This window comes from Molothrus ater, chromosome 3 (assembly GCF_012460135.2).
Source record: "Molothrus ater isolate BHLD 08-10-18 breed brown headed cowbird chromosome 3, BPBGC_Mater_1.1, whole genome shotgun sequence".
Lineage (NCBI taxonomy): Eukaryota > Metazoa > Chordata > Aves > Passeriformes > Icteridae > Molothrus > Molothrus ater.
In genome coordinates, this window is record NC_050480.2 from 95,431,023 (window position 1) to 96,007,022 (window position 576,000).

The 576,000-nt window shown below is 39.8% G+C and overlaps 6 protein-coding genes and 1 long non-coding RNA gene across 14 annotated transcripts; 4 read left to right on the forward strand and 3 right to left on the reverse strand.

The window, feature by feature from the left end:
• Positions 1-49,262: 49,262 nt before the first annotated feature.
• Positions 49,263-298,163, forward strand: ASRGL1 (asparaginase and isoaspartyl peptidase 1). Of its 4 annotated transcripts, none has more exons than XM_036380919.2 (7): positions 49,263-49,368; positions 50,718-50,986; positions 54,688-54,830; positions 59,719-59,873; positions 64,145-64,263; positions 66,085-66,195; positions 68,863-69,953. In XM_036380919.2, the coding sequence occupies exons 2-7, from the start codon at positions 50,800-50,802 to the stop codon at positions 69,096-69,098; spliced, it is 951 nt and encodes a 316-aa protein (XP_036236812.1). In that variant the 5' UTR covers positions 49,263-49,368; positions 50,718-50,799; the 3' UTR covers positions 69,099-69,953. The 4 variants fall into 4 exon arrangements, with proteins under 4 accessions (XP_036236812.1, XP_036236810.1, XP_054370435.1 ...); XM_036380917.2 differs by lacking the exon at positions 49,263-49,368 and adding an exon at positions 49,580-49,711; XM_036380918.2 differs by lacking the exon at positions 49,263-49,368 and adding an exon at positions 49,756-49,823.
• LOC118684630 (uncharacterized) lies at positions 87,205-124,415 on the forward strand. The gene is made up of 3 exons (XR_004979878.2): positions 87,205-87,432; positions 94,750-94,861; positions 124,240-124,415. It is a non-coding gene; the product is annotated as an uncharacterized LOC118684630 (long non-coding RNA).
• On the forward strand, positions 159,128-174,022 carry OGFRL1 (opioid growth factor receptor like 1). Of its 2 annotated transcripts, none has more exons than XM_036379626.2 (7): positions 159,128-159,473; positions 160,826-160,912; positions 161,450-161,531; positions 164,519-164,597; positions 164,688-164,754; positions 164,902-165,047; positions 167,025-174,022. In XM_036379626.2, exons 1-7 carry the CDS (start codon positions 159,219-159,221, stop codon positions 167,782-167,784), a joined length of 1,476 nt encoding a protein of 491 aa, XP_036235519.1. In that variant the 5' UTR covers positions 159,128-159,218; the 3' UTR covers positions 167,785-174,022. The 2 variants fall into 2 exon arrangements, with proteins under 2 accessions (XP_036235519.1, XP_036235520.1); XM_036379627.2 differs by having other exon boundaries at positions 161,453-161,531.
• Positions 298,164-298,181: 18 nt separating the features above from the next.
• On the forward strand, positions 298,182-317,518 carry B3GAT2 (beta-1,3-glucuronyltransferase 2). Its single transcript, XM_036380708.2, has 4 exons — positions 298,182-298,813; positions 309,782-309,926; positions 316,681-316,829; positions 316,967-317,518. Exons 1-4 carry the CDS (start codon positions 298,274-298,276, stop codon positions 317,051-317,053), a joined length of 921 nt encoding a protein of 306 aa, XP_036236601.1. The 5' UTR covers positions 298,182-298,273; the 3' UTR covers positions 317,054-317,518.
• SMAP1 (small ArfGAP 1) lies at positions 317,519-404,920 on the reverse strand. Of its 3 annotated transcripts, none has more exons than XM_054514458.1 (11): positions 404,703-404,920; positions 377,757-377,890; positions 376,958-377,043; positions 373,910-373,985; positions 367,056-367,130; positions 361,472-361,552; positions 339,625-339,703; positions 330,224-330,351; positions 321,773-321,941; positions 320,812-321,143; positions 317,519-318,498 (listed from the first exon to the last, which is right to left on the reverse strand). In XM_054514458.1, the coding sequence occupies exons 1-11, from the start codon at positions 404,818-404,820 to the stop codon at positions 318,364-318,366; spliced, it is 1,413 nt and encodes a 470-aa protein (XP_054370433.1). In that variant the 5' UTR covers positions 404,821-404,920; the 3' UTR covers positions 317,519-318,363. The 3 variants fall into 3 exon arrangements, with proteins under 3 accessions (XP_054370433.1, XP_036236600.1, XP_054370434.1); XM_036380707.2 differs by having other exon boundaries at positions 339,625-339,709; positions 404,703-404,919; XM_054514459.1 differs by lacking the exon at positions 367,056-367,130 and having other exon boundaries at positions 339,625-339,709; positions 404,703-404,919.
• A 19,246-nt stretch (positions 404,921-424,166) lies between these two features.
• On the reverse strand, positions 424,167-433,846 carry SDHAF4 (succinate dehydrogenase complex assembly factor 4). The gene is made up of 3 exons (XM_036379876.2): positions 433,749-433,846; positions 431,273-431,425; positions 424,167-427,581 (listed from the first exon to the last, which is right to left on the reverse strand). Exons 1-3 carry the CDS (start codon positions 433,786-433,788, stop codon positions 427,472-427,474), a joined length of 303 nt encoding a protein of 100 aa, XP_036235769.1. The 5' UTR covers positions 433,789-433,846; the 3' UTR covers positions 424,167-427,471.
• A 3,472-nt stretch (positions 433,847-437,318) lies between these two features.
• Positions 437,319-516,862, reverse strand: FAM135A (family with sequence similarity 135 member A). 2 transcript variants are annotated; one of them, XM_036379563.2, is made up of 22 exons: positions 516,464-516,862; positions 501,832-501,911; positions 498,051-498,171; positions 478,163-478,242; positions 473,913-474,055; positions 473,727-473,797; positions 473,241-473,414; positions 470,865-470,991; positions 470,352-470,505; positions 467,481-467,558; positions 465,250-465,299; positions 463,823-463,978; positions 458,082-458,155; positions 457,636-457,790; positions 455,094-457,398; positions 452,932-453,092; positions 451,186-451,277; positions 449,022-449,119; positions 443,674-443,825; positions 442,649-442,759; positions 439,525-439,638; positions 437,319-438,773 (listed from the first exon to the last, which is right to left on the reverse strand). In XM_036379563.2, the coding sequence occupies exons 3-22, from the start codon at positions 498,125-498,127 to the stop codon at positions 438,568-438,570; spliced, it is 4,578 nt and encodes a 1,525-aa protein (XP_036235456.1). In that variant the 5' UTR covers positions 498,128-498,171; positions 501,832-501,911; positions 516,464-516,862; the 3' UTR covers positions 437,319-438,567. The 2 variants fall into 2 exon arrangements, with proteins under 2 accessions (XP_036235456.1, XP_036235457.1); XM_036379564.2 differs by lacking the exon at positions 467,481-467,558 and having other exon boundaries at positions 516,464-516,861.
• Positions 516,863-576,000: the final 59,138 nt, after the last annotated feature.

A 576,000-nucleotide genomic window follows, 5' to 3' on the forward strand; every position in this document is an offset into this window, starting at 1 on the left:
CTCATTCAATCTCTCTCCTCCATTTATACACTTGAAAGAGAAAAAGAAAAAAGGTAGAAAGAGATTCTGTTTCTATTCTTGTTGAAGTTAACACAACAGCATCCTGCAGGCCGTAGGTGTTGCTAGGAAAGTACAGCACAAGCTGGTCTGCCTCTTTTTTACTGTACTAGCTCTCTGCCTTCTACCAGCTGAGAATGCCATGGAAACAGAGGTTGGGAAGCAAAAGCTGGTCAGGTTGGGGATCGAGGATTTGGGTTTTTTTTAGTACCAGTATCAAAGGAGACTTTCTTTGGAATTGCAGTGTGAAACATTCTGCCCCATTTATAGTGATTTCTATGACAATGACAACGTTCCTACTGGACAAAGCAGGACAAAAAACAATATGACTAGGTAGGTGCAGGAATTGTTTGACTTGATATCTCCTAAGCAGTACTTAAAAACCTGAGAGTATTTAGAAAAGTGAAGCATGCAATTGCAAAACCATTTTTGAATGCAAGCAAATAAACTCAGTTGAACTTAGTACTGGTGGACCTAGTGGAAGTTAATGAAAAGCATGCACTACCAAGGGTGAACACTAGCAATGAAAGAAATGTGGAATAAAGTCTGATTTTAATAGTGTTAGTTATATTTTAATTAATTGTTTTTCTAATGTATTAGCAAATATCTTGAAAAATAACAGTCTTTCTAGTTGTCATGCTGTTATCACTTCTTGTTTATGTCAATAAGAGCCTGATCCTAATGGTTGCAAATAAAGAAACTTATCACTGCAGTATCTCAACCCATTTCAGAGGCCTGGAGTTGATAGGTCTGTATCTCATAGTGAAGTTGCCATGATTCAACCCTTTGGCCTTGTCAGGTGCCAACATGCACTGTTTTAACCTTTGACAAACGTGGGACAACACATCTTTAGTGTTTTAATTTGCAGGGAAGAATAATCAAACTAAATGGAAATACTTCTAAAATTGCTGTTCTGGGCCCCAATGAGCTTAGTTAGTGATTTTGGTGAAATTAAGCTACCCTGAGCCTATGAATCCAGATCTTCAAACACGTACAGTTGCTGCAGAATTGCTACAGCTCAGTTTCCTTTATACGAAAAACAGCTCTGTAACTTGCTTCTATGGATCTTCAAAAAACCATTAACCAATCTCTAATAATCTTATTTGGAAGTAAAACAGAACAAAAAACCCTAGGAAGACCTAATGATAAGAGAAGACTAAACCCCTGCACTACAACAGACTGCTGTCAGGGGAGAGTGTAGGCCTGATTTTGTACCAATTTAAACTTGCACAGATTGTCCAGGTTTTGTTGTGCCTGACATTGTCTTAAGCTGGCAAATCTACTGTCATTCATACTTTAATATTAAATGGAAGTTTAAAGATCGCCATTATCATTCAAATTGTTCAGTGGTATTTATACATAAACATGTCATTAGTGATAAAGCCTAATGCATTTAATTACAATACTTGTGACCAAAAAAAATATCTAGAACTACTTCACTGGTCTTGTGTTTTAAGGTTCATCAATTTCCAACTAATGAATTGTTTATATAAAGCATATATTGGTGCCCTAAAATAGGCTGTTGATAAACAAGACTTAAACCAGGTAGTCCTTGGAGCTGCTTGCAGAGATCTAAGAACATAGATCTGAGAGCTGTGAACAGTCCCATTTATATAGTAAGAGTTATTTTATATAATCAACAGCGCTAATCCAATTAAAATTATTAGCTACAGAAAGAGAAGCATCCAGTGGAAACCTGTAGCTGCTGCAGACTCTTGCATCAGCTTGAGAGACATGACTAAAGGGCATACAAGACCCCAAGCAGAATATTCTGTGACATCTAATTGACATTAGATAAATTAATTTATAAATCTGAATTCTGCCTTAACTGGTATATTGTAATCTTTCCACTGCTTGTGAAAGACAGAAGATGGAGTTTCACATTGATAATCCCAACACAAGCACTTATGATTGGCACCTGTAAAATTGGCATTCTAAAATGGTTTCTGGAAGAGCAGGTTTATTTTGCTTAACGTGTTTTTGGTCATTCTGACCCACTAAGCCAGAACATCCAAACAGCATAACTAAGTCTGAAGTGTATCAGACCAGCATCCTAAAGTGTGCCTGTATTGATGAGTTAGAGTACGTCACAATTGGCATAGACGTTGGAGGTCAGTTGTCTCTACTTGCAACAAGTTTTTCTTCTACACCAGCTATCACCTCTGCCAAGCAATTCTTTTTCATGGTTCAGTACAACACAAGCCTGTCACCCTCATATTTTCTCAAAAATCTCTTTGCCCAGGATTCTTCTCCTGGGAAGCTGAGAAGCCTCGGAGAAAAATGAAAACAATAATTATCTGATTTTCTTCTCCTGTGTTTTGCTGCTCTGGAATGTGGTTTGGAGATTGTTTACTAACAGGTGGTTGTTTGATTGGTTTCATGTGAATTGTTTTGACTTAATGACCAATCATGGTCCAGCTGTGTCAGGACTCTAGAAGGAGTCACAAGTTTTCATGATTATCTTTTAGCCTTCTGTCTGTATCCTTCCTCTATTCTTTAGTACAGTTTAGTACAGTATTTTTAATATAATATAGATCATAAAATAATAAATTAGCCTTCTAAGAACATGGAGCCAGTTTCATCATTTCCTCCTCTCGACGGGGGACCCTGAAAATACCACATAAGCCAGTCAGTTCCTACAATGAACTTAAATAATCCAATGTTGGCTTGAAGGCTAAAAGTGTTCTTTTAAAGTGTGAACAGAGCTAAACTTCTCCAGCTGGCCTGACCCAATACAGAACCTCTCCCTTCTTCAAGCTACTCATGTGAAGCAGGTATAGGTAAAGAAACCCTTATGACTTCTTGTCTTTCCATATTACAGCTCCTAAGAGTGGAAGGCAATCTGATCTGACAAGGACCAAGAGGCTTTTTTCCAGTCTTGAAATGGAACCGTTTCTTTCTCTGCTGGACAATATATCCTGGCTCAGAAAGACCTTTCATGTTTCCAGGTTTCATACACTGTGAAGTCAAGAAGTAAGAGCAAAAGTAAGACTCAGATGCCTTCTCTACCCAGTATTACTCTAGCCTTCAGCACCTAGAGATACAGATACTGGGCCTGCTCTTTAATCCAGACAATGCATCAAGCGTTCATGCAAGGGGACCTGTAAAAGGAATGCAAGATGCTTTGTGCTGTATCCTGCTTTGGCATTTCAGGTGGGAGAAAATCGGCTTAAGCTGGATAAGATGTGACAGAAAACTACCAGTATCTTTTTTTACCAGTGTGAATGCTGAGTCATTTTGAGAGTATGCTGCTCACTGAAGAAATTAAGCCTCTACCAGTTAAAGGATGGATTAAGACATTTTGGTGGTTTAGGTCTCTAATCCAGAAAGCAAATGGGTTAAAGCCTCTTAAACTGCATCCTCCCTCGAAAAGCTTAAAAGTTGAAGACATCAATAGCTAACTGCAACACTTGTTTATATAGCCAAAGGCTAAAAAGCTCAGATTGACTGCTTTGAAAATTGAGATCTAATGACAGAATTGTGAATGGACTAAAAATCATGATTCCATGCCTCTGGTTTAGATAGCAAACTATATGCTATGTCAGCCAACAAGAAGGGAGTCACTCCGTGAGAGAAGATGAGGAGCTGACCACAGTGCAGGTAAGTAGAAACAATGACCACAGACAAGAGCACAGTCCCCCACTATCCAAGCAAGATTAACAGCAAGGCTGGTGACAGCAACCGTTTCAAACAGTCCAGTATTCAGACATTTTCAAAGTGACATGTTAGGCTTGAGGTCAATTCAAGAATTCCAGCTGATACCCATGACTTGGATCCAGCAAGCCTGGATCATCAAGGAATACAGCTAGATACAAACCTACCTACACTGTAGTTCAGGCAAAGTCTTGGGCCTGAGCCTGAGCTTAAATGGAGCTAGTGGGCCAGAGGCTGAGGATTTAGAAGGGGAGCTACCAGATGTCCTCTGGGCAGTCAAACCTAATTGGTGCACTCAGGGCATATACTGCATTTCCTATTCCTAATGTCTATCAAGAGGAATCTTAAGCATCGCTATCGTTTCTTGTTGGCCTCTTATTGCAAAAGTTCCATGCCTTCTCAGTGATTCCTCATGTGCAGCTCCTCACAGCACTGACTTCTTCACAGCACAGCCAACAAACTCCATCTCTCTCCTCACCCAGCTAACCCACTCTTTTGTAGCACTCGTCTTCTTATTGGACACAGCTGTGGCCTGTTAAGGGCAGGCCTGTTCCTAATCTTTGGTGATCAGTACAGCTGCAACTCCTCAGGGGTGAGATTACCTTCTGCACTATATTTTCTTACATGCTATCCCCCCCACAGGTTCTTTTCTGGAAGTGATAAGATTTTTCATTAAATGTACGCACAACTTTGTTTTTACAATGTTACAAGAGAGTCCTAACTGCACTTTTGTAATTATTCACAATTTAAATTAATTGTTAGTTTAGTTAATTTAATTAATTGCTATAGTTATAAAATCTTTTCCAACAATGTAAGCAACAAAACAAATCTTTTGACCTCCCAGACCAAAAGTATTTCCTGAAAGGTAATGTGCATTGGGAAAAACAATAGAAGAAACCAATAAATGCTGGTGCCTCCTAAGGGAGATCTTACCTCACAACAAAATTGTCTAAGCATGGTGCTGGACACCTCTGTGACAGTGCCTGAACACAGAACACAGCAATGAGGCTTCTAGAAAAGTAAGAGATGTAAGTTATCTTGCTTGTGATTGTAATTGGTGCTGGAGTTGAATAAGTACATTTGAATAACCAAACACAAGCAGCTGCTGGAAATTAGAAGAAAGAAAAGCTAATCTAATAGGATCTGTCACAGAGTAAGAGTCACAGACAATGTAGCATTTTCCTCTTCATGTGAGACCATTTCCTGTGAACTGTTCTTCCTTTGGTCTTCTGATGTGCTGGCTGAAAGGGGTGAGGCTGTGACCTCTTCATTTTACTAGCAGAGCTGATTGACAGCAAAGGGCACACTGACAGTGACAAAGACCCACCCTACACTGTCCTCTGACATTCAGAGCCTTTTGTTACATTTTTAAATCTTTTATATGACATCCCACTTGTTCTTAGAGCTTTGTCTGTAAAGTACATTTGTGTATAGAATATTTTATTTTTTAAAGCAGCAGATGGATGCAGAGTGCAGATATGATGGCACGCTTGCATTAATGTGTTTACTTTAAAACTTGCACTCAGTCCAGGAAATCTCATTGATTTCTGATTTGGCAGGGGAGCCAAATCTTTAGCTGAACTTTGTCATCCAGTAGAATTTTGTCTGCTTCTGAAAACTAAAGTTCAAACCTTCCTGGAGAGCTCCTAAAAATAGAAATTTATGGAGAAGTAATGAAAATTACTGGGGGAGAGAATGCTCCTTTGTAAGTGAAAATGAAAGAAATTTCTTGCAGTGAATGCAACTGCAACAGCAAGTATTGGGTTACAAAGTACTAGCACTAGCCTTTAAAGACACAGTCACATGTAAAGTGATTGGTGATGTAGATGTTTCATCATAAAATATTCAAATTAAGATGCCTCAAACATTTTTCAATTTTACAGTGATTGAATACTTGCTTTTTGGAAATCAGATTCCACAAGTTATTTTTAAATAATTACACAAACCAAATGAATTCCCAAAATTTTAGGCCAAGTTTTAAATGTATATTGCATCACATGCAATGAAGTTATGGGTGGACCATGGAGTGATGGTGAATAGTTATGCCCTCTTGGCATCCAGTCAAGTGAAGCTCTGAAGTCCCCAGAGCTCAGTATTGGGGACAGTTCTTTTCAATGTCTTTATCAGTGATCTGGATTACATGATCAAGTGCACCCTCAGTCAGTTAGGAGACTCCCAAGTTGGGTGGGAGCATTCATCTGCTGGAGATCAAGAAGGCTCTGCAGAGGGATCTGGACAGGATGGATCCATGGGCAGAGGCCAATGCTGTGAGGTTCAACAAGGCCAAGTGCCAAGTCCTGCCCTTGGGTCACAACAGCCCCAGGCTGTGCTACAGGCTGGGGACAGAGTGGCTGAAAAGCAACCCAGGATAAAGGATCTGGGGGTGCTGGTTGACAGAAGCTGAACATGAGCCAGTGTGTGCCCAGGTGGCCAAGAAAGCCAATGGCATCCTGGCCTGTATCAGCAATAGTGTGGCCAGCAGGACCAGGCAGTGGTTGTCCCTTTGTACTCAGCACTGGTGAGGCCTCACTTCAAGTCCTGTGTCCAGGGCTTTCACTACAGGAAGGACATGGAGTGGGTCCAGAGAAGGGCAAAGAAGCTGGGAAAGAGTCTGGAGCACAAGTCCTCTGAGTTGTGGCTGAGGGAGCTGGGGCTGTTCAGCCTGGAGGAAAGGAGGCTCACAAGAGACCTTATCACTCCTTACAGCTACCTGAAAGGAGGCTGTATCCAGGTGGGGGTTGGTCTCTTCTCTCAGGTTACAAGTGAGACAAGAGGAAATGGCCTCAAGTTGCACCTGCAGAGGCTTAGATTGGATATTAGGAAAGATTTCTTCACTGAAAGGGTGGTCAGGCTTTGAAACAGGGTTAAGTGGTGGAATCGCTGCCTCTGGAAGTGTTAGAAAGGTGTGTGGATGTGGCACTTGGGGGTAAGGTTTAGTGATGAAAATTGGGTATGGGTTAGTGGTTGGACTCAATGATTTTAGAGGTCTTTTCCAACTTCAATGATTCTATGATTCTGTGACTCAAAGTTCATTATTGCAAAGGTGTTTTAGAGACCTGATGGAACTTGGAGCTTTCTGAATGTGTGAATGTCTAAATATATTATATCAAATAAGTTTTGGTAAGGAAAATATTCCTTACCATATTATCACACCTTTATGGGAATTGAAGATAAATTCTATGTCTTTCTATTAAATTTATGAGACAAGATATCAGAACCTGCACATTGATTGCTTTGTTAGTCACTCTTCTTTGACGTTTTTCCAGTAAATTATTTCCAATAATCAAATGAATAGCAAGATAATAATCCCTAAAAACTTAGAAAGTCTTGTCTTATTTATGTAAACCATTCCTCCTTATATTTTCTGCTGACAGCTAAAAATGCAGCTAAAAATTAAATATAGATAGAATAATAAGATGCTAATGTTGATTAAGAAGACCTAGGTAGTTTTATAGTTTAGTCTTTGGGTTTAGTGTTACCAGAAACCAAGTAATTCTTTGGTATAGCAGCACATATGGCACATAATATCACCCACTGTTCTGAGGCACCCTGTTAGACAACCATATGTGCTGAAAAAAAGTCTCTGGTTGTTCAGGGGCTTATTCAAGATTGACTGGTTGCTTTTTCTCAAAATGTCCTTGATTTACTGTTTCATGTCTAAATTAGAACCTTTAAACTGTAAATATTCATGCTCAGTTTTAAAATGCCTCAGTGTGTATAATTTTGGCCTGAAACACCAAGCTTCATTTCTACCAGACAAAACCAAGCAATTCCTTGGCATTCAGGAGCTATGAAGAAAAGTTTATATCCTAATACTGCAGTCTAAACATTATTAATTTTCTTGCCTAAATCTTTTTCCCACTTTACTCACTACCCGTACAGACCTCTAGATGTGACTTTCTTCATGGTTGTATCACTACAGTCCTTATTTGACCTCTTATCTTTTAGTACCCAGTTTGCACTCAGTCTCTGAGTTCTCTGTGGTCTGAAGAGTGGAAACATCCCATAGGAAATGTGTGTAAATAGCAGCAGTTATGGAACAACAAATAATGAATCTTTCGTGAGTCAGCTTTGGCTGCTCTGAATATTACAGTGTAGAAGATAGCTCATCACAGTAAAAAGAATATTGTAGAATATTTGCTTAAAGGAAATGTTAAAGCATGGGAATATATAATGAAAATAAGAGTGGTTTTACAAAGCCAACTTAGCATGAGAGCAGTGCAGAATAAAACCACACAATATTTGCAATGAAACCTTTCATAAACTATCTTTAATGGTAATTAAAATGAAGGAAGATAAAAATCTGAGTTAACACAAAAGTAGGTCATTTTACTTCTTTGACATAAGAATTCCTTTGCTAAAGGAACTGAGATGATTTAATGCTGGCTTTAGTAAAGAGTATGACTTAACACCTCGTGCCATTCTGTTAAACAATTAGGACCACACGATACCTGCAAAGTGCATGATAAAGTGAAATTTATAGAAAATTTATAGAAATTATAGTCTGCAACATTTTCTGTCAATATGAAATCATCCCAGGGTAGTGCGTCTCTGATGGATATCCTTATGACTAAATTTCACAGTATTCAACATTCTCCTCAGTGACCTAAAAGTAAATATAAGATCAGCATTAATAAAAGCTGCAGATGACATGAGGGTTGGCAGAATGGTAACTAACAGTGAATGTAGATAAGTCAGTATGATTTGGGTCAGCTGGTAGACCTGTCTATTCAAACAAACTGTAATTTAATACAGCAAGCTGCAGCTATCCCTGCAGAATACTGAATTCTCAGCTGAAAAATAGTGAGTTTAAAATAAATTGTGGAGTCACAGTGGACAAGAATCTGAGTTCTCATTGTGATCCTGTGGCACAAAGAGGTGGTAAAAGTAGTGAATAGAAACAGGGAAAATGTTTTTTACTCTGCATGCGGTATTGGTGACGCTGCTGTGCCACCTCCAGGAGTGCTACATACGTCTTAAAACTGGTGCTAAAAAATTAGAGGAAAGAGCAGAAAGGAACTGCAAATATATCATGAAAGACTTCAAGAGCTAAGTGCTTGTTTTTAGCAAGGAGGATATAATGAAGTGACTTGGATATGTTTTCTTTATCAAGAAAATACCAAGTTCTCTTCCCTAGTCGAGAAAGTAATAATACGGGGGGAAGGGGGAAAAAGATTCCCTTTTTTAAAATTCAGGCCTATCTTCCTTTTGAAAGGCAATTTTAACCCCGCTAATATCTGAGTTCAAGGCAGGGGTAAGTGGGCAAAATGTGAGGATTTATGAAAGGCAAAGTGTCAGGCTGAGTAATCTAGCACCTTTTTGATGCTAAACACGATGAATCCATGATACATAGATTAAATTGTTTTCTCCCAGCTCCATTTGGTTGTTTCACAATTAGACTTAATTATTGTGTTAATCCCATTTCTTTCCAAAAAACACTAGTATTTTCAAATGAAAAAATGTCAGTTAATATGGAAAATCTGCAAATATTAAGTGTAAATGCTTATATTTACATCACCCTGAGCTGAGTGGGCAGGTGCCAACATCCATGGTGTAACGGCATTAATATGGATTGTTGAGTGTAAGTGGGGGAAAAATTCATTTATTCATAGATCATTCTTGCACCAGTCGTCTAAGTTTACGGTACTTTTTTAAAGTTACAGGTAAAGTGTTCATTCTTTCAACTATTTGTTACTCCCATGGAGGGTGTGACTTCCGACAGGCGCGGCAGGGTCCCGTTCAGCACCACGGCCAGCGCCCGGCGCCCGCTTGGCTCCTGGTGAACAGCCCTCTCCTCCTGCAGGCCTGATGCTTTCCGGAACAAAACCCTTTCATTTATAACCTTCGGTGGATTAGTTTGGTCATCTTCCATACCTAAAATCCATAATAATCATGGGAAAAGTGAAAGAGTCAGGTTCTGAAGTCCTCAAAGATTCATAGGTGCATGTCAAACTGCCAACAAGGGGCGAGTGAAAACCTTGTCCTGCTGGTAGCCAGCGCTGGCAGGATGCTGTGCCAAGTCTGGTGTGTGATGGCTCCAGCCAGCCGCCAAGCACCCACAGTTTGCTCACTCTTTCCCTTCTCACAGTGGGAATGGAAAGAAAATAGGAAAGACAAGAATGAGAAAACTTATGTAATCAAAACAAAGACCATTCACCAATAACTGAAGTTGTCATAGTAGACTCAACCCGGTGAATTGCATTTAAAACATTCAATTGCTGATTTGGGGTTTGGGGACCAAAAACAACAAACACCTAAACACTTAGGGAAGACAGCTTTTCTCTCCTACTCGCAGGTTCAACTTCTCTGCAGACACCTCTCCTCCCTGCTTCCCAGTCTCCACTCCCCTTCCTTTGACTGCAGCTTACACTCATTTCCAACAGCAAGGCAACAGATGAAGCAGGCTCCTGGGGCCAGTGTAGCTGCTTCTTTGTGCTGCTTTGTTCCTTTTTTTACTCCACTGCCCCCTCCTTCTTAGTTTCTTCTGCTCCAGTGTGGACTCCCCCATGGGCCATATTCTCTTCAGGGAAGAACCTACTCCAGTGCAAGTCCCCCATACAGTTCCTGCACAGATGTGACCAGCTCCACCATGGAGCATGTCTTACTCCTATGGTCTTGTTGTTCCCCCTCTTTTTCACTTGTTCCATTACCCTTTGTGTTTTCTGCCTTTTCTTAAATGTGTCCTCACAGAGGCACCCCAAAATCCTCTGATTTACTTTAGCTTTGGCATGCAGTGGATCCATAGCTGAGCTGGCTTGAACTGTCCATGTCTGGCACAGGGCAGTCTCTGACCTCCTCCAAGAGAGGCCATCCCTGCAGGTCCCCTACTAGCAAAATGTTGCCATCAATACCCTGCACATAATGTCATATCTAAGCTAAAGAAACCAGCTTGGGAAGAGGTCAAGCTGTTGGGTAGAGGCTCAGCAGTCTTTTTTTGATATGACAGGAGATGTCCTCTAAGGACATGGGAAAAGGAGTATTTGGTTTACTGCATCTGTGACCAAAAAAAATCCATTATTTTCATTTGCCTTGGTTCCACAAGGTCTTATGGACTCATTCCAGATTTAAAGCACCCAAAGTTAAAAAGATAATGAGGATAAAATTTGTTTCTTGTCCTCTTTGATTGAATTTCACCTGCATTGTACATTGGATAATTACTTGCAGATGTGCAAAGAAAATGTAGAATACTACTTCATTGATTTTCAAACATGTAAAAATCTATAAAAACTCAAAGGATTTGGAAATTAGGTCTCTTTCACCACTGGTAAGGTAAGGTAGAAGACCCTTTAAGAAGTACAGGTATTCTTAAAAACACAAGATATTCTTCATAACAGAATGTGGCATCAAGTCTCTGTAAGATCACTCTAACTGTTGCAAGGAACATGCAGCATTGCAAACTTTCACAAGTGCACTCAAGAACTGGAAGGAGTTTCTGTTGTAGGTTCTAGAGTGCATGGAAAACCCTGCTAATGTATCTTCACACTTATTACTTGCTCTAGCTCGGTTAAGCTGGCACTGGCACAATTGCAAATGCCAGATCCATAATTCCATTTTGTTTTAGACTCTTTTCATGTATCAGACACTGGCTTGGTGCAGCTCTGTTTACCTTTTGAAATTCCTTTGACCTAATTTGTCTGGGATTGATATCCATGCAGCTCCATTAATTTCAGAAGCATATATCCAGACTTACAGCAACATAAATGTCAGACACATATTTATAATGACATCCATATATTCTTCATTATATTCATGGACAATTGTCTACTAACAAATCAATCAACTTCCTTCCAAACAAGCAGACTAGTGAGAGTAACTTATCAATATCCAGCTTTTATTTTTTTCACATACAAAATTAAATCATATCAAGCAAACTAAAAAGCCTCAATGTTTCTTGTGTCTAACACAAGAACAGAAAAAGGGAAGTATTTGCTATAATGCATCCAAAATTCTGCTTCTGGTAGATTATATGATTTTACCAAGGTTTTTTAGTCCGCAGTGTGTGAATTAAAGAATAATTAACTACTATTTAAATATTCATGAGTAGAATTTGTGTCATAAACAGACCAAACTAATATGTCATTACAACAGAAGAGTACATCATTGTCAAGCATTGTTCTACAAAAAGTATATTAGGCGTTACCTATAGAGAGCTGTAGGTTCTGTTGTAAGATTGAGATTGCACTGAAATTGGGTAATGCATGGAGGATGCAGAAGCCAAATCATGACAAGTCTTCATGGGCATTATCACCAGACTTCCATCACTGCTGCTATTAACTCACACATATCTCTGTGTGAGTCTCTTGCACCCAAACCAGCCAGGAGAACAAAATCTTACTAGGATCAAATGTTTTTATTTAGCAGCAATTTCTGTCAGTTTTGCATTCAAAATACAATGATTAAGCATGATTCAAGTCATCTGTGCCTAGACACTCATGTGCCAGACATTCCTACAGAGTATTTTACAGGGTTCAATTGGGTATTTTTGCTTTTTTCATCATAGCAATGTTTCAGTGAAAATATTGTTGGGGAGTGAACAGGTTGAGGAAAAAAAGTCAGAACATCGAGTACCTTCATTAACACAAGAAGTTCTAAAGCTCTAGAGCAGCTTTTCAAAAATATTCAGGATTCAGTGTTTCTCAATGTTCTCTGTAGGAGACAGGATATGAATAGGCTGTGAGAAACAAACTTGGCCCAGGTTCTGGAAATGTTCAAGTGAAAAAATGCACTGGTAGCATCCTTGAAAACTATGAAGTTACATTTCTAGTCTCCTCTTCCCCCTCTCCTTCCTCAGCTCCACTTTCATTCTCCAAAAAATTCCAAAAAAACACCTGATTTTTAAATGAATCTTCCAAAGCTCTGATTTTCCTGTCATGGTTTTAATGGACAAATAGATAAATTGTAATTAGGTAAAGATAGTGGCAAAGCAGGAAAATTTTGATGATTAGCATAGCTGTTGTGGAAACATACCTCCATGCAAGAGACAAAGGGTTTTGTTCAAAGGAAGTCCATTGTTTCTACAAGAAGTGAATACTTTGACAAAACATTATAAATTACTACCTTTGTGATTTTAGTAACTTTTCTTACTGTTATTTTAGTTGATGACTAGAATTCTTAGCTGAGATGTTCAAATCTCCACTGTTTCCACTGTTTCAGTAATATAGGCAGCTAAGCAGAGATCACCTTCTCTTTTACTCAAAGTACCTACATTTTTAATGAGGCTGCGCTTAAATTAGGTACCTAATAGAGAAAATAACTGGATTCTGAAAAAAAAAAAAAGTCTATACTTCTTATTGTTTTGACACTTATCAAAGTTTTGTTGCTTTAAAACTTGTCAGGCTTTGGATTTACTTCATTTCAGTCAAAAAGTTCAATCTTGTGATAACCAAGTCTGCTTTCTTATACTGGTGGGGCTTTTTAGCTATTGTAGGTCTTCAGATAGCATATTCTTAAGAAATTGACTGTGCCTCCTCCTCCAGCAAGAGGTTCACCTTTCATTACAGAAATCCACATTTTTTCTTTCCTGTCACTTTGCTGTTCTGCAGAAATGTAAGATCTCTAATTTCAATATGGGCCTTACATGGTGGTTCATGTGGGGTTTCACCTCCTGTTGATGTTGACATGAAGCAGCTTCTGCAACAGCCTCAAACTGACAGGACACAATGATAATGAAAGGTGAACACTGGCAGCTAGAAGCTAATCAAATAAAACTTTGCAGTTCTTGACTTGCTCTGTGTAAAAAGGCTAATTACACCCTCAAGAGGTTTTTTTGGTGTGTCTGAATCTCCATCTACATCTAAAATTAAGATAGCAGATTTATATTTACTCTGTTTTTCACCTGCACTGTTCCTCTTAATATTGCATTATTATCATGCTGGAAGAAAATGGAAAGAAATACAAACAGCAGGAGTGAAGAGAGTCAAGAGGAGATTTCTGAAAAGAGCACTTGACCTTAACAAACCCTTGTCAGGTCAGCAGGTATCTTGCTATATGCACAATGGAAGGCGCTGTGGGTAGCGGAATAGACAAAATAGCTGCATAGAGGTTATTATTTTCAATCACCTGAAAAGCATGGACTTCAGCTGATGAAAAAGTAAAAAAGGAAAACTAAAAATTCCAAAAAGTTCAAAAATTTCTGTCTAGCATTTTAGAAAATTTTCAAGTCTGGGACTGGAAAATAGATTCCTCTGACATTTTTCTATTAAATGGCATAATCAAGTCAAGCTTTATTAAAAAGCAAGCATTACTCAAAACCACAAGCACTACCGCAAATGATGTTCTACCAGCTGTCGCATGAGAGTATCAGGCATGGAGGTCCAATCGAAAGCCAGAGACCTTATGCAATTTCCTGTTCATTCAGATTTGCTTCACGATTTCCCATGTAAATTTATCAACTATTAGAATGCAGAATTTGGTACAAAAATGTCTCTACTGCAATATAAAGTGTTCTTGATGCTCTTTTATCATTTTCAATAGTCATACCTCTTTGTCTATGGTAGGTTGTTGCAGAGGTGTTGAGGTTTTTCCTAATGCTTTGTTCCAACTTTTCTATCATTTATCTTGCTTCACTGCTTTCATCCTTCTCCATCATGTCACTTCTCGGAATCTTCTGGTTTTTCTATCTCACTCAAACAGCTTTGGTCTGTTACTCATATATTTACTTCTTCACTCACGGGATATTTTCTCTTGGCAGAAGAGAAACTTCTCTTTACTCTAGGAGCTAGAAGGAAGGGAATGCTCTTCTCTGTTGCTGTTACGGAAGGAGCAGAGTTCTGACTGAAATGGAAAGTCATTTCTGATGCTGATTTACACCTAAATACAAAAGGTTTCTTCCAGAACTTGACTTTTTACTTCTCATTCCCTAATTTTAGATGTTTAGCCAAGTCTTTAGCTGAACTTTGTCATCCAGTAGAATTTTGTCTGCTTCTGAAAACTAAAGTTCAAGCCTGCCTGGAGTGTTCCTAAAAATAGAAATTTATGGAGAAGTAATGATAATTACTAGGGGAGAGAATGTTTCTTTTTAAGTGAAAATTAAAGAAATTTCTTGCAGTGAAGACAACTGCAACAGCAAGTATTGGGTTATGAAGTACTAGCAGTAGCCTTTAAAGACTTCCTCACATGCATTTTCAAAAGGAACTGTAATGTAGGTGTTTTACTTCTCATTTTCTAATTTTAGCTGTTAGCTGATTTTGACCTTTCCATAGTAATTATTGTCCCTTAGATCTCATAAAGGAAAAGTTTAGTCCAAATTTCTAAGAAGGATTTCTAATACTACATGCTTAAATCTGTATTTCTTTGCCTAACTTCCAGCTGAGCAGCATACTGCATGACTCCTATGAATTCCTGTCAGCTCTGAAATAAGTAAGGTGGAAAATGAAGATAACATGAATTATAGCGCTACAAATCCTCCTTTTTCTTTTAAATTGTCTACAGCAAAATGCAGTAATAGCTAGGCAGTCCATGACCCCTGACAAATCAACTCTTTGTTTTCTTGGGCTTTCGTACCTTTTTTTCTGAAACTCTGCCAGTCACCTCTTGGAGGTAGCTACTTCATTTCAATATTTTTGTGCCAAACTTACTAACTTGGAAGGTTCATTGTTTCTTGATTATTAATTTGTAAAAATAATTTTTAAAATTTACTCGAAAAGATTAGTGCCAAAGTCTATAGAGTTTTAATAACTCTTATGACTTCTTCTATATAATCCAGGCTATTATTAAAGTTTGGTACTCATTTCACTGCTTTGTATTTGTCTGTCTACAAAATTTGGAGGGTGGAGGATGACTGTAGTTTTTCTGCTATCCTTAGTGGAATGACTTACTGGCTTGTGGTTGTTTGTTGGGCTTTGTCAGTAATAAGAGGAACAAGATGCCTGAAAAATTTAGTTTGACCATGTGCTTGGCAGTGGTAGGCAGATGGATCAGTTTGTATCTTCAAAGTATTGTAAAGTATGTATTAATAGGCAGATTTCATCCTTGTATTTGGGTGCCCTGTGAACTGCTACGAGGACTGTGTACTTCCTATTGATCACTTTATTCTTCCAAAGACATAAGAAACATTCCAGGACTTAGGATATAGCTTGCTGTATCGTTATACTCACTATAACATTTATAATAGAATTGGGCCAGATCCACCAAAATATCACCAGATCCATCTAAAAATTGCTAGTGCTGGGATTATTGTACTTAAAACCCACATAAGTAATTTTCCTCTGCCTTCAGTTTGCTGCATTTTTGTACTTAGGGAAGTCCTTTGTTTTGTCCTTCACATTCACTACTGGTCCCAGCTTCAGGTGAGCTTTTGTTTTCTCAGCTTCATCCCTGCATTCTTTAGCAACCATCTTTACATTCCTCTTGAGAATTCCATTCCTTCTTCCTCATTTCATGTATTTCTTTTTGGTGTTTGACCTCATCCAGGAGCTCCCTGTTAATCCATGGTGACCTTCTGCAACACTTGCTCACCTTTCTGCACATATGAATAGAGAGATTTTATTATCTGGGGAAATTCAACAAGCTCTCCTGTGCCCTGGTGTCCTCTGCTCCCCACTGGATACTGCCAAGAAGATGACAGAATAAGCCAAAATCTGTTCTCCAAGTGTCCAGGGTTATGATTCTGGTATTTGTCTTCTTCATTTCCCCCATAATTTTAAACTCAATGATCTCATGGTCACTGTAATCAATATGATTCTCAACTGGAAATGGTCTATCTATTTGTTTCCCATTTGGTGGAATGTTTTCAGTTTTTTTGACCCCTTCAACCCCTCAGTCATGTAGTCTCCACCTCATTGACTGATACTGTGTTTTCTCTCACTTTTCATGAAGACATTGCACAAAATTCGATAAAGAGATCTCTGCAGGACCTGCTAAAAATGCCACAACAGATTATTTGCAATTTACATATATAATTAGATTCTGCAATATATTACTTGGCTAGTTTTTAATTTGTTTGAAGTCAGTTGTATTGATTTTATATACTCTTAATTTTTATCAGAATGTCATAAATTTAAAGATATTACCCCAATAACTTGTATTAACCATGCCTGTAGTCCAAACATAAGCAATATCAGATCTGCTTGATAAGACACACTCAACAGAGCCATGTTCATTGCCATTAATTAAACACCCCAATTTGCTTCCTTGCTGATTGCATTCTGTATCAGTGTTTTAGTGATTCTGCCCAAAATTACTGTACAGCTGATGGGCCTATTGTTTCAAGGTGATGGCACTTAAAAGAGAAAAATATGGAAGGAAGACAAGGAAAAATTGTAGAAACAAGTATTTCACATCTGAATGTGTGTTTTCCTCCTCCCTTGGGCACTGGCCACGTTGGAAAGAGGCCCAGCACACATCTTTAGGATAAAACCTGTCCCAGTCAGGAAGCCTCAGCAGAGAGAGAAGGCAAACAATATTTTTAATATTATTTTGCCGCAACAAAAAATTACTTCAATTTTTCAGTGTTAGAGGATTTTTTTTAATTTTATTTTTTACAAAATGCATATCCCAAACTAGCAGAACAGAAGTAAGGGTGATGCTCTGTCCCCTGCTGCTCTAAGGGGTTATGATGCAGACAGCATTCCATGCCTGTTGAGCAAAGCTGGCTACTTCAGAAAGCATCCTCCCCTGACAAAGCTGAATGAGACAGAGCTCATCTTAAATATAGAGGATAGGAGCTCACAGTTGCTATAGGTCAAGTGTTTTATTGCTTATTCATTAACTTTTGTGGTTTTAAATATAGGTTATTCATCTGTGTAAATGTTTAAATCAGGAAATGGAGCCCAGCTGACACTTTCTTGATTTAAGATGTTCCTGACCACACCCCTCTGTCTACTAGCCTTTGCAGTTTTGATTGAGCTGGATGGATAACACTGTGTAGAAACGTCTACTGCAGCCTGGCTTACTCAGCCACTGCCATACCAACTTCTTTTCCATTAATAAATACATACAATGCAATACCTCTCTGAATAATGCAATTGCTTTGTTTATAAGAAAACTGAGCCCAAGATATTTTCTTGAAGGTTGACAGGTAACTTAGCATCAATCTTCATTGTAAAGGAACAAACATGGCAAGACCCCTCCTAACTAGCCATATAAATGGGTAAAAAATGTATTTTTTAAAGTTATCTCAGTATTCAAATCTATACTAAGTATTTCACTTTGTGAAAATTATTTCAAAGTCAGGGGAGACTTGGATTTTAAGGAGATGCTTTTATTGTCTCTTTCCAGGTGAGTTTCACTGCCAATTACCTCCCTAGAGGAATTTTTATCATCCTTACAATTTATAGTAATTCTTATCATCCTTAAAATTTATCTGGCCCTTTTCAAGGACTAAAAGTCCCTCACAAAATTAATTGCATGTTAACTGGGACTGCATTGTTGTGTGGCTCCCCTTCCTCATGTGCTTGTAGCCTGCACATAAAGCAAAGGCTGGTACTAATAGTCTTGTCTGTATGACATACTAACTACTGTCACTAAATTCCCTAGAATTCAGCTCCTCATCCTTCTCTTTCCTCAGTCAATCAATACCCTCCCATATGTCAACCACATCTATCATATCACTGGAGAAATCCTGATAGAAGATCCATAAGGATGTTAAACTCTTCCCTCAGGAGCCATATCCCAGTCAAGAATCTCTCTGTTTGGTGGGTTTCTGAGTTCTTGGGCCCTCTGAAGTTACCAAGGAGTTTTTACAGGTTTCAAAAGGAACAGGATCAGGATACTAACATATATGCTCACTGTCCAAAAGAATCATAAATATTCACACTACTTCTGGTAGGTATATTTTCTGGTTAGCCAGGTTAGAAAATGGCAGGCAAAGAACTCTTTTTGTCATTAAAATGCTAGTGGTTCTTTATCTCTGTTCATCAGTAGACTTTGCCTTTTTGCCCTTCCCAGGCAAGTCCTTCAGGCCACATCTCAAAGATTTAAGACATTTTTGCCCAACCATGCTGCTATCAAAATATTCTCTCTCCCTGCAAACTGTCTTCCTTCTCCATCCAGTTTAAACCCCACAGTCTTTCTCTCTCATTTCTTCTCCTAGAAAAACTAAAGTATAAAAATCCATGTGAGATTGCCAAAATACAGAAGGTAAGAAATCTTGTAGAAACAAGATACACAAATGTTCTGCTGTAGACCAGGACCCTTTTTGACCTGCAGAGCACGGGGATAAGACCTGTAATATTAGCTAACTGAACTAAAGAAATACCCCATTCCAATGGCATCTCATGTGAAAATAACCTGAGTGATTGTAGCTCCTTACACCTTCAAGCTCAGACTTAAGGGGTTGTTTAGTTGGGTCTCACTGGTAGCTATTTTCAGATGATACTGCTTTTTCCTTTACAGATTGAAGTCACCCTTGATAACTTGGCATCTACAATTTCCAATTCTAAATTCTTGGAGCATTACAAGAAAGTTTGTGCGTAAATATCTTTAGAGAAGCTAAACTTTCAAAATGCTGTCCATGTAAAGCATAGCAACTCTGCATGGGTATGTATTTTAATTGTCTTATTTGTTTCTTAGTGGCAATAACATTACTAGTTCTTTTATCTCTTGCTGTCTACTCCATTGCTTCAAGCAGGTTGAAAAATAATCTAACTAAAAAGGAATTCTAAACCACTCTGTTAACATGCTTTCCAATTTACTAGGCTTGGAATACTGCCATTTGAAAATAAAGGCCACAGAATTAGAAGGAGTACTGTGCCTTGATGCTTTTTTTTCCCCTTATATATAATAAATACTTATTTCCTCTCTACTGATGAAGAGGAAACTCAGAGTGATTAGCTTAGCAGTAAGTGGCTCTTCTGTAGACATCTAAAGTTAGATGAGAGGAGACCCATCTTTCTTCATACTGGAATACTTCAATGCTGCTGGCTGAAATCTCTTGCTCTTGCTGGGACTCCTTCAGCAGGTTTAAGTGAGATTGTCCTTTGGTGACCTAACATAGTCTCAGTGAATATCTACAGCAAAGCAGCAACCTCTTTCCAAAGTGAGATGTTACATATTATACAATATGGATATAGAGTTTGGAAACACCAACTTGAATTTTCAACTTTTTTGGTTAAGAGTGTACCTTTATATACTGGCCAAGATAGCAAATTATATATAAATGTCTGCAATAAGTCTCTCTATTATTGCTGTCCAACAGGCCAGATTATCCTCCTCAGAGAAGAACAAGATTCTCATAAAAATTCCTTACTCTCAATGATTTTGTTCATGTTGCAGTCACACAGCTGTTATGGGTATTGCTTTCTCACACTTTGAATCTGGAGATGGCCAAAAAACATGGAGATGGCCAAAAAACATACCAGAAGAATAAGAAGTAAAACTGAGAACAAATTTCTGGCAAAAAAAAAAATCCAACTGCATCTGCTTCAAGCAATCATATAACACAATCTCTTTCGTAACTCAATCAAGCACCAAGCTAACACATTTTCACTTTGTTACTGTTAGAAGATTCTTCCAGAACCTGAACGTTTTGAGTACTAAAATCCTTCTTTGAATTTCAAGCCTGGAATTAATTCATGCCAAATTCTCTTCATCTATGCTGTACTGCTGCCCCTTAGTTTAAACAGCTCTACTCCTACACTGATCTTTATATTTATAGGCAGTGATCATTTCTCCTTCTAGCTCTCAATTTAGTGCACTGAGAGCCAATCTCCCACAGGCTCTCCATCACCCTAATTGTCCTGTTAACCATTTCAAAAATGCATTCCGCCTTCTCTTTTTGCACACAGATGAACAGGACAGCATAAAGTATCCTGCATGAAAACTCACCAAAACTATTCTAAACTTGCATTAATATTTGCAGATCAAAGAAAGCGTAGTTGGTGGAGATTTTTGCAAAGATGTAGGCAAGAATGATGTATATTCTTTTTATTTAGGATATATACAATAGCCACACGTACTAAATGGAACTGTTACAGACAATGTCCAGTACACTCTGGCCTGATCAGGAGTTAGAAATGCAACCAATTGCACACACTTCGTGTTCCAAGTCATTGCTGCTGGTGCCCTCCTCAGGGGTTTTTGAGATTGCACTGTGTGTACTAAGTGCAAATAACAGCAGATGATAATGCCAACCAGATAAAACTTATTTTTTTGAGTACGAAAAAGTGATTTAAATAACTACCAAAGATGATCCATTCTTCAAAGAAACTCCAATGCCGAGGTGCTCAAATGCTTGTACATTTTGGCAGAACAAAATGCTGACTTCTAAAGCTATCCTACTCCACAGCCATGACATGCATCAGAAGACCCTAGAAATTAGTACTTACTTGCAGGACATGGCACGAACTAGAAATTAAATTTCCTTTCTTTTACTGGCATGCTTTGAAGTGAAATCCTTGGCATGACATATGCCCATACATAGACATTGATGGCATTTTTGCCAGGCACTGCAAAGGCAGCTGGAAAGGAAGGCTGTGTTTTCACAGTACAGGATCTATCGCTACAAATCAGCATGTCTGTAGAAGGAGATCTGTGATGTTCAGTGTTCACAAAGTAATGAAAAGGATAGTGGGACATCTAGGTGAAATATTTTCTTGTCTGCCAATCATTCAAAAAGGAAAAAGGTCCAGTTGTTGGTCCCCACAGTCACTCTAGTTATTTGCTGCTTCAAGATACACCAATTATATCAGAGCTGACATTTCTACTTGAACCAGATCCAATCCATTTTATGCTTATTCCATCCTTTCCAGTACATGAGGAGGCAGCAATACAAAAATCAAAGAATAAATAATACAGAAATACCTAAGTATATGTACCTAATTTATGCCATGAAAAATGCATTTTAATTAATTTTTTAAGAAGGCAAGGATGAATTAGATGAGCAAAAATAAATATTATACACCAAATGACATAAAATTTAGACTATTTTATAATCTTCAGTTTAAAAGGGGTGATGGCCTTACATTTTAAAAAGCTAAGACATAAATATTCCCCTCTCAGCTTTGGAGAATATTGATTCAACTGCAAAATATGCATAGTTAAAAACACCTTCCTGGGTCAGAATCGTGGCTTAACAAGTCACTAGTAACAGACAAAGCTTCAGAGCCTGATGAAAATTCCTTGGATGACCAAATTCTGTGATTCTGTGAAACAGTAGGAACAGTGAAATATAAAGGAAAAAGATCCCTTTCCCTTGAGAATTCTTCTAAATAGCCATCTGATGGTTTTCTCACTAAAATGTGAAAATTTCTAGACTTTATAGCACAATTATTTCTGTTCAGCTATCAAGTTTTTCTGAATTTTGGTGAGATCTTGAAGGCATTGTTTTGAAGAAGTAACTTTGGTGGACTAATTCTGTACATGTAGAAGTGCAATAATGTGTTCCCCTTCTAGTCATCTTTACAAATATAAAATTGTAGCAAATTTTAATTTTACAGATTTTGGTAAGGGATTTTTCTGAAATAATAAGAACATTTTATTGATAGGGAAGAATTAAAAGTATGGAACAAGAAGATAAAAGAAAACTAAAAAGAAAAAAAAAATGGTCTTATGATAATTTGTAAAGTAATTATAATTTTGGTGACTCCGGTCTTCATGTGACCAAAAATCTGTTTATATAGAAATTTGATATTAGGTTATAGGAGGAGAAATATTTTTCAAAATAAAATATTTGCAAAAATTACTACTCAAGAAACCAAATGGGGGTGAAAGCAATAACATTATGTATGAAAAAAAAAGGCTTGAAAACAGATCCTGTATTAAGGAAGAAGTTTGTTAACTGATCAAAAATGGGCTAATAAGACAATGATAATACAGAAAGTGGAGACAAGTATGAGAAGACTGTTTTAAGAAACAGCTACTATTATGTTTACATAACTCAGACAAGAAGAGAGAGGAATCTTCAATGTAAAAGATAGTTCCGTAATGAAGCACTAGAATAGTTGAAATTGAAGAAAATTGGTCTGACTAAAGACAGGGAAACTATGTATTTTTAAGATTAAGAAAACAGAGGAGAATTAGATTAAATACTCTAAAAATAGAAGAGGACATTCCTACATAAAGAATGCTGAAAATTAGGTGAAAGAGAACAAAAATATGGAAGCTTAGACTGCAGAACTTCTTATAAATAAATGTTTTGAATAAAATCTTTTCATGTCTGAGAAGAAAAAAAGCAGACATAAAGGCAAATGAAATGTTGCTGGTTTAGTCACATCTCTTTGGCAAAAAGATCCACAGCTTTTGTAAGTCATGCATATTGTCATGGAAACAAAATTGGAACTCTTGCTTTGGTGAAGGATATTTCAAGCCCAACAAAAGCAAAGATGCACATTTGCTTGTTTCAGTTATGCTAAACAGAGGAGGTCTGTTGTCAAGTTATCTTTGGATAACCCTGTTATAAAGACAGCTTTACCCAATGCTTTTAACTTATCCTCAAATACAAAAGGAAGAAAGAATAAATAAGAAAACATTTATTGTAAACAAATATTACTTTATTTTCACAATTTCCATGTAATTTTCCTGTTGGATGAATTCAAACAAGTTGACTTTCTGGATTACTAGGTTTATATTACCATCTTACATAGAAAGAAATGTTCAGATGTTCTTGGACCGCTGTTAAAAACTAACTATGTTATCTTTTAGATAAATCACATATAAAGGGGAAAAGCAACTTTGGTTTCTCCTTGCACTATTCAATTCACTGATGGAAAATATGGATGGCATCTGAAGTTTCTGACCATTCTGAAATGTCAATTGATTAATGCATTGTTTAAAACCCAACTGATGTGACATAACCATGCGACCTAGAAAAGTTATTTTATCTAAACCAGACTCACATTAAAAAATAAAGAAAAACAGGAAGAGGAAAAGAAAGGTAAATTAACCTAAAAGTGATTGAGAAAACTCTTGTATGTCCGAGATGTTTAGGATTTATCTAGGCTGGAGTCAGGTGTGCTAAGAACTGTGCCTTCCTTCTGAAACACTAAATAATGAGATACTTTCAAAACAGACCAACAATGATATTCAAACCATGGAAATGTCAAAATATTTAAAATTTGCTGTCCAAACAGCTTAAAAATTTGAGGTTTCAGTGAATACTGTTCAAAAGGCAATTTTATCTCATTAGGCAGTCATACATATCTACAGACATTCATTTAATCTCTAATGGGCTGTTCAAAACGTTTTCCAAGAAAAGAATAGAACCTTAAATGAAGACAATAGGAACCTGGTTCAAAACAAAACACAGATGAATTGTTTAGGTGCAAGATGGCCCCAGATAGGGATTCCTTTGCCAATGGGGTCTGGATGATTCCATTGACTCAAAGGGCCACTATAAGTTAATTGAAAATAACTTATAGTTATTTTATAGCTATTGTAACCCTGAAGGTTACAATAAGTAGAAATCATATGAAGCACAGTAAGTTCCCAAGATGAGGAGAGATAGAGACTGGTAGATTGTCAGGTGTAAATATCAGCCTGGCTCTTATGTTCTCTATTTTCTTATGGCTGCTGTTGGATCCATGAAAGGTAGCCAGGGTGCTCTTTGGTCTGTCATACCAGGCCTGTTTTTGTGTTCTAGTCTATGCACTTGCTCCTCAGTTAAGAAACTTGCCTCTCACTGCCATACTACCATATGTTCCAGTCATTTAAACTACCTAGTCACAGGTCTTGAAAAACATAACCCTGTTTATACAGCTCTTTCCAATACCATTTTTTTTCTCCATCAGATTAATTTCTGTTCCATATCAGCCATTCAGCTTTTTTTTGAGTTGATTCAGTAGTTTCTGTGTGTTTGAGTTACTTTTTCAGTAACTGCTGTTTCTGAAACAGTTGTGCCACAGCAGTTCTGCCATGTTGCCCATCTTTTAAATGTTTGGGAGCAGGTTCATGTTTGAACTGTAATTCAAAAGCAAAAATCTTTATTACCTCTGCTGTGCAATCTCCACCTTCTGGAAGTCCCATCTCTGACATCTCCATGGTAGTCGGTCTGACCAATTCATGCCAAGCATCGAGAGCACTGCAGTGCCTGCAGCTCTGTCCCCTTCTGGGAGCCAAAGATCTGGCTAAGGCAAGGATCTAACTCACGTCTTTGGGACACAGGCAAATCACTTTTCCCAAACTTGCATAAACACCAGCACCCAGTGCTCATCTAACTACTTTGTCTACTTTTCAGGCATTTCTGATGTCATTCCAGTGAAGAGATGTTTCAAATAGCCTAGGAAATTGAGAACTTTTCCTGTCCTGGGCTTGTGAGGGCTCTTCTTTTGCCGTTTCAGGTGGAAGTGCTCCATCTGTCTGTACTTGCTCTAAAATAAAAGATCAGTGCTTGCTTGTACAAAGAGCCTACAGAAATCATTGGCAAGCAGCAATGTTTTAGCCTCTCAGAGAAGAAGATGACACACAGGGCAGCAGCAAGGGTCTGGCTGCTCCCTCAGGAAGGAGCAGAGGGTGAGCCCAGCATAGGCTGTGCCCTTGCCAGCAGGCACCATCCCACAGGGCTGAGCACATCGGGCAAGGATGGACATGTCCATCGACAGCCCAGGCACAGCCAGCAGCCCAGGAGCTCCAGGAACACTGGCTCCTTCTGCTGAGGGAACCAGCTAGTAGCACAGCACACAGGGCCACAGACAGCACTGGAGACATGCACATCCATCATGTGGCTAGGCCAGGGACTGGAGGGCCCAAGACAGGATGAAATGGAAAATTAAATACAGAACATTCTATAGGTAGTGGTTTAGTTAATCAGATTCTGAGACTTTTTTGAGATCTGTGATAGGTCTACTGGCATCTAAACTAGTTACCTCAGACTTCCTTTTAAATCTGGCAAGACAAATACATGCTTTTTAGGTGTGTATAGCCTAAACCTCGTATCTAAAATGTGCCCTAGACACATGTACTTCTCTTCATGGACCATGAAGTGTGTTGGCTACTTTAGAGTATAAATACTGCATAGTAGACAATTCATTATTAGGTGAGAGAATCCCACATTGATTGAAGACTAAGCTTTCATTCAGATTTTCCTAAAAAAGTTTATTCCTTCTTTATGGTGTGTAAATCATGCTATCAGCAAGATATTTACGGAACTGTGTTCAGTTCTGTCTGGCTCCATTTAACATCTGTCTCTCAGCAATACTGGAACATGCCTTGCAGAAGGAAGCAAGTTAGCTAGAAGTCATTTGTCAACTTTGATGTCTTCCTTCCAGACACCCAGTTCTGTGAAACTTCCCCTTACTCAGTTAGAATGTCACAGCTCATTATTGTCATACTGTGGCTTGATGTATTAACTTTGCAGTCTCAGACAGCTTGATAGACATCCATCATTTATTACACAAAACTCAAACCCCTGACTAATTTTTTTATGGGGGGAGCAAACCAAATTCTTCTTATTACAATGTCATTCTGCTTGTTCTCTTTTTTTGCATTTGGTCACATGAAAGTAGGGACTGTATGATACTTCCATCTATTGGCCACGCCCTTCAAGAAAATGGTGACACCAAATCAGCCCAGAACAATCTTATATGCCTAATTATTTTAATTCTATTGGAGGCTTGCCTTTATAAGACATTTCTCAAAACTATGCCACAGTTAGCCCTTTCTTAAGTGAGAGCTACTTGTTAGGCCATGGAAAGTTAAAATAACTTTTAATTGAAAGCAGAATTTTTTTGTAAAGAGGGTATTGAGATTAAAAACAGTAATTTGTACAAACACACACAACACTTGTATAGCTTGTTGAAAAAATTTTGTTGTCTCATTTTTCTAAAAAATGCTATTCCATGGAAATCAAAACTTTCTGTAGGAATGGACCAATTTTGGTGACCTTTCATAAAGAAAAGGCAATTCAAGTTGAAGGATACCAATGAGATCAAAGTATTCCACTTTGATCTCAAGTTTCAATTTTTCTTATTGAAATCTCTCTTCATTTCCAAATGTAATTTTTCCATTGTGAATTATAAAACATAAAGGAAGAAAACATGAGAAAATAAGCCTTTCATTTTACTAAGAGGGAATTTTTAAATAGGCAATTTTCTTGAAAATTTCTTGAAAGCTTTTTTCTTCATTCTAGTATTGAAGAAAACCAGTTCTTTAAATCCATTTCCCACAGAATATGAAAACTATTTCCTGAACAACTCCAATCATTTCTGAGGCATATATTTCAGAAGGAAATCCTTCTCCACTTACCATTTCTGCTAAGATAGACAGATGAATCATGCCCTGGAGGTGCCTGTTTCTTTCAGCTGGCTATAAAGGGAATCTAGGTTGATGAGTCTAGACATCGACAACCAACGTTCAGATATTTACCCTTAGGCAAGACGACTACTTTCTATTGAAAAGATTAGAATAGTATACAATTGCTTTTCAGTAAGCATGATTTTTTAAATGATGCTTAAGGGAATGTTTATCAACAGTTTGTCTTCTAATTATATGCCTTGAAAGAGATTAGCTGGGGAAGTGGTGGAATCCCTGTCATCCCAGTGCAAGAATTTACTGAGAATAACTATGGATACCTAACAACACCTTCGTATAATTTCAAATTCAGCAATCCCAAATTTGTGAGAAAGCTTAATAAATACAGATACACTGAATTCTGTCCTCCCTTTTCTTCCCTTGGGGACAACAGCCCTGGGAAGGCTGGAAAAAATCCCAGTGTCCTGCTCCCAATGAAAGTAATTGCAGCATGTGGCAAGAGCAGCATGGGTGAGCTGTGGGTCCAAGAGGAGGGATCAGGGGATGCTCTGTGCAATAACAGGAGCTCTATCAGACCTTGACATGTGATCAGAGAAAAAAGTGGTGTGCTACTGCCTTAAGACATGTAATAAACTACATTTGGGGTTATTTTGCCCAGAGAAAAGGAACCTCAGGAGGGGATTACTTATCACTCTCACAACTACCTGAAAGGAGATTGTAGCAAGGAGGGGTCAGCCCCTTGTCCCAAGCAACTACTGACAGGACAAGAGGAAATGGCCTCAAGTTCCACCAGGGAAGGTTTAGATTGGATATTTGTGAAATTGTTTTCACTGGGAAGGTGGTCATACATTGGAACAAGCTGCACAGAGAAGTGGAATCAGCAGGAAGTGGAATCAAGTGTTCAAAAGGTGTGCAAATGTGGCACTTGAGGACAGGATTTAGTAGTGAATATGGAGGGTTATTGGCTAGTCATTTCCAATCTTAATTTTTCTGTACATTTTAGAAGTTTCATGGAGAAAGGTGGATAGAGTCAGGTTACAGGGTTTTTTTTGTCAAGCTTTTCAACACTGAAGCTGGAGAATAATATAGCTTGTGTAGAGGCTAATTGAAAAAAGAAAAACAAATAGTGTTATATCGTACATGTGCATCCAGACAAAGGTGACTTAGCTGAAAAATTTAGCAGGTGAGTTCTACTTTTTTGGACTAGGGCAAATATGACCACAGAAAAAACATAAGCGGCTTCTCTTTCCTTAGAGTTTTGGGGACAGAAAGAGAGAAGTTATATGTTTATTGGGTCATTTTTCAAATAAATTAAGAATTAAGGTTCTTTGAGAACTGAAAATAACTCTTCATTTTGTGGTTTTCTACAAGTCTAGTATTTGTTGACTTTCTCAATCTGAAAGGGCAAGAAGATATGCCTGGGATGCCTTTACTGCCTTAGCAGAGTTTTGCAGCAGTGAATTATTTTGTAGAGAATGCATTTACATTCACTTTTGTACATGCCAGTGGACTTTCAAGTAGCTGCAGATAGCCATTTAAGATGTGGCTGTAGTGATGCAGTTCAGGTATGCAAAATCAGACTGTGTTTTTCTTTGGCACTTACTGGAGGAGGAAACTCCACAGTCAATACTGCAGAGAGAAGGAAAAGGTCAACTCACAGGGCACAGACACAAGTGTCCCCCAAGGCCAGTGAGCAGCTGCAGGGATCCCACATCACTCTTCTCTTCACTAGCTCCAGGGGTGACAGAAATGCCCAGTTCCCATCCATTAAATTTCTGTTTTTTATAGCACAATGGAGATTGGTTAATTGTTGTCTGAAATACTGTATCAGAAAAGAGAAAATAACTTCGTTTCATAGCTGATGATGTCAATGACCTTTCATGACAGGACAGTTACAGCAATAGTAAGCTGACTTAAAAGCAAGTTGATTCTGCCCCTGTCATCATCTACTTCCCCATTTCAGAATATAAAAATTATACTCATACTGGCCATTCAGAGCCTGTTCCTTTTTTTTCATCCCATTTCAGCAACAGTACTTAAGAAGCAGAAAACATTTATAGAATCTCATAGCTGTTATAAAAGCTTGCTCTTGCTTTCTCCAAAGGCTTCCTTTGGAGAACCCCAGGACAAATTCCCAAAAAAACATCTCAAAACCTCCATGTCCACAATACAATCAAAACTGAATAAATACATATCTCAGAGCACTTACACCAGCTATCCTTTGCAGACGGAAAGCTTCTCCAGGTCATTCATCCAAACACTGTTAAATGAGTGCAGCTACAACCTGGAACAAAACCATCTCTGGCCATGTCCCCCATGCTGGGTGAAGGAGGTCTGGGATAGCCCCTTGCCATGAGCTGCTATGGGAGAAAGGTGAAATGCTTAGCATTGACTAGGAGATATCCCTCAATACACACAAGGGAAGAAAATGGGTCACTGGGGATGACAGCAAGACTACTGCCCCTTGTCCCTCTTGCTGCTCTATCCTTTCCTTCCTCTCTGACCTGTACTTCACTTTCCTTTACCACAATGATGTCTTTTGGTTCCTGCTCTTGCCTCACCCTTTGCTTCGCTCCTGTACCCCTTACATTTTCTTTGTAAAACACAGAGATTATCATGTCAGTTGTCTTAATATATATTGGATTCTGTTAAGTCTATCTGAGAGATCTCCATGGGCTTCCCTAAGTTCTTGCTTGTGGTAGCAGCTCTCTGGTCACAGAGAGAAGCAGACAACTTTCCCAGGCATCATTCTGGGAAAGGCTGTGAGAAGATCGGAGAAAAGAATTATAAACAATTCTTATCTTGACTTGCTGCACCTGATGTCGTGAACATACGGAATGTGTTACGGGGATATGTTTACCAAAAGGGTGGTTCTTAATTAGCCAGTGGCGATGGTGTTTTAATTAAAGGACCAATCAGGTCCACCTGTAGCAAACCTGTAGCATATAAAAAGCAATGGATTTCTTAGTAAAGTTAATTAGCTGTCTGTGAATGCCTTGGGAGTCTATGCCGCTTATTACCTGGTTCTGACCTGAAACAATGATACTTGCTCAGGATCAAAATCTGGTAGAAGTTCTAATCTTGAAAGCCTCTTTTCTACCCTATAAAGATGTGCTTAAACATCTGGTTTTGTTGCCTGGTAATGTTTTCATCTCAGAGGAAAATTAACAGCAGATGAACTCTTATCAGGATGCTATGGTGAATCTATTCAATTTAACATATGCATATTTTCTCTAAATTTCATTTATGCGTAATATCTATGAAAAATTAATTTGCCGTGTACGTACCTCTGAAATACTTGCTTCTTTGGAAAAAACCCCATAAAATTAGCACACTATCTCTATACCAAATTATATTCTGCTAGAATGCTAAAAAAAAACTAGATTTCTTCATTATATGAAGCAAACAGCTCAGACTTATTCTGGGAATCTTTTATCATACCTTCAAGTATATTAATTATAATTAGAGTTAAATTAAACTATTCCTATTTTTTTAAATGCATTTTGTCTTTTTGCTGTTCCTAAGCTGTTTATGACTAGACCAAGTTTTCTGGAATTCACTCTTGATTTACATTGCAAAACCAGTCTGAACACATGGCATTCTGAAATCACAGCTGAGGAAGTGTAACCACTGAGGTTTGAATACAGCTACTCATGGGTACCAGGAGGCTCACCCAGAGATGGGATTTGCCATCCTTTTTTTCCCAACATTCCCAGACTGAAGAGCTAAGAGGGGCAGCCACTGAGCCATAAGGCTGTTGCCTCCAGTTTCCCCACATGGTTGCTCTTCCTCATAGGTACCATCTCACGTGCATGACTGAAAGGTAACCCACTAACATCTATACCCTTGGTTATTTTTGGATAATAATTTAGAGTATATTGAGGGAAGGATGTTTGGGGAAGGAGGTAAATCCATTTTGTCATTACTCCTTTTGAAAAGAAGTTACTGCAATTCCTTACCAGTGTTAGATAAAATATCAGAGAACCTTTAGGCTCATTCTGGTAACATTCTTCAGCACAGTGCTGTTAGCCAGAGATCAGCACTGCCCAGGAGCAAGGGTTGTTTGCTTCACTTATCTCCAGCAAGAGCCCAGTGCCAGCTGATCTATCCACCATCAGCAACCTTCGGGAGCTCTAGCACTGCTTAGATGATGCTGTATTAGTGAAACCTCATCACTGTGAGAGCACTTTATTTTATTAAAAGTGCAATTAAAACAAAATCAAATACTTTCATTAACTGCAACAACTAAAAATTATACTCCCAGTTGCTTTCTTCTCATTAAGAAAATTTGCATTTGAATAACTTTTCAACTGTGTGTATTTGTAATTAATGCAATTACAAGCCAGAGATATGTTCCCAAAAGTAAAGAAAACTTCTTTATCAGTTTTACCATTTTAATTGAAATAAGACTTTGTATAGTGAATTATTTAATGTCTGTTATCTGAAAAGTACATACAGAGATAACAAGTCAGCCTCGGTATTTGGGACTGTGCTCATTTATTTTAGAGCTGGTGTAAGTCCTGGGAGCCACAGAGGATGAATTGTTGGGTTCAGCCCTGGAATACTGAGCATTTCGACTTTGTTGGTTAAAAACCAGGGCCTATTGTTTATTTAGCTCTGTAAAATTATATTTTTCTTTTCCAAATTAATATATGAGAGATAGGAAGATAAAAATTCGTGAAAGGGAAAACAAACTTTAACTAGGGTAAGGGAAGATAAAATATGTTCATGGCTAGAAGGGGAAAATTATATAGCTTATAAATAAAATAATGCTACCTGGAATTGTCACATAGTCAAGGCTTTCAGACATAAGGGAATGTCATGCTGGATGCTGCACAAACACATGATGCTTTGAGCCTTTACTTAAAATAATTTATCATCTCTGTGTTCAATCATGAAACCTTTTTTTTGCAAATTTCTCCTGGACTTCAGAGAGCCTCTTGGTCAGGCCTCAGCACTGACAGTCTACAGGTAAGTATTCCTGCAGAGCCCTGCATCTTCCTGCCTGTATTCCGTAATGAAGCCTAGTTTGAAACAGGGGCCACAGGTGTGCTACCAGTAAACTGGCATGAAGCAAAAATGGTTAAAAATATGTAAGTCCATAAATTAGACAGTTCACAAACAGCTTAGAAGGTTTTAAAAAAGGTCCATCCATTGCTAGCTATTATTGCTTAGGTAAGAATTTGTCACCAGGGAATTTTCATTAAATTCCTTCTTTGACTACACAGAAATATCTTTGCTAAACTGCCATTTTTCGTTCTTAAGATGTATTCAAGATGCATAAAATTCCTTTAAACATCTTCTCTCCAGCAGTGAGAGAATACACATCTTCCACTAGCCCTATGACACAAATACATTAAGATTTTTCTTATATATGTTCAGCAGCAAAACAAACCATACGTAGAGAGTAAACAAGTAGAAAGAAAAGACAGATTGAATAGATAATTTTTCAAACTTTTATGTTCCCCCTCCCTTTCCTCCCTCACAAGTACAGGACTCACAACATGCTCTCAAACTGTCTGTCTTCTAGCTTTGGTTCACTGCTGGAAGAATATTCCAGGTGAAGAATATTCCAGGTGAAAAAACAAAACAACAACTGCATCATGACCTGAACACCGAAGGTGCAACCATTTGTAATGGACAAGAAGAAAATCTAATCCAATCAGGAATTGCTTCAAGAATATCCTCTCTGCTACACATTATGTCAAACAATATGGTCACATTAACTCCTTCAGGGTTATATTGTTGTTAAACTAGGAATTTGCCGTGAGTTACATCCCAGAACCACAGAAATGTAGAATTGTTAGGGTTGGAAAATAGCTTTAAGCTCATGAAGTCCAACCATCAGCCTAGCCCACCACCTGTATCTGTTCAGGATTCTTCATTAACTGGTGGTTTCCCAGTTTTTTACTGGTTTTTTTCCCCAGCCATTTACTGGTGTTTTTCCATAATAGAAGGCTTCCTCCTCTTCCCTTGAGGACATTGTTGCAAGGAGGAAACTTAGCATCACAGAAACTGAGTTCTAGAACTGATCAATACAGCTTTTCTTAATTTCATCCTCAATTCTATACTCTGTTCATTGAAGTGTGTAATTCCCATATTTTCCTGTACACTATTCAAGTATATATAAATTGTTATTGTGCCTTTGTAGAGTTTTGGCTCCCATGTAGCCAGGTGATACAAGTTTAGTCTGACTCTTTCTCTCTTTCACTTCTACAATGTTTTTTATTGCATTTTTGGTGTTACTCTGGCTTGTTGACACCTTCAGGACACTGACTTGCCCAGAGCAAAACGCACTGCACCATGCCTGATGTGTCACCAATGCTACAGAACTCTGCTCTGTATTGTTCCCTCATAGATATCAGGTAATTTGCAAGTCCCTGCAACAGCTCTCACTGAATTTGGCTCTCTCTGTCACCAGGATTTCCATCTTGGATCAATACTCTCATCCACATAAACCAAGAACAAAAATACTTGCATTGATTTTTGTGACTCCAGACCATGTATAAGGGACTCCTAAAATCTAGCATTTAAAATTTCTCTGCAGGTAAACAAATTTTAAAAAATTGGCAGCTTTTTCTTATCCATTAAATTAATTAAGGGCAATATTGCAATATCTTTTTCAACACTCACCAGATTCATTTAAAATTTGAGAGCATTACAGGAACCCATATTCCACCAATGCAAATTTTAACTATGACTCAGCACTTCTCATTTCCATAAATTAAATTTCCACCCCTGTTAGCCACTGAAGACATTATCGCTGTATTTCTACTGTCCTTTTTGTAATAGTACACTAGTTCAATATACTACGTAAATTATTAGAGAACTTAAAATTTGCATCACAGCCTTTGCTAGAGACTTTTCCACAGTTTCATATTATTTTACAGTGTTCTCATTTATGAATCATTTGGAGTTTTGACTTGCAAATATTTTAATAATTCCACTGAAATAAATACCCATGCCAAGAAATGTAAAACTAAATCTAGTATCCTATAGATATACCTCTCTGGTTTGAGCAGCAATATGGCTTCTTGGATAGCTTTTCAATAAAGAATGCTCTTATACATTCCTTCCTTCAATATTACTCAAGGCACCTCTCCTCTTTGAACATCTTAATTGGTTAAACTTGTAGAAAATTACCTCAAAGTTTTGCCTCTTCTCAAATTTGGTTGAAATGGGGCACTAGATTCAAAGGTTCTGAATGATAGAAGAAATATGTCCTATCAAAGTGAATTTATTTCAAGGAATCTATTGTTCAATTGAAGATAAATTATATTTTAGAAGAATTACATAAAAAGGAACTTCTAATGAGGAAACTGACAATTAACAGATGAGTCTGCTGTCACCTACACATAATGGGGAAAGTATATTTTGTCTCACAGGAAATTGAAAAAGGCAACCAAATTCCTCCAATTAAAAAAACTAATGACACGTTTCCAGTATTGTTTTTCAGACATTACTGACTGCTCATACTTCAGCCTTTAATTCAAATACATATTCCTTTCACAAAAGAGTTACTTGGGATTCTGGTGTGCAAACAGAAATAATCTCTGCAGCTTAAAATAGACTGGTGTCACTTAAGCTTTATCAGTTTGTTAAGTCAGTAATTTCTTAATGAAAGCTGTAAGGTCAATTTCAACCCTCTATATCGAACATAAATGCTGGCAAAATAATCCTTAAGAAAAAGAAATAGGAAATATAATTTATCTATAATTTTAAAAACCCCAAATAAAAAGCAAGCCCCCAAACTTGCTCCCAAACTGTATAATGTTAATTATCTAAAATACCTGTTCTGCAGTGATTTTCTGGTTTTTTATGCTCTCAAAAGTCTTTTGCTTGCACTGAATTGCTGTGCAAAATTCAGAGTCATTTAAGCCTGGAAAGATCTTTACCCAGTGGTTTAAGGTGGTGTTATTGGTGTGAGGTATCTGAAAGACATCATAGGAGATCAAGTTTGTGCCTTTTTGCTTGGAGACACCTTCTACACTGCAACCCCTCTGTATTTATTGAGGTGCACATCACAAAATAGGCATTTCTCTTCTGTAGCAAATGGCATTATCATCAGATAAGTAGAGGCTGGAGTCAGACAAACTCAAGCATTTTGAGGTGGAAATTTAGAATTTTGTGCTCGTATGATACCAAGCAAAATGCAGCATATTGAAGATATCATAATATAAAATAAAACACATTTAATATTCCCTAAACAGTCCCATTTCACTTTGTCTCTCAGGTTTTTTTCATCTAGACTGTGGATTGGTAAAAGTATTTTGGATCAGGAGCTAATGTAAAAGCACATATTTGATGCCTATTCTCACATTACAGTCTAACCTTAAGCATGTTGAGGCCATGAATGGAAGAATGCAAGTGCCTTATGAAACATCCTGGCATGTGCAGAGCAGGAGCAACCACCCTTCACAAAGCCCCCATGAAGAAAACACTGCATGTGTCCAGCCAGACCTAAACATACCAGTATATGGTGCTCTGTCAAGAAAACTTTTTTACAAAACCTGTCTGCTATGTTTTTCTGATAGCAATCAAGTAGCAGAGCAGCAGTAGCACTGACCTTCTGGATGCTTCTTTTTCACTTCCTTTGAGATTCTGGACACAGCGAATGAAAACAGGGAGGAAAAAAGAATTGATTACAAATACCAAAACCAAACTCTATTAAATATTAGAAATCACAGATATTTAAGTTTGAAATTGTCACAAAAAGGGGATCTGTTGAGAAAGAGAATTCAGCATATCAGGATCAGCCCTGAAAAAGATTTGGGTAACCTACTTCAAATATTTTCCAACAGGAATGTTAAAGAAACAGTAATATAGTAGAGCTTGTCTTGCTTTGGACAAAAGCTCTTCTTAAAAATAGGTTTTGATAAAATGAAATTGCTGTCCTCTTGCTCAAGTGGCAGCTCCTGCCTCTCTAACAGCTTTCTACAGACTGAAGAGGTAATTAGTTTCCATGAAGAGATTATTTATATCCATAGATATATAGATATACATTTCATTAAACACTAAATATTATTCACCAAACATATACAGGTAAAAGCATGAGTCAGGTACATCAATGGGAGGCAGTGCTCTCCACTCCCCATTTCCATACTGCATTCTGCTCTCTCTTACAGGTCCTATTTTCTACTGTGTTTGTATGTGTTGTTGCCCTCTCTATTCTCTTTCACGGTGTGGTTTTTACCCTCTAGTAGCCCAGCTGTTGCCACACAGATCACATACCTCCAGTGCTTTACATATGATATTTATTTAATTTATCACAGAACAAGCTTAGGCTTTTCAACAGCAGCATCATATTGGCAACTTAAATTGAAGTTCCTGTCCGTAGTGCTGTTTCCTTTTCTGTGTTGTCCCAACCTACTGAGGAGGAAGGTGAAAAAGGTATTATTCTGATACAGGAATCTGTGGGTGGGATGAGATATTGTGAAGAAGGAGTGATACTGAGATGACAATATAAAATCAAAGCTAAATTAGAAGCTTGATTATTTACTTCACCAAAACCAGAAGTAGGTATTATGGTGGAGAGAAACTGTATATCTCATGCAGTGCTTAGTGTCAAAGGCTTCATACTCTCTTTGAATTGTATCTTTATGCATATTTGCACGAAACTACTGGTGAAGTTTTATTACCATATTGAATAATAGAGTCCAGAGCTGGTAGGAACCAAATGACATATCTGGTCCCAAGGCAACGTCTATTATCTCTGACAGATATTTGTCTGACCAGATCACAAACAAGCAGCCCCAGTGCTTTCAATATGTCTGGCAAAAATAATGTAACAATAATATTTAGCCTGAAATTTTCCTATGATTTAAGCCCATTTTATATTTTCTTACTCCCATTAGCCCACAGCACAGCTTATTCTCTTTCTACTTTCAGGTCTTTTAAATATTTGATATTTGTCATGTCTCCCCAGCACAGTTGCTTTTTTATAGTAACACAACACTGTTGACTCATGCTCAACCTAAGTACTACTGTCCATTCCTCATACTACATTTTAGATAAGAAATACCATCTAAACAGAGTAGTACTTTGAAATTGTCCCTGAACTGCATCCTAATTTTCTCTGACTATTTTTCCACATCAGTATTAAACCTCTCTTGGGTGTATTTCAGTCCTCCCAGCTTTAAATTTTCTGCAAACATAAAATAACTGTAATCAATATTGAGAAACATATCTCATGGATACTATATATACCTGCATTGCATACAGGATATTTTCTGCTGTTTGAGATCAGTGTGAGACAAGAGTAGTCACACCAAGCACATTTATTCATAAAGTAAAGACTGGAGAAGTGATTCATGTAAGGAACAGTATCCCTAAGCAATTGTAATTTATGTATCTTACATTTACAGAACATGGCAGAAATCCACACTTCCCCAGCTTTAATGCACATCCATATGCAAGCCTAGACTTAACTATGCTCTTAAATCTCTTTTGTACAGGTGTTTAGGAATGTTGAATATTTTGTATTTTAGTAAATTTTAAGTTTAATATTTAAGCCACTGTTTCCAAATACAACCCAGCTAATTTCTTGTTGCTTTAATCAAATTGGTAGGTATATGTTCAAAAGACACACCAAGAAATCAGTAAGGCCTTTTCTGTATCTTCCCCAAACCAAGGCCCATTCCATGCTGCACAGTTTAAGGCTTCTATTTATCTCTCCAACCATACACACAAACTCAGCCATCTGAAAATGTGCTGTTTAGTCCCCAAATACTGTTTTTTAGCTTGCACTTACCCTTTACAAGTTTTTTATATAATCATCCCAGAATGATTTTACTTTTCATTCTATGAGATAACCATGGAGATCTTGACGTTTCACAGCAAGGAGGAGTAAGGCAGTGCTCCAGAGTCTTTGTAGAAAAAGTAATCCAAAACTAATCCTGTTTATTGAAGCAATAGTTCTACAGCTTTCACAAGTCAACATTGTTCAGAATTTTTAACAGAATTTTTTCCCTTAATCTGGATGTCGTTCTAAGAAAAAAAAAGAATCAGAGAAAAATGAATATTTAATTGTTGTGGACAGTGAGCAACATGAGCAGCTATGTCAGAAAAACTGCAGCAGCAGCTTCATGTGTTGCTCCCAGGCGTGTTAAAGTGAGCCAATTATAGCAACCCTTATGTATTCTCAGAACATGTGTTCATTCTTTATGAAATTGCAGGATATCTTAGTAGAGGGAGTTCATGTAAATTATTTATGATTAATCCTGTGGCTTGGCTTAGCTTATGTCCACTCTTGGTGAAAGAACTTTAAACTTTTTAAATGGAAGCATGATGTGAAATATTAAAGAGAAATATTTATATATATATTCTCTTTCTATCTATGGATTTCAGACATGAGATAAAAGGTTTCTATTGTTGATTATTTCAGCTCTCTTGGTACTACTGCAAAGCACTTACTGCTGAGCTTGAAGCTGAAGCTTGGGGATTTCAAACTGACAGAGAAATGCTCCAAACTAGCAGTCTCCTTTTGATTTGCCAAAAAGTCTTCTGAGCTAGCAACAGCAGTATTCTGGTATGAAAAAGATCAAATATAATGAATCACTTTCATCACCCTCTAGAGAAACAATTACATTGCTCTCTTAAATAAAAGCAGTTTGTATGAGGTAATGATTTCAGGAGTCCACAACAAAGTCTATCTACATTATGCATCACTTAAAGTTTTGCTCCAGGTAAAAGAGATGTTAGCTGACAGCACAGCTAAGTTTATATTCAAAACCAGCAAACTTCTCAGTCTTTTTTAATGGATGCACTCAGATATAGAACTTGCAATGCTGTCCAGACAGTTATCTTTAGAGTATGTTTAAAATGAAAATTAATTCAGTGGCTGCTCAAGTAATTTCCATTACCCTGTTTAATGCTCCCTATTATAGACAAATCTTCTTTATGGAACCATACAGTGACAGATTGGCTTTCCTTGTTATCAGGTATCTAGCAAGTGAGCCTCATCAAACAACTCTGGCGACTATAAATGATGTTCTTGTTCCCCTGGATACACCCTTGTGTCCATTGCAGTTTTACCTTCCTTTGTCTTTTATAAGAATTACCCAAGAACAGAATTTTAACTTATCCACTAGATTAAAGATTTATTGTCTTAGATAAAACATTCACTGTTTTTGATGGCTACCATATTAAAGGAATTTTGTCATCTGAACTCCTTCATTGGGCAACAGTTCCCCAGGGTACAGCACTTACAGTTGTTTCTTGTCTTTTGTAACATGCCTGCATTTCTTCCTGAAAGACTGGAAACTCCTCCTCCTCCAGGTGCTAACATAATATCCCATATTGTGCTTTATCTCCAGGTGAGAAATGAAGATTAATCAAGGCTGATTTGTGTTCATGACTTCACTGATTTTGTGCTTTATGCATAAACTTGGGCTTCTGTATTAACTGAAAGCAAAATCCACAGATCTCAACTTACCATGACAATATGTTCCCAAACTCTGTAGATGATTTTTCAAACTGTAGCAAATCAGTTAACACCCTGAATTTCGAAGCCCTGTAGAATCTACATAAAGCAATATATAACCAGTTATTATACTTTCAAAGCTACAGTAGGAGTGTGCTGCTTTAGGTAAAACATCTGTTGACCAACAGAAAAATAGAACAATTAATTGTACTGTTTGATCCAAAGCACTGTGTTCTGACTCTCTGAATGCAAGGGCAGGTGAGGAAGGCCTTACAGTGTCTGTGCCAGGCAGCAGTTTGCTACTCAGGGCCTTGCAGACACACTTGAGGTTAGAACTGTTTATGATTCAACTGGAGAGGACCCAAAATGAAAGCAAATTTTCTTTTCTGAGAAAACCAAATAGATTTTGCTGATTATCCTGGACATCCAGGGGGGTGCTCAGTTACCAAGTCACAAGAAAATAATTTAGAAGTCAGCATGCTACACAGACTATATACACACCACTACATTGTACGCTACTACATTAACATTGCTGAGCGTACTATGCACATTAACCATGCAGCAGGCACTTCCAATGCATGCCTGACATTCAGAAATATATTCTCAATATATTCAGAAAAATACTGCACTCTGAGTTGACAAGGTTTGATTAACCTAAGAATTATGGTAGGAAACAACAGGGGGAATATTCATCTTGCCCACTTTAACAGCCTACAAAACCAGAACCAGACTAGGCTTCCTCCATAGTAAATATGGAGGGATAAGAAAGTATCTCAGAGATTATTTCAGAGGATCCAAGTTAGGCAGCAGCAGAAGTCCTCCGGAGGGCAACCAGAGCACTAACTTCCTGCTTACCTTAGCTGCTCTAAATTGTTCCCTGGAGGTGTCAACTCTACTCTGCTGATTACAAACAGTGCCTAGACTCCTTATTTAGAAACCTAATTTGGTATCTAAAATGAGATGTGGTGAATAATTCCTTAATATTCCCTAAGACCTCAAAATTTTCAAATCAGGCAAGAGATGGGTTTTAATTAAATATTAGTGATTTTAAAGCCTAATTTTTGTAACTTCTCCAAAAAACTATGCATCTGAAGCAGCCAGCAGTGAAGTTAATGCCCTGCAGACTGCAGATCTTCATGCTGTATTTAAGTAAATCCATGCTAACAATCTGTTACACCCCACCTAATGGATTTTACATCCAATACCACCGGCACTGGATGTAAAAAGCAATTTCAATAATGGAAACTGATGCAGAATAAATATCATGCTCACTGCTTCATAGATCTGTGTACAGTAAATAACACTTATCCCTTTCCAATGGAATTTTTTAGGGTAAAAATTGTGTTCTTTTCCTCATCTTGATATAGATTAATTTAGCAGGAAATAAAATCAACATATTTATTAAAGATACAAGAGGATAGCAGTGCAGGTCCATCTCTTTTTCAGCATATACTGCATGATCAGTGGTCATACAGACTTCTTCATAATGACTGCATACTTGAGCCTCTTTTCATTAAAAGAAAAAGACATTGGTACTGAGCTTTCTCACCTACTAACTACCAGCCCAAAATTTAGCTATCTACGGTAAGTTAGTCATCTAGGTCTCCCTCTGTCATCAGTAGAGTGGCAGGTACTTCCACAGGATGACTCATCTCATCTATTTTAGACACATCTTTTAGAACTGTATGAATCACTCTGAAAATCCCTCTCCACAGTTAGAGAGGAAGCCTGACAACTAGCTTAGCCAGGACACTTAACTTTTTGCCAGCTAAGGCAGGTGCCTGCTACTTGATGTTCTTGCAAAAAGGATGTAAGTTGGGAAAGTGGCTTTTTGAATGCAGACATGTGTCAACTGATGGCAATATAGAGTCATGTTCATGCCGAACTACCGGACCATAACAGCATCAAATCAGTATTAGCCTGCTCTGTTACTGACCTTGAGGTGAAAAATTCCCTAATCCTCTGCCAACTTTTTGTGCTAACTAATTCACAGTTGAACACGATGATAAGGCAGGTGCAGCTAGGCAAATACCTAGCAAGCATCAAGCCTATAGATTAGTGACTGGGCAGTAAATTTTTTCCAGCCAGTTCAGATAGTCTTTGACCTCTATTGGTTAATACCACATATTGTTTTTATATCATCCTGATTTAAATTAATACAAGAGTGCTTTCATATAAATTCCATTCAAAATATGCAGTTGATTCAGAAAAGAATGATGTATTGCAACACTGATATATATAGATACATATATATATGTAGATATAATATATATATGTTCTTTTTTTTTTTTGCCCCACACTTTAAAATGGGCCAGAGAAGGAAAAGGAAATCTGCTAATTAAATTACAAAATTTTGAAGAGGTCACTATAGTGTAACACACACCAAGCTCTAATTCAAAGAACACAGGAAGCAGAGCAATTCAGATTTGTCATCCTTTGACACAGACTGGTAACAATGTACTCAGAATTTTGAGAGAAACACGCAGTTTTTTCATTCTTTCTCTCCTCAAGGGTCACTGCACTGTGATCTATTTTTACACAGGGAAAAAAAAAAAGAGTTTCCATTGTTAAAACAAGTTGGATACTTTCATATCTCATATATGATCAGACAGCATTTCAGAAAGCCTAGTGTCCTCCTTTCAATCAGCTTTGAACGAAGCATTTCTACTGGTTAGAGACAGCATTCATCCACAATATTGTAATCATAAAAACTTCTTTTTTAAAAAAAGTGGGGAGAAAATGTGACTTCCAATGACTTAAGAATAAATGATATTGAAATGATTTCTTTAAAATGCAAAAGCTAGAAAAGGAATAAAAGCAGCAGAAAGATAATAAATCTAACCACATATCCTCAAAATTCTAGGGATACTGATGTTCAGATGTTAACTACGTTTTCTTCAAAATTCCTCTGCAGAAATAGCTCACTAAATATGATCAATCTAGTACTATCTCATGTTCTTGAATTTTCCAGCAACTTGAAATACCAATTCTGCATTGCCAGTTTTTTCACTAAGCCCACTGTACAAAAAAAGGAAATTTGGAGGAGGAAGGGAGGAGACACAAAGATGAAAAAAGTGGAGGAAAGGGCAGCAATGGCAGTTGCCTTGCAATTGGCAGTGTCTTCCTGATTATAGCAGGAGTCAACTTGGCATACCAAACACAAAGTATAGTTACAGTAACACAGATCACATTTTAACCTTGACATCTTGAGAAGGAACACAAGCTCCATCACCAATACTGAGAGTGCCAAGCACTATCAAGGCTCATGGTTGTGCTACCTTAGGTCCATGTCACAAACCTCCTTCCCAAATACTGGTCAGAGTTCAGCTCCCCTCTATGAAATATCCAACAGCTGTAGAAGACCACAATTCCTGAGAATCTTCTCTCCTTTCCTTTAATACTAGAAACCATCTGATATTCAAAACCGGGGGGGGTTTGCCTTACCTCAGCACTTTTTTCACAAAGCCTGTTCCCGTTCTCTGGACAGATATGACTCAAAACTAATTTTTTAGATTTGGATTGAAACTTTGCTCTTGAAAACCTGGCATCCATTTTTCTGAACATACATGAAAAGTAAGTTTTATTAATGTGCAAACATTTGAATGAAGAAATAAATCTTTCCTGCATAGCCCAGCAAAACCCTCAATATAACTTCAATGTGTGAATGCCCTTAGCAGATCTGTTTCATATTGTGCTAATTTATACCCAACTGAAGGTGGCTACTGAATGCAACAATATGCATCATGATTTATTTCAAAATTCCCTTAATAACCTTCTAAATTGAGACTATATTATAAAAGAATATTAAAATTAGGACTTAGCAGACAACATCAGAGGCTATTCATAAGTGCATGAAGTAGAGCAAGGGAGAATTAGTGGTTCATAAAACACTTGATTTGCAGTTTACAACTCCACCTAAATCTGGCTGCTTTAATACAAGGTATCATGTTTGTATTTGTCTCATTTCTTAACATATACTTCAGTGCTGAAAACAGTAGAATGGTATCAATATTTTGAATCCTACTCTTTTGATCTTTTCTCCACTCAATACTCATCTTAAACCAGTCCTAATTACATTTGTTCATATGTTTGTGTTCTGCTAGTACTGCAATAATTTTAGTCTCTTCAATAAAATACACTGTGAATCCATATCCATTCATTTATCCTTACTCAAAGATCAGATGACAAATTACCTCTTTTTGCAACCTTAGAATAATACCTATCCTGAGTTTTCTTTTCATATGAGTTTGTTTAGGAATATGCTGGCACCAGCAACATGATCAAATCTTCAGGAAGATAACTAGTTTTGCAGCCATCTAGCAGTCCAGTATGCATATGTAAGCTGCATTTTTGCTTACCTGAAGGCAAAGAAAATTTGCTACTCTCAGCAGCTTTAGGAAGCTTCCCAGATCATTGTACCAAAATAAACAATATTCCCCACCCGTGATCACCACAAGTGACACTATGGAAATCCAAGGCTGTACATCTGGTCTTGAATTCTCCAAGCTCTCATGGGATGATTGCTTTCTGTACTGCAGCTGGGGGCAAACATCACTGCTTTCATCCCCATGACTGAGGAGAAAGACAAAGCAATGCTCCCCCTTTCATCCAACTCCACTGGTTCCCCATTCACATCACAATCAATTTAAAAGTGCTTTTTGTTTATGGTACCTTTGCATGGCTTATCCGAAGATCTCACACAAATTTCATCACCTGTTACATTGCATTTACAGACACCTGACATCAATTCTCACTATAATAGACCTATGTCTGCCTGGCAGACACCAACTGGCTCTCATTTAGTCTTCTCATTTTAAAATACACCTTCTTTCTTTTCCCTGCTTGATTAGTTTTCCCTGCCACCAGCCTTATGATTGACTTCTCTGATTTATACTGGAGAATTTTCTGTTAGCACACTATTCATGGCCTACTCTCGGCAGTACTTTTGCATTTTATAAATAATTTGATAAATTTCTTAAAATTCATCCTGAAATATGGCTTATTTTAACATACAACCTATGTTGTATGTGCAACAACATAGGTTTTAGTTACTTCAATTAGAATTTAGTTACATACAATTAGAATTGAGATGGTAAATTAGAATTAGAAATAAAATAGAAGGTGAAGTATTCAAAATAAAACCCCTTCACTCCTGGCATTTCCCTTGTATTATTTTCACATCAAAAACTACAACTACAGTGATGTGTTAACTGTAAGCTTTTCCAACTGCATTTTTTATCCATTATTACTACAGTACTACACATACCGTATGAGTTTATACTTAGGTGGAACTGAAGGGAAAGAAATGCAATTCCTCATTAAAAAAACAAAACACAATGTTTCTTCAAAACCGGTCTGACAGCAGATATGATGTATGAAAAACCTGAAATTTTCTTGAGAAATAAATTGAGGAAGAACTCTGGAGAGTAATCTTTCTAAACATGCCTTTGAATCTAGTTTTATGTACATGGTACATATTTTTTCTAAATATTTCTTAATGTTAATTACTGAAGTAGGAGATACTTTTATTGAATACATAAACCACTTGCATTAAACTAACTTTATCACTTAAAATTCCATCGTTCTACTGACACATCTCAGCTTTTTATTTCACTAAAAACAAACATAATTCTAATAATACACTAAACATTTGAACTAAGCAAAACTATCATGCCTTTATTTTTCCTTCTAATGGCCACACATGGTAATCATAATCCTCCTGATAATTGGGTAACTGCTATATATAAGCATACCTGCAATATAACGCACAGCCAGCAAACTTCCAAAGCTTAATTCTTCCCTGCCCACCTCTCTGCAGAAGTAAATACCTCCACAGGGTCACCTGCAGGTAATGATAGTGACTCCCTGGAGCATCACTTACTAGGTTTTTACGATTTGAACTCCACTGCAAATCACAAGAGGGAATATTTTATCTGACACAGGACCCTTGTGATTCTCTCCAATGCCTGGCAACTTGGTTAAGTCTTTAAGAAGTTACTCAAAAGTAATTTCTTTAATTCCATGTCTATGTGTCCCAAGTTAGTTTCATTTCTTCCTATTTCATCTCTCAAGTACAAAGAGCATCTGTGTACTGTACATACACTTGGTATGCATCTGCCATGAGGATGTTCTTTTATTTCCTGCAGTCTGTGATTATTTCTTGCATCCTGCAAATAGGGTCGCTAAAGGTCCATACATTTAAATGACAAGAAGTCACAAAGAAAGGACATACTTGAACAGATGTTCATTTGTCATTTGATTAATTTTCATTCTGTTCTCCCACTGTGACAGGGAAATCCCTTATGAATTATTTTAAACTGTTTTGTGCTATCTTTTCTCCCAAAGGTGTTCTGTATATTGAAAATTCAAAATCCACCTAAAATCTTTACTGTGGATACTTCTATTACCCTCAGTAAGCCTTTACACATGACAAAATGCTTAGAATTATTACTTTGTTAGTGCTAAGGTGTATTACAAATTTTCCTGGAAATTCCTGGAGTGTTTGGAATCTTGAGTCCTTATATCAAGCTATATTTAAGCAAGTATCTTCTAATGGGCCTTAAAAAGTAATTATGGTTTTGCCTAAAATATGGACTAAGATGAAATCTTGTTTTAACTATAGCATGTTAATTGTACATCAGTAAGAACTAAGACAACTGCATTTTTCCTTGTGTAATCAAATTATAAGACAAAACAAATCTGAGAGTTACATAAGAGAAATACTTCCTAAATTCTGGGGTTTAAAATGTTGCAATTGTTGTGGTAGCTATGGAGTTTGCAAGGGGCATGGGATCGAACTAAAGCAATTGTAACCCTTGCCAGCCTGAGGGGCCCATTTTCTCTGAATGGATTGATCCAGAAGCCCCTGCACTTGCTGGAAAGTTGTAAGCGTCTGATAGACACACAGACAAGTTTTCCAACATGCTCTTGTGTTTTATGCAGATCAGCCAAAACAAGAATGTCTGAAAGAGTTTTACAAAGGGGATGTAAAGCTTGGAATAAACAGAGAATTGAAAATAATGTCAAAAAATTGAACTTGATCTGGCTTCTTTGAAGTTAAAGTGATTAGAATGGAGCAGACTGAGATTTATAGACTTCACAGGCTTATGGGAGGGACTTCAAAAGCATAGAGGTGACAGAGGAAAATATTTTTTCAGCTGTGCAGTGACAAAAATGCAACATGGTTTCAGGGTTCTTGCAACAACAGGAAGAATAGGAAAACAAAAGGTTCTAATTTTAGTCTCTGCCAGTCATCCATGTGTCAGTATGGTTGTCTTCTACTCAGGATACTCACCTCAAATGCACTTTCAGCAGAGCACACAGCTGATAAATGGGATAAAATCTCAGTAAATACACGGGACAGAGAAACAGGAACCACCAAGACCATTTTTAAACTTAAGCTTTGAAAACTGGTCAAACACACAATGTGCACCGTTCAAAACTAGGATGTGAACAGGGATTTCCCATGACCAGTACCACAACCTATGTCACTCCTCTTCCCCTCACACAGGTTTCTGAGAGTGGCCTGTTACAACCATCCCTCTGAGTGCAAAATGCTTAAATACTAGGAGCAGTAAGGCACTGTTAACTTCTTGTTTGGGACAATCTGCCATGGGGAAGACATCTAGGTTCTATGGTTAAAATCTCCCCAAAGTGGGGAAATAAACCCATCATCAATTTAATCTCACTTCTGTGCAGCAGGGGAGGAAACATCATGGACACTGGTAAATCTAGTGCCTCTTCCCAAGAAAATATTTCCAGCTGAACTATTCAACATAGAGCTCATTAATCAATTAGAACTGATCACAACTGTGTTTTAGTGAATACCTCATCTACCATTTACTGTCCTACTACTGCACATTTCACTGCTGATCTTACCTGAACATAACTTTTAACTTTGCATTAAAAAATTAAACTCTCCGAGGAACTGTTTTTTTCCAGCTCCCCTAAATGGCACCACACTCTTCACAGTAAGAATATGGTAAGAAGTGGTTTACAGACTTAAGTTGTGCATATGAACAAAGTTATTCAACATGCATGAGTTTTTCCAGTGTGACCTGAGCGTCGTAATGCTGCAGTGATCTCCATATGACAGTTCTGTCTAATATAAAAAGATACAAGTTTGCAGACTTTGTGAACAACATTCTGTTTCTGCATGCTTGACACTTGCTCAAGCAGCCTTAGCCTTGATCAACTCTGCATGCTCCTCCAATCCAATTAATAAAATATAGAGCGCTGCTTTCTGTGCTACACCAGATTTTGAAGATTTTTAAATAGTTTATGGATAAACACACAAGTTGCTACATAAACATTTATTTTAAAAATAGTTTTATTATAAATATGCATTAAACCAGTTACTTTTACAATGTATTCCACTCACTTTGCTGGTTCCTAAAATTAACATTTCAATGAGATTCTAGGGAATTCTTTCTCTAGAAGGAGGGCATGTCCTTAATTTATGGATTCTGCAGGAAAATAGAAGGCACAAGTACAGTTGTATTTTAGTCACTGGAAATGCAGAGTAGACCCTATGACATCAGAGTATTTTCAGACACATGTTCCCTATCCACATCTGCCCAGATCTCTTCCTTCCCACTTCAGCCCTCTTCCCTTACTTACCTATGGTAACGTGTTCCCACCTCTTTCAAATAAGGCACATTCAGCTTACAAGCAGGAAAGTTAATCTCCACAGGCTCCTCATGCAACCTCCCTAATTTATTCTGTACATTTTAAAATTTATTTCTCGGGCAATTATATTACACAAAGGTCTCTTATGAAAATTAGCGAGAGCAAAATCAATAGATTTCTAGAGCAATTATTTAAAACTTATTCTACCAGTTTATATAGCTTTAGGACAGGTTCCTGATGTGCAATTCAATGTGCTAATTTAAAAAAAAAACTAAATAATAATCATAAAACTAAATACTGATGCTTTCTGGTCTGCTCTAAGAAGCTTTACAGCATTTTAAAAAGCACATAAATGATTTGACCACAACGACAAAGGCAGTGGCCAAAGAGGGCTTAAGGTAAAAAGCTGATGTAGAAACAGATTATTCCAGTTCTATCAAGTGACACCCTTGTTTTGATGAATCATAATGCTAGACTAATATTAAAATTTCAACTTAGAGTTACTATATAAATTTTGTGTTCAGCTGTCCATGCAAACAACCAAAATGATTCTTCTAAACGTTTTAATCTAAATAGTATTTGTTTCTTGTCTTGACACTACCTGAAAACAAGAGAAATATTCTACGAAAACAGGCAGCACTCTCAAATAATTAATGTAAGAAATTTTAATGCCTGTCTAAGCCTACTAATGACAAAGAAAACCCATCAGGAGTATTTCCTTTTAATTAAACCACACTAATTAGTTTTCAACAAACCTTCAGGATCAAAACAGATCTTAAATTGAGTGACTTCGCACTGCCATAAATCCTCGCCCTTTTTGCACAGCCACGTCCCCTGGACGCCCGGAGTGGACAGGGCAGGCTGCAGTCCCTGTCTCCCCGCAGCCTGGGCTACGGCACCTCGCAGAGACACGGAGCAGGGGCAGGGGGCAACGCAGGAAGGGTCAGGGCAGAAGGCCACGCATGCCATGGAGTTGGCACAAATGTTGAGGAATCTTTGTTTACACTTCTAGTTACACAGGTAAGGGAGTTCAGAATTACGGGGTTTTTTATAATAGATTCTTTATTTTTTTACTTTTCAGAAAGAACCTTTAGCAGCTCTACTTTTAGTTAACTACTGTTTGTTCCACCAGCAGCATATAATTAGAAATAAACATCAAGCTCAGTTCTTGTCTTTGTTATCTGTTTGGGAACAGTGTGGCCACTTACAGCTTATCCTCACCTATACATACACTTATATACGTATGTAAAATGTAGTCTGTGCCAACCTGCCCGGGATGTGCGTGACGATCCCAAGGACCGGAGCTCCCTCGGCCTACAGCTCCTTTCAGCCTACAGAACCCCATAGACAGGCCGAGCTTTGGGAACGGGAATAACCCGGCCCGGCCAGAGAGAAGGGCGGGCACGCGGGAAGTGCTGCTGAGGATCGGGTTTGGGAACCGGTGCCATTTTTCTAATTTAACTCGAGGGGAAATCAAGCGGTGGCAGGTTGGTGTGACAGCGCGGCTGTGGCCGTGCAAAGGGCGGCGGCCGCAGCACTGCCGGCTGAGGGGGAACCACGCCGGGATGAGCGCGGCGGGGCGCCGACCGCAGCCGGCAGCCCCGGGGGCGGGCCGGGCCCGGCCCCTGCCGTGCGGGGCGGGGACCGCGGGGTGCGAGCGGCAGCAGCCGCCATGTTTGGTGCGGGCACGCCGGGGGCGCCATGTCTGTTAAGGGCGGCTGCGGCGAAAGGTCCCTGGCTGGGCGTGCGCCCGCCCCGCACCGCCGCGGGCACCCGCACGGGAGCGCGCCCAGGGCGGCCGCGAGTCACTGCAAGGACGGGGCACTCGAGGTGCGATGGGACCCCGCACTCCGCGGAAACGCCGGGGGCGGGCGGGAGAGCGGCGCGGGCCCGCCGTGAGCGCGGCAGGGCTGGGTCTGCGGCCGAGGGTAGCCTGTGCTGGGTAAGGGAAGAGCGAAGCTGCTGGCTGAAATAAAAACCTGAACGGCCTCGCTTACGGGAAGATGTGCCCCACAGCGGCCCCGGCTGGGATTTCCTCTGCTCCCCGCCTCCTGGCGTCCTGGCCGGCCTCCCCTGGGGCAGCCGGAGTGCGAGGGACCGGAGGAGTGCGGGAGGCTCTGTCGGAGGGGTTTGCTTGTATGATGAAAGGCTGCCTCCAAAAATAGCCGTCCCCGAGAAACTTTTCACGATGGGAGTTTTCTCTGGGAGGTGCCCCAGATTACCCCAGTGGGAGATGAGTTAGCTGTTGCTTCTTTGCCTTTTTCTGGAAGCAAAACCCGTGATTTGCATCACCAAAGATGTATAGCAGCTAGCAACAATGGCTTTTGCTCGCAGGAGGCCCTGAACAGTAGCAACGCGGTGTGAATAAAAACCTTGTTTTCCTGCTCGAAGTTCAAAGTATAGCAAGAGATCAGAGGTCTGGGATCCAGGTGGTTGAGATGGGTAAGCCTTTAACTCGGGTCAGGTCAGTTGCCTTTCTTTATTGCTGGTGATATTACTCTACTCTGACAACAGGCTACCCATCTAAAACAAAGAGCAGTTGGCAGGTTCAAGGGTTACTCAAATGCTTATTTCCATGTAACTTATTATTACCAGACTGAATTCATACTAAACAACCAGATTGTAGAGTAACTTAGCCTGAAAGGGGCACTTGCTGTGCCACTTGACCCAGACCCTTCCTCAAAGCAGGGCTGGCCTCAGAGTTGCACCAAGCTGCGTGGGGCCTCATCCAGACTGAAGTAGGAGCTCCTCCATGTGAGTACTTGGCTTCCCAGAAGGTAAAATTGTAGCAAACTACCCGTATGTGTTATCTAACCTGCAGCCACTCTCCTTGTAGAAAGGACCACATGTGAAAGAGTTCTCCTTCCCATCTACTGACCTGTGTGCCCAGCTGAAAGCCAGAGGAGGAGCTTGGCAGGATGAAGCCTGTCATCGTGGTGCATGGTGGAGCTGGCCGGATCTTCAAAGAGCGAGAGGAGGGATGCCGTGCTGGTGTTGTCAGAGCTGCGCTGCGAGGTTACGCTCTCCTGAAGCAGGGAGGCAGTGCCGTAGATGCAGTTGAGGAGGCAGTACGGTCAATGGAAGATGATCCTCATTTTAATGCAGGTAATTTTTCTGAGAATTAAGTGGACTTAGAATCATATATTTCAGGTGTTTTGCCCCGATGCTTCTGAAAATCCTAGCTTGTATTATTACTGTTGCGTTAGTATTGATTTATGTACATTGCAGTGGAGTAAATGCTAGTATCACAAAATAGGTGGTTTCTCAGCATGGTATGTACTGTAATTTCTCATAGTACACTTAGGAAGATGAGTTATGCTTTTGCCATTCTTCAGTGTTATGTATCTGCCATTTAATTTGTGTAGTGCTGTTTTACTTTTCTGTAAATCTTCTGTTACTGTGCTATGTATGTCCAGTTTTAAGACATGGGCTCTTAGAGAATATTTGTTAAGTAAATGTGTCTCTTTAAGGCTCTTGGGTATACCTTGCAGCATTGTTTAATCCTGAATGCTTGACCTTTACCTATTGCAACAGAAATACTGGTTTTGGGGATTTTAGGTAATTTTCTATTCATTAATGCTTGCAATTAGTTATTTTGTAAGTAATACTAGAGAAGCAATGCAATAATGGTATATGAGTCGTAAATCTATACCTTCCTATAGTAAGGGTTCATAACTGGATTTCTTAATGAGTAATGTGAATTAATGTTAGTGGTAGTAATCAAATACTTTCTCCTCTTCTTAGGACCTCAAGTTTATTATTTTGATGAATTTCAGCAAAAATATTTCCCCACTCCCACTGTGGCATGTCAGAAAAGAACATGGAATGCAATGTAGGTGCTCAGTATTTTAGGTAACATTAGTTATGTGCTCAGTTAGTTTGCAGAGGTTCATTTATTCCATCTCACCTTGCAGTCAAGAGCAGCTTATATTTCATATGAAACTTTCATTGTTTTGTTATTGACTTGGGTTGAACATTTTGATTTTTGGAGCATTCATGCTGGAATTATGAAGTGGACTTGGAGGTGTAGTGTGTGCTTTTAAATAGTTAGCATCAGGGTGGCATGCTCTCATTTAGCTTTTACTTAACTGGACTTGAGCCTTCACCTATTGTTCAGGTAGTGGCAAGTAGTCTGTTACAGATATATCTAATTGTGTCAATGCTCATTAGGTACAGCTGCTCTCAGAATCTGGCAAAAATGAGCTGAAAGCTATGTGAAAATGACCCTGATTGGAGTGGCTGTTTAAACTCATTGTGTAGTATTTATCTTGATAAAAGGATAAAATCAGTTTTGCTGTAATATTTTCTAGGCAAACAGACATTGCTAAGAAACAACAATTAAGATGGGGAAGAATGGGCAGAACAATCAAGTTGTGTCCTTTTTTTGCTTGATAGGGTGTAGCCATGCTGTGTAGGGTCATCTTGATGTAGGTTTGGTGCAAGGGCTCAGAAGCTGTACTGGTGTATAAAATTACCATTTTAGTGACTTGTGCAGCGTAATAAAGTCATCAAGTTCTACTTGTGTGGTTGTATTTCCGTGTGATCTCTTTGGCTACAGTATGAACCAGCTTGACATCAGTACTCCAGGTGTAAGAAGTGACACTCTATTGATCCTTGCACACTCTTTCCTATGCAGCCTTTGCAGGACAGAGGACAGATCTGTCTATCCACAATTAGAGGGAGTTGGAGTACTCCTCTCAGTATCCCAGGTGTGATTAGGGTAATGTCAGACATGTTGATTATTTGTTTCCTCCTAGATTTTCTGTCTTCTGTTTTCTGTCTCTTTCTGTTTTCCAGCCCTTTGCTTAATAAGAAGCCAAAAACTTAATTTTTTCAGCACTGCTGCCAGTGGATGCCATGGCCTCAGGGACTGGTAGTCCATACCCATTGCTTTGGAAGGCAGGTGAAAAGGCAGCCTGTAACCACAGAAGGAAGGTTTCATGCTACCTGAGATCATTTGAAGTTCAGAAACTAGCTTTGCCCTGGTACACAGACTTTCATGGTGACTAGTGGAATGAGAAAAGTTGGCTTTACAGCTCTCAAAGCTGGAGGAGTTGTGGATGCCCCATCCCTACAAGCGTTCAAGGCCAGGTTGGATCAGACCCTTAGCAACCTGATGTAGTGGGTGGCATCCCTGCCTGTGGAAAGAGGTTGGCACTAGGTGATCTTCAAAGTTCTTTCCAGCCCAGGCCTTTCTGTGAGTCTATGGCAAGTGGGGTGAATTGTTCTTAGAAGGCACCTACCGGTCTCTCTTTACCACCTGTAAAAGGAGACTTGTTTAGAAAGCTGCCTTTAATTACAGAAACTGTCTGCAACTGTTTTCTGCTCAGCAAATTCTTGAGAATCCTAAAGTGTATCCTATGAGGTATGTCCAGTAGACATGGGGTACTCTTAATGTGGTGATGAAGGGGCCTTGTTGTTTCCCCTGGAGCATGGTTCTGGTCACTTATGGCTGGGAAAGGGGTACCCTGGTTCTAGTGTGAATTTTGTGAACATGGGTTAGAAAGCCTGCCCTGTCAAAGGACGTTAAAAGAGCTTTGTAGGGTTTATCTGAGAAAACAATTATTTACCAGCATAAGGAAAAGCTGGAAGAGTGATGTTCACGTGGGTGGCACAAGGAAATTACCCTGTAAGCTCTTTACAGATCAGTCTATAAGTTAATATATTGTGCATGATGCAGGACTTAACTGTGGAATAATTTAATTAGCTGGAGACAGGTAAAAATTAACTTTGGGGGTGTGTCTGTATGTGGCAGGGGCAGTTTTTGAGATTACAAGAGGCGGATTACAGGATTTAGCTGCCTTTTGTCACAGGGGATTTAATTTCATATATTCAGGTCTGAAGTACATTGATATAAAAGTTTTATGTCAGTTATTAACAGTGGTTTCTGGACTGCTTTAATGTTGGTGTAACAGAAAGGAGAAAAACCCTCCTGGATTAGTTATGTATAATGCACAGGTCTTTTTACCTGAGGTACTGAGTACATCTGCCATGTTTTGGTTTGTTTTTTTTACTTTTCAGGTTTAGTCTTCACCATCTGTATTAGCAAGGCTTGTGCACTTGATGACTTACAACCTATTATTCCTCTGTGGTACAATTATTGGCATTATTTAAAAAACATTTGCATTGTCTCATTTTGTATGTCATTAAGTTTCAATTAGGTTAATGATAGCACTGATAATTATAGAAGAAGATAACTACCAGATGTTTTATTACTTTTGTTTTATAAAATTACTTTATATACTGTTTTATTTGGTAATGGAAGAACTTTTGATTCAAGCTATTGCTACAGTAGTGAGGGGACATTTACTCTGCTCCATTAATTTTGGCAGTTTCTTGGAGTGCTGTGTGATGTTCATCTGTTGATAGGATCAAACACTATACTATTTCTTTGGGTGGTGTTGTATCCTCCTTTGGAAGAACTGCAAAGGCAAAATAGTGCACCTAAAAGCAATCTGGGGAATAAAGAATTCTGTTCATGATGGTTTGTTCATCTAACTTTAATACCAAGTATATAATTTGGATGGGATTGGAAGTGTGTTTTTAATCTTATAAAAAAGTAAAACTCAGTTTTAAAATAGATGTTGTTCTCTGTGAGACTTCTGTTAGTGGCTGGATTTTGTGGTTGTACTCAGCAGTGTTTCTGCTGGGTTTTTTGTATTTGGGAGATACTTTCGGTAAGTCAGCAAAGTGGGAAAGAGGCTGCTTGCTGAGAGCTTATAATTGAATCACCTGGGTGGTTAGCTCTTAATGACTTTCTTCTTTTTCTCTTGCCCTCTACTTTTTTTTTTTTTATTTGTCTTTAGGTTGTGGATCTGTTCTAAATGAAAAAGGTGAAGTAGAAATGGATGCCATTATCATGGATGGAAAAAATTTAGACTCTGGAGCAGTGTCTGCAGTTAAGTGCATAGCAAACCCCATAAAACTTGCTCGACTTGTTATGGAAAAGGTATGCTGATTATCTACTTGAGTATGAAGCATTTTCTTTTCCTTTGAACTTCAGCCAGTATATTGATACACCTCAGTGATGGTGTTTGTGTAGTGCTTTAAAGCAGCAAGGAAGGGAAAAATGGATTGGAGTGTTTGGAAACTATGGTCATGACCATGAAGCACTTACCTTAAGGGGTCTTGAGAAATATTTATAAACAATAGCATTCTAAGGAAATATAACTTGACCTACACATTTTGGTCTCCTGTAGTTCTGCTGCTGGTATTCAAGGCGTTTTTTTTGTTGTTTTTCACTTGTTTTTTGGAGAGCTTTTATGTTGTCACTGAGTTTTGTGCTTGATCTTGCAAGATTAGTTCACGGAAATGAATGTTCATGGCACTGAATTGAATGACCCAGTTACATATTTGGCTATGTAATGCACTCCTTTGTTGTTCTGGGTAGCCTTCTCCACTGTGACCTGATCAGGTGGTAGCACCAGTACAGTTGTAATCTTCCACCAGTAGAAGATAACATTAGCTCTATGTGGTGCTGACAGGTTTTTTCCAAGATAATAAAATTTATCATGGCAGTAAAATATTACTTGACCTTCTATATAAGATCAATCCCACCTTACTCCACTAGGAAGTCCACCTAATATTTGCTACAGCAGACTTCTCTTATTTTTCAGATATGGTGCAACTGATCTGCATGATATCTATGTCTGTTTTACTATTACAAGGCTGTGACAGTGATCAAAAAGTTTGTCCTGTCTTTGGAGTTTATATTTTCATTCTACCTAGTGCAACTGCCCCATTGTTGGAAAGGTTCATATTTATAAAAACACTTACTAATAAAAAAGACTTATGTTTCTTTAACCTTTCAAAGTTACTTTTCAGGGAACAATACCTGTTTTGGTGATCTCTAAAGATGATTGACATTTATCTTGTCCTCAATGGCCTTCAAAGCAGATAGAATTTTTTTGTGTCCTTAATTGAAAGATAGTTCTGCTTTTAAGATCAGAACATTTCACTAGCATATTGAATATAAATACTTCAGTGAAATGTATGTCTACTAGAAAGGAATGTTAAAACTTGTGATGAATATGTTTTTTCCTTCATACAGAATTTTTTTTGTTATTAACCAGATCAGTAAATGAGTATAGGTGGGAGACAGCTTCACAAGATAGAATTTGAGAATATAGATGAAGGGTTGGGGGAGAGATGTCTCTAGCATGTTAAGGTGAATGTTGCATTTTATTTTACTTTCTTCTGTAGAGAACTTATTTTAATGCCTATTGTTTACTTCTTATTCCAGAATCACTGATTTATTTTCTTTGTTGTCTTGTCTATGAAAAAAATCCTATTTTAGTCAACAAGAATAAGGTCAAAGTGTCACTGTTGAATTTTGAGAATATAACTTAGCAAAGTGTGTTTTAAAAATGAAACAGAAAACCCCAAACTAACAAAGAGAAAGCCCTCTCCTCTGTCTTGTCTATTACAAAGTCTTTCTTGTCATTGCATTGTGCTTCTGGTGTTCAAAAGTGTTGAGGCTAAATTTGAAATGAAATCATACAATTCTACTGTACAGGACCAAGTATAATGGTGTAGCCCTAACACCATAACTTTTTGTGGTACAGGCGTTATTTTTGCCAAGATGCAAAATAATCTCTGTGCATGATGATAAATTTCAAATGTAAATGTTGGCCTAAATTGCTTGATGTATCCTGAGATGAGTTTCTCTGCTTCTCCATCTCCCATAAGTGGAAATACCAATTGATGTTGCTATTCTGCTCATTGTTGCCCCTCTGTTCATCTTGGACAGGAAATTTGGGATACCAACCCAGGGTATTTCACAGTACATTTCATAGTGTGTTTTGTTGTACTGTGCTTGATTAAAAAGCATTTTTAACTGTAAGATTTGGGGGTAATAAGGGTAGTTTTCCTCGGGCCTTAAGTCTGTGTGCATAATTCCCAGTGGTTTTTGAGTGCCTCAGTACCATAAAGAATTTTGAAATATGCAGCTCCCGAAAACAAACAAACCAACCAAAACCACCCTGCACGTCTGCTTGTAATTGTATTTCCGTCCTATTATGGAGCAGTGTGGGCTCCATCTGGTGGCCAGAGTAGCTCCTCTAGTTTGTTGTTGCAACATTGTCCTTTTTGGCTGTCACTTTCCCACTGGGTTCAAACTTGTCCAAATTCATGAAGTAGAAAAAAAGGAGAACAGCAGAATAATTTCCGTTCATGGTTTACTGTACTGTTGGTCACAGGAGCTTCTAGAGGTGGAAGACTTTCAGTGCATTTACTAATGTAACAGATTCTTGAAAAAGCACTTAAATATCTGTTGAATTATTCCTGTTTGTATTGAACATAAATAGAATGATACATTGATTTTTTTTTTTTTTTTTAATTTGGGGCACGTAACCCTTCTCAGCTCCAAAACTTCATTAGGTGGGCTTCTCATGAAAATTAGAGCACTAATTCATTGGTGTATGTAAACTGTGTATGTTTTCTCCTACTCTTATTGTGCAGGACTTTACATTAGGCAAAAGACAATTTAGCTTAGAACACAGACTTCTTGAGGCAAGGGGCCAGGTTTTTTTCTGTGCTTCCAGAATTGTTAAATGAAGAACTGTGATGGTCTGAACTTAAGGCCCAGCAGAAATTTGGGGTATTTTCCCCATTTCCAGTGAAATTAGCGAAAAGTTCCAGCTTTTGTGGCTTATTTGTAAGATTTCTTGAACCCTTTTCTTGTCCTTTTAGATTACTTTATGTAAATGTCTTCTAGAAAAAGTATGCACTTTATATTAGCAAACATATTAATGAAACTAGAAGAATGAGGCAGAAAAATGTGCTTTTGCATTGTTTGACAGTGTTCTACTAGTTCTTTTGATTGACAAGAGAGTGATAAAAGACATCTTCTTGTCAGGGAGGACTGAAAAAGAAGGAAAAAAGAAAACCCAGAGTCCTATCGTAGAAGTTTATTTATCAATATGCAAGTATTTCTTGTTTATGTAGCCTAGGAAGGTGCATATATTATGCAAATTTGCATATGAGAGGGATGGAATCCTATGAAAAAGTTTTTAGAAATAACTTCCATTTTTTATTATAAAACTTTATATTTTTAAGACTCATTTAAAGGATGCTGTAGTCTTAGTTGCTGAAGAAGGCAAGGGATGGAGTACAGAGCCTTCTGGTACAGATCAAGACTAAAGCAAATTTCAAATTTCCTACAAAAACCCATGAAACAACAGAAAAAAACCCCAACCCACACCCACAAATAAAAACCAAACCTATTTTGAATGTTGCATTGTGTGCTTCTCGTGGGTTAGTGGTAGTGGCAGAGGGGGGCAGTATTGCACAAAGAAGTTGGCTTTCAAGTCGAAGAACACTGCTCATTAGTTTTGTCAGAAATAGGTTGGTTTTACATCGTCTGGTAATATGGGAGCAGCACTCAGCATGAAAGCCCAATGTCTGCTTTCACATAGACAGGGGACTTCTTCTTGTCACCCTTAGCATTCTCTAAAGCAATGCTCTCCTGAATTAAAGATTAATTAAAAAGGCATTTAAATTTTCAAACATGTTTGAAGTCGGGGCTGCAACATCAGAAATGTCTCTAAAGTGTAGTCCTCTGTCCCTGTGCAAAGGCCTTAATGCAGAGGCTGTAATTGGCTTAAGTAGAGATCAGTGTCTCTGACTTGGGAAGAGGTTTGTCTGGAATCCTTTAAAACAATGCAGTGCTATGTGTTGCTCATGGTAGTGAGTACTTGTCATTGCTTTAGAAATAACAGCAGGTGATGGTCTGCAACATCTTAACCTGTAGCTTTGAGACTGTAAATGCCCTCCAGAATGTAGCATGGTACAGAAACACCCAACCTCTGCTGTCCTTACTTCTGGCTGAGAGCGGGCTCTGTGCCATGTGGGTGCTTCGCAAGGCTCTGCAGGGCTGCTGCCTCCAGCATCATGGCTCTGTTTGCACCTCAGCTGCTCTGCTGCTGGAGGGACAGAAAGGCTGGCTGTAGTTTAGGTGCTCTGCTCAGAAATTGTTCTGTGCTCTAATGAGCAATTGACAGCTGTGTAGTTGTGCAAGAAACTGCTTACTTTTTGACACATTAAAACAAACAAAAAAATCAGATTTCAAAGCTCAGAGCTACTAATAAAGTATAAGGATTAATTAAACAAATTTATCTGGCAAACTTCTCTAAAATATGAACTAACCGAGCTCTACAGACTTTAAAGCATGGAATTAACCAAAGTTGTTGAATTAAAATCTGGTTTGGAGTGCTTTGTCAATATAGAAATCAAAATATAACTTTCAAGTATTGTTAGAAGACAGTAAACATTTCTTGGTCAAACCCATTAGAAAGTATTCTGTTCTTAAATTTGATGCTTTGAGTTAATAGAATAGCAGCCTGTTGAAGAAATATTTAAATGAAATTTAAGGAACATTTTAGTTGTATGCTATTTACATTTGTAGGTTATTTTACTAGGTGTAAAGCCTTTAAACAGGAATTTATTTAGCATTCTTTTGAATAAAAGCCTTCTAAATCTCTTAGTTAACTGGACAAAACAGTTAGTTATGTAGTAATATGGTGATTCATTTGAAACAGTACAAAACAGTTGCATACAGATTAGCTAAAGAACAAATTTACCTATTTTCCCTTTCCCATTATAGTAAGTGTTAAATTCATAGGTACAATTCTTTTCTATTGATGTTTAAACTTTGTGGTCTGGAGAACTGAAAGCTTCTTCAGCTATAGTGGAAGGGGATATGGACAGAAGTTTAGACATTTTTAAAATAAAATTTGTAATTTTCATTTTGTGGATGCTTCTAAAGATAGCAGTTATACAAAACTGCTCAGTACAAGACAAAAATAAGAATTGTCAATGAATCTCTTGTCTTTCTGCAGACAAAGCATCTGCTGCTGACTGACCATGGTGCACACCTGTTTGCTCAGGCCATGGGTATTCCTGAAATTCCAGGGGAGAAACTCGTGACTGAGAGATCCCAGGAGAGATGGAAGAAGAACCTTGAGCCAGATTCCAATCCTGAAGAGTTTCAGAAGTAGGTAAAATATATTTTATTTTCAAATTTGGGTAATTTACTTTGGGCTATCTGGTTACAAAAAACTCAAAAGAAACCAAAAACCCCCGAACGAACAAAGCGACCAAGAAAAACAAAACCCCAAACAAATAAACACAAACCTCAAAGGCCTTTATTCCAAATGTTATGTGGCTTGATACAGTCTTTACAGTGTGTCTTTCTTGAAAGCAGTAGAAAATCAAGCTTTCAATGAATTTGCTTAAACTTAAATGACTGGAACAAACTTGATGAAACTTGTTGCTGCTTAAGAAGATTATTGGTCACTTTGACAATAGTACAGGTTTTGTGGCTTTATTGGAGAACAAAGTTAGAACTTGTTACTGCTCTTAAAATCATCAGTTAAAGAAGTGCACAGAGTAGCTTTAACAAGCAGCAGATATTATTTTGTATAGCTTTTTCTGTGGAGGAACTGGTTTTAAAAATCAGTGCACATACTAAAACAAGTTAATAAAAAAAGCCCCAAAAACCTAAGTAAGGTGATCTTGGTTAAGTATTAAGTAGATGATCAGATTTGTTTTTAAATTGTATTAGATAGTTAAACAACATCAGAGTTTGACCAGCAATTCCTTCTGAGTGGTAATTGTGGCTGTTGGTTATGAAAAGGAATTAAAAAAAAATGACCAAGTTTAGTGGTGGGTGGGAAGAGCGATGCTGCTGGATGCCCAACAGCAAAATGAGCATCATTTGGAAAATAAGCCAGTCTCATATAGAGTAGAGAGGAAGGTTGAGGGGAACAGTAAAGGACTGAAAAACATCAGGTGTCAAGAATGATTTCTGTGCCTCTGAGGTAGGCATAGTCACTTAATTGTTTTGAGCTTCCATTTGTACATCCATGGTTGTGGTGCAGGAAAACACTGTATTACATTACATAAATGCTGTATTATGTGCTGTTCATCTGTTTTGTGAAACAGGAGTAATGGCAGGAGCAGAGCTGAATTTGTAGATTTGAAGGAGGAAATTTCTTCTGTGAGCATGTTAATTAAAATCCATGAAATGATAAATTACAACCTGTATGTTACTTTCAGTAAATTGCTGGAAGGGAAAACAAAGTAATGAGACAAGCATGGATATGGTCTTGTAAACAAAGTGATGTTGTTCCTTGACCATAAGGTCTTGGTCATAATTTGTTTTGTATCTAACAGAAGTGGTTTTTTGATCCATGGTTTGTCCAAGGACTGTGTGGTATTGTCATTGATTGTGAAGAATTTTGAGCATGGTGTAACCACCACTGTCTCTTGTTCTCTTGAACATACCAGTTGGAATAGCATGGCATTTAAGTCTTCATTCATTCCTCATAACTGCTTCTTTTTTTTTCTTTTTTTTTTCTTTTTTTTTTCTTTTTTTTTTCTTTTTTTTTTTTTTTTTTTCTTTTTTTTTTTCTTTTTTTTTCTTTTTTTTTTTTTTTTTTCTGAAAACAGTGTTAGGCCTCTTCAGTTCCAGCATGGACTTCTGGAATATCTGATAGTAAAAAGCTTGTGTATTTCTGAAAGGCTGAAGACTTTTTCTTGTCCTGGCCATGCTGGTTTTTTTTTCTGAAAACTAAAACATCAGCACAAATTCACAAAGTTTAAAACAGGTCTTTTTTTAATGCAAACCCATTTCATTCTGTATCACACGTGGAATGTTCTTTTTCCCTGTTATGTCCACAGTGATTATGCAGAAACTTGCCTGAGGCGAACAGACAGAAGGTGAAGTAGTATTAGTCAGAGGCAACATAATACCAGATCATACTGGGAATTTGAAGGTTGGTGTATATTTTACTTCCAGTCCCCTGATCCTCACAGTGTTGGAAACCCTGGGGTTTCATAGGCTTTGCAGGTCAAGTCTGGAGTCTCCACAAGAGACACCTTTCTCCTCTGCTGGTTAGAAGCTTGCGTTGATTTGTGCTGAAAGCTTAGGATTCCATTGTGTCTGGAACATTCCATCTTGCACACCTTTTGCCAAGAACAAGGTGTGATTTATCTGCACACTGCAAAGACTCTGGCAATACCCTAGTTAAGAATTATTGGAGTTTGCCTGAGAATCCCACAGAAAGGGTGTTGAGTCTTGCTGTAAGGTAGTAAATGGGCTCCTAGCCCCACTGGGAATCACCATGCTAGAGTAACTTGAGGAGGTACTAACTAACAAGGACCCTAAAACAATAAACAGAAAACCCCACTACTGATGCAGGGCTGAGACAAAATAGCAGGTAACTCATTAGTTAAACAGGGACAGTGTGAATACATGTCACTTCATGGGTATTGGATAATGCAAGATTTAGACAAAAGGAAATGAACAAATCCAAATAATACATTCTGTATCACAGTATATGCAGTATATAGGAATAATTCTTGATTGAAAAAATCCCTAAGAGCATCCTCTGGTACACCACAGGTACTTGTTGAGGTTCTTGCTATTATCAATAACTAAAAATAGAGAGATGGTTATAATTTGATAGCAGTTTTGTGTTCTTTGTTAATGTTTTGGAGTCAAGTAGCCAGGCAAAAAAATTTATTTGTATCTTCTTTGTTCTGAAGATGATCAAAAGAAAGGTTACACTAAAGCAGTAAAATAAGGAACTGTAAGAAATCAAGTGTAGTTGTCTGTTTGCTCACCTGCAGATGAGGTGTGTTGGACACATTCACTTTGTTATTTATTGCCAGTTGTGCTCTCATACCAAAACAGGTAATTACTGCCTGTGTCATCTGTGTGCTTTTATTTTCACAGTTGCTTAAGGTAAATACTTATCTAAGAAAATATACCTCTGGATACATCTTTCTTAGTTTCTCAGGAGGATCTAACTTTAGTTGGTTGAAGGGTGCTACATGAATGTGCAAGGGAGTACTGAATTTACTAATGTTCTTTTCAGCAAATCACTTCTAACAGATGGATGGGTGGGAAGCCCATCTGCACCATCATATCAGTTTGAGATGAGGTCTGTCTCTACGTAAATGTCAGAGCAGCCTATAAGGCCTGTGATTCATCAATCAACTTGGAATTGCTGTGAATGAAGTGTAGGGACTGACAGTATGATATTTTACATAAGCAGGGGGGAACAGGAAGTTGGGTCTCTGAGAAACTGGCTGTGGGTTTCAAGGTACACAAAGACTTTGTCTGACTTAATTAGCTTAGGTTTTGCTAATTACCAGTGCCCAGGCAAATTTGAAAGGTATTCCTTTTCCAGTTGCCTGTTGGGTGGCTCCTTGAAGGATTGTTACAAATTATTTTCCTGTGTGGAGGGATTTAGATTATTTTGGGGGTTTGGTATACTTTGGTATACTTCTCCTAGTCACATACTGGTTCATACGTGAATTGCTAAGACTGGAATATATGGGTATTTAAACTGTTGCTTCTCAGTAATGTCTCACTTCTCAGGGCAGCAACTGTTACAATAAGTCACAACAGGCTTTTTTTTTTTCTGTACACAACTACACACGTCTATTTTTAGCAGGCTATTGTATATGTCTTTTCTGTGTTGAAGAAATAAAGATCTAGTTGAGACTTCTGTTTTCTTCAGTGTCTGAAGATTTTTAAACCAATGTGCAGTTTCAGCAGAGTCTACTGGCCAAGTGATTTAAACCTCAAGATTATGTAGCTACAGAGTACAAAGACTAAAGTATGTCTTAATGATGCATTGTGAGCAATACTAGTTGAAAGGAAAATAAATAAGCTTTTTCTTTTTTTTTTATAGCATTCAAACATTAAGGGGAGTAAGGAAAAGGAAAGAGGAGGAGCAGGAAGGAAATGATTCAGGGCATGCATAACATTACTGTCCTTTTCTGTATTCACTCATTTACGTGCATTGTCATTAATAATTCCGGTTAACCTCCTGTTGAAACAGTGGAGCCAATTGTTGCATCTTCGAGTTGCCATTTAGGGGAAAGTTGTGTGTGAGTTTGTGTGTCAGCCAAAAAACTACTCCAGAACTCTAATGACTAGAAGTATTTCTGCCTTGTGTGCTTTTGTTTTGTGGGTTTTTTTCCTCCCCAAGTTTCCATGCTATGAAAGTAAACAAGTCATGGGGGAAAGATTAAAAAAAAAAGAGTTTTCTACTCTATTAAATACAAAGCTTGTGAGAATTATTGCATGTTTCTTGTTATTTTTGTAATGAAAAGCATGGCAAAAATAGCTTCATGATGAGTAGTAATTCTGTTGTAGAAATCTTCTTTAAAGCTACCTGGGAAATAAAGGCAACGTGCTTTGGCAGGTATGCTTTAATTCTGTCTAATTTTATGAACTGTTTTTCTTGGCAGAGACCTTGGAACAGTTGGTGCTGTTGCTATAGACAGTGAAGGCAATGTAGCTTGTGCAACATCCACGGGAGGACTCTCTAATAAAATGATCGGCCGTGTTGGTGACACAGCATGCATAGGTATGGGGTGTAGGATCTTGCCTTTCTCTTTTTGGGGGCATCTCATTTAAAGAAAGAAAAAAAGGTATTGCAATTGTCCTTTTCATTAGTCAAACAAAACATAAATACTAGTCCATCTGAAATGGAGGTCTAACATTCAAATCTATCAAAGCTAAACCTCCTTACAGCTTGGAGATATGCAAGAAAGAATTAGAAAACGGGGATGGGAGTTTGTTTTTTCTGTCCTTTCTTCAATGCTAACACCTGTGTTTCCTTTCTGTTGATTCTGATCAAGCTCTCCTTTTTTATGGCTCTGCTTTCCACTAAGTCAAAAACTGTAGCCTGTTCCATATTACGATGCTGTTTCCTCAGTACTTAAGGAAGTAAGTGTAATTGCAATTACTACTTGTTGTATCAGTGAGCAAGAATTATAAAGTGACTCGCAAATTTGAGTAAATTCCTGTTCTTAAGAGAGCCCTGATAAGACTGTCTCAGAACCTAATAGATGTGGCGTGGAATAAAGGAAATATTTTAAGAGATTTCTTATCCAAGTATAAAGAGACACTTGAAATCCTTCCCGCAGACTTGCCAATTGATTGCTTCAGGGTTCTACCATACAGCTGGGATTTGGAAAACAATTATTTTTAGTAAAACATGTTCCAAACTCAAATAGCATTGCTGTTGGCAGTATGTGATTATTATAAAACTGTCTTTCTTTTGCATACAAAGTTACTGACATTTTGGTATCCTCTGGATTTTGACTATGGTTTTCAGTTTTGTGTCTGGCTGCAGCCTTCTGACTGCAAATACCCTCCTCCTGTGTAGATTATGTTCAGGGTTGTTATAGTTGGGGACATGGTTTGTGAAGGAGAAGTGAAACTGGGCACTTTTGAGCATATTGCTTGCAACTTTTGGTCTTGCTAGGCATCTTCAGGATTTGATACAGAAATGTCAGCTGTGCTCTTAAACATCAGAGGCTTTGGTAAAGCGGCATTGACTTAATATGGCAGTGTTTTTCCACATGTTACTCAGAGTCCATTAAAAGGGTCTGATCAAGAAAGCACAGAAGGGAAGAAACTTTCATTGCTCTTCTAAGGCCTCTTTCCCCTCCCCCAGTACTTTGTTTATAATGCTGTGGTATGTTTCTTCCTAGCTCCTGGGAAATATTTTTCTTAGGAGATGTGCTAGAAATATGGGTATTGAGCAAGCAGAAGCTTGGTAGAGAACAGGGTGTGGAATGGGCCAGCAAAACAAGGATGGGAGAAAAGAAAAAAGGAGGGAAGGGGAGTTCAATAGAAGAAACACTCTGCTTGTGGTGAGGACTTTGAAGATTCTTCAGGGGTGCTTTGAAATTTTACTAGAGCCCATGCTCTTCAAATCTCTTGTATGCTGTGGAGGGTAAGTTCCTCTCAAACTGGTCAGCTCACAAATGTCCTCACTAGATCTTCCTTCAATCTTCTCAATTGATATGACCTGGCATTCTGCATCCTGTCCCTATCTTGCTGATCTTCAGTATACCCCCCTTGCTGTTCTGGAAAATATTTTTGCCCATTCCTGTGGAGTGTTGGCCTGCTTCTGCCTCTTGTACACAAACAGATCACTAGTCTTCTCTCTCAACTTGGCAACTGACTTGCTCCAACTGTTGTTCATCTCTTTCATATATTTTACTTTTCATATTGTGGCAGAAATGAGAAGGAACCTTTTCTGATGCTTTGCTTTCAGAAATACATGGAGCTAATGGACCTAAAGAAAGAAATGTTTGGTACCTATTTTAAACAATGCCAGGCTTTTAAATCATATTACAGAATATTGCCTTCTTTTTTTTTTTTTCCCTTTGAAAAGGAAGTGGAGGTTATGCTGACAACTGTTCTGGTGCCACTTCAACCACAGGACATGGGGAGAGCATTATGAAAGTGGTCTTAGCCCGACTGATTCTCTATCACATGGAGCAAGGTATATTCCAAACTTGCTGTAATCTGAAGTAAGGAGGATAGGAAACATTGCCTAATCACAGGTTTCAGTGTATATACTATCATCCTAAAACAGCTGTCAGAAGAGTTGCTCTAAGGGGTATGTGGATGGGTTAAAACAAAAACTTTAGAAACAAAACCAAGTATTAAATTATTAATAAAGCTAAAATAGCTGAAGTAAACAGAATTATCTCTGCTGCCTGATACTGAATCATGCTTCAGATCAGTGTACACTGAAAGACATTACTGTATACTTTGTTTAGCAGAAGTTCTCTTTAATAATTTTTCCCAATTACAAACTAAAAATCTGTGAACAAGAAAAAGAAAACAAGTAAAAATAAGATACATTTAAGGGAGCAGTGAGGGAGGGCTAGAAACAGATAACTAGAGCTGAAATAGAAAGTATAGTGTATTGCCTTTCTAATAAACTGTAAAGGTCATTATTGTAACAACTCTGATTACAGCAACAGAAATTATTTTAAGACTTTTTAACTATGATTTCAATTTACATTTTGTTTTGGAAAATGTACTAAACATACTGGTGGGTATGTGGTAAACAGCTGACACAGTATGTCTTATGTGACTGTAATACAATCTGACTGTGGGATGACCCTTTGTAGCTTTACCTTCATGACTTAGTCTGTCATCTAAACCCTTGATTATGTTACAGCCTGTAAACATAGCCAGACAACAAACTTGTGTTGCATGCAGTTCAAGAATCATTAATATAGATATCACGATTATTTTTAGAAATAAAATAGTTTTGGAGCAGTACAGTGTAACTTGCTTTGAGATCAACCAAAGTGGAAATAGTTGGAAAACACTCAATTTACATTTTCATTGGAGAAGCAGTAAGTAGAGAGACAAGTAACAGCTGTGAATATTTTTGTTGTGCTTTATAGGGCTGTTTGCATATAATGAGTGCATTCCTCTAAATCTTATAGCTGACATGACAGTTTCAGCATAAAATACAACCTACAGATTATTTCCCAAAGCTCTTAACACGTTATGCTCTCCCTTGACTCTCTAAATTACGTCTCTAAGTATTCAATTTGTAAACAGCTTTCTAAGCTCTTGTCTAAACTGTATAAACCAGTTTCTTCTCTGGCTTAAAGTTAACTGCATTGCAAGACTTATGCATTGATAGCAGTTATCTGGCTTGTGATTAATCAATTTGAAAGGCAAATGAGGCTCAAATTAAAAAGTTTATTTGAAAAAAAGAAAATTAACCCACATGTATTCATGTCTAGTTTGTTTGCACTTGTTCACCCTGTCCATGCTTGCTTTACCTTCATTCATCCTGCCCAGAAGTATAACTCAGCTGCCAGGCAAACACGTCAGCAATTAGATTCCCCCCGGCCCCTCCTCTCAACATATTTCCATGAAGGCACTGAAAACAAACCCTTAAGTTGTTATAGCTTTTTGAGTCCTTGAATAGTGAGCTGAAGTTGCATGTGTAAGAACAACTGCAGAGCCCTCAAAATTCTGTTCAGCTATTTGGTAATTCGCATACTAAATACTCTCTTTTGGACAAATGCTGCAAAATTTACTTCTGTGTTGCAGGAGCGAATTGCTTTGGCAGTCTTAACAGCTGTTGAAATTTCATTCTTATGGTGGCAGCTGTTGTCTTGGTGAAAAATCAAACAGTGAAATACTGACCCTTTGAAGACAGTGCCACTGACTTGAATAGTCAGTGTCACCCGTGCATCAGAGTAAGGAGCTTTATCCTGTCAGTCACCAGTGCTGTGAATAATTCTGACTCTGCTGGTTTTATTTGGTTTTAACTCAAAATTTGCAGGGAAGGCATAAAGGTCAGGTTTTGTTCTATAACCTAGACTGTGTAACATTACTGAGGGTCTATATCTTAGGGTAATTAGGCCAAGCCAACTGCATTCCTGAATGCATATTTAAGCTTGTAGTGAACAATTATTTTGCAGCTATTACAGGCCTGTGTGTATGATGTACCTATTAAATTTCATTTATTTAGAAAATATTCCTGTTAATATAAATCAAGTAGAGAAAAGCTAAAGTTGCATTGCTGGTCCTTTGTCTGATGTCTAGTACATTGAGACCTCATTTTGCCTGATGGTTTCAGAAGTTTCAGGAAGAGTCATGCTGATGTCTGCTTTTGATAAATTATGACAATGTGTAGTACGTGCCTTGAGCTCTGTTGCAGCCAGTGGAACTAGAACAGAGATGATGACTGAAATTTTCGACTGTTTTGATGGGTGTTTTTTCAAATTATAAATGCTTTAGATCTAACTTGTCATAACCTTTGATGAAAACCTTGCAGATTGACATTTTTTTTCTAGTCAAATGATGACATAAGAAGTGGTGTGTCTTGAACATAAAGTTTGTGAGTTAGTTTTTATTAAACAAACTAATAAATTCTGAAACAAACTAATTCTGAACTGAATCAAAATCAGAAGCTATGTAAATAAATACTTGGGGCAATACTGCACCGTAGCAGCTCTTCACAGCTGTCCAGAGCCTTTCCAAAAATGCTTCCTTTGTTAGACTGGAAATTTCTTGCCAATTTAGTTGAAAGAGAAGTTAGATTTGACTGGTTCCATGGGGAGGGGTGAAATTTTAAGAAAATTTAAAAACTGTCAGGACAGGTCCTGTGAAGTGATTTTGTTTTTCTTTTCAGGAATGTCACCAGAGGTAGCAGCGGACACTGCATTAGACTACATGAAGACACGAGTTGGGGGTTTGGGGGGTGTCATTGTTGTCAACAAGGCAGGAGAGTGGGCAGCAAGGTTCTCCACCAAGCAAATGTCCTGGGCTACTGTAAAGGATGACAACCTGCATTATGGCATTTATGCTGGGGAGAAGCATATAAAGTCTGTTGATGAAGCTCTTGCATCTGAAAGGGAGGGATTCTAAGAGTGAAGAAAGCTGACTGACAGAGAAGAATGAAGATCTCCAGTTTTTGCTGGAGGACAATGACAGTTGATTTTGTCTTTCTGAAAGATCTTTTGGTTCACAGGCATTACCACATTTACAATCAAAACAAAATCTGGACATTGTTCTTTGGTGGACATGTGTATATGTGTAGTCTTTTAATACCTTTGTGAAATCAGATACTCCTTTTTTAGATAAGAAAGAGAATGGTCTTTAGGTTCCTTGGTTAGCATGCCTTAATCTTACATTAAAGGGAGCCTGAGTTTCAGTATTAGAGAAACTCCTTTCCACATCCATTCTCAGAGACTCCTGCCAGGATGATTTGAGAGAAAAATACCTATTAATTAAAAGCTGAATTTTGAAAATCCAGAGTCTTTTGAGCATCCATCTCATGGTACCAGCTTGCTAATGGTCAATGAAATACCACCAAAGAGCAGTGAAAAGTTGAGATGAAAATTGTTCTCACAGGCTTGAGGTAACTTGTCACAGGATATAATGGAGTAAAGAAAGTAACTTTCTCCAGAGAAGGGAAAGGTGATGCTAAAGAGTTCTAATTCCATTCATTGACATCACAACCAAGTAGGCTAGAATGTTTCAAACTGTATGTGGACAGTTAACAGGAAAGGTGCTATGGACTTAGTATCTGGGGTAGTAATAGAGAAGGTCATGCTTTTAATAAAAATAACAGCAATCTTTTCTACTCAAATGCAAAGGTGATAGGCACCTTTTAAGTCAAAACATGAGACAGAGATGCTGATTAACTGGAAAAATAATTATCTGAAAGTAAGTGATCAAAGCAAGTTGTACTAAAATAAATAAAACTGCCTGTTAACAAGCTTCTTGTGTGAAGTCTGAAACATTGTCTGGAGAGATTTTCTTTTTTTAAAAAATTGATACTCTTACTTCTACTACATTTTCTTCATTAGGATTTTGTATTTTTAAAAGAAAAATTCCTTTTTTATTTTCTGACTCTCAACTATGTTTTTTTTTGTGTTAAGAACTGTAATAATTTTATGCATTTCAGCTGGTGACTAGATTTTCTCTTACATGCCATCATTCTATGGAATGTTCCCTTCACAAGATAGCCCAAATAATCATTACAAAAATCTTAAATTGTGGTTTGAAACCACTCCTACCTGGGTCCCAACTACAATAAGCTGTATTACTGAGTTTGCATATACAGAATAGTAGGGTTGCCAAGACTGTCCAAACTTGCTCTGTGCTTTTTGGTTTCTTGGACGTTGCAGGTGATTGGATGTAGACAGCAACGGTTCAAGAGAAGATGGCAGATGCAAACCATGACCCTGGAGTACTTATGCACTTCTTTTCAACAGAAGATCATGCTGAAAATGGCTGCTACCTGATCATCAGAAGTTCATAAAACAGTAACAGTAATTCTAATGTGCTCATTGGTAGAAAAAAGTACCCTTCTATTGAGTAAAAACGAGATACCAATCCTACAGGGCCTGCTATTCTCTGGGGGTAAAAAAGGTAGCTTCCTTTCCAAAATATATCCAAAGTATTTGTCATCAGGAATCTGCTTTGTTTATCTCACCTGTCCCTACTGGAAGATAAAATAGGAGAATAACCTCTATGAGTTCAGTCAAAATTCACTTTGCAGCATTATTTTCAGGAAATTGCTCAGTGGGTTTTTTTAAAATGAAAAATAATCCAACCTGAAGTATGTTTTGTAGAGCTAAATGGTTATGCATATAGGCATGGATGTAGGCTGCACACAAGAATACAAATATCTTGTCATATATACTGACTTTTTCAGATGAAAGAGTGCATGGAAGGCACAATCCTTATAACCTTTCCTTTGCTTAAAGTAAGTGCAGGGAGGTGTGTTTACCCTCCAGTACCCTACAGTACTGCCGTAACACCTGGTGTACCTTCTTTGTAAAGCTGTTTGTGTGTTAACAGTTTTTGTTCTGGTCAGGCTCCAAGCTGACCAAAACCCAAGTGATGGTTAGTGTAGCAGCAAGCATAAGCTGATACACCTGCTGGGTCCTTGATTGGCAAGGATTTGGAGCTGTGCTAACCCTGCCAGTTGGCTTTGGGTTGGCTTTGAACAAGTTCACATCGACCCAAAAGGCACCAGAAACCTCAGCAGCACTACACACAGGATCTCAGGGATGTCAGAAGGAATAGTAAATAGCTACTAATTCACCTCAGCTGTTCTCAGGAATACCATGTAATAAATTGCTGGCACTTGACAAAGTCATTATCCTCTATAGGTTCTTCTGTCACTCATAACTAGAGTCGCTGGGCACCTTCCAACAGTGCGTTAAGCACTGTGGCTGCCATCTGCTCTCTATGATTTCTTCTGCATAACCTTCCCCTTGGTGCCATGCTCTTTATGCCTTTCCTATAAAAACTGATTTTCAGAAATAGATATGGGCTGTTATGTTGCCTAAAATCAAAAGACAAAAACTTGCAACTGATAAAAAGTATATCTTTAATGAAGCATATATTTCAGGTGCACAGAAATGGCTACCTGCACGTGTGATAAAGGATTGCTATAATTATTATAAGGTTAATTAATTAGTATATCTAGCAGGTCCATCCAGTAGGAGATCAGTTTCCCCAGTAACCGACCCTTAATCAGCCCCTTGGAGTTGGTATAGGGGTATTTGTTATGTCTCTTAAGTTCTGGTGGAGAACCAGATATTCTTGTCAGAAATTCTCTTCCTAAGAATAAGACTAAACAGAATTTCAAGAATGTGTTAGAAAGAGCTACCTTATTATTCTAAAATGTGAGAAACAGCAAGAAAAGTACTAGAAACCATACAGCAAGAAATAAAAATCTAAAAAGCTATGAATATATGAAAAAGCTAAAAATCTTCAGCTATCAGTTATACCTTTCCAGTTCATGTGTGACTGGGAATGACTACCTGTGCCTTACATATGGATTGATGGCATTTGATAATCTTCAGGCTGTAGTTTGCTCCACAGTTCAAATGATGTCAGCTCAGGCAAAGCACCAGTCCAGGCATTCAGGGCTATATGCTTCTCTCCCAGGTACTGACCAGCACTCAGTAAAGGTATGTGATTTCCTCACCTGATCTAGAGAGGAGGGAGACCTATTATAGGATAGTGTTCCTCTTCCTCCTAAGGGGGAATGGCAGCAAATGGTCAGGGATGTGGTAGACCTATTTTCAAAGAAGCTTGAGAGCTGGGGATGGAAGAGTTTTCCTCTCTCTCTTGCTTTAGCCCTTTCAGTTATGTTCTTTAGCTAGAACAGGGTGAGACTTTGTTGCAGATGATGTAAGAGGTTGCTGGTGTTGCACGGGACTCCCTAATGTTTTAATATGCTTACATGTTGTCTGACCTTTGTGAACATTGAGAAACCACCCTTTATAAGGGCTTTAACATTTAACAGCTTTTATAAAAGTAGTTGCAAGATGCTGAACTTAGGGGGGATACCAACAGCAGGACAGGAAGCTGTGTGCCCCTGCTGTGCACTGCTGCTGGAAATGAGCCTCTAATCCAAATGGCTGTGACCTGGATATCAAAGAAAGAAAATTAGAGGTTTGTTGCCAAGAAACTGGGTGTCCTTGGCATCTACCAAAGCAGAAACAGTTTTAATTATCTAATTAAAGTGGGGCATCCTATTATTTTATATCATTTAGAAAGCCAGTTGTGGAAGTTGTCCTGTTGCTTTCTTAGTACTCTGTAGAAAGGGTCCCTGACATGCACAGATAGCTGTGATGGGTCTACATATAAAGCAAAGATGTTAACAAAAGCACCAGGGTGGTGACAGCTGACTTTGTGCACATATTGTTAGTTCTGCGTAGGTTTTGCTTCATAATTTTTGCAAGTTACAAATAATCAAAACTTGCTCTGTAGGACACCAGCATTTTGAAACTTATTTTTTTTCAGTGCTCTACTTTGTCCTACATTTTAGTTCTTTGTCTCTGGGGTGGTTTTCATTGACTTTGAAATCTAACTTGGCAAAGTTTAATGGTACTCACTGTTGTGCTTGTTTCTCTTCTGGTCTGCTTTTCCTTTGATATGCTCTGATAAATATTTGCTGTGGGACAGATTTCAATCTCAGTTACGTCAGTATAAATGAAAAGCAAAAAGCACAGTCACTGAAGTCTGTGATTATGCTAAAGGAAGTGAAATCAGTCATGGGCTCTCCTGTCCAAAGTCAGTAGTTCTGTATTGAAACAGCCTTTGCTAATGAGGGAGAAAAGAGAGAGGACACAGAGCTTGCTGCAGGGAGTCACTGCCTGGAACAGGACTCTGGTCTCTAGCAGTTTCAGGGTAAAGATGGTGCCCAGGGAAATGGTTAAATATGCATAATGAGAAATAAATAAGTGTCAAATGATTCACATGAAAGAGTCTTAAGAGCACACAGGGTGAGCAGAGAGTCATTTTGTTTTAGATGTGTAAACCACAAAGGACGGGAATCTCATTTTCCTTTCCACCGCACTCCTGCACTTGGTTTACTGGGGGCATGTAGATACCCTGCAACCTCTGTATAATTGAGTTTTGCCAGACCTGGTCACATGTGCTATAACTTCAATTATTTTTTAAATTTACATTTTTTAAATTCTTGCCTTATGGCCTTTAAAATTCTCCTTGCTTGGAATGAGGCCATTTTCTTGTGGTTCCTCCCTAAGTTCTTTTCCGCTGAGGACAGGATGGGTTACGATGCGGTCTGCGTGGGCTTTAGCCCTCCAGCCCTGCACTTTTGACCCTTTCCTGCTAGGGCTTTACTACAACTTAAGCTATGTAAATGCACGGTAGCATGCAGCTTATTAAATACTCAGCCTCTTGCAGACTTAATGGCTCTGCCGGGTGCTGCCTGCTTAGCGGCATAGCAGGCTGTGTGCTTAGCAACCCGGCTGCCCGAGCGCATCGCCCCCATGCACTGCCTTCCCCGCTGCCTCAGCCCTGAACACTGCAAATGTTTCCAGCTTTTGCTGGACAAAACCTTGCCTAGGTTCTGGCCTAACTACCACCTACCAGCCACAGCCTGTGTGTTTTAACAGCATCATGAGGGCTGACTATGACAGGAGACAAAACCCTGGGGTGTTAGAGGTGCTCAACCGCCTTCTGCAAGTCGTAATGGCTGTAAAACAAATACACATGCCAGTAAATGTAGACCTGATTGTTTTAGCACTTGCTTTTCCTTAGAAATGTCAAAATTTAAAAAACTTGTAGTTTAAAGTACAATTCATAAACCTGTTCATTTTGGCTGGAAAAGTGCACCATTTGCTAGAATATGGGTGCTCTTGTCCTCTGTAGGTGGAACTAATTTCTTGCATGGAAGAGAGATACAGCCAGTAAATCTCTTCATTCCTACATTACAGAAGGTAATCTGTGGTGTCATTGGTTGGTTAATTTCTTTACTTGTTTTGTTGGTTTTATTTCTTAAAAGCTGAAGAAGATTATTGTGATTTTACTTATCTTTTATTTAACCTCAGATAACCATTCTGAGATCCTCAGACACAAGTGTAGCTCAGCTAAGCCTCTGGTAAGATGATCACTCAGAAATTACTATACTGGGGCAAATGAGTAGCAGGTTTTCAAGTATTTTAACCCAGGAGAAATCACAACTATTTTCTAGTCTTAATGCCTAAATAAACAGGCCATAGGTCCTCTCTGTTATTTCTGCATTAAGCAAATAACTTCTGTCAAGGTGTGGTCTATTCTGGCATGGTCAGACTGAAAATGAGGATGCTCTCTGGGAGGAAACATCTGAAAAAGGAGGAGGGGAAAGATGGAATCATGCCAGATGCCATTGTATCTTCTGGGATGCCACAAGGCTGTGCTTCAAGCTTCTATGGGGCAAGGACATCTGCTAGAAAACAGACCTGAATTTTCAAATCCAAAGATACTTGGTATTTTCCTGGACACAAACCTCCAGAAGTCCTGCATGTAATGGTAAGATTTATATAACAATTCAAAGAAGTATACAGAAGCTGTGAACTGATCTGTACAGCAATTCAGTGGAGTTTATTATATTTGAACTGTTTTATCTCTGGCGAGCATGCAGGGAGATTAAGCAACTACTCTGGAGCTACCAAATGCATCTGAGGTAGGGCCAAGATTAGAATATTGATTTCTGGCTTCCTGAGTCCCAGGCTCAGTTCACTACATTATGTTGTCTTTACAGATAACATTTAGACAAATAGATCTTGACATATCAGAAGCTCAGTAGCCTCTCAGTAAATTGAGCAGGGCTTTAGCTGTTCAGTTCCTGTGATTTGTGCATGCCTCACACTTGTTACCAGTAATGTCAATAGCTATTGTATATTTACAGTGCAGCCCACTTGTATCCTGAGGCATTCTAGACTTCTTTTTTTCTCAGAGTAGAAATAAGCCTAATTATGATACATTTTCCTCATGTCAGATTGAGATTTATGCAAAAAAAAAAAAATTCAAAGAAATGTTGCTTCAGTCCTCTTTACAAAAATCCCCATATTTGTAGAGATTTTCAGTCCTGACCAGGGGTAGCTTGTCACTCTTTCTAATTTCTTGAGTAAGAAGTCAGAAAAATGGGAAAAGTTCTACATACCCAAAGTTCAAATCTAAGTACTTTTGAAATCACCACATATCACAGATACTCAGTTCCTGATATACAAATGCCAAAGAAAAGGCAACTATGTACTTGAAAGCTGAAATACATCTGACAGAGAGAATAACACAGGTATACTGGTATTAAAAATTTTTTGTCTGGGTATCCACAGAGGTGTAAGAATATTGCCATTGCTACAGACCAGGAAAACTTCCAGACTACACCTGAGCTTGCTGAGGTGTAGGCCAGAACCTTTTATTCCATTTCCAAACTCCAGGTATCCCATCTGCAGCTAACAAAGGACCCTGCTTACTCTCACAAAGCCTACTTGAAGTTTGACAGTCCTACAAAAGCTGTACTGGTGTTTCAAACACATCAAGTTGTCTAATAGTCTTCTCCACCCTTCTTTGTTACTTGATGCAGCAGCACAATGTCATTTGTCAGAGCACCAAAACTGGAGACATGCTGAATATGTGAATACCAAGGAAGTGGTTTCCTTAGCAATAACAGGCATGTGAAAGTCAAAACTTCCTTTCCTCCTCATGTGACCTTTTTGAAAGCAATTCAGCCTAGGGACAATAGGAGTGAATTCCAAACACCCGCAGTGTTCTGGCATGGCTCGGCAAGGATCTGCTAAATGGCAAATTTATCTTACCTATTTATGAAGGTAAAATCATAGTTCTCTTTAGAAGTTCTTCTCTAGGAATTCTGTGTGGTTTTGTACAGGAAAGTGCTTCTTGAAAGCAGAATTACCTAATGCCACATAAATATATAGAATATATGTAATCTTCTTGCTATTTTGGATCAAAATTTTGTTATGCATAAAATCCAAAATCCTTTTGGTTGTCAGGAAATAAGAGCATGGAACTTCTTACCAGCTCATTATAATCGCTGGACTTCTCTGATGACATCTTGCCCATTTTATTTAAGGTGAAAATCAACACTCCTAAGGAAAAAAAAGGAGAAAGGGAGATGATTTATAAAGGCAAATAAAAGGAAGATGACATTCATTTCATCCATCCTGCACACAAGAGCAGTATCAGTCCTCTGTTGCTATTCTTATCGTATTTAGTACAGGCTTTTCTCATCCCTGAGGAGACAGCAGTGATAGCCAGAGTGCTTGCACAAAGCTGCCTGTCCAAGAATCCTGAGGTATTTTCTAAAAGTAGCTACTAAATTTAAACCTGAGCTGTCTACTGAGTTAGGGAACTACGCTCTCATTTTCTTGAGCTGGAGAGGTGACACGGCAGGTAGCTGTCAGAAGGTCAGAGAAAATTCCTGTTGGAGCTGGAAATGGTCACTCAGCATACTTTCTGTGTTATAATGTGTGACAGATTGTCTTGGATTTCAGAAAGTCAAGGAAAGTTCTGGTATTAGAGTTCTCCCCAGATTCAGTATTGCTGGATCACCCATACGCATCCTGTTAACTTGCTGCCCACTAATGGGGTCTGTATTCAAGTCCATGGTGATTCACAGATAAGGATTTAGGCCTCAAGGACCACTGATTCTCACCTCACATTTAGTCACACATGCTGTGGTTTCCTTGGGTTTTCTCCGCCACTTTCAGCCTTTGGTTTTAAATTCTAGAGCATAAGTTTTCAAAAATGAAAAATGCAATGTGAGTAGCTGAGTTTGGAGCTGGTCCCATCAGGCAGGAGAAGATATTTGACAGGAGACAGTTCCTCTGCAGCTTTTTGTGAATCTGAGAAAAAGATGTGCTGTGGATTTGGAGCCTTAATGTCTGGAGGAAAACAGGCAAGCCATCTGCTCCCACAGGTGCTGGCGCATCGGTGCTTTGTGCCGGCTCCTCCAAGGCAAAACGTATTGTCTAGCCAAGCATTCATGTCCAACAGAGTGTGTAAGTACCTGTGGTGAGTTGTTCTATGAAATCCCAATCCACTCTTGGCAAAATGTCACACCAAGCATGTCCATGTTTCATGCCAGGAGCTATTCAACTGCTCTGCAATATTCCTGTGGTTCCTGAAGGTGGACTGTCATGAGGATGCTCGAGGAAGGATGCAAATGGACTGTTCTCTGTACATGGCAGCAGCCTCCCTCCCTGATTCAGTGCCCAAGGGGGTGACATTCAAACCAGTTTTTGATAACACCCTCATAGCCAAAGTCAGACGTGATCAGAAACAGGGGCAGCTGAAGCAAAACAAACACAACTGTGGTGAACAACTGCAATGAGTCTTTCTGGATAGAGGACACCTGTTCCACACAGGGAACAAAGAGCAGGAAAGCCAGCCCTGTGCTTCCCATGGAGAGCAAGCGAGCAGCAGCTGGGTCATGGCTCCAGTGGCACCACGGAGGTGGTGCAACAGGGAGGGGGGCTTTCTGCCATCAGGAGGCTTAGCAAGTGATGCCATAAGCCCAAAGTACCACATTACTCAGGCTGTGTGAAGTCGGTACAGACTTGGAACAGCAGTGGTGGTGAAACCAAAGACAACTGACTGCTCCCAGACAGTGCCTTGACATAAGAAGGGAGTACTCAGAAAAGGGCTCCTGCATTTTTTTCTGGTGTGGCAGAAAAGGATCAGAAAAAGGTGTAAGACAAGCCCAGAAAATGCTCTCTAGCAGAGGAAAGGTGGCACAGAGTGGCCCACAAGTCTCCCTCCAATAGTAACTACATAGGCAGGGTGAAAGTCGATCTAGGCAATACCCTGGTGCCACAGCAACACCCAGTAAACTATTGCACTACCAAACTGCTGATTTTGTTACATGTTACTGCCAAAATGAGTAATTCTGGACTTACTCAACTGTCTCCATGTTGGTGCTCTGCAGGCAGTGCTTTCCAAACTACTGTCACCTTGGCCAGGGGTTAAGGACTGTGGCTGTCTCTGTGAAACTGGAAAGTCACAGTGAGATTCTGGGATGAAGGTGGGCACAGTGAAGTTGTAGTGGGCACAGGGTTCCTGGGAGCCCTGGGAGAACACAGCACACAGGAAGGGTGCTCCCCTCCTGGCTGAGTCACAGCAGAGCAGAGGTCCCTCCAGCCTGCTCCACACTGGAGGATGTCTCTCTGGCCAGGCTGGGGGTTTAGAGAGGTGCAGACCAGCAAAGGGAAAAAAACAGCTTTGGCCAACACTTTCCCTCCCTCAGACAGCACCAGCCCACCACTATCCACGTGTCTTGCTGCCAGCACATGAAGAATTCAAATGAAATTCAAAGGCTAGAAGTCTGCCAGTGGGGAAGCAGCGCTGCACATTAACCACCCTGGATTACAGGAAGGAGCACAGACTGGTGCAAAAACAGAACAGCAGCAAAAAAAGTGAAAGACAGGAGAACTGTGCCTGGGGCCTGGGGGAGACTGGCACCAAGCTGCCTATGTCTGGTTACAGAGTAACCTGCTGGGGCTCAGGGAATTGTTTTCCTATCAAGGACAAATTTGAACATACAGGCTCAGTGCATTGTAATTACCCAACACAGAGCAGACTGCAAGATGTTTGTCTCATGCTGTGGGACCAGGCACTATTTACAGCAATCCCATAGTAATGTCATAGGATGATACTCTCAGCTACATTAATTAATAGGGTTCTCTTTATTCCTTTGTTCATGTTAAGACATGCTCTATTTCTTTCAATATGTCATTTAGCTCGATAAATTTAGTTGAAAAATTACTCAATGAATGTTTAAGCAAAGATTCTTTCAAAGTTTTTGTCCCTTTTGGAGAAAATCTGGCCAAACACCTTTCTGTTTCTTTGAAGGAGAATAATACAGTCAGGATCTGCCAGCTCCTCCTGTGTAATCCAGTTTTTCTTTTTCACTTAGTTTTTGAATGTTTCAGTTTTAGATTACTGCCATGGGTCATAATAAACCAAGATATAAAGAAAATATATTCAACATATTTTGAGAAATAACAAGTTATATTCTTTACAGGAAATGTGGGCTGAGGCATACTATTAGAAACTTTTGTCATGTCCTTTAATCTCACTTAAGAAGGGCAGAGTTCAGCCATGCTGGTTTCTTTAGAGCATGTGCTGATAGGATTTAATTAATAAATCAGATTTCAGATTCTGTGACTACTACAAAATGTTTAGCAGCAAAGTCACTTTGACAGAGCTGCTTTTCAGTATATTATCCTTCTGGTGAAAGATCTCCCAGTGAATCCAGTATTTGTCTCAAATACTGAAGACAGCAATGACCTGCTACAAAAAGCACTGTCTGGTGGTCAGAGCTTGCCATAATTAAGTTACTGCTACAGCAGCTCATTTGCAACCTTGCTGAATAAAAACAATGTATTAAATCATTCATCTGATGGAAAAAAATGCAGATTTTATTCAAATTATATGTACTATGATGTTACTAGACTTCAGTTTTTGAGTTGTGTGTTTTAACAAAACTGGCTTCTGGGAGATGGCAGTGCAAGCTAAGGCAGTGCTATATGCCTTAGTACAGCAATTTTCCAGCTATTCCAGCACAACAGAGCTGTCAGTTTAGTGCACTTTTGAAACTTGCAATGAAACGATTATGGCAATAATGAGAATCAAGCACATCATTCTGGAGCTGTTCCAGGTGAAATGCCCAGCAAAATGAAAAGCTGAGTGGCTGAGAATGAGGGCAGGATGCAGAGACAAGGGTGGGATGCAGAGATGAGGGCAGAATGCAGAAGCAGGGTGAGATGTGGAGGTGAGGGTAGGATGCGAAGATGAGGGCGGGATGAGCAGGTCTGGACAGACACACAGCTCAAATGAAAGGGCTCTTTCACCTAACACCAGTTGTAGCCTTTCTCTCAGCACACACACACAACCTTGCCTCTTCAGGATGGATCTCTAGGCCCTTTAGTGTTTGAGAGCCATCAGGTACCAGGACTAAATTAAAAAGCATCTCTGCAGGAAGCAACAGTGTGCTCCAGAAATTTCCTGATTAGCTTGGACACATGCAATCACTCACAAAATCTATTTGCTGTTGCAGACAGCTGAAGGACACACAGAAATTCAGCATCTCTACTATTGCAACTACCAAGACCTGAAAAACTGGTTTGTTACCTATTCTACAGGTGTAACAGGGAGGATATGATCTCCTATCTGTGGTTTCACTTGTTCCCAGTGCTTGTCACTTGATCAGGCAGATTTGTCCCTATTTCTGGTTCATTCTTCCTATGTTCCAATCTGTTTGGGAAAAACACCTGACTGTCCAGCATTGTTTTGCATCCGCAGATCTCCAAGAGCTTTACAAAATGAAAATAAATTGAAGGAATGAGGTAGATTTGGGGCAGCTGCCAGGGGCAGGTGATTAGAGAAGCACTGTTGATCAATGGATCACCCTTGAGAGGAACAGATGGAAGAGCTGTCACCTGAAAACAGTGTGGCAGGTTCTGGAGTGATAGCCAAGTTCCCTGGATCCTCTGTGGCTGCCATTACTGCTGAAACCCACTGAGCAGACCTGTTCTTATGCTGGTCCTCCTACCAAGAATAAGCTACTGTTAAAACCAAACAAATGCTGCTTCAAGCAAGTGTGATTTCTGTGGGTAGCCTAAACATTTCAGCCCTAGTGTGCCAATGCCATGATGCTTTGAGGGTCTCCTCCTCTAATTTTCAAAGAAACTTAAAAGCTATATTAAAAGAAAGCCACCCAATCAAACACTCGTTTTAATGTAAGAATCACAGTTATGCTCTTAATTCTTTGTCCCTGCATGATACAACCTTTAACTACACTCCACCAGCTACACTTTTAATAAAAATGCTGATGTTTACTTTTTTTTGTAATTTACCATGAATGAATCATTAATGACATGTTCTATGATTTAATATTACCAAAGTAACAATGTGATAAAATATTTGGCATTACTTGTTTGCTCCTTATACTGTGTTATTGTACAAATGGTTTAGTGAACAGCACAGAAAGCCTGAAGCTTGAAAGTATCTTTTGAGGGAAAAAAAAAGACTTCTAGCCAATGAGAAAAATTATCTCAGAAAAAAGGCAAAGAATATGGATTAATTACTTTGCTTTCTTGTCCCACACATTCTGCTAGAGAAGAGGAGCCTTGAGAAACTCATATGATAGTAGCAGCTTGTCTTGCAAACCAAAATTGTTAGTTCATGCTGTTTGATGGCATCTCCCCAATGTACACAGGGCCCTGATCCTGACAAGCTCATGCACAGTGTGTCTGTTCATGTTACACACATTTACCACCACAGAACTGTCCAAAATGAGTAACTCGTAACTCCTCCAATACAGTATTTCATGTTCTCCCCTCTCTTGTTTCTAGAGGTATTCACCCCTACTCCAAATTTTAATTTGTTAGGGAATTATACATTTCATAATTTCTGGTCTATTCCTGGTGGAAGATGTGAAGAGCTACGGACATTTACTGTTCTCTTACAATATTACAAATATAAATTGCTTTAAATTTAAATAATTATGTAATGTCTTGTACCAGGAGAACTGGTTTTTTGTCTCCAAAGACATTTGTTAGAAATATTTATAATTGTAATTGTTTCCCTCTAACTACTAGACTTTTTTTTTGCTTTTTGCTAATATCAAGTAACTAACTAAATAGTCCTGTTGTCTTTAGCAAGACAGCTTAAGGAGAAAATTCCTTTGATACCAGAAGGGCGAAACCAGGCCCTTTGTTCTTTAAACAAAGATTCAAAGTCACGTTGCCCTTATTGTTGGCCTTCAGTACTAAAGATTTTTCTCATGCCTGGCTTCACTTTGACTTCATGGCTAAGGTTTCAGCTAGTGATGCTATCAGACAGTAGCAGAACACAATTCAAAACAGCTACTGGAAAAATCCCTGCAATCTTCCAAAGCTACTAGGTTAGGGTAAAAGAAGAGCTGGGACACCACCTACTGTGAAGCAAACACATGCATGGAAGCTCTGTGGCACATATCTGTACTTTGATTTGCTCATTATTCTTTAGGGTTTTGTTGTTTCAAATGTAAGTTGCAAATGGTTTGTTAACAAGGCTTGTAAAAAAGATAGAGCTTCTGCATCTTTTGAAAATTGGCCACGGTATTTTATTATTTTATTTTATTTTCTTTCATTTCATTTATTTCATTTTATTTTATTTTATTTCATTTTATTTTACTTCAACCACAGCATTTCTCTGGAATTAACTATTGCATTGTCCCATGAAGGTCACCAGAAATGACAAGCATATGTGTCATATGCTGACACATCTAGTCATTTTCTTAGGGAACTCAGGTATTTTTTGTTAGCATATGCCTCTTCTACTATGCTATATTGAGGTAAACTGTGGTATTAATAATTATGGAGAGAGAGGAGAGTAACTGGTAATAGGAGGGATATATATCATGTGCATCTTTGTGAGGCACTAAATTGAACCTTATGAGTCCAGATTAATATCTTTTATAGCTGAGATCTCAAGTCTAAAAATCACCTTTGTTTAAATTGTAAAATATTATTTTCTAAGTACTTTCTAATCTGTGTAAATTTAACTTTGAAATTCAGGTGCAAGACAATATTCCAGTTACTCTGATCCTGTGTTTTGAAGGTTAAAGACTACATGCCTCTCCCTAATTGTATCTCACCAAGTGCATGACAGAAGTACTGAATTGGACATCTGCTACTGTCCTCTTTACCACAGAGGCCACTTTAAAAAGCTGTCTGCTGTGCTTTCAAAGAAACCCATTGCTGTGTTCCAGCACTGAAGACAATAGTGGAGGGCAAAGATGTAACCTCTCTGATCCAAATGTTATATACTCACATTACATCTCCTGCAGATGAAAAACCTTCTTACAATGAGGAAGAAAATGAATTTTGGAACAGTGTATTTTTTGACTTACTGTTGCAGTCAGAAATGAAGTGGCAGAACTGCCCAGTCTTATTATTATTCATTAGGCAGATTCATTATGGTTGTATCTATGAGCAACCCACATCAAATCCTCTTGTGCTAGACATTATAAAACCAAGAGCTCTTCTGAAAGTTGGACTATGCAGAAAATAATTTTGTACTGCTGAAATGTGTTGCTTGGAGGGGTGCCTAGCTTCATCACTTTTTTAGTACAAGTATTTTTAGAGTAAGAAAAATGGTGTAATATTAATTTCACTCAAAACCTCAGATTACATAGGCCATGCTACACAGAAACAAAACATCAGCCAGAATGTGTTGTTTGTTTGTGACTGGGAAAAGCTAGATAAGAGGTAGAGACAAGTCAGAGCTGCAAGGGAAGGGTGGAGTATGTTGACTGAGGGAAACATGAGGAATCAGTCTTTCTGATAGAAAATAGACTGGAAGAATGCTAGGAGTACTGAACAAATATTGGAAAAGGTATGTTCTTCCTTAAGGAAGCAGAACTTTGTCACTACTGCTCCCAACTCTACCCTTGACTTGGTTTTCTAGTGTAAATATGTGAGACCATGAATATTGGTTCAAAAGGTATGTTAGGCACATTTTTTGTGTTTGGATCAGAAGAGGCAAGAAGATATTACTGATTTTGCCCATAATGTTGCAGTGCGTTTGTCCTTCATTAAAAAATAAAATTAAATGTGCTTTTTCTTCCTTCCAGCCTCCTATCCAGCAGCTCCACTGCAAATCAGATGCCATGTTAGGGTAGGTACCTCTTCTTTCCAAATGCCTTGTTTAATCTCCTCCTTCCCTTCTGTTCAGTTTCTCTTACAGTACAATAAACCCTGGGCTTTGTCCACCAGTCTCTGTGTGTATATATGAGATCCTCAACCTTATTTGTATCTATGATGACCTCTGGGGAGAACATATCACCACTTTTTCATCTCACTACAGCAGAGAAAGTGAGTAAGACACAGTTGTTTTGTCTTTGAGCAATGGATTTGATGAGGTGGTTATCTTGGTAATTAAAAAACCCCAACCCCCTCCACCCCAAGAACTCTGATTGGCTTCTGCATTAATCACTACAAGAGCACCATTGACTTAGCCATGTTTGTGAGAGACATGCCCCTTACAAAGTAGACACAATTCTTTTCTATCTCAAAGAACATTTCATTTGGTGGTCTAATAGCTTTCACTCACAGATATTACATTAATAAGCCGTGAGTGAAAAAAGGTAATAAACATGGGCCTGCACATCTTAAATATATGGCTGAATTTTGTTTACCAATCTACTTTAAGTGTAAACCAGTAATATTCAGGGCTGTTAGCCCAGCAAGACTGGGCTAACCTAGCCTTCTAATTGATCTAATTGATCTAATTGATCTGGGTGTTAAAGGCTGGTGAGAGTTCACCTCTGATGGGGTTACCAGATGTCAGCCAAGCAGTAGTGCCCATGCCTGCCCTTAGTCCACGGCAGTAGTGAGATATGACACTGACATAACCCTCTTGCCCTGTAAAAGTGGCTTAGGATAATTTTTCTCCCATTTGAAACTGTTTATGAAGAACATGGCTGATTACCCTGGATCAGTCAGAGGTAGAGCATAAAGGCAATGCAAATCACTATGTATCTGCTGTGACCAGTGTCTTACTTCACCCACATTTTGTTAAGCTGGGCTTTTGCAGGAAGGATTTGTGCACTGTGGATATGAGTGATTCCAAAGTTTTTGCCCTGTTCCACTGCTGAGATTTGGTTTAATCCTGAGGTAATTATTCCAGCAAAAATACTAGATGTCATTGGTCCTTCAGCATCCCTTACACCTTGTCCAACTTGAGCTGTGCGTTGTTGGGGGCAGGTTTATCCTTGATGAGACATTTGTAACAGAACGGTATGGCAAGGCTCTGCCCCTGGCTCTGATGGAAATGCAAGGCTTGTAAACAGTAATAACACCTGAACCTCTGTGCTAAAATCTGCAGACACCAGAAAAGTACCAAATCAGATCAACAGATCAGATCTTAATTGAGAAACTGAAATGTAGCAAAAAAAAAAAAAAAAATCTAAGCCCGGGCTCTGTTTTGAGATGCACAGAAGGGGTGCTTGCACATTGATCTTCATCTCTCAAGACTAAAGGCTGAGAAAGCAGGACCTACATGCCATGTACCGGAGAAAAATCCCAGTTAGCCAAATCTATTTTTGTTAATCATAATATTGATGAGTCTTCAATGGCCACAAGACACAGTGGCTGGCATACAAGCAGGAATTAGCCTCTATTACTGTCATATCTATGGCGTGGGACTCCTACATGGCCATCAAAGGGCAAAAGGAGGAAGCCCACATGGGGTACCCACCAGTGAGCTTTTACTGCCAGCACTCATGATCAGCACCAACAACTGCAGACTCCTTGCCATTAGTCACTAAGGATTGAGAGCAAATATGAAAGGAGAACTACAATTAAATAGGTGCAAGGGGAAAGTGGGATAAAACGCAACAGGACTTTACCAAAGGTATGTTTTGTGAAGCAAACCCAGAACCCTCTGTGAGCAGAGGAAGGTTCCTGAATAAGGAGAAGGCAGGAGATTCAGCATGGCCAGACCTCAGTCAGCATTTGGTACATGATTTCACAGAAAGCTGTTACACGTGTTGGTGAGATGCTGGAGGAAGTGGCCATAAGGTGAGACAGGGGAAATTCAGATTAAATAACAGAAAAAGATTTTTCACTATTAGGGTGGTCAGGCGCTGGGATAGCTGCTCAGGGAATGGAGTCTCCATCCTTGGAGGTGCTCAAGAAGCGCCTGGTTGTGCCGCTGGGTGCTGTGGTTGAATGTTAGGGTGTGTGGTTTAGGGTTAGGGTGTGTGGTTGAGGGTTACAGCGGCAGTACCAGGTGGGGACGGCCGGAATGGGTGATCTCAAACCGCGGTAATTCCGTGACAGCCTTGGTGAGACACTGAGACCCCAAGGTGGCGGTTTTCACCTCTGAGTTATCAATACTGTTCCTTCTGCTCACTTCTTGGGTATATAATGGAGTTGGTGTTCCCTGCAATCCAAAACTGACGTAAGGACGACTCAAGGGAGGCTTTTGGTCTCCATCATCTCTCTCTCCGGACCCCAGCTGGGGACGTCACTCAGCTTCTTCTCAAGTGCTTTTTCCCTTCCACCCCTACCGCTTCTCCGAACCAGCCTGCGGGCAGGCAGGCGAGGCAGGACAGGACAGGCCGTGCCGAGCCGTGCCGTGCCGTGCCGTGCCGTGCCGTGCCGTGCCGAGTCGAGCCGCGGCGTGCCTTGCCGAGCCGTGCCGTGCGGTGCCGAGCCGTGCGGTGCAGTACCAAGCCGTGCGGTGCCGAGCCGAGCCGAGCCGAGCCGTTCCGAGCCGAGCCGTGCCGAGCCGTGCCGCCGGGGCCCTCAGGGCCGCGCAGCCCAGTCCGAGCCCCGCGCGCTGCCCCCGCCGGCCGCCCCGCGCCGCGCGCCGCGCGGGGGAGGCGGGCCCGCTCGCTGCGCCGCCCCATTGGCTCCGCGCGGGACTCTCCGCGCTCCCCGGCGCCCCATTGGCCGAGGCGCCCCCTGCCCCGAGCCGATTGGCGGAGCGGGCCGGGATCCCCTCCGGCGGGGGGGCGGCGCTGGGGCGGGGGCGGGGGCGGCCGCTCGGTCACCTGCGGCCGGGGCGGCCCCGCTTCGCTCCGCCGGCCCCGCCGGGGCGGCCGCGGCGTCACCGGGAACGGCCGGGAAAAGCCGGAGAAACAAAGAACATGGCGAGGGGAGGAGGAGCTTACGCCGCCTCAACCGCTGGGAAGGGCGCTCCGGGGGCGTACAATGCCCGCCGCGGGGCGGGTTCGCTTCCCTCCGCCCCCTTTCCCCGCCCTTGTGGCCGGGCTGGCGGGGGGCTGGGGCGGAACGGAACGGAACGGAACGGAACGGGACGGGACGGGCTGGGCTGAACTGAACTGAACTGGATTGGATTGGAGGTGGCCGTCGGGAGCGGGTCCGCTGTCTGCCGCAAGTTTCACCCAGAGTGGGAAAGTTGTGCGGGATCCGTCCAGGTAAGGAGCGGGCGGGGGTCCCGGGACACCTGCGGGCCGGGCCGCGCTCCCGCTCCGCCCGCAGCTCCCGGCGCTCCGGCCGGGGCCGCAGGTGCGGCAGGACGGGCGGCCGTGCCCGGCGGGCCCCGCGGAGCCCGTGGCAGCCCCCGACTCTGGAAACTTTTTAGGAACTTGGAGGGTTGTCCGCCCTGGTTGTCTCCCTGTCGGGGGAGAGCCGTCGCCGTGCGCTACCCCGCGGCACCTGGCCCAAAACCTGGCGGGACTGTCAGGGTCGGAGCGGGAGTCTCCGAATAAACTCATCCTAAATTGCGTGGAGTTACAACCCTACCTGTGGAGAGGTGCCGGGACCGCTGTCCTTGTGAATAAAAACTCTCCAACCCATTTTCTCCTGGCGTCTGCACAGAGTGCGGCTCTCTGCTGGTTTTTCTCAACTCTCAAATTATTCTTTAGCTCTGGTCCTGAATAATTATTGCTCATGTCAGAATGATTATGGTACTGTTGAGAGGCCTTGGTCGGGATTTTAATTCTTTTACTTTGTACTTAGATGGAGACTTTGTTGTTTTTTTCCTTTTTTTAAAAAACTTTTAAACGAACTAATGATTTGAGCATCCGGTTTGAGGGGTAACTTAAATGAATCGTACTAAGCGTTCAGCTTTTCGGCGTTTGTTTTAAGATGTCTTGAGCTGGTTAGCAGAAGTTTGAATTTTCAGAAATGTGTAGAGATGAAGAGATAAATCACTGGGCTGCCTAAAGTCATGACTAATGCGTTCATAGTTGATTCAGTTACGGTCCCGTCCCCCCTATCCTCCCCCAGATTCACATCGAGGCAGCTCAATTGCATATCAAAAGCCTTTTCTCATTTTCATTTAGTAAGTTATTAGACTTTCAAACTGTTCTTGCTCCTTCTGACTTTGCTCACACCTCGAACAATTGAAATGAAATTTTGGGGCAAGTGTCTCTGTGTACTTGCTTAGACGCAAGTAATGAAGACAGCTTAGTGATAGAAATGCCAGGAGCATAAATAGCCATTATTTTCTATCAAAGGTTAATTAGTTATCATCTTTATATCTGCACATGTAAGTATAAGATGAGTAAAATTTTAAGGTGAAAGTGCACAGAAGCTCTGGAAGGTACTGTTACACATTGCCCCAGCTTAAGAAGAATATCTCTTTAAAATGTGTTGACATTTAATTGACCTTTGAAAGTTCATTCTGTTAATCATACTCAAAGCACTAAAACTATGGTTGACTGATCTGGTGCTCGTACATTCAGCCGTGCTCAGCATATAAATTCTGCAGCATAATTGCTACTTATTGAGTAAGAGTTTCTTTTCTTCTCTGAAAATGAGAAAGTTTTGCTTTGCCTCCGGCTGGGTGCTACGGGTAAAGTTGTGAATCCAAATGCTTTCCTGCCATCAGTTGTTGTGGCGGGTGTGGCCTCCAGCCAGGCAAGAAATTCCTTTGCTGAAACTGTGGTTTTTTCCTTCCTGAGGCCGCACATAGGGCAAGGTAACCTTGAAGGTTACTTCTGTATCTGCTTTGAGTCAAAACACAATAGGTCACTTTGCTTTTTGTGTTTTAAGCTCTTCTATATGCCGGCTGTTTGAATGGAGAAGGCTGAGTTTAAAAAGGTTGATTGCAGAAGATAACTCCCCTCTCCCCCTCAAAAACTTGGGTCTTAAAGTCAAACCTAATATACCCATGTTAATATGCATGCTAACCTTTTATGGCTGTTGTCCATAGCTTTGTTGTAACTCAGACTCATGCAGATACAGGGAATGGATGGATTACTTATGAGCTCACTGTCAAAAGATCTGGGTAAATATTACTTTTTACTGGGTTCACTTTCTGGATAGATTTCCCAATGAGGCTAATAGTTTTTGTGTGTTGAGACCTCTTGTGTCATATAATGAATTTGTAAGTCTGTCTGTTGCCTTGTGAGAAATGAGGGAAATACTAAATGTTAAATGCAGTGTCAGTGATTCCTAATACATCATTAGCTCTTTGCTGTTACTATTGAAAACTAATTAATAGCTCTTAGTCATAAATCTACTTACAAAGTTAGAGACCTGGCATTGCTGTTGTAGTTTTCTAAGCTATTTTGTCAATGCTGCTTTTGTACTAGAATCCCCTTCCCTGAACTGTGAACAGGTGTGATGTTCAAGGTGCATTTGGATGGAGCTGCATAGCTGCCCTGACATTGTGTTGGTAGGAGCTGTTAAAGCCCACAGAGGGAGAGATTGTCATCTGAGCAAGTATTTTTGTCAGGGCTGTGTCCACCAGCACTCAAGTGCTTTGAATACTAAAAAGTGATCCTGTGGTTGAGTTTTGTTTATTTTAGTAGAATAGATACAAGTACCACACGTGATTCATTTTACTGATTCTTTGGAAAGCTGAGTGAAGATAAATGCGCCAAGGGCATGTCTGTACTTTCTGTACAGTTGACAAAAGGAGGAGGAAAAATATCCAGGGTAGCTTAAGGGCTGAAGTGTGCAGATGCCTAACCTGCAGCTGCCCTGATGCCCGTGGCCCAGAGTTGGCACCCACTGTGTCTGTGAGACTTGCAGGAAAAGGCCATGCAAGGTGCCCTCTGTCACCTCAGAGGACATCAGTCAGAGCCTCAGGGACCAGCAGGACATGTAGAGAGAGATCTGCTCTTCAGCTTAGCTTTTATAGAGGCTTAAGTCTTAAGGGTCTAGCTAGGTGAAGGTGTCAATCCATTTGTTATTTGCAGTTGCAAACACTGCCCTGGAATGAGATGCTTGAGCAGGGTCCCCTTTTCTAAAGGGGTCATCTTACTGATTTGTGGGAGTGATTTGAATGTGGTGGCTCTCCTGGGTAACAGAAGCTCCTGGACTGAGCTTCTCCTGTTGAAAGCAGTGGTCACAGCATGGATGGCATCACCACATGGGCACAGGCCTTCAAGTGGGGGAGTGAAAGCCAAGTTTTGAGTTGTGGCTGAGACAGGCCTAGAGGGGCATTTAAACCTGATCTCTTGTCCTAGTGTTTGTATTGTACAGAAAGGTTTCTGGTGCAACTGGTGTATTCCCAAACTCCTTATTTTATTGTTGGGATAAAGGACAGATCTGGAAGTTTCACATATTGCACTTCAGCAGTTGAGGAGTAGCAGGGTGAGCAGGGGATTTGAGAGCCACGTGGTGGTTTGGACGTGCAGTATTAGTTCAGTCAGTGTTATGAAGGCTTCAGTGTTGGTACAAGTACCCACTGGCAGGAAGCTGTGTGCTTGGAGGGTAGTGGCAGCCAAGAACAGATGTTTAAAGTTTTAATAATATCTGAAACTTTATCAGGCACCTAAACCCTTGAGGGTTAAGAGGGAGAGAGTTATGAAGGTGGTGGTTGATGTTCTTTCTATCTGCATTCCTAGATTACTCTGAGGAGGATAATGTGAAGTCAGTCTCTGAAGATTATGGCACTGCGTGAAAGGAATGTAGCACTGGGCCATAAATTAACAGGAACAGGAAAAGCTCATTCTCGACTCCAGTTTATTAACTCAACCATTTGCATATGTAATCCTTTGCACCAAAAACTTGTACTGTATAAATATATCTTTTACAATAGCAGCCTACCACAGCAAATTGATTTTTCTGCAGGAAAGTTTCCCCTTCTCTTTTATATTGAGATGTGTAGAAAATAAGCTTTATATTATTCTGTAAGACTGCTTCTGTCTATGACACTTCATGTTAAATAAAACGCATGATAATATGTTCTTGATCAGTATTAGATCCACAGATGCTTTTCCTCTGTAACCATTTGCAATTTTAGAAGCATGTTTTAGAGTGCATACATAGACAGGTTCGGTTGCATTTTAACATACTCACTGGTCAAGGTGAGCCCAAGCCATCCTAATGTGACATGCCTGACATAATCCCAAGGGGATTAGTTGTTAAGACTTTTGAAAAATAAAGTCAGGTCTTGCTTCAGTGTTTTTCCTTAGTGACACATGTTCTAAATTAAAGCTTTTGCAGCAAGTTGATTATAAACTTTCTCTGAGTCTAAGCAACTGAGAGCTGTTCTTGGAGCTGTCAAGATATGTACTCATAGCTCTAATTTTTAGCTGACTACTAAATCTATATTTATCCACCAGGGATTTTCCTCACTATTGACCATCAGAAAAGTGGGGATTTTTTAATAGAAAAAGGTTTCATATATGTCCTGTTTCTTTTTCTGCTCCTTTTCTGTAATCTCTGGGCAGTTATGTCTGCTGTTGGGAGTAAAATGCACCCATACAAGCTGTTTGCATCTGTGGAAAGCTGTGTGGGGGCAACATTTAGAGTAACTCTTTGTGACTTATACTGTAAACTTTGGGGTGAAGGTGAGGAAGAAGGATAATTCTAAGTTCCCAATGCCTGAAGTTAATCATTAGGGGTTTCTTTTCACTTTGTGCCCTCCTCCCACCAGTCATTTCTCTTTCTCAGCTCTATTTCAGCTGTTCCAGAAAGGGTCACTGCCTTCTCCTCTTGCAGAACTTTGTAGTGTGTGCATTCTTTGGCACGTCAGCATTGATTGCTGTACAGTAGTTTTTTGAGCACTTTGGAGCTTCCCCAGTATCATAGCTAGGGCATTTATGCTGCTAAGCCCTCTCTTCTTGTGCTTCACTGGTCAGTCTAATGCTTTCTCCTTGCTTTGTAGGACTGAATTGTGCCTCTCTTTTAACTTGGTGGACTTTTTTTTTTTTTGTCATGTGCTTATTAGTCTCTTGTAACTTCTGCTTCTGAAAAATTGGGAGGAAAGACCTTTTCACGGTGATGAGGAGAGAGATAACATTAACAAGATTCAGGTTCATGGTCCTGTCAGTATGATGTCAGCATTTTATCTGATAGCTCAGAATGTTTAATTTCAAACTGTGGGAACAAGCAAGTGTTTAACTACAGATGTTCAGCCTCATTCTGTTCCCTCGTTTCATAAGCCTGGTCACACCCAAGAAAAGGGGAGGCTGTTGGAAATCAATGAAGAATGGGACTTGAGTAGGTGTATTGCCCCAGTCGGTATGTGTGCAAAGTTTAGTGCATTTGCTGCACATGAACTCTAGTTTTGTTCTTTAAATGTTGCTGTTATGTTTTTCATGGTGTTCTTAATAAAGTTGCTTTCTGCACACTTTTAGTGGATGTTTTGCTTCATGTAGTACCCAGTAGCTCTCTTTCATCTAGAACTAATTTCTGGTAATGTTCAAGTACCTTTGGGATGAGAGTAATCAATGCATTGCACAACCTTGTGGGTAAGGATGTGTAAGCTAAAGCCTTGCAGACTCCTCTGCAACATCTAGGGCTTGGGCAGTTCACTGTGGAGCAGTGCAGTAGTGTTGTGGTCAGAGTCTGTATTTGTTTTGATCTAGGAGATCTAGGGAGATGAAGGACAAACATTTTAACATGATTGTGCTAATTATTTTGAGAGTCTTTATGTCCCAGTTTTGTGTTTTAGTTCTAAATGAGGAAAGGAGGGATGACAAGTAAAAAATGGCCTTCCCTGTGTTGGCAGGGTGTCTGGGATGGGTGCAGCGTCCTACCTATAGGCAAGCAGAAATGATTCCTGCATTAAAAAACTCACCCTGAAATTGGAAATATGAGGGTAAACTTGTGAGATGTGAGTCACTGGGCTGGACTGGAGTTAAAGCCCCTGCTGTACTCTTGAGAAAAGTAGGGGTGTGACTTCAGCACAAATTACATGTCCCAAATAAAGGAAATCAGAAATGTGAGTTAGGAGGCAGTTTGCAAAATACAGGATGAAAGTATTCTAGAATTTCTTGGAGGGTGTTGGGGCAGAATTTTGTGTTTGAACATAGTTCTTGTCAGCCCAACATATGTCTGCTCCTCTGTGCAGGGATCTCAGGTATGTGCTCTAACTGTAATGTGTCCCCTGTGGCAGAGGCTTATCACTCCAGCTGTATTTTGCCTTTAAAATGAACAGTGCAGCTGAATGAGTTGTAAATGCTGTAGGTATTTTGTTCACACTGTTAAAGCTAAGTAAACGTTCTTTGCTAAGCTTGGGATCTGTTACCTTACGCTCCCTTGGACAATGCTTCTTCCATAAAACTATAAGAAGTTACTACTACTGGAGACTGGTTTCTGGTCTAATATATGCTCTTTATTCTTTTGCTAACCCAGTGCATGGTCTTTGTATTTATCTGACATGGGAAGCCACAAAGTGAGTGGCTCTGCACTGGGAGGTGACCCAGCAATGCATAGTTAGGCGCAGTTTCAGGCCGGATGCTGCAGGCTCGTGGAACAGCAGCTGGCATGGCACTTGGCTCTGCCAGCAAGGGGGGAGAAATGCTTTGAACCACCTGGGTGTCGCCCACTTCTGCCAGCTGATACCAAAAGAACAGTCAAACACATTGCATCTTCCTTTTGTGGCTAGTACTTAAAGTTTGCAGGCTTCACAGTGATTCCCTCATGACACTGAAATGGAGAAGAGTAAACAACACTGTACTGTTCACTGATGCTATAGCAGAACATAAATAGTCCTCATACTCCTCTTTAGCCTTCACTTGTTGCTGCAGCTGCTTGGTGGAGATTTGATTATCAAAGGCACCTTTGTTTCAGGTGGCACATCCAGAATGGGTTCAGGTACAGGTGTCAGGAGTGCAAATTGATAAATAATATATTTTGCATATATACATTTCAGTTAATACGTCCCACACTTCTTTTGCTTTTGTTGTGTGCTCGTAACTTAGATTTCAGAACTGTAATGTGTGTATTCTCCCTCTGCTTTAGGTTGGTATACTTTGGTTTTCCTTATTTTTTTTTTCTATGCTCTTCTCAATCTCTGTTTCTTTGGGTTTTGCCTAATATTGTGGTTCTGTCTTGTGTATCTGTTTGCTCATCCATCTTCAGGGAGTTCTCTATGTCCTTCTTCCTCTAGAATGATTGTGTGAATATATTCTTCTCCATCTTAAAGGCTCTAGGGATTGTGCTTTTCTCAAATCGTGTTAAATCTGAGATTGAGTATGTGGTTGGTTTTGGTTGTGTAATCTGTACATTTCTTAATATAATAAATGAGAAGTCATTATGCCTACCTCTGGTGGGAAATTTAAATTCTTCAGTGTTGTTTCTGAATACTTATGCTGCTTAGCAGTTAACCTTTATCTACATGAATTGAGAGACAGCTGCATTCAGCAGTAATGTGTCACTTTAAACACATTCCGGGTTTTAAATGACGGTACCAGAAATGGACACAGTTTTAATAATGGTTGTTAGAAGCTACCTGACTTCTTGCAGACAGTCCTAATAATAAGAACTGTGCAATCTGAACTGCTGAACTTCTGGAATTGCAATAATTTCTGTTCATGTATGTGATACAGATTCCTGGAAATCTGAGGAGCAGACTTTGGCGGACGAAGAATGTAATTCTTCCCAGAGGTGCGGGCATCTCTTATGAAGGGGACTGAAGTAGGATCAGCTGATATCCAAGAAGTAAGTTCTTGGGCTTTTTTTGCCAGATATTTTCCTAATGAGGTGCACTGTAGTATTCATTCACTTGGGTGGATTAGAAGCTGATTAAAGTCTTTAAAGATTAGACATTGAGGAGAGAATTTTGAGAAGAGGCTTAAGAAAACTAGGCACTACATGTTGTTCATGATTTTACCAAGAGCTTTGACATCTCATTCCCAAATGTTTGGCTGTTTTGTGTCTCATTTGGTGCATAATTTCAACTGCTTGTCTGCAACTGCCTTCTTAGTGCAGGGGGAGCCTGCTGCTTCAGGCATTTTAGAGCTCAGATGCAGTTGAGAGAATTGGATTCATCTGCAACAGTTGGAGATACTCTTGCTGTATCATAACAGCTGTGAACTTGAGTTCATATAAGTAATGTGTGCTTAATCTTCCTGTGCTGTCAGTGACAGGAAGAGGAGGAATAATATTTTCCCATATTTAATGATAATCTTAAAGTTTTTGACAAGCAAATTTGAAAATGGAAACTATAAAGCAACTTAGGAAATAATTGCCATGAGTGAAACTTCTGCAGATTCTATGTAGCTTTTAATTTGCATTTTCATCTGTTGATATTCCAGTGTTAATCTGATATGATTAAAAACTAATTAAACATGATTAAAAACTAACCTGCCTGAGTTGCCCTATCACCTTGTCTATATGGAAGGCAACAAAAAAGGTACAGGCTCTGTTTTTGAATTCTAGGAGCACTTGGCAAGTTTTGGTTGAGTTGCTTTGTTTGTTTGTTTTTGTAGTTATTTCTTTGTCATCAATAATCCATTCATCTGACTTAGAAATTTCAGGGGAATGAAGGAAAAGCAGTGGAAAGCTTTTCTATTTACAGAACAGTGCTTAAGTGCTACCAGTTTGCCCCTTTCTCCTTCTGGGACATGAGCTATAAATTCATGAAGGCATTGAAATGTTCAAATGTTGTTCCTTTTGTCTGGCCTGTATTTTACCTGTTCAGGTATATTTCACCTTATCAAGATCAGGATGTATCAAGTCCTGTTGATTGCTATTTGAGTCTTGAGCACTTTCTTACTAAACACCTCTGTAAGAATACTTTACAAATTAAATATCAGAGTGGTAAAGACAACTCATTGCCTTCTCCTGCATAACAGTCCATACTGTGTGTCTCACAGTTTTAGGTTGACCTTCTTTTGACTTTGATACATGTGTAATCTGTACACAATCTGTAATTGTGTTTTTAAAATGGAAAGGTAGCCATATATGGAGTAAGATTGCATATGGTGGCTGATACAGTTTACTTAATCTAATTAATTCCATTTTATAGCCTTCTTACATTTTCCCCCTTTAAGGTGTGGATATTAGGCCAGTATATTTACAAATGAAATGATAATTTTAGTGTGATGAGTAGATGTAATTAGGCTGAAATAATTCCATTCTGCAATCAGTATTTTGCATTTGAGGGTTTTTTGTTTTGGGTTTTTTCTTTTTTTAATTTAGTTTTGTTTTGATTTTTGTTACTATTTATGCATATTGTTTTATATGGTGATTTAATTGTATTTCTTAGCTGGCTTTTGATAAGTAAGATGGAACTGGTTAAGAGAGGAATTCTTTTCCTTTCTTTCCAACATATTGTTATAGTAAATATGTTTTCTCCTGTTCTTCAGTAGATCTCACACAGAAAAGGCCATTACCTCCTGATACTGCCAACTTTGTGTAAGACTGGGGACTTTACTGAGAGTTTCATAGCTTGTTATGATTGCTCTCCTAAGGAGAGGGTGAGTGGATCCTGTGGCTCTGATGTGGTATATAGATGCCAAGTGCTAGGAATTCCTGGAATGTAGAGTTGTGCAGCACTGATAAAGTTTGCTTTGTTTCCTTAGTGACTTGACCCATTGAGAAAATGTGATTGCCCAGGAAGCTTTAGTAGCTCAAAGTTTATACTGAATAAAGGGAAAGCCCTAGCATAATTCTGCTTGTTTTCACCTGCTGCCTGAAAGAGTAATTTTCTTAACCTTAGTATAGAAAATATAAGCCTGACTTTTGAAAGTGATTTATAGAGATCCTTCACACTTATCAGTTTGAGTAAATATGCCACAGACTTCTGTGTTCCAACTTCAATCTTTTCATAACTTACTCAGTTTACAGTGTGGTAATTTCTTTTGGGGGTAAAAAAGTTTCAAGGAAAAACACCTTCTAATTAGAGTGATATAATCACACTGCTTGCCTGCTGTGGTTTCATATGACTTCAGAAAAATAGTTGAGTGATTAATCTTTAATTTTCCCCATCATTAACTTAATAAGGAAATGGGAGATAAAACAAAAAACAAACAGCAGAACTGTACAACTGAGATGCTGTTAGGCCAAATCTTTTTGGCTTTTTCATTTGGTGAGAAATGCCATTCTGCCAACTCCATGTGAAGTGTAGCAGCAACTGGTTAGCTCAGATAATTTGTGGGAATCTTTAACTTTATTGAAGCCTTAGGAGAGCTTGCTATACAACTTCTTCCTTCTTCCCCACTGTCCCCTGTGGGCTGGGTGGGGGGTTTTTTCCATGGTTTTATTTATAAGCAAATATTGTATAAGTTAACTTCTAATATTGTATAATTTCCTTGCACCAACTTTTCTGAGGGGAAGGAAGCCATCCCAGACACTTTAGTGAAATAATACCCTTAGGAAGGGTTTGATTCTATTTTTGTGCCAGTTACTATCTTTAGTTTCTGTGCTGATAAGTGAACTTTGTTGTAGAGTCATGCGGTTTTTATATGAATGTGACAGGATTGGTCAAGTCTCTTGGAGAACAAAAACACAACAGGGGAAGAAAGTTGCTCTTTTTGTACATCTTTATTTAATTCTTACTGGGTATAAAACTGGCAGCATAATATTAGAAGTGTAATGCTTGAATAGAAAATATGCCTGGCTGTTTGCAAATGTTCCTCTGGAAGTTATACTTGATTTCATTAGTAAATACTATAAACATAGTCCGGTGTACATCTGCAGGCAGCAGCACAGCAACAGAAGTTGTAGTAGATCTTAACTAACCTGCTTGGAGGCTTCTGCATGTTAATAATATAAAATAAACAGCCAAGGAATGTGTATTGCTGTTGACAGTGAGCGACTGTAAACATCCTCGACTGGAAGCTGTGAAGCAGCAGATGGGGCTTTCAGTCGGATGTTTGCAGCTGCCAACTGCCACAGACGTCAAGAAATGTTTGACACCTAAAACATAGCTGTCTGTTTAAAACTCTTATTTCATCTATCACAAGCATACGAATTAGGCCAGGCTTTTCTACATACTGCTTCATCTATCTTCTGATGTATCTGTCTTAATATCTATAAATCATCCCATCTCTGTTAGGAAGAATCAAAAATGGAATCAGGTTTTATTTTTAACTGCAGACTCAGTTCTAAGTTTTCAGAGTTGCTTGTTTGTACAGATTGCTTGCCTTTGATTTTACACTCCGTTAGAAAGTATTCACAAGATTTCACATCTTTATCATCTTTCTGATGGTTCATTTAGAATTTGAAATGCTAAGCCTTGTAGGAAATAATCACTTAAAGGACTTCTGGAAACTAGAAATTCACCAGTAAACAAAACTGGGGGGATGGGGGGGAGGGGAAGTATTATAAATTTAATTTTCCTGGAGGAAGCCCAACTCTGAAAAATTATAGGGAGGTCAGGGAGATTTCATGTGTCTGGGTTTACTTCTGATGTATCTTAGCATCTCAGCTGTCTGAGGTTCCGTGATCTTCCCCTTCACCCTCCCTTGCAAGAAAAAAAAAAATAGGAGGAAGTGCTAAAAGTTGATTCATACTTTTCATACTTTTCTAGAAGTCAATTGAGGCAGTTTCAAGATTCCAGTCCTGCCAATTAATTATATGTGTGGGCGAACCCTGTTGCTAAAATAACGACCATAAGAGATAGAGATCAACTTATATGATTGGTACGTACTTAAGGGTGATTGCTATCATGCCAGAAAAAGAGCAGTGAGGTTGTAGCACATAACTAATTAAAGCTGATAATAAAAGGATTAGTGAATTCTTTCTTGAGAGAACCTAGAGAAGATATGCATCTGCTTGGTACATGTGTTAAATATCGATGGTTTTGGTAAAGTGAGTTGTGTTGTTAATTGGTTTTGGTTTTGGTAAAGTGAGTTGTGTTGTTAATTAGTTTTTTCTTATTGTCAGTATCCTTTTTTCTCAAATATGTTTGTGTGCATGTTTGTATAAAAGTATGAGAGGACATAATCTAAACATTTCTCTGTCCCTTTACATTTCACATAAGATACAGATACCCTAAGACTTCCTGGACTTCATGACTTTTTTTGTAAAGGGGTTACTGTCCTGGTCAGAGTTCTTACAAAACATTGTTGTCATATAGGTAGGTAAAACAGTATCTGCAATGTCAAAACCCCCATATTTTATATTGGAGAAACTTCACTGATCTGTTTGGCAAATAGCATTCAGTGAAGATTTGTATACTTGTGAGGTTCAAATTATATTGTATTTCAGTAATGCTTGAAGGTCCTCTTAGGATTAGCACTGGGACATCATCTTGCACATTTCTTCTTCATAGTAAGGTATGAGGTCTCCCAAAAAGGATTTACAGTCTGATTCAAGACTGTAAGACCAGTGGCATCAAAGTGGAATTTAGATGATGTGGGCAGAGGTCACATGGGAAGATGCTCCGGAGGAGGAGGGCAGAGAGATGGACATTTTTAGTGACTTTGGGTTGCTTGCTGATTAAAATGGAGGAAGACAGAAGATGTATCTTCTTAGCCATTTATTTATTTGGCTGTAAATATCTTGAAAGATGGTGGTTTAGTTGGATAGTATATGGATTTGAAATTAGGACAGACACTGATGAAGCTGTGATTTTAGGTTGAGGATTTTTTTTTCTCTGCAGATGAAGCAGGCGAAATGGGCAGAGGTTTCCAAAAGCCTTTTCTTGCAGATCTAAGTGACACTGAAAAGCTTGTAGTGAACTCCGAAAAAGAAAATTCAACAAATACAGCATTTGACTTAAAAGAATTGCAAATTTAATTCAGGGCCAAGTTAGTTGCTCAGGGTATGGCTTACATGGGTTGTAGAAGTAGCTGAATTTTTGGAATTTATGGCAGAAGAAACATGAGAATTACGGGCAACAGTCAAGTTACATTTGTGAATGATGGAGGTGGGTGTTGCTGCTGACAAAGTAGAACAGTAATGAACAGAGTTGTGGTTTAACAAATAACAAGTACTTAGAGGAGTCTTTCTGAGCTTAAAACTGGCTTTATTGAAAACCATGAGAAGTTTCTAAGTGAACTTGTAATGAAATTTATGAGACTTGGATGCACTTGAGAAATGCCATCTAGGCAGAGGATTCTTGACATAATTGCCTCATCTGGAAAGCTTCACAATAGTTTTGAAGAGGATTCAGCAATAGGAAAAGACTTGCATAGGCAGAGTATTTAATATCAAAAGCATTAAGTACCTCCTGTGAAGATTTACATATTGATAATATTTGTGCTTTGGCAGGAAATTCTTTCAATACCCATTCTATTACTCTTCTTCCTGAATTACGTACCGTCTCAAAGTTCAGCATGTTTCCTCTTGGAAAATGTAGTAGTATGGTGGGACTGTTTTCTTCAGCCTCTCTAATCACACTACATGCACATGAGTTTTCTTCATAAAAAGCAGCTTCAGACATGTAACCTGCTCTTCTGCCAACTACCTCTTAAAAACTGCTAGGGCTAAACTTCAGAGGAATTTATGGTGGTTTGACCCTGTCTGGATGCCAGGCACCCATGAAAGCCACTGTACCACTGCCTTCCACCCTGGACAGGGAAACAGAAACAAAAGGTTCATGAGTTGAAATAAGGATAGAAAGAAATCACTCACCAAATATTGTCATGGGCAAAACAGAGTTGACTTGGGGATATTAATTGAATTTATTACCATTCAAAATTAGAGCAGAATAATGAGAAGTAAAACAAAGCTTAAAGGCACCTTTTCCCCACTCCTCCATCCTTCCCAGAGTCTACCTCCTCCCCTACAGTGGCAAAGGGAGATGGAGAATGGTGGCTATGATCAGTTCATCACAGGTTGTTCCTGATGGTGCTCAGGGAGAGTCTTTCCCCTGCTCAAGCGTGGGATCCCTCCCATGGGAGACAGTTCTCCAGGAACTTCTCCGGTGTTAATCCTTCCCATGCACTTAAGTTCTGCTCCAGCATGGGTCACTCTTCCACAGGCTGCAGTCCTTCAGGCACAGCCTGATCCAGCATGGATCCCCCACAGGGTCACAAGTTTTACCAGGAAACCTGCTCCAGGATGGACTCCTCTCTCCATGGGTCTGTGGGTCCTTACCAGGAGCCTACTCCGGCACAGACTTCCAGCAGGGTCACACCATCTTTTGGGCTTCCACCTGCTCAGGTGTGAGTCTGCTCCATGGGCTGCAGGTGAATCTCTGCATCCCCACAGAGTGCAGGGGAATCTCTGCTCCAGTGCCAGGAGCACCTCCTCCCTCTCCTTCTCCACTGACCTTGGTGTTTGCATAGTGTTCCTCTCACATATTCTCACTCATCTCTTCTTTGAGCCAAATTATTTTTTCACAATAATTTCTTTTCCTTCTTAAATATGTTATCATGGAGCACTACTACCTTCTCAGACTGGCTTGGTCTTGGCCAGCAGCAGGTCTGGCTGTCATTGGCCTTGCCACTTTCCCAGCCACACGGGGAAAGTGTCTGGCAGCTTCTCACAAAAGGCACTCTTTTAGTCTCCACTGCTACCAAAACCTGGCCATGCAAACCCAATACAAGAGTGTTAGAGCAGTGGCTCTTATTTTCTGTCTGAAATAGCTGCTAGCTTTGTCTTACTTAAATATTGGTGTATGTTGTCTTACCTGGTATTTGTTGAAGTCACCGTCTCACTGAGGAGGCAGGGTGTTGTTTTCAGGCCCTGGCTTTCAGATTTGTATAGGTCAAGTCAAGCCCTCTTCACACATCTACAGAATTAACAAGGTATTCTTAAAAAGCTTCTTCACTCCCCAGCCCTGTTTGAAAGAGAAGAACAGGTCTTGTCTGAGGGGTCTTGGTTTTGACTCTGCAGAAGTTGTGTCTGCCAACCAGGAAGGAGGGAAGTAAAAGAGGAAAATCAACCAGTGCTATTTACATCTGCATGCTGTTTAGGGAGATTTTTAAAATGACAGGGCAGCTGTTGGAAACAGCCCAACCCATCTGCCTACATATGCACATGTTATGAAGAAAATACAGGTGATGATGTGAATGGGAAGCTTTCAGTACTGAGCTGCTGTTCCTACTCAAGCTGCACTCAAAGCTGTATATTGTTCAGATGTGGGCTTTAACTCTTTGCTTGAAAAGTGAGTGTTTAATCAACCTGTTTCTTGAAAAGTTCTCTTTGTTAATTATATGTGAAATAGGCATTAAACAATGTGCTTGTGTTGTTTAGAAACAGAATAAAGATTAACTAATCCTGTATCACTGAAAAAATCTGACTTATGATGATTTGGTTATTTTGAGTTGAAGTGAATGGAGTTGAATTTGACATATAACTTTTTTCCCTTTAAGCAGTAATTTACAGATCAAGATGCATGAACAGATTTTTTTTTTCCTATTGTCATATACAGGCTCTTTTGTTTTTTTCCTAAAGCTTCAAATAGTTATTATGAAACAAATAAATGAACAAAAGATATGGGAAGGAAGCCACGTGCCATGCACACAGGAAGCACACAGTGACATAGTGTTTTTCCAGATGATAGCTTGAGGCATCTTTTTAGCTGTGGATGTCAACATAGCTGCTTTTATTTAACAATACATCTCTTAATTTAATATGGATAGCCAGCATTTTCCTCCAATTCAGGCTTCCTGTTATTGGCACTTGGATTTTTCTTGTGAATAAACTGGAAATACTTTCTGTAACTTTGTCTTGTGTTGCTGAAGTATTTTTTCTTTCCCCCTTCCTTGAACATCCTTTGATTAAATACATACCTCTTTTCATAGTGTGGAGCATAGAAATTTAATTCAAGAACTTCTGCCTGTGGCAAGGCAAGACTAGCAGTGGAAGAGAGGGAGATTGCTCAGAGCAGTTTTTTTGCAATCTCCTTTGGACATCCAGGTGTATTTCAGTCAGTAGTAGGTCTTAGAGCATCGACCTGGAGGAGCTCTGAGCCGTTCTGTCTTCTTCATTGCACTTCTTTTGTAACTCTTCTCGTGTAAAGACAGAGGACTTGCTTTTAGCTCTCCAGGATGCCATGTAGAGATCTCTTGTCTCTTGCTTTCACCATATCACTCATCTCTTTGCCTTTCCTTGACTGACCTTTATTCATTAGATGCAACTTAAACTGCTTGCTTTTGTCTTCATCACAGCCTGCACATGAAGTAACTCCCACATCCTGTTGTTCTGTAATGCTATTATTCTCCATTATGGACCTGAAATTTTTCAATCCTTTTCAAACCTTTTTCCTTGGTCTCAGAAATAAAAGGTTAATCAGTCAACAACCTTTTTAACCACTTTGTTGTAGTAAAAGATTTGGGAAGTGTTTGTGCACTCTGCTGAAGGCCATAGGCTGTTAACAGATGTTCTTACAGTACTGTTTATAGTACTCTTTTTCCTCTTGCCCTCCTCACTTTCTGTATACTTAGAGAATAGGATTCATATTTTCATGTTGCAGTGTTGACTTTGCAGAGTTGATAGCTGCATTTCTGATGTGTGCTTCTATTTCTGGGGAAGCTGCTTTGTTCTGCAGAGCAGTGAAAACATTTTACTTCCTCCAGAAAGATTTTCACCATTCTGCATAACAACTTTGTGTGTCCTTAATGTTCCTTTATATATATTTTTTTATATGTATGCTTGAAACTAACTGTATTAAGAAGTTTCACTATACAAGGCTGATATACTCTGCCTTGTATTTTTATTCGTGTGTGTATGTACATATGTGTATACATGCACACTCCTCATGGAAGGAGGAGGAGAAAGATGCAAAGGAAGCTGTGCAGATGGCCTGGGTTATTCGTACCCATTGCCTAGACGTGCATGCTGTGCAGAGCAAACCAGCCTTGTGTTCTAGAATTTCTTAATACAATTAGTTGCTAGCATTCTGCCTGTAGTTAATGACATTATTCAATGGAATATGTGCTTATCTGAAGCTCTTGCTCAGAAATTAGGGGCTTAAAAAATAAAGAAGCTGAATACTTACCCAGATTAGGTACAAATGCTGCTGTTCCTTTAGAGCAAGGATCTTATTAGTGTGTCAGCAATTTAATTTATGGTGGCTAGAATGATCTTTGAAGTTCCTCTATTTTGATTGTTAAAAGCTATGTAACCTTAAAGCCTTTCTAGATATCTGATGTGATTCTGGGATTCATACAGTGATTAATTCTCTAACTATAAATGTTCCTCATCAACATCGTGAAAGATTTTCAAAACATACAGAAGGGTTTTTGACAGCTTAAACTAATCAGTGATGAAATGGCAGAAAGCCTATGTGAGACACATTTACTTGCTATCTCCTTGAAATCATACCTGCTATGAGGGGTTTTGGTCTTTTGTTTGAGTGGTGGTGTTCCTTAAGATATTTCAGCCAGTAATTGGAGCTTCTGTGTAATGCAGTGAAAGCAAAGAAACTGGCTTAGATCCTAGATTTACAGGGCAAGGGCAGGACCCAGCTAGGAGCAGAGGGAAAAGCATATAAAGGAGCATGGCTCTGCAGAGTTAGCACAATGTCCTTTCTGCTAAACCTTCTCCAGCTCTTCTTAGAGAAACTTGAATGTGCAGAAGCATCTTCAGAAATACTTGAAAGACACAGGTCAGACTTACTCGAAGTGGCTGTATGTATTCTGCAGAGCGTATTAGATGAGGCCCAGGGCTGTGACCCTGCAGGTGTTCAGTTCTTAGCAAAGGTGGCAGCTGTTGACAGATCAATAATACAGGTATCTGTGAATCAGTGAAGTGCCTCAGAAATGCTTATTTTATGAATATGTAAGCTTCTTCACAAAGAAACTAATAGGAATTATGAACATTCTAAAAATAAGTATGGTCATGTCTTAAGGTGGAAGTCCACTGGAAATGTAATTTCTCTGTCCCATAGTGGGTTAGAGTGGTTGTCATTGCCTTTGAATACTCTTGTGGGATTCTAATTGTTAATGAAAATTGGTAGGAAATACCTGTAATATGCATTCATATTGTTGAACTTATTACAGCTGTGCTGCAGTTAAATATATCTGAGCTGCACTGTTCTAGGCTTACATTAATGAATAAGGAGAGGCCCTTTTACATGGCAATTTTATATGTTTTATTTTAGATATGCATTTAGGAAAGGGCTAACTTGTCCCCAGTTGCTCTGCTTGTTTCTCTCCCTTAGCTTCAAAGTCAGTCTGGGATAGCGACCTCAGGTGTACCTGTCTGTGCTCAGAGAAGTCCGTTTGTAGTCAGATGAATTCAATATTTTTTCCTCAAAGGAAGAAATTCAAAAGGTAGAAAGCTTTTGAACAACACAAGGGGAAAGATGAAATATGAACTGAAAAAGTGTAGCACTTTTGAATGGCTTACAAAAATCTTACTAGTCGTGGAAAAATCCATAATCAAGAGAGATAGCAAAGATAAAATGTCTGAGAATAGAGGTGGAAATCGTGCTTTAAAATATTTTTTCCCTTCGTCCTGCCACAAGAAATCCCTTAATAGATGTCTGTCAGCTTTTATTCCATGAATATAAATTAGCAGATAATGAAGCAATGTATAAAATTAGTAAGAAAATGTCATGGATGGAGGCAGGACAGCTGGACAGTCAGAAAAAGAAAGAAAGACTTTTGTTAGACACAAAAGGATTTTAATGTTGGTGCTCATGATCAGGTAGAAGTCAAAATTATATAGTAGTGCTTAAAGACAATACTCTGTAGACTTGTCAGGCTTGTGATTAAAAAGCTGGGGCGTAGTCAGATACAAATGTTGATGGCATTCTTTCAGCTTTAGCAATCCAGGAGAATGTTTGATAACAGCTATTAAAATAGGACATAGTTTAGAAGATGCCAGTAACTTGTATCAAGGAATTGGAGAGCGGTAATATAAAAACTCTGTGGACTGGTAATCTAAAATTAGTGTACTCCAGATTACAGATGGAAACTAAATTCAATTAAAATAAATGTACCAGGGCTTAACTGGGTGAGTAGAGTTTACGACTGCTTATGGACTTGGTTGACCTGGTCAACATAGACATATAGACAGCTTGACAAGGTTTTTGACAGAAATACTGAAATAGGACTTGGACCAAAGTAGGTAAGTTGAGTAGATCGGACTAGGAAATGGAACTCACTTGTTACATTGTCAATTTATTTTATTTCATGTTAAATCAGGCAGATTGATAGCCTCATACAAACACTAGCCTTTATGATATATTCCATGATATTGGATTTGGCAGTCCAAGCATCCTGATAGAAAAAATTGAAATAGTAAAAAGTCTAGATGTGATGTATCTGGTCAACAGATTTAAAACTATTGATGAAGAATAGTCACTGAGTGGTATGTTTCCCTGGGGTGGAGAGTGGTAGGCTTTGATTTTTTTTTTTTTTTTTTTTTTTTTTTCCTCAGGAGAAATCCTCAGGTATTCCTGTTAGCTTGCAAGTGAATTGAGTATTGGGAAGGTACAATGAAAGTGGGAATGGGTCATATGGTAGGTTGCTTGTATCTCTTAGGAAGCAAGGTGGTACCTGTCACCTTGAATGCCACCAAAACACATAGAATGTACACGTTTAGAAACCAGAAGTGTAGGGAATGTTTACGTATCCTCAGGCTGAATTATAACAGTGAGGAGTTAGAAAAGTGACACTATGTAAGACTAAGTGGTATTTTGTACTTTTTTCAAGGCAGTATGTGCTTAGAGGATAGGTGAACCGTGGCTATAACCTAGTACATAGCTTCTGTTTTGGAAAAGGGAAGGCAAAGTTGCTGTCTATGGCAGTGCGCAGTGGGCAGTGTCAGGAGATGGGGGAATAGAGGGAGGCATGAAGAATGAACATCTGGCTTAGCAAAGGAAAAAAAAAGATAAAAAATAAGCTAGTAAAGCTGAAAATGTGTAATGGAAAAGCATGGAGAAACAGTACCAAAAGCTTGAAAACAAGTGCTGCAGATAACATTTTTGAAATACTTAAATATTTTCAGTCAATTTTCTGTGTTGAGCAGTAGAGCATGACTCTGTCAGGCAAAATGTGTCACCAGTGTACCTCTGATGCATCTGATCAAAAGCATTCCTGCATGCCTCACTGACAGGGTGGAAGCAGAGCACTGACCAGCTCTGTGGGGAGTGAGTGTGTGGACAACAGTGTGAGAGGGATCAGCCTTTAAGTTAGGGTGTTCTAAAGAGATGTACCTTTGTGTCTGAGAGAGAGACTGGATGCTTGATGTCTTCTGAAAATCAAGCCTTCAGAGGATTCATCTCCATGCAGTCAGTAAAGAATGCTAATGGGTTGGGGTTTTTTCCATAAAACATGGTTGTGCTCTTTTGACCCCTAAAGAGAATTATCAGCATCATCTTACAGCTTGTGTTGGATGGTATTTTTGAGAGGGATAGAACTTGGCTATATAAAACCAGCATGTTAAAAGTGGCATTTTAGAGTTCAGAGAGTTGGCTGGTGTCAGACCTGAAGTAGCTGTGCTATGGATTACTTCTAACACTGAGCATGCTCTGTTGCTGTGAGCTGAGGTTAACAGATCAAATTCCTAAGTTAGTCAGTCTCTGATTCATCTTTTAAATGTTGTTCCAGGTCTTCAAAGTAAGCCAACTTCTCTCCAGCAACAAATAGTTCCACTTCTCTGAGAATACTGAACAAGTAAATAAGTCCAGCAAAATCTAAATGCTCTTTGGCAAGACAGGATAATGCTAGAAACACTTGCCAAAATTGACTTGGCAAAAGCTCTTCTGTTTTCAGTGGATTTGGAATAGAATCTGACAAGATCTCAGCTCTCTCTCCATGGGAACTATGTGACTCTCCTAAATATTCTTACTATTGGGTGGATTGTGTGTAAGGAGTATAGCTATAGAAGCACTTGAATGCCTTCTTGCACAGCATCCCTTATCTCTAAGATGTGAGAAATGGAATATAGCTACATTAGTAGAATAATTCTGATGCTTGTTAAATAAATGGGAAAGTGTGCCTGTAAATATGAAGGGGCAATGCTTTCTCCACTGTTGTTCTGTCCCAGTCTGGCCTTAGTGAAGGTCTGATTCCTGTCAGCAGAACACAGTCAGGAGGGCTTCTGGGTTGACAGCCAGCAGATTAATATCTTCCCGTGGAAGCAAATCCCAGAAGATGGAAGAACAAAAAAAAAAAAAAAAGGAGTGGAAAGAAGTCTAGGCCAGTACCCTCCAGTGTATTATTTTTTTCTTCTTCAAATTTCTAGTGGTGCTTGTGGTAGCACAAATACAGATTAGATGCTACTGTGCTACTGTTCCGGTTTAGGCTGTTTGCTAACAGTGGGGAGTAAATGATTTGGGGCATTAGTTAAATTTTCCAGGCATATGTGACAAAATGGAAACTAATATTTTTACACTTTGTGCAAATAGTAAGCAGATAAAGGAAGAGAAATAGATTAAGGCAAACAGAACCACTAGGGGCAGGGGATAAATAAATGGCAGTCTAAAGAGAGCAAGAAAACTGCCACAGAATTCGAAAGTTGTCTGGCCTTGTTTCCTTCTCTATTTATTATTGAGTTTTGAATTCCTGATCTGACTGAGCTGAATATTCAGGCTGTAGTAAGATGCTGGTGGTGTCACTGGTGATGCCCAGGATGGATGTTCAAAGCAATTTAAATGCTAAAAATTAGACAGGGTCTCCCTCTGGAGGTCTTTAAAGGCATCTCTCTCCATGAAGGGATTTTTGTACTTTTTTAAGAAACACTGCATCATTTATTTCCTAAACCTTGGAATTATTCTGGATCAGGTAGTTGCTTCTACCTCACCCTGGATGTTTAGTGGAAACACAATATATGACAGAACCAGACTGGTCCCTGACTGAATGGAAGAACAGACCTGTTCTGTATGAGTGGGTTTTTTACACCATACTGAAAAAAAGTTGGTTGAGGCAGTTCATGCAGACAGATTAAATAGAAGGTTTTGGCAAAAAGTTCTGGTCTAATCTTCTGGTAAGTGACTAAGGGATCTAGAGAAGAAATTACATTTGGTAGCTTCTTTAAAACATGGGACCCTAAAGAAGTAACTGCAAAGGCTAAATCGCTTGCATAGCCCCCAAACCACAGTAAAGAGCAGCCAGAGTAGTCAACAAGTGATAGTTATATTCTTATCAATTGTCAAAAGAGTAAAGGATGCATTCTGTTGCATCTGACTGATGAAGGATGTTTAAGTTTTCTACTTTTGCCCCAAGTTTCTGTGCTATCTGTGTTTGTAGCTGGTGAAAATGTCCTTGGTAGGGTCATTGGGGCCTGGACAGTGGCCCTCTGGTCATGTGCCTGAACTAGGTGCTAGCTAGGATCTCTGAAGCATTGGTAAAAATTGCATAATGCTGATGGATGCAAGGTTTACAGGGGAGGCAGCTGGAACTGAGGTGAAACTGATGGGACATTTAAACTGACAGCACTTACCTATGTCTAGGTACCTGAATTAGACCCCAAATGTCTGCTGTAGAGTAAGCTGAATCTCTCTTCAGGCATTTTGACAGTAGAGGACTGCATGGTTTAGGTGTTTTACTGCAAGTTTAATCCTACCCTAAGTGTCTTTGTCTTATTCTTCTTGAATCTGTAAATAGACAGGCATACCTGTTGGGATAAAACCTGTGTAAGAAGTTCTCAGAAGAATCAGGATTTTGCCTGAGAATGTCAAAATGGTGTATTTTTAAATAGATCCATGCAGTGTTACATTGTGGTGAAGTGTTGACAATGTTCAGAGATAATCTGGCATTTCATTCCTAGAGTAAGTCTCTTTTCCCTTGAATAAGTCTTTCAGGATTTAGTATGGCTTCTGTTCTCTTTGGAACTATATTGTCTCTCCTGTCTGTTGCCTAATCCACGTGGATGTTTTTCTGTAGCTCTGTGCAGAACATGTGGGGGCTTTGTAAAGTTGCTAACACCGTTTGTTCTCTACTGTCTGACAGCCTTAAGACAGGAAGCTAAGGGGTTTCAATTTCAAGATGGATCAAGTGGAGCATATTGGAAACCTGTAAACAAGAAGTCTGATCTCCCCTCTTTTTCCCCTTAAGTCTGCACCATAGCAACTATCTATACAGAAGGATTTCATGTCTTGTATGAGGAAATCTGTAAAGAAGCCTTGTTGTTCTTTTGTTCATTTCTATCACAAAGATATTTTATACAAATATATCTGGTGCTGTCCTGGAAGGTTGGGTGTTTCATTCCTGGGAGGAACTGACTGCAGATAGTGGCTTTGTTAAAAGATTTTTTTTCTATTACATTTCCTTCCATGTCAGTGTGCTGAGCTGAAAATCTGATTGTAAAGGAGATGCAAATCCATAGTGAAAAAAATATGCAAGTTTCCTAATCTGAGCATTCTCCTCATGAGGAAGACCTGCAGGTTTTTCACATTAGTAAAATGGAATTAAAGTGATAGCTTTAGGAAAAGGAGAACGTGTGTGTTTCAGTACAGAGTTTGAATAATTAAGATTCGGAACTTGACACATTTTTGCCTCAGGCATTTTGCAGTTGCTGCTTATGAGAGCAGTATTATTTTGAAATGTTTCAAATCTTCTGTCAGTGTCACTGATGTAAGACTGGTTCAGCACTTATACTGCCAAGTGGACATACATTGAGGGGAAGAAGGTATAAGTGCTTCTCTTAAGTCACAGGCAAAAAGCTGCAAGCATCTAATAAAGGTATGAAAAACATCTTCCTTGCCCTAATGTTGGCTGGACTCAGGTCTAAGCCTGTCTCCCACTTTTCTGTGGTTATATATGTGGAGAAAACTGCCAACTGAATGTTTGACGTCTGTGAAGGTGGTTGCACAGCAGGCTGAAGCTTAACCCCCTGCTTGGGTACTCTCCTTGAGATGCACACAGTTTGCCTTGTGTTCACAAGTGCTTATTGTCTGCAATCTCCTCTTGACTTTGTAAGTGTACTCATTTACTCATAGCTGAAACAGATTTAAAATATTTCCAGAAAGGGTATTGGTGCTTTAAGTCCTTCAGACTTCTGGCCCTTACTCTGATGCTGTGGGACACGGGTGATTAGACTTGGTCATACCATTGTCGGTGCTTCTCTTGCAGAGAGGTTTTCTGAACTCATGGCAGACTGCACTTGCTGGGGGTATTGACTTAAGGGTAGTGTCATGTGCATTCTCCTCTATGAGAGCTATAGAACAAGAAAATGCTCCTAATTGCATCTATAGAATGTCTACTGACTGTTTTGGATTCTGGTGAGGTATCTTTCTTCCTAGAGATTCAGCAGTTCCTAGTAGAACACATACAGATAAAGCACTTTTGCTTTAGAAGTAGTTTTTTATTTTTTGAAGATGTTTCTGTGGTTGCAGCAGACCTGTTGTGTGAAGTATATGAGTAGAAACAGGATGTGCTAAAATTGCATCATGAACTAAAATCAGTTGGGACATCCATCATATATTGAGAAATAGTTTGCACTGAATTTCTTGAACTTTTATGGAATATCTTGCAGAATATCAGTTTTCTACTGAAAAGAAAATCTGAAGATATATATCCTCTAGTTTTCATTATAAGCACTAAATGGTCACTTTGATTTGATTGCAGTTTGGCTTATGTTGGTAATAGTCTTTAATTTGCTGGAATGGATTTGTGGAACCAGTTTTCTCCACTTAGCAGAGAAATATCAGATGTTGGGACATAATTTCAAACCTTTCTTTGAGCTGAAATGTAACTAATGTATCTTGAATGCAATTATGCTTTGAGGCTAGTATATATTACAGGTTTTAACTGTGGTTTATATCTGCTGTTATTTTAAGCCTCCAGACACTTTAAACAAGGAGCAAAATATTTGCATTTTAGAAAATGAGGTGTGTGGTTTCAGATCTTCTCACAGAAATGACTGTTACAATAAATTCTAATGCAGAAGATTTGTGTCAAATTTCTACCTTTCCAAAGAATTTGAAGACATGTGACATAAAATTGAACATAGTTTAATCTTCACTTTCACTTTTACCACTTCAGAATGAAGGACTTTTTTGCTTAAGAAATTAAAATCTGAACCCAACTTAACTTTCAATTTCCTCTTTGGTTCCCGTTTTAGCGTGTCTTGGCACCGCTCTTGTGTTGGCGGGAGGTATCACTTCACAGAGCTCTAGGGAACAAAGTTTCCTTGCACTGGCATGAGCAGCATCAGGACAGATTTTTTGTTATGAAGAGGGTGTATATATTATTATGATTCTAAAATTTGGGCTTTGGCCTCTGCTGAAGTGTCTAATGGTGATGACAGAATCATTTCTGATACCATCCCATGGTAACTCAGTGCAGTTTGTGCAGCCTGCTGGGGCTGTGGGCAGGCAAAGTTCAATTGCTGCAGCCTTGAAGAGAAAGTAGAGTATGTCTAGCTAGAAACATAAGTCAGGCTGGGAGGGAAAGTAGTCATCATGGTTTTTTAATCAATATCACGAGGTGTTCTCACTATTTTACATAGCCTCCTGACAAACAGCCTGTGTGCCACTTGCCATCAGCCCTCTCTGGGTTTGTGTTCAGAACAGAAAATAAAATCGGGATGTTGCTGAACTCTGCCTAACACATCAGTTCTCTCAGTAAGACCCATAGAATTGCAGTGCTGGTAAAAAATATCTCTAGGAAGGAAGTACCCGAGCTGCTTGCATCCCTTTCTTCTCCCTTTAATACTTGGCAGGCTTTCACTTAGCTTGGTCAGGAAGTATTATGGGGTCTGTCTGAAATACTAGCTGCCTGCCCTCATCTTTTGCCAGAAAGGGCACAGGCAGAACTGTATGCAGTTGCTTTATTTATTTAAATTGTACTTTACCTTACTATTTTCCTATGCAGAAGTTTAGATTTCCTGGTGGTGCTTTAAGACTCGTGAAAGAAAATGAAGCCTCTGTTCTCTGTTTGGTTTGGTCTAGATGAGGTTTCTTGCAAATTAGGTTTTTTAGAAGTAGCCTGCTCATTTTGTACAGAGAGAAGATCTGGATGTGAGTAGCACCATTCCATGTTAGCACGATTCACAGCCCTGATGAGGGGAACAGGATGAGGTTTTGCAGCTTCAATGTGGGAGGCATTGGGCACAGAAACTTTTTAAGATATTATTTCTGTTGCCAAGCCATTTGCTTAAAAAATTCGTGTGCTGGAGCCTGTCTCTGCCCTTATCTAATGCAGCTGACCCTCGAGTTTCTTGCTTCCTGCTTCTTGGATGGAGCCTGGATTTTCACATTTTCTCTAACTAACACTTCTTTGCTTCTTGCTTCATATCAGCTGTGTCTCTCAAAGTCACCAGGCAGGTTGTAGGACTGGAAGTGAGGCAGGAACAAGAAAAAAATGTGGTGCCTTTTTCTCTTGTGCCTATTTGCCTTGTCTTATACACTGACCATATGATGTGACAAGTTTGATTCGTTGGCAAAATGCATGCTGAGAGCAGCTTTTTGCTCCATTCCTGTGTTAGTAATGTGAGATTGAAACCACTTCAATTACCAGATGGATTGGGTTTTCAAAGGTTATAATTCTCATGAACTCTGTGAAAATGAAAGTTTATATTTATATATCCTACCCTTGGATTATAGTTTTCTGTATTTATTTGTTTAAGTACAGGGTACAGCATGTACTATTTGATGTACTATTTTTGATGATCGCTGTATTGTTCCACTTCCTTAAAATAAATAAAATAAAAATAGACTAATACTTAGCAGCATGCTAAGTGGTGAAAGGTTGATACTAATTAAATAAGATTGTCAAAGTTCATATAGGAAGAATTACAGATGGTCCAGAACTTTTGTAAATAGTTTAGGTAGTCTGCCTTTATATTTTCACAAAGTTTGGGTAGTCTAAAGTTTTCACTGCATTTAAAAAAATGCAAATCCCGCAAGAAAAAAAATGTTCCTTTATTTTCTACTGGCATGATTTAGGCCCCTCATGTGCACATATGGAAGTTAGGCAGCAAGAGGACAGGTGGGGATGGAAATATAGAACTGCTGCTAAATTGGTACCTCTCAGTTCCTTTGTTCAGCATAAGATTTCCTTTAACCACAGTAAAAAAGATGTGGTTTTTCAGGAAGCCTCCATATGAAATAGCTAAAAAAATGTATCAGCATTTGACTAATGCCTAATTTACTACTTTTTCATGGAAAAAAAATACTGCTGGATCCGAATCTGTCCTATCAGTGACGTTGCTGTTTCTGTAAACGCTGTCTGTGGGCTGGCTCCAGGGCTCTGTTTGTTCAGAGCTGGGAGACTCCCTTCCAGCAGAGGAAATGGGACGATGTGTTAAGCTTTTGCTGGAGATTGTTCACTTGCACAGAAGCTATATCCTCTGCAGGGAAACAGAGCTTGGATCCCTGCCACAGCGTGTCCGTGATGTTAACGAGGAGGAGAAGCTGTGCCTGCTTCAGCAGCAGTCTGCTAATTCAGAGGAGGGGTTAGAGAACAAAGTGGAGTTTGATGAAATTTAAATGCGACACTTAATCCTGTTAGCAGACAGAGGGAAAAGTTTTTTGTTCCATAGAGGGGAAGGAGAGGAGCTATTGAATTTACCTGAAATCTATGCATCAGGAAGAACCATATCAAATGGAATCTGGGTCCATGCCTTGTTTCAAACACATCATCTTTGCCAGACAGAAACCTCAGCTGAGTCTCTGGACAACTGAAGCCCTGCTTGTTTTCAACCTGCAGCAACTGTTGTTTAATACAGATAAGCAACTTGATCTTCTTTGGGTTGCTCACATACCAGTGATGAGCCTTACTGAAATACTACAAAAGAAGTTTTAAGTTTACTGCCTATTTAGGAGAAAAGGTATGTTCAGGTGAGGCTATTTTTACTTTATTCAGGGTCAAGTAGTGATTTTATTGCTAAAAAAAAATTGTTTAGCTTCAGCATAGCTGCCTCATGCAAGTAATGCCTGTTCTTTTCTCTCAGATTTTTCTTTGACGTTGCTAATTAGTCAGCCTTAGCCAAAAATGGGTTAAATGACTTCATAAGTTGTCAGTCAGGTGTTCAGTGTGACTGCAGCATGTTGTGGGGCTGAGCACCGTGATTTCTGTGAGGTCCCTGGCACAGTTCTGGATCAGTGTGTACGTGAACCTGCCCCTGCATGGGTGGATCACGCGGCGAGGCAGCACCGGTGGGACTGCTGCGTGTAGACAGTGTGAAGAGGAGGACTCTGAGGGTGGAGATTTCATTTCTGTTAAGACACACTGAAGAAGAAAGCATGAATGAGCTGTCATAGAAACTGTAACGTGGAGTGCCAAATCTGTCCTTGTGTGATACTGGAGGTAGAGAAAAAGGCTTACTAAGGGCAAGGAAGGTTGCAGATCTTGACTGGCCTAGACCATGACAATAGCTGCTGTTTGATTCAGCTGAGAAGGGACAGGTGGCCCTAAGAGGATATAAGGATTCTTAGAGTCTTCTTTCTGGCAGTAATTTTCTAAATCTATTCCCGTCACAGCAAGATTTTTGCCTTTACTTCACTGGAGAGTATCAGGTTAAGAGATACGTGGAAGACTAAGAGTTGCCTGGATGGACTGGAAATGTAAGGATCAGTTGAAAGGAGCTTAAACTTAGATTTTATGCATAAATAATTTGCAAGCCTGAGTGTTTGGCTAGGTCTGTGGAGTTGGAAGTATTAATTACTTGTTAGAGTTAGCAGGAATATTTTTCTTGAAGTGTTAGGGAGATGAAGAAAGATTTCATGTGTGCCATTGGACACAGAGTCCAATGGCAGTTTTCTGGACTATGTTCACAAAGGGGATGGGATTTTTTTTAATTGCAAAGTAAACCACCCAGATTGAACGTGTAGAAGAGCTTTTAAGGATTCTCATTCTAAAAACAAATGGAATATCTTCTGATAAGGAAGGAAGAAGGGGGGTAGCAGAATAGAAGACCTGATTCTAGACTGTCACAGAAAATATTGGTAACTCAAAATACACAGGGATGGAATAGTGCAAATATCTTTAGACTTTGGCAAGAGCACTGTTTGTTAAGTTAACCTGAAGGAGATCTGGGATGGAAATAGGAAAGTGAAACTTAAGGCAACTACTGTGCTTAGAGAAGAAATAGAGATCTGGGTATTTAAAGAAGAACCGAGTAATCTAAGAGAGGCAAAATAATTAAAGGATGAAAATTCCCTAATAAGTCATACTTTGCCTTTAAACTTATTTGTAAGTCATTGAAAAGCGTATGTCTTTAAAAACAAATCATCCAACATTAATATTTTAACATGGTTATAGTAACCATAAGACACTAGCAATAGGAAATGCTTCCTGCATTGCTTAATTCTTACTTGTGAATGTAATAGAACTCTTAAGCCAGCATTGGCAAGAAAAATTAAATGTACAAGTATTTCAAGTGCAGTGCCAAACATTATTCCTACTTGTCCATGTAGAAATGACAGCATTTCAGGCTGGTAATTTCCACATTTTAAAAGCATCTTTAACTAGAACTTTTTTCAGTTTCCTTCATTGAGGAAAATGTGTCCACCATTCTCCATCTGCATGGGCATGCCCCTACTGCCCCGTAACTATTGAAATGCCAGCCTCTTTCAAAGCCTCACAGCTTGAATGCCATTTGCCATAGTGCATTCAGCAGCAGAGCTAACTGCTTGGTGGGTGTAGAGGAAACGTTAGAAGATAGCTGCACATAATTTAGGTAATGTAGAGAAAAATCCAAAACCCCCTTTGAATACTCAAGGGTGAACTTTGAAAGATTTTAGGAAATTAAGTTGTGCTAAATAGTAACTGACTGTAAGCTTCTTTCCACTCAAGTTTTGCTGCTGATGTGAACTTCCAGTAACTTTTTAAGTGCATCTTAGCAGTTCTGCTTCTGCAGAATCTGAAATTCTTTGTGTTCTTATACATTTGATTTTGAAGGAGTTACATTTCATGGGTGAAAGGAGCCAGCTATTCTATTATTCTGGCATAGTGCACAAGCTGGCTGTTGAGTCATGTACTCTCAATGCTGGTAATGTTCTTGAGATTTCCTGAATAGACAGTAACTGGAATAGTGCTTATCATCTGGACATAGCACACTCGGTCTGAGCAAGTGGAATGTGTAAAACTGAGACACTTGGGTTTGGTTTGTGCATGTTTTGAATGTGCAAAAAGTGGGGGTGAAATGACACGCAGAAGAGCTGTTGTAGAAACAAGTGTTTACGTGTAGGGAATTTGAGGGAGGGAAGTTAACAGAGAGAAATTATGAGCCTCAAGGGTCCTTGTTACAATTAGAGCCAAGACTCAGGAATTAAGAATTCCAATTTAGAGAGTACGCATAAATTACCTCTTGTTTTAACCTGACAAAGACGTGCAGTTGTATGGAACAAAATAGGAATTGTGAAAGGTTTCCTAATAGAACTCAAAAGCAAGGTGAAACATGCTTATAGTTTTTCTATTTAATTAAGCACTTAGTCAGGTCTGCAACTAACCTTGCCTTTCCTCTTGAGTCAGTGGTTAGGCTCCTCCAGGAGAAACTTCTCAGACTACAAAGCTCACCTGAATTGAAGGGAGGTTCCAAGGCTTAGTTTAGGTATGAAATTAAGAGGTGCTCTACTTTAAGTGGTTTGAGGGTTTCCTGTGAAGAGATTTACTTCACATTCTTTTTTTTTGCATTTGCTGCTGCTCAATTTACAGACTTACAGGCAGTTTGTGCTCCATCTCCCCTTCAAAATTACATGGCTTTCAGGATGCTGCCTCTCTGCTTTTTATTTCTATTTTTTATATTAATATCCCAAAAAGAAATGCTCAGAAAAAGTCTCTATCTGTATTTCTATTGCTCTCTCAATTTTATTCAACCTGAGATATGAAATTGTACCAAGGAAATCCAAGAGTGCGGTATGGTTAAAACTGAAGCTCAAACCTCAGAGCTGTGCTGAAATGGCCCTGTAAGGCAAGGAAAATATTTCAGTAAGTTCTTTTCCAAACCATTGGCCTAAAAAGTTAATTTTTTGTTCATGGTTTTGAATTCACCAAATTTCTTTTAATTACATAATTTTTAAAGTTTTTTGCATTGGACTTAAGAAGATACATGCACTGAGCTGATTGCATTTAGAAGGAAAATCAGAGATTTTGTAAGACCGTGCAATAAGCCAGTATTAAAATTATAAACGTTTGCTGTATTACTCTTATGCAAGCAAGTTTTCCTGATGTAAATTTCCACAGGTCAATGTATGTTGCTTTGCTTACCTGAATACTGTTTCTTACAAAATGGAAATCACAGTGTCAATAACATTGAGTAGGTCTATGCCAAGGAAAAAATTTTAAGTTAGGTTTCTTAGCCACTTAACAATTCTCCTCTTGATTTCTACAGATTCTGGTGTTCTCTTAATACAGTTTTGCTTCAAAGTAAGACTTGTTGATTGTGGTAGGACAAGCTCAATCTATAAATTCGCAAAGCTGAAAATTCTTGCTGAGACTAAATAACATAAATTATGTTTGGCATAGGAGAGCGGTTTCTTTCTTTTTTGATTGTTTTTTAACCTGTGCACTGATGGTCTGAAGTAAGGCCTGCTCTTTAAGTAGCCTGTGAAACCTCTCTAGTTAATAGCTCTAGTAGCAAAGTTTGTAACTGAATTTGGACATGGAGCAGAAAAAAATGTTTACGTGCTACATGTCTTGCTGAAACTAATTTCTACCATCAAGAAATCATAGATTTATATATTTATTTGCATGAAGAAGTTAGATAAAGTCTGCTGTTAGAAGTTTCAAAGCAAAATCACCTCAGCCGGGGATGCTCTGGAAACTCTTTCCTTTGCAACTCTTTCCTTTTGCAGCTCTTGTGAAAATCAGAGATGGGGAGAATGTGGGGAGAGCTTGTGCTGTAGCACAAGGACAGACATGGTAATGCTTGTTTCGCAGAAAAGCTTAATTTAGCTTAGCAACCTCATTGCTAAATATTCCCTGTCACTTTGCAGCATAATCTAAGGAGACTATTTAGGAACAGAGGGAATGTGAATGTGTGGGGCCAAGACTCGTTGCTAGAGAATCTGATGAGCATGAGAGAGGAGAGCAGTGAACCTTAATAATAGATTATTTAGTATCAAGCTGGTTCTTCTTGTCCTGAGGCATACGATGTTTAGGCCTACTCTTATGCCTTTGTTGTTTTTTTTTTTTAATGTTGATAGTGTGCAAATGAGATCCATTGTGCGTGATTTTTTTCCATTCAGGATTTGCAGCAGGGCTGGATATGTTTACCGGGACAGCAGGGGGGAGTTAAAGAAATCAGAGCCTGGAGCAGGGGGTTGTACTAGCAATTCTCTAGGCTGTACTGACATCTGGTGGCAGTTTATATATTTATAAAGTATTTGAAATACTTTTCATTCAAAGGTGGGCCAATTAATTCCCTGTCTAGAATATGCCTGCTTATGTATTTTGGACTGTTCCACCCTATTTTGTAGCTTGTGTGTGGTGACTGTTCTTTTCCTGCGGTCTTGCTTCTGACTCTCAGAGGCAAAAAGTTTAAAATTGTTGAAACTAATCTTTCTTTCACCTAGTTAAAATGTATTGACTTTGTTTTCAGATTTTTTTGTGAGTCTTATAGCAGTTATATGGAAAAGGAAACATTATTTTATTTTCTTCCTTTCCCTTCAAATAGTTGCAGGGCTCATGAAGAAAATGAATGGGATAGTTTTCTTTCTTTGAAGCTGAAAGAAGAGATGAAGGAGAACCCTGAGATCTGCCTCCATTTTTAGGTCTTCCCCATCAGACAGAGACTCCAGGGCTCCTCTTTACCCATGTATATATAAATACATGTTTCTGAAGTGGAACACAAAATGTTTAAGATGGGAAAAAACAGAATTCACTGTCATGGACTTGAAGTAATCTTAGAAACACGTCAGGGGTTTTTTTTTTGAAGAAAGTTGGTAACAAGTCATTGTTACCAGGATCAAAAGGTATTCACTGAAACTGTGTGGCTTTCCAGGAACAGGCAGGTGAAAAAGAAATCTTGGCAATTTGAGAGAAATTGTTCTTCATGTAGGAGAACAGCAGTAGTGAGAGGTTTGTAGTTTTCATGGTTACCACACAGAGATGGAGACTTAGGAATGGGTTCCACCAGACTCTAGCTGAGCTCTAAGGATGCCTGACACTGTGAGTGCTCCTTCCCAAGTCCAAATCTCAGTTCTTACTTCAAACTGACTCAGCTATTACACTACCTACTAGCTGCTTCTTGAGGGGGACTGATCAGTGGAGATAAGTTAGGAATATCTCCAAATGTAAAGACCACAAAGTCTCCAGGATTCCACCAAGCAAAGAAGGAAGAGTTTTAAATAGCTTGCAGTCTTCCCCGAGCCTGCTTCTTTTTAAGTTGTCTGTATTCAGAAGGGGGATTCAGCACAAGTATTTTGCCCCTCAAGTGGGTCACTGCAGGTGGGTCAGGTAAGCCCTTATGTAGGCAGGTTAGCCTTCCCTGTGTGCATTATGGACTTTGAGGAAGGTTTTGAGACACTTTAGAATTTTTGTGAAAGGCAATGTAAGAGGCCTTCCTATACAAATAGTGCATCATTAGTTTTGCTAATGGCACAATATTTATAATGTTCAGTGATATTTGCCCCCATTTTCATGGTGTGCTTGATGCAGAGAAGAATGATGAGCTTTTTTAGAGGGCCATGAGTACAGAAGGTAGCATAAAGTCAGCTCATTTTACAAGTGTGTAAGGGAGCTAAACCTTACACTATATATAATTTTCTTCCTGTTTGCAGACAGGGTAATTTTTCTTTATTTTATGGTCCTCTGCTGTTGGGTGATATAATTGAGTGGTTCTGGCTATAACAAGTATTCTCTAAAGTGAGCAGTGAGTAATTTGTGCATGTTGGCACCCAACTTATTGTCATTACCAGAAATTAAACATTTAACTCGCTACAAAGGAAAGAGAATACGTTTTCTTTTCAATCTTTCCCTTTTGTGCTTAGTTGTAAAATAAAAGCAAATTAATGACTACATTTTCTTTATGATGTGGCATTTACTGGGCAACTCACAGTCTCTAGGTGATGGCAGGGCAGTGCTTTAGTTTTGGGTTGTTAGTTTGTTGTTGCACTGCATTCTTTTAGCAGCTGCTTCTAATGTAACTATCTGTACTACATTTTACAGTCATATCCCTCAAGTGTAGGAGAGTGAAGCCAAGGGAGGGAGAGCAGGTTTTAGCATCAGGTAAATGACTATGTCACTAACACCTTGCCTCTTGGAGATCTGGGGGAGAAAGCTTCTTTTGCAGTACTTAATCCTTTTGTGATAGCTTTGCTGAGACCATGACTGCTTGTGTGGCTATTGGTGCAAGTAGTGCCTTCCCTTAGACCCTTCAGGGGAAGGATTTTAGGCTAGCTTTGTGCAAGGCTTGCTGACAAATCACCAGCTGTATTTCTTAGACCCCTACAGAAGGACATGCTTTGCAATGGAAGCTGGGGCAGGCAGGTTGCTGTATGTGGGTACCTGGACATAGATGAGGAACTGTGCCTGGCAAGGGGATTTGATCTATGTAGCTTCTTATCCTCCTCAAGTACATCACCTTAGATGCATCTTTGACTACATAAATATTAGTAAAAAGGGAGCCACCTGAAAGAATATGGAAGTCAAAGGCAGTCAATAGAGAAGCAGTAGAAATACAGAGGACTTGTACTTAAAGTCATCATTTAATTGTTGTCATGTTCTTCTGTCATTTGTTTTGACTGTAGGCCCTTTAGAATAGGAATTACTGTATTGCACATAAATGAAATTCTTGCCAGAAGATTTCCTTAAATTGTTTGAGGTTACCTGGTGCACCTTTCAAAAGCACATCTGAAATATATATGCAAAACTGACTTTAAAAGTCCTAATTCACTTGTCTCATTCATTCAAATGCTAAAGCTGAAGAATATATAACAAGTCTCAGAAGTGTTTAGGATTCTGTGCAGCCATAATATGTTACTTAGGTTTTATTCTGATTTTTCTTGTTCTGAAACTCCAGATTCTTTTTGCTTCACGTGTTTTGAGTATTTCCTTGTCACTGCATCATTTGCCTTGACAAGTTTTCTTCTCTGTGTGCTGACAGTATGTTGCCTGTTACAGCACTGGCTCTCACAATTTTCTTAGATGTTGCCTGTTACAGCACTGGCTCTCACAATTTTCTTAGATATGAGGCCCACAGCTCCAGTAGTTCATAGGCTTGTTTTGAAAGCAGATTTTTTTCCTGCTATAGACATTTTGGTGACAGTTTTTTCCTTTTACTTACTTTTTAGCAAATAAAATATCAATGCTTTCTGAATTTACATAGTTGTGTGGGGTTTTTTTATTGGGGACATACTAGATTATTAGAAATCGGGTCATTTTTTTTGTTCCATGTATTAAACTTGGAAGAACTGTTCTAATCTTAGAGTGTAAAGTAAGTTAATATTTTCTAAGTCAACTGTCTGATTTTAAGCCCTGAAATTTGAATTGTACTGAAAAAGTAATTGTAAATAGCAGTTCTAACCAATGGTAATAAAAGATGCACACCAAGATGATACCATGATTGTGTTTTAAATATAAAAAATAATCATCATAGCTCTTCCAGGATCAAAATAGGATCTGTTAGCAAAAGAAATATCAGATACCTGTCAACTAAAGATTGAGCATACTGTGGTAAATTCCATCAGAGACTACCACAATATTACTTTTTAACTTTCTTTTGTAAAGAGCTGAAGTGCCATCTGCAAATCTTAGTGATGTAAAGAGCTGAAGTGCCATCTGCAAATGAGAAATGTTAGGTCCCTTGCAGCAGTTCATGTGGGATTTCAAAACTGGCTCTGCCTCCAGGAAGACCTGGGATTAGATTACCTACTGAGATGTTTACACCTTGATTATTCTGAGATGTTCCAATTTTCCTTGCTCTGACAGAACTGCTCCATGATTTTATTTCTGCACTTCTTGCTTTTGTTTCTCCTGCTGGATTCATCATTGAGCCAATGCCAGGCTGTTTCTAGCAGGGCTACCTGGCAATCTGATTGGTGTGGCTGCTTGACAGGGATTTTCCTCTTCTACTCTATGCCCTAGAGAGAGATCCAACCCACAGACCCCACTCACATGTAAAAGTGGTGAAGTTAGGAAAGATGCATCTTTTTAGTGCAGAACTAGCATAGGTTGTTTAACTGCTGACCAGATGATTTATTGAGGACAGACAGCTTGAGAAAGAAAACTTTTAATTCTTAAAATTTGTCCCACCTCTGTCCTTGCAGTTTGTATTCTTTTATAGCAGACTAGAAGGTAAAGACAATCTGTGCCTTCAGATCTATTGCAACTTTTGAGCCTCTTGCAGATCTCTAGGCCTCCTTATGAATGGTCAAGCAATGGACAATTGCATGGTCCCCTTCTTTCCCCTTCTGCTGCTGCTGTGTTTCCTGACCAAATCGATTCCCTCCAGGCACTGGCTTTTGGGATAGCTATCCTGATTCTTACAATCACTGGAATGTTACGTAGATAATGGTAGAGGAGAAAACTACATCGTTACTTTGGTCCAAATGAAACTTACTTCATGCCCCCAGAGAGGCTGTTTCCTCAGAAAGCTGGCCAATACACTGTGCTATAAATGGTGTTCATATGATGATGAGCACTGTACTAGTATTGGGGCAACCCTATACTCCTAAGGAGCTAAGGCTCCTCTACCTTTTCAATAGCAGATTAACTTTTTTTGAAGTACATTGCTGTGCGTCTGTAACACAATTCAGGTCCCTGGTCACTTGAATATTTTTTTTGCACATGCATTGTTTTTTAAAGCAGAAACTATTAATAATCTTGTCCCAAAGTTTTTCTTACATTGCACTTAAACCTGTTTAAGTGGAATCTTTTTCTCGTCTGAGGATTTTGACTTTTGTTCTACATGAGAAAATTTTTTCTTTTTTCTGATTGGATTATCTTTTTTATTTTAGCTTTATTTTGTTTGGGGCTTTTTTACCTCCTAGAGATTATGCCTTCAAGGAAACTGAATACTTAAAATGTTTCTGAGTGGAAAATACAATCTCAAATGTACCTAGACTGCTGTTATCAGCCACATGTTGCTATTTAACCAAACTCTTCAATTTACCAAGCTATATCTTTAAAAGTATTCTTTTCCTCACAGTATTCAAAAGTGTTTCTGAACTGTCATTCCTCTTTTAATTAAAAATAAGCTAGATAGTGTAGGCATTCTGTGAGCCAGCACTCTAAATATCACTTTTAAATCATGTTAAAAGCTTCCAGTCCTTTGGAAATTACATGACAGCTCTTACTTGTAGAATGCAAACTCCATTTTTCTGCTATGTGCACTCATTAAAATGGTGTATTCTCTGTTTTCTGCAGGCACAACTTCAGGACATGCAAGAGTACTTTGGAGTGAACTGGCAGTAGGCCTTGCAATACCATGGTGGCAATAGTACTGGCTGTCCTCTGGAGATGCTGAAGCTCAGCCTTGTTTTGAACTTCTTTCTTAGACCCTCCAACTTGTTCACAAAGGACTTAAAACTGATTTGGATTCATATGGTCATGGGTATGGATTTTTTTCCTCCCATTTCTTGACATCTGCATGTTTCCAGCAGTCAGTGATGAAGTCAGTGCTAGGTCTGCTGACATTTGCTCTGTTCTGGGGAGCTCTGAGTGACAGGTATTGTAAACATCCTACACTCTCAGCTGTGGAAACTAAGGAAGCTGGGAGAAGGCTGTTTACTCTCCCTGCCTTGGAAATCATCTGGAGGGCAAGGATGGAATATTATGTTGATTGTATTTCTGACAGCCTGTATTTCATACTTTACATTATGGTGTCAGTAAACAAATTATGTCATTACATCACATCATCAATGTCTTGTGTTCAGACCAAGGTCAGAAGGGCCTTATGAAATGCTTCAGCTGTACTGCTGGCTTGAGGGAAGCTTGAATAGTGTCAATAATACACTGCAGTACTTCCATCCTTAAGCAGTGATTAAGACCTGTCACACTGTTTGTTTATAGGCAGTGATACATAAAAGTTGCTGTGTGGACATCCTCAAATTGACACATCAGTATTGTATTTAATCAAAATCACCCTTAAATGGTTGGGACTTGTTTTCTAAGATCTACTTAATTCTTGTTTTTTCCCCAGAAGAGCTAGAAACAGAGGTTAGAAGACAAAAAGATTGTAGGGGAATTAAAATTTCAGTTTCTTTACAGAGAAAATCAGAGGTGTTAACATCAACTCCAACTCTAAATTAAATTAGGATACAAAGGTCTTATACCTTATGTTTTCCACTTGGTGTTCCCTACCACTTGCTCCCCAGCCTGTATCATACTTTGTGCTTTGTCCTGGCAATCTTTGTCTTCTTCCTTTGTGTTTCTTTCATTTTATATGCTGTAAGCCAAGTCAAACTTACCAGTTTAAATGTAGAATAAGCTGAAAAAGTAATTTTCCTTTTAAATCTAATATCCTGCTGGCATAGTCCTAAACTCCTAAAGTGAGTTTTGCAGCTTTTCTTAAGCATGGACTCTGGCAGAAAGAATATTCTTTCCCTCTTTTCTTTTTCCTTGTTTATGGGGAAGGGACACCTTTTGTGTGCTCAAAGATCACTGTCTAGTGTCTTTTGCAATAGCATTTTTATGTGTTCAGATCCTTCTGCTTCAGCTTTTTAGGAAAGACATTTAAATGTAAAACCTTCAAAATAAGGGCTTTTAGAAGAGTTTAGTTTTCAGGGTGTCGAAATGGATGGGAGTGGGAAGAGAGCAGGTAAAAGAATGTGTAAGGATTTGAAGTAGTACTTACACAAAATGGACAAAAAAGAATTTAAACTTTTATGCAGAACTTTAAACAGTCAGTTATTTGAAGTAATAATTGCTTTTCAGGCTCTGGCTTGCTTTCCTATTGGAAAAGCCAGGGTCAAAGTGCTGTGGTGAAGGACTAAGTTGATGAGTAAAAAGAAGGCTTATGATTAATGTAGTAATTTCCAAGAAAAGCAGAGTTAACCCTTGAAAATGATTTGTTTTAAGGAGATGTTAGCTGTTCAGACTAGTCAGACGATAGGGGGTAGCATTTCCTAATGCACATGGTTCCCTTGGCAGAGAGAGATTTCTGAGGATGACGGGGCACAGTTACTTCCTCCACTGCATGACTGTACTGATTGTAGATTATGCTGTCCAGGAAGGACAACCTCCTGAAGAAGATAAATTCCTTAATTTCTGAGATGTGGGTTTGTAAATTATTTTTTTTAGACATGTTTTGGGTTTGGAGTCATTATTTTGTGTCAATTGAAAATACTTCTCTATATTTAATATTACTTACTTGTGCATTGAATAGTGAAATTCTATCTTCAGTTTAATCAGTATAAGACTCCAATACTCCCAACTTTGTCGTACATTTTTCCTGGCTTTGTACTGACATGATTTGTTTAAACTGCAAACTAATTCAGTGACTTGACCCCACTGAAAACTAAATAAGCAAAACAGCTTTTATGAGGATCAGCTGCTTACTCCACCACTGTCCTGTACCTGAAATGCTACTGAAAGTCCTAATTCCTTCAAACATGGCCACTTTCCTGAAGAAAATCACAGCGTTTATTTTGAGTAGATTATGTAGTCCTAAAACAATAAAATAATGAAATTACAGGATTTTGAATATTTTATTTTATATTACATGATTCTGCTGATGCTGTCTGTACACAATTGCAAGCATGGTGCTAAAATAAATTCAGATTAAATTGCTTTAATTAAAATGTTTCATCTTTTGAACACCATTTTTGCTTCTCCTTAAAAGATTTGTTGGTAAAGTCTAACCTAAATTGTGTTGCTAAAATGGAGCAACTGGTAATTTTGCTATCTCCAGACCTTTAGTTGTAAAGGTATGTTCTGTTGTACCTTCACCATACTGAGCACTATATAAATTGCATCATTTTTAGATCACAGAGGTTTTTTTCCTTCCAAGGTATTGCTTGCCAAGCCAAAGGCAAACATTATGTCCTTTTCTCTTGTTAATCCCAGACTTCAAAGTGTTGAGGATTCTTTCCACTCTATCAATTAAACACATTTTTTCCATTGTGGAAAAAAAATGTAACAGGGCTGTTTCAAAAGCCTGTTGCCAGTAATGAGCTTTGGATTGGGTCCATGGAGAGGTAATCTGGATAGCTACCACCAGAAGTCATCTCTGGGAAGTTGCTGATTGTAGGCATGGCCTTTTTTCTTGAAGGGTGGTTCTGCCAAGAAGCAAAAATGGCTTGTTCCAAGTGATTCTTGGCACCACCCTGGACAATATTATTCCTGCCTGTTATGGTCAACATCCTACATTGATTGTGTTTCAGTAATTTTTTTTGTTACTAGGGAAAGGACAGTTCTTGTTATCATGTTTCTTTATTTCTAAACTTTGTTTGGTTTTGGTTAGTTTGGATTTTTAAGCTACATTTTTGATTATGTAGTCCTTCAAGGTAACTGTGAAACATCCATTACATTTGGTAATACAGGGAGTGACCGTGGGAAGGAAGAAACAATGTATGGGAGTACTCAGGCAGAGCTGTTGCTTGTACTGAGATTGCAACCTGAACTTGAGATTTACAAGTGAAATATTAGAAAAATACTGTATTAAAAGTTTCAAAGAGCTGCTGGTGAGGGAAATGAGAGGTGAAAGGGGACAACAGCTAATTGACTTGTCATCCAAAGGGTGAAAAGTAATATAATGTTGATTTTAAGTGTAAACACTTCCTTGATGATGCAGTAAAATAAAGCTGTAATTTCCCTTAATGCTTATACAGAAGTCAAGTTCTGTTTTATGCAGTAAATCTCGCTGTCACTGATTCTAAGTCAGTACAGGAGAATTTAAAAGTCTGTGACAAGCTATTCTACTTTGAAGACCTATACCAAAATTGAAAAAGAAAGAAGTGTTTGCTTTGAATGAAGAAGAAGAAGAAAACCACATGATGTGGACTTCAATCATAATTGCCCTGAAATGAGAGATGGAGTTCTAGATCTGAGTTTTCTCTGTGCTGTGACTGAGATAAAAACATGTAAAAGCAACTGTCCTTCTGCAAAATGCAAACAGGTGTGGAACATCTGCAGTACAAATATTCATTCATATGCAAACAAAGTTTTTACAGCTTTAAAATACATTAGCTGAAGACCTGATCAAACACTTTGTTTGATTCAGGTTTTATTCAAAATCAGGTTCAGTTTTTAAAAATCTTTCTATGTAAACTGATTCTCATAAAAATCATGTTTAATTAAATAGAATGCAAAAGCTGAAGTTTCCGTTACTTTTGTGAAGATTTTGGTTCTTGTCAGCTCTGGGTTCCATCCAAGACCTACTTAACTACAGTTAAGCTGTTGTTTCCTTGTTTTTGACCTTTGGTTTTAAGGATGTTAGCATGAATTAAATGAAAATATGCTTTTCTAGCAAACACTTTATAGAATAAGCAAACTTCAGCTGAGCAGTGCAGGCTATAACTACAAAACTGAGGTCTTGCTTATTTTAAATAGTGTAATATGATAGCTAAATTATACTTGATGTAACTCTTCAAAAAGGAGAAAAGGGTGAGGCTGTGTTGCATAAGTCTTATGTTTGCAATGCTGACTACTTTACAAGAAGATCAGTTAAGCAGTTTTGTTCCTGCTTAAGTTAGTAGGGGATTTTTGTTTGCTGCCTTGGTGCTGTTATTAAACTGTTAAAATAATACTGCAGAGAGCTGGGCTTTAATCCTGGTTTTGGATAGACTCTGCTTTCTCCATTAAGAAGATGACACTTCCTCTGTGCAGGCAGAACCCCATGTTGTTCATCAATTGCAGTAAAGCCTGCTTTCTGAAATGATGCCATCACAAGCTGGTTTGTCTCATTGTGTTCCAGCTTTTCCTGTGATTTACATTGCATTACCTGCTTGTTTTGCTGGGGGAGCAGGAAGGATGTTACAGACCTGATGCAGGGTTATTGTAGAGGCTGCTGAGAGCTCCTCCTTGTGCTTCTCTTGTGATGCTGTGTCCTCCTGGGGGTGAGAAGAGGGCATACAGAATTTCTAGTGGTTTGGACTGTGTGCTTGTAGGGCAGTCACAGTTTGTACAGGTGTACCTGGCCAGCTGAGGGAGTGAGATCTGCCCAGTTCTGGCACCATGGAAATTGGCTCCAAGCCATTCCCACCCAGCTTTGAGACCCTGCGTATATTTTTAGCTATGACCTTGTTTTGTTACTCAGTTTACGAGAAATACATTGGGTCTTGTCACCAACCAAGGATTTCTGGGCTTTCTGACATTTGAAGGCTGCATTTCTCCAGTTGTTTCTGTATAGCCTAGAGCATCTGCTGGCTCAGGTGTTCTGAAAAAGTGCTGCTAAAATAACTCAGCTCTGATGGGCAAAGAATAGGTTGATGTTGACAAATGAAATAATTTCAGGATCTATGACATTTGTGTTCTGTAGCTTGGCTAGAAATAGATGGCTCTGTATAGCTATGAGCTTTGTAAATAGTTGAACTTTGTGCAACTTGCCTGGCTTGCAAAGTTGTTGAAGGACATTGGGATGCCACCAGATTTTATGCTTAGTTCACAAAGTACAGATGAAATATGCACAGTGGTAATTTTTTTTCTTGTATGTGACCATACTCACAGCATAGATATTAATGGAGCTGCTAATTAATATCTTGATGCTTGACTGTGCTCAGTTTAATGTGAAATATTTAAAAGATGTGTAGATGTGGCACTTGGAGACATGGTTTAGTAGTGGAATTGGCAGTGTTAGGTTTATGGTTGGACTTGATGAAATTAAAGGCCTTTCTAACCTAAATAATTCAATGATCCTAGGACTCTAATTGATTAAAAGCTACCATATGCTTTGTGCCTGCATGAAAGAGCAGATCAAATCTAAATTGAAATAGATCATGTTTTACTGCCTTGGGGTAATTGTGTGTAGCAGAAAGCTTTTAAATTAGAAGTGACAAACCAAGTGGTCTCCTTTGCCACTCAGAGCAGGTGTGTGTCACAGTGTGGAGATTTGCAAAAGCAGGAGTGACCCAATTCTGTTCTTCACTGAAGTCCTGACATTCCTGAGAAGTCCCACAGCTACTTGTGTGCATGGCTGGAAGCCTGTCATGTTGATTCCTGGGGACCCTGGCCCTTTGGATCCCAGGAAGGGGCTCTCCAGAGGGTATCTATTACCTAAAAAGTCTTAGCAGGTAACCAGAGGGGCATGGTGGCTCTGTACCTTGAGAGACAAGCTCCACTGCTAAGACAGATCTATTTTCTGATCCTTCCAGTGGCAAATCTTATTCCAACAGTGCCTTTTCACCTATACTTCAATGTTTTTCCTCTCCTGCAGAGGTGGGGGAGTGTGTTAGGCCAAATGCTCTTTAGTGAGACTTTGCTGTCCTTTAGTTTGGAGATTTGGTTACAGCTATATAACTTGCCATGTCACATGGCTTAGACTAGGAGAGGAGCAGGACTGAAACTCAGAAAACAAAAGCAGTTGGATTGAAAATGACTGGTAAGATTTTTCTATGAATTACTGAGCTTTTCCAAGAGGGGGAGAAAAAAGATCAGAAATTAGGAGTATTAAAGACAAATTGATGTCTGAACTGTCAGTTCAGGAAGCTCCAGAGGTAAACTGAATGGAAGGTTTTCCCCTAAGGCCCCCATGAAATTTCTAAAGATAAATCTAAATGGAGAACAGCATGGATTTACATCTTTCTCTACAGGAACAGAATAATTATTTGCAGCCAGAAAGGAAACTCCAGGTTCTTGGCAGAAAGAGGTCTGGCACAGAGACTTAAACTGAGTTGATTTAAAGTCTTTCAGAGGCAAGTGTAAGGTTTTTATACATAGAACAAATTTGTGCAAATGCAGAGGTCGGAGATGAAATATGTTGCTTCATACTTGAAAATACATGGATTTGGTTTGAGTATTTCTGCATGCTCAAATGTAGTATGCCAAATGCACTGTTTACAGTAAGCAAGGTAATTGCCTTTAAAGGAATATAATATATTCCATTTCTGATTGCAGTATCCAACTTAAAAACAAGACTTATATTGAGTATTTTAACAAAAATGCCATTTCTATTTCACACTTCAATCTGAAATGACAGGAAAGGTAGATGATGTATCATCAAAACCCAGTTTGAGCAATCTGAAAAATATATGAGGATTTTAGGTGCACAAAAGTTCATAATGATTTCTTGATTGCTGTGGGAAGTAGTTCTGGGTTTTGGGTTGTTGGGTGGGGTTTTTATGTTTTGGTTTTGTGTTTGGATGTTTTATGTTTTTTCCTTTTTTAGTAGATCATACTGTCCTTTTGTTCTGTTTGATATTGCTGGAATCATTTAAAGCAGCTTTAGGCTGGTTTTACTCCCTTCCTCTCTCTCTCTCTCTCTCTCTCTCTCTCTCTCTCTAGTCTGTATTTGTGCCTAGGGAAGCAGGAAGAGTAAGGATTTTGCTTCTGTCCATTGGAGTGAAGATTTCTGTGCTTTGCAGAGATTTTTAGTTAGGCCTTTGCAGGCTTTTGTGGGTGGGTTCTAAGCCAGCAATTAGTTCTGCAGTATGTGAGAGAGTGATTCACAGACTGTGTGCTCTCAGGCTGGTGCAGAGCAGGACCCAGCCAGGCAGCAGCAGTAGACTGAGCTCTGCTTCCTCAAAGCCTTCCCCTCTGATACCCCTGCTAAACTTGAAAGAAACTTCACAGGACTGTCCAGATTGATTTCTCTTCAGATGAACCAGAAAGATGAAATGCATATGGCTGTAGGGATAGTTCACATGGCTTAGCAATCTAGGGTTTTTTAGTTGTCTGCTCTTCTAAAGAGGATTTGAACTGAGACCTCAAAAGGTGAGCAGGGGAGAAGGCTTCACTTTTTCAAGCAGGAACATTGGCTTTTTTGTGGCCTAGCTCTGAGGACTTGCCTGTACATGGGCTTATTCTGAACAGCTCTCCAGGATGTCTCTGTAAGTAAAAGAGGGGCTTTGAAATACAGTTTCATATTTGTATCAGCTGCTGTATTTGAAATGCACTCTGCTTTAATACTAACAGACTTTAGGCAGAGACAAGTTCTTGACAGTTTGTTGAAAACAAAATCTTTTTCTGGAAATATTTTCTACTTTGAAAGAATTTTTGAGAAATGTGTTTGGATCCAGACTGGTTTGTGTGTGAACAGAGAGGGCAGACCTGCAGCACAGGCACTGGGACTCAAGTGGGATGTGGGAGACTGAGATTCACGTGTGTCTTACTTGATTCAAAAATGAAAACAAGTCTTGAAATCAAATACAGTTCTTGTACACAATGAAGTCCTTTACATTCAGCCTGCTTCAGAGTACATTTTTTTCAAATTAAGTAGTCCTAATTTCTCATTTCTTTAATTATAGAAGGATCCAGTTACATTTGGGATACAATTTTTATGTGGGAAAGGAAGGTTGAGGAAAGAATCAATCAAGGGCTGGTCATGCACAAAGTAGAGAGGCATTTTTCAGAAGGCCAAAAGGCACAACTTGATCCTTGCCTGATGCTGACAGACCTGTGGAGATCAGCATTCAGCAGATGGGGCTATACCCTTCTGATAAAGTGCCTTTAAACTTTGTCCTCCTCCAGAGTAGTATTTTGGAGGTAGCTCTGTAAGGTTCATCCAGTGCTGTGGTATAGGACAGGAGCTGTCCATGTCCCTGCTGATGTGAAGGGACCAGAGGCAGGGCTGTGACTACAGAGCAGAAAATAAGTTTAATAACATGGATCTATGTTTGGGGATTTTTTTGTCACTGGAGGCTGCAGGACTGACAGAGGCAGAGCCTGGCCCTGCTGTCTCTGGAATGTTATAATAATAATAAACCAGTCTTCAGTGCTGCTACTGGTTTGGTAGGATGCAAATTTGCTACTCTCCCTCAGCACTGTTCTCTATTCAGCTGAAAATCATCTTTTTCCTTGGAATTGAAGGAAATGAAATTGTTTCCTCAGTCATCTATGGGACCTATTGTCTCAAGGCAGAGTCAGGTACAGCCATTGCCTCCTCTGCCATTGCCCAGCTGCCACACAACCTTCACCAGCCAAGGGACTCATCCTTTGGCTCAGATACATGAGGTAACTGCCTTACACTGCCTCAAGGAGAAATGGGCAATAATTGGAAGTAATGATCTAGTAATAAAGGTCAAATTTTAATGAGCGGGGACATGGCCTAGCTTAATAACTCCTGTTTTCTGTTTCAGGACAAGAAAAGTTATTTGCTTCAAGGTGAATGCTGTACCCTGCTTTGTCTCCTTGCTCATTTAGGATTTAGGCAATAGATAGTTAAGGCAATCTGATTTTTTTTTTTCCTCAGCTAGCTAGTCTGTGAATTATAGCAGTTTGGGCCTATTTTTGGAGAGTTTTGAGGCAGAGATGCTTACAACAGCTTGCAGAAAGGACAAGACTTGCTTTTGTGAAATTCTCCTTAATGTGCCAGCATCTGTGTCACTCAGTGTGGCAGTCCATAGCTTTCAGGAGCTTCTTTTTTGCCAGTATTCTCCCCGTTTCTGGAGGTAGGGAGGGGTAAGACCTTCCAGCCTGGTGAAGCACAAAATTTGATTGTTTTCACATGAAGCTCCAGCTGCAAGCTGCTCAGCCAAGAGAAGCTAGCAATGGTCACACCAAACATCTTGCTAGCTTTTTTCAATTTATTTTTGTCACTCCACAAGAAGTACCTTCTCTGTACCACTACACTCTGGAAGAATTCTTTGAGGAAAGATAACAAAGGACAAGATGATAGCTTTATACCATCTGAATGGCTTTCAAAGAATGGTATGAGACTCCAAACAATTCCTTTGGTACAGGAAAGAGAAATGTTTTATTTGAGGAAAAGTAGAGGACAACTCTTAAACCTGGAGCTTTCAGTGACAGTTTCTTTCCTATTTTCACCTTGCTGAAATTCAAGATGTATATAGAAATTTTGATACAAAAATTTAATTGGACAATAAAGACAGAGTACTGGGGGTCTGTGGATGGCTTCACTTTTTATACTTCTTACAAGAAAAGGCTAGGATTGTTAATTTATGTTAGAAGGCAGCACAATGTGCTGACTTGTCTGTCAGTACTTCATCCATCTGCTTAGGCTTTCTGTCTGTAACCGAATTGAGCAGTGTGGTTGTGTGGATTTCTGCCTGCAGCACAGAGGGTTTCACTGGACAGAGACTATGCTATTTAAAGTCTGATCATCTTTATTGTTTGAATGGGGGCAGAGGGGGGAATACAGAAATGCAGCTCTGTGTGTGTGTCTCATGTCTGCTGGCACACAACTTTTGTGGCAGCCCTTGGGAAAGCACATTTGTCTCAGGCTTAGCGCCCTGGTCTTAGTGTGTCTTACAACACAAGTACTGGTTTATTATTTTTTTATTGTAACTCATCATTGTGGTGAGGTTTTTGTCTGTTTAGTTGGGGTTTTGGGGGTGAGTGGTGATTTTTTTGGGTTTTTAAAATTTATTTCTGTAACAGGAAGCTTCACGCTTTTGCTCAGGATTGAGCATTTCTGGTGAGTGCTGCACTTTAGGCCTTTACACCTGAGTATGGATTTACAGAGAGAGTGACCAGCTCTGCTTCAGCTGTGAGCTTCAAACACAAGTAAGTAAGAGGGTGGTTAGAAATCAGAAGATTGACCTTGTGCTATGTTAAGGCAACTCTAGGACCAATTAAATGAGCATTCACAAGTCAAGAAAATCTGGAATTGCAAAATGCTTGCTTTATCAACCCAGACACAGCTTGGCAGTAATTGCTGTAGGATATCTAAATTAAGCAATGAGGCTTCTGTGGTGGCAACTGCTATGAAAGACTTTGCAATGTACATCAGCTCCTGCAAGACCCAAATGCACTTTTACATTCAAGGGGGAGTTGTCAGCACTGAGATCCTCACAAACAATCCACTGAGGCCTTAAATCAGCAAAATACTTTTAAGCATATCCTTAAGCACTTTGTTGTTGATGAGGGGAGACATAAGCTCTTAATTATTTGTGCCGGACCAGGGAGATGGGAGGTTCTTTGAGTATCTTTTAAAACACTTAAACACTAGCTGTGCCCTGAAATGCAGAGCCTGGGATGCTGCTGCCTTTCCCTCTCTCAAGCTGCACTTGTCCTCTGTGAATATGCTCACTAACCTTCAAGTAACTTGCCTTGCATCTGATTATTTGTGGGAATTTTGCCTATCCCAAGTGCTTATCAGTTTAGAGGAATAGGCATAATGCTGTATTCAGCTTTATCTGGAGCACTTTTGATAACTGTCCATCTTATTCAAATACTGCTGAGCATGGGGTTATTAAATAGTCTGAAAGACAAATGGAGGATGAAGCCAGGAGGAGAACTGACTTGGTCTTTTATGTGTTTGCATCTATATCATAACCAGCTATTGGTAGATACTCCATCCCTATCAGCACAGCTAGATTTTGGAGTTCACCACAGGAGGCAGAAAAAGGGAGAAAAGAACTCCCTATCCCCTCCCCAAAGCAGCAGGCAATCACAGCTGTTCTCAAGGAGAAGGTTTGTGTCAGCAGATCTTATACAGCTATGCTCAAAAAGTTTGTGTCAGCAACCTTAAAAGCTGGCCCATCAGCATTTCTGTTTTATTCCATACACAAAATGCATATTACTGAACAATTATGCCAAAGGCAGGGAATATTTCTTGATAGCACAACTTGGAAGTAGCATCTCCCTGTGGGAGCAGTCATGTCACGTGCCACAGAAGTCTGTGTGGGTTTAGATGTAAATCCTTGTTGTGGGTCCTTGCTGCAAGATTGTGTTGAGAGCCAGGTCATCTGGGGTTACATCTTGGCCAAGGCAGTCTTGGCTGGATGCAAAGTTCAGGGAAAGCAGTGAATTGCTTGTAGTTCTAAAAAGCATGTTCAAGTATGCTCCCCAAAAGCATATTCATTGTAAAGGAAGCTTAGTGATGTTTAGATTTTTGGCCTCCAAAGTCTTCAGAGAATACATAAAACACACAGTGATTTTGGTGTGCAGTTCAATCTAGCTGGTGTAGAGTAGAAAGGAGAACTAGGGTGAATTTTGAATAAAAATTGATTTACTGCTTTAATATATGTTTATTGCTCTAGCTCAACCACCATTTAACTGTGTTTTGGTTGTTTCCATTAAGAAAGGTGTTTTAATTCCTATTTTGTCAAAAGCCACAGTTCAGAACATTTAGTTCAAAACTTTGGTGAATGAACAGAATTGGGTTTTCATTTCACTTTTTATTGAATGAGCCCTGCTTTTCTTTCCTGTGAATAGGCAACAACTTGCTGCACAGTCCTCATCTCTGCTTATGATAAACACAAGTTCTATAAGAAACAAACCAAAGAAACCTAAGCAAAACTTCATGTTTAAAGTAGTTAAGGAAGTAGGAGAAGAGAAGCATAAAAATCCACAGACACTCGCTGAGGATTTGATATCTGTCCATATACAGGAGCTTGACTAATTAATTGCATGAGTGTCCAAGTCTGATTTCTGATAATACCAACCACTTTGGACATGGGGACTCTGGTGCTCCAAATCAGTGTGGAAATGGCTGTGATACTGAGATCTGCCTTGTGTACTTGCTGGTTGTTACCTCCAGTTTGCTGCTGGAGGCAACTGCTGCCAATCCTTCAGCCAGCACAGCAGATTTTATGGGACACCTATTTCTTTCAAGCATCCTTTGAGAGTATTTGTGATAGATCTGGATACCTGTGCAAGGCAATGAAGGAAATGCAAGTATTAGGTGTGCTCAGAAGTTTGCAACCAGGCCACTGGTCCCAGGTGATAATATCCAGCCAGGAGGAGGTGTTTGTTTGACACTGTAGGAACTTTAAGAAACAAAATTACAAACTCCAAAATTAAACAAAACAAAGAAAGCCCACCAAAAAAAACCCCACCATCAACAGGAACAGCACAGTCTGTTGCAAAGTCATCTGACCACAGCTGAAACCAGACTTTAAAGGAGATCCTGTCTATGTAAGAGCTAGCATAAATTATAACAATACAATAACAAAGGATGCAAATAGAAGAAACGTTTTCATGGAGTTCCACTTCCTTTCCCTTTTCCTTTCCCTTTTCCTTTCCCTTTTCCTTTCCCTTTTCCTTTCCCTTTTCCTTTCCCTTTTCCTTTCCCTTTTCCTTTCCCTTTTCCTTTCCCTTTTCCTTTCCCTTTTCTCCTGAAATCAGGAGACTCTTAGAAAAGAGAGAAAAAATGAAGTCATTAAATATGCAGTATTTTCTGTTTTCTCCATGGACCTTCTACTAATATGGTATTCAGTCAAAACAAATAAATGAATACAACAGATTTTACTGTGTTGTGTTTATGAGAGAATAACCCAATTATCAATTTGTAGCCATAATGCAGGCACAATCTCAGAAAATGAAAACAAATGCCCTGAGGACTAACGGTGGGTGTTCTTATATAAGCTGAAGATGAATTCCAATATTGTGCCATCCTGTATGTATCTGCCCACCACTTATTGACTGAGTTGATAGTCATGTCCAGTGATGATTTGTTTTCTCAAAACCTCCTCTGCAGTAGTACCTTAATGGCTCTGATGTGCAGGATGCCAGCTGCCTTCTGGCATGTAGGTTCAGAGTTGGTACTGGCCAAGAACGTTTGTAGGCACCACACAGTGTCTCCATTACATCCCTCATCTGACTGCACACCTTTCTGCAGGTTATCTAGAAGCTAAGATGTCCTCTCTCCATTGATTAATGGTGTCCATGAAGTGAGTGAAGCTAGAGGAGAAAAGCTCTTGAGAATTTTTAATCTTGTAATCGACAATTCAAATAATTTTAGTGACTCGTGAAAAGAAAAGGGGCACCAACTGTTTCTCTTTGAGAAACCTCTCTAACTGCCTAGGAGAGAGGAAAGGAAGGGGATCAAGCTGAATCACTTGAAAGTCAGTCAGTTTGCTCTCTGTCCAGCCAACCTTATTGTCTTCAAAAATAGTTTTTCCTAATACATAACTTAATTTTTTTTTTTTTGCTTCAGCCCTTGACACTAGTGCAACTAATCCCAGTGAAAATACTTCTCTTCCTTTCAATCTTTTTTTTCCCCTGTGAATATTTATATAGTTATTTAGCTCTTTTCTTTAATTATTTTCCCTTTAGGCCAAATAAATTTAGTTCTTGTCATCTTAATTTCAAATTGTATTTTTAAATAACAAAGCAGTGTTAAATATAGTTTAAATCAGACAACATAATGCATCCGAGATTTCACAATAATTTCAAAATTAGGCTTTAGAAGACAATAGTGTCCATTTTACTAAGACCAATAAAATGTTATTAATTAGTCCCTTGTCAGAAATTTTTGAACACTTCAAATAATAACAACTGTCTTTTTAAAGTAATTTACAGTGCATTACTGGCATATAAAAGCCTATTGTCAGACTTTATATGAATTCTCTATCCTATTTTAATACTAATTACAATGACTACTTGAGTGTTTCATTTTTAAACACTGAATTAATTTCTCTTTTGCTTGCTAAAACACTGTGAAATAGCTTGGAAATTTTTGTGACATTGACATTGGATTTCATAACGCCTGATGGAAGGTATTGCATGTTTTCTCACATCCTACTCTGGCAACATTAATGCTATTCATTCTTTAGCAAGAATGGGGCTGGGAAGACGTCCAGGCTTATCCATCTATTCCTGAGGGAACTGAAGGATCCAGGGATTATGGGATTCAAAGATTCTTAACTTCTAAAGCATTTGTTTGAATTGCTAGTAACTGAAAAGTTTAACATACTAAATATATTTACATACAATTTGTATACCAAATGGATGCAGAACTTGAAGGAATACTAAGGAAGTTTGCTAACAATACAGACTTGGGAGGAACTTGGAGACAGAGAGGCCCTGCAGGAAAACCTTGACAAATTAGAGAAATGGGCAGTCAAACACCATGAGAAGTTTCAACATCTGCTCTTGGGCTGGGGCAGTCCTGGATGTACCTTTGTGCAGGGGAACAAGCTGCTGGAGACCAGGGAAAGGGACCTGGGGGCCCTGGTCAATGGCAAGTGGAACATGAGCCACAGCAGTGCCCTGGAGCCAGGAGAGCCAACCCTGTCCTGGGGGCATCAGGCACAGCATCACCAGCTGGGCAAGGGAGGGGATTGTCCTGCTGTGCTTGGCACTGGGGCAGCCTCACCTCGAGTGCCTCACCTCCAGTTCTGGGCACCACGATGTCAGAAAGACATGAAACTATTAGAGAGTGTCCAAGGAGGGCAACAAAGATGGGGAAGGGCCTTGAGGGGAAGCTGTGTGAGGAGCAGCTGGGGGCACTGGGTCTGTTCAGCCTGGAGGAGACTGAGGGGAGACCTCAGTGCAGTTACAGCTTCCTTGTGAGGGGAAGAGGAGGGGCAGGCACTGATCTCTGCTCTGTGGTGACAGTGACAGGATCCAAGGGAATGGCCTGAAGCTCTGTCAGGGGAGGTTTAGGCTGGATATCAGGAAATGTTTCTTCTCCCAGAGGGTGGCTGGGCACTGACCAGGCTCCCCAGGGAAGTGATCACAGCACCAGCCTGACAGAGTTCAAGTGTTTGAACAAGGCTCTCAGGCACAGGGGGTGACTCTTGGGAATAGATCTGTGCAGGGTGATCCTTGTGACTTGATGATCCTTGTGGAGCATCTTCCAACTCAGGATATTCTGTCACTCCATGAAATGGTATCCTGCAGTTTTTCAGTGGATATTCTCTCCTGAAAAAGTTATATAGAAATTAACAAAAATGTAACAACTGGAATTTGATAGAAATTAGCTCAATAATACATTGCTGCCTATTTGATTTGTTCACTATAACTTTTACGTACAATATTGCTTAGTCATGACATGGTGGTGTATATAGATCTTCTGTTCAGCTCAGATTTGTAGATACTCTGTTGAAATTAAAAGTGGAAGTGATGAGGATTAAAGGTTTATCAGTGCTTCCTCACTAAGATCTTGAGTATGTCTGGTTAAAATGTCTAAGTGTATTTTGAGGCAGAGTTACTGAGATGCCTGCAACATGACTAAGAAATATTCTGAAGATGGATCTTTTGAATGTTCTGACCAATAATTTGAGCTTTGCAAACTCATGCCTTTAGCCCCAAGCACTGGATATTTTAAAGCAAGCTCATAATGAGTGATGGAAGTTTACCTTTTTCAGGTGACAGTTTAAACACATTGCCAATATACCTAGTTTAAATTTACTAAGCAAGTAAGCAATAAAATAAAGTCTACAGAGGTATATAAAACCAGGGTTACTTGGATTTACTGACAATAGATGCATGATGAGTATTATTAAGAGGCAATTTATGCGGACTTTCTAATAACTCTCTGCTAAAATAGGTATTTCAGGCAGTTCTGTCAGCTTTATTCTTTTTAATTTTGGTCTAAAGATTTTTATCTGATGCAATTGTTTCCTTTGGGAATTATAAAATGCATAAATTTCTCAGGATGAGAGAGTTTCTGTGATTCATTTTGCTTGGGCTCTGTTGTTTGAGATAAAACTCCTTATCAGTGTCTGTAGTGTTGTTTTTTACTCTGATTTCTTCTCTTAAATATTCAGTGTGATTTAAAACTACTTATAGCATAGAAAAAGTTTCCTTTCTGTATGAGTGCAGGAGGTCTCTGTATTGGTATGGATATAGGAAGCCTTATTCTTTTCATAGGTGGAAGGAAACAGGGTTTGAATTCCCATGATTTTGTTTGTATTACAACTAAGTTCAGCCTGTGATCATGCTGAAAGAAGCTAGAAACTAATTCTTCTGGGAAAACTTCCTGCCCTAAAACTAAATGTATATTGTTTTATCTAAATTTTCAAATGCAAGTGATTTAAGCCTCGTGTTATTAAGTATTAAAACTGTATTCATCCTACCCATGACAAAGATGTGTCTTGCTTGTCCAGCACAAGCAAATACAGCCCCTGGTTGGCTTTTGGATGCTGGTTCAAAAAGGCACTGGTATCTCATGACTCCTGTGTCTCACTGATCAGCCTGTGTAGATATAACTACACTTAAGACTGCCTCTAATGTCTAAAAAGACCTTATAGAAGAAAAAATTAGAAGACTAAATCTTACTCTTTCTTGGAGATGGATGGATGGATGGATGGATGGATGGATGGATGGATGGATGGATGGATGGATGGATGGATGGATGGATGGATGAAAGTTGATACAGATTCTGATTTAATTTCTTCTAAATTACTGTGACTTTCCAGTACTAGCCTACAGAAGCAACAAGAATATCTGGCTGGGTTCAGTTCAGATCCTCACACACATTTTTTTCCTACAAATCTTGCCTAGCCTCCAGCTGCTGTTCCAGAAGATTCTGTTAAAGCCTGTGTCCTGCCTACCAGCCTTGTGTAGATGTTCTGGTTACAGTGGTGTCTGTTGTGGATCAAGCTGAATCAGTCTCCAGGGTCTATTGACTGCGTCTGCCTTGACTTCACAGGTAGCTCAGCTCTCAGGCAGACATGATTAGGAGTGCTAGCCAAGATTCCCTTGTGATGTCCTCCTGGTTCCTAGTTACTGTTCCAAAAAGACACTGGTCTCACAGAAGTCTCATCTCATCTAAAATCCTATCTGGACTCCAGAGTGTCTCAGAAGTATTAGACGTGCTGGGGAAGGATGTTGAGATGCTTGAGCATGTCCAGAGGAGGGCAGCTAGGTTGGTGAGGGGCTTGGAACACAAGCCCTGTGAGGAATGACTGAGGGAGCTGGGGGTGTTTAGCCTGGAGAAAAGGAGACTCAGGAGTGACCTTATTGCTCCCTACAGCTCCCTGAAAGGTGGATGTAGTCAGCTGGGGGTTGGGAGTTCTCTTTCACCAGGCAGCAACTGACAGAACCAGAGGACACAGTCTCAAGCTGTGCCAAGGGAAATATAGGTTGGATATTAGGATGAAGTTTTTTACAGGAAGCTCTGGAATGGTCTGCCCGGGGAGGTAGTGGAGTCACCATCCCTGGATGTGTTTAAAAAAAGACTGGATGTAGTACTCAGTGCCATGGTTTAGTTGAGGTATTAGGGCATGGGTTGGACTTGATGATCTTTAAGGTCTCTTCCAACCTAGTCACTCTGTGAATTCTGTGAATTCTGTGGCACTGTTTCATCTAGAAGTTGGTGTCAGAGCAGAGGGCCTTGCTCTATCTGTTACCAAACAACCACAGATGTCCTGTTGTCCTTTGGAAGAGATGAACTGTCCTTTCATAGGTGAACTAGTAGCAGCTGGTTCCACCATCAGGAGATTGCATGTAGTAAGGGATGGGATTAATTTCACCAAACTTTACAGATCAAACACTTAGCTAGTCTACAGAAGGAGTCTAGACAACTAGCTTGGTAATATAAAAGGCTTTTGTGATGAGGAGATGCCTGAGCCAAGTGATATGATGGTGCCTCATGATTATTCCTTGTGGCTGAAGAGCAAACCTGGGTGGCTAATTTGCACTGCAGCCACGGAGTGTTCATGTATGTGGTCTGCTAATGAAACCATGATTAGACTGCAGGTGTGCACTAAGGCACAGCCAGACAGAAGGACAGCCCAGGAACTCAAGTGTCCAGGGCTCTTTGTCTGTTGCTGTGTCGGGGACTGCCTTGGGACAGCAGGGGGGAAGGGGGTGAAGCAGGCCCTGCTCCTGCCACTTAGGAGGAGACTCCCAGCAGGTAGCTAGGTAAGGTTTTAAGACATTTCCATTGGAGATATGATGGTAGCTAGCCAGGGCTGAGTGCCTGCCTGGGGAATCCACTGTATGAGTAGGGCTGCAGCCCACTAAACTATCCCCACCCTCTCTCTAGCACCCATTTATGAGCTTGATGACTATGTGAAGCCATTTTAAGTGAAATTCAATGTGGACTAGTTGCTTAAGCATTTACCCAGTTTCTTAGGGCAGGCCATGGCATATGCTAGGTTCCACATTACTGCTTCTACACTGCAGTAGTATTTATGTACATTACCCTAAATAAGGAAACTTTCCTATGGTTGCATTAAGGCTACAGTGTAGACATAGTTCTTTTCCAGAGAATTTCCTGTAGGTCTTGAGCAATCCTCAGAATCATCAGAGGCAAATGAAGACACTTGAAGGCATTTCTTCCCTGTAGCAGGCAGAAGTTTGCCAGGGAAAGTCCTGTGGTGCTGACCCTAGGCTGACTAACCAAGTATATGAGATTGTTGTCTATGAGTACGTTTCTAATTTCATAGTTGTATGATGATTTAAAAGCTGACTCCTTTTTTGTTCTCTTTGTCATTCTGTCATCCTACTATAGATCTATATATATATATATATATATATATACCCACACATGCATAGCCACAGTTATATATGCAAACACACTGTAATAGGGAACGTGGGTGGCTGCTCTCATAGTTCTATTTGGAAAGCTAAAACTAGGCTTTTGATGTTAAAAATGGTGTACAGTGCCCAGAGCAGTGGTTCAGCTTTGCCTCCTGGCCCTGTTTGCTGGGTAACCATAGCTACTGCACTTTCCTTAGCAAGAACAGACTTGTGAGAGATTCCTTCTTGCAGAATTACTGATGTAATTACAAATACCAGCAGAAAGCTTCTGCAGTGGAAGTCCAGTTTCTTCTACTGCTTCAGCCTGTGTCCTGGCATACCTGCTCAAGCCATGAGCAAAACCTGCCCCTGGTTTGCTCAATCACATACATGTCACCCCTTTAACTGGCTTTGGTTAACAGGAGCAGCTGACACCACCTGTCCCTGCTCTAAAGAAAATAACCAGTAGTTCTGCTTCTGCTGAGTATGTTGATGTTTAGCCATAAATCCTAATAGATTGATTATCCTGAATTGTTTTCACCAGCTATTGGAGATGCAAGTGTTAAAAAAGTACAAGCCCCTTCATAAAAAGCATGCAAGGATTTCAGGTCTCCTGCAGACAAGGCAAACCAGGGGGGAGAATAAATCATCACAGGCACTGTGGTACTGATGATTTGTATTCTTGTAGCACCTATTCCTTAGTCCAGAACAGACACCAAATAAAAGGTATTCCCCTGCCCCAAATGATGGATAATCTTGGCACAACAGAAGGAAAATAGCAGATGGGTATAGATGCATCAGGGAATACAGTCAGTCTGGGTCAGGATAATGCCAACCTTAGCTTAGCAACTGTCTAACTTCAGTTGAATTTTTGAGGCTTTATGACTTTGGAAAATTTCAATACAGTGATACAATGTGAACACTGCATTGTGCTGTCATAAAGGAGAAAAAAAAAGGACTGTTTTGTGACATTTGTAATATGTAAGGAAGGTTAGATTTCCTTTATTCTTTTAGTGATACCTGTTTGCAGTGTGGTTCTTGTGTGAATGTCACAGACACCTGAGCTCAGACAACTGAGTCACAGCTCTCTCCCCTGCTAACACTGAAGATGTCTGATCAGAGCCTGCAAACATGGTGTACAACCTTCATTTGGGTAAACTCAGGTGCTGGTGTAAGAGTAGTAGCTGAAAAAATGGCTTAGTGTTGGAGGGATGCTCAGCCAAGATACATGCACCGGGGTCAAAGAACTCAACATGGGAGTGGAAGAAAGCTGATTTTCACTAGCTGGGCTGAGTGGGCAGAGATCCTGCACAGCACATTCTCAGTTAAACTCTTTAGGTTACCATTTACCTGAACAGCTTGTCAGTGCAGTATGCTTGTTTGGAATGCCTCGTCAGGTGTGCCACATCTAACTGAACACTGTCTTTGCACTTTGTACCCAGTGACTCAGCTTTGCAGGAAATAGATACAGCAGGAGCTACTCCTCAGGGGGAAGTGCTGTGGGCATTCCTGTGCCTGTGCTGGTGTCAGCCTGGGTGCAGGCTGGTGTCTGCCTCGGCAGCAGGCAAACCCACCTGCATCTGGAGACGTAGGGGTCAGCTCTACTGCCAGACTCTGTGCCCTCAGGGCAGTGCTCTGGTACTGATGTGCACTGCATGTGCTACAGGGGAGTAGCCTTGCACCGGAGGGGTGATGGCAATTCACAGACCTCTGCCTGATGGCAGCCCAAGGTAAATCTTGGGGCTAGGAAATCCAAGTGATCCACCCCTGAGTCCTGCACCATCTGCTTGCAGCCCACCAAAGTGAAGGCACACAGCTTTCTCAGCATTACCCATCTCATCTACCCTCCCATGCTCTTCATGTTCAATTTTTACATCACTTGGTTGCATTTTGTCTTAGTTCTGAGCAGTTTTGCAGGTGAGCAGTGCTGTTGTACTGCCATATGCTATGTGACTGGCAGCAGTGCCTACATGAGCTGAGATCCCAAGTGTATCACTCAAGGTAAGGCAAGCAGCTTGCCATGGCTTTGTACAGGCACATGGAACAATAAGTCCTCGATTGAAACCTCTGGATGCTAGTTTATTGCAAGCAATGACTGGTTCATTTACAAGGAGAATGGGAGTGATGCTGCTGTTATGAAAAGTGCTGTTACATAGGGAAGGATGTAATTTTTGTTCACAGCTGAACCTGTATGATTTTTCTAAATTGTTGCATCACTTAATTTTTTTATCTGTTTCCACCCTTGGGTAGAATAAATGCTTTCAGTAAAAAAAAATCTTGGTTATTTTAATGTATACTGTCTTTTCAAATGAATAGGAAGGGTTAGAGAATGAAGAAGCAGTGTTACTTTAATGTGTGTAGCCTTATTATAACACATTACCACAGAGGACTAGAACTGTCTCTATTACCATGCAGAGAGAATACAAGAGTATTAATGTCTGATTATAGTTGAGAAAAGTAGGAATGCTTTGGAACAAAAATCACAAAGTTTGATTTTAAATTTTAGGTTTTCAAGAACATCAGTTATTACGAAATGTATTGCATTGTGCCCCTTTAGTCTTGGACAGAGTTTGCAAAAATCAAATTTTTATAGTTCCATGTAGAATGTTGCATGTGGCCTTTCTGGTGTTTTTATGCTATTTCACAAAATCAGTGCAACAAAGTTTCAATTTTATAAAGTTGGAGTCGTTCTACAATTTTTTCCTTGATACACCTCTTTACAGAGCAACTACTAATGAGATAGCCTTTTTCCAATATGCTTCAGAAAGGCTGTGTTGTTCTTGGGGATTTTTTTGGTTGGATTTGCCTGTTTTGCAGGGTTTTGGAGGTTTTTTAAGTAAAAGATATTTTGATCCTTTAGTAGCAGCTTTGCTAGAATTTAACTCAGAGTAGCCTACTCAGGAAACTCCATTTTAACACATACTTGGATTAAACTGTGAAGGATTGAAAGAGTTTACTTATCTTTAAAAAGAACCCCACACCAATGTAACTATGGAAACACGCCAAATCAATTTTTAAAAATCAGAATTCTTAGAATGATTTCAGTTGGAAAAGACCTCTAAAATTATCAAATCCGACCATTAATCCAGCCCTGCCAAGTCCACCACTAAACTGTGTCACTCAATGCCACAACTGCACCTCCAGGGGTGGTGACTCAGCCACTCCCTTGGCCAGCCTCTTTTAGTGCCAAAACAGAGATGCTAAAAGAACTAGGTATGCTAAACATGAATTTTTCCCTCCTGAGAATAAAAGTGTCTATTTGTTAACAGGAAGGATAAAGGGTTTTGTAACTTCCCCAAATAGATTGCATGAGAAAGACCTTAAAGGTGGTGAAGCAATGAAGGCACTCCCAGATGTCAGACAAAGTAATTCTTGTAATGATCACTTGGAGCAGTAGCTGGGATGGAGTTAATTCTTAGCACTTCTCATGGCACCTTGTTTCAGATTTGTGGCTAAGGCTGTGCTGGTGACACTTCAGTGGGTCATTGATTAGCAGTGCTTGCCCAGCCTGAAGGCTTTCTTTTTCCCACTCTGTCCACCAGTGAGGAGGTGGGGGACACAGCCAGGACAGCTGACACAAATTGGCCAAAGGGATGTTCCACACCATAAAGCACCTTGCTTAGTAACAAAAAGTGGGTAGAGAAAGAAGAAAGGACAGGGGGTGGCTTCCTAGGTGGCCAGTGCTCAGAGACTGAATGGGCATCAGTCTACCTATGGCAAGTTGTGACAGACTAACTTCCTTTGGTTGATGTGATCTTTTATTCCTTTACCTTTTAAACAATCTGTATCTCAGCCCATGAGTTGTCTCAATTTTGTTCTTCCTGTTTTCTCTCTCTGCCCTTCTGCAGTGGTGGAGTGAGCAAGCAGCTATGTGGGTGCTTGGCTGTTGGCCAGGGTCAGCCCACCACAGTCTTTTTTGGCACCTGATTTGGAGCTTCAGGAGTTTAAAATGACAGATTTGATCAGAGTGTGCTAGACTGAGCATACAGCTGTTACAGATATTTAGCTGTTACTTGGCAGGCTAGTACTTGCTCTTCCTAGCTCTGATGATGGCATATTTGCTCCCTTACCTGCTCCATTATTTTCTCCCTTTCTTGCTGTACATTGAATTCCAGGGGAAGTCATTACCTCCTTTCTACTTTTGCTGCTTTCTGTGTTGTTTGTCATTTTGTTTTTCCTTGCCTGGGAAACCTACGATAAAAGCATTGTCCTGAGGCCAAGCCTGGTGTTTGCCCTTGCATCACTGCCTCCCAGTGTCTGGAGAACCCTGGCGTGAACCAGCAGCAGTTCTTGCTCTCCTCAGCTGCTTTTTGGGGAGAGTGAAGCATCTTCTATGTGGTAGATATTTCCAGCCTTATTGCAATGACCACTCAGTTCCTCGAACGTCCCTACTGAACCACATGTGGGCTGTGAACCTGATTTGGTTTTCTCAGCAGCCAGATGTTTGGGGATGTGACACTGGTCTGCCCTGAGGCAGCCAATCCCTGGGTGGCCACAACAGCTACACCTTGAACATCAGTAGCAGTGCAAGAGGTCATGCTGGAACACCTGAAATGTGCCCACGGATAAGCCCACAACAGAGCAGCTACTCCCCTGGAGGGACTGCAGCCATGGCTAAAGCTGTGTTGGGCAAGGTTTCTTCTAAAGGACAGTGACCACGGATAAGTCTGTGCCATGGTGGGTATAACCCTGAAGAGGCTGTGGCTTATGGATAAGGCTCCATTTGGAGCAGGTGCAACAACCTGCAGGCTGTGGATAAGGCAGCCAGGTCAGTAGTGCTGGTAACAGTCTTGGTGCTTTGTTTTGCAGTTTGCCTTGTTCTTTTGCAGCCATTAAAAGCTAACTGGTAAGTAATAAAATTGTGGTTAGTTTAGAACAGTTTATGCTTGAATGAAGCCATGAAGCTACTGCTGTAAACAAAAGCCCAATTTGTAATTTGAATTTCCTGGACATATCTGATAGATAGAGGTAATCAAGAGGTATTTTATATCCTCAGTTAATTCACTATCTTAGTCCTTGTGCCATACTTGTTTCTGCCTTTGTTTAATGGATTTTTCCTTTGTTAAAATACTGAATTTTGGAAGACTAGTTCACTGTCCATGTCCATTTGGTGGTTATTTGTTTCAATCACTTTTGAGTACAGTAAATCAGCTGTCATATTTCTAAATTCCTCCAGTGGTTAATGGAGCAATGGACTCTTCCAGAATCCTCTTCACTTTGGGATACATTAGCAAGTAGTGCAAGCTAGTGGCAGACCTAAAGAGCAAAACAGTGCTGAGAATCTGACACCCATACTACTAACCTTAGTGATTTTTTTTTCTTCAGAATAGTCCTAATCTGGTCCCATGGGCAGAATGCCCATTGCACTGATCTCCATCTTCCAGTTTATTTGATCTAAAGCAAATAAAGTTTATGTTCTGTGAGACTGTGTGAATGAGTAGTATGAACCAAAGCCCAGGATGGGGGACAAATTGGGAACTTATCTTTATAAGCTCTGCTCTCTTCTGACCCAGGCTAAAACACTAATATAGATGCAGCCTCAAAGCACTGATGTCAGGTTACAGTTCTGAATTTCTTGCTGTAGCAGTCTCCCCCTTTCTTCATTCCCCTTGAGCAAATCTGTGGAGACTCAGTAGCTACTTCATTGCAGAAAAGTTGGGTGCTGAGAGTTATGCTGTGATTTCCATGTGGCACCACTGCAGTGTGGACCTTCCCTCCTGGCAGGACTGAGCTTTTCAAGAGTCATTTAAGGCAGCCAGTTTGTCAGTCATCATCAGATGGCCAAGCTGAATAAGCTCATGTAAATTAAAATGTTTCTAGGTGTGCTGAAGATTAGTCACTTTTTGGGTGACTTCAGATATCTTCAGTGTTTGTGTCTTATGCAGGTAAGTCAGTTGTGCTCTCTTTATAAAGTAGACAAAGAAAGAGGTACTTCATCAGACCTAGTTTAAATGGCTACTTAAGGATTAAATGCTTTGGTATCTAAAATTTCACTTTTTTGCCCCTGACTGTAAGGGTACTCTGAGCAACCATTTAGACACACCCAAAGCTGCATGAGAAACCCACTTCCCCTTTCTATATTTGAGTCAGATTTCAAAGACATACTTGAGGGTTGGTTTGTGTTTGGTTCTTTTTGTTGGTTTTGGTGGGTTTTATTGTGTTGTTTTGGGGTTTTTTTGTCAGCTTGAATCACTTTTCTCATTTTCTGTGATTTTCATATCCCCTGAGCTAATGATGACTACTTTCACATGTTTTATTCAGTTCCTGGTGGTTTTTACCTCACCCAAAATTGTCTCACAAGCATATCAAATGTCACTAGTTCTCACCCCTATGGTCAGATCTCCAATCTCATTTAATCTCAGGACTGCATACAGAAATACTGACGCTGGGACAAAGTTTAATTTATCTCTTGGTGGATGGTTGACAGCACTGACAGCCTGCAGCGTATTACCATACTGAATTATCAAGCCCCTTAAAGGAATAATGAATGCTGCTTACACTGACTTTCTGCCAAAAACATCCCTTTGTAATGTAAATGAAAGAACACAGCAAAACAGTTAGATACACATCCCACCACCGTGTCTGCTCAAACACATGGTGCTGGAAAGGGCTGTTCCTATTCTATCTTTTTAGGCCTAACATGATGTTTACATTAGTTTAGGTGCTTTATTTTTTCACTCTGGCACACACTCAGACCTGTCATGTATTTCCCTGCTCAAGGATAGCTATGAGTGGTGTTAGAGGGTGACAAATTTCATAGAAATGTAATACAGAAATGAATCATTGTTTTCATCTGAAGCAGAACCAGGAGATGATCATTGCATTCTAGAAACAGCAAGCATCTGCAGGAGAGTGAATTGCTTGTGTCAGAGTTTGAACCAAAAAACCCATCCACAGGACTCAATATTGTTACTCATGCAAGGCTGGCAATCTTTATTTTTTATCTTATTTCCTTTGAAGAACTCATTTAATGAACACAAACATGCATCATATATTTCTTTCTCCTGTGTTCCATACAATGTGAACAGTTCCTCTGTTCTTAACTTGTAGATTCCTGCCACAAGGAAATACCACCACAAACATCACAAGCCAGCAAATGCCATTGCTTTAATAGTGTTAAGAAATAACAATGGGGCTTTGTCCTTTTTGATGTCGACACCAAGAAGAAAAATTGCACCTTTTCTTGTTAGCCATACATTTGTTGTAGTGTGGGGATTTTTTTATGTTGTTGTTGTAATGACAATAGTGACACAAATATATATTGTTTAGTCATTCTTAGCCTCTTGGTAAGGATCCTCCTGTCCCCTGACCAACTGCATTTACACTGCAAGGAAACTGTTCATTTACCCTGCAAGGATCCAGTCCCTAGCCTGGATCAGTCCTTTTCTTTTTTTTGCTTGTCCTCAGCTCTGCCTGCTGAGTCTGAATTTGGCTGTGCTCTTTTGCCCATGTCCTGGTTTGTGTTTTGCTTTGTAATGACCTCTAATGTAACAAATGTAATGTTTGACAAAGTATCTTAACAGCTTTATCCACTGTTCTGATGTCATCTGTAATTATGGTGAGAATATTGGCTTTTTTGGTTTTGCTTTTACTATTTTTTAACAATGCTATTGATCAACATGTAATTTATACTCCTTCGTTCCTCCCCAAATTGCCAGCTCACCTAGGTGGGGTTTTTCTTTTAAAAAATTGACTCATCCCAAACACAGCTGCAAGCAACCCCCTAATTATGATATAAGGAAGCATACAGAGTTCACACAGAGCAGTAAATCAAGAAATGCAAAGCATTCACTGTATTTTAGCACATTACCAGCAATATTTTGCTGACCCACTTTACCACATGCAAAAGGAAGTTGTTGTGCTTATTTACTCATCTCTTCATTCAGGCCAGAAGTGTGTCTGTTTGGATGGTTCATTCAGCCTGGTCAAACAGCAGTGTGAAAGCCTGGCAATGGCTTTACTGAGCCTGTCAAAGGCTGCTTGTATTCCAGCTGCCAGGTGGCTTCCCGCTGTAACAGCACATGTTACAGAATGAAACAGGCTAATTCTGCAAGAGTGCACGTGCTCACTGCACTCTGATAATTTTCTTTACTGCATCAGATTCCTAAAGTGGACATTTGTTATGGTATTTGTTGACACATAACTCAGATTTGTCATATCAGGAAAAGATCATCCCTATCCCTTCTTAGTTCTCCTGTGTCACTAGAAGCAGAATTTAATCTCTTTAAACTCACCGCCTTGCATGCTTTGTTGGTATGGCAAGTACACTTAATGTACTGATGGCACCACAGACATAAACAGGGAAAGGCTTTTACAGGTTCTACTAACATGTTTTCTTCAGAATAGAGGAATACAATAGCATTATGATGCTATTGTGGTGATCTAAGGAAATCTGACATAGGGAATATTAAAGGGGCAACAAGATAGGTAGGGGAAAAAAAATCACTCCTTTCACTCCAGAATATATGTGCATATTCTGTGCATATTCATATAAACTGCTGCCAGGGTTTCCTATGAGGATCACATTGTGTAAAGTATAACATGCTTCAGTCCCGTGTCAAATCACAGACTGTGGACAATGTCTTGCTCCTCATCACTCCAAAGCAGTTGAATTCCTCAACTCTGCCGTCATCTCCCTCCAGCTTGGCCACCCTGAAGTCACACAGAGGTTGGCAGGCATGGGGAAGGCTTGCTTTAAGGTGCCATCAAAGACTAATAGGCAGAACTGACGGGGACCTGTGCTTTAAAGCTGTGCAGAATAGTCTAACTAAGTGAACTAACCCAAATGGTTATAAAAATCACATGAAAGCCAGCGTTGTTAGTGGTTTCAGTTTCTGGTTGTGTCTGTTTGCTTGCTTTTGTGTCTCAGTCTATCCCTCTTTGCCTTAATCACAAGCTAAAAACGTAGCATCAGTGGAGCATCAGTGACCTAATAAAAAATGGCCTCCCTGATTAATTTCTTCCCTAGTTTATATATTTATACAGATTTTCTACAGATGATGTAAAAAGCCTGTTTTGAAAAATGATGCAAAGCAGGTAGTGGCAGAGTCAGGGCCTGCAATTGTCCCACTTGTGTAATTTGGTCTTGTGCCAGCCTCTGGCTGCAACTAAGTGCTGAGGAGTTTGTTGAAGATCAATGACTTTGGGCACTTTCAAATTATCCTTGATGAAGTGTATAAAATCCACAATCATCTGCTGAAAAGTAAACTATGGAACTGCACAAATGCATATCATTTAATCCGGACATTTTTTCAGTGGTCGGGATCCTATGACTCCCATGAATCACATCAATCTTGACATCAGTTAGATCTTTGAAACAGCTATGCTGCACCATCACAACTACATAAATTCACACAGTCATATAAAAACTCAGCTAAGAAAGAACAAGCAGAGTCTGTGGTCTTGAATTAGGGGTTTACCACTTTCAGCTGACAGAGGTGGGTCAAACTTGGGAAGGCCTGTGTTGGTACTGCTTGGCTGCACTCCCAGGGGATGCTCTGACTTTATGTCACCTTAAAGTGAGGCCCTTTAACCCAAGGAGAACAGAATGGGATTCATTATTTACTATTCATTATGGATGGAGAAGGGGCTCTGCATAACTTCTGCTGTGTTTAGGTGAGGAAATAAAGCACAGCAAATGACACACAGGGTAGTGTGATGCTCTGATCTCCTTAGAGCCTTTCATACTTGTCTGTTCCTCAGAGAGCCAAAGGCTGGCTGCTCATTCAGAGACGAAGGAAGAGGCAGTTTTCTTGTTCATCTCCTTATCGTTTTGATCTTATGCATAAGAAATTCAATAGGATGTGACAGGAAGGTTAAAGCTCTGTCTCTTTCTAAAGAGATCTGTACTCTTGAGTTCTGCGTACCTAGCAACAGACACTCTGAAACAAGAGTCCTCTCAGTCTCTCACGGAACGTGTATTACATGATATGACCTGATTACAGATACTCTTCATGCCAGGGAAAGGGATGCTCACCACCAGCTCAGTTGGATGCTCTCTCTTTTCCTATGGGAGCTGGGTACTCAAAATTCAGTATTTTCAGGAAACCTCAAGTGTGTGGGACTGGATCATGTCATGCAATATTTACAGCTTGAAAGTCTGATGTCTAAACCTGCGTTTGGCTAGATCTTGGCTTCCTTTATAATCAGTAGAAACAAACAATATTGTGATTTAGCCTACATATTTAAAATGCCTATTTTAGGATGACAGGGATTATCCTCTGGAGGTTCCTATTTTTCCCTATTGGAGTACACAAGGAGCATTCTGTGATTAGCTCGGGCTCAGCATCTACAGGTTAGACACCTCAGGACATAAATTCCCCAAATGAGAAGCCTTCTCAGGGTTCAGAACAATGTCAGTCTCTGTCTCTGTTTAATGACCCAGAGGAGAAAACCACACAGCTCTGGGGGCATTGTGCCTACTCTGAGTACACTAAGCCATGTCCTACATCTGGCACGGGTGCCTCATTTAGTAATTCTGGAAGTTCAAGACAGGAGATACTGTGTGCTGTCAGGTCAGAAATGTCCACTTACACATCAGAGGGAGTGCTGTAGCACACCAACAGAAATATGGATGCTCAGGGACATCAGGGGCAGGATCAAGTTTGTAAAGAAACACCTAAATTTATGTTTACACAGAGGTGTATGCCAGAAGATAACAAGGGGTGTTATAGTGCAGTAGATAAATGCAGCTGTGGTCAATCCAGACCAGCAGCTTTCAAAGGGATCCAGCCAACCAACCAGTCACATACAGACATAGCTGGCCTATACCGATATATGATAAGCATGCACATAGTAGGTGCATCATTGGAGACAACCTAGAGTAGCCAAAATGTCTTTATGGGGGGCTGGCAGCTACACCATGGGACCTCCTGAGCCTATGGAGCACCAGTGTCCTTCTGCAGCAGAAGATGGATAGACCAAGGGATCCCCAAAGGCACTTGGACACCTGCATTTGGGCCTCTGCATCACACTCTCAGTTTGTCTTTCAGGGAGAAGAATTTCTCACTGGGTTACACTGCCAAAATTACTAGCTTGCATGGTGCAGTCCAGGAGCCCTTCAGCAAAACTTAATGGCATCACCTAATCCTGTGTGAACTTCTGGCAAGTGAACATCATTTCTTATCAGTGATGTCAGGCAGCTGACCCTGCTGATGCACCGTAGGCAAGCCCACTACAGAAGAGCTGGTAGTGCCAACCTGGGTACCTGGTTCCAGTTCATCACAAGGGTGATGTAGGATTCCAGCTATAAATCAAGGATTTCTGCACAGCAATTCATTTAGACCATGCTGCATGCCAGGCTTGGATCAGTTTCCTCTCAAGAAACTGGCTGCTCAAACTCTTATCTGAAAGACAACAAGCAGAATCTTAGAGGCTTAAGGACTACACTGAGACTGCCTCTCTGACACCTAGACAGATCATCTTAAAGTAAAACACCCTTCTATTTATTTGTTCTGAAATGACCTTTTACAGACTTGTAGTGCAAGACACTTCAATAAACAGGGCTTCAGTTAAGGTCTTCAATTTCGTAGTCATAACCAGCAAAAATGAGAGAACTTCCACTGGCTTTACTGAGCTTAATACACTGATCTGTCACGTCTGGCATGATTTATGTGAAATCTTTTCTTCACTGTAAATTAATTTCAGATTTCAATAGAAACAAATTTAGGGAAATATGCATCCTGACTTCTGAGTTTACAGTTAGTTAATCATTTCCAATGACACTCACTAGAGGGAAATTGTGGAGAACTTTCTAAATTAGATTCACCTTCTATAGCTACTACATCAAGCTTGGCATTTAGCAGTCTGAGGCATTACTGGACTAAAGAAGAGAATTAACATTCACCATAGTCAAAAAATAAGCAAATGAGGTAACAAACCCCATTAAAATACCAGTCAGCTACAGCCACTTCATACAAAAAATTGTCATGCCTGTATGACTTTGAACACTTTCCCAGTGTTGGCGTCCAAATACATTTGGACCCTTGTCTAAATGTATGCAAATAATACTGTAGCTCTCAGACATTTCTGTCATATCAATGCCTTCCTGCATTTCCTAAATCTACCTTTGTATGTTTAAATATCCACTGTGAATCATTTTACATTAGCTCAACTAAATTTCATTTTACCAATGTTATTTATTTTACCCTCCTCTGTCATTTATCAAAGCAGTTTTGTAGTCTACTATATCCTCTACGGATGCATAATCCCTCCCAGCTTTATATCACCTTAATATTAGGTTGATAAGTCTCTCCACAGTTGTTAATTGACCTCTCTGGTATCCTATTCCTAGCATCCTCCCAAGATAATGATAAGGTATTACAATTACCGCATTTTTAATAATTTTTTAACAGTTATCACACGCAGCATTAGCTTTGAGAAAGCAATGTGGTTTCCACTTTGAAGTCCTCATAAAACCATGACCTCATCAAAGAAAAAAACCCACAGCTTAGAATAACCTATGCTGTTTAAGATGTATATAAATGTATATAATCAGAAGTGCTTATTTCTATAAGCATTATGAAAGTCTGTATTTGATTTACGGTGGTTTGCAGTCCCCTAGGTCTTCTGTTGTTTTTCACCTGTGTTATGTGACAGTCAAACTACTTGATTGAAACAGGTCTTTAGCACTTAGTCATCTTCCATTGTACAGGAATACTTTCGTGAACTCAAGTGCCTTAAATTCACTACCGTCACTACCAAAATTGACTACCAGTTCTGACTGTGAGGTAATGGAATTTATTTTTTTCTAAATAAGATATGTCTTGGGGGAATCTGTTCAAGCTCTGAAATACCACCCTACAAAGCTATTTAGGGTGCTAGAGCCTCTTCATGAATCCCAACTGCCTCCAGTTCACAACCAGAACCAGCAATAAGCTGCAACCCTGAAAGAACACATTGTTCAAAGGAAAACTACATACATCTGGCAAAAGGCAAATCCCCCACCACCACCAGAACAAATAACTCAAAATGCCAGGGAAAAAAAATAAAACTGCAATGGCTGGCAAGCTGGTGGGGAGAAAAAATTGGCTCCTCCTGTCTCAAGGAAAAAAAAAGCAAAACAAAAGGTTCACACAGCAGCTCTAGCAAAACAGATGGGAATCTGGTGAGTCTCTGGTGTTGGTCCCCTCTTCACAGCAGGTGAAGGAGGTGGATTTTGTCTCTTTTTCTCACTGGCTCTGCTTTTCTGTGGTCTGGGGCCGAGATGGAGCAGCTCCCAGCCAATTCTTCTCCCGCTGGTCATTCTCTGGGGTCTCAGACCAAAACCAAACCGTACAGTTCACTTTGGAAAAAAGCCACCCAAGGATTGCTGCAGCAGCCTCTCCAAGGCCAGGGAGAGTAAAATAACCCTTCTTGCCTAAGCTAACAAAAACCAAGCTAGATAAGCAAAAAAAAAAAAAAAAAGGCACAGTCTGCATGGCACCAGGGATGCCTGGAGAATGAAGCTTTGAAAAAGCCCATGGAAGAGTCCCAAGGCCCCCCCCTCCTGCCAACCCACCTTAAACAACCATTTCTGGACATGCAGCAGATGATAAGGGAATAGACTACTCATTGTAAAATCACCCCAAGACACCCATCTTGTAGGTGGGCATCATACTGATTAACCTCCAGTCATCTGGGACATCCCTGGTTAACCAGGACTGATGGTAAATGATGGGGACTGGCTTGGTGAGTTCTCCCACCAGCTCATTTGACTCCCAGTTCTTATCAGTGCTCTAAGATCCAGATCTTTTAAAAATCCACCTAAAATTCTATTATGAGATTTGGTCGACAGCTTTGAGACTTGGCTGACAGCCTTGCTCTTCAGGTAAAACTGAGCTTTCTATAATAAAGTGCAGTTATTTGCACAAGAAATTGAGCTTTCCTGCAGAAAGATCTTTTTTTTTTCTTTTTTTTCTTTTTTTTTTTTTTTTTTTGTTTGTGGGATTAACTGCCATGCAAACTGAAATGTCATCAAAACCTTCCCCTGGTTTTTGATGCTCATGCAAGGCATTCCACTCTCCATAGAGGCTCCACTGTCCATAGTATAAACACAATTCCAGTGAGAGAACCTTGACAAAAACTGTAGCAGGGGAGAGGAAGCAGAACTGGCCTGTAGATGTTGGCCAATGGAAGTACCTGGTCTGCAGGTAGTCAAGAAAAATGTGCTGCAGATGTCAGAATTTCTTAAGTCAGTTCCTTCAAACTGCCAACAACATGGGAGGAGGTGCTGTGGAAGCAGGAAAGAATGACCTCATTCCCCCAAATGAGGCCAAAGAAGAGGGAACTCTCCAAAAATGTGATATATAAGCATCAGTGTTATAAAATACTCAGTTCCCTCAACTGCAGCCCTGGTATCTAGTCTTACTGCTTGCCCTCTTATAACCTTTCTTCTTCTTGCTTGATGGGGATTTTTTATTCTTTATTAAAATTATGTCCACAGGCAAAAATGAAACTGAACTTTCCTGTATGCTACATGCATTTCTTAATATCACATATCAAAAAAGTTCCAGTAGACCTTGAAAACCTACAGGGCTGGGGGCGGAGGGGATGTCTTGGCTTGGGCCTCTAGCTTTGATCTTGGGAGTGGGAATAGCTGGAAAGAGGGAAGCAGCTGGCATGATGGTGACTAAGGGGTACTGGAAAGGCTGAGTGGGCTTCATTGATCTTCATGAAGAGCACAGGAGGAGGAGAAATGTCTTGGCCAGGGTGGGTGATGGTGGGAGGCAGCAGGGCACGGGCAGCAGGGGTGGACTGAGCTGCATGGCAGGCTCAGGGGGGGCCATGCAGCTGTGACAGTATCTAGGTGAGCTGCTGCTGCAAGTACGCTTGCCTGAAACAAGGTCTGACAAACCAGGGCAATCTCAGCCATTTCTTGTGTTTGGTGTCAGTGGGGGCAGCTAACATGCTTCAAATGAACCTGAAGGAGAGTTATGTATGAGAGTGACATGAGTGCATCTAAGCATGACACTGTAGCAACTTGGCTTAAAATGGTACTTCAGTTTATAGAGAGTGGATAGGGAAACAAGAATATATAGATGAATTCACCTCTATACTGATGACCCAGACACCCAGTTAAAATGTTGGTACCTGCACTTGAAACAAATGCTAAAACATTAAACACACAGCAGACAAAAAAGGTACAACTTTGACAACTTGGAATGAGGGAATGTGAAAGGGAATTTATGGAAAGAGGCTGAAGAAACTCAACCTTTTTGGTTTACCAAGAAGAGGAGTGAGATGACTTGATGATATTCCACATCTTTAGGAGTGGTCTCCAGACATCCCAGAATTGTCTTTAAGGAGAAGGCAGAAATCCCTGAGTAGGAATTGAAGCCTACCAACCCTGGTTAGAAATTAGGACATGTTTTTAGACATGAGTGTGAGAGTAGGCACTGGAACAATGTGCTAAGCTGTCAACTCATCAGCTCTTCACTCCTGGCAGTGTTTCTGTCCAAAAGGCATGTATTGGCCAAAGAAAAAATACACTGTCACTGCCCCTTCAAATTGGTCCTTGAACACCATGCCAGTTTCATCCCCAAACTTGCAAGAATTTTAGAAGCAGCGAAAACTGGCTGGTTATCACAGTATTCCCTCCTCCATTCCTGTTTTCTCTAGTCCCTGTACACTCTTTGGGGTCAACAGTTCCCATGTCTAGCGGACAGCCGGAGCTTGCTCACCGCAGGTGTCACAAAAGCCTCTCCTCCCCACACCGCTGCTCTGGGGCAGCCTCCATCCCCGCTCTTCTCCATGAACACCCCACTCGCACCCACTCGCTTGTCTCAGAAGCCTTCAGGGGACAGCGCGGTCGCCTCCGGGCGATGAAATCCCTGCGGGGCGCACCTGCTCGGACGGGGGAACTCCCTCTCCCTCTCCCTCTCCCTCTCCCTCTCCCCTCTGGCACGGCCTGCCCGGTGCCGGGGCGGCGGGCGGGCCCTGAGCCGCCCCGCCCGACCCCGCGGTGCCGCCGGCCGGGCACTGCCCGGTGCCCACCGCCAGCGCTGGGCGCGCGTTTCTTGTGGAAATCCCGGAGCCTCCAGCTCCGCCCCGCGCGTGTCCGTGGGCTGGGGCCGGGCGGGGAGCAGCCCCGGCCGCCGCCGCCCCGCCCCGCCATGCCGCAGCCGTAGGCAGCCCGCGGCCGCTCGCAGCCCTCGGCCTCCGCGGCCTCCGGGCCGATGGGCAGCCTGCTGAGCGGGGTCAGCTTCAAGGAGCCCACCACGGTGGAGGACTGCGACTCCACCTGGGAGACTGACTCGGAGCCCGAGGCGGCGGAGCCGCGGCGGCAGGAGGGGGTGTGCGCCGCCGCGGGAGGCGGGGAAGAGCCGCCCGAGCCGCCCGCCGCCGACTGCCGGCCCGGGGAGCCGCCGCCGGCCCCGCCAGCGCAGGAGGACGCGGAGCGGGCAGAGGCGGACGCCGCCAGCCCCGAGCAGGTACCGGCAGCGCCGAACGCGGCCCCGCCTCGCCCTACCCTGCCCTGCCCGCGGGCCCGGCGGCCGAGCGGGGACGGGCGGACCCGAACCGAACCGAGCCGAGCCGCGGTCCGGGCGGCCCCGCTCCCGCTGCTCTGCGGCACTCGCGGGCCCGGGCTGCTGCCGGCGGCACCTGCCAGCGCCCGGAGCGGCTGGGGATAACCCAGCACTGCATCTCCGCTAAGGACGAGCCCGGTTTTATCTCTCCTCACCCCTCCCCTGTCATTATTGGGAGAAAATCGAGGCCTTGGTGTCGTTGACATTCTCGCTGCTGCTGTTTCCCGGGAAGGCTGTGTTGTAAATTAACGTGGCCTCTTCATTAAACAGCATAAAAATCTGAATATTCGATTCTATGTGGCAATGGAATTGTGACTCCTCGGTGGGTGTGACGAATTTTCAGAGCGAGTTTTCTCTTCTTCAGGAAGCTTTGTAAATGCTGAGCTTAAAGAAATTAAGTGTTCTTTAGACAATTTTATTTGAATTAGAATACCATGTAGAGTGGAACAGCTGGGTCTTTTTTAGGTTGCTAGATATATCGTGTTTTGTTTCAGAGACCAAACAAAATTAAGTAAGCCTAAGTGTCTTTCCCTTTTCTGTTTGTTACATGGTGATACTAGTGCCGGATAACCAAGTGTCAAGGGGTGTGTCTTGTTCATGCAAGTGTGTTTTGCCTGCAGGTATGGTCAAAGCTGGTCTTGTGAAAGGAGGAAGGAGCATACTTGCTTGTTTGACATTAGCGTATCGTTGATAAGCCATAGGATGGGCAGTAAGAATGGCAAATGCCCAGTGCAGTCCCAGAGAACTTCCTCTTTTAAGCTTGACTTTAGCCTTTTGCATGTATTGCAAGGAGTAGAATGAAATATTTTTAGTAACTATTTTCCACAGGGTGCAATAGTAGCAATTAAGTCTATGTCTGCAACTCCTTTTTTTGTTTGTTTGGGGTTGTTTGTTTTTTTAAATAGTATGATTTCCTCCTCAGATTTGGTGGTGTCTCTGTGTTGCCAGATTACTTTGAAATCTTGCATTTAGAAATGACAATCAGACTTGATTTAGCTCAAATTCAGCCTCTTTGGAAGGACAATTCATAGTCTTGCTTTTGTATTTTAGATTAATTTTTTAACTTAGGTTTAAAGTGTGTTGTGTAAGTATTGAGCTGGGGAAATTTTCAGTGTTTGACCAAACAGCAGACAAATACATGCACTTACATTTGTTTACATTGCTGAAATCCATAATGAGAAGTAATTATTTGAATATTACACAAGTATGCTATTTAGGGGGTTTGTGTATGATTATCTGCTTTCTAACTGTTTCAGAGTGGTGATGGAGCTGAGCTGACAGCCAAGCCAAAGAGAAGCTTCTACGCAGCAAGAGATTTATACAAGTACCGACACCAGTATCCAGTAAGAACATTTCATGGTTTAAAATTGTCTTTTCAGTAAAAAAACATTCTTAAACCTTTGTGTTGAACAACAAGTACAAGAAATGAGAACCAAAAAGCTGATACACAAACCAAAAAGCTGAGACACAACATATGCGAGTGGGAGAGAAATCATGTCTTTTCATCCCAGGCAAACAGGCAAGCACATGATATGTGTAAGCCTGGGAAGTGTGGTTGGAGCCCAGGAAAAGGCTTATGCCTTGGATATCAAAGAGGATAGATCATAGAATTTGCCTGACTGATTATTTGTCTCTTGAGTTCCTCGAGACTGAAGGGAGAGGGTGCTGCTATGCTTGCTGCTGCCTCAGTAGAAGAAGGTACCACCCAGAAAGAATTTTCAGATCCTTAAACTGAGTCTTTAAGTGCATGACTAGAACTCTGTGGTTCCTAAAACTCTGAAATTTTTTGTCCTTAAATTATTCAAAGAACCTAATATCACTTTCTGGATAGTCTTCGTAGGTTTTTGTAGGCTGATAATGTCCTGTTTCCTTTCTTTTAGCAGAACTTTAAAGATCTTCGGTATCAAAATGACTTGTGCAATCTCCGGTTTTACAAAAATAAAATCCCATTTAAACCTGATGGTGAGTAATCTGCCACAATAATGGTGATAACAAAAGAATGATCACTAATGATGGAGGCAAATTGAAACATTGGTGATAATTGAGGCAAATTAAAGGTGTATAGTAATATACTGAACATGAACCTCCCATGTTGGAGTAGTACATTGATAACACAAGAGCAGTTTGTGGTTAAAATGTGGTTAAAACAGAGTTAGCTTTCACTCTAGGAAGGTGGTGCTTTTCTTAGACATTATCAGCATGATAAAGTCTAAGAAAAGTAGAAGGCGTTGTTAGTACCACTGTTTGTGGCAGTACCTTCTATTAAACAAAGATAAAGTTCTTCTACTATATTGCACCAACTCGCTGTTTGAATAGGAGTGGCAGTGATCTCTGGGGATAACCCTGGAATCGTGTAAGGGAAAAAAAATGTGTTTTAATCTTGTGTGAGATTATTGTAACACCAATAATAAAGCCATTTCTCAGTGTCCCTAGTGGTTCTGGTAGTGGAGCAAGAACCTCATATGCAGCGTTCTGCACAAACACAGGAGAAGCTGAAAGATGACAAGCCCTACTCTAGAGAGTTTGCAGTTGACATATGAGAGACAACAGGATAGCAGACAGATTGGGAAGCAGGAGGAGGCAATAAAGCAGTCTTGGTTAGGGTGATAGACAGGAGTGTCAGCACATGATAGCTTAGCCATTAGCAAAAAAAGACAAACTGAAGGCCAAAAATAATATTCTCTGAAATTTAAAAGAATGTTGACAAGGTTACTTTGAAGGTATTTGCCGAAGGATCCTCTCAGCATGAGAGTTGTTCGGTAGGAAATGGTGAAGTGCATGTTGGAGTGCAGAAGGAGTGAGATGTGTAGGCTGCCTCAGAGGCAGGATCCTGTTGGAAGCAGGATCAGTCTCATAGCAACAAATGGGTTCTGATAAGGTAGTGAGGGACAGGTCACAAAGGCTTTGGAAGGGAAGGTGTATAGATTTTGTTTGATGTTACAGAGCAAAGGTTTCACAATGGAAGAATGCAAAGCAAAAAAACAGGTCAGTATAAAAAAGTAACAGTCTAGAAAGATGCTCTTCTCAGCATTCAGGGTAGCTGCATTCAGCAACATTCAGGGTAGGTGCAAGCATGACAAGAATGCACTTTTCAAGGTCAGGGAAAAAAGTTGAGATTGAAAGTGTGAGAGTTCAGATAGGAAGCTGGTTGGAAAGGAATGTTACACAGAAGGTTGTAAAAATGTACACACAGGAAAGTTGAAGATGAGAACTGTTTATAGACAAGATAGCAGTAATACCCTTAGCAAGTAAGAGGATAACTCAGGTTGTGAAAGAAAGATAAGACTTTTGCTTTAACCGACTTGTGCTTTATCTAGATACCCACAGGCAGATGCTTTTAGTCAGTTTTAGCTTGACTGTAAGAACAGGTGGGTCTGGGAATTGCCAGTAAAGAAGTAGCAGATTTGAGAGACATTACACAGGGAACAGATATAGAAAGAAAGCTAAGGGCAGTGAGGTCTGTGTGAACCTGGGGACCATATGGCTCTGAATCTAAAGACAGGAAAGGTTGTGGGGAAGAACTCCTTTAAAAGTCCAAAATGAAGGAGCGGTTCAAGAGGATTAGCTATAAAAAGAAGTAGTCATGAAAGCTGTAGAAGGGCTTCCCTCCCAAAATTTGTAAATAACTTTTCTTAGTATTCTGAGAGAAAACCACAGTTAGTAATGTCAAAGGTCAGTGATAAGCCACAGAGGATGACATGTTGTTGTCTGTGAACTCTGGCTATGCAGAGGTTTGGAGGGAGTCTTAGCTACCAGGTTAAGAACTGAAATACTGGAGAATGTTGTTTAAAAAGTCCCAAAACATTTCTAGTGCAATACTAGAGGTGAAGTTTAGTCCCATGACTTACAGATTTAGTTTGTGCTTCTGGATCAGAGCTGGCCTGTTTGTCTCTCTGCCCTGGGTCTGAGCAGCAAGTTCTCCAATACTTGAAATACAGGTTGGATATGATGCAGTGATGGTGAAGGTCCTCTTTCCAAGGTCCTTTTCCAGCTTTTCCTACACTAGAAACCCCATGTACTTATCAGCCCCTTAGACTAGCTGCTTTTTTCACTTCTTAAATAAAAGTATCAAATGTGTCCTCCTTTGCCATTTAGACCCAAATGGAAATTTTCACTGGGTGAAGAGGCATCTTAAATGTATAGCAGGAGACTATCTACATTGGGCTTTGGGATTTTTAGGTTGCTCTTATGCTATTTGGCTTTGGGAGGTGCTGTGCAGCAGTACTGAAACTGTTGTTGGTTTCAGAATAGAAACAGACAAACACAGTGCTCATTCATGGAAAGATATTGTACAGCTTTGGGAACAAGGACCATCCTTTTATGTGTTTTGTATATCTGTGTAGTACCTGGAAAAGTGCCCTGGCCCGTGACTGAATTCCATGAGCAGTCTCAGTGTTGTGCTTGGTCACTATTAATTGAGAAAGATTTCCCAATCATAATGGTATTTGCAGCTTCCACGGTATTAGAGATCCCTGGTATGGGAGATTTCCTAAAGTGTTGAGGCTTTGTTCTATGAAGATTAGATAGATAGATGGATAGCTGCAGAGTTTTATCTTGTAAAATCAGTGACAGGTGATTCACAGTGCAGTGCCTTATGGGAGCAGTTTGTTAATTCCCAGTCAGTGTGATAAAGGGATCTATGACATGAGAATTCTTGTATATATTTTACATAGGTTGCTGTCACATACCTTCACTTTTTGTTAACCCAGTATAAGTCAATTTGTTTTGTTTATATTGACATTTTATAAGTACCTAATTTTTTAATTAAGTTTTAGTAACTAAATAAGTTTTGAATTAAAATTAATTTATGGCTACAATAGACCTTATTTCACATAGTATATGAAAGACAAAGTATGTGTTCTGTCATTATTTTAACATGCATGTACTTTATGTAGCTGAGTGCTGGTTTTGATGGCTACCTAACAGTTTTTCAAATTATTTTTATGCAGGGGTTTATATTGAAGAGGTCCTAAATAAATGGAAAGGAGACTATGAAAAACTGGAACATAACCACACTTATATACAGTGGTTAGTCAATTATTACCTATTTCTGTTTCAAAGCATTAATTTGATTAAGTGCTCTTATACTGAGCCATAATGCACGTCTTCTTTTAACAGGCTTTTTCCACTAAGGGAACAAGGTCTGAACTTCTATGCTAAAGAATTAACTACATATGAAATTGAGGTAAGTCAAATTGAGCTCCATACAAACCATCACTGTAATTTTAATACATAACTGCTTTTTGTTATGTAGAGTTGTCTTATACGATGCAGAAGTAGTGAGAATTCTTTAGTGCCACTAAGAATTTCGGACATATTCTTTGTCCATTAGGAATTCAAGAAAACAAAAGAAGCCATTAGAAGATTCCTTTTGGCTTACAAAATGATGTTGGAGTTTTTTGGAATAAAACTAATTGATAAAACTGGAAATGTAGCACGAGCTGCTAACTGGCAAGAAAGATTTCAGCATTTGAATGAGTAAGTAATGACATTCACTTCACTTGCTAGAATTGCTATGGAATCTCTTTATCCTTTTCTTTTCTAGAGAAAGCAAAGATATTTTTTTCCAAAGACTGCCAGGAAAAAAAAAAAGGGAAAAATAAATAGTTGATGCCTGGTTTGTGCTTCTTTCTGTATGTTCCTCTTTCCCCTTTTTTTGATTGTTCTTCTCACTCATTGCCAGTTGGACTGACGTAATTGAATTCCTTGAAAATACAATTTTAGATGGTGTTGAAGAAGATCCCAGCTTCAAACTAATTTGTCATGGTACTGAATTTGTTTTCACCCAATCCCAAAGTGCTGCTTCTCACTTAGGAAAAAACAAGTGACTTGTCTTTGTATTTACATTTCTTTTTGAGAAAGATTAAATTCTCCACACCTGTATGAAAGTTAAGTAAAAATATTTCCCTCCCTCCTCAAAACATGAAATACTGTGTATTTAAATTCTTTTAATTGAAATACTGATCTGGAAAGGTTTAAACATCTTATGTCAAGCCTTGGCCCAATGGTCAGCAAATTATATCAGTTGTTTTACATTGGTATTGTGTGGATCCTAAGTTTGTACTGAATTTTGTCTCATACAGATTAATTGTACCAAAACCTCTTTTCAGATCTTTTGCTCACTTCCTAATATCTCTCAGCTTAGAGCTGCAGGATGTTTTCTTGCAGCATTTTGTTCTCCTGTTATGATAAAACTTGTAGGTACAATTCTGATGGATTTCAGGTGAATAGTGGGAATAATTTGTTTATATTTTTACATGAACATTATATGACCCAATATGGGTGTGGGCTCAGACTCAGGCCACAGATAAAACAGGTTTTCAGGAAGCCCAAATGTTACTGCATGCTTTCACTCCTGTTCTTCCCAATGAGTAGCTACAGTTTTAAGTCAGGGTTTGGGACTCTCTGTACCTAATTTTATCCATCTAAAATTCAAACATAAAATTCTACTGCATACTAAGGTGTGCTCCACAAGGGAAAGACCTTTTCACAAGCACTTGCAGAAGACAATTAGTTCATTTTCTCTTTGATATTTCTTACAACAGTGGGACTTACTCTCCAGAGGTGCCTGTTTTTCCCCCAGCACTGACTGTGTCAGTAGTGCAGGTGCTAGTCTAGACTGGAGACCCAGCTTTTAAGTAACCTGAGTGAAGTGCAGTGAACCCTGTTCCATAGCTGCACTATAAATACACTACAAACCCTTTTCTTTACAAAGTGACTGGGTTTTCTCCCCAGAAGGAGACCAGCATAGAATCATTAAGGTTGGAAAAAAAACCTCTGGGATCATTAAGTCCAATCTTTGACCAAACACCACCATATCAAATAAACCATAGCACTAAGTGCCACATCTACTCATCTCTTGAACACTTCCAGGGATGGTGTTTCCACCACTTCCCTGGGCACTCTTCCAATGCTTAACCACTCTTTCAGGGAAGAAATTTTCCTCATGCCCCACCTGAACCTCAGCTTGGTGCAACCTGAGGCTATTTCCCTTTGTCCTGTCAGCTGTTGCCCTGGACAAGAAACCGACCCCCCCTTGCCACAGCCTCCTTTTAGGCAGTTGTAGAAAGCAATAATGTCTCCCCTGAGCCTTTTTGGCTCCAGAATAAAAAACCCCACTACCTTTAGCTGCTCCTTATAGGACTTACAGCTTCCAGACCCTTCATCAGCTTTGTTGCCCTTCTCATACAGCAGAAGGAATCAAAATCAGTACATTTGATTTTATTTGCTCTCAGCTCTCTCCCACAGTGCATTTTACAAACACTAATTTTCACTCACAACATCCTAGCAGAGGAGGTGCTAGTAAGCTTCAGCAGCTTTGAGAAAATATAGGAAGTCTGAAGTACATATCTGAAGTGATAAAAAGGACTGAGGAATTGCAGTTCCAGTTCTGTATTTGTAAAGTGTTTTTTTTTTCTGATTCAATAGAATTTTTTTTACCCATTTCTTTCAAAGGTCTCAACATAACTACTTGAGAATCACTCGAATTCTGAAAAGCCTTGGTGAACTTGGATATGAGAGTTTCAAATCTCCCCTGGTAAAATTTATTCTGCATGAAGCTCTTGTGGAAGATACCATTCCCAACATTAAGCAAAGTGCTCTAGAATATTTTGTGTATACTATTAGAGACAGAAGAGAAAGGAGGAAACTGCTGAGATTTGCCCAGCAACATTATACGCCCTCAGAGCATTTTATCTGGGGACCCCCGAGAAGACAGAAGTCAGAGGGAAGCAAAGTAAATAAAAAGCCAGCATCTCCAGTTTCCATTCCCAATAGTCATATTTCTAAGCATAAGAAACCAAAAGAGCCTAAGAATACATCAGCAAGTGGAAGCTCAGCTGGTAAAATAACTGAAGAAAGAAAGGTAGAATTCACGAAAAATGGGGAAGAAAATGATCAGGATGAACAAGAAGTGAACTGTGATGCTGTTAGGCAGAACAGCATTGAAAAGAACAGTGACACTGATATCAGTCAACTTTCAAAATCAGACGAAATTCATGATAATTCAGACAGAAAGGAGGATGCTTCTTATTCCAAAAAAGATGATGAAAATCTGAACAATGACTGTGGAAATCACCCAGGTGTTATAGAGGAAGATTTATGTAACACTGAGAATTCTTCAAATGACCCCTCATCAGATCTACAAGACAACCTTGATAAGGATACACTTTCAGGGGGGACCACCACAAAAACTAAGGATGAGCTCAAACCATGAGTCTGAGATTTAAAAAATCCTTGTTTCACGTTGAATGAAGCAAAATTATTCATTGCTTGTTAATTTTGGTTGAAATTTCCATCTAATGTTAGTTTACAAGACTATGCTTGTTGCAAATGCATCAGATTAGGCTTCTGGTAGGTTAATGAATTTTGGTTTTTTCAATCTCAGTTTATCAGCAGTCAGCCAGGTGTGTCTCTTTAAAACAATTGTGCATATTGAAAGCTAAGAAATTCATTATCTTTTCCAGACAGATTGTGCAGAAAAGCTTATCTACTTTTTAAAATTCATCCCGTATTGAAAAAAAAATAAGGTGTAACAACTAAAAAGCCTTGGAACATCCAAATTTTAAGTTTCCTTTAAGCTTGCTTTAAGTTTTGTTTTCCATTTAGGAAATTACTAGAAATTATTTCAAAACCACAGTGTTTTACCCTAGTGGTTATTTTTTTAGGAACCATGGCCGTGATTAATAGCGGTATTTGCACAGTATCTTTTAGCTTAGATTAGCATCTTTGTTGGAGGCACTTAACAATTGATAGCATATATCATGTCCTGTACAGCTGGGAATCACTGTATATTGAATAAAAGTTTTAACTTAAGAGAAACTGTATCCAGAGTTTTTGGATACAAGGGAAACTGCACTTTAGACTTCTTTTAGTCCCTGTTAAATTCTCCCTTCTCTTGACTCATTTGTTACAACTCATCTGGGAGGAGGGATCTCTTTGATCTCTCAAATTTGGTCTCAGTTTGAAAGCTCTCTGTTACTCGGCTGTAATAAGAAGACTCCCCCAGCTGGGTTCAGCACCTGGAAAGCCTCTGGACAGCTGAAAAGCAGTGTCTTTATCACAGAGCACTGCCTTATCAGCAAAGCCATCAGAGAAAAGGCCACCAGGCATGGCACATTGGGTCTCACTTGAACTTCGATGTTTCCTGGCCAGTTTTGGGTAGAATCTGCACAGTGCAGTCACCTGTTGCTCGTCTTGGAGACAAAGGCAGTCCTGATACTTCTTTCCAGATGTCTGTTCCCTCTCTTTGCTCTCTCACAGTTTTATGTTACTTTGATAAGCAATGTAAACTTAAGGCAGGTCAGTCTGTTGGCTAGGCTGGAGCCCATCAAGTAAGATTTTCACTGTTAAGATCTTTCCCAGCTTCTACCAAAGAACTGTCTGCTCTCCCTGAGTAGCTTCTTCTGATTTTCTGCTGCTCGAGTCAAATGGTAGTACCCAGCAAGTTAGTTGTGCAGAATATGAATTTAAAAATAATGCAGGTGCAAGTCACACTTCCTACAGTTCTAAAATTCTCCAAAACTTCTGTATCTATTCTCTGTTTAAAAGTGTACATATTATCCACTGCCTTTAATGTATTGCTGATTAAATGTTACGAGGCAAGAGGCTGACCACAGTTTGAGTGTCAAAATGCTACAGGACTTTATTCAAGTCTTATAACTCTAAATTATAAAGTTTCCAGGGGTTTCAGAGCATAGACAAAATGTTTTGTGTTCTGTTTTGCTAGCGCCCATCATGACAATCCATCATCCATTTTTTTCTCCAGGTAGCGCTGGTTCTTGGGATCAAATAGAGTGGCATTTAGGGATCTTGGTACCTATGGAAAAAAATTAGACTCTTTCCATCCTAAAGAAGCAGAGAAGAAGGAAGATGTATTTCTCCTTCTGTGCTGACTTGTGAGGAAAGGAACTCGTATACATGGATTTTTTTTTTAGGGTAACCTGGTTCATTCAAGTAGGTATTAGTCTGTCTGAGCAGAAATGCCCAAAGAATTCCAGCCACCACCTTTTTAAGGCCAGAAAGATCCTGAGAAGCCTTTCACAATTCCCTGGACATGAACTGGGATCCCCTTGATTGTGTTTGCCTCTGACCTTCAGAACAGAAGGGGAAGGAAGTGCTGTGATAGACCTGGTCTGTGTAGTTAAGGACTCTGCCCCTCCACATATGCAAAGGGAGGACACTTCATTTTCTGCCTATGACTTCTTCAGTCTTGAGTGCCTAACTGTGCAAACTTCATAGAGCTGTTCTTACATAGTTATTTTTTGAGTATCACAGGGAAAATTGATACCTTGCATATAAGGAGCATAACTATAGCATAAGAAGCTATACAGAGCCTTCAATTTATGAACTGTAGTATTAATGTTAAACACTTTACAGAAAATGTGGAGTATAGATATGAAATAAGGGAGGACAGAGGTGTTATTATATTTATAGTGTAATTTGATTGAACATCAATGACCTCAGGAGATCTTTTGTCTACTGAATAAAAAAAAGAGAAATCTTGCCCTGGTTTTAAACAAAGTTCTTGGGATGTGCATCCAGAAGATTACTCTGGAGTATTCCATTATCATGACACATCTCTCACTTCAACATGCTTACTGGTTCAATGTTCATAATTAAGTACTTTACTTTTAATCTGGCAGAGCTTTCTGCATTAAGGGGCCAAGGTATCTGAAAATATTGTCAAGAACTTTGGTACTTACACCTGTATTAACTCTGCAATGTTTGCAGAGTTGGTTTTTTTTTAATCTGCAACTCAATATATTTCTCTCAGTTTTCATAGAGGAGTAGTGGCATATCAGTTGCCTACAAAGACCTATGGGGACTATGTAAGTGAGGGTTTTTGTGTCAGGTGGGCTCCTGCACTCTAATCCTTGTTTTACAGCTTTATCAACAGAATTACTCCCATGGGACACTTCAGCTTTAACTAACAAATTCTGCTCTATGTAAAATGTGACAGTTTCTCATTCTTTTCATAGAGGAATTGTTTCTTCTGATTTTGCAAGTTCTTAAAAGAAGGATTTATTGCAGGGCAATCATACAGCATAGCATCCCATTGAGATCTGTGAGGATCAAGTGGGTGCACTGTATGCATTTTTGTTACAGAATCATGGCCTTAGCAACCAGAAGCACCCCGTGCTTGAAGTTTCTAAGTATTGGTTTTCAGGTTTACAGTATATATACAGTATATGTGTGTTGAAATGATTGTATTCTCATAGATGCCAGTACATAGGTGGTTAACCATTACTTCAGTAACTGAGGGTATGCAAAGACAGTCAAGTCATTTGCTTACTGTTAAGTTTCTTTTTGTCTTGCTGTATGCTTAAGTATTCAGGGATTTCTGTGTACTTATTACAATAGTGTATTTTGGCCCAGTGTTAGACTAGAGTCTGAGCTGTTCATCTGTTAATTGAACAGAACCTTCCATATGAAGGTTCCTCCCAAGTAAGTACATCTGAGTAGCCTCTGGTACTGTTAAGTGGGAGTAGTGTGTACGTGCACATAGCTGTGAATTTGATTTTAAGGATCTTATGGCAAGGGGATATGAATGTGCAACTTGGAACAATGTTACTGAGTACACAGATGAGTACACACAAGGCAATCATACAAATCATGCAAAAATGCAGCACTTTAAGGTTAGTTACAGCTCTGTGCCCTACTGTGCCAGACACAAGTGTGCCTCAGTACCTGATACTGTGTTGGTGTAGACACTGAAGGCTTGGGTACATGAGGTGTGCAGCACAGACCATTCAGAGCAGAGGAATAGTTACATGTGTCCACGTATCTAGGAGCAGGTCTGAGGTCTTTGTGTTCGTGTTGCTCAAATAAAATCTTGAAGGATGCTAAAAATAAGTGCAATAATCCTTTGAGAGCTGTTCTCTAGCTTGGGTCAGCTCCTCAGTTTCCTGCTCTAAGATTGCAGCACTCTAATGTATTAGGTATTTGTATAATCATTGTTAATATTTCATGTAACCTAGTGTAAGCCTTTCTGAACTGTTCCAGGATAATTCTAATAATCTGCAGTTGCATATATCTGTACTATATTTAAAGAAGGTTTACAGACCTTAAAAGCTTTGTACAAAATTGGTGGATGATCCAGTGAGGTAAGACAAGTGACATTTACTGGATTTAAATGGAAAACAGCTCTTGTTTGTTTTTAAATAAAATTTATGTCTATCTGTTTAATTGAGAGGTTGTTTTACCCCTTTCTTCTTCTGACTGTTGTGATGGTTACTGATCACAATTTATAGTTATATATGTTTAGGTGAAAATGTAATTTTTTACACCACACTTTTGCAGGAAACATATCATATTGAATTTCCTTGACAAAAGCTGTATTTATGAATAAGATGCAAGTATGTGAAGCAAGTTTTGCCATTAATAAAAGTGTGACAATATCATGCTGATTATGTATGTTGTCCTCAGAATTGCCAGTGGGGATCAGAACCAAAGATGTTTCTAGCCTTGTGTCCTGCCTCCAGTGCTGGCCACCAAAAGATGCTGTGAAACAAAGAAATTATACAGTGATCCCATTTTTCTGCAGGAATTTTTTGGTTTTGAACTTGTGGTTTCTTTCAGCCTCTTCAATCCCTTGTGGCTGTGAGTTCCATGTTTTAATAATGTTTTGTGTGGGGAAGGTGGTCTTTTATTTGTCTCAGATCTGTTTGTTAAAGAATTTCTACTGCATTTGAACACAGTACTAAAAGTACTGTAAGATGAAGAGTAATCCACTTTAAATCAGTTTTTAAATACCTTGGGAGATTCTAATGACAAAATACCTGTTTAGGCAGAAAATGTCCCATGTTTCTTCTGTTTTTAGGCAGAAGATGTGTGCTTAGGCAGAAACTTGTCCTAAGTTGATGACAATGCTACCTTACTTATTCCTTCTGAATACATATTTGCACATAAATCCTTTTGTAGAGTAGTGCTAAAAGTGTAAATTAAGTGTTAAAAGTCAGATTCCAACTGCAGACCAGGGTTGATTTATTTTTTTCTTACCTGTGTAAAAGCAAAATCAGTCAAATGGAAAACCTATTCCTAGCCGACGTAGGAGTGAGCTACCTCTGGATTTGGAGCAACCAGCATCAATGAATCTAGCAATGTGATCATGTAGAAGATGGACATCATTCCACATTTTGGTAATTTGTTTTGATACATGTTCACAGTTCCAATTGTAATTGGAGTAACTGGTCAAAAGGTATTTTTTATGGCTGTCAGAGTCTGAAAATGGGTCAAAAAAGGCCTAGGCATATACAACCCACTCAATTCACATTATGGTCAACACTGTAGTTTTACTATTTACAGATATTTAGATGCAGTCTCCAGGGCAGTGCAGATTGTGTCTCTGTAATATCTTTGTGCTCAGTATTGGCTATGAACTGTTTCTTTTCTTGATAGCTGTGTTCCCTTTTCAGCCCTTGTTCTTAAGTACACTTAGTTAAGACCTTTGGTGAAAGCAAGAATTTACTTTAAAGAATAGGTTTATTACATGCTGTATGTAATGGACTACTAAAATGTAGTTCAAAAGCTATAGAGATCAATTCAATAGAGACCTCATTTCTTCTTGGAAATGTGGCTCTCTAATTCTACCACGCTTACAAGTTCAGTGGTGTATTCATCAACTAAAGTTTATTGTGAGATATACTGAATGTACTTACTACTGTGGCTAACCATGTGAAAATTATTGTTTTGCAGTGAAAAAGGTTATGGCACTTATATTTTTGGGTCCACTGAAGCATGTTTGCTAATCATTAGTTGCTCTTTTTTTTTTCTGTGTTTTAAGGTATTCTATGGTTATTTGCCGTTTATGCAGTTTGATTTTGGCAACAGATGATTAAGTGTAGTTTTGCACTGATAAAATTTGAAAATATCACAGACTTCATTGTTGAAATGTATTCTAAGAAAAAAGTGCAGTATAAAGAAAAAACCCTAAAGCCCAACAATTTTTACTTGCAAAATGGAACAGCTCTGTGTCAGTTTTTCTGAATGGTCCTGCTCTCTTCTCTGTATTCCTTTGCAGTGTTTAATTACAGAATGGCATGCATGTTTGGTAGTACCAATACCATGTGTATGTGGTAGGAGTGGTAACCAGTTTCTGGATTTGTAATGCACTATAAAGAGATATTTTATAATTCTGTATCTGTATGGCAGTGTTATGCCAAAAGAATTGTATAAACATAAAAAGCAATAGTTTATGTTGCTTACTGCTATATTTTAAATCATTTGTAAAATGAAATACTTGGATTTCCTTTCAGGTAAATATATTTTTAATAACAGCAGCCAAAAACTCTGAACTAATAAAGCTTCTCCATTTAGCAGCATTATTTTAGCAACATGTAGAAATACTGTGTAGCTCTAATAATGTGCAATTGCTGTTTGGCGCTTGTTCGTAAAGTCTTCTGTAAATATATTAACACTTAAAAGCAGGAAATTAAAGGCTCTGGCTCTCCTTCTTTTGTTGTCAGTGGCAAAACGACCATGGATAGGAGAGGAATGAGGGAAGCCCTAGAGTCAGCTTTTCTAAAAGCCCATAGTTAGTTTTTTAAATTAAGAAAAATGCATACTATCAAAACACTGTTAGCATTAAAATACCCACTATGATCATGCAGGCATAAACTGTCAGGAGCAGTGTCAAAACCAGGCTACTGCTGCTTAAATGTAGCAGGGAAGCATTTAACCTGCTGGTTTTATTTATCCTGTGCTGAAGTTGTAGGATTGGATGGCTTCAGTTCTGGTTTTGCAGTAAGCTGTTAGTCACATGGTGTGACTGTAGATGTATAAAGCTCTGTAAAGAGCCCAGCAAATTTGGAAAGGGTTTCCTAATCTCAAATGTTTCTTCTTAAAGAGGAGAAACAGGTTCTCCTCACACTGAAGGAGGACTTCCCATGTGGTCTTAGTCTCAAATCAAGCTTGGTGTTAAGATGGCTCTATAAGTCTACTTCTGTGTTGTCAGGTCACCCGGGGTTGGCACTGAACTCGCAGCCAATATCATTGGTTGTCAGTGTGTTGGTCTCCCCAGCCAATATCATTGGTTGTCAGTGTGTTGGTCTCCCCAGCCAATATCATTGGTTGTCAGTGTGTTGGTCTCCCCAGAAAACTCAGTCACAGCTCCCTGAGGCAGCACTGTGGCTCATCTGCCCCTTGGCAAAGACTGGCTGTCAGGCAGTCACCCTCTGCCCTGGGAGCATGAACAGCACCAAAAAGGGCCAGGGCCCCTGTGGAAACACTACTGATGTTGCTGGCTGAAGCTCCTGCAACTTTGACTTTGAGTATGTCTGCAGTAAAAATTCTGCTCTTGTGTGAGCACAGACCCTCACAGGTGCCAGAGCCACTTGTGAAGTTTTGTTGGTGCTTATTCCAAGAGTAAGAGCCTAAACTGATATCCCAAATTTAGCTGGCCCTTAGTTCAATAGAGCCTGAGCAGCTTCTGGAGGAGGTGCAGCAAGGGGCTGATGAGCCAGCCCCCTGTGCCCTGCCCACTGCCTCCCCCAGCCCTGGGGCAGGGACCCACATGGAGCACAGGCACACAGCCTGTCAGCTCAGGAGGGGAGCTGCCTGCTCTGGCCCTCCCACCTCCATCTCTCAGGGCATCCACTCACCTCCTTTGCTTTATTCTGGGGGGTAAAATCTGGGGAATTTCCAGCTGCTGGGGTGGTGGTGACACACAGAGCTCAGTTCTGCACTGGAGGGGAGAGCACACAAGGAGGGACAGAAGTGGCAGTGCTAGTGTCTGTGCAAGGTGAGCTGGGAAGCACTTTTGTTATGCATGGAGTGGTGGTGGAGACAGCCAGAATAAATGGCAACTACCTCTGTGGTTTAGGGAGCTAAACCACAAAGTATTGTTTTGAAATTTTTCCACTGAAATAATTTTCTAACAGAGCTGTGCTGTAAAACTGGGATTAGAATGTTTTATTTTGATGATCTTGAGAAATGTCTAAAACATCTATAAAGGCCACATTAATTGCAAAACATGTGATTTAGCTAACCAAACCTGGGAATACTCTTCTTAAAATTACATTTTAATTGATTTATTTTGCTTTGTTTCCCAGGGATGGGTAATAAACTGGAAGAAAAAATATTAAATATCTTCATTCTCTGGGGTTAATCAGGCCAAGTATTATCTCTGCAAAGTTAAATCAGTAAGTATGACTGGAGAGTATCTGCAGTTTAAAAATAATCCTCCAAAGAAGCAGTAAAAGTATCTACCAAAGTATTTTGCAACTAAATAAAGATACGTAATGGCATTGCTTTTTGGATGTTACATTCACATATCTTCAGAGCTGCATTACACTGTAGGCAAAACTTTAGCACAACTTTATTGACTCATCTGTACCTATAAGGGACCTGGAGCTTCAGCTCCGTGAAACCTGTTCTGTAAAAAGGGTCTCTCTTCAGTGGGGGCAGGTGGATTGGATGTTTAGAAACACTGGTGTGCCCTGCTTTGTCTGCACCTTGGAAGGCTGTCACTCCTGCCTGGCACAGGCAGAGTCTGGGGCCAGTCATGGCCCTGCTCCCACCTCTCCAAAGATGCCATAATCCAGCAGGCTTCATTGCCCCAAAAAGAGATGAGCTGAAGATTTGACCTTCTCAGAGGGGTCTGGTCAGGATGCAGGGCTGGGGTGGGGATTGTCCTGCCTCACCCCTGGGGGCTGTTATGTGCCCTGTGAGTTTATTGACCTGTCCAAGAGCAATAACTTGCAGCAATTGATGGCAGCTCAGATCTTTCCTTATGTTTAATCTTGGACTGCACTTTATAGGGTGAGGTTAAAAATAAAACTATTTTTCACTATGAAAAGCCAATTTAAGAAGGTTTAGTTAGGCCTAAGTATTTACCTTGTCTGATAAACTCGCAGAATGCTTTTAAAATGTTTTTTATATGGTATATGCAATGCATTAGACATTTTTGCAGGAAATATTCTATAGACATTTTAATTTCTAGTTTTACTGAATGTGGGGGGAATGTTTAAAATTCAACTGGTTCTTTCTATTTTTATTTAATGTATAAATCAGACATAATTCATGCATAGTTCCTTCCAGGTTTAGACATTTATTGAGCACTGTGTATGGTTATAAACATTTTGTGACAGCTGTTTCAAATTTCAGAATAGGAAGGGAAAAAAAAAAAAGAAACCTCACATTTTCATTTCTTCAATTTCCTCTGAAAACTTACACAAGGAAGCTTTGAATTCTCAGCATCCAAACTGGCAGCTGAAATTAGAGCCTTGAATTACTTCTGAGAACTAGGACTTGGGATCTTCGGTCCTATATGGGACCCTCAGTCAGTTGTAGGCAGATCTGTAGTACTTAGTTAACTGAAAATGCAGAAATTTAGTAGCATTGTTCAAAACTACAAGGCACCTAATGCTGATACTTAATAACAGGTGCTCTTAGGAAGTCTGTGAAGGTTTTTTCTGCATCAAGAGGAAGCTCAGAAGTAGTCTAGTTCTTCAGTCAGATTTGAAAATATTATTATGGACCCCTGTATTTTAACTCTTTACTTAAAAAAGGTTTGTTTCTATTTTTCTCCTTTTCTCTTTTATGGTAAGGACACTGTAATAATGGAGCCTTTTTTTTTTTTTACACTTTAAAATGTCAAAATAACCCCTTTGTTATGCTGGCATACATTAACAACACCCCCTCCTCCCCTCTGGTGGTTGCTTCTTACTCCTCCTCAGTCACCAGCACACCCAAAGTGCCCAAAGCTGGCACTTCTCAGTGATCCTGCTGCATCTGTGAGTGCCCAGCACCAAGGAGGTGACCTGTGCAAATGGCACTGGTGGCCATGTCCTGCCTGGCCTCAGGCACTGCTGTGCAGGTGATCACACCCAGCTCTTCAATGAGGAAAGATATATCTACAGCAAGCATCTGGTTTTCCCTCTTCCTCCCCAAATCTGACCCTTTATAAGGCTGAATTTTGAGGCAATTCCCAGCACTTGACCTCCTCCTGGGGCTACACCCTGCCTGGTCCTGGAGGGGACTCTACCTTCCAGGCTGCAGCAGGTGCCTGTTGCTCACTGCTCTTTCCTTGCTCAGCTGCTGCTCCCTTTTCCAAAGCAGAAGCAGCTTCTCCCAGCTTTCCACACTGCCAGTCTAAACGATAGATAGCAGCCCATCTGTGCATTGTTATGTGTTTTGGGGCCTCTTTACTTAATCATTGTCCATATTTCCAAGGCCCTGGCAGTTATCCCATCTTCAGACCGTGCAGACACCTGGTGCCAAGCTCTGTTCTCCTGGAGAGATGGTGACAAACCCATGACCCCTGGGCCAGGCAGTGCAGCCTTGCCAACACTGAGGAGCAGCAAGAGAAGGCCACAGTCCCTTGGGAAACAGAGATCCCAGCCCAGGCCCAGCCTACACAGGGAGTACCATTGCTTCTAAGGACAGAGGTGTAGGAGGTTGCAAAAATGAGCCTTCCTGTGGCTTTATATGAAATTTCCCAGAGGGCCACACTCAGGTATCAGAGTTTGTTTATGGTAATAGAGGCCCAGTGCCATAAAGCTGGCAAGAATGTGTCCCAAAAGTGCTTTTTTAGAAGCTTTTCACCACTTTGGATAAAATGCTGCTGACAATATTTCAATCTTGAAGTCTCCTGCAACCATCAGATAATTAAGAAATGTTGCTGAGTCACACTCTCTTAGTGTAAGAGCCTCCCTGGGGCATGGCTGGGAGCACTGCTGCCTGTTTCAGACGTGTCCCCAAACAGGCAGATGTGGATGACTGAGGAACACACCCAGTGGCACATTCTCTGCTGACTCATTTGCTGCACTGCTACTGAGATAATAGGGCTCCTACCAGGTAAATTCAAGGTAGAGTTTGGAAAGAACTTTGCAAAGATCTTTCAATATAAACTCAGAAGAATGATAAATTTATATAGTAAAAGTCACACTGTAGTTTAAGGATCTTTACTGGAGAGAATCTGTCTCCTCTGGGACATGTTTATTGAAATTACATGTAGGATAAAAGCTGTGTCAGAGACGACTCTCCCACTGGCACCTGAGTAAATCCCAGTGAGCATCATACACTTTTTTCAGAAATAATTTGGGAAATTATACAAATCCCAGTGTTTTGGTATAAGCAGACTGAGAACAAAGGTAAAAATAGGATTTTGCTGACTGAATCCTTTGGTATAAAATTAAAATATAGGATTTTTAAAATATCATATCAAATGTGAAATTTGTGACCAGATAACGCCAGTTTGGGGTTGCCTAACCCTAAATTGTCTTATCTATTAAGTGAAATGTTTCCAACATCCCTGATATCCCATTTGTAGGCAGTCTCTGATGGTAAAATTCCAGCATCAGAAGACAGCTGGGAACTAATGAATATTTCAAGGTTCTGCACAGAGGGATGCTGAGAGAGCAGACACAGAAAGGAGTGGATTGAATTGGAGAGTTTCTGACCCAAGGATATTTTTTATGTAATGGGTTGAGAAAGAGAAGAAGAGCTTTCATGCCATTGTGAGATGGGGTGTGTGTATAGACTAGAGGTGGGCACTGCCCTTCTCTCCTACTCTCTTTCTCATCCAGAACTGATTGGTTGTCATTGGCATGGAGATAAGGAGAAATGATGAGTATTTCAAGAGGCTTATGCTGCATTCAATATCTGATGCATTTATGGATCTACAAATACAATTTTACCTTCCTGTAACTTGAACTTAAAGGCTTTATTCAAAAGTCCTGAGCCTACCTTGAGCAGGATTTCTGCAAGGGTGGAAACTTGTGAACCCTAGTGGAACAACTATCTTCATGATTCTTCATTATTTTGGTAATGAGTGCACCAACAGTCTCTGCAGTATTCCAGGAGGGGTTTGGTTGTCTGTGTTGAATGCAGCCCTGACCCCTTGCAGCACTGTAACATGGGATCACACCACTGCAAAAAGAGCTGAGTGAGGAAACCATGAGACCCCTTGGTGGGCACCTCCACTGGAGCTGGGATCAAGCTCAGGCACAGATTCCTGGGCTTGACTTGTGCCCAACCATGCTCCTCACTGAGCCTAACAGGATGGCTTGGCTCATGGCTGGTCTGGACCTGCCTCTTCATTACTTTTTGTTATTTGGAGACTAGGCAAGGGAAAGAGGAAATTAAACAAAGCCATTGAAACGTGTTTGCTGCAAATGTAATGAGATAGACTGCTTGTAAAACACTCTGATGCCTCAGACACCAGCCTGGAGAGCCCCTGAGAACATTTTTTCCTCCTCAAACACCCTTGTCCCACCATCACAGCCCCTGACCATGGCATCAGCCAGAGCAGTGGCTGTGAGCATCTGCATCACTCCTGGTGCCTGCTCCCTTCTGGCACCACAGCCCAAGAGGCTGCTGACTTACATCATGGCCCATGGCTAGTGGATTTACTCACACTTCTGGCCTCAGGCTTTCTCTTTCCCTATTCTTACTGGGAAAATTTGAGTTTTCATTGTCCTTGCTGCTTGACTTTGGGCTTGATCCCACCTCACTTGCCTTCTACTCACTCTTGTCTGCATTCCTTTTCAACAAAAAGTCTCAGAAGACAGCCCAATATGAGGATGAAAGCAGTGGCAGTCGAGTATGTTCACATCTATGTTAGTGCCAGTCCTGTTAACCATTGCTGTGTTACAGCCTTTCTCCCAGCTCTGGGAATCATTTGGATGCTGGCTCCACTCAGCTGCAGACTGCATCAGGCCTGCAGATACCACCCCAGGCTCAAAGAGTCAAAACTCGTGGGAAAACTCAGAGCAGAAGAACAAGGGAGCTGTCACAATGTTTAGGATTTACACAGTGCTGTTCACACAGGCCATGTCAGCATTTCAATTTCTGTGGTCATTTTGCAAGGATAACTATGGGCAAGATAAGAGAACCTTTGCTTCTCTTTCAGATGTAAGTCTCCTGTGAGAGAGAATTAGTGAAAATGAGCTGAACCCTTGAAGTGGTTTCTTTTCATGGCTGAAAACTGGGAAGCTGTTGAGAGGTTAAGGTCATTATTTGAAAAATAATCCTCAATTTCTGAGGTAAAGGATTCTTTGATTTTTCTGTCTCCAGTTTGCTTTGCCTGTCTCTCCTTTATATATATCTACAGTGAAAGTTGAAAATATCTCAGGATGGGGATGACTTGCAAAGAAATGCAATGAGACCATAGGAAACAGATGAGATGCTTTCTCTGGAAGCCAAGCTGCAGCACAAGAGAGGCAATTCACAAGTGGTAGAACAGCTGGCAACTCCAACCCACACCATCTGGATCTGTGTGATTTTATAATATTTATTGTCACTAACTCTGAGAGAAATGTGAATAGAGCTGGCTGCAAATGGAAATGAGCTGGCTTTTCAAAAGAAGGGATTGTGTGTGGAGCCTTGGCAGGAGCACATGGCAGGGGGAGCATCTGACACCAGCTGGCCAGCCAGGCAGTGCCACTTCATTGGTCAGGCTGGCTGCATGAAACAACAACAGAAACACTGTCAGTCAGGCAAGGGAAGCCCTGCTGGAAAACTGGCATTTCAAATCTATCATTTGGAGAAGGGAGATGTAAAGTTGCCAGCTCTCCATCTTTAGTCTTGTGTGAAGTTTGTGAGAGGCCCATCATTTTTTTCTGAAAACATTAAAATCAGTAAATGTCAGATTATTCCAGAATCTTACAGTTGAAAAAAATCTTTTTGAGTCTTATTGTTAAGAAAATCTGTGACCTACCTCTACCTAACAGCTGCAGAAAATGGAAGAACACCTGAGTGCATTTTTTTTTAAAGTCTTCTGATTTGAGACAGTTGATGGTTTTGGGATTCTTATGTGTGATTGTGGAAACAGTGGGTTGTCAGTGTTAAGCATATTTGTGTAAGTAGCACAATTGCTGCTTTAGGAAACAGTTCTCTGAGGTGCCTGTTTTGCTCCATGAATGCCAAAGGAAGCACTGCTGCTCCTGGCACAGCTGTCCCACTTGGAAGCTCTAACTGGGACAGGAAGAGTTTAGGCTTTTATGTTTCTGTTCTTCATATGTGAAATGGGATAACATATTTTTTTCCTTTTTTCAGATCAGCCAAAGGATAAATTATTCTTCTTCTGAATACAATCTGGTAATTATGTGAAAGTTGAACCAGTCTTGCTTTTACTTTCAAATGTTTTTACTTCTAGAGGGGCATTAGTAAAGCTTAAAACTTCCTTCCTTCCTTCCTTCCTTCCTTCCTTCCTTCCTTCCTTCCTTCCTTCCTTCCTTCCTTCCTTCCTTCCTTCCTTCCTTCCTTCCTTCCTTCCTTCCTTCCTTCCTTCCTTCCTTCCTTCCTTCCGCCACTTCCGCCACTTCCGCCACTTCCGCCACTTCCGCCACTTCCGCCACTTCCGCCACTTCCGCCACTTCCTTCCGCCACTTCCTTCCGCCACTTCCTTCCACCACTTCCTTCCTTCCTTTTTTCTGGGATTCACTAGTATTTGTAGTACAATTTACAAACGCTGTTAGGCTGAGGAATGGTGCAGTGAGACATGAATGCCAGAGAAGATGGAGTACCTAGCAGACAAAAATACATCTTATGTCCTGCTTGGGCTGATTGCAATGCCTCAAAAGCAAAAGGACAGAGAGTGGCACTGGCTTTGCTGTCCTTAGTTAGCAGAAATGGGTAATAAAAGCAACAGCAGAGAGGAATGAAAAGATCTGGCATTGGCCAGGTATTATTAACATGATACCCTCTAGAAAAGCCTGCAACGGGGACAGAAATATCTTCAACATTGAGACTGCTCAGTAACTAGTATGTTAAGAGGACAAATTTGTGTTTCTAACTCAGGCACCATGGTGAAGTTAAATCAAGAAGCAAAGAAGGAAACTCAGCTGTTTCTGTCAGCTCTCTCAGCATGTGGTGAGCTGGCCGTGCATCCAAAAAAAAGGGAGACTGTTCACTCTTACAGGAGACTTCAGCTAGAGGAACAGTAAGAGGGCCAGAAGGCTCAGCCAATATGAAACCTTCACTCTTCTCCAAACAGGCCTAGAGCAAAATCAGCCTGTGCCTGGGATGGTCCCACTCTGGAGTGCCCTGTTCAACTCTCCAGGGTCAGGGTTTGTCTCTGAAAAGCATCTGTGCAGCTGTGAAGGCAAATGAGGAAGAGTGGATCCTGAACAAGGTTCAGACAGGTTCAGCCACTCAAAGCAGTCTGCACAACAGCAGCTAGCTGCACAACAGAAGATTTGAAAACCATTGTGGGAGAGAAATGCTCTGTTGAAATGAGTGCTTTGTGTGGGTGTGTATTCGGCATCCCTTTCTCAAGGTGATAGAAGAGCCCTGACAGAGCAGGAGTGCTCACAGAGACAAAGCGTTTTCAAACGTTTCCCTTACTGAGTGATATCACTCTTGCACTTCAAGACTGGGAATTTTTCAGCCTGACATTGACTTCATCCATTTTACCAGTATTTATGTCCCTCTGGTGAAATCTCATTGTAGCTGAAAAAATAGCAAATCTCGAGGCACACATTAAAGAAGGGAATCCCAGCTATTCTTCCTGGGCAGAGACACCTCCTGCTCTGAATGCCTCGTGTGTGTACACCAGGATCTGTCCCTCCCAGAGGCTTTTCCTGAACAAGGCTGTATAATACTAGAGAAGTTCCTTTATGATGAGTTTCCCAAGGGTATTTTGAACAACGCTCCATCATAAAACTCTAAGTTTATTCACTTTGTATTGTGTTTTGTGGCAGGAGGGAAAAAAGGGTCCTGTTTCAGAAATGCTGGCATGTGCAGACAGAGGGAAAGATAAAGTGGACAGCAGCATCTTCTCTTCTTCCTGATCAGATGAGCTCACCCAGAGCCCCAGCTTCCAGCAGCAGCTCAGACATTCCCAGGCACAGGTCCTGACTCGTGACAGGTTTCAGAGGATGAAGAGGGCAGGCTGGTGCTAGCCCAGCCAGCTGTGCTGGGCTTCCCAAAGGTCTCCCACTCTTTTCACCTAAGTAGTCTGGGCTTGATGCACAGGAGACTCAGTGTCTGAATTAGTGGTCTTTATGTGTCCTCAGCCATTAAACAGTGGGTCAATGTGATCTTGAAACAAAATTATTCTATTGAAAATCATTGAATAATTAGCAATCATTCACTCAGATCCATAACACTGAAATTCCTATAAACACAGATATTCACAGGCAGATAGCAAGTCCACTATTCCTGAAAGAATAGAAGAGTTGTAACTTCTTTTGAAGTGCTGCTGTTGAGCAGACAAATGAATGTGAGCATTATATTGAACAAGATGTGTAGTTAAGAGAACAAATCCTTCAGGTCGTTGGTAACACGACTGTGTTTAAACACATTCAGCATATTGTCCAGGCATGTCCAGGAAAAATCAGTCTTATGATCAATATGCCACAAGAATCTTATTTTTAAATTTATCTCTCTAAGGGATTCTTTTTTGATCCTTCTGATCAGACAAAAACAATTACTGTGCCTCTAAGCACTTCCCTGCCTCTAGTCTCCAATTAGCCACATCTGATATAATTTTTTCAATGTAAAAATAAGGTTATCTCTTCAATTGTTTATGTCTAAATCAGGCAATACTATCACAACTACTTCACAGACCAACAGCCAGCCCAGGGCTTTCTGCATCCAAGTTTTCAGAATTGTTATCTCTTAAAAACTCTTTTCTGGGCTGTAGGAAAGCCACTGATTGAATTTTTGTTTGCTTGAGATACCTCCTGGTGTTTTGAAAAGTACAGAGGCTAAGCCAAGCACTTGGCTGGCTCTATTTCATTTCACTAAACAGGCCTTCTGAGATCAGTGGTGTACCAATACATCCCCAGTAGAGCCTGTACTTAAATGCAGTAATTCCAGAATTATCTCCTCCACACTTTTGCAGCTTGTTTACCTCTTTTCAAAACTTTGAACTGTGTTATGCATTTGTTCTTCATCTGTTCTTCCAATTCTATCATGGAAAGAGGTTACAGTCTTCACAGATTTTTGGTTTTCCTTTCTGATTTCAGTCAGGTCTAAAAGGCAGGAGTTTTTCACCTACATTTGTACAAGATGAAAAGCATTGGACATGATGGCACATGAGCTTATTGTTAAAACACTTCCCCTCTCCATCAGGGTATCCTTTTCCTTTAGGCAAGTACCAACAAAGATTGCCAACCATTCAAAACAAAATGGTACTGGGAAAAAAAACCAAAACATAACTTATTTTTCAAAAAAGATCATGAAAAATTAAAGAAAAGGCTCACAAAAAAACCCCAACTCTTCTCCTTTCCTATGGGGCTGGCTCTTCCTCTGCTCTGGGGTAAAGATGGGGCCAGCCCTGCTGCAGAGCCAAGCCTGAGCCTCGGTGTGAGGACACAGACCGTGCCACCCAGTGTGCTCTTACTGCCCCACAGACCTCAGAGGTGCAAGTCTCCTGCCTTCATCCTTTGCATGGCACTGCCAGGGAGCCACAGCAGGGGACACGTGACAGCACAGGTAACACAGGCAGCCAACAGCAGGTGCTGCCTTCAGCTTCAGGATCTGTGAAATCCTGGGATCTTAGGGACACTCCTGGGAGCTACCTGGAGATAAAGCTGCAAGTTAATTAGTGGAGGTTTGCTGGGGAGTTTTGGATCTAGGGTGTTGTGGAGAGTCTCGTCAGATTTGGGACTTTCTCCTACTGCTGCTCCTCCATGGGGGCAGCAGTGAGGTCAGGGGAGGCATGGAGCATATCAAGCATGACTACATGAATCCAAGGGTGGTAGCCAAGGGTGCAGAGGCCAAAGCAGTGTATTCTTGGTGCCATCACTGAGGGGAGGGCCTTGAGGCAAAGTGGAAGAATCCTATATGTTCACGAGGGATTGCATAGCTGATGGCAACAACAAAGATTTGTCTTCAAAACCTTGGAAGCCTTTCTGATGATCAAGAACTTCTGGGAAGAGATTTGATTCCTCTGACCAAAGAGGGAAAAAATGTCTTTGCCAATGTGCTGGCCAACCTGGGGAAGTTTTACACTAGAAGTGATGGAGGAGAGAGGTGATGATGACTTACAATAAAGTGAGGAAGTGATTGGCAAGGAAGGGATGTGGGGTGATACAGATGAGAGATCTTACATCCAACATAAGGCAGAAAGGAGAAGAAATGGGGCCATCCTAATGCTATGCACACAAATAAGGTCAGTGCATATGACAGCATGGTGAGGCAAGACCTCATTCATTTTCTGGGAAATCAGGACAACTGAGTTGCCTTAAATGAGAGAGCAAGGAGGGTCTGCTCCTTAAATGAGAGAGCAAGGAGGGTGCTGCTGTCTCTGCCTTGGGGAGGGCGATGAGCTGGGCAAAAAGCTTATGGGTCAGAGTTAGAAGGTAGATCATCATGGATGACATTGTGATGGGTGTCTGCTACAGCCCAGCCGAGCAGGAAGAAGTCAAAAAAACCTTCTTTGGACAACTGGAAGAACCAAAATGTACGAATGGTGGGTATATATAGCCAAAACCAAAAAGGTTTTCTATACATAATCCCAAGACAGTGGTGAGGCACCATGAACATGGTCTCCCCCCTGGAGGAAGCCTGGCCCTCAGCAACTGGAGACCTCATTCCAGGTGGAGTTGTGTGGGAGGCTGCCACAGAACCAAGGATGCCAAGCCTCAGGCACAGCACCAGGCAGTGCCTGGTTGCTGCCCTGGGGCTCAGGCTGGGAACAGTGATGGTGTCCTTGTGGCAGGACACACAGAGGGAGCTTTGGCAGACAAAGGAGTTGCAGAGGAGGTGAGCAGCTGCACACTGTCAGGACGAGTGAGCAAGAGATGGACAGGCTCTTTGCAGAGGCTGAACAGCCCCAAGGTCCCTTCTAAATGGAATTATTCCATGGAACTATGATATGAGGACAAGCAAAAATAAGCAGATCTACCTTCATAGAAGCATGAAGGAAACAGTGAACACAGGTAATTTAGTGATTGGTCGTATGAACAGATTTGTAGAGCTACAGTAACTGAACCTTAATAACACTGAATAATGCTGAAAGGATAACCTAGAGATCTCAAGCCAAGGTTTTGTACTCAGCTTTGAGGATGATGTGGAGCAACAAGAGTGCTGAGGTGGCTAAAAATATAACTTGCAAGGAAATATTAAACAGACTCACACTGTTAACCGAAAGAAGACAAATTGAATGAAAAAACACTGTAGGAGTCTGCAAATGCTTCAAACTATACTTGGACAGTTCCAAATGACCTAGTCTATACTTCTACTAGATATTGCAATAATGCAGCATTCTAAATCTTCAGTGACTCCTAAAGCCCTGGCCTTTTATCTATTGCCATGTGGGCAGCCTAGCACATGGAAAGCCCCTAGCAGCAAGGAAGGAGTTCAAGTGTCTCCACCCACTGAACAAAGCGCCATAACCTGCTACATTTACTTGAATTCCAGACCTGCATAATTGCCTTTTTCTTGTGGAAATGAATTGTCCCCTTGGTTTGCCTGTTTCCACAGGTACCTGGGAAGCTTTGTTTTACCTTCAGGTTCCACATTCCTTTGCAGCAGTATTCTTTAGCTGAGGCAGATGGTGGCATCTCAAAGCATTACCAGGCTACATGTCTTCATCAACAGAACCCTAAGCACAAGAAGGAAATGAATATTCATGGAACCACTGCCTCCATAAACATAAACAAACATGTAGGGGAAGTGAGGGAAGGGATTAGGAGAGTTACTTAAAAAGAGGTGGAGTTGTTAGGATATGTTTTTATCCCCTGTAGTAAATATCTAGCTGAGTGAAGATCCTGTATTTTCTCCACACCCCTATCTCATGGGTTGACCTTGGCCAGCTGCCAGATACCAAACCAGCCACTCTCTCACTCCCCAGTCCTCAACAAGATAGGAAGGAAAATAATGCTCATGGGTTGAGATAAGGACAAGAAAATTGCTCACCATTTACCATCATGGGCAAAACATACTGACCATGGGGAAGGTTAATTAAATTATTGCCAGCCACAATAGAGTTGGATGATGATAAGCAGAGACAAAACCTAAACCATCCAAAAATCCCCACCTTCTTCTCAGCTTCAACTGCACTCCTCCATTCCCAACTCGTTCAAAGTTGCTGTTAAAGAAGGTTCACATTCCTGTGCAGGAACTTGAAGAAGCTGTTGTGGGTAGATGCAGCTGGCCATAATATGTACAATATATAGAAAAGAAAACATAATAATGGAATGTATACATTCCTGTTTCCTTTCTTTTCACTAGTAGTGTGTTCCTGTAAAGGTTAGGAAATGGGATTATTTTTGTAACTTACGTTTGTCTTTCTCATTTGTCTTCTGAAATTTCCTTTAACATACTGGACAGTATCATTCATCATTGTATGAAACCAGCCAGGGACCAACAAAGAGCCAGCAAAGTAAAAAATTGGACAGGCACCTCTCCAATCATCCCCAAATTTCTCATAGGTGTACCTTACACATACACAACTCAGCTTTTGGTGCTTGAAAGGTGAGGGGCCAAAGAATACAGCTCATTTTATGGACCGATGGTCAGTGCTTCCTCAGTAAGCCCAGCACAGGGAAGAGACCTCAGACTCTGCAAATGCTTGTCACTTGAGCAGTAGATGTGCAGCCTGGGTACACCCTGGACACTGCAGACTCTGTGGGCATGTTCATAAACCTCTGTCCAGGAACTCTGGGACAGAAATATGTCTGGTCTGTGATACAGGTATAATCAATATAAGTCACATTTTTAAAAAGCAACTAAATAACAGCATAAGGTGCATAGTCAAGAATCAGACATTCAGGAGTTTGTTTCATCAGAATAGGATTTAGTGTATGTTTTCCCAAAGTGCTTACATTGTTTGTTTTTTAAACTTTACAGTGTTTATGGCTGTGGGCTCCCTGAGGTTTGCTACTAGTTTGATAGAGAAATAGTATTTAATATCTTTTCAAAATATATACAAGGTCATTTCAATCTATCCTTTTTTTAAGCAGGAGCCCTACAGAAAACAGCTGAACAATAATCATACTAATGGTCCTGAATGTGCTTGTATCAATGTTATTTCACTGCACAAAGAAATCAATGTTATTAAAAAAAAATCATAGCAATTATAGGGACAGCCAATTTGAGAGTGCTATTTACTGAATAGCTAGTGACCAATTTTCCAGTCCTCCTGTTTAAATTAGTGGATATTTAAAGATGAGACTAATTCAATTTCCTTAGAACCTGCCCAGTTTCATTAACACAGCAGGGAAAACACAAAATATGTACTTGAATGCCTTATTCTTCAGGAGAAGCAATTCTACCTCAGATATGTGGAAGATTAAAAGAAACCAGAGATTAAAATTGTATTAACACATTTTGTAGCAGTCCTGTTATTTTTTAGTCTTAAACTCTGGCAAATGAAAGATGGTTAGTCCTAATTTTTAATGAGACTTTTCATAAAATAATATACAAGCTTTGTGAGAAGGCTGAAAAGTGTCTTTTTTTTTTTTTTTTTTTTTTTTTTTTTTTTTTTAATCACTAAGCAGCAACAACCATTTGGAGGGGAGTGTGGCTCCAGCATGGCAAAGCCTGGCCTGGTTCAGGCTAGGATGTCTCTCAATTCAGTGATACTGTATTAAAGCCAGCATGCTTCACTGTGCATGGAGGCAGTAAATGATACCAAAGCAGTATCTTATCTGGTAGAACAAAGACTGTCAAAAAATTGTTCCTTTCTTTTTTTTTTTTTTTCAGGATGAATTTCATTTACCTTTTCAATGGATTTTAAATCTTTTGTAAAATACTCCAAGGGCACATAGCACAGTGTGAGACTTGTAATCAGCCTGAAAAGAGTGACAGAAAGCTGGCTCATTTGGTGTCTCCCAATGCTTTCCTTTATTCTAACCTGTCTGTTTACAGCTTAAATCAAAGAAAAGTTGAGTTTTTAACTCTTGCAGCAGGTAGCGGAAAAAAGCACAAGGGAACCTGAGCAAAATATTTGAAGTAAAATCTACATTCAGAAGAAAATCAAGGGCATGGCTCACCTGCAAAAACCAATTATTGTACATGCATAACCTTCTTTTGTTGTTGACCCACCTGACAAGTGGCTGCATAGATTTAACATTAAAAAAATACCATGCTTAGCTTTTCATAATGAAAGAAATTAACTGAGTAAAGACAATTTGGGGGCAGGAAGGGCATGTATTAGCTATTGAACAGCATGAAAAACAAGGTCGTGGTGTGGAGCTCTAGCAAAAAGAGCTGAAGTGTCTCTGGATTATACTTATCAGCCTGTTTGTAAAAGCATGTAACACAGGTCAGAGGTGTGCCTCAGCCAGCTTTGGGTCCCCAAGGAAGTGTTTCAAGGAAAAGTAGGCATTTGTGTTTTGCCTCTTTACATCCTGCCTAAATAAATAGATGCATATATTTTAGATCTCATCTTCAACCTCTTGGGATGAAGACTGTCTTTCTGTTCTGTGTTGACACAATAGCTGCTCTGCTGCATGCCTGCGCTTTCTTGGAGAAACAAATTGTGTAGAGGAACAAAGGGAAGTCTGGCAATAGCTACCAAGATGAGAAATATATCACTGTATCAAGCCCCTTTGTGTGAGACTGTGACAGCTGCATTTTGCCTTTCTCAATTCCATCTGGAACTTCATGCACATGCTTCCCTAGGGATATTTTCTTTGCCACTGTGTTGTGGTTTAACTCCAGCTGGCAACAAAGCCCCACATCCACTCACTCACTCACTCACTTTCCCCCAGTGGGATGGGGAAGAGAATTGGAAGGCTAAAAGTGAGAACACGTGTCGGTTGAGATAGAGACAGTTTAACAGGTAAAGCAAAAGCCTCACATCCAGGCAAAGCAAACCAAATAATTCATCCCTCAGTTCCCGTGGGCAGGCAGGTGTTCAGCCATCCCCAGGAGAGCAGGGCCCCATCGTGGATAATGGTAACTTGCAAAAACAAATGCCATCACTCCAAAGGTCCCTTCCCTTCCTTCTTCTTCCCGCAGCTTTACATGCTGGGCATGATGCCATATGGTAGGGATGTCTCTGTGAGAGATGGCATCACCTGTCCTGGCTATGTCCCCTCCTGAGTCCTTGTATACCGCCAGCCTCCTCACTGGTGGGGTGCATGAGGACCAGAAAAGGCCTTGACTCTGTCCAAGCACTGCTCAGCAATGACTAAAACATCCCTGTTATTAGCTATATATCCAGTACAAATCCAAAACACAGCCCAATTCCAGGTACTCTGAAGAAAATTAACTCTACCTTAGCTAAAACCAGGACACACTGCTATTTCTTTTTTGTCTCTTTAAAATGAAAACATAATTTAATTTTTAAGATACACATGCTGAAGCCAGTAAAACCAGTATTTTTAAAATCATGTTATCAATATTAAATGCAATTACTGTGCTCCACAGCTGGAGCACAGAACATGAGGGATAGGATATTGTCTGATAACATTATTCAGAATCCCCATAGGTACACACCCATATAATCTGAAGGTCTCTGTATGTAATATAAAGGTTCAAAATAAAAGTTAATGCTCACACTCTATGTCTCTGTTATTTGTGAACCAACTAAGACAGTATTTTCAAACAACTAAGAGCTTCAAAATCAATAACATTAATAAAAGGCTTAATGAAAAACATGTCCTCTGTAAGCCTGAGCAGATTCTAATGGAAGTAAAATTAGAACCCAAATTTTCTAAGGGAGCAGGTGGCAAGCCATGCTACAGGTTATGTACTTGTTCTTTCATCCAGCTCTGCTCAGCAGGGAGAAATTTTGGTTTCAGGTCCTCCAGGCTACACCTAGAGTGCCAGACACAGCCAGACACAAGGGAGCTGAGCACCCTCTGCAGGGCCATCTCTCTTGTCTAGTTATTAAGCATGCTTCATGGAACAGCTCCAGCTCATTCAAGCTCATTCCCAGACAAGGCTCCCAGTGGGCACTCTGGGTGTATCTGGTTTGCATGGGAAGGTTTTGGTAGTGGCACTGCTGCAGGGGGGGCTGCTGTGAGAAGATGCTGGAAACTTTCCCCCTGTCCAAGAGAGCCAGCAACAGCCAGTTCTGAGATGGACCTACTGCTGGCCAAGGCCAAGCCCATCAGTGGCAGTGGTAGCACCTCTTGAATAAGGTCTTTGATAAGGGGCAAAAAACTTCTGCAGAATTGCAGCCAGAGATAGAAGTGAGAATATGTGAGGGCAATAACCCTGCAGACCCCTAGGTCAGTGAAAGAGGAGGAGGAGGGAGGAGGAAGAGGAGGAGGAGGAGGTGCTGCAGGTGCCAGAGCTGAGGCTCCCCTGCAGCCCCTGGTGCAGCCCATGGTGAGGCAGCTGTGCACCTGCAGCCCATGGAGGACCAGCACTGGAGCAGGTGGACACACAAAAGAGGCTGTGATCCTTGGGAAGCCCTTTCCAGGAAGAGGCTCCTGGCAGGATCTGTGACCCCATGGGGACCCATGCTGAAGCAAAACATGAAGGACTGCAGCCTATAAGGAGCACCCCCACTGGAAAATTCATGGAGGGTTGTCTCCCAGGGGAGAGACCCCATGTTGGAACAGGGAAAGAAATGAGGAGTCTTGCCCCTGAGGAGTGATAAACTGACCAGAGCCCCCATTCCCTGTCCCCCTGCACCACTGGGAAAGAGGAGGTAGAGAAATCAGGAACAAAGTTGAGCCTGGGAAGAAGAGGGGGATGGCAGGGAATGGAAGGGGTTTTTTTAAGATTTGGTTTTATTTCTCATTACCCTACTCTGATTTGACTCATAATAAATTAAATTGATTTCCCCAAGTCTGTGTAGCCCATGGTCGGAACTGGTGAGTGAACTCTCCCTGCTCATATCATGACCCATGAATCTTTTGTTATATTTTCTGTCTACTGTCCACCTCAGGAGAGAAGTGATAGAGCACCTGGTGAGCATCTGGTGCCCATCGAGGGTCAATCCAATACACTGGGTAAAGTCACGCTGCTTTGGGACAAAAGAGCACTTTTAAAGAGCCTTTTGCCCATATTATTTGTTAGTACTGACCTGGCCATGAAGACCAACATCTAAGTAGAGCAACTACTGCCATGCACAGACAGGGATGCAGAATCACAGGGTAGATTAAATGGTAGCCAGTCGGGTTGTTTCCACTTATGGCACTCAAAGATTTGGCAGTTAGTGGTAATTTTACTAACATACCACAACAAAACCTGTGATTGATTAATTTGTCCATTATACTTTTCCCAGGACACACAGAGCCACTTAGAACCTGTAAGAAATTCTATAATTTCTATAGAAAAAGATTGCTCCTTTTCAGCCACATTCACTTTAAACCAAAATCCACCAGTTTATTCCAAACCAGATTGATCTGCTGTGTAATTAAAAGTGTAGAATTTGCAGGGGAATGGGTGGGGACTGCACACATCCTTTCAGCCATCTCTGCCATAGGAGTTGCTGCAGGGAGCAGAGGCTCGTGGTATTAGAGCCTGAAATAATGTTGCATATTTCCACAGTCACTTTGTACCTATCACATTAAACATTTTCATGAAGTGCAGTGTCAGTTCTGCTCCTGAGTACAACAGTAAAACTGAACCCAATATGGATTAAACCTTTAAATTCAGACATCTAGGCATTCATGTTCTCAATTTGGCAGTTTATGTAAACAACATTATTTCTGGACAGAGGAACTGAATTTTTTTCACTTACATTCAGTTTCAGTTCTATTCTCCAGAAATAGATTTCTAATCAACAGCAAAACATTCCCCCAGTGGCAAATTTGATTTTGAAAGACAAGCTGTTTTCTTAAAGGTGATTCGGTAACGTGTGAAAAAAAGCTGCCATCAAGAAGTTATATTACAAAACTGTCCTCTGTCTAGTAAATAAAAATAAGATATAGCACTCTTTCTCTTGCTCTGGTAGAGATGGTTCATCTAAATAATTTTAATCCTTTCAGTGAGGAGGAGACTGCTTTTAAAAAACCATGTGAAGCGCTTCAGTAGTGTTCTTTTGAGCTTTGACAATGTCACCGTTGAGCGTGGTGATGTTCAACACAGATATCTGAGAATGCTGACTTAAGAAGTGGCATTTCTGCACACTTTTGTTACATTTTTTCCATATCAAAATGAGCTTCAGTTTGGTGTGGTAATGTAGGAGCTTTTCCAGGCTTATCTGTGAGGAGCTGCAGTCAGATTAATATTAGTCCTCTGTATTATTTTAAAGGAACCACATTTCTGCAAGCCTCTTTATTTGTACAGAGCAAATTTTTAACAGCAGCAGCTTCTGGTATTTTCTGCTTAAACTGCTGGGATTATGTGAAAGAAGCTGGAGTTATCTCAGCAGATGTTTTGTCTGGGCAAAACCATTACAACTGTGATCTTGCCGCATGAAACTTTGGATTAAGAAAAGCCATCCTACCATGGTCATCATTCCAACTGATCTGAGACTACTGCATCCTCTTCTCATTTAAATCCTCTCTTATAGATTTGGAATAATAATCCCTTTCAATGACCTGAATGTGTGAAACACAAGCTTCAAACTCACTGGTGAGGTTGTTTCTTTCCTTCTTTCTAAACTTCTCAGAACTGAAGCCGTGTGGGATATTACACCATTTCCAATGAATGATGAACAGAAGAACCGTTTTATTTTGTGATCTTTCCAAAGCAGGGACATCAGTGTGAATGTTACTGGCAGCACCCTGCATCCTCATGTGTATTGCATTTCAGCATGAGGAGATGCAAACATGTATGACAATAAGAAGGACACAGTGGTAAGGGAGTCTTGGTGGAGCTGTCTGAGAAACTGATCTTCACACAGCATGAATTTTTGCAGCAACTGAATTCAAAAACAGACACCCACTTCCAGAAGCTGGGAGTACATAGGCTTATTTACAGAATGTGTGAACATATGCTGTAAACTTGACTCTAAAAATGGATTTTGTGCTTGTAGCAAAGAACAAATTGAATACAAATTCCAAGTGGAAAAATCTACTCCTGTTGATGGGCGTATTAGTAGTAGAATGAGTGGGCAGGGATATCTTCTCTGCTTGATATGAGAATTTGTACAGTTCTGTGTTGCTACACATCTCAACTAGCACTCAGGATTTAACAGAAAGGAATATAATGGAAACTAGCTGTTCAGACATCCTGTGCATTCAATTAAACACCTTCAGAGGTCATTCAGCCTTCCTAGATGCCTGAGAGTGGTGGGAATAATTGTCTCCTGGTGCGGTCTGTTTCACTTTGTTGACTGGATAGAGACCCAGAACTATTACATTAGACCTGTGTTTTAGACAACTAAATGTAGATTATTTGAATTATATTTGCAATGCCCACACTTCCTAAAAGCTGTTGACAAGCTGGAGATCATACAAAAATTATTTTGCGACTACTGGAAAGCCTTCTGTGATATTGAGCTTGATGAATTTTTTTTATCCAAGAGACACTCAAAGTAAGAGGATTATAGTGTAATTATATAAGGGAATAGATTGGATGTTGAAAGATCTTCTACTGAGGAGAAAGAGAAGGCAGAAGAAACAGGTAGTTGGAACCTAGAGTGAGTCACCTTCAGTTTTGTAAGCAGTTTGAATGAATAATTTGGGAATACCTTTCAGAGAAAGGGTTCTTATTTTCTTGGCACATTCAGGTTGGAAGTAAATGATTGGTGAATGAATTCCTTGATTTGTTTTTCTTGCATTCATGGCTTTAGTTTTACCTTTAAACTGTCTTTATCTCAACTCACGAGTTTTCTCACTTTCACCCTTCCCATTTTCTCCCCATCCCACCAAGGGGGAATGAGTGAGCAGCTATTTCTGGCTGGGATTAAACCACAACAACCTACTACAGTGAAATCCAAACTACTGTGCTCAAAACAAGGTTAAGTGGATAGGACCCAGCCTGCTAGCTTGAGAAAAAAGGCAGTAGCATAAAGGCATGAACAGGATCACAGGGAACGGTCCGTTTCACAGGGTTGGATTACAGTATTCTTCTGGAATTTAAAAGGAAGATGAATCCAGTCAGTCTTCTTTTCAGCACTTGCTTATCTGTTCTACTGCCTGATTAAATGTTTACAAGGTGGGAGAATCTTAACACCTTTTGTGACATAAAGCAAAACACCTTGCATCACAGTATGAACAATTGATGCCTAGCAACAAGAAATACAGTGCAATGTGGGCTGCTTTGGTTTCAGATTTCACTGATTAGTTTTTATTTTAACATGTTTTTATTTTTATTTTAACATGAAATAGAATTCATTACTCTACCATCTTTCTATTTTATGCTGTAGAGTTTCATTCTATAGAGCAATGTATTGCTGCTTTTCACTTGCTTCTTAAAAATGTAGACATTGTTTCTGCTCCTTCATAGAAATAATCAGGGTTTTTTTCAGTTTTCCATGTGGTATATGGAAACATAATATATACACATGCTTTATACCCTAATCACAACAATTCCATCTCTCCTGTCACCTATCTCCTCACGACATTATATCTCCAGTTTGCACATATCACAGAATCACAAGATCATTTAGGTCAGAAAAGACCTCAAAGATCCTTGAGTCCAACCTGTGACCAAACCACACCATGCCAAATAGACCATGGCACTGAGTCCAACATCCAGTTATTTCTTGGACACCTCCAGGGATGGCGACTCCACCACCTCCCTGGGAAGTCCACTGCAAAGCTTAATAGCTCTTTCCATTAATTAATTCTTGCTGGTTTCCAAACTAAACCTTCCCTGGTGCAGCTTGAGGCCATGTCCTCTTGTCCTACCCCAGGCTGCCTGAGAGAAAAGACTGACCCCACCTGGCTACAACCAGCCTGCCGCAGAGAGTGATAAGGGCTCCCCTGGGCTTCCTTTGCTCCAGCATAAACATCCCCAGCTCCCTCAGCTGCTCCTCACAGGACTGGGGTTCCAGACCCTTCAGCAGCTCCATTGCTCTTCTCTGGACTCACTCCAGCACCTCAAAGTCCTTCCTGCAGTGAGGGGCCCAGAACTGGACACAGGATTTGAGGTGCAGCCCCACCAGTGCTGAGGACAGGGGGACAATCACCGACCTGATCCTGCTGGCCACACTGTGGTTGGTACAGGCCAGGAGGCCATTGGCCTGCTTGGCCACCCGGGCTCACAATGGCTCATGTTCAACTGCTGTTGGTCAGCACATGGTCAGTTCACACCCAGCTATTGCCATTTTGCTGCTGCCTGTGGCTGTCTGGCTAATAGAGCTGTAGAAAAATAGTCTGGCTTATCCCACAGGCTGCTGTGCATCCTTTGATTGAAGCTGTATCTGTAACCCTGTGTCGTCACCCCTCACTGAAGGTCACATGACATGATTCCTTCACAATGATCTTAGGTCATTTCAAGGGGTATCAGTATAGAAGGGTCACAAATGCTGGTGATCCTAAAGACTTGAGGAGAGGATTGTCATGCTGTGTGAGGGGAGTCATCAACAAATCATCCCAGAAGACCTCTTAGTTAACTGGGGAGAAGTTAGATGGTCCTGCTTAATTCAGCATGTGTTCTGTCGGGCACCTAATCAATCATCTTCTCCCAGAACATCCTGAAACCAGAGTTGTAAGCCTGAGGTGAAATGGATCTGTAATTTGAAATTATATGGGGAAAACATTGTCCAAAAAATCTTGGAAGCAAAAAAAAAAAGAAACTTGGTTTGGGTTCATGAACTGAATGTGTCTCCTTGTTTCAGACAACAAGGATTCCTTTAGAGCAGCTGAATAGCAGGTTTCACAGCATCCCTCAGGATATTACAAGAAATTCAATAGTTGAGTTAGAAAATTATTGTGGGGATTAAAGGAAAAACAATCTTGCATTAGACATTCCAGTTTTTACTGCTCTTTGTTAGCATTCTCATCTAAATCCCTTTTATCAAGATTTTCCAACTGCCATTTCCAATTACATTGGACTGAAATTTGTCCATCAGGATGGGAATGATTGATTGAAATTGTATTTAAGTTTTTTTAACCTCTTCGAATAAGAAAAGTGAACTGTTTACTTTAATGTGCTTTCAGAGTTTTACTTGTTCCACTCATGTGAGCTCTTCAGTGGTACAATTTGGTACAGTGGTTTGAGGTGAGACTGGTGAACTCCTGAAACTGATGGGCACAAGTCTGACATTCTTTCTTCCTGGACAAGGTCTTTGGGGTGGCTACACCTCTTTACTTCTGCTTTGGCTCCTCCAGCTACTTTATATGTGTGAAAACAGAGAGGGAAGAAAAGTCAAAGTGTTCCTCTTGTGTTGTTACACTGTTGTGACCTATTTCTTCCATGCCCCACTTTATCCTTCATTTGTTGTCATCACTTTCTATGTTTAGTCTCATTAATATTTTAAGGTCTGAAGTCAAGACCTGTCACCCTTACTTGTCTCTGAAGTTGTGTGAACATTACTTGTGCTCTGCAGGTAAAATTAGAATAATAAGTAATATTAATACCAGTTTAAGATTCTGAACACTGGGCACTTGATCTGCAAAATATATTCCTTTTTGCTTTTTATTATTATCCATCTTGAAGTGGCAGCTTAATACTTCAAGTGAACTAACAGCATCTCTCAAAAGCAGAGTTTAATTTCAGCATACTAATTTTTTCTTCCTTTGTAATCATAACTTTGAATTTGTCATAGACCAGCAAAACTAAAAAAAAAAATTGTGTCTAGCTAAATATCATATGGAATGGGATTTATCAGTTCAAATTCAGGTTCTTGCAATGTAGGTATCTGCATGTAAACAAGGCATATGAGATTCAATTTGCCTGACACAAATCCTTCTAAAGAGTTCTGCTTAGTCCCTGCACTATGTGGGGCTTCTGGACAAGAAACTCATCTCTGTGGTGAAGTTATTTCAAGTTAAGTGAGATAAATACTTAAATACTATACTGGTGTTCTCTTCAACATTTTTGTGCTCCAATTCCAGTCTCAAGGTAACTTGCTGCTTACTTTAGAATTCTAATTAACACCTTTAAAAAATTATAAATGGAATGAGTGTTGCAAGGAGTGAACTTTTCTCCTGTGAGGCAGCTCCTTCCTGGTAAGCACTTGTTTGGATGGTGAGGAGGGTGGCTGGGGTCCTGCAATTTGCAATATTCTTGTCATGTGGGTAAGAGCTGCAGTCTATAAAGCTGTCTGTGGATTTTTACCAACAGACATCTCACTTTAAAGTGAGGCTGGAAGAAAGGGCATCACTAGTAAATAGTGTCTGTCTATGTTAGGAGCCTGTGCTTGTCTAGGGAGTGGTTTTGATCCCAAGGTACTTCGACCAGCGTATCTGGAATGTTAAGTGACTAAAATACTGCAAGGGACAAACTATTACTTTATGTCAGTAAGGACTGAAGGTTGCAGACACTTGTAAGTTGACTCCTCTCACTGAAAATGTCAAAATCAGCCAAGCCTCCGATGAATTCAATTATTTTCCCTTTACAGTGTGATGTCCAAAGGAAGAGTTCACAGTGCTTCAATGTCTTCAGCTTCCCTGCACATTTCAGTCTGTCTCAGAGAATGATGCCTTCAGATCTGACCCCCTGTCTGCTTTGCTGAGTGCAGAGAGCAGCAGAGCTGCCACAGGAACTGATGAGTGTCATGATTTCCCTTGGTCATTCCATTGTTCTGCTTTTGAATGAATATTCAATTTGTCATTGTCTAGGGTCTGTGTATTGAGAACTCCAACTTGTAGGGAAACAAAATTCCCTATATTAAGATTATTTAGTTAATCTGCTTCATTGAAGGATGAAACGTTGAATAAGTGAGTGGTTATTGCACAGACGCTGGAGGCTTGGGGCATCAGTAGAGGAAATGGAATTATTTATTGCAGTGTATTTTAGAATACTTTCAAAGTTTGAATCATCTTTGTAATTTGAAATCAGTTTGGATTTATCAGAGTTTATCCAAAAATTGGCAGAAGTTAAAACCCAGAACTTAATAAAATCTGAAATGTTTGAGCAAGGTTAGCAGAGATGAGTGAACATCTCTGCAATTGACACACAGATGTTGCAGAGAAACAGGGTAAAGATTATGTTTTGGACCAAAATGTTAATGCTGTAACTGATCTTTTATTCTTGCAGCTTCCTTGAACATACACTGAGGTTTTTGGCCTTTTTGCCAAAACAGGGAATTGAAATAGCAAAGCATTCTCTGGTATGGCAAAAAAGTGCAACAGAAGCTGGAGAGTTTTTTCCCTTTTTAATATCAAATTCACCATTGCCTCAAGAGGATAGGTTTAGGTTTGTTAATTCAACTCTTCACCTCTTTGCTGCCAAGGTTTAAAACATTTTTTAGCTACTTTATCAGCACTGGGTACATCCCCTGTTGCCATCCAGCATGTCATCCTTTCCTTTGCTCAGTGTTCAGCAAAGGTCCACCTTCATACTCGTGGTAAAAACAAGACTTCTTTTACAAGGCCAGTGCTTTTTTTCTACCAGAGTGGATCTGTAAGCAGCATAGATTCTACTCCAGATTTGCTAAAACTTTTTGATTATACCTGGGGGTGACTTCCAGCAATGAGATCTGTTGCTGGAGGCACCCTGCCTTGCTGGGTCACCACCCTGAGGAAATCCCATGCCCTTGGCTGTCCAAAAAGCAGTTTCCAAGAGTTTCTTCTTTTGAAATGAATTCCCTAAAACAGGACAGGCTGCCTCCTCTCACCCAGAGCCATAGTTCTCCTGTCCTAACTGCAGGTTTCCTGTGGGCTGTCCCCTCAGCCCTGCCCCAGACACAGAGTGAGATCCTTGTGAGATTTGTAAGAGGTTTATGGTTTTTATGGTTAAGAGTGGCCTGTAAAATCCACAGAGCTTTGGAGACATTTCCAACCCTCTGTTCTCTAAAAATCTTGCTTTAATAGATCAATATGGTTCACCTGCTTTATTTTTCAAGCTGTCAAGTAAATACTACACTCCTCAAACAAACATGTAAGGAGAGATCCTGCCAAGAGCACAAATCCATATTTGGCACAATCCAGTGAGTGATGTTGATTATGAGATAAGAGAGGAGGAGACACAAGGGATGAGAGTTGTTGCTAAGACAGGTGTTTGGCAAAATTGGGAAAGGGATTTTCCAAAGAAATTTGGAAGACCTGAAAGCACTGACAAAACAGTTTTGGGCAGAAGGAAAGAGGATCTTAGATGGGTGGGAGGGGACCACAACAGGAGACAGCAAGGCTTGCTTATGGTGGTAGAAAGGTGAAAAGAGCAGAGGAAACAGAGTGTTAAACTTAAATTGTTTAGAAAACCAGGACTGAGGACTGGCATCCAGGTCCAGTCTGTGAGTTGAGCCCTGCAGCCACAATGCATTTAAAGGGGTAGCAGAAACCACATTTTTGCACAGCTGGAAGTAGAGCTTCAAACCGCTCCCCTGTGCTCCTGTTTCTAACATTTGTACAGATTATTGTCTTCCCTGTTTCTCTTTTTACTAAACCCATTTTAAAAGTTTGAATGGGTAGTGAAACAAAATCACCAGAATTCATAATAATTTCCTAGTCTAAAATGAAGTACACAGAAAGAATGATGAGCAGTCTTCTGCTTTACTTTTAGTATTTACTGTCTGCTGGTTTTTCTCCTATTATGTGTAAAAACCCTTCCCCCCACCCCCATTTCTGTCCTTAATAGGTTCTAATACCTTAATAGGTGTTAAAAACATATGTCCAGGGACAGCTAAAAGAAGAGAGCCCCATACAAAGGGAGGGACTGCACAAAGGCAGGGTCAGAAACATTGCCAGACCCAAAGAAATAATAAAATATAGGTTGGGAGGCTCATGGCTAAGTGATTTACCCACTGTCATGGCTGGGATGCAGGAAGAATAGGACAACATACCTGTTACCTCCACCCAACACAGATTTGGGCAGGGTGCATGCACCAGCTCTGCAACTCAGCAGCCTCACGTTGCCTTGGCCACAGCACAATTTAGCAACCTTGGCAGCTTCCACAGGCTTGTTCTTTCCCCTTTTTCTTCCCATTATACATGAGTCACACAAAGAGATCCAAACCCACACATGTCTTGATTAGCTTCTGCTGCTTTCTCTAAGGGGCGGGGGGTGGGGCAAGCAAAACATCTCAACCAAGCCAGACACCCTCTTCATGGATCTCAGAGTAATCTCATGCATTTTGCAGGGTTAATCTGCACAATTCAGCTACAGAATCCAAAAACCAACCAAACAAATAGCAGAACTAAATACTGGACAGGTTAATTTGGTATTGTCTACCAGAAACAGAAAAGAGAAAGGATCATCTTTCTTCTAGGTTTTGCTGGGCTTTCACTGAGGCAACAGCAGCAGGATTAGTCAACATGCAGATAAATAATCTATGCTGGAACCAGGGTATCTCTGGAGAGAAATCTTCCAATCTGAATTATTTCTACACCTGCACTTTTGTACAGCTCCTGGGAAACATTCAAGAGGGCTGTGAGCAGCTTCTGCATTCTTCTTGAGGTTGGTCACTAGTCCTGCTGTGCAGCAAGGACAGTAAGCTCTTCAAGTAGTTTGGACTTGTGGGAGACTTTCTTAATCAGCTGAGCCTGTAATCCTTCACAGCTGCAATGAAATAGCCTCTGACACAAGGAGCAAAGGGATTTCTTTGGGGAGATGTAAATGTGTGCTACATTGCTAGTTAGGCTGTGAGATTTTCAGTCTAGAGAAGGCAAGCACATTTGCTATTTTTGCATGACAGAGACAGGTTTTAGCTGGGGCCTCTTCCTGTATGTATCATATCACAACCAGGAATAAGTAGCATGATCTGTGTTGAGAACTGTAGGAACTTTCTGGGAAGACAAGGCATGTGAATGGCCCTCAGCAGAGGAGGATGTGAATTGCTAGGCAAGACTTGTGTGGGGAAACAAGTTCCTTTGCCCACATTGGTACAGCAGGAGGAGGTGCCCCAGGTGGAGGAGCTCTTAGTCAGAGCTGGATTTGCTCACTGGGCTCTGTGCTTCTCTTCATTCCCTGCATCCAAAGGGATGCCACTACTGCATTTCAGCTGAGCCATCAGAGTGAAATGAATTCTACCCCACACATCTGTAAAAAAGGGGATACTGGCATGGCTACTACTTTTTCTGATGATACCAAAGAAAGCTACTTAACATGGACGCCAGCAATTCACTATCTTCTTCTTCTTCTTTAAATTTTGCTTTTATTACAAATATATGCAATACATTTATGGGATATAATACAATGTCAGCAAATATTGAGTAAGGGGCTTTTAAAGGTAACATTATAAAATAGTTGCTTCTTACCTCTCGTTATTATTGAGTAATAAATTTCCACCCAGTATGCACAGTTTTGTAAAAAGGTTATTGTCCCTAGGCTAATAATTTTGCCTATAATAACAAATGATAGGACATGGTTGAATCAATTGCACATTTCAGAACAAAACCCACCAAGACAATTTTTTTAAAAATAAAGAATACTTTCGCTGGACTGCCTTCAAGATATAATTTTAGTTGTCCTAAATAATTGCATTCTCTAGATATTTGGTTAGTTAGGATGTTATTTTCTGATATATGTTGTATCATTAAGTAAATGACCATAGAATTTTAAAATTACATTGGTTACTGCTTTTATCTGCAAGAAAAGGTCAAACCTTAGCAAGCTGAGCAACTACCATCAGAAATTATCACTGGGCTATAGTTAAAGTAGAAAGCTCACAAAGCAGAATCTGCATTCTAGAGAGATTGGGGAAGTTTAGGAGCTCATTGGACAGGAAGAACAAACAGAAGCTCCTTTTCATAGCATCTCCAGTTTTCTCACCTGACTAAACCCTCTCCAAAGCTGTTTGCTAGGCTAGTTCTCCTTTCAGGTCTCCCTGAATCCTCTAACCCTTCATCACCTGAAAAAGAGCTTACTGGCAAGCTTGTCCAGCTAATTTTTCTCAACTATATCAGTTTCCATAATGAAAGAGGCATTTCCCTATAAACTGTGCTTTGCTTAGTCACAGACAGTGGTTGGAAATCCCTGTTCAGAGGGATTTACATGCAAACTCATTGGGAGAATGAGGATTGGTGTTAAGAATACTCTGCAGTCTCTGCTCTGCACTAGGGAAGCGTCACCTTCAGTCCTGTGTGCAGTTTTGGGCATCACAACATGAAGAAGACATTGATCTGTTAGAGACAGTCCAAAGGAGGGCAATGAGGATGGTGAAGGGCCTTTAGGGAAAGCCACATGAGGAACAACTGAGAATACTTGGCTTGTTTGACCTGGGGGAGACTGAGGGGAGACCTCATGGCAGGCACAACTTCCTTATCAGGGGAAGAGGCGGAACAGGCACTGATCTCTTCTCTGTTGTGACAGTGACAGGACCCGAGAGAATGGACCAAAGTTGTGTCAGGGGAGGTTCAGGTTGGGTTCTTCACCCAGAGGGTGGCTGGGCACTGGAACAGGCTCCCCAGGGGAGTGATCACAGCACCAGCCTGACAGAGTCCAAGAAACATTTGGACAATGCTCTCAGGCACAGGGTGTGACTCTCGGGGCTGTCCTGTGCTGTCCTGCACAAGATCAGGAGTGGGAGACCATGATCCTGATAAGTCCCTTCCAACTCAGCATATTCTATATTCTAATAAGGCATCATGTCTGGGAAAATGCTCACAATTGCTCATCCAATGACAACAGCAGCTCTGCAAAAAGGCAAAACTAAATTCTGATGTTGGTGCCGTTTGAAGGGAGTTCCTCTTGCCAAAAGTCTACCTGAAACCTTTTGTTTCCTTTTATAATATCTTGAAAAGCAGGATTAAATACTGTTTTTAATAGGTGTAAATCTAACAGTTCAACTTAAGGACAGACAAACTCTCATTTCAGGGGACTGCATGTAAAGATGCATGTGACTTCTGCCCCAGCTTCTAGCAGCAAGCAGAGCCTTCAGAACCTAAACCCATCAGACATCACTACCTCTCCTGAAAGAAAAGCAGACTTGTATCTCACATTCAGCAACATGTTTGTTTATCTGCTGCCCTTTCTAGTAGTCACTGACATTTGCCTGTTGTGCCAGCATGGGCTTTCCTGTATCATCACGTGTCTGCCCCTCTGGTTATGGTAGCATGACTGTAGGCTACCCTTCCAACCTGCTACAGCTGTGCTACAGCCTCAGCCTAAATGACAGTTTTAGATCCCAGCTGTGCTATTTTAAGTGCAAATTTAGTCCCTGAAATATGTAGCAGAGAAAGCTGCAAGAGATGCTCTTTGCTTGAGGCTATCCCTCAGTGCCACAGAATGTCCCACTGGCTCCCAGCATGTGCCCTCTCAAGCACCACACAGGGCTGCATATTTCTCTCTATGGAAGTTGTCTTCTCCCACGAACAAATCTACACAGAACCTAGTCAGAGCAGCTTGTTTTCAAAAACACATAAAAATGCTGTACCTTTAAGCATAAGATAGCATAGTTTCAGTATTCTTAGGTCTCCTTAAGTTCAGCTTCATAACATTATCTGAAGTATCTTAATGAGTATGAAAAGATGATCATAACTGGAACAATTCACTTGGAAATTCACTACTAAAGTATGCCTAGCCTTATGACCACTGTACAGTCATATGTCTGTCTCTGTTCTAGGTACTTTGACCACTGCTAGGAAAGCAGCTGTGGGATATCAATATCACTTATCCTGGAATATTTTTACTAACTATTAATAAGAAAACTAGGACTTGACGTTATTTCTGTTTATACAAAAATGCACTTTAGACTTCTGTTTGCTACTTTTCCTTTTATTTAATTTTTTACTCTGGAACATAATCACTTTACTATTGTTTCTTAATATAATTTGAGATGTGAGGGCATCCAGAGTCTTACTTCAACTGGAAACAAATCACCTAGAATTGGAAAGACTGTTGATACATGTGAAGACATTGTCTGTGATCCAAAATTTTAAAATGGAATTCAGAACAAGTTGTAAGGATGAGGAGCCAGACAAAAGATAAGCCCAGTAGTGAGCTGAATAATCACAATACTGTGGTTACATAAAGCACACAATCATATGTGTGCTCTCAGGGCGACTAAGTCTGAATCCATAAGTATAATATAAGAAACCCCCAAGAATATCAGCTTCAGTGTGTACTGGCTATCAATGGATGACCAATTACTTGAGGAGGGTTTTGGGCAGGATCTCACCACGGGCTGAGCACAGCATGTACAAGGAGAGATGTGCAAAGATTACCATCCTTTGTGAGCGAGCCAGCGAAGGAAGCCTTCAGTGCTGATAGCATGATAATGAAAGCTGTAAGCGCGACAGGTTCTAAGATAAAATCAGCAAAGTAGGACAAGGTAAAACTGTGCAAAGCCTCAGTGTAACATGTCAAGCTCAGCAGCAGGAAAGGGGAACTTGTGAAGACTTTCAGCAGGATGGGAGAGCTGGGCTGCTGCCTCAGAAACACAAGGCTTTTGTCTTACTTTGTTATAATTTGAAAGTAATACAGGCAAGGGAAGCAAACTGTAGGCTTTGCTGTTATGGGAGGTGAGGAGGGTCTGAATGGCAATGTGCAAAGCACCAGCAGTGATTGCTCTAGAAGGAGTTCTTGATGGATTTGAATGTGGTCTGCATGTTTGGAGAAACGAGGAAAATAAAGCATGCAGTGGCCAAAGCAATACAAGAACAGTGGCAGTGGCAGCAGTTGTAGATAATGAGAGTTTGAGGATTTGACAGGGAAGAGGAGTTTTGTTTTTTCTCAGTTAAGCCCATAATTAGAACTCTCCAACGGGGGGATGCTGAGTATAGACCAAATTTCAGAGCCTGGTGAAAATGGCTAGTGGAAGAGGTAGTTTTGAATTGCAGCAAGCTGTAGAGGGAAAAAGCTAAAGTGAATTTGGCTGGAAAGTCACCATTCTAGCTGACCATGGAAAGCTAAAGGAGGGCAATATTTTAGAAAGAAAATGTATTAATTTGCATAGAAAGCATCTAACATAACAGTGATCAAAGTGGAGGTCAAAGACAGGTATTTTTGTGAGGATACCAGCTTTCAGGTTGACTGTTTTAATAGGTCTTACTAATGCTTAGTTACATGTAGGTCTTTGTTTAGGAACTCAAGGAGAGTGCTTTGTGATTCTTTACAATGGAACAATATAATTATTGTGGATCAGCTCAGCATCTTCATCTTTCCCTCATGCTACAATGGGATGTGAAAGCTACGTAGTTAAAAGGATAAGCTATTGTTCCAGAAACCAAAGCTAGAACAAATGCAGAACAAGTTTGGCATAAGGCTACAATTAAATTAATAAAAACCTTGTGATATAAAAAGCTTTGGCAATGAGAATGAAGAAACAAGAGGTTTGCAAGATTTTAACATGTAATTATTGCTAATAACCTAGTTTTAATGTAGAATTCTTCAATTTAAAAGCTCCCAAAATGTCTTAGATAATGCCTTGTAAATGTATTCTTTAAGGGTTTCATTTTGAGCTTTTTACAGTTGGACAAGGTAGTAACAGTACTTGCAAAATCGCCACAGTGAGCAGAAAGGAAATCACTGGCCATTCAAAAACCTGGTTTAACTTTGCCTAGCCTTGAGTGCAAGCCCTCCAGCTCACATCTTCCAATTACTTCAGCTTCACTGTTTTTGTTTTTTTTACCCTTTTCCCACTCCCGAGTTCCCACTCACTTCCTTTTCCTTCACTGTCATTCTTTCCTTATTTCTCGTGCCATTTTTCATGGTCCCTTCCTATCAAAAGCCAGGCATAATAGAGATCTAATATGACATTTTCTTCCTCATAGAGTGTGTTTTCTGTATTTATTCCTGCATTCAGTGTCAGCTTTGCTCAGTGAGGGTGTAAATGCAGGGGGACAAGGCACACTGCTGCTTTATGCCAAGCAAAACCCCAGGACTAGGCAGGCACATTGCTGATTGATCCTGGATACACCACAGCCTGCCTGCCAGAGGAGTAACAAACTCAGTGGTAAATGGGAAATACATTAAATTTAAGAATATCTTTATACAAGGAACCTGTTGGAAAGTAATTTTTTTTTTCTGGGGGAACACAATCCAGCTCCATACCAACAAATTTTTAAGGCAGCTTGTTATTTTAGAACAGGAAGTGAAGAAAAGCAAATCAATTTCCTGAAGGTACTTCTAAACATAGAGAAATTACCCAAGATGGAATCTGTCCTGGTTTTCTGGCTAATAACTTTGAGTCCTTTGCCAAGTCCTGTATACAGCTGCTCAGGACTCACATATATCATCTGAAATACAACATTTACAAAAGCACCACATCCCCATCACAATCACAGAGTGCTGATGAGAAGTTGGCTTCTGGGGAAAGATCAGGAAAAATCTCTTTTTCTGGTGTTTCCTTGCAAGTACTTTTCTTTCCTGGTGACAAGCACTGCTCAGTGCACATTTATTATCTATTTAATACACTAGAAGTGTTCAAGATGCTGTTGCATTTCTGTTACTGAGGTTAATGGAAATGTATTTTTGCAATTGTTGATTTTTCCTTTCCTGTTGTGTTACAGACCAGACCTAGTCAGGTGGATTTTTTCAAAATAGCATTAATTTTCAGTGGTCTGATGGATCCAAGGTGCAACCACTAAATTTCTTTTCACCAAAAGGGAAATTATTGTGCCAAGGAAAGTCAGGTCAGCATGACACTGCCATCTGAGAGGGGTTCTGGAAAGGAAAATGGTTTGGTCCTGGGTAATGCAACTTTTGATCCTGATAAAGCACTATATATATTTTTTAATCTGGTTATTAATTCCAACACTGTAACTTCACTTATCAGGTCTGCTAATATCCTCTGCAGTTCTTATTTCTGCACCACTTTAATAAGATTTGATTCAAACAAAAAAGCAAGCATGACACAAATGGAACAAAACACCTTATGTATTAACAAAACTATAGTAAAATCTCCTTCCTATAGTCCTTTTACAAACATCTATTTACATCAGAAAGCAAGAAGTTTTATATGTTTATATTTCTGTGTTATCTAGTAAAGTGAAGCAGGTCTTCAGTACTGCATCAAATACAAATTGTGAGCTAAGTGGTTGTTCATTGCTGCACCAAGATTAATTTGTCATTTTGTATAGTGGACTATGGAATGTAGTGTGGAAATATAGAACCCAGTCTTGTAAAATGCTGAGAATCCCTGATTTCAATGGAAATTGAGGGCGTTTGGACTCAATAGGAACCTTCAATTCTTGCTATCATATTTAGGTTTATACTTGCCCAGCAAACCTGTGTCACCTCAGACCAGAATAAAACTTCCAGAGTCAAAATCAAACACAAAAAGAAGATGACAAAAATGCAACAGGACACAGTCATGCTGGAGTTCATTTAAATTTCAGAACAAAACTTCTCACGAGCTGAGTTCTGTGCAATACTTGAGTGGGAAACTAGGAATAGAAAAAAGTGTATGGTAGACCGTGTGTCTGTCATGCCAGACATTCTGGGGAGTCATGAGCTCCTGACTGAACCTGACTGTGGACAATCACTGTGATCATGAGTAAGACTTTGATTTTCCTTCATGTAAAAATCAGCAAAATGTTGGGTGGCCGGGAAGGATGAGTGATGCTACCTGTGCATTCCCACTTTCTTCACTAAGTGGAAGAAAGGGCAGAAATTGTGTATGAAATATAGACAGTCATTTCAGGAAGGTGTTCCACAAATTCAGTTTTGAACCTAGGCAACCTGTGAAGTCCTACTCCAGAATAAACAGACTGAACACATTAGTACCTTGGTGGCAGAGATCCTACAGAGCAGAGAACATTCCCTCTAACAAGTCAGAGATTGCCAGAGGTCCAGATGGAAGAGAAACAGCATGGTAGGGGTTATAAAGTCTCTATTAGCACTTTCTAGTTTGCTGTAAAATATTCTGTCATTTGATGATCTTGTATTTGCACTCCTTCCATTGATATGGGTGCTGCTCCTGCCTCTTCTTTTAATGATGCAAACAAATGAAGAGAGACCAGGGCATGGTGATGGTGTGAATGGCTGTCTGGGGATGTGTGGAAGAATCAGTGTTTGCATAGCTGGAAGAGAATGTACTGCTTCATATCACTTATCAGAGAAGGCTGAGACCAAAGTGTTGGGGAGAGAGAATAAACATGAAGCTCTTGTGCTAGATATGATTTCAGCAATATCATTTCAATTATAAAAGCCACGTAAACGGCAGGAGAATCACAAGGGCAGCGCTGAGCAAAAATGTGTTCACATGACTCCTGATTTAGCAGTTCTGGCATTTTTATAGAGGATGCTTCATCTTTGTCATTGCTGTGGGAATAAAGAAGAGAGGAAATAATAAGAGCCTCCTGAAATTCCTCTGATTAATCCCCTATATTTTTTCTTGTCTATTAGCAAGAGTTCAAAAATAACTGCTAGACATAACAGTCTGACAACACAAGGGAATGATCAGGGGAATTTTATATATCCTCATTAGCCCATCATGGAAAATACAATTTCTCTGATACTGCATCCAGATCACTCCTTTTTCAAACAGCTTAAATCAGTGGCAGTGCTGTACTGAATTTGAGGCCAGAGTGAGCACTACATTGTTAGAAAGTGGCCTTCTGTATGACCAGGCTGAAGGCTTTCTCCCCACTGCATTTTACAGTAAGCCAAATAGCTCATTTTTAATATCATGATTTTCCTAAATGCCTTCAAAACCTGATGTGAATATAATGAGAGAGGGAAAATCACCACTGAGAATTTTTAGCAATGGCCAAGCAGACTCATCATTAAGAATCTGTCTTGCTCCCCATTTAAATTTGTCTGCCTTGGTTCCTGGCATGACTTTCCCAGAATGGCTGAAGATGCAGTCCTCAGTATTTCTTCCTAATAAGGGATGTACACTTTGCAGTTAATTTGCTTCTCAAGCTCCCTTTTGATACACAACACAGAGAGACCTTTTGAAGAATTAGGTCAAACAACAGGAACTGTGACACAAAGCTCAGCACAGTACTGTAAAATACTGAAACTCTCCTTACCAAGAAGCATTAGCTCCCATTACTGGGAAACTTTTATGCTCCTTCTCTAATATTTCAGCATTGTGCCAGAATGTGTTGCTACACATGTGGAATAGCCCCTTACCAGGCACACTTGTTCCTGGTGTAAAAATATCTCTTTGCCACTGCTCGGTGTCCTTTCTTAACACTAAGATTGTCATTTTTCTTTGCAGTGGCCTCATTTCACTTTTTCACTCTTCCTAATCCCTAAGGAGTCTATGATTTGCCCAATAATTTTCTTGGTGTGGGCTAAAGTTTCTGTCCCTGTATATTAGGATGTACTAGGTGCATGAAAATACTTGCTTTATGAAGTACATATCGAGTTATTCAGATACATTCTCAAAAGACTGTTTAGCCTTCCTCAATATTTGCCACTTCAATGGGATCATCCAAAGTTTCTGTCAGGAATGAACTCTGGATTGTCTTCAGATCTTTGCACAATTTTTGGTAGCATTTCATCTACAGGCAAAGCTTGCAGAATATTTGCCAGTGATTCTCCACTGAAAGTTGCTTAAAATTGGATTGCTAGACAACTTTGAATCCATTCTAAGAAGTATTTTGCAGTATACTGCACTCCATATTTTTTACTGTAATGGTGTCTTTTACTAAGGAGTCTGGATGGATTACAGGTAAGTGGTATCTTTAATAACTAAATTTGCAAACTTATCGAAGAGGAAACTGTGTTTGACTGAGCCTATTTCCTATGCTTTACCAGTAATAATTATACTGTCAACACTTAGTTCTTTAACCAGTAAGTCCCAAACAGCTGTCAGATCGATGTCAAGCACAGCCCACATATAATTACCTGGGTCATTCTGCTCCCAGTATGAATATCAGTGTTCTTACAGTCTGGAGCAATTTTCATGGCATATCAAGGCACAGGTAGCATTGAGGTACAAGCTTCCATAGCTCAGTTCATCAGCAACCCCACAGCTGATTCCAAGTTTGCAGTTTTTATGGATGTCATCGCACTCTCTGAGTCACTGAACATAGCTGGGACTAAGCTGTTATGAAATCCTCTCTTTCCAGGCAAGGTGCACTGCTTTTCTGTGTATTAAAGAGTACAATTATCCTATGGCTGAGCTGTCATTCTAAAACCAGATTACTTTCCTGCAGTGTTACATGGAGAACTGTAAAGTCTTGCACCGCTATCTGCATTTTCCTTCCTCCGTGTAATGGCCAATTCCTGGAACTAATTTTGTGGTGTCATTAAATCCCTTAATGCTTTCATCAGAGTTCCAGGTCAAGGCTCATCAGATGAGCAATTGCTAGACATACTGGATAATGATTTACATTCAATATGAAAAAAAAAAAGAACACCTCGCAGATAAAATATATTTTAATTAGGAGCTTCTTTATTTCTTACACAATGATTTGTGGTGTCAGTATTAATTCTCCTCTCTTCTCCCTGAAACAATTTATTGACTATTAGAATAAGAAGGGAAGGAGAAATGGTAAAAATAAGGAAGTAATCATCAAGATTCTAGGGTTTAATTAAAAAATTGAATGAGAAATTTGGGGTATTCTGATGGAAATATTGCAAAAATAAAATGCCCACTTTTTTGAGAATTTTAAAAGTTTTTATCAAATTCTAAAAATGTGGCCTTTTCATTAAAAATGTGTAAAATTTATATGTAGCTATATTTCAGTAATTCACAACTCTTCTACTGATTTTCAAAAGCTATCAAAAATTATTTTGACCTTCTAATCAGACTTGCTACAATATAAAGAGGACTTCCAAGAACATGTTAATATTTCTTGATTCTATCCATCTGGTATCAGTTGGTAAAGTTCAAACATTTTATAATGACATCCCTAGAGCTGCTCCAGCACCTCTGTGTAGTTTACCAGATCGAATTATCTTGCCTGCTAAATTTTCCAACTTATTTCTCTTGTGAATTTCTTCTACCTCAAACTTCAGCCACGTTTTCTTATACTGACTCTAAAGATCCTCCATTAGCAACATTTTCTTCCTTTTGCAGGTACTTCTGAAATGAAAACAGACTTTTCCTTAACCTACCCTTTGATAATCCAAATATATTGACATTTTGAGTGCCTTGTTACAAGGCATATCTTTCAACCCTTTAATCATTATCAGAGCTTTCTTCTCTGAGTTATGTCCAATTTCTCAGCATTTCTATTGAAGTAAAGATGCCTAGAAGAAATTGAATTACTGTCAGATATATTTTTTCAAGTTCTGCTTGGCATGCCTTCCTTTCCACATCCAAGATGTGTATTGGTACCACACCTAAAGCCGTGGCCTGCTCTCAACTTGCTGACAATGACAACCCATTTTTCAGAACCTGTGACTTCCCCATATAAATCTCACACTCCTACATCCTTTTTATGCTGAAACATTACTTGTACTTGTCCACAGCAAGTTACATAGAGGGTATTTTTGTTCTCCTTTGTAAGCAATCCAGATCTCTAACTACTGTCCTTTTGTGGTTGTTTTTGGGTTTTTTTTTGGTCATGTATCAAGATTATATGTTTCTATCACCTGAATAGTTTTTGGCAATAAGGACATATCTGTTTCTACATCACTGATGAGAAAGTTAAGTCAAACAGGGCAGGACCTGAATCCACATCCTTACTAAACAGAAGCTTACTTCATACTAATTTAGTAATGAACAAAGATGACTGTTCCTTTTACTCCTACTATGTTTAGAAAAGGACTCTCCTGTGTCCTTACCTTACCTGGCCACTGATTCATCCATGTTTGGTTTTCTTTTTCTTACTAGATTTGAGAATTCTGATTTTTCATTTATACCACTTTTCATGCATTTGCCCTCTTGTCTGAATATGTTCATGTGTGCCTGCACAGTAATTCTTTGCAACTATTTCTAAGTTAATTTTCTAATACCCTACCCTCCATGGTTTGAGTGTAGCTTTTTCTGTAACCAGTGAGACATCAGAAAACTCTCCATTCCCTTGTACATTCAGATTGCAGTGTTTCTTTTGGATAGTGTGCCTCACATTTACATTGTGTGATCCAGATACAAAGCCAATTAATAAACCCAGAAGGAAAGAAATACTACAGTGGAGAGGGATGGGCTTGAAATGAGAAAGGAGCAGGTCTTCTAAAGCGAGGAACAAAGCCTGCTGATTACACTAATCAGCTCAGTGACTGTCACAAGGCAGATGACTTGGCAAGAAAAGCTTCAATCATACTTGGAAATAAATAAATAATAACTTTTAAAATCTAACTATAAGCATACCATCCCTTGAAACAGGGAAAAAAACTCAGTACCTGAAATGAGACATAATCAGCTAAATGCTTGCTCAGGACCCCTGAGACACAGCTGTATGCTTTTCAGACTCTGAATAACATAAAAATACCATGGATATCCACTCACACTCCAGCAGTTGCTCATTTAATTGGCAAAAGTGGTTTGAAGCAGTTTTAGACCAGCTTATATCCGCCTGAAGGGCCATAGAAAATCATTTGTGCAAAAATATCCGAGCCGATTTCTTATCGGTGTGAAGCTAAGCCCACACCAGGAGCATTTTGCTGGCGAGTGTTGCAGCAAACCTGGAGCAGAAAGGTGCTTTGAGCTCTGGGCTGTTGAAATGTCAGGTGGTAAATGCCTTTTCCCTGACATACAGGTGTAGGTCAGATGCCCGGTGGATGGATTTAGACACCCTGCTTGAGCCTGTGCTGGCTGTAAAACCTGAGGTGGACACTTTGCAATCAGAACACATACATTAATAAATGTCAGTAAACGCTTGAAACAAATTATAAAGAGGTGTAATAAAGATAATAATGAATGCTGCAAATAGCCAGGAGCTGTGGCATGGCTGCACTTTATTATACTGAAAGAGTTTTGTAATAAGGATAAAGTGGGCATCATTTAATCAGCTCAATTTTTCTTACCAAGCAGATTATCCCATTGGGATAAACCTTCCTGCATGGTTTAATAAAGCACATTACAGACAAGAATTATATCCAATAATAATTCAACTTGCAAATTCAAATGAAAAATGAGGTTAAAGTTTGGAGAGAAGAGTTGGTAAAACTTCATTTACTCCAACTACCATTAAAACCTTAGATTTACTGTTTTTAATTAAGCATCCTAGCTATTCCCTAGTCTGACCAGCCATCCTTTGTCTATTTTAAGGTCATGACAACAAGATCAGCAGTCTGCAAAGAGATAACATCAATGGACAGAGGAAGATACTAAAATGATGTATTATTGTTTCTCTTGGTCCCCTATTTTGGAGGCATGTTCAGGAAACATTATCATGGAGGACCAAATCTGGGGAAGTTTCCCATATCTTTGGCTGAAAGGGCAAGCAAGGAAAGATCATACCCCTGAAAAGATAAAATAGGAGTAAAAATAAATAATCTGGATGTATAAAATCATGATGGCAAAAAGAAAGTGAAGAAGCAGCAATTGCTTCTTCCAGTAAAAGAAGTAGGAGCCTATAAATACAGCTGACAGGAACTTGGTGCAAAAAAAAACCAGGAAAAGTTGTGGGTAGGCTTGGGACACCTCCTGCCAGTGGAAGCCATAAGTGCAAAGTGTTTGTGTAGGTTTAGGGAGAGGCTGAACAAGCACTTGAGGAGGAGAATCCACTTTGGATCCCTCAGCACCGAAAACACATCAGGATCTGAAAAGTCTCTAAACTGAAAATAGTTGTGGAACAGGAGATTACTCAACAGGAGTTTATTCTCCTCTCCTGTCCCCACATTCTCTGAGATTCACTTGTAACTGAGATAGGATACTGGGCAAATTGAACTCTTGATCTGAGCAGGAACAGCCATTCTGATTTTATTGCAGTGGGTAACTCACTTATTTCAAACTGGAAGAAGACTCCTGAAAAAATCCCTCTATCTGGTCATTCATTTTGGCTCATTAACTACATTATTTGGGACCCTGGTACTTGTTTTCCTTTTCTGAGACAGCCAGTCCTTCTTTGATCATTTGTATCATAATGAACCATTGCACCTGGAGTTAAAAAAAAAACCTCTCCACTGGAAGGGAAAGATATTTTAAAAATCTTTTTGTGAAGCTTTAGCACAATTGAATCCTGATCTTTGACTGGGCAGTGATTTCACACAGCCCATCATAATTAGCAGGAAGAAAGTAAAGACAGGAAGCCTTATTTCCTAGTCTGTTGTGGCTTGTTGAATTTCAGAGAAAAGAAAAGGATCCCAGTACAAGTTGCCACCTAAATCAGCCTTACTTCACAAATATCCTTCACTGCACCAACCAAAGTTAGAGATGGGAAAAAGTAGGAGTTCCCAAGGAGTTATTCAATAGTAACCCGTGCTTCTCCACTCTCTCTTGTTTTCTTCAGCAATACTGCACATTTTTCCCATCTCCTCTAATTGCCCTAGAGCACTGTAGCTTGGGATTTTTGACTCTTTGGTGCTCTCTGCCAAGGACCAGCTGGGTGCTCCTGGAAGGTGACTGTCACCTGCAGTTTCATTCTGTGCCTAACACAAGTGACAGACAGGTGGTTATTCCTACTTTGATTGGAAAACATGGATTCTGCTTACTGCATCAACTTGGACTTAGATATAAATGTGCCTCATTTAAAAATGCTTTCTCCTATAGCTGCAAGCAGGAGCAAGGTGCAGGGCAGGAGCCTTTGGGAGCTCAGGGCATTTGCCTTCAGCCTCCCCCTTGCACTGCTCCCTGAGCTGTCCCCAGCCCTGCAGGCACCAGGGGCTGTTGCAGGACAGCAGAAGGCTCCCAAATGTGCAGCTGGGGGAAGGAAAGATACTGTCCTGTTCTTTCCTGTAACAAAACGACCCCTAAAAGCTGACAACTCATCTGAAACCCACCTGAGTCAGTTCCTGACCAGAGAAAACCTTTGGCTAAACCTCTTACAATGCACATACATGGCCTCAGTCAAAAAGCACACAATGCAGAGAAATTGGGGACAGGAAAATGTGAAAGGAACTTACTACCAAAAGTCTGCTTGGGCTCCTTCGTGGCACAAGGAGAGGATAGGGCTTCTGTCACACTTTCTCATGGACAGAGAAGGAGCCCTGGTGTTGTCTTATATATCAAGAGTTCCATTATCATTATAGTGCAAGCATTCTATATCACTAGAGTTTCATACCACCTCGATGTTTCTCGCAGGCAGCTCCTCTAAGCACTGACCATTTCTGATCCTTGCAGTAGTCACCTGACTCCAGAGCCCACCAATCCACTCTTTTATACCACTTACTCTTATTGGCTACAGGTATGGCATGTTAACATCAGGCCTGCTCCTAATCTTTAGTAATTGGTTCAGCTGCAACTCTTTGGGAGATAAGATTACATTCTATACCACCTTCATACTGTATCCTCCTACACCCTGGAATTGCCAGGAAGCTGAGGGGAGTGGGGAAGGAACACAGCTAGTGCTAAACACACACACACACACACACACGCACGCACCTCTATGCACGTGGAGCATGGCTCTGGCCAACTTCCCCTAGAAGGGGATTTACATTCTGTTGCTCAAAATGATTATAAATAAAAACCAGCAGGTTTGATTAGAAACTGCAGTTCCGCTTTGTTGTGGAGTATGTAGAATTTTGCTTTAAGCTGATGAGGAGAGGTGGCTAATCCTTGCAGGACATGATTGAAATGAAGACGCCAGGAATTGGAAGAGTGTTTAGTGAAGAGCAGGTGCAAGTTGCCATTTTTAGGCTCCACTGTGTACTTGGTTGGACAAACACAGAAACTGAGCCCCAGGTATTACGCAGGACTTGGACAGGGGGAGGTTGAATAATCCTGAGGTATCCCAGGTATAACTAGGAAAAGATAAGACTAAAAGAGGATACCAAAACTCACAGCAAAATGGTACCCTCCACTTCCAGCATCTGTATAAGACAACATGGTGTCAACAGGGATGATGAGAGTAAGCAAATGGATAATGAGATGGAAGGACTGTTTCAAATCTTACAAAAAATGGGCAGAAAAAGAAAGGAAGCCTGGTCAATACTAAAGAATCCATTTAAATCTCCCAGTATATCAGTCTCCCAGTCAATATCAATCTATTGAATTGTCCATAGGATTGAGATCACTTGATAGAAGCCCTGCCACAATCTCCTCAGTTTCTAAGGAAAATCTTTAGTTAAAAATGTAGTAAAACTGATTTAGTGGTATAAAGCAGTGTGTGATAAAGGTGCTAGAACTTGGCTCTCCAGTATGTATTAGCCTGCTATAATTATACTTGCTGCAGCAGTATTTCCTCAGGGCAAATGCTCCTGAGAAAGCCATGGGGGGGTTCTGTGTCAATGGCAGAAATGATGTTATTTTTACTTCACTGTGGGATTTTATAAATGTTTCCACCTGTTAAATAGAAATTAATTCTCCTAGGGAGAAAAGTAAGGCTTGTGTAGAACAAGGGAACTTTTCTGAATATCTCTTTCCTATAGCTGTTGAAGAAGAAATTCACACACACAAGTCACAACCTATAAATTTTGACAATTTAGTGATGAAAACTTTCCTATTTTCATGATAAACAAACACTTGAGACTTGGAGTTCACCACCAAAAACTAATATTTACTACAGAGTGGTAAATCACTGCACAATCACTATAAATTACATAAATGGTGCCACTTAGTCACTAGTTTGAGAAGCAATCAGTGCATAGCTACATAAGCAATGTGGGACAGCACCTAGATGATTGTGCCCAAGATATGGCATTTCTGCAATATGTAATGAAAGACTGCAGGCCATTTCTCTGTGTGACATGCCTCTGTTGTGCAATTTGCGCCAGGATATTTCACCCCTAAGGTGCTGAGCACAACTGAGCTGAGGCATTCTCCAGCAGCATCACCTCACTGCCCAGTCAGTGACAATGAGGCACAGCTGGGGCAGGCGAGCTGACAGCCCAGACCTACTGACCTGCAGGTGCTGTGTGAGCTTTGGGGTCTGCTGACACCTGTCACAGGCTTGCACATCTCCTAGGTCCCTGGTTTCAGCATGAGATATATATCTATTCAAGAAGGACAGAGAAGAGAATTAAGTTCTGTGCCAGAACTTAATGCTGTCCTCACAAGTGTTGCTGAGGAATCAGGCTGGGAGTTTGCAGTAGGGAAAAAGGGTGGAGAAGGAGCAAGATGCAGGTTGTCTGCAGTTGTCTGAGTCTGATATTTGGAGCTCAAAATGTATATGGGATGTGTCAGAAAGAACATTTTAACTGGCCCTCAAAGACACCCTTTTTCCTTATCCTTGAGTTATTACTTCCCCTGTAATACCAGTTCCTTAATAAACATGGAAACTGTGAAAGTAAATTCATTAAAAAGTGTGAGGTAGCCAGATACTGGTGGTATCTGCTCTTGAGGTACCTGAGATGGGAAAAAAAAGTCACAAGTATTTGGAAGTCGAAAGTGTGCAAAAGTCTCTCACTCACACTGAAGTACTTTGAGGTGATGAACCAAGGTTTTCCAAAATATGTGAAAACAAAATAATTAAGTTCACCTTTAGATTCCCTGGGGAATTGGTTGATACCTGATGATCTATGTGGAGGTGTATACAAAATCTGGTAATGAAAAGTGCCCAAAGAAAAACACCTGCAGTCGAGGCTGTCAAGTGCAATGGCTCTTTTGGAAGAGATGTTTCCCTGTCCCTATGACTCCAGCTTTCAAATATTTAGTGCAAAGCTAGAGGAAAAGTGGAGCTATGTGCTTTGCATCAATATGCTGATCACTTCTCAGTGTGAAAACAGAAATGGAGAGGAAAAGCACTTGGCATTAAACCTTGAAAATGTCATGTCTCCTACAGAGTCAATGTGAAAGTTGTTGATTTGGCTGAATTCAGCTCCACCTGTGTGTTGGATTATTGCACCTGTGAGGAAGGTACACATCATTTCAGTTTCCCTCTTCCTTTGGTGGATGTTGCAGACAGTCTCTCAGTGAGCCCTGTGCTCCTCTCTCTGCTAAGGCAGCACCAATTTCCAGAACACAATGCAGCCAGGCAGGCACACTGCAAGTGCAGATGCTTGGCAGCTTTGACTGCAGGAGAAGCACCATGGCAGGATTTCAGAACAGAAGTAACCCTGTAAGAAGATGTTTATGTCTGAAAATAAAGTTCCTTAGCTGAAGTAGAACCTAATTAACCAAATTCTGATATTACCAGAATGTTCCTTCTTATGATCAAATGGTAATATGGATTGGAGGGTGAAGGAGAGCTCACATTAGATTGTAATTTTTCCTTTTCAACAGAGACAGTTTCCTGTAGGACATCTACTATGTTTTCCACACTACAGATATAATTGTCCCAAGAAGCTCTATCGCCTCTTTCAGGAAAATCAGCTCCATTTTTCAGCACTTTGAAAAAGTAAGAAATAGAAAAGTTTGGATTTTGTGCTCTTTTGTATTTTTTCTAGGGTTTTGATTTTTTTTTTACTTCCAAATTCATTAGAAGGCAGATGGAGGTGAAAGAAAAGCTATACTTATCAGAAGGAGTGCATACAACAAATGATACCTTGAAGGCTGATACATTAATGTCTTTTCTTTTTTTGGCTGTGGTTCTTGCAAATGCAATTGTTTCCAGAAACCAATAAATATTTATTTAAAAAAAAAAGATACAAAACTGAGCCAAGGAAAAAGTATTTTGAACAATAATTAGTCAAATTCAATCTTTCATGTCATGTTGAAATACTCTCCTGCCTAGCATACTGGGCTGAATATATAGAACCGTGGGATGTAATAAGACTTTATCCAAGAAGCCTTACTCAAAGGCTAAAAAGCTAAAATTCTCTCAGAACTTAAGGCATGTAATAATGCACTTTCTTCAATATTCTTCCTTGGAGTGGACCAACTGACCTCAGCAATACCCCCTGAGAGGTAGCAGAGGGAGCTGTGGGAGAGAGGGAATTCCAGGGGGAGGAAAGCCAGGGGTGCCCCTCTCATCTGCAAGAGCTGTGGCCCAGCACCAGGGATGTGGTGGGGAAGACCACAGCCAGCCTTGGAGAACCATTGCAGAGCCACAGACTGTGGGTCAGGGTGGATTTGAGCTAGAAGCCAACAGAGACAATCTGAAGAGGGCACCTTTGAAAACACATGGAGTGCAGAAGAAATTTCAGGGGACAGAAAATGGCAGACATGGTTTCTGCCTTTAGAAAGGGAATAAAGGAAGCCCTTGAAAATTTTGAGAAGTCAGCATAATTTCAGTATCTGAAAAGATCCTGGAACAAATTATTATGTGATTACATTATTACATGTATTATATAGGCACCTAGAGAATAACAAGGTGATGAGAAACAGCATAAGTTAGTGAAAAATAAGTCATGTTAAACCTGATTTCCTCTCTTTACAATTCTGCAGGAGAAGAGAACAGTCACTGTGGTGACTTCAGTAGGGCTTTTGACACTGCTCTGTATAATGTTCTCCAACATTTCACATCACAGTGGGAGACAGCCTCATTGAAATTACTGTACAATGGATATTTTGCTTGAAAAAACATAGTCAGAATGATTCACATTCTTATCAACACTCTCTATCAAACCAGACAAGCACTTTATACAAGCTCCTGTGGGGGGCTATCTTGGGCCAGTTCTGTTCAATAATTTCATTAGCAGTTTAAAGGATGGAATAGCATGTATACTAATTTGCTGATGACACCAAACTGGGAGGGGTTGCAAACCCTGTGGAGGACAAGTTTAGAATTTGAAATAGTCTTGACAAATTGGAGAAGTGGCCTGAAATCAATAATATGAACTGAAATTAAGACAAGTACAGAGTACTGCCCTTAGAGAGGAAAAAATCAAATGCGCAAATACAAGCTTGAGCATATATACAGAGAGGATCTGTGATTACTCTGCAGAAAATGATCTAGGATTACACTTAAACAAGAGACAAAAATAGTAATCTGCTGCTCAAAAGGAAAAATGTCATGAAATGTATTGTCAGAAATGTCAGATAAGATGTAGAAGTTAATACTTAAAAGGAGTTAAGATGTGGCCAAAGGAGTTAAAATGTGGCCAGTGTTTCTGAAATACTGTGTCTAGCTTTAGTACTGTCCTTTGAGAAAAGAGGATGCACAGAAAGAGAGCAATGCATTTTGGACACCTTGACTTCTAAGGAAAGGTTCAAATATATTATTATTTTCATTAGAAAATGGAAGCTAGAGGGAATATAATGATGGTCCTGAAATACCAAAGAAAAATCGGATAGTGTGTAACTGTATTTCTTGCCTATTGAAAACAAGAGGACAGCTAGATTTGCAGTAATGCAAAATTATGTTCCATATCACAAAGCATTTCCCAGTTTTCAGTAAGGCACTGGAATTTTGAGGACAGGTTCTATATCACCTTCACTGGACATTTAAGAAGAGATTAAACATCTCTCATGGGTCGTACAAAAATACTTGGTTCTGCTCTAAAGCATGACTGTGGAGTTTGGCTCTGGAGGTTTTTTTTAAAGTTTCTATCAGTGTTAAAATTGCATGATTTTTGGGAAGCTTATCCTGGTAGTCTGCCTCCATTTTTAAGTGTGTACTTTGCAATCCTTTTCTCCTGAATAATTCTTTTCCAAACAGATACATTGCCACCATATTTCTAACAAAAGATGCTTTGACTCAGGGCTCTGGGTGAACACAGTGTTGGAAATCCTGCTGACTCTAATGGGGTTTTCAGGGACCCGGTTCAAAATGTCTTTGCTTTAGTAACAGTGAAAGGCTGAGCTATAAGCTTTCTTCAGAAAAAATATGATGTGATCCCTGCTCCTTGGCCACTGCTAGAGAGTGGCTGTTGGTATCATAGCAGGCAAAGCTGGGTTGAGCTAATGCCTGTTAGAGCTGCTAATGGTCCATTATACGATTTAGAGAGTGCTACAGAATGTTTGTCTGGTGCTGTTAACCAGTCGTATTTCATCTGCTAATCACATCAAGTTAAAAAAAAAGCCATATTTTTTCATTACACCAAGTCCCTAGGTTCATCACCTGCTCCAGACTAATCCTGTTAGAGATGCATCTTGGCAGAGGCACTTCTGGCAAGGCACAGTCCAGAGACAGGGAAAAACTCTCTCTGTCCTGCCAAGCTGAGATTACAAAGTTATTAAAAACTGTATGAGTAGCCACCAAAGTGCAAATGTCCACTGCACTGTTTTGCAGACAATTGGCTTGCTGCTGTCCCTGGCACAAGGAGGGTCTGGATCATGCACAGCATCCAAAACAGCAGTAGGAGACCCCACAGGATTCCCACACTGTGACAGACCATCAAACTTTGTCTGCAGTCAAATTCAAAATGTAATGTGAGTGATTCCAGCAAGAAACTCGAGCAGACAAAATAATTCAGTAATTAGCAACATGTTAGCTATTAGAGAATATTTTTCCTGTGAAGCTGGTGAGACACTGGCACAGGTTACTCGGAGAAGTTGTGGATGCCCCATCTCTTGAAGCATTCAAGGCCAGGTTGGATGGTGCTTTGAACCACCTGGTCTAGTGGAAGGTGTCCCTGCCTGTAGTAGGAGTGCTGGAACAAAATGATCTTTAAGGTCCCTTCCAATCCAAGCCAAGCCATTCTATAATTATATGATATCAAATAAAGCTGGTTGCAAAAAATGAAAATTTTTCATCTATATGCCATACATTCAGAAGAATCAACTTGTCCAGTCTCAAATGCATTTGGCCCCAGAAATCTGTGATTTTCTGCATCAAAACTGACTTGCAGCAGCCACTTCTCGTGACACTTGGCTGCTTTGCAGAAATAAGTGCAGCTTGTGCCTGCCCTGTCATCAAATGCAACACAGTGACAAGTAGACAAGAGTAACAGTGCTCAGGAATTTTCTGGGAGCTGGTAGACTACAGCCCGAAATTGCCATGTCAGCACTAATATACTAAGTCCTAAAAAAATTTGCAACCCTGTTTTTCTCAGTTCCCCTAGGCCATGTTGCCCTGGGAGGGATCTGCACGAGCAGCTTCTACTTTGCTGGGTTTCAGATGTGTCTCCTGAAATCCCATTCCAGTCAAGGGGGTTTTGGCTGAAGAACATCTCCTCTCCCTTTCTGCTTTGCCAGAAGAGAGATGTGCTAATCCTCTGGGTGTACAGCTTAGTCTGTCTTTTCCTGAGGCTGGAACTGATTGCTAAAGGTTTGGTTAAAGTTTAATCAACTCACTTTTAATATGTACATATACATATACATATACATATACATATACATATACATATACATATACATATACATATACATATCCCTGTGTGCTTGTGTGTATCTTGTTTAGAAGATCTCACCCCTTCCTCTGTTTATTTTAGCTTCTGGAATAAGTAACCCTAAAATTTTATATGTAAACACTATAGGTTCAACAGTGATTTGGACAGTGAGGCTGCAGCTTTTTTGAAAGGAGATGGTGAAGCTGTGACTCACTGGTGAGTCTTGGAGTTCTCAAGGCCCTGGACTCAAGGATACTTAGGAAACATGCTCCCAGGACTGATACAAGCATATTAATGGTTGGGTGTACTGAAATAAGACTTTGGAAAATCAGATCTACCTGTGTTTGTCAGTACAGCAGAAATACAAGGCTGTACAACCCCTTTTTTTTATTCATATGTCTGCATTCTGAAAAGCCTGCAGAAGCCTAGTGACCCTGTAGGGTTTTGGGCAGCCCATGAGGCTTGTTGGTGGCAGGGCTACACAGGCAGGCTGGGACAAGAGCCAGCAGGAGGTGTGCTTGTGTGTCCTGATACCTCGAAGGCCTTCTGTAAGCTGCTCGGGGCGTGGATGTGTGGTAAAAGAGCATCCTTCCCAGGCCCACAGACCTGGCTAAATCCTTGCTCAGAGCCCTTTCCTTCATTAGCCTTTGAGGATTTATCCTCCTTAGCAGGTTGCTGTAAACGAATGACTTGCTTTACACTTGTTAGCAGATAGCCGATACTGTTTGTGGATCGCTTTGTGGTGTGAGTTTGACATGCAGGATTACCTGATCTCTGCAGGGCTGAAGCTGTTAAGAAAAACCTTTTTTTTTTTACCCTTACTCTAATATTTGCTTCTCCTGAAACATAGGTATTTTTACTAATCACTCTAATTATATAGAGTATACAAGCCTGCTTTGTTAGCTTTCTTCTTGATGGCACGTTGTAGGTGTAGTCCATTAAAGAAGCTGTGCCTGTTACTCTGTGCTCTGCAATGAGAAGATAACTACTTTGATTACTTATGATTATAATTTTTATATATTTTGCATGTTTCAATATTTATTTCACAATAAATGTGACCTTAGTCCAACTCCATGTTTACTTTTATTCTTCCCTTAAAATACAATAAATAAAATGATTGTATTTATTCATACAAATTTTCTAAATATTCTTGTCACTGCTGGAATCATAACCTGGTGTAGGGAACCACTGTTTTCTGGTTTTATAGGAACGTGAAAAGTTGTCAGGAAAGGGAGAGCCTATACACCCAATATTCAATGAAAAGGAGGGGTGTAAGCAGAGAAACATCCACAGACATGGGTTATAATATCCAAGAAAGAGTCTGAAGTGAAATAAATGAAATGACATCATTTCAGGCTGACATGAGTTCATAATGAAAAACCTAAAGGCTGTAGAATTTCCAAATAATCTCACAACATTGTTAAAATGTCACATAATGAAAGATGAAATTGAATGTAGGACAGATAGCTGCTGTTAAATTAACTGATAGAAATGCAAGGCAGAAGGCAACTCTCTCTACCTCAGCACTACAGTACTCTAAATCAAATAAATCATAAGAAAGAACATGAACACCACCATGGGTAGTTCATTGAAAAAGTTTCAACAGGAAATAAGAAAGCAGATCAAATGAAAGTAAAGCTGTAATAAGAAGGGGACAAAGAACAGTGCCAAATCAAAAGAAAACCAAATGCACTGGAGCCCTATTAACTAATGTAGAAGGAGGTCTCTAGGGTGTATAATTTCAAATACTCCAGCTAAAAACACTATATCTAAAACCAGAGAAAAGGATAATATTAGAAATATGCATGGAATGCTTTCTTCTACATGAGTGAGATTTTTAAAATTAGGACAGGAAAATGAGCAAGCACATAATGCAGAAAATAGGATAGAAATTGAAGTCTACTATTGATGCTTTCAAACTTAAGAGAAGAAACCACCCTTGTAGACATCAGAAATTGCTCAAAGATAATTCTTGTCTGTGTATTATACAACTGTCATGTGGAATTCACCACCACCAAACCACTCTTTAAAGCTGAGCAATAATTAGATACTCCTGTGCTGAATAGAGCAAGTGGGCTCTATCAGCCTCTGATGCACTGCCACGTGATGGGTAAGGGCTCTGCAGTTGTATCACAGTCCCTGACACACCACAGCTGCCAGCAGCCTTCATGGCATTAACTATTGCCCTGCTGGCCAAGATGGAAAATGCACGAGGCAAACATGCCTTCCTGCTCTCCATGGATGGAAAATGCACGAGGCAAACATGCCTTCCTGCTCTCCATGGATGAAAAATGCACGAGGCAAACATGCCTTCCTGCTCTCCATGGATGGAAAATGCACGAGGCAAACATGCCTTCCTGCTCTCCATGGATGGAAAATGCACGAGGCAAACATGCCTTCCTGCTCTCCATGGATGGAAAATGCACGAGGCAAACGTGCCTTCCTGCTCTCCATGGATGGAAAATGCATGAAGCAAACATGCCTTCCTGCTCTCCATGGATGGAAAATGCACAAGGCAAATATGCCTTCCTGCTCTCCATGGATGGAAAATGCACGAGGCAAACATGCCTTCCTGCTCTCCATGGCTCGCACTGAAGAACAGTAGCTGCTTAGCCTTCCTTTGGAGCTACAGAGCTTAAGACCAAACATGCTGTGCAAAAACAGTTTGCTGCTGGCCATGCCTGGAGGCAAAAAAACCTGGATACAATTGGTCTGATTGCATATAGTGCAACTCCTCAGGTTTCTGCCAAGCACAGTTGTCATTTATTCTTCTGGGAGGGGATAGGAATATATAACCACTTAGTCATTGTGTATTCTCTTTGAAATTTTTTTCTAATATTCAGATTGCTGGAGCCTGGTGTGAATTTTAAATTAAGGAACTAGAGGGGGAGAATGCATTTCTTTTTGTTAATGGCTTTTTCTTTCAAGCCACATTATTATTCAGTTGCCATGGTTTATCTGATTTTGTAAAGTACCCAGGGAGATGTGACAATGATTGGGTACTTAGAAATACACTGATAGATAGACATAGCCTATCTGTGAAGGGTAGAATATTAACATTTTCTATGCTGGTGACCACCTACTGCCTTGGTAAGCTAAAATCAGGATCCTTTTCCCTTTACTTGTTGAGTGAATTAGATCATTGACTGCTAACAAATGTTACTCTCTACAGTAAAACTCTTTACTGTTACAATTCCTGCTTAAGCAGAAAAGACGAGACACCCAGCAGAACTATTCCTCCTTTGGAAACAAATACATATTTTTAAAGTAAAAAAACATAGCTTGATTTCAAATGTAAACTTCCCAGTGCTTGCTCATTTGTGCTGTTCTTGCTTTAAAAGCTGCATTTGTTAACTCTCCTGCACTCATTAAGACAGCCCATACATGGTAAAGCTTTGTGCAGTTCATTTCCCACAGCTGTCTTCAGAGCCCACTGGTCCACTGCAATCTTGACATCTTATTTACAAGTTCTTTGTGTGGGATTAATAAAAAAGAAAACTCAAAAGAGGATGTTTGTGTTTTTGACCAGGATATGTGTGTGGTACTCCAAAGCCAGCACAAGTCCAGCACACTCCACCCCAAATGTTTTTTTCTCTATGCCAGCAAGACTCTTATCCCCAGAATACAGAATTTCCTACACCAAGGTGATGCTCTTGGCAGTTTTTTCTACCACCAACTCACACCGGTCTTGTAGGCACAAAGATTTTCTAGACTATAATCAAATGTTATAAATGAACAACAATAATCCAAGCTGATGCAAATTTGGGCATGTGCCTGAAAGATGCTGTACCAGGCTCTGGCTGGCAGTGCCAGCTGAAAAGCAGCTCATTTAACAGGCTCAGTTCTTCATTTGGCCTTTTGCCTATATATTTTGAAGAATTTTTACCTTCCAAAAATGCTCCCAAAACACATTTCTGTTTCATGCAGCCAATCTGCTCTTTTGTTGAGTGGACTCTTACATGATGAATAACATGATCAATGGTCAAGCAAATGCAGGATCCAGTCCTGCATACACCCATTGCCACATGTGGGAGTACCACTGCAGAGCAAGTGTGCTCCTGCAAGGGGCACAGACTTGCCCTAGCTTTAAGCACTTAACTTGTGCTTCAGGTTCAGAGGAGTAATTTGTATGGTTGGCCATAAGCTTGTATTTTAGAGCATTATTGCTCCCAGCAGATTGCTCTGCTTCTGCAGGATCAGTTCCACAGGGGTGCAGGCTGTGCAGGTGAGCAGAGAGGAGCACAGCAGTGAGATTGCACTGTGTCCTGGCATTTTGAATGAGAGCATCCCCTCAGCCTGCACACAAAGTGGAAAAAGTTTTGTATTGTAGATGATAAAAATCACATCATTCCAAAATATTTATATTACATAGAAACACTGCATGCTCTGGTGACCACTGTCTGTCAGACTATTAAACGTGGGGCTGCTGTATTTTTATAGGAGGGTGTATGCTGATAGGTGCATCCACAGTAGTGCATATAAGGGTTTTATACCTATTTCCTTCCTTCCTTCCTTCCTTCCTTCCTTCCTTCCTTCCTTCCTTCCTTCCTTCCTTCCTTCCTTCCTTCCTTCCGCCACTTCCTTCCGCCACTTCCTTCCGCCACTTCCTTCCTTCCGCCACTTCCTTCCTTCCTTCCACCACTTCCTTCCTTCCCTCCTTCCTTCCTTCCACCACTTCCTTCCGCCACTTCCTTCCGCCACTTCCTTCCTTTCGCCACTTCCTTCCTTCCATCCATCTGAGTAAAAGAGCTAATCAACTGCAGGTGTGGCTTTCATGTTATTCTGTAAAGCCAATAGGATGATGCAGTATTTTTTACTACTCTCTAGAAAGTAACTTGCTAGAAATTGCAACCACATTCATGCATTTTTATGTCCTTCATTTTTAGTCACTGAGATTAAAAAAACAGCAAAGACAAGTGAATGTAGGAAGAGGATGCATTATAATCAATAAAAAGTAGTTTACAGAAATGTCTAATAATAATATATTTTCTGCTTCAGGTGTAATTTATTAAAATTCATTCACTCTTTTGCTTGTTTCTTACTAGACTCTAATTATTTGAATTTCTAATTATTAAACCTTTTGTAGACAGATAGGAGCAGCTTCACATGCAAGTTCTCCATTCCTCATGGGAAACTTCAACCACCCTGTGGTTGGGACCACAATATCTGTTGGAGGGACAACACAGCAGAGCATAAGCAATTCAGGAGGATCCTGGAACACATTAATGATAATTTCCTTCTCTGAATGGGAGAAGAGATAACAACGAGAGGTGCTAAGCTGGAACTTGTTCTCAACAAGAAGGAGAGGTTGGTGGGGAGCGTGAATCTCAAAAGGGCAGCCTTGGCTGCAGTAACCATGAAATGGTGGAGTTTTAAAAAGCCTTAGGGCAGGGAGACATGTACAGCACAAGCCTCTCACCCCGGACTTCTGGAGAGGACACTTTGCTCTTCAGGGGTCTGCTTAGTACAGTGCTGTAGGATAGAGCCCTAGAGGGAGAAGGTGCCCAAGAAACCTTGTCAGTACTGAAGGATCACTTCCTCCCAGCTCAGGAGTCATGCATCCCAACAAAGTGAGGCAAAACCCCCAGGAGGCCTGCATGGATGAACAAAGGATCCCCTGGGCAAATTCAAACATTAAAAGGAAGAGGGTGGAAACAAGGACAGGTAGCCTTGGAGGAATACAGAGAGATTGCCTGAGCAGACAGGGGTCAGGTTGGGAAAGATAAAATCCCTATAGAATTAAATCCAGCCAGGGTATCAAAGGCAACAAAATAAATCTTCTACAGGTATGTCAGTGATAAAAGGGAAACTAAGAAAATTGTGGGCCCTCTCCAGAAGGAAATGGGAGACTCAGTTACCTGGGATGTGGAGAAGGCTGAGGTACTCAATTACTTTTTCCCCTCAGTCTTCACTGAGAAGTGCTTCAGCCACACTACCCAGGTTGCAGAGGGCAAAGGTGGGAGCCAGGAGAATGAAAAACTGCCCACTGCAGAAGATCAGGTTTGAGACCATCTAAGTAACCTGAAAGTGCAAAATGGACTTGTGCAAAGCCCATGGGACTTGTGAAAAACATTTGGCACTGTCCTGCATATATCTATGTTTCTAAACTGGATTTGATTGATGGACCATGTGGTGCAGAAGGAACTGGCTGAATGGTCACACTGAAAGAATTGGAGGCAAGAGTTTGATGTCCCAAGTGGAGAACAGTGATGAGTGGTGCTCCTCAGGGGTCAGTACTGGGACAGGCACTATATATCTTTGTCAGTGACACGTACAATGGGATCGAGTACACCCTCAGCAAGTTTGCCGATGACACCAACCTCTCTGGTGCAATTGACACATTGGAGGGAAGGGATGTCACCCAGAGGGACCTTGACATGCTTGAGAGGTGGCCCATGTGAACCCCATGAAATTCAATAAAGCCAAGTGCAAGGTGCTGCACCTGGATCAGGGCAATCCTAAGCACAAATTCAGGCTGGGGAGAGAATGGATTGAGAGCAGCCCTGAGGAGAAGGACTTGGAGATGTTGGTTGACAAGAAATTCAACATGATACAGCAACTTGAGCTCATGGCCCAGAAAGCCAAACACATCCTGGGTGAAGAAGTGTGACCAGCAGGTCAAGGGAGGTGATTCTCTCCCACTCTGCTCTCATGAGATCCCACCTGGAGTACTGTGTCCAGCTCTGGAGCCCCCAGCACAAGAAGGACATGAAGCTGTTGGAGTGTCTTGTTGGAGCAAGTCCAGAGTAGGGCCATGAGGATGATCAGAGGGCTGGAGCACCTCTCATATGAAGACAGGCTGAGAGAATTGCCATTGTCAGATGAGAGGATTGGAGAGGAGAAGACATTGGGGGAATCCTAAAGCAGCCCTCCAGTACCCAAAGGAGCCACTTCTTACAAGGAAAGGCACTTTTTACAAGGGCGTGTAGTGACAGGACAAGGTGGAATAGCTTCAAACTGAAAAAGAGTAGGCTTGCATCAGATGTTAAGAAAAAATTCTTAAATGTCAGGCTGCTGGGGCACTAGAAGAGGTTGCCCAGAGTAGCTGTGGCTGTTCCATCCCTGGAAGTGTTCAAAGCCAGGGGCTTTGAGCAATCTGGTCTAGTGGGAGGTGTCCCTGACTTAAGGTCCCTACCAAATCAAACCATTCTGTGATTCTAGGATTATACAGGGATGGAGTCCTTTGGCTTCAATCACCTTGCAAAAGCCCATGTTCATCTTCAGAGGAGGAATTATAGAGTTTGTGGCTGCCTCACTTTCCAAATATTTTGGAATTTTTTTTTTTTTTGAGAGCAGGCAGTGCTCTTGATCAGACTTGGAAGGTGATCTGAGCTTTGGCCAGTTGAGCAAAAATCTACCTTGTTCTTGCTCAGGCAAAACTTGAAAAAATAATGTTCTTGTAATCTTTGGTGCATTTCAAGCTCACATCTTTTCTCTGCCAAGTCAATTAAAAATAGGGAGGTATTGCTACATTGGAAAGCACTCAAAGAAAGACAACAAAGGCTTATAATTACAAAGTAGACCCATGGCCTCCAGGGCAAAATAGAATAAACTTAATGCAGGACATAGAAAGCCAGCACAGAAAAGCAAATCCAAAGAGGCAGAATAAGGTATCCAGAAGGTAATACCAAAAGAAAGAGCATGTGTTGTTTTAGATAGCCAAAATCAAGCCTTTGAAAAAAAAAAAAAAAGTTTTATTAAATCCGGATTGTTAGGGATGGAGTTATTTAAACAGAGAACTGAAGGGATGATTTTCCAAGGCACCCTGCTGAGGGTCTGCAACCAGGTGCTCCAAGCCCAATCTGGTAAAACCCAAAATGTGTTACAGTAATAGAGGGCTACAACAACCTGTAGTACTGGAGGGAAGTTGTTTACACAGCTGAATAACAGTGAATCAGAGAGTTTGTCTTGGAAATAGAAATTTAAAAATCTAAATAATGAATACCATAGGAAAGCAAAAAAAAGGACTTCTTAGCTGAAAACTGATTTCTAGGGACATAATCTACTGTACAGTTTAATGAGGGAGTAGGATGGAGTCAACTTCATCAGCTTGAGTGCTCTGCTCAGCTTGGTAGTATCCAGCTACATCCTTTACGTACTTGGTTCACATGCACCCCCTAAAATCTTTTGTATGACCCAAAAGAACTGCTGAAAGGCAAAGACTTGAAAGTGAGGAGGGGCACATTTGGGCCACGTGCAGAAGCAGCAGCCCTATGAAGGTGAAGAAGAGCCTCATGAATGTTATCTCCACACATGCACAGCTCCCTGAGCAGCATCTAAGGAGCTTCTGAGCACCTTATCTAGGGCAGAAAATCTGAAAAGGTCCAAAAGCCAAGCATAGAGTCAGCCAAAAGGGAAGTGGCTGAAGAAAGGTTCATGTGTGTCTTTGGCTTTGTCACTCTGAGCCTGAGGAGTAGTCTCCAATCTGGATTCACACCTGGGATTACTGCTGATTGCCTGAACCACCCCTTCCAAAAAAGTGCTGCTGAAAGGGAGAGGGAGGATGAATGTGTGCATAGAGGGAAAAGGCTGAAAGAATGGAAAAAAAGAAATAGGGGAGAGTGAGAGGAAATATGAATCAACATAAATCTGCAGGTAAAGTGGTGAGAAATTGACCTGGAGACGCCAGGTTCCTGTCCACACCCAGATGAATATCTGCAGGGGCTGGCATTTCTGGAGTGTCCTAGCCACTGTGTTAGAGTTATTCCTGCTCTTTGCCTCAAGGAGTACCTACTTTTACCACAAGCATTTCTACAAACACCCAGCAGCAGACAACAGGACTCTCTGGGGACTTTGCAGAGGAACATTTACTGCTCACTTCAGTTGGCTGAGCATAAATATTTAGCACCATGTTCATGCCTTAAGCTTTCCCTCCCCTTCTCCTTGGGAACTCTTGTAGGTCCTGTCCTGGGTCTGCTGTGTGTGCATGGATGTCCTGCAGACACCCAAGGGGTCTCAGGCCACCACATTTTACATCTCCAGCAACTGCTAGGAGGTGACACCAGCCCTTGTGTTCATGCAGGAGCCTCAGTGCAAGTGTGTGCAGGTGTCTCTGGCAGTCGGGCACACCTCACCCATGGTACAGAGCAAATCCAGCAGGGTCACCTGACACAGGTTTGCCCTCGTCAGGCTCAGTGAGTCTCAGTTCAAGAGAGCTGCCAAGGGCAAATAAATAGGCTGTCCAAACAAAGAGGCCACTGGTTTTTTAAGCTTTCTGCAAGAAGTGGAAGGCAATACATCTTTTTGTTCTGATGTCAAAGTTATCCAGAAAAATCATGCCACTATCAAGACTGTCGCATTTAATTGAACAGCACTTGAGGTTTTCCAATGATCTTGTCTCTCTTCTGCACCCTGGGGAATTCCTGCTGCTGTTTGCTCTCCAGTGCTGAGACTTATCAGAGCAATCATTTAACCCTCCCACTGCCTGCATGTCAGCACTCCAACAAACACTGTATTTTATGAAAGTACCATTATAGCCTCTTAGTGACTTTCAAAAATTAGGTCATTGCCAGATCAATGCAGCTATGTTTACTTCATTTCAGGGATTGATTTTGGTGCTCTAAGAGGATAAATGGCTACGAGTAGTTGACTCTCTTTGGCACTGCAGCATAAAGCAGTTTGACTGTAGGCTGAACCAGTAAATCTCTGGATCTTTTAAATTTCATTTCTAATCAGTCTTAGAGCAAAATTTACGCTCTGAACCTGAAAATTACATTTTGCTTCTGATACTATTCTTTTATATGCTGAGAACTCCTATTGATATACAGAAAAGACAATATTAGAGTCAGGAGCCATGCTGCACATCTAAGAAATTATATTGCTCTTATATTCACCCTTACACAGGGCAAAATGCCTCTGTAAGAAAGTGGCACACAGCATTAGAGTTTGCCATCATTCAGCAGCTTCCAGAAGAGATGTGCTCGGGTTACAAATAAAACCTCAGCAGCCCCATGGGCTCACACTGGGCTCTGTGGTTCGAGTCTTTCCCTCTCACTTGCCATGTCTAGTCATAAAGTGCTGTGAGTCACTGCAGCCCTCAGAGTCACTTGTGTACATCTGTTTTCCTGCAGCCCAGATGCAAAAATGTTAGGATTCAGTGAATGACTCAGTTGATGATGTTTCACAATGAAAAGCATCCGGCTAATATCCCATCACGATGCTGGATCTTTTGGGGCAACAGGAATGAAACTGTGAAAAATGAAAGTAGTTGTAACACTCCAGGAAGCATTGATGAGCCTTAAAAATGGGCTGTGTATGTGGTTATTGTATTCAGTTGCTTTTCAAAGCAACAAGAAAGGGTAAGGCTAATGATTGTCACCTTGTTATTTCATCCTCTTTGGCTATAGCACGTGGCTATTGTGAAAGGTTGCCTTCATCCTGGGGAGGTGAAGATTTATGGAGAACAACCTGCCCTTGTGTGGAGTTCTGCTGTTGTGGGGAGCCAGGCACTGCAACCTTCAGGTGTGCAGGACACCGCTCATGGCAGAGCATCCCCACATGCAGAGACCATCTTGCTGCCTTCCTGAACCACCACACAGTGAGAGGAGGCTTCTCCTGCAGATATTTTATCTGACAGAAATGAGGCTTTTCATCTGATCTGTTGTTGTTGCTGCTGCTATTATTATTATTATTATTAATTTTGCCACATGATACTTGGAGGTACAAAATACATTTTGTCCAAAAAAAAAAAAAAAAATAGGGCTTTATGGCATTCTGAATAGTTTGCCATAAAAAAAAAATCATTTCCCAGAAGAAATAAAAGTCCTGAATCTCTCATAAATCATCCCAAGACACTTTTGTTACAAAGTAATTGAGAATCCGGAGCCTCTTAACCTTCTTTTAGACCTATTTTTCATCATATCTCCTAGAGCCAAAGAAAGCCTTGCTTGTGGTAGGATACCATATTTAATACATTACTCTATATGCCCTTGCTGGACCTCAACACTCTTTCCAGTACTTTCCAAGGTAATACGATTTATGCTTTCTTCAAACTCTTCCAGAGCTATTTTTTTTTTTAATAAACCACAGTCAGCTTGAGGAAGTCCAACTTTAACAGAAGTGATTCAATATCCTCTCAATTGCCTTGGGCTTCTTCAAAGAGTGCTTGAAAGGGAGGATGTGGTGAGACTGATAATGGGATTTGGCGTCCCTCACTTTCGAGCTGCCAGCTTGCCACCAACACTCTTGGGGCAACTCTGGCTGGAAAAGCTATCTGAAATGTGCTCACCTTCATTTTCTTAAGGCCTGATGTTTACTGCAGAAATACCTTCCACTGCAATGGGCAAAGGGGCAGCAGGTGAAGATGAGAAGGGCTATGCTTGCAGCGTGTTGTAGGGCTTGTGACAGTGCATATGAAAGTACCCTCTGTTTTGGTTGGCTCTTTATTATAAAATAAAGTATGGTCCCAGAAAAGATGAATAATTAAGAGATTTTCAAATGTATAGCATTTAATAAAAATTGTAGTGGTTTGCCAGGTAGTGTAACTGCTTTAGGAGGCTGCCTTTGCTTCTGAACATTACAGCATAAAATGGGAGGAGGAAATTATGGAGACACTTCTCTTTAAAGGGTGGTGCTTGTAGATCAGGTGAATAAAGATATCAGCAAAGCAGTGTGGAAAACCTGTGCTGAACAGCTTGAGCCATAGGTGCTCTGTGAGAATAACATTCATGCTGCTCCCAAACGTCCAAACAAGCAGATGGAATATTTGATGCTTTGGGTGTCCTGGGATAAGCAATAAAATGTGCACTGCACCTGCCTGTGAAAGGACAAACTAATTTTGTAGCACAAAGAGGATGCAGAGACTTCTTGGAGTGTCTGTAGGTCTAGGTCTGCCTTTGTGGCAATGCAGAATTTATTTGCCATCCCTGCCAAAGTAACACCTTCAATCAGCCAATTCAGCAGCCCAGACATGACCCTTCCTAGAGCTGACGTAGAATTTAAGGGTGGTGAGAGGCAAATTACAATCTGAATTTACCTACAGGTTATAAGTTTGTGTCACTTAATGCTTTCCATCAAAGGAACTTATTTCAACCAACCCTCCTACCCTGGTAAAATTCAGCATAGCTAAGGAAGCTGTGCTTGTTAGTGCCAAGGGTTTAGCATCAATGAACTGCCCTTAACAGCAATATTCTGCTGCCCCCCAGGGGAAGGAAGGAACATGTATGGATGGGCTCCGAGTGACCTGCACCACTCCACCCCCAGCTTCAGAGCTGAACTTCTGCTCCTGGACCTGCTTTCTCTAGACTTTATGCCTCTGGGAAACAATGTTGAAAACAGCACTGTTTAAATGGCTGAGCCAGAGGCTGCAAAGGCAGTGGGCGCTGCAAGGCTCTTTATTGCCATTTCACACAATGAAATACTGAATGATGACTGCTTACCTGGGTCTGTGTCAAGGCAAGCAAGGTAATGAATATGTATGAGAAACCCAACTGTTTGCAGAAATAGCAAGACTAATGTCAATAGGCACAAGAATAACTTTTCATTGCCAAATAACATGCATTATTTAGCATTAATACATGTGCATAAATAAGAAAGTGCAGCAGGTATGTTTTTGCATTCTCTCCTGTGCTTCTGAAAAATATTTGTTAATGGCACAATTGTGCCATTAACAAATAATTGTGCCATTAACAATATTTGTTAATGGCACAATATCATAAAAGTAGACAAGGCCAATCTACTATAAAGTTCACATTCACACAAAAATATAATGTTCAAAATAGTAGATCTGCTCTGCTTAGGATCACCCTAATTAAATGATATCTGAAGGCCCCAATAGATGACATGCAAACTGGATTTCCAAGAGAAATTTTTTTTCACATAAATTCCTGCTATCTGCTCACATGGCTTCTTCTCTGTATTTAAGAACATCACATGTTCTCCAGCCCAATGTTAAAGGATTCTGGAAAATTACTTAGGTCAGTTTGATTTACTCCTCAATAATCAGTTTCTTTATCATAAAATAAGTATATACCATTATTTCTATATATAATTTGCATTTGTCTATCCTGGTTTATACTGGATCATGTTGTTACTCTGCTGGCAAAGGTCTGAGAGCTCAGTTATGGGAATGCATGAAGAGTGAGAATGTGAGCTCTTCCATCCTTACAAGTTAAATTGAAGCAATTGGTAATGCAAGTCAGAAACATCTGACCCTTGAAAGCAATAATAAAACAATAACTTGTGTTTCATGTGATTATTCCTCCTCCACAGAGACATAGACTCATTAATCCATGTTAGACAGACTGGTTTTCCAGTTTCACCTGAAAAGTGAAAGCACGTAAGTAACAGCAAGACAAAACAAACCTGAGAAAATCTGTGCTCACTGAAATTCCTATGGAAATGTAAGACATGGAAGCTGCATTATCTTTGATGCAAGTAAGAAATGACACTCAGTGATAAGGTTTCAATGCCAGGTCCCCAAAGTTAGGGAATATGTGTGTGTCAGGGACTGAATTAGGGCTGTTGCATAATTCTGAGTATTTCTTTGCATTTCTGCCTTCCCTGTTTACCTCAGACATCCCAGGGAGTGCACTGGTGGGTACCTCAGCTGCTGTAAGTCCCCCCAGCCCTTGGCCAGCTCTGCACAGCCACTAGCAGGCAGGGCATGACAGTGTGGAGGCAGCACACCCTGCCTGCTGCCAGCAGGCTCTCAGAGGTCTTTGCTGCTGGGGCTGCTAAATCTTCCATGAGCACCCATGGGCAGAGCTTTCCATGGTGTCTGACACTTGGTGCACACTCAAGGAAGCTTTCACAGGGACAGAGAAGTGCATATCCCTGGCATGAGTGTGATTAGAGCCAGACCCCAAGCATCTGCCAGAAAGCATGAGAGATCTTGACAATAAACTACTTAGGATCATTTATTTACTTTCCTTAGTGTTTGCAATGAGCTTACTCTTGGAACAGTTGAAGTGTATCTTTCTCTTTTTTTTAAAGTCAAAAAGGTAGAATGGGGGTGCTGGTTGACATGAAAAATGTCATGGCTGATTTGGAAGTTAATGAGACCTGGTCCTTTGGTAACCAGAGATGGCTCAGGGCTGCCCTTACTGCAGGGCATGCCTTCACTCCTTGCCCATGTGTGCTGAATGCAACCCTTCCCTGTGCTTGAATCTGTTTCCAGGTCTCCAGTGAGGTGACCCCAGGCCTGTTGCACCAGAGGGCCCCTGCCTTGGCACAGCCCATGCAGGCCCTGCTGGTGACAGAAACCCCCTGTATGTGGGTTCATTGAAACCTCAAGCCATTGAAGTCTGTGGTGGTTTGACAGGAAATGTGTTTTTTGGGATGCTGTGTTTTTGGCCAATGGATATTCAGACTTTAATATTGGCATTTAACCTGGCCATTGGGACATGGATCCGCCTCTGAGAACACGGGGTTAAAAGCAGGGCTCTCCCCTGGGAGGGCTCTCTTGGGTTTCCGGCGGGAAAGAGTTCGGGTCTCTGCCCCGGCCCAGCTGCTGGCTGGGCAGGGGGAGGGGAAAAGCCATGAGGCCGAGAGAGGTAGGCCTGAGCCCGGGGGTGGAAGGGTGGAAGAGAGAGAGAGAGAGAGAGAGAGAGAGAGAGACCGGGAGCCACCGGGCAGCCCCCCTGAGAGACAGAGAGAGAGAGACACAGAGAGAGAGAGAGCCGCTGCCTGGGACTGTAACCTTGAGACTTGATAAACATGGGCCTGTGCCGGCAGCACGGCTGGGACGGAGAAGAAGGGGGGGGTTCAGCCGGCCACTTGTAGGAGCTTTTAACCCCTTTTTGGAGAATGAGAACTTTACAGATCATTGACCTCTCCTGGAAGATAGAGTGGAAGATGAGGAAGGAATGTGCAAGTGTGAGAGAGGTCTGGGCGAGCGAGAGATAGTGGAAGAGTAGAGAAGAATCCTAGTGGGAAGAGATGATGGAGTGGCTTTTGCTGGACTCTTTTTGTATAGCCATGGACAGAACCATGTTCCTTGTGACACAGAGACTGCATTCTAAGGGGAGGCAATGGCCACAGAACCAAGAGGGTTCAGTGTTGATGCCCCTCGGCCCCAGGGGGTGAAAAAATATGGGGGGGACAGGTGTCCCAAAGGAGAGATTGTGGGGACAGGTGTCCCAAAGGAGAGACTGTGCCTTTTTTGGATCGGGACAGAGCATCCTTAAAAGACAACCCTAGAAGCAGCTCTGGTCCGTGTTCAGTGGTGAGAGCACTGGACATGAAAAGGAAGAGGTCACGACGGCAGATGTACTCCGGGCGGTGCCACGAGTGACACAGAAACACACGAGGCTTCGACTGTGTTTCCAGGGGAAGCCCTGTGGTACAAGAGGACTCCTCTCCTCTTGATGAACTGAGGATTGATTGTCTAAAGGTGGTGCTGGACCGAGAGTTGGTGATTTGAGGAATAAATGTATTGTGTTGGAAATTTGGTGGGGGGAGGAGGAAATGCATTTGTGAGGTTTTCATTTTCCCTGTGTGTGTGTGTTCCTTTTTATTTGTAGTTGTAGAGTAGTTAATAAAGTTCTGTTTTCTTTTCTTTCCTAAGTAGGAGCCTGCTTTGCTTATTCCTGGTCACATCTCACAGCAGCTACCAGGGAGAGGGTATCTTCATGGGGGTACTGGCATTGTGCCAGCGTCAAACCATGACAAAGTCTTTAAGTCTTCTGTAAACACGACATTGCAAAGCCTCCCATCTGCACAGAAGCATAGCCTGCCTGTCCTGTAGTGATTTGGGAAACATCATCTTTCTGGTACCTCAAAATCATTCTTGTCACTCCTGTTAAGACAAGCTGTGTCTAGCCTGTCTTCTCCAATGCAGTGTTCTTCAGATCAGAAGGATATATATTATGTATGCATTGAATTAGAGGTTTAAGCCATGCCTAGGATGGTGATTATTCGTCCCTACCATTTATTTCCAGGAGATTTGCAGGACTGCATGGTCTCAATACACTTGGATATGGTCTATTAAAAGTTCCCCTTTTTGCTAAGAAGATTTGAAAACTCTACAGCCTAACAAGTAGGCTTCCTGACAAGATTATTTCATATTAGGTACACTTGGTTTTATCCAAAGCTGACTGTAATTTGTTAAGATACAGTACACAAAGAAATTAAACTATAAACTTTAAAGCATCCATCAATTTCAATTTAATTTGTTTAAAAAAGCTAAATTATGGGTTAACTCAGAAAGTAATAGAATTCAGAAAGAGAGTACTTGTGATACAAGGAGTCCCTTCATACATTAATTTTCATTTTTGGTGAGATGAAGTTTGAAATTAGATTCAGATTGCAAATTACAGCTTTGTATGGGCTCCCTATTGCTAGCTCATGAAATACTTAGATTCCTGAGGATGAAGCAATTTTGCTTCCCATCATAGACTGCAAAAGCCTTATTTCCCACTAGTAAAATAATAGGTCTGCATCTTAAAGTGGGAGCGAGCCACATCTTTGCTCCTTGACTTGGTCACCAACAGGGACACATTACACTAAAACATACAACTGAAGAAGAAATGGTGACACATGGTAGGGGTTTTTTTGAATTCAAAGCTTATCCTTTTCAGTTCTCCACTGCAAATAACATTACAGCCTGAATTCTGTGAAGGACAGCTCATGACTTCATGTCATACCTTATTTACCTCACCCTATACACTGCTAAATTCTTGCCTTGTACCAGTTTTTGGGCTCCACAGCACTCACAGACATAGGAGGAGAAAGTCATTTGTCTCCTGGCATAAACTGATGGATTCATTTAGCACGAAAGATCCATTGCATCTAGGGAAGGCAGAAGAAGAAATGCTTCTGGCAACAAAGCAGATGTGTGATGATCTATAACCCTGGAGGTAACATATTAAGTCTATAAATTGTCTCCTGTGGTCTCCTAAACACCCATGGTTGTATTAATCTGTTACTATCCCCCTTCTAGGAGCAGCAGGGAGGAAGGCTGTGTGGAACTACAGCTCAGCAGATGATGGCAAGGGCCAGGTCCTTCGTTAGGCAGAGGTTCATGAGCTGAAATCATGGTCAGCCAAAGCTTAAATACCAAATGAAGCTGTTCTGCTCTCTTCTGCAGCTTAAAGCAAAATGTGTACAGTGTGTGCACAAAACCAAAATTATCTAAGAAAATTTCCCTGAAGCAGAATGGAAAAGATTACCAAAAAAAAAAAAAAAAAAAAGAAAGGTGAAATTCTCCAGAAACGTGGAAAACAACTGGAGAAGGTTTGACTTTGGTGTCTGATGCAGAAAAAGACTACAGATTCTAAGAGACTAAATACTACAGTTCTGACTTTTGCTGGTTCTGAATAATTTTCTGGTTTTAATAGCTTGCAATTAACTCAGACTGATAATGAAATCATGTTACTGCATTAAAAAAAGAGGAATAGTGGTGAAATGAAGTGTCAGATTAGCTTCCAGTGTACAAAACAGACTTTGTGTCAGATTTGTGATTGTGTATCACATCTTATAATGTTAGCAATTTATATTCCTGAGCAGAGACATCAGGATGGGGAGCTGGAGCAAATTATTTAAAGCAGAATTCCAGCAAGACACAGGATTAATCCTCAACAGAACAAGGTTATGTTTTTCCAAGTAAATTTGAAGTCCAGTCTGGTATGAAGCCTCCAAAATGTGCTACCTCTTTGACAGCCAAGAGTCACACACATTGATAAAAAGGAAGCAAATCTTGAAGCTGGAACTTTCAGAAATCTGGATGTCCTTTAGCCAACACCACAAGCTATGACAAGGTCTGACCTTTGGAAAGTAAGACAAGAATTATGGCAGAGTGTATTGTTCAGTGAGAGTTTATAGAAAGCTTCTGTAAGGGTGCACAGACTATATGGAAAAAGAACAACCCACCATCAATTTCACTGAAGACCTTTTTACAATGGACAAAATGCGGGGAGATAGAGCCTGAAAGGAAATGGAGATTTAATTCTTTTTTAAGTGAGTAAAACCAACATGGTGCTAAAAGCAGTGATACTGATGTTAAAAGAAATACAAGGAATAGAAGGCAAATGGCTAAAGTTCAGGATGGTGGTTGAGAAGTCAAGCATCTCTGAAGTGGGATGGAAGCCTCAGGTGAAAAAACAGTTAGAAAAAAGCTTACACACAAGGGAAATGTCTGCATTCCTCTGATGGAAACATGTGTGTCCCTGGGTCTTTTAAAAGCATGCCCCCATTTGAGAAGCCAGGAACCAGAGACACAAAGAGATGTGGGAATGTATTCCAGGGAAGAAGGGATCTGCTAGCAGAGTACAGGGCAAACCTGGAAGGAACATCTGCCATGTGATTCCCACCTTTAAGGACATTATTATTATATGCGGCAAAAGGAAGAGAAGAGGATGGTTTCACTACTCTGGAGACCTCAGAGCTAAAGAATCAGAAATATAATGCTAATATATGTAAAAAGACCTAATTCTTCATTGATACATGGTATCAGAAGGATTTAAATCAGTATGTGCACAAAAAATTTTCCTCCAACTATAACTCTTGAACAGCTGAAAGAAATGGAAGGTATTTGTCTATGCTTTATGCATCAGGACATGGCATTTTCTCACTAGGCATCCTCACTGGACTGCCAGTCAAAGCCAATGAGTTCCAGCATCCCTTGGTGCCTGTCTGTGGAAAGACTGAACAAGCCACTAGTGAAAGCAGTCAATGTAGCCAGAAAGCTAGAGATAGCAGGTAACACACAAATACTGAGCAATATCTGAGGTGCCTCAGGGCATCTGGTCCATCTGCATAAGGCTGTTCAAAATAACACAAGCTTTCAGTGATGCCTTCAGTGAAGCTTTCAGACCAGAGGAGCAGCTTCTGGATGCACAATGTGGGCTGTGACAGGAGCTCCCAAATGGCATTTAACACTCATGAGCAGCCCACTGTACTGAGCCCTTCAACATCCCCCTGGGAACTCAGACTATTTACTGTGCCTGGGAACACATTCATGCAGACATCTGCCCTTTGATAGCCTTCAGTTATGTTCTGCCCTTGGTATCCTGTATACAACATATATGGGGTAAAAGGAAACACAGTAAGATGTATGGGGAGCTCATAGGGCATTTAAGACCATGTCTGGTGAAATGACTTCACAGGACAGGGAACATGTCATGGTTCCTCTGAGTGGTGAAACAAGTGTGGACAACCAGCCTAACTCAGCCCTTGATGACTGCCAGTGTTGTTAGCATCCAGTTAGTGAGAAATGCCTCTGCCTGAATTAAGGTGCAAAACAGACCATTTGCCAAAGTCAACAATAGGGATTTTTTTAACAATAAATGTGAGGCAGAGAGATAAAAAGAAATAGAACAGGGAGGGAGGGAGGGAGGGAGGGAGGGAGACCAAGTAGAAGATAGTCACAACCCATGGATCCACAAGCATCTCGTTTATCCTTCTATACCCTGGACTTCTCAGTGTTGGGTTTCCTGAAGCTGTTCTGGGGGTACCACCTTTGTACAGTCCAGGTTCTGGGTATCCACAGGGTGGTCTCAGATGCCATTCCCATAACCTGGGGACTGGTGATATGCATTTAAGCAGTTGCTTCCTTCCCCACAGTTTAGTCAGTGGGAATGTTTGTCCAAATGCATTAAGCAGGTTGTGCTAGACAGATCTCACCTCTGTCAGGCCTGGAATTAGTGCTGTCCTGTCACAAGTTCCTCCCTTCTGTGCTTATCTCAAGTTGTCACAGTGGTAGCTTATCTGATGGCAAGTTCCTTCTATGACCTTGACAGTGTTTGAGAGAGGGAATTGTGCTTTTTAAGTCCTATAAGTGTGCAGGTGTGTGATGGATCTGATGCGCAGCTTCTTGTGGAAAGTGAAAGATGATGGAAGAATTCAGAGCTGTAAAGCACCAGAAAGTTGTATGTAGATGCCTCCATGCAGAACATTTTCACATCCTCTTGCAGCTGTGAGGTCGAAACTGAAGACTGGTGGTTAATGTGCTGTAAGTTCTGCCAAAAATAGGCTGTGGGCAAGTTCAAGGAGGAGATCTTGGATTTTTTCTGTATGTTTTCTTGTCTTTTTTTTTTCTGTGAGTCATGTGTTGCTGAAACTGATCATAAACAGTCAGTGCCAGTGCCAAAAAAAGACCAGCACCAGCTCAAGATCTGAGGAAAAAGGGATTAATTTTTTTCCAGGACTAACATACTTTTGGGTGCACATCAACCATCTCAGAGAAGGAGAACTAGAAATTATACAAAAATTGAGAGGAAGGTACCAAGTGACTTCCACAAAAGGAGCAGTTAAACAACCAAGAACTCCTGGAATCATGAACGTAGTTGAGGACTTAAGAAAATTATCATTCATAGAATCTGAATAGTTTAGGTTGGAAGGGATTTCTAAAGATCATCAAGTCCAAGTCCTTCATCAAAGCAGGTCCAGATAGACAATGTTGTTCAGGGAGTTTCCTAGCTAAGAGCTGAAACTTCCAAGGATGGAGACTCCCCAACTTTCCTGTGCAATGTGGTCCAGTGTCTGACCACCCTCATGATGAACATCCCATGTTCCAGCTTGTAACCATTGCCTTCTGACTTGTTACCAAGAACTCTCCAAGAGACTCTGTCTTCTGTACCCTTCCATGAGGTTTGATGAGCTTCCCCTAAGCCTTCTCCAGGTTGTATAGCCCTAGTTCTCACATCTCTTCTTCATGTCACAGATGCTCCACTCCCTTAAACATCTTAATGACACTTCATTCAACTCTTTCCAGTTTGTCCATGCCTCCCTTCTAATGTGGAGCCAGGAACTGGCCACAGCATTCCAGGTGTAGCATCAGCAATTCTGAGCAGAGGTGAAGGATCAGCTCCCTTGGCCTGCTGGCTGACTCCTGGTTAAAGTGTGCTGTGTCCATTACCACACTCAATAAGAGAGCACCATTGCAATGCTCACGCAGCTGCATTAATGCCAGCAGAAGTTCTTTTTCACAAGCCACACAACATAACTGTGGGACTAAACACTAAGGCCTATTTTAGAAACCAAAAATATAATTTTTTTTAAAAAAGGACTGAATGGTGAAGTAGTTTAACACCAACCAAAAACAGGTCCAAATAAGCCACTCCCCTTTCGTCCTTCCCTTCCTGTCAGAGAAGAGCAAAGGCAGAGACCCTGGGCTCAGATAACAATTACTGAAAGCCAGCAGAAATGGAATAAGAATGCACCATGCCAGCAGCAATATTTATAACATAGGTATGCATAAAGAGAAGGTGCTTTACCCACAAAAAGGGGTTTACTGCCTCAACTTAGCTCCTCACAGCCACCAGAACAACGACAAGATGGTGGGCACATTCTTCAACCAACAGTGTTTGCTGGTTTTGGAGCTGTGTTCTCCAGGAAGGCACAGGCAGCGATGAGAGAGGGCAGGGTCTGAAGGTGCTGGTCCCCCACAACCCCTTCGAGGAAGAGAGAGAAACAAAATGACACTTCCAGGGGTGAGCTCAGCTCTTCTTCACCCTGAAGCCACATCCCAGCAATGATGGGGGTGGTATAGAATAGCAACCTATAGCCACACTCATATGCTCCCTGCTCTGCAGAACAGGTGGGGGTTTTGCCTATTGCTGCCTATTAAATATAACCATAATTCAGACACAAACTCCAGCCCAGGATGTCGCTAAGCTCCAGCTGCTGGAAGCTGGCAGGACACGCCAAGGGAAAGGAACACCCTGATGCCTTTTCTCTTCACAATCGATGTATTTCATCATCCTCACTGAACTACCATGGAAGGATGAGCTAATGTCTAGCCTGAAAAGATGAGATCTCATTGAATTGGAGAATAATGAAGCCCAGGTGTATCAGCTGGGGTCAGTGGTTCCAGAGGAAGTGACAGGAAGAGAGTGCTGAATGGAGCATGTCTGACAGCACCACCACCCCTTGGAGGTGTTCAGTGATGCTTTCCTGGAGGCATGAAAATAAAGGGCCACAAAAATAGCTCCAGGGCTGGCAGGTACGGGTTGTATCTTTTTGTTTCCCTGTATGGCTGACTGCATAGGGCTTTAAAAGGAGTATGAACACCGACAGGGTGAGGGGAAGAGGGCAGCCAGACTCTGGAGAAATTGCACTTCTATGCATTCATCTATGTTAAGATATTCTTCATGTTACTGAAATATTCATAGTGAGGGGTCCTCCAACACACACTGTGGAAAAATATGATGCAGCATCCCTGAGCGCTTTGGCAAAATGTGCTGCTGGAGGCAGGAGTGCTGCTGGAGGCAGGAGGGTAGACTGGCTGGTGGCTGCTCTGACTTTCTGGGGTAGGAAAATTCTTACACAAATAGAATACAAATTAGGGAGGATTTGGGAAAGACAGACATGGTTGTAAAATGCTCGACAGAAACGCGGTGAAGCCAACACTTGAGCCAAACAATGCTCAAGTCAATCTGATTTCTTAAAAAAAATCCCCAAACCTGTCTAGGCCCAGCCAAAACATGGATTGCTGGTTGCCAGAGCTGTTGTAGGATGAGAATGTAGAGGGTGGTTAAGGCTTTTAGCAGGTGTCTGGGGTGGCATATTCCCAGACTTTTATCAATGTAAAAAGAAACCTTGAAAAGGAGGCAGATTTTGGGTTGAAGGCAAATTAATGGCAAAGGTTAAGGTATTATAATTTTTTTGAGGAAAATGTGAACATTTTTATTTCCATCTTTTACATCAGTCTTAGATGGACAACAATGTAGAAGGAGTTGCTTAAGTTTATTGCATGTGCCAAAGACAAGAGGCCAAGCCATGTATTAAATCCTGGACTGGTAACACTGGGGGGAAAAAATCAAGTCCTTTGTGCAAAGCACATTTTGTTGTGTTTTTGGAAAAATATAACCCAATTGTCCAAGAGCTGCTTCCCTCTGTTTCTGCTAGGGCTCAGCTAGCCACTACTAGCTGCTTGGGCTACAGGTTAGAGACAAAACAAAAACCCAGAATAAGTGCAATTTTTACAAATAACAAGAAATCTATGTTCTGACCCGATTCAAGGGAAATTGAGAAACAAAACTGCCACTCATTCAGGCTGGGCACAGAGCCTTTCCCATGGAGCAGCCTTGGGGAGCAGGGCACAGTCAGAATTCAGTGCCTATACTTATGGCTATACTTCTGAGCAGCAGCAGGGAAGTACAAGTTGTCCTCTCTTGTGTTTCAGTCAACAGAAAATTGAAAACAAGGATACATGCCAGTTGGAAACCAATGCCAGCACCCCAAGGAACCTGAAGAAATAAAATGCAAAAGAAAAATGTGGGTATGAGTTAGAATCCCAGAAAACCCTATGTCTTCCTCAGAATGAAACTCTGCAGAACCACTGTGGGAACCAGGGATCACAGGGAACAGCAGCCTCCCCATCACCTGTGAGGCTGCAGATCATATTGTGGAGAGATGGTTGTTACCTTTTTCCAGCCCCAAAGGGAAAGAATTAAGAGGTATGAAATTACACATTTTATTGCAAATAACTCACAAAGCCTCCTCAGGCTAGTACAAACAGCAAACATATAATTCAATCCAAGAAAATAGCAATACCAATTGCTGCCCTGATACCAGGCAGAGGAAAAGGAGAATTTTTAAGCAGGACTTCTCAAAAGATGATAACAATAATTTTGCAGTTCTTCCAAAAGCATAGGAGAACCCAAAATACCATATGTTAAAAAATGGAAAAACATGAACCCTGATCAAAGGTACTCTGCTTCACATGGCTTTTTAATTTTTGTTGTTGTCTTGATTGCACATAAATTCCTTCTCTCTGTGTTAACCAGTTTGTCCTACTTTTTTTACATACATTTTGCCTCCTCTTGTTTTGATGTGCCAGTGCTCCCCAGCCTGAAAGGAGGAAGGCACAATTAACAGAGCTGAACCTTAACATGCAGCTATGTCTCCCTAAGTCTCAGGTCTCGTGCTGAGGCTTTGTGCCTTTGCTCCAGAACAGAATCACAATGCAGGTGGCCTCTGAGGAGTGAAGATGTCAGGGGTGCAGTTTTCTTCATGGATAAGCACCACGATGGAAGCATTCCTTCTTGCCCTGGCTTAATCTGCATTTCAGCTCCCAGCCAGGTCTGCTTGTTACCCACAGCAGAGCTCTTCAGAGCTGACAACCAGATTAAACTGCAGCAGACAGCTTCAGGAGCTGAGCTAGTTTTTTTAAGGCTTACTGAAGTATCTCTACATTACAATGCAAACTGCACTGGGGATATAGTTTGACTTGCTTTATTTACACAAATCCGTGATCTTGAGAAGAAGAAGCCAGAGGGCATGCAAGGCAATTCTCCTTGCAGGAATTGTACCAAAAGGAAAATCCCTATTTCCCAGAGGTCAGCTTTGCTTTAGGGACAGATGCAAATCAGCACCTCCAGCAGACAGCAAACTTTTTTGCTGCTCATGCAATTCCCTCTCCCTCTAAGCTGATTCTGCATAAAACCATCGCATAACTTTAAACTCGTGGTCTTAAGAACAATAACTTGAAGACTGCATTTAACAGAGCAAGTGTGTGATGCCTAGCATAATACTATATTTATTCATGAGCTATCTAATAACTGAGGATGCATATTTTATCATAATGTTCTGATACAGAAAAACAAACACTCTTTGTAGTTCTGCACTGTTTTGCTTGCTTTGGTATATTGATAGAGCTAATGACCACAGTTTGTGCCTTCTTTGCTAGGCACAGAAAATCCCTGCTTTGATAACAACACTGTGCTGTGGCAGAACGATAAGAATTAGGGTGGTGCACCAGAGAGCCTGGTTCCTCAGCAGAGAGACTTTGCACAGCAGCACCAGAGCAGCAGAGAAGTGTTGGGGTCCCTAGAGCCCCAAAGAGCAGGCAGGGGCTCTGCCAGGGAGCAGCCAAACCATGGAGAAAGCACAGGCAGAGGATCATAGACAAAACCCAGGGGTGACGTGAGCTTGGAATATGTGTATATATGCAAGCTGCTCAGGGCTAGGGGAAATCAGATTGTAGCAATTATGCTAAAAACATCCCATTCACACTCTTTCTATTACCCTGTGATAATTCACCCCCTTTGGATTGAGGCTGTTACGTGTACTGACACCTGTCTGTACAATTTGGATGAGGACAGTGGACCATTTCTGTTCATGTAAAACATATGTAAGAATGGGCCAGGCACAGTATGTCATTTCCCAAAAAAATTATCACTGGAGGAAAATTTACAATTTATGATGCATTTAATTTCTACATCTTCAACTTCTTTGCCAGAAATGCTGGGCCTTACCTTAATTCCCCAAGGACCAAAGACATTTGCCACTGCTCTGAATGAGAGTAAGTCAAAAACATTTTAAAATGTCCTGACCTCCTGGAACAGTCATTCCCCTCAGATCAACATGCAGTGTGCACAGAAGCTTGCTTTCAGAGCTGTAGGAGGAAAAAATCTGCATGATGTATTGATACAAGCTGCACTGTAGGAGCAGGGAGACAACAATGGATTAGACTGGTATATAAAAACACCTTCCCAAAGATTAAGATAAGTTTCCCTCTGTGCTGGCAGTGAATGAACAGAATTCTCCATTTGCTTTCCCAATAGACAGGAGCACCTGAGGCAAAAGTTTATTACAAATACACCCCTTGGGAGACTGATGTTGTGTTTTCTGATGGCCCGTCAGCTTTCTACTTTCCCTTGATTTATTTGAGCTGTGGTGTGTGTCTATCTACAGGGTGCATATTTAGAGAGAGTATCTATTCAATTATTACAGGTAGAGATTTGGCTGCCTGGAGGTACACTCTCTGTTTACTGCTAAGCATCAGTTTGGATGACAATCTCCCAAAGTCATGGTCCAAAAGAAGTCACAGATGATTCATTCAATTTGAATCTTATCCTTGGTTTGAAGTGTCTGTATGTCTTACTCCTTATCTAATTAGCCCTGCAAAATCCCAGTTTGTAAACACTAATTGGAAGCATGCAAGGGTAAGTGTCCATGTAAATCTTCCTCTGCATTTCTGATGTATCAGGTGCTACAGGCAAATAAATCTGATACCAGAAAAATGCCCAGGAAGTTTTGCCTAAACAAATGGAAAATTTGAGCCTGTATGTGAAAAGAAGAAGCCAGTTTAGAATAGGAGTCAGGAAGTTATGGACAAGCTGAAAATTGCAGGTAGTAAAGGGGGCAAAGTGATAGTAAAACCACAATTTGTAGACCCTATAATTAGCAGTAGTAGCATACTGCAGACATAAATTAATAAAAAATGTTAGTGGAGTGTCTGGCTCAGGGGACTGATAATAAGAGTGTATTTTGAGCTTAGTGTCTCCTGCCAGAGAGTCACTGATTCTGAGAATGCCAGTAGCAAAGATCACTACTGTCTGTTGAAGAATTAGATTACTGTCTCAGTTTAGTGTTTCATGTTAGCTCTGTTGTTGGCTGACTCCAAGAAGTGGCCAAAGGCTCAATGGATGGAAAATGAAAACTAAACCTCAACAGAGAAATTGAACCTTAACAGAGAAACAGATATCTGAACAGGTATGGAATAGATTAAGAGGCAAATTTTCATACTTTCTACCTACAATAAATGTGATTTTAAATATGCAGTTGACATTTCTAGTGCTGTCAGTCAGAGCTTTTGCAGAATTACTGGCAAAATGAGGGATAAAGCAACAGCTAATCATTGGGAAGTGTAAAACATAAAATTTAAACATCATATTTTTAAACATCTAGTTGATGAATTCTGGCACAAAATACTAGAAAAATAAGCTCTTGATATTGAGGCATAGAGAAAATATATTCTGAAAGAAATGTTCCACATTTCCTTTACATTATCAGTTTTGTGCACGGGGATCTAAGTAATATTAAACTGTATTATAAAGGACATCTACCTACTGACACGGGCAGCTTGTCTTTTAATTATGAAAAATATACAAGAGTAAGGATACTTCAGTAAGCAGAGAAATTATTTCAATTACTGCTGCATTATACAGAAATTATTGTGCAGAAAAATTACTGAAAAGCATCCTGTGTCAGTGATTTGCTAAAACTTGTGGAGGTGTGATAATTTCACATAAGTTCCTATTAAGAACCAATGGAAACTAAATTTAATGTGTCCCTCCTTCTTATCACAGCTTTGGTCAGTGTCTTCTGTGGCATGTAAAGCTCTAATATTCTTTCATCAAACATAAGATTATTCTTTGGCTAAATGACACTTCCACATCACCTGGCCTATCCTTTCTGTAAGTTCTACTTTTAAGTCCATAACTTTCTTGGCTGTGCTATGCTTTGGCAATACCAAAGGTACAGATACAGGTACCCTCCTGCAACAGATACAGGTCCAATTCATTGGTCTGATTATATACATTTCCAGCAATCTTTATTGCAATAGATATTTCACATTCCTTTTCTTTCTCCTACAATTCCCTGTTCTTCCTCATTGCCCTTTGTGAGCTTTGCCTACGGTTCAGGTCTTTATGGGCCTAAGTCTGATAACACTTTGGGCTGGACAATTTTTCACTAGAAAATTGATTCCTGATTTACAGTGGTATAAATAAAACATGACCTCAGGCTTTTTGTCTCATGATTTCTATCTTTCTCATCATTAACACTTAAAAATTTCAGCTGATACATTCAGCTCAGATGGAACATTTTGTCCTCCCCCCAGGCCTCCCACATTAAAAAAAATAAAAATAAAAAAGATGCATTGCTTTATCCTCCCATGAAAATGCAAGAAACTGAAGGAGGGTTTTGAGATGCTTTGAGAGCATTAAGAATGGTGCTTGTCATCTCAAGTGATAGAAAGAACTTAGTCACCATGAAATCTATTAACCATAAACCACACAAACTTCACACACCTTTTGTGTTATTAGTATTACAAAGCATTTATATGGTGCCATACATTTCCACAGCCATTTCTTGCAAGCAGATAAAGCACATTCCTTTCCTGAGACAGCCTGCACTCTACATAAGTCAAGACAAATATTGTATGTGATAAAAATAGAGGACAAAAGTTCAGGAGGGATTGATGTGTGAGACAGCTGATAAGCAGAAGAGTGGAAAGGGAAATGATTAAAGATTTTTGTTTGGGATCCTTTCAAAACTAAGGAAAGCTGCTGAGAGCTGCTGGCTGCATACATCTGGGAACCTGCTGATCCAGGGCAAAGCAGAAAGTTTCCCAAAGAGTGTGGCTTCAGGATCCATGTCCCATAGATAGGGATGTTTCTGGGGCTTCCCACACCCAGCTTAACCCAGGGGGTGGACATGGCTATAGCATTTTTGGGGCACCTGGTGTTTGTGGGGCACCTGGTGCATGGCAGCCACCTGGAGATGCTCCAAGTCCTGGTGTTTGTGGGAAGTGTGTGCCCCAAGAAAAGGCTTGTACCTGAACCCTCTCCTGCCTGTCCTGCCAGGCAGCCTGGCCCAGGACAGGGACACACCAGCTCACCTTGGGGTCTTCCCTTGGGAAGGGAGGCTGCACTGCCTGCAGCAAACCACTGAGGGCCAGAGGCAGATGGGGCAGAGGCAGAGCACTGTCCCCAGCATGCAGAGGATGCCATCAGGGCCCCCCATGCCTGGATTGTCAAGCAGCCTTCAGCTTGGTGGCCCATCCCTGGTGTCCTCCAAAGCTGGCGCTGCCATACTCACCTCGCTCTTGCCGAGGAAACTGCCCTCAGGAAATTCATGGCAGGGCTTCACTGCTCAACAAGGTCTCACTGAGGGCTGACACTGATTTCTAACTTTGCTTTATCATTAAGATTCTTTCTGTGACTTGCTTGAGGCAGCATTAGCAAAAGCACAGCTATTTGGATATGCATCCTCAGGGCATCCATCTACCCAAAGTCATACGGGTTATTCAGAATTTCTGAATACCTACTTAAATGTCTCAGATAAAGCAAAACTGATGAACATGTTGTAAGGCAGGTACTCATCTATAAATCTATGATACTTACATCAGTGCATACTAAAGGAAAAGGTTTTCCAGGGTACATAGTTTACAATCAAGATTGGGTAGCAAAAACAACATAAGCACAGGAGAAAGAGGAAACTTGCAGTTAAGTTGAATATTCAGAAGCAAACAGGAAAGGAGGATGTAAGCAACATCAATACACGCATAATTTAAGAAACATTGTCTGAAAATGCACATTTCACTTTTAAAAACACTTCTAATTACGAAAGCCACAGGAAGAAGAGGAAGAAAGAGAAGATGTCAAATAGTAGCTTGTGATTAGGTCTGCTTAAGACAAGCAGTATTGAAGTTCAGAACCTCTAAATGTGCAATTTTTTACTTATTCTTATTATGCATATAGTAAGGGTTATACACAAAGTACACAACCAGAACTAACCAAATACTTCAAAATATATCAGTATAGGCCTAGAGGTTTGGGACCTCCACCTTATTGATGAGCCAAGACATTGTCTAATTGTGTAAAATGCTGATCTCTTCTTGCAAAATGCTGATTATCTTCCTCACACTACAGAATAAAAGGAGTCAGTGGAAACTGCAGTTAAAGAAACAAAATAGTATCCCCTTAAATCAGAGAGAGCTTTTTCAAAACTGCAGGGAAATAGTATTTCTCAAAGCAGCAGGCGTGACAAATGGGAAATAAGTGCCAAGTTTAATCCATTCACCTCCTTTTAAATAGCAAGCCCACACACAGAAGTTAAAAAAAAGAGAATGAGTCCAGAACTGATGTGTTTCAAAACTGGAGACAAAAATAAATCCCACATTTTTTTTATCAATCATTCTTGTCGGGAGACAACATGGCATTTCAATGTGGAAAATAATAGTAGCATTTGGTAGAGATGCAGTTCATCATTGTTTCCTACTTTAAAGAAACACCTCCCCTCAGCTCAGATTGCATCCTTGTGGTAGATATTGGGGGTATTTCCAATTTCTAAATCTTCTTGTAATTATTTTCAGTGCCACAAATTTTTAATATGGCCCTCCAGTTCACACTCACTTCTTTTCATGTCTAATCACACCTTAGAGAAAATCCTGCACATGATGACTGAATCCACTGCAAACGTGGAAGAATCATACTGGGGAAAATGTTTTGAGACAGTATTTACCCAATGCAAATGGACATTACCCACCAAGATGCTGAGAATCCTGGATTTCTAACTCAATAGGCTGGGGGTGTAATTCAGGACAGGAGCCCATGAGCCTTCACACTTGGGAGAAGTTCCTGGGGGGAAGGCAGAACAAAGGAAAGGACAGGAGCTGGGCACCAGACAGGCTGCAAAGACAGCACCAGGGTTGGGAGAGTTTTGGAGTGCACATATTTTCTAGGCCTAAGTTTAGATGCGTGCTTGACTGTGCACCTAATTATGAGTAGTTTCACACAGCTGAATTTAGATGAAATGTTATTTGATAATTTGTAAATAGTATTTTCTTTATTTTTGCTTCTTATTTGCTTATTCTGTGAGGAAAATGAGAGATGCCTCAGTTCCAGTAAAGGGGGAAGCTATGAATTGATATCATAACATTTTGTCAGAGAGGATATTTGCAGCTAATACATTTCATGCAGTTCCCTAATGCACTCAGTGAAAATTCAAGAAACAGAAATAAACAGACAAATAAAGAATTAATTAAATATAAAATCCAGAAAAAATTTGACACTGCACTTTGGTCCATCTTAATTTAGCACAGAAAGTATTTAATAGATTTTGCAATCTTCCTGTAAATATTATGTGCTTAAATGAGCATTTCCTTTTGTGCTGTAAAAGCCTAAGGGAAGCAAATTAAAAGCAGTTCATACAGATACATTTCTTTTGCCTCTTGGAGCAGGATTTCCCTTCTCCCTCTGCAGTACCTTGGGTTCTTACCAAATCATAAGTTACTAAGATGAGAGAACTCATCTTCACTACACACCTTGGGGGCTGCCATGAATGTGGTCAATCAAACCCTACCAGATATCTACACTACTTGGACCCCTATGCAATGCAAAAATTCAAGAATTCTTTTCGAGCACACCCCTTTGCAGCCTTTCTTCTTCATAAGAAGCGGCATGCAAGGCCAGGTCACAAATCAAGCAGTCTCTGTGTCCCAGAGGACACGGGCCACAGACTTTCCCAAAGACTGTGAATGAAATTTTCCCAATGAAATGGGATCTACAGTGTTGCAAATGAAATTCGAGGAGGCACAGCAGCTAGGGAAGAACACACATGAGAGAGGATGTAAATATCCATGGTTACTGGTACTAGCAATGACTCCTGGGGTTCAGCCTCCCCAGTCTTCTGCCAGAACCAACTTCCACCTAAATTCTTCTTGGTTTCCTGCCTTGCTAAGAGACAAAGGCTTCATAAGAAGGTCACATCCCCTTTCAGGAAGGGCTAGTGAGGAGTCCCACCATGGTCTGGAGTAGCACCCACTGCCCCCACTCCTCTCCCTTTGTGTCTCTAAAGGATCTTGCTTGGGATCTCTTAGAGTAAATGTCAACTTTAACAAGAAACATATTCATCAGATTGAAAATCAGGATAAACACACTACAGTCATACACTTATGAAACACAGAGCCATTGCAAAGCCTCCTTATCTTTTAGGTTAAAATTGTATTTTGGTAATCAAGTTCTACTCAGACCAGTAATGGTTTAAAAGCTAGCTGTGCTATGTGCACCTTGTTTATACTGCACATGCTATCAAGAAAAAAGTCATTAATATGTAATGTACACTTCCCTTCCCTGCAAGCCTAACCTGATCAGACCAAAGACTTTGATGAAGTGAAGGAAAGCCATTAGGTTGTCTCTTCTGTTTGATATTCTGCAGATTGCTGCTGTAAGTTGGTAGACTATCTGTCTGGGAACAGACAGTGACACATCAAAGCCACCACTGTCTGCCTGCAGAAGCTCATACAATAAAGATGCACCCTTTTCTAGGCAGATGGATCCCTCCTTGCACCTGAACCCTAAGCCCTAATTGCAGCTTCAGACACATGCTGAGGCTCTAGAAGAGTGGGTGGCCTAGAAGAGAAAGATGTGGAGAGATAAATGTTGGTGCAGTACCATGCTCTCCATGTCATACGTTTTCCAGGCCCAGTGTCCCCAGAGATGCAGGTTTTGTGGTTCTCTGAAGCCTAACCTTACCCCTAACCCGAATTTGCAGGCTGAAGGCCCAAGCACCATGGGGGAGCCGGTTCGGATAGAAGTGGAGATCAGTGTTTGTGCAGTGTCGTGGTTTCCTTGAGAGACCTTTTCCAGCCCCAGCCCCTGGAGCTGTAGCCTTGGTGGTTCCCTGAACACTAACCCTCACACTAACTTGGGGCCAATGTCAGTATTTCCGCTTTCCTCCCTCAGATTTAGTATTCCCCAATCCAATTGGTCATACTCGGTCTATGTTTTGAAATATTAGGAAGAACTTACCAGGATCATATGTTAAATGTTCCTTGTTGTTTAAAAAGTACAAATAAAATTAGGTTTTACATTTCACTTTGAAATCTCCATTTCTGGCAGGATCATGTAAGTGATAAACTATTCACCTATATTTTATGAAATTTTCTGTAATGAAAATCTCAAATCATATTTATAAATGATAAAGTGATTAAGATTTTATATATCTCAGTTACATGCTGGTGGCAATCTTTTCATGAATATAAAATGTTACATGTTTAAGAATTCTTTCTGAAAAAACAGTATTCACAGAATTTTAAAAAACAGCTATATAGATATTCTTTCTCCTCTGATTATTTATCTCCATCCAGATGCACAGAAACAGTTTTGACTCCAGAGCAGGCTCTATATTTTGGTAATAATAGAACAGATGGTAATAATGGAGCACAGGCTCTGGCTAAATTACGATTCCATCTCTTCTCCTGTTCAGGTAGGCCCTTGATTTCCATGCATGAAATTAATGCCTGCAAGAGGCAGAAAGGAAATTCTTCATGGGGCACACTGTTACACTACTGTGACATGCAACTCTCGAACTATGACTCATTTTTCAGACACCTTAAATTTAGGTCCCTACCTTGCAGTGCAGCAGATGGCAGCCAGTCCATGTTAGCCCTTACAGCAGTGCTAGTGCTTCTGCAGAAGTAAGTGACCATCACCAGCCCACTCTCAGCCACTCAGCATTGCCTTTCTCTGTTTTAGGATAAAGTCACCTTTGCGGAACAAAGAGGGCAGGTGGTGGACACCAAACAAAGAGCAGCATGCCCTTGCTGCAAAGGCAGCTAATGATATCCTGGGCTGCATTAGGAGGTTAAGAGAGGTGATCCTTCCCCTCTGCTCACCATTAGTGAGGCCCCACTTGGAGTGCTGTGTCCGGTTCTAGGCTGCCCAGTACACAAGAGACATGCACGCCCTGGAGAGGGTCCAAGAAGTGGTCACTAGGGGACTGAAGCATCTCTGTTATGAGAAAGTGCTGACACAGTTGGGACTGTTCATCCTGGGGGAGAGAGTTCAGGGAGAATCTCATCAATGTGTTTGAGTATCTGAAGGGAGGGTGCAAAGAGCTCAGAGGCAGCTCTTTCCAGTGCTGCTTGGTGAGGCAAAAGGCCCAAAACACAGGAGATTCCACCCGAGTATTAGGGAACACTTTTTCTCTATGAGAGTGGCCAAGCACTGGCACAGGTTGCCCAGAGAGATTGACAAGTCTCCTTGGAAATTCTGGACACAGTCCTGGGAAATTGGATCTAGGTGGTCCTGCATGAGCAGGAGGTTGCACAAAGTTATTGTCAGAGGCCCCTTCCAACTTCAACAGTTCTCTGTATTTGTGACTTCAGCAGTGTTTTAAAGCACCCATGAGCTGCAATATCCTGCTAATGGTGGGAATCCAGGATGTCTGATTTTCATTACTTCTTCACTTTACACTCTGTTTTGTTTTTGATCTTTTGAGCTCTTACAACTTGCTCAACCGACCTGTTGACCAGACTCCAGACTGCAGTTTAACATCATCAATGAGAAAATTTTGTGATAGAGTCAGATGGCTTCAATGCAATTTTGTTTCCTCACCAAGACCTAGCTAAGTTCTGTTTCTGTGAGCTCTAAAGTAATGCAATGAATGCCCTGGCAGTTAATGATCACCCTCCTGCTGTTTTTTCACTTATTTTCTTGATAATATTGAGTCAGTGCTTCCCTTGCTGGACCAATACTGCTGCCTCCTCTCTGAGTGCCTCTGCTCTTCCTACAGATTCTTGCAAAGACATGAAGACCTTCACAAAAGGTAACCAGTTAAACACCATCACTACTATTTGCTCTGCATACACCCTTGATCTGGGTGGTACCACAGATGTGTTTAAAGCAGATTGCTGTTATTTTAGCTGCTTTGTCCCCACATGTCAAACCTCTCTGAAGTACAGCAGAGTGGTTACCTGTCTCTATCATGATCCAGAGATGTATAGGAGATCTAACCCACCTTGTAACAAAGCCTGGCACACAGCACATACTAGATCAGTTTGTGGTTTACAGTGTTGAATTTTTCTATTTCTGTGGAAACAGCATGCTGAGTTAAAGCTTTTCCTCACGTCCTCACTGCTTTGCTTGATTTATAGATTAGAAAAAATCCACAGATCTGTTCTGACAGATACCCCTTCTCACAGATTTTATAAATCAGAGTGCTATCATGCAAGCAATCAGTTTCCTAGTAGAAGACTTTATGATGAAATATGGAAACCATTCTGTTAGAAACGAGGGGTGCATTTCTGCTCTAGAGCCAGTGATGCCAGTCAGGACTGCACATCTCCTTTGAAGCTGATAGAATAAAAATGGGCTAAAATCAGGGAAAGAGGTTTTCAATGAGAGAGGCCCAGGAATTATCCCAGATTAATTTTAGGGTGAAAATTCCACCCTGCTGCACTGAATCTATATCCAGTGTAGGAAAGCCTAGCACTGTCTTACCATTACCAACAGTACGGTGAAAGATAAGAGACAATAGACAAACAATAGATAAGAGTTTCTGAGGTATTAAGGTTGCAGTATCCTTTTGGATGAGCTCCATGGGGCAGTTTTTTCCCCTCCCAAACTCAGATACTGTCATACACCAGAGGACTGAGCCACCCCACAGTGCCATGGCTGGGCTGCACCCAGGTATGGGACAGACTGGCCCCGTGGTTCAGTCCCCACTGCTGGCTTGGTCCCCAATGTCACCAGCTCCCCAGCTCCCTGTAGCACCACCTGCCTGACCACAAATGCATCAATGGGTAAATTCAGTGTCCTGATAAATTCTCCTGTTTTTAGGATCCCCTCTGATAAATTTTGAATAACAAAAATAGCCAATTTTAAACCCAGCACTTTTTCTTTTTGTCAGGACACTGAAAGATGCTTCATTTCAAGCCAGGATGATAACAGCAGAGTCAATAACTTGTTTCGGGATTGATATTGCCATCAAATAAAATACTCCTCCTCTTTTCTCTTCAAACATCATCACTTATTAGAAAATCACAAATTCTGCTGATGCACTTTGGAAAGACCATGTATTCTGAAGAAATGTTACAGTAGTTGTATGATGCCTCCAAGATATCATGTTTCCTCATTTCCACACAGCTTTCCTCTTATTACCCCATCCTCACAGTCCCATCACAAGTGGAGCTGAAGTCACCCCTGAAAAATGAATTTACTATTTGTCATGCCAGAAGTTTACAGAGATCATGTAAATCAGCACCAACCACAAAAAGATCTGTACGGTTGCTTTCAGGAGAGGAAAATCTAATATCATTTTTAATGGCATAAAGTTATTTATCTCATTATTTCAAATGAAATGCAAAATGAGGAGGTCTGATAACAGAACATGGTCTTTCACTTCATCAATGTTTCTGAGCAAGTATTTTCTAGTCCTTTCTTATGCAAGACATTTAGCCTGCTTTCTGCTTGCAAATTATTTGTCAACAAACTTCAGTCTTAAAATATGGTATTTTGTTGTTTTGAAACAGTTTTACAAACAGATTTCAGTCTCTTGAGTTCTTAATTTAGGATATTTGCTATTCACTTTTCATCCAGATCCCACCATAATTTTTATTTCCGGACCAGACCAGAAATTCAGCCTGTCAGCCAACTTCCTATAAAATAAACATATGTGCTACTTATTTTTTCATCTTCTTCTGCTTTCCTTTCATATTTTCTTATCTCATTTCCTTTTCAGCAGTTTTCCCCCTACCTCTCTTTTTAAGTGCCTCTTTTTCTTTTTCCTTTCTCCTTGTCCCCATTTCATTCCATCCTCCCCCAGTCTTCCATCCAACAGTTTCTTGAGTGTCATTGAAGTTTAGAAAAATGTGTTTTCTGCAAGTTTTCCAAACTTGTATAAGAACTCTTCCAAGAAGAGAGGGTTTTCTAAGTCAAGTGCCTTTTCTCTGGAGGCTGCCACAAGAGCAGAGTTGCTAAAAAAAGTCCAGAAAGCAGAAGTTAATGATTTCAGACATGCTAATGTTGCCTACAAGTGTGTGCTATTTTTAAGAATGTAATAAGCCTTTACCAGCTGCTGAAGTCCAATGATATATATTTATTAGTTACCTATAGCCAAATCAAATGTGTTTAACACATGAAAATTCTGTTAGGAAGCATTCCCTGCAACATATTATAATGAAAAACATTTTGGCAGTTTTCTGAAAACTGCTCGGTCATTGATGGGAGTTTGTTATAGAGGAAAGGTCCTGCAGAGAACCTCAGAAAACCTCAGAATGATAATAATGGTTCTGGTAAGCAGTCTTCTCCATCCATTGAGCTGATGTATCTGAAGTCAATAATGAGTAACACTGCAAGAGTTGCAAGCAATAATTTATTAAAGCATATATGTCATGGGAAAAACAAGCAGTGATTAGCTTTACTTTCTGATCAATTAACAGCACTCAGACAAGCAGAACTCAAATTATTTTGAAACCCCAAATGAACTGATCTAGTCATTAGGAAGTCTGTGGTGCTACTTCATGCAAGCAGCTGTTCATTTTATCATATTTACTTTTACAAATGACTGTTATCATCCTGCAACCTTAGCTTTATGGCTCTTTGGAAACTACCCAATGTTTGATTTTTAAGGACTCTATATGCAGTTTAATCTACTTCAAGAGAGAATATTGAAATTTTTGAACAAATTGGAGTAGTGGGAGGAAATGTTTTAACAGCTTTTTGCAGGTAATAAAAATGCGATGTAAGCTCCCAGTTAGTCCCTTCACAGCAATGGACTTTCTAATCAAGGAATGCAGTCCAACATTACAGGCAAACCTCTGGGATGAGGAACTGTCTGACAGCTGCTCCCATTTAAGAAGCCTGACATCCTTACCTAAAAATGGCCTGCAGAAACCACACCCCAAGGCCATGAACCTTCTACTCTCCATGTTCCCACTGCCTTCATGCTACCACCATTTGTTTAACCCTCAGTGCCTCTGCTCCCTTCCTTGCTTTCCCAGGGGCCTGAATAATGCCATGGTTATTGTCCTGTGAGGATCATTGTGGATTTAACTTCACAGAGGAATGGAAGCAGAACCTTTGGGATGGGGTGTGCTGGAAATGGGAGGGAGGTAATACATAAAACACCACCTCTGCTCTTAGTACAGCAGTGCCTTAAAACCTAGGAAATGGGATAATTCGGTGCAGCTGGCCAGTGCTACCAGCATCCTGTTCCAGCAAGCATCCAGCTGGAGAAGCCCAGAGCAGTGCAGAACATGTAAATGAGCTACAGGATAAGTGAAATGCACTCTCCTCCCAGAACTACCTTTCTTCCTCTTGTTTTTACTTTTATTGTTACTATGGTTGTTATTTTAAGAATGCAAATGTGAAGGGGAAAAGGAAAATTATAGAAAAGGGCAGATGGAAAGGGATATAAGAGGAAATTCAAGTAAAGAGAAAAGAAGATAACCAGGATAGAGGCAAGAACTTGTTGAAACTCTACATGTTGCCTTCTCCTTTGGTAAAATTCAGCTTTCAGGCACCCCTGGATCCCTTATTTCCTACATGCAGGTGGCTTTTTAAGATGGATTGCCCAGCATTCACAGGGTTTTTTTCCCCAATCTCTTCCTTTGGCAGCACACTGAAGCTACTAATGCGTGTAGTCCAAGAAACACAATTCAGCTGTGGAAAAGGAGCTTGTGAGTCTATTGTGTTGTAGAGAGACAGAATCTTTGGGAAAGAAACTGCACTGCTGGTGGTGTTCTGTTATCCCTTAGTGACAACACATAGTAGGCATTGGCCTCTGCCCTTGGACCCCAACTCTGCCACAAGGGATGAAATATTAACCCCCTGAGAGCAGCAGCCTCTTCTCCCCTTCCCCATTACAACTATCCTTTAGCACCAGGAGCAGAGCCCTGGCAAGGGGGGCTGTGCAGGCACAGAGGCACTCAGCAATGCCTCAGTGCCCATCCTCATCCATCTCAAGTTCAGCCAGAGGCAGCAGCAATGGCAGGAGGGGCTTCAGCTGGGCTGCCATGTAACCAGCAGCAAGGCACAAGCCAGTGCACTTGTTTTACTAGATATATTTTTATTCGGAAAAAAAGCCTTCATTTTTCTCTAGCTAGGAAGCTAAAGCGTGCTTGCTTGCACATGCTCTACTACAGATGAGGTTAATTCAATATTATCTTTATTTTGTGTGGGTGAAGCACTGGCTGCTGAAAAGAGGAAAAGCTCTGTGTGTCTGGTGCTGAAATGCTGGATGGGGCTGCACTTTGTTAAACAAGACAGAAATTATCTACCCAAGGGAAGAAGTCCATCTATCTGTCTGAGCCCAGGAGAGAAATTCAGTCTTTAATATGGGTCTTTCCTAAATTATTTATTCCTGTTAGGATAGTGTAAGGTTTCCATAGTCACTGGCTGTCTGTGATTTCTAAAGCATGGCTCACTGCAGGCATCCTCACTCACTAGCTCATTTCCAGTTTTCTTGCCTTCCCTTTGTACAGGGGGCTTTAATTGTAGAGAGCTGCTAAACAAAACAGTTGTGGTGTTATTTCCCTTTAGTTCTTATTTACTTCCTCAGCCATTTGGAATTGCTATGGGTCTGCAGACAGCCAGTAATTATTTCTTGGATTGTTAAATTCTGGGAATATGCTTAGTGCCATGCAGGACACATGAGCCACAGCCCTCCAAGCTAAAATCCTTCTCCAAGGAGCACTGCTCTCCAGACTCTGCACCAGGGCTGGTCTCACCCTGCACACAAACCCACCCACCCAGGGGCTTCTCAATCCCCCTATGGGATAGATATAGGGCTGAAGTGGAATCCATGTTCATGATGAAGTTTTACTGAAGTTCTATTTCCTTTGCAAAGAAGGGTCTGCAGAAGGATCTGATGGACAACAAGCTCTCCATGAGCCAGCAGTGCCCTTGTGGCCAAGAAGGCCAATGGTGTCCTGGGGTGCATTAGGAAGAGCATTGCCAGCAGGTCAAGGGAGGTGATCTTGCCCCTCTACTCAGCCCTGGTGAGGCACATCTGGAGTGCTGTGTCCTGTTCTGGGCTCCTCAATGCAAGAGAGACATGGAGCTCCTGAAGCAGGTTCAGTGGAGGGCAACAAAGATGATTAAGGGATTGGAGCATCTCTCTTACAAGGATAAGCTGAGGGAGCTGGGCCTGTTTGTCCTTGAGAATAGAGGACTGAGAGAGTACCTCATCACTGTCTATAATAAATATCTGAAGGAAAGGTGTCAAGAGGATGTTTCCATCCTCCTAGCTCTGGTGTAGGGGCCAGGCTTGAGTGGAAGAAAGCTCAGAAGAAGCCTAGAAAGAAGAAGGCTTCTGATGTGATGAATAGGGCTATTCCATAGCGTAGTCCTTTTTGTACAGTGGGGGTGTGGTGGCCTTGGAATGTGCTTTCTCCTACAGTGTCATGTCATCATTGGAACATGATGAGAATAGTGGAGAGTAGGCCTAGAATAAGGAGTCAAGGGGAGTTGTAGTGGAATCATATTGTTAGTCCTGAGGTGGTTAGGAGAGCAGCAGTGCCAAACAATAGGACAAGAGGCAATGGGCAAAAACTGATGCACAGGGAGTTACACCTGAATATGAGGAAGAATTTCTTTGTTGTGCAGGTGACTTTGCACTGGCACAGACTGCCCAGAGAGGGTGTGGAGTCTCCCTCACTGGAGCTATTCAAGAGCAATCTGGACATAATCCTGTGCCATGTGCTCAAGGATGACCCTGCTTGAGCAGGAAAGCTGGACCAGGTGACCCACTGTAGTCTCTTCCAACACAACCCATTTTGTGATTCTGTGAAAGGATCTAGGAGAGGAGCCAGCAGGAAGAGGAGGCTGGAGGGGATCCCACACTCCTCTCTCCTGTGCCCAGACAAGGCATCGTGTGAATGCTTCAGTTTCCTGTCACCCACAGCAGTGCCAAACCTCAGCAGAAACCTTGGCTTCACACAGATCTAGGTAAAAGAAGAGAACACCAGGGACAATCAAACAGCAACTCCAAAACAGTTTGTCTGTGTAGAATCCTGAGACAGCTTTGGCAAGCTTTTTTACAGGGTTAAGTCATGAAAGTTCCTGGATTAAACACCTGCTTCCTAGTGCAATTGCCAGCAGAAGACTGGCACTCTTGACCTAAGTGGCAAAAGCTGGCACAGACACATATACATTTATAACTAACACTGTGACAGGATCCCAGCTTGGCCTCAGTCCTGACACCTACATCTTGTTCTTATCAAACCAAAGCCACAAAAAAGCCATCATTTATTAGAACATAATTTAAAAGGCTTTGTATTTGCAAAAGAGAAAACTTAGAGGGTTTAGTATCGTTTTGGAAAGGAAAAAGGTTTGGGACAGGACCGTGTGAGAAAAAAATTCTGTTTGGAAAAAACATCCTTGCAGATATGTTTTATGTGTTGGTCATGCAATTAGAGCCAATCTCACACAGCCCACAACTTACTACCTCCTTCACCTCTAAATAGGAAGAGGGCCTTTTGAAAGATTGCATCATCCTGCATCTTTAATAAAAGGGAATTATCCTCCCAGGATGCATGCAAGCAACAATACATCTTCCTCAGAAACAAGGGCCATCACACCACAGTGTTGCTGAAACTGCATTTTCTAGCCACACAAAAAGATCCATGTGGGAGAGGCTTGGCCCAGAAAGCTATAATCTAGAAAATCCATTGTCCTTCCAGGATTTGATAAAAGAGATACGAGGACAGATTTGCCTGGACAAATACTAAGCAATGAGCTGAGGAAGGAAAGTTCAGACATACACGTGCCTATGTTTTTTGAGAACCACGAAGACCATTCCCCATTTCCACTTCCAGCTCATGCATAATTCACTCAGCACTCTGCTACATTCACATGATACTCTACTGTAACATCATGCATATGAAAAAGCTTTGAGCCTTGCCATGAGAAATTATTAAAAAATTGGGGTTTTTTTACTTACTTAGATTAGCTGATCATTTTTGCTCGCAAATTCTGCTGGGTCTGGACCTCCTGTGCAACTATTTATAACCATGACTAAAGAATGAACTGAAGAGGGGAATAAGTCCTAGAAATTAGCTGCTTCCCTGATCAGTCTCTGATTTGTATCAAAGGAAGCATTTGTTGGTTCCAGTAATTCATTAAGTCTCTATTGTTTCACAGTGCACACAGCAAAATCTTTGTAAAGTGTTTTACCATTAAATCCCTTGCTGCTATTTGTGGCTCTGCTGCTATTCAACAAGGTTTTCAAGGCTCTGGCTCACAGCCTTGTGTACAGCTTCTTATAATGGCTGGTACTATGGGAATCAAAGACTCCATTATATCAATAGATGGTACCTGTCACTTTGTAGCATGCTTTTTATGGCAGGATATTTATTTTTCAAAGATGCATTTCTCCAGCTGTAATCCTACATGTTCCTCCTTTACGCTTGCAATGGCCAGGCTTTAAAGCAAAGGACAAAGCAGCTGAAAATAGGAGTCTTTCCACCCACCCAGCCCATTTCTTTTCAGATAGTGAGAAATTAAAACACAGGGCTTTGTGGATGAATTGCTGTCAGAGTCATTTGATAACGAGGATCCCAGTAGAAGCTTTTATAACAACATTAATAAAGATGTGCTAGTACTAAGATCCCTGTGTGCCGCATACCAATAACACTGGTTAGAATTACTGCCTTCAGATAACGAATCACACTTCTTTTAGAAGACAAAAAAATTTATTAAATCTGTCTTCCCTCCCTCCTTGCCAGGATTCAGTAATGACTGGGTTTTTTTTTCAAAAAAGGTGCTCAGAAGCACAGTGCTGCAGCATCACTGCCAGCCTGATGGCTGCACTTCCTGACTCCTGTGGTGGAATTAACTCAGAAGATTAAAAAAAAAAAAAAACACCCCACCATAATTTGAAATTTCTTTCCTGCTTCACTTATGTCACCGAAAGCAGGACAACTAAATAGTGGGGCAGGTTTTGTTAATGAGTGACAGTGGCGTGGGTTGGGGCTGAAGGCCAGAGTGCCTCCCAGCGTGGTTTGGGAAGGCAGAAAGGATATCTGCAGCAGAGTGCAACCTCTCTGTCTCTACACTCCCAAGGTGCAAGAAGTCCACCATGAAATATGGCAGTCTGAGGTGACTGCTTTGCAGAGGAAAATCCAGGCACTTGCAGCACAGGCGGGGTCTATGATCTCTTCCTCCCTCTCCCTGCAGTTGAATGCTGGCCCAACCAAACTCTAGTGTTGCCAAAGGAGCTGACTCTGGAATGGGGAGATCCAGCAGTGAGGGAGAGGAGATTCCAAATCTGAATTTTGCACCTAGCTCCAGGACAGTTTTATTGGGTTATTTCTGGGATGTTTGATGTGCTGGGATGCTTTGCATAGCACATGCTCCACAGAAAGCCCACTAGCTACTTGCAGCATGGAGACACAGCAGAAGACAAAGGTACCAGACTACTGCAGCTCTGGAGGAGGGGTGCTTGGCACTTGTCTCAGAGGGATAAACAGCAGCTGGGTTGTGGATAAATGAGATTAAACCAATTTTGCTTCTCTTCCAATTCCCACAGCAAGCCCAGCTCCAAGGAAGAAGACCAGAATGACTGCGTTTTAATCAACAAGCCTAAATCTGATGTTACAGACCAGCAGCATTGACTCTTCTGAGATATGAGACTCTCCATCTATTCCTACGCAGTGCCAGCCGGAGGAATATAAACCTGGAAAGGAGCTTCTGAGCCTGAAATACCAGTAATTTGCCAAATATGCTGGTCAAAATATTTCATGAGCTAACAGAACTTTGTTTTAATGATGATCAGGTTTTATATCATCACAATCCTATTCCAGATCTTCAGTACACTGATAAGGAAAAATAATTTAAGAAATCCTGCATAAGTGTATTTACAGTTGTTTCTATGTGAATTATATTCTTTGACTTAAGTAGCTTTTCTTTTCCTGTTTCTCCAGAATTTAGCATCATGATTTCCTTGCAGGGAATAATTACTTCTCTTTGCAGCTTCAGAAAGACTAAACCAAGCCCTTTTCCCTACCACAAGGGAAGGACTAAACCAAGCCCTTGCTTTTCCCTACCACATCCATCCCACGCACTGTCCTCTGCAGCTCCTCCAGCCTTCATGAATGGGGATGCCACCAGCCTGAATGCTACTTCCACTCCACTGGAAACAAGTCATCAGGGATATCCTCAGCCTGGATTTGCCCTTCATGGTTGGAACACATTGATGACAATATTCGTCCTGACTGGCTCAGTGACCCAGTGCTTTCTACTTCTTTTCCATTTCCAGCTGACAAATTCCCATTTTTTTCAGTGCAAATGCTCCACACTAGTCTTTAAATGACATTGCCCTCAATTCCACTGATGTTTATCACATTGTTTGACTCTTTGGGACAGGCATTTTCTTCTGCCTAATGTCCTCATCTTCTCATATTGAGGATGACTCCCACCTTGTCACCCGCAAACTTCAGAAAAACCCTCTTACTATTTGTTTTAAGGATCATTCATGAACCTCTATCCCAACTTAATATTTCTATAGGAGATATGTTTTACCATGTTAATTGAAAATTTACTTAATTAGATATTTCCTAATTTTTTAAGAAGAGCATCAATATTTTATTCTGTTCCTTAAAGAGTAATGATTGCTTTATGTCTGAGGTTATTTTATACTTAGGTCAATATTGAAGCAGTTTGTTCCCCCTGTTCTCCTTAGTATTACCACTTTTACTCTTCATATTGTCCAGCCTCTCATCTTCTGTATTTCCATTATTGATTGTCATACTGTTGTTCATTTGATTTTTCCCTTTTTTAACATTAGATCCTCAGGCATGGAGATAAAAGAAATCCCTTCCATCCAGCTCCCTTCTTTTCAGGGTTAAAATTCTTATCATCATTTATGTCAGCTTTGGGCGAGGAGGATAGTGCCCCAACTGACAGGCAGCTTTCTACTTCTTGCAGTGATACACAGAATCCGGCACTCAGCATTTTTTTGTGAGTAAAAGACATAAGAATGCACCCAGTTGGAGTGGGTTTTTTGTTTGACTGTTTTGTTTTTATAATTCTGGGCACATACCCTAGGAAGACTCTGAAATTTGTACCATTTCCCCATGTACCACTGAAAACATGACCACAATACAGTATTTCATTTGCCTATGGAATCAGCTCTCAGTCCTGATGAGGCTTTTATGCAACAGCATCAAAGGGATTTTGAGGGGATACAAGAAGAGAGGAGCAGGTTTTATAATGCTTATATACTAAAAAAAAAAGAAAATCCTTTGAATTTTTAGACAGATGAGCAAGACCCCTGTGAAACTGGGGTTGCCCATGTGTCAGTGGTGGGACTGGCCCAGGCTGACAACACCAGGTAAAATGGGTGGGAATGTTATGGCAAAGAGCAGGGAGCCAGTCTTGGGTGACAGCATCAAGTCTGCACACCTGCATGTGCCAGGGACTAAGGGGTTCTGGCCAAACCTGGTGGGGGAAGCAAAGGAACACCTTTGTCTCTGTTATTTGCCTTAAGTAACTACCATGCTGTCCCACCGCTGTGACTATTAAGAGAAGAGAGAGAATATGTGAAAGAACCATAAACCCCACATGCTGTGTTGCTGACACAACTGCCTTTTGTTTGTACATATAGCCACTGTTACTCTTCAGCTAACAAATTTGATTTGTGGCCCTTAATATCTTCAAAGTAATGCTGTTGCTAATGGTAGTCATGTTATTGATTTTCATAGGGGCATTTTACTCCATATGAATCCATTGCTTTTAAGGCAATTAATCATGCATCGCTAACTTAACTGCAATGGCAGTTTTAATGTGAATATTCAAGTAGTGCTTCACTTCAGGGTTTGTCAACAGCTACCATCTGAAGACAATTTCAAAGCCTTAAGAAACTGCTAAATATAGCTTTTGGATGCTTACCAGTTCATAAGACCCTGCCCCAGCTGCCTCATATATTTTATGCAGAACAAAATCTTCTAATTAAGTAGATGAAAGAAAAGAATTAACATACCACCTAGGGGACTGAACATACATGATTATTAAGAACTATAAAAAAAATTAAAAAGGCTTGCTCAGCTCAAAAAAAAAGGATCAAAAATGAGCTGACTGGGGGAGCAAACCATCATTACACTGCAACAGGGAAATGAAGGGTTCAGACAGACCCAATACCACAACTGATACTGCAGGGATGTGCTGAAAGTAAGGTATAAGATTCTTTGAAGCAACTGTGTATGCTTTTCAATTTCCTGAATCCACTTTCATTTCCCTTTTTGGGATTCCATTATGGAGATTTTCTCAAAGGGCCCCCCCCACAGCTTCCTGTGGGTGCAGTGATCCTCCCCACCTGGTGGGATCCAACATCCCACCCCAGAAATTACAGGTGTGGTTTGTCCTTCCCAATTTCCGTTACCTGCAGCTTTCATTGCCTGCCTGCAGAAACAGTCACCTTTATCAGAGCTTTTTCCAGCCTCTCCATGAACAAATATAAGTCTTTGACCACATAAGAGACTTGCTTGCTCTTTAATGGGCAGCAGGCACATTGGGGATATGCTCTTGTTACTCACACACAGGGAGGGAAGTAGACATCATCTCAGTATCTGAAGGATAGTCAGAACCAGAATTAGTCCATGCTAGACTGGGCTCATACAGGCACAAGTTTGCAAGTAGAGACTATAAGCAAACTTAAACAAAAGAGGCGAGAACTTGAAATAATTTTTGAAGAAAAACTAATTAAATCTGTGAAGATGGATGGAAGAGCAATGCAACATATGTGTCAGATGAGCCTAGCATCTTTCTTAGAAACTATAATTGATATTTTTAACTATTATTACTATGCAACACTAAGAGCAAAATTTCATTTATCTAAACATCTGTGGAACATCTGCTACAGCCACACACGAGGATAATTTTATTTTGAGCAGAACAAGCAGAAGCCATGTAGTGTAAGGATGCTTGAAGGGAGAATGTCAATGTAATGGGCTGGAATGATGATGATGAGCAAAGTTTTTCAAGAACTGGATCTGGTTTAGTTTTAGCAATATTAATAGTATGAAAAGTGGACAAGTTGTAACAAAACTTGCCAAGTACACTGTCTCAGTATGGAGGAGACTGTCACACAGGGAGAGGGAGTTACGAGGACAGGAGGAATCCCAACAGAGTACCATAACACACGAGGACATGAACTTCAGCAACGGTAATAAAAATGTGCACTGCCACCTGAGAGTTCCTCAGCTGGCAACAAACACATAAAACAATGTGTGGATGTGTGTGGATGCACATGAGTACTTACATGAATATGTACACTTGTGCATACACACAAGAACATGTGCATTCACAGATATCTCCACACCTTGCAGCATGACAAATGCGAGTGAAAGGTTGTAGTGACTCCAGCAAAACACACATTGTCCTTGGGGTCTCACACTGTTCCAGCCACCTACATTCAAGAAAGCTGAATTTAAGCTGACTAGGCACAGGACAGAGCTTTTTAGGATGAACAGAGTGTTCATCACTCTGTTTAGTAGGGAGGACAGGGCAACTTGGTTTGCTTCACTGAGCAAGACATGCAGGAAGGACAAGGCTCCTCTACTTCAGATGAGTAAACTCTGGAAAAGGAAAAGCTATTTCAGATAAAATACAACATTGGTACAACGACAACAAAAGGCACAAACCAATCAGGAAAAAATTAGATTTGAAATCAGGAAGTTGTTTCTGACCACTGGAGCCAACAAAAGCCACAAAGTGAGGTCAAGGCAGTCTCAAGGGAGGAGACAATCAGAGAACGTTTCTGGATTGTACACACAGGAATGTCACGGGCTCAGCAGTCATTGCAGATGATTTTGTGGTTATAGCTGGTGATGTCTAGGTGAAGGGTGCTTCATTCTGTGATGATACCAAGGTAAATTTCAAGTGACCCCAATTCCATGGAAAATACCTCATGCAGCTCTATTATGCATAAATCAGTTAGCATACTAAAATGTGTTACAGGAAGAAATCTGTTGCCTAGGGTCTTTAAGAAGGCTTTTAAATGTGACCTCTTTAGTCCTGTTGCTGCCTGTTTGAAATATATAAATAAATAATCAGTACATCAATTACTTCTATCTATTTTATGGCCAAAATGTAGAATACCTCTGTCAAGCACCCTTGCTTAATTTCTATGTGGTATCTAAAAGAGAATTAGATAACTAATAAAAATTACACTTACTATTTAACAATTATATTGAAAAAAAGTCTTGAGGACTCCACCGCAAACATTACACAAAATTACCAAGAGATAAAGGAAGCATAAATAGCACTCTGTTGCAAGGGGCACAAGTGTTTTCTTCAATATTAGGGAAATCATTAGGGCATCTTACCCAGGTCTTTTTGAATGTGGATAATAGTACAATATCCCTGTTGTATTTGAGGCACATAAAATTAAAGTTATCCAGAAACTGCAAACTCTTCTTTCAGATCAACCTTCTTGGACAGAAAGATGTGTATAAGAATAACTAAGAACTGTTTATCATCACTGACTGTGTCTAGCCCTCTAAAATATTTTTCTTCTGTTGTGAGCATGAGTGACTTAATTCTTTTAGCAATTCCTATTTATTATAATGTAGAACTGTTTTAGCAGGGTTAGTGAAGAAGCTCCAGTTTTACATCCAAGAATGAGAACATAATTAAATCCACTATTTTCAACAGAAAATCATTAAAATAAGCCTATTTCCTTCATGTCAGTTAGCTATGAATGGATTTAAATGTCAGTCTTTCACCTTTATTCAAAATTTTCTAGGGATTTCAGTAGATCTGTTTCAGATCAAGGAATTCTGAATGATAATTCACCTCTTACATGGGGGTGTCTAGACACAAAACAATGGCAGTATTCTTCTGCACGCAGAGGAGTAAATGGTATCTTCTAAATGCAGAAGGACTTTTGCATCTTTACAATACAAAATCTTTATGCCAAAAGAAGCCTAAACACACCCCTACACACCTATTTAACCATTTCTTCCTAAAGTATATCATTATTATTATAATTATTATCATCATGTTAACAGAAAGCGAAATATTTTTTAAAAGACGAAATTATTTTCACTTAAATTAATAACCACACCTTGATATATTTATTTATTTATTTATACATAGATGTTTGTATGTGTGTGTTCAGTATCTCCTCAGCATGAGTGGAGATGCATGATTCAGTGGAGTCAATTTTTCCTGAGAGGTAACTTCTGGCTCTGTGGCAGCTAGTAATAACAATACTGTGCTCTGGAGTGTTGTTACAATTACAGCTCTGAAGATGTCATGATGACAAAAGTTAAGATTTTTGTATATATTTATGAAATTCTACTTATCTCTGTGGGTAGTAACATATCCTCAGGTACAGAAGAAAATGTCTTCAGTGCATTAATATTGATAGTATTATTTGTGTCTTAGAATTATGAATTCAGGATGTTAAAAGAAAATATCTTCAGTACTAAGAAGTGGTATGTTGCTTCAAAGATAATCCTCCAGGGATAGATCCCAAATGTCAGCTTTATAAAGGTTCACCCAGTGCATAAGCATAAGAGCAGTAGGGCTGCAGGGAGTGAGGTATAAAGAAGTTGCATTGCAAATACAACTTTGCAAACATGATTCTTATCTAATTTTGTTGATTTATTTGGACTTTGCATTTTGCATCTTTCAAAGGGTGGAAGAAGTTGACACAAGACTTGGTTCCATCTGGTTTGGTCTATAGAACTGGAGATGTGGGTGTACATGAAATGTAAGAAGGGACCCCAAAAAAGGTTTTTTTCCATTCTTTGTCTTTTTTTTTTCTCTCTAAAGGACAATTCATTGCTGCCTGAGCTGGAGAACAGCAAACCTCTACAGTCATAAGGATCTTCTCACACCTGAAAATACCACTACTGCTACTTATTTTTCTCTGCAAATCCCTGTTTTCCTGTTGATCAAGCTGTGCTGCAGAGCCACCAGAGAGAAGCACCACAGCTGGCTAAATTTGGACCACTTGCTGTTCTTCAGATGGAAAAAAAAATGGGAAAAAATATGCTCCCAAATTACTGTTTCTTTTTCCATGTCCTGGTCAAATGCAAACAGCTGCACACTGAGAGTCACAACATTATTGTGCACTATTATAGACTAAGAGGAGATGCTGAGATCAGCTCCGGCATTGGCCCAAGGAGGCTCACTCGGCAGCACACAGGGTGTGACTGCACAAAGCACTCCAGCACCCCAGCACCCCTAGGAACACTCTTGGTTGCTTTTGGACAGTGACTGAGACCCAACAGCTCTAAAAAATCTCTAAGAAAGAATTTTTAAAAACCTGAAAATGAGTAATATTAAGCTCAAGAGGCACTGACACAGTTTAGGAAACAGCAGAGGAAGAAAGCATTTCAGAGAAACTGCATGGAAAAGGAATGATCCACATAAAAGCAGAACACTGTCCTGAAAACATGTTCAAGGGAAAAAAAAATACAAAAAGAAGGCACAGAATTATTAGATTGAAAACAAATAAGTATAACTAGAAATATAGATTACTACTATCTAAACAGGAAGTATATCACTACAGGGGAGAGAAAGAAACACTTGCAACAAACCTGCAGTTTTTTAGGAAGCCTGATTCAGAGAGGATCTGAAGCTTATATAGGGCCATATAACCAACCACCAGCAAACTTGGACCTTTTCAGCTGAATTGCAAACTCTTCTGACAGGGCAATACAAAGTGTTCATGTCTCTAAAGGTGTTTAGGGGAAGTCAGCTGGGAGGACCACAGACTGTACCAGGAGCAGACAGGGAGATCTGCTCAGCACCCCCTGCCAGAAGTGAGGGCCCTTCCCAGCAGAGGCAGCACACCAGGACAGCAAGGGGTACCAGCTGATGAACCTTCAGCACCCAGAAACAAGGGCAGTGCCAGCTGTGAGCTTGTCCAGCTCACACAGGGCCAGGCAGCCATGGAAACCCAGGAGCACATCCCCAGCTGGGGTGCTGCACAGCACCCCCATTTAAGCAGCTTTTTGGGACACCCAAAACCACCTGAGAGTGAGCACCCGACACTGGTAGCACAAACCAGGGAGATGACTATCCTGATAAATCAATAACCAGGGAGTGACAAGGAGACCCCAGGTGAATGCCTTGGGGCAGGGGGAGGAGGAGTGACCTTGTGGGGCATTCCCAGGCGCACACAGCCCGTGTCCCAGGGCACGGGGTGGCAGGGGGGTGTGCCACTGCCCGGGGTGCTCACGGGGCCATGAGGGGCACTGCCCTGCGCAGGCTGAGGCAGCAGCTCCGGTGTGAGCACAGAGGGTGCCCCACAGGAGGGGCTGCACAGGGGCACCTGCAGCCCCACACAAAGCATGGGGGGTGTAACGCACACTGCCTGGCAGGGGGCTCTTAAATGCTGGGGCTATAAGGGCATGCTTAGAAATCTGCAGGCATTTATTAACATTTTGCAAGTGTCTAGTGCTGTGGTTTATATGATATGTCGCTGATAAGAGGTTAAATATGCACTGCTAATAAATCAATGAATTGCTTTAATTTCACTTGGACTTAAACCATGTAAGCTGACCAGTTTTTCCATGCAGTAGGACTGCATGTGCCATTGGTGTTATATGAAGCCAGGATTGTTTTTGCCGTAGTGGCAACACTAATTGTGACACTGGGAACACTAACTTCCACAAGCAGTTTTAGCTTCTAACTTATCTTCCAATGTTCTCCTGATGGTGATCACTAGAACTGTGCACAGTGCTCTTTGTGTCAAGCTCCAGGGTAATTCTTTCATAGCTCAAGTTTCAAAGAGACATTTTATCTCTTTCCAGTTTCCTGGAGTGGTTGCACAGTATTGGATTATTTCAGATGAAAGTTTCAGTAGTGAGTAAATGAACTTGTGATTCTTAATGACAGCTGTGAGAGCTCACATCTTTGCTACTGTCATTGTGTTGCTGGACCATGACTGAAGAAACAACCACAATTTGATCTGTTGGAGAAGCGCAGAGAAATGCAGAGTAACAGGGGCTGTGTGCATATTGTAAAGGTACCTAAAATAGATGTGAGCCAGCCCTCAATCTCAGCTGGCTGCTGGACAGCTAAAACTCTGATCCAAAGCAGAACATCTTCTAGATCATGAAATTATAATTTTCATACCAAAAAGTGTGAAAGAACACTGCCCTGTTTCTATTGTGCAGCACTATGCTGATGCTGACACTCTCCTAGATAAATGTCAGTGTAAGCCCTGCATTGTGGACGTATTTCAATGATGTTCTTGAGTATATTACTCAGGGAAGTTAGGAAAAAGACTACAAAAGAAGAATTTCAGGTCTCAGAATGTTATGTTTCTGGTCAGGTTTCATAAAAAGAATCCCAAATCCCAGCAGCTGGTGATAAAAATCTCCATTACAGACCTAACTAAAATAAATAGGCAAATCAGTATGGTTCAGATCAGCACATGTTTGCCTGAGTGAACCATCACAATTATCTATACAGAGAAGAAAAAAAATCAGAAGACTCTATCTCATTGAACACCTTATGAATATTTCTACTGGATTAAAAAATATATTAAAAAAAAAGAGAGAGAGAAGCTTGTTTTGCTAACTGAATTCTATCAGAGGAAAATGATGCATTTCTCAGGGCCACTATGAATTGACTGGAAAACTACCAACATCCACCAAACATACGGTTTTACATGGAGTTGAAGAGTATGCCCCATCTTCCATTCTGCTTCCCAGTTCAACAGTGAATTTTCCCTAATTTGTTAGCTACAAACATGAAATGTACTTCCATGTCTCCTGCCAATTGGGAGCTGCTCTATTTGAGCGGTGACCCCAGAACACCCCATAGCTCCCAACATGGATCGACTTGCTCCGTTGGCCAGAGGTGCTCCTGGTGGCACTTCACAGTCCAGTGATCGCCAGTGCAACGGCTGACTTCCTATTCTATGGAAACAGCAGTTGGAAAATCAATAGTTCTTTGCTGATTAATAACTGATTTTTCCACTGATCAAAACATAGCATTGGCTCCACTGTAGCAGGCAGCACAGGTCATGCATGGCTGCAGCTCCACACTTAATGTGACAGGACCAAAAATTCCTTCCTTCCTTCCTTCCTTCCTTCCTTCCTTCCTTCCTTCCTTCCTTCCTTCCTTCCTTCCTTCCTTCCTTCCTTCCTTCCTTCCTTCCTTCCTTCCTTCCTTCCTTCCTTCCTTCCTTCCTTCCTTCCTTCCTTCCTTCCTTCCTTCCTTCCTTCCTTCCTTCCTTCCTTCCTTCCTTCCTTCCTTCCTTCCTTCCATCCATCTCTCCTCACCTCACAATTCCATTTCCGCAGCAGGGTTCCAGGAGTGCAGGAACTACAGGAGTTGCAGGCATTGCGGGAACTGCAGGAATTTCAGGAACTGCAGGAGTTGCAGGCATTGCAGGAAGTGCAGGAATTGCAGGAAGTGCAGGAATTGCAGGAACTGCAGGAATTGCAGAACCTGCAGGAATTGCAGGACCCGCGCAGCTCCCCCGCCCCGCCGGCCCCGTCATGGCCGCCAGGTGGCGCTGCCGCCCGCCCTTTGCGCCTCGCCCCGGCCCGGGCCTGAGGGACCCCAGGCCCTGACAGACCCGGCCCGGCCCGGCCCGGCCCGGCCGCTCCGCCGCGGAGCCCCTCCAAGGTGCGCTTGCGGACAGGGCTTTATTTTGAACCGTTTTATTTATGTTCCCATCTGTTTCTTCTCGCTGTAGGCGTGAGGAAGGGACTGTCAGTAACTCCGGGAAGCTGCAGGACATGTCCCGGTCAGTCTTCCCGGGGAGGTGGTGAAGGGAAGAGGATGGTGTGGCATATAGTGCTGAAGGCCTCAGGTCAGGCGATGTGGGCTCTGGCGATCCATGCACTGCCTGAAAAGTGGGGGCTGGTGCTTCTCTTTGGGCACAGCAGCACCCAGGGCCTGGCAAGGATGCTGGCCAAGTGCTCCGGTGTCCTGCGGCTCTGTGGGGTTCCTGTGCTCAGAGGCTGAGGAGCTCATTGGGCAGGTGAGCCTATGGAGCTCTGCTTTGCAAAGCTCTGTGGCAGGATTTCATCAGCCCCTCTTTGCAAAGCTCTGTGGCAGGATTTCTTCACCCCCGCTTTGCAAAGCTCAGTGGCAGGATTTCATCTTTAGGAAGAGCCTGCCCATGCTGAGGCACACGGGGGCTGGGGATGCACACACCACCGCTCCCCGTCTGAGCTCGAGGGCATCCGGCTGTGATGGACAGCCGGAGCAAATGGCTCACACGGATTAAAGTCAAGGCTGTTAGACCACCTAAGCAAATATTTATTTAATATGAGCCCTGTAGTTTGCTGAGGGTTTCCTCTTCTGAACTCCAAGCATGTCCCTTGCTTAAGTGTGTTTTCTTGCAAGGTATCCAGCATGAATAACCAGAAATGGAGAGTTCACAACCGACATCTCAACCCACATCAACACGAGCTTATTCAGCTTTACCCTTTCAGACACGCTTCATTTTCCATTTGATTTTGTTACATTTTATCCACCTGCCTGAAGTTCCTATAATACCTTTGCCCAGGAGTTCAATGAGCTCTTTAGCACCCGGATTTTTCTTCTCCTGGAGGTGTTTATAAGGCAGCTCTGGATCTCTCTCATAACCCCATCAGCAGGAAGGCTTTTCCTGTGCTACAGGGCAATCCCTTCGAGCCTTGTGTCAGCTTCATGAGGCCTTCTGCACTGCTTCCAATTTTTCAGCAAATGAAAATGATTGCCCTCACTTCTTGCAAACAGTGTTAGCGTGTAACATGCCAAATGGAAACATGCTCCGTGATGTAAAATCAAAGGTCCTGATTCCTGCTCACATTGGAGACCTCTAACTAACTCTGGCAAATTACTTTTCATTTAAATCCAATGTACAGCTCCCCTAAAATGTTGGTGTTGGAAAGGGGCCAGACTGTAAATAAGAGTTGATTCTCAATTATTTTTATTGACTGAATACCAAACCACTGACCGTACCTCTAGGGTTACTGCACTTTTGCTCCTTTTCATTATAAGACTGGCACTCACATACCAAGAGCTGTCTGTGCACACCTCCTAGTATTTTATGGTGAAATACAAAGACTTATTTCCATCTTGTCTTATTTAGTGAGAGCAAAGGTGCAGTTCCTGAGGAGGCTGCTGCTCTGTGTTAGATTGGATATGGGAGACCTGAGTGACTTTTCTCCAACCCTACCTTGGCAGAACTTCTTTCACTCCTTCAGTGGATACACATGCCTGATTTATGTCAGCATTAATAAAATAAGAATCAGATCTGCTGCTTATGCCCTAAATTTCCATTACCCCGGACCACCTGCTAAGACATCCTTGCTTCTGCATTCAGAAATTTCTTTTGTTCCCTTTCAATACACCATTAGTAACAGCTAAATAGGGGGGCTGAAAGGCGATAAATACATCTGCATTTCTAAGCATGGCTCATGCTTTCTTTCCTTAAAATTACTAACATGTGGCATCCATTTGCCTGAGTCATTAATTCCCCTTTTACGAAGACTGCCTCTGTTATTTTTATGCTTTGTCCTTGATGTTTGCTTACACTGTCCCTGTTTTCCATGTCAGAGAGCACAAGGTGCTGTACCCCATTAACGATGACTAATACACAGACAGAGAGGAAAAAAGAGAAAGATTAAACCAGAAAGAAATGCATACTAAAACCATCACAGAGTACTTAACTGAAAAACCCTGCTGCTTACATGAAAGCAGTCTGGGAAAGGAGACTATTAGAAAATGAATTCACATGACTGAGGTGGAAATACAATTAAACCACCAGAGTAAAATAACAGAAAATGTAGTAGTAAGGTTAATAATAAGCTCCCGTCATGAAAGCACAAAGTGTAGAAGGGAAATTACACTGCCAGTCATCATCTCTTTATTTGGAAACTCATTAAAACCAGAGCAGTACCACTCCTCTTAATGGAAAATTTGGATGGGCATGAGCAACACCGAACTGGTAAGAGAAAGACATGTCCAGGAGAGCTCTACACAGATTTAAAGAAAGGATAATCCTGCTGCAGATGCTAATACAATATTTTCATTAATTGGTTTATGCACTTACGGTGCACGTGCATCAAAGCACAGCTTATTGCTCCCTACTACTCCCTTGCCTTCCTTTTATCTCATTCTGCCTCACCTACCTTGCAATTTAAAGCCCTGTATTTCAATTTCATGACAGGACAATCTGTAGCAAAATCTTTGCTCCTCTCTGCTTCAATCATCCTGGCTCATCTGATTCCTGCTTCACCAGTACTCAGCTCTCTTCATATTGCCTGTCCCAGTTTCCTGCTTTGCACTCCGAAATTGTCTCCTTCAGTTTATTTTCCCTGCCTCTGCCTTTATATAGAAGCTGACCCAATGCACTTGGCTCCTTGTGCAGCTGGATCACCTTTTGTCAGGAGTTGGGGGTGTTAATAGATGGGAGAAATCAGGAACCTTGTGGTGGGCAAGAAGGGGACTAGGGATGGGGATGTGCATAAATGTGGCTGCCTGCACAGCTTTCGCCCGATATAAAAGTCAATAACAGTGAAATAAAAATTTTGATGAAAGCAACACATTTGCAAAAGCATTTCAGGTCTGTTTTTTATTGAAAGCGAAAGCTCTGTCAATATAATTTGCTGAGGCTCAGAGACCTTTAAATAATTAGAATAACTCTTCTGCATCTAATTTGAAAAGTGCAAGGGTTGCCAAAATAGATGTTGTTTCCATGTATTCCTCTGTGGGTATATATTATAAGCACACACTCAAATATGCATTCATATTGGGAGCTTGTAATCCTTAGCTGTAATTCTCCAACTACAAATTCCCAAGGTAAGGATACCAGTGTAAAATTTCACTTTTTTTTTTCATCTTTTACCGTTACAATAATGTTTAAAACAATATAGCTAGTGCCAAGTGACAAGTCATCTACAAATTGCTTTAAACCCAAATGTTAAGCACACAGGGAGGCTTAAAAATACAGAGTTGGGGCTGAGTGCACCATTCCCAATGATCTTCATAGCCCTGCCAAAACCTTCTTCAACACGGTTAAAAGTGCATCTGCCTTCAGTAGGAGATTCTCACATTCTGTGCACTTTCTAGATGTAGAAAACTACTGCCTCCATGTTTATCTGCTGTGCCATTCTGTACTCTCAGATGGTGAATACTGTCATGGACTTATCCATGGCCACATGCTTTGAGGTGTTCAACATGACCTCACTGGTCACAGCCAGTGACACTCCGAGGGGTACCTTCTCTGGTGTGACCTCATCCTTAGGCCACATCCCTTCAGAGGTACAGCTACTGCAGCACAGATATTTCAGGTGTCCTGCACCCACATTCACCCACACTGCTCAGAGTGTCTTAAGCTATCACCAGAATTCCAGCCTGTCCAGTATGGCAACACAGAAACAGCAGCAATGTCCTGGCCATCAGGCAGCCCAGGCTGTTATCTCAATGTTCCCAAGCACAGCAGAGGAAGACGATAAGCAGCACAGCAGCACAGCAAGCAGCGAAAGCAGAAAGCAGCCACTAACGAGCACTCGCTCTGATACACAGGCAGGCAGGCGAGCCTCGTGGCAGGCACAGAAGCCTGCCCATTAATAGCTAAACAGCAAGAACAGCTACAAATTAAATCCAGTGCATTCTAATCAAATCTGCCATTATCGTGGGCACTTTGAGCCCCATGTTGGGCACCAAAAAGAAATGTTGTGGCTTAAGCCCAGCCACCAACTAAGTTCCACACAGATGCTTGCCCCCTCACCTCAGTGGGATGGGGAAACAATTGGAAGAGTAAAAATGAGAAAACTCACAGGTTGAGATAAAGACAGTTCAACAGGTAAAGGAAAAAGCAAAAGCAGGAATTCATCCACCACTTCCCATGGGCAGGCAGGTGTTCAGACATCCTCAGGAAATCAAGGCTCCGTCACATGTAACAGTGACTTGGAAAGATATTCCTCTAAAAGTCTCCCTTGCCTTTTTCTTTCCACTGCTTTCCATTTCTCTAAAAGTCTCCCTTGCCTTTTTCTTTCCACTGCTTTACCTACTCCTTTATATATAGCATGACATCATGTGTTGGGTATGGAATATTCCTTTGGTAGTTGGGGTCACCTGTCCTGGCCATGTCCCTTCTAACTCTTTGTGCACCCCCAGCCTCATTAGTGGTGGGGTAGGGTCAGAAAAGGCCTTAACACTGTGCAAGCACTTCTTGGCAATAATGAAAACATCCCTGTGTAATCAGCTCTGTTTCCAGCACAAATCCAAAACACGGCCTCAATCCTGGCTACTGTAAAGGAAATGAACTCTACCCCAGCCAAAACCAGCACAACACTTTGAAGAGGAGTCTCATTTATATTAAAAAAAAAAAATATATATATATATATATATGTAAAGATTACTTACACATGTGAATGGAACACTGCATTCAATAAGAAAATGGGTAACTTAACACATGGACAGTGGGGTTGAATGCTCCCTCAGCAAGTTGAAGATGATGCCATGTTGAGTGGTGCAGCTGACTCACTGCAGGGAAGCTATGGCACCCATGGGGACCTTGACAGGCTTGAGAAGTGGCCCATGCAAACCTCATGAGGTCAACAAGACTAAGTACAAGGATGTTTCATCATTGGAATTTTTCAACTCCAGGCTGCAGGGGGCTTTGAGCAATGCACTCTGGTGGAAAGTGTCCCTTTTCATAGCAGGACAGTTGGATCCTTGAAGATCGCTTCCAACCCAAACTATTTTATGAAGACCACATATGTAATACTCTCTCTCCAGTTGCCTTTCCTTTCCTGAAGACAGAATCTGACTATAAGGATGTGGAAATCCAGCTGGAGCTGTGACTTCCCCACTGCTTCCACCTCCATTCCTGTCCAGGCTGCTGAGAGAGCATGGACTTGCACACTCCACTGGTGCCCCAGCCCCTGCACAGCAGGGGTGGTGAGGAGGCTGCCAAAGGTTAAAAATACAGTCAGACCCAAGAGAGGAGTGAGGGAGAAATTCATGAGAGCAGAACTGTCTAATGTTTCATAGTATCTTGTTTTTCATGTCGGGGATACTTATACAGAAAGGGTGAGGGTAAGTGGCAGCTTTGTTTCCAAGAGCTGCCTTTTGCTCCAGCTGTTTGTTGGACTTGCCACTGGCAGGATTTGGTCTTGCATGCTGTTTTCTCTTTTGATTTTAGCTCACTGTGCCCTGGGGGAGCCTTGGAGAGCTGCATCCCTTCCCCCTGCCTGCCTTTATTGCTGGTGCTCTCTGTTTTCCTGCAAATTATTTTCCCTGCTGCTGCAATGGGTTTTCACACTTTGAATTTCTTTCTAAGGTTTTCAAGGCTGTGATGGCCCCCAGTAAGAGATCCCTGGAAGCAAATGAGTTTGTATCAACCAAATGAGTTTGTATCAATCAAACCTGGACAAAAGGAAGTGTAATTAACACTTAAAAGTCATCAACACACAGCTCATAGCAGCATGGGGGTAAAGCCAGGCCTTTAGCCTTCAGCTCATCATAGGGCTTTGCTGCAGGGCTGAGCTAACTGAGCCCCCCACAGAGTACATGGATGCCATCAAGTTCTGTTGACCACGGGGATCCTGGTACCAGCAGTGGTCCCTGCAGCCAGTGCTGTGGTCCCCCTCCTCCTCTGCTGTGCTCCTGGCCAGCCTGACCCCTTGAAAGGCAGGTCACAGAGGAATGGGCAGGGATGTGAAGGCACAGGGTGCAAGGGAATGATGCCCCCTTTTAAACACACTGTAGACATGTAGGCTGTCTCCCAAGAGAAACACTAGAAATACTCATTCATAAACTAAGGGAAAGAACTGAAATGGCTGAAGAAAGCAGACTCCATATTTTATTTAATACCCTGGTGATCAGTGAAACCTCAGTTTTAGAAAGAGAGAAATTCAGGGTCAGCAGCTCCACAGCATGGGAGAGCTCTGAACAACACTTCCCATCATAGCAGGTGGGAGCACCAAGTGGTATGAAATCCCTTTCTCCTCCCTCTCTGGCCCTGTGATTCCTGCCCTCACTGCCATCCACCTGCTGGCATCACTTCAGTCAGTCTATAGAAATCACAATTTCTATAGAACATCACAATTTTCTATAGAAATGACAATTTCTTTCCTCCCTTCATTCCTGGCATGACTAGCACATATCCTCATGGGGAGGACATGCTTCTGGAAGGGGAAAAAGGTAGGCTTGAGGCATCTCAGCTGGATTTGGACTGAAGGTAGTTGCTGAGCTACTCAGTCAAAGAGATGCAAGAGTAAAACTGGTTCATTGAATCCTGGAACTGGCACATGGGGATGCATCCCCACTTTAGGTGTCAACAAGATGGTGCTGAAGCTCAAAAAAAAAGGTTTGTGGGTGGCACTGGATAACAAAACTGAGGTTAGGAGAATCAGACCTTTCATAAATGCTAATCCTAATAGTGGGAAAAGGGGAAGAATCCCTAGTGTGCATTTCAATTGACTATATGGTAGCATAGCCTCTACATTTATTTCTCCTTCAGTTAAGCTTAAGCTTTAGGAGAAACACTTAAAAACATGTAAATAAGAAGTGACAGAATGCAGACCTTAAACACCTACTCTGATAACCTAAAAGAAGCTTTTAGTAGAGGTAAAGTAATCCTCTGATAGAAAATAAACCTTAGGGAGAAAAATATGCAAAAGCTGAAATTCAAGGGTGGCAGAAAAGGGTATTGGGATTGAAATAGGATCCAGAAATCATTCTTAAAAAAAACCAAAAAACCAAAAAAACAAAAAAACAACAAACTCCAAAAAACTCTGTCAAACCTAAATTGTGCTGGTATTTGCAATCCCTGAACATCTCCATCTTCCCCCTCCTGCAGTGGGTGAAGTTCTCACTATATGGCCTTCTTTGCTATGAAATTTAAATTACTTAACTATAAATTGCTTTCCAAACAATAGCACCTTGTATTTTAGTCAAAGTCACTGGTGATATTTCTAGGTTTCCTAGAAATGCATTCAGAAAGACTTCTATTGATTTAGACCTTCACACAGATCTATTATTCTCAACAAAATTCTCCAGGGGGTGACATTTGTTTTTCAGACCATGCTCATGCCTAACAATCCTGCACCAATCAGATAGGGCATTTGACAAAAGTGGCTTGGAGAAGACAGAGACATGGAGAAAACAATGTAAGAAAATTATATTATTCTGGATGTTTAATGTGATTTTCTTCCTCCTAGTTTCACCCCTAGACCTTTTTCTGGTGTGAGGCTGGGATGAGTAACTGAGCCTGACTGTGGCACACACATATTTCACAATGTGAATTATTTTGGCCCCAGCCTTGCCATGAACCTTGTGCAGGTGTAAAAGTCTGTCTGCATTTATGGACTAAGGAGTCCATGTAGGGTCAAACCCTCTGCAAGTTCATACAGGGAGCTTCTCAGTTACCTCAGCTGCTGGAGGAAAGAGCAGAGCTCCGAGGAGCTGCAGGGGACAGAAGTACCTACAGAGGAGGGAGCTCTTTGCCAGCCTTTCATGCTCTGCATTAAATGAGCACTGAACACAACTCTGTTTTGGGAAGGTTTGATAATGAGACCTCAGGAAAACAAGAATAGGGAATTGCAAAGGATGAAGCTTCTCCTTGTGAAGGTGTCCTTTAGGCAGGGCTGTGTGTCTGTCTGAGTGCTCTGCACTCAGGTGTTGCTCTTGGGTCACCAGCAGTGACAAAGCAAAGGGCAGCACAGCTGGGATCAGCACTGCAGCCCTGTGTGAGGAACACCCCTTGGGCCAGGGCTCACTGAAGGAGGAGAGAGGCAAGAAGCTGGCAAAGCCCTGAAAAGTTTTGGGGGCTGTCTTTGAATATTTCTTTTTTTCTGTGACTGGGGAAGAGTTGCTCATCAAGGGAAGGCAGATGAAGTAATTTGGTCTCCTGGGTTTCTGGGCTGTACTCTGAGCCAGTGCTGTTTAATTTTTTCAAGGGGTACCAGGTAGGTAATTTAACCTCATGCAATTTTCTGCAAAGAAGACTCTTGTCAGAAAAGTGATATCACTTTCCCTAAACTTACTTTACTTAATCTATATGTTTTTAAATCTGAGAGATTGGACAACCTTTATTTCTGGGGTTCTTTTTCTGCTTCTTAAATATTTCACATGTTCCTCATGTCACTTTAGTGTCTGCTTCTTTTTTCTTTGTTTTCTCTTAATTGTGATGGTAAGAAATCACACAAGTTTTATTTCCAGAAAGCTATAAGCAGCTGAAGAAAAGGTTTTCATAATGAAAATGCCTGGTTTATTGCATTTCTGTCTAGAGCAGCAGTTCCTAGAAGGTATAAAAGCACATAGCTACTTTTTGAGGAGAAAAGGTCTGTTAAACACACACACAAAAAACCTATTTAGCATTGAGGGAAGTATCTTACTTTTCTGTAAGAGCTTAAAAACTTCTCAAGCTTCCTTTAGTTTTCTACCTCTGTGCTAAAGTCACTTATTGTCTCTGAAGTTAGATTATGCTGTGACTGGAGCTTCTTTATGTGCAACTAGTGCTGTGAGACCTTCATCCTGGTGCACTCTGAGACTTCTGTTCCTTGAAACAAAAAGGTGAGCAAGTGAGGGCAAATGCCTAGATTTACCCTGTAGTCATAAGAATGACACAACAGGAATGTTTCATGGAAGGCTTTGCAAGAACAGTGGCTGATGACACTGTTAAAGTGGCAGTGCCTGCACCAAGCTACCAAATGGCAAAAATTTCATTTAGAAATTAAAGTTATTCTTGGCATCTGACCTGACATTGTGAATACACATCTGTATGGAGAGCCTGTGTGTGAGCAAAAGGAGCACACCCAGGTGGTGTTTTGTATCTATCAGAGAAAAAAACCTCTGGCATAAGAAGGAGAAGCTTTGTTTAAACATTAAAAAAAAAAAAAAACTGCATAAAAAATGTAGAAGAGTAAAATTTATATCACTCACAAAAAGCCTCTCAAGAACATGAGGAAGCTGAAAAAATAGGGATGATCATTGCTATGTGATGCATCCAAGCAGAGATATTAACTGATTTTCAAAAGTATTTTAATCTTGCTTTCTGCCTGAGCAAAGTAATTCATGCACACTATAAATACAGGTAGAAGTGAAGGCAATGAATTATGAGGAGAGAAAGGACTAGCAAATCCAGCTCTTAAAATAATATATATAATTTAATACTTAATCCTTTAAAGGATTCTGAGAAAGAGAAATAATTCAAACTTTAAATAGTGATCTAAAAAGGACTAGTCTCATGGAATGAATTTGGTGACTGTGATTCCATCTCTACATTGCAATCTAGTTATAATAGTGAAATTAACATATTTATCAGACAGAGCTCAGGGTGGAATTTGAAATCAATGAATTGTGTTTGTTCATGAGGATCTACATCATAGATGAGATTTTCTGAAAAGTCTATTTAAGAATGCATGCTATTTTAAAAGCAATATGATTGATGGACACTCAGTAGAGTTGTTTTTTTTCCTTTATCAATCCCAAAATAAAGTTAATTTTGACCAGGTGCATCCATGAAATTAATTTCAACAAGAGGACAGGATAGATTAGCACAGGCTAGCTCTATTCACGTGAGCTTGTTCTGAGGAAATTTCTCCAAGAGTAGTTCAGGATTTATCCTGAGCAGCCTCTAAACTGTTAATGATCATTTATGAAAATTGCAGGTGGACAGGGAGGTTTTTACTGTGAAAAGTGAAAAACCCCCTATGTTTAGGGCAAGGCTAGAAAGAAATCTATGGGACGTACAGTGATGGATGAGTTTAACTTCAGTACCTGGAAATGCTCTCACTGAGCAGTCACTTAATGACCAACAAAACAGAAAATATACAAGTTTTTAAAGAGCAAATCACATGATCCCATAAAAAAAAAATCTAAAACATGAATAGAAACCTAGCAAAACCTTGAGGAACCACAGACATAATTTATATTGACTGTACCACAGCTTTTGATAATCCCACACAATGTTTTCAAAAGCAAGCTGAAGAAAAATGATTCAGATAAAATTATGAGGTGTATGTACAACTGATTGCAAATTACTGCCTGAGTTTGTCATTCAGTGTGTCTTTAAATGTGATGAGTCAAGAGTTAGGGCCCTGTAGAAGTTGTCCTGATGTGTTTTTTCTTTTCTGCTGCAGAAAAGGATTCAGAAGATGACAATAGATTGCAATTGGTGCTAAATATAGTGCTGCTGCAAGACATTCAGATACCCTTCTGGGATGCATTAACAGGTATAAAATATAGGAACTTGTCCTTTTACTCAGCTTGGCACTAGTGACCTCAGCTGGAAAACTGTGTCCATTTCTGGGCTAGGTATTTTTAGAAGAATGTAGCTCCATGAATCACAGAGCTCAGAGGGGAGTAACACCTATCCTAAGGCATGTGACTTCTTGGGAATGGCTGAAAGAATTGAATCTATTGTCTAGAAAGTCAAGGATGATGTGAACCTTCGCATGCATGAGATATGTGCTCTTTCTCCAAAATCATCAGATAAACAAGTAATCTCATTTGCTGAGGGAAGATAATGTAGATTAGACATTGTCCTTTTAATTGAAAGGCCAGTTGAGCATTGCTTACCGCAGAGGCAGCCAGCATCCTCTACACTGAATGTTTTTAAGAGCAGATGAGGATGGTGTGAATCTGTTCAATTTTGCCTCAAGGATGGGCATAGACTAAATCAGGGATGCTTGTCCTGATGATCATCCACAGATTGCTTGGATAGTTTGCCCAGTGTGTTGCCAGCCAGAAGCTAGTGAGGCCTGGCTGGACCTTTGGACGTGGCAGCCTCTGACCAGCTCACAGTTGCACAGAAAGATCTCTGATATGGTGGGTGAATGTCATTGTCATCTTCCCTGGCCAAGGAAGGACCAGAGCTATTTAAGAAGGGGGATGGTTGGGAGCAGGCTGTGGCCCGTGCTGTTTGTCTGCTCAGAGCTCATTCTCTCCTCAAGGATCACCTTGAAAATGAAGGAGCCAAGAACAAGTTGTATGAATTACAAAGGTGGCAGTAGGATACACCCAAATCTGCAAGAGGAGGTGATAAGCAGATGTTCCTGGTCTCAAGATACCCATATGAAGATCTTAGGATACCTGCTGGCCCATGAGCCTGGAGTTCAGTTGCCCATAATCAGCTATAGAATTAAGTTATCCCCCACTAGCTAATACATGTAGGAATCACTAGATGAAATGATTTCTTGAGGTCATTTTCAACCTTACACTGCAGAGGTTTCTATGAAGTAGTGGAATAATTACACTCCTCTTTGGAATAGGAGCAGGACTAAATATGGAAGAACAAAAAACACATTAAAAATGGTGTAGTTCCAGTATCCAGTATTGAGAGAGCAAGTTCATGAGACTTTTGCTTTTAGACTATACATAACAGATACATGCAGTTTTGGAAGAGCTGGTGTGTTAAACTGTGCTATTTGAGAATTATACTGTGTCTCATCTTTAATGAAAAATCAGGCAAATAGCTGAACTATGTTAAGCTGGACTACTTGAGAATTACAAAAAGTAATTTGAGAGGAAGGTTGTGACAGATATAACTTTGCCTTGTTTTCACAAAAAGGATGAAATGCTTTTTTCTTCTCAAATGCCAAAACTGGTTAAGGATTTCTGAAAGAATAATATTCCTTAAAACATAAATTTCCACCTGCCAGGAAAGAAAACCCCCAAAATTTCTGCATGTAGTATCTCAGTGATATGTACTGAACTGCAAGTTGCAGGGCAAGAAATCTATTTGGAAATACCTAATTTTGGTAATGCACGTCTCTGAAAGCTTTGGTATCATTACACTGGCACATGGGGTTGGATGAGGGTATATTTTTATTTGGGACCTGCTTCTTGTCCTATCAGAGAAGGTCCCTAGCATGCCAACGTCTGGCTTAGACCTGTGCTCTGAAGGAGGGACTGATCTGTGTGACAATATGCCCCAAGTGCCACCTACAGTCGCAGCCCTACGTGCAGCCCTGCAGAGCACAGCAGGGGTGGCCCATCCCTAAGGCAGGGCTGTGCTTTCATCCAGCCCCAAAGAATTGCAGTGAGTGTAACTACATCTCTGTATACAGCCCTCACCCTTAAAGAGATAAGAAATCAAACATGGTGAATAGGAGTGTAAGCTGTTTACATAATCACTGTTTACATTCTGTTAGAGGTGACAAAATCATCACCAAAAGAACTGTCAGTGTTGATAAAGACCATATCAGTAAACAGCAGATTAGGCAGGACACAGAGAGCCTTACAGACCAATTATACATAATTTGCCATGGACATGGTTTGAGAAAGAAATGCACACAATGACTTAGAGAAAATTGCTTAGCTTGGCCACATCCTTATTAACAAAACAAAAGTGCCCGAGGGCAAATTGTCCTTGGAAAAATAACTCCTGGGAATAACAGCATGTCCTCATCCTTTGCCTAGTGATGAAGAAGAGCCTTTTCCTCCCATTCCCCACCCCCTGAAGCTGTCCTGAGCCTTTTTAAATCTACCTGATCCATGTTTGCCCACAGCTTCCGAGACATCCTCTCACCCTTGGAAAGCCAGAATCTGCATCACTAATCTGTCACAGGCCTTCAGCAGCTCTTTTGGGGGGATCTGTGCAGGATTTTTCTCCTACATTACACCCCAGGTACCGCAGGTTTGGGAAGTTGTGAGAGCTCTCCCATCCCCAGTCTGCTCTTTCATCCTGCATCCTGACTAAAGTATTACTCTCACTTTTCCTGCACTCATGCATCAACTGCAAGCACAAAGGCAAATCACCAGGGAGTGAGTGTATGAGCCTATCAGCAACCTACAGAAAAAGTCTCTGCTGCTGTATTTTACCCCAGCTTTCCATCACACCTTCTGTGATGATCCTGTGGGGAATTTGTTGATCACATTTCAGAGTGACAGTTGGCTTACAAGTTTTCAAAACCAGAACGTTTTGAGGAAGAGAAAGGTCATGATTTGTTTTCCACAATTTGCAGGTACTGGAAAGGGTAATTTAGAAAACTTTTAAAATTCCATTAAATTAACACAAATATTAAAGATATATTTTCAAATATTATAGCCCAAATAGGACTGAATTAATCTTTCCTAAAGACATTAACTGTGATCTATTGGCTAACAATCTTTAAAGTGAATAACAAGAAAACAGTCTGGGAATAGGAAAAAATATTTTAAGGAATACTTGGATGAGCTGAAATTACTTAAATTGCTTTTCATGTGGAAAAAATCACAGAAATCACTGAACATTTTGTGAGTTTGTGAGGAAAGGGGAAAAGTCTAAGGACAAAGGACATGAACAAGAACTATCCTGAGAAACAGAGCCATATGATCACTTTGAAAAGGAGAGAGTAGGATTATGTACAGAACACCTGACTATGGAAGACTATCATAGAAATGGACTCATAACAGATAACAAAAAGAATCTAACTCTTCCAATTATCATATGAAAGGCATGTATGCTAAATATTGTCCTTGACATGTATGATAAATATTGTCCTTGACATGGCATGATATGATCTTGATCAGAATAATATTTCTTGTCTTGAAGTCCACATTTTAAGAAACATACAGATGTAGTGAAAAGACCATTATTTATTAATAATTTAAAAAATCATTTCTATGAAAAACATGGTTTTTATAGAAAAGCAGATATGAAGGGGAGGTATTGATGCTAGTTGTCTAAATGTTGCTAAAAATGGGAAAGTGGCCAGCTATTTTCAATTTGCAAGGAGACAGTAACCTATGAACATAAGGCTCGTGTAAAATATCAGGAGAACTTTGCTACCATCAGCACAGTTAGGTAGTGCATCAGGAGATGGCTGGATTGTCATCATGGGAAGTTTAGACAATTGCTTCTGACTTGAGACCAGTGGTTGGTCTACATTTCCCTTTGTGTCTGGCACCTTTACAATTTGTTTCTTCCTAGCAACATACCTTGATTTTTTAAAGCAGTTCAGTTTGTGCCACATTCAAATTCCAGCTGCAAGCTCTTTGTTTTGTTGGCCATATGCTTTCAAGCACAGAGCAGTGTGCTGAGCTTGACAAGCTGGAAGGCTCCAGAGACATCCTGCTGGGACACAGAAGAAATACTGGGGAGGTGAGTGAAGGGGGAAGGAGCAATATATTATCTCTGCAGCTCAGTGGCAGTGCTGCAAATGCCACCAACACAGAGCCTGTTCCTCAGGGCTGCTTGAGCCCAGCTAAACTCAGCTGAGTGTGCCAGCTCAGTGCAAGGGTTCTGTGTAACTTTTATATTTACTGTATCATGGCCACTGCTCGGGTTCAATGAGAATTTCGGCGTGGGAGAAGATGCCATGAACAGATGGAAAGGCAGCAGTAATCCACAGACATTGACAAGGCAGGCAGGCCAACTGGGTGCTGACCAAGGCCAGCTGTCCCTTCTTTTCATCTAGAGTATTTTAGAGGAAAAAAGCAGCAGAGTTTCAAGGAACTCACCCCGCCCATGAGTTTCTGCTTGGCGTTGATACAGTGTGACCCTTTTTTCATGGCCTGTCTTGCCCCAGACAAGAATGCCATCTTCACTGCCTTAGAAGCACCACCATTCACAGTCTGCACCAGGAGGCAGCAAACTCCTCTCTCTTTTTTGTATTGGATCTGCACAGGCAAACCTGTCTAGAGGAGAAAAATGTGAGCTTAGGGAGGAGATGATTTGAAAAGGTGCCTGCTCTTCCCTAGCCATAATAAATCCTTGGTTGTTTTGGGACTTACAGGGTTATTGGACAGAGATCACAACTTCGTATGTGCCTTTTCACATTGCCTGCCTAATGTCTCCCAGGATCTGATACAATTACTTATACAACACACATAAAAATATAAGATAAAGAGATATCTCCAGTTTTACCAACTAGCTCCCCAAACTTCAGGTTTGGGGAGGCAGGTGTATGCCCTAGGTCTTTGAAATGATGTGACAGTGTCCAACTGCTCAAACACTACAGTGCCATAAATCACTCAGAGATGCCATAAACCACTTATTACCTCAGAGATACATCTTCAGCACCATTTTCAAAATACATCTTTATGTAAAATCAGAGCAGTGTCAGCCAGTCATTTTTGTATAGTATGCTTTGTATAGTAAGGGCCAACCCAGAATTAAATATTATGTTATGAAATCTAACCAAGACAAGAAACTTTCCTATCTGCAGGTTCACAATATGAGGTGTCACCCAGCTGACTTGCAAGAGAGTTTGCAAGCCTTGTCATATAATACCCACTTACCATGGTGATTGCAAGCTGTCTCAGTGTTCCTGCTGTCAGCCCAGATCCGGTTTTGAGCAGTGAGATGGAAGATAACAGATTCACACAGCATTGATTTAGTCTTCAGGTAGGGAGAATCATGCTTGCTGAGAAGTTTGATTGCATCTGGCAGTGCTGGTTTAAGTCCATGCCTGGTTATGCCAAAACTATTCATTCTGTCAATAAAGCCTCAAGCAGATCTGAAACATAAAGAGGTGGGAGATTCCTTTATGATTTCAAGAGAAACTGGAACAGAATCTTTGACTTCTCAAGGACAAAAAACAAACTAAACCAAGCCAAACCAAGCCAAAACACAAATCATCAGCTTGAGGTCCTTAGAAAAAAATCCCAACACTGTCAAAGAAAACATTTTCTTCATGAGGAGTAATTCCATAAAGTATCTGGAAACTGTTTGTCTTTTGAGGGCTTTTTTTTTTGAGGGCTCTTTGAGACCCAAAGAAAAATTTGTATGCCTGAACACTCATCTGCTTGGGTTCTTTTTTACTGTATCATGTGGGCTACTAGAAGATATGTCTCCTTAAAAGCTCCTTTGGCATTCAGTAGGACACTGGTGCTACAACAACATTACCTCATTAATACAACATTATATTAAAAAAAAAAAAAAATAATAAAAAAATCAACCCTCTCCATATGAAGACCAAGGGTCAAGTAGCCTTTTTCAAGCATACAGCTTTTAATGTTCATCTCTTCATACTCAGGGCCTACTCAAAATATAAGCAAACTGAGTAGGTACCAGAACATAAGGAGAGCTCAGAGGCTTCTGATATGAGTTAAGTGAACACAGGGGAGGGGCAGGCAAACAGCATAAGAATGGTCCTCTTCAATATTATCCAAAAAGGCAGATTTAAAAGAAGATGAAGAGTTTGCATTTCTGCATTTCTGCCAACATTCCTGTAAATGGGGCGGGGGTGGGGGGTGAGGGGGGGGAGAGGGAGGGAAATTTGGTGGAATGGGTTGTGTATGAATTTTTCTAGGTAGATAAGCAAAGAAACACTTTCATTTTTGTGCAACTGTGTTGCCCCTGAGGGTTGTCTCTGGACACCACATTTTTCTCAGTCCCACAAACCTTTGCCCCTTGAACAAATGCTGTAGTTGTGAGATGTCACCTGGAATGTGGCTCAGTGCCAGCAAGAAGGTCACTGGTGCAGGTTTCAGATGTGTTTGCTGTCAGCAGATGTTTGGTGAGAGTGTTGATTTCCATCCATACCCATCCTGCACGACCTCCTCTGAGCAGGTTGTTTGTACATGCATTTCCCACCTCTTCCAGTCCTCATCACCAGAGCCCATGGCACAGAAGGATAATTGAAATAATTGAATCTTTCCAGTTCAGGATTTGGTTCTGCACTTCAAACTTTGCCTTGTGTATAACAGGTTTATTTTCATTTAAAACAAAAATCTTTAGGCTTGTGATGGCTTCCATTGAGCTGTGCTTAGCCCTGTTCACTGTGCACATCCCCCTCCCACTGTGTCACACCCTGTCACACCTGCCTCACCCTGCTCTTTCCCTGCACGGCATTTCAGAGCTCTGGGGGGCAGGTGTGACACCTTGCTCCTACCAACCACCTGTGACCATAGAGGTCCAAACGGGCATTTGCAGCTCTTCTTTCCAGGAATCTGTCACTGGTTGCTATAGTGATAAACATGTTGGCTTATTAGGAAAAGGAACAAAGAACTAGAGAAAATTATTTCAAAATGGCCTACGTGCATAGATAAACATGCAATCTCCCCTCTCACTGTCAGCTTGGGCAGCTGGTTTCCTGTCTCTGGAGCAGCACAGACCCCTCATACATTATTTTAGCAAGTCCAGCCCAGTCTCCATAGCCTGTGTTTTCTGACACACAGTGTCCTGTGTGAGGGTGTGGGGCTTTCTCTGCTGAGCTGGATGATCAAACTTCTCAGGGGCTCCCATAGCTGGATAGTATAGGAAAATGTGCTTTCTTAGAAAAACTGTTAGGTGGTCTAATGAGGCTGAAATAAAAGTAAAGGAGCAGAAGAGGACAGAAGAGATTGTGCTTTTGCTGTATTCTGTGCTGCAGCTTCATTTTCTTGTACCTTTTTTGCCCCTTGCTGATGCCAAGATACCTCTGTGCAGAGACTCGGAGTGGTTGTCTGTGCCTGTCAGATGGCAGAACATCACCTTCTCAGTAGGATGCCTGGCTTACACACTGGTCTTTTGGGCCCTCACTAACGTGTAATAAATCTGTTCTCATTTGAATCCCTGGATACACTGTGACTCCACTGAGATCAGGCTTGTGCACTTCAGTGTGTAGTGCACAGTGGATGTTTTCTGACACTCCTGTGGGATGCAGCCTCAATGCCCTTTTTTTGGCTAATTACACATTTTGATTGACTGAGCAATGCCAAAAGGTGTAACTGCAAACATTAGAAACTACACTGCCCATATTTCATTCAGACAGGCAGGCTACTCTTTTGCCTGCTGTGATTTGAGTCACCTGGCAGCTGGATTTACCCATCACAGGAGCCAGGTCGATGAGCCCCCCTTTGCATGCCAGAACTAATTACCCACCTCCAGTCACCACCAGTCACTGCTTTTGAAAGGAAAATATCAAACAGCCCAAAGAAATGAACCATCCTTGGGTTTAATCTATTCAATTACAGCCACATGAAATAGAAACTATTTCTCTCCGGTGTTTCATCCACTAGTTAAAAATAATTGCACATTTTTATATGTTTATCCAACTGATTTTGCTTCTGCTTCCCATGGGACTGTAATGGTTCCATCAGCTGCAGAACCTATGAAACAATAAATTTTAATAACTTTATTTCAAATGCTATCGTATAACTCAGACCAACTTTCCAATAACTGGGGGGGAAAAAACCAAACAACACAGTTTAAATGTACCTAGCTTTAGCAAATCCTAATGTTCAGAAACTGGAGAAATTCAAATGGAGCAAGCAATAGGCTTGGCCAGCTTGTCCCTTGCCAGGCATGCCCAGATGAGAGGCTACATGGGGGTGCAGCAGAAGTCCCTACCCACAGCTGCCTGGTGGGTGGGTGACCCTGACTCAGGAGGGGGAGAAAGGCAAAAAAATCTGAATTGTTTTAAGAATGATGGAACAGTACCTCTATTGCACAGCTAAGGCAACTCTCCTGCCACACCTATTCTTTTCTACAGACACTGGAAAGACTGAAAGCAATGAAGAAGGAAGGAGCCAGGGCACAACATTGCACAGCTAGCATTACACAACCCCTCTGCATCCAGCCAGCAGCTGCTGTGTGCTCCTGTTTGGAACAGGAAGCCTCAGTGGGCCTGTGGAGAGCGTTCCTAGGGCTGGGATTTCTTTAGTATGGGTGTGCATATGCACACTTGCACACACAGGCTGCTCTCTAGGACTGTGTTAAGCATTCTCCTGCCAGAGTCACGCATCCTCTGCTGGTAAGAAGCACAAGAAAATGAAGTAGGTTTTTTTGAAAACAAATGAAAAATTGGATGCCAAGTCCCGACACATCTCTGAAAAAAATCTTTGGAGAATGGAGGCAGCAATCACAACACCATAATAGATGACCCAAACTATAAACTACTGCAAACAAACAATTCTGGAGCAGATCCTAAAGAGAAATGCCTGCCCACACACTCTGATAGTACCTGGAATATGCACTGTGCTGCATGCTATGTGTGAAACCATAGGAACAGCCTGAGTCACACAGTGATTGGTACCATCCATCACAAGTTAGAAACTCGTCCTTTGTTTCAGAGTTGCACCTGAGGCCTCAAATCAAATGTGACAATTTTTATAATAACCAGTGCTAAGGTGTTCAGCTGAAAAAAGTATCTCCGTATACAGTTTGCCCCCACAAATGGAGTGGTAATTTGACTGGCATCTTCCAGTTTCTAGAGGAAGAACATTCTGCCTTGCTTATCAAGAAGCAGCAATTTAATAAGTAGCAGTTGGCTTGTATGTAGTGCCTTTGTTATCTTTTACCATTCCATCTGAAATAATCTGCACGTGAAGCTAACGGGAAAAGGCTGCTGCATTATTTGGTATCACACCCGATGCATCTGGTTCATGACCTCTGAGCCTGTTCTGTGGCACCTGAAAGTGTTACAATGGTTCTGAGGGGAAAATGAAATCGTTGTGATTTGTTATCAAATAACCACGTGTCTCATATTGCTGTTACAGCAGCCGCGGTAGGAGTAAAGGCAGCATTTGTTAGCAAGCACAGAGAAACAGAGTTGCCAGCTTTGAGGAATACAATTAAAGAGATGGAAGATCACAGTTCACCGGGATACCTCCCTGGTGCTCACTGTTTGTGCTCCTTCCCAAACTGCAGCAATTACGTTCAGCTATTCTTATTGCTGCTTTTCCTAAGGTCTTACAGCCATAAACTATTAAGTATGCTCTATAGGCTCTGAATACTACAGACAAGTTAACTAAAGATAATATTTTTGGATGAAAGGTAATATAAAGGGAAAAACGGTATTTAAAAAAATATTTTCATATGCTTGGATATAAAGAATGCCAGTTAAATACATTCATTTGTAACCCTTAGTTTCTAGGTTCTGTCCCAATAAGTTTTTAAGAATCCTGACATAGTATCATAGAGCATCTAGAAGGGCAAGCTTAGAATTAACTTCTCCAAGTGATTGCTGACTTGCAAATGATACCAAGCAATATCTTCTTGGTATGCTGCTTTGATACACATGTTTGCATTATTTGAACAAATTATCTCTGTAAATAGAATTGTACTGGAAATGAGAAAACAGTGTTGTGCTCAGTCACTGGAAAGACACAGTTTAGGTGATCATCCTATGGATAAACAGCACCAGCATAAACCAGGCAACTGTAATTTTGTGTCTGAGATGTTCTTGATCTGAATATATTGAACTATTTATGCTTGCTCCATTCCTCCATATTATTTCATTAATCAAATAATAACCCTTCCACTCCTCCACCAAACATGCTAACTCTAATTATCTCTTTGCTACAGATGTTTCTTCGTTCAGATGTTCAGTGCCAGGCCAGGTGTCGCCCTCACTTTCTCATGAATTTCAGCTTGCATTACATCAGATCGATGTCCTCTGTGTGTGTGTCCTTTTGAATAACAAATCGATTGGGGATAGATATGAATGATGGATAGAGTGTCCACGTTATCTACATTTGTTACACACATGCAAATGTGAAGGCTGAAAACAAAAGAAAGGAAAGAAAGCAGTGGTGTAAGCCCAGGGGGCTGGTGTGCAGGCATCCCCCATTTCTGCAAGCCATGCTATTCCTACCAAAAATCAAAGTATCAGTGACGAATCATTCTATTTCTTATCTCAAATAGCTCAGAAGCCAGGGAGAACATCAATCGGTCTCTACGTTTTAATCAGAGAATCGTGGAGAACTCAGTAATTTGCAAACTCTACTGCTGTGCTTCTGTGTTCTTATGCAGCATGAAGTTTTAAAAGCATAATTCAAGCTGTAAGGAAGTGTTTAGTTATGACAGCAGGGAGTGTTGAAAAATGCATCGGAAACTTCCCTGTGAGGAAGGGATTTGTGAGAGGTTTTAGATTGTGCACTTCATGTGTGTTGCAGCACCTGATGAATGCCTTTTCTCAAAATAAAGACAGGCAGATTATTACGAAACTCTGATATAGGTATGCTCTTTAAGAAGGAGCTCTCAGTTCCGTGTGATCTCCGGGGAAGCTGCACGCCCGAACAACGCGGAGCTGCGGGGCGGGAGGCGACACCGACTGCGGGGCACCGAGGGGAGCTGCGGCAAACCGCCGCCTTATTTACAACTTCTTACTTCGGCCGACGTAGGAAAAAACCCAAAAACCAAACCGAAGCAGGGACGAAGCGAGCGGCTCCCCGGCCCTCCGAGGGGTAAATGCTCGGGCACGGACCCGTCCGCCCACCCTGCCCTGCCCTGCCCTGCCCGTCGGCCGGCCGGCGCTGGCCCGGGGAAGGCGTCCCGGCCGCCGGCCGAAGTTGTCGCCCGCCGCGGAGAGAGGCAGCACCCCGTGGCCACTCCAGTTCCCGTCCCCGCGGACGCCGAGCGCGGAGCTCCCCGAGCCGCCGCTCCCTGCCCGCGGCCGGCAGCCGGAGCGGGGCGGGGCGGGAGCCGCCGCCCGCAGGGACCCTCCCTCCCGCCTCCCCGCCCGCCCTCCCTCCCTCCCCTCCACGCCCCCGCGCACCGCCAGAGCCGCCCGGGGAAGCGGAGGAGAAGGAGCGGCTCCCCAGAGCCCCCCGCCGAGCCCCCGTCCGGCGATGCCGAGGGCGAAGCGGGAGGAGGAAGAGGAGGAGGAGGACGGGTGGCCGCTGGAATAGAGGAGCGGCGGGAGCGGGGCCGGCAGCTGTCCCGCGGGGCTGCCGCAGGCACCGCGGGGCTCCCGACCCGACCCGCCCCGCCGGCGGCCCCCGCGCCCGCGGGAGGGAAGGAGGAGGGAGGGAGGGAGGGAGCGCCTGCCCCCCGCCCCGGCCGCCGCCGCCGCCCGGCGCCCCGCGGAGCAGCGCGGTGGGGCAGCCCCGCCGCGCCCGTCTATGGGGCGGCGCTGAGCGGCGGCGCGGCGGGAGGGCGCCGGGGGCAGCATGAAGTCCCTGCTCTTCAGCCGCTTCCTCCTGCTGCTGCCCTGGGTGCTCATCGTCATCATCGTGCTGGACATCGACAGCAGCCGGGCGCCGCTGCCCGCGCTGTCCCCCCGCGGCGGGGCCGAGGGCGGTAGCGGCGGGGCGCGGCCGCCCGCCCCGCGGCGGCGGCCCGAGGCCGCGCTGCCCACCATCTATGCCATCACGCCCACCTACAGCCGCCCGGTGCAGAAGGCCGAGCTCACCCGCCTGGCCAACACCTTCCGGCAGGTGTCGCGGCTCCACTGGATCCTGGTGGAGGACGCGGCGGCGCGCAGCGAGCTGGTGACCCGCTTCGTGGCGGGCGCCGGGCTGCCCTGCACGCACCTGCACGTCCCCACGCCGCGCCGCTACAAGCGCCCGGGGCTGCCCCGCGCCACCGAGCAGCGCAACGCCGGCCTGGCCTGGCTGCGGCAGCGGCACCAGCACCTGCCGCCCCCGCAGCCCGGGGTGCTCTTCTTCGCCGACGACGACAACACCTACAGCCTGGAGCTGTTCCAGGAGGTGCGTGCGGGACGGGGGGGCGCGCTCGGCCGCCACGCTCCGTCGCGTCCCCATCCCCGCTCCCGCCGCTCCCGCCTCCCCTCTGGCTCCTGCCGTTCCCCCTCCTCAGGCTCCCGCGCCGGGCTGCTCCCCATCCCCGCTTTGCGGCGGACTCGGTGTCCCTTATCCAAAAACTCCGCGCACGAGGGAGTCGAGCCCGCCCGGAGACCTTGCGGTGCCCGTCCCTCACCCGGACTCCCCGGGGCTGCCTCTGAGTGACCACCGCGCTCTTGGTTAAGTTTCTTGTACCTCCTCTCCATAATCCCCCAACTTTTTGCTGCTGTTTTCTCACTTTGCTGCCGAGCGAGGCAAGTTTAAGGTTTATATAAGGGATCCTGTGTGTTTTGTCAAAACTGTGTTGAAAAGTGCTCCTTGGTTTGTTATTTTCAGGTTGCATCCCTCTCCCTGTAGGGCAAACTCGCATCAGGAGTCGCCATCCTTCACAGTTTTTTCCTTGGCGCTATTGAATTAAGCCAGAGCAGGCTTCTTCACTGGAGTTGCCTTTCTGAAGCCTTTCGCTCTTAAAAGCAGCAAATCGCTTGTGTAACGACTGAACGCCCTTTCAGGAGTCTCTTTTGTGAAGGGACCTGGTTTTGTCTTCATTGCCTCCCTTTGCTGAAGGGCTTTGTTTCATTTTGGTGGGAACTGGCAAGCGCTCGGGGCAGAGGAGATCCAGCTTTCTTTCTGGGCTCCCCCGGCAGGAAGGAGGGCGTTTAAGAAGTGGACATAGAAGAGTAGAAGAAAGATCATGTACATCTTCTGTGACAGCCGGGAGAGTAACCTTGGCAGGGAAATGAGGGAGGAAGCAGCAAAGTAAGTTGGCAGCAGAGGACTTGAGGCGTGCTGTGTCTGTGTGTCCTGCCGGTGGACAGGGCTGTCGTTCGAGTGCGCACCCCTCCCCTGCCGCTGGCTGCTCCCCTGCGAGCCCCGAGTTAAAGTGAACGTGATACACAGAAATGTGAAGCACATGCAACTCCTTAGGGAAAGCTGGTTTAGAAATGCTTACGGTCGTTTGTGTTTAGGTTCACAATGCATCCCTTTCCATTTCCAGTGTGTGGGCAGGTGCAGGCTCCCCATTCAGCAGGGATGCCCTACTTCTCTTGCCCCCTTGGCTTTCAGCATTGAAGCTGCTAATTTAAGGACCTTTGCCTCGAGGCTAAACCTTTGCTGCAATTGATTTTTTAAAAATTCTCATAGCTGTGCTCAGTGCATTATAATGCAGAGTAATTTCACATTCCCCTCTTTGATGTTATGGGAGTGCTCACGTGTATTTGTAGAAATAAGGTTAATTTGACTGAATCTTAGGGAGTCTGTTAACAGAAACAGAAAATACACTTCGGCACAATGAGAAATGTGGGAGAAAAGATATTTGGCAAATATCTACTGTTTGTTTGGGTTTTTTTGTTGTTGAGTATCAACGCTAGGGACAAACTGAAGGAACAGTATTAGCTGGCGTTTCTCTTGAGTGCTCCACAGCTATTGAAAAGGAGTCTGGTCACATTTATTCTTTTAAAATGTCTATCATTATTCTACTAATTGCTGTGAATCATGAAACAGAAAGGTACAAATTACCCCTCTAATTAGCTAGGAAATGCAGGAAAATGAAGGGATAAAGCTGTCTGAAGGGTTAACCTTGAGAACTGCAAGCACAACAGGCAACCTGTGTTTCCTCTTGCTAACAAGGATTGTAACCTCCAGCAAGAACCTCTGCAACCCTAAGGCTTCCCTTTCCCCTGCCTTGAGCTGCTGGGAAAGAGCTGTTTGTCCTGAGCCTTGTCTTCACAGGCAGGCACACATGCATGAATGAGTTTTCCCTGAGAAATGGGGAGCTGGGAACGCTCAGTTACAGAAGCAGAGAAGGAGCTTTTGCTTCAGTTGCCGCTGTGAGTTGCTGTGGCTGTTTTTGGGGTCACTGAGGAGCTGTTGGCACTGACACGGGGAATGCCTTCCCGACCTGGCAGAGTCCATTGGCAGGTCTTGCCAACGGGAGGCGCCTTTACGTGTGGGAGGTTGCATTTAGAGTGAGCCAGGAGCCTGATTTTGCAGTCGAGGCACTGCTAGAGGGCTGGTTGCTTCTTGACTCGATAAAAGAAAATCTAAGTATTCATGGATTCTGGCTTGACAGCTCTGTGGTAAATCCTGATGTGCCCTTCAGGAGTTGATTGATTTATGAACGTAAATTATACTTGTCTTCTCCAAGCATGAAGAGAACAGCTTCAGAATGCATTGTTTGCAGATGAAGTCTGGTAGTAATTCCTGTTATGAAAATGGTGGTAACTATACCTGAGAGGGAGTTTTTTTCAGTTTGTTTCCCTGCCAGGAACAATTCTCCAGACCAGCAGTTGCTTTCCCTAAGGAGGTCTGATAAACTGTAGTCTGCTCACTAAGAGGGAGAAGTTTAAATGTAGGATGAGACAGGAGCTCTGAGCTCTCATCCAAGCAGCATCCTGTGAGCTGTGTGACTTTCAGCATGTCACACAGGGGTGTGCAGGCCCCCAGTGCCAGCAGCACTGTGTGCAGGCAGGTGTGTGCAGTGTGCATCTGGTGCTTTATGGGACACAGGTCTGTCCTTTTGTGATGGATTGCTGCTGGGTCAAAGCTGGCTCCAGGGGCAGCAGTGCGGCCTCAGGGAGATGAGAAGCAAGGCTGGTTAGGACTGTAAAGCCAGCAGGAGAGGAACATTTGTGTTAGGGAAATGTTTTGCTCAGAGGTCAAACAACAGGACTGCAGAGCAGAAGGGAGCAAGGGAACTACACGTCCTCAAGGATTGGGTTTGAGGAAGCTCCTTTGCTGTGGGTTTCCCTGGTGTCCTTACAGGAGATAGAGCCTTTTAACAAAGCAAGATCAGCAAAAGCTTTCCTGTGAGCTGTAGTGTATAAACCATGAGGCCATGATCAAACAGGAGCATGCTTTGACATGGAATGCCATGGGATACTTCTGAGAGCTTTTGATGAAGAAATTCTAATCTCTGTCCAAAGTACTTCTGCCTGGTGCTTATAGCAATGAGTACTTTATATTTGATGTGGAGTGAGCTGGGCCCAGTAGACCTAGGCTAAGTGTGTTTCATGGAAATCAGGAAAACACCCCAGCTTACAGTAGTCTGGAAAATGTCCCCTTGCTGTAGTAAATCTGGAGCCCTTGGCTGCTGTTTATAATTATCTTTTTTCCTAAGACCTAGGATGGCATGTGGTGGACAGGTCAGTTTTTGACTGGTGAAACCATGTCCTCAAAGTTGAACTGGGCAGGGTCTAAACAGTTTTAGTTGTCCTTTCTAGAATAAGGTGGAGAGCCTGGTTTGTCTTTCTGCTGCTACAGCATTGGCTCAGTTAGCATTTTGTTAGGAAAGGTTCACCTTCATGGAAAGGCTGCAGGGAAGGAACCAACCAGTTCAATGATTGTGAAATTCTTTAGAGTACTAAAAAGGATGCAGCAATAATGAAGAAGTATTTCCAGGAGTAGAGGTGTGGCTTTTAAGTTATTCCCAACTCTTTCTGCTTGAGAGTGTAGTGGTGGTCAGGTGAAAAATCATGCTTTTACTTTAATGCCTGTGGTTCTGATATATTGTATTTTGTCATTTATTGTTTTGGGATTGAAACCTCAGAAATAATTTGTGTATTTTCTGTGCATTTGGAGGTGTCCTTGTGCATCTCTCCTTCAAAAACAAGTCTGCTTTCTGAAAATACCTGTTAAGTTAAAGTCAGCCTGCATTCTTAAAAAAGCCACTGAGAGGCCTGAAATTCCAACTGTTATATTTAAGATGTTTTACAAATGTTTCTGCATGACTCACCATAGCTTCTATTTTTTACCACACGCTGTTCGTTTTGGAGTGATTCTTATAGTTTCTAGTGCATTTGTGCTTCATCTTATTCCTGAATGCAAGTTACTGTAATATTGTGACTGATGCCTAGCAACTGCTGATTTCACATTTTAAACTTCCAGAGGGAAAAAACCTTGGATAATACTGGCATTCCACCTTCACAGAGAGATTTTAAAAACAGGACTAGCCTAAGCACTGGGAAGTGAAGATAGACAGCTAAGTTCCACTTCCCCTAACTCTTCACAGAATTCCTGTGTTCTGTGTCTCAGGCATTCTCTCTGCTCTTTCCATATGTTGAGTAGCTGGCCAAAGGCCATCACTTCCATGGTCCATGTTTGGATGTGTGCAAATTGGAGGAATTAGTGTTGGAGATCCACTCTGCTGTTGATTGAGCAGACTGCCCTGAATCCTTTGCAGGTGAGGGGTGAGCAGCATGAGGAGTACAAGAAGAGGAGTAAAAGTCTTCAGTATCTGTCTGAAAGTGAGCTTGCTGCATTCAAAAACACACTGAGTTTTAGAGATTCCTGTCTAGGTTATTTCTGACACTTTTGTTTGTGTTTTGTTCAGACACCTAAATGGAGATATATTTGAAACTAAAATGCTCATATCTAAAACCACGTTCCCCCTCCCTGCCACCCCCAGGTTTCTGGTCATCAATGCCAGAATTCCTTGGCAATGTTTGCTGGATACTTAGAGCGTGCAAGTGTGGCACATTCCACTGTCTTGTCTGAGTGCAAGGAGAGGATTTGCAGACTGGGGCTCCTTAGAGGAATCCACACTCTAAGGTGTGATGTGGATACAGCCTTGCAGTATGGAATTCAGAGTAGATCACAGCACTAATTGTTATTTCTAAGGGGTAAAGAAACCCAACCCAAACCTCGGCAGCTTTGCAGTTAGTCCTATTGCCCACTGAGCTGTGGGCCAGAATTCAATTTGCTGCAGCTGTTTCTGCACAAGAGTGCCCTGAATATGATGGTGGAGTTGAAGCTGGAAAGCAGGTATGAGAGGACAGAGCTCATCCTGCTCTCCCTAAGCTGAGTTAATCTTTGCAGGTAGCTCAGGATTCAAAGAGCCGCAGATTCAGACTGAAAGAATCTTCTTGTGTCCCTGTCCTTCCCTCTCAAAAGGTGTGTATGAAGGTGGCAGATATTCTAATGGCTTTTAACAGCCATTTCAGTAGCCTAAAAAAAGAATTCTTTGTTATTAAAAATAGAACAGAAATACTTGCAGGCATTGCATGTCACACAGGCTTCAGTTTTCCTGTGATCATCTTTATAAAATATTTTGAGGGGAACTCAAAAAATGCATTATAGAAGAGGTAAATTTAAATTTAAAAATAAATTTACTATTTATTCCAGCTTTGACTAGGGAAGGGTTAGTGTTCCTTCAATAACACTTACATAAGTGTCCTAATTTTAATACACTGTATTAAGCTAACTTATGTGTATTTTTTAATAGATATATTTGTGCAAAAGATTTAAAAGTAGTATAAGTGAATCTCTTTACCTTTGAAAACATGAAAATCTTTTGTTGTACCTCTTGGAGCTGGTTGGAAAAATGAGATTTTTTTAATAGTCTTAAAAAAAACATTCAATAGTCTAGACAGATTTAAATATTAGCTGGCAGTCATTAGTTATTTTCTTCAGAATAAAAAGTGATCCAAATATGAGTTAGCAGTGCATTAAATACCTTTCTAGTATATAAATGATTTAGGAGTACATGACAGATTTTAAATGCACACTGACATTTTTCTTCCACCTAGACATGTAATACCTATGCTAAAGAGGTTGGATTAGAAAAGGCTGGCAGAGAATGAAATAGCTTAAAAACGAGAGGAAACAGTGACCAAAAAGAGAAAAAAAAAGGTTATTTGAAACAGGTTTTTGCTTGGTTACCAAGTACTCTCTGTTTCTGCACTGGCAGCAGCAGTTTTACCTGTGAAACTGATACTGTTGCTGGGAAATTAATTACATGGGGTCAGCAGCTCTTCAGAGGTACAGTGAACACAATCCAGTAGAATGATAGGGAGTAGAATGAGGCAACCAGTAAATAGAAGGGCCCAGAAGTAAAATGAGTAGCAAATGTTTTGGAAGTTGGCCCAGTCCACAGAAATTGGCTGCAAACTGCTTTAGTTAAATTTGGTACAGTTTTCTTCTGCAGGGAAGCAATATTGACATTTGTGCCCAAGGATGCTGGTATAATTTAGAAACATTAGTCATGTACCTTATATATAAAATGTTGCTGGAGAAAAGGGTGAATTAAGCTATCCTCCCTCTGCAATGTAGATTGTGTACAAATCAGCAGAGGAGGTTTAAAGCAGATGCTTGGAAAGAAAGCTTTCTAGCAGGGAGGATGGTGAAGCAGATCACCAGTGAGAGCTGCAGAGGGGGCTACATCAAGGAATGAATTTTTTTTATTTGTAGATCCCTTCTATAAGCATTCCCATGGAGAACACCCTCACAGTCAAATTTGCCAACAACAAACTTGCCTTTTGAAGTTCCTAACCCCTAAGCATCCCAGTCCCGGAACACAAAAGCCACTGGCACAGGTTTTCTATGCCTTGGTGCCTCCTTTGAAATGATGGTAAGTGGGGGCAGGAGCTCTGTCCAAAGCCCCAGTAAATAGGCACAGCATCAGGCTGAGCTGTCTGGCTGAGCCATAGGGCTCTTACATAAATTTAGTTGAAGCAGAATTTGTCTTTAAATGGCCTATGAGTGATGCAGAGAACTGTGTGAGAACTGACAGGGAACCTGGCTGTGCTTCTGCTTTAACCCAGGAATTGTTGTAGCGAAGGAGCTCTAGAGCCTGTCTTTGGTAGTAATAAATCGGAATTTGGCACAGAAATCTGCTGGAGTATCACTGGGATGGGCAGGGGTGTGGGGTAGGATGGTGAGCATGGATGTGAACCTGTAGCCTGACCAGGAGAGATCACAAATCACACAGGGGTTGAAATGACATGGGGGAAAAAGTTTACGAGGTGTGGCAGCAGGTTTGCCCTTGCAGAGGGCTGTGAATCCCAAACAGAAACACATTGACATCATGCTGCAAAAACAGCAGGATGGTTGTTCCAGTCTGGAAGCATTTTCACTGTAGGAAGTACAGCCATGTTTCCTTTTCTCTGTCATTTACCTTCATTCCCCTTGGGCTTTTATATTTTGTTACTGGCTTGGTACCTTCCCTATCCATCAGTCCAGCGCATCCCATTACGCAGCTTTTCTTGATTGACTAATGAGATGCTAAATTTAGCAATGCTTTTATCACTGCCTTTTATTGCTCAGCTCAATTTCCTGCATTTCTCTTGCTATTCTTCAGTGATTACTCTGTTGTTACTGTATTTACTGCTGTATGCCCATCACCTCACTGGCATTTCTTTGGTCAGTTGTTACTCATCTCTCCGGTCATTTCCTTGCCCACTTCTTCCCAGTTCTCCTCCCCCTCCTACTTCATTCAGGTTTGCTCTACCATCTTCCCCATCCAGTACATCACTCTCCTCCTATGCCCAAGACCCCCTTTCAGAAAGTGAACAGAGGACAAAAGCACTTCTCCCCTGAGAGAGCTGTCCAAGTGGGGCAGGATGAATCCTGCCAGTGGGCTCCTCTCTGCTCGTCAGCTACACAAGTCTAACTAGGACAGAGCAGCTGCTTGACTTGCAGAGAGTGAAGTGTAAGAAAGATGAATACCATTCCTGTAAGCTACCAGGACTTTCAATGCTGAGTGTTAACACAGCTTGTGCTACTGCTGTCATTACAATGACAGATAGAACAGTCATTTAGGAAGCTGTAAGTCCTAGGATTTTTGGCAGTTGTTTAACCCACGGCACTGAAGTTATTCAGATTTAATATGTTTTTGAATCACTTTTTTGTGTCCTGATGATTAGCAGCATAAAATTCCAGGTGCAAGCTGGCCTTTTAATCCAAATAATAGCTTTTTCCCCATCATACATAAATACAGCCTTCACATATCAGTATGTTAACTGCAGTAATGCTACTCTCAGAAGATTAAACGAAATATTCCTACTTTCATCTGCCTAGCATATCCCAAGGCTGTGAGGTATTTCAGAATTAGCATAAATACTGGTCTAGATGTGCTCTTTCAGCTTTTACTTAAAGGAATTGCTGTATTCTTGACACCTGCTTATTTTATTCTTCAAAAACGTAACCTGTAAGAATAAAGTCACCCAAGGACAGAAGTAGGAGCTCTGTAAGGGGTGACTTGCATCTGACATGTGGTGGCTTTACTGACATAACTCATAGACACTGAGATTGACCCAAGATTATTAGTTTAAAACTTCTTGGGTCGTTTCATGCTGGTTTTATGAGGTCAGTGAGATGCTCTTCATTGACAAGGTTTTCCAAAACACTGTGTATCATGGAGTATTGATGTAAATCCATCTGGTTCTGCCAGCATAGTTGCTTAGGCCACTATTGACCCAGTTCAGAAGTCCTGTGTATCCTGGCTCATTTTGCAGTACAGCTGCCCAAACTTTTACTGTGCCCACAGGCAGGGCAGGGGTGCACTGTGCTCTGGCCATTCTCCTGCAGTCAGAGAATGCCTGCCCTTGTCTTGTGGCATTCTGAGTTTAGGTACAGACAGGTGGCACAGGATAGCCAAATTACTGCAATTCTGAACACTAATAATTTGTTCAGGTATCCACACCCTCCAGGAGGTGTTAATGGCACCATGTGTGTTTATCCTGTGGTATTTACTGGTGTAGCACAGTTGGGTGAATGGTGCTGTGTAGACATGCCCAACAGGATGATTCTCTGTGTCCATGTCTGGTATGTTTGGATGTTAATATAAATGTGCTGTTAGCAAAACAAGCAAAAGAGATGTGTCATTAAAACCAGGGCTAAAAGATCTTCATGAGTTGAAGTTTTGGTTGATGTCTATACCCAAATAGTTAATTGCTAACTTTGCATTTCCTACACAGAGGAGTGGGAGAGATTGGAAAGTTAAACATAAGCAGGGAGAACAGTTGCAGGTAAATACATTTATCAATAACCTTAGAAAGATTCATGGCAGCCTCTCACTGGCAATTAACCAGGCAATGCCTTGGAGACAATCCTTACCAGAAGAATTCCCTATGTTGCCAGCTGAATACATACCCTGCTCTTATGCACTTGTGGGCTGCTGCCACTGAGTAAGGTGTTCTAGCTTGCTGCAACAGTTCTTAGGGTGAAAGAGAGGAATTTTGGATAAACAAATCTGAAGATAAACAAATAATTGGAGGGAGAGAAGGTGCATGTCTCTCTTCTGTCTGTGCTTACATTTTTGTGGATTTTTAAAGATGTATTTTACACTTTATGTGAAAGTTCTAAGAATCTGCTAATGTTTTTAGCTTAGAAATGTGAACCATGCTGACGTGATGTCTTTGTTTTTTTCTGGTGTGACTCCTGTGAGTCTTGATGATATGCATGATAAATCTTTCACCTTGGCAGAGAGAGAGGGAAGTGTTTAATATTTAACCAAGGTTGTCTTTTACTTCAGCATCCATCAATAGGGGACTGCAGTTACAGATATGTAAAACTGTGTTTGTTTTTGCTGAGAAGAGTGCTTGGAAGGAAAAAGGGATAACCTTTCCCAAAGGAGTACGTTTCAATTACAACAAAAGATGAGACTGTTTTTAGAATAGATCAAATTAAGCCCACATTACACTGCAATAGTTTAATACTTGTTTCAATAGAACCACATTTAGAGCACAGTGTTAAAACAGTGGCTTTTGAACCAGCGTGGTTAAGTTGTGCAAGTCGCCGTGTCGGTGCCCTCGCTTGCTCGAGTTCTCACGCCAGACCGTCTGATTTTCCCACAGGGAGCAGTTTGTGCCATATTATCTCCTGTTTACTGGAGAAAATGGACCACTGAACCAGTTACCTGAAGCCACTGAATCAGACTCATAATCTTTACTGTTAGAAAAGACCTCCAAGATTGAGTCCAGCCTTTGCCTGAATACCACATCAATTAAACCATAGCACTAAGTGTCATATCCAGTTTATTGAACACTTCCAGGGATGGTCACTTCATCACTACTCTGGGCAGCCCATTCCAATGCCTGACAACCCTTTCAGTGAAGAATTTTTTGCTGATGCCAATCTGAACCTTCTCTTGCACAGCCTGGGGCTCTTTCCTAATGTTACCTGGGAGCAGAGGCTGACCCCCACCTGGCTCCACCCTGCTTTCAGACAGTTGTGGAGTGATAAGGTCCCCCTGAGCCTGCTTTCCTCCAGGCTAAGCACCCCCAGCTCCCTCAGCTGCTCCTTCTAGGACTCACTTTCTACATCCTTCCCCAGTTTTGCTGCCCTTCTCTGGACATGCCCCAGCACTTTAATGCCCTTCTTGAAGTGACTCCCAGTCATGGACACTTCTCGCTACAGTAATTTTTTCATACCTATGGCTTCTTCTATGCAAGATAAGGATCACACTTCCAGTTTTGCATTTAGTTAATTTACATCACTAGGAAAAACTGCTGCTGGTGATAATAAGCATCCTGCCTGGCCTGCTTTTTGTCTTTTTCAGAAATTTAGCAGAGCTTTTAAAGGGAAAATACAGAAGTTAAAAAAACCTTAGCAATCTTTTTTCATGAATCCTTAATAGATCTGAGCTGCAACTCAGGTCTGCTGCAGTAGGAAAACAGTTGTGTGTCATCATTTCCTCCATTCAATGCATTTTTAACAAGTCCCAAACTAATTGTACTTGTCCTGTGAAGTGTGTATTAATCATTATTATTATATTTTCTCTCACTGGGTTTCTACAGTAACTCTGCTATCTATAGACATAAGCCCACTGCCAGAATGCTGCAGTCTTGCAGATAAAAAATGTCTACTACGCCTTTGAAAACCCAAACAAACAAGAACAAAACCCCCTATTTTTTCACAGCTTTAAAAACTCTTGGTGTAAAAGATATCATGAATAGGGTACTTAAAGTAGAATTGAGATGCCTATGGACTACAGAGCTGGAGATTTCACAGAAAATGGGGGCACACACGCAGCTCTTGGGCCGCAGTGTGTAAGCCAGAAGTGCCTTTGAATTCCCAGTGGTGCCGAGTGCTGTGGGCGTGCAGAGCCCTGGCAGGGGCGCCGTGGGGCGGGCAGTGATGCTGTGCTGCCTCTTGCAGATGCGGACGACGCGCAAGGTGTCCGTGTGGCCTGTGGGGCTGGTGGGCGGCCGGCGCTACGAGCGCCCCGTGGTGGAGAACGGCAAAGTGGTCGGCTGGTACACGGGCTGGAGAGCTGACAGGCCCTTTGCCATCGACATGGCAGGTGAGGCTCGCTCACGGTACATCAATGCTTCCATTTCGCAATTTAAGCAGCTTCTTAAACTTCTGAAGTGCTGGCAGAGTGTGCAGCCCTTTGGCACTAACTATGCTGGAAGTCTAAGCTTGTACACCTTGTCTAATTAATTTGCTGCTTGGTGGTATCTGAACTTACTTTAATTTGTTTGTATTTTTATGTGGCAACTTGGCTTTTTATGTTGTATAAATTGTCTGTCTGAAACAAGTTAATTGTATATTAATTCTTCCTAGCAATTCTTGCAAGGAGTCCCTGCTTGTCATTTTGTCATCAATCTAAACCAGGCAGCATAACTGCAGACCTTCTTAGACCTCATATTGTAAAATGCTACTTTATTCATGTTGCATTGGTTATTTGGAATGACAGTGATAACTGTAGATGGATATAGTTTGAAACACTGGGCTTAGGGGAAAAATCACTGACAGCTGTTGCCTGGTAGAAGAAGGCAGAAAAGCTTCAAAATGAATCGAATCAATCTTCTGCAGTGAAGGTCGCACACAACACAGCTCTGTCTTGCTGACAGTCCATGCTTAGACTATCTTTTGTATAAACTCACAACTGCCACATGAATCACCACAGGTCACAGGTCCAATTTCTGATACAGCAGAAGCTAGTTTCCCAGCAAATGATATGGTATTTGCACTTAGACATCTTCTGTACACAGGAGGGAAAAGTAGGAATACAAGGGTGTGGAGAGAAAGAATGTAAGAGAATAGTGCAGAAGGTAGTCTCACACCTGAGGAGTTGCAGCTGTACTGATCACCAAAGATTAGGAACAGGCCTGCCCTTAATAGGCCACAGCTGTGTCCAACAATGATGAGTGCTATAGAAGAGTGGGTTAGCTGGGTGAGAAGAGAGATGGAGGTTGTTGGTTGTGCTGTGAAGAGAGTTGGAGTTTGTTGACTGCTGTGAGGGAGTCAGTGCTGCGAGGAGCTGCCCATGAGAAATCACTGAGAAGGTACTGGAGAGTTACACTAAGGTGACAACACAAGGGCAAGAATAGGGTGCAAATAGCCACTATTTTTTTATCCTGATACCCCAATGTTTTGAGAGAGGGAAAAGGACAGTGTACAGTTCTTTCTCATCTTAACAGAGAAATGTTATATTAATTGAAATTATTGATAAAAATATGTACAGTATTTACAGGCCAACTGGGCAACTGGTTAAAAAGAGTAAAAAAAGTAAATAAAGGAGCACTAATGGTTGTTATCACCTCAAAGACAAAAAGGTTATCAGGTGAATTTTTCTGCACTGTAGAGGCATTTCAATTCAATAGTATGACCTGGCATAAAAATAAGTATTTGGGTGTTCACATAAAGGCATTCCTGAGGGGCGAAGCAGGTACTCGATGCCCAAAACCATGCAGTGTGTCAGGGGCTGCAGCTGTGCAGTTGAACAGTCCCTGTGGATTTACAGATACACATTGATACTGGACTCCAGAAGGGATTACTGATGGCATTATAAAGGTGAGAGCATGGTCCATAATTCATCAGCTGCAGGCAGAAAGCCATTACAAAACATCAGCCAAGGGACTCTAACCCAGACATGAAGATATACATGGGAAGTTCTTAAGCTGTTTACCTTGCAGATGCTGGCTAAATCACTGGCATGAGGGAAAAGCAGGTCCATTAGGAGCATTCCCTGCTTGTGCTTTAACCAAAGTCATGTAAGGGAGGGTCACAGAGACAAAAAAACCCCAAAACTTTTAGAGTACAGGAAGTTAATGCACAACCACAAATAAAGAGTTATTATTTTGCATGAGAACTTTTATTAGTCTTCAAAAATACTGAAGAAATTGAATTTCATTTTTAATTTCAGCAAGGAAAGAAATGGATGCAGTTTAGACTGCTAAAAAATGATGTGAAATTTGCATCTTCATTCCCCTGAAGAATAGTGTCGGGGTATAAACAGAACAGAACTGCAAATCCAGAACTCCATAGGTGTCTGAGCAGGTGCAGGCTACAGGATGTGTGTCAACATGCAGTTTCCTACCCTTGCCCTTCTCTCCTGACTTCCCAGCACACGTCCAGGGACTTGCTACCAAGCCTAAGTCCATGCTTAGTCTGTTCCTGGCATTTTTCCATATACAAGGAACTTTGGTTATACCCAATGCTGCACATAAGGAAGATCAAGGATCTCTGTTAAAAATACTGCCATGCAAACAGGATGGTGCATACAGTAACACTGATATGGAGATGTATCCGCTGTCTACAGTTAATGTTCTGTGCTCGTGCCCCAGTGCACTGGTAAGGAGGCTCAATTTGGTTTAGTGAACCATCTTTCACAGTGATTTTCACAAGAATTTGATCATGAGTCTGGGTGTGAACAGTGATGGCTTAAAAGGTTTGGGATCACCAATTTAACTTGTGGCTGTTCAGAGGAAGCACATCCTTGACTTTAAGCACATAAAATTCTTATTCTAGACAGCAAAATACAAGGCCAAATTCGGGTCCTGCTGATTTCATTGGGCTCAGCTCAGTGACCCTAGCTGGCCAACCTCCCCAGATTCTTTGAAACACACTTGCTCATGGCAGTCACATTAGGTCAGTTCATTAAACATTGGTTATTTATTTTGAGAAATTCGTGGCTGATACTGCTGTTCTCCAATGCTAAAGTGGATTCAGAAAGCAAAGTACCCATTTCCTGTGTTGTTTCTTGCCTGGCAACCAACACACCATACAAATTAGTTCTGTATTTCCAAAGTTCTGCTTCAGTTTTTAATCGAGGGGGATTCTAGGGTTTGACACAGACTTGCTTACCTTGGGGAAGAAAAGTGAGAGAGAAGGTGGAAAGCAAAAACTGTGTTATTTAGTATGGATCTGAATTCAAGTCTTCTATATTAAATGTTGTTTTATTTCTGGCCTGTTCCTTACTGCCAGAATTTTGGATCACTCAAGAAAAATGTTAGATTGTGATTCTCCTAATGTGAAGGCTGATCAAGAAGACAGATGCTTGCTTTGCATTAGCATTCCAGGAGCTACTTCAGTCATTATATATACTTCAGCTACTTCAGAGATTAATATGTGACTGTAAATCACTGGGCCAGCAGATTTTGGACTTTGGGTCCAGAGCTCATCCACTGTGCCCTAGGCACCTTTGCTAGGGCCTGAGCAACCCACCTTTTTTATTGTATTTTATTAATATTTTGCGGTAGTCATGAGATCTTCAGTACATCTCATATTGCTTAGGGTTCCCTGAGCAAAATGCCAGTGTATTCATGGCACTGCAAAACATGGCATATTTTGATTGAATATGAAAGAGCCACTGCTGGAAGTCACAAACAAAAGAATTTTAAGTGGTATGGCAGCCAGCACTCAAAACCCCCCACCAAAACCAAAACAAAACACCAACCTCCCCTCCCATCCAAGGATAAATACTGTTTTAAACATTGAGCTTATAATCAAGTGCCTCTTTCATGGTGAATTAATCAGCAGATGCCTTTGATCCTAACTACAAAACCTCCTGGTTAGACATCTCTGCCTTACTGCAAGCCAAAAAGTACACCACAGGGAGAACAGAACTTGAAAGCTACAGAGCCCAAGCCAAAGGTGGGACCTTGATCTATGTGGAAACCAGCACATCTGTTCCAACATCAGCACTGAGCATTAGCATTTATACACTCCAGAACTCAAGTTTCTCACTTGCCTTCAGCTACTGTCCTACCTAGAACATCCAGGAAGCAATGCCATGACCCATGACAACAAAATCTTTAAACCCTGGCTCAAGTTTAACTTGAATGATGAAGAAAAATAGTTCTGCCTTTTAACAGAAGCCATTGGTCTAATACAAGTCAAGGTGTGAATTAACAGAAACAGCTTACATTGAAAGAAGAACAGATGTAATATCTGCTGTCTCCCAGGTATCTTGTCCTCCAACAAATTAATTCCTATCTAGGTGGCTCTTCAGCCAATTAGATTTAATTTATAACCTTGCATTAAACACCAAAAACCCCCGAAACACCTCTTCACACTCCAGCTATGAAATTGTCTTGTGGCATTTCATGTGAAGTTAAGCCCAGTATGACCTTGTAGGAATAATGACTAAGTAAAATAACTGCATGCATGTAAGCACTGTTCAGTTATGCTACACTGGAGACAGTAATCCCAGATAAATCCCGTTAAGTGACAGAATTCAAAACAACAGTGTCTTTTCATCTATTAGCACAGGATCATTATCTACTGAGAGAAATAATTAGTGTCAGTCTGGTCAAAACTTGAGCTGTCTCTTCTATTTCTGATACCAAAATGACACATCTGATAAAGTCAACTTAAAGTTGTCACCAGAAAGTGGTTTGCTCTCAAATCCATCTCACAAAATGTCTTACATGTGAAAATAAAGCTGTTATAAAGCAGAGCTGAAGAACTAGAGAGCCAAGAAATAAGTCTCCTTGGATTATTTTACCTCCTAAAGTTGCTGCATTATTGGATTCTTTTAACAGGGCATGGGCCCTGACCAAGGAAACAAACCTTAGGCCAGTCAGTGCACAGTAGCCCACATCCTTGCCACCTGCAACACTCAGTTTATAATTTAACTTTTATTTGATGGCACCAATAGTTTTCACAGCACCCTCACAATGACAATTTGCAATAGCATGGTAGCAAGGGCATGTGTCACATGCAGGGGCCATGGCCCACTTGAACATCTGTATGTAGGAAAAATCCACCCTCAGAACTCAATGCAATTTTCTCAGCAGAGGAGCAAGCCTTGCAACAAGAGAAATTGATGTATGGATAAGTATAGGCTATGGGTCCTGGGACACTGGCCCCACTGACACTGTAAAGATAAACAGCAGAAAATCTGCATTTCTTCTGCTTAGAGTGAGATCATTTCTGTGCACTAAAATCTAGGACACTAATTTTGCTGTTTACTTCATTTTCTTCTTTATGCATGGGTAGCTTGAATCTTAAATATATTTAAAAAGAAAGAGCAGCTCACACAGCTGATCAGGGTTCAAAAATGCCTTCCCATTATCTTTTTTTTTTTTTGAGACCAAAATTATTAAAGGCCAGTTGCATCCAAAATTTATTGTTTGTTTTATGTGGGGAAAAAAGGCCAACAAAACCTAACCAAACCCACTAAACTGAAGCAGACTGTTTTGTTCATCAGTACTAAGTCTCTGGTCCCCTTTCAAGGTGCAGCAAGTACATATTGTCTGTAGCTGAGGGAGTTTGAACTCTCACCCTCAGCTCTTCCCAACTATTGCATTTGGCTACCAAGAGCACTGGGATAGAGCCCACCTGGTGCTCCATCGTGGCCAGGCTACAAGGAGTGAAAAGCAAGACTGCACTGCAGGGTGTGCATCCATGCAGACCCTGTCCATGCAGACACCTATTCTCTACCCCAGGCAGGACAGGATGTATAAAGCTACATCAAAGATATAGTGTATAAGTGTCTTCTGTGTCCATCAGTGAACTGGGACTGTTTACATCCAATCCATAGACCTCATCAGGGTCCAAATCCTTACTGAAAACAAAACAAACTTCCTGGTGTCTCCTTTTGCTTCCTACAAGCAAGACCATGATAAAGTGGTTTCAGTGTGCCTTTCTTTACATGATGATGTAGTAATTACTTCCTTACATTTTCCTCTTCAAAAGGCTCCCATAAAAGTCACAGATACTTTCAAGGAAAACAGAGCAGCAAGACATTTCTATTAAAAGAGGGTCAGAATTACATTAAGTTATAGAAAGTTATGCTCAATTTTAAACTGATAAAATTTTAGTAGTGGCTTTAGAATTAAATGTTCTTGGAGCTTTCCAGAACTCATGTCAAAAGTGTTACTATTTGTGTCATAAAGGGACAGCTAGAACCACTCTGAAATGATGAAGAAAGGATTTCTTTGGTAGGCTTGGCAATCAGACAAAAGGAGTTAGTTACAAATGTAATTTTTCTTTACAAATCTATCGGTTGAGTTTTTGAGTCATAGTTAAAGAAGCATACATATGACTGAGCATTGCTGAAGGAAAATGGGAGAGTTCTATAAAATAATGGTAAATTAGAGATTCATGGGAGCTTCTTCAGAGAGGGTGAGTTTGTTCAAAGCAGTGATTTCTCAGTTTGCAGTCTCCCTTCAAGGAACCTGGTGCATGTTAGTAGAGAAAAGCACTGCAGAGAGGTGTATACACTGAATAAATCCTTTGAGCCATGCTGTGCCACGCTGAGACCTGCTGAGACTGCCTGGCAGACCCCTGGTGCTGAAAGTCATTCTCAAGGCAGAGCATTAGTATGACTTGTCTTTCCTCAGCAAGGCTGTTAAAAATCTACAGGCTAAAGCTATCTAAATATCACAGTTGTAACATGTTTTAACCTTTTTTCCTGACTCTCACCTTGAAGTGTAGAATGGTTTGTACAGTATAAATTTCATACATTTTATTTTACTTATAATTGAGTTTTATTTCTTAATTAAAAGTAGAAAGGAAGAATAACCCAAGATTTTAGCAATACCTGACTTTTCAGGCAAGAAAGCATATATTACCTACATGATGGGAAAATAAGATTTACATGTTGAAAATATGGTGCAATTAAAAATAATCTGATCATATCTTAAGGGCAAACCAAAACAAAACAATATAATGTAGGATGTACAAACCTACCAAATATTATCTATCCACATAATCAAATTTACACATTTTTAAAAAGAACATGGGAGATTTCTAGGCATAACTGCACAAAAATGCAAGGCCTAAAGGTTTTTCTCAAGCTTTTTCCCTGTCTCCCTCTCTCCAAGGATTTGCTGTGAGTCTTCAAGTGATCCTGTCGCATCCCAAAGCTGTATTCAAGCGTCGTGGTTCTCAACCAGGAATGCAAGAATCTGATTTTCTGAAACAGATAACAACAGTGGAGGAACTGGAGCCAAAAGCAAACAACTGCACAAAGGTACTGATTGCCACACTTTGTGAAAAGCTTTCGTGTCATCTCTGCAGATGACTTTACTGACACACATGGTAGTTTGTACTTTGTGAAAAGCTTCCATCTCTGCAGATGACTTTACCGACACACATGGTGTTTTCCAGGTTCTTGTATGGCACACCCGAACAGAGAAGGTGAATCTAGCTAACGAGCCAAAGTACCACCTGGACACAGTGAACATTGAGGTATGACGGGGGGACAGTCCCACGGCAAGAGCAGGACCATGGACGCACCAGCGCGTGCTCCGCTTCGGACAGCTAAGGTCATCTGCTGCTGCCTGAGACCTGACAGACTTCTGTGGAAACAAAAGGAAGCTTTCAGAGACTCTAATAAGCAAATCAAGTGGGTGTGCTTTGTTCTAACTTGTCTGCATGCATTTCTGAACTCTCAGCTTAATAAACTGACACTTACCTTTGTTTTAACGCTGTTTCCACATACATAAACATGGCTGCAATGGAGTATTTTCAAAATCATTATTTATGTATATACTTTTTGTATTTATCCAGCTTAATGGTGTAATTATAAACTGATTTTAACTCACAAACTGTTGGTCTAAATATCTGTATAAATGGATCCTCCAAACTGAACACATTTTACTTCATTAAAAGTAGCAGTCAAACAGGTCATACAATAATGAAATAAAAAACCCACAATCATTTACGGATTTATCCTTTTAATATAGGGAAATAACATTTTATCATTACGAGGCACCATAAAATGTAAACACAATCACTGTCATAAACCTGGATCTCTCTGCAAGACAAAATATATCTGTTCACACTGAGTTACCTTGAATGCATATTGTGCTGTCAGTTCTCTTTTAACACTGTGCGCCTGCCTCCTGAGCCAGGTCAGAGACTTTACCACAGGAAACTCAAATGCATCAAATGCTCATCTTTAGAAGAATAAACTATTGATTTGTAGAACTACAGTAACATCCAGGTTTATCTTTCTTTCAATAACCACATTCCCTGTTATGCACACCATAACAACATCACAGTGAAATGTATGATGAAACAAAATTTGTCTGATACACTAGAAAACATTGCTCAGTGATACATTTACATTCTATTTATATATGATTAAACATTTGTTCATACAGTACCTTCTACAGGATTACTGGGTAATTTTGGGGGGTTGGGGTTCATATTTTTGGATATTACTAACATGATAGCTACATCCCTTATATGCAAACATTTGATCTAGAATTTTGAGGGAAAAAAATCAGTATGTGGTTAAGCAGCTTCTTAATATGGTCTATGAAATCATATGCATTGTATGAAAATGCTTCCAATGATGTATAAATATATTTGATCTGCTTTCACTACATCAAATTTAAATCAATATAGACCACAACACGGTCAGTCAGTTATAACCTTAATCTGAACAGCTGGGGAAAAAGAAAAAGAATATATATGTACATGGAAGGAACAGCAAAAGTAAATGTATTTGAACAAGGAATGTTAGGTGGCTGTTCTGGGAAAGATTTCTATTGCAACTTTCATTTCCACAGTTGTGTGCTGAGAGTCTGGCCAGAGGAGCTTCCAGTCCATCCTGCGGCTGTGCTGGGGGGCTGGCCAAAGCCCATCACGTTGCTGGAACTGCTGAGGTTCATTCCAGCCATTTGCTGATTCATCTGCAAAGCACACACACACACACACACAGGAGCCTGGTTAGCAGTGGCACTGAAACACAGCATGCTGCTAGTCAAAAGAGTCCTGCCTCCAACTAGCCACCCGGTTACAAGGACATTTCCCTAAAAATATTTCTCATTAAATAAAAATATTAACTCTATCTAAGTTTCTAAGCTTTTTCTCATACTATCAGCTTTTCTGGAGCCCTTCAACCACCAACATACATCAGCTGATGGGCTGCAGCACTTGGTGTATGTGTCACATGAGAATTGACAGCATGTGAAGAAGGTGGCCAGTGTGGCTGGTTGGTAAAAGTTTGCTTTCACAGTTTCAAAGCTAACAAACAAAATTGTAGTTAACTGCAGTAAAGAAACAGCAAAGCCAGTAATACAGTCTTGTGTGGACTTGCAGTTCCAGATTTATTTTTTTTCTAGCAACATTTCTTTGGAGATTTCATAATCTTGACTACATCAGTTTTTACAGAAATTGTCCATTTAGCTGACAATCAACAAAGAATGAGGTGGATTTATAAACTTGAGTATTATCCAACCATCCTTGCTAAAGAATCTACTCAAGACACTGTAATTCCTTAAAAAACAAATAAAATAATCCACATGAAAATAAATTCACATGAATTTAACATCTAGTTAAAGATGGGAAAGAATTAAAAATTCAGCACATTCACTTCAGAGCTGCGCAAAACTATTTGTAGTCTTTACAAATATCTAGTCACTGTAATTTTAAATGCTCCATGTCAAAATGAGTTTAGGACCAAAAGAGCATTTGGAGCAATTAACAATCAGAGCCAATGAATAGAGATGTTGGATAAGTAACATTTGATTCAAACGAAAGGCAGTACTAGGTAAAAGTCAGAGTTTATTTAAACATGAGCAAACAATACCAGGTTGCAAAATGAAACTGAAACACTGATGAAAAATTCAAGTAAATTGCAAACTAGTATTTCAGCATAAAATTAAGTTCTGTATGCTTTCACACAGAACTGTGTATCTGCAGAAAACAAGACAGCACTGAACCTGGAAATATAAAAAAGGCTGAAAGAAACATGCTTTACCCAGTGGTTCATCTCTTCTGGAGTAGGATTCTTAAGCAGCAGACTATATAACACATGTTATCTGGTAAAGCAAGCTCTCCCCATTTCAACTAGTCAAAGTTTAGATCAGAGTTCTGCAGACTGTGGAATGTCATCATACTGACAACATCTGATGTGCAAGGGGTACAGGAACATGTGAAGAACTTGTTCAAGGAGCCAAGTTTTAACATGTAATTGATAAGAGGCAAGACTTTAATTTAAAAGCTGATATGGGTCTTTTTAAAGCTAGCTACCTATGAAAAGACTGCCACAAGTATATCCACAGATATTTTTGATCTAACATTTTGAAATTCTCACCTTTAAGAATTACTTTTCAAAGCAGAATGACAGCCTGTATTTTCAAACATGGGCTTTTTTATCCATGTAGGCAATGCTGTTTACCTTCATAATGTTCACACCGTAAAATGGAGCAGAACAGTAAAAATTCATATCATCCAATTTGAGTCAGTCACTAAGGTTCTCTTCCTGCATTACTAAGTAAGCAGCATGGAATTATTATATTGCTATCATAATACAAACAATAGTATTAAAAAATAGTTGCTATCATCCATGCTGAAGTCCAAGGGAATAATTTAAGTCTGATCCCTCTGCCTCACCCTGCCCCAATAAACACTCAAATACTTGATTTCAAGATGTTTCCTTGGAAAATGTGCAAATACAGTACTACATGTACATTAACCCTCTAGAGAATCTTTGAAAGATGTTTAAAACATAGGATGGAAAAAATTGCTACAGATAAATAACAGGTGCACCTAAGCAAATTATCTACAGGAAAATGTTAAGAGCAGAAAGCACTTCACATTCCACCAAAATTTATCCTGAAATCTAAGAATGAAGTATTCATTGTTAATGGCTATCCTCGAGTAGTTAAATTCTGCTTTTAGTTATAAGGCTGTTCATTTCAAAATTTTGTAACTCTACCTGAGCTAAGCTTTTTACTTGGCTGGCTCTGATGACAGGATGATAAGAGCTATGGAAGCAGAGTACTGAGTTTGGTCTATTTGGCAAAATTATTCTCTGCTTTCATAGTAGTTATCTTTCATTGAACTATTCACTGGTTTGTTAACATGTGCCTCTGAGCAGTTCACAGTCCAGTAGTCTTTAACTTAGCCACACTTGACCTTCCTCCTACAGCCACACATTTTGTATCTGAAAAGCATCATTCTTCCTAAAGCACTTTTGTCTGGGAAGTGCCAGTCTTTACCTGAGAGAGGTTCCATTGAGCTTGTTGGTTTTGTTGCAATCCATACTTATTTTGTGGTGGTGTGACCATCTGTCCCACCATTCCACCTTGAGGTCCAACGACAGTTTGAGGAAGTCCCATCACACCAGTTGGTGCAGTACCAGTAAATCCATTGGGCACTCCCACTCCTACCATCACGCCTGTGCTTTGTCCCATGACTGGCACTGATTGTCCCATCATGTTTCCCATCATCCCAGTTGCTGCTGGCACAGGAACTCCCATGGCTGGAAAGCCTTGAAAGTGAGTTGATGGTTGTGTGGTAAATGGCATAGAAGACGAGCCCATGAACATGCCTGTACCAGAGAAGGTAAGATTTCAGAAGAAGTGTCTTGTGATTTTCCACCCCCATCCCATAAGTCAGAAGTGCACCAAAATAATTGTAAGTATAACTCTGTCCATCTGTATGTCAGTGCTGCCAATTTAGCTTCTGGTAAAAGCAAAAAATTACTTTAAAACTCTCAAAGGAAAGGGACTCACCACGAGCTAAACTGCCAAGAAAGTCTGGCATCCCTGTGGTGAACCAGAATCTTTCAGTTGCTGTATTGGAGGTCTTTGTGTTCACACAAACACAGCTAAACCAAAGCTCTGACAGTTCTGCAGGGGATCCTGACAGACTGCTGCCTGCACACTGGAGACTCAGACCCTCACTGATTAATTGCATGGCAGAATCAGATGTCACAAATCTTTCTGTAAATTGTACACTTGATAACTTCAACAGCTATAAATAAATTAAAATCACATATATGTTTTTCTTTAGCATCCATATTACATTTCAGTAATTTTTCTCAGTTTTATAAAAGCTGAAAATAAAAACCTTCATTTGCATATAGTTTAGCAGGTATCCAACCTTAGCTTTATACTTGTACTTTTCTAGATAAAGATTAAAATAGGACTGCACAGAAACCTTCACAACATTATTTACCCGGAGCATTTTGCTGCTGCATTGTTCCTGTGCCATAGAGTGATAAAATGGAGTCTTTGGAGAGTTGTTTCTTCGCTGACTCTTCGGATTTTGTTGTTTGCTCAGTAAATAGATCAAGATCCCCGGCTGCTCCAGACAAGGTGGCAGCTGCTGGTTTAGTGGAAGTGCTCTGGGAAATAAAAGACAAGACAGACTACTGAAAGAAGCCAGCAAAAGACGATGTTAAGTATTTGCTGTACAGCCTTGCCCCTCAAGTTAATAAAACCTCAATTATTTACAGAAACTAAATTTAAGTGAATGGGAATTTAAAAATATGTGGTATGACTAGAGACAGAAAAAAGCAGTACAGGCAATATGGAAAGACCTTCAGACCAGATGGAGGTTACAAAACAAAGAAAACTAAATCTTCAACCAGCTTCAGGGCATACACATACAGATTATTCATTCCTGTTGCTTCTACATTTTTCATCAGTGAGAAGCATAAATCAAGAGCTGGAGTTAGATTATGAAAAATAATTAGGAAATCAATAAGGAGATTAAAATTCACATCTCATTAATCCTCTCATAGGCAGAATAGATTAGAGAAGAGCTAAAACAAAAGATTAAGTGCTTTGAAATGTATCTTTAGAGAAAAGGCAAAATTTTGGTTATCTACTTCAAGTAATAAAATTTCTAAAATACATTGTTTATAATTGGCTTAGAGTTCTGTAAGCACATTTCACTTATTGAGAAAGCACAATTATCTAAAACTTACTGCAATCTACAAATGAAACCTAAAATACAGGCAGGCTGGCAGGCTTTGTACTGCTCTTGCAATAGAATGTTTTGTAAGCAAATTACATGCAGTCTCTCAGTGCTGTTATGCTGCTGTTCATACCCATACAGTTCCATGAGGGGGCTTTCTTGGGGAACCAGGCAATACAGAAGTTCTTGTTATATTCCTTAAAATACACAACTCATCCTGTTACCAGTGGGAACTTCTAATGCAAATCAACTGCACGCACAATGAAAAAGAGCCAGGACTGCAAATCCTACTTAAACTATGGCCCTATTTAGTCCAGCTAAGTGATCTCCAACTGCTTAGCATATACATATACCTACTGCACCTACAGCTTGCATGAGTTTCAACTCTTCTCCATACTACTCAACATGTAACCAGGTCTGTTTATTGAGATACCCAAGTTTAGCAGACAAAGGACACCACAAAATACACAGATATGGAACACCCCTACAATCTTCCTTAAAGCAACTATCTCTGATCTGCTGCTTTTGCTGGTGTGCTGCTGACTAAGCCCTGAAAAGTCCACTATGGTCACACTGGATTTGTTACAAACACCACAACACAAATATTCAATATGCAGCTTCAAAAAACACATTAGGTGTATGACTTCTGAAGTGCTAAAATCTCTAGCGTAAGATGGTGCCATAGATTAGGGAAAAAAACCCCAACAACACAGAACAATTCTGTTACCAGCTGAATTTGCAAGAAACCAGCAAAAGAAAGAACTGCAGATTCATACAGTTGATGGTGAAAATTTTCCAAAACTGCTGTAGAAAGAGAAGAGAAAAAAACAAAAAAAAAAAAAGGGAACTTTTTGGAAAAGTGAAAAACCTGCATTTATACTACAGCCAATTTGGGCTGAAGTCAGTAGGACTTAGTGGGCAACCAAGAGTGGGCTGACAGCACTACAGAGGGAAAGCAAACAGAAAAATACCTATGAAACCTCTCTGGCCACTCTACCATTAAATTTTCCATTTTTTTTCTGTACATACTAAAAAAAACTTTTTCCTCTTCCTTCTCACAGTAATTTCTGATTGCAAAGCAAATTAATTTTTATTTAAGTGGGTAGTAGGAAGCCCTATCTGAGACAATTCTTTATCTGTGTGACATAACCAGTCTTTAAAAATACCAGAATCAGATTTAACAACACATTCAAGTAAAAGGCCATCCTGAAGAGCAGTATTGGTTTCCTGTGCATACACCCAGGAAGGCCCATTACTGAATGGTTCCCTGCTGGCATGGATCTCCTGTGGTGCCTGCTAGGACAGCCCCTGTGCCACAGCCAGGCTGCAGGGAGGAGCACACAGGAGCACTGCAAGTGGGTGAGCAGAGGGAGCTTCCCCTCTGCTGCCTGCAGGCAGCAAGGAAGGGATTTACTTTTCTCTAGAAGGCAGAGCTGGAAACCTGGAGGTCTGATCATGTTATGTTTACAACCTAAGATTAAATGTTCATTTAATGTCTCTTCATTCGGTTTGGTTTTGGAAGATCCTCAAAGGAGCCAAAGCACCAGACGAGCACTCCCTGAAGTGTTCATCAGCTGAATAAATGGAAGGTAATGCAAAATACATGGCAAGAAAACAGCAGGTGGCATCCAAGCTAAAAAACAACCAACACTGACATGATTTTTGTACCTCTAACATTGTCATGCTACCCAAGACCTCTATAAAAACACACCTGGCATTCATATAATCATTTTCCTACACACAGTACGCTCTTAGTGAGTCATTATGCTAAACCTAAATGCTCATCAGGTGCTTAAGAATCGTACTGATAAGCAGTTTCATGATATCAGTGCAACAGAATTTCTCCTACAAACTGAAAGAGAGGTGGCAACAGAGGAAATGAAAGAGGGAAGTGGGACAATGGGACACATGGAGTTGAGAGAAGGCCTGCAGGAGAGAAAAAAGTACATGTGCACTTTCCTGCTATCTGCATGTCTCTTGCTCTGGCTGGTATCTAGGAAAGCAGGGATGGCCTGTAGAAAAGCCAGGCCTCCACTGTTTTCCATTTGTATGGTGATAAATAATAGCCCCACACAACATTTTCAATTTCTCCTTGCAGACTGGAAGAGCTATTTGCATAGGGAAAATACAGCCTAGCACACAATTATTCTTAAGTAACCAAGGTACTAAGTACATTATTAAGGTCTTAAATTCTATATACAATTCTTACCCTTTTTCTCTTTGCACTGTAAATGGACTTGATGCTTATTTCAACTCTTCCTGTTTTGATTTTGCATATTTTGTTTTTAGAAATCTACCCAGTTCCATTAAAAATAATCAACTGTTATTTCCTGTTAATAACTAATGAGGAAATGAGCACTCAACTATATTCAGTTCACAAAGAAAAACACTAAGAAATCTCATCTGTTCTCTTGCATTTAGGAATTATCAGCAATATCTGAAAAATATTAAGATTTTTATCACTTTCTCAGATCATATCCAAGAATATAATTAGCCTTACAATAAGATTTAAAATTCAACTTTATTCTTTGCTGCATGTCCAGTACTCACAACAACCAATATGTTTCCTTTGCAATCATCCTTGTTTAGCCTTGAAAACATTTATCTTTCCTGCAGTCCCATTTCCAACTCCTTCTTCAGATTTCCCTTCTCTAGAGCTCAAAATAAATTTTTGTTCCTCTAGACCCTGTTCAGCTAACTCCTTCTGGTTCTGGAGTATGATGTCTGCTTTTTCACTGTGCTCCACCTAAGGCATTTAAAGCACCAAAGAGAGTATAATCATGGATTCATAAATGGTTTGGGCTGGAAGGGATCTTAAAAACCATCAAGTTCCACCCCTTGACATGGGCAGGTCACCTTTCACCAGGTCAGGCTACTCAGAGTCCTGTCCAATCTGGCCTTGAACACTGCCAAGGATGGGGGGGCATCCACAAGTTCTCTGGGCAACCTGTTTCAGAGTCTCACCACCCTAACAGTAAAGAACTTATTCCTAATATTTAATCTAAACCTACCCTTGTTCAGCTGGAAGACATTTTCCCTTGTCCTGTCACTAGACTCCCTAAGAAAGAATCCCTCCCCATCTTTCCTGTCGTCCCCTTCAAATACTGAAGGGTCACTATGAGGTGTCTCCAGAGCCTTCTCTCTTCTCCAGGTTGAACAACCCCAACTGTCTCAGCCTCACTTCAGAGGACCAGTGTTCTATCACTCTGAGCATCTTTGTGGCTCCCTCTGCTCCAACAGGTCCTTGTTGGGACCTTCCTATGTTGGGAGCCCCAGACTGCAGGCAGGGCTCTCATGAGAGTGTAGCAGAGTTGGGAATCACCTCCCTGCACCTGCTGGTCACACACTTCTTCTGATGCAGCCCAGGATACTATTGGGTTTCCAAGCTGAAAGGGCACACTGCCAGATCTCACTCAGATCTGCACCCACCAGCCCCCCTAAATCCCTCTGTGCAGGCCTGCTCTCAACTTATTGCCCAGCCTGTAGTCATGCTTGGAATTGCTCTAACTCCATCTGAAGCCATGGATACCAGAAAATATAGATAGGGGTAAAGCAAACATAAGCAGAAGCTACAAGCATTTCAACTGATTGTATTGGAATAGGACTACATAGCTCTCCAGTCTTGCCCTGCTTAAATAAGACTCATGATAAAGCAAATTTCTGAAACAACACATTTTTACACAAAATCTGAGAACTTTGACACATTAACATCACCACAATTCATTAGTAAGTTGAAGCTTGTTTGCCAATCTATGGAACCATGCTAGACACACATGGGACCTCAGGGAAAAATGAGTATTTATGAACATCTCTTTATCTATAATAGTTTTTCAGATATGAATCATGAAAAACACACACCATCTCTATGAAAATACACTTTTGTAGCCACTGAACTGATTCTCAGCTCCCAGTATAGTACAATTCAAATCAGGCCCACATAGACACACAAAATCCAAGAAAGTTTAAGTTGACTAAATTTGAGTATCCTGCCCGGAGAAAGACATATATTAAATATTTCACTGAATGAATATTTCCAAACTTAATACCTCACAGTTCTCCCCTTCTCTTCCTCCCTATAAATGTCACTGAAGAATGAAGTTCACACTTTTGCTGGAAGACATACTACACAAAATTTGAAATTAACATCTGGCTAAAACAATTTAGGAAACTGTTTAAAGTATAGGTAAAAATGATAGACCTTTGCTCAGTTCCTATACAATATTTGGCAACAAACCCTATTCTAATACCTATAATTTAGCTATGCCCACTTCACATGAAAAAAACATCATTAAACATATGAAATGTTCTTCTATCCTTTCTGTGCCCATGAATAATACATAATTTATAGCACATGCCTTATATCTAGTTCTACTGTAGAAGCTGCTTAAGGTAACTCTTCTTAAACCCCCCTGAGTTTGCTAATAGGCAAAATTCTATAAAAAACAAAATTACTCTGTTACATATTGTTCTTTACTAGTCCTTTACAAATTCAACAGTTTGCACAACAGCATAGAGCTATACAGAATGGTGGGAAGAAACATTTAAATATTTTTGAAAACTGTGATAAAGACATATATCTGAAAGCAGAGTCAAAGTACTCATGATCATCAATGCTCAAGTCACATTTGAAAAAGGAGAAACAAATGCTTTTGTTTTCACTTGAAAAACATGTCTTGGCTATGACAATGGACATAAATCCTAAGTTTTGCAGACATTATGATGTTTCAGTCTCATAATAAAACATTCAAACAGACATTTCTGTGCTCCACAGTGCCATAAACCAGAGTGCATTTAGCATCAAATGCTGCCTTTCAGGTTAAAATGGAGAAGAAAAGCAATCTTGTGAAAACTCAAGGGTCATACAGATCAGTTTGAGGAGCACCAGTAAATTCCCTTCTTTTTCAGAAGAAAAGCTCTCAAATCCCACTGCAGCACCTCAGACACACCTACAGTGCAGAACATAATGGTAAATATCTCAGCAAGAAAGCAAGCCATGCTATTCCACATTTTATCCCCTTCTTCTACTTAATTTTTTAAAATTTCAATACATTCTGTTAATAGATATTCAAACAAGTTCAAGTTAGGGTTTGACCATGGACTTCTACTTTAAATTTTCCAAATTCAAGCACAGGAACTGAATGTTAGGGTTTCTCAACTGCTGATCTGAGTTCATGCCCACTTCACCAATTACAGCCTCACACAAAATAATTTCACATTATAATCACACCTCTTATTTACTTCAAGAAATTTAAATAGACCAGGTCCTTAAACCCTCCCACAATAAGGCACCTGTATTCTCCTAACTCTTCTCTGAATCCCATACAACTTTTTTCTATGTTGCAAGGTGAAAGCTCTTACAAAATACTTATAGCACTGCCAAATGAGAGGCAACTTCTCCCCAGTCTCAGTTCCCAGACTAGACACCACCACCTTGAAACAGAATGCATCCAAGGTCTTGATAATCCCAAAGAAAAACAGGATAATAATATTCAAGATAATAAAAAATTAGGATAATGATAATAATATTCTCTTTGTCCCACTTTAGCAAGCAACCCACGTAATCACCATCAGAAACCTGTCTTCTGCTACCAACCTGTGCTCCTGTCTCTTATCTGTAGATTATCTGATTACATTACATTCTCTTTGAGATACTGATTAAAAATGGAAGATAACCAAGAATTAAATCCTGCAATACACCATAAGGATTGTGTGCTTGATAAAAAAAATGCTTGCTGAAAGTTCTGTTTGTTACTCCTGATTACAGCCCTCAGAGTCAAGAAAAATGTCACTACAAATCTGGACAGGCTTGTTCACAGCAAGTGAATATATTAATGCTTTCTAGTATATAAAGAAGGTGATACTCACCAGATATTGAGATAGTATTGTCCTTTCTACCACTTTTTAATCAATTTAGTAGTACCATACTTAGTCTAGAAACTAGCACAAAGATGAACACCATGTCAAAATATTCCTCTCACAAAAGGTCCAGTGACCCAATCTTTATCACAGAAATGAATTTAAAATGTTATATACACATACAATTCAGTATGCTTTAGTATCTACTCTATTATTTAACCCATCACTAGTCATCATCACCTAGAATATCACCCTTCACTTTGCTTTTTTTCACTCTTAACTATTTAGCCTTCTTTTGGATTTCCTGTATTCTTCAGCTAAATAATTCTTTAACCAACAGATCACATCACATGTCCACGGAATAGAAACAAAAGAAGGCTTTTCTCTTCTTTCTCAGGTTGCTCTTTTCTCCTGGCCACACAGTAACTACATACAGCAGTCATCATTTCCAGCTTCAGAATGACTGGAAAGGGGGAAAACCTGAATTCAGTGCTACCCATTATGTACAATACTACCCTTGGCCCCTTCATTTTGAGGCCAAGTGAAAAATTCAAAATTCTAGATTTGAATTTACTCAATCTACACTCAAATGTAATAAATTAAAAACTAAGGGAAGCTAGAAAGGGGTTACTGCTTTTCACATCTAGCTCTACAGGGATCAATTTTGACATAAAGCATTAGAATACCAGACAACAAGCACTCAAATATTGCTGTTCCTGGTACTTTGACCAGAGACTTCCACAAGAGATAAGAACACCTACACCAACAATTTCCTTTGCAATTTTGGCTAACACATCCAAATTGAAATGCAAATGTACATGTTATTTCCCTCACTGTTTATGGGTAGCTTAACACATGGTGGGAAGCTTGCTCTATCTGTAGCAAGAAAGAAATGTGGTTTCAGTCTCTGAAACCCTCACTAGCATGTTGCACAGTCAGCCCTCAGCAGCAAGCAGGGAAAGGGAGAGTAAAGGATAACAAAATGTGTTGAATAACATGTATCTACTTTAAGGCACTCAGAACTCCTTTTCATCATCATCCCTTCCACTCTGCATACTATGAAAACTAAAGGATGAAAAGAGTACAGATCACATGTCCCAAAATCATAAATTCAAGAATACACACAATTCTTTCTGGTTCAGCAGAGTGAGACAGAAAGCCCTACACAAAAATAAGTTTCTAAATGACCTTAGCAAAATGCCCCAGATGGAGAAGCTAACCCAGCACTACTCCAAAAGTAGGAGTAGGAGGAACAGGCCAGGCGTAGGAGTTATGCTACTCTCAAGTACAAGCTCCAAGACGATACAAAAGACAGATCAGCCCAGGTAGCAAGATAAATTTTTCTTGATATCTGTTCTTGATTTTGAGTATGAAACCTCAGACCCCAAATTTTTAGCATGTCTAAGAGAGAAGCATCTGCTGCAGCCTTTCCGAAATATCGGCATCACAAAACAATAAGAGGTCTTAAAAAGGATTACTTGATGCCAAATAACCTGAGAACATAAAGTTATATTCAGCAATACCTATTAAAAAAAAAAGAACAAAAAAAGAATATAAAAGAAAAGAAAAAAGAAAACATTACTACCATCACCAGGGTAAGACAGAATCCAATTTGGCTGGATAACCAGAAAGACCACACCATGTACTTCTATATCCAAGCAGTCCAGAAGCTTGAAGAGGTGAGAAAAATATCAGTATTACAGTTTAAGCATCTCTAGTCATGAGGTGCTTAAGATGTGTAGAGAATTGTGCACTCCTTCTCTGTGAATGAACAATTTCCTGAAGGAAAATACACACGTGCATGCAGATATTTACACATACATATAACTAAATACACTTAATAAATTTTACCTGAGCAGGAGGTACTGCAGCTGCTGGTAAAGGATTAGAGATCATGGGGCCAAAGATATCCAGGTCATCATTCAGTGCTGTGACAGCAGCAGTGCCTCCATTTGTTACAGATGCTTCAGCTGGACCATCTAAAAAAGCAACAGAATCACTCTTAAAGTGAAAACTATGAGTATCCTAACACCATGAGAGTAATTAAAGCTGTTTATTCCCTCCTGCCCTGCCCCTATCAAAGATGTGCTCAATTTCTGAGATATTTTCAGACTACAATATTGTTCAGATTCTGTAAAGACCTCTTTCCCAAAGAAGATGGCACATTACTGTCCTTGAGGAAAAAACCAAACAAAAAACAACCAATGACAAAAAACCTACTTAAACTTCCCTTAGGATAACCACACCAACTTAGCAGTACACACTACTTATTTTTTAGGAGTCTCTGCACACCAACATTTGTAGTAAGAATTTAAATAGATGTCTTACTGAGAAGGTCCAAATTTGGTAGCCAAGTATCAGACAAAATACACTCATCTGTGCTCCAGAATTAAAATTTACATTTTAGAATCCATGAAGTTATTCTTGATACATTTATTTACTTAATAGTACATAAATAAACTTTGCACTAGGGAAAAGGTCCACCCTTTTTCAAAAGTCCTTTGCACAGACTTTATTCTATAGCTCCATATGAGCACACCTGCCAGGCACACTGAGCTAATAATCCATAAGAACCTATGGTTCTCACTCTTAGCCCTGGTGTCTGTAAGCCACTTTAACACATGAACACATTTACTGATCTAGGTGAAAGTGGATGCATGAAAAGAATCATGCCTTAAAGAGAATTTGCAATAAAGTACTTTAAAAGATACAGGGACAAAAATATCACAAAAGTGTTTTTAAGGAACAGAGCAAACATCCTCTTTTGATTTCAAGCTGCTCAAGAAAAAGGCATGAGAATTGGCTAATAAATTTATACCAAAGCATATAAGAAGTGGCTTGCCATTACATAGAGCTCAACAAATACAAAGGTGACTCTAGAATCTGCTGAACTTTATAAGGACTGGGTAGTCCTAACAAGCAAGTTTAAGAAAGCTTATATAGGCAATAGAAGAAGTTAAGTCTAAAATTAACCAATCTCAGTGCAGAAGTTAGACTTCTCTGGTAGAACAAACTAGCTGAATTAAGTCAAAACTTTCTTTGCAAAAGAAACACTGCCATGACTGGCACAGCTGTTTATACATCACAGGAGGGTTAGTATTCCAAAAACCCTAAAGTACACTACACTAAAAACACTACACTAACATCATAAGACTGCATTCTGAAACAATCCACTCAGAAGATCATTACCCACAGATGCTGTGCTGGTTTTGGCTGGGATAGAGTCAATGTTTCTCTCATTAGCCAGTATGGGGCTCTGATTTGGATTTGTGCTGGAAACAAGGTTGATAACAAAGGGATGTTTTCATTATTGCCAAGCAGTGCTTGCACAGTGTCAAAGACTTTCCTGCTCCCTACCCCACCCCACCAGTAAGGAGGCAGGGGGTGCACAAGGAGTTGTGAGGGGACACAGCCAGGACAGTGACACCAACTACCAAAAGGATATTCTGTACCCAACACATAATGCCATGCTCAGTAAATGAAGCAGTGGGAAGAAGGAGGAGGAAGAGGAGGAGGAGGAGAAGGAAAACCTTTGGAGTGATGGCATTTGTCTTCCCAAGTCACTGTTACACGTGATGGAGCCCCAGTTTCCTGGGATGTCTGAACACCTGCCTGCCCATGGAAAGTGGTGGATGAATTCCAAGTTTTGCTTTGCTTACAGCACAGCTTTTGCTTTATCTGTTAAACTATTTTTATCTCAACCAACAAGTATTCTCACTTTTACCCTCTAGATTCTCTTCCCCATCCCATGAGGGGAGTGAGCAAATGGCTGTGTGGGGCTTAGCTGCCAGCTGGGGAAAACTATGACAGATGGCTTCTCATTTCTGTCTGCCTGCCATGAAGGCAAAGTGGCCATGGGAATGAGTTAACACTAGTAGATCTTCTATACTGAGTAAAAAGTGAGCAGCTTGAGGAATGTGAAGTAGCCACCTCAGTCAGTTTATTACTCTTCTGTGATTTGACTTTGCTGGGGGACTGCTGTTGCACTGATTCTGAAAAGCAAAGTTACAAACTCAGCCATGACTATGACAGAGCTACTTAGACCTTAATGCAAAAGGTTAACTCTTACCCTTATTTCTGATGAATGGAAGCCAGTGGACAGCAAAATGACCATACATATAATCTGCTGCACCATTTGATGCACATTAGTGCTTTGAGATGTGTGCATATAAATGTACTGGTCATTTAAGCATAAGCTTCTTCTGAGGTCATTCTGCAGACTGGCAGCTCCAAAAACATCTCCCCAAAGGTTCACTGTTTCAGATAAATTTAGGAATGAACTGTGCATAATTTTCAAGCAAAACAACTGTCAGGAATTAATAATTTAATGCTCTCATTTTCTCAGTAAGGCAATGTATTTAAAAAAAAATCTTTCTTGTCATATTCCAAAGTAGTTTAGATTTTCTGAATGTAAAGGTGTTTAACATAGAAGACTGAAAATTTAAATGCAATAATTTACTGAAACAAGCACTTCACATATTTAGAACAGTCATGACAGAACTCATTTGCAAAAATATAGTATCTTTCAAGTATTTAATATGCTTCTTATAAATTAATATTATGAAAATTCAGATTTTTGCTAGATTTGTTCTGTAAGAATGCTATTTGGCAATGCACATGCCTTTCATCTCTTACTGAATAAATACCTCTGTCTCCACTGATGCAGAAACCAGATATTTTGAATTACTGTTTACAACACTGTTTTAAGCTTGTATGAATAGTATTAATAGATGATCCTGTTTTACTGATTTCTCAAAAGGTAATAAAACAGACTCCAAAAACCTTCCCTGTTCCCTACTGAAAGAAATAAATTTCAGAATATAGAAGAAAACCTAACAATGTTTTCACTCCAGTTTATTACTTGTAGCAATATTAGTGTTTCCATTTAAATATATTTATATGCAGGCACATACAGGCTTGTTTTTCAACAAAATAATTCACACTATTATACAGAGATTATGGATAGTCTCAACTTTAACACACTAGGTCATGGATTAGGATGTATTTCCTCCTTTCCCTTCTCATTTTAAAATATTTCTGTAATATAAAAAAGATTACCTCAGCAGAGTCCTCAGATTTAATTTATTCTAAATATATCACTATTCCTACAACTTGTGCCACCTATCATTAAAACCTGATTAGAAGAGGTGGTGTGTGTATGACAGAAGGAAACACAGCTGCAGCCTTTCCAGGGAACAGGTAAACATCAGATTAAGTTACATGGGCTGTCTGAGTATTTTGACACATTTATAACTTCAGCCATCACAGGATTACTTTGAAGCAATTAGCTTTTGAGAAACAGTACTTCCATCACTTTTCTGGAGAACACATCCATAGCTAGGAATAAAATGTTAGATGTAGCAAAAACCACTGCAATGAGAACAGATGCAAAGCAGGGCTTCCATGCTCAGTCAGAGAAGGGAATGTGAAGAGTCTACAGATGCTTTTCCTCACCCTTGCTCTTAGGTGTGGTTCCAAAACCTCTGTTCTTACAGTTTATGACAATATTACACATAATATATGACTGGAGTCTGCCACAATGTAACAGCAGATGATGCTTCTGACTTCAGATTAGGAAATCTAGTTTCAGTTTGATAGCAGAAACAGGAACTGTTTACCAGGATACTCAACAATACAGTGAAGGGTTCCAGTGAAGTTTACCTTTACAGTTCTTTTTCTGTACAGATTTGATTAATCCCCGACATGATAATTTCCAATTCAGTGCTGCCTTCTGTTATTCATATGCATCATAGATTTCATATACATCATCAACCCTTGGTATATTTATCTGCACCAATAGTGAGAAAGACCAGCAGAAGGGCTTCAAAGGGACAGCAGGAGAGGGAACAGCAAAAAAGCAGATCTGGTCTTAAACTCTAGGTTTCTGAAGCTCATTTTTTATGGGCCAAACTGTTTACAAGAACTTTGTTACTAAGCAGCCATGTATTTTTATATATACAATCATTTATGACAGCCACACCAAGACTTTCAATAAAGAGAATATGCATATGATTATTTTTTACACTAAATTACTAGAAAGGCAGAACTGAGAGAAATAGGTCAATAGTTCCAATGAAAATCTGGGGCAAAGATTCAAATAAGGTCTGTCTGGCCAAAATTATTGCAGAATTATTTAATGCATACGTAAAATTTTATTTACTGCTAAAACCTTTGCAGAAAGGAAAAAGCATTCACAGGGAAGCAATTTCTATATAATACATTTGAAAATAAAATGTGGAAAGCCAGAAAGCTAGTAATGCCTCAAGTGGTTGTAAATGTTTTCCTTTTGGGTAGATATATTGCTTACCTAAGCATAATCTGAACATTGCAGCAATACTATAAATGTTAACATATTTACAAGCTCAAGAAGTGAGGCCATGCAAACCTCATGGGGTTCAACCAGGCCAAATGCAAGGTCCTGCACCAGGTCTGGGCAATCCATGCTATAAATACAGGCTTGAGGATAAATGGATTGAGAACAGCACTGCAGAGTAGGACCTACGGATCCTGGAGGACGAAAATCTGGACATGAGCAGGCAATGTGCACTTGCAGCCCAGAAACTCAACTGTATTCCGGGCTGCATCCAAAGCAGCATGGACAGCAGGTTGAGGGAAGGGATTCTACTTCTCCACTCTGGTGAGACCCCACCTGGAGTGCTGCATCCAGCTCAGGGGTCCCAGGACAGGAAAGACATGGACCTGTTGCAGCAGGTCCAGAGAAAGGCCATGAGGGTGATCAGAGGAATTTCTCCTGTAAGGAAAATCTGAGATGGTTGGGGCTGTTCAGCCTGGATAAGAGAAGGCTCCAGGGAGACCTTATTGCAGCCTTCCAGTACCTAAAGACCTACAGGAAAGATGGGGACAGACTTTTTATTAGGGTCTGTAGTGATACAACAAGGGGGAATGATTCTAAACTAAAACAGAATACATTCAGACTAGATATAAGAAAGAAATTCTTCACAATGAGGATCATGAAAGCTTGCCCTGAGAGGTGGTAGCTGCCCCCTCCCTGCAAACATTCAGGGCCAGGTTGGACAGGGCTCTGAGTAACCTGATCTAGTTGAAGATGTCCCTACTTATGGCAGGGGGGTTGGACTAGATGACCTTTAAAGGTCCCTTCCAACCCAAACTATTCTAGGAGTCTATGATCTATATGTGCATATATGATATTTATATATTTAAAAATCTATCTTCAATATTTCTTAAATGCAACTTTCTGACTTAGGACCAACCATGCTGCTTTTGGTACTTACCCAACAGTCCTGACAAAAGTACATTCTCAGTTATGCTACATTCAGCTACGTTTCATATCACTATTAACCTCTCAAAACTTCAGAGAACTCCTTCAGAAAATATTCCCCATGCAGAAGCAGATAAGCAGCTTTTAGTATATCATATTTTACCTCCAATCATGCCAGATGAATGCTCCACACATCAAATTCAGTAAATACCATAATAAATCTGTTTCCTTCTAGTTATTCGTTGTAACTACAGTGGTTAATCCAGAATATGAAATTGTTTATTTTGTGAAGGGCACATCCAAACATGGCAAATTATGCAGATATGTAAAAAGCACTTTTCTTCTTTCTGGTAATTCTGTAATGTAATATAATTTAAAACCACTATTTTTTCCTTTTTCTCCTTTCTATGTCAAAGTAATTTCTAAGTGGCATATCTTGGCAAACCCAATGATCACAAACGGCCTGTGTAACATTCCAATATTTCATGGACATTTGTACATAACTATCATACCATTTTCTACAAAATATTAAGAAATAATTTACATCAACTTGGCATAAGTGGAGGCATCTACTTTGTAAGTAAAAAAAACAAAAAACAAAAAAGAGCACAGAGCACAAGATTAACACTAGGGAGATGAAAATACAGCACCACCCATCATGTAAGTGCTGAAGAACTGTGGTTTACACACTGTGACTTTCAAACCAAAGAGCGTTTCCTATAATTATCATATTAAAAATTCATTTTATAACATCCTGTATTATTGATTTTAGTGTCAATTTTAGATCTCCACATTTTCAACAGGGCATTCTTCCAGCATGGGTAACATCCAAATAATTGTAGAGATGACTAAAAAAGCAGCTTCAGGCTTGGCCTACAGAAACAGGCTGTTATTTCCCACTGCTTGGGAAGAGAGGGAAGGAATCTGGGGTTGCACAGCAAGAACACTGACACTGCTGCCTGTAGAGAGCATAACAATATTTAGCTTGTTCATGTCCATTCCCCACCTCTCTGTATGAGGAGTTCTGAACTAAAATCTATTCTGAATCAGAAAGCCAAAACCCATGAATGTTGTTGCATTATCAAAAAGTAAGTACCTAAACAGCATCTCAATAACAACCCCCTGATGAGGAAATCAAAGGAAGCACACAGATCTATTTGAAAGGGCTCAGAACAATCACAAAAGTCATAGTAGGGTCACTGAGGATATTATGCCTCTTCTCCTATTACAAGATTTAAAGGTACAATTCCCCAAGCCATATTTTCTTGAAAATTTTGCAGTTTGTAAAGAAAAGTGAGTTTCCTTTTAGACAACTGCCCAGCTATAATTCTCATAGGGAAAGTCCTATCTAAGGAAGTTTACCTTCTGATGAAGTCACTACTGCAAAACCAACTGAGACAAAAACAACAATGACCAAGAGACTAACACCATATCCAAAGCTAGCAGTGAGGGTTACTCAAGAAAATACTTTGCCAAGAAGCTGGGCTGTTCTGAAAGCCAAAATTATTCTAGCGTGAATTCTGATCCATTAAAATTACTTAACCTGCTATCACAAGTGATTTTGAGCTGCCTTACTAAAAGCTAGTGCTCTTCTCCACTTGCAGAAATGAAGTCCTAAGAGAATGAATCCTCATTAGAAAAATGTCTGCTCAGTAAGAATGAGCTAAGCAATCATATCAATTTTAATATTACACATCAAACATTTTAATCAGCAGTGCATCACTGCAGCAAAAGAGGTGAGTGAAATTCTGGGATGTATCCACAGGGGTGTTACTTGCTGAGGCAAAGATGTGATCATCCCACTCAACTCAGCACTTCCCAGGCTTCACCTGGAGTCTGTGTCCAGTTCTGGCTCCCACAATTCAGGACAGACACAGACTGCAGAGGGTCCAAAGGAGAGGCATGAAGATGGCCAAAGGGCTGCAGGACCTGCTCTATGAGGAAAGACTGAAGCAGGTCAGTCTTTTCTCCCTGGAGAAGGGAAGGCTCAGGAAGACTTCATCCCAGCATGCCAGTACTTAAAGGGCAGCTAGGAAGAGGACACAGCCTCTCTCTGCACATGGAGCCACACATGGAGCCACACTGGGAAGACAGGGGGCAGCAGGTACAAGTTTGTCACGATAAGAAAGAAATTTTTACTGTGAGATCAATTACTGGAACAACTCCACATGTGGCAGAGCTCTCATCACTGGAGGTTTGCAGGCTGTGTGCCCAGACAGGATGCTAGATAGATAGGATGCTAGATAATCTCTACACTCCCCTTCCCATGGACTCCTTGGACCAGAAGGTCATTTGAAGTCCCTTCCAACCTGGACTACTCTATGGTTCTATGATATACCAGGTTGATGTGACCTCTCTTTTAATACTAGCTGAAGTCTTCTATTGCAGGTGCTAATTAAAAGACAACTCTTCAAATGAAATATGCAGGTCTGCTCTCATTAACAAATATCTCATTTGCAGCTCAGTGGATTCCAAGTGCTCCTGGCTTATTACACTGCTTTTCAATTTGTTATTTAAAAGATCTTTAAGCATTCCCTCCTCTAAAATTATGGGGTTTTAACATACATATTATAAACTTTGCCCTTTTTATATCTCACTGAAGAAGCAGAGCTGTTGAGCACCAATTATAATACTATTTTCATTGCACATTACATCTCAAGTTAGCCAATGTAATCTGAGTTCATTATTGTATCATAAAACAGCGTTACCAAGATACTTTTCAAATCATGACCAACAGAATACAGAAGCCTAGTAATCTCAAAACCACATATTGATTAAATTTTAGGTTTTAATTAGGTTGTTGGTCTGCTAAAGGAAAATAAAGGAGAATCAGCTTTCCATCAGATCTAAATTATTTTTTTTTTAAACAGGCTCATTCTAAATTCGTTCTACGGTGTTAATTAAGATTTGCACGCCTATAGTAGCAATTACTTGGAATGAGATATGGACAACATACACATAACCCATGCAAAAATAGTACTTTGCAGTTAGCTCTACATCAGAAGGAAAAAACCACTGATGTGAATGTGAATTTTAAAACAGAGAAAACATTTACTGTTTTGTCACATTATTCATACCTTGAAACTAAAAAACCCCAAAACACTCTTCTACTAAGTGAGGTTTTTAGAATTGTATTTAAGAGACGACTTAGCCTCCTCCAATATAATGTAGAAATCATGTAGAAAATTAAGAGTAACCATTACATGTATAGAAAGTGACTACTCTTAATATCGATTCACTTGTTATCCGTTGATATCTTATTCACATTCAACTTATAGAAGATTTTCCTAACACAGAATTTCAAAAGGAAACAAAAATACTGCAATATTTTATTTTTCCATTTACATTTTAAGATTCAATCAAATGGAAAAAACACATTTAGAGCAACGCTAGATAAATGAAAGACATATTTTATGAGAATGGCCTATACACAAGAGTATAGGCAGACAGTGTCAATTAAACTATTTTACTAGAAACTGCTTTATTTACAGGACAAACCCATAGTTACCTGCCAGTCAGAAAGCAAAAAGGTGGATTAGATAAAAATGAATGATAGTTGCAGTCAGTACAGAACGCCGAAATGCCGACTATATTAAATTTTACAAGGTATTAGTCAGCTGCAGTCTGACAGTTTACCATTCTTTTAACTAATATAGGAAATGCATGATATAATCTCTTTTACAGATACATGATTCAGATGACCTCAGCATTTTCATTAAAAACTACACTTGTACCATAAACAATGAAATACTGCAATCCACAAGGCCTTTGAAGATCACTTTGATAATTTCCCCTTCCCACAGGATCTCATTACTCTCCTTAGCAAAACATAAGTACTGATATACCCACATGCCAATAGCATTTTCCATTATAGTTTTAAATTCCTGCGTGCAATCTTATGGTTTTCATATTAATCTTTCAGTAATCATAGAAAAAATAAAAGTATATCTATTAAAATATAAAATTACATATCTATGTTTGATTTAAAACCAAGCAATTATGTATTGCTTACCAAGTCCTAAGAGGTCAATAGTGGGTTCTGATGATTTTTTTGGACTTGCTTTAGCTTCTGATTGCTGATCCTCTTTCTTCTGTGGCTTGTAAGGGAAAAAAAATAAACACAAATAACATGTCGGAAAAGATTCAGTGCTCAAAAAATTTTCATTAAAGACGCTGCTTCAGTGTCAGAAGTAAAAGTTCTTTTCCGTATTTGTTTATCATAATGAATTTGATTTGTAATGAAGTATGTGGCAGTTATGGTCAAAAGGGACATGGCACATGACTGTAAGAAAATATTGTTCACTGGTATGTACTAAATTTTTAAATAAATTTAAGTTTGAGAACAGTTTAAAATAAATTGAAGTCTTAAACTGAACCACTGCATATCATGAAATAGGCAAAAAGCTGTCTATAATTTATCAACTCATTTCAGCAACCAAACTATACGGTTCTGCAGCATAAAAAGTAAAAAAATGAAGTTTTTAAAAGCTTAAATTTACAAACTAGAAGCATACTAATGACATCAATTCGCCTTTCTGCAAAGAACATCTGCAGAACATTCAGAATTTTGATATGCTGAGCACTGATGCATACAACCTGAGTTCATGACCTTTTCCTTTATAAACCTGAATGCTAAAAACAGCATTCTTTTCCTTCTGAAAAGGGAATTCCTAGTCTTCTCTTGCCCAAAGACTTCAAAATGTATGATGGTATTGATGTGAAATTTGATTATGAAAATTACATCATAAATCTGTTTATAGTTCTTACACCAGTATCAGGCTGATCCCCTGCATCCATGAAAATATCAGTTTCTAAAATGAAGATGAACTGGTTAATAGTAGTGACATGACAAATGCATTTCTTCATGTGCATTTAATGTGCCTTTCTCCATACTTATCACAAAAACCTGACGTGGACTGGTTGATCAATGAGTTCAGCCTTTAACCAGAAGAGATTACCCAGTAACAGTGGCAGGGCACTGTCAGGCTGGGCACTGGGCAGACACTGACAGAACCTGCTTCACTCACATCTTTATCACATACATAACGTGGTCACTGAGGCTCCTGAGGTTGCAGAAGACATTGAATCCTAGTATTTTCATACTTTTAAGTTCAACACTTTTCATACTTTTAAGTTCAATCGTATAAAGATCTGTTTTAGGTACTCCTTTACTTTCTTCCTCTCCTGCCAAAGGGGGAAAAAGAGTAAGGGGCCTGGTGTTTGTAAAGAGCAGTGAGGAAACTCAGGAGTATTCAAAGGCAGCCCAAGTGAACAGAAGCCTGTTACACTACAGGCGCTCCTCTTGCATGAGCAAATCCCCACTGAAAACCTTCAGCAAAGAGCCCCAATTAACCAAACTCCATTCTTGCGCGTACCGCAAACAGATACACGTGGTCTGACCCCTGCTAATCTCTCAGACCCCTTGCTCCCTCTTGCCAAAAATCCTTTGTTTGACTTCACATATCTTTCTCAAGATCCAGCTGTTTGGGAAATAGCCTGATGAAAAAACAGTCCACCAATTCCCTGATTCTATTGTGTATTGTAACTTTCAACACCGTGTTTACAATCTGGAGCATAGCACTCCGATTCCAAACATAAAAAAAGTATCATTTTTGAAAGTAAGCCATGACAGCATATCAAGGATTTTTTAAAAGTGACAATTCAAAATGAAGTTTTCTAAAACTGACCATATCTCAGCAAATATGTCATGAACCAATAAAATTATTATTATAAACACTAACCAGAATTAACAGTCAGTACTTCAGAACAGAATGTGCCATAAAACCTTGAACATTTGAGTTTTCTCCATCTCTGTAAGAAACACTATAGGTCACAGAAGCTGTAAAAAGAAGCATTTCTTACATGCTCCTTTATTTCATGAAACTGGCTTTTTTTCCCTTTTGTTTAAATAGCTTTAAAATTACAAATATAGAATGATTTCTTTCAACAGAAAAGAAAAACCATTAGAATTATATTAAATGTGCAAATCTTCATTACACTGTATTAGATTTCTGATAACTACCTAAAACCACAAGTTTGAAATAATTTAAAGCTTGACAAGTTAGTTTTGAATGCAAACTTTTCACAGAAGTCAAACACTTGTGCATACATTAATAACAACTAAAGAGAAAGAGTTCAAATAGCACTTTCTTTTATTTGGTACTTACTACTGTGGCAATTTAATCTCAATTTCTAAACTAAAATTTTAAAAATATGGGAGGAATAATCTGCTTAGGTCCTCTGCTTTGTCAAATAAATGTTTTCAGTACATATTAACTGCATATTTCTGTTTCATCACTCTCTAAATAAAAAAGGCAATGAAGATACAAGGTATAAAAATATGAATTTCTAAAAAAAAATATGATCTCTTAAAATGCCCTTTTTCAATATCGTAACTACATTCCTTGATTTAAAAGTTTTTGTCCCATTTTGCTCCCTTACCAGTATGTAAAATACTAGATTTTAAGGTTACTTCATAGTTAATTTCTTTAAGAAAAGCTGCAAAAATTATTTTCAAGTTCATCAGTATATCAAATATTTCTAGCCATTAATTCTGCATTTGTTTCCTTGGTGAAGATTTTCTCCTTAAAGCACTATTCAACATCTTTGCAGCTGTACGGTTTTCACCAACATTCTAACCTTCAGTCTGAAAAACGAAAAAACACATTAGTCACCTAACACTTACCAATAATTCATCTGTGTAACAGCAGACATACAAAGCAATATTCAGCAGCTATCTGGAACATAAGATCGTCCTCTTTAACTATACCTGCAAGATTATTTTGTTCCTCCATTCTCTCACCATAACAAGCACCATTTCCTGGAATTTCCTATCCTCCTGTCTGAGATTTCAATCAATTCTGTAATTTCGTGTGCCTTTATTTCTGTTTAAGATGCTTAATGGCACATAGGATGGCTCCTGTGCAAATTCAGAAGACGTTTGGTGCTTAAGGTCTGCCATGATTCACAGACAGGGACTTCTCTGAGTCACCTGCACTTAGGCATAAACTAGGTAAGGCACCAGTGGGATGAGGTAGAACAAGAAACTTGCACACACACAATTACTTTTAAGAATACCTAAATGACCCTCACTACCACGCTGCTTTTGAGAGTCTTGTTCTCTACTCAGTCCCATGGATTCTGCACTGTGGTCCACCTGAGGTAGATATAACAAAAAGCAATGGCTTACTTCAGTGCTCTCTAGCAGAGATCATGCCATGTTTCTGGGCTGAGGAGAGAACCTCAAGGTCTCTTTCAGCCCATATAATTCTGGCATAAACAAGGTATTGAAACTCTGGACAAGAACAAAAATGAAGCCACACTGGAGTCACTAGAAAATTTTACTACAAATCATAAAGAGAAATGTGATGTTAATTTCTTTTTAGCAGTTTTGCCCCAATAGGAGTCATTCATGACTAAGCTTTATGTAGAGAGTGGCCTTTCAAGACGTTAAGTACTGCACTCAGTGAGCACAGAAGTGTGTAATAGGAAAAAAACCTGCATAACGAGGCAGTGACATTTCTTAAACTTACTGTTTAATTTAGTGTTGTGTTCTATCTAAAAACACCACATTTTGTAGACTTGCAAGGTAGCATGACAAATGCTTGGGAGTCTTGCTGCACTAACATTCCTCTCAGTTTCTATTACTAGTCTCCTTGAATCCCACAGCAATTATTTTTAAGTATTGACACCAGTACTAGATAACCTATTCCATGTTATGCCATTTGGAATAAGACAACATTAAAAATAGGAGACTAAGCAGAATTAAGTAAACTAAAAATAGCATTAAGAATCTGATATGAAAAAGGCAAGTAGAAGGAACAGGTACACAATTTTGTGCATTTATTTTCAAGTGGAGCCTTCAAGGTTACTGGAGCTACTATTTTTTATGACATCCAAGATTGTCTTAGTAATATATGTGGGTTTAGTGAATGAAGTACATGGTTATAGCAATTTCTAGATATATTTACTTCAGGTCTTGTATTAACAGCTTCTCATTCAAAATCATTTTTATGCTGCTAGTATATTCTTCTGAAATACTGTCCTTGCAAACTGCAGAACATCAACACATCTTTGATACGCAGGTCTTACATAGCCATTTTTCACAGCTGTCACTAATGGCCACTACATTACCCTTCAGGGTTCTTCTCATGTTGGAGACCTACTGAAAGTAAGCAATGTCCACTGCCTTCAATTATTCTGAGATAATTGAAAACAGTTTGTTTGCAAATATCACTGAAAGAAACTGAAGCCAGAACAAGCTTCCAGGGAGTTGATTCTTTTACGTCCTCCACATGATCAGCATGACTTGGAATTTTTTACCTAATGAACTTGAGTCCTTGTTATGAAAAGAGCCACAAAACCTAAATTAAATTACCCCTCGATCAGCAGATATTAGATATTTTGGCCAAATTAAGGAGGCAAATAAAGAATTAACCTTGCAACCTCTTACAAGTATTTTCACCTATTAAGCATGTGTTTTCCGCACAAGACCAGGGACACACTCATTACTCAGATCCAGTATGGACACTACAATTTTTTGCAATCCTGTAGATGACAGGTAACTGGGATACAATAATCTTTCATTGTTTTATTTTCCAGTGCAGTCCTTTTAACCTTCCACTCTTATGCTCTTCTGCCAGTCCTTTCTTCAGGGGCAAGAAGCAAGACCCAGGGAATAACTGGTTGCTCAGTCTCATCTCAATACTTAGGAAGGTAATGGAACAATTAACCTGGAAACCAATTCCAGGCACATAAAGGACAAGAATGTTAATGGAAGAAATCAGTATGGCTTCATCAAGAGGAAGCCATGCTTGACCAAACCAACACTTTTAACAGTGTCGTGACTGGCTTGGCAGACAAGGGTGGAGCATCACAGGGTGTCTTCCTTTACTTCAATAAGGTTTTTTGATGGCACTGATAACTGATAAAGGTGCCATCAAGGAAACAATTCCCTCTTCAAGCTCCTGCTGTCATTTAATTCTTAGTATCCAGGAATGAATTACTCCCAGTTTTATATCCAAATCAAGTGATGCCTTAATCCTGTCTGCTGTACATCTACAAAACAATAATGTTAAAGTATGGTGCTAATACCACATCTGTAAGTAGTCCTCAGACAACAAGACTGATCATCTTTCAGTATCTAAAAAGCAAATATTTAAAAATATTTGTGAACTCCTCATAGCTCTACCTCTACCAAAATGAACAACTGAGAAATTATGTCTACATGTAAGAAGCAGCATCTCTTTCCTACTTAATTAAAATGGAAATGCAGAAATGAGTATTTGGACCTTCATCTAACTTCCCCCACACTGTCACTGTAAATCAACTGGCTTGGAATTAGTGGATAGAAATTTATATGCTGGTAATCTCCATATACCTCCACAGTGTACCTTGGCCAACTACAATGTTCTGTGATGAGAAACCATCACAAACAAAATCTAAAAGCAGGCAACAGTGAAGAAGACCAGGTCACCTCTAACTGATCTGATTTTAACCAAGTGCACAAGCCTACTTTAATCTCACACTGAGATGATGCCTTCATGAGTGGAAGCTGCACCAGGCAGGCTCCTCGTAATTCATAGAGATACTGTCTGTGATTTAATTCATCTTGCTCATTTCCCTACCATTAGAGAATGGCAGAGTTAGTCACCTATCAATCTTGTTGATTTATCCAACATCAGCTCTAAGACTTTAAGGTAATTTCCAGTCTATCAGGTTTCCATGCAAAAGCTATGAAAATCTGCACCAAAGTTTGGATGTTTATTCTGCTGCAGTTCTGGCTTCGCCCTTAAAGATGATAAGAACACCATTGTCAAAAACTTCCCAATTTACACGGAATGAGAAAGTTTTCCATTCCATCATGAAAGAGCATCTTTTAACTCAGCAACCTGCATTTAATATTGCATTACTGTGCCTCCTTTATTCTTTATTTATTAATTTTGTGCAACAACAGAAGTTATATGAGGTTTAATTTTGAAAAAAATGGGTAAGAACACCAGGTTAGGCCAGCACAAAAAAAACCAAAAAAACCCCCAAAAACAAACAAACAAAAAAACCCCACAAAACCACAAACAAACAAACAAACAAAAAAAAAAAAGAAGAAAAAGAAGGTCTCTGAAAGATCTCAAATTAAAAAAGAAAGCTCCATTTTACAGAAATCAATATTGGCCTTTATTGAGCTCTCACAATGTATTGCCCTCAATATACTACTAGTTACACCATTCTAGTTCAATCTAATTTATGGGAAATACTTTTCTTGAGTTAAATGAAACCAAATAAATCAGCAAGTAACAATAAATCAGCAAGTAACGTTAACTACTCTCTTCACACCTTAAGTTTTAAAGTTGATTTTACAGACTTGTTTCTTTCTCTTATATGTTACTCTAAAGCAAATTATTAGTGATTAAAGATGTTTCTTTGACAAGGACAAGGGAACTGATAGGCACTTTATGCTGTATGTTTTTCAAACTAATTGCCTTTATGGCTCTGGCTGGGATGGAGTTCACATTCTTCACAGCAGTCGATACAATGCCATAGTTTGGATTTGTGGCTACAACACTGTTGATAACACACTGATATTTTGGCTATTGCTGAGTGGTGATAACTGTATCATTTTAGTTCTGCTAGCTTTGCACAATCATATTTCTTGTTTGGCTAATTTAAGCAAGCCAACCTCCAAGCACCCCCTTAAGTACATTCAAGGACTACTCACACACACAGACATACACTTCAGAGTCAGCAGTACTTTCCTATAGGGAGATTTTCTTCACAACTACCTTCTGTTCCCTTTTTCTGGCACTCTATAGAATTTGTCAAATAGATGCATGAAGCACATGAGTCAAGTGAATCAACCCATACACAAACCTCATCTAGCAATCTACAGTGAATTCCCAAATTCAGTTCTCCCATTAAAGCTCAGTGTACACAAGCCTCAAAGATCTGAATCTGAGTATTACAGTTTTGCAGTTGACTCATCCAATGGTAAACTCCAAGTCCCTGAAATGGACAGCAATGCTTTCTCACAAAAACTTGAACTGCAAGTCTGGAGGAGATGGGATTGTGAAGAAAACTGAGTAACACCTGAAGCATGTCACGTACAGTAGGAAGTCCAGTGTGTCAGTAGGGCATTTCATCAAATTTTCTTCAGCCAGCTATTTTTGGAGATAACCATTAAATGAGTGATTCATTCTGCCTCAGAAAAAAAAGAAAAAAAAAAAAAGAAAGCATTGCCAAGTCAATTTTCCTCCTTCTCTGTACAGAGATTATAGTACAGCACACAGGATGTTGCCTATGGGGGATATGGTAATATATGGGCAAGAGGAAAAGGAGGGTCAGTACCACCATGACTGACTGTCACACACCTATTAAATTCACATACATAACACGATGCTATGAGGTCTATGGCTCCTGCAACCACAGCTCCCTTACTGCAAAACAAGCTTGTCCTTTCCCAATTTTCAGCACCATGCCCAAACACATCTGGCTGTTAGGTGCACAAGATGGGCAGGGAAAGGCAAGAGGCAAGTAGAAAGCTTTACACCTGCTTGCTTGGTTGACAGAACAGATGACATACGTGAGGTCTTCTGATAAGTGCTACTTTTTTTATGATGAAACAGTAAGAATATTCAGATCTAGCATCCAATACATTGCTCTGCAGTCAAACCCACTGCTTTTTAAAAATTACTATTGTAGTAAAATAGGAAAATAATACAAGTTTGATAAATAAGTAAGGACACTGGTATCCTTTCAGAACATTGCTTACTATGATCATACATTCTAGGGCCTATGGTCTAAATCTATGGGCTACTCTTCTGCACATCCCTGTTCCCCAGAATACTCTCCTCTGACAGGCAGCTGAGGGCATTTTGCACTGGAACTCACAGCTGTAAACAAATCTTTTTGGTAAGGCCTGGTTCAGAAGTGCCAGCACACAGTGAAAATACTGTGATTATGTTTTTTATAACCACAAGAATCAAGTTTCCATTTTCTGCTTCTGTAACCTTATGCAAGTCATCATCACATGTACAGATTTTAAGGGTTTAACAGCTCTAAAATATATGACATTCAGTAAAAAATGTAAATCACACCAAATACTTTAAAAACAAGCAGGATTTTGCCAAATTCACTACTGCAAGATGATAATGTAAATAATTTAGCAGATTTCAACACCAGCATTTAGGACTATCATTGACCTTATTCTCATTTACACTGTGTGAGAGCATTTAAAGAGGTAGCATACATAGTGCAGGACAAAAGCCACATGATTAATACCTCTGAAGTAGAAAAACACTATAGTCAGAGCAGTCATAAGTTACTAATCTAAAAATCTCTCCTATTCTCAAGCAAGATATCAGTCACTGTCAAAAATCTGATTCATCAGCTGTCCAGTCCACTTATCTGCTCCCATTCTTCTTCACATTTTTTTCCTCAATTTTCCACTTTAATGAAAAATTCATATGGATCTAGAACTCAAGTCTGTTTAAAATGCATCTGATTACCACTGTATTTCTAACTCATATTCCCTACCTTAACTACAAGAAGCCTTATGAAAGCTGAAGATACATCAAATAATTTTGTAAAGAGCACTTGTAACTTACTTGAAAGTAATTTCCAGTTGACTCACGAGATCTCATATACGCCTCTACGGTTATTGAAAAAAAGCTCTCCTTTGCTCTTAATACATAGGAATTGTATGCCCTGTGCATAAAGCAATTGGATTCCTTCACTCTTCATTACCTGCTTGCAATAAAACTTGCAGGAGAGCATAAACATTTGAGAATTGCCATATGAGAAAATAATGTTAGTAATTTGCTATATCTTGCAATAGGTTTGTACATACGGTTTTTCCTGACACTTGTGCTCTGAAAAGTTTAGTCTGTATCCATTTACAGCATTACTCATGCAGGCACATCCTAGAATTTTTAAAAAATATTTTTATAGCTTTCATACCTGACCTGAAAATAAATAAAAATTAGTATTTTCATAGTATTTTATTTAAGTGGCATTAAAGATGAAATGTGTTCTTTTGTTTATCCTCCTATAAAACACCAGCACTTGTTTTTTCAGACTTGCAACTAAAGATGCAGGAATTTAGAAATCAGACTAACTTTTCAGAACTGAGGATACTTTTAGCAAGTGATGAACTCCTATGTTGTCTAACTAGCAAAAAAGCCAGAAAACAGATGCACTATATTGAAACACAAGTAAAACTAGGTTGGTGTCATTGTGAAGTTGCATAGACTACTCTGCAATCAAACTATGATGCATTTCTAATCAAGAGAAAAGCCTGCATGTCAACAACAACAACAAAAAAGCCACCATTGTTATTTATCAAACTAGAATTATCTTGAAACAAAGAGCCAAGCCAAGGGGAAAATGTAAATTGATTATTTAAGAGTCTATTGTGACTATTTCAGTTAATCACTCACAGACACTGAACTACTCACACTCACCTGGATAAGCCTATTTAAGGCATTCACACTAAGCAAACAAAAAAACCCAAATCGCCTTTTGATGTTGCTAAATATGATCCTGTACACATGAAGGTCCTTCAGTCAAAATACATACCCAAAGGAAAAATTTTTAAAGTTGTTCTTGATCTACATCTTCACTTTAAAAACCTGAGTATGTGGATTTTCATTAGATTTTCACAGTTAGAGCAAGATACCTGAGCAACATTATATAAAATGCATTATATATCTTTAGTAATTTGAATTAAAAACTTCATGGCAGAAATAACAGACCTTGCGCCATAATCTTATTCCATTAATATGATTTCAGCTGGGTCTAGGCTAATACACTAATCATTTCTGTGAAAATGGATTAAGACTATTCCTTTGTTCTTACTTATTGAACAAGCAGTACTAACATTGTATTTTAACTGAATTTAAAATGTTAGCTCAGATCTCATTTACTTTAGTCAATATATTCCAAGAAGGCTTAAAACCTTTTATGTCTTGTACTTAACTGAATTGGTTTAGCTCCTTTTAATGCATCAGACAATCTTAGAGGCCCTTTTACCTTGCTCAAAACAACATATGAACCGTGTAGAAGTACAATTTCCTACAATTAAGTTGGCTTTCTTTTTATACTTACTGCTGAGACTACAGAAAAGCATCAGAGATAAATCCTTATTCTTATATTCATGCATTAAATGTATATAGCAACAACCACCTTTGAAACAATAGTTCTATGCATTCAAATATATTAGGTTCTTAAAGTAGAAAAGTTAAGAATAGGGTCTGAAAAAAAAGAGGAAAAGCTCTTTTTCCTAAGTCTGATACTCGAAAAAAGCATCAAAAGATAGCAAGATGATTCCTAGGTAATGGTCACAAGATGTAGCAACTTGAAGCTGAGCTAGGGGTGGCAAGACTGCAGAACAGGAGAGGCACACAGTCTGAGTGCAGAGGTATTCAAGTTTTCCAGAGATTCTGGGGGCAAAGACTTGAGCAGAGTTTCCTGCAGCTGTAAATCTTTGAAATTACTGCATCTGAGCCCAAAAGCAAGGACCTGCTTACAAGAATACAAAAGGCAGAGAACAAGCTGTTTATCAACCCTTTTCCTATTTGGTATTATCTTGTCATGGAACTTGATTTAGATAAAATGGAAGAAATGCTTTTAATCCAATAAAACCTGGGGTTTGTATCTTATAGAAGAAATCACTATGAATCAGAAAACCTCAAAAGATCCATCTTACAGCTAATCCAGTGTCCTGTTATGAGATCTATAATCCGGATTAGGGTCAAAGTGTTTTAATGCATCTCAGTTTGCAAGCTGTGAAATGCAATAAACAGGGTTTGTAATTTTGTAAGCTATTTTAAATACACCTTCAGTTTTCAAATCACATATTATGGTTATATGAACTCAGCTTATACATTTCTACTTGATTTCTATTGTGCTCATTAGCCTCAGCAAGATTACAATATTGCAGCTATATCAATTCCAGTTACTCATTAAACTATTTTCTTTTATAACTTTCCTTTCAAAAACCTTTCAAGTAATACATAATACAACATCATTGTACCCAATCAGAACTAAAGGGCATTTATTTGTAATTCCTTCTTCATATATTTCCAGACAAGAATGAGCTATTTCAGGCATGGCAACTGATTGAGCTCACAGTAAAAAAAAACAATCAAAGAAATGCTTTCCATCCCTATTCATGAAGGTATGCTTCTCAATATTTTTGTTAATTATAACAGAAGTGTTCTTTTTGCTGAAAAATGCTTTTTACCTGAAACTTCATTCAATATCAAGACCCTACACCCTTAACCAGCAATCAGCTCTACCTTAGAACTTTCCAGGTGCTTGTATCTTACTCACTGGTTAGTCCAGCATGAAATGTGCTACCTGTCAGCACACATCAGGTGTGACCAGAGTATGTTTGTCTCTGGCAGCTTGTGTTAGACATACTGCCTTTGCAAAGACTTGGCTTCTAGATAATGGTCTCTGCAGGTGCTGACCCTCAAATACCTCAGGCCTGCAGTCTCTTTTCAGCGGCCAGCAGAAGCCTCTTACACCACTTTCCTGGTACCTGAACTTGAAGTTTGCAAGTGTTCACACACAGGCACAGGAGAGACAATGCACTCACGCTCCATAGTTGCAAATAGCACTTGGCAAGAATACAGAATAGCCTGCAGAGATCAAGTGAAGGCTCAGACAATCCTACTGCCCAGCAACCTGCCCAACCACCAGCAGGTATGCAACGGTCCCTTTTTATTCACTCCTCCCCTGCTTCCTCAAGCTTGCTACACCCCAATCAGCCTTGGTTTTTGTATTCCCCTGGTTTGGTCTGTGTCACCTAAACATCCCATAATAAGTTGTGAACAATATTCTGTCCCATCCCCAAGCACTTTTCCCTCTGCATGCCGCATCCTATACCCTATTATGCAATCACCCCTTACTTGCCTGGTATTCCTGGGAAAGAATCTTTTTCCTTGGCCCACCTCACTACTTTCCTTTGATGTACTAGAAGCAGATCACTGGCTCTCTTTTTACCGATTAGATTACTCCACTTCACCCTCTGCTGTTGTTCATCTGATTCTTAGACAGTCTTTATGTTTTAGTCAGTCTTACAACATCACACTGAATAGTGTTTCATAGAAACAACCTCTGAGTTAGGACATTTTACTCAGAGTGTTGGACTCATATTCTGAATCAGCTTGTTGCTTTCTTGAACTACTTGAGAAGTTATGAGAGAGCTGACGAGTACTTTATCATCCTCACGTACATATACATAATTGTGTTCCACAAATTCAGAACTTAGTGAGAGGGAGAAATGTTTAATAAATACTTATGCATCATTAGCTACATTAATTTCTTCTGGCAGTCAGGGTATTTTTCCTCAATTCTGCTCTCATTTCAAAGTTAATCACTTTGAAACAATTACTTTAAAAGCTAAGTAATTTTAACTGATCATATGCAATACCAAAATGCATTTCTCTTTACTTGGGCAAGCACCATTTTCTTTGTCTTCATTCTCCATACCATCATAATCTTTAACATGAACTATCAATAAGCACTGCAGCCTCCATCTCAACTGGAAATAAGTCAAACTTCTTCCTGCTTCTAATTCTCCAGTTTAAATAAATGTGAACCTATATGACATTTCTGTATATTCTGAAATGGCACATTTAAACCATCCTTACAAAATGTAAAAGCCTTTTACAGCTTTTATCTTCACAGCTTCAAAGATGCCCAAGTTTTTAAACTGGCCCTTCAGAGTGATATTACAAGGCCTCTGATTTGTTTGCTCCATCATCCATTTCTACATTTATGCTAAGATTCAGCCCAACCTGTTTCATTTAAACAAAAATAATCCATTTTTGAACCAAAGAAAAAGATACACTGATATCTACTTACAGTGTAAACTGAGGGTTCAATAGGTAAGACAAAAAAATCTGTATTTTCTCTTGAACACAAGTCACCCTTGTTACTACTCTGTGTAATATACACTTTCTGCCTAGCACACAAGGCTGCAGTACCTTACTCTGACATGAAGTACAATATTCTCAAGTTGAGAGACAATACTTGCTGAGCAGAGAGGCAGGACAGATTTGTTTTACAACAGTTCAGTGGCATGCCTGGGGATAACCTCAGAACTGCCCAATTTTCTTCTAACTTCAGGTACCTATTTCATGAAAGAAAAATTTCAAGTAAAACTGAAACACAAGCTCATCCAGTTCCAATTCTTTTTTCGACAGAGCCAAGAGGCAATTCACTGCAGATGGGTTAACATTTCTGACTGATACATGTAAGCAATTTAGCATTAAAGAGCTGCCAGTTATTTGAACAACTAGGCAACTGGTAACTTTTCATCTGACAAAATTATCTAGCGTGTGAAACTTGTCAATTTCCTTCAAATTGTGTTGAAAGATCCTGCTTCTACCTCTACCACAGCTAGAGCACTATTTTCCAACTACCTTGGAGTTAACTTTATGAAGACATAATTATGCAACAGTATGAATGCCAGAGTCATAAAAGGTTTCACACAACTGTTCTAGTGCCAAAAGCAACTATCAAAATGCAATAAATTCAATGGTCCAAAGAAATATTCTTTTTAGCAAAAAAGGCACACAATCAATACCTATGTCAACTACAAATTTAAGCTGGAAGACACACAAAGTTGTTGCATGGCACTGGAACATTGCTGAAACATCTTATGGCATATCATCATCATCATCATCCTATTTAAAACTTAAGCTTATGTTGGAGATTTAATATTTCCAGTGACATCTAAAATATTTTTTTTAAAAAATATGCCAGTATCTTTACTCTTCAGTGAGATTTGCACTTCTGACAGGATTTCCCACTATGCTTTTGCCCTATCTTGATGGTCACACACTGGAGTGAGATTAAGCACGTTCTAGCTTAAGCATGGTGAAATGAAACAAAAGCACTTGATTGCTTTGCCCATGCTCCAGTACTTGCATTATTTTAGGAAAACAAAGGAAGGCTATTATTCAAAACAAGATAAGATTATTATTTTGAGTGACATTATTTAAAGTCTTTTTCCTCTTATCAGCTTCATCTTATCCAATCCTTATCCTTCTTTACATTCAGTTCCATGTATCAGTACCACTTAGGTAAATGCATCCATTTTGTTCCAGCACATTTGATTGATTGTACACAATCTCCTAAGTAGTACTGTAATTTTCATATAACTTTTTACATGAGATTGTATATTTGCAGTTTTAATCATGCATGGTCCTGTGGTCTCAAATGTCTCAGAACTTCCTTTTCCTAAAGACAGCATCCACCCATGAGTAAGGCTGATTTAGTACATGCTTGTTTAAATGTGTCCATTTAATTTTGTTCAATATACAAATAAGCATATGTAATGTTGTCTTAATTGTCTCAAAGTCACCAGGAAAAATGATGAAGCTGAAAATGCCAATCTGTTAATAAGTATTAACAACTGAAACCCAAGGCAGTATTATGTTTTGAACCTGCATGGATCAAAAGTGTAAACAGAGGATCAATTAAAACTAAGCAAACTTAAACCAGCTTTCTGATAAAAACAGTTTGGCAAGTTAAAAAAAAACAATTTAACCAAATTTTTCAAGCTTTTCTCTTTTTATTTTAATTGTTTTTAGATTCTTCTTGCATAGAATTTTTTTAAATTGCATTAAAATACTGTTCTGCTGCAAAACCGGAGTAGAGAGGATCAAGCTGATACAGCAAACACACACATGGGTGAAGAAAAAAAAGTGATATCCTTCCTGAACGCTGACTCCTTTTCCAACATCAGAAAGATAAAAACTTCCTCTTTTTTCCTGACAAAAAAGGGGTTTCTTTCATTGCTTCTACCTGCAATATCTGTTTCTTAATTTCTTTGTCTACAACTGCAAATACGTAATAAGAGCCGTGACAGATTAATTCCATTAAGTAAGACTATTTTTCATGGTAATCCTCAAACAGAAGAAGTCCTTTGTTACTTGCAAAAGAAATGAATAGCACCGTTTTGAGAAGAATCTAATTTGATTTGCTTTCCTTCAGATTAGTATTCAAAACAAGCAAAGAACCCAAAATAATCTGATCTTTTCTGGAAGACTGAGAAGGTATGATTAGAAATGTAAAACTAGGCTGGGAGAGGTCCATAGACTGTAAAATGCAGACAGAGAAGCCTTAAACTCTTCACCCATTGTGGGGGCAGGAGGCAGGAAAACAGGTTGCCCTGTGTCTTATCACATATTCCTAAATCCTGAGCTTTAATTCTTATCTGCTTAGTCTGAATTTATGAAAACAAGGACTAAGAGCATAAATAAGACTATATATTCAATCAGAGAACAAGACAGGTTTCTATTTTTCTCTTCCCATGATATACATGATTTTTTATTACAATTTAAAGTAATATTTCATTTTATATAGCTATCAGAAAGAAAAGATATTTTAAAAATAAATCAGTCAGGCAGTCAGAAAGGTTATTATCAACTGTTCAAGTGATTTAGCAAGTTATCAACAATACAGTATATCAAAACAAAAAACATTTAGACTATTTATAACAGGATTCTGTATTTAAATTATCATTCAGGTCAATATTTGTGAATTCATTTATTCTTACAAGTTAAAAGTAAACACTTAAAGAGATCACTTTCACCTAACTGGTGTTTAGGTGGACACTAACTATTCTGCAGGCTTTAATTTCTTCCATGCATTCTTACAGTGCTACTCAGTTCTGAAGAAGTGAAGAACACTGCAGCACTATTTGCTCCAACTCATTTCTCCTTGTGCAAAATTATTAGGATGATAACTTGTAATATTTTGGATACAAAAATTGCATCCCAGAGAAATAAGGGTAGAACTAATAGTTTCTTTTGCTTCAATAGTCCAAGCAGCTTGATTTTTGTGGGAGTTTTAGGCTGTCTTTGGGGGAAAACAAACACACCATCCTAACAAGCTATGTTAAGCTCTTCCTATTTGGTTATTGAGTATTTGACATTGTTTTTCCTATATGAAGGGGAAAAGCCACTAGTGTGACTTGCCCCCACTTTTGAGGGTTTCTCCAGTACATTTTAAAGGCAAATCAACCGATGTCTGTACCTCTAATACAGGCCATCTGGTGCTGCCTGGTACCAGCTGACTGAGAGGCAGCAGCTCACTGTGACTGCCAAGTTTAATCTGCCAATTTAGTCTTCATTTTGGGGAAGAAAAACAGCATTTGATATACTACCATTGAAAAATAACCTCCAACTGACCCATTCCTGTCACTTGAAATAACTTTATACAAAAACAAGAGCCAGTTTCAAATTCAAAACTCAATATAATAAAACAAACTAACTCACAGTGTCATTTTGAACTTCAGCTAATCAAGTGTAACTGCTGCAGTCCTTCAGAACCATTAATCATCCAGGTATGTTCAGCAGAATGAAAAAATCTTTGAGTGTTGATATTAATCAAAAATCTTTGAGTGTTAAGTTTGCAAATGCACATGTACTTAGTGAGAAAAAAAAAAAAAAGTAGTTTATAGCTCTTTATATCCTAACTATTTAACTTTACTGTCCCAGTACAACACAATCTTGTCCTAAAGAGGTTTACTTCCATGCTTTAGATGGTCCCCAACATGCAGTATTTTACAGAGAAAACATCACAATATTTTCATGACAGTACTCAACTCCTGTGAAAGCTCTAAACTAAACGGCAGAGAAAGCTACACAGTGCTGAACACAAACACTTCCAAAGCATTCAGTGTCATGGACTTAGCTGAACTTTCTAATTTTGGATATTAGAAATATTTACCAAGTTTTCCATGGACAGCTTTCCAAATAACTTCTGGCTTAATTCTGGGTTGTTAGCACTGTTGCACACCATGTTTTCTTTATTTAAAAATTAGACTTCATAAAAAGTTGAACCCTACAAAAATCTGAACATTTAGGACCAATTTTCTTTTTCTTTACTCTGGGAGCACTCCAGAGCCTCACAGCATCATACCTAGTGATGCCTTTTTTATTTGAATTTGTACTGTGGAAGCACATAAACACATATGTCTTGGAAAACTAAACAGTCCTGGTTGCTCCAAAATTCAAAAAGTCATTCATACAGCTCAGTCCAACTTCTCGGTTCTAAGTAGTGCAAAGCAAATGCCTTTACTAAATGAAATATTCCTTATATTCTTTGATTGTTTGTGAACAATATTCCTCAGTTTACTCTGCTGCTCTGTTTATCCTTGGGGCACATAGTCTCCCCAGCTCACACACTGGCCATGTCCCAGAGCACCACTGACCGCTCAGCCTGAATGACCTAAATGCACCTCATCTCCCCCTTCTCTGTGCTTCCTTTCAGTGGAACCTCATCTCCCCCTTCTCTGTGCTTCCTTTCAGTGGAAGCTCATCTCCCACTCCTCTGTGCTTCCTTTCAGTGGAACCTCATCTCCCACTCCTCTGTGCTTCCTTTCAGTGGAACCTCATCTCCCCCTTCTCTGTGCTTCCTTTCAGTGGAACCTCATCTCCCCCTTTTCTGTGTTTCCTTTCAGTGGAACCTCATCTCCCACTCCTCTGTGCTTCCTTTCAGTGGAAAGCAGGTACAAGGCAGATGGAGTGCACGCTGAGCCTGCTCCAACCTGCTGCAGGAAGAACAGCATGGAGCTTACCTAAAGTGCTCCTCTGTACTCCAAGAAGAAACTTTACCTAAACTGTCTTCAGAGCTTACATTTTATTTCAGAAAACTCAGATGAGGCTTTGAGAGCTCTCTCATGCACAAGTAGAATACTTACGCTACATATTATTTTTTAAATCACCAAACAATTCTAAATTGAACACATCGAATTACTCAAGGATGAACAAAAATTCTACTCACTCTAGAAATAAAAAAGGTGTTCTGTGGTTTACTCTATTCCTGAACAGAGAACTTATTCAGTCAACTTAAGTAGAAAAGAAAGGAAAAAAAAATGGCTGATTTATGAAATTTCACTACCTTCAGCTGTGCAGAAGAGTAATTAATAAGCAGGAAAAGCTCCTCAGCAGCTTATGAAAGAGCAGGCAGGATGATAAAGTTTAGAATTGCCTAGTGAAAGTCTAGCTGTTTTTTCCTGCCTACAAATTAAAGGTTTTCTTATGTAACTACCAACCAAATATGTAGGATTGGTGGCCAAACTACAGACTTTCTTCCCCTCCCCACTAATAAAATGCATTGCACTCTTGCAACATAAGACTTACTTTTTTAGTCAATTTAAAATCTCTTAATCTTACCTGTCTCTACAGAACATGTAAAACTTGCTTTCACTGCATGGCAGTCTTACTTATGTTATTATCCTGCTGCTGGCCCATAGGAAACATTAGGAAGCACTCAATTAGCTCAGTTTGATTATTTATTCCTGCAATTCAACACATTTTTAATATTGCAAAAATTTGCACTTCTGTTGTTTGCAAACAAGCTGGGCTTTGAGTGAACATTCAGCTTCAAATAACCTGGCCTCAGTTTTCATGTCATGAAAAATTGCATAGTAATTGTTACAGCAGTTTTTCTTGCAGTATTTTCCCTGTTTCTTCAAAGCAACTGTAAGGATAAGGTTCTTTTAGGTAGAAGCACTAAGGAAACTTGAGATCTGCAATTATGGAAAGAGCACAGAGAGAGAGGGAGGAAAGACCCTGGGTAACTCATGCAAGTTCCTTAACTTTCTTCAGTTAGACTGAAAAAACCCTTACAGCTGCCAGTAGCTTGGCAATGTCATGTATTTTATTAAGAGTTTTGCAGATCTGATGTGGAACATCTTATTGCTGGCTGCTTCTAATAAAATGCTAATCACGGGACTAGACTCAATCACTAGCTGACATAGTAAGATGTTGTTATATTACAAATTACCCAGTAATCTCAGCAGAGTGAACAGCCCACAAAAACAGAGTCAAGCAAGTATCCTTGCTACTCACTATTCGGCAGATCTCTCTGATCTTGAGGAAATTCTACACTGCATCTGAACTCTCCAATGTGAGAGACAAAAAAAAATATTTCCCCAGAAACCCACTTCAAGCACATGATGATTCTCTACTGAAAAGCAATTTCAGTAAGAAAACTCACTATTATTAAATAAGTTAAAATATTATGGTCTTTGTTTATCAAAGCATGATAATCAACAAAGTTTATTTTATGCCATAATTAACTGATACATAAATGTAATATTAGGATCATAAGTTTACTACATCAATGCTAGAATCTTTCAGTAATATTTGAAAATGCAAAAGAAATCATGCTAGACATTTAGCTTGCTAAAGGCTAAGGATCAGTGACAGGATCTAGTTAGTGACAAGAGAAAGACACTCAAATGGATGTAGGGGCAAATTAGCTCTATGAAGCAGAGATAAGAACATGAGAATTGAATGTGAACATTTTACATTTTTAGGATGCATATTCTTGTTTTAAGAGCTAAGAAATTTAATCTCAACAAAAGATAAAATTGAAGTCACTAGGAACTGAAGACTTATAAGAGTACATGACACTTGAGAATAAATCTGAAGTTTTCTCTAGTAAAAAGATGAATTCTTTTTACCAGTTTAAGACCTCTAATTTTTCTACCTTTATTGATTCTTCTATAGGATAGCTAAAACACTGCTTGAATTACCTTAATCTAAAAGAACTCTCAAAATTGTGTCAGAACTGCAAACTGCTTGCTCACATATTTTTAATTAACTTCCCAAGCCTGCAACAACTAGACTGGATATCAACCATGCCTGTACTAAAAGCAACCAGTGACTTTCAATATGAAGTGTGCAGACTTCTCATATTGTTTCCTCTGCCAGGAACTGAGAAAAATAACCATCTACTGCTTGATGCGTTTGCTGAAAACATGATAAATACTATGGTCAAGATGCCTGCACTCCCCTGCTGATTCAGGAGGCAATATTTAAAACATACTACAGCCAGTCTCTACCTGGATGTGAAGTATATCATTATTACTGAAAAACTAATGTTTATCAGCTCCCTAAAGCAGAAACACATTGCAAAAGCAGCAATGTATTATTCCATGTATGAAAAGAAAATCTTTGTTTTCTACCTCACCAACACTGTCCAGCAGAAATAAACATATGATACAGCTCTCCTTCCTTTGGATTACAGAAAGCAACTAGATTTTAAAAATATATAAAATTTACAGTGTGAAAGCAGTTTACTTTGAATGAATGATCCTTTAAAAGCCCAAGCTTGAAGAATGTCTTAAATTAAAAAGATGACACAGAAATGAGTTCCATTTGAGCAGTCAATGCTGACACATTAATAATGAAATAAAATATGCTGCAGTACTTCAAACATTTTGCAGCTGTTACAACAGCACGATTATCTAATACAGATATATTTACCAAATTCCACATTTTGTAGTACAAGCATTTAAAATCAAAATCCTTCTTTTTATTTGTCTAATCATTAACTGATAATCTAATGACTTTTCAAATGTAAATCTAATCAGTGGCATTAGAATAGTTTTTTTATTTCAAGTGGTAGGATAATCCCTCAGCTGTAATAATGCTCTGTTGTCACCTCCCCTCACTTAAACAAATATTTCCAGCCACATAACAAAGTTCATGCATCCTTACAAAGTGAGACCCTCTCTCCCAGTCCAAAAGTAGATCTTTGGGCTCTAGAAAGATAATGTTTCCAAATCACAGCAATGTTTTTACCCTTTATAACTAAACTATATTATTATAAGGACAAAAATAAAACATTCAACTTGGCTGGACACCCCCATAAAGCTTCAGTAATCAACAATTCTAATATTTTTATTGCCATCCATAAACTTACTTTAACCTTGTATGGTATCAATAACAATAGCTCAGTGAAGCTTCAGGAATTGTTGTAAGAAAAGCTGCTTCTGCACTAACTCATTCCAAATTGCTTTCTAATTTAAGAAAAATTATATTTCTATTCGGGAGGGGCTTTTTTCCCCCCTCCAAGTATGCATATATATATTTTTTGTATCTTGTTTTATTATGTAAAGTGGAAAAATACTCTATTTGAAAACTGAATTAGAAATACATCTGCAATCATAGTCTGTGAACACACAACATTTTTCATAATTGTAACACAGCAATGTGGGGGAATAAACTGACAGATGGAGACTCCAATGCATTCTTCAGACTACAATACAGACCTCAACATATTAATGGATTCACAAGATCAGAAAGACAACATCTCTATTAAAAGAAATTAATATATTTAATACTAAAATTACCCATTCAATTTTTGTTTAATATCAACTCTCTGCAGAAGTGCACATGAAATTTCAATTGTACCTATATTGCTAAGGCTGCTCATTATGCTTTACCATAACTGTGGAAAGAAGCACCTTAAGTTGTTTCCTTGTCGCGTTTTGTGACATGATCTTAGTGAAAAATTTTTAAGTTACTTAAAATTACTAATTAAACTTTACAGATTTTACATTTATGTTTAAAATGTATTCATTTATCAAAGACGGTATTAGATGATAATACAGGACTTAATAAAACTGACAATTTTCTGTGCAAGAATAGCAGTGGTCCATGACCCGGAGGTTTTAGCTCAGCTGGTCAGAGCATGGTGCCACCAACACCAAGGTTTGGGGGTTCAATCCCCATACAGGGCTGTGCATTTAATAGCTGGACTTGATCATCCTTGTGGGCCCTCCTAACTCAGGACTATCCTGTGATCTTAAAAATCTTCATTAGATTTATGATCTGAGCCTAAACTTTAAAAAAGCTTAACCCATTTCCCTCTTCTTCTGAACACATTCCTCATCATATGGCCAACCAACCTTTGTATACAAGCAAACAATTCATGTGCATTAACCAGATCACAATTCATATACACATACACATTAATTATTTCCCCAAATCTCTGAACATATCTAATACTATGTGCCATTTTTAAATAAGTGGAAAAAAAGAAACTCTTCTTACCTTTTCAGCTGTTAACTGTTTTGATGGTTTTTCTGATTCTTTCTCTCTCTTTTTCTCTTCTTTCTTTTTTTCTTTTTCCTTCTGCAAAAAGAAAAAGCATTTTGCTAGTACTCAATTTGCAAACATATTGAATGTCTACAGTCACACAGACTATAAAAAGAGATCTTCAGTTACTCCCTTTTAAATCATAGTTTATGCTTTTATCTGCTCTCCTTCTCATTAGAGTGACTAATTTTGCTCAAATACTAATATTAAAAATACTGTGACTTTTAGATTAAATTCAAGAAATTCACTTTTTTACCTGCTCATCTGCTTTTCTGCTTAATAAGCAGAAGGAAAAAAGAACCAGTATTGATTCTCCTAAGCAAAGCAGAGCTGAAGAGGAAAAATAATCTACAAGTATAAGTATCTTTGTTAACTCTGATAGCCTCTGTCATTGAGGGTGGATGTCAGCTGCTTTGACCAAAGAACTAGACTAAGGTAAATTGCATGCTGCTTTCTGCAGGAAGGTACTAATTTTTAAAAGCCGATCTAGTAGTCCTAAAAAATACTCCTGAATGTAAAAAAGTTGCCTTGGGCCATATGACAGGCCAGCTGAGTCATGACACATTATGTTGTTCCAGAAAGTGAAAATATAAAGATCCCTTTACTTTGAACGCATCATAATGACATTACAGATATTTCTGCACTTTAGTTTTTGATGAATGAATGTGCCAAAATTACTGACCCATCTGACTGAAGCAAAGCATAAAATATGCCTTAAGGAATAACATGAAGAAGATTCAGACTTGCTAGGTTAGCAATTGCTTTGACAAAGTGTTAGTCTGCCTGCATTTACCTGGTACACCTACAGAGTAGTACTAGTGAGTATATTTGAACACTAAATTGATGAAACTGTAGCTCCTAAATGTTCTTTTGGCCATTAGACTTGCACTCCTGTTAGTTGAAAGCTTCAAAACAGCCTTGTTTCAGAAAACACTACTGTTTACAAGTTTCCCAATATTAGGCAGAAGGTTGAGAGGCTATATCTGTCCATGCAGCTCCAGTATTAAAAATAAAACAGTTAATAGTTTGTGTCAGTAAGGAATATTTGTGAGTTTTTTCTTTTTTTTTTTAACATCCATACAATTATATAATACAATACAGTACATACAATTTAAAAATTTTTATAGCACGCTACATTTTTATACACTTAAAAATAGTTCTAACACTCAGATGAAGGTTTTGGTTTTTTGTTGTTTTGGGGGTTTTGTTTGTTTGGGGTTATTTTTTGGAGGTGACTGGACACAGAGGGATCCAAGTAACACACTCTTCAAAACTTCCAGTAATCCATTTTCAATATTTACCAGATTTGGATTTGGGCTACTCAAGCCCCAACTAACCCATGTGAATTATTTTATCAGGCATTAACCTGAACACTCAGTTCCTGGAAAATCAGACTATCACACCAAGCACCTGCATACAAGCAACAGAAAGCAATGACCACAGTCATGAAACCCCAATAAGGAAATTTGGGACATCTGTTTTGATGAAAAGAAACAGAGACCAACTTAGATTTCACTGAATAAAAGAACACGAAAGTGAACACAGTGGTCCAAACGAGAGGCCTCACCAATGCTGTATCTCACCTGTGGTAATGCAAGGTGTTCAAGAAATGTCTGTATGACTGGGACAAGTATAGAGCAGTATTTTATTCTGAGGTCACATAATAACCTGAGGCTTGCAGTCTTACTGAACTAGGATTACAAATGCATAGCCATGCCTTTCAATGAAGCTCAGCCTTTCTTCCACTACTGTTTCACTGACCCTAGTACCAACCTGCATTCTAGTATTACTAGTGTAATTACAAATTACACTGTCAGAGCAACAACTTTTTGAAGTCTTCCTTTTTCTGTTCCCACATCCCACTCCAACCTTCTCAAGCTGAGTAATTTAAATAAACGTAATCTCTTTAAGACAACTGCATCAAAGGAAGTGTACCAGCAGGTCAAGGGACATGATTCTCCTCCTCTGCTCTGCTCTCACAGACCCTTCCTCTGCAGTTGGGGCCCCCAGCATCAGAAGGACACGGACCCACTGCAACCCAGAGAAGGGCCACAAAAATGACTGGGGGCTGGAGGACCTCTCTCTGAAAACAGGCTGAGAAAATTGGGGTTGTCTGAGTCCAGAGAAGAAAGAAGACTCTGGGACACTTCATAGGAATCTTCCTGTAGTAGTGCCTCAAGGGAGCTTCAGGAACAATGGGTAAGGACTTGTCATGGCTTGACACTGGCACAATGCCAGTGCCCCCATGAGAATACTCTCTCCCTGGTTTCTGCTGTGAGATGTGACCAGGAGTAAGCAAAGCAGGCTCCCACTTAGGAAAAAAAAAATTATTAACTAAACTACAAGGGAAAGGACAAAAAAGAAACACACAAGGAAAATGAAAACTTCACAAATACATCTCCTCCTCCTCCCCACCAAATTCCCAATACAATACATCCCCCAAATCATCGACTCTCAGTCCGGCACCACCCTTCAGAATACTCAATCCTCAGTTCATCAAGAGGAGAACGAGTCCTTCTTGTGCCAATGGTGACCTCTTCCTTTCATGTCCAGCGCTCTCACCACTGAACAAGGACCAGAGCTGCTTCTAGGGTCGACTTTTAAGGATGCTTTGTCCCACTCCAAAAAGGCACAGTCTCAACTTTGGGACATCTGTCCCCCCCATGTTTTTCACCCCCTGGGGCTGAGGGGTACCCACACCGAACCCTCTTGGTCCTGAGGCATTGCCTCCCCCTAGAATGCAGTCCCTGTATCACAAGGAAACATGGCTCTGTCCATGGCTACACAAAAAGAGTCCAGCATAAGCTACTCCATCATCTCTTCCACCTGAGTTCTTCTCTATTTCTCTCGTGGCCCATTTCCTCTTACCTCATTTCAATCTCTCTTCTCATTCAGCTCCAGGAGGATTAGCATTTGTAAGGTTTCCATCATCCAAGAAAAGGGTTAAAAATCTGAGGCTCTGTCTGTCCAGAACTCCCACGGCTGCCCTGCCGGCCACCTTCTCGCCGCACCTCCCTTCTCCTTCTCGGCCGGCCACTATTAAATTTCAAGGTGGCACAAGCACAGGCACAGGCTCTCTCTCTGTCTCTCCTGGGGAGGGGGAAGTGGCTGCCTGATGCCTCTCAGTGCTCCTCCTCCACCCTTCCATCCTTCAGGGGCCTTCCCCTCCCTTCTGTCCAGGCCCCGGCCTACCTCACCCGGCCGCATGGCTGCCCCTGGGCCTACCTCACCCGGCCCCATGGCTGCCCCTGGGCCTACCTCACCCGGCCCCATGGCTGCCCCTGGGCCTACCTCACCCGGCCCCATGGCTGCCCCTGGGCCTACCTCACCCGGCCCCATGGCTGCCCCTGCCCCGCCCAGCCCGCAGCCGCGCAGGGCAGCTCTGAACCTTTCACTGACCCGAACCCAAGAGAGCCTCCCAGGGGAGAGCCCTGCTTTAACCCCGTGTGCTCAGAGGCGGGTCCAATGTCCCAATGGCCACATTAGGTGCCAATATTAAAATCTGAGCATCCATGGCCTAACCACAGCATCCCAGAAAACATATTTCCTGTCAAACCACCACAGGACTCCAGGAGGACAGTGACAGGAGAAGGGGGAATGGCTTTAAACTAGAAGAGAGCAGGTTTAGATTACACATTAGGAAGAAATTTTTTACTGTGAGGATGGTGAGGCACTGGAACAGATTGCCCAGGGAGGCTGTGGATCCTCTATCCCTTGAAGTGTTCAAGGCCAGGTTGGATGGGGTTTTGAGCAACCTGTCCATAGCAGGGGGCTGGAACTAGATGATCTTTAAGGGCCCTTCCAACTCAAACCATTCTATGACTCTACAATTCTATTATTTGATTCCTCTCATCCCAGGAAAGGTTGGTTGAAGTGTCATGTAAGTACTCTTACTTGTCAATCACAGTACCTTAAATGTCCTTAAATATGTTTAAGGGAAAGCAGAGTTAAAGTTTTTGCATTTTTTCAGTATGTTCTGATTTCCAGTTCAACTTCAACGTATTTTTAAAGTATGTTTTGTCAAAGAAACCTCACTTGGGGAGTAAAAAGTATCTGGAAACATCTATTTTTCAAGGATTCAAGAAGGAGGGTTTTGCAGCTAGTTTCATATGGCAAACACTCTGTAAAGGTGACCAAATATAAATATATGCTTCTTGTTACCCTTAACAAATCCCTAAAAACTTAATAGGGAATATATTAAGACTTAAAATAAACTGTTCTCCTGTGCTTCTACCTCCACACCTCACAGAGTCTACAGAAACAGTCTCGATTCTCAGCAACTTTATCTTCATTCATTTAATTTTCACTGTGGACTTGAAAAGCCACAAGTCCTTCATCTTCACACTTCCTGATTTCAATATTCAAGCTTTCTGCCTCAGCTCCATTAGATAAAAATGAATTCAGACAAAATAAAAACATTTCTCAGATGTTGCATTCATTCCAGAGCTTCAACTCAAGTGCTTCATTACTTGCAAAAGCAGTCAAAAAGCACTATGAAGATAATAAAATTAAATTGACTTTATACTGGTCTTAAATTCTAAGCAAAGATTAATAATTTTTTCCCAAGTTTCATTTCTAATAACATGGCATACTAGTTACACAGAAGAACTTTCAAATGTGAATGCACCAAGAGAGGTAGATAAGAAAGTAAAGGCAAGCTTCATTCCTAATGGCTGCTGCTACTCCTGGTACAACTTAAAACCCATGACAAATTCAACAAGGCTTGGATCTTAGTCCATGACACTGACATTTAAATTTTAATTAATGTTTAAATATAGCTGAACTAAAATAATTTATAACTTATGTCCAATTTTTTTGTATTTAGAAGGAAAAAGCTTGATTTATGTTCACATCATAAATTATTTCATATATTGTATAGTCTCAATTTAGAGTGAAGTATCTAAAAGAAGCTAACACTGGATATTCACATTCTAAATATGCATTTTATTATTGTCGCAAATGGTGCCATTTACTGGAAGTTGATATAAATGATGCCTCATCTACTACTTGCTTGTGTGTTATGCTTTTCAAAGACCCATTTAAACAGTAAATGTGTTAGCACACACACATATCCCAGCCAGAAAGATATTAAAACCAGTATGAGTCAAATTAATTCAATATTTATCTCCAAGGATAATGAACTAAATGGCTGGAACAATACTGATAATTTAGAACCTGGAACAAGCAAGTAATACCAAAAAAGATATCAAAAATTATTTCTGATGAAACAGGACAGTATCACTAATACCCATTAGCTGGGAATTAAGTGGGTTTTCCACAATTTTGTGACACTAAATCAGAAGTGAACCAGAATTTTGACATATGAACACCAAGAAGTGAAAACCACACACATACTTTGCAGTTGTGCTGGGTCTTTTCATTTAGCTAGTCCAAGAAAAAAGGAGATATATATTTCAAATGTGTGAAGGATTAACAGCAATTCAAACTCTCAAGTTACCTCAGTGAAATTACTCTATAGAGATGTAAACATTTGTGCAAAGCAGTAACCTGATAAGAGTTACACCCAAAACCAATATACCTCTGCTTTGCTCTTCTCAGCAGCAGCTTGCAGAGAAGGAGAAGATGCCAAAGGCTGAGCAGCATCAGATGATATCTGTACAAAACAGAGGAAAGAAATGAGAAAGAAAATAAGCAAGAACAGCTGGGAAGGGAGGCAGTAGAGGCTGCTAAGAGACATGATTTTCATTCTTTTTTTTTTAATAATATTGATGGTAGTGGTTACACGACATAGAAGAAACATAAGAGGAGACAAAGTTGTTTTTTTTTTTTTCTGAGTACAATATTTAAAGGAAACGTTTCAGGTAGGAAAGTGTGACTTATAATGAAATTCACTAGGACAGAATATAAGAAAATGGACCTGGATAAGATCATATCAAAGGCCTAAGAAAAATAATTAGCTTTCATACATTGTTCAATTTTTATCCAGTGTAACTACTGAAATATTAATGTCCTGAAGCATGAAGGCAGACTGTCCCAGAGGAGGGGGAGAGAAGAGAATGCCTTTGTTCTTGTTCAATGCAACAGAATATTTTTATTAAGAGGAATGCAAAATAACTCTGAAAGTTATACATTAATTAAAGTTTTAATTAACTCTTCTCTAAGAGCACTCCAAGTACATAAAGAGCTTAGGGTTAATATAAAGCCACATCTTAGCAGCAGGTTGAAGGATCTCAGACAAGTGACACTTCTTTTCTAGGAATTGGTATGTAAAATTGCTATTAGCACCACTACACTTCAGAATTCTCCAAAAGGTGTAACTTAAATATGCAACAAGTACAGTTTGCTCAAAAAAAAAGGATTTCTCTAAAGGCATTTTCATACATCTTCCTATCCAATTTTTTTATGCATAGCTGATTACTTTAATGGAAACATTATCTTTCTACTTCCCTTATTATAAAAACAAAACTGAAATAATTTTCCAAATATGTAGAAGATCTTCAGAGTTATAGAGCTGACACTTCTACACTATTTTGTATTGCCTCTATTATCTAGAAGGAAAATTTAGAAAGAAATGAAGCTATAACAGAGTAGGTCATTATGTTGGACCAAAATGAGCAATTTAAATAACATGTTTTTACTTAGTTTAAAAAAAGAAGCTCGCACTAAATGGAAACTGAAAGCTGATAAAAAACCCCATCATATCTCATGTCTAAATACTCAATATTTCTTACAGAAAATCCTACCAGTTTCTTTACTTATACAGCTGGAATATTCATAGAATTTACATATTTAGTATTTTTACCAAAAAAAACCTATGTCTATGCTGGAAGGCGGTGCAGAGCTGTAGGAAAAATATTTATAAAGTTAAATTTTAAAACCAAATTTTACCTGCAGAAATATGAAACAGAATTCTCATTTTTAAATTTACTGTTTTATAATCCTCGGGTTATTAGCAGAGTTATGGATACACCTGCTGCAATGATGCAGTTTCACAAACAGTAGCATTCTGTTGCTATAGGAACACTGGGATCCTGTTTATTCCAATTGCATCACATTGTAACCAAATAATGCCGGAAAAATTATCAGGTAACTACACAATACCCTGAACTATGTACTCGAACATCATGCTTCTGAGCTTTCAATTAGATAAAAATGTGTAAAATTCTGATAATGAATCATCATCTTTCAAGCTGTTGGTTTGGGTTTAGAGTTTTTTCATTCTTTTGTATTACTTCAGATTTTAGGAGAATTTAAGCTTGATAGCACTCACAGGTGAACAGCAGGTAACAGTAGCAAGCAGTTACTTGCCACACAAAACATGGAAGACAGAATTTCATTTGGGGGTTAGGGGGAATACCAGCACTGTAGGTGTTTGTCAATTTCCATCCTCCCATAATAGTTTTTAATCTTCAAATCCTCTTCATATGATAAAGGATTATCTAACCTAGAAGAAGGTAATTCTATGAAGGCCCGAAAGCAATTATTATAGTTTTGCCAATCAAGTAATGGAATCATAGAAGTAATGAAGAAGTGTCATGCAAGCTGTCAGACAGAGCTGTGAGACAGAGTGAAAAGCAGTTGCTGCCTAGCCTGGGATATAGAACAGGATGTACAAGTTGAGAAATGCCCAAGCATAATGTTTAAAGACAGCCAGCATCACTACAACCACTTCAGGCAAAAAAGAGCACTTGAAAGCACACTTCACACATGTAAATATTCAACTAAGCCAGAGAACAAAAGACATATGACTGAAGCTAATCTTTAAGAGAAAACACATTACAATGTATAAAGAACAGATTAAGATTACATAATGCAAGCAACAGTACAAGGTTGAGCTGCTGAATAGCTCTATCATCACTGCATCATGTTGAATTTGTTATCTACCAGGCTGCACCAGATACGGAAAGCTGAATGAAAAAATCAAATCAAACCAAGTGGCTAGACAAAGCTAAACACGTAAATATCGTCTACCTAGAACTTTGCAAAGACTTTGACGTCACTTTCCAGAGCATTCTCCTGGAGGAACTTGCTGCTCATGGCTTAGACAGGAGCACTATTCTCTGGGTACACGGGGGCTGGGTGGCCAGGCCCAGAGAGCAGTGGTGAATGGAGTCACAACCAAAGAGTGGCCAGACACTAGTGGGGCTCCCCAGGATTCAGTACTGCGGCCAGTCCTGTTTAATATCTTTCCTTATGCAGGATCTGGATGAGGGGATGGAGTGCACCATCATTCAGTTTACAGATGTTACCAAGCTGAGCAGGAATGTTGATCTGCTGAAGGACAGGAAGGCTCCAGAGAGGGATCTGGATAGGCTGGATCTATGGCCCAAGGCCAACAGTACAGGGTTCAACACAGCGAGGTTCCACGTCTTGCACTTGGGACTCTTGGAGATGAGTGACTGGAAAATTTCCCTGGGGGAAAAGGATCTGGCAATGCTGGTTGACAGCCACCTAAATTTCTCCACGAAAATCCAAAAAGCAATTTCCTACCCTATTCCAGAATCCAAGTGAAAAAGCACACACGGATCTACTCTGACAACGTTTGCACTATGCTCTGAAAAGCAGTCAAGTAAAGACATCTTTGATTATTGGCACCTTGAAGTATCAAATGGTGACCTCTGTAACTAATCATACATACTGCCAGAAAAAGGATAAAGTTGGATGATTGTGTGCATTACCAATGTAGTGCAGAATGACAACTAGCATATGAATACATCATTTAAACTTTTAACTTAGGAATAGTTACATCTTTTGATTAAGAAACTCAAGAATTGCCTAAAACAAAGAAGGATGGCAAGGAGCTGTCTCTGAAGTTTTCACATTTCTCCACAAGATTTTGATTGCATTTCAGACCAGAAGACTTACAGTCATTTTTTTAGCAGTTCTTGAATCTTCTTCCATTGTTTGTGTTTTGTGACTCATTTTTAGAAAGAGGTTACAGCAAAAATAACCATTTTGCACAATGAAATTCAATACTCTCTTTAAAGCATCTGCTACCTTTAGTGCTGAGCAGGAAATTACATACACATGCAACAGTACTGTAAGATTTCAGTTTCACCTGTGCTCATTGAGAAACCCTTTGGTGCATAAAAAATGTAAGATCAGAAAAGAAAGAATCTGCAGATTTACAGTATTAGTCCAGTTCCCAGCCCCTTTTACATGTAAATGTGTTATCTGTCCCCATTTTCCTCCCTAAAACACTTCTGTGCTATCTGTTATTACTTAGTGGTGGCACTACCCAAATACATGCTAAGTTAACAGTTTGTGTAAAAGCAACAACACAAACAGTAGTTGGCCCAATGTCTTGATGTAGTCTGTTGACCCGACTACTATTCCAAGTAAAAAAAAGTAAGCTTTAAACAAGAACTAAATGAAGTTATCAGAAAACATAACATACAAAAACTAAGAATGATTTTACTTTAGTTTAGTTTGTACTGCCATGTTTGTGATGCTATGTAACAGTCACACAAACACTATTGGTCATTGGGGCATAAGAACTTCATAAAGTTTTCATCTGCTTTTATTTGTAGTTTTTCCAAAATCCAGTGTTGATGTAATGCATGTCATTATTCAGCCTTTTATTAAAAAGGATTCAAAGTTGAAGCTTTATAAGCCTATACTAAGCTTCCATTTAAATATGAAATGCAGGCTGCTATCATGCAGAAGATTCAAGACATTAAAGAATGAGTGTGTTATCAAACCACTCAGGAAGTCTGCAGCTGAACCAAATACAAAAGTGCCCTCGAGTGGCCAGTTTATACACACACAATATGCAGGGAATTAGCCTAAATGAAGAGGACTATTCTGCTTTCATTTGACAGGTTTTAAGTTTAGCTGCTGCATATGTTTTTCTGATTTCAGCAGACTTCTGACTTCATTACTATGTATCTCCAACAAACGTTGACAATACTAAAATCAGTAATTTATCCTAAAGCATTAGCAATTATAGACTGCTAGTAGATGGATATAAACACACAAATCAATTGCTTGATGTTTTTTAAAGAGGTCTATTCTTGAAATACCAAAAGAAGTGTAAGAATACTAATGTACTATTAACAACACTTACCTATGAATTTTTGGAAGTTCTTAAGGCTAGCTGGCATGGCATTTTTTTTTTTTAATTACTAAAATGTCTCCCTGTGCTGGTTTTGGTAGGGGTAAAAATTATTTTCTTCACACTGGGCTAGTAGAGGGCTGTGTTTTGGATTTGTGCTGAACGCAGGATTGATTAATTATAGAGATGCTTTTGTTATTGCAGGGCTTACACAGAGCCAAGGTCTTTCTGCTTTTTGTACCACCAGCCTGGTGAGGAAGCTGGGGCTGCATGGGAGGTTGGGAGGAGACACAGTCTGGACAGATGACCCAAGGGATATTCCATGTCACATGACATCATGCTCAATACTTGAAGTGTGGGGAAGGGGAGGAAAGGGGACATTTAGAGTGATGCCATTTGTCTTCCCAAGTCACCATTACACATGAGATGGCTAAACACCTACCTGCCCTTGGGAAGCAGTAAATTAATTCCTTGTTTTGCTTTGCTTGTGTGCCTGGTTTTTGTTTTCCCTATTAAGCTGTCTTTATCTCAACCGACAAGTTTTCTGGCTTTTACCCTTTTCAATTCTCTTCGCAATCCTGGTGGCAGAGTGAGTGAGCAGCTGTGTAGCCCTTGGCTGCTGACTGGAGTGAAACCACAAAACTCCCCTATCCTGTGCTGTAACACTGGACACCCATAAGAGAGATCCAGAATCCTGTGTTTCACAAAACAGAGCAATGGTTGGCTGTGAAAGAAGCCAGTACTGCTCTTCTGCCAATACTGGGAACACACTCAGCACTCCTCCATCTCTTCAGAGTCACCATGCTAATTACAGGAATAGATGATGCTTACGCATAACATGTGGAGAGCTATAGACATTCGTAACATTTACATCGTACGTAGACACAATTATACAATGTTCTGGGAAATACAGATATGTTTAATAGACTTGAGACAAAAATATTTTTTCGCAACTCTAACCCAGAACATCCACATGTATTGTTGCCCATGTTTTTTTAGGTTATTTATTTTCTGCTTTTGATAACCACCTCGGTGAGATATTACAGAGAGTCACCATGGCTTAGTTAAATGTTGACACTGGATAAACAAAACAGATGCTTTTAATCTCTTACTGAATTGCCCTCCATTTCTCCTGTCCAGCCTAATCAGTGTTTTCTGCATTTGTTCCATGGAAAATTGTCTGGATTCTATCCTTGCTGCTATGGCAGGTAAGTGATTTATCTTACTCTGCAATATGATAAAGCTAATTACTCCTTCAAACATATTAAGGCAGGAGTGAACTGCTACATTAGACACCAAGGTTCTCTGTTTAGAAAGATGTTGAGTGTCTTAAAAACTTTTTAAGGAAGTATAATTTTAAACTCTTCTTCCTACTTTATATTTTGGAATAAAAGTAAAGAAGGGTAACCAATTTGTAATTCAAACCAGATCATATCTTACATCTTAAGAGAAGCAATTTTCCCCCATTTCAGCAGTACTTACTGAAATACTCTTTTCTACTTCCCAGGTTTGCTTTTTTTACCATTCTAAAATGAAACCATCATTCAAAGATCCATTTTCTCAAATGGGAAATGCAGCATAAACTCTCATGCTTTTAACCTACACTTGCACTTGTCCCTGTAAAAGTTCACTGCCTATTAAGGCAGAGTAGTAAAGCTATGTGCTAGGCCATGCTTAAATAAAGCAGGTACATAGCTGTGTATGTTTAAGCATAAATACAACTATATAATGAAAAATGTATGAACTAGATGATGTATCCCAGAAACAGATGTATCAAAAAACAAAGAAAGAAACCTAAGAAGACTGTGAACTTCAGTAAAGGTTCAAATTCTCCAAACTCCTTTGCCGGAGAAGCGCTCCCCAGCTTACAGCAGTGAACACACAGCTACAGGATTTAACAGCAGGCTCATCATACTGCCTGTGTTTGCTACTACAGTGCATCTCACCACAAGCAACAGCCTGGAATTCAGCAGAAGAAGGGCTCAAAACACCCTAGGATTTCTCATCAAGGTTTACAGAGAATGAGGGAAGACCATGTCACCATAAATAGTAATCCTATCTTACCCCTGTAACATGGAAAAAGATAAATAAAAAAGACTCAAACGGTACTGTTAAAGAAATACCCAAGAGTGAAAACCACAAAATAAAGGATCATAAAACCTGTTGGAGCATAATGCTTTGCTAATATAAATGTAATAGACAACAGAGGTAAAATTTATGGAACCTAGGAATAGTCTTCAAAAGACAGAGAAAACATCACTTTGAGTCAAAAGGTTTTCAAATGTAAAAGACATTTTAACATGCATAATGTTCACTACATTTCTCTTACATAGCTTTCAAAACCAAAGTCACAATTCTTGGTTAAAGTGTTTACTTACATTGAAGGCATTAACTGCATTTTTATCATAATATTTCTTCTTTTCATACTTATCCCTGATGAAAAATTCCACAGCTCTGGAAGTAGCTAGTTTAAGGAAAATATGCATTCATATAAATAGTAACATCAACCACTCTACACAGAACAACTGCTGCTGCAGTGCCCAAAGTGAGCTTCTTTGTACTACATAAAATTAATCCGTTTAATCTTTTAAGAAAACAATATGAAAAAGATAAAGTAACTCAGTGTTTCACAATTAGGACATTGTCACCTGGTATTTATTTTATTATACATGGCTGTAGGACTGAAAATACTTGAACAATGGTACTCATATATGGTAAATAATTATAGTTTACCATCTTAACTTGGGGGAAAATACTTTCTCTTTATAAAAGAGGTGCAATGTATGTACCTGTTCTCTGATTTGCATGTTATACCATTTATCAAATGCTGATCATAAACATTTCTCCGAGATCACCAAGTTCTCCATGAGAGTCTCCTGTTAAAAAAAATACCCCTGTGGAAGGGAAAAAATGCCAAAACAACTAATGATAAAAAGATATTGAATCAAAGATAGAAATAGCAGCAAGCATATTGCTGTAGAAAACCAGAACTGACAACTCAGTAGCTCAAATGCAAAAAAGACAGCCAGTTGTTTTCCTCAATTACTCCCTCAGCTTCATAAAGCAGCTCATCCAAAGCAGTGTGAATACTTTACATTTAGTAAAGCTGACTCCCTAGGATCTGAAGAATAAACGTTAACTTCTTTCTCCAGCAATGTGATTATCCATTCAAAAACTGATACTGCAACTGTGGAAGCTCAGACCCATTGCCTCAAACTTCCAAAGCATTTTTCCTCAATTGATGGAAAGATACTCTTAGCTCCACATACTGTGTCTTAAGATTAACACTGAATTCAGAGCACTCACTCCCTTCATTCTGTGCATCAAATTATATTGTCAAAAATCATAGTTTCAAACAGTATGCAAATGTCACCTGAAGACAGTTTCATAAAAGTTACAAAAATCAAAATACTGCTTTCTAACTCTTTCCAAATAGATATAAATTGCAAAGGGCATCCTGAGCACTGTGAAGGTACAGCTTAGTACTAATAGTGTGAAAAAATTATTTATTGTTGCTGGAAAAAACATCTTTCAATAGGAAAAAACTTTCATACAAAGAAAAAAAAAAAACACAGTGATCCTAAAAGTTAGTTCCTATATTATAGCATCCCTGCCATGTACCAGGGAAGGAAAAAAAATGCTTAGAAAGGTCACTCTTGTGATTAAGAAGCAGAAATGAGAAGGGATCTTTAGCAGGAAATTTTCAGCAGATCCCAGCAGATTCCTCCTGTGTCTCCACTTTACTACATTAAAACTAGAAGTATATTAAGAGTATAAAACCAGAAGCATATTATAGGAAGTTAAACACTAATATAGATGAACATAGACAAAATTGATCATTACATGCAAAATATTTTCAATGTTTATCCAAAAGAATGTTCAGAATATAAGAATATTCACAAGCAGAACACTGATGACATACTAAGCATCACTACTATTTTGTAGTGGTACAATGGGGAAATAAAAAAGGCAAAAAACATCCATAACACAACAGCTTGTCATGAATGCCAAGTAGGTAAGTAGCTGCCAAAGTTATGTGAAAACTGAGAAATAAATCAGAAATTGGTACAATCACCTCTCATGGCAATACAGTGTTAATAAAGAAAACACAGGCAATGAAGTATACTCAGTTGACAAAGTCCACCAGTTAGTCCACAACTATTCAAAAGGGTATGTAATTAATTCAAGGCATACAGTGTGAAAAAAAGAACTATTTTGAAAGTCTAAAGATTAGACTTTTGGTCTGATCTGACAAGAAAACGTTAAAGCATTATTACTTCTCCTGCAGTAGCACCAGTGAATTTAAGTTACTTGCAGCAAAAAAAAAAAAAAAACAACACATCTTCAAGTTCCATTTTTGAGTAAGTTTTAGTCAAAATATTTCAATCATATGGCTAAAATAAAGTTACAGAATATTACAGCTGGAATACTATGGTGCTGTCTGATTTTTTTTATGAGGATGAATGTTTAATGCAAAAGCTTCTAGAATATGAAAAAAGTATCTGTTTGCTCAAGTGCATTTTTTAACAAGTCTAACTCTTCCAAAGGAAAAAAAAGTCTTCTGTTATAACATATCGAGTGTAGCATCTAATCAACAGAAGAACCAGAATCATCTTTGTATATAGCAAAATTAAGATCAAGTTACAACTGTAACTTGATCAAGTCTGTTTATCAGCTCCTGTAGCTGGGGAAAGGCTCAGCTCACACAAGAGTAGGTGTTTAGGATCTCCTTATAATTAAAGAGTCACAATAAGATCAGGTGAAGCAAATCCTACCTATGGAGTAACTTCACTAAATCAAGAAAAAATCCCCAGACCTAAATTAATGCCATTATATATTATCCTAGTGATTCAGTAAAGGTATTTAGTGAGAAAAGTTATTTATTGCCAGCAGACTGCTTTTCTTCCAACCCTTCCTGTCCAGGTACACAGTGACAACCACACACAAACACAACTGGTGGCCCTGAGAGAGCTTGGGTTTATTTATGTATTTCCATGCTAGTCACCTAGAGAGAAATCCATGCTTCACTGGAGTAAGATGCAATGGCTTATTTTACCGTACCATTCAGCTCATTATTTCCTGATCAAATGCTTCTAAACTTCAGATGGCAGTTACTCAAGACAAAGAAAATATTCAAGAGCTCTCCAGTATCACTCTAACTTTCTACATACAGGGAATTTATGAAGTCACCTCCTCTGAAAGCAAAAATAAATGGTGCTTGCCAAATCTCATTACAAAGTAGATTTACTATGACTGAAGTAATTTAAATCTTTTCTGAACTGTTCTCAACTTCCACTGTCATTTCTTATACAACAATATCAATGAAATAACATAAGCTGACAAATGTAGCAGTTCCTTGAAACAGTCATAACATCTCAATTGCATTAGAAGTCATTTCAATGTGAAAGCCCAAACAAAAAGGATACTGATCTGTTTGAGGTCTTCGGAAGTTCTCTGGCAGATTAGCTTCATAGAGTAGTCTTGCTTTAGTATTTCCCATTTCCTGCATGCACTAGGGAAAAGTGGTAGAAAACAGTTAGTTCATGTCTGTCAATAGTTTAAACTCTGAAACAGTCAGAATGCTACTGTGGAGTGCTTAAATGCCATTACAAGTTTTTAACTTGGAGAGCTCCCTGTTGCCATAGGTCTTGGGAGATACGAGCACGGCACAGGAGGGCTGCCTGCCCAGACGTGATGGACAAAGCTAGCAACATGGATCCTTTTGGTTGGTTTGCAGTGTAAACCAACCCATCCAGGGAAAGACAAGCTTTGATCTCTCAGGATGGCTCTTCAGACCAGGAAGACAAAGAGTAATAAAATTTGCCTGATGGCAGGAAGAGGCTTCAAACTGAAGCATACCTGGAAGACTCAGTGCTTGATACACCAAAAGAACACAACCAGGCATCACACAGATATGTGAGTGCTACTGTCCTGACACTTACTAAAAAGGCTTACAACACTTTTTCTACAGATACAACCAAGAAGTAGCTTTCAGAGTCCCTGGAATAAGGTAGAATACACCTCTAAAATGATACAGAAATGAGAGGTAAACCAACTTCTGAAGTGAGTTTTATGAACTTAGGCTCACTACAGTAGAAATATGGTTCATGCAAAAGCCAATAGGATTGTAAAACACGTAAGCAGGGCATCATGATAAATGCAAATCCTATCATAAGTACTCCTGACATACCTTCCAAACTGGAAACATATTTGAAGATATTCTACCTGTATTTGCTCTGGTGTCCATTGATCCAAGTTGACAGACTTGACCCTTGATATATGAACCCCAAGATTTCGATGTATTCCAGCACATCTGATGCAGATAAAAACACCAGTGTTCCAGGAAGCCCATCTTGGTCCTAAAAGGAATGAGGAAATAAATAAATTATTTTCAAAATTCCATATACTGTGAGGATTTTCTCTAGCATAATTCTATATTGACAACATGAATGAACAGGCTTGAATAAAGGCTCACCTCTGCCTCTCTAGAATATCTATCACTTTTAACAATTTCCAGTGTTAACAATTTTATTCACAGATTTCTACTTCTAAATAATGTCACAAAACATTAACTAGTCAGATTTATCCAGAAAGTGTATGTTGTGTCCACCTCCCCACCTCCAAAACAATACAATAAATAGAGTTTATAAAGTTCACTTACTAGCAATAAGATTTTTGCTTGCATCTTGAATAATCTTTACAGCTATGCCTCAGATGAAGCATCAACACAAGAAGTAGAAGTTGCTCCTTTTTTCCCTTTTTTTCCATTTAAAAGCTTCTTAAGACATGCATCACTACTTAAATTGAAATTAACCGCCGGGCAATCTTGTATTAATGCAACAAATACCTCATATAGCATAGGCTCTACAACAGTAGCGCACAAGCTCTTAGGAAATGCTTATACAGAGATTTGCAAAACCAGCTGATAAAAACATCCATCTAAGAATGTGGAAAACTGATTTTGTTCAGTATCCTTGATTTCTAAACTACCTTTTACAGCCAAATGGATTTTCTAACAGAATCAGGCTGATTTACTAACTACCATTGTTTTTCAACTGTGCTGGAATTTTGAGACAGTTAAAGTATGCTGGCCTGAATTATCACATTGACACTTAGGATTTTTCTCTTGAAACTACTATTCATTCTCTAATTAAACACATTTATATAATTTTATTCCAGCTCTGTACATCACCACTGTTAAAAGTACTACTTTGAAGTCCATCTCGTTCTGAGCTCTAAGGAGTTAAAAGATTAAATAATTACTATCAAAAGCAAGAAGGTATATTGAAGAGTTGGAAAACATTTCATGCAGTTTTCTTCTGCTTTTGTATGACAAATGTGCCCTCAGACCACTCCTGCAACTGCAGCTGTTTGCATTTCAATATCAATATATTGTATGAACACTTTCCTGGGACCTACAGAAGAGCTCCATGCTTCCCTCTCCTGATCTTTTGCTTAGGACTGTGTTGGTTTGAGCTGGCAAACACCCACGGAGCTGCTCATTCACTCTCCTCTCCTACAGGACAGGGAGAAAAGAGCAGGAAGATGAGAAGACTTGCAGACTGAGATAACAGTCTGCAAGTGAAGACTGCTTCACTTGTAAATGAAGCAAAAACTGCAGACAAAAGGGGGGAAAAAGAGAAGGAAGGATTTCTTCATTACTTCCCATGGCCAGGCAGCTCTCCAGCCACTTCCTAGAAAGCGGTGCTTCAGCACCCACAACACTTGTTTTGGACACCACTATAACCAAATTGTCCTTTCTTCCTTTCCTTGAGCATTTGTTGCTTGAGCACTTTATCACATGGCATAGAATGATCAATTCCAGTCAGCAGACATCTCAGCTGCATGTCCTGCCCACCCACTCAGCCTTTAAACTCTGGGGAACAGAACAAGAAAAGAAAAGCTCTGGTAGTGTTTAAGCACTGTTCAAGCAATAGCCAAAACAAGGAAATGGGAGAAATCCTTTCAGTTAGACTCCATTCTTTAGAATCAGTATTTGAAAATCCCAAGACATTCACAGATCCTCACATTTGCTGCAAGAAGCATTACTCTTACTAGTGGAAATACTAGCAATATTTTGGGTAATCACCTAGCTTTTAATTTATCTTACTCAATATCTCAAAAAGTCAGAGCACTTGATGTCCACTGCTTGACCTTTAAGACCATAATCATTAAAATGACTGTCAGCCTTCAAATAAGTGCTACTATCATAAAAATAGATTTCAAGGGTCAAAAGATTTAGGAATTACTCACCCACCTAACACATTTTTTCCCATATGACAATTTTACATTACAACTACTACTAGTCAGGTAAGAATGGTGAGACTGTTTGCAATGTGTCTTAAATACTACAACAACTAGCAACCTATTGATCTGCCTTTTTATTTCTCCCTATAAAACACTACAGACACAAAATACTCTTACACTTGGTAGATTTATATTATGGGAAGGCCTCACTTAAAATTTATACCACTTTTAGTTTTAGTGCTCCAGGATAGAGTTTTGCAGGTCATTTGCCTCAACCTATTAATCAAGTTTCAGCTAAAATAGAGCACCAGAAGAAACTTAATTAAAAAACCTTCATAGCCATTCCACTAAGGGAGATCAAGTACCTCAGTTTATACAAAAGATTCATCTAGCCATGACAGTTTAGAAATAGGTAAGATAAAGTCTTGTGTACCCAACAGCTTCTGCAGTTTCTCCCCCCCACATATATAACCCATGTGTCTTCTGAAAACTGGAGCCAGTTTTGAACAGGTTACTACAGGGACACAAGGGGTTTAACTGTAGTACCTGTATGCTGTCCAAGTTTCTATCCCTATAGGGTGTTTACACAACCACTATAAACTCTTTACCACGGGTGAGTTTGTACAACTACACATCACATGAATTTCCTACTATTCGGGTACTGGAGATCCCAGACAGGTAAATTCTACATTAATGAGACAAGACCATAAGGAGGATTTGACATGACTGAAGTCTAAATAAATTAAGAGAGAGATTATTAATTGTAGTTAAAATATTGAAACTTCATTAACAAAACTTTGTTAACAAAAAGTAATACAACTTTTGAAGTAGATGGCTTTCTCCTAGAAAAGAGTAGTTTTGTATTTTCCCAAAAGCTCCAATTTCATTTATTAGTACTTATTTATGAAATAAATTTTGGAAATCAAATATGTTTAAGCAATGAAGGAACAAATTAAACAGTGGAATAACAGGCAAACCTGAGGCCAGACAAAAATATTCATGGGAAACCTCTGAATTTAATTCCGAGTAATGACAATATGCAATACTAAACACTTCAAATGAAAAATGTTTTCATTAATCCAAATCAATCATAACCACAGTTAAGCACTAGGCAAGGCCAACTGTGCTTGACATAACCAGTCAACTAAAGCCTAGGCTGCAAACCTTTCTGTGTGAAAAATGTTCAACAGTAATTCAGAGCGATTCAATAAACAATTTACAGTTTTTTCAATTCTATATGAAGTCAGGATCCTTATTTCTGTACACAGTAAATATTTTGCACTAATAGAAATATTTACAGGTTTCTTTTTGTTGGGTTCTTAAAGATACATTTGGTTTCCTTTAGAAAAATTTTCAAGAGTAACCTGGTTTAACTGCTGTATATATTTTTGCTTACAATGGCTAGCCAATTAAAAAGATGGCTATTTGGCTTCAGAAATGAAGACTCGACATCAAGAATCTTGATGACTGTTATTTTATACTATTTAAAACAACTTTGCATGTCATTAGTAATGTGACCTTATCTACCTAGAACTGCACTGTACACTGCAACTTCAGTCAGCCAATAATAACATGAAATACTTGCCAAGTTTGATGTAAGTTTTAATAGAATTGTAATTTTGTTCTTCTAAAAGCCATTTGAATTTTTACTAGAAGTGCCAATGTGCACTTCAGCAGCTTGCTGCACCACTCCAATATAAAAATAAAGTTACTTCTTCAGTCATCTAAGATCTAGACAACTGCTTGAAAATATTTTGAGTCTCTTTCATCCTTTACTAAAGTTAATTTTAGGAAAAAAGCCATAGGACTGAAAATGACCAATGTTTATACTAGACTATATACTAGAATACTGTGAAGTCCCTGGAACACTGCCCAGCTGAGCAAAGGAATAAACTCCAGCAACCCAAAGACAGATTGCTGCTTCCAAGAGAAGAATAAATTTTCTTTTTCTTCATGCTAAACTTTCTTTGCCATATTTCTATACATCATTTACTGCTTAGACCTAAATTCCTATTTCAGTTCTTTTCTTAGCCAGTGGCTGTGAAGGTGTGTGCTGTCTTCCAGAGAAATCATGACAAGCTCCTGAATGCATTAGGTCACATACAATTTAAAGAATCCTTAAAATAACGAGGTTATTTTTTAGGTGCACAAGGTTTATTGTGTGTATTTAGTCTTACTGACAACTGCAACTCAGTTGCCTTCATAAAAAGGAGTGATTAATTTTGACTGGAAATTTAAACACAATACACGTGCAAGTTTCTTGTAAGTGCTAAACAGAAAGGTGGATTTGAGCCATAGCTTCACAAAAATTAATTTGGAGTCTTGGCTCTTACATGTAAGAAAACAAGCAACATTTCCCAATACTGGGCTTGGCTGGGATGGAGCTAACTTGCTGCATTGCAGCTCCTATGGAGATATGCTTTGGATTTGTGACCAAACAGTCTTGGTAACTGTAATGCTTTGGCTACAGCTGGACAGTGCTTGCAGAGCCAAGGATTGCTTTTCCATCCCTACCCAGCAGGCAGGGAGTGGGCAAGAGGCCAGGAGGGAAGAGTCAGGGATGTGAGACCCCAAATGACCAAAGGGACATCACAAATATGTATTAGAATTCAATCAGGTGCACAGAAACAGCATTAACTGTGACATATTTGTGGTATTTAAGGAGTCCTTTATTAGAGACCATCTGGGCCCTAAGAATGAAATAAATACTTAGCCATCAAGAAACAATGTAGCCTGTTATATCTTTAAGTTTTCAGAGCTTTTAGGTAACTCATGAATTTAAGAAAAATCCTGGAGGGTTTACTTCTAGTTACAGTAGACTTCCATGCCACTATAGTTATTGTATGAACCCACATTATCCCTACTCACAGAAATATCTACAGCTATTAAAAAACTGTGAACATTTCAAAAACCAACTTCAGCTGTTTAAAACTTAAGCAATAGAGAGCTTGAAAGCAATTTACATAATTTTAGATAAAACTCTTCAGATAAGTTGATTTCAAGCCAATTTTTAAAATGCCAAAAATGTTATCCAATCTCACATGCCATTCTTTCATTCTAAAGTGCACATCAAAGTGTGAATTTTGTGAAAAAGGCATCATTTTTACATATTCTCTGGTGAGGCTAAAGCTTTTCTCTCAACATATTTCAAAATCTTTCCCACTTTTCCCTCACACGTTCCTTTTTTCAGGATCCAATTTTTGATGACAGATTTCTCCTCCATATTATTTAAACTAGATTCATATCTTGCTCGTGCTTAAAAAAAGCCATACGTACGTTTGTGCACGTACTCCCGAATATCACTTTCTTCTCTGGTCTCATTAACTCACTCAGAAAGGACCATGTGTTCTGCTCCACTATTTTAGAATAAGCTGATTGAAGAAGCCACCATCAAAATTCACACATTGCTGACAAACTCTCCTAATGCACTTCTACACAATTCAACCATCTATTTTTTAGTACAGCCTGACAAACATCTTTGGGCAAGAATAATGATGAGAATTTTAATGCTGAAACTGGTATAGTGCATTTTCAAAGGAAATAAAACACAAAGTACATTAGTGTTCATATGTCCAAGATTTAAGTTTTACTCCAACTGCTCAGGTTTTATTTTGCATAGCACTGCATCAGGTACAAAACAAGGCTTACATGGTACAGTTCATTTAAAATGCTGAGGAAAAAGTCCTTTCATCACCATTACAAAAAATGTGAACTAACAGTACTGACAGTATATGAATCCAAGCAGTCAATACAGTGTGAAATGTGAAACATTGCTTTAGCTCTCCATTTGATTAGTTAAAAGTTTTTTTAACTGTTTTCAACATCTCAGTCAACACTCCGTCTTCTACTCAACTTCCACCTGCAGTAAGAAATTAGCAAGAAATATTATACACTATCAGGCAAGACTGGCCCAGAGTGGGAGAACCTGCCACACAAACATGCTAGGAAAAAAAAAAAAGGGAAAAAAAAAAAGGAAAAAGGAAATTTAAAAAAAGCAAGCAGTGGAGACCAGAGCAAACTAAAAAGAGGCAAAAGAAAATGAAAGGTATTTGAACATGATGTAACTGGGAGACATTCACTAAAGAGCAAGAATAATTTCAGTGGAGATTTGACTATCAAGTTGAATGATGATGGCTGCTTTCCTCATTTCACCAATTCAGATTTTCCTTCCTTCCTTCCATCAGTCCCCCACGGTCTCTTCAGCTTTCTGCAACTGCAGTTAATACTGCAACACTCCTTTTGCTCAATACAGGTGCTGACCCCTCTCACGAAACATCTTAAGTTATAGAGAGAACACAGAGGTCTGAATTGGGGTGAAAAAAGCAATCATGGAGCCTTTCAATTTTACACGTGTTGTTAAAGGGAAGGACAACCATTTTACATCTCAGCAAATAATTCTGAATCCTTTACAATATGTGCATAAAACTAGCTTACCAGGAAACTAATAAGTTTTGAGACAAAGTTTTAAATGAAAAAGCTTGTCAAAACTAGTTTTAAATATGATTTGTATGATAGAGGCACATAAACACAAAGCTACTTTTCACTTTACATTCTTGCAGTTATGAGTTAGAAAGTCAACAAGGAAGGAAGCCAAGAATTACACATAACAGAGTACTAACTTTGCATCTCTAATATTGTCTGTAGCAAATTTATCTTAGGACAACATCTTTCAAGACTTCTGACAGACTACAATTCCTTTTTTCTCTCAACAGCACCCTGCCTGTCCTTTACCCATAAGTGCAGTGAAGTTACTTTAACTCTCATTTGTTTCCCCTAATCTGGCTGCTGTTTGACAGACTTGATTTCCCAAAGAACTGGCTCCATCTTGTGGAACAGAGAATTAACTACAAGAAAATGCTCACACCTGACTCATCCCGAGTGGTTGTTAAGCAGTTCCCAAAAACTATCACTTTTGGCCAACGAAAGCCTCAGTTTTTGCATCCATCCAAGCATACCCATGCAAAGCTCTCTCTCTTTGCATGACTCCCACACCCAATTCATACTGCTCAAGTGTTCTGCTACTCGAGATTTCAATTAAGTTAGGAAAGAATATATTTAGAAAATATCTAACTTTTCCAAGCTGAAATACAAATAAAGATTGTGAACAGGAGACAAGCACCCTTTCTTAGCAGGTAGAGAGAAAAGAAGGAAAACAAGTAAGCAGCAGTTATATTTTATGTAATTCAATTCAATACAAGAAGATCAGAGTCAACACAAAACATTCACTTCTCCAGTGGTTACTCAGGGAAGAATAAAAGAAAAATGCAAAACTTACAAAGATTTCTCCAAGTTTCTCTGTTCAAAATATAACACATTAGAGACAGCAATTAAATCAAAATAATACTGAAATGCTCCAAACAAATAATTTACTATCATGCTTTTTCAGTCTAATCCTGTTGGTTCAAAGACCATCTCTTACTAATTTCATTGGCAGTTGCTTAGTTTTTCATATAAAAGGGAGATCCACTATCTCCATTTCTGATTGACAGACTCCTGGGCTCAATGGGGTGGGGGATTGAAACAAATCCTCCAAGAAAACAGCACCCACCCACCCCCAAGATGAAAAGCTTAATTGCAATGTTAATGTCCATTGAAATACTTTGTGAATTAAGCAAACCTTTGAAAGAACAGAAGATCTGGCATAAAGATCTTGAAGTAAAGGAAATCATGTAAGAACCACAGTACAAGAATCTTTATTCTACGAAATATTCTTCAAGGCCCTTGAACCTTATGTCTTTTGAGACTACTGATAAAGCACTATTTACTCATCACCTGATCCACTGAATTAGTTTCTGATTAAACAGAACAAATAGCCTGAAGCATGTTCTCATGTCACATCTACTCCAACATTAACCATAACTTCCTTTACAGTAAAAGAAGCTTCCTTGCTTTATTTCCATACCCATGACTGGGAAAACTACACAAGCTCAGTCTTCACGTGCTTTTAAGGTGTCAAAGTATGCCGCAAAATACTTTTTATATAAACAGAGGCAACAAAGAACATAAATGGTAGCTGTTAGCAGTCTCACAGCTGGCGCAGTACACCTATGTTCAGAGAGTCAAGACCAGAATTTGAGAACTTAAAATTTACCACATTTAGAAAAGTGTGACAGGAGCTTGAACAATAACTGTTTCTAACAGGCTGTTTTCATATTTTAAATAAAGTCAAACTCAACAGCATGAAATTGTTCTGAAGGCAGACAACTCAAGTACACTGTTCCAGAGCCCAGCTGAATAGCAGCTAGATTCATGTGGTTCAAGGTATACTGCAGGAACAGTGGGAAGACAAGCTTTAGAATCATTACTTAGCTATTTTTAGCCAGTGTCTCATAGGTAGTAGAGTTTCATGGACAGAATTCCTCCAAGTTTGTCTTTTGGTTTGGATAACCATTTTTCATGAAAGCCATCAAAAAAACCATTAAGTGCAGATCTCTTCATAACTCCAAATAGGCTCTGTAGAAGTATAATGAATTAAACTCTTCCCCTGCACAACTCTGTCCCACCTCTCTAAGTCAGAGAGAGAAATACATATCAGTTTCAATTATTCCTTCAGTGCACTTATTCACTTGCTTCTGTAGCATCAAAAATTGCTAAAAGCATTTCAAAGAAATGTCAAGGGTTGTATCAAGCCTCACCTAGAAAAGAAGTACAGTGACATGAATGTTCCTTCAATTCTATGTTTAAGCCACAAAATCAAGTGGCTTTAACAACAACAACTTTAATTCTGGAATGCATCCAAGCATCCAAGTAACTTCAAACGGCCAAAGCTTTATACAGAAAATTTAGTGTGGAATATGCAAGTGCAGTTTGTAAATCAGAGGACTGGTTGGTTACATTAGCTATTGGAGATACACAGGTAATGTCAGTTTATTCTTGAAATGAACAGGTCTTTTTCTTGTCTAACAGCTGTTTGGCACAAGCAATCTAGTAAGATGACAAAATGAAAGAATTTTGTTTCACCTTATTAACTAATTCCTTTTCCAAAATAAAGTAATTTTATCAACTATTAGTTGACTATAGGACATAAAAGCTAAGTTGTGAAATAAAATACAATGTTTAGAGTTCAGCATAAAGTTATATACACAAATACACAGTGGATGCCTCCTCATGTAAATTACAAGAAAAAGGAGGGGTTTTTTTTTTGAGAATTGCCCTCCAAAGACCTCCTATTTATCTTAGGAATCAGATGACAGAATTTAAAAAGAACACCTACCTCATTAGAACACTTATTTTCAATGAAAATATCAACATAACTGAGTGCTTTGCAAGGAAACTTCATTTAAAACCATCTCCCAAAGGCTGCATTCCTGACTTGGAAGTACTTCACACCTCAGATTGCACCCATCCCCACACAAGCCAGGTAGGCAGAATCATAATCAACTTCTGAACTGTCAACAGAGCAGCTCCTGACCTTGGCTGGCAACCACGCCTGGACAGCCTGAGCCCGTGTTGGTGACTGTACAGGAGAACACATGCACAGGACACAGCCAGAGCACTCCTACCAGCCTGGCGGCTGCTACAGCACCCTTTGGAAAGAAAGTCAGTGCCCCAAGTATCAGAGATGACAGGGGTGCCAGCCCTGCTACATTCAATAACCTAACAGCCTCAGAAATAAAATTTCAATTTGGCTAAGGGGTAGCACTCCAATTTTATCCTGCCTGCTCACTCGTGAAGAGAAAGACTGCTTGTGTCAGAGTTCAGGCTGCAAGAATAAGGTGTGCAAGCTGTCATTTCCTGTTAGCAGCATTTGGTGCTTTCTAAAAAAGTCAGGGTTATGTAGCATATTACAGTATTAGTAGGAAGCTTCTGGAGCAGGTCTTGACTGCAATTTTTCCCTTTTCAGCAAGGAAATGCTAAAACACTGTTTTAAGTTTACAATTTATATTCTCTTATATGCAGAAATATAGGGAAAATAGACAACAGTGAGCTCTTACAAAATGTTTTCATAAGCTGATAGCTAAGCATTAAGTAAAAGCATCACTAAAAAGAAAAAGAAATTTATAAACCTATACTATTCTGTTAGGATGTAATAACCCCTCTGCACACCCAGGCAAAGGACAAAGATTATATAAACACCTGATTCAAAAAAAAAACCCTTCAGTCAGTAATTAAAGTTCTTCCTTTAACTATGACAAAAACCTCAGAGATAAGATTTGCTTGCCAGACAGGCTTATCATGTAGCCTGTTTGCCATAAACAAGAATGAACCTTTCTCTGGCAGAGACATTATCTAGCAATTGCATTAATCAGCTTTCCTTTACTTTTTTTCCCCAAATATAACTGAAGAGATCCTTAAATAAACATTCCAAAACTGCACAAGCTCTGTGCAGTCCCCAATGACTCCAGGGCCATGTGCTTTCTGGTACATAACAAAGATGGTAAATGAACTCCCATAGCCCCTCCAACAAGCGACTAAATTTGATAAAAGATGCAGAGAAACCAGAGATTGAAGCTTCTTTATCCAAGAGCCATAGAATCAGAGTCTTTAAGGTTGGAAAAGACATTTTAAAGTTCCACCATTAACCAAACAGGGCCAAGTACCTCATCTACCTGCACTTTAATACTTCCAGGGATGATGATGATTCAGCACTTCAGGCAGTGGAGCTGGGCAGCCTGTTCCAATGCCTGACCAACTTTTCAGTGAAGAAATCTTCCCCAGTATCAAATCTATACCTTCCCTGTCACCGAGGCCACTTTCTCCTGTCCTGGCACTGGCTGCCTGGGATAAAGGGCCAACCTTCACCTGGCTACCTCCTTTCAAGGAGCTGATTGAGTGATTAGAGCTCCCCTTAGCATCCTCCCCTCGACACTAAACAACCTGCAGCTCCCTCAGCTGCTCCTCACAGGACTTGCATTCCAGACCCTTCACCAGCTCTGCTGCCCTTCTCTAGACTCACTCCAGCACCTCCATGTGTTTCTTGCAGTGAGGGGCCCAGAACTGGACACAGGATTTGAGGTGCAGCCCCACCAGTGCCAAGCAAAGAGGCACAATCCCTGCCCTGCTCCTGCTGGCCACACTGTGGCTGATAGAGGCCAGGATGCCACTGGCCTCCTTGGGCACACCCTGGCTCACGTTCAGCTGCTGCCAACCAGCACCTCCAGGTCCTCTTCCATCAGGCAGCTGGTAGCACTGTAGGGCATTGTTGTGACCCAAGGGCAGGACCCAGCTCTTGGCCTTGTTGATTCTCATACAACTGACCTCAGCCCATGGATAAACCCTGTTGAGATTCCTCTGTGGAGCCTTCCTGCCTCCTTCCAGCAAATCAACAGCCCCACCCAACTTGGCATCATCTGTAAACTGACTGAGGGTGCACTCAAGACACTAATCCAGATCACTGATATAGATATTAAACAGGACTGGACCAAAGACTGAGCCCTGGGTACCCCATAAGTGACCAGATGGATGTGACTCCATTCACCATTCTCTGGGCCTGGCCACCCAGCCAGTTTATACTGAGCAAAAAATACACCTGTACCAGCAGCCATGAGCAGGCAAAGTAAAGTGCCACATTTCACCTCTAGACAGTAGAAATATCCTGAAATCATCTATAATGACCAGCCAGATTGTTTCATGTACCAATCCTCTCTGCTATATTCGTTTGTGTGGGGATGAAGTTTATTTTCTTCATAGAAAGCCCTACGTGGTGTGTTCTGAATCAGAGACCAAATCAGTGTCAATAACACACCAATGTTTTAGCTATTGCTGAGCAGTGCTTACATTATAACATTGAGGCCTTTTCTGCTCCTCAGACTGTCCTGCCAGTGAGGAGGCTGGGGGTGAGCAAGAAGCCAGAAGGGGACCCAGCTGAGACATCTGACCCCATCTGACCAAAGGGACATGGCATATAACACTGTGCTCAGCAAGAAAAACTGGAGTATGAAGGAGAAAGAGACATTTGGAGTGAGTAACTACATAACTATTACGTGTGATGCAACTGCTTTCCTGGAGAAGGCTGGAAAACCTTCTGAAAACACCCACCTGCTGATGCTAAGTAGTGAATTAATTCCTTATTTTGCCTTGCTTGTGGGCACAGTTCTAAATCTTACTCTTCTGAGTCTCTGCCATCCTACTGGCATCCACATGCACAAAATCCACATCCACTGCAGATATTAATCTACATTTCTCCTCTACATACTGTCTCACTTCCTCTTCAGGTTATACAGAATTGATCAAGCAGATTTTTAGGCTGCACCATTCATGTCTTTCCTACAGAGAGCTCACTGGCCCACCCTCAAACACTAATATACCACAGTTCTCAGGCACAGGAACAGCGTACCTCGCAAATGCATCTCTGGTCTTGACCCCGAGTTTACTGTAACAATATTGTCAATCTTCAGAGCAGAACTTCCAGTGGAGCTCAGGGTACTAAATTAACAGAAGACCAGGGAAAAGAATAGGCTGAAGAGGACAAGCAGAATCACACCTTTTCTCCACTTGAAGCTCCAGTGTCATAGACACAAACCCTTCCCACAAATGCCCTGCACGTCAGGGTAGCTACACCCCAATACTGCACTCTGCTCAAGTCTCAGCAAATGGATCACACCTTGGAATGCTTCAATACCCCTCCCTGAATCTAGGTTTGAGCCAATCCACACAACTGAAGGTATCTATGCTCTGTGAGATCTATCTTTTAAAGAGCAGGTGTTAACTTCTGTATTTTCTCAGTCAGTGAACAAAGGAACTATAATCTAGGCATAAATGGACTTCCTGAGGTCACTTAGATTAACTTCATATTTCAATCAGATCTAATTAGATCATGCTGCTTAGGGCTTTGTTCAGCTGTTTTGAACAACTCTAAGGCATATTTCACCAACTCTTTGAGGAAAAACTCAGTCCAGTATTTGAAAATTTTGTCGTTTTTAACTACAAAGTAACTTATTTATATCCAATTCAAATGCATCATGCCACACATTCAAGCTTAAATGTGCTTTGCATTTTTCTAATGGCATCTTCTTGCTTCCTAAAACTAAACTGGTCTCCTGCATGATGATACTAAATTAAATATAATTCAAACTAACACAGTTAAACATTCCAGCATGACAGACAATCATCAATACTCAGACATCATTATATCAGCTACATGTGACTGAGAAAGGAAAGAACAAATTTACTTTTAAGTAGTGCTCTTCACAGCTGATTTAACTAGATTTGTGTTTCAAAAAAATGGAGAGAAAGTTGGAGGGTTTTCTGCGCAAGTTATTTTTCCAAAGTGATCTTCTGTATTTTGTGTAGAAAATAAGTTGTAGCTGTACAGTATTTTTCCTCAAAATACCATTTTCTTCAGATGCCAGAAGAGAAATGGAATACAATACCAAAGTGGTAGCTGCATTCAGTCTGGAATACAGACTTGTGATTATGAGTTCAAAGCAGGATTAAGGTTGCTTGAGAAGTTATCAATTCTCCAAATGTGCTCTCAAAACTTTGCAAGCCTCTCAGGCATGAGATCCTGGATCTGTCGTATTTTTCAAATTCTCACTTAAGACCAAACACTTGACAGAATCCTTTTGTTCCACAAACACATTTTTGGAGTAACCTTTTTAAAGCAGGACTCCATGAACACCCAGAAAGCTCCACAGAAATCTCAGTGAAAAAGACAAGTATCAAAGGGTATTTAGCATCCATCACTTCTTTCAGAAGTTGCTTGCTCTATGCTGCAGAACACCTAGAAAATGGAACCGAGGCTTCACAGTCTTTATTAATGAGAATGACAGTTACTTTGTACTTAGAACACACAAGAAACCCTCAGCAGTTGTGGTGCATAAACCTTGTCTGGTCATCATGTACCCACCAAAGAGGAGAAAATAAGATAAAAACACCCATGGGCCAAGATAAAGGCAGTTTAATAAAGAAAAGCAAAGACCATATGCAGAAGTAAGAAGAAAAATATTTATTCTCCTATCAGCAGGTGATATTCACTTCCTAGGAAGCGAGGTCTCAGTAAACAGTTGGTTGCCCTGGAAGACAAACACCCTAACAACAAAACCTCCCCATTCCCCTGCTTCCTCTAAGCTTTTGCTCTGTCACTTGTCACAGCCTATCCCTTGGGTTTGTTTGGGTCAGCTGTCCTGGCTACATCCCCTGGCAAACTTTCACCCACCTGCAGCCCAGTGGCCTTCAGGGGAGGCTAAAGAGAGCCTTGATGCTGCACTTGCACTGCTCAGCACCAGCTGAAACACTGGTGTGTCATCAACACCCCTCTAGAGCTGCAAAGCACAGCACCACAAGTGCTGCTATGGAAAGTTACCCCCTCTCAGCCAACCCCAGTACAGCAGCTCAATGCATCTAACGTTGAGGATAACCCAGGTATCACTTGGCAATGAGGACATAGACCAAAAAGCCTGCACTCAGTGTCTTACTGACACGCCTCTTTGGTTTCACCCCTGCTGAAGTGCTCAAGAAGATCTAAAGGATGCACATAAAGTGTGGCATTTGCCATGTTTAAAGGGATATTTCTGTCATTCTACAGATAACAGACAACTGAACAAATACCCCATACATACACACCTTAATAGGATAATCAGTCCCTATATTATAAAAGCATAATTGCTTATCAATACATTGGTTGCTTCTATAAATTGTTATGAATGACAAATTTAAAGCCAAATGCCTTCAGCACACATTGCCAGGAGCTTATTTCAAATGATCATCCATTCCAGATTGTCCCTCACTGCCATGTTTTGAATCCACCCACAAGTTCAGCTGCATCATGTAACCTGGTATTTTTGAATGCATTTTGCAGAATTTCTTATAGGACTACTACTGCCTTTAATCCTACCAATGAAGTCCTGTACTATGAAACTTTATTCATTTCCATTCAAAGACTTCAGTAAAAAATGCATTAGATTCTTGTATAGCAATCAATAGCTCAATGTGGAATATTGTATTCCTTTTCTCATCCATACAAGAGAGAAACTTACCTACTCCATTTTTTTTCTTCTTTTTTAAACAAAAAATCATAGCCTGACACAGCTTTTAGAAAAATAACTGCTCCTTCACCAAACCACACCTGCAAAGTCAGTTGCTTGGCAACATTGCCTCCAACTCACATGGCTGTCCACAGCTCCACTCTGGCAGGCACTGAGCTACAGCCTCTACCTCTTTTTTCTCCATCTTCTACCAGAAACAAACACCTTTCCTGAAGAGAGGAAAGGGGCAATTGACAGTTTAAGGCTACTGAGACAGGCAGAACACAAACACCACACAGATGAGCTTCCCCCATAAAACTTGTCACAAACTCCATAAGCTACAACATCAGCAGTCTATATCTACATCTACCACAGACTTGCAGCACAAGGATGTTCTCTGTTCCTCCAAGTTCTTCCTCCTCTGCAGATTGTTACCTCAGAGCAGAAAAGCATCTGGCTTCTCTGCTCAGAGGAAGACACATCTCATCAGTATTTTGGATAAGCAGGAAACAAGGCAGGAACTCAGGTTCTCTTGATTGGGTTGTTTCATAGCACTGGGCAGGAGTTGCTTGAGAATATGTACTCAGACATACAAGTTTATCATGTAACAGAAAGCAAAAAGTGATCAAGACAAGACAGTGGAAGATAAGCAGGAGTTAGCAGTATATCACATAATCATAGTCTGCTGTAAACAAAGATGAATATATAGAGGTATACATTCAAATTTTAAATTTGTGAAGTTATCACTAAAACAATAAAGCAGTTTTGTTTGAATGGATTTTTATGAAGCCATTCAAGAGAAAAATGTTAAGAGAACTAATATTGCTCAAGCTCTCAAACATTAATCAAGTAAGAGGCCAGAATTGAAGAAAACCAGGAATCTGTAGTATCTTCTGTAGATCTGTAGAATCTTTTTTGCCCCAGTCTTCCAGAGGGAAATCTCTGTTAGTCATAACATGGAGTTCAAACCAGTAGTTTTAAGATCCAGGGAAATTTCTGACACAAGGGACACTAGCTCTAAGCAACTTTCTACCAGCCCTACAGAACAGTTAAAGTTGTGAAGTTATATTCCTAGCTAGACTTAGAAATTTCAGCCAAACACAATATATGAGTAACCCTTTTACCATAGCATCTCAATTTGCTTTACATGGCTAGATTTGGTCCTTTTTGTCTCTGGATGCACAAACCACAGGAAGATTTCTGTATTTCTTGAAAACTCAAGAAAAAGCTCTACTACAGTCTGTACTTACTACTGTTTAATCGCTTTCTCATAAAGGACTTCAACTTTAAACAAAGAATCTGCTTTGAATTGACCTAGACTGAAGTGTGCCCACTGGGGAGAAAGAGGAAAAAAATTACATGGTATCTGCAGTGGGACTCCATATCAGCTTGTAAGTGATACAACAACTGAAATGGATCTGAAGTAGCAGAGACTGGAAGGGACCCTAGAAGATGAGCTAGTCCAAGCCCTGGTGGTCAGAGCACAGAGAATGCAGCAGGTCGCTTAGGGCTGTTCCCAGTCAGATTGTTGGAGCTTCAACATTGCATGCTCCACAGCTTCTTCAGGTAACCTGATCCTATTAAGCCTTTCCTGGAGAAAAAAAAACAAAACCAGAAACACACACACACACACAAAAAAAACCCAAAAACAAACAACCCTCCCCCACCCCAAAACAAAACAAAACACCCTCAAAGCAAAACAGAACAAAAAAAAAAAAAAAAAAAAAACAACAGAAAACCAAACAAAAACAAAACAAGCAAAAAAAACACAACAAAAAAAACCTTATCTTTCAGTGGAACTTCCTGTATTTTCATTTTTATTCATTGCCTTTTGGTCCTATCACTAGATATCCCAGACAAGTCTGCCTCCATCATCTTTACTTTCTGCCACCAGGTATTTATTATACACATGCATAAGAACCCCCCAGCAGTCTTCTCCAGGTTAAACAATCTCAGTGCCCTCAGCCTCTACTGGACTGTAAGGCACATTGACCTTCCCCTTCATGCCACTTTGCTAGCCTTGCTCCAGTCTGTCCCTGTTTCTTTCTGGAGCCCAGGATGGGACAGCACTACAGGTGCAGTCTGACCAGTGCTGAGGAAAGGATCTCCTGCCCCCACATACTGACCACTCTCTTCTGGAAATTCAGTCCAAGATGTCTTTGTGGCAAGGGTGCATTACTGATTCATGACAATTTTTGATCCACAGTATCTCTTTTGCACTGCCAACAACCCCTCCCTAGGGACAGAGCTTTGCATTTCCCTTTGTTGAACTTCCTAACATTCCTGTTGGCTCATTTCTTCCACGTGTTCACTTTCCTGCTCCAAAGTAGCAGCACATCCATCTGGTTTATCAACCACTCCTCCCAGCTTTGCATCCCATCAGGTTTGCCAAGGGAGGGGTCTATTCGGTCACACAGTTTATTAATGAAGATGTTAAACAGTGCTGGCCTCAAGAACAATCCCTGAGCTACACCAAAAGGGACTGGCCTCCCATTGACCTTTAGGATGCTGATCACCACCCTGAGCCTGGCATTTTAGCCTCTCAGCTATTTTCAGTCCACCTCACTGTGTCTTTATCCAGAAAGCATTTCACCAACTTACCAAAGAAGAAGTTACAAGACCATTTCCAAAGCCCCATGAAAGGTCAAGGTAAGAAAACACTCACTGTTCTCATCCACCAAGCTGGTCATCTTCCTTGGTTCAGTGTGGAAGGCTGTTATCAGGTTGGTCACGCATTACAGCCCCTTGATTAATCCATACCAACTATTGCCCATCATTTTTCTTCATGTGTTTTCAGAATTCTTTGGTCTGTCATTTTTCTGGCAACAAAGGCACAGCAGACTGGCTTGTGGTTCCCTAGACATTCCTTCTCGCCCTCTTCAAAGACAGTAAGGACATTTGCTTGAGTTCAGCCCCCAAAACCCATCCCCCAGTCACCATGACCTCAGTTAATGAGAGTCACCACAAAATTACCTGGGTCACCCTGTCTCACTCCTGGCTGCATCCTGTTAGAGTCCTGTGATCCCAAACCTGATCCTTCTCTACTAACTGAGAGTACGCTTTCCTTGCCTACAGTTGCTGAAAACAGGTCTAACTAGTAAAGAGCAAAGTGAAGAAGACATGGAATGTCTCAGTTGTTTCCACATCCCTTATGAGCAGTTCCCCTCCCCATTCAGCAGCAGGCCTACATTTTCTCCATTCTTTTTTCTGCCAATTATCTGTAAATGCCCCCCTTGCTGCCATTCACATATACCTTGTAAGATCAAACTCCACATGGACACTGACTTTCTGACCTAGACACATTTGCATGCTTGGATGATGTCTCCAGGCTCATCCTGGGCCAACATGTTTCTGCTTCCACCTGTTACATGCTTCCTTTTTGTGTCTGAGCTTCTTCAGAAGCTCTTCATTCGTTTAAGCAGGACCCTTGGTGCCTCTGTACCATCTCTTATTCATTGCAATATGCCACCAGAGTTTTAAGAAGCAGTCAACCAGCTTTCCTGGCTCTCTCTGCTCAGAACCAGCTTCCAAATGATTCTTCCAAGAAGACCCTTGAACAGAAGAAAATCTTCCTTTTTGAAGATTATGGCTGTAATCCTACTCTTTGCTTTGCCGTCTCCAGTTCAGATCCTGAACTCTTCTACCACGTGACCACTGCAGCCCTAAGACTACTCCTAACCTTTACATCCTCAACCTGTCACTGCTTGTTTGCAAGCACTTGTATTGAGATATGGGCATCAATGCATGCCAGAAACTTCCTTGATTACTTACTCCCTGCTGTGTTTTCTCCCCAGAAAATAATAAGGGACGTCCCAGCACCCTATTAGCAAGAAAGCCTGTGAACACTAGGCTTGAGTTGTCTGAGGAAATCCTCATTACCACTCCTGACTCATAAGCTCTCAACTGGCTCACCCATCTCCAGGTAAAGCTACAGGCAGCCCCACTGCTCTCACAGCAACTCCCCTTTACCACCATCCCAGCCTGCCCTTCCTAAGCACCTGTACTTACCCATTGCAGTCCTCCAGCTGTGAGCTATCCCACTCAACAATGCCAATAAAATCATAGCTCAGTCCTAACTCATTTTACTCTGCCATAATATCTGAAAACAACTTACTGACAGCACAGTGAAGACAGATTTAACCAGCCATGCATTCATCAGCCTAACTCTTCAGAACCACCTCAACATGAAAATAAGGTATCACTGAACAACTTTGCCTGTTCACAAGGCAAAAACCATTGTGTCTAGGAGAATTTAGCTGTGGCCACAAGAGACACTGTGAAGCACCAGAGTTCTTAAAGTAAAGCTGAATCATGCTCAAATGAACCTTATGAAGCCAGTCCAATACAATGTGACACCTGAGCTAAATCACCTGCTGACTACTTCCCGAGTAATGTCTGATAATTGACTCTTAAATCCTACAGGATGCATGCATTAAAGAGGGAGTCACCTTTCCAGGAAAGGGTACTTCCCTAAAAGTCTGCTTATCACATAGATATATCGAATTGCTTCCTCTGTGTCGTGTACAAGGACATGATACAGGCTGCAGCACAGCTGCTCTTTCTTCTTTATAGCATTCAGACCAAAGATGGAACACAGCATCGTTCCATTCTGCAAAAGGAAATTCAGGAACAAAGCAAAGACCAAGTGTACAAACAGCAGCCAGCAGGAGCACATCACTGAAGGGTGGCAGAACTGCAGCTTCAGGACCACTTAAGCACACACCTGTAGCCCTGACCAAAAGAACTGGGGTGTTTTGCACTTTAAAAAAGCAAGAGCATGGTCTCATCAATAGCAATAATCCCTTTTCAGGAACTGTCCCATCCTTATGGTCCACAGAACAGAAACAGCTTGGACTGCCAATAACTTCTGAACACAGGGCAGCAAACTAAGCATGTAAGGATTTCTCCATCTGTATAATACATCTCAGAGAATCTAAAGATTTGCAACATAATAAAAAAATAAAAAATAACAAGTGCCAAAAATATTTGTATTAGTAGTCACAGAAATAATTAAGTTGAAAGGGATCACTGGAGGTCACCTAGTCTGGCCTATTGTCAAAGCAATTCTAAGTTCAATCATGCTGCTTTGGGTCTCACACAGTCAGGTTAATTGAAGTCCTGAAGAATAGAGATCACATCCACTTTGGGAAAAAAAGCCTTCAACTTTGTAAATAATGCAGTTCTATTACAAGCCAAACATATTTCCTGTGACTTATTTGAAAATATTTTTCTGCACTGTAAGAGTCAGGAGATGGGAACAACACCCTTCCTTACAGAGGCCACTAGTGCCCCCCAACACTGCAAAATCCCATTCAGAAGTCCTAAGCTAAGGCTGCCATACTTTTTTCCCACCAAATGAGGTGTCTTGAAGGCTCCTTTCTTGGGGGAGACAATTATTCTTCTCAGGGCTGCAACAGCAGCTAATTCCTAAGCTTCAGTCTCATCCAACCAGTGTCAGCAACAGGTAAGAGCACACAGAATAAGAGCATTGAGGTACTTTTATTCAGTAGCAGGAAATCAGGAAAAAAACCCTGGTTATACAGCCCCAAGAGAGACTAAAGTGAGTTTCTGGTCCCTAAGGGTCTCTGAAGGCACTGTCTTTGACAAAAAGGCCAGAAAACTAGCAGCTAAGTGCCAGATTATGACTGGGACTTCTAGTGATAAAGTTCCTTACTATTATTAGAGCTCAAGATACATAATTTCATTTGCTAAACTTCAGTAAGAACAACCCTGAATCAAAATGCTTTGCTTTCATTATTCTTTAAGGAAGGATATTGCAAAGCCCCACTGGAGAGCCAGAGGCCTCCAGTTGTATCTGTCAATTCATATTCCAGTCTGTTACACTCACATGATCCTTCCCAAGCTTATCTTACAGAAGCAATGTGAACCCTGCAACAGAAAGGCACAAAGAAACACCAGCAGTTTACTGATCTGAGTGACCTGCAGAAACACGTGCTATTTGCAACAACCGGTAAAGAATATCCATAGAGCACAATCAGCCAGGAGTAAATTAGTACTTTGTGTTTGAACCTCAATATAGAGCTAGAAGTTGTGCCAGAGATGAGGTGTGGAACTGATGTCCAGCATAATCCATCTGTGTTCTATTGCCCTAGTGTACTCTCAGGGAGGGGTTCCTCCGCCTGAGGAGGAAGACAGGAAAGATTTTCACCTGAGGAGATACAGCAGCCAGTGCCTTGCCCTAGTGGGAGCTCTGTCAATGAGCTGCCACAAAGCTTCCTTACACTGACAGTGAGGCAAAAGCTGATGCCTGGCACAGGCTGAGGGCAGTGAGCTGTAAGAGTTATCCATCTGCTTGAGAAAGAAGTACACTATCTATTAAAGTATACAGGCAAGATTAAGACACTTAAAAGACCAGACATCAAACAAGTGAACAGCAAGGCAGCTTCACAAAAAGTGATGATCATACACAAATATTTAGGTTGGTCTCCCAGCCATAGACGAGATCATATGCAAGACTTGAATGTCTACACAAAGGAGTCTGAGCAGCTGTAAACATATCTGGGATACTACAGATTTCTTTCCATAGCTAGTTTGCCCACTTACTTAAACTATATTTCTTTTCTCTCCCACTGCTAAGAGGCACCATGCTTGGGATTGGTTAGTTGTTAGGGAAGCTAAAGTTAAGTTCTAGCTACACAAATATTAGTACCAATCTTTCCTGTTGGGTCTCTCTCCACACTCCCAAGGACCTGTACCTGCCACTCTTCAGACAGAAGGCCAAGTCTTCAGTCACACACAGATATTCAGTGACTGTACAGTACAACTATAAATACTGAAGAGTATTCTCATTAATATTATAACCAAAGTAAACCAATTTTAATCTGGTTGAACAAGCAACAGTGTCAATGTGCTTCTTTGTACTGTGATTTTGGTAACAGATCATTTAAACAGGCTTCAAGAACTATCAGGCATGAAGTAAGCAAACAAAAACGAAAAAACAAACCAAAAAAAACCAAAAAAAAACCACCCCAGAACGTTTCCTCTGATACAGAAATTTATTTGCATTTTCTGAAGGCCCAAAACATCTACAGTTGTTTACACCAAGGTCTGCAAGTTTCCAATTATGTTATTTTAACTTGATTACAGTTTTAAAAAAACCTAAAGCAGTTGACACTCAGGTAATTGCTTTCTTGATAGGGAGATGAATTTACAGACTTCAGTAGTCAATCCATTGGTCTTAAAGACAACATCCAAATACAAGCACAGCAGACAGAAAAGGTATGTCAGAGAACATTCACATGGTTTTTTCTTAGAAGGAGACAAGATATTCAGCAGAATCAAAGGACTGTCCATCTAAGCAAGCAAGCCTGCAAACTGAAGGCCATCAGTCTTGGTCTAGGGCAGCTGCCTCTGTAAATGGGGAGCATAAGACTGATTACTGTTCCTAATCATGTTTGAAACTAATCTCTTTTTGTGCTTCATCACACACTTCAACTTCTAAGTACCTGATTCAGTACTTAATATCAGCATCCTAACAACACCAGCCTTGCTGTCAAGCAATAAGAACACAAGTCTAGAAGACTTCTACCATGTTATAAGCAAGACAGAAATGGCAAATTATAGCCCCTATAGTCAAAGGGTCCCCAACTGATGTTAACAGTTTGAGGTTTTTTTATTTTGGCTTCATTTGACAGATTTCTAAGAGGTGTTATTGCTTATGGGATTCAAATATTAGGATTGAAACCACAATTTAAAAAATGCATTGCCCTCCCTCTACAATGAAAAGTAAGAAAAATTCAAATGCTTTACAATAGCTTTCAGCATAGTCTGTATACCTGATACAACTTCTCCTACATCCTTCCAATTCCTGCCAGCTTTACTTAGTTATACAAACAAAAGGATCACAAAGGAATTTCAGTTGCCTCTCTTTCAAAAGTTCAGGGTGGCTTAATCTGTCAACATACCCTACTATTTCCTACAAGTATCAGAAACAGTAGTGTAAGTTCTTCCTAGTAACATAACACTGGGAAGACATCAGCTCCTTATGCAGACAGCTGTTCAGATAGGGATGTAAAGAACAGACAGTACACAGACAAGAACTGCCTTGTCAAATGTCATCCCAGCCTCCTCACTCTTTCAGAAGTCTCAGTGATTGCAAAGACAGTTCCAGAACCTTTAATTTTCAGGTTTCTTCCCCACAGAAGTATCATCTCATCTCTCTGACAGCTGCAAGATTTACAATTTGAAGGTGACATATGGTAACCACCGTATGGCCCTACAACAGGTAGTTTCCAACACATTTTAGCAGCAACAGTCAGATTCAGAGCAGCTATTTGAAAAGGCAAAAGTCAAATACAGAATAAAAATCACTTCTAGAAACTGTTTCCAGGGCCAGCAATCCTAATTATTACTTAATACTACTCTGGCAGATGTGTTCTCAGCTGTATTCTTCACCTTACAAAGCCATCCAATGTATCTGCATACCTTACACTTGAAGAAACAGACCACAAATCAAAGAATAGGTTCCTTCTTGATACAAGACCACTGCTAATGACAGATTATTTTGAGGATGACCAAGAAATAGCTTTTTCTAATTCTTACACAGAGCAAGCATACAATAAATACTGGAAAGGTGCACGCTTCAAACTTCTTTGCAGGCAACACATATGGCATTCCTATACAGGTCAAGGAAAGCTAACTCAGTAACTTAGGAGTGACAGGATGGTAGTGAGATCCTGTATCACCTTTTGATGCAAGAAGTAAAAGCCAGCATTATATTGATATGAAAGAAGCCTTATTGATATGAAACCTCACTGATATGAAGGAAGAGTTCAACAGTAGCATTACAGTAGATTCAATGAAAGTAATGAGTGGCAAATATGCCAATAGGACCACACATACATTGTTTAGGGTCAAAAGGATATTTGTAAGATTTTAAATTATGTCTAGCTACTTAAGAATTCCCAGAGCCTCAAAGAATAGCAGCTAGATATACAAGTATAATCTGCAAGATTTCCACAACCTTTGGATGTGACTATTTGAAAAGAAGCCCAGGGTAAATATAATACTTCAGGTTTAAGAGATACTATACTATCTAGGGTGAGAGAAAGGAATTAGTTTTAGTTAAGTGCCCATGCTGAACCGACAGCAATCTGAAAGACCATACTGAAACGATGTTTTTAAGTACTGACAGAATAAGACCCAAGACAACTGCAACTCAGTTAAAACAACTGGAATTAATCATGAAGATGTTACCACACAATTACGTGAACAGAAAAAGAAACAAAACACAGAACTTGGAACCTCCTACTGAGCAACAGAAGGGAGAAGGACAGACAAAGGAGCAAAGCTCACACAAGAGAGGAAAGTAACAGCAACTAAAGTGGACAACGTTGCGAAGAAAAAAAAAAGAATACATAACACGAAGAAAACCAAAGACATGCCAAACCAGGACGGACACAAGAGAAGTCCTTAACATTTTGTCGTGTAAATTTCTGCAGAACCCAGGATCAAGAGGCTCTCCAGTGGAACTGACCATAGGAAACGCCAGACTATAGCAGACAGATGCTGCTAGTGTTGCAAGAGGTGAAGGAGATCTCACAGGCTGGGGAATGCCAGACAGCTGGCAGGCTCTGGTTAGCTAACAGAGCCACGTTAATAGCTGCTGCCTCAGACAGCTCTGCATTCCAGGACTAGCAAAACTACAGCTTTGCCAGACAGCAGCAAGTCATGAGCACTCATACACCATGGATTAAACATTAAATACATTAGGAAAAAACAGCTGGCTGCAGCCTTTAAGCAGAGTTCAACAGTGGCACTGCATGCTCATGATAAGCTTGATTTTCAACTTAACAACTGATAATGTTTCCTTTTTTTCTGAGCTGTCTTCTGGAGGTATATGGAAATCCAGACTTGAGGGTATAGTGGAAGCATCTCAACATTGATCACATAACCCTCCTTCCCACAAAGAAGCTTCCTAAACTTCAAGTAAGAAATCTCCACAAACTGTGTATCTATGGCCACATCTCGGTCAAGTGCCTTTAGCAGAGCTGCAACTAAAGCAAGTTTATCATTCCACACTCTTCCTTCCAACTATTAAAAACCCCCAAACATACACAGTACAGGCAAAGTCAGATAGCACTACAAAGCTAATATGATACAGGATTTAAAATCAAAATTGCTACAACAGAATGAAGCAAATGCAAATTAAACATGAAGGGAAGAATAGAATAAATAAAAAAGGAACTGCCAAACCACAAGTCCCTCACATTGCATCATCCAGTATTTTCATACCACCTTTCCTGGAGACAGGGTGAAGGCAAGCCATGCTGCTTCTGGCATACAGAAACAGCAAAAGAGAAAAGCAAGAAGCTTTCAAAAGTGCCATCAGATTTTAGTAGGTACCTAAGTAAAACAGTTTACTAGAAATTTAAAAACTGAATGAACATGTACTAGCAGAAGACAGCCTGGTCAAGATATTGGTAGGTCCTCCAGAACCTGAACAGGAAGAAGAAAACCAAATTCAAGATACACCAAAGCTTGACCTTACGAAAGAAAGCACCAAAGAAAAGAACAGTGAATAAAACCACTTATTAACACAAATATAAGGAAAAGGAAGCTGAAAGTGTCAGCACTGCTGAACTGAAAGGGCAAAAGATACAGAGCACTGAGGGTTACAGAGATGTGCAAACATTTTGGCTAAGCGAAAGCTAGAAAGAGAAAACTTGGAAGATGGGACAAGTGATCGGAGAATTCTGGACTCCAATCTTGAGCAACACAGCCCTCAGGCCAATGCTACAGAACAATTACATGTGGAATTCCATCAGCAAGCAACACCAAGCAGCATTCAGCATGAAAGTAAAAATGCCAATAATAGATGAAACATACAAATGTGCTTTTTCCAGAGAGCCACTGGTTATGAAGAGTCATTTACATGGTAACCAGCTGTCAGGGGGCAAGAGGAGCTCTGTTTGGAAATGGTTAGGCAGAGTTATTTACAAAATATAAAGACCCATTGTCTTTGGTGCAATCCATATCATGTACTTCTAAGAGTTTACATTAAGACAATACAGTCTTGTCTGTGATTGTGCATGGCATGACTTGTGTGCACAGTGAAATCCAGTAGCACACACAGATGGGAAGAGAATTTACAAACACAGTGCCATTTCTGGTTGCTCAAACGAAGCTCACTCACACTTCACCTCCACTTTATGAGGAGAAGGACTGAACAAGGCAGCTCTGGCATTAATCATACACTGTGAACTCCCAATTGTTATTCAGGAAGCATTAGACTTAATAACTTACTGTGCAGCCACCTTACCTAGAACAAGATCATAATAAATTGACTCTAGATGAAAGAGGGATGTGCTACAAATTTCCATTTGAAAACCACAGAATTCAAGGTAAATACAAACGCAAATATATATCTACTTTTGTGCAGGGAAAAAAAAAAAATAAAGCACTGTAAGATTTGCCAGTGATACAATCTTCAAAATTCTATTCCTCGCCAAAGCCACATCCGTGACACGTTTAACCAGATTGAGACATCCAGATTCACAGAGCCCGGCATTCTGACTGAGTCAGCAAGGCAAGGTATATTGTTTTGGACACCCGACATTCAGCTCATCTGGCACCTACCCCTGGCATCGGCCAGTCCCTTCCCGAAGGCCACGGCCCGCTCCAGATCGATACCTGGCAGCGCAGGAAGCGGACACGGCCGTGAAACTTCAGGAAAGGGCTGGGCCAGTCATTGCATAAAGCCCGGCTGGGGGCTCCTCGCTGGAAGACGAGGCGGCTGCAGCCCAGCCCAGGGAAGAGCGGAGCGCGGCTCACACCGAAAGGTCAGGCTGTCTGTCTGTCCGTCTGTCCCGCCGCTGCCCCCGAGCCCGACCCCGCTGCCACCGCCCCCGGGCCCGCTGTCGGGAGGAGCCGCCCGCCAGTCCCGCCGACCCTGCGGACGTGGCGCGGTCCCGAGCCGGGCCCCGCGGCCGCCCCGAGGTGGGACCCGCCGGGGCCGCGCCGAGCCCGGGCCGGGCCCCGCGCCCCCTGCCCCGCGTACCTTTGGCCTCGCAGTCGGCGCAGTACTTGTTGTCCTCCTCCCGCAGCAGCTTGGCCAGGATGGCCTGGTGCTGCTCGTTCTGCTTCTGCGCCTTCTCCCGGCAGGAGCGAGTGGCCATGGCGGGGCTGGAGCGGCGCTGGAGCGGGACCGGGAACGCTCCTGCCCTGGCGCGGCCACGGGAACCGGCGGCCGCGAGCGCCGACTTCCTCAACCGGAACTACTTGCGGACGCGGACGCCTCCGCCTCCCTCCCCGCCCGCTACCGGAATGGCGCGCGCGCACACGCCCACCCTGGCCACGACAGTCCCTTATTCTGGGGGTGACAAATAGTCCGCCGGGTCCCCGAGGCCGCGCCGCGATGTCGCCCCTCCGCGGCGCTTCCCAAAGAGCAAACCACGCCGTCCTGGCTTTAGAAGGGCACGGCGCGGTGCCCGGGCATGAGGGGTCAGCCGGACGCAGTACGTGATGTGTCCATCCGCCGGCACCTGACCCCGCCCCCCAGGTGGTGCCCGGGGGCAAGGGCGGGGCCCGGCGCGAACCGCCGCACCTGAGCGCGCCCCGCCCCGCCCCGCCCCGGCCGTGAGGGGACGGGAGCGGTGCGGGTGCCCCGGAGCCCGTGAGGGGACGGGAGTGGTACGAGTGCCCTGGAGCCCGGGATGGGTGCGGGTATCTCGGAGCCCGCGGGTGTCCCGCTGTGTGAACCCCCCGGAACGCACGGCCCACCGATCGGACGCCCCTGCCCGTGTATTACCGACCCAGCGGTGGTAAATACCCCAAAACACGGCCAAGGGTTCTGCAGGTCCGTGAGATCCGGCACCCTGTGTCCTTGGGACAGTTGTCTTTTTCTCCAGGCCGCTGCTGGGGGAGGAATACAAGCACTTAGAGCGCTGTGATTGAATGGACGCTGCCATAGCCGGAACTCGCCCTGTGAACTTTCTCCAAGAGTACGTGTTTCTGTCTGAACTAAAGCTTTACAGGCGGCAGAGACCTCTCAGTGAGGAAACCGGTGCTTTTCCACTCGTGTGTAGGTGGTGAGATGCTCTGGGGGAGTCAGAGTTGGATCCAAAGTACCTGCAGAAAAGCACAGCCCGGGCTGATTTCCTGGGACCAAGAGTGCACCTCTACACTTTGCCCCTCCAAATGCCATGACTCTGTTGTCCCCTTCCTCCATTTTGTATCAGGTCCCTTTGCTGCTGCTGAGTACTCTCTTACAGAGTCTGTTCACCAGTAACATCCTTTTTGTCAGATCATTTCTAGCTTGCTGCATTTTTTTTTGCCTCTAATCCAACCCTTCTGGAAAGAGCTGAAGCCTATATATAGCCTATAAAATGCTTATGTGAGGCAGATGGAAATTCAGGTCTTTTCCCTCTCAGCCACTAAATTACTGAATCATTCTCTGTATCTTTCTTTTTCTCAGAGACAACAGTGAATTAAATATTCCCTAAGTGTGGAAGAGTTGCAACAGAAAAAAAATGAAAATACTACACATTAAGTTAATTAGTAGTTAAACTAGCACCTAACATGGGAAAATGTGTTCACATGTCCCTTAAACAGAGAGTTAAGATCTGCCTGAACACTTGGAGTCTCCTGGCCAGTGAGTTACTGGGTATGAGGTTGCAAAGTGAGGATATGGTATAAATACATAATTCTAATAGAGGGTTTAGCATCCTGCTTAGAGCAGGCATTAAGGGTTAAAACCAGAAATATTGAATGGCACAGCAAAGTTGAGCTCCAGCTGCCTTACAGTGCCAAAATACAAAGACATGCTCCAGCAGAAGGTGTGTAACAAAAATGTTACTGTATCCTGGTATTTGCCATCAGCCTTTGCCTGGAGACTTGAATTTATTGATTATTGAAGCACATTAAAGATGACATTAAGCAGGACTAACTTCTTCTTCTAGCTGAATACTTTATCTACAAGCATATAACTGTTTTCTAGCCCAAAGTGGGCTACTTCATTTTTTCTTTCTTTTTTTTTTTTTTTTTTTTTTTTTTTTTTTTTTTTTTTTTTTTTAATAGAGAAAACCAGCTTGGGCTAGAAAGGGAGATTCTATTCCTTACTGTTATCCCAGGACTCTGAGAACCAGGATGCTTGTCAGAAAGGCAAGAGCTGTGGGTAGAGAGAGAAAAGGACATGAACTTGCTTCTCATGTGCTAGATAAGCAGCAGCATTGCCATTTTAGAAGAAAATAGTAGTTGCTTTTCTATGTGACAGACTTGACCTGTAGGTTACATAGTCTGAAACTCTCTGCCATATTGCCAGAAGGTATCAAATAGCTTGAAGCAATTGGTTTAATGTGCATCCATTTCTCCGATTCTAAAACAAACACAGTGATGCTTCCCATGTAAAGTGACTATTGATCCAGTTGCTGTGCTTGAAAAAACCTACACAACTGTGCAGATTGTCTTCTTTAGAATGTGCTTTTCCCCTTAGTGCCTTAGAACTAGATGATATATCTTGATTGATGTGAGATATCATCTTCTGACTATTGAGCATGATGATTTGCTTCTTGTGTTCAGCTCTGAAAATTATCCTTCTAAGTACTTCTGCTTCTGTAATGTAGTAGACATATGAAATCACCTGTTTCACCATGGGGTGAGATGAATAGGTTATTAATATTTTAATAGATAGTGCTTTGAAAACAACATGCTGTAAATACATCATTAGGTGTTTCCCTCAGAGCACAAATGAATTGAAGGAGAGCAAAAATGTATCCCTTCTGCGCCTTTGCTGCTTTTTCTAGATCCTAAAGAGTAGCAGAATGTTGGAGATGTGAAGTTATTGCCATAAGCATTTTTCAGAAGGGGGAAAAAAGGAAGAAAAAAATGTTTTTCAGGATACAGTATGATTTATAGAATGAATTCAGGTCTGCCCCCACCATGCCATGACATGTAGTGCAGAGAAGCCAGAGATGTTGCTCCTTCAAAAGAAGATACACAGTTGTCATGCTGAGCCTGTCAGCTCGGTGCCCTTTGCTTCACCTCTCATTAAGCCCTGTAGTGCACAGCCTATGCAATCCAGTTTTGGAACTGTTTAAAGTACATGCCTTGTGTTTCAAGACCTTTATCTTCAGAATTGAGTGAGTTTCATGAGGCTAACTGAATTTTTCATAAAGTAACTTTAACATTGGAGTTCTGTGGCTTTCAATACTAGAGATTGTGTTGTGTTTAGTAAAAGCAGATTTACCCAGCATGAGAAAAATCTCTCCCTAATTATCACTACTTGTCATCCTGCAGACTATTCCGCTGTTTTGCAGAGATACCTATTGATAGTTTGTGAACTTCATAATCTGATAGCTGAAATTCACCAAGTCTAGACACTACCTTATTCAGAAATCATCCCATAAACCAGCTTTAAATAGTATTTGCTAATCAGGACGGCATTAGCATAAATTTGACTTAATGGGAAAGAATGTATCAGGTGCAAAGTTATTAACTGGATTGAAAGCAGATGTTAAAATAGCTGTGTTTCTCTAATGCCTCATCTTCAAATATCAAAGTCCAGAAATAAATGGGGTTCCAGTTAGAGTTGTTGAGTTGAGGATTTCTGATTCATAAGAAAGCTGGGTGCTTCAGATATTTTCAAGCTCTTAAGAAAAAGTTATATATATACATATACATATATATATATATATACACATACATACACACACACACATATATATGTATATAGCTTCCTGGGAAATGGAAATTTCAGTCATGTTTCTGAAGCTTGTTTCTTCCAAGTTGGCTGCCCATGCTGCAGTGTCTGGGCAGCCACCGGGGTCAGACAATGTGGTACCTGTGATCCTTGGCTGGTGGAGAATGGCAGAACCTGAAAAACTGACTGTAACCACTGTGTTTCAGCAAATGCTTCAGATGCAATTTCTATCACAATCTTAAGAAAACCTTGAGCTGTGAGCCTGTCACCCTGTCTACCCTTGATGGCCAGTGGAGAGAAACACATTTGTGAAGGTGGTTTGCTGTGTTCTCAGACAGGTGTCTGACTGGGGTGAGCCGAATTACCATCTGGAAGGACCTGTGTCAGAAGGAAAGGAATGACTTCCTTGATTGTTTGTGTCTCCTAATTGAGAATAAAGGGTAGAGAGGGTGACTGTCTCCTACCTGAGTGGTAAAAGATATTTTAAAAAAGAATTCTCAGTGTTCTTTTAATTAATGAGATTTTTTTCAGCAATTTACTTTGTGTAGGACGATTCCTGCCCAGCTCTAGCACTGTTATTTTCAATCAGAAAAAAAAAAAAAAGGAGAAAGCCATAGTAACATCACATTACATGAAATAACATCTGTATCAGAGACTCTACAGCTATACCAAGAGGTTCCATATATTTTTATTTTTTGTTTAAAAAGAAAAATACAGCCCTGAAAACAAATTCAATAGTATTAAAGGATTCAGTATTCTTTAACAAAAAACCCCAACAAAACATTACAAACCCCAGCCTTGGAGAATCAGAAAGTTCGGTTTTCAAAGCCCAATTTTAAATCTGCCTTGATAAACCTTTTTAATATTAATATACAAACTACATGTATACATAATACATTAATTTATGCCTTACAAAACCTAACCTATATAGAACAGAATATATTGATGCAATAAAAAGAATCCTTATACAATGCAAAAGTTGTTGGGGACATGACTTTCAATACACTGTGTACACAGGAGTAACAAGATCGTATCTCATCATCCCCAAAATGAGTATGATGTGTTTGACAGCCTTGGAGGGCCACTGCAATGGGAACTCTGGTTGATAAGCACTGGGGGCTTGCCCCAGGAGTGCCACGAGTCGTGTTTTTACAGTTTGAGCCCCTTACTGCCTGGCCAATGAACCAAGCAGTGATACTGTCACTCCTAAGATGGTTAAAAACTATTAAAGGACCAAGATTTATAGGTGAGGCTGCATTTTCAATGAATTCTAGTTTCTGTACAGCAACTTGACTGGAGAGATTAGATATTAGAGGCAGTAAATCTTTCCTCCAGTTTCTTGGTTCTTTCTTTACTTCTATTCAGAGACCTGGTATTAGATGAATTATTGACATTATAACATCCCAGAAAAGGCAGTCTAATTTCTATAGCTGCTGAGCATTTGAAATACACTGAAATAGAAAGCTTGTGATGTGACTGCAATTCTGAAAATTAAGACAAAAATTCTAATGCTTCACCAACAGTCTTGTTTTCTTGAGAATTACTAGTAAATTTGAATATTAATTGTAAATAAATTAGTGCCTGAGGGGAAACTTCAAATTAAATAGAAGGATGACTAAATACATTTCAATGACCTTTGCTGTCAGTCATAATTGTGTAAACTCAGGGAAAAAAACCCATACTGTAGAGCTAATATGCTCTATTATGTTGTGAACTAGTGCATGTATTAGGCCACTATATTCTCATGTGAATTATAATGCAGGATAGTGTAGGTGTAGAATGTAAGGACATGTAAGCTCCAGATGGTTCCAGTGGAAGCATGGAAGTGATCTTTAAAATGAAATGCTTTGCACTTTCCAAGCTCATGGTGTATTTTCAGTTATTTAAGGCTGTTTGTATGTTTCGGTCAGAGTCTTCTCATTTCAATTCATCTCATTTTTAGACTGGGCTTTCTGAACAGAGAGACTGTTAGATGGAACTTTGTGAGTCATGCATTTGGCTCAGTTGGGCTTTGAGCATAAGAATACCAGCCTTAGGTATCAACAGTCATTAATATCTAGCCAAGATGAAGAGCAATGATCAGATGTAAAATCAGTTGCAAAATCATAAATTTGAAACACTAGGGGAAAATATGAAAAGAAAACACAAAGAGGGGGAGCTGAACTCCCTTGTTATTACTGTTTCATGTCCTACTGTGAAAAAGGTAGTCTTTGAAGCTTAAAAATGTTTTGTTGATGGGTAAATGACTAGATAGACACTAAAGCTAGGACAGTTTTTGATCTTCACAAATCTTAATTTTAGCTCTTCAACAATAGGAACTGTGATTCATTTTTTCCCTCCAATGAAGTGAGGAACTTGCAGAGAGTGTGGGTTAAGGACTAACTGATGAATTACAAGCTTCAGACTGTTGCAGACAAAATAGAATCTAGATATATATAGCATTTGAGATTATTTTTTTACTCTATAACATTATGCTTTCCTTCTCTTTTCTGCAGTACTCTTTAAATACTAGTGTGAAAGAATTTGTATTTATCTTGTCACTGCCCTTTATGATAAGGAGTAATTAAAAATTGTGTGCTATATCTTACCTGTTTGGAGGTCTGCAGTGAATTCCCTGCAAATTCTACCTATTTTTGTCTTAGAATCATCCTCAAAAAAGTGGAAAAGTTGAGGACAAACATTTAAAATACTTTTTCTCCTTTGAGATAATTTCCCACTGGGGAAGACTGAGGGGGTAAAGTTATAACAAATCATACTGGCTTCTGAGTGTCTCTGCAGTCCAGAGATGCTTAAGGAGAATAATTTCTACTTCAAAAGCTGATATTTTTAGTGATCAGGGAGTCTTTTATCAAGAAAAGAATGTCCGTATCACTCACAAGCTGAGCTTATATCTGCAGGAAAACGTTTTTCCTCAGCTACTGGATACTCAAGAAATAAGAAAAGTGATTTTCTGGACAAAAGAAAAAAAAATAAGCTCTTCCTTCAGTCCCTCTGTGATTCATCAACTGAGGAAAAACATATTTGGATGTGTTCCCAGGGCAGTGGCTACATCTGGCAGATAAAAAATCTCCTGTGTTTCTGCCTCTAGAAGCATGAAGCCCGTGATGGTTGATGTGATGTTTTCCTTGGGTTTTGGACAAAACTTGCAGTTATACTGCACAGGAAGTGTGATGTCAGGAGAATGTGAGCTCTGACTCCAAGAATTTGCAGCTCTCAAAGAGTTGCATGGCCTGCACAGCATGTGCAGGAGAACAGGAAATCTCTGGACAGGCATCTGACTGGGACTTCCCCCAGCTGACTGCTTTGCTTCAACTTTTTACTCCTGGCTTTAGGCTGACTCTGGAATTCTCTCCAGATCAGATCAAGTTTTCACAGAATAGGAAATATTTTGTGGAAAATCCCTCATAACTGCATTGCTTTTTAGAAACAGTTTTCTCTCCATACAAAATCTATCTGGCCCTTTGCCCCTTCCCTTCCCTTCCCTTCCCTTCCCTTCCCTTCCCTTCCCTTCCCTTCCCTTCCCTTCCCTTCCCTTCCCTTCCCTTCCCTTCCCTTCCCTTCCCTTCCCTTCCCTTCCCTTCCCTTCCCTTCCCTTCCCTTCCCTTCCCTTCCCTTCCCTTCCCTTCCCTTCCCTTCCCTTCCCTTCCCTTCCCACCATGTTTATCTTTACTGACACAGGCCCACACATACACACATCATGTAAAAAAGAAAAATTATCATTGCAGTGTCTGTGCTTTTATTACTACAGCATCTTTGATACCGAAGTGCTGCCCAAAATACTTGTACAGAAAAGCAACAGGGATTTTCTAAATGCAGTACTATTTTGATAGTTTAAAAATAGGCTTCTATCTTTAGAAAGAATATTGAATTTTGTCTTTTATAACTTTGTGATTCGTTGTTATGACAGACTTAATCAATCTGATGAGTCCTTGTTCAGTGTTCTGGCAAATATAATCAGCCCTGGAGTGTTTTCTTACTCCCCAAAGGCATATTGTTTCTGTGTTTATTTCCTTCTGATGTTTTATCTGGAAAACATATTTCTTTTTCTTGAAGTGTACTGTTCAGAGACCTACATTGAAAGCCATGTGTTTAATTTACTGAGTATGAAATGATCTTTTTATTTAGGAAGTCAAAGGAGAGGGTTATGGAACAAAAAGTCTAGTAAGATAATGGGTGCAAAAGTCACAGACAGAAAAGGGAAAAGATTGATCTTGTAAGAATCACGGGGCAGATTTAAAGACAGTTTGTAGTGATAAAAAAAGATTGCTAGAGACTCCAAGACAAGTCCTATGCCTCATTTCTAAAAATTTTCTACAAAATGTACACTTGTATTAAAGCAATATCAAGATCTACTTTCCACAACTCATTTCTTTCTGAATCTTCATTTTGTGTTCTTTAATGTCACTTGTCTGCCAGATTATTCTAGGGCCTTTGAAGTGCAGAAAGATGGTCTATTTTCAGGCTTTACTCCCATGCATAGTTCCAGCATGCACTGAAAGTCTTTAGGGGTGGTATTTGTCTCCTAAAAATATGGAGCTTGTAACAGAGTACTATAAAATAATGAATAAAATAGCAGAGATATTCAAGACTAAAAAAATAAATAATGCATCATATATGTAATGTTGAGACTACTAAAGAGGATCATTTAATAAGCAAGCACTGCTTTTTTTTTAATTTAAATTTCAGTACCTGATTCTTTGAAGGGATGTGTAAGTGCATGGAGCAGCAGAGCTGACCATTTCTCTTCCTCAGCAAGTGCAGAACAGAGCCTGTGGTACAGACTGGGGTGTACCTTTCCTATTGCAGGAAAGGCAAGGAAAAGCTGTGCTGTATGGTAGCAACTGTTGCTTCATACCAATAGCTTTAGTACATTGCTACACCTGGCTCATTTCTTGGATGTTATGCACAAGGGGTCTTTATTAATCAGATCAGCTGCAGGAATGACCTGGAACATGCAGAGTATTGAAAGAAGGTATTCTACATAACACATGAATACTTTGTGTGTCAGAGTAATTTAGACTCAGAGCTCTGTCTAAATGTAACATTGCACACTTAATAACAGTCTAGTGCTAGCCAGAACATAATTACTTGCTCTCTAAAGCACAATTTGTAATAACCAATGTTGTCCTTACAACTCTGATGAGTGAGATCATCTCTGAATCTTCAGTTGAAGCGACACATCCAAGGTCAGCCATTATCTCTATGTATTCTTACTATCACAGTCTGATAGGAATTGTCTTTAATATTCATGCATAGAGAATTCATGTCCATGACTGCTCTTTAATGCCCAATAAGACTTTTGGTATTGTCTTTACTAGGCAGCAAAGGGGTTAGCTTTAGCAGGAGGCCCTTAATAAGTGAAGAACAGTTAAGGTTAAAATAAAATGGTAGCATATTTTAAGTAATTATTAATTTATTAATAATTAAATTAATTTTAATTAATTTAAATTTATAGTTCTAACAAACCTTAGATCTTTCTAAACTACAAAAGTTCTTAAATTCTGGTAATCATGCAGCTATGTCATCCTTTTGACATACTATTCCATAGAATTCCTAATGAGAATGCTGAAATAGACAGCTGAACCCCTTCAGCTCCCTCAGGGGGAGACTATGATGATAGTATGACTTTTAACCAATGGAAAAATGCAAACCAAATATTTGTTTATATCACATCTGATGGAAAGTATTGTTGTACAGGTGTCTTCCTCTGCTATTTCCATGGGAGGTAGTTTTTAGTTTGATTACACTTGGATGTTAATAAACATTTAATTTTGTTTCTAGTTTGGGGCTACTTTCCATGGAATCTCTCAAGACCAGCAGTAAGTATGGTTTTTCTGTGTCCTGATGATTCTGAAGTCCTGACAGTCAAAAACACTGCAAGTAATTCACAACTTCCTCTGGTTTTAGCTGAATTTCACTACCTGAGCCTCAGATAACCAAGCAGCAAATTTCCCTGGGTGTCACTCCAGTACTGAAATTTATCCATGTCAGTATTATACAAGTTCCTCATGTTTTTGGTGACTTTCTCACTTTGCATTTCAACAGTTAAAGACAAGAATTCATGTCCTTTGATTTGCAGCCTTCAGAGACATGACAGATTAAGTAAGCTCTTTAGGTGGCTCTCCAATTTCAGGGTGAGCTGCATGACATTGACAGTGTAATTAAAACTACAATTCTGAGCTTTTTCATATTTTGTTTTCTCGCACACATTTCCATAAGCTACTTGTATTATATGAAAGGAAAGAATAATAATTTCCTGTGCTTTTTTTTTTTTACTGAAGATTTAACTCACCAATTGCATCAGCCTCCCTTCTGCACCTCACAATAACCAGGTAGATTTGTCAACACATGTAAGTAGGTTTTCTTATACTTTCCTGTGCTGTAGCTGTAGTCAGAGACAGCATTTTCTGGATAAAATTGGTCTAATCCAATACAGGTAGACCCAGATCTGGTTTTGATTAAGTCTTTCCACCTCCAACGGCTTTGTTTCCCCATTAATATGATGGACTTAATGTACTGGTCTCCTTTTAATGTGATACCAGATTTATAGAAGTGAAGTGCTGCTAAATAACATTTTATCATCAAGTCCTGCATCCCTGGAGCTTGGATTAAGGTGAAGTTGTTTGCTTGGTGTTCATTTGTTCTTTCTGAAATATCTATCTGCTTTGCATTTATTTTTAGAAGATGGCATGGATTTTGAGGTTCAAGGAAACGCTTCCTGCACTTGAAAGCAGCTGCCTCACTTTGTTGACCCTTTACAGCCTTAAGATGTCTTAGCTACAGGAAAATTTCTGGCATGACTCATCCTGGAATCGAAGCTCCCAGGAATATACATCAGCAGAGCAGAATTGGAAAGTAAGCAGGTTTTCCCACTTCTGACTCTATTTCTGGCTGAGGTTGAATACCCCATGTGTCTTAGATTCCATATCTCTTAAGCTGAAGTCTCTTCTTAGAAGTTCTTGTGCCTGAGAAAACCAGGGTGAAGACTGAAGAGCCTGCAGACCTGGCCTCCAGCTGAGAGGTGCCCAGTGGGTGGGTACCAGTTGGGCTTGAAATTGCATGCATTGGGTGCTCTACGTGCTTTGCTTTAGCTGTGCTGCTTATACAGGTACAGCCTTCTGGTTTAGTCCTAAAGCTGCTGTTTTTTATCTGTGGTCAAAACAAAAGAGTAATATTTTCTGCTATGGAAAAGTTCTTTTCTAGTAAACTAAAAATAGAGTGTAAATATTTTTAAATTGTTATTATAAATGTGGGTGAAGGAAAGCATTTAAAAATTTATTGGATGAAATCTACATGGTTGGCAAAATTTGAAGCTTTGTAATTATTGAATGATTGCTGTGAGGAGTCCTACTCTTTTCCTTTAAATTTTCAGAGATAAACCACATCCACACATGAAATTTGTTGAAATTATACTTGTAGCATAGATGCTATGAAAAAAATATTGTTATTGCAAAAGCAAATAATTTGATAGTAAATTCAAATGAAGAAGAAATGGGATTTCTCCTCCTTCAAATAACCTGATTTTAATGTCAATGAAACCTTGAGCAAAAAAAAAAATCTCCTGGAAGGGTAAAGGCTATTGAGTATTACAGAATAGAACCACTTGAAAGTGGCCACAAAGAGCCTAAGGTGACACACAAGCACTGACAACATTGCTCCTTCTGAGTTTTATTCTGGTCACACACAGATGTACTTGCTCTGGGCAAGGTGTGTAGGATCTTACAAAGTGTGCACATGCTGTAGGCAGCCCAAATGTGACAAACATGGTTTAATGTGTTAAAATCTGGGGGTTAGCTGATTTTTTCAAGAGGTCACTTGCCCAAGGACAGCACATGTTTGTTGTTCACCTCAGTCTAACCAAGAGATGCAGCTTCTTGGTCTCCTCCTGTATTTCTCTCACCCTCTGTGGCCTTTAGTGGAGCCCAGTTATGTACCTTTTTCTGACATAAGCCCCTATGCTGTATGAAATAGCCTGCAGATGTTGACTGGCAGGGAGTCTGAGAAGCAGATTCCTTTCACAAACAGACTGACCCTCACCTGGCTGAAGAGCATTATCTCAACTTATCTTTAGTTGTGTCTAGTTCAGCAAATTGTTTTTGACCTTAGGTATGCCAGGGTGCTTGTGTTCATCAATGATTCTCTTCAGCTATTTCAGCCTGCATTGTATTGTATGTGCAATGGAAATAATCCTTTCTTCTTACTGTGAGGGTTTAGGTGAATAATTTCTCTAAAATCCTCCTATATCTATTTCATCTTTGAGGGACATGTTGATGTAACAACGAATACACACAAAGAGTGTCAGCAGCCTGGAGAGCAGAGTGGGACTTCAGCTCTTTGTCTTTGCTCTGGTGCTTTCTCAGGCTTCCTACAGTGTCCACAGTTCTCTGCCTTTAAAAATATCTCAGATTAGCATCCAAGAGTATTAATATCTGTACACTTAGTGGTAACATATGCAAATATATCATTTGAGCTGATTCTTACTCAAGAAGTAAGGGGTATGTGCACAAGAATATTTCCAAAGAATTTTTAAATTACTGTTGTCCTCTGCAGAGCCTAATTCCTTACGCCATGTAGTAGCTGGCATTCCTCACCATCAGCCAACTACAGTAAATTGATTCACATACACAAACTTCATTGAAGTCTTGTTTTTCCAGTTCTTAAAACCACTTCAGCCACAACTGATGTGGTTTAGTTCATATGACTCAAACTCTAAGCACTGTTGACCACGGAGAACATTGATTACCGAGTACTAGGCTCCATGTATTTTCCAAATTCTTCCCATAGTTTACTGATGATGCAAAGGAAGTATTCTGTGCCAGTTCTGTGGCCATTGCAGAACAGCAACACAAGCAGTAGAGCAAACACTGTGAGAGAAGCTGCACAAACCTGAACTGGTTAAGAAGAGTAAGAAATACGAGCTATAGTTGGCCAGGAATTGGTTTTTAATGACAGGGAAACAGCAAATTGTGCATACCTGAGGAGAAACCAAGAATGCCACAGTCCTCCATCCTCTTGTTTTGGCACACACAATTAGAAGGCAGGATACAGATCACAGAAATGAGATACTGATCATATTAGAATTTCAGGTGAAAATAAGAGTAATAAAATTGAATAGGCAAAGGCAAGGATTCACTTCTGAGTGTAAATTTTGAAAACAGAACTAAGCAAAAGACTGATATACTCAGAGAGATTTCTCCACTGAAAAATATAACTGCATCTGGCAGCATTTCAAGTTTTCTTCTCCCACTACTCTAAGAGCATAAAGATGTTGTTATTACAAATGAGAAATACCCAACATGCCTTCTTGTGGCTTCAACTGAATATCTGAAATGAGGAAAAAATACATCTTTATTCACACTGGATTCAGTCTCACATACAATAAAATCACTAGAAAAGTACAGGTCTGTACAGGTCTCTACTATCTTAAATCTCCTCTCTAAATGATTTTCATTAATTATTTTTATTTTTTATTGACTCTCTTTTCCCTAGAAACTCTACAGGTCCTCTTGACTAATTACAGCATTAAAACAACCACTAGAAAGAGTTTCAAAGGAGCAGCTGATCAAATGATCCTTAAATGATTTCCAAGGTTAATTTATGCCTATTGTCTAGTCTTGTCTCTAGACAATTTATTTTGTGTACAAGATGTAGGACTGCTCAAGAACACAGGGTCTGAAAAAGAATTGTATTGAAAAACTACATAGACTTAAAAGCTTAACTGTCAGACCATGGTAAGAGATAACAGTAAATTGAAATAAAAAATTGTCCCACTGATTTTCCACGAAGTCTTTTATGAGAGGACTTCTACCAAAGCACTTGGTGATACCTTTGTCAGATGAAGGATGCTGGCCTAGCTGGATTTTGGCCATAGTTCTAGCAGACACAATCAGTTCTTTTACAGTTCAGTGTGTTATTCCTCTTTATTAGCCACAAAAATAGGCTTTTGCTAAACAACTTTTCAGAAGTGGAGAAGAGACATTAGTATTTACCTTTTAAACCAGTCTTATCTGCCTGTAACTTTTTCAGTTATCAAAATTCTTTAGAATATTTATAAACTCCAGAAGAAACTGGAGCTGCATTAGCTGTGCTTTTACTACTTAAAACACTTTATTATCATTGTTATTTATGAAGTTTTGATGCATTGTGAAACAGTTTCATTAAGTGCCAACCTCCCACATATGGATAAAATTGGCAAATGATTCTGTATTAAGGGTGTGTGTGTACATATATATATCTGTGTGAATAAAGATATGCAAATGCATGTAGATATTCATGTTCTAGAAACAGTTACAATTTTCATTTTCAGCCCTGCGTGGGAGGCAGTTTCCTTCCATGGAGAGGAACAACACACATCTATTGAGCAGAGAGGAGAACCCCATGATTAGCACTCAGCAGGAAATGCTGAGAGTCCAGCCTGCTGCCTCTATGGTGTCTGACAGGACAATGGCAGCCTGCAGAGCCCATGTGCCCTGAGAGGACAAAGCTGGGATGCTGTTAAGCAGGCCTGTGGGTTATCCTGCATCTGCATGGGCAACAGCAAAGCAGGGTCACCCACACACTCTGCAGCTGCTGTGGTTTGCCCAGCCTGCAGCTAAGGAAATTAGGGCAAAGAGCTGAAAGTACTGGAGTGAGGTGATGGGAAAGGATGAATTTGTGATTGGATACAGCATAGAGGGTTGTGAGAGGGGTCTGTGACAGCTACATGCTGGGTGACACTGTCCATGCCTTACTGTCCACAGGGAACTCAGCTGACTGCCTTCCCACAGACCTGCTCTTCCTGAGTGCCACCAGGGAAGCACTACAGTGTGTTCTACTGCTCATGGACTAGGGAAAAGCCCTGCATGCCAACAAATTACCAAGGAATCAGTGGTCAGTCTCCAGCACACTGAACCCTTCCCAGAATCTACAGGAAATCCAGGTCTCTTGTCCTTGAGTTTAGAAAAGCAGCATATTCATGCTAAAACTGCTTCTGAGGAGGCAACTTCCTTGGAGACAGCCTAACTTTTAAAAAACAAAACTAAAAATGGGCAAGACACAGGCTTAAGGAAATGTTTGTTGTGTGTCCAGAACATTGTGACATCCAATCCACTCCTGAAGTTTTATAAATATGTGTCTGGCTGTTGAAGTAGTGCAGATAGAAAGGGTTCTGCAGACTACAAAGTGAAATTTGGACTGCTATTCCCAAATTAGACTGGATGAGAATTTCCTACAGATGAGGCAGCTCAAAATGTTAGAGGGATTTCTTGCCAAATTTCTGATCCCCACCTTAAAATTTCTCTCCCAGCAATCACAAGATGATGCAGCAAGCTTCATAATAAATTAGTTTTCTCCTACAGGCCAGAAGGAATTGTTCTTCTTTGCCCAGAGATAACAAACCAACACCATGTTTCCCAGTGTCACTGTGGTCTAAACTAATGCCAGCACCATCATAAATCCTGCCCTGCCATCAGTCCTGTTTCAACACAATCTGAAAGGACATAACCATTTTTTTATTACCATAAACTGAAAGAAAAAACATACTTCTGTGACAGGAAAAAAATCTTGGAATCATGTCAAAGCAGTGATGGAAGAACACAAAAAAGAGCTAAACTGAATTTTCTATCATGGTATAAAATAAATGAGTAAGTTTTCCATTTTCTGCTGATGACCAGACATGAAAGGTATGCAGCAGCACTGCAGGTCAGGGACACTCTTCTTAGTGAGGGACAAGTATTCGCCTACCTCCACAAGCTGCCAATTCAAGGGTCCAAAACATTTTGGGCTAAAGGAGGTACATAAGGAGGAACCTGCTGATGGACATGCTGAGGGGCTTCCTTGGTCAGCTGGGGTTTTCTGAAATGCAGGAATGCCAGCCAGACCAGCACTGCAGGACTTGCTGCAACAAGGAAAAGGCTATAATAAATGATCAGTTAGATGTTACAGTGACCTTGACATACAAGGATGGAAGGAAAGATTCCAGAAACAGAGACCAAGATCCAGGTTCAGCCCAGACCTGGTGCAGGTTATGTGGAGAAGCCTACTCCTGCCTCTCCTCCCCTCCCCTCCCCAACACAGCACACTACTGGTCACCTCATTCTCCAGTCATCCTTATTTCAATAATATGGCAAAGTGAAAATACTTCTTTCCTTGAATACCTGTGCTATTTTGCTTTCTGGCTTCCTTTGAAGAACCACAGTAGCTGCAGAAATGCTGCATTGAGCATTCTGTTTTTTCCCCTCACACAGGATTTGTGGAGCCCAGCAGGTCTCTGTGATACACCCAGTATTATCCACAGTTCTCTACAGTTTTATAGGAAGGACCATCTGGTGGTCAGCTGCCCAAATGCACATTTTCTGCCTCCTGCACCTGTTCAGTGTCATTCAGCCTCTCTCTGACAGTTGCTCTCCCATCAGAGGTCTTCCTGAGCAAGGGGATGAGAGGATGCAGCACATCTCCTGAAACAGCAGCAGGTGCTTTTTGAGATTTCTGTTCTTTAGAGGAATAAATCCAATTTTCTCTTCAAAATGGAGATGACAATAGGACCAGAAGGTAACCAGTTGGCTCTCTGAGCCCTTTTACTCAAATCTCTCTGCCATTTCAGAGATGGTTGTGATGCCTGCAGTCATTCACAAGTGAGCTTACAATGTACCTACCAGTCAGATGTGTACTACTGTAGCATGGTATGTATCTGTGCAAACTAAGACTTGAAACCATAAAAGCTTGTTTAGGGACTGTCCTGACATACCAGAATGTCCTGACTGGACAGACTGGACCACAGCCATGTGCTCTGAAAAAAGCTGAATAACGTAACCTGACAGCTCAGTGAACTTCACAGAGGAGACCTTGAAATGAGTTTGGGTTTAAACTCCTGAAAGTATAAAGCTTTCTGGAAGACTGATGCTACATCTTACAGACATCCTTCACCCTCTTTGCATCTTTGACTTCCTACAAAAGCTAGATTTTGACAGAATAATGAGCTTAAATTTGAAACTAGAGTCAAATGCCACTGGAGAAATTCCATTTTTTTTCTTACTGTAGCTAAGATCTTCACATACAAAAATCCCCCATATTAGCAAAAGATCTTCAAAGAAAGGAAAAAGAAGGAGAATCCTCTAATTTGTGATTAATGTTATGATGTGCCCTGTTATTACTACAGAGAAACAAAGGGTACAAGCTATCAAAAAAAAAACACTTCAAGGATGGCAAAAAGTAAAAGTGAAATGAAATAATATGCAATTTAAAAATAAGAGAGCTATAGTTGTCATTATCAGGCTGAAAACAAAAGCCGGGAGAATGAAACAATATGTCTGCTAGACCAAACAGCTACTGCAGACTTGTCTCAAGAAAATCATCTGGGAAAAAATCTGTCTCAAGATCACACATACACACTGCAGAACTTGTAAGTGAAAACTCTGGGGTAAAATGTAAACCAAAAGCAGGATACTCCCTGAGCTAAGCAACACTTGCTTGTCTGTCTTTTAAGACATGGTGAAATTTTCCCCAGCTTTCAAATGGTAGCTGGAAACACATCATCCTTTGTTCTTTAGCCTCTCACAAGGAAGTCACACAGACTAAAGGTTTGCTGAGCAAATATATGACTTTTTCCTAGTCTGCCAGTTTTATTTTGATGCTAAGTCCTTCTCAGCAGCACGTCGCATAAAATTGCTTAGTTGTTAGCCTGACACACTTCACCCTTATTAGGGAAAACATCCCACTGATTTGTAGGTTTGAGACACTTGATGTCACCTGAGTGTAAGTTTATTGAGTGTTACCCTCCTGGCTGTATCATGCTGTAGGCTTTTGCTTGGGAGGTGGATAGGCAGAAGGAATTTAAAGAACTAGCTTCAGCCTTTTCCCTCTCATTTAAGACAATGTAACTCCCTTTTACAAGGTGTCTAAGAGCTGGCCCTGGACATCCCCTTTCCTGCCACCAGTGTTTGAGAAGGGCTGCAGGCAAGCACTGCAGGTCCTGTTGCCTCATGGGGCCCTCCCCCTCTGAGGAAATGAGTAGTTCACACTCATGTTCAGGGACACCCTGGCTTCCCTTGTGGGCACTGACAGGGGCACTGACACCTAATACATCTGGCTTAGGACAGCTGTTCAGGCAGCCTTTAAAGTCAGTAGGGAGGATGCCCTTAAAACACCCCCATTCAGCACCTGTAATGACAAACTCCCCCCATACTGAGACAAGACTACCTTTTAGAGGCATCTCCCTGAACTACAACTAGGAAGGAAGCACAGATGGCTACATAAGTCACTGAAGTTTAAAACAATCAGTTAGGAGAGTGTAAGTTATAGTTCAATATCTGGCTTCTAGAATTAACCTGATCACCACTGCATAGCTCACCTGACTTTTGTCAGGGGCTAACATTTGAGAATTACAGCTGTGTTTTGATAGGCCATGGGTGTCAGCTTTAATATAAATGAATGTATTAAGTAAGGACCTTAAAAAGCTTCTTTGAACACTCTCACCCTAAAAATGGCAACATTAAGATATGTGATTTTTTAAAAGGCACAAGGCTGTAGCTGACTGGGAGATTTAATGCCTAGAGAATGCATGTCAAAGACTTTCCTGCTGCAAGCTTTAATTGGCACTTCTGATGCTATTTGAGGGAAAAAAAATTCCATTCTCACAGCAAAAAAATGCAAGAGATGCTGAGTATTTCTGAAGAAAATGCATATGGTCAAAATCATTCCGCAGCTTGGTTTCCAAAGGATGGGAGGCCAATATCTGCACTGCCCCTGCACTTCCAAAGTCAGTAACTCCAACCTATTCTGAAAAGGTGTCAAGGAGAGACTTAAATTAAGTGGCTGGGAAAGAGGTCCAAATAATTCCTCTCAGGGAGAAAAGATGGTCAGAAAGATGCCCCTGGCCGAGTGGAGATAATGTCAATCAACACAGGAACATGGAGAAAGATGCTCAATCTGCAAGGGGTGTCATTGACTGCCCTCAGAGCAGTCATTTTAAATAGAGCTGTTTTCTCAGGGTTTGCCATTTTGTAACTAAGATTCAACTTCTACTGGGACACCCTTTCTGCAACAAAAGTGTTTTGGAAGGTTACACGTCACAACCCCTAAACAAGCAGCAGTTTTGGAGCTGGAAGAGGGAGCACAGCCATACCCACATTAGAATGTAGCCTGCACAGCTCAGCTGGTCTGATACGAAACGCTGACCACCAGCTAAGCACAGGTATTTTATATTGCATTTTACAAAAGCAAGGAAGTGACCACTAATGTGCATGGTTCTGATCTCCATCAGCACATGGAAACACATTTCAAACCATTTCCTTGTGTTCTGATATATTTGATCTCGTGTTATACCTTGATACTCATGAACAATTACAAAAACACAGAACTACCAAAACTGCTTCTCTTAGAAATGAATGCAGTATTCCTCCTCTTCCTGACATTTCAGAACAAGATGGTGTGGTGCTTTTTCAATAAGAATACCAAAATAAGGGTCATAAAGAGGCATTTAATTTATCTGTCACTACAGACCACTGGAATTTGTCACCATTTATTGCAGTCAACTGAAAATGTAGTGAAGATTTATAACAACATTCTATGGTGCTTTACAAACATATGCTACCATCACTGGTAATTTTACTGTGATTCTATTATGTATCCTGTGTTTCAATTAAATAAAATCAACACTGAAATACATACTTTCTAAACAAGGCAATATATAGCAAATATTTTCTTTAACTGTAAATTGAAACTTCATGTATTTTGAAATAAAGTAATTATGGTGCAATTCCTTCAAACAATAAAGACTTCATAATTTTAATAATGTACCAAATGTATCTATGCCAAGTAGCAGAAACAGGTTTAAAAGAGAAAACCTACTGCAGAGACACAAAATACAGATTTTTATTAAAGAAAATGAAACAGAGCAGCAAACATCCTGCAGTACTGCAAGAATTTGCTTACACACACAGAACAATTTTCCTTTGTCTCACAGAAAGTTAAGAGAAGATGTTAGGATACAGCCCCTGCTGCTCTTCACTGTTTATACTAACATAAAGAGCTAAAAAAAAAAATCAATCAGTATTTATGATAAAATCATATCTATGGCTGATCTAATAGCTAATGCCTCAAGCTATTTTCTTACCCTAATGCTAAATTCCAGTGAATTGCTAATAGTAATTATCTGGAAGAGCAGGAAGACAGCTCTGAAAAAGTGCTGAAGTGCTGCTTTCCTAACTGCTGGCACTGCAAGAAAACAAAGAGAAACGATTGTTTATACCCTACAATATCATTGTATCATTTATTGCACTCAATCCCTGATCACTTTTGACAGGTACCACAAGAGATTTTGCAGCACCATAGGATTTTGTGCTTAACTGTTACTGGAGCCCAGGGCTCCTCTATTTGGTAAATGCCAGATTGCCAGACAATGTAAGAGGGCTCCTTGGCATTCTTTGACTCTTACATATTATTTTGCTTATATATTCAGTTTCCTATGGCTTATTGACACATTCCATAAACAAGTTAAGCAAATATTTGGTTACTGGCACCAGCCCGGGAGGTGGTAAAAAAGGCTTGAAGTTGCTCAAGACTGAAGGGGTATCCTCTATTTCCCATGCACCAACTCCTTTTCAGCTATTTATAACATGGGTTAAAAACAGCCTTTTTATTTTAGGAAAAAAATTTCTTCAACAAAAGGGCTGTCAAGCTTAAAACAGACTGCCCAGGGAAGCGACTGAGTCACCATCCCTGGAGGTACTTAAAAGATGTGTAGATGTGGCACTCAAAAACATGATTTAGTGGCAGACTTGGCAGCGGTTGGACTTGATGATCTTACAGGTCTATTTCAACCTAAATTATTCTGTGATGCTGTTTTTTGAGGGAAAGCAAAATCCCTACCTCTATGAGACACTCTGTCCTATTGTTCCAGATGCTAGCACTCTCAAAATTATCTTCAAAATCCAGGTATGTCATGGATACTGGCATGGAGTGTTTGGACCTGCCTGAGCTCTGACAGGAAGGGCTGCCTGCCTGTGGCTCTGACAGCAGCAGTCATCACCTGCATGAAAGAAGACAAGCAGGGGCCTGGACAGCACTTGGGTCAGCCCTTATCACAACACTGAGGGAGACTGAAGATAAGTAAGTGAAATGTAAGGAAAATGGTGGAAAGGTGAGACCAGTTCTTCATATGCTAAATCAAAACTGTCAGTGTGCATCCAGGCAGGAATGCACCTGCAGTCAGCAGTGAGTAAAGTAATTAGATTTGAAAATCAGGAATGTCAAGAAGTGCAATTAGGTAAACATTCATGGAGTGTCTGCTGGAAAGGGTAAAACCTGGTATGAGATGATAATGAAGTAATGCAACAATCCACGGAGAAGATTTAGAATTAAAAAATAAAATAACTGCAGTGTTTCACCACTTCTTTGTGAATTAAGATGTTAGCCTATAAATAATGATGCATAAAAGGCAGAAGCTTCCAACTAAAATTTCTACTTCCTATTTGAAAAGGTGGTGTATTGTGTGACAAAGTATTTTCCAACACACCAGCAACTGAAAAGGCAAAACATTACTAGAAATAATTAACAAATTAAAGACAGCTGACCCAGCCTATCTTAAGGTAATTGAAAATGTCAACAGATTTTGAAAATATCTGTCACTATACAGAGGGAAACCAGAATGAATCAGATACAACTACAAACCAATTTTCCAATATCCAAGCCATGTTGCAGAATTTAAAGGTTCAAAATCTAATTACCACTAATTAAACTTTTTATGAGAAACAGGCTTTCATTAATCTCATTTTTCTTGTCAGTGAGGTACTTGGCTGATAAACCTGTAACTAAATAGTTCAGTTCAGTATTTTTGTAGAGAAACATCACAGTGAGACAAACATCCAAACTCACAGCTAGAGCAAGACTATGTCTCTAACACACACACTGGAAACACAAACTGTCAGATTTCAACAAGGAGCTCCCCCACTGGCTGCCAGTCAAGTGAGCTTTAGGGGAGGCTGCTCAGATTTGTGACAAGACCCTCACACTTTAATGCTTGAGTTAAGTTAAACCATGCAAAGGCAAAGCTGGGCTAAGCCCACACCCTTCTCTGATTCTGTGACTAGAGAAGATACATTTGTTCAGGCTATCAAAAAGAACTTGCACAGAAATGTTCACATTTCAATAATGACAACTTCTCATTAGTAAGTACCCACACAAGTGGTAGATTTGCACTCTACTATTACTCTACTACAGCACTTACAACTAGGCAAATTCTTGAATCAAGAACCGAGCTCAGTGTGACTGAAAGATATTTACTTTGATGCCAGATAACTTCATTTAAAGACCTGCAATATTAGATCACTGAATGGAATTTGTCCCCTTTGACCATAAGGTTTCAGACAATAATGCTGTATTTTTCCAATGCAGCAGTTAGCCCATGTGCAAAAGGGCACCTCCACTTACAAAAGAAAAGATAATGTAAGTAGCATGAAGAAGACAGGTGATAAAGGACAGTGTTCTAGATTCCAAATAGAGCACCTCTACACTACTTGCAATCAAGAGCTGACCCTCTCCAAAATTTAAGTCTCCATTTCCATTGTGCTACTTACAGTCCTCAATCAGAGACAAGACTGCTCCTTCCCTACAAACAGGAAAGAACACCCAATCCACTGCAATAGGGACAGAGGGAAGGTTCTTGAGTAAAGGGGCTTTTACCAGGGAACCACTGTGTGAAATCAGTGACCTACTGATCTCAGAGTTGGTTCTACCTTTGATGAATGGTGTTCAGGTTCATGAAATGCAAAGTTCTTTCAACACTTTTACACCACCACATAAATCTTTACATTCATGAATGAATGTAGAATCTAGAATGTAGAAAGAAATACAAGCCCTTATAGATCTCAATAAGCTCCTGACTACCAATTTCACACCACTATACTTGCATTTATAGTTGCAGAGTGTAAATAGTATTAAAGATCAGGCAGACATTGAGCCACTAACAGCTCCATAATCTGAGCTGCAGCACTGTGTTTAATTACATTGCATTATTAAGAAAATTCATCACATGACAGAATGTGGTGGCACGATAGAAACAATAAGCTCCATGACAAATCCAGGTGAGATTTTTTCTGTACATGATATGTTTTAGCAACTAGAAATATTTTATTAGCAATACAGACATTTCAATATTAGAAATCTATACAACGTCCTTTTCTTTCCCAATCTCCAAAACGTGTAGGTTCAGGGCCTCTGGGTCCACCCCTCTCTTTTGTAGTAGGATTGATTCCATCAGGGAATTCTAAAATAACAGGGAAAGTCCATTAAAATTTCTATAATATTGACAAATATAAAGATGCTATCATTTATGATGTTTTCCTTTTAGTTTCATTTTCAAAGACAAAATCAATTCTTTTTTGTTTTGAAAGGCAACCTTGAACTAAATATTTCCCAGAGCCCTACAAAATGAATTTCAGTTTTTTTGACTGCAGTAAATATCATCATATATATTTATATATACATATATATACATATATATATAAATACAGATATATTATTTAATATGCAAATAAAGAAGCAACCGAATGTCCAGAGGCGTTAAAGGACCACAGCTTCTCAAGTCAGAACTTGCATCATTTGGGTATGCTGTACTTATGATGTTCACAAAATGTAAAACCCCAGGCATCATTTGCTGTTTACCTCTCTAATTTTAAGTACTCTGTTTTAATTTTAGCTTGAATTTGTTCAAGATTCTGTTAGTTTTGTACTTAAAACATCCAGGTTGGACGGTTGAGCCATTTAATGCTTCACTTGTTATAATGCTTCACCACCCTCAGAGTAGAGTTTCTTCCTAACATTTATTCCAAGCCTGCCTTCCTTCAGTTTAGAACCATCGCCCCTTGTCCTGTCACTATCTGCTTGTATGGAAACTCCTTCCCTGCATTTTATAAACCCCCTTAAGGTACTGAGCCCCCTTTAGACATCAGAAGCCCACAATTAGATCTTCCCAAAGCCTTCTCTTCTTCAGGCTGAGAAACCCCAGCTCTGTCAGTCTGTCCTGGCAGGAGAGGTGCTCTAGCCCTTTGATCACCTTCTCTGGACCCTTCTCTGGTCCCTTCTCTGGACCCATTCAAACAGGTCCATGCCTTTCTTGTGCTGAGGACTCCACAGCTGGATGCAACATTCCAAGTAGGGTCTCATGAGAACAGAGGACAATCACCCCTCTTGATTTGCTGGCCCCACTGCTTTTGATGCAGTCTAGGATTTGGTTTTCTGGCCTGCAATGATACACTGACAGATCATGTCCAGATTTCATCCAACCCCCTACCCTGCTACAAAAGAGAAGCACACTGCCAGCTCACGCTACTTTCTTAAACACCACAGAGCCTTCTGTACCTCAGGCAACATTCTTCCGCTACTCAGTGCACCTTTACTCAGGGCCATCTCCTGAGAATAGTTAACTCAGGCCATCAAGCCACGAAGTACTTGTGGCACAGCACCATCCTAGGCTGAGTCTCATCCTGCACTAGACTGTTGGGCTCCCAGAAACTCACAGTACCCCACATGCCCCTTGCCACGCTGTTTCTCCATAGCTTCCCACATACACACCTAACTTGGGAATCCCTCAGTCACATCCCTAACTCAGCTCGGGTGGGCAACACAGGTAATGAGGTGCAGGGCTGAAAATGTAACAGGAAGACTACAACAGAAATTCTGGACATCAGACAAAAAGAAAAGCGATGGAGGAAACTCATACAGCTACAGGCTACACAGGATGATACATAACGGGATACCTGTTTCATAACTGATGCCAACCAGGAAAAGAAACATCAGTATCTGAGCACCTCTGGCAGTTCAAGGGGTGCAAATGCAGCTGATACTACTTTGTACATGTCATCATCCCAATATCAAAGCACTACTCGTGCTGGCAGTGGACTCTGATGCTCAAAAGATTTCTCCACTGATAGCTACAGCAGTAGAATTCTAAATCCAGCTTCAATTCTTAGGTTTTTTCCGAATAATACAACAGGCAGTTTGCAAACTATTGCTAGTGTTACATGCAAAAAATACAGGTGCAACTAAAGAGATCTTGAGTCTTGCTCCAAACCTGGAATACCTAAGCAAATAACAAAAGATAAGGATTATGCATGTTTTAAATCAAGCAGTGATGGCACTGATTTTCCTGGGAATAAAAAGACAAGGATTTAACAGCTGCTTACACAGTAACTCCAACTGTGAGCTAGTTCTCAAGTGAGCCACAATCTGAAATTGCATGGAAATGATTTTATAATATGAGAATAATACAACAATACAACGACAAACTGCGGAGAAATTTGTGAAAGGAGAAGCAGAAGTAGCTTTGCACCATGATGCAAAGCTGTGCGGCCTCAGGGTAATACACTCTGGAGTTGGAGACCAGTTTTTAGCTCTGCTGCACAAATTAAAATGGCACTACACAGAGCCATTTTAGCCTGTATGAAAAGAGGGGACTTCTGTGAAAGAGTATCTGAGGATTTTGTTAATGAAATTAAGGATTCTAAGGTGGAAGAACACAATCAGTTTCTTAAATGAATGTAAGGAATAATTAGTCTTTATGCTGCTAACATTCAACTCTGGTGGCCTTATGGAATTAAAGAAGGGGCACATCCTCATGGACTGAATTATGCACGGCACTGGCTTGCCTGGATGTTGAATATAGAGCCTCTGACAGATGTGACAGCTACACCACCTTTTAATTTTATGGAGGTGAGTGGCAATACTCTCATGAGACAGTATTACATCCAGTTCTGGAAAATTACTTTATCCAAGGCTACATCCCAAGAATTGAAGCAATTACCAGCACTGTACAGAAGGGCACATTAATGTGTTTGAAGGATTTCATGAAGTACTGTCTACAGATGAAGGAAATTCTGCTTCCAGTGGGCACTCTGCTGCCTTCCTTTTGGAGACTATATATCAGTCTGTATTTCTTTTCCTCAGGATGTTAGTGCTTTCAGACTTGGCTTCCTGTTTATATGGTAAGGCAGAATATATTCTGTATATAGAAGAATGAGAAGAAAATATTTCATCAAATCGTTAATGCTTAATTCATGAAGATGTTGGGAAGAAGAAACTTGTGGTTCATTTGCTGCAAATAGTTAAAAGTTATTCTTTGCATTGCCTTTCTGAAAATGTTTGTATCATAAATACTTGTTTAAAAAAAACCCAAAAAATATCCCAAACCCCACGCAGAGTACTGTGTTCAGTTGTGGAGTTCCCAACACAAAAAAGGGGTGGACCTCTTGGAACAAGTCCAGAGAAGGCCACTAAGACAAACACAGGACTGGTGCATCTCTCCTATTAAGACTGACTGAGAGAACTGGGGTTCTTCAGCCTGCAGAAGAGAAGGCTCTGGCAAGACCTTTTAGAAGCCTTCCAGTACCTGAAGAGGGCCTGTAAAAAAGCTGGAGAGGGACCTTTAACAAGGTGATGTAGTAACAGGACAAGGGAGATTGGCTTTAAAATAAAAGAGGGTAGGTTTAGATTAGCTATTAGGAAGAAATTCTTTACTGTGAGGATGGTGAGGCACTGCAACAAGTCCTTCAGAAGGGCTGTGGATGCCCCATCCCTGGAAATGTTCAAGGCCAGGCTGGACTGGGCTTTGAGCAGGCTGTTCTAATGGAAAGTACCCCTGCTAAAGGCAGGGCTGGTACTAAGTCAGGACACCCAGGCAAATTTGCTTATCTTCCAGAGCAGAGGAAGCCCAGGTTCTCTGTGTGACTTGCTACAGTGTTTGACCAGGGTTGCTCTGAAGGTTCCTGGTGCACCATTTGCTGCAACTCGTGCCCGCTGCCCTGCCTTTCTGATTTGTTTTTCAGAGCAGTAAGCAGTGAGCTTAGAAAATGATTCTAAAGAGTGCTGAATGTCTGTCACCTTCTTAAACTGACATCAGCACAACATCTTGCAGTCTTGCCTTTAAAACACAGCTTCCAATTCTGTAAAACATTACTTACTTTCCAGGGGTTCCTTCTCCATACTGGACTCTTCTGGTTCATCAAACCTCCCCACTGGTAACTTTGGTTTCTTTAGTGGCTGCTTAGCAGGTTGAGATCTTCCTTCTGGCTTAGAGCTGGAGCTGCTTCGTGAGTGCCAAAGAAGTGATGACTCTATCAAGCAAATGGACATGCAGCATAAATGCAGGAGTTTAACACTGAGCAATGCTGTGACTGTCCAGAACACCTCTGAGAAAAAACTACTTCAGGGATGAGGGAGAGGAAGGCAGGAAAACAAACTCTAAAAATTATTTAACATTCAACCCATAAGCACCTAAGAAATCAGTACAGATAATTATTTTTGGCCCTAGAAACAGATGTAGGCAAAATTGTGTTAGTTGTATAACTCAGTTCACATTAACAGTGTATTTTAAACTGCTTGAACTTATCTTTGCTGTTACTTTCTTGTATTTTAGACTCTTAAACAGTAATTATGCTAGCATAGACCAGTACAGTCTGTTTTCCAGGAGAAATCCTAACCTCCCCCAAGAAACCTGCTGATTTCCATATCTTGGCTCATTTCCAGCAGCTTTTTAGTCAGAAAAAGCTTTCCCAAAGGAAAGTTTAAAAAAATAAAACGTTCCCTTAGTAACAGGTTTTCCAGAATGTCGGCAGAAGATAGCTGGGTTTCCCTTAGGATGGTAAAATAATTCAGCTGGTAGTCAAAAGCAGGAAAAACTTTGAGCATGTTTAAGTTCAATTATGTAACTGCATGCAAATGCTTTCATTAAAAGCATTAACTTTTTTTCCTTAAACTCCCACTAACAGTTTGGTTTAAAAAGCCAAATGTAAATGTCCACAGTGAGCATAAACTATCCACTAAAAATATTTTGGCTGTGGACAGGTGCCTAAAGCAGTTCTGACATTTCTTAAGAAGCAAGATTCAAACACAAATGCTCCCTGTACCAGCTGGGTGCAAAGTACCTGAAAGAACTATTATTCTACTTTCCTAAGGAGATTGAATCGGGAAGCCTTCTCAAGCACTGTCATTTTGACTCACCTTAATATACAGCAGCTAACAACTCACTTGTATTCCCAGAATCAGCATATTCATTCATTTTAAAATACCACATCTTTAATATCAAACCCTACAGCCACACAAACTGTATTATGTCTGCCAACTGCTGCAAACGCCCCAAAGGAGTAAAGCATGGTGTAACAAATTATCAACAGTAAAGGATCCAATCTGTTGCAAACATTGGGTCTTTCTACTCCTGCCAAGCTTCTTGTCATTCTTCAGTAAGCTAGAAAGAAAAGCTAGCAAGAAAATTCAATTATAGCTGGTATTCTAGTCCAAATTAAAATAAAAAACAGATTAAGGTACTGGTCTGAAATTTATTATCTCGGTCACTAGAGAAGAGGCTAAACCCATTTTCCTTGATAGATTTACTTGATATTCTAGACCAAAATACACTCTTCTTGACAGAGAGGTGACAAAAAGTTCAACATTAAACATCTCTGAAAAAGATGAGATGAACTATCAATATTAGTAAGCCACATTGTACAAACTGATCTTTGATTCCCTTCTCTTTTACACAGTGTCACAATGCCCTACCATTTGTTAATTATATAACTGAACTTGAAAATTCCAATTCTTTCAAGTTGTTGCGCTCCAATATTGCATCTTTTGAAGTGGCCCATAGCATGTGATTTATCCTAACAAAGCCATCCATGCAGTGGGATTTGGGCACACATCGGGATGCTCAGAGGATTAGAGCGTTAGCCACATCTTGCCAGGAACCTGACAGCCAAATGGAGCACAAACATCTAACAAAAATTCCATTAACACTGGTTTGTTTTAGTGTATTGTATCAATAGCAGCACAGAACCTCAGCTTTGGACGAGAGGGAAGCACCCAACAAAGAGCCCACGCTGAGGCCTGTGGGGCAGGCTCTGTTACCCAGTCTGCCTTACTTCTCTATCAACAAACCACCTGAATTTTCTCAGGTGAAGGGAACGGAGCAGTAACTTCCAGGTCCACAGCACGTTTCCTCCAGCTATTCCCCAAACCTTACACTGCTTTTTAACATTTTACTGCTGATAAGAAGTACGAAGCAACGACAGGGCAAGAAAACCTCCGTAATAACAGAGCTGCCCGATAGCAGCAGGTTTACAGTACAGGCGAGAATATTAATATCGAAAGGGCGAGGGGGAAGGCAGGGAAGGGGTTAAGAGCAGGGAAACTGCAGGGCCACGGAAAGTGCGGGGAGAGCTGCGACAGCCCCGGCCCCCCAGTCCGCAGGTTGAGAAGCGGGGCGTGCCGCACTCCTCACCCGCCGCCATCTTGGGCGCTCTCCAGCCCCCCCAGCGCCGGCAGCCCCGGGCGGCGCCCGCCCCGTCCCCTCGCTCGTCAGTTCCTGCGGGAGGAAGGGCAGGGGAGACGGGGAGCCCCGCCACGGCACAACCCGGGCCCTCCCGCTCTCCGCCCGCCTCTTACTCGCTGCCCCGGGCGCGCCGCGCAGCAGCCGCAGAGCCATGGCCGGGACGGAGCCGTGCGGGGCGGGCAGCGCTGCCGCGCAGGCGCCCAAGACGGCGGCGGCTGCAGCCGGGGGCAGGCGGCGAACGCGGCCCCGAGCAGCGCTGCCTCAGCGGCCTCGCCATTCCCCCGTGCCCCCGGCTGCTCCCCGGCTCCCCGGCTGCTCCCCGGCTCCGGCAGACAGAGGCGAACGGCGCCTGGGGAGCCGCGGTCCCGGTGAAGGCAGCTACGGGCTCGTGGAGATGCTCGAGAAATACGCTGTAACTCTGCTCCACGTTTGTCTAGGGGTGGAGAGAAAAGACGTCTTCTTTCTTCAATGCAGTGAAGAGTTTAGCGCTGCAAGAACCCGTTTCCCCCTCAATCTGTAGGGTAGTCCAGCTAGGGTTTTTTTTATTGTTTTGTTTGGTTTTTTTTTTTTTTTAATAATAAAAAATTGTACATTGTTCAAATAACACACTTTGGCTAACACCATAGTGATGTACAGACAGTGTTCATGCTTTCAGACAGCATCGTTCCAGTTTCCGAGTTTAGGCAGTGAAGTTGCTTTTAAGGCTCAGTATAAACCTAACCCTGGGATAAGTAACACCTGAGTTCATGGAGTGGTGCTCCATGATTAAGCACGTAATTAAGTACAGGTAATGTTTTGAATATGCCAACTTTTGCTTTTTGTCACTTTTTAAACTTCTCCAGCTGACAGTGTTCTTATATAAAACAGAATTTACTGTCTACAGATACTAACATGAAGATGATAACTTGGAGATGTGAACCTAAAATAGCATTTTTTGTTCACATATGAAAGCTTTAAGAAATTAAATCTTGGTAAATTAAAGAGCAGCAGCACTTCCTGGAGTTTATTGGAACTACATCTGGCAATGCCTACACACTGAAAGTAATTAAATTTAACTGACTGCCTTATGAGTGACATTTTCTCTATCAACCTTTTATAACATGGTTAATTAGACATTAGAGACTGAAAATAATGGAAAACCTTTCCTTTATTCTAACAGCAAGATGCTGGGCCTCTAGATCAGGGAAAATAAGGACAAATGCAGAAAAAAATGCTCTGCCTGAAAGCAGCAAGGAGAAAACCTAAACAGATCTTGTCAAAGTTCAAGAGAACTTATTATTTATGTCTTCAGTAGAATAAAAACATGAACCTTAAAAAAACTTACCAAGCTGTCTGCAGACACCAAGCAAGCTGTGCTCCTAAACTGCTTAACACATGCCATGAGAAATCATACATGTATGCATACATCATATGTACAAGCATGTTGAATTTCAAATTATAAGAATGAAATAGCACTGAAAGACTATTGAGGTATTGTTTATCCACCTCAAAATTAACTGTTATCAAAACATATTTCTCATCTTTATTGTATTGCTGTAAAAATTCACTTGTACCTCCTGAATTATTCATTTCTAGATCTTTTGGCTAAGGAGGCAATAAATCTTACATTGGTAAAAACAACCGCAGCGTACACCACAGGAATTTTCTACTTTGTGATTAAATGGACTGTTTTCTTGTTTTCCTTCCTCTGTTTACTGATCATTTATCTCTTGCACTGCAGCTTCCTTTGCAAGATGACAGAAACAATATTGTATTTAGCTTTGCTGTTCTAAAAAGTAGGGAATAAAAGACTTACAGCTAGCACAAAGCTTGCAGCAGGTCAGGTCAGATGAGCCAGATGTACTGGTCTTGGAGACTACCTGGAAAGCACACAAGCAGCACTGTCCTGGGCAGCAAGTGTACTGATATTGCCTGAATGCCCCCTCTGCCTCTGAGACCATGTCAAGAACCTTGGTTATCTGAACACCACACCTGGTCAGGGCTAAGCAAATAAAACCAGCTTGGAATCAAGGTTGTTTCGTGGTTACAGAGTAAGTTTTCCATCAATGTCAAATCTCTTGGCTCTGCTGCAAATCCTGGTGATGTCCAGTATAATATGAACTCTTTTTCCAAAGTAGTAGCAATGCCTAGATTTACAGTAACAGAAAGTTGAGTTTGTATCAAGGATTCAAACACAACCCAAGGAATTAATTTATATGCAGAACATGGAAACAGAGGTTCAGACACTATGTCATTTTATGCACTGATCTCCTCATTACATCACTGAGAGCTTTCTGAAGTAACAGTACCAGCCTCTTGCCTTCAGGGAGCAAGAGACTGACAGTTAAAGGAATGTTAAGACCTCAGTTCTTACCTCTCAGTCTGTAAGCAGCATAATTCTCTTTGAAGCAGCTGCAGGATACCTGCATGAAGGAGAGGTCACTATCTCTAGGAAGGAAGATGAAGCCCTCATTCAAACAGAAGAGTGGTGAGATGGTGAGTAGCAGCACTTAGGAGCTTCTGCTGCATCAGAAGACACTGACTTATGTATACACAGGTCTGTATTTAGGTCTAGGAAAGAGAAGGCAGAACACTGCAGGAGGAGGGGGGAAATGCCAGGCAACACATGCACAGTTGTCCAAAATATCCCAGCCTGCATGTGTTGTTCAGGGAGCAACTGCAAGTGTCCATACATGCTGTGAGTGAATGTGAACCTCCTAAGCTTCAAGGACATGTTGGGGTCATCATGCCTCTCACTACGGTCAGATGGCACATTCCTTTGGGACTCTGGGATGTCAAAGAGCCCTCACAAAAGCTACAGCACTGAGAGGGCCACCACACCACATATGGAGTAGGCAATAAAAATTAAGGAAGAGAGAATGAATGCCCTGTTTCTTGTGATACTTACATGCAAATATCGCATGATGATGATACTTACATGCCAATATCACACCATTCCATTTTCCTCAAAGAACAAACCTAATTCAAACTGCTTTAAATAGATAGGACCTACTGTTATGTTACCACCCCACACCCCCAAAAAAAGAAAAAAAAAGAAAAAAGTGGCTATTTCTGTCATGATACTTTTGCTTTCCCGATCACAAAAGCATGCTTTACATGTTCTGATTTCCAGAGACAGAAAGCAAGACAGACATTTTTCAATAGTGACAGAACCATTTAAATACTTGTTTCCTAAGAACAGTTTAAAGTCTTAATTGTGAATCAAGGAATATTTTGTAACTTCAGCTCCCTTCAACAGCTAATCAAAGTTGAGCCAGTAGCCAAATCCAATAATAATGTTAAATAAAAGACAGTTGAGATACAAGAACATAATTTAAACATTTAGATCTTAATAGCAACATCATAATACAAAATTAAAAACAAAAATAGGCATTTTTATAGTGAGAATGTATTAAAGATACCTTTGTGTCATAAGGACTTGCCTAACACAACACTAATAAAATACTCTGCAGTGTATAGTGCTGAACTGTAGATGCTCAGATACTCATTTCAGCATCTTCTAAGTTATAGGGAACCCTCCCTATATATTACAAAGACCATTATACAACATTCCATATCAAATGCAAAATAATTTCATCTATTGCTAAAGAAATTTCATCTATATAGAATCACTTCAACTATTATTGCTATATTAATTTCAAAAGTACAAAATTATTAATTATATACAAAAAGCCTCCCCAGAATTTTGGTAATTAGCAGAACATTTCAGTTTCTTTAATTGCTTTCATTAGAGTAATTTGTTCATTTTATTAACACCAGATGCAATAACACAATGCTAAAAATAAACATGCATTATACAACAAATTTATAGCTTTCAAAAAAGGTTCATTACAATTAGTGTACAATTAGTGAATGCACATATAACTCTTTTCCCCCACCTTTAATGAACTATTGTTTGAAACAGAGAAAAGGGAAGGAAGAAGAAACCAAACAATGCTATTCAGCACCAGTAGAAAGTCAGATCTTTAACATTCCCGTATATCAAAAACATTTTATCTGTGTCACTAAACAGGTAAAGTTTACAATAGTCTCATTTGAAGATGTATTGATTTATATTTACAATACTTTATAGTCAATAAAACATTTTAACAATATTTAAAAATTGTTTAAATTCATAAAAGTATTGCAGAAATTTATAACATTTACTTATTTTAAGTATATACAAGGAAGTCCACGTAAAATTGTCCATGTTCATCTGAAGAACTGACAGAGTAAGGAACCATCTTAATACAGTTTGCAAAACCCCAATTATTTGAAGGCAGCTATCATTGAACATTCAAATATCCTTAGTTGCCATTTGCTTCTGAAAACAAAAGTTCCAGTCTTAAAATTTGAGTATGTAAACTAACATGTTTTTGAGATCAGCAGAAAATGTATTCCCACAGGCATAACATATTTAACAATGACAGTAATGATTTTGTAGAAAACTGTTAAGCTGTAGCAGATATAAGAATTTTCAAATATCCAGTATTTTAGCAGCTCCTTGTGTTTCCAGTTAAACTTCCTACAGTGCTAAAATACGACAAGTGAACACGTAAGACATTGTTAGAATTTTAAAATCCAATTTATTTTTGGCATCTAAAGCCTCTTGTAAAATGTAGCCAAGTAACATCGACTTCTGTTGTCTGAAAGCCAATAACCAACCAAACAAAAGTACACACTGTGCTTTAATCTCCAAATAATTAGGTACCCAAAATTAAGAAAAAGTAATAGAAAAGTAAAAAGAACAAAATAAAAAAATATTGCACAGTCACATTACCTAGAAAGTAAAGTTGATGTTAAAAAGCCCTAAGTGTGGATGATATAAATTATCTTCCATATAAAAAGTATAAATATCTCTTAAAATACAGCTGCAGCTATACTTTAACACCACACATTATCTGAATTCATCTTTTAATGAGGTAATAACCAAGTCTCTGACAATGCTTTTCTCTACTGAAAATATTTTAGGGCAGCAACAAGAAAGAATTTTTCTAAAAATATTTCTGAATCAAGAACAGCAATGTGTGCAGCTCTCCCTATGAGAGAATCTGCTGTATTGGGTAATGCATTAATTACATTATAACGAACCAAATTACATTCCTTGTTTTGAAGAACTGGCAGAAGCAGGTTCTGGATCATTTCAGCATAAATTGGTCCTGTAGAGGAAAAGAAAAATTGTACTGTGTGAATTGCCAGAAACTAATACAATTCTTTGACCTTGAACTCAGAATGAACACATTTCAGAGTAAGAGAAGTAATGAAATGTGTTAGGCTGTGGTTCTGTTAAGATAGAATATAAAGAAAATTTAATTTCCTCTAGAAATGTTGGAAAAATAATTTGAAGCTATGCATTTTAGTATTTGTACATTTATAGTGAGAATGTACTTATCAGTATTAATTTATTATATTACATAAAAGTTATTTGTCAATATATAATACTAGAATGCAATTGTGCTAGGATATCTAAACAGTAAGTACAATAACTGACCCAAACTGATTATGGAAAAATTACCTTTTTTTCAGTGCTATTATTAAGCTACAGCTAAATACAGCCCAGGGCTTGATGCTACAATTTGATATCCTCAAGAACCAAAATTATTTGTCCTCCCTGTTCATGAAATAGTACATCAAGGGCTGTGTCTATCTCACCTAACTATCAGTGAAGTCAGTGAGCTAGAAACCTGTTCAGTCTCATCTCCATCTGCATGTAACAGAACAGGACAGATACAGAAAGCAAGTCAGCCTCCATGTGGATTTTCTCCCTCTACTGCTACTACAAAGTAAGCCCAAAGTTTCTAAACACATAATAGAGGTGCCTCAGTTAAGCAGCCAAAATTAAATGGGAGGAGATTGATATGTGTGAGGTTTTAACCTGAGTGGTTTGTTTATTTTGTGGATATTTATTACCTGATTGTTTATCCTTTAAAGCTGTTTTACACATCTCAATGCGAGCAGAGTGATAAGGAACATAACGATCCTGCAGAGATCCTACTAACACAATGTTTTTGAAGTAATGAAGACCTACAAGAAAAAAGTTATCACTTATACCAAATCCTCTGATCTATTGTTACTGAATAAGTAAACATTTTACAATTGATATTTGGCACTAATTTATTACAGGATCTTGCACAAAAAGGGAGAAAAATCAATTATGATCGGTAGAGCTACAAAATAATGAGCTGTTTGGTACCAGCCTTTCCTCTGTACATATTTAATAGACATGGCCATGGCTCAGTTTTAGAGTTTCCCATTAAACTGAGTATGGTTCAAAGCTTCATCTTGTTTCTTAGGAATACAGTGGTTGGTTTCTGGCTATACAGAACAGAGTAAAGCCTCCGCATGGCTTAAAGACACCTAAAGATGGATGGTGCCTTGTCTTCACTGAAGTTTCAGACAACAGCTGCATTAGAGCTCGTGCCTAGACCAACACACACATGATACAGCCCACCTAGTGCAGGTGCCTCTCTAAGGCACTGCCTCACTGTAAGGCTTAACCAGCTCAAGCACAGGTGCAGAATCCACCCAAAACAACCTTGAAGTATAATTAAACCTTTATAACTAAATTCAGACTTCCTAATTCTGAACAAGCACGCTCATAGTAGAACAATGCAAAGGTAGGAGCCCCCAGTAATGACAGAGTTAGAGCCCTTAAAGACATTGAATTGTTACATTTTCTCTAGAAAGCTGCAGCAGATTTCTGGCGCTGCCCATCTGCTTTAGACCAAACACAATGGAGCACTTTAGGAAAACAGTTTGCCTTAGAACAGCCCCTTCTGAATATCGTATTTTAGACATAAGTATCATTAATCTTCATTATGAATAAGTGTTTGATCAAAATCTTCAGCAAAGAAAGGAGCAAAGAAAGCATATAGGGTATTTCATAAGATAAGTGAATTGTACTGTTTACCTATTCTTTATCCATCTTGGGGTTAAGCAACATGTATGTTCTTCGGCAAATTTAAAATCTAGAGTCACAAGCTACCATACAACTATGTAGCTGAGACCTTGACCCTCAAAGCACCACACCTGCTGGATCCACAGAAAGTTTTAGGTTTTGCTGCCTTAGGGATTTTCCCAGATGCAAAGCCAATGTCCAAAGAAGACACCACATTAAGCAGCAACAGTTTCTTCATTTTAGACCCCTGTTTAACTCTATGATTACAAAAATCAACAGAAGTTGCAAATTCAGGGCTACACTTCTCAAAAGTGTTGTCAATCTCTTGCATGTACCCTGGGGTTAAATGACTTCTGGAAAGACTTATGTTTAGAATCACTGTTGAGACCAGCACACAAATTCCCTGTATTGAGATTCTGAAAAGAGGAATTGTGCAAGTTGGGGAATCCCAAAATGCCTCTCACCTTGTATCTGAGAGTCAAGATTAGCCAATCCTGTATGCCCACTGAGGGAAGAGAGAGATGGCAGGACAGAAGCAGGCCTTGTACAGATAACAATTAAAGGCACCAACACCTACATTGTACATACAGTATATTAACTCACCCCTCAAAGGAAAACCTTCTTCCTTCTCTATGAGGGAAGCATAAAACTTACTTTCTTTTCTCTTTATTTAAAATCTTTAATTTTAAACATCTCTTTCTCCTGTCTCCCTCAGCCTTTCCTTCTCCCTTACACTGACCTCACTGAAGGACCAGGAAACAAGATGGTGTAGCTGAGTCTGTGGCCCAAAATACAGCTCTTTCCAACTCTTTGGCAAGAAAGAAAAAACTGAGCCTGAAGACTTTTATATTCCTTCTACCATTTATGGGAAACAAAGTCTGAAATGCACATTATGACTCTTGAGACAATGCTATGCAGGTCTTTCAAAAATCCTGTCATATAAAGGTCTGCCATCAGAAAATATTTCACATTTCTGCAACAGACAATAGTACTCCAATGACAGTGTCTCTAGCCGTGTTGAGACACATACACACAAAAACCATGGAATATGAATTTTTTTAAAGCCAACTGAATAATTAATCTGATTATGTCTTAGCAGGTGTCCCACAGTCTCAGTCAGCATCCAGTGTGTAACTTCTCACATAATGTCTATTTATATTCAAACATTTCTTTTCAAAAGACAGCAAGACTAGATTGAGTTCACCTTTAAATACCAATTCAGCTTTAAATATTACTGTATCATCAACGAAATCACTTTGTGGTGATTCTGAAGGGAAAAAAAAAACCCAAGTTGTTCTAAAATCAATTTTTGATCAATATTCCTATCTTACAAGTTTTCTTTTTGCTCCTTTTTTATTATTTTCTGCTTCTTCCAAGCACCTCAAGAGCTGTATGTCAGTCTTTTCCTGCCCATATATTTGTACTTCATTGCTCTTGACAAAATTCCAGCTGTGACAGCCTAGAAATACTTTGATCTAGGAGTGTGCCTAGATTTTTCACAAAACAGCACAAGCATCTCTGCTTGACTGACACACATTCACGTACATCTGTCAGAAACTACCCCCCTGCTGGCACATTACCCACTGGCAAAACGCATTCTTGGCCAACAGTTGAAATAAGGATATTCAACCCAGAGAAAACTGTATGAATGATATAGTATGAATAATCTAATTGGGGATTTAGCTATTATGCTAAGTACAACTTCTCCTTCCTTTATGAAAATAAGGTTTTGTTTTTCCCTGACCATCTTAATGAGGTAACAAAAGATTTATAGTGTAGATAAGAAAGGCATATAGAGGAACGGATAACCCTAAATGTGTATGATCAAAATGTACTGGACTTGTCACCCAGTGGCTCATAGATCAATATTTTAAAAATGCCCTATTTATCTATTGGTATAGTGGCTGCACTCAAGTTCTGCTCATTAGTTAGGAAGGAAAGTCTCAAAGTAATATCCTACCTCTGCAACAGAAATGGTTCACTGTTTACTTTACTTGAAGAACACAGGACTTAAGTAACTCTTAAATATTAAAACTGAAACAGGAGCTTTTTGAAAATAAAGGGTTTTTTTTTAGGTTTAGATTTACATTTATACACAGTTGCCTTTAAGAGATAGGAAGCATTAACAAAGCTTACCTGCTTTTTTACTAAGTTTATATAAGAATGTCTGTCGTGGATCTGAATGGTCTCGACATGTCAGTTGCAATAAAGAACCAGACTTCTTCCATTTCTGCATAAACCACAGTCCTGCATTGTTAGGTACAACATGAGTAGAGATCCACAATAAAATACGAAAACTAATTAAACACAAGTATTGTATGTAAAGTTCATAACAGTCTCTCAGATATTAATTTTACTTTTCATGTAAGCATTGTCAAGCTCAGAAACAGTTTAAATTTTCATTTTCTTTCCTGTTTATCTACACAATGAAGCATGTAGGCCTTTATTTCAACTAATGTACATGCCTGCCCACAAAAGATAACTTCCAGAAAGTGTAAATACAGCAATGTTAGCCAGAATATACACATTCTATTTCAATAATTTGTATAATATTAGAATATTTTGATGTTCAAAAAACAACAGGCATTACTTCTCCAATTTCTAAACTGAAGTCAATAAATGTAACTTGGAGAAAGGAAGCAGAATCTTCTCACAGGAATGCCATACTAGAAAGTTTTGTTTGATACTATTTCTCTTTATTAGTCAATAATAATAATAATAGGTGGCTAACTGACTTTTCAGGAAATCTTGCCTCCCTCACCATGCACATCTGCAGAAATACACTGCAGGTTGTAAGGCATTTTTGAGAAAGAAAAGACACAATATTTTAGAATTATTTTAATGTATCTTATATAATTGTTTGGCAGATTAAATATATTCAAGTTCAATTCATTATAAATTGAGCTCAACAGATTAAAACTGGAGTTTATTTATGCTGCAACAGAAAATCTGAACCAAACCTACTGGAAAATACTTAAGCCAATCTCCTCTTGCACATCCTTTTATTGATACTTTTATTTTATTCTCTCTGCTTATGACAGTGAAATATGCAGTTTCTCACAATCACAGTAATGCAGAAATGTGCACCCCACATAAAATTGCTAAGTTCATTTCAAAGACAAGATTCCTCTAAACTAATACTACTGAAAATAATACTTCACCTGTATTAACAAGAGCACTGCTGTTGTAGAGGGTACCAAGATGTGGTCCAGACAGAGACAGGAAGGTATGAAGTTTGTTGAGGTAATACTTAAATCGATGTCTTGTGAGTACTGAACGGATTATTAAATTACCCAGTGAGTGTCCAATAAAGCTGTTAAAGAGAAAAAGCAATATAACATGGAATTTTTTAACAGGATTTTTTTTCTTTTCACAGAGAAAAAGAAAACTGGTGCCATGAAATGCTAAAAGAGCATAGGAAAAAAATTAATGAAAAGTTTCCATTCAAACTTGTATTTTATGTCATTCAGGAGGCATAGCTTATCCATGTCTCTCAAGCTGCACAAACTCATTAAAAACATGTTTTGAACTCCTCCAGAAATATTTAATACAGCATTTTTGAAAAGCTAACAAAACCAAACTATCCTTCCACCAGCATCTACCACCCAAACCCAAGATTATTTCTGGGTTCATTTCCCTTAGCACCACCTATTAAGAAAATATTTTATGAGCTATGCATGACTGAAATCATCATTACTTTGGCATGTGATGGCACTCAATATGATAAATGTATGAGCATTCCTGAAACAATCTAGTGGAGAGAGATTCCAAAGGTAGTCCTAATAGGGCTTAAATGAACCTGATTATTTAAAAACAGAAGCACCATCTCAGATCTGCTTAGCAGACTGACCAAAAGAAGTGATTATCAGCTTGAGCAGGCAATTGAAGAATATGTCTCTGTCAGGACAATCACACTTTAGGTGTTTCCCTGGTTAAGCAATTTAAGGGAAAGATGGATGGAACTCTTTAGCTTCTTGTATCTAAGGATAAATATTTCTTCACGTGAGGTGCTTACTGTCATATACGCAAGCCTATATAAAGCATTTCTTTAAAATGGACACCACAAAATTAAGCAAGTCTAGTTATTATGCTTACAGATCCCTGCTGAGATCAGGCCCACACCAGACTAGGCACTGACTTAAAGAAGACCAGACTCACAAAGTTAGAAGGAAAAAGTACCTTCCTGCATTACAGATGTAACCCCAGGATATGGTGAAAACAGAAAACCATCCAAATTATGTACAGTAGAACTATCACTGCTTGATCACATATATGCTACAGTATTATACTTCTACAATCATCCTTCCTGTTTGCTCTGTATCACTACATTCATTAACAAAAGTAGGTAAAACAAAATTTCCTGCAACATCTGTGTAAAAGACAGTGCTAAAAGATTACTTGACTGTTTAAAAATTGGAAAATACCAATTTAAAGGTAAATAAAAAAATTCAAACAATTGGTTATAGAATGGCAGAACCACCCAGAACTCCTAAACTTGGAAATAATTATGCATTTCTATAACAGAAAAAGGGGTTTTGTACATTATTAATACAGAGCTTAAGCATGCATGTATATTCTTCTCAGTTGCTTTTACTACTAGATTTCCAATATTATTTGTATGAGAAATCCTTTGCTTGAGCTTGCTATATTTGCCTAACTAATTTTGAAATGAAAGATTATGTATCCTCTGTGGTGTCAGCACAACAGCAGTGCATTTGCAAAACAAAACACTGAGCTGCTCTCTTGAATACTAAAATTTAAAACTATTCTGTTGGAGGACATCATAAAAATCCACACAAGAACAATAAAAACACAGATTTCTTTAAGAACAAGTAAATGCACACAGAAATTGAGTTGATCCTGAAGATGATCTGTGTGATGTAACTGCTTTGAATAAAAGAGATTGTTTTCTAAAGAAGATCTGAATACTAGCAGAGATACTCTCTTGACAGTTCTCCTATAGTTCAGACAGTATTTACTAAAAGTCATAAGGGGATGAGAAACTCTTATACTATACCATAACAAAGGGCATTTTCTGTGAAAAAGCAGCAATCCATCTATCAAGTCTATCATCCCTAATAGTACAGGCATACCAAAACTTCAGAAACATGAAAGATCCATTTTGAGGAAAACTGGGAGCTCACAATCAGCTGTGTGAATGTACCTCAAAGACTAAAGACTTGTAGTTAATTTGAAAAGCCTTAGAAATATAATAAAGGCTACAGTAATACATTGTGATCCAATTCAGATGCTTAGGTGAACCCATAATAAGCCTTAAATTTGTTTTTTAATAGAGAAAGGTTTTAAAAATTGCTCAAATCAAAAAGGGAAGGAAAAGGAAAATCCTTCAAATAGGGTCTTGAAAGTGTAAGACAGGACTGTAATCCAATTTACTCATGGGATGCTCTGCAAAAGCAATGAACACTAGGTGGCAATATTACAATCTTCTAAATATATCATTAACACACTGAAGTTAACAGAATTACAGTTCTTATACATGCTTTATGATAACAGTCTACCAATTCAGATCATACTAGAATATCAGACACAGGAAAACCACATTATTCTGTGCCAATAAACAAAAAATCCCATCCAACTATAAAAATTCATGGAAGGAAGAAAAACAATTAAGATTCATAATCAATGAGGTGCTGAAACAACAAACAGATGTTTTGATATATGCATAGCATTAAAAACTTTTGTTTTTTTTTTTATGAGCCAGTGTTACTCAGGGAAGAGGATGACAAACTGATTAATCTACCTGAGGTCAAAGCCCAATACAAGTCATCGGAAATTTACACAAGACCTGACATGTGCAAAATGGTTTCTGAAACTACCCTGTAAGAGCAGGTGCTTTATTCCCCAGCTGCCTGGTTACCTCAGGACTTCCATCCTCATAGATACTTAAAACTGCAATGGGTATGACTGAGCAATTTGACACGCTTCAAAGTTGCATTAACTTTGATGGTGGCATTAGTATGACTGGTCCAAACGACCTCCAGATGTCCCCTCAACCTAAAGCCTCCTGTGGTTCTTTATTAAACAGTTCCTTTATAAAGCAAATTGCATTTGTTTTGAATCAAGCTTCCAGCTCATGCTTGCTCCGTGCTTGTTGTGATCACAGAGATTTTGTTGAGAGATGAAGGAACGTGTTAGTGAATTGCTGCAATAGTTGGTATTAGCTCTGCAGGTACCAAAAATGTTTACTGAAGCTGACACTATTCCAGTAGTACAGGGAGTGTCTTTTCTCAGTACAGGAATGTAGCACCGTAAGTAGAATTTCGCCATTACCTGAGAGCATGAGACTCTGCATTTATCCAAATATAGGGCAGAATCTCAGAACATCTCTGGACCTATCTTGACCTGAGCTGATTTTGATTTATTTAAGCTGTGACAACAATCATCTGCCAGTGAACTACCAAGTCAGGTCTAAAGTTGTATTAGTTTCCCTACAGTTTCTATTAATAACAAGTAGTTATTCTTTGTGGCCTGAACAGTGTATCACCAGAATGAAGTGTGGTGTGTATGACTGTGGGTACAGGTATCATATGGCAGAGGTCCCCAATGGTCTATTAATTGTCACTGCAGGAGCACAGTTGTGTAACTTAGGAGAAAAAGTCAGCATTAGGGATAACAGAGAATGGGAGGGAAAAAAGAGTAAATGGGAAACAAACGAAAGAGCATATGTGCCAAATGGACATATAGAAATATGAAATTAATCTATCCAGACCCAAGGCCAAGGAAGCTTGATCTCCCACCATGAACATTACTGTCCTTATACTGAAGCCTGGGATGCTGATGTCCAACTGCTTAAGCAAGACAGAATCTGACCATCTTAGGATGTTGGCTTTTTTTGCCATAAAAAATCACAAATTTGGAGACTGCTGTCTATTTTGACTGGTTATGGAGCAACACTCGTAGAGAGAACGCTTCCTTTAGGAGATGGGGAGATCTTTTGGAAAGAAACTAGCATCATTCAGGACACCACAGGTAACTACTAAAAGGGCTGTTTTTTGCAGTGGCATAACCAAAATGAGGCAGAAAGCATTGGCTTCCTGAGCAGAGGATTTCTCAGCAGTACTTTCCCAGGCTTTCTGGGTCGGCCCTTCAAGGCCTTGCATAGAGGCACATGTCTTTCTAACAGCTCTCTCATGTAAACTTTCTCATAACAAAAGCTTAAGTTGGGAAATGAAAACTTTGGCTTCAGTAGGGTCCAAAACAAGTACACACCTTAAAAAGGAAACTAAAATAAGAATTCCTAGGTTTATTTTTTTCTTTCAAATGACAAGTAACAAATAAAAGTGAAGAACATTTACAAATCCAAAGTCTTATGAGAGAAGCAAACCAAAAGCAAACAAGAGTTCAGTTCTCAGGTGTAAACCATGAGAAGATAACTGGGTGGGTTTGCTCATTACAGCCTTCAGACAACAGCATGGGAGAGAAGATCTTGGTGTAGGCTGGTGGGTTACAGATCTCTTCTCTCCCATACCAAGGGTGTTAACAAGGGCTATGCTACACCATGTAGCCTGTGAAACAAAAGTATGATCACACAGTGCTTTTAAAATTTTTAAATCAACAGTTTAGACAAAATTAAGCATGTCAGATCTTGCCTATCTCAAAACAGAAACATTTGTTTAAATAGTGAGATTATGTTTAAATGTTTTAGATGTTTCCTCCAGCTGAACAAGGCCTACCAAACACATGTGAATGCACAAACTTGTCAGAAACACATGTGACTAGCAAGTCAAAAAAACTTCTGGATGTATAATTTGAAGGTGCCTAAACAAATGGATAAAGTCAGGCTTGAACTAGGTCCTTTCATCTATTGATGAGCTAATTCCAGCAACACTGCTGAGTTAGTAAGGTAGTCTGCCCAAATGGTGCACCCTACCTTGAGAAAATAAATGCAATGGGCATTCCCTGGAAGTAAATGTAAAAGAAAACAGGAGTGCATGGACTGTGGTGAGCCTTCTAATAAGACGTAAAACATGTTCTTTAGCAGATGAAATAATCAGAAAACATAAAAAAGAATGAAATACATTTTCATGCAGCTGCCCTTCAATGTCACAGGTAAGATGAAAGTGCCCTGTAGGAGTGACAAGACAGTCTGCCATGTCATACTTGGTGAAGGGACTATAGAATCAGAAGGAAGCTAACTTCATCCTGGCATAGTGCTATTGCAGGTTCCTTTGACTTTCTCAAAATACTATCTGTTTTTCTGCAGAACTCTATTATGCAGAATTTGTAGAAGCACAAGACAGCAATTCCTTAAATGTAATGCTTAACCTCTGCCCTAAAACCAGCAATAGATGAGCTCACAACATTGTTCAGTCTTCTTTCATCTGGCAATTCCCTCTCTCTCCATTGTCCTCCTTTCCCCTACTCCTCCCCCGTCCCAAATTGCCTTTTCTCATCTCTCTTTTGGCCTGCTCCTGAGCATCACAGTTTAAAACAACCCAGGGCTCTCGTTTTAAGTTTATTTCTGTAAATAGTATAGAACAGATATTACCTGATTTTTGAAAGGGGTAGATTATAGATTTGTATATACTGTATAATTTCATCTAAAAGGCGATCTGTCATGGAATCAAAATCAGCAAAGGTATCATTCTGTAAAATAAAAGAAATAAAAAATAATAACTGTATTTTCTAATGCAGCAATATACATTCTGCATTCAGTCTGAATTCTTACTCCCCAGTGTTTTGATCAACAGCACACAAATAAAAGCATCAATATTAACTCTGAATACAAACACTACAGCTAGTTATTATAAATTTTTCACGTCATTTTCTTGTAACACGGCATAAAGTGATACACATTTTACTGTAAGACTACTTTCTTTTAAAACACCAAAACAAATCTTAACATTATACACCCAGCCTTACTTCTAAGCTGTTCTCTACACTTAAGATTAGCTCTAGTGAAACAGAACCAAGCTGCATATTCAGAATTATATCACACTGCCCATGAAATAAAGATGAGTTAATTACTGCAACAGCAGTCTACAGTAATACCAGTTATTCAAAATGAAACAAACAAACAAAATCCTTAAGGCCTTTTCCTCAGTTCATAGCTGATTCTCCCCAATGATCAGCAGTAAGAAATTGCAAGAGATAGGCAAAGCCTGCCTAGCACTTTTCAACACAAGTTCCAAAGGATCTATGCTAAAATCTGTAGTGTTCAACATATTGGTACATGATCTGGGAAAGGAAAGAAGGAGATGAAAAATCAGTTTGTAGACAAAACTAAATATTCAGAGTAGTCAAATCTAGAACCAACCAGAATTTCACAAGAATCTTACAGTACTGCATGCCTGGGTGATAAAATGGCAAGAAATGCAAACAAATGTTACACAGAGAAAACCACCCCTAACTGTATATGCAAACAATAATCTACATGTCTGTGTTGCATATAATCAGCATGTTAGGAAAGCAAGGAAAGAAAATAGCAATATAGCATTTTGTCAGTCTGTAGTGCAAAAAGCATCTTAAATTCCCTGTCTAGTTCTGATCATTCAATTTAAATGACAAGAAGTTTCAAGTGGGCCAGGAAGGGTACCATGGAAGAACAGAAACTTTTCACATCTAATTGTAAGAAATAATAAATGGACTAAGTTTCTTCAGTTGCCTCTTGAGAGAGAAATTGTACTTGTTTATAAAATATGTGAAAAAAAATTCTATAAAAACTGAAGCAGTGAATGAGGAATGATTATCAAGTATTTTTTCCAAAACAAACTGTAAGGTAAATTACTTCAATTTCCTTGTTTGCAAGTGAATTACTAATGTATACAAACCACAGAATAAATCTCAACTGTATGCTATGGATACAGAAGTAAAAAGATTCAAAAAGAATCAGCCAACATTAAGGAGAAAAAGTCTGTCAGCAACTATTAGGCTCATTGGTCTCAGTGGAATCCACAAATCAGAAAGTCTCACAGCTGCTGACTGACACAAACTATAGGGCTAGAGAAGAAAAAGCCTGGCTTGGTGCCTGTCCAGCCTGTTTCACAAAGCATCCCAGCAGCTACTGCCAGCAAAATGCTAGTGCACTTAATGAAGCTTTTGTTTGAGCCACTGACAAGACTTTGTTCTAGTTCATCTCTGAAGTATGTCTAATACAATATGTAATACACACATACACACAGACAAAAAGTAAAAATTGGTCTTTTGTGCTTTGGCAAGTTTAATTCATAAGAAAATAATAAAATTCACAAAAGTTTAACACAAGAGGTAATTTGATATTTGTTCAGTGTTATGATGTAGATCTTGCAGAATGCTGACAAAAAGAAAAAAGCAGCAGGAATTTTGTATTTCTCAGATACTCTGAAATAACACATCTCCCCTCTTGCCACATCAGTTTTCACTATTACCATTTTTACCACTAGTATTGAGCATATTTTATCCACAATCCAAACTGCTTATGCTGAGAACTTAGGAGACACAGTACACACAACAAATTGGTAGTCACAAATGTTACCCCTTAAAATATTTACCTTCAATACCATACAAGATTTTGTAATTACTTTGACACAAGGCACAGATCAAATCATGGATTCTGTGAGAATACAATAAAAATACACAAAATGTGGTAATCACAGTAGTGCAATTAAATAAACATCTCTGAAGGCTTACACTGTTCATAGTTTTACAAAAATTCTTTTTTAGTTGGCAAATACCTGATTCCTTTCAGACATAAGAAATTCAATTCTTCCTCCAGGCAGCCCTAGCTCAATGTAAGTCTTCACTAATCTTAGATCTGCGCTGTTACCTTCAAAAGAAAAGCAATCAAGAGTTGGATTCTGCAAAGTTAACTTGCAATAAAAGCACTCAGAATACTGAAATCAATCTCTGGCACAGCTTTATATTTAAACACAGTTAATTATAGCCTGAGCCCTAATTAAAATTCAGTAAGACTTTGAAAGATAAACTACAATGTCAAATTAAGTGACAAAATGGTATATGAAAATGACATTTGATGCAAACACTTTTAAAAAAGCAAGGATGTAGGAAGTCTTGTTTGATTCTGTCTTAGCCTCCAACTGATACATAGCACTGTGAATATTACATTCTTGGAAACATAATTAATTTTGATAAAGCAATTTAAAGAACTCAAAGTGAGCTTAAAGAATTCAGTGAAGGAGTATTTCATAAAATGAAAAGGCAGAGTGAACTATCAGCAGATAAAGGTACTTTTAGATACTGTGGTACCCAAAACAACAAATGCTAGTTTAACTAGCATCCTGAAGATTTTTCCACATCAGTAGTCATGGATGTTTTTGAAGAAAGGGTAGCCTTTTTTGCCTTCAGGATTTTTATTTACATCTGTCATTTATAGGAAATAGCTTGTATAAGCTCGCCATTTCATAAGAAAATTCTAACCATGTGGACTTTCCTAAGGCTTCAAACACATGTTTTTTTAACAACAGGCTTCTTGGTCAAGTTAACTTTTGTGCTGCTTCTACATGCAATAGCATGAGAATATCTACACTAGTAAGAGGGAATACCTCTGAGTCCTGTTTTTAAAAGTACTTAACAAAGGTTGCTTTCTCCCCAAATGAGGAAAGAAAAACTATGCTGTTATTTTATTTTTTTAACTTAGGAATTTGAAAAATGAAGAAGGTGCCTGTGCAGTGTCGGTGCAGTCCAATACTCTATTCTACTGCCCTCTTGTGTTTCCTTACATTGTTAATTTAAGAAGTGTCTCAAAAATGCACAAAAGCTAGAGGGGCTATTGTTTCTTAATATACATTTATGCTTTGAACTAAAAGCAGATTAATATATTCAAGCTACTTAAACTTTTATAACCCTTTCAATTAAAAAGATGTTTTTCTCACTTCTACCAAAGTAGAATCTTTGTCCTTGGAAATATTCAAAACCCTAGGTGGGTTGCATCCTGGGCAATCTGCTGTAGACTCTGCTCTGAGCAAGGAAGTTGAATGAGACAATTTTCAGTGATCCCCTTCACCCTCAACTACACTGTGATTCAGTGACTTAACCTTTTAAAACTTCATAAACACTTGACTGTGTTTTTAACATGTACTATTTCTTTTTCCTAACAAGATACAGATATTTCATTTTTCTTGACAAGACAGCAATTATAAAGAAAACAGTTTTGTCAGTAACTCCATTCTAATACCACAACATGGACAAATTCCTTTACGACAAAAAACTGAAAGATGCACCTGATGCGAACCACAGCATTAAACAGATTTATGTGCAGGGAAGTTTTATTAAAGACAGAAAATTCTTAATTAAAAAGATTTTATGGAACACATTGTCAAATGTAGCAGTACAATGTCAGATTCCCGTTTCCCTCCACTGAACCTATTTCAGGTGTTCAGTTCAGAATTTGAATGACCAAAGCGAAATCTCACTGGTAATCTCAACTGCTCTCTTGTACAATATCACATTTCCCAGCATACCATCTAGGCCATGGACACAAACTATAAGATGTACTCCTTCTTCTGAACACTCATCATCTTCCATACTGAAATAAGGTATTGAAGAAGCCAGTTTGAAAACATCACTATACATAAATCCAGGAAGTTTAAGTTGCCTCAATTCTTCTTTAGCCTGTAGGAAACTGGAACAAAAAATACTTATTATACATTTACTATAGATAAATGTGGGGTCTTCCAAGATACAGTTTTCTACTGTCATTTTGCTTTGTATTCTATGTAATTAATACAAAGGAAAATATATTTATCAAATTACTATTTTCACAAAATAAGCCATTTCCTCAGAACATTTTTACTGCAGATTCCTACAGCCCCTTTTCCTCTGTAACAAAAACCATATCTCAAGTTCTACTCTCTTCTCATCTTTGCAAACTCTCAAGTATTTCTGAAACCACTAATGATGTGTTCATTGTGGTCTTAAGCAAGCAACAGCTTTGTTTCCACACAATAAAAAAATCATAGAAATTATAACCTATTGGAAGTCACGATTAAGATTTTCACTGACTTTTGATAATTCTTGCCAAGCCTATTTCTTAGGTCAGAAGAGAGCTGGAGTAGTGCTGTAATGTCTCACCATGAGGTTCCTGAGGTAGGCTGAAAAACTGACACTTGCTTCCAAAACACCCAGATCCAGACTTCTGATCTTTTACCTACTCCATGAAGGCATACACTATAAGGTTTTTAATAGCTGAGATCCTCACATACTAGGAGCTCCTTGGGTTTCTTCCTCCCTTTCTTCCACTTTGCTTAGTTTTTGTGCATGGCCTTCCTAATTGCATATCAGTTTCCCTGCAGCACATAAAGCTTTATGCTTTCCTATGCTTCCTTAATCCATCTGTTCTGCATGATCCCTCACGGTGTCATGCTGTACCCCATCCTCTTCTGCCTGTTCACTGTTTCCCTCCCATTCTACCTTTTGTTCTCTGTTTTCCCTGCTTTATCTTTAGCTCCTTTCTCACTAACTGGCAGGAGGAGGCCTCAATGAAGTCAGCCTGAACAGAAACCACTGCTGACAGCTGCTCTTATCACTCTGCAACAGAAGCTACTTGAGTTTGTACTCAAGGCATGTTTTCTGAACACACCAAGGGTGGTTCTTTATGGAGCAGACCATACCCTCTGGATTCACAGTTATCTCATATTCCAGGAGACTCTGCTTTTCTACAGCCAAGTCCTTGATTTTATTCCAAGCTCCCTTTTATTGTTACAGAACAGCCTGAATAGTCTCTGCTCTTCATCTTTCCCATTGCACACCAGTACCACCATACAGCATTTCAGAAGCTACTTTTCTGGCCACTTCTAACCTGTTTTCCTCCACCTGACTGCTTACTCCTTTCTGTTCTCAAGCTGCTTTTCACAAACTATCTGGTCTTCTATCTCTTCCACCTGCTCAGCATTTGTTTCTACCTCTCTTTTAAATTTTCTCTCATAGCAACATTTTACTTCCAATACAACACATAAACTGCTACTTCACATGTTTATTTAGCAGCAGGAGTTTATCAGGGAAACTCCTATGTTTACAGCAAGAAGAGGTACAATCTGGGATCCCTGACATTCCTCTAAATTTGGCTTTCCTGGTCTCCAAACTGCAGTGTAATTTAGAGCACTATGGTCTCTGAGGTGTTACATTTTTGATATTTGAAGTTAAGATTTAAAAATAAGGCCATTACCATAGCTTGCATTACACATTTGCTTCACTTAACTAATCTGATGGACAACCAGTTACACAATGTTTTTTGAACTTATGCTTTTAAAGCCAAAGCATATTTTGCCAAGCTAGCTATTTTAACAATTCCTATTTCATAAAACATCATTTTTATGCTCAATAGCATAACATTTTTACAACATCATTCTTCAGCTGGATGATTATTTTTTAAACATAACAAAGAAAAATCCTGTTTTGCTTGTTTTTAAAACCACATGAAATTACAAGATAACTCATAGAAGTGTAGTGCTAAGACACTTTTTATCTCAACATCTAGAACAAGCTGTTACTTGGGCATGCTGAATCCACAAGCCACAGTTCTGGGGCATTCTACCCAGAAGCCCAACCATGCTTCTTTTCCCCTTCTCTATTATATTAACATAATTTCTAAAAGTAAAAAGCTTGTTTTAAAACAATCACTTACGCTAACATTTGAGGTTTTGGGGAGCTTTCATACCAGGAAACAGCTGAAGCTGAGCTGTAGGATGTGCTGCCTGGCTGTTGTGTAATTGCATCAGATTTATTCTTTGAAGAAGAGGTAACATTGCAGGGAGAGTCTCTTAGAGAAGAAGGGAAAGACAAACAGCCAGGAGTACAGACAGGGGGCACAGTCATTATGTCTTGCAGGTGTCCACTGTCAATCATTTCAGATCTCAGGACTCTCTCTCCTGCTAAGCCATGATCCTGGTCAGCACTGCATGCTCCATCTAATATACTATAATCGGTTTCTTCATAATACCCATTTTCAATCATTTCTTGATCCTCCTCTTCTTCCTCTTCTTCTTGGGAAGAACAAATAATTTGTTTTTCATATGCTTCCTTTTGAGGGCTAACAGGATTACTCTTGTTCATAGGCCAAATATCTGAAATATCTGCGCTGCTTTGAGAGCCAAAATAGTTTTCAACAAGCCCTTGCTTTACCATGTCAGCACTACCAGTTGGAGAAGGATTATCTGTACCAGTTTCACTTTTAGCTCCTGACAGTTCTTCAGTTGTGCCCTTTAGTTGTAAGGGCTCATTATGTTTTCCTTTGTTTGTTTTTTTAACTGCTGCATTTACAGATGAAGAACCTGAAACAGCAGATGGCTCACCCATACAAGTTGTTTCCAAATACAACTTAACTGTTTCTTCTGTAGCTCTAGGAGGCCTTTCAAGGTCCTGAGGGTCCTTGCAGGTTGTGCCAGGGCCTGTTTGTGGGCTGTAACTTTCCACATCTGTAGGCGTGTCCTCATCTGAAACAACCAAGTGTAACAAATCTTTTTTTCCTGAGAGTGAGGAATGTATAGACGGAGTTTTGTTATCCAAGTGCCCTGAACACACAACAAGCTGTTGCTGCAAATTGGTGTTTGATGTTTTACTGTCATCACATTTTGTCAAGTCAATTGCTCCTAGATCCAATACTGTTTTGCTGTCACTTAGCTGGCATTCAGGTACAACAGATATTTTTGAATTCTCATCAGGTGACAGCTCATCATCATCTGAAGGAAGTGAATTTATGGATGTTAGGGATGACTGTATTTCACTTACAGCACTTGTACTCTCAGTGCAATGGCTTTCGATTGTATTTTTTATTGCACAATCTGGTTTTAGTAAAGGCTGAGGAAATGCTCTCTCACCATTATGTGCACTTTGTCCATGAACATTTTCAAAAACATGATCAGGGTTGGGGTGAGTTGCAAAAGAACTTGGTTCACTTTCTACACCTGAATCTGAAAATCTAGAAGAGGCATACGTCACACTAACATCTGGTAATTTAGTCATGTCTCCACTTGCAGAGATTTGACTTTCTTTTGCTGAAAGAGTAGGTGGATTGCTTTTCATTTTTGTCAAGATGTCACTGGTATGCTGACAGTTTCTCTCATGCACCTCTTCCTTTTCAAGCATGGGGTCCTGCTCTCCCAAATTCAATTTGTTTCCAGATCCTGAAGACTGAATATTGGGTGTCAACAAATTCTCTTTCTGCTCTTCATCTTGCGGAAACTTAGCCCACAATCCAGTGTGAGCCGCTCCTTTCTCCTCTTCATAAAGATTCTTATTACTTGCTTTGACCTCAGTTGTCCTGACTCCTGAGGAAGCTGGTTGACCTCCATGACAATCTTCAAGCGTACCTCTGTGTTGTAAAGCACCATCTGCTTGAACAGTTCCAGAACCTGTCTGGGAGATGGTCAGTCTATCAAAAATAGCCTCATTTTCACAGTGCACAGGACTACTTGGACCTGGTTGGTCACCTTCAGTCTTGACAGCCATTTCATCATATGGCATCAATGGAAGGTCTCTTCGAGTTATTTGCCTGATGCAGGCCTTTGTATCACAAGGAATTCCACTTACTCCAGGGTCCAGCCCTTCGTTAGCACTGTACGAAGGCTCGCCATCTAACCTTCGACAGGCATTTTCCAGTGCTGCACTTATCAAACATTTGTATCCTACTAACACCACAGAGTCCTTTGAGTTCTGTTTTACGACTTTTTTGGTGTTTTCAGCTTTCATTGTTTTTATGAGCTTAGCAACCTTAGCTTTGGATTTATTTGTATCTTCATTTTTCCCTTTGAAGGTTTTTGTTAGCATCTTTTCAGCTTCTGAATGCCAAAAGACGGAGGCACCAGCAGGTTTCAATTTTAGTTCTGGGCTACTAAAACCAGCAACAAAACCTTCTTCAGCTTCTAATTTATCCAGTTTATTGGACTCTGCCCTTGGAACACTCTGAGCGACCAACCAGGGTACATCCAAATCTTTCACAGAAAAAGGGGGAAAAGAGAAAGTATGTTTACAATAAAATTATGCAGATAAGTAATGCTATAACACACTAGCAATTATAGAATTTTACACATCCTCAAAACTTAAAACCCCATATTCTATCAAATAAATGTAGTTCTTTAAAGCCAGCAAGAAATTTATAAAAAATACTAGAGTTTTACATAATTTTGCTTATTTCCTTGAAAGGAAATTGTACTGTGAGCTGTATTTACCTTCAGTAATTGAATCTAAATACCGATCTTCAAAGATAATAGGCAAGGAGTTCATATCTCCATCTAGTTCACTGCATTCAATAGGGAGGGGTGGAAGAGAACTGCAGAAGGAAATGTTTTTGATAGCTGCACACACCTGTAGATGACTTTGAGCGCTGAAAAAAGGAAGCAGTCCTCCATGAAAAAAACAGAACTATTTATTTTCACATTAACAGAAATTACCAACAGTTTAATTCATTTTAGTAGAAGATTTTCTACTAATTAACTATTAATAGCTTGATTATTTAATAACTTCTTACATAACTACCACTACTTTAAATCTATATTGAGAACAAAAGTTTCTCATTAATTTCTTATGTATTTCTGCAATGCTACTTCTACACAACATAAACTATACAGTAACAGTACTACATGCTATATACTGTGCAATTTCAAAGGCTACTCACTGTAGTTCTTGAAAGGCAAGAGCAGCTTGCCTTGGATGCTCAAAGCAAAAGAATGCTTCAGCAAATCTGCGCACCTGCAAGATCCAAATGAAGGTAGAGCTTACTTTACCTTACAAATAATTTTTAAAAATCCACCAGCATTCCTATGCATCAATGTATCATTTGTATGTAAAATACAACAGTTACTTTTTTTTTCAGTTGTTCATTCTGGATGGGTGACACAGACAAGATTAGCGACTGAAACAATTTTAATTTGTGCTCTGGATAACTGGGAATTCTATTAGACTCAACTGCCTGCTGAAAATTTTATTTCCAATAAATCAATCATCCAAATCAGGTTCAAATGATAATGCACAAAAATACTATTGGAATTTTCAATTCAAAGAAAGGAAATTGCTCTTCAATTCCCACTTCTGAATGAGCCTGAGTATTACCTTCAGAAGCAGAAACCCATTAGATATTCTGCCGTCTCAAAATGTAGAGGAGTGTTTGAAACTTTCTGTAAGTATCCTCTAGCCCACAGTAAACTACTGTGCAAAAGAATCTTTTCTTTGCAAAGATTTCAGCTGGAAATGATGAAGACAGCAACAGAATGTATATCAATTATAAGCACTGTATTAAAGACTTAATTGTATGTTTGAGGTCAATAAAAAATACTGAAGTGATATTTTTTAACACATGGGAGTATATTTTTTTACCATCAAATGTGTTAAACCATCAATATTTTACCATCAAATACTGGCTAAAATAGAGAATGTGAATTATACAGCAATTTGCTGCAATTGAAAACATAATCAATGTACTGAAAATGTAGTATCTAGAAACCCCAAAGGTTTTGTACAAGATTTCTCACATTTCCAATATTCTACATAAATATTAATTCAATCAATATGCATTTTATTTTTGCAACTGCCAAATTACCTGCATCTAAAAAAAGCAAACCAAAGAGAATGTGCTGTGCAATGGTTGTTGGCAACAGCTTGTTCGTTAACGTTAATTTGGTTGTATCAATTTAAACAAAATTTCTATCCCACTTAGAGAATTACATGTTAGTCTACCAAATCAATAATTTATCAAGCACTTCCTGACCTCCTACACCTTTATTATTTCAGTATACTCTGTGTCTTCCCCTTAAATGATGGTACTTCCTGAACAGACTGTGGGAGTTTTCAGTGTGAAACTGGCAACAAGTGTGAAGACCCAGCATAGTTCCCTCAGCTCTCTCACTCAGCTTCACCCAGCATCTGCCCCCACCCTGAGCACAAACATGGCTCTCTGAAAATCTTGTCCATGAACTGGCAAATATCAGACTTTCAGGACCACATTAATTTTGTTCAGAGATAAGCACTTGCATGGGAGTTTATTTTCCCTCCTGATACACTTCCCACTATACTTTTAGAGAGAACCACTTGGATTAAGTTCTGTAGCTTCTACACCTTTTTGTTTTCTTAATACAAGAACTGAGGAAAAATTTTTCCAAGGTGCTAAAGAAAAAAACCAATCCCAAATCACAAACATTTTTACCCCCAATCTCTAACTTGCAATAGAAACTGAAAGTCCTGTCCCAACCTCCCAGAATTTATTGTACTGTATTACCTGAAATTAATCTTAGTCATAACATCATCTCTGAATAGTCATGGAAAATGCTTTGAAGTAAAAAGAAAGCACACAATTCAACAGTTACTTGTAAATGCAACTTCCACTCTTGCCAGAACTCAATTTGCTTTCTTTCAGAATTTGTTGTTATGAGTTTATACAGACACATGTGGAAAGAGAATTGATATTCCCAAGTAATTTGCTGCATTTTCCCCTGGCTTTTCTAAACAGACATCTATCTTGCAAATACATGATTTTTTTCAGAGACAATCCCCACCTCTTCCCCCAGGAAGGAGGGATTGTTATACAATAGACTTAACAGATAATTTTACTGCTTAAAAGCTAGATTTTAGAACAATTGATCATGAAGAGTGGACACAATCACTTTAAATTAAGCAATTGAAAAATTAATTAAAGATCCTAATCAACCAGGTAATAGTTACAGGAACAGTGCCAAATTAGTAGATGTCTGTGGTATGTATCAAGAAAAGGGCACACAGATGTTTCCCAGGAAGCAAGCAAGGTAGTTTTGAGTTTACATGTGAGCACTTCACCACATAAAGTAACTGGAGTTCTATGGCTAGTAGATCTTTAGAATACTACACACTCTCTCCCATGGAAGATAAAGGCAATTAATTTGCAATAAATCCCATTTGTAGTTAAGTAATTCCAGTGCTTCTGAAGAAAATCTCAATACCAGCTCCAGACAGCTCCACATAGAATAGCAACAGTATAAAATTAGTTGAAAGCAAGCTCCTAAAGCACATAAGTCCTTATTAATGAGAGAAAAGAGCCCCAATCAACAGTAGTTTATTATGTTTAATAGGTGCTTAACTTACTGAAGGACTGAGGCATTTGCTAGGACACTGTTAACCAGGCTCTGCAGAACCAGAGTGACTGCCAGCTCTGCTAATGATGCAGGAACCACTGACTGGAGCTGACTCCACAAGGACTTTGCAGGAGGAAATTGCAGCTGCTACTCCTAATCTCTAGACTTCCCAGAGGCATGGTTTTTATGGTCCTCCCAATGGAAACAGAAGAACTGTGTATAAAAACTGCTGTGGAATACATATTGTGTGTCTGCATATTTACAAATAGCAGTCAGAGGTCTTAGTTAACAGCTCCCTATTTTAGGACTAATCAAACTGAAAAAAATAATTTTGGAAGACTATATTCAGACCTACCAGAAGATGTCACTACAGAATAAAGAGATAAACTAGTTTAGTGTTCAAATGTTTTGTAATATAAAATAACATTCTGAGCAGTTTTTTTCAATAAAATACATTTGTAAACCTTATCAGGTTGATCAGTATGATCCATGTAGTAGATGGATGTTCAATTTTAAAGTATTCCTCACTTTTTAATGTAGTGCTTTTCCAAGTATTTGAAAGTAGTTAAATAGTGAAACACTAGAGTAAACGTAAGTAAAATTATTAAAATAATGATTTCAATACATGAACAACTTTTCAGCAGAAAGAGTTTATAAACCAGTTTATACCTGGTTTATAAGCATCTGTGCAAAGACGGGGAAAGTCATTTGACCAAATATAGGTGGGCAGGTCTTTCTAGGGATATTTCAACACAAATATCTTAACCACTCAGGCAATCACTCCCTAAAAGGGTTCATTAATAAATAGACCCAGTGGGAAATTTCCTGTGGAAGGTATAGTCTGGAAATATTGCAAGAAGAAAAGATAAAATGAGATTTAGCATCCAGTAGCAAACACATCAAAGTATCCATTTCCAAAATAAAAAGGTTTCTTATTCCAGGAAGGACAGGTTAAGTCCCTTAAGAGGAGAATTAGTGGGTCACCTTTAGCCTGGAGAAATGGAGGCTCAGGGGAGACTTCATTACTCTCTACAACTACCTGAAAGGAGGTTGTAGCCAGGTGGGAATTGGTCTCTTCTTCCAAGTCCCAGGTGAAAAGATAAGAAGAAATAGCCTTAAGTTGTGCTGGGGAGGTCTAGGTTGGATATTAGGATTTTTTTTTCACAGAAGGAGTTGTTAAGTGTTGGAACAGATTGCCCAGGGAAGTGGTGGAACCACCATCTGTGGGAGTGTTCAAAATACATCTGGATATGGCACACGGGTATCTGGTTTAGTGCTGAATGTGGTGGTGCTGGGTTGATAGTTTGACTTGACCTTAAAGGTCTTTTTTTCCAACCCTAACAATTCCATGACTCTAAATGTCAACATTATTCTCCAAATAGAAGAATTAGTAGATCATCTTTTAAATGTCAATTAAATCCAATAACCAAAAAATCTGCATCACTTGGTATGTGCAGATAATGGCTCCAGTGGAACATGCTCATCAATGTAGATTTCCTGAGGTATGTTTATACAATCCCTCTGAATATAAATTCTCAAGATATTATTAATAAAAGTTATAATTTATTATACTAAGCACTGCAAAACAAGGTCCAAAACCAACAACTGAACACAGTCTTAGAAAAGGCTGAAATTTAGCATTTCTTTCATTTAAAGGCTTACTGAATTTATGGATTATGAGTTCCTGCTCTACTGCACATGGAAAGCCCAGTGGAGCAATGGTTTCTTATATATATTTTAATTACATGTATTTGCAAAGTATTCACACAAACTCATATAATCTTGGAGTGCAGAAAAGAAGTGTCCATTTAAAAATGAAGCAATATCACATTGTTGGTTCTAAGTTGGCTCAGGTAAAAATCCCCTCTCAATGCTGTATTATGCAATTCTTACAGAGTCAGCCTGCTTGCTTTCTGCTATCAGGCACTAAATAAAAATGTAATTTTAGGATTACCCATGCCTTCCATCTCCTCTCCAGTCTTTGACTGATTATAGAGTATCTGCAAAGTACAGTGACAGGTAACAAAAGGAGTGAGCATAACAGCAAGTCATAATGATGCAAGGCATGCAGATGTGTAATCAAATGATACTAATTTTTTTTTCATTGGAAGGGAACTCCTATTTGAATTTTTGTAAAACTGGAAAGCATCACTGAAATACTTTTAATATGTGCAATATCTCAATTCCTATAGTATAGTGAAATACTTTGATTTATACTCCCTAAAACAATTGCAGGAAAACTCAATAATTAAGGCATATATGACCCAAGGAGGATAACTAACATCACAGATTTTAAAAGAACCACATTTAAGAAGATAAATACATAATAATTAGCAGTGTCTTTTCTGGAGCAGTAAAAATTCATGTATTACTTCTTCCTTTTGGTTTTATTAAATATACATTTTTACAAACACTAACATAGCAGCAGCTGAATGCAAATGCAGGCTAAATGAAACAGTATTCTTGTTTCATACCTTAACTTGAGGGATTCCAGTATTTATACAAAACCCACAGAAAGGTAAGTAAGATTCATAGAGAGACAATAAAATGACACCTTTCTTATGGCTAGCACATCAAACTAATAAAACCCTTTGCATTCTTTCTGAAAGATTGCATTTATTCTCCATAACAGGCCATTTCCACAACCACGATTTCCTCACTAAACAATGATTTATCAAGGAGGAGTAATGCTTTAGTCCATACATGGTTATATTTCACTGTGGGAAGGGCACTGCTGTGGTTCTGCTTGCAGAGAGCCCAGAGCAACACACCCACAGACAGACCAACAGCACTACAGATGGGTTACACACACACACACACTCACGTGCCAGATCATTTCACATACACTTCTTTTACAAATTCCCATGTAAAAGACTTTTCAAAACTTATTAACATCATAAATCCTTAATTCAGAAAGAAATATACTTTGTTTATGATGTAAGCAGGCAGCCTAAATACAGAGAAGTAAAATGTAGGGTGGGCACAAGACATGGCTCCCACAGAAAAGTACATCAGTCTGCACAAATATATGTTATTCCACATCCTGCAATGTGTCTTCTGAACTGCATTTCTTATTCAAAAGAACAATGAATTACTTGGTTCATAAACATAAATAATATGTTTTATGCATTATATTCCAGCAACATTATACATTATATACAAGGTAACAAATTAAATGGAACAGCTCCCTTTACAATTCTAACCAGCTTTCCAAAATATAAATAGAAAAAATGGTAATCTGGAGGCTCATTGTGATAAACATTGCCATAACAATGTGTCCCAGTAAGCATATGAAGGTCTCTGGGTCAATACTTACTCTTAATGTGTGATGCTCTTGTGCTAGCAAAGCTGTGACCTCCTCTTGTAAGGTAATGACCTCCAGAAACTGCCCCCAGAGAGCCATCAGAAGTGAGCAAAGCTGAGCAAGATTCATATTTATAAGTTCTGCCAGTTCATCAGGATTTTCCATTTTCTGAAGTCAGGAAAAAATATTTATGTCATTCACTGATGAAACCATAATGTACACACAGGAATAATAATAAAAAAGTGTACTTTATCTTAGGGGGAATTTTTAATTTAAAAAGCAACTTCCAAATGAGAACCATTTAAACTAAGTATCAAAACTGGATGTCCTGGAGTTTCCTCAAACCAAGACAATGGATAAATCTATGTTAAAACAGTAATAGATTATTTTATGTTGTATTAAATATTATCCCATTGCTTTTTTAGAATTAGGACTCCTGTCCAAAAATTAAAGCAATAATTCCACTTATGGCAAAGATAACTGAGTTCAACTGTTGTATTTTCTAACATATAAAAATCCTGTGTGCCTGAAAGGAAGAGGAATCAGGAAACCAAAAATTGACACTTGCTATGTTAGTCCAACTTTGATAAAATCATAAGAATTTAATAACAATATCTCCATTTCAGAATAGTTATTACTCACAATAACCTTTATAAGATGCTATGTATCTACATACATTTTATGCATGGCCAGGAAGCAGTGTTATAGCATAGCCCTCCTAGAACCAGATCACACCAGGACAAATTCGGTGTGAAACAAGTTTTGCTTTTTTTACAGCATAAGGTAATCCTGTGATACAGTTCCACAGCAATTGTAGATAGCTAGACTTATGTTCCCTGCCATTTTAGAAAATAACACAGTTTTTCAGAAACCCCTTGTAGGCCCATAAGGCACTGAGGAAAAGGGATTAAAATGAAAAGATAGCAAAGAACCAACTCTAGCAATATTACAGAGCTAGTAGAAAAAAGGATTGGGAATATAGAAACACCAACTTAACCAATAAGAAGAGAAATAAGAGAAACTTTTGATATGAATCGTACAAAACAGAATGAAGAAAACAGAAAATGTGTAGCAAGCTAAGGGAGAAAATAACAAATTCAGAGAAGCTACGTAAATATAAAAACTATTTTAATACATAAAGTAAGATTATTGGTTGCCCTTAGAGAGCTAGCAGGGCTGAATTTGTCTCCAGTTATACAAATTACATCCTTTAAAAGGCCACATTACACTTTCTTACAGTTATACTACTACTGCAGTAACTAAAGGTGAGCTTCCAAGCTGGGCCCACTTGCCAGCAAAGGGTGGATAAACTTTCAAGAAAAAACATAGATGCTGTCATCCCTGAAACAAACAGTTGATTCCCAAGTAGCATATAAAATCAGCACATTCTACTTTCATAGTTATTTCACTTATTTAATACATGAAAAAAAGCCCTGTACCTTGACTTCTTCACACAATTCTGTAAGACGAATTTCTACATCTATGTTTTCTGGAAAGATGAGAGGACATACACATGAGTAATGTACTTTCTCAGTTGCAGAGTGAAACAACAAATTATCTCACAAAACAATTTTAAGACATGAAAAAGAATTCATCAAATAAAACTTGAAGCCACATTAAGTGCCACAGTTATTAAGTAAACTATAAACTTCCATTAAAATTCGTCATAGCAATTTCTGAGATTGAGGACAGAACATAATTAAGAAAAAAAATTTGCAATTTTCATGATTGCTTATCATGACACGTTGTCAAGGACAACAATTTTCTATTCAAAATTAAATTTGAAAATACTGCAGTTTAGATGATATAGTTTTCAAATTATCCACTGCTATTCAGCAGCAATGTCATCATTTTAAACCAAGGTAATACAATTCCTCTCCTACCAGATTTTCTAGAGAAGCCTTATTCCCATATCATTTTTCTAAAGATATATAATTTCAAGATACATGAACATAAATACAAATCTTTAGTTGTATGAGGAATTTCTTTAGTAAATTAAACTGTTCTTTAAGCAATCTCTCAGTAGCTCAACGTTCAGAGCAAATCAATCTAACACAGTATGGCAGCTTAAACTGGATCTGAACTTTGAGTCACTCATTTATGAAGAGAACAGATATATTCCTTCACAAAGATATTTTTCCTTGTTAAACAGCCCTGTTTACTTTGGGGGATTTGATAAATAAAATAATAATTTGGTATTATGTTTAATTTCCTTCTGCATCTGAAGTATGAGTAATAAGGGAACAATTAATAAACCCTAAAATTGCCTGTAACAAGAATTTATATTTCATTTTTGAAACACAGTATTAAGGACAAAAATGCTGAATATTTCTTGACAACACACAGCAACAAAATATGCCTTGAAAGCCCCAACAGTAACTTCAGGGTATGGATAATGAACAAAGGTTTATAGAACAGCAACAGTGTGTATATCAACTTCTCTCTAATTATGCCACCTATACTTGGTAAGTATATATTGATTTTGAACTAACAGCATTCATCATGCTTAGGTTTGATCTTAATGCCACAGAAATTAACTCACACAAAACGAGTTCTGAGGAAAAAAACAAATTGCAGAAATGTATGATGTTCTCAGAAACAAGCTGACTTAATTTGTTTAAAGAAACTACATGTACCTTTTGCTAAACAGCACTTCATGATAATTTTTCTGAAAACATGTGAAAATAATTTAAGCTATAATACTAGTTTTGGTATGGCCACACAAATCTTGCCATTAGTGAAAAAATTAAATGGTTTACTTATGAAACCATACTGATTATTTGTTTGTCACACTTCAATTGAGAACAGGCTTGTGGAACAAGATTTAAAACCCTGAAATCTAAAATCATTATGGAAAACCCCTAACTATATTCATACCCCAATGCTATATTAAAAAGAGAAGACAGAGTAGAGCTAACACAATACAAAAGGAATTTAAGCACTTACATTCTATAGCAGTAATGTTAACCCAGCAAACATTTGATGCAATTTTGCTGGCTCTGCTAAAAACCAGTTTGGTTTCCTTTTTATATTAAAACCAAAACACACTTATAGATGATTAAAGTAGTGACCAGCTATTCTATCTTTTCCCAACAGAAAATTCCTTGTGCTTAAAGAGCTCTGTAATCTTTTGTCCAGCATCAAGCCTACACTGATGCTCCAGAGGGAGGACTGGCCCATGTAGATATGGACAAATGCACCCTAAACACTGATAATTCCTTGGTAATGTTTGAAAGAATTAAGTCTTGAGATACCAGAAGGATACCAGATTTCAGAAGGAATCTGAAAGATTTCTCAGAAAACAACGGTATTAATTATCTTTAAATAACTAAAAATCATGAGTCTGTGTTGCATTAAATGAAGCTATAATTTTAAGCTATATTTTAATGTTGATGACTGACTGAACTTTCACTCATATTTGTTTAGTAAAGTAGAACAACACTATACCAAAAAACAGCAATGATGTCTCATTTTATCATCTATTTATCAGCCTAAAATTTAGTAGCTCAATTCTGCAGACTTCAGAGTTCAACATATGTTTGCTATGGCTGAATATTGAAATTGTTTCTCTCTACAAAAGGAGTAACATTTTATATCATTAATAAGAATATAATATTTGATAATATCAATAAAAATCTGAGGGATTATATCACCTGCTTTGGAAACATACCTAGGTAGGCGATTCTCTGGGTTCGTGGATATTTTCTTCTGAGAAGGCGTTCATAAAGGACCTGCATGCTGGCCTTGGCTAGTTACAGGGATTGTACACACATGACTAGTTACTACACTCCTTTTTTCACCTGTGATTTATTATTTGCCTTAAAGTTAGTAAAAGAGCTTATTGCTAGCCTAGCAATTAGTGCAGTTAGATCAGTACATGAAAACAAATCATTTTAGTGTAGTTTCTAGATTTTCACTTGTGATACACATTAAGACAGCGTTTTTTATTTCCTGAAACCAGTAATATTTAAATGCTCAATGACAGTTATAGAGTCTAACAGCTGTCTTCACATGCTTCTGCAAAATCAGTGCCTTGTGTTAAAATTTTATGACAGAGAAATAGCAAAGCAAACAGAAGAAACAAAATTAAAGAGAGAATAATTTTATCTTAAATAAAAAAGTGATGATTCTGAAGTTTAAACAGGACTGGATATTCTTTTCTGTAATGCCTATTTAAACTTCACAGATAAAATACCCACTATAAAAAAGTTAATTTACTTTAAATTAAAAAAAAAAAGTGCAAATTACAATTGTGTACTTTGTGAAGTCCAGTGAGCCTCAATTTCTTTACAGAAACTTAGTAGAAACATATGTTTCTAAAATCCATCAGCAGTTAACAAAAAAAAATCCCAAAACTTAGTGTTAATGGCAGGTACTATTTTTCATTAGCAAAATGTGAGTAATAATTAAAGCTTACATTATTAGTTTTTTTTATTATATCAATTGTCCCAATCAATGTACAAACAAAATAACCAAAATAAATGAAAAAGATATCTATAAATATGAAAAAAAACCAAGTAATTCTAGCAGAGACTTAAAAAATAAAAATAAAAAATTAAATCCACAGGAAACAAACTGTCAGTAAACTATGTACAATGAATGTTAAATCTAAGTTATAATTTTCTCTTCAGATATTTATTGTGAGCATTTCTGTTCAAAACTACATTCCTAAAAATAAGCTAAATTATCCATATAGATGAGAAAAGGTCTGATTCAAGTTCCACTGAAGCTTATGAGTGGTTTTGGTGACTTCAATGTGGTTGAAAGATACAACCCAATATTGCATTGCCAGTATGCAACTCAATGGCAGCTTTTTTTCTATTACATATATATTTTGAAGGAATATTTTAGGGGAACTGAAAATCATATCTGAAAGATTTAGGTATCAAGATTTAGTCTAAGCCTATCCTTAGAACAACTATAGTGCCATCAAACTCAATATATTGAGTTGGTAAAGCAAATCAGAGAAGGGCAACAAGGCTGGTGAAGGGTCTGGAGCACAAGTCCTGTGAGGAGCAGCAAAGGGAGCTGGGGTTCTTCAACCTGGAGAAAAGGAGGAGGCTCAGGGGAGATCTTACTGGCTCTTCTATAACTGCCTGAAAGGAGGTGCAGCCAGGTGGGGGTCAGCCTCTTCTCCCAGGTAACAAGTGATACAAGAGGAAATGGTCTCAAGTTGTACTAGAGGGGGCTTATATTGGATATTAGGAACAATTTCTTCACTGAAAGGGTGGTCAGGCATTGGAACAGCCTGCTCAGGGAAGTGGTGGAGTCACCATCCCTGGAAGCATTCTAAAGGCATGTGGATGTGACACTTGGGAGATGTGGTTTAGTGGTGAACATGATGTTGCTGGTTTAATTGTTGGACTTCATGATCTTTCGAAGTCTTTTCCAACCTAAGTGACCCTCTGATTCTATGGTTTGAGAAAAAGTATATGTTCACCTTACAAGGAAAACTAAAAGTTGAGTCACTCCTTTAATAAGGTGTTTCCCTCCCTATCAAAACTAAGATAACTGGCAGAAAAGCATAGCAATAACTGTAGCAGTATTTTTGCTTCTATAAAGAAAACACCTCCGTTTCTAGTATTTTTCTATGGACAGATTTGTAACATGCTTCCTAAATTCTTTTCCACGACAAATAGTTTTGTATTTTGTAATACAGAAGTGAAACATTCTTTCTTTGAATCACTAACTGACCACATAAAATTTTTAAAATATCATTCATATCTTAATCACTAACCTTACTGTTTCACTGTGCTTAGTTTTGCACTGATAAAATTAAACAATACAAAAAAAAGTAAGTATTGTCTACAATCCATATAAATGTCAAACGATCTTTTTTATCTTTAGTAGAACATGAGTAAAAGAAGTATATGGTTGTTGAGGAAAAAGTCTAAATTGTTGTTTACAATGCCAATGTATTTTCCTTTCTTACTTCCACTGCTCTTCTAGTTCACAAATCAAGGTTAGGCTCTCTAATATATCTTCATTCTACAGAAAAGGAATGTATGTGTACATTTCCATACATTGCATGTAATACATTTGCAGTTACTTTTATCACATGTGGTTAGCTAGAAGTCTTCATGGCAACTAAGTCTGCTTAAAGGGTTAAGCTACAAACTAAGCCAGCAGCAGTTTTTTTCCTGTAGGTCATTTTCATGTAAGTTTTCAGTGAAATATTCTCCTCAAAGCTTACAGAATTTAGATTTTTGTACAAATATGCAATGTTTCCTTACAGCAAAAAAAGTGCAAGGTGCTACTTGGATTAGGAGCTTCTCTAACTTTCTCACAGTAATTTGAAAAAAGAGCAAATCAAAACCAAGAAGAAAAATATATATTTCCATGGATTAAGCTGTTATCTCCTTATTTTATTAGAGATGAGATAGTAGTTGTTCCTTTGTTTTTCTTCAGTTATTAAACTTCAGATCAGTTTAAGCAAAAAACATTTTAGATGTAAGAGATATGCCATCAATGACAGTTTAATCTAGAAGAGGTCTTATAAACATTCATAAGAAATTGGTAAGTTTTATGAAATTGAACATACCCAGTTCAATTCGGTGAGAAGAGGGGAGATCCTTGGTTATTGTAATGAAATATCTATGTAACCCTTTGAAAGCAAGCAGCAAAGTGGCACAAAGTGTATAGTGGAAATTATAAGCATGGCTGAGGAAAGACTCTGAAACAACAAAACTGCAACCCTAGAACAAAAAAGAAAAGGCACATATTAATTTTGTATAATAAATGAAGTGTTAGCAGAATGACTAAAAAGATAAGCAATTGCCTCTTTTCACAAACTTGATTTTTGTGATTTTCAATGGATTGCGAGACATTAAAAAAGGAGGCCAAACACTTAACATTGTAAGCTTCCCATATGTACATTCCTGAAGCAGGTAACATAGTCTCTTGGAACAATTCTTCTCATTTCCCTTTTCACATGCCACCCCAAAACCACTTGAACAAAGTTCATTCTTTATCAAATAATATTCCTGCAGAAAAGATAAAATTCACACCTCCCCACAGAATACAAATAAAATTTTAAACTTCTACTTAATCTTACGTCTGCTGATAATTGTTTTGTGTAGTTATTGCCAAAGACCACACTTTCAAGAGAAGGAATCACAGAGTCCCTGTTTTGTGCAGGTGCATTCCTGTTCAACCATGTATTCTTCACTGGGCGAGGAAAACTGCAAAAAGCACAAATGAACTGATAATCTGAACATACTGTGCCTCATTACTTCCAATGCAAACTTCAATTAATTTAAACAATATTCCTGAAAGTTTAAGCCAGAAAGATAAATTTTGAACTATACAGGTATAAAGGATTCAATTTCTGTGGATTTGGATGGGAGGACTTAATCTCTTAAAGTTAAGCAGTAGCAGGAAGTTCAAAGCTGTTACACAAACTGACATTGCTGTTTTCCTAAAGTATGCCTGACCTCTGCCTGCTGAGGAGGAGATCCTATCCTGAACTCCTGGAAGAACAGAGCATCCTGAAACAGTAGCCTTGTGATAAAAACTAGGAAAGATGAACGAAAAATGAATGAATGAAGAAAGTGGGGACTATTAGATAACAGGCAGAAATAAGCAATTACAGATTAAAGAAAAGCGTAGATCATACAGGAGTCCAGGGCTGTACCCAAGTAGAATTATCTTCTCTTTCAAGGGAAGTGTTAACACTGGTTAACAGCTCCCAACAGAAGGTGAATCTGAATGCTACTCAGAAGAAGAAAACACTCAAAAAGTGACCACTCCTTGGAAAGGAAGAGGTGCCAATAATGTGAGCATGACCAAACTGTCACCCATGAAATCCCAAAGGACAAAAAGGAGTGATAGCTGCAATTCTCAGGTTTTTCAGAAAGAAGTGCTCCAGAAAAGTGAGCCAGATATGGATACAGCAACCATCAAGTATTTGCTACATGGGGCAGCTCAGCTGAAATAAAACACTGTAAATTTTAAAGCTTCTTCCTCTCCCCATCATAAAGGACAACTTGAATACTTAATTTTGTGGACACAGCAACACCATACTCTGAAGATAACAAAAGCAGCATAGAAGATGCTATTTTGTTTCAGTATCTCCTTACACAAGCTATATCCAGCTGAGGTTTAAAATTAAATAGCATTACTGTATCATCACTTGAAAAGCCAGAAACTGAGGAAAAATGCATAGGAAAGCCTTCAGATTTACTGCAACTTTTAAAAAAGGTAAGTAGGGACAAATATGTTTCTGCATAAAAATTAGTATCAAAACCTGTTTTTCATTTTCTAACAACAAATGATCAATATAGGTTAAATGCCTGAATCTCACTTGTGGGACAGTGTGATCATGTACATTTTACATACATGATGCTACTTTAAGTAAATTTAAAAGTGCATTTATCAGATTATGTCTTCAACAATTCCCACCTTCTCAGTACTTGTTTCTTTCCCAAATAAGGCTGTGCCATCTCTTCAGATGTGTTAGTTCATTTACTATATAACCATGTCTAAAACACATCACCAAAATAATTCAAACCAACTTGCAGGGGGAAAAACGACCAAAACCCCATGAAAGCCAGCTGAATCCTCCAGACCAGCACAGCCCTACAGCACAGAACAGCTGTCTAACATACTCAGAGAAAGTGCTTTCCATGATGTGAAGACAGGCACAAGGAGTGGGAATACCTGAAGCTAGAGGTCTGGGCATTTATGGCACAGACTGGCCTTGAATATGAGGAAACTTGAGGGCAGTAGCATAGAGTATTTGGAGACCACGAAAGAAGGAAAAGATAGATATGCTAAAAAAAAGGTGTGCAAAGAATACTTCATATGTGTAACTGACTGTACAGCCCCTTTTCACACAGAGAGAGATCCAAAGTAAACAGAGATTGCAAAGGTTGACACCAGTAGATGAAATTAAAAGGCTCCAGCAAAAAATAGCAAAATATTTCTTAAAGAGAGAAGTTAATTCTCCAGTTCCTTTTACTGAATAAAATGCTAAATGTATCATTTGCAGACCTCACTGTCATTGCAGTAGTAACTGAAAACTGTGAAGATAGTTAACAGAAGGCACCCTATTTGTATAAACAGCAGCTATTTCAGTCAGTGTGTACAGTGTACAGCAGATCTTCCTGATTAAAAAAATTCATATATATTTATACATAGAAATATACACATACAAATACAGATATTTATACATTCCTCCACTTCTCTGGCCTTGGGCATTCTCTCTCTTCTACACTACACATTCTTATTTTTAATTTAAAAAAACCCTCAAAAATTTTTTCAGATAATTTTAAAAACAAAAAGTTTTTCATCCGTCTAGACCCTGAATTCCAAAATCATCATAGAAAACAATACTGTCCATTGACTTAACTTCTTATTAAGTATTCTGGTTTTATAACATTTCCAATTGGACATTCAAGAATTGATTTGCATTTTATTAGCGAGAGATTACCTTATCAATGGCTGATGCAGAGCAACCAAAGAAGCATGGACGATAACCGATATGACAGAAAGGTGGAAGTAATCAAACATAACATTGACGTAATGATGAAGGCCCTGGTGTAGGTTAAAGTGCAACTTTAAAGTTCGGCTACTAATTGGCTGTAGTGTGCTCAGGTCATCTGGTCTAAAAAGAAATCAACAGAACATACAATTAGAACAATCACATTTAAAGTTCAAGTTATTAATAACTAACTCAAACAGCAATTTATCCTAAGTCCATACTTTGGAACACAATGGCATTTCCCCCAGAGGAAAAAAAAATTAGAATGAGATGAACCAGTTATGAAATCTTAAGAGACTTCAACATTAGATTTCTTTTTTACCATCATTTATGTCTAATGTGAACACACTACACCTATAAATAATACAAATTTAAACAGATTAAGGGGTTAACATATATTCTTGCTTTAACAAAATCTTCTATATTTAAACTTACGAGTAGTCTGTATCCGTGAAGTGTAAATCTAATGTTAGCAGAAAATTCATTTCATTAAGCGACTCCTCAATCTACAAAGAAATTGTAGAAGCATGAAATCTTTCAGGTCCCTTATTTGTACTAATTCAAATTGTATATAACAAAGCCTAAATTATCTGAATATAGTAAATTTGAACAGCAGATTACCTTCCTCTCATCTAACAGCATTTTTATTTTGAAAATCATCACATCATTCACAGAAACTTCCTCATTTTTGTAAAGAATCTGAAATGTTTTACTGCAAACTATATTGTCATGGACTGAAGCAGGAAAGGCAAGATCTGTTGCACCTGAAGAGAGAAACAAGTATTAATATAACTGGAAAACTCAGAGCAGCTAATAAGTGTAACTATCATTTCCATCAGCTTCATGATTACTATTAAAACTGTAACATCATCAGTAATGTAAGTGGTTTTCAGTCAGTGACTGATGAAGTTTGAAGGGGTACATTTTGTTTCAAAGAAACACTATCAGTATTTTTAATATAATTTGCTTTTAATGTAAGTTCTGAAGAATTTTTGCTTTGTTACAAACGAAAGACATTCTAGGCATCAAAAATTGCAATAAAAATCTTGAATTCTATCTTCTTTCATCTAGCATTCATGTTAATTTGCAGGTTTTAACCACACTGAAAACAAAATTACCTACAGATGAGACAAAGAGATTAAATGGCATATACCACTCCACTGAATCAATCAAGAACAGAGATTGTTTGTTCTTTCTTTCAAGATCTTTGCATCCTACTCAGGCCAAACTAATTCTGAGCTTATCACCTGAACCTGGCACTGTGCATGGAATATGACACTTCAAAGGCTACTCATCACAAAGAGCTCAGAAAAGTGTGATAAATCTTTTGCTGAAAAAAAAGAGTTAAAGGATTTGCAGAAGAAATGAGAAAGGGAGTGATTTAAAACAGTAATTGAGGAAATATTTATCATAATAGCAAAGGATTATCACACAGGAAGTATCATGATGGGTACAATCCTCTGGAAAAAACCTAAAAGAAGTTGGAACTTGGAAGAACAGAAGTAACAGAAATACTGACACTTATAATTCCTCTTAAAAAATGGCTCAATAACATCAACATCTTCCAAGACAAAATGTCTTAGAAATCGTGTAAATGAAGGTGCAAAAGATTTTTAAAATTCTTTTGATTCTTCTTAATAAATTATTTCAAAGGAATCCACAGGAGGAAAAAAAAATCTGCAGTTTTCAGTCTACAGCTTTGGGGCCTCTGATAGAATATTACTGCCCTTGGCAAACATTCCCACTCTTAGTAACATCTTAATTCAACTTCTCTTCAGAAATGCACAAATACTGGGTTTTGCGGAAGTGTTTTCATACATATCATCAGTTTAGGTATCCTGGACAAAGTGCTTACAAAGGCTGAATCATTACTATGTAATTCCCCTATGAATAATGCCACTTTCAGCTTACATCCATTTGTGTCATCTATTACAGCTGAAGGGCAGAGCAGGTATGGTTTCACTTGGCACATAATCTGATATAACTGCACAGCATCAGCAAAAGGGATCTCCCACTCCTGTCTGAAACAAAAGAAGTAATGGAGACAAATGGCTGAGGTCCCACTTCCTCTGCAGTGTCCAACCCTGAGTTACAGCCCTGAGCTCTGCTGACCTCAGCAGAACACAAACCGGCACCCCCAGAAGAGAGAGAGGAGCTGCAGAGCAAAAGCTGAGTCAGGAACAGGCTGAGCCACTTCCACATGGGGAGCAAGGTCTCACAAATGTGGGGTCATCAAGGCAAAACTGCTGTCTTTTACATCAAAGATGCACTGACTGGCCAAGACTATTCCTAAGCTTCTGTCCACACAAAAGGCTGTTTCCACAATAGAGGAGAAAAAAAAGTGGGATTTTTTTACTCTTGCATATAAATGACATATTTACTCTTACATATTTATTACTCTTGCATATAAATTTATTTTATTTATATATATATTTACATTTTAGAAGATAATTTACTCTTGCATCATAAAACCAGACACCTCATTCCTTCCTAGTCTGCCTTCACTGGTTTTTCCTCCCCCTTTTATTTTTCTCTGACAACCAATCATGAATTTTTGAGAGAAGGAGGAATTCATAACATCCTCAAATCTGAAACAACCTCATACAGGCTAAAAATACATATGTTTTTCTTTTCATTTTCTACAGCACAACTACACCTTCCTTCAAATTACAAGAATAATAAAAGACCTTCACAAGACTGGAGCCAAAGCAGGTGAATTGCTTTATCATATCTGTAATGACACTTGTGCTGTGTCCCAAGCAATTCTCATGAGCTACTAAAAGATGTGAAAAATAGAAATGGAAAAAATACTTATTTAAATTAATGAGGGACTGCAGAGCTGGGCAAGGGGTGAAAGGAGATAAAAATGAACTTGAAAAAGAGGAAAAACTTAAGACTGTGTATTTGACTTGGGAAAATAAAAGGAGGAGAGAGATTAAACAAATGGTCTGTAGGAGAGGGGAAAACACAGCCAAAGTAAGGAAACTGCAGATGACTTGTGCCTAGAAGGCAAAATTACTTGGAGAGGAGTGGGAGAATCATGACATGACAAAGCGAATAGAATTTAGAATAGGCAAATATGAGAAAGACTGAAAAGAGAGGAAAGTACAGAAAGAAGCACCTGATCAATACAGGACACCATTCCCAGGAGTGGGGATCCTGACCAGCCTCCTCTGTGGTCAGCAAGCAACATTTTCACGGAGTGAATCAGCACTGTGCTACTCTATGCTGAGACCAAGAGCAGCTATTTTCTACACATAACAGCAGTCTCAGGAATTGCTATCAGCTATTCCCCTTCCTAGAGCAGGAGGGCTGCATGTGAGCCTACAGCATCCAGCTCTGCTAAATCAAGCAGGTGGCTAAATGGAAATGGAAAGCAGAGTTTCTCAGCAAGACCTAGCACTACCATGTCCACAAGAAGGACAAACGAACCCCCTTTCACTGACCAGCTTGTACCCTTCCTTCTGCTTTGTTGTGCCACAAACATTATCAGTAACTACCTGAAAACTGAGAAACTGATCGAAAAAGGGCCCCAAAAAGGGTTTGAAGGGGTTTGGGTTTCTTGTAAAACAGCTGCTTGTCAACTGAATGAGTTCCCCAGCTGAGTTTCCAGACCAAATCAAACATTTGTGTCAACAGCACACAGAGCATATGAAGGTAAGACAGAGTGGCCAGGGAAATCAAGCACCCTTTTTTTATTTCTTTGTCAGAACTGCTGATCTAAACTCACACCAAACTGCAGTCTTAATGTTTATACCCCTTTTTATGCCTAGTAACAGGAAACAAGAGCTAACACACACGTCACAATTTGCTAACAAGACTGCAGCTTTCTGAAAAAAAATAACCTAATATTCAAAAATATACTGTGAAATGGAAAAACTTTTTTTCTAGCAATATCAATCATATTATTCAGTGTCACTTCTCAAAAAGTGTGTTTTACTAAAGGATGTTTACCAGACCCAAATTCTATAAACTGCATTAAAGTTTGCCTTTGAAGTGGAGTAATCTTGGCTCATCAGAACTATTCATTTATCTCACACAAATCCAAGAAATATTTAGGAAGCTTGACCAAAATCCAGTATCTACATTGTTGCTGTACTCAGAGCTACTTTCAAAATAGCCTCAAAAATTCAGTTTCAGTTACATCCTATCAGACTGTATTCAGTTACATTTTCTCAGACTATATTGGGTTTTTCTTCCTTGAAATTCCCATAATTCCATGTAACATTTGAAAACTTAATTAATTTTCTGCTTTTCACATTTTTACACCATGCTGAGGGATGGTGTACACAGAATTAGGTGAGCCCCAAGAGATTTCTCTGGATTTAGTTTGCATGGACATAGAAATCAAAAGTGAATGATAGGTTTAAAAAAGAAAAAAGATAAGGGAAATCTGTTCAGGAGGTTAAATCAATTTTCAAGTGTACCACTAGAGAACAACAGAGTAAGTTTGAAAAGCATCCTTTCCAAGTGTTCTTTTCAGAAAAAGAATGGGCTTATCAATCTGTGTAAGAGTCTGTATCTGAAATTCTCCATTGCTGTCAGATATCTACTTAGATCTGCCCTTGGTCATCTTAGCCTGAAACATGGAGAAGACTGAGACAATTAGTGGAAAAAACCAGAAGACACTCATATAAAGCAATCACCGTATTTTGCTACCAGCAGAGACAATCAGCAGATAAAAACAGTAACATAAATTCTGTAATCAACTTTTAAGTCCTGTTGTTAACAACAAAATGTATTTGCATTGTGTTAGTAACAAAATTAAAACCACTTCTGTATTAGTTATAAAAATATACAACAAAAAGTGTAATTCCTCAATTAGCAAGGCAAGATAATGACCTAATTTACTGAAAAGTTTTTACACTTACCAGTTCCATGTAACAAACTAGCTTCCAATATGTGTGGAATTCTTGGAGGAATTTTCATAGATGCACGAATCTGGTAAAAGCTAAAGCAAAAGAGTGATTTGCAACTGATGTGCTACAGTACATCTCATTTACCATATACAGATACATTGACAAAGGCAGGAGTGGATAATGGGAAAGAGGAACAGATCAAGGAATCTACAAAGCTTAATACTGTCTTACTTGACCCTTATCTTGTTATATTTTATTTTTTAACATTATTAACCAAAGTAGTGGTCAAACATGAATAACAAGAAGTCCCAACACTAGCTTTTCCATACCCCACAGAGTTGGGGCAAATACTTGTAAAGACCTGCAGTAAACTACGCTGGAAAACTGGTATGAATGAAAAATCAGGATTATCACATACACTACAGTCATCTCAGAAGGATCTGCCATGTAGCACATCTACAGGACTGCTATAATCAGTTCTGACACTGAAGGAGGTGAAACTGCAGTTTGTAGAACTCCCCCCTCCATGAAAACACATTGCTTACCAGACACTCCCTGTATGGTTTGTGGCCACCAGCTATGCAAAAGTGCAAATAAAAGGTCACACTAAGCAAAACACGACAGTACCTTTATGCTATCAAAGCCAGGAACTGCAGGCTTCAAATCCAAAATTGAGAAAAACCCCAACACAAGTCTTTGGGGTCTCTACCCCATCTCTAAACCATTTTTCATCTTATTCAGCTCCATACCATTTCCAACTTAGATTTTCATCTAAGAAATCCTTAACTGTCACCAGACAAATTTTATGGAAGCCTCTACATAACACAAGTACCCACAAATACTCTTAGATGACACCTTCTAACCATCCCATCCCATTTCAGATAATTTATTTTTGTTTGAACAATTAGCTTCAGCTCCTCAGTGAGCTGATGTGACCTACCACACAGCTCCACAAACACTAGGACCAGTGAAAGAGAGGCAGCACAAACACAGGTACAGAGGGGAAGAAAACCCCTCCTTTTTTGGTAGGAGCATGGTCCTAAATGTCCTTAGGAGTACACTTTTACCCCTCATATTTCACTCACAGTGTACACCCAAATCACAGTCATGGTTTTCATCAAAAAATCCAAACCCAAAAATCTAAACCCAAACGAATGTATTTGTTGTTTTCTGATTTTGACTTCTAACGTTTCAACTGATCTGACTGTGTATTAGCCTAACAATAAGCCAATGAAAAAGCCCTTAATTTAATTCTTTCACAAAATTAAAAGTCAACTTTAGACTCATCAAAACTTATATATCAAAGAATGCTTTATAATGAACCAGTAACATTGTTAAAGATAAGATATGAAGTGATTCCTACTTTTAAAAACTAGAGCAAAACTTAACCTATTGCAAGCTACTAGTTACATTTCATTTTTTGAAACCCACAGGTCAAACAAATACACTCTCTAAGTGATTAATAAATAGTAAATTAATTCATTTTGTATTGGGTTAAAGAAATATGAATTAACATTAAGCTTTCACTGTAGAGTATACAGAATGAAGAAGATGAAGACTGCCCTCTCAACAGTGACCCAGGAGGATGCAGCATAGTACAGTGATGTACTCCTTTTTTTCTGGGTCAGATGAGACTTCCATCATTCAATTAGTGACTCATTTCACCTATACTGAAGAAACATGATACATGATAATGTACAATAGCCTCAGCAAGGAGATACTTTCCACCAGCCCTAGCTTCACAGTGTCATTTTTGGATCCACAGTACACATTCATCAAGAGACTGATGCCTTACCACTACTGGCTGCATATTCCCATGATCCTAATGACCAGCTTGTCATGGTAAAGCATACTGCTTGTTATTTCATTAAAAGAAATTATTTCATTGTATTAAAAGAACGTAAAATTATTTATATGGTTTGCATGCAATATTTTGTTGCAGCTTTCTATTAAAACATCACATCTCAGTAAGTTCAGAGCTATACCACATATTTTAATTCACCTTGGCTTTAGCCTACCAAACTATTCATACCAAACTGTCATTCTATTAGAATTTTAAAAATCCAAATTCTGCATAATTCTCAGCTGATGTTCAGAAGCATGTGACAGCTCTGCAGAGCATAAATTTAACTCAGGATTAACAACTTTATCAAGTGTGGATAGATTACTGAATAAGGACTGTAACAAGGTAAAATGAAAGGCAAAGCAAAATAAAAACTGAGCATTGAACAGAAAAAGGGTGCAATGGGATATTCCCATTACTTAATCCAATAAGGCTCATTCACCCTAGAGATACTATTAAGTGACTGTTTACAGTTTGTGCCTCAAAGAAAACGATCAATAGAATTGTTCATGCCTAAAATGTAATTTGTGAAACCAAAAGGCTGTTAGGACATCCTTTCTTTCTTATTATTGTTTGCTTGCAATTAATCAAGAGCAGACCATTCTATCCTTTTTCTTCAGCAAACCCTTTACCTGCCTGATATTTTTATTTGGTTCCATAGGGAGATGAAGGTGTCTTGTTTGCTTGTTTGAGACAGATGGGTTAGATTTTCAGCAGATTTATACTTTAAGCAGTTTAGAACATAAAACATTCACCTGTTACACTGAATAATAAAATCTTGTAGGAGTTCAGCTAAGGGCAAATATGCAAACACTAATTCAAAATCTTATACCTAGATAGATGACAAAATTATTTAACTGCACTAAGTTACTTAAATAAGAGAGACAGTCCCCTACACAGTATTTACCTGAATTATTCACTGTCATTCATCTTTAAATGCTGTATACATTAAGGATCTACCTGCAAATGAAGAGCTATTATACTGAAACAGGATACCTGATTCACAAAGGTACTATATTTGCAATTTGTAAATAAGGAAGTACTTTTTTAAAATTATGATATACATTTCTCATTTGACAGCAAATTTTAAAAGTAATGAAAAAAAATGGATCAAGTTTAATCACTCTTTTTCCCCAAGCCCTGCCTTCCTCATCTTGCCATCTTTTGTTCAACCCATGAATCAATTTACGTTGCAATGCTTCCATTTCTATTAAAAACCAAAACAAAACCAAGTCACTTTCAATTATTTCCTGGCTGTACTACAAACATTGCTTAGTTGTCGTCAGGACAACTGACACATAAACCTGATCTATGGTATTTGCTTGGGCCTACACATAGCAATTCGGTATCAAGGACTTGTTACTCACCTATCACATTCAATTCTCCCAAATATCCTTAAAACACACCATAAATAAGATCTGAATACAATCAGCTCTCCACTGTCTCATGTATCAACTCTCCACTATCTAATGTAATGAGAGAATGAAGGTATCCTGAGTAGTGGAAAATTCCAGATGATAACAATGCTACAGATCACACAACCCATGGTGCAGCACACGTGCCCAAATCGATGCTGGCTACCAATGCTTTCAAACCGCAGTCCAGCTTCTTCCAAATGGTGGAACATGGCAGACAAACACACACTTGCAGGCTTACCACTAGAACTTTTCAGACACAACAGCTCAGGTCCATCAGTGTGTCTATACTACACTGCTTTCCTGAAACCCGCTGGAAGGGAGAACCCAGTGCAAACATCTCAGAGCATGGCCGTGCTGAAGCAAAGCCAGTGAGACTCACATGCCCAACCTTGGTACAGCACATTTTCTCTAACATGCATCTCTAAGTCCCAGGAACATGACAGGGCAATTATCAAACTGATCCTGCACCAGTCTGGTACTTTTTCAGTACCAGCCTGATTCTGAGAGCAACCTAGACAAATTCTCTACTGGTAACAGAGACAGGGTTTCAGGTTCATATAAAGCTCTATGTAAAACTGTTTTCCAGAGCAGAAATACTTGAAAAAAAAAATAGGTCAAGCTTTGCAGACAGCATTAAGATTCCAGAAAAGTGCTAGGGTTCTTAAAGCATAGACTAGCTGTGTTTTTTATGTGAATATTTTTAAAGAATAATTTGAAAAAAAAAGTTACAATCTCTCCCTTAATCTCTGTTTTGACTGCATTACATTAAAAAAAACACCATTTTCAGATTATTAACTGAAACTGCCACATCATCATTGGTTTTTTAAGATAACAAAGAAGTCAGAAGTATTTTGACAAAGACAATTTAAAGCTACTCTGCTTTGAAGAAAAGAATTAGTGGTATTCAGAAAGGTGATATACTGTAAGAATGACCTGTAAAAAACAGCAGTATCCTTCACACTATCATTTGTGCCATTAGCTCAAGCAAGATTACCCTGTATTTCACTAAACAGAGAACAAACCAACAGAAATACCACCAAGAACTTTAATGTACAGTATGACAGAAAATGCACTAAAAAATTAATCATGAGCAAGAGCCTGATATGCATTAACCGTTAAAGTACCCTGACAGGTTATGCCATGATGTTAAGAATCAGCACCTGATAATTCAGCAAGATACTGTGTGCTAGATGATACAGCTAGCGTTTGTCACTTTAAAAGGCTGGGCTACAATGGCAGCTAAGGAAGTTGAGCCTTAACTCAAAGAGTCACTGCAGTACAAGCAATGCAGGGAACACAGCTGGATGAAGGTCTGACTACACCAAGAACAGATTTTGAATGAGTCTTGAGAACCATTTTTTCAAGACAACAAGTGGCTTGCTACAGCTTGATGTTCATGGGTGTTGATGTGATTTAAAGGACAGGCTTCAGAGGGAGGCTGAGTAAATGGAACTTGAAACAGTCTTAAGAATACTTTAGCATTGGAACAGATAAGAAATGGAATCTCCCCCTATGGAAGCTTTCAAGACATGAGGGGACAGTGCTCCAAGCAACATGGTTTGTATCAAGTTCTGACCCTCCTTTCAGCAGGAAGAGAGTCAGAACTGTATGATATGCTACTATCCCTTTCAGCCTGAATCAGTCTATGATCCCAGAAGTTAAAGGAAACCTGAAAAACAGGGTTCAGCAATTTCCAACTTGATGACTGAAAGGCAACACAGTAAAAAGCACATATAGTTGGGAATTGGTACACAGAACAAGTTGCAGACGCACCTGTGAACAGAGCGTATTTCAGCTCCTGGTCTTCTTAGGTCTACACAGGCAGAATCCCTCTCAACAGCTTCCCTGAAAGGCAGCATTTTTTACTTCCTATGAAATTTCAAATGTCATTCACTTAGGAAAAGAAAAAGATGACCTACACCACCACCTCTGAAAATCTGCCAACCCCTCCTTCTCTAAATGCTTACAGCATTTACTTTACTTATCTTGGCAACAGACATGAGGTCTAGGATGAATAAATATCAGATCTCTTGCTCTAGTTGTACTACTTAAAACCTTTATCCTGAAACAGTTTGACATCCCCCAAAAGGTACCTTTGCTTTTGCTTCAATGGGGGAGATAGTCTAAACATTTGAGATGTCTACTGAGACAGCATAAGCAAAGCTGAAGTACACAGTTTATAAATATCCAGGTGATTTCTGTCAAACCCAGCCTATGCAGTCATTCTTCAGTAAATATATGCACTCGTGTCTGTTTATGTCATTTGGTCCTCAATGTCATTGCATGCAAATATATAACCATGATATTAAAAGGTTCAAGGATATCTGGAGCTTAGTGTCCTTACTACAGACCTTGTAGGAAAAGGTGTTCTGAAATAAACAGTTAGAATTACTGCTCTCCTGTAGGCAAAGGACATCTCTATTGTCCATGCTGTGTATAAAGGATTAAATTTTGTTCATCAAGTTGTATTAAAATCTTGAAGATTCAAAAATCTGGCATGTGCCATAAAAAGCTTTCCCACACAGGAAAATGTATATGTTTCTTTTTTTTTCCTCCCCGCTACGGGGGAACTTCATTTAGATAGGCGTGAGTAAGGGAGTTTTTACCACATTTGTGGAAAATGGTAACTTAGAATCTGAGCAGGAAATAGGTTTATCAATAACTGGAATTTATCTTGCTACTGACAAAAATAGAAACATATGAAGTAATAGTGATTTGACTTTTTAATGCTCCTATATGGAACTACAGGGAGTAATGCATGCAAATGCAGTCATAAAGTACAACCATTATTAAAATAAAAAATAATCTCATGCATTAAAAAGCATATGAGTATTTATGGCAATAGCTGCACAAGATTTTACTTGAAAAACAACTTAGTTTGTCGGCTAAAGAACATTCCAAGGCAAGCGTACATTCTAAAAAAGCTTCATAACACACTTCATCATTGAGGTAAAACGTTTTTGCTGTTCCTCTCGCCAGAAGAGGAAAGACAGAAGCGTGTGCATCAGAGTCTGAGCTTTCCTCTTCCCTAAATCCCACTGCATGCACTGCACACTTAAATGTGCTCAGTCACATTAGCAAGAGCAAGCACTGAATGTCGTGGACTGTAAAACTCACATGCACATTGGGTCACCTGCAGGGCAGATTCTAAATTTATCAGTTAACCAAATGGAAGAACAGCTGTGACTCTGTATACGCAAAACCTCAGGAGAGCTCTTGGGATCTACGGAGTGCAGGGCCCTATCAAAAACACACCCTCCACTGCAGACCGCCAGTAAGACTTCTCCTTTTTCCAAGGTGAGCTGTGGCTCAGGCAAGCAGGACTCATTTGGTGCATGAGGAAACAGAGCTGGAGATGAAGCACTGCTTTGCAACTATGGAATGTGGCAGTGAAATGAGGAACTGCAGGGAAAACAGAGAGAAGAGCGAGTCTCCAGAGGAGCAGCAGCTCGGGGGCAGCAGTTCATGGAGGCAGTGTCAGCCTGACCCTGGCACAGCTGTGTCCTACAGATCACACCTACAGATTCCCACGGGAGCAAACGGGCACTGACAGAAACTCCCACTGCAGCGAGAGGCTGAGTCAGCACAATACTGAGAGGATCCAACAATGAGAAAGAGTATTAGTTTTATTTCTGTTCAACACCCCTCTGTTCTACAAGATAAGCCCCTTGCTACTGGAGAGACCCTACATCCCTAATTCTTCCATGGATTTATAAAACAAATCTTAAAAGCAGTTAAGACATTTAGCTTTTTCCACAGTTACAAGCCAATACTGACAAATGCCACGTAGTTTTCCAGGCAATCTGAGTACACCTGTAACATTTATAACATTCCATATGATTGTGGAACACAAATACTCTATCTTAAACATTACCACAAATTTGCCAGGTTTTTTTTTTGTAACCTCCTAAGCATTCTGTAAAAAGGCAACCCAGGTAAAGAGGAAAATCACAACGGAAATAAAATAAGGTGCAATGGAACTGAAATAAGAGAACAGAGAAAGACACAATAAAGCACAGGCAATAAAAAGTTGATTATTGAAGCGCAAAATTAAAACCAGAATTGGTTAGACTTGTTCCTCACCAGGAGACCTGCACAGTTGTCTATAAAAATTTAATCCCACCAAACCTATTTTGGGCCCACAGAATACCAAATGGACACCAAACTAGGTACAGGGCTTATCTAGACAGGGAATTATTTAATACAAGTATAGAATGCACAGAAAGATTAATATCTTGCAATCATTTGTATGTAATAAGTACTTCTAGTAAGGACCAATACGAGATTTACATTCTGCTATAATTGTGGGATTTATCTGAGAAACTCTAATTCAGATACTTGAGTAACAGGAAAACTTTCATGCCCTATGTTTAAAATCTTTTAGCAATCCCTTCAATGAAAAATCCATGTAATTCCCAGCTGACTTTTATTAAGATAAATAACACATTGGGCAAACTTACAGGAAATAGATAAGAGGTCCTCATACATTTGAAAGTAAGTTTCCTTGAAGTTAATTACTTTTTTGAAGTACCTCACATGCCTAGAGCACACATTTCTGAAAATCAGTATTATATATAAACAAAATAGTAACTAGACCAAAAGTCTGATGAGAGTTATTATAGACTAATACCTCAACTGAGTCACAGCAGCTTGTTATGAAACAGGATTAAATACATGAAACAGGATTAAATACATAAAACAGGAGAGAGGAAAGTAAATGCAACTGGAGATTTTGCTTATTATTACAAAAGCCTTTTCACCATGTTCTTATCACAAAACACACTCAGGCAGAATTCCTGCAATGCTTATGAACATCTATTAAAAAACTTGAAAGGGGAACAGTCTCAAATAATTATTGCTTTTTTAAAGAGACACATAAACATGCAGTTGATTCTTATATAATCAAATATATGTTAACTTATATTAGTCTATGTTTATAATTTTAGTTCCTCTTTTACTTCCTGTTCTTACTGAAGAGAAAAAGAAAGAAATCATACTAAATTTCCTCACAAAAGAAATCATACTAAATTTCCAATCTTTAAAGTACAACAGTCCCATAAAGCTTATCTTCAAGAATAACGATTTCTCATTCTCTAATAAGAACTTTTAAACTATATTTATTTAGCTTGAAAGTATTTTTCATTTGACTTTTCGATTCACCATACTAGCCTTGCAAATCATATATCACCATTGTTTAACCACTCTGTGGCTTGGAACTTTTCAGTTCTCTGGGGAGAAAAGTACGGGATGCTAGGTTTTCCTAGTATACAGGGTCACAATTTTATACCTTCAGCCCTTGCAAACAGACATCAGTTTTTACCAAGACATATCATAACATATTAATTTCAAAATCAAAGTTTAGCAAACACAGCAGATGGGAGACCAGAAGACAACTCATTTTCTGGCCTTCACTAGTCTTTCAAACGTTGTAAGTTTTGCAGCTGTGCAATTCTGTTCCTCTCATCTGTCAGTAAACAAGTATACAAGCCTTACAATTCACTTTGCACCTTATTTTCATGAAAGCCAATCTCTGTTTTAATTGCAAATAGCAAACATTTAACCAGAAGGAAAATCAGGTATCACAAAGAAAACTGTTGCAAAAAATCGTGACAAAAGAGCCCATGTGAGCTACCGTATCTTATGTAAGATAAACCAAAGAAAGGCAGGTCACTTTCATCACTTTCATCCCTTACCCTTATCTTCATATTTTCCCCTGTAGTAGCTGTGTAATTCATGAAAGTGACATTAGCTCCTGTCATTTAATTTTTTACATTGCAACACTGTAGTTTCAAATATACTGCTCTGAGATGTTATTAGCACACAAAGAAGGAAAAGTAATCTCTAAGATTAGAAGTGTCTTTTTTCCTTCAAGCAAGGCACATTTTCATGATTCATTTAAATCACCTTAAGCCAGTACTGCCCCAGGTAGAAGCATTTTGCAGACCAAAACCTCTTTTACGTATTTTTGTCCTGCCTCAAATAAGTTTTGCTGTTGCATCAAGTCTATGGTAAAAGAAACCAACACGCTCATCCACCTGAATAGGGAAAAGAAGAATCCAGTAGGGGCTATTAACAGAAGGCAGGATCACACAGCCAGAGGAAAAAGTGTTCCCTTCAGTGACATGACAGGGGTTTAAGAAAGGCTGAGCTAGTGGTGGGGCTCCATGCTCAGAAATAAAATGAAATTGTACTGCCACTTCTGGTAAATTATTTTTTCCTCAACTTCAAGAGTTTCAACTCCAAAAGCACTGAAAAGCAGAACTGCTTTATTATTATCATAAATCTTAAGAAATAACCTCAGGGAATATTACCAGAACAATGTCACAAGCAAGTAATGAAAAGCTACCAGCATAAATTAAGACCTGTTTCTCTAAATTACGATTATCCTAAAAGCTTATGAATGTCAAAGAGTAAAGTGAACATTCAAGATTTGAAAGCAAAAACTCCACTTCTTTCCCCTTCATAAAAAAGAAGAGTTACTGTTCTTGAACAGACTTTTTGACATGAGAGAGCTACCTCCTACAGCAACAGTATCTCCCAAGACCTACCCTATCCAGTATACTGACAAGAATTAAATTTCTGATGCCAGTTTATATAAATGAAAAAAATTACAGGAGAACAAACACACTAAGTAGTCAAATCCCTTTTTCTCTTGCCAGGTTCCATAAGCTGGATACCCTGAAGAAACACAGTACCTGCTGAACCTGTTCAATAAGTTAAAAAAAATTATATAAGCAAGCAAAAAAACCAATTTGTTTTTCTAAAGTCTACATTTTTCAAATGCTTCTGTTTTGAGAAAATTGTAACAAGCACTGAGGAAAACCTCAAGTGGTATCCCAAATATTTTGAAATCAATTTTATGTAGGAATGTATTCAGGAAAGGTAGGAAACAAATTGCTGAAAGGAAGGCATACAAAAGTAGTATGAGATGAAAACTGAAAAGAATGTAATCAGGAAAAGAGAAAAACTCCATAGAAGAAGCCCTAACCATGGTGATATGACTGAAGTGCAGTGATGGTCATCAAGGTGATCATATGATTTACTTTCTACATATACTGAGGGTCCTCAAACTTTCCATCCATCTGGGTATCTAACTCATTTTGTTCCCCTTATGGGGCTGACCTCCCACCACTGCTCCCTGTAAGATGAGATCTGCAAAATCCACTGAAGAAGATCCCGAGTTCTCCTTGCAGAGTTGGACGCTGAGGGTTTCTGCTGCTCTGGATGCCGTTCTATCATCTCCTCCTTCCCCCTTTCAGAACTGACCTACAGAAAAGGTACTTGGCATTCTGGACGTGACTAGGGGCCCTTTCTCTGCCAAGTATCAGAGCTGGATCTCTCTGACTTCTGCAATAATCTGATTCCTTCTCTGTGCCAGTCAAGCAAGCTGGCATCTGGGAAACACTATCCTTTCTTATAGTAAGGGGATGTCAAGAATAATGTCTTGAAATTTAGACTGTGCTTTTTCAATATAAGGACTTCTGTAAGAAACTAAGTTTAAGGAATTCTGTTTACCCCTTTTCCTCTGTCCTGTCCTCCCAGGCACTCAACTCTTCCCCCTGCCATACATTTGACACCTTTCTCAATTACACCAATGCACAACTTGCAGAGCAGTTCTGGACACTGGTCAGATCCAGCAGCTCAGCCAGCACAACCCACAGGGCAGGGCACTGCGGTGGCACAAAGCTGCCAGCAGCAAGGGAGGTGGAAACTGCAAACTGGCATTGCCAGGCAAGCTCTGTATCTCCACATGAGGGCTTAGGGAAATTAGAATTGACATACCTGATGTCTGTCATAACTCTGTATCCTAGGGGCAGGGATGCCAACTGAGATGAATGCAAAAGTTCAAACAGAGGTTTTGTTTCAAAACATACTGATCTCTGGGCTGCTGTCATTGAGCAGATCATACTGACATAATGGCCTCTCCCGTGCCAGATATGTCTCCTAACACAGAGCCTGGAACTTTTATGCATATTTCTCTCAGGATTAGTTGTAGTCCAGCATTACAGTTAAACCAACCCAAAAGCTAGCTGGTGACAGAAGTAGGCATCCCATTCCTCCTGTGTACTTTATACTCCTGCACCATCACTGACAGAATATCTGATGTTGATGTGGACCAGAGAGATTAAAAAAAATATAACCCAAAATGATTCTGGTTTTGCTGTTTTTTTCCTGCTGGTTTACCACTTTGAGCTGAGCAACCATAAGGTGAAAGAGCATAGCTGCAGGCACACAGGAAGCACCAGAGGCAGGATCACCCTACTCAGGCAGATGCTATCCAACAGATCTCCATACCTGTGAGATCTATACCATTAACCCTGTGTTCCTGCCTGCTTAACCCACTCTCTGACTATACTGCTGCCAAAAGCAAGCCCATCTGACTGACCTGACTGCAGGAGCAAACAAAGCAGGAGAAGACCATGCATATCACACCTTTTGGCAGATCCATGCTCAGGCCCAATATAAATGCATAGAATGCTATTTCGCTCCAGATTTGGGTTCATGACACCAACAGTGTGCCATGCTGGGTATACTCTCTTACCCTCTCCCTCCACCAAAAAAACCTTGGAGCTCAGGCACAACCATCCACATCAAAGAAACATGCACAAGTGAAAAATACACTTCTTTTTTCTTCCCAGCCTGATCACCTACAATAACTTATGTGCTACTTCTTGCAGTAAAAATACACAAATACAGAAAATTATTAGCAGCAGGTCTTGATCACTTAATCTAAGGTATTCATCATATTTTTTGAGAAAATATGAGACAAATTTTTAAAGCAATTTTAAAACTTTTTAAATCAACAAAGGAAATTATGTATGCATAAGCATGAACACAATGGTCCAGTCTAGAGGGCCTCTAAGTATTTGGAGATATTTTAAGTTTCTTCCCCCATGGCCAATGTGAGTCAGAATTGGGGAAAGGGCAAACAAGTGGAGTGGGGTGAAATAAGGTTAAAAATATATTCAAAAATCTGATGAGTTACTTTATGTGGAGTACAGTAATTGACAGGAGGCATAAGAAGTAAAAGAGGAAGAGATTTGAAGCAAACACCTGACTGGAGTCACTGACTGAGTCTGTGTTTGGTGGTGGGACTGAGCCTGGTTCCCTATTTCAAAAAGCTATATGCTCTCTGCAGTTTGTGATGATCCAGTAAAGTGCTGTTTGTGATTACAGATACAGGTATACATCAAGACATTATTAGCTTGTATGAGCAGCAAAGGAGGCACAAAAAGACACCATACCAGAAACATCTGCTGTATTGTGAGGGATTCAAGACTGTGAAACACAAGATGAGCATCTTTCTCTCTCCCTTCCCTAGATAGCTGTGGATGGTACACTAACTTAAAGAATCATATTTCTGCTGTAACTATTATGTGTATTAACCAAGCACACATAAATAAGGCAAAACACCTATGAATTACAGATTCTTCTGGGTTTTGCTACCATCTCAGTGTCAGGTCTGAACAGTAAGACTATGCACAAGCTACAAGCTTTTGCATATAAGAGTGCTAACACTTGAAAGAATCTCAAAAGTAGCAATTTTAGTGACTAAATATGTATTCAATGCAAAATTAAAACTTACTGCTGTCACATGCCTCTCCATAATACTGAACTCAGTAAAACTCAATTTAGAAAAAGAAGGTGCATACTCAAGAAATCATTATTGTGATGCCTTCAACTAACACCTATGCCCATTCGACCTTCATATTATACACAGCTGAGTGCTATATGTTCTAGAGAATAAAATAATGGTCTTCTCCAGATAAAATCCTTTTATACTCATTCCTGTCTTACACTGTCATTTACCCCCTCACTAAACTAAACTCATGGATCATGTTTCTCCTGACAGACTTCATGGCAAGGCATGCTGAGGTACAATTGTTACTTGGCAGTGTGAAATGGTACCTGGTGTTACATACACAAGACCCCTATTTCTTCAGTTGCATATAGAAAGAAGGAATTCCAAAGTCCCTCCAAAAGCAGTCTCAAAGGACAGCAAATTATGCCATATCACTGTTGCACCAAAGAGCTGTGCCTACCACAGCACTGTCAGGTCCACAAAGGCAGCAAGATGGCGTAACTAGGCATCTGTGCTCTTCATCTTTTTGTTCTTAAAAAATGGAATTTTGCCAAATTGAATGCCTGGAGGAGATGGGATGCCATTAGACAGCTTTAATTCTGAGTTGAGAAAATGTTTTCCATTGCAAAATCATATTTTCAATTGCAAAAGTTGTTATTTTTAAAACGTCCAAAAGTACTACTTTAATGTAAGAGCTAAAATCTGAATAAAATTCAGGTGATTTGAAATTTGCACCACATATTTGAGAAGTCCAGAAGATGCAATGAGTACCCATGAACATTACAAAACATTGAAGTAATATTTTTGGAATATGGGGGGATACAGGAAAATAAACATACCCTCAGGACAACTATAACTACCAACCCTTAGCTATACCTCTATGTATAATGACTGAAGAAACAAGCATCTGTACAACCATCTTTATGAGTCAGAATATGCAACTAAAACCTGCAGCATCTGTATCTCATTTAGCTTCTTAAGCTGGAGTATAGTCTTCTAGGATGTACCACAGAGAAGAGCAGGGAGGAGGATTCAAAAGTAGGAGTCCAATTTACAGTGGCTGTAGGTGACCCCCAGACAAGCTTCCCTGTGTGGCTGAAGTCACAGATAACTGAAGTCTTCAGATAACTGAAGAAGACAAGCAGAACAACCTACCCATGGTCTTCAGTTCCACTCAGTGTGCTTCAAAAAGCCTTAATTTCTTAGCTAACTCAAAGGAAACAATACTTAATTTTTAACCCCTCTTTTCAACAAATATAAGATGTCATATTTTAGGAGACAAGATTCTGTCTTTTAAATTGTAACTGCTCTTTGGGACCAGACCATGTCATCAGTGTCTCAGACATGCTGCATCACAGGGGCTAATAGGAAAATTGATGATACTAAGTTTCAACTTCTGCAGCAATGGCAATTTAAAATAAGACTTCTCCACTGCTCATTCCCAGTCTTACCCTTTCCTGCCTCAAAGCAAGCAGGACCTGTGTGTGGGCATCTACTGACAAACTCGAATCAGAAACTGATCCACTTAAAAAACCAAAACAACGAAACAACAACAACAAAAAACTCAAGACCAAAAATATTTGCATAATTTTTCCTAGACAGATTATTCCATTGAGTTTACTGCCTAGCCTTCCAAATCTTAAACCTGTATAATTGCTATTTGTATTGCTGTAAAACCATAAACTGAAAAATAGAGCTCATCTTACAACTGTTAGACAAATTTGACAGCTTTCTTCTCTCTCTGTAAAAATGCATTACATTAGGTAAAGATCACAGTACAATACTTCAAAAGATAAGCTATCCTGTCAGAAGGCAATTCACAACACTTATTCCCAGAAAAATATGTCATACAGAAATGTAGTTTGAAAGTAAAAGTATGTCTGAGCTGTATGAATTAAAAAGAAAACCAAACAGGTGAACCTGAATGTTCCTTGTCCATCAAGAGTTTGTTATTCGATCATATGCTGGCAACACAAACCATTAGCAAGGGCTACTTCTTCATTTAAGGACATTTTCATTTCTGATATAAACAGGAGGAAGAAATATGGTCCTGCTGGAAGTGTATATTTTGAATTTTAATTTCTTGCTAAAAATTCTAAAATTAATGTAGCCAACTCACTGGATCCAGAAAACAATACAACCTTTTATATATTGCATTATTTCTCATGACATTACTGAGTAATCATAATAAGATTTATTAAATTTCATACTCTGATTCAGTGTTATTTTCTTTTAAGCTACATTACACAACCACATGCATGAAAGCATAAAATGTCAATACTGCTTAGACACATCAGTGAGTATCTACACATGGAAAAACATAAATCTATGGAACAGAAGAATATCATAAGGCTAAATTTTCAGTAGTCTCTGAAGCTGAAATTCCTTTGACTTTTAATAGGATTTAGGTTCACAAGCAACTTATGCTGCAATCCTACCAATAACCTTTCAGATATGATACATCTCCAAAAATACCTTTTAGGTTAGAATCTGCCAAAGTCTCTCCTCTGGAAGGTATTTAGTATTATTCTTTCCATCTGTTACCCAACAGTTAAAAGCAAAAAGACTTTAAGAAGTGTGGTAGCCTTAGATTACTAATATAAGTTCTTCATGTGGTTTTATAAGAATCTTTTAACCCAAAACAAAGTCAAATAAAAGAAAACTAAGACACACTAAACAGTAAATATGAAATAAAGAGCTACTGTTACTACTTTATTTTACTTCCTCTCCTCATAGTTTATATAACAACAAATTTACACAGCCAAAAAAACCATTAGGAACTTCTTTTTCTGAAACCCACAATCAAACTGCAGGTATTGTACCTTACAAATTAAAATGGTACCAAAAAAAAAAAAAAGGCAAAACACATAGAGACATAACGATTACAAGTGTTCTAAAGCCAGCTTTGGCCACTTGTGTGTGCATGCATACTACTGACAAAGTAACAAAAGATTAGTGAGAAAGTAAGAACTTAACACTGGGATATAAAAATGCACAGAGATGGGGGAAATGTAGATGACAGCTGTTTTCCAAGCAGATCTTGCAGCAATGTGTGCACTATGCTAAACTACAAACTACTAGCTAAGTCTTTTTACCTCATTAGATTTGCCATTTACAGGTAAAAATCAATACACAGCTCCAGGGAAATGAAAACCTCACATTCTCACAAGTGAGGGTTACCAGGAAACTCTTCCTACCCACAGAAAAGGTGTGACTGTCCCAGGTTAGACATCAGGACCCATCATCCCATGGGGAACATGGGAACTTCAACTGAGCCTTACAAAGTACTGAGTCACTTTCAGTAAGCAGTTGTTTGGAATGAGACATTCTGACACATTTATATCTCAGTTCAGGATATATATGTATGCTGACACATACAAAACGTATGTAAATGAGGGGGTAAGCAACCTGTTCTTACAGCAAAGTCTTTGAAATTGAACTGCTTTAAGCTCAAGGAGGCTAGGGTTAGATGAGGTATTAGAAATTCTTTCAGTCAGAGGGTGGTGAGGCACTGCAACAGGCAGTGATCACAGAGAAGCTGTGATCAGCCCATCCCTGGAAGTGTTCAAGGCCAGGTTGGATGGGGCTCTAACTGTTCTAATGGAAGGTGCCTCCCCCATGGCAGGAGGGTTGGTACTGGATGACCTTTAATGCCCCTTCCAACCCAAGTCATTCTATGATTCTATGCAAAGACTGCTGGGACCACTGACACAGTATCAGTCCATGGGAGGTGCCACAGCTTTAAGTTGGACTTAGCACCACTGATCACAACTCTTTGAGCCAAATCATCCAACCAATTTTCAACTCAACTCATTCTCTACTTCTGTAATCAAGTCATGTTATGCTTCCTTTGTTTTATAGGAGATCAGTAGTATCGAGCCCCCACCTTACTGGTGTAAACGTTTATGAGCTAAGATGACAAAACAGCCTGAAACTTCATTATCTCAGACATTCTCACAGGTCCCAAACAAATACATTTCTTTAATTCATTTTGTCACACAATACTCGCATATCAATCACTGTTAGAGCAAAACTCCTATCATCACATCTCACTAGGTCAAAACAAAAATTGTGTGATGCCTTATATGAATGTAATAACAGATAAAAATAAACTAGTGGAGCCATCTGTAACAAGCTGGGTCTAAAGCAAATGGCACAGTTATAAGAAAACATAACAAAATAGCTGTATTGGATACATAAGACAAATATTTTATTACAATGCACTGTCTGTTAGCTCTTCTTGGAATAGTATGTTATCTTGAGTAAGAAACAGTCTGCTTTAGAGGGTCACTTAGGAGGGTAAGATAGTTATAACCCTTCATATAAATATGATCTTGAGTAAAATACTATGAGAAATTTTCGCTCAGTCTGCACTATTTAGACCAGTTTAGATCAAAAGAGTGGTTTTGGGGCACCTTCCCCAATGACCCCAGTTTGCTGCATGCTGGTTCAGTTCACTGAGAGCTTTCCAGTCATAGAACCTGGATGTCTCCTAAGGAAGTTGAACTACTCTGATCTACCAGTCACAAAATGCACTTCAGCCCCTAGGGGCACAAACAGCCTGAACCAACTACTGATACAAACAACTTCAAATTACACTCACGATACAAAATATCTGGTCCTCATCAGAAGATGAGGTTAAAATCTAGTCTGAAGTAACCATACAGATGTATGGAGATCAGCACTGCTTTCAGTAATTCGTTCCTTAAATGCCAAATTTAATTGTTAGTGTAAACACAGTCGTAACTGCTTCTGGCAACTGTAGTGCCACTACAGATACAAATCTGAGAAAATATGAGACACTTGGGATGCAAGAGTTGACATATTTCTTCAAATAGTTATAGAAGCAGGAAGACAGTAAAATGGGTTTGACTGGATATTAGGGTACATGGACTCTACAGAAAAAGAAGGGAGGGTGGGGAATATGCCACAAATTCCAATGATCAAACTCATGTTAGCTCATATTTAACAAAAGGGACAAAAGACTGACATCTAAAATACATAAGGGTGAACTTTCAGACTGATAAAGTGATTCACAAGACAAAGCTGTTAAGAAAAACAACTAAAGCTGATCAGAAGGAAATTTATGCTGGGAATGATGACATCTCCAGTAATCAAATGAGGGAGAATCTAGAGTCGCTCTGCAAACAAATACTTTTGGAGTAAAATATTCTAAATTCTAATAAGGAACTTGATGTGATTACTTGCAATAGCTGACATTTTGTTCTACACAGTTCAGAAGGTCATGATGTTTCTAACTCCATGAGACAAGCATGCCACGCTGGGAAGGCTTAAATGCACACAATACAACCAATTCTGTACTTGATTTTGGCAAGACAAACCATGCTAAACACGGTGATAGCTAAAAAATAGGAGGCTAACAACAAAACTAAAGATTTCCTTTTCTGCTCATTCAATCCATTATCCAAGAGCTCCTGCAGCAACAGAAGTATTACATATGGTCTCAAATAAACACAGTTTCCTAGAAAAATACTGGAGCCTACCCAAATTGAATTAATTGCAATAGTCACATTTCTTGGTCTGTCAAATTATTCTGGAAGTTCTCTCCTCTTCCTGACATTAATTTCTACAGGAATGTGCCCAGAGTTTAAGGTTCAGCTTGAAACCAGAGAAGTTATCTCCTCACATCACTTTTCTCTTTATGTCAGCATTCCACCTCTCTGAACTTGCCCTGTGAATTTACTGCTTTTTATCTTACTGCAACAGTAAGCTAAAAAGAAATACACCAGGCAAAGAATACGCCATTGGTAATTATATTGCTGTGCTTTGCTTCTCAACTACCATTCTGAGGAACCATTTGATTTGTAAGCTTAAGACAACCAAAACACTTTCTTCTCTTCAGGTTCTCCATTAGAGTAAATGTGCTCCCATGTTCTACCCTCTCCTTGCCCACTGATTTCAAAGATTTAAAAAGGCTACAGTTCAAAAGACTGTGCTTTTTTGTTGAAGTAATTAGAATATTCTCAGTGTTTTCACAGATCTCTTAAGCCTTCCTTAATCCTTCTCTTCCAATGAAGAGTGAAATTACAATTTTCCCTAAAAGGGGGTCAGTTTGTTGTATGTGCTTTGACTGCATAGTACCAAACATAATGGGTCATCACTTCTGTCAAAACAACCCCCCAGCTGTACTGAAAACAATATTCCCATGCACGCACGTACACCCCAGTCTTGAACCACAACAAGGCTAAAAACAAGAATACATTTTCTTATCACTATTTCTGAGGGAAGTTACTCTACAATGTTTTGTAAAAAGCAGCTATCATAAATCAACACTGATACACCCTGTTCCATCTCTGCAAACACTAATACAGCCTAAACTCTAACATGCATTTTTACTGTAGTCTACTTGAGGAATGACAGAAGGCTAATGTACCACAACACTAAAGGACCAATAATCTTTAATAGCTCCAAAATAAGCTACAAAGGATTACTTCCTGCATAGCCATGGGAAACAAAGACCTTAGAAAGTAATCTAGGACAATCACATAATATCAAAGGAAAGGAATGTGGAAAAGACTTTTACAGAGATAAGGTGGAGTAAGAGGAGGTCAGGAGAGCCTAAAGAGGCAGCCTGGAGTCCTGTGTAACTGGAGGCACAGCACAGGGAGAAGAGAGAAATTTCTCCACTGCCAAATTGATAAACAAGTAAGTTAACTGGGGCAAGACCATTTTTTACATATTGAAGAGAAACACCTATAATATTTCAAACAAAAGGGATTACAGAAATTAACACATGCAAGGGTAAAGGCCTGGGTAAGAATATAATGTACTCTCCATATCTACAGGTTTACCCTCATCTCCAATTAGACAAAAATATTGTATTGCAAATTAGGTTTTAAGAAAAATTATTTTCATATTTAAAATTTAATCCTAGACTTTTTAGACTATGTGACTTTCCAATACAGAATAAAAATAATCAAATCCCTATAAAAATAGTCAGTAACACATGAAGCAACACTGCATGACAGAGTACCCATTAAGGTGTTTCCAACAAGACTTCCAATGGAGTAAAGTTTAAAAGAACATACTACCTACCCTCTTTGAAACAAATCCACATTGAAGAATTTGTGGAGCTCCACGGAGAATTCTACCATAGCCTGAACTTCACTCATGTTTATGAGGATGAAGAAGTCAAAACTTGTCAGCACCTTAGTTACTGAAAACAAAGAGAAAACAAACTATTTAGAACACAAGCTGGGGATAATGCACATCTGGTCCTAAAAAGGACAACGCTTACGCACAGTTTTGCACAGCTTCCTTAAATATGCAGGCTCTGAGGTAAACAAGAATAGAGGATGTACCAAATCCTGCTCACAGTAACTTCTACCTTTCTTGCGAAGGAATCACGTGTTACCAGAGAAGCATCGCAGCACACCGTCAGCATAATACAATCCTGGCACTTACTGGTGCCTACAGACTGCAGCTCTGCTCGGGTTCTTGGCTGGAGAGGGAAAAATACTCTCTGACAAGGAGAAAAAGAGCATGGGCTGCTTCCAGCCCTTGTTGGTGCAGAACGTCCATGCAGGCAGCAGAGCCTCAACTCTGGCATGAGGACAGCAAGGGCTGAATTACACTGTAGCCAAACAGTAAAGAGAAAGTATCTGACCAGGTCATGTAAGGCTTTAGACTGAGAGATTCCAGGGGAAGGCAGGAGCTAAGGAAGGCAACATGCCTATTTTTAGCAATTTTTTTTTGTAGTAGTAAAGTGATAATTATCACTGTCATCTTCACAGTCACAGACTAGCAAGTTCCTGCTACTTTACAACTGCCTGCTGATACCTACATTTAAATCCTACAGATTTTACTAAATTCTGCTGGTTTCCTTTCAACACTAGATTAATGAAACACACTACACCTTCCACTAACACTTGTCTTCAAACTTCCCAGTTTCTGCAAGCACTGTCTGGTTTGAGGACTAAGCAAACAAAAAAAAACTTTGAGCAGGCTGTACTTCATACACATTAGTCAATTTTTCTGGCTCTGATGTAGAAGCAGTAAACATTGTCTGGAGCTTGAATGGATTATGGCTTCTTTTGTTTCTAAAATTTTCAACATGCATTTGAGTGTTTGTGATGTAGCAGGCAGTACTGAGACTGAAACAGAGCAGGTGGCAAAAAAAAGTCCTGACTGCAGCAGGTATTAGTCAACTGAAAGCAAAGTCACATTTACAGGCACAACCTCTAGCCTACCAACTAAATTGTCTTAGAATATGACTCAAGATAAGACCTCCCTTTCTGTACTCACTCTAGAGGAAGTGAGACTTCAAGCCCTGTAACACAAGTGTAGATTTTAAACTCTAAACAAGACATTAATTCTGACCTTGGTTTAACAACCAATACAGGGAATCTGAATGGACTTTACAAAAACACAGGAACAGTACATTATTGGTGTAACGGGGGGCGGGGGAAGAGGAATTTTGCTGCATTAGGACAACATGAAGAACTTGGATCAAGGGCCTTTGCCACAAGATCAAAATTACAGCATCTAGATGATGCTATTAACCCAGCTTGTCTAAAAAAATCTTGTCATCATTTGAATTTCAATCAGAGGACTTTAAGAGACTAATTGAAGGATGCCACAAGTTTTGCTACAGTTTTGTAGTGTTAGGACTGACAGTGACAGCCTTCAGGGCTTTGCAGCAATTCCCTCTTCCACTGCTCTGTCTGTAGTACTGTATAGGGATGTCCTCTGTGGTCTAAAGCTAGATACAAAATGTTCTGCACTGTAATTCTCTGGGGCTGCAATACTGCATTATCACATGGGCATCACCTACCAAAATGCAAGTGTATATTCTGCAAATGAAACCTGACCTACTACAGAGCAGAGATCCAGAGATCCTAGATCCACTGTGACCTCTGGCTGCTGGGCAACAAACTCTGTGCACTATGGATGAAACTGTCCAGTACTCAGAAGGAAGCCACTTCAAAGCACCCAAGGAAAAGCAAAAGGATCTTTATCTTTTTAAGGATGTCATGGGGCAGTCTCACCCAACTTGCATTTTGATGAAACTACATTCTCAAGAGGAAGACATGACAAGGCTCTGGTGTCCTGACACAATGAGTGGTGCTAACTCCCTGAACAGTTTGCCTTCATTAAGGGAAGATTGTTCCTGAGATTGCTGTTGGGCCTTGATCAGAGTCTCTCAAGTCCCCATCAGGAAAACCCAGAACCAGTCCAAATGAGTAAGCTCAAAGGTCCATTTTATGAATGAGTTAATTCAACAAAAAAACCCAAAACTTAAGAGAGCCACATCTTGCATGACTGCCAAAAGGACTGTCCAGTGAACTTGTGGTATTCCTACTGGGTATAGTATGGCTCTAGCTGGGGCCACTCCCTCCCTTCTTCCTCCATTGAGCTCACTTAGCATTCCTAGCCAGTTCACTAAAAATCTGCCTGGAATGCAATTATTCCCTGCAAACCAAGCACAGGGTCCAGCAACCACAGCCCTGCATGACACAAGACCATGCATTTTAATCCAGTAACATGGCTCTTACTCAACTACAAACAGCATTTGGAAAAAACAGTGTCTATGCCTTATTCCAGTACCAACTGCAAAACCAGTAAGAAATACTGTGGCACAGCTCACAGAACAGCACATCCAGCAAGCAGTGCTGTGTACTGCAGGTACCCAGCTGACCACTGAGAATAGATTTTGCTTTGTTGAGCTTCAGCGTGTTCCACGTGCACCTTAAACTGGAAGAAGGGGAACATTTACTGCCCTGGGCTGACATAAACCACATCACTACTTTTCTGCCAAAGTCTTTCATGCCAGTGCAAAGGAAAACAATTAGAACAGAACAGTTATAGTACTGTGAACTATGTAATAGAAAGTGTTATGCAGTGAATAAGTATTTTAAAGGAGAAACTCAACTTGGACAATGTCTTAAGCTTGTACAATAATCATACAAAAGCCAACCAAAAAAATTGAACTCTTGTAGAGGTATATGTTGTATAGATTCCTGTCAAACTTACAGCTGCACAACACAAACTTCATCTACAACAAAAGTCCACAACTCAATTTAATATTTAATGGGTTTACTGATGTATTTTAAAGCACATCATTAGCATTTGGAAACCAAGATATTCAACTGCATTGAGAAACAAAAGAATCCTTCACTAGGAGCTCTCTACATGAGAAATGGAGTTTAATGCAGCATATAAACCCATACCAGAAGGTCTGATAATAAATTACAATACCTTAATACATAAATGAGAAAGGGGAGTTCTAAACTTTCAGTAGCTACTTAACTTTTACAATCCAAACAGCATTTCTATATTCAAAAGTCTTCAGAGCACTGAGACTTAACATTTCCAATAGTTAAAATGTCAGTTAAAGCCACTTGATCCTAAACTGAGGCCCAAACCTTTCCTTTCCTTCATACTTCTGAGGGTTTACTTTTCTAAGTTGGAAAATCTCCTATATATCCTGGCTGGTCCATGCTGTCCCCACATCATCTCACCACTTTCTTTAGTTATACAAACTAATCTTTCCTGAGGCCACAATACAAAGTGGATCACAGGATAACATATTTTTAATGTTTGTCTGAAGGAAAAAAAGGATGTTTCTTTTGTTTCTTGTTTCTGGTTTTTTTTCCTTAATCGATCATTTTAGTGCTACTTTACAGCAGCTGCATCAGAGCACCTGAGAGTGAACTGAAAATACAGAAACCTCCTAAACCAGCTCTGTTTCCAGAAAAATGATTGTGTAACACTGCCATTAATCTAGCTATTTGCACTGGGAACTGCAAAACGACACTTTTGCAAATGAAAAAAACAAGAAATGAAACTGCAAAAAGGCGTTCAAAGAATGTCTTACCTGCACTGGTAAATACTCCATTTTAGTATGTCAATCAACCAGTCTTCCAGTTCTCTGCTGTCAAAAACATACTGCTTGAACTGAAAAACAAACAAACAAACAACAAACGTTTTACTAAGAGCAACATCTCTAGAATGTTTCAGTACTTATGTACTTTGTTCTCTTTTCCTGCATTCTAATAACAACCTTTATCATGTCCTCTCCAACAATCTCACAAGAATTGCCTACCAGCATTCTCCAGTCTGACCTTGGGTCCTGCACTGCAGTTTTCAGCTCTCCTAAAGTGTAGCAGTCTGATATGTATTTTTACAAAATAAGTAAAAGATATAACTTCTCATGAAGCCAATACTCTGGCAAAGCTGACACTGCTATGTCCAGCCAAACTGTCTTCACCACAGAATTCTAAGCTCCCAGAGGACTCTGGTACACCCCCAGCCACCCACAGCCTCCCCAGTCTTCAGAGAAACTCTCAGCTCTCCAGGAGCAACACAGCCCCAAAGAGGTAGGAGGATATTCTGGCCTGAGTCATCAAATACAGCTCAAGCCCCCACACAGCCTTACACAGCCACCAGGGAGGAGACAACTTACAAGAACAGGTCTGATGAGATTCTCCTGGCAAATTTCATGTCCCTTCTCCACAGGAGCCAAAATTCAGGGGACAAGGAGAAGACCATGAAGCCACTTTCTTAGAGCAAACACTGCAGGTAGGTCAACACCACCTAATATGCTGAAACTCTCCCTGGAGCTCCTGATAAACCACTACTTTAAACTGTTTATTAAGAAGCAGTTCATCTCTCCTGCACTCTGAAACCATTAGGGTACTTAAAAAATACAATAAAAAATTGCAAAATCTCTTTTTTATCTGATGACCTTTAGATTTCAAAGACACAGAAAAGAGAACACTTTGTTCTACCCTCTTAAAGGAACTTTGCATCTTTCTGTATGTATATTTCAGAGAAATACAAAGACAAAATCTATCACAGCTTGTGCAGGCAAGCTGTGAAACTAAACGGGTTTTGCATTAGCTTCAGAGGGAAGAAAACAGAGAAAGCAGAACACAAAAAAACATTATCTGGATTTTTTAAAAACAGATTTCACTTGTGCATGTCATGTTGGTATTACATCTTTGATACCACAAATTTTCAATGATAGTCTAGTAAAATCCTGAAGCCATAATGCCACATAAATACGGCACCAACATTTATTACATTTGTTTAACAATGCATTACAACCTGTGTCATACCAGTTCTCTTTTAAAGAGGACTGAGTTCTTTTTTTTAAAAGAGAGAGAGAGAGAAAAAAATGCAAAATTCTGAGGAACTGAATTTTTTCTAGCCTTAGATTTAGTATTTTATATTCAGTGGAAATCAAAAGTAAAACTAAAGAACCTACTAATTAAAATAGAACAAAGCATTCATTTTGCTCCAGTCTGTTTCTAGGTGTTCATTTAACATTCAAGTAGTATTTTTCTTCAAAGTTGTTGTAGAAGCCTTGTACACCACCATTCCTGAGCTTTTTTACCAGTCCTCTTCTCCTGTATGCTCAGAGATCCAGCACCTGCCAACACAAACTCAGCCACCATCTATCTCTGTGCTGATGACTCACAGGTTTGTCCCCCCCACCTGAGAACTGCCTTCAATTCCAATTTTAGCTGTTTCTTGGACACTGCCTTCAGCTGAAACTTAATGTGGTGGAAACAAAGTTCTTGACCTGACCAACAAGGCTATTCCTAATGCCTGCTTTCAGAGTGTGCACACTAGCACAATCTGACTGGAAACCTAGACACTGTTTTTCATTTAAATTTCTCTGGGTTCTCATAGACTTTGGCAAGACTATACAGAAGATGTGCCAAATTTTTCTGCATGTGATTAGAAATATGTCCCATCTATCCATACATCTAAAACTCTTCCAAGCTAATAACCTTTTATTTTAATTACTGTGAGGCTGAAAAAGCATAATTCATTGCATGTACTAGTTCAGCATGGTGCTGCAAAGAACCAGTCTGTTATTTTGATCATTTCACCTTTCTCTCTGCATTCCCTGCAGAGAGAGCCTGGACTACTGCAAGCATAATTCCCCTGTCCTTTGAAATCCTTTCAGAGCTGTGCAGCACTCAATATCACAGTGTTCTGGTTGAGACTAGAGCTTCTCAGCACTAGAAATAAACCCTGCTCCTCCATAATTCAAAAGGTGAGGGTGTAGAAAAGAAATGGTACTTGAATTTTGGATTGCATAATCATGTCGTAAAACAAGCAAACAAACAAAAAAAACCCTTATGCAGAAATATTGAGAATACCTTATTCAATTCACTATCCCAATTTTAAGAAGACAGCGTCACCACCACTAGAAAAATACATCAGAACAGACTGGTTTACATCAGGATTTCCTAATTACCTTTTTTCTAAAGCTTCACAGCTATCATAACTATGTGAAGTAAATAACTACACATATAGTTAAACAACGACCTAATTTTCATGGGCTCAGGGCAAAACTCAACTATTACAATTTTCTTCACACCCAGTTCTTTAAGACTAGACTACTTCCCAGCCAACCATAAGGTTTGATTCTAACAAAGCTAATGCAAGATACCTATGACATTTTAATGGGCTAGATAAACAACCAAATTAATCAGGCATTAAAATTCAAGTTTTCATACTTTTTGCTTTAAATTTAGCACCAATATCTCATCCTTTATGCAGCACACTGATAAAAACAACATAGTCACTACTTTGAGCTGACAACTTGATTATTCCCACTGAGCACAGAAGTCATTAAGATGTTGCATTTATTTCTTTTCTTCTCCCCTATTAATAGATCATACATGTGATACAATAATTCATCTTGAACACTTATTAGGCTTATTCCTTTCTATCCTAGCATTGGTCTTTGTCTGTTTGACAAATGACATGTTATTTCTAAGCTTCCTCATTAAAAACTTTAACAAGAAAAGTTCTGTGGGAGCACAGTTAAAAGCTCTCTTTCTTATTGATGTGTTCTCCCTCCACCACAAAAACCCCTTCTGCAAAACAGACCCCATGCTTACAGATGTCAGTATTTTTCCTCCCAGTATGGACACTAACTTCAGCCAACCATTTATGCTAAACAAAAACTGCATCATCTCTGAGATCCCTTCTCCTCTTTCTCATTAAAATGAATTGAGCAATGGTTTCAACAGTAATTTGCACAGAAAAATGGAAACAGAACATGAACAAACCAAACTGAATGCTTTATTTGCCTTTTACAAAGACCTCCCATAAAAATAAACCCCACATTTTAAAAATTATTAAAGGGGTATGAAATAACTTGCACAAATGTGACTGCTTTTGAGTCAGAAACAACTAGAATGGAGCGTTTTGATGATAACCAGTAGCAGTTCAGGATATGTGCTACTACATTATGCCAGCCACCTTGTACCACTTTGATCCCACACATTGGCTGAGTGAGAAAAATGAACTTCCACATACTCATGCCAAGAACCATGGAGAGTGGACCATGAAAATCAGCAGTAAAGCTGAGCTACCTCAACAACAGCGATGAAAATAAATACCTCTGACTATAGCAGCAGTAATGTAGTTATGTAGTTCTGCAAATGTAGAAATAAGTCTGTAAATTAAATACTTGCTTTCCTTATCATTTTCCATTAATGAACTCACAATCGATCTTTTCCTAACCTATTCAAAGGAGCATTATAAGGAAAAACCAAAATGAAGTGCTTATACTAAACAATCAACCAAAGTCTTTTGGAACTTTACATAAAAATCATATAAGGATTTTACAGTAAATGGGAAAAAACCCCAATAAATTGCAGACTGTAGTATTTTGGCTCTAAAAAAACCCAAATTGCATAGCCTAATACATTCACCATCTTATAAACAACTGAATTTATGAAGGATGTATCAGATAAGAATTAATAAAGTAGGAGAGGGAAGCTTACTAAAATAATTTGATTCCGTCCAGTGGAATAGGTTCTTCACAATACCTTAAGGGTCTATCTAAGTGTACTTAAAACTCACTTCATTTTCCTACTTACACAAAGGAAGAAAGCTCTCTCTCTTTGAATTCATGTCCCAACAATGTCATTAAATAAAAAATAGCTTTCATATGGATGAATTTGGCATTAAAATGTCTCCAATGACTGTTAATGTCATTACTCTGCCATATTTTATGAATCAAAAGTCTCCAAAAGAAAGCTGCAACTTCTCTCCCACCACAAGTAAACTTGTTTTCAAAAAAATAAACCCTTGGTTTCAAGAGAAATGAAAAATACATCTAACGCCATACGATCAAAAATTATTTTAATAGGTAATAATTCTGTATTATTGTCATCTGTAAATAAAACAGCACAATTTACAGAGTTGAGTCATTGCTCCAATACCTGCTCTGAGGTCATTCTTTGACAAGACAGTAAATCCAGTTTAGATTTGACAGGTTGATTTTGTATTGGAAGGCTTTATGCCAAATAGTTACTGTATTTCCTCCCACAGTAGGCATTAAGTTAGCACAAATGATATATTGCATACTCTTATTAACTTAAGAAATGTGATAGCTTGGCTGCCTGATCGAAGCTACATTAGGGGATAATCTGACAGTAAATCTGATCCAGGATCAGTGGTCACAAAACCACTTCCTTGGTAGTTCCTACAGTAATAGCATTGGTGGTGATAAGGCTGGATCAGCCAACAAAGAAAAACAGTGACTCTGACAGGGCATTCTTACAAATATCATTTCTTTCAGAAATACACAGGAGTACTGTATCGAAAGCTATTTTATTTTTCAACACCTAATGTTAATAACCCAATATAAAGGCAGCTGATTTGGGGATATCTACTACATCTTTAAAAACATAATCCTGACTTCACTTTTTTCACAGAATCACAAAATCATTAAAGTTGGAGAAGACTTCTAAAATCATCAAGTTCAACCTTTAACCAAACACTGCTATCTCTACCACAAGACCATGTCCTCAAGTGCCAACTCCACACTTCTTTAAACACATTTAGGGATGGTGATCTCACCACTGTCTTAAGGCACTCCTTTACAGTGTTTGACAACTTTTTCAGTGAAGAAGTTTTCCTATCTAAACTTTCCCTGACACAATTTAAAGCCATTTTCTCTCATTCTATCACTTATTACTCGGGAAAAGAGACCAACGCCCATCTTGCTACACCCTCCAGGTAGTTGTAGGGAGTGATAAGGTCTTCCCTGAGCCTCCTTTTCTCCAGGATAAACACCCCCAGCTCCCCACAGGACTTGTGCTCCAGACCCTTCACCAGCGCTGCTGCCCTCCTCTGGACTCGCTCCAGCATCTCAATGTTTGCCTTGTAGTGAGGGGCCCAGAACTGGGCACGGGATTCCAGATGCAGCCTCACCAGTGCTGAGTACAGAGGGACAATCACTTCCCTGGTCCTGCTGGCCACACCATTGCTGATTTCCCTGGGGTTTGGTTTCCAGTTTCCTACCGTTTTAACAAACAAATTGAGGTAAGCATTATAACACATAAATTTAGGTTAAAAGTTTAACTCTTTGATCTTCAGTGCAAAAAAACGCCCCTAAAAACTGGAAACATAAAACACTTATTTTTAACATCTTATAGATGTTTTTAACATCTTATAACATCTACCCATAGTTTTTATTCAATACTCACCTGAAAAAAGTAATATATTCTTGTTTTGTTCTTCCTTTGTTAATGATTTTCTGACACTGAAGTGTGTCAGACCCTCTCTTCAATTGACCCCTCTTCTAAGACTCTGTCTGTAACCATTCTGCTACACAAAACATGCACTAATTTTACAGTCAAATCCATATTATTCTAGTACAAAGTGCAATTTAGTTCTGGTAGAATGATACATGTGCAAAGTTGAAGGACAATTTAGCAGACTGCCACTGCAAGCCATGACCTAATGAGGTCATAAGAAGTATTTCAGAACGTGCATTAAAGCTTTTCAAAAACATATTGTAGCAAACAAACACCCACATGTCAATTTGGCCCAAGGCTTTAAGCTCTCTTGATGCTCACTTATCTTCATACTGACCAGATGAGGAAGAAATACTTTTCTCTGCAACCTCAGGTGGCACCTCCAGCAGCTTGAATTGTGCACTTCCAAATCAAAGAGCACCAAGCTGAAACATATCTAAACTAATAAATTCACTTAGTTATTACCCAAACCAGCCAAGCACAAGATTTTAATGCTCTGTCCTTAATGTTCCACACTCTTTTTTTCTGCCACTGAAGCCTGGAGCAAAACAGATCTGACCTAACAGAAAACAAACAAACAAACAAATACACCACCCAAGCAAACAAACAAAACCAACAAAAATCAAACAAAAACCCCACAAACAAATAAAACCAACCAACCCACACTTCCCACTCCCAAGAAAAAAAATGCAATAAAATTTAATCATTTTCTACTTTTTTCACTGTTTAGAAGAGAAGGGACTAAACACAATATGCAGAGTACTGTGTGTGCTTTTTTATTGAGAAAAGCTCAGGCAAAAAAAATCTTTAAAGAAACAAGTGTCAAGTAAAGATAACACTGATCAGCACTGGTGGACAGCTGAGATGGTAGCTTGAACAAACTGAGCAGATCTTAACATGCACACTATAAGAAGATTGGATGCCAGTAAGCACCCTGAGAAAACAGCACATTATATATCAGTAGCAAAGTCTTTAATTTAAATCCTTTTACAGTTAAATCCTTTGCTACCCTTGCAGACTTGCTTGCACCCACGCCACAAACAGCCATCTCTGCAATTGTGCTAGCAGTTGTGGGAGGCAAAAAGCCCCACAGCACCAAACCAAACCTTTACAGATATTTTGAAGGTTACTTTGTAAGATACTGGGGGTTATGGGGGGCAGTTGGTTAGCTTTTTTCATTTTTAATTTAAACAGCAACATTTCACTAATTTAAATACAGCATGATTCCACAAACAGCTGCACTGATCTATCTCAGAGTATGCCTATATTAACATCTAACCCTGAAGAAGTGAGTGAGGGCATAGCAAGAATTTACGCCAACTTTGTTCAGGAAACTACACTGAGTCTTCTACACTAGAAACAGCTTCAGAAGTTTCTGCCTCAGGTGCTCATTCACATCTTCACAGCATCAATACAATCGCCCCCTCAACACTGCCAACACAGTGCTCGTGGGACAGCACTTTACAATTAATTAGTTACCATTTTAGAATAATCTATTTTTGCAGGGCTTGATCAGATCACTTCCTTATCCGGTTTCAAAGCACAGCTCCACAAATAGCAGTGCCATGGAGCACGGGGAAGGGAAGTGCGCAGCAGCACAGCACAGCACAGCACAGCACAGCGCTTCCCTGGCCAGTTGTCCCTCAGCCTCCATAAGCCACAGCCTTGGCACAGCAAAGCAAAGGGGTCTCAGTAGCAGGGTGAAAGAAACTGCCCCTTCTCACAGCCATTCCTGAGGTGGTATTTTTACCCTTCATTCCTTTCTTTGATTCACCTCAAAAGCTGGACAGTAACGCCCTATCCCTGCCCCACTTCTTCCATGGGTGGACACAACCCCAGAGCCCAAGCAGCAGCTCAGTCTCACCTCCCCCTGCCCCACAGGACAAGTTCTGCTCTCTGCTCACAGGCCTGGTTTCCCAGGGAGGCAACATCTCACCTAGGAACCCTCCTTGGCACCCCAGGCCATCTCCTTCCAGAAGGAGGCACTGAAGGATGGAAAGCTGAGCAGCTTCCAGCAGTTTTGTCCCAAAAGGTCCAAAAACATGCTCTGCCTGCAGAGAAACCAGCCAACACATCTGGTGTCTGGAGACAGGCACCATTTTTGCTGAAGAAGGGCTCTTCTGCTCCCTGTCATGGAGGAAGAGAGCGACAGGGCTGCCCCAGTCAGCACAGCCTGCTCCATCTGAGCTCCAAAGGCTGCAACCCTTCCTCAGAGCGCTGGCATTGCTCCTCCCCCACTGCACTGCCAGAATATCTTACTAAAGAGTCCCCATGAAACAGGCAAGTAGAGCAGCATTAACAAATTCAGTTTCAAGATCTGCTTTTGTTTATGTTGTAGCTTGAAGGCTTCATGCGCTCTTACCTCGGCTCCCCACATGGCATTTCACTAACAGAACAATGCTGACGTGTTATAAGTTGCTAAAAACACTGACACAAACCTAAAATGGCAAGACTCTGTTTCCAAAATAGCACATTGGAAACAAAACAAATCTAATTATCACCTTTAGCAACTTCAATGGGTAGACTTGCAGGGTTACATCAAAACAAATCAGAAAACTGTTTTCTGAATTAGCTTGAACCATCACCAATGCTACTTAAACAATTTTTGACAGTGTTTTGTATGGAACAATTTTTGTTCACTCCTTTTCTGCTACAATTTACTTGTCATGTTTAGTTAGAAATTCTTGTACTAACGTTTTGTAATCATTAAATCCCTCACATGCTGCTTTCAAATTTGCTACAACTAGAACAAGTACCACCCCTTAAACACAGCACAAATATTCAGGGAAAAAAAGGCCCAACAACTAGGAACAAAATCATCAGAGGCTTTCCCTACCCTGCTGATAGCACGGCTAGTTGGTTTTCAAAAGGTTATTGTTCCTTCCTCTCCTACCTGAGAAGAGCAAAGTGACTGGCAATGAAAATTCATCATTCTAGCTAAACTCATCAGCTGTTACACATTTCCATCAAAAGGCAGGTAACATCTGTTAGAGCTTCGAGTCACAGACTCAAATTCAGCTCAAATACTAGTAGCATTAGCTAGCACTCAAACCAATTTCACAGATACACAATGCACCTTCCACAGGTTGTCTCTTAAGGACATGCAAAATAAAATTAATAACAGGTAACCTTCTGCCCCAGCAACAAGGGCCTTCATAAGAAAAAGAAGCCCAGCATGAAAGAATGGCCACAAATGTGGAGATCTAGGTCCTGACTTCCACATTCAGATCTAATATTGACCTCACTCATTAAAAGATTTTTTTCCTCTAAGCTGTTTTACATGTAAAGCAGTAAAATATGTCTTCTACTATCTATGGTTTCTTGTTTCAGTACTTCAAATATCTTCAATACCTTGGCATGTTTCAATCTGGAATTTTTCACTGCAGTCAGGGACTGAAGGTCAGAGGTGCCAGAAAACATCAGCTCTTGAATCATCTGATAGCTATAACCTCAGAATTTACCCAGAAAATCTTTTAAAAACATATATATGCATTTATAGAAAGCTAGATGGGCCACATATAAATAGACAGAAAAGCAAGTATAATTAAGTTTAAAAGCTTATATGCAACTACTAAAACTCAGGAGCATTAATTACATTGTTTAGACTGATTTTTTACATGGAAATACACAATCATTATGCAGAAAAATAATCAAGTGATAACAGAATTGGCAGCCTGGGGAGAAAGTACAGCTTCTTCTACAGAAGCACAAATACAACAACATTTTCCTTGTAAATTTCAATAGAAAGAAGACAGAAAATGTACTGCAGGCCATTCTAACATGAAAACTGAAAGGGAAACCTTTCTTATTAACTTTAGAAAAATCAGGGGGAATTCAGTTTATTTTATAGCTAGAAAGCACAAGAAAGCATTATCTCTCAACATCCTTTATGCAACAGGTAATGAGTGACCTATGGCATTGTCAGTAACATGGATTAATTCATGAGGTCACAGCACGTGAACAGGTTGTGATTATAGTAAGCAGACTTGCATCTGGAGAACAAGTCAGTTTGTTATTTCAAAATGTCAGAGGTCAAGTGTAAATCCTCCTGCAAAATTAACTGCTGAATGCTATAGATTTCTTCTTAATTTGGAGGTATGGTGTGTACAGGTTTGTGATTTATTTCACAAATGAGATTCAGCAAACCATATGCACACATATGTACAAATATATATGTATAATTCTATAGTTTTAGAGCTAACAAATTTATAACTTTTCACTAGAAAGCTAAATACAGCAAAATCTGTATGCTTTCCTTTCTTTCTGATACAAGACTTGTAATTCTTAAATGTAGGCATGTTTTATTTAGTTTTAGTAAGAAATACTGGTGAAACTTTTTATCTTGTTTCCAACAAAATTGCTTGCACAATATAAAGTTCAAAATTCTTCGCATCAAAAATGTTCCAATTTCAAAACCTCTACAGAAAATCCATTATAAAAAAAGCACTGAAACGATCTAATAAAAAACAGAATTGATGCAATTTCAATTTGCATTAGCATTTTCAACTCCTGTTCCACTTGTAAGTTGAGCTCTGTGAGATTTGATTCTGTTTCCTATTTCTCTGTCTGTTCTTTCCAAGAACAATGCTGTCACAAATTTCCTGCTAGAAGTAAACACAATTTGCTCACCTGACTTCTTCCTGACCCAAAACTATGGCAAACTTATTTCCTCCCTTTCAGATTTTTTTCTTGTATACTCTTTGTTGCATACTCTTGTTACCACAAAAGTTCCACACATTGTTCTTCGAGGAAGACGGTTTGTACAACAGACTTTTACAAATATCAGCAACACATTACTAAATACCAACTGCTTTTGCTATAAACAAAAGCATAAATATTTAATTATGTTCCTACTTCTACAGTAACTTATTTTTCTACACACAATACTTAATGACATGTATCCAACAAATTAATGTGTTCAAAAGGTGCTTAGCAAAATGCTAGAGAAGGCCAAAATCACCAGATGTGTAGCAAACATAAAATCACCTGTCTTGCAAAGGAGAAAACACATGGCACATTAATATTAACAGAATGTAAGGACATACTTTACTGCTTTGCCTAGCTGGGGCAGAAAAACATAAAACTAGCATTTTTTCAGAAGCATTGTATAATTGTAACAAGCTCAAAGGGACCAAAAATGTGACTTTTGAGTGGATTTCACCAATCTCTCGTTCCTGTTTTAAAGCAGCAGGATTGTGACTTACAGAACCATAGAATGCAATCATCAAAGTTGGAAGAGATCTTTAAAGATCATCAAGTCCAAATGGCAACCCAGCACTACCATTGTAACCACTGAACTGCACCACCAGGATATAGGAACTTATAAAAGTTTTGAAGATTGCAAAATAAACAAACTTTTAATTAACAACAAAAAAAAAAAAAAAAAAAAAAATCACACCTTCCATGCTTGTTCATTAGGAGGAATACTGAATGCAAAATTAAATAATTAATAATTCAAGAAACTCTGAGCTATGGTCTTAGCTAACCAAAATAAATTCATGTGCTGGTACTTGACACAGTAGTACTCATTTAGGCTACGGGTTCTCTGAGCAACAGCCTGTCAGAGGTAACTGACATACAAAAACAGGCTGTCAAAACAAATATCCATCAGGGACAAAGGCTAGTCAACACCCAGGTGCCACTCATCTTTCCTGTCATGAAAACAAAGCACTAGTGAGACTGTATTTTTCCAAACAGAGAAAAAGGGGAAGAGGAAAACCCACACAATAAAACTGCAACTCTTCCACCCTGGCTAGCAAGAGAGTATATTCTGCCAAGACTGTCCTATAGTGTGTAGGGACTGGGAGATGAAAAAGAACAAAAAAGACTTCAAGACAGAAAACACAAAGTACAAGATGAAACAGTTACCAAGCAAGGATGAGTAACATCAGTCTTTATCACAATAACAACTTCAAACACTGAAACAAGGTCAACAGTAACAAGAATTCACAACCCTTGATTGTTGATTCTCACACTGAGGTCCATCTTTGGTACTGAGTTAACTTTCAAATTTATTTGGGACAGCAACCGGTCCAAGAGAGAGTCACAGGCACCAGTACTCTCAGCATTACATTAATAAACATTTGGGTACCTGCCTCCTAGGCTGGTGCAGGCAACCAGGTTCTCTTCAAGGAAAAAACAGTGCAAGAGTCAGAGTTCATAAAGGGCTCCCAAACCTTTACCTGCAGTAGTTCAAAACCTTGCCACTCAAAGTAATCTGCCTCGTTCCTCTGCCAGGATTTGCTTTCCTGTGCACCTCCCCAGGCAGACAGATGGCTATGGCATTCATATCCCCTTCTAATCACTTCCAGCAAGAGAGCACCAAAACGCCAGATTGTAACCTGGTGAGAACGAGATCCTGATAGAAACATCCTGTCAAAGAGTGCTTATCATATCTCAAAACCACAACCAAGTCCACTAGAACTTGACAGTGTCTTTCTCAGCAGATAACTGACTAGCAAAGTCAACAAGGAATGTCAGAGTGAGCAACGGATCTCAGTTTTCACATCTCCCCCTGCTTAGGAACTGAATTCATTAATTCTATATTTGTGAGAAAAAAGCACCAGAGACAGTCCTGGAACTGAGCTTTGAACCTCATGGGCTGCCAAGGGAAACGCTAAAACCACAAGACTGCAGTGTCAGGTAACAGCATCACATCATCACTGGGGCTTCAGAAGAGATGCAAGGGCTTAGCTCTTCTGAAATCTGAACAGAGCCCAATGTGTTATTTTTGAGGTTTTGCTTAGCTCAAAACAAAAGTAAATTCTATCGCACTGGATCAAATTGAATCAACAACTGTGTTGGTTTGTCTGGCACATTTTCAAAATCACAGTTTTGAAGACAGAATTTGGTTGCTGTGTGCACTTTACTATTACTGATTACTATTCATGCCAAACCTTATACAGGCCAGTCAAATTGACCATAATTTGAATTGAAGGTAACAAATCAGTTTTATTAATAAAGGGCTAATTTAAGTCCAAAACCAGTATTTTCACATATCAGTCAACTCTCAACAGTAGTGTAGGATTGTATTTCACACAAGGGATATTTAAACCACTCCAAAGAATGAGTTCAAATTTGTATTGTCTGACTTTATCAATTGCCAAAGGAAAGCTTAAGAATTGACTTATGCCACTTACAGGGGGGAAAAAGAAAACAATTGGTCCACCCAAGGAAAATGCAGACTAAGATTTATAGCTGTGCTCTGACATACCAAATGCAGGTACTCAGACTGTCACTACTGGTACAGTCATATGGAAGAAACAGAACAAGATCACAACTCTGTCTTTCACTCATTTAAAGTACTTGCAAAGATACAGCCAGAGCCCAGATTATTGTCCACTTCCTACAAAACAATTCAGTTCTAATGAACTGTTGAACAGAACCTATGCTGGAGTACCTAATTTGTTCCTCCACAAATCCAGAATTCTCTCGTTGTAAAAAAGCCGTAATGTTCCAGCAAACCAGAGATTTATTGAACTGGGTTTGGGCTGTGCTATTTATCCCTCAGCAAGGGCCAAGCAATTTTATCTTCACAGTCAAACTGCTAAGTTGGAGTTATTTAATGGATGAAAATGTAATGCCTTCCCTTCCAGAGTAATACAGATTCTGCAGCATCTGCTACTTGCTATCAGGCAAGTAAACCAAAAGGTGGTGCATGTGGAATTTACCTCAGGCTTTGCCTATTTATAAGACATTAAGCAAGTTGAAAGAACCACTTAAAAAAAAAAGTAAAACCCAGTAAAACAAAATAGGCATTTATGTCCACTCTACTTGATAAAACGTAAGATCTCAAATAGTAGCTTATTTATGTTTCAGTCAGCAAAATTCTCTGTAACCAGGAGAAAGGGGAAGTGGGTTTAAACACATCAGCACAAATATCTCCTTGGGTATAGTATCAACATCATTGTAAATCCCCCAATTACAATTTTTGAAAAATCTGTTACACTACGCAACGTCTCTTCCAAGCAGTATATTTGCAATGCATAGTTATCAAATAAAGCTTTCAAATTGGTTCTGTTCGAATTTTTGCTTGAAATAATACAAGAAACGAACACTATTTCCACCAGAGCGCTTACTGATCATGCAAATCCTGCCGAGCGCGCCCCGAGGTTAACTGGGCGCTGCCGAGATCCCAGGGTCGGCAGCGGGGCTGAGGAGCATCTGCGGAAGGCAGGGCAGCCCTGCCCCGCTCCGCCGGCGCTCCGAGGGGCACGGGCTGTTCCCGCTCGCACCGGGAGGCGGGAGCCGCCAGTGCCGCCCTCCGCGCACCAGGAAATAGCTGGGAGCTATTCCTAACGCTCGGCCAGCAACTTTCCACACTGCACGCAGAAACCAACATTTAAAATAAATAAATAAATAAGAAAAAAATTAACGCCCCCTCCTCGCCCCCTCGACTCTGTTTCAAACCCTGTGAGGGTCCCGTATGTCTCAGGAAAGGAAGGAGGGGAAAAGCACCATTGCCTCCAGCAGCTCCTAGTACCACGGCCGGCCCTCGGACACTTCGCGGCGGGGACGAGCGAGACATTATTTCTGACCTATTTTCGGCGCCGCCTCGGAGCGATAAACAATCAACAGCGGCGGCGAAACGCTGCCTGGGCAGAAACTTCTCCGGCCACGAGCCGCTCCCGAGGGCCGCGAGCCGTCCCCGACCGGGGGCTCGGAAAGAGTCCCCAGCCCGCGGCGGAGGCGGCCGAGCCCCCGCCCCACCTCGCCGCCCACCCGGTCGGGCTGCGGAAAGGCTCCCCGAGTTTTCCTGCCGGGGAGCGGGGGGTCAGACCGACACAAACAAGTCCTCCGCCCGTCATGCCCGCGGCCCCAGAGACAGGCCGGCCACGGAGGGGTGCCCGCCTGCCCTACCCCTCCGGGAGGGGACGGACACGGTCCCGCCGCTCTGCCCGACCACCCTGCACCCCCTCGCCGCTCCCCGGCACCGACCTGGGACACAAAGGAGAGGCCGCCGCTGCCCGCCGATCGCCCGTGCTTCCCGCGGAGTCCAGGCCGCGGCAGCACCGGGATGGCGTAGCGCAGGCATCCGACGCCAGCGCTTGCTGCTCCCGCGACGGCCCGTGCCGCCGGCGCCCGCTCTGCGCTGGGCGGGGAGGGAGGGGGGGGCGCTGGGAGCCGGCCGAGCGCCGCTTCCTGCTGCCCGGCGCCGAGGGGCGGCGGGTGCCGGAGCCGCCGCCGGGAGGGCTGCGCCGGCGGCTAAGCAGAGGCCGGTGGTAGCGGCCGCATCCTCGGCTCCCGCGCCGGGATTTCCGCGCCTCCTCGCTCCGGCTCCGAGGAGTCTCCCGTGCGGCTCCCGCGGCGGCCGCTGCTGGCGGCGGGAGCCCCCGCTGTCCCCGCGATGCGCCCGGCTGGCGCTCGTGCTCCCCCTGCCGCCGGGCCGGGCCGGGCCGGGCCGCGGCTCGGGCCCCTCCCGCGGCTCCGCGGGGTCGGTTGGGGCGGCCCCCAAGGGCCGGGAGAGCCCCGGGGCGGGAGGGACGCGACCCGCGCAGGGCTCAGCCCTCGCTGCTTTCCCCCCGCGGCCCGCTCCAGAGAGCCCTTCGCGGCGCACGCTGTGGCGGGAGAGGCCTGCCCTGTGCCCTCTGCCGCCAGCGCTGCCTTCCCCGTGCCCGCTGTCCCGGCCTGGGCACGGAGCAGAGAGCGGCCCCCGGGGAAAGGGCTCCTCGGGTGGTGGGGGGCAGCGGCGGGGCGGGCCGGGCTGTGGGGCACCTGCCAGCCGGTGCAGGACTGGAGGTAATGAGCCTTTATTGAGAAAAAGTTCTCGTTTCTATAGTAAGCCTTTTTATCAGTACGTGATACCAAAATAGCAGTAAATCGGCTGTAAACGGCACTAATAAAACTGGTAGTCTTTAACGTTGAGGAGGAGGGATGCTGGGTACTACTATCTCGTTAACAAGTGCGACATGTAGCTTGAAAATTAGTTTGTTCAGAGAACTACTGCAAACAGAATGATTGTTTGTCTGAAGAAAAATCCTATTCTTCTTCCCCTTCTATGTGCCTGCCTTAATCTGAAAAAAAAATCTTGGATGTAAAGAAAACTTGTATTAAAAAATAGTTTTTCAGACTCCCAGTGTGTGCTTCTTTCTCAATGCCTCATCCTGTAGGTGTTTTGCAGAGAGATGAATTGGAATGCAGGCAATTTGCTTTTAATTAAAGGGGTCTTTCAGTCAAGTCAGGTGGCAGCAATGTTAAATTTTATGTTAGTGTTTGCATAGAATTCTTTCAATATTTTTGTCACAAATTGATTTAGCATCCAGACATGCAAACAGAAATTTGACTGTGAAGGCAAGGAGCCAGATTGATGCTGGGTTGGGACAAATGACGGATGAGAAGCTGATTGCCATGAAGTACCAAAACCAGCTTTGTGAGACATCCTTGTGAGTTCTCAGCACCTTTTGTTTCTGTTAAATGTGATTGAGATTGTACTGCTGGCAGAAATTTACTGCAGGCTGACCCCATGGCTATTTGGATATTTAATTTTTGTGAAGAGATTTCAGTTCATGGGAGATTAATGATTTAAATGAAACTTGCATCTGTTTTGTCAGGAGCATGTGAATGTCTCAATGCTTTTTAAAAAGGCAGTTTTGAAACTATCAGTGGCTGCCTTTTTTGGTTTTGTCCTTGGTTATTTTGGGATAGGCTTTAGTAACTGCTTTGTGGTCCCACAGAGTCAGTTCCAACAACCAAAAAAATACTGGAGTAGTTGTGCATGACTGACACAAGGTCTCACCAGGCCTAAACACACCTCAGACCTGCCTCAGAAATTCAGCAGCTTTGTACTAAAAGATGCTCAGCACCAGATAATGCCTGTGGATCTCAAAAGCCAGATTTTATTGAAGATGTTCTGATTATTGAATAGTCCAGAAGCTGGCCTGGCAGTTTGGATGGACTTTTATATATCTGCACAGATAAATTCTTGTCTGGCTTGTAGTTTTTTTGTTATTTTATCTCTCCTTAACCTTGGCTGGACTTCTGCTATTAGGAGAATATATCTTGCAGGCTTCTTTCCCGTTAGATGGAGGAAGCATTTCTTGGTAACTGTATTGTCCACCAATATGAGCAGAAAACTGGCAGCTTGTTCCTGTAAATGGCAGAACTGCCATTAGAGAAATCTAATTTCATCCCTCACAAAAATCCACTTGTAAAGATGTATCATCAATCAGCCCAGCTGCCAACCTTGTCCCTCTTTTGTGTGTGGCAGTGAGTACTGGGGACGGGGTCCACCGACATCCCACACATATCCCATGTGCTTTCTGCTGCCTCCCTGTTTGTCCCTGTAAAGAGGGATGATCTCACAGCCCTGAATGAAGACAACCTTGTTCAACAGCAGCTCACTCAGTCCAAAGCTGTCTTTGTTTTCATCAGATTTTTAAAGTTTGGGTGCTGTACATAAGAACTGCCACAAAAAGGGTATCCTGTCAAGCCTGGATGCACTGATGAGCATTGCTTATTAGAGATATCTCTCATGAACTTATGGATTATTCTCACTAATAGCTAACATAGGGAAGCCTGGAAGTAATTGATTGCTTAGGTATGATGTAGGAGACTCTAGAAACCACTTCTGCAATTTGAGTTCTGATGAAGCTGCCTTTTTCATGTGAAATGAATTTAAATCCTTAGTTCATATGGCTGGGCTGAGCATTTTTTCTAGTCCAGGATTTTGTTAAAAAATAAGTTATCGATTTATGGATGTGTCTGTCAGGTTCAATACAGCACTAATACTGGTCTGTATCCTCTAGCTAGCATCAAATTCGTGCAGACTCAGAAACCAAAGCTGTGGAGCCACCAGCAGCTGAACTGAGAAGCAGGATTGGGAACCCAGATGCAAAGCCACATGAAATCAACTGCACAGCTTCCAGTTTCAGAGGCAGCCTCTCCAGTGATAACCTGGGGGTCTTCCTGCACTGCTCCTGTGTGTGGTGTAGACAGGCACACTGTGGGAATAATGTGGTAAAGGGCAAGTGAAGCCAAGTGGAACCACCAGTCTGGGAATAATCTGTGAGGCTCAATCCTGATTCCTGTAAAAAAAAAGCCACAATAGATATTCTGGCTAGGAAGCTTGGTAACTGTGCACAAGTGTGTATCAGGAGGTCCTTCAAGAAGAGTGTGGAGTAAATAAGCAGTTTTTCTGAGAAGTTTATATAGGTGGAAAAAGAGAAAGCTTGAATCTCAGAAAAATTGCCAGAGGAGAAAACAGAGGATGTAGAGTAGAACGATAAAGATTGCCAGATTTGGAGTGAACATTGTATCACAGGGATGGTTCATGTATTACTGTGTCTAGGATTTAAAACTGGGTAAGTATGAGTGGAGGCCTGATTCCTGTCAGAGAAGCAGCTGTTGATTGTGCTTGTTAGCCGTCAAAATATGGAAAAATGCTGAATGAACGTTCAACTGATTGCTCAATAAAAACACAATTCTAGACAACTGCCAGATTTGGCTGTGTGCCCTAAATAAATATCCAGATATTGGATACACAGCACTAAGCACGTTCATTTTTGGATAACAGATTTGTGTGAAACTTCCTCTGCAATGGCTTAAATCATAAGAAAACATAGAAACTAATTACATTTCAAGACTATTTTGATAACTGTGTTGAAAACAGTGAATGAAAAGATGCTTCTGTGTACTGCAAGGGATTGCAAAGTTCTAATTAGAATATATAATTACAAAATCATAATTAAGCTAGTATGTTACTAAAATAGAAAGCATTTCACTTACAATTTTTTTTGCTTTAAATAATGTGGTCAAAACAATCTAAAGTAGCTTTTAAACTTTATTACTTAGTAAACAAATGCAGTACTTATAGGATTCACAGAAGATTGATTAAAAGCTACTTTTCCTCATATGACAAATAGTGATAATTTTTTGGGTGTTTGGGAATTGCAAAGCAATTGGGGGAAAATTAACAAATGGGGAATAAATGACAGATATAAAAATACAGCAATAGAAATTAAAAGGTCAGCTTCCTCTTGTCAGCAGAGGCTCTCTGAAGGCTGCTCAAGATTGGGAACTCAGTGCTATAGTTACCTTCAGCTTGCATGAAGGTTGATGCAAAAATAAGGAACTGGCTTTTTTGATGCACAGCATGCTAACAGTGATATAGGGAAACCTTCACCATTGCTGTTGTCAGTGTTTTCAGATACGGCCACAGGAGTTTCGGTTTAGATGCCCTGACTTTAAATAAGGGACCTCTAAAGTGGCTGGAGGCAGGATTAAATGAATGGACACAGGTTAGGTGTTGGAACTGTGCAAGTAAAGATGGGAACAGGATTAATGCAAGGAGATCAATTGATCAGTTGTGAAGTTCTAGTTGTACAGGTGATGAACTAAAGGTGGAAGCACATTCAAAAGGAAAAAGGGAAGCAGAGAACCCACTAGAAGACTGCAATGCAGGCTTGCAGAAAAAAACAGGATTTAAAATACAGCATGTTAGTTACCCTTCTAAAAAAAAAAAAGAAGAAACAAGGATATGGAAGAAATATAGTCCATAGGATGTTGGAACAAAACACCAATAGTCAGTTAGAAATGCTGAGAAAGACAGATTCTGCAGAGAAAACTGCATTTGGTTTTGCTTTTCTTTACATAAGAAAGAACTGCATGCATCAAGGGCACAGCATATGTGCTTTCATCGGATATTAGTGTTCATCAAATGAAAGGCAGAAGGAAGGGAGAATTAGGGAAGAAGATGTAAAAAAAAACATTTCTGAGACCTTTGGCTAGGTTTTAAGAAAGTAACCTGCTTGAAGATTTGTTTAAAAACTCTAATGCCAAGAGAAGTTACTGGAAATAAATTTGCATTTACTGTCATTGCTCTTTAGCAAGTTCCCATGTGTCAAACCTAAATATCTCAGTGCAGCAATACTTAATAATCATGTCAATATCTAACAATTTCAATTCTCGCCCTTTCTGGGAAGGCAGCAATAGAAACTAATTACACTTTCCCCAGTGCAGTAGCAATACTGTTGGAGCGATTCTCCTGGGCAGTGATGAGACCAAAAGTGCCCTGTTTGCTGGGTATTGGGTGGACTCTTCTGTGGAGTCTCTGAAAACTGTTTTCTCCAAGTTGTTCCCTTGCCCTGTCATGGGAGGGCTGGGACCTTGTGTCTGTGGTCACAGCTGCACCCACATTGAAATTGCACCCTCCTCTCAGTGATGCCCATGGCTTGCTCCTGCTAACACCCAGCAGTGGTCTGGTCTCGTGTCAAGGGATTTCTGCCTTGGGGCCTTCTGCCCTGGCTGTTGGAAGGATATTCCATAGCCCAGCAGATCAGACCTTAATGCTAAGTATTTTCTTATACTCAAATCACATGTTGCTTTATCCTAGGTTGCACTTAACATAAACAGTTCTCTTATGCTGTGTTGAGTAGCCTAGATCATAGAATCATAGAATTGTCAAGGTTAGAAAAAGCCTCTAAAATCATCAAGTCCATCTGTTAAACCCAGGACTTCCATGTTCACTACTAAAACATGTCCCCACGTGCCACATCTATACATCTTTTGAACACTTCTAGGGATGGTGGTTTCATGACTTCTCAGGGGCAGCCTGCTTCCCTGAATAGCACCATACACTGATGTTTCCACCAGAAATCTCTGTTTAGCATGTTGAGCTTCACAAGTTTAGGCTTACCAGCTCTTCCCATAAGGTAACTTCCCTTGGTAACTGGTTTCTGAATTAATTCTAATATTCTGTAGAATTTATATGGAGGAAAACACAGTACTCGAAGTATAACCTGGCTGGTGCCAGATGGACCAAGAGCACTGCATGTAGTGATGGGTCAGTCTGAATATTCAAGTCAAATGCCCCACAATTTTTTTAATTTGTGTTTTGGCAATATGAAATGATATTTCTGCAAACAATTTTATATGCAATATCAACTCCACGATCTTTTGGAGTATTTTCTCTCTTGTGTTATTTGGCTGCATTTTTCTGAGGTCAGGGGCAGTTTATTTTATCTAGTTTCTCTGGAGCTATGCTTTCTTTCCTCTGATTTTTTTTGCACAATTTGGATATAATTTCTAAGATTAATTAATGTATTGTTTGATTTTCCTTCTGAAATACAAATGAAAATTTTTGAGAACAAATCTAAAAACAACAGTTAAAATATTCAACTAGATGCTTTCCCCCCACTTTCTATGTTGCTATTTATCACTGTCTTTTGTGTAAAGTGTCTTTCCCAACCTTGTGTTTGATTATGTAGTATAAGATTTACCATTCTTTTTAAAATGAGAGTGTATCCTTCTGAGAGCTGGGAAGCACAGCAATACAATAAATCCATATGGATTTATTCTACAGCATGTTACTGATGGTTCAAATGATCACTCAGCTCTCATAATAAGCTCGAAAAGAGGAGAGAGAGAGAGACAGAGAAGCGTGGTGTGACAAGATGGAAGGAAAGACAAGAAAAACCTTTGGGACTCAACCCTGTTTTGCTCACTCCTTTGCTCTTTTGAGTTTGTCAAGGACATAAACAGTCATGTATGCCTCGAGGCCAGAGCTTAAAGAGCGTGAGTCCTGTACTGGTTTGTTATAGGACTGGCACAAGAGATCCCCACAGCTGTGATTGCAATCACATTTAAAAAAAACCAACAAAAACCCCAAAAATATCACCCCAAAAAACCAAACAAAACCTAAGAAGAATAGAGAAAAAAAAGACTTTGTTGAGATTTGAAGGTGAATTAAAGCATAAGTCTCATTTATTTACTCAATTTCATGAAAATGCACATCTGTTAGCAGAAATGTTTTAAAAGCTTTGTGTACATCTTTGGTGTCAGTCAACAATTAAGTTTTTAAAGCGTGGGAGTACAAAAGTATGTAGTGTAGATAATCTCAAATCTATGATATTTTTAGTTTTGAATATATTAGTAGGAGGTTAGTAGTAATACAAACAACTGTGTGTTATTTTTTATTTGAACTACTGTATTTAATATTTAGTTAGAATATGAAAATCACTAAGATATCCTGATGGTCTTTTAATTGATCTTTCCAAATCTTCTGTTAAGTTTACAACCTCAGCTGTTAAAAAAATGGATCCTTGCTAAACTTAAATGGTATTGCACAATTTCAGTAGTGTCAGATCTTTTGTTTAAATATACCACAGCTGTACATATCTTTTGGATTAAAAAATGCTGTCTTGAAATAGAAAAATTTGCTTAGATAGGAACTTCTGAAATGCTGAGATTTTAAGACCCTAATGATCATAATAAATTGAAAAGTATGAAAATGGAAATACACAGGTCAAATGCCATTCTGGAACACCAAAGTCCAAAGAGACATCTTGTTTTTCTAATATCAGGCAAGCATTTGAACAGAGTCAGTGGAAATAAAGGGTTTTTGCAATAAGATACTGTGGGTTTCCAAGTTAATATATGAGAAATAATATTCTGAAGGTTTCTGGCCCTTGCATAGCATTAAATGCCATTCGAAGGTGAAAAGAAAGTTGCATCTGAGGGCAAATACTTTCATTATTACGGTCAGTCTGCTTTCAAATTTCACTAACCATCGAAGCCATCTCATCTCCACTGAATCTGAAAGTGTTTTAGATTTTGATTGCCCTGGAGAAAAATGAGACGATGTGTCTAGGTCAGGCTACTTTGTATCTCCAACAGAAGAATATTTATTTGTTTTTCTCTTCAGCTACCTCACAAATGAGTTGGTTCAGGTATCTGCCAAAGTAGAAAGATGTAATACTCTTTTTATAAAGAAGGATGAGTGAAAGCATCACAAATTCTACTCACAACCAAGAGTCATACAAATACTGCCACTTACAGAAAAAAAAAAAGTGTTTTTCAGGTTATTGTTCAATTTTATGCTACTGTATTACTTCAGCCAGTTCTGGCACAAAATAAATTTTGCAGCTCACTAATAAAATGAAAGAAAAGTCCTCAACATCTACCATGTCTGCTATAAAATTTTTTTTCTTATTATTTTGTTATAAGTCTCACATTTTCTGGGATTTGAAATGCTGCATTGCTGCACTTAGACTTATAAAATAGGCTGGAAAACAGGACATCCAGAAGCTGAGACAGTTACAAAGCCAGTGAAACTTATCCATTAATTCAGGTTTTTTTTAACTGCCAGATCTTTTGGATTATTGAAGTGTTGCTATGGAAAAAACAGTATATTTATTCAGGTAAACAAAAGAGTTCCAGTCAAGATAATGGCTTTTACTACTGTCTGGTCAAGACAGCAAGAGTAATTGGTTTTCTGTTTGTGGTTGCCTGTACATTGGGGCTAGGCTAATCTTTATAGTTTCATTATAACAGGTGGAGATGAAATGGGCAATTGTGAATGCCAGCCTGGTCAGGGAGAGAGAAACAACAGTCATTTCTCACAGTGGCTTGTGAGAATTTTAGGGAGTTGTAGGAATGTGATAATTTGTTAGTATAAACAATCTGCAGGTGGTGTTTTTCCACTGTTTTCCTGTTTTTCTCAAGGACGGTGTGTGAGAAAGATGTTTTTCATTAACTAGCCAATCAAGTAGAATGTATCGTAGTGGTCTATATAAACCAAAAAATCCTTTGTAATAAAGCTTCTTTTTCTCCTCTTGCAATTGGGCCTCTCATCTGTTCTTGTGTCATTCTTGGCTCTAGGGTGACAGACAACTACTTGGCTCTTCCCATCCCACTCCCTATCCAGAGCAACAGAGGCAGAAGCAGGTGTCTGTCTTTACAGCTGGTACAAATCCAAAGCAAGCTGCCGTTAACATCTCAGAGAATAGTCTGCTTTAACAGAGCTTTTCCTGAATGCCTGCAAAGATACTTTACCATTGTGTACACAAACCAAACACTGAAGGAGCTTATCCTGTCACTGTTAAATCAAATTAACTGTTGTTAAAGTCAGATCAAAATGGTGTTTTACACCAGTTGTTGTGCATCCATCCTATGCGCTGGTGTAGGGAGCCAGGACTAATACCATGCAACTACTGAGCTGCAAAATGACCCTGAGATACAACTTTGGACAACAGCAAGAAAGAAAACCTTTTAATTCTTCAAAGTACAACACTGAATTGTCCAGTATTCAGTCTAGACACTGAGGAGCTTATCATGGTGTTGAGATAGCTAGACAAGAGTGCAAGAATTGGGTAAAGAGGATGCAAAGTATGACAGAATCAAAAGTACAGTGGTACTACTTGCTGCTGTGTGGTGCAGAGAACTGTGAGCTAGTATTGATGGGACTAATGCATGTGCTCTGAGTCAACATGAATGTGTCACCCTCAGGACTGCTGCCAATAGATCTGCCTTTGGAAACCCCATAGAGCCTTGGCAATGGGGCTCAGGCCACAGGCTGTACTGCGCTGTGAGCAACGAGCCTCATGCAATGATGGGTACACGTTCAAAACTGGCCTGTGTGCAAAGGTACATCACGTGCCAGTCCCCTTCATGCAACCCCCCATACTGGCTGATCGGGTCAATCTTAGTTCAAATTACCTTTTCCTCACTTTGGACAAGGAAGAATGAAACTGAGTTTGTGAGAGAAGAGGAAAGTGATCATTAGCATGGGGTATGATTGGTTTGTCTGTATTTCTTTTGCACAAAGAATGCAAAATTTCTGGGTGGATTTTGTCATACAATTCCTAACTTCAGTGCTCAGAGGATATTTTTCCCATGCTACAGGCCAATTCTGCTCAGCCTTTATTCCTTGTTCTTGCTATTATTCTACTTGTAGTGATGGGAAAACCTTTCAGCCTAGCAGCAGACAGTGGTTGAATGCAATATATTACAAGAGATGGGAACGTTTTGCTTGCAAATGTGGATGGCTTCCTTCCTTCAGGAAGACCTTTTCTCCATGCTTATGTCTGAACATCACAGTATTTATGAATTTTTAGCCTATTGAAAAGGATTTAAAACACTGCTCTTCCTGCTGGGACCCTGTCCTTACTTTCATATATATTTTTGAAAGATAATGTACACACAATTAATAATCAACTTTCCGGTTTCTTTTCTGTGAAAAACAATTCAATCCAGAATTTTACTATATGCAGAAGTTGACTGTCTCAGAGATTCAGCTAGCACAATGGATTCCTTTTTTAGATAAAAGTCATTACTTCTCAGTTATGGCTGTGTACTGCAAGCAGGGAATTACATTATACTTTACAAAACCCTATTTCCCCCTATCAGGTTCATGTGCAACAGGATTTATTCCTTCAATGCTAGTGATATTCTTCTAAGAATAAGGTCAAAGTAATGTAAAATCAGGATGTGACAAAGTTATATGCAACATTTTCATTTTTCACCACCGTCAGACAGCTATTTCACTCACATTGGATGCCTGCAAAAATACTGTATTTAAATACAAGGCAAGTGCCCCAGTGAACTTTAAGATCATTGAATGTGTTTCAACATGTTACTGATAAGATGGGGAATTAAAATGCAGGTGTTCCTTATCATCTTTGCTGAGACAGACAATGCACCTTTGACAGCTTTAAGTATTTGGTGGCTGCAAAGCTGTTTCTTTCTTCACAAAGATATTGTGAAGGGGAAATCATGCTCAGTATCCAAACAAGAAAGCAAACAGACCCAGTTTGTTGTCAGTTGTCCAGGATCACATTCCAGCACGGTACTCTGAGCACCATTATGCTGCCACTTGTCCTGCTGGCACATGTCAGGACAAGGCGTCTGCAATCAGGGCAGCAGATGGTTCTTTGGGTTGCCTAAAAGCAGGGTTGGCATGACACATCATTTATGATGCTGCAGAGAACAAAGTATTGGCATGAACCTAATAGCAGATCTCTGGATATTAAAGGCATCCTGTATTCCATTAATCCCTTCACACAGAACAGTAGCCCCCATGTTTCCTGAGGGTTTCTATATTATTGTGCTTGCTAGTTTCATATCTGGTGATGCATATGCATTCAGTCCATAACCCATCCATTTAAACCAAATTAAAGACAACTGTTTGGGGAATATTTCTAGTTTTGACTGTGCTGGTGAACAGCACAACATGAGCTGCCTTGAAAACATCTGTGACTGCTGGGCCAACGGTTGAATTGCCAACACTCAATTCCTGGCGCATTCATGTCATTCTGTTTTGCCAAGCTCCAGAGCAAAAGCAGCAGAGTTCTGAGCAGTGATGACACAATGGTTAAACCCCCCCCCAAAATTCTCAGCATGGCAGAAATTTCATGACCCCACTGCTGGTTGTATCCCATTTCCACTGTGGTATTTCTGAAAGAAAGGAGTGAAATAGGAAAGAATACAGACCTTCTATGTGCCTTCCCTGCCACATCAGCTTGAGTTGTGCTGGGGAAGGTTTCTAAGTGTTAGACTGTTTCATATTTTAATGTTCACTATACATTGGCTGAGAGCATTCCAGAAAGCAGTGAGGGATGATACCAAGGGTTAGAGAACAGGCATTCTCTTAGCTGAACTGCTTGTTACAGCCAAATGCAGATACAGAGTGCAGCTATCAATCACTGCACTTACATTAATGATGTGATGCTTCTGCAGTGGATCAGACCTCTATGCCTTAAATAATGTGCAATTAGTATTAAATAACTTCTAGCATGCATTATCATCGAAGTTCTGAGGGGGAGGCCAGTTATCAGAACCTAACTCAGACACAGCATGAAAATGTCTTCTGAGGAAGAAAGGGAGAAAGGAGGGAAGGAGGGGGAGGGAATGGGAGAAGATTATCAGTTACTTTCTCTTCAGAGCTGATGCCCTCTCTGTGTCCTACTGTGTAAGGTCCTCTTCACTTTGGAGTGAGGTGACCAAGAACACAAGGTTTACAAAATAAAGGAGAACAGACACCCAAATATATATGGCCTGCAATCATTAGCAGAGATTTAATTCTTCTCTAAGGTGTTCCCTCTCTCCTGCCTCTGTCACCAGTTCAATTCATTTTCTGATATCTGCTTCTTGGAAATGGACTGAATGCTACAGTTTCTTCCATGCCTATGAAAAATATTTCTCATGTATGCTATACCTCAGCCTCTTTACTGCCTGTTGTATATGGAAATGGTGAGGAAGGAAAGCAGAAACCCTTTGTTTTCTTCCTTAAATACATGTTTTCCAAATTACCATTACTGAGCTTTAAAAAAATGCTGAGGCTTTACCAAAATAAACTATTGCTGTATTAACCCTTTTCCCCTGTGGAACCTTTAGAAGTCACTTCTTCCAGCTTACATCTGTAACACAAAAGCCACAAAAAGCCTACTCTACTGTGAGTAGAAGGTGAGATTGTCATGACTTCATGAGTGAAACCACCAGGTAAGACAGGAGAAAGGGATCAGAAAAGGTACCAGAAGAAATGAGAGTGAAAATGGCATCAGTGCCAGCTAGAGCACCCTGGCATTTCACATAGTGAACCCAAGTCAGTGAAATACACACACAAGTACCAGTTACTTAATTCTTCACCTCTGATGCCATGTTATCACATTTAAATGTGCATGCACACCTAGAAGCATGTGGGTGTATATGCTCAGTCCCACTGTTGGCAGTCCCCTGTGGATGTGGGACTGAGACAGCCTTGCCTCTGCTGGACTTCCCATTTGGCAACTCCTAATAATAAATACAAACTGTTGGGAATTACAGGTTTTTCCATTATAAATTACATTTTTCTTAGCATGCTTAAGAACCAGCAGTCATCTGTGGATGCTCCAACCCTGGAAGTCTTCAAGGCCAGGATGAAGGATGGAGTTTTGAGCAACCTGATCTAGTGAAGATGTCCCTGTCCCCAGCAGGCAGTTGGAACTAGATGAATGTAAATGTCCCTTTCAGCCCAAACCACTTGATTATGATGATCATAAAAGGCAAGGGGTTGGAACTAGACAATATTTAAGGTTCTTCCAACCTAAAGTGATTCTGTGAATCTATGGCTCTATATTTTATAGGATACCATTTCTAGTAATATAGTTTGCTTTTCATACAGATAAAGATCTTCTGAAAGTTTTGTATTATTACAAATACAGGGTATGTTAAAGGTATACAGGAGGACCTACATTAAACTCTTATATAAAACATACAGAAATTAATATATCCACTTAATTTCTCACTTTTCATGGGTTATTTTAGTTGTATTTGTTTTCTCATGGATCATGATCACAGTGTATTTTTAATTACTCCTGCTATGGAGGTTAGTGTCCATTAACAGGAAAAGTTTATTTTATGTATTCAAAAAGCACATAAATTTTCAGCAACTAAAATATATTTTAAAATCCTCAAGCATCACAGTACTGGCAACAAATTTTATTTATGTTGGATAAGTTTAATTCAAGTTCTTTAACAATAACTTTGGTGCATTGAGTATAGATGAAAAGATGGAACAATATATTAAATTATGTCTATCATCAGTCTAATATACATTGTCCTGTTCTTATCTAAATAAAACCTTGGGCCTAATTTTCTGACATGTGCTCTTGGTAGAAGGTGGCAGGAGAAAGCAGTACAGAAATTACTAGGTGATATACAGCACCTTTGAGACACCATTCAAGTAGCAAACTTGACATTTGAACTCAGACAGACACACTAATTCTGGGATGCGCCAGCTCCTGTTCTAGCTTTCCCTTTTCATTTTAATTGCTTTGTTGTTTTTTACTTTGGGGTTTTTTTCTATTGTTTTCGCTTTTGAATGAGAGATTCTTCTTTCTGATTTGCAAAGGAGCAACTGGAAACATGACTCTGCCCATTTTCTTATCTTATCTTGGCTCTGACTGCATTTAAATTATCTGAGTAGGCTGCGGTAATGCAGCACCAGTCTCTTGCAACGGGAGAGGAATGAATGTTAATTCAGCTTGCTGGAGGAGGAGAATCAGCACATCTGTTGTCTGCTTTACATACTGTTCAGTATAACAATAGGAAATATTTAAATTGCAATGATCTACTATGATGTGTCTAAATATGACTGGAAAACAGCTCATTAGTTCTGCACCTCTCAGATCTTGAGGCACGATGCTTGAATGAGGAGCTCTGCAGGGGCAATTCCAAGCTCTCTGCTTGGACTTGGATGGCATGCACCACAGTGAAACTTGAATCCCTGATCCACTGAGATCTTGTGGGAAGTGAGGTATGACTTAAATAGTTGGAAGACTCAATTCACTTACTTGGGGCAATTTATTAATTTTTATAATTTGCTACATAATATATTAGACATAATATTTTTAAGGACATGAGTGTAATGTTTCTCCTCTATCATATCCATCCATGCAGGAACAAGTAGTAGTGACAGGAAATATGATGTTACAATCACTTTTCCCCCCCTAATTGCCTTGGAAATAGAAACTATTTGCTAATCTTAACCACTAAACAGTGAAATTAATAGAATGAAGTGTGTTTGTAACCTGATAGGAAATTGTTTTGGAAAATGGTCTATCCATGCCCAATAATAACTGCTGAAAGTCCACTCTGTAGTACAGAATAAAACTACATTATTATAGAAGAATAGAATTTTTTGGGTTGAAAAGGACCTTAAAGATCAGCAACTTCTAAGCCCCCTACCATGGGCAGGGATACCTTCCACTGGACCAGGCTGCTCAAAGCCCCACTCAACCTGGCTTTGAACACTTCCAGGGATGGGTCATCTACAACTTCTCTGGGCAACCTGTTCCAGTGCCTCACCACCCTCGCAGTAAAGAATTCCCTCCTAATATCTAATTTAAACCTACTGTCTTTCAATTTAAAGTAATTCCACCTTGTCTTATCATTATATGTCCTTGTGCAAAGTCCCTTTCTAGCCCTCTTTTATGCTCTCTTTAGATACTAGAAGGCTTCTATATGATCTCCTAGAACCTTGTCTTCTCCAGACTGGTTATTATGTTGAAGATATTACCCCAAACAAAGTATGTGTTGCAACCAAATCCATCTTTGAAATTTCCTTTGCACTGTCAGCAGGCCTGCAGGCCAGTTTCCCTGTTTGCTGAACAAGCCTAGACAGGTCAAAGTAGATACTAACTTAGATCAGCATGGTTAGCCATCAGTGCAGAACTCAGAGCATGTTAGGATTTGTGCTCTGCTCTTGAGAGCTAGCTCCCACCTAGATCTTGCACAACATTGTCAGGGTTTGTATGACCAAAGCATTTTATGTCTGGATGGGAACATCATCACTGAAAGGTGCAATTTAGCCAGATTATGACCTGCCCACACTACATCCTGAAGACTACATGAAAGTTTAGCTGTGGGTATGTATCCTTTCCAAAGCCTCTGTGTGAGCCATGCTCTGCAGCAGTAGCTCCCATGAGGACTTCTCATCTGCAGTGGCTTGTCTTAGCTTCAGTTATACATTATTAGCACTGCATCTTTTTATTGGTCCGGACAATGCAGTGACCTAAACTGTGTGGTATTTTCTGGGTCCCCCTTCGTTGGGAAGAAATGATGAATCTGACTCCATGTTCTTAGAAGGCTAATCTATTATTTTATGATCTATATTATATTAAATCATAATTTAATTAAATAAGGATTCAATACAATTAATTAAATAATAATTAAATACTAAACTATACTAAAGAGTAAAGATACAGACAGAAGGCTAAAAGATGCTAAAGAAAAACTCGTGTCTCTCTCTCCAGAGTCCGACACAGCTTGGTCAATAAATAAAAACAATTCACATGTTGGATGAACAATCTCCAACATTCCAAAGCAGCAAAACACAGGAGAAGCAAATGAGATAATATTGTTTTCCTTTTTCTCTGAGGCTTCTCAGCTTCCCAGGAGAAGACTCCTGGGCTAGGAGATTTTTCCAGAAAATATGACAGTGACAAAACTGTTAGCCTGGCTATCCAAACCATCAGTGCTGAGCTGGAACTTCTAAATATGAGCAGATCTCATGGGTGGATCAGCAGCTGTGGGAGCAAGTGCAGAGGGCAGGCAGAGGGCAGATGAATCCAAAAAGGGCATCATCCACATCCATAGCTAGCAGGAGTTTAAAACCCCCAGTTTATGTGGTCTAGCACAGTCGAATGTAAATGTAGATTTACACAGTAAATAATTAATTCCATATGCTTCCTACTTCATGTTCTTTTCCTTGCCTCAGCTAAATCACATCTCACTTTAAAAAGCACACAGAGTAAAGCTAAATGTCAGAAGATTATTTCCAGATGAGTGATACAATTATTAACAAGCAAGTAATCAAGACATCATATAATATACAATTCAGAGCATACCTTAGACATTTTGCCTAAGAGTATAAAAAGTGTAATTAAATCAATACACTTCCTGAATAGAGTTTTTGCTTTAAAATTCTGTATGACTAAGGTTAACTCCTAATGATTAATTAAATTTTTTTAAAATTACACTTGATCACTGCTATTTGTTTCTGCAGAAAATCATTAATACTTTTTGGTGAAACTGGCTATACATCACAAAGATTTTCCTATCTTTTAAATAAAATTTTTAATGGAAATTTGTGTGTATTATAAATTTCAGAGGCAAAATTATGTAAAGGTATAATACAAAAGACATAATATAATAAGCCATTTTAAACAATGATAGATGCTAAATAGCCTCAAGTGTATTTTATTCTCAAGATAAATACAGGAAGTTTTGTTTCAGGTCCATAAACAAAATTTATATCTCTCCTTTATGTAGAGAAGTCACATAATATAAATCACTGACAACTAAATATATTTGGTAACATGCCTTGCCTTCACCTATTATAAAGATTAAATTAATTGCAAAACTCTTGTAACATTCATGAAATTCAGATTTCACAATTATACATTGTCTTAAAATGTCAGAATGATAATACAGTCCAAGACATTTAAATACCCATTTCAGTTTCTTCTCTCCATACCCCTAGTTTTATTTTTCTATCATCTGGCACTTGAATTGGAACACTACAAAAGTACATCAGAAAAATATGCCATTCATGTACAATTACTCTTATGCAATATATATACCCATGGTATAAGCCATGGGTCCAGTTAGTCACTGAAATAATATATCAAACTCATTAATCCAGCATTTTAGAGTAAAATTGTTCAGTAAGACACCTGGTTTTGAAATTATGAACTTCTCAACTGGAGTTGCATAAGCTTAGTGGAGGTGGTTTAATCTTACTCTCTGGAGTAGCTGGGTACATTCAATCTTCCTGATGTTTTACAAGTGAAGTTTCCCAAGGAAATTTTATTCTAAGTGTGAGTGGACTGATGGGGAATGGAAAGCAATAATAGAAAAAAAAAAAGGCTATGAAACATGGTAAGTTGAGAAAGTGGAGATATTTCACTGTTTCCAAATACTTTTAAAATGTCATTTCAAAATAGGTATGCCTAGAAACTACAATTAAACAAAACCAAAACATGATTAAACCTGAAGCAGGGCATAGTCTTCATCTTTAATACTCTTTAGAACAGTTTGATAGTGTTACAATTACTGAAACTTGATTTTCCAATAGGAAAAACGTTGTCAGTAGACAGGTAAGTACCATGGCTCTTTGTAGCTATCTTTTCCTTCTGGCAGCTCCCGTGTGTACTATCTTAATCCACTCCTCTATCTTTTCCGAGTTTTAACTGAAAAAAGAATCTCAAACTCAGACTCAGGAATCCTATGGGACCAGGATAGGGTTATTTGTTGGAAAGTATTCAGTGCCTGCAGGAGATCACTTCTGTAGTGACAAAAATAGAATTAATAATTGAGGCTGGTGACCAGGAAGATGTGAGTAAACATTTGAAATGGACTTGGGCTGAGGTTCATGCAAGTGATCGATGTGCTGTTCATCACACTAGGGTAAAGCTGTCATTGCTGACGCTGTGCTGTGCTGTGCTCAGATGCTACAGTAATTACTACACCACAGTCAAACTGATACAATAACCAAGGTGGTGCAGACACATGAGATCCCTTTTTGTTGAGTATAATTTATGTTTTCTTGTTAAAAGGAAAGGGGGGCATCTTTACTGAAAAAGGAAACATGGCAAATTCTTTGAAACTTCCTCTAATAAAAATTGAGTGAAAGACATTTTTTTTATCCCCATCTTTTCCCTTGTTCTCTTTTAACATGTATTTCAGTAAGGATGTAGTATATAATACAGTAATACATAATACATAATACAGTATGAGCCTCTCATCAAAACAGGAAAATATTTTAGCTGAAGCATCACCTTGATGATGATGCTGTGTTTGATCTATGTGTGGATTCAGCAATTTTGGGGAAGAATTCCATTACATTAAAGGGACACACAAACTCTGGCACCACTAATAGCAGCCTGAAGGAGGATTCAGAGGACCCAAAAGCCGTGTGTGATGTTGCCGTTGAGTAGCACTGGTGTGGAGGCCAGTAGGCCAAGGTAAAGGATAGACATCGATTTGTTCTGCAGTGCTATAGATGATACACCAGTCCAGAATGGAACTTGCAATTTAATGATGTCCATGACTATTTTGAATGGTTTAAGAAACCACTGCTATATCTTTGCAGTCCAACCATAGGTAGCCTAAAGCTATTTCAGCTCTCTAATTCATGCTCAATTGTTGTGTTCTTTATTATGCCTGTGGGTACACAATACAGGTTGTCTCCTGGTGTTCTGTGGAAAAAAAGGGATCTAAATTTAATGCAGACTGACTATATTTCAATTATGGTCAGACTTCTTTTCAGCTGAAGCAAATCACTCTTCTTGACATGCCATCAGAGTCACAGACGACTGACCTTCAGGCTACAGTGCAAGAGATCTGTTGTATTGACTAGTTATGGATTTTTTCCTTGGCTTTGTTTTGGCCAGCATATCTATTTTGGGTTTTAATATTTTTATTCAATGCCCAGCAGTCCACTTGAAGAACTAACATATGAAACATATATATTTTATGTCTGTTGTTTGTAATTAATCATCAGTGATTATGATGTGTAATTATCTATTTAATTTAATTCAGTATCAGAAATGGATGTATATTAAAGTTACTTCAGCCATCTGCATATTTTTCCTGCCAACTGCTATTCAGAGACCAGCTTTTGGAGATATTTCTGAGCAGAGAAAGATGGCCATCTGCTAATCTTGACCATGCACATATTTTAAGATATGTTGATTAGATTATGTAATGGAAGTGTAAATAGGGAACCTGATACAGGCAGTTGAAGACTGTGTTATCAGTTTGTTGGTCAATAACTATTTAAGTAATTTCTTACCATTTTCCCTTTCTAAATCTTGGAGATTTCCCATTTCTTATTTAGATATTTTTGAAGCTTCTGAAACTGTTTGCTATTCAAGGCAGGATGTTTTAGAAAGAGTACACTGAACCCCAGTAAACAGAGTAACTATTCCTCTGTTTATTATTCTAATCCCTTTAACAATTTATTACTTTCAATTTAAAAAAATGCTGTATGTATTTATGACTTAGAGTATATTTTCAGGCTATTTTCATTGCCCATTAAAGTAGTAGTAACCAGTCAGCATGTAAGGAGTTCACTTTGAAGTCTATGTTAGATATGACTCATCTTTAGACCCCACCTTCCTCCTGAGCCTCCAAAGAGTCCCCATGAGTAAGGATCTGGCTTCATAGCATACAAAAAGGGTAGTGGGAGCAATCTGTAATATCCTCTACCATTTCCCTGCACTGAACATTGTAGGAAAAAAGCATGTCTCTTCTGTCAAATTATGCAAATTCATTAAACTCTTTTTATTCAAAACAATACTGACCTGACCTTTTACAATTTCTTCTTCTCACTGTGACTCCTTTTCTGTCTTGTCTTTAAAGTCTCTAACTGTTCAGACAAGACCTACAACTTTTATTCACAAAAAACTCTTTACAAGGGGATTTGGTGCAGCCAATAATGAATTCCCAGCCTGCTTTATTAGTTTTGTTTTGTTTTTACATGAAACTAATTTATTTATCTGTTCACTTACTGAAATATGAGCTGATTCAATTTTGAAATTGTATTTTCACTACACTGAGCATAGTGGACCTTTCTCTTGACTATAGATTTTGATTAAATGTGAACTTTACCTGGAAATATTTGGCTATTTCCACCTACTAGAAAAAGCCAGAATTAAATGCATAAATAAAGTTTACTTGTAACTGATTATTAAATGTAGATATAAGTTTTTAAATAACTGATTTATCCTTGTGAAAAGAAAAATACAGAAAACATTCTTAAAGAAAGAAGGGTTTTGAAAATTAAGAGTTAGCAAGATATTAAATAAATTTGCTCATGCAAAGTGACTCTGTATTTCTGAATTAACTACTAGGGGTTTTTTACATCAAAAAAACACTCTTCTCTTTTGGCAAAAACTTTTCATTAAAACATTTGACCCACCATTTTTTCCTGCAGAAGTGAAAATTAATAATTTAAAAAATCTTATAGGTAACTATCACAGGTAATTTAAGACTTGATTTCTGAAATATCATTCAATAACCAAAGAAGTTACTCTTCATTTTTTGATGTGTTAATCAAACGTTAATAAAATCCATGTATTGCAAGATTCACAATATAATGCTAGACTTTTTAATTCAGTAAAGATAGAAAATTAGATAAAGCTATGATCTCAAAACACTTTTTTGTTTGCTTTATTTTTTACATATAGAATGGGAATGCGAAATATTTTCCCTAATATTTGGAATTATTTTCTAACTGAATCAAACTTATCAAGCAGTTAGAATTCAGGTTAAGATTCTGCCCCGATTCCTCCCAATTCTCTGAGTTATAAACTACAGGTGCTGTGAGAGATTTACTGTGTCTGTTTAAGGTAGCCATGTGTCACTGTGGTTTGTCTTGCTGTTTTACTAGAATCAGTGATTCAAACATAGGTTTGGATGATCACATGGATTACCACACATGCTAATTTTAACTATTTATCCTTTCTATGGAAGCATTGTATTGTAATTATTCAATACAATTACAGTACAATATATTGTACTGTAATATATTTTATTTTCTTTTTTTCTTTTGGCCTGTATAATTACTGTACTACTAATAATACTGTAACTTCGTAACTTGTATTGTTTAAAGTGGGCAAAACACCAATAAAAGGATTTAAAAAAAATGCTTGAGGGTAAATATTTGGACTGTTAATGATACACAGTTATTTTCTTTTTCCTTTCCAGTGTGTTACAATTTCAATGTTTTCCTTGCATTGGCTTTGACTAATCTTTTTATAGTAGAGCAGGCATGGAGCTGCTGATGCAATCTAAACCAGCATGTGAGAAGTAGCAAACAGCCCATCTAATTTTAACCTTCTCTGCCTGCATACATGGTTAGACAATAGGAATTTTTCTCCTCATTCAGTGTGTTGTTCCTCATACCAAGGGCATTTAAAGGAAGATTTGATTTCTGGTGATATTTCTATTCCCAGTTCTGATATTCATGTTTCTGTTGGTCTCTGCTCTTCAGCACAAATATTCTCTCTTTTCTATGAGAATAGCTAAAATCAGAGGTACAATGCAATGTCAAGAAAAGCAAAGATTCCCTTGGCAGTACTGCCATGTTTTCAGGAAAATGTATTTAAAGGAAACTCAAGAAAAGGGGAAAATAATGAATCTGAAGGGTGTAAAAGGGAAAGAAACAATGAAGAAAGAATATAATTTTATGAGAAATATTTATACTAGAAACATTGCTTTCTAGTTGCCAGTTGTTCTCTGGAAGCCAAATTATGCAAGAAAATCAAGGATAAGAACATGACAAAACCACATTTTTTCTAATATTAAGAAAACATAGTCTGGACAAGAAAACTATTGATGTCTGAGAAATCAGAGCACAGAGCTGCAGAAGAACTCTTCATAGTCCCACTTTTAATAACATTTGGTGTAAGATAAAGACATGATTCTAGTAAACATCTTCTGTACCTGCATACAGGACTGAGACTTGGATGAAAAGACTACTAGCAGATGGATCCAAACAGTTTTAGGTAATGAGAAACCTACTTTAGTCCACAAAAACTAACAACTGTAGGTGTCCCAAGAATTCTTCTGGTAAAAACAGACATGGCCAAAGACTTTATGACAAATAAAAGCATCGGTGGGGATTAGCTACACCTTGATTTTAATTCTCCAAACAAAGAGAATTAAAATCCTAGCAAAGAAAACCTTTCAATTGACTTTGAGCAGGTTTTGGGTCCATAACTTGTTTAAACAGTTTGAATCATAGAAAACGCTGCTAGTCACACTCAGCATTGGGTTCAGACTGGCTGCTACCTCCTCTGTACCTCAACAGTGCTAGTGAATGGTCAGAGCCAAAACTACAGCAGACTTTTAAGTGCTCTATGCAGCACCCTAACAACAATAGCCAGAGATTTAGGGTTATTCTTACTTTCTTGTTTTGTTTAATAAGTAATTTGTATAGTGAAGACTGTAATTTTATGGAATCATATATAAATTTATTTCCTGATAAATAATTGATGAGTATCAAGATTATGTCTCTGGGGGCATTCACTCAGTGTGCAAGTCAGTCTGCAAGGTAAACTTGGCCCTTGGCTCTACTGCCATAGGGCACAGCACCATCCCAGCCAAGATGCTTCACACCATCCTCAGTCTTTCAGCTGGATGAGCTAATGGAGCACATCATCACTCTGGCACTTCCTGGGATCAGCAGCTTTACTGTTCATGCATGTTCTTGGTCCTGCACAGGCACAGCAGGATCAGCCTTCCCTGGAAATGTCTGGCTTTCTGAGCAATGTGAAGCACACTGGATCCACAGTGAAAAACAGAGGAGAGTTTTAGGAAGCAAGGATTGTCTCACTTCAGAGTAGCAGCAGAGAACCAAATACACAACGTGTGCTGGTGCAGGTTGAGGGTCCAGGCACCTGGGCTTCATGTGACATCCTGGCACCTGCTTCTCATCTGCACCACCTCCTACCCAGGTGACATGCACATGGTGCTAATGTCCCATTGTCAACCTCCAGAGCAACCAGCATAAGCTCTGCTGATCTGACCCTGGGAAGTTATGGATATGGGGTTCCCACTTCAATACCTGGAAGAAGAAGTGGAGTATTAATACTGCAAGGAGACAAGGAGACTAGAAATCCACCTTACTTTTACCTCACACATCTTAAGAGAATCCAGATTCCTGCTTGACCATATATACATGAATATTTGTCCTGAGTTTCATAACATGAGTCCACCCTGTGATCCCTAAAGCATATGTGCACTTTGGCATTATTTAGGATCATGATTTCTGTAAAATAGTGCTAGCACTGAGCCTCCATGTCCTTGGCTCCTCCAGGAGAGTCCACAGCTTGGGCTGGTGTCCCCCAGCTCTGTGTGTAGTGAGTGATGAGATCTGGGATGCATCAGTATGAGAAATTAGAAAAAGATGTGGGGGAACATACCTTACAGTTTCAGTAGCCTCAATAATCATAAATACAATATGTACCTAACACTCCAGAAATAATTGCTTCATACATTTCTCAAGAGCACATGGGAAAAATCTTGTCCTTGTTGGTCAGTCTCAGATACCCTCTGCAGCTGACAAACGTATAAATTTTCTTTTTTCTTTTTTGAGATTTTCATTTCAAAGACTCAGCCATTAACACATCTGATTATAATCCATTTCTACCTCTGTGTTTTATCCATCTTTAATCTTTACCAAAGCCCTTCCAGGGGTGAAAGACTGGACCTCCCAATTTACTAAACAGTTTACGTTTAAAGCCTCAAGACCTGCAATGGGAGTCCCAGTGAGGCATCTCTAGGCTGACTGGCAGTGACCCTCCCTTGATGCAAGCACAGGGGATTGAGGAAACTGGATCCAGACTGCTGCATCCGTCTGTCTTTTAGCTCAGGTACAGACTTGACTCTCAGCTACAAGCTTACATTGTGAAAGTATCTGCATTTTGTAATATTTTGCAACCCACTTATTCTATGTATCTTTTAAAGAAATTACATCTGACACATTCATAAATTGCTGTCAGTCCTGGGAGTGGGGTGGTCAGGCTGAAATGCTTCCTTTACATCTCTAGGGCTGTTGGGGTTAAGGTCAATGTGACACAGCAGGGCCAAAAGCAGAATGCAAGTCTGGCCATGGGCACTTGGATGGGAGAGACAGTTTCCCTGTCATGCTCTCATCTCAAAGGTGGAGTAGTTCCAAACAGAAGCACTGAGTCACCACACATCACTTATGAAAAATCAATCCTCCCAATTGCTTTCCTTACTTTAATGCTACCTGTGTAGCTTTCACATTGACACGTCCTCCTCCTGCTCCGTCTGTGAGATGTGAGGAGGTGATGGAAGGCAGAATGCATGGTTAAAGAGATTTACAGTTCATAGAGGGAAAAACCTTCATGCCATAAACACAGACAATAAAAAAGCTGAAAGATAATTACGTGCTATCTCATGACTCATTTGATTTGGTTTCTACGGATTTTTCCAATCCTTGTAGGAAAATGTTTTGGAATTTTTTTTTTTTGGGTAAGTTTCTTCGTGATTTTTCAATTTTACATGGCAATCAAAGCAGTAAATGAGAAGATGTCATTTGTGTTTGACTTATGATGTTGTAATGAAGCATGAAAATGTGCATGATTCTACCAATCAGTGACTCAATAGCTTTTATGAGCACAACTCTTGTGTCTGTACTATGGTGTATTAGAACATATTAGGTATATAAAAACGCATTAGGTGTATTAGAATACAGGATGTATTATAATAAAAGACTTACAAAAATAAAATTAAGTAGATGACTAATGAAGATAAAACAGTTAAGCAATCTGAATTTCTAATAGTCAATAAAATAGTTAAGATGACTATTGTGGAGGTGTATTACTTGTTGGATGATTTACTGTGTTTTACTTACACAAGCTGATGGCATGTTACTTTATCTATACATCTGTATACAAAGGAAGCAGAAAATAGTCTTAGATACTTGGTAGTAAGAAATAAATATGAGAAATCTAGGAAGAAGAAAAACTTTAGATAGGTATTTTCATTTTGTTTTACAATTATTTTTGTTGATGAATTTGGAAGACAAAAAAGATATATTCTTGGCTTGTGTACATCAAAGCTATTCCAAATAGCTGTTGCTAATAGCCATATGTTTTTTAAACAAAAAGCTTGTATATAGTAAGTTAATAGTTTGTTTTTGTCCAAAACTCCTGAATATGTTTAAGCAGGGAATCTAGCCAGCATAACTGGGAGCCAGCTTGGTTGAAAGCAGAGCACATCACTGAGGCTAAAGTGTACATAAGGTGGTAGTGGGGCCAGGTTATATGGGAGGAGTGCTGAGACATTGCCCAGGCATGCAGGGAAAAGCCAAAGCTCAGCTGGATTTAAACCTGGAGAGAAATGTGAAAAAACATTTTCTGTAGGTACCTTGTCAGCAAGACTGACTGTTGAATGTGGTGGTTGAAAAAGAACATGAAAATCACAGATAAGAACCTTTTTCACCTCAGTCTTTACTAAGCAGGTATTTCTCCAGACATCTCTGGGTCTCTGCTGACTGACTGAGTATGAGGGAGAGACACAGTGCCATGAGGATCTAAATATGGCCTACTTAAGCACTTTGGATGTAAAGATATCCACAGGTGCAGATCTCATGCTGAGGGAACTGGCCAGCTGTGTTGCAGAACCAGGTTCCATCAGCTTTGAAAACAGTGATGGTTAGGGGAGTTTCCCAGTGACAAGAAAAAGGCACTTTCATAAGTGCACAAGGGAAGCTCTATCTACAGGACAGCTACAGGACACTTGGCCTCAAGTCAGTTCCTGGGAAAGTTTTCAGAGCAAATAAACTTGGAAGCCATTTCCAAGTGCATGAAGGCCCAGAAAGGGACTGTGAATGGCCATAATGGATTTATGAACAGCAAACCCTGCCTGGCTAGCATGAGTATCTTCTGTGATGAAATGGCTGGCCTTGTGAACAATCGGAGAGCAATAGATTTAATTGACCTTGACTTGAGCAAGATTTTTGCCATGTTCTCTGGTAGCATCTTAACAGACAAACTGAGTAGACAGGTAGACTGAAACATGGGTGCAGAAATGAGCTCATGGTGTTTGTAGTCAAGTTGGTGTCTAGTTATTAATGGTGTTTCCCAGGGACTGATACTGGGGTCAAAATTGTTTTTCTTTGACATCTATTGATGACTGGGATGATAGGGTGGAACATCCCAGCACCAAAGTGGGATGAACAGTCTGTGTGCTGGAGGATAGGGTTGTCTTGAGCAGGAAAGTTTCTCATAAAGAGAAACCTCATGAAGCTCACCAAAAATAAATGCAGTGTCTTGCACCCAGGATGTGAAAATACTGCACAGTCTTGCAACTGGGACACTGACTGGGTGGAAAAGAGGTTTGCAGAAGGGAACCTCACTGACAAGAAGTTGAGCTGGAGTCAGATGTTAACCTATGGGATGAAGATGTGCTGTGTGGCACTGCCCAGAGCATGGAGAGCAACTGTGGGAGGGCTTCCTTCCACTCCTGAAGCTGCTTCTGGGGCAGCAGGTGTTGTTCTGTTTTGCAGTTTTTACTTGCTTCAGCTTTTTCTTGTAGTTCTTTCTAATCTGTGTTAGAAGCACTAGGCAAGCTTTGAACATTGTGATTCATTTGGCATACCTACTGGAAGTTTTCTGTTGGAAGTTAAAAATACATTAATAACCACAGATTATGAAGGTGCCTGATATTGGAAATAGTCAGGAAATAGTCCACAAAATCTGACAGCTGCTGTTGAGATGCTGCTCAAAAATCTGACAGCTGCTCTCTGATTGAGAGAAAGGATGGGAAATCTCTGCCTTTCCAGCACTGGCACGTATGTGCTCTTTACCTCAGAAAGGCAGGCTTCCTAATGTGGTTGTGTTTTAAACATAATTTTTTTGATTAAAAAAAAAAAAAAGGCACTGTAAAGAGATCTGGGTGAGGAATGCAGGTGTATGTTTTTGCAGGACTGAAAGCAGCCCTGTGATGCTTCCATCCTATCCCAGCACCCGGGGAAGTTCCCGGGGGATGGAGTGGCAGGGAGTCCCCAGGGGCCTGGCAGGGCAGGGTCTGGCAGCCAGGGCCACCCCAGTGCCCAGCAGGGAGCTGAGGCAGCCCCAGCCCCAGGCACCTCCGTGGGGGTGGGCTTGGCCAGGGCAGGATGTGGGGCCCATGGCAGGGCTGGGGGGCTGGAGACCAGCTCTGCCACAGCATCACTGGAGCAGGGAATGGGGGCTCCAGGAGGGTGACATGGGGTACTGGGCAGGGACATCCAGGGAGGTGGGCAGGGACAGTCAGGCCCATTTCTGCTCTCAGGACCACGATTCTTTCATTTTCTATTTTTTAAAAGGTTGTTGAAGTTTCTTCTCACTGGAAACTTTCTTCCTGCTGGTAACATTTTGAATGCTTTCATCTCAAAACAAGCATTGACCATTCTAAATTTTCTGCCAAGGTTGTTTGCATAATTTGTCTTCTCTTTCTTGGATGAAAACCTTGTTTATTTCAATGTTTGAGATAGTATATCTCTTTTTAGATTACATGTGAAATGCTGTATATCTCGACACACTCTAGGTAGCAATTTTTTGGTGTCCTTATTATCTGAGTGCATAATATGTACTGTATAGCAAGGTGGGTTTTTTTAACTAAGGAAAGGAGCTATTTGTGTTATTTATATTAATTGGGAAGTAAATTTGGCCAGCTGTCATACGCAAGTCTTTGGCTTATGCAACTCAAAAAGAAATGACTCACATGACACCCACTTTTCCAACAGAAAAAAGATTATGAAAACAAGAGAATGCATTCTTGAATAGCTACTTAAAAGTCAGAAACTCTTCATTAATTTAGTGAGATGAAAGATTTGCATGAGTTATTTGGATTTGTTTGAAACACATTTCAAACACTGAAAATATAAAAAGTTACTCTTTCGAATACAGTTTAAATGGAGAGGGTTTATTGAAAAATTTATCCTCATAACTTCTCTTAGCTACCACTTTCATAGATAATATGCACAGATGAAAAACAATATACAGGTAATAAACTGCATCAATTGTCTGTAATACAGCAAAGATGATCTATCTTTCCACAGTCCTTCTACACATATTTTCAATTATTTCTGAGGTGTTCAAATTAGACTTTTCTATTTATTAAGGGAAAAAAGGGATTAGAAGTCTAGAGTAGCCAATAAATGGATTTCTGTCCTACCCTCAGCTTTACAGCTTTTAACTCCCTGTCTCCAAGTGGGATCAAGATTTTTTAGGCTCCTCCAAGACAAACTCATTTGCAAAGCCACCAGCAGTAGCATAAACTTTCTGCAGAGGGGTAAGGAAAGCTAATCATAACAACTTCTTAATGAATTGTTTTATTTTGCATTTTTTTCATTTCCAGATTCTCAAAATCTCGAATCAGTACTCCCTAAGCAAAGATTTCCAAGTCAGAGTTACTTGCAAAATAACAATACCAGTATTATTTTAGCTAATGACTGAAAAATTTAATTTTTCTTTCAACATAATAATGGAAATCTATTACCCCAAAAATGTATTTAATCACCTAGATGCTAACAAGACAAAAATCTTACTAAACCTTTTCTATTGCCAATATGTTATATATTTGCTGAGTATTACATTTTTTTACTTAAACGATTGTGTCAAGGTGTATGCATTTCTATGAATTCCATGCATTTTAAAGAGGAAAATGGGGAGTCCTCACAATAAACCTACATAGGACGAACCTGGCTGCCTGTCAGTTTTGGTTTGAATAGCCAGGAGGAATGTCTCACTCCTCATGGAGAAAGGAACACATGCTGAAGATCCACAAAAATCTGGTCTACAGTGACAGACTCCATCCTGGCACACGGGAGCATCACAGGAGCAGCAACAGGCCAAGGAGGAAGGGCAGCCCCCTCCAGCCTGGGAATGAGGCTCCCCTGCCTTGTGACTGCATCAGCTTTGAGCCCCTGCTGCACAGGGCACGCCTGGAAATACTCAATTCATCAGGCAGTGCTGACAGAACACTTTGACGTCCTGCACTCTCCTGAGGGCCAGCAGCTCCCCAAAGCACACTTCACTTCATCCCTCACTGCGTCAGGACAAGCCTCCCAAAGACACGTGGCTGTGTTCCCAGCTAGCTTAGGTAGCTTAGTTACCTCTGGATTTTATTTGTTTGCTGTGCAAAGCAGGGGAGCAATTTTCAACCAGGGCAGTGAATTCAAATAATAACTGGTGTAGTGTGAAACATTCCATTGAATGAACTTGTGCATTTTGACTGTGACTCATTGCCAGCCCTCTTGTACGTCATGCATAAATCATCTTTACATAGTTTTGCAAAGTCACCATGCAAAGGAAAGCAAGAAAATGTGAGCAGATAGGTTTTTGCATGAATATTATCATGCCCAGAATTGACAGGGCCTCTCCAAAGCCAGAGAAAGGCCAAGCTTTACATGAAACTATCTCACCCTCTCACTTCTGCTTCTGCTTATTCCCACGGTACCTGTTCCTTCTTTAGCTGGAAGCAAGTATCAGAGAGGGACATGGCAGGACAGCTTATTCCTAATGAAGTTAATATATCAGGCTGCACAGCAAAAATCAGGTAGCTTGTAATATTTTTTAGTTTTCTTCATATCCAGACAGAATTTAAAATGTTTTATTTTATAATAAACACAGGTAGTTTGATCTCACTGTGTGGCGTTTGGCCTTGCCCAGGATTTTGAAGCGGCACCTCCCTTGTCCCCACCCAGGTGATTGCTGCTGTATCACTTGGCAATGCCTGTGCCAGCTCCAAGCTGGTCTCCTTGTCTGCATGACTCAACAGTAATTACTCTGAGTTCTGATATGGGGCTTTGTCACATGAATGAATCATGACTTAATAGATGAGCTGCCTGTTCTTACCTATGGCTTTCTTGAGCCATTGTTTCCTGTTGTCCTAGATTTCTAAATGTGTCTGCTTTTACCCACACAAACCTGCCCTTGCTATCAGCACAGCTGTCCTACTTCATACTGGTTGCTTCCTGCACACCCATGCAGCCACACCTATTTGTGTGCATGCATTTGTGCATGATGTGGTGTGGCCTGGTATTCCTTGGTAACCTGATGGAGACAGAGGAAGTGTGGACATCGTGGAAGAACTAAAAATGCTGGCGGTGTAGGGATGAGGAGTTGTGCTCACCTCCTTCATACTCATATCATTCCACACCTGCTTTTCTGTGTCGTATTTTCTTAAACACTGTCTTGCACAGAACATAGTATTTTAAAGAGCTAAGAAAAATGCTGATATAAAGAGGTTTCTGTACTTTGTTTGCACCAATATGATGATTGAAGTGGAACATTCACATTGAGGTGTTTCTACAGTAACAGATCAGGCCAGAAAGGTCTTTTCTCTTGGGGTAACAAAGCTTAGTTTTTGACTTTTATAGTACATTAAAAGAGTGTTCTAGTGTTAGTGCTGCAGTTTTTCATACAGCATATATATCCTCAAACCTCATGTATATATTCCAAGTGAAAGAAGACTTGTACAAGTTCAGAAAATAACAACTGACTACATGCAAGTATTATATTAACAGTAAAAAATATAAAATAGTTATATCCATATTGTCTCTTAAGGAGAGCAATAGACTTGAAACATGTGGTGCAGAAATCCTTAGCTCAGGCGCATCCATCATCAGTCATCCCTTGCCATATCCACCATGAAATCCTATAAGAAAGGTCAATGTGCTTACCCATATATCTACAGGCCGTGTGCCACTAACTCTGCAGCAACTGGAGACTAAAATGGGGGGTTTTCCCTGGCAGAGGGAGGAGTGCCCATGCCAATGTGTCAGGAAGAAGGGTCCTTGGGCTCCTTCCACATTGGGTAAGCTGAGACTCACTTCTCCCTTTCTCTGCTCCTGTTTTCTCAATGGCATCGCCTTCAAGTGCAGTCGAAGGAGAAGGAGGGGAGAGCAGCTTATACAAGGCTGTGGTCGCTTCTCAGGCAGGTTAGATGTAAACTGCAGGCTCTGCCAAACACTTCTGAGGGGTCTCAGTGGTTCTCCCTAACTATAATGGTGAACTTTTAAAGCATGGAATATGTTTATGAAGGGATAAAAAGGTGCTTCCAGATATGAGAGGTACAAAGTGCAGACTGTCTATGCATTTTTAGTTAAAGAGACTTAGGCAAATTTTGGAGTGGCACAGCAGTTAGGCAAGTGACTGAACATTTTTTCCAATTTCTGGGGTCTAACAAAGATCCTCAAGAGTAGGGAAGGTGGGAGAATCCCCACAGCTTGCAGTTGGCAAATATCCTATCCTTAAAAGTCTACTTCATGTTTCTTCTTATTCGTGTCCATTAGAACTCAAACTTTTCAATTCTCATTCACATGGAAGTCTTTTCTTGAGTCTAATTACTTTTGCCACTTTCCTCTGAACTTTTTAAATTTCTTAATTAAAATGCAGCCAGTCACTTTATGCAGAAAGATAGCCTTGTTTTACTGACAGTGTGCAGTTGTTGCCATCAGGTTTACTAAAAAAATAAAAAGGTAGGTCTATAATTATTTAAATGAGAAGAGACAGGTTTCTCTATGTAGCAGTTTTATTTCAATACACTGCGAAATAAAATGGTAATTGTCCTCTGCATAAGGCATGCTTAAAATTTCAACTACAACTTCTGTAATAATTTGGTCAGCAATTTCAAGAAATCTAGCTCCCAGACCCACTGTCTCACAATTTATTACTGAGATTAATCAATCTCTCCTTTTTATGGATAAACTTAGAAATTAGACACTTAACAAGCAAACTTGGGGGAAAAAAATCTCTTTTTTGGAACATAAGTGTGCTGTGAACTTTCTCATCTCAGTTTATGGAAAATGATCTCAACTTCTTGGCTTAGGTAAAAACTGTAATTCCAGCTTCATTACAGCAGTAACAGGATCATCGGCACAATAATAATTTGTTTTCTAACATCTCTGTGCTGAGCATCCTTTTTGGCTCAAGCAGGTAATCCCACCCTTTCTTTGAGTGAGAAGAAATGGATTAAACCTGTGGATTAAACCAAAACATATTATGGAATATGAGCAAACATGACAACAGATCTTTCAAACCTCTTAACAGCCTGCTACGAGTGCCAGCATCAAGATTATAAATACCAGCTTCACAGAGAACAAGTTTGGTAATAGCAGGAAATGACTCCAAGTCTCTTCCAATAAACCAGCCATTTTTCAGTCTTTCCCTGTTTGCCTCGTGATTTACATGAACATCCATCTCAGTATGAACACCAATATGTTCCTTCACTCTTTTCACAGGCTCCAAAGTTCAAGTCTCCAGTCAACAGGGGCTCCTTCTTTGTAGTGACTTCCCAGGGCTTGCAATGAGCTGACAGATAAAAGGTTGTGTTTGTCAGAAATTAGCATGCATGGCAGTGCTTGGCATGAATTTTCCCTGACCAGTCACATAATGTCCTAAACATTCCTGGAAGATATTATGTAGGATCTGGAATGCCAGCCAAATCTCAGTTCTAGAAACAGGGAGAAATGTTCTACCAAAGGTAAGGGGAGCACAGCTCCAATGGATCACCACTATGGTATAACAACAGTATCATGTGATATCCCACCTTAAAGGAAAGGAGGAAAATATCAGTGCCATGAGCTGTGCTTGTAAAATATTGGTATAATAAAGAAAGCTTTAGAGTGTGACTGAATTGGAAGGTTAAAAGAGGATCCAGCAAGAGTCAACTGGTTGGCAATCTTCAGGACAGATCCTGTATGTATGAATATTACACTGTGCAAAAACAGTAGTAAAAAGGAGATTAAACCTAAAACTCCCTCAGTTATGTTTTTTTAAAAAATAATATTGTACTTAAAGGAAAAAAAAATAAATAGCAGAACTATGATTATGGGAGTATATAAAGAATATATTATAACAGCAATATATGTCACATTCTAAGGTTTGACGGGTGGTTTTCAGAGAAACATAAAAATCAGAATTTCTGTCATACTCTGAAGATCTTTTTTCACTGTGAATTTAAAAGGTCAGCTCCTTTATGCCTCCAATAAATGAAGAGATTAGGAGGCCCAGAGTGTGTCTGTGTGTGTGTGGTTACCACAGAGGATAAAGCTGTGGTGTCTCATCACATTGATTTTAAGATTTTATAGGTTGAGTGCAGTGCTACTAACAAAAAATCCTAAATACAATTATATGCAATATAAACAAAGAGGAATTAGCATATGGACTCTAGTCTATTTTCCTGGTACTTCCATGCTTTGATTACTACAGATATGTACATTTTGTGTATCTCAGTGTTCACAAAAAACCTCTTGAGCTGTTCACAACTAGTATGACTTTTCCTCAAAGTACTGCAGGCCACATGAATGCCTAAAACTTCAGTAGTTTTGAAAACTCAGTGTGGCAATGGTTTCATTTCCAGCCAGAAAGCATTATATATGTGCAGAGATTTTAAGTATCCCTAGAAATGCCTGAAAGGCAGACTGGGTTGAACAGGTATCCAGCTCTATTTGGGACAGCAAAGGCATTAAATGCAATCTCCCAATAACTTGCAGGATTACATCATATTGTTTAATTTCTTACAAGGGATACGTGTATAAGAGTTTTTGTTAATTTTTAGTAATACATAGTCATATTTTACAGCCTAAATTTTATTGCATACTTCCAGCTATTATCATATTATTATTTTCTGGCATTAAAGTGTGTGCATAGTGAAATGAGCACTGCAAAGACATATTGCCTTCAGAAAGATACAGTATATGGATTTTATAATATTGATACACTATTTCCTTACTATGTAAATGAAATTTGAAAAATTTATGTATTTTGTAAGATTTAAAATAAATGGAGGGAAACCAGAAGTTAGAATCAGGACTATTAAAATACAACATATTTCTTAATTTTAAAGAATAATTAAATATTTAAGGTTTTAAAATTGATTCAATATGTATTTAAAAATGGGAAGAAATTACTTTCAGAGATCCATAATTTATTTTTCACAACAGACTTGGCTTTATACTTTAAAAAATAAAGCTAACCATCAGGGCTTTTTAGAATTTCTGAACTAAGTGTAATTCATCTGGTTAATTAAGGGAGCAGACTATGGAAAAAAGATGAGGAATAGCAAATATATTTCACTGTTGTCATCTGTGAAAATGGTAATGTATTCACCTTCCCATTCAGGTAAAATACAAAGAACACTGGGAGAGGTAGGAAAAAAGTGTGTGGGGGGGTGAAACTCAGATGGATTCTTAGGAATCTTGTAATAGACATTTATAATTAGTGAATATGTACAACACACAGTGGTGATGTCCTTCTCCAAAGACATTTATGCATCTGCTCACTCTGAAAGATTGCTAGCACAGCAAATGTACTGTTCATATTATATTTTCTATTTGCTTCTGTGATGGTTCTCTTCCTCAGCTGGGACACAAATATTGACATTCAGAAAGAAGTAACTGTAAGTAACTCTGAATAAAGAACTTTGATTGTACAATATATTTTTCAAAAATGTAATACCAATTTATGATGAAAAAATATCACTTTTTTTTTTTTTGAAAGTCACAGTATTCAGTTTATATAAAAAGAGTACTTGGCCTAAGTTCTTGGTTTGAATAAAGGGAAGCAAACATTATATATGTTCAGTGACTTTATGGACATAGAACAACAATATCTCTCATTTCTTTCTTTTGTATGCACACGTATATGTATTTAGGAGAAAAAACAATAAAGGCTAAAACTCTAGTCCTGCTGAGGATTGGAGGAGTTAGCAGGTTTCAGTAAAACCAGGATTTTATCCAAATTGTTACAGCACTGTTTATCCAACTGTTACAGACTGTTACAGCACTGAAAACAGAATGGTCCCAGGCCTGGGACAAACTGAAACTCTAAGAGCAAGTCAGGGTTCTGTCTGTCCTGGGGAACCTGGGGATATTTTCAGCCTCGTGAACTCCACCCACATCTGATCCTCATGGGTCACCTGCATGTGAGAATGACATCTCATTATTCACCACATCTTCCCTCCTCTCACCCATTCTTTATATACTCATGGAAAACCTCATTTTTCCTGAGATCTAAAAGAGAGCAATGGAATTCCCAATTCCATTGGGATAAAAGTCCCTGTTGTGAACAACCTAAAAACTAGCACCTTGAGGTGCACCTCCTACCTCCCTTACCCCTAAAATGACCTTGCCAAAAGCTGCAGGCACAAAAGAAGAGATGAAGGCAAAACATGCTGCTCCTGTACTGAAAGGGAACATCAATATGTTAGAGTATCCCAGCTCAGAGTGCAGGGGCTGTGTGCTCTACCAGCAATTAGTACAGGCAATTAATACAGGCCAGTATTTCTGGCTCCATAGCAGATCTGAGCATGAAATAATTCCATAAAACAAGTGAGGACTGTCTGAACCCCCTATTTGCCATGTTTTCTTGACACACTAGAAATAGTGACCCATTTTTCCCATGAACTTATGACATCTGCAACAGCATGAAAACTTCAGCTAATGGTATTCTTTCACTGTATGTACTTACCTAAAACTAAACAGGAATTGGTCTGTATTTGTACACTCTGAATTCAGGATTGCTTAATGACACTGTTTTGCAACACTTCTTCTTTAGCTACTAAAACTTACTTTGTAACCACAAAACCAGAGTATGACAAAACAGACTTCATAATTTACTGAATACAAACTTGGCAAGCATGTCTTATCTTGTAAACAAATACTTAGTTTTCCTCCATAATACTAAAGATATTTATCAGCTGGGCTATGCATTCTGTGGTAATCTGAGAAGCTGGAGTAGGAAGCAGCTGCAGAGTATTGTGTGACAGCTGCCACAAAGGCAACCTGGACTCTGGCTTGGGCTTTGCCATCTGCACCCTGCAGCAGCTGGCTTTTACTCCATGGTTTCCCTTAAAATGCCCACCTACAGCTGTACTGTATATTCTGCAGCCTGTGGTAACTGTGCTTTTTTTCTGGCTTTTTGTCTTATAAATCTGTACCCAATAAGCAATTTGAAACCCACCAGGAGTGTGGCTGCTGTGTTATCTGTGAGGCAGTGTGCAGGAGATGGAAGAGAAAAAGTGGCTGTTTTGCAACACTGAGCTCAGCCCTGGAGGAATTGGACAGATTCAGAATTCTTATATCAAATGCCCTTCCACTAAAGCATTTGATGGTCATCTGTTCAAATAAGGAAAGATCTTATCCACTCTTATTGTTTTATTTAATTTGTTGCTATTGAGGGAGAATTCTTTCTTTCTGAGCTGTATGGAAACTGAAATTAGAAGGAAAGCAACACTGAAGCTTGGAGGAACACTGCTAATGAAAGCTGTTGGAAATACTACCTTCACCAATTAACACAAAGTGTACAGGTGTTCAGTGTCAGTATCCACATTTTCTTTGCCCTTTTCAACATCTACTTGCATCCTCTAAATTTCTCGAGCACACATTATGAAAGGCATCCACCATCAACACACATTAAACAATTACCTTATCCCATACCATGTATTTATGAGTAATACACCATGATCATCAGGTGCCTAAAAGTTTCTATCCCACTCTGGTAAGCAATGAGCTGGACTCTATTCACACCTTCATCACCTTTTAACTGGAGTGGTGCCCATGATGGGCCTTTATTTATCTCTAATATAATCTTTGTATTCTAAGGATTGCATTGTTGAAAAACAACAACAGGAAGAGCATATTGCAGTGCATTATGGTCCACTCTGGATGGCCTTCTATCACCAAATGCCATCATCATGCAAAACGCCTTAGGAAAAACTCCTATTTTCTTAAGTTTTTACAAACAAAATAGTCAAGAGAGAGACAAACCATTTGAGGAAAGGATAAATCCTACAAGCAGAGGAACTCTATGAAAATACCCTGCTATTCCAAAAATTTCAATTCCTTTTTCATGAAGTAAATGGAAGGGTGTTTCGGTTCCTGAGGATGACTTTTTAAAAAGAAAATTAATGGACAGAGAGATAAATATAGGAAAAAAAAAATTAAATAGGCCAGAGGAGAGGAAGGTAGCAAAGAAGTAATGCTGAGGATAGTTAAACTGATGTGGTTTAAGGAAAATATGAATAAAGTATCTGGAAAGCTTTATAGTTAACAGCCAGCATAAATTAAAATGGAAACAGTAAAAATCAAAGATACTGAATGTCATTCCTGGTGTCTGTTGTGAAGGAGGCTTCTCTCTGTATTTACTTACATGTGGTTGAATTTCTCTGGTCTGTGGGCACTTCCTTTTTTGCAATAGAAGCCCATGGCCATGTAGCACATTCCTCCTCTCCCAGAGCTGGTGTGCCTGCTGGGTAGGACTGCCTGCTCCTGCCTACATCCAGATCTTCCCACACTTTCAGGTCAGTCCAATATTGAGGCTGCAGGAAGGCCAAGATCCATGACAGAAGGAAGTTGGCAGTCATGAGGACAAGGCAGTGAGGCTGTGCAGTAAGATTGGGTAGAAGAGATAGAGAAAAAAATGTAGAGTTAAAATGTGGATTGAGAGACATCTATTTCTCTTTAAGCATCTCTGATCACGTGAGGCTGTGACACATCACAGCTGCTGAAAATGTAGTTTGTAGTACAAGACAATAGCACATGAACAAATGCCTGTGTTTAAAGATACCCTAAACCCAGGAGTTTCTGAGGACATAATTCACTTTTCTTCTGTATGCCATTTACTTGCTTTTGATGTAAGTGAAACATCAGTTAATGTTTGAAATCACTTCTGCAAGAGCAACAGATTACTCTTTCCACCTCACTGTTTCTCATTAACAGGTACACAGGCTACAGGAACTGTGAGTTGCTACAAAGGAGCTGCCTGGTCTTTTGGCAAACCTTGTACGTATAATAACATCTAAAGTGTTTTCTTCATCCATCTAATCTGCTGTCTCACATCTCAGTCCACAGCATCTATTCACTGTGAGAAGCCACAACTGACCTTTATCAGCCTTACTCTACTTAACAGGAGTGCTTTTACTTCTCAGACACAAACATTTTGTAGGCTGTTTTGCTTGAGGTAGGTTTTATTACAAGATTATGAAAACTTTTAAGGAGAAAGATCAGTATGTGTTTTAACTGAATAGCTCAGCACTGAAATCTGTCATATTTCTACTTGTAAGTTTGTTCAACATCTCAATAATTTTTTCCTTGCATGTTGTGATGTTTCAGTGTATCATTCAGCAACTTGTTATAAGTTTTAAGCTTTGCCACTCATGCCTTGGGTTTTTTTCAGTACTATGTTTGCAAATCACCACAAATGTACTCAATCACACTCTCTGAGTGTTACTGCTACAAATATCCTTCTAGCAGCAGTTTTAGAGTAGTGCTGATCCTCCCAGTTAGGTTTTGGACACCCATGAGCAATTTCTGCTTCTGGGACCTGAAGTCTTAAACAGGCATGATGGAGAGAAGATGAGACAACCATTTGCAACGTATGAACGGAGGTGTCTGGACACATCCAAACTAAAGAAGATTTAATGTGAAAATAAGAAACAGTTTTATTTTTGCATGAAGAAGGATAAAAAGGAAAGGACAATGGAGGAATGAGAGAGGGTGAGAATGTCATAGTGATTAACAGCTTAACAGAGAGGGCTGTGGAAAAAAACATCTACAATCTAGACTGGGTGCAGAGTCTCGAAACACCTTGTAATTACTGGTGTGCAAAGCACATGCAAGGGCTCTTGGGGCTAAAGTGGCAAGAGGAAGTTTACTAGTGTAGAGTGAAGGGTCGTGTGGAAGTTGCTGCATTTGGGGTGTGTGAGAAGCTGCTTGCCTCCTCTGACATGCTCTGATCGTGCAGCCTTACCCTCCTTCCCACCCTGCCTGCCCTGGAGCAGTCAGCCCAACTTTCCCCCCTTTGCTTGCAATGAGCATCACAAGAGCTGCAGGCTGAAATGCTGAGGTTTAGATGCCCTCTGATGCTCTGGGATTCTGTGGTAGCAGTTATTAAATACTATTTGGCACATAACTGTTTCTGGATCAGAGAATCGCTCAGGTGTTTGAGGGTTCAATATTTTCTCCCTAGACAGTGAAAAAATACCTGAATCTAAGTGGCTGAACTTATAGCTAAAGACATTAAGAACAAAAACATAGGCTAACATTCAAATTGACATTGGCAGCAGTATAATTGTTTGTCAGAAGATAAGGAAATAAAGATTAAGTCCTCCAAATGGATTCACTTTGGTCCCAGCTCAGCAAAAACTATCCAATACAGCAGTTACAGTTAATGCAGCATGATAACATGATTTCCATTGACATTTTCCTTCCTCCATTACCTCCTCCACAAAGTGATTCCAACAAAACAAAACAGCACACCTCACAAACAAACAAAAGTCCCCAAATCCCCCCCCAAAATTCCAAGACCCACAGAGAAAAAAATGATGAAACCATTAAGAAAAAGACTAGGGAAGTTAACAAAATAGCTGTCATAGAGGAAATACTACATGTGCTTTCTTTTTACACTTAATCCCTTTGTATCAAACAAGAATTTATGGGAGAAGAACTTTTCCTCACCTGTTATTTTTCTTTTGCATCATGAATCGAGATGCAGGTTGAGGCACAGACACACAAGAAAGGACAAAACCGATGTTCATACCCCTTAAAAAGAGTTTTATGTCCATGAGTTACTAGGATATCATCTGACAAATCCTTTGGTGTTTTTTCACTTTAAAAGTCTTTCAAACTATTCAGGGAGTCAGTCTCTTCAGCACAAAGGCCAAATGTTCTAACACCTTGTTCAAAAAAGTAGTAAATTGCATCTTCTTAGCATTGTTCAGCAAGTCAACTTCACATCCTACATGGGCACGATGCAAATACAAAATTTCATTTCTCTGAACTGCAGTCTTCAGGACTCTGGGCTTCTGTCTGGTCTTTGATACACTATTTTCCCTAAGTTTTTTCACCTGTAAAACCAAAATGAAATACATCTCCATGTCATATAATTATACTGTTATGGTTTATTATTACTTGGAACATCTCTTCATGGTTTTGGATGGAGTTTTTGGGACTGTGCTATACATTGCTGCTTTTATCAAAGGACTTACTGAGTCACCTTCCTTCACTGGAAAGTTAATAGCAAAGAAATCAAGTGTGACCCTTGTCAAGTCAGGATTCAGGCTTCTGCATGTTAGTCACTTTTCTTTTCTAAAAAGAACTTTATAAAGCTTATATGTTTATTATGCATAGTGCATTTTCAGCTAGATGATTGAATTTGTAGCATTATGGCTAAGAGAGCAACTGACCTGAATAAGGACTTTTAATCAAGTGTTATTTCTAAAAGGACACTTAATATGTTTAGCATCTCATAATGCTCTTCTTACATCTCTGTTTGGGGTCAAGAATGGAATTAAGGTTTTAATTATAAGAAAGAGATGATGATATTGAGGTGTGCTCTGTTTTTACTGCATTTGATGTCATCGTCAGCCTATGGACTGAAAAACAGCTGTATAAACACATCCCATATCAGGATACCAAATACTTTCAGAACAGTGAGCTCATTTTCAAATCAGGTGGGATGTATATTAAAAGCGCTAAAGGCTTTAGTTATCCATTTTTAATGACCTCTGTCCATTAACATAAAGGTGAACAAAGCAGTCCCATATTCTGCAGCAGATGTTCCCTTGCAGATGATTTGTTCTGTTACATTTTACTGTTGAAAGAGAAGGTGGAAGTGATGTTGTAATGCCATTAGTTAAAAGCAAGTAAGCATCTCTTATGCAAAGACCCTGGGGAGTTCAGTAAGCAGGAAATCAATAAAGAAGTATCTTATCAGGAAGAGATAATCTTCTGAAATTGATAGAGGATTATCTCTTGTGTTATTTCTTAATGGACTCCAGTGAGTTCTGCACCACAGATATTTATTTATTTTACATGAAAAAGATTTACAACCAGTCTGATTCATACAATACAAAGTAATTACAAAGTAATGTAAGCTGGGATAAAAACCAAAAAAAAAAACAAACAAAGAAAAACACTTATTCATTTTTTGATTTAGCCTAATATTCATAGCCATTCATTGCAATAAAGCATAGTAGACATTGTTTTATCTGCTTGCAATGTTTTACAATTACTTTATACCAAAAGTAGCCAATGGAAATAGGTTATGTGGCCTCCCATGCATAAATGTAGAAATAAAAGAGAGAAGGGTTAAATGAACTCTCTGAAACAGTCAGAAAATACCAGGGACAGAATCAGACACGCATCAATTTTAATCTAGATTTAATGCACTGCAACATTGGCCAAGTCCAGAGGGGTGGTAAAAGGTAAAACACTTTAAACAACATTATCTATAACCAGTGAAGTGGAAACATAAGGGATAGTATTTATGACCTTTACATTGGTTAAGTAATTTTTTCTGCTTATAATATTCCATAATATATGTTTTAATATATTTCAATATAAAGTGAAGGCAGGAAAAACACAGACCTAACCATTTGATACAATCAATACAGAAAGGATACACACATATTAAAATGGTCCCCCTATGATAATCTACATCTGGAAGACTGCTACCTATATTTGTTGGCTCACATTCCTTCCCTCTCCCCTTTTTCACTGGTATGTCTCTGCTGCTTATCTCTAGCCTGGCCTTGCTAAAAAAGCCACCAGAAACAACACATATTTATGGCCACTGAGTAATGCTTTTTTGTGGTTCTATTTGCATTTTTATTTCAGCAGATGATTTTTGTTCAGATGAGTATGAAAATGTTTATTGAAGCGTTTATTATTAAGACATCATTTCAAAATTCCAGCTGCCTGTTTGTCTCAGAAAAGTCACTTCTTACACAGCCAAGTGAAAACAACATTATTCTGTTTAATGCTTATCCTTAGCATGGTAATGGTGGACAAGATGACTTTTACAAGAAGTGGTCATTTTTTAAGGGAAATTTTACAAATCTTTTATTCTGTTATCCACGCTGACAATAGCAGAACATGATTTTCTTTCTAATTTGCAGGACACTCACGCAGCACCATTTCACCCAATACATGATGGGTGAAACCTCATCATTTTCTGAAAGGCATAGATACTGGTGATTTAGAGATCTGTAATATTCACAACCTCTAACTAGCATTTAACCTAAAAACAGGCACTATTTCCCCGTGTGGATTTCTTTGTGGAAGTTTTGTATGTGCACATGGAGGTGCAGGGGTTTCCATGGTAACTAAGGGTTTGCAGAGTACTCAAGAAACTGTGCAAGTTAAAATTAGCTTAGATGGTCATGCATAGATGATAAGGGCCCTGGGCCATGCAAGTCTGTGCAAATCATTTTTGTGAAATTTAGTGGAGGATGTTACAATCTAAACCCAATGTATGGGATATGTCAATGGATAGAGCCATGGTAGATCTGGAGTGAATACAGAGAGCTGGCAGGCTCTAGGCATCTGAGATAAATAGATAGGATTTTAAAATACATTTAAAAGGAAAACCTAACTTTGAAATGTGATAGGAAATGATGAAAAATCCATTCTGATTAATTAGAGTTAATGGAAATTAAATGGCTCAGGCACCTTCTTGTTTTCATTAAGTGAATTGTTCTTAAAAGAATCCCAGTTTATTTCTGAATATATTTTCCTATCCTGGACATTCTATAGTTTGACTTATTCCATAGAGAGACCTCCAAGAAAGCATAGATTCATGTCCCCTAGGTCTTTCTTTAGAGTAAACATTTGTTTAAATATATTCCTCCTATAATACTGTGTATTAAATATATTCCTCCTATAATACAATTGGAGTAACACTATAATTAACTTGTTGGATCTGTGTCTGATCTTGTCTTATGTCCCAATAAAGAGGAGTATTTAAAGGTAGCACGGTGGGGACCCTATATTTATCAAATAGAACAGTTTGTAATTATATATCTTTGTCTTATCTTGCATGATGAGTTGTGCATCCTAATGTAGGACATGGTTTCATGTTTTGTGGACACTATTATGAGGAAATTAGAGATACTCTTTGGGTGCTTCTCTGAACCAGGAGGTATAAAAAAGGTATATTCTTACTTTTACTACAGTCAGAAAGAGATCTAACAGTAGGTGTGTATTGTCTGGTCATTGCTTTAGGAGAATAGAATGTACAGTCAGTTATGTGTCATTGCCTGTTTCTGTCTGAGCTACATTTTAAAAATGTTGTTTTAATTTATTACCATTTCAAAAAGAGCATAGGGTAATGAATATGCTCTTTCACTAAATCATTTAGTTGATTGAAGATACCTAGAAAGAGAATGCATACATGAAATGCTGGGAGGAGAGATGTTTCCCATTCTGATGTTATTATTTTGATAATTTCAATAAAGCATAAATTCCAAAAAATAGAGTTCTCTCAAAAATATTTTTTCTTCCACTCTGATACCTTCTGTATTGTGACAAAAATACATTCAGTGAATGCTAGAAAAAAATACATCTGACAATGAAGCCACTAGAATTAAGTGGTAATTGTCAATATGGATGCTTTCTGTGGCTGCAGGTTGAAAAGTGCTCTCACTCACAGACCTGCCTCCTGTTTCCTACAAACCCAGAAAAAGAGCTCTCACATCCTGTGTGAAAGGAACAAATTGTAGCAAGAGTTCCATGATACTCAAAAGCATCCAGGCACTGAGAAACAAAGCCATGTTAATATGCAGGAGGAAAAATATTAAAATAAGAAGAGAAGGCAGCTATTAGCCAAATGAGTGTTGCAGTTTGACATGCATATTCTGTATGATGCAGATCAACCTAACTCAGAGAGTCTGTACCTTATGTAAGAATGAGAAAAATTACAAACGTGAAGCAATATCTCTGCACTGAAGAGAGGCTGAAAATACTGGCACTGCATATTTTAGCAAGAAGACAAGGATACAGGATAAAAAATAACTTAAAAGCACATGTAAAAGGGAGATGTGTCAGGACTAGTCTTGCTGCAAGATAGTGAAAGAACAAGAAGATAATTTACTATTTAATTCCCCCCTTTCCAGCTCAGCACAGGAAAAGCAGCTTTGTGGGAGTTGCTGCCTAACTCCTTATTCCTTGCCTGTCAGTGTCTCATGCTCTGTTGTGGGTGATAAGGAATTGTAGCAGACAACTGACAATAGTGCATTGTCAATAAGTAGAGTTTTCTATCCTCTTAAAGTCACAAAGGAGCCAGGGTAAACCCCTCTGCAGAAACTAGAGGAAACAGGGCATCAGTCCTGACCAAATCTCAGTCTGATCCATTAGGATTGCACAGATACACACTGACATGCCATTTCTATATCTTAAATATGAATGTATACAATTTTTCCTACCATATTACATACTTGGTATACAGAAACACAGGGTGCTGTTTATTAGGAAGAACTGGGAAGGCCTGCAGCAAAAAGCTGTGTATTCAGTGAGTTGTTAGAGAAACAGCTGCTATTGGAGAAAATAGGTGATTCTCTTAGCTGTGCACTCATGCAGTATTTTTCAATTTTAAGTACTCATTCTAAAGAAAAAGATTGTGTTTTTTAGAAAGAAGTGATTTTCAGCAAGCTGTAACTTGGCCAGATCTAAGCTGATTTTCATCCACAGATCATCTAATTTTCCTCTCTGAGGGATATTTTGCTGAACTATTTTCTAGGCAAGCAATTGCAGAACTGCATCTATTCAAAAGCATACATATGTACACATATACAAAAATAATTACAATATGTTTCTTTACTCATTTAAGATCCAAAATTGCTTTATCATGGGCTACAGTGACTGGCATCCAACAGGCAAAAATCTTCTGGAAGGAATAAAGGGAAAAAGAAGAACATAATGGGAGCACTTCAGCATCTCTGAAAATGTTGCTAGAATGTTGCTAGTCAAAATGAAGAAAAGCACAACTGGCCTTTTTTTCCCCACAAATATGGGGTTTTACAACACTAAGCAGCAAACTTGTGGATTTTACCCTGTAATAGGCCCATCTGAGTACAATTAATGACCTTTCACAAGTTGTATAGAGGATCAGAACATTACAGACATTGGAATAGGAGTATCCTATGCAAACCACATCCGATGCTATTTTGGACCATTGTACTTGAAACAGGCTGCTTTGGCAAACAAAGCCCATGAGGATCTTTTCCTTGCCACATTGTATACAGGAAGTGAATGACAGCTAAATCCTAGCAATTATGACAATTATATCTTTAACTTAAAGGGTGACCATAGGAGTATGCAATCTGCAAGGCAGTCATAAAGCAACTGCCATCTACATTAATAATAATAATGATAACTGAAGATGAAATAATAGGATGTGACCTGCAGCAAGAAAAATGTGAGTGACATAGGGGAAGTTTCCATGGGAACAATATAAAAAATTCTAAAATATCTCTGTGTTCAGTGAGAAAAAAATTTGGTCAGACCTAAGCTTGTCTCACAGCAGAGTGCCTTTCACAGCTAATGGGCTCACTGAATAGGTGCTGCCCAAACCCTGTTAGCATCACTGCTTATGTTTAACCTACATGTCTGCTCCCTGTCTTCCCTCCAGCAGCTCTTACAGCATCTGCTGTGCAAGCAGCAGGCAGAACACACACAGACCAAGCAGGCACATGAAAGAATCTATTACTTATTCAGGGGGCTTTCATATCAATGTGTCAATCAGCCATTTTGAAATAAATGTTCCTGGGCAAGATCCTAGTTTTGTCTACATCTCTGAAAACTGAGACACTTCCATTGATTTCTATGGACATCATGGGGACTAACTGGGGAAGAGAATAAAAGAGAGCAGTAATAAAATGTCTAGTTGCATGCTTTGAAATGTATAAATCTGTTAAATGTCATAAACATGCTTGGTTTTGCCAAAGACTGGTATTTCTTCACAGAACAACTGCAGCAGAAACAGTGCAAATCTGAACACCCATTTTCCTGCTGCTTCAAGTGCTTTATGTTGTCTTCCTTTTGTACTTGTTGACTTTAAATTCTGGATGGATTTTTGTTTCTTCATTTTCTGTCTGCATATGTTTTCCAGGCTGTTCACCTGGGTCTCCTCTTCCATCCCCCAGTTATTCTTTCAATCTTTCTTGGCATCCCTCTGAGCTTGGTTTTTGTTCCCATTGTTTTGTAGGCAGTTAGTGCATGGTTACATTAGTGTAGATGCTCTTCTAAGACAGTGATCTTAGAATGTATAGAGGGGTTGTTTCCATCACAGTCTGGGTAGCACACAAATTACTTAGTCTCAAGGTTTCACACTGAGTGAAAATACCCTTTCTCCAAGGCTCTGTTCACTAACATGAATCACATCCTAGGAATCATCTAAAATTTCCCTCTCCTTTACTTCTCTCATATTTGTGCCCTGACAGAAAGTCTAGGTTTTTTCTTTAGAAAAGGCAAAAAAAGGTTGCTCTTAAATCTACCATCTCCTGATCTCTCAACTTTTGTGATTTTGTAGTTTCACTCTCCTAATCTTTTTGATACCAGGAATTACCCCACCCATCACCATCCATCTCAAATCCTTAAGCTGTGTGTTTTGCTTCCAGAACAACTAGCCCTTTTTGGAGTAACTTCCCACAACTATTATTGAACTACATGTTCAATAAGTTCAATAACTACCTGTTCAAACTCCTCATTCTCTGGGCTTTAAATAGAAAAAAGACTGCATACTCTCATGATGTAGCAATTATTAAATCAGTTGGCATAACTGCAGCCAATGTCACTCCCAGACAAGCTATTCCCTGTGGACAGAGTATCTTCCTTTGTATGTTAAAATTGTTTTGTGGGGTTTAGCATTAAGGTTTTTTCAGGGAGATCTGATGACTCTTGATGTATCACCTAAAAATCAGAGGCCTCTAGTGGGGGCCATACGTCATCATCATCATCATCATCTAATTGCTTGGCTTGGAAGGGACCTTAAAGGCCAGGTAGTTCCAACTCCCTGCCATAGGCAGGGACACCTTCCAGTAGCCCAGGCTGCTCAAAGCCCATCCATCCTGGAAGACAGCTCTAAGGTGTCCAACAACCCCAGCTATCTCACTTTGTCTTCACAGGTGAGTGCTCCAGCTCTCTGATCATTTTCAGGGTCCTGCTCTGGACTTGTCACATCCTGCACACAGGTCCACATTCCTCTTATGCTGGGGCCACAGAGCGGATGCAGCACTGCAGGTGAGGTCTCACCAGAGTGAAGGAGAGGGGAAGAATCACTTCCCTCAACCTGGGAGTTACCTCTCTTCTGATACTGTCCCAGCCTGGCTTCCCTCACCCCTGCCCTGGCTCAGGACTCCATGTCAGACCCTTGGGGCCATCAGGCCCTTCCCCAGTAATGCCACAGCAGTGCCAGGCCTGTCCTGGGGGACCTCCAGCGAGTTGTCCTTGCTACTCCAGGCAGACTCCTTCCAAGGCCCTGTTCCCTAAACAGTATCAAGTATCTACCCTCTCCAAATCAGCTACATAAAGGTGCAACTCATTCAAGACTCATCACCATCAATATTTTCTTCCATTTTAATCTTAACATTTTGGAATAGGAGTTGAATTTTTATGGTTTCTACAAAGCAGTTTAAGTAATAAGTGTAAAATTTGTTCTAGCCCTGAGTGTTTAAATGATAAGAGAAGATAATACATTTCTCATTGCTGCTGGTACAGAGATGGGCAGATTCCCTAAAGGAAGGTTACTGCTCTCTCTGGAGACTGCAGTCCCTTCACCTGCATTTGGTGTTCTGGGCTGAGAGCTGCAACCCAAGGTCACAATCCAAAATTTAGCACTTAGCATTTTTATTTCACTTTATTTCCAGATGTCCAGAGAAATGGAAATCTCAGCTGAATCATTTAATGTGGTGTGTGTTCTTTGGGACATCTGTTTTAAGGTGGCTGATAATGAGGTAAGGAACAACGTCCACTGATCTTGCACAACTGTTCAATGTTTTTGGATGGTTGCATAGGTAAAAGATGGAGAGGTACCAGTGCTTGGGGGATTTACATGATGTGTCTACACTGTGCATTCTGAACATAAACTCTGGTCCAACCCTATGTGCCAGCTGTCCACTTTGTTCAGGCCTCAAATATATTTCACAATGGTAGAAAAGTGACTTTCAGGAAGTACTGGAGAAAACTTGCACTGTATGTAAATACACACTAGTCCTGAGTGTGTATTTATTCACAGTGTAATACTCCATATTTACCCAGCAAGAAAAATGGTATGGATCTGCATTTCAGAATGCTGGGTGTCCCTCAGTTATCAACATACTATTTTACTGAGTAAGTAATGATGAATTCAGCATCCCTGACATTTATTTTTGAGAGATTTTATAAGTATCAATAAATGTAGTTATAATTCAGTGAAGAAAACATAACACTATCTCTTTTTTACCACTTTTAAGAACAGGCCAGACCATAGCATTTGAATGTGCATACAGCATGGTATGTACTCACTCATTTCCTTACACCTGCAGCATTTACAGTATTTTCTTGGCCTCTTTGCTATGAGATCCACATTTCAATCGAAGTAATATCTTTTTATTTCTGAATGTCAGAGACACTCTGAGATTATTACTGCTCTGGAACATGTGATAATTTACAGACACTTCTACCTTTGGCTTCCATCCAGTGCAATATACCTAAGAGGAAAAACCCCCAGCAAAGAAAAAACCTGCTAAAGCTGCAGTGTCTCAACCCTGGTTGCAAAACAGAAAGATGTGGTCAGCAGTGGGTGATGCTAGCCAATTCATTCTTTTCTTTAGCTTTTTTACCAGTTTATAATAGCTGGTTGAATAAATTTTTAGGATTAACTCAACAGAGGGCATTGGGAAAGTCTGGAGACTCTTGCACAACTAATGTGTTCCATCAAACCCATTTCAGTGTGTTTCCTTTTTTCATACTGGTTTGTAGCATTTGTACAAAATGTAGCATTAGGTAACACTCCCAGGAAATTCCTAGGGTAAATGTTAAGATTATGTAACAACTGAAATGCCCAGCAAGTTTTTTTAAAAAAGAATACAGAAAGCAAGAGATTTAGCTGCATGCATACTCAGAATTCCAGTTTTATAGCTCTCCTCCTCAAAAAAGATCCAGGTTGTGGGATTAGTCAGTGAGCATAGAGAGAATAGACATAGCTTAATACCTGTGGGGAATCAACAGGAATATACTTAAAATCCTCACCTACAGCTCAAGTATCTTCCTCAAGACCTAAGGAAGTTTCCTCCCTACCTTTAGCATCCAGAACACGAAGTCCACCCTGGTGACCAGGCCTTCACACCTCATCTTGGGAAGAATGATCAAGTTCCAGCCTTTTCAAATCAACAATTGGTGTAGTTACAGGTGATGTTACCACAACACCTATTTTGTAAACAATAGCCCACAAGTCTGCCCAGATGTCCAGCATGTATGGAATCAAGCTTCAATTTCTTCTTCCATCTGTAGGGAGTCACTGAAGTCCAGCCATTCCATGTGTGCTCCTGGCTCACTGTATGCAGAGAGTGATTTGAGATTCATCAGGGCAGAAGGCAAAGAAACAATAAAGGAGTGTGGAGGGATAGAATGTAAGAGAATAATGCAGAATGAATAACTCCTCACACCTGAGGAGTTGCAGCTGTACTAATCACCAAAGATTAGGAACAGGCCTGCCCGTCACAGGCCACAGCTGTGTCCAATAAGAAGAAGAGTGGGTTAGCTGGGTGAGGAGAGAGTTGGAGTTTGTTGTCTGTGCTGTGAAGAAGAAGGAGTCAGTGCTGTGAGGAGCATGAGAAATCACTGAGAAGGTATGGAACTTTTGCAATAAGATGATAACAAAGGAGTATAGCTTAAACATGAGAATTTGGAACTAAATCCCCAAGGAATGGATCTTGTTCCGTTGGTAAGGCTGGGAATGGCCATCAGTCTGCAGCTCTTTATCCAGCTATCACAGGTCAATCCATAATCACTCTCCTGGCTGTTACACTTGCATTTGTTTTCCAGAGTTTTTCACTTGTGATAAGGCTATTACTGTGTTGCAAAGCAAATGAAAACTCTTCAAAATCTACAGTATTAAGCCAATAAGAGATGTCAGCTTATAGAAAATATGGGAACACAATGGTGAAGTTACTGAAATATCTTTTTGTGATTAAAGGGTTATATCTTAAATATCTTTTTGTGATTAAATCATTGACGTGTTTTTATTATTCCTTCCAAATATGCAGTGAGTGTAGAAAAGAATGAAAGGTCATCTATATCAAATGTGTAATAGTTAACATAAGAATGTACAGTTTACTAGTATTTGACAGTATTAATTGTTCTGATATTTTTGCAGCAAAACTGTTTTTAAGCAAGGTGTAGATAATATTAGAGTACTTGAAAGCAAAAAGTAAAAAAATCACATTTCTTGAATATCTCAGCAGTATAACTAAAGATAGAAACTGACTTTGTGTGTTTTAACAACCTAAATATTCATAATAATGAAAATAGCCAATAATTCATGTCTGAGTATATCTATCTGGAATTATCAATATCAAGCAGTACTAATATGTGGCTAGAACTAATTTAATTTATAATGAATGAATAACATAGTGTGAGAATCTGAGCATTGGTGATTGTAAAACTCCATCTGTTGGACAGATAAGTCAGTTCACAAATTGGGTTGCCACAGACAGGTTATTTGTGCCCTCTTCACACTGGAATAAAATTCTCAGTTTAGATAATTTCCTTGCAATGAAGCTCTGCTTTTCTTGGACTCACTTATGCCATTTCTGATGAAAGCCCATTTATCTGGTATAATTGTGTGTGTGTGTATATATATATATATATACACACTAAAACTTTTCCAGTATAAAAATGTCACAAGAAATCCCACACTCTGTCATTATTATGCTAGGAAAGGCTTTTCCAATATAGACCTGAACTCATCCTAAAAAAAGTTTTCCACAGGCGGCATTAAATGAGATTATGGAGGAGGCTTAAAGACACAGATAACTTGAAAATAGGAAATTTCCTGAAAAAACCTATTGCAATTTCACAGAACTAGAGGACACTGTGTGTCAAATTTGAGCTGCATTACCTTGAAAATTGTGTTCAGTGCCCTGGAGTATTATTCTCAATTACATCAAAGCATCTGCAATACTCTGAGAAATGTCCTAGAGCTGCAGGCGACAGTCTGACTGACAGTGAATGTGGAAAAGGCTCTCTCCCATATTTATATGCTGACTGTGTCGAGCAGTTTGCTGGTACTTCTCTGCTCCAGGACTGCTAAGTAGTTCAGCTGGAATGCTGGAAGTAAGCATATTTATGAAGTATCCACGTGAGACAGTAATCGAATGGTGGAACAAGTTGTCCATCCTTGGAGATAACAGAACTTGACAGGTCTTCAGCACCTGAGATTAGCCCTCCTCTGGGCTGGGGATGGACTGGAGGAACTGCAGAAACCCCTGTAAAGCTGAACTAGTGTATGAGTCTCTGTCACACCTTTGGCAAACTCGCTATACCCCAACACAAGAGGATGTTTGTGCTTTTCTGTCCAGTACTTTAATTATTCTAAGATTTGGCTCAAGAGAACTCAGACCCAAAATGATCCTTTAAATTGCTAACACAAATTTAAATATTCTTAACAATTTAAACATAACCCTCTGTCTCAAATACAGTATAGTACCCAATAGAGTGCTGCTCACATGTACCTGTGTTTTCCAGATGGATTCACAAGGGCTTGAGAGATACTGCACTCCTGTAAAGTCATCTGATTATCCTCAAAACTGTTAATTCCAGGCAAGCAGCTACTTGCTCACCCTTTCCCACTACCTGGTTTTATTCTTAGCCTGGAAAGACCTGGGTTAGAAGAGACAAGGTAGTTAATTTTCTCTGTCCAATTAGTTCTTGGTTTTCTTACAAAGCTTCCAGAAGGGAAAGTGATTTTGCAGTGGGGTTTTTGTCTGCTAAGGATTGGCCTGGGATCATTAATTCATTTCACATGGACTAGCAGACAGGAGATACTAACAACTTTTATTTGGTTCTGAGTAAGGCTAAGTGCTTACCTAGAAGAGGCAGAATTCTTCTCCCATGGCTAATCCTCTGGGCCACTGAACTAATCCTCCTCCCTTGAACATGCATCTTCCCTTTCAACCATTTAAATTGTGCTGTAAATCTTTGCAGCAAGTGGCTGCTTTCTAGAGTGGCTGCAGCATGCAATGCAGTCTGCATAACCCAGGCAAGATCTCAAGTTTTGTGAAGAAATGTGTTTGATTATTTGGAACATTGTAGTGAAGTTATTTTTATTCACTTTTTTTTTTGGTGTGCATAGTTCCTTTGGATGGAGATGAGCATCCTGTACACAGGAGACATTCCTACTTGGTTTTTGTGGTGAGGCTTCTGATTCTTGATTTGTAAACCATAATAGCAGCTAGATTTGAATGTTCATCTTCCTAATACCTTTTCTGGAGGGCTTTTCTTAGATTGATACTTAGTTTAGGAAGGTATAAGAACAAAGTACCATCTCAACTGTAAGCAAAGGTAAGAAATCTTGAGGTACTTAACATGAAGTTTTACTGTTAAAAATATTTACTTCAACCTTACATAAAGAAATTTAACCAAAAGACACCCAGAAAGTATAGCATCTTTGGATAATCAGACTTATTAAGGTTTGTTGTACATGGAGCCCACTGGTGGCAAAAAAATCTGAATTAAAAAAGGCAGTAACAACAGTTGTCTTGGACCATCCAGCTATAGAGCATAAAAAATAAATGGGAAAGAAACAAAACAAGTTCTGTGACATTTGCAGGAATGAGTGACTAATTTACACATGACAACAGGAAATATCTAATCATATATGAGATCCAGTTCAGAGAATTGCATCAGTAACATGGGAGACAGAGAAGTTTATGCCACTGCATAATCAACATGGATTTTTTTATAGGCATGCCACCTTCCTCCTTCAGTGAGTTGCAGTAAAAGATTTGCTGATCTTTTTTAAAGTCAACCATTAAAACATGAATCAAGATGAAGAGATGGTAAACACTTTTCTGCTCAGACTCTCTTTTTGTTTTGTTTTTTAAGAAAAGATTCTCATGTAGTTTTCCAGAAGAAATATCTTCCAGATATCACTGTAAAATGTATTTTTTTCTGAAATCATGTGGTCTTGCATGTCTCTTAAACATTGCTCTTAAAGTGAGCACTGGATTCCTCACACTCTTGCAGCAGAAAATACCTACTTACAACCACACAAACTAGATGGAAAAAAAACTATCAAATCACTTGTTTGTGGTAGTGAAACTCCTTCTCACATTTATTCTCAAGGGCAAGAGAGGGAGGAATGAGGCCCAGAACTGAGTGCTAAGAGACACAGGTTCCAAGGTGCTCTTAAGATGTAGAAGTGGAAATTCTGCTTGAACAAACAGTGCAGTCACCCTGAGAAGTTCTGGAGTCTCTGCCCTTGGTGATACTCTGGTCCCAGCCTGCTAAGGCCCTGAGCAACCTGCTCTGGCTCTGAATATGATTCTGCATTGAGAGGAGGCTGGACCAGGTGGCATCCCTGGATCATTCCTTTATGCTTCTACATTTTGGGTTCTTTTCTTACATCCAGTCTGTGAGGTGATCTTTGAGAATCCTCTCTAGATACAAGGACAAAACTTCCATCCCAGCATCTTGCACTCTGAAAATATTAGGAAACATAAGTAAAATATTCCCTTCCTTCTCACACCTTGTTTGGCTTTTTTTTTTTTTAAGAGTACTACTATGTCTAAGTCCTCTGAAATGTGTTCTGGTATTACAAGGGCAGTCTTTCCCTTTTGAATTTTCAGTATTCCAAATTGTTTAAATATTAAAGGAGAAGAGCAGCTGTATCATGTGAGAAGAAAGGTCCATCTGGTCCAGTATAATTTCTCTGGTCAAGGTAACAGTGGATGCCTAGAGAAGCAGGTAAATGTAGCACAAGTACATAGGAGCATTTCTCCCATGTGTTTTCCCAGCCAGTATCTCTTTTTGATCCCATAAAAATTTTAGCATTTTCTATGGTGAATACTAAAAGTGGTGGAAAAAAATCCCTACCCCTCACCTACGAGTGGTATGGGGAAGTGCTGTTTGTTGCTTGTTTTAAAAATTCTAGCTTCCATCTCTCTTTGTAAACTTAGTCCTTGTTCTGCAACAGAGTGACAACTGTCCTTTACTCACTTTCCCATAGTGTTTAGACTTCATTAGATCTCATGTTTTTAGCCTTGAAGAATCCTCATCCATTTAATTTTCTCCCTACTAAAAGCAGTTCAAACCTTTGATCATCCCTGCTGACCCCACTTTATACCCCAGCAATTTGATGGTTTCTGCTTTGTTCGCTATTGTTTCTCCTAGCATACAGTGTGCTTTTTGCCCACTACTGAGCACTAAGGTATGCTTTCATAGCTCTGCCTCTCACAGCTGATGCATAAATTTCCACAACAGTAGAAACCACCATAAATTTAGGACTATTTGTTCACTATTATTATTTATTTATATGGGATTTCACCTGCTATTTTGTGAAAAGCTTACTAGGTGTTTTGAGAACTTCCAACAATTTATACCATCAGCTTACACTGAATCACAGAACTTCTAGAGTTGGAAGGGATCTCTTGAGATCATCTGGTCCGACACTCCTGCCAAGGCAGAGTTACCTCGAGCAGGTGACACAGGGCCACCTCCAGGTGGGTTTTGAATGTCTCCAGAGAGGGAGGCTCCACAGCCTCCCTGGGCAGCCTCTTCAGTGCTGTGCCACCCTCAATGTAAAGAAGTTCTTCCTCATATTGAGGTGGATCTTCTTATGTTTTGGTTTATGGCCACTGTTTTTCCTCCTGTAATTGGGCACCATTGAAAAGAGTCTGGCACCAACTTCTTGGTACCTGCATTTGAGCTGTGTCTATGTATCAATAAAATCCTCTCTCACTCTTCTTGTCTCTAGACTAAACAGGTCCAGCTCCTGCAGTCGCTTCTCATAAGAGAGATGTTCCAGACCCCCATTGCATTTAGGGCTCTCCAGTGGGTCTTTTCCAGTAGCTCCTTGTTTTTCTTGAACAGTGGAGACCAGAATTGATCACAGTACTCGAGCTGTGGCCTCACTAGGGCAGAGCAGAGGGGGACACCTCCCTGGACCTGTTGGCCACACTCTTCCTGATGCACCCCAGGATACTTGGCCAGCCAGAACACAAGGGCACACTGCCAACTCAATTTTTATTGCTTGGGTAAATTTCAAATGTTCATTTTTATTGCTCAGGTAACTTCCTTTATCTGCAGATGTAACCTCTCCATTATATACCTGCCTTCCAGATCACATTTATGAATATTTTGAATGGCACAAGCTTTTGTACAAGTCTCTGTGGGACTTCACTAATAAGCTTCCCTCTGCTTTGAAAATTATCATGAAATTTGCCCTTTGATTTCTTCTTTGTGGTTTTCATTTTGGCAGCACACTGTTCCCGTTGTGCCCTAATGTTGGGTTCACTGGGAGAAAACAAAAGGAATAATGTTAAAAAAATGTTGTGGTTCTTAGTTTTTTCTCAATGAATTCCTGTCCAGAAGATTTTTTGCAACTCAGTAGCTCTGCTGAGGTCAATAACCAGGTGTAACTGGGAGTGTGAAATTGCAGACCTTAATTATACAGATTTAAATACTTACTAACTTCTAATATTATACTTTAAGTATTTAATTATTGTGTTATTGTTGTATGTTTATGTCCTTTATGTTTCTTGTAAGAGAGAAAATAACCATTTTTAAAATTTGGAACAGTTCTTTTGATACAGAACACGTCTTGAAGATGAAAATATATATTCTAAATGTCATCAGTTCTATATAGAAGTCTGTGTGTGCCAGTTTTCTGTGGTCTTAACACCACACTTTGTTGAATCACAGCTTTCATTTCAAAATGAACACAGCATCCTACTGTCCCCATCCCAGAGCTGTTCAGGTAGTCCTTAAATAAGCATGAAACTATACAGTGATGCCCTGTGAAAATCCTGAAATTACTTTGGGAAAATTGGAGGACTTTGCCATTCTAGAAAAAAAATCTTACAGAATCCTCATGGTCATTGACAGTGTGAAATAGCTTTTTTTTTTCCCCTTATGCCACAAAATTCAGAATTTGTGCCATAGAATTTACTACTTTGTGTAAACGAGTAGCTATATACATACATTTCTTTCTTTCCCAACCTGTCAGGGTCTTTCATTCTGAGAGATCCTGATGGATGGGGAGGAACCTGTCCTATCCTTGGGTCCAAGCAGCTGGAGCTCGATTGGGCTGAGGATAGGAGGCAGGATGCTGAGTCTGGCCAGAGAAGGCAGGCAGAGAGGTGGGGAGAAAGCCTGGTCTCTGCCTCAAGTAATCAAATACTAATTTTATTTTTATGAGTATTTTTACCTATGAGCTGATGTTCTGATGTTCATGTGCTGGTGTAAGAGAGGGAAAACCTGATCCCATTTCAGGTATTTTCTTACTGGTATCGTGATCTCTATTAGGGTATTTGATGACAATAAAAGAAATTATGCTTGCTGCAGTATTTAGAGATAAATATCAACAGAACTAAGTACCATCATGTGAACAATTACAAAAAGTTCAATTAATGTAATTTGGCTAGAAAAGAATCTTAATAAATTCATGGGTATTAGAAGGGAGAACAATATAGAAGAATATTATCAAGACTCATTAAACTCTGACTGAAAATACTTCCAAATTTGGGGTGGCGTTTTGTTTTTAGTTACATGAAATTTGGATCTAGCTCTTGGCAGTAGTATTTGCTATCATAAATGAGAAAATTTCACTACATTTTATAATCAACAAATTAATAAATAACAGCAGAGCCAATTTCTGATTTCATTATAGTTTTTGAGAATGCGTGTGATCAGTAGATGGATACAGATGTATGTTAATTGAGGTTAGAGTAATAATCTCTGCTGAAACACAACAGTGTTCATGGCAATATTAGCATAGTTACACTTGAAATCTATTTAACTTTTCTCTTTCTCTGCTGTTCCACTAGAAAATAAATTCTCCTGTATTTAGGATAATCTGAAACACTGACTGTAACATTTGGGGAAAATTGCTGTCTGACACCCCTGGAGACAACATACAAGTCTTCTGACCTAGAAAGAAATAAAAATAGGAATGATGCCACAATATAGACTTTGATACAAAGGTAATAGGAACTGCAAGCCTCATCCACAGAAAGAATTATTATGGCAAGGGGACATAGAGCTAAGGTGGAAGTTTGTCTGGCTTCATACAGAGATTATCTCTATTTGTGCTCCAGGAACACTCCTGAGGGATTTGTTGAATTTTGTACTCTACATTGGACAGCCTAGGTGTTCACAAATTGGCTGCAGTGCCAGTACAGTGAGGTTCACCTGTAAATAGGATCATGCTGAGGAGATGAGAATCTGGCCCCAAGAATTCCCAGGTTTCTTTGAGTAACCTCTACTAGAAAGAAGCTGTTTGGTCTTTATGCAAAACAGCATCTGACAGCTTGGAAAGAAAAGCTGTTTTTCTTCCCATGCCAAAATTCACAAAATTCTGGACAGAAAAGTACATTTTTATGATGAAGGTAAGAATTTATTGGATAATAGATTATTTGTTAAATTCCAATGATGTGTTGGAACCTGACAAGGATTATAGTTTTGCTGTCAATTCAATTACCCTACACTTGAGGAAGCTGGTTTAATTATTTGTTGCTGGTTTAATTAAAAGGCGCTTAAGTCAGTGCAAGTTTTGCCCCTGATGCCAATGAGATCAGTCCCAGGTCCAAGTTACCTTAACTCTTAGCATGATTAATAAAGAGCAGGTCTTTCGGAAATGCCGTCATTTACAGCCACACAGTTAATCTCAAGCTGAGAGAGCCAATCACAATGTTACAACAAACCTACTCATGTTAAGAGTGTGCTATGTGCTTATCCTGGGTTCTGGTAAACTTCAGAGAGAGCAGTGACCCTTACACTCTAGGTAAGGGTAAAGAAGGTTGGAATGTATAAAGTGGATTTTTGTTATTGTAAACTGAACAGAGAATGTGGCCACAAGAACTGAAGTCACATGAAAAGACCAAAAGCACAATTTAGAGAAGACCACATGGGAGAGAAGTGTCTGTCTCCAGGAGATAGCAGACAGATAGGCAAGAAATAAGAAGTAATGTCATCCCTGCCTCTCCTCTCCTCATGTGTGGAAGAGCTGTGTAGGACTGGTAGCATGAACCACTTGGTCCTTTATGGGATCACTCACACAGGCAGAGGCCCCACTTAAACAGGGGCACAAACTGGACTTTACTTCCTCCAGTTCCAAAGCTTGTTATTGAGACCCCAGTACCTGCATATATGTCACAGATACTTCAGGGGAAGTATGAACTGGCCTAGGTCCTTCTACAAGTCCTGCCCAAAAGTATAAGCCAGAGACATTGAGCTGCTTCAAGCCCAGACAGAAAATACACACCAGAAAAGGATTTTTCCCTTAATTTAGTCATCCTAAATTGCTGTAAATCCAACCTTGAACTGAGAAACCTTCCTCTCTGCCACGTGGTCTTCTCTAAATCATGCCTTTTTTGTTTTTAACTGGATTGCACCTTCTGAAAGTCCACCTGCAGCCACCTTGCTGCAAACCTTTTCATCACAGAGAGCAAGCTTTCTATCTGCAAGAGGAACTGGGTCTATCCATTTGCTATTTCTCTCCAGCCATATTCTCAGAGACAGCTGTGTGAATACCTGTCTGTTCTCCAACTCAAGCCACACAGAAGAACAGGAGTATGGAATGAATATGGAATCAGATATTTGAGAAATGGAATATGAAGTCAGGTGTGTAAGAACTTCTCCACATGCTAGTGAGGTGACGACCTTCCTACATAGCTTATTTTCAGGAGTCAGTATTTGAGTAAAGTCACCACTGTTCAATTCATCCATGTTCAAAAGATGAGCAGTTAGTGTTTAGATGATGAATCCCTGAGCAAGTGGCTAAACAGCAATAACTGCACACTGAGGTTTTCTGAAAATAACTATACTGGCCCAATTCATAAGAAGAGAAAACTATGAAGTGATGTAGAGTGACATCAAAATAGTCAGATCAGCTAAACATGAGTGTTAGTTGGATGGGGACTGTCTCTGTGACAGCAAGATATGTAAGATACATACTCCATCTATCCCACTTTACATTTTTCTGAAATGGGAATAATATTGGCTAGATCATGGAGCTATTAAATTTGCTACCACTAGTCTGTCAATTAGTATTTTTCTGGCTCTTTCAAGGTGATGTGATAATTATTTGTAGAGCATCTAATCAGGAATTTCATTACAGACTGTGAGTTTTCCTTCAAGAGCAAGACATCAAAATGAACAGAGGGCAAACAGAGGCTATTGGTCTTCTAAAGAATTTTTCTTTTGCCCACAAACAGAATAGTAAATGTATTTTCCCAGCTTTAATTACATACTATCTCCCATGTTTTATTTCAGTAAAAATGTCTTTTGAAGATCCTCTATTGGAAAAATACTCCAGACATAAAAGAAGTTCCACCTTTGAGAATTGTTGCAATGAAATGCAAGCAAAATTAGATTATAGATTGCCCAGAAACAGAGTATATGTTCTCTGAATTTCTCTGAACAAGACTCCCCCTCTAGGAGAGGATGATGGGTGTGTGAATTACCCCAGACACAATGGATGGCAGACATCTTCACACTATGTACCAAAAAACATTGCCAGCTTCCTGTAAGGTGCTACTACTTAGTTTCATATCTAACTACTGAAATGGCTTTTTCTTCCTTAATACCACCTCAAATAAGTTGGCAATACTAAGCAGTCTCAAAAGCAAAGGAAATGCCACAGCTTATAGACAACAAAAGAGATGGTTCGGCACCTGACTCTTTTCCATTCCTTCACAAAGCTTCTGGTATTCTTTCTAACTCC

Bases quoted from the DNA above. Each gene is read 5' to 3' on its own strand.
- ASRGL1 (XM_036380919.2), top strand. From the start codon at position 50,800: ATGAAGCCTGTCATCGTGGTGCATGGTGGAGCTGGCCGGATCTTCAAA. The intron at 64,264-66,084 runs GTATGGGGTGTA...CCCTTTGAAAAG, and splicing joins TGGTGACACAGCATGCATAG to GAAGTGGAGGTTATGCTGAC. The intron at 66,196-68,862 runs GTATATTCCAAA...TTTTCTTTTCAG, and splicing joins TCTCTATCACATGGAGCAAG to GAATGTCACCAGAGGTAGCA.
- OGFRL1 (XM_036379626.2), top strand. From the start codon at position 159,219: ATGGGCAGCCTGCTGAGCGGGGTCAGCTTCAAGGAGCCCACCACGGTG. The intron at 159,474-160,825 runs GTACCGGCAGCG...TAACTGTTTCAG, and splicing joins ACGCCGCCAGCCCCGAGCAG to AGTGGTGATGGAGCTGAGCT. The intron at 164,598-164,687 runs GTTAGTCAATTA...TTCTTTTAACAG, and splicing joins AACCACACTTATATACAGTG to GCTTTTTCCACTAAGGGAAC.
- B3GAT2 (XM_036380708.2), top strand. From the start codon at position 298,274: ATGAAGTCCCTGCTCTTCAGCCGCTTCCTCCTGCTGCTGCCCTGGGTG. The intron at 309,927-316,680 runs GTGAGGCTCGCT...CCTCTCTCCAAG, and splicing joins CTTTGCCATCGACATGGCAG to GATTTGCTGTGAGTCTTCAA. The intron at 316,830-316,966 runs GTACTGATTGCC...GGTGTTTTCCAG, and splicing joins AAGCAAACAACTGCACAAAG to GTTCTTGTATGGCACACCCG.
- SMAP1 (XM_036380707.2), bottom strand. From the start codon at position 404,820: ATGGCCACTCGCTCCTGCCGGGAGAAGGCGCAGAAGCAGAACGAGCAG. The intron at 367,131-373,909 runs GTAAGTAAACAC...TGTTTTGTACAG, and splicing joins ATGCAGTTAATGCCTTCAAT to ATATCATCTGATGCTGCTCA. The intron at 321,942-330,223 runs GTAAAATTTATT...TTTATTTCCCAG, and splicing joins CTGCAGTACCTCCTGCTCAG to AGCACTTCCACTAAACCAGC.
- SDHAF4 (XM_036379876.2), bottom strand. From the start codon at position 433,788: ATGGCTCTGCGGCTGCTGCGCGGCGCGCCCGGGGCAGCGA. The intron at 431,426-433,748 runs GTAAGAGGCGGG...TTTGCTTGATAG, and splicing joins CGGCGCGCCCGGGGCAGCGA to AGTCATCACTTCTTTGGCAC. The intron at 427,582-431,272 runs GTAAGTAATGTT...CTGTTATTTTAG, and splicing joins GGAGAAGGAACCCCTGGAAA to AATTCCCTGATGGAATCAAT.
- FAM135A (XM_036379563.2), bottom strand. From the start codon at position 498,127: ATGAGTGAAGTTCAGGCTATGGTAGAATTCTCCGTGGAGCTCCACAAA. The intron at 443,826-449,021 runs GTAATATCTGTT...TCTCTTTAACAG, and splicing joins CTACCCCTTTCAAAAATCAG to CTTTATTGGACACTCACTGG. The intron at 442,760-443,673 runs GTGAAGTATTAT...CTAACAATGCAG, and splicing joins CAGTGCTCTTGTTAATACAG to GACTGTGGTTTATGCAGAAA.